The sequence below is a fragment of the Pelophylax lessonae genome (genome assembly GCF_965119305.1).
Source record: "Pelophylax lessonae genome assembly, chromosome: 3".
Lineage (NCBI taxonomy): Eukaryota > Metazoa > Chordata > Amphibia > Anura > Ranidae > Pelophylax > Pelophylax lessonae.
In genome coordinates, this window is record NC_138770.1 from 647,593,814 (window position 1) to 648,170,529 (window position 576,716).

The 576,716-nt window shown below is 42.6% G+C and overlaps 2 protein-coding genes and 1 pseudogene across 3 annotated transcripts; 2 read left to right on the forward strand and 1 right to left on the reverse strand.

Moving 5' to 3' along the window:
- Positions 1 to 2,086: 2,086 nt before the first annotated feature.
- Positions 2,087 to 143,273, forward strand: GTF2A1L (general transcription factor IIA subunit 1 like; the record flags this gene model as incomplete). Its single annotated transcript, XM_082252352.1, has 9 exons — positions 2,087 to 2,116; positions 6,163 to 6,264; positions 30,945 to 31,068; positions 38,383 to 38,429; positions 40,631 to 40,724; positions 43,693 to 44,300; positions 124,296 to 124,535; positions 133,383 to 133,472; positions 143,166 to 143,273. The coding sequence occupies 9 exons, from the start codon at positions 2,087 to 2,089 to the stop codon at positions 143,271 to 143,273; spliced, it is 1,443 nt and encodes a 480-aa protein (XP_082108478.1).
- A 22,330-nt stretch (positions 143,274 to 165,603) lies between these two features.
- Positions 165,604 to 440,327, reverse strand: LHCGR (luteinizing hormone/choriogonadotropin receptor). Its single transcript, XM_082252351.1, has 11 exons — positions 440,126 to 440,327; positions 382,244 to 382,318; positions 331,394 to 331,468; positions 315,107 to 315,181; positions 253,109 to 253,183; positions 249,562 to 249,639; positions 232,266 to 232,334; positions 217,036 to 217,110; positions 209,948 to 210,133; positions 172,271 to 172,351; positions 165,604 to 166,927 (listed from the first exon to the last, which is right to left on the reverse strand). Exons 1-11 carry the CDS (start codon positions 440,275 to 440,277, stop codon positions 165,796 to 165,798), a joined length of 2,073 nt encoding a protein of 690 aa, XP_082108477.1. The 5' UTR covers positions 440,278 to 440,327; the 3' UTR covers positions 165,604 to 165,795.
- On the forward strand, positions 270,695 to 271,042 carry LOC309551673 (cytochrome c oxidase subunit 6B1-like; annotated as a pseudogene). Its single transcript has one exon. The product of its transcript is annotated as a cytochrome c oxidase subunit 6B1-like (transcript).
- Positions 440,328 to 576,716: the final 136,389 nt, after the last annotated feature.

The window sequence follows — 576,716 nt, forward strand, 5'->3', positions numbered from 1 at the left end:
TTCACCTTGCCACTAAAGTGAAGTAGAATATAGGTTCCTGGCCTGACTTGGCACCCCCATTCTCACTTCCTGTGCATGCTAGCCCCTTGTCCACTGACTCTCCACTGGAGTGGTCCCCCTTCCTGGGCAGACCCCTGGCAAGCTTTCCGGTACTCACGGACACTGTTTTTCCTTGGGTTGCTCTGCCTTCACCTCCGCTGTCAGTATCCTGGACCTCCTTAGCTCAGCATCACACACTTGGTGCACTAGGCCGACTGCCTGTGACCACCTTCCTTGCTGACAGGAGGAGAGACCAACGTCACCCTCCTCCTGGGACCTGGCTTTGCGCCCAAAGACCCCCTGTCACATGTGCCCTTGGCTTTTATAACCTATACCAGGATGCACCACTCTCTGTGCCAACCCACTGGGACAGTTACAAAGCCTCTGTGTCACTGGCTAGGTTTCCTCCACTGTCCAACAGGCTCCCCTATTGGATACAGTGGGGACACTCCCTCAGACCAAGTAAATCACACATGGACACATGTAACAGGGAACACTACTGATCAGGCTCCCCTGATAAGCAGATGGAGCAAAACAATGTCTTTACCTAGCACCTACCTAGGAGGGTGCTACATACGTGATTCTGCGCTTCCCGGGTAGGGGGCGCGCCGCTTATGCTGTGATTATTCACAGAAAAAGCCGATTGGCGGGTGCTGGCCAATGGATGACCGCCGACATGTGAATGAACTGATGAACTGAACAGACCATACGGACCGCTGATCGGTGAGGAGATACACTGGGCGGAGCTCTGCCTACGTAAACAATACAGATCTTCATCCTGTCAGCGGAGATGTGCTGGATTTTGTTTCTCTGCAAAGCAGAATATACAATCCAGCACAACCCTTAGGCCCCTTTCACACAGGCGGACCGTTCAGATCCACCTGTCCATTTTTTTGGCGGATCTGAACGGTCCCCCCCATGCATCTCTATGGGGGATCGGATGTCAGCGGAGACATGTCCGCTGACATCCGATCCGATCCGTCAAATCTGGACGGATGGAAACCCTATTTTCCATCCGTCCAGCGGATCGGATCGGATGAGAACGGACCGACGGTCCGTTCCCATCTGATTTCCCCCATAGAGATGCATGGGGAACTGACAGCTGTATCTCCGCACAGCGCGGAGACACAGCTGTCCTCCTGCTGCTCAGCGGGGGATCGGCGGCTCGATCCCCCGCTGAGAAAAACGGAATCCGTCCGACGGACGGATGGTGTGAAAGGGGCCTTAGTGAAATCAGCACACTGTACACACAAAAACACTGGCTAGGCACACATTTAACCCTTTGATCAAACTCCTTCCCAGCCAGTGTCATTAGTACAGTGACAGTGCATATTTTAAGCACTGATCACTGTATTAGTGTCACCGGTTCAGTGTCAGTTAGTGTCACATTACTGCAATATCGCAGTCCCGCTACAAGTCGCTGATCACCGCCATTACTAGTATAGAGAAAAAAAAATAATACAAATTCCAGTATATATACTTTAGTTTGTAGATGCTATAACTTTTGCACAAACTGATCAATATACACTTATTGGCATTTATTTTTACCAAACATACATATTGGTCGAAATTTATGAAGAAATTTGTTTTTTTAATTTATATATATATATTTTTTTTTTTTTTTTTAAAGCAGAAAGTAAAAAAAAAAATTTTTTTTTTTCAAAATTGTTTTTTTTTTGTTTATAGTGCAAAAATTTAAAAACACACAGGTGATCAAATACCACCAAAAGAAAGCTCTATTTGTGGGGGGAAACCCACAATTTTGCATGACTGCAAAATTGTCAGTTAATGTAACCCAATGCCGTAATGCCGTATAGCAAAAAATGGCCTGGTCATGAGGGGGGAAAATCTCCTGGAGGTCAAGACGTTTGATCCGTTCACTGGCTTCAAGGGTGCAGCAAGGATCATATCCTTCTAGAAGGAAGCTGGAAAGACACCTTCCAGGTAACAGCGGGGTCATGTGATTTTATGGTCATGTGTTTCAGCTACTGAGGAGGAGCAGGTGGGACAGCTTGACACGGCAGGTGAAGGTTGATGGGGATGAGTCATGGCTCACTCTAGTAATCCCAATCCTGTGGTAGGTGAAATACCATAGTAGTATTAGTAGTAGTAGTAGGTAAAGGGCCATACACACTATAAGATTTTCTGAAGACTTTTTCCTTCAGATTTACCTTTTCTATGTAGTACAAGGGCCTGCCAGATTGCATACAAATTGAAAGTGTTTAGGTTTGACCTCATATTATATGGTTTTGGTAAGTCTAAAGGAAAAAGTCTTCAGAAAATCTTATAGTGTGTATGGCCCATAAGTCTTTGTGGGCTGCCGTATAAAACTGGAGGGAGCAACCTAGAACTGTTGCCCATGGCAACCAGATTGCTCGCTTGATTTTTTAGGCCTCATGCACACTGGGCATTTGTCCTGGGACACATACTGCCATAAACATTCGCACTGCTCTGCTTTCAGCCTCTCATAGAGTTTTACAGGGGACTGAACAATGCTCCGCAGTCTAATGCACCGTGACTAAACACCCAGTGTGTGTGAGGCCTAAGAGGAGAACAACAACACCTAACTGGTTCCTAAGGCGTCCATGACGCTTTTCTGTAGGTTGCTATGCAGTTTTTTTGTTTTTTTTTTTATACTTTCCAGTTCATTTTGTCGTAAATTTAGGATTCATTCACACGGCGTACATCCTTACAAAGGGCCGTCTTTACCTGCATGGGATGCACAGGGGGTCCAAGCATTTACATGCGGGCAATCCCGTTCATGTTTACAGGGACACAGCGGCTGCACAGACATGGTGCTGGTCCCCATTTTACTGCCATATGGGTCTCCTTAAATGCAGACAGTGAGTGTTTGGGGACATACAGCCGCATGGTACACATCAGTATGCTAGAGTGGTTGAGCGGCACTAGTCCAAATGCTAAAATGTGTGCATGTGACGTGACGTGACGGGGTGCATTGCAATTTGTTGTGTGTTTTTTTTTTTTTTTTTTTTTATTTATTTATTAAACTTAATTAACCACTTTAAGGCCCCTTTCACACATACGGTCCGTTTGTCTGTTTTTAATCAATCCGTTAAAGGATGAAAAACGGACATCAATGCATCTCTATGTAAAAACAGATGATCATTCATTAACATCCATTTTCATCCGCTTCCGTCAATGTCTGGTTTTTTGTAACAGGCGAATGCCCTATTTTTCATCCGTCAAAAAAAAAACGGGTCAGACGAAAAACGGATGTAAACGGACAAACGGTCCGTTTTTCCATCCGTTTTTGCATTGGTAGTGGTTTAACCACTTTACCACCGGAGGATTTTGCTGTCTTACGTCTGGGCCACTTTTTGCGATTCGCCACTGTGCGACTTTAACTGACAATTGCGCGGTCGTGCGACGCCATACCCAAACAAAATTTACGTCCTTTTTTCCCCACAAATAGAGCTTTCTTTTGGTGGTATTTGATCACATGTGCGATTTTTTTTTTTTTTTTTTTTTTTTTTTTTTTTTTTTACTTTTTGCGCTATAAACAAAAAAAGTGTTTATTTTGAAAAAATAACAATATTTTTAACATTTTTTTTATATGAAATTCCCCCCCAAAAAAATTTAAAAATCAAATTTTTTTTAAAATTTTTGGCCAATTTGTTTTCTGCTACCTATGTTTGTTAAAAAAAATCACAATAAGCGTATTTTGATTGGCTTGCGCAAAAGTTATTGCTTTTACTAACTAAGGGAAAGATTTCTGTCATTTTTGGTGGTTTTTTTTTTTAACGAGTAATGGCGGCGATCTGCGATTTTTTTTTTTTTTTTTTTTTTTTTTTTTTTTTTTTTTGCCGGACTGCGACATTGCGGCGGACAGATCGGACCCTTGACTGACATTTTTGACACTTTTGGGGTTACCAGTGACATTACTGCAGTAATCAGTGCTATACATATGCACTGTTACTGTAAAAATGACACTGGCAGGGAAGGGGTTAATTTTATTGGAGAGGGAGGGGTTAATGTATGCCTGATGCTTACTGACGTGTGTGGGGGGAGGTGACTGAGTGAGTCAGGGACAGATCGCAGGTTCAGCTATGCTGAACACTGCAATCTGTCACTGAGGAGATCCGCCCGCTCTGTTTACACAGGCGGGCGGATCTCCAAACTAGATTCCCCGACGATCAGGGAAGAGCAGCGGCGATCGCTGCCGCTCCTCCCCTGGCCCGACTCCCGCTGTGACTGAAAACAGCGGGAGCGCGCCACCTACAGGGGGAGGAGTCCAGCGACGTAGTACTACGTCGCTGGACGATAACGAACCACTTTGCCGCAGTACGGTCAATGTGACCGATCGGCAAGTGATTAAAAAAAAAAAAAAAAAACGGATGAAAAACTGATACATTTTGATGTGAATGAACTGAACGGACCGTATGTTTGAAAGGGGCCTAAGACCGGAAGGATTTGCCCCCTTCCTTACCAGGCCCTATTTTGCGATTCGGCACTGCGTTACTTTAACAGTCGTGCGATGCTGTAGCCAAATAAAATTGATGCGCTTTTTCCCCACAAATAGAGGTTTCATTTGGTGGTATTTATAGCGCAAAAAATAAAAATTGCACAGGTGATCAAACAAAAAAAAGAGCGACAATTTTGAAAAAAAAAAAAATATTTTTCACATTCTGCTATATGAAATTCTCAAAAAAAAAAAAAATGTAAAAATATTTTTTTTCATTTTAGGCCAACTTGTTACTTGTTTTCTGCTACATATTTTTGGTAAAAAAACACAGCTCATCATCCTGAACACACCATCCCCACTGTCAAACATGGTGGTGGCAGCATCATGGTTTGGGCCTGCTTTTCTTCAGCAGGGACAGGGAAGATGGTTAAAATTGATGGGAAGGTGGGTGGAGCCAAATACAGGACCATTCTGGAAGAAAACCTGATGGAGTCTGCAAAAGACCTGAGACTGGGATGGAGATTTGTCTTCCAACAAGACAATGATCCAAAACATAAAGCAAAATCTACAATGGAATGGTTCACAAATAAACATACCCAGGTGTTAGAATGGCCAAGTCAAAGTCCAGACCTGAATCCAATCGAGAATCTGTGGAAAGAACTGAAAACTGCTGTTCACAAAAGCTCTCCATCCAACCTCACTGAGCTCGAGCTGTTTTGCAAGGAGGAATGGGCAAAAATTTCAGTCTCTCGATGTGCAAAACTGATAGAGACATACCCCAAGCGACTTACAGCTGTAATCGCAGCAAAAGGTGGCGCTACAAAGTATTAACTTAAGGGGGCTGAATAATTTTGCACGCCCAATTTTTCCGTTTTTTATTTGTTAAAGTTTGAAATATCCAATAAATTTCGTTCCACTTCATGATTGTGTCCCACTTGTTGTTGATTCTTCACAAAAAATTACAGTTTTATATCTTTATGTTTGAAGCCTGAAATGTGGCAAAAGGTCAAAAAGTTCAAGGGGGCCGAATACTTTCGCAAGGCACTGTATGAAACCTTCTATGGACCTCATTCAAATGAGCATACTGTTCTGTTCACCCTTGCGAAGGGCCGTTTTCAGACTGCCTTCTGATCTATGCATTGGAGTCCAGGATGGACTTGCAGATACGGTAGAGGTCCCCCTTTCTTTTTAACAGTGCACCCTGTGTTGGTGAAAACAGTCTTTTTGGTGTCCGGATCGGTACGTCTGGGAATGTGGCCCTAAACGCCAAAATATTTTCTATGTCTCCCTATCTTCCTAAATAAAACCACCTGGGTGTTGTCTGTGAATTCTTCTGAAAGGTTTTCCTAAATGTCAGGTGATTTTAATCATAAAGAAAGACTATCAGGAAAAATTAATTTTCTAACTTACAGGGCGGCTCACGTTGGACGGATTGCATTTATTAACAGCGCCCGTCAAAAATGTTTACTTGAAAAGTGCAGAAGACTGTGCCTTAAATGTCAATCCTCAGATATGTTGATTGCTGTTTATTGAATTGGTAGGACAGGCAGAGCTCATGTTGGAAGACACATTGCACAGATATTCGTTTTATCGTAAGTTAGCAGGATGAGAACAGAGATGGAAAGAAGCGGTGGAATTGTGAGAACTTTCCAAACAATGACTGACAGCCAATGCCGACTGACCTTTCTTTTCTTGCACAGCCAAAACTCTACAAGTCTATTATCGAAGATGTTATTGAAGGCGTAAGTGAACTTTTTGCTGAAGAAGGTGTTGATGAGCAGGTTCTTAAGGAGCTTAAGCGAGTAAGTGTCAAAATGTTTAGCTATTTAATAAATGTTATGCTGTTTATCATGTCTGTTCACAGTGAAGGGTATGATAAAGGGAACCTGTTGGCATGAAAGGGTGATCAGTTTGAAGTGGCATAGTTCTCCAATAGCCAGCATTCTAGGATACCTGCACATACAACATATTCTCATGAAGGTAGTTCCTGGTTGTGCATTAAGAGGGAAGAGGGGGAAGGTGGGAAAGGGTGGGGGTGCAGATGTCCTTGAGGCCAAATTGATCCAAGTTAAACACCTTGGCATGCCCTCTCATGACATACAATGCAAGGCAAAAGTGTATGTTCTCTAGAGCAGCGTTCTCAACTTTTTCTCTGTTGTGGCACCCTTTAAAAATATGCAAAATCTCGAGGTACCCCAGTCTAAAATGTAAAAAATGTAAAGGTTACGTATCAATGGAAAAGCTGAGCCTTCAACAATACATACAACCAGTCTGATGAAATTAACTTCATGTCAGAGATTCCCCCCCCCCCGTCACGCCAGGGTTTCCCCCCCTATCACGCCAAAGGTTCCCCCCATCATGTCAGTGGCCCCCCCGTCACTTCAGTGGCCTTATAATCTCAGAGTGCCCCTACACGTGAGTCTCCCCATCACATCAAAGGTTGCCCCCATCACTTCAGTGGCCCTATTACTTCAGAGTACCCCTACACGTGAAACTCCCCATCACGTCAATGGTTCCCCCCATCACGTCAGTGGCCCCCCCGTCACTTCAGTGGCCTTTTAACCTCAGAGTGCCCCTACACGTGAGTCTCCCCATCACGTCAAAGGTTGCCCCCATCACTTCAGTGGCCCTATTACTTCAGAGTACCCCTACATGTGAAACTCCCCATCACGTCAAAGGTTGCCCCCTCATCACATAAGTGGCCCTATTACATCAGAGTGCCCCTATACATGAGTCCCCCCCCCCCATCACATCAGTGGCTCCCCCATCACTTTAGTGGCCCTATTGCATCAGAGTGCCCTTATACATGAGTCCCCCCATCACCATAGAGTCACCCAATCGCACATGTCCTCCTCACACCTACCTTTCAGCTCCAACAGTGCAGCAGAGGGCAGGAGGTGGAGGACATCTGAAGGAGACAAGCAAGCCACCATCCCACAGCAACGAATGATACTATGCGTCCCAGTCCTAGAGTGCCATTGGTTGTTAGAGTGATGTCCTGCTCACCCACACCATGGCAACACATGATGCTGATCCAAGGCAGACTAGGTACCATGCAGCACCCTGCTTTAAAATCACTGCTCTAGAGGTCATTGAGGAACATACTATGCATGCTCTTGGCTTTGCATCTACAGGCAGCATATGCATACTTTGCGCGTGCACAAGACAAAAGGATCATACGGGCATCTTGCTCTGCCTGTTATTTGATATTCAATTTTTAATACTTTTACTGTAAGCAATCGAGTGGCATAAATCATTTTGCTAGAGTGCCCCGTCCTGGCAGCCTGCTGGAGATCTGGAACCATTAAGATAGAGCACAGCAGTCTAAATCTTTATAACTTTGACACACTCCCTGCACAGTGCTCCAATCAACATTGCTCATGCTCCCTGTGAAGCATTATTGATTGGAACACTTTGCAGGAGCCATGATGGACCTTTTGGAGATTGTTTTTGGTAAATGTCACATAGGGCTGTAAGATTAATAAAGTGAAAACCATACCTCATTCCTGAACAAATGTTGGTAAATGTTAATGTCCCATTGAGCCCTTATTCCTGGCCCTTCCTAGAGTTGTGGCAGAACAGACAACCCATCATACCAATAGGCTCCTGCGGGGATACGAGCTATACATGTGATGCAATCTGCTATTCGTACACATCGGTTTTTATTATTCTTTGCCCCCCCCAGTAACATAGTCATATTAACTTTTGATCCTGCCTGTAGATCCATTATTTTTCCACAAAGGTGACAATGCTGTAGTTAAACGGTAGACTTTGAGCATGTCATTTTAAACTAAACTAAAGGCTAATTCCACCTTTTTGCATCATGGTACTTGTTTACCCCCCCCCCCCCCCCACATATCTTCCCACCGACAGGGTGCGGGACTGCTCTGCCCGCACAGTCTCATCATTCACTCACAATCTTGAAATGAAGAGACTTCAAGTCCCATCTACCACCACGGCAATGGAATAAAAGTATGGTAATCGCATACCTCCCAATTTTTGGAGATGGGAACGAGGGACACCTATTAGCAAAAGTATGTAGGCATAGGACACACCCCCTGTCACACCCCCTTAAAGGATAATTCTATAAAAAAAAAAATTAGTTAAACCCACAAGTGTTTTTTTTTTTTTTACCACTACTATTCTTTTGTACTGGCTTTTGAAATTTACAAATGCAGCAATTTAGATATCGGATGAAAGGTTTAGCACCGGGAAACACTTTTTAAAAGATAAAAAGTGCATTTTATATACAACTATATAGATCAGACCAAAATGAGGGACTTTTTTCCAAATCGTGGGACAGTTTGGAGCTATGGATAATCATTGTACCCCTAATCTATTGACACTTCCTCTAGCTCTCCAACTGAAAACCTGTACCTTGATACAGTCATAGAGCTGGAGGAAGATATTGCAGGAGCCTGGCATTGTACCCATGATCCACTGATAGTGGGTACAATGATCTGCCAGCTCTTATGGAAAAAAATAATAAGTTCACATTTTTTTTCCTGCAAATATGTGTGTAGCACCCTCCTAGATAGGTGCTAGGAAAAAGCATTGTATGCTCCATCTGCTTACCAGGGGAGCCTGATCTGTTAGTTTTGCCTGTTACATGTTCCCATGTATGATTTAATGGGTCTGAGGGAGTGTCCCCACTGTATCCAATAGGGGAGCATGTTGGACAGTGGAGGAAACCCAGCCAGTGACACATAGGCTTTTGTGAGGGTCCCAGTGGGAGGGCACACCTGCAGTGCATCCTGGGAATGCTCATAAAAGCCAGGGGGACATGTGACAGGGCATCTTTGGCGGGAAGCAGAGTCCCAGGAGGAGGCTGACGGCTGTCTCTCCTCCTGCTGTCTGAGTAAAGTGGTCATAGGCAGTTGGCCTAGTGAACCAGGTGCGGAGCTGAGCCAAAAAGGATCCTGTAAAGCTGACAGTGGAGCTGCGGGCAGAGCCTTCTGGGAAAAACAATGTCCGTGAGTACCAAGGGGCTTGCCAAGGGGTCTGCCCAGGAAGGGGGACCACTCCAGTGAAGTCAGAGGATAAAGGTCAGCTCGCACAGTGTGTCAGAATAAAGGGGGTGCCGAGTAGAAACTTGAAGAGTAAGGGTAAAGGGGGTGCCAAGCAGGGCCCTGAAGAGTGATTCACTTTACAGTTCGCTTAATTACTACTTCACTACAGTGGCAAAGTGAAGCAGCGGCCTTGCCGCATTCAGCTACAGCTAGAAGTCCCAAACTTGTGCATAGTTCATTCAGTTGGAGTATCCCACTCATCCCTTCTCCTATCCCAGTTCTCAATAAAAACACCAAAAACCAAATCCCCTGGACTGTTTTCTGACTGAGCCAAGCACTTAGAATATATTGAATTATCAAGTTGTTGCTATAGGTAACCCAGGGGAATCCATATCCAGCAGCTCCCATGGGAGTAGTGCTACATGTGCATTTATTATATTTTTTTCTTAAAGGTGGACTTGGGAAAGAGCAGCAGTTGGAGCAACATTTTTTTTTGTTTTGTAAAAAATCCACATGAACAAAGCGGACCATTGTACGCACCCTTATTAGTATTAAATGGTTTCTTCCAACCCATGTAACCTCCATGTATGCTTAACCTAACTAGTCACAGGAAGGATCAGCAGATAAGTAAACAATGTTACAGTGGGATCAAAAACTGCTGTGTTAATTCTGTTTACAGACTGCATCCTGTATGTGTAGCCAGGGGCTGGCACAAGGGCCCTTCTGGTGAAAACAAGTTAAAAAAAAAACTTTACAGACTTATCATTGTGGGACAAGTCCCAGCATGTCTGTTAGCTATGCCTCTATTAATTTGTATGCCCTTTCCCTGGTCGAAATCGGACTAGGAGGAGGGGTTAAGAAAAAGGACTGTGGGAGACATAGTTTCAGTAAGTACAAGTGGCAAGGAAACCACAGTCCCGAGGAAGCTATGCGACCTGAGAGGAGGCATCTAGAGAAATTTAGGGAGCTGTTCTGGGCACTTGGCGCCAAATCAAGAAAGGAAGCCTAGGCTAGAGTGCTTAGTCCACCGGCAGTTGCCTTCCAGTGCGGCCTAGCAGCAGAATGTTCAGCCATACAGAGCGGGCTCACCGAAGCTCTAGCCATTGATCCACGAAGGGTCCCTCCACCGTTGACATTCACAGCTGAAGCACAGGATGGGTGAGAGGGTTGGCAACCCACTAAACATGTTGCACCACTGGAAGTGAGACTTTAGCTAACAGTTTGTCCTCCAGTTCCTTAGACATTACCCACGTTGACGCACTTGTTCAGCATACTACTGAGCAGTGCCATATCACTTGTTCAGGATTGCCCTATTTACTCAGATCCACTCAACTTCTCCCTGAACTTGTTGCTTTTTCTTTCATTACTGTTAAGTCCTTTTTAAAGTTATTCCCACCAGAGCTCTACTTCCCTCGTGAACTAGGAGTACCTGGAAGGCAAGCACAGGTGACACGGGGCCCATTGTGATGCCACTTCCGGTCTGTGCTACCAATATGGCGCCGGCTCTGTGACATGGCTTCCGGGCCTTAATGTGACTTTCAGCCTTGTCGTCATTTCCGTTTTTTTGCCAAATCTTTGAGATGCCGAGGAGGGTGGGGAGGAGCCCGTTCCGTACACCATGGGTGCTATGTTACTGCGCCATTAGCCTAGTCTCGCCCATAATGTGGGGGTGGCCTCTGGGAATATATCTCATGCGAATATATCTCATGCACTATCTCACACTATTTAAAATATATATATATATATATATATATATATATATATCAGCACTTTTGTCCTCTCTATATGCGTTTTACTACTCAGAGAGCCCCTTGTGCATGCGAATAATGCGACTTTTGTGGTAAGATTTTTCTCCTGATAACAGTTCTAAGAATAGATTGTTATATAGCCTATTAAGTAATAATATATCACTATGTCTTGGAGAGGGTGAAAGGTCAAGAATGAATATTTTTTTTATTTATTTTTTTGCTGTTATGGGCAGATGTTGTTTTCACATGTTTGGTCACTTATGTATATTAAAAATGGGTGTATTTATTTTTCTTTGTTTATTTTAGCTGTATAACATATTTTATTACAAATATTTGAGACTTCCAAGGTCCTGAAGAAGCGGTTTGTTCTGCAAAACGCGTAGACCTGTAGTGCGCCTGTAAAACTAGGCTCTCATTTGTATGATGTTTGTAATGTAAACCTTCCACTTAGCATTGATTTTTAACTGAAGCTGTGATTATGCATTTGTGGCAGTTTTTTTATATGACATTGTACTAAAATAATGCAAATGTTTAGGAATGCACCGATATATCGGCCGCCAAAAATTATCGGCTAAAAATAGGGTTATGTGCGTTTTGGCGGTTGGAAAAAAAAAAAAAGGTGCTGATAATGGCACGCTGCGTCCCATCGGCTCTGATGCAAAATCCCATGCCACATTAATTTAATTAAAATTTTTATTTTAACCAGTTCTGGACTGGAAGGGTTTGCTCCCTTTAATGACAAGGCCATTTTTTTGCCATTCGGCACTGTATCAAAAATAAAATTGATGTCCTTTTTTGTCACAAATAGAGCCTGGTGGTATTTGATCACCTCTGTTGTTTTTATTTTTTGCGCTATAAACAAAAAAGAGAGCGACAATTTTGAAAAAAGAAAAATATATATATTTTTAAAATTGCTCTATATAACATTCCCAAAAAAATACATTTAAAAATCTAATTTTTTTTTATCCTTTTGGGCTAATTTGTATACTGCTACATATTTTTGGTAAAAAAAATCCTAATAAGCGTATTTTGATTGGTTTGTGCAAAAGTTATCACGTCAACAAACTAGGGGAAAGATTTCTCTTTTTATTTTTATTTTTACTAGTAATGGCGGCAATCTGCATTTTTTTAGCAGGACTGCGACATTGCGGCAGACCCCTAACTGACATTTTTGACACTTTTGGGGGGACCAGTGACATTACTACAGTAATCAGTGCTAAAAATATGCACTGTTACTGTCATAATGACATTGGCAGGGAAGGAGTTAACCTAGGGGTTATCAGAGGGTTAAGTGTGAGACTAAGGGGTGTTTTTCTAACTGTATGGGGGATGGACTTGTGAAATGACCACAGAGACCTGTGATCCTATGTAGAAGGATCACAGGAGCTCTGTGATCATTCCAGAGAGAAGAACGGTCAGCTGTGTTTATAACAGCTGACCGTCCTTCTCTCTCAGCCGGGAGCGATCGTGGGTGCCCTAGTGGGGGGAGGAGCTTGCCGCCGGAAGAACGCACTCACCCCTAGCACCACTCATGTGACCTATGTACCCCTACCTCGCTTCGCGCAGCCGAGCCAGCCTGCAACAGTAAAACTGTGGCGGGTGGTCGGCAAGTGGTTAAACTGTCCATTTTAGTTTCGGTTTTTGGCCAAGTCCATCTCAAATTTTTCGGTTTCAGTCCAGAATTTTCATTTCGATGTACCCCTAATAGAAGTTTTTGTAATTTTTATGTGTATAAGGTTTTTCTCTACTAGAGGGTAAACCAAAAATCCCATTGTGACTTTTCGTTTTTTAGACGGATAAGTATGTTATTTGTCAGATGAGTGAGGGCATCAGTGGCCACTAAAAGTGGACTTGCCCAATTAGACACAGCCTCTGTACAGCTGGGATTGTATATTCTGACCTCTTCCAGATTGCCAGTCCCGACTTGACATGTCCCCTTTCTGGAAATTTTCACATCAAGAGGTGCGGAGCATGGGCGTCCGCAAAACTTTTTTCAGGGGGGGCATAATTTTAAGGTCACCCATGCTCCGCCCCTTTTCAACAATGTCATGAAGGGGAGGGGCTTAGTCATTATACTTATTTTGAGTATATTCCCTTAAAGCATGTTATACAGCACAGTGCTTTGCTGTGTAATTTGGCCCCTTCTATCACCTAAAATACCTGGCTGATCCTGCGTGGCTATATCCTCCCTTCTGTAAACTGACCGCGGTATACCATGACTGCTGAGCCCTGACACCGTGGTCAGTTTACGTGCCTCCCATCATCCGCAGCCCTCCTGTCCTCTCTAACCCACCTCCCTCCCTGCCTGTCTGCTCCTGTGTCAGTGCCCACCCCCCCTCCTCCCCTGCTGCTGTAGTTTCATTCAAAGTTTCATATCCTGTCTACAGTCTGTTTAATAATCCTGTGCGCCCCTGTGTCTGTTTTTTTATAAAAATAAGCCATTCTTTACAAGTATAGAGTGCCACTCGCTGCTCACGTGACCTGCCACCTCTCTCCTCCTCTCCTCTTCCCCTCCTCCTCCCATCCCAACTGACATCAGTGAGGAATCCTTGGCCCCGCCCGCTGCAGGCAGCTGTCAGCCAGAGAGAGGAGAGAGCCGACGGGTCACGTGAGTGGCGCTCGGCCCTCTGAAAACTGGAAAAGAACAGCTTATTTTTTTAAAACACAGACACACAGGCACACATGATTATTAAACAGAACAGACAGGATGGTATAAAGTGGCTTAACAACCACTTAAAAGGGGAAGTTGAGATTCCAAGGGGGGGCATTTGCCCCCCCTTGCCCCTACCTGCGGATGCCCATGGTGCGGAGGGATTCAGCAGTAGCTATTAACAATTCATTCTTCTGAGATACTTCCGTAACGAATGGTGCAACTTGCTGTAGTGAACATCTAAAATATCTATACATTTTAATGTAGGGTTGTTTTTTTGCTAAATAAAAAAATCCTTGGCCTGTGTGCTGAAAAAAACTAAAGTCCCTTTCTAGAAAGTCAAGTTTTATGCTTAAAAAAATTTTTCTTCTGCAGGGAAAAAAACTGCCTTGACACTTCAATAGCTTTTTACAGCTTCTGTGTGCCAAGAGAATTTAACTTATATTTCAATTGACGTGGATTTCAGCAGCTTTTTTTCCCTGCTGTGAGAAAATGCTTTAAGTAATGTATTTTGATAGCGGGCAATTTTGTGTGCGTACCTGTGAGATTATTTAATAAAACCGAATGCAGTAACCCATAGAAACCATTCAGCAATCTTCTTTCATTGCTGTGTACTGAGGAAAGACGGATTCCGGTAGTATTTGGTTTACTGTACATTGCACATCAGAAATTCTGTATGCTCTGGCTTATTAACTAAACCAGCATGTGGTGGAGCCTTCATCCACCTATATATGATGCACTGCTGAGAGGTGGTGAGACTCATGGGGTTGTCATTTAGAGTTGTATCACAACTGGACAGATATTGTAATCAGGTTACTGGTTTTTTTTTTTTTTTTTTATGTTCTTGTCCTTTTGTGGGAAAAACGCAAAAAAGATGCATGTCATGGATCCATGTCAATGCATGATACCACATGCAAGGGTTTGAACAGGACATATCCACCTCTCATCATCCAAGAAACCTCCAGTGAGTTATGTAACTCTGTTACCCCCGGCCAGAATGGGTACCTTTTTTAAAGCTGAACTCGGGGAGTAAAAACTTTTCGTTCTGCCCCAGTTTCATGTTGTTGTTGTTTTTTTTTTTTTTTTTTCTGTTTTTTTATTGAACCAAAATGCACTATATTACCTAAAAGTATTAGGACACCTGCCTTTACATGCACATGAACTTTATTGGCGTCCCAGTCTAATGCTGGCTATACACTAGCCGAAAGATCATTCGAAAATCTGTCATTTGGTCCGATCGTTCGTTCTTCGTCCAGTTATTGTGCACAAATAGAAAATCGTTTTTTAACTTTTCAGAGCCGAAAAAAATCAAAGGATCTAAAGAACACTCATCTAGGTAGAGTAGGGTGTCAGTTGGCCAACATCCCCAATTGTGATAAACAAAAAGGAACCCCCCCTAAGGGAAACTGGACTTTAAAGGCCAAAGGAAACACCACAAATTGATATAAAATTATAAATGTAATGTTTAAAGTTAAAAATCACAGCAATACATGTATATATTTAAAAAAAAAAAAAAAAAAAAAAAAAAAAAAAAACACAATAAATGGTAAATACAAAAAAGGAATATAAAATCATATCCTGATTAGGGATGATCGAACTTTTGAAAAGTTCGGTTCGGCCAGAACATCCGAACTACCCGAAAGTTCGGCCCAGATTTCAGAACCCCATTGAAATCAATGGGACCTGAACTTCGGTAATCAAAAAACACCATTTTGAAGCCCTAAAACCCAATAAATGCCCCTAAAAAGTGCCTAGGGTTCTGGGTCATGCCCCAGGGACTATTAATCACACAAAAAAAAGTTCTTAAAAATTGTCATTTTTGATAGAGAGCCAATTATTGAAAAAATTAAAAAAAAAAAAAAAAAAAAGAGATTTTTTTGATTTTGACTTTGGATTTAGTATCTGGGGGGGGGGGGGGGGTCTAAAAAGTGTACCTGTGAAGTTTCAACTCTGTAGCATGTCCAGAACCAGAAAAAAAGGGATTGTTTGTTTGTATTTTGTCACTTTCAGATCAACAATATGGCTTCGCTGCCGTCAGCATTTTTTTTTTGCTGCAGGCGTTAATAGTGCTTTTTTGAGGACATGTTTGGAGTCAGGCATGACATCTGAACATGTCTATAGGGGTATATATATATACATACACCCATGTCTGTATATATACACCTGCACATATATAGGTGTTAAAGGAGCAGAACACTATACTTGCGCTAATTAAATAATTTGAACTAATATGGCTAGGCTCCTAACACCTATATATGTAAATGTAAAATACATATCAGTGTGTGTGTATATATCCCTATACAGAAGTTCAGATGTTTTGCCTGCCTCCAAAGAACCCAAAAAAATGCCCAAAAAAACACTAGCGCCAAAAAAAAAAAAAAAAAACGCCCAGGTGTGTTGTTGCAGGCATTTTTTTGGGGTTTTTGGAGGCAGGCAAAACATCTGAACTTGTGTATACGGGTATATATACATACACACTTGCATGTATTTTTACACTTGCACATATATAGGTGTGATAGTAGCAGAAATATATGCTTGCGCTAATTAAATAATTAACATTAATATGGCTCTGCTCCTATAACACCTATATATGTTTAAGTGTAAAAATACATGCAAGTATGTGTGTATATATACCACTCTACACAAGTTCAGATGTTTTGCCTGCCTCCAAAAACCCCAAAAAAATGCCTGCAACAACACACCTGGGCGTTTTTTTGGGCATTTTTTGGGGTTCTTTGGAGGCAGGCAAAACATCTGAACTTCTGTATAGGGGTATATATACACACATACTTGGTTCTCTATCAAAAATGACAATTTTTAAGAACTTTTTTTTGTGTGATTTTGTGTCTGGGGGGGTCTAAAAGGTGTACCTGTGCAGTTTCAGCTCTGTAGCATGTCCAGAACCATAAAAAAAAAAAAAAAAAAAAAAAGATTGTTTGTATTAGGTCAGTTATAGAACAGGTTGTTGGCTTCTCGCTTTTCACACCTTGCTGGTTTAGTAGCAGGCGTTTTTTTGGGCATTTTTTGGGGTTCTTTGGAGGCAGGCAAAACATCTGAACTTCTGTATAGGGGTATATATACACACATACTTGGTTCTCTATCAAAAATGACAATTTTTAAGAACTTTTTTTTGTGTGATTTTGTGTCTGGGGGGGTCTAAAAGGTGTACCTGTGCAGTTTCAGCTCTGTAGCATGTCCAGAACCATAAAAAAAAAAAAAAAAAAAAAAAGATTGTTTGTATTAGGTCAGTTATAGAACAGGTTGTTGGCTTCTCGCTTTTCACACCTTGCTGGTTTAGTAGCAGGCGTTTTTTTGGGCATTTTTTGGGGTTCTTTGGAGGCAGGCAAAACATCTGAACTTGTGTATAGTGGTGTATATACCACTATACAGAAGTTCAGATGTTTTGCCTGCCTCCAAAGAACCCCAAAAAATGCCCAAAAAAACGCTAGCGTAAAAAAAACGCCCAGGTGTGCTGTTGCAGGCATTTTTAGGGGGTTTTTGGAGGCAGGCAAAACATCTGAACTTGTGTATAGGGGTATATATACACACATACTTATATGTATTTCCCACTTAGACATATATAGGTGTGATAGGAGCGTAACTATATTGGTGTTAATTATTTCATTAGCGCAAGTAGTTTTTTCTGCTCCTTTCACACCTATATATGTCTAGGTGTATATATACATACATACATGGGTGTGTATATATACCCCCTATACACATGTTCAGATGTCATGTCTGACTCCAAACATGTCCTCAAAAAAGCACTAGCAACGCCTGCAGCATAAAGAATGCTGACAGGTGAGAAGCCATATTGGTGATCTGAATGTGACTTGAGAGAAACTAGCTTTTCTCTATTGCGGTCACCCTGCCATAGCAGTCAGAGTCAGTTCACCCTACACTACATTACGGTCACCCTGGCACTTAACACTTTCCCTACAGAAACTAAATTTTTGCATCTAACTAAAGTGTAAAGGAGCACTCTAACTACACTAGATATGCCTTTCCTCACACTAATAAATGCTAAATGACACTTTTGAAGCCAATTTAACAGAACTGCTTCCACTCTCTTCCATGTCCCTGTATTACAATGCTAGGAATTTGCCAGGGCTATCTTATATCCTGGGGGGCGTATTCACTAATGATTGGTCTAGGGACCCCCTAGTCACTCCAATCACATTCCTAGCATTCTCCTGCCCCCTCAATTGGCTTTTGCTAATGGTTCTGGTCCAATCACGGGCTTTTAAAGCCCATTTCCTGTCCCATTGCATTTTGGTCGATTCTGGTTGCCGAATTCCGAACTTTTTGGGCAAAAAGTTCTAAATTCGGCCGAACCTCGAACAGCCAATGTTCGGGTCGAACCGATGGTCGACCCGAACCGTTCGATCATCCCTAATCCTGATCACGCAAGTCTGATGATAAAGCACTGGTTTTGAGAAACACCCTACGCGTTACTGGAAATACCCGTCGTCAGGGGTGTGGATATGGGAAAACGTATGCATGAATCAAACAGAATAAAATAGAGATTATTGCGCTAACTTAAAAAATGTAAGCAGCTGACATCAATCGCTGAACTAAGGAGAGTGATAAATCAATACAAATACAAAAATATGTGCAGCGCTAGAAGAAAAAAATTCCAACAAAATAAATTGTCCAATCGCAGGAAGCATTCCACAAGTAACATAAACAATGGATGGTGATAAAAAGTCCAATATATAATGGTGCAAATCGTATATAAGTGCAGCAAATCCCGTCACCAGTGAAGGTAGAAATATATTGCGCTCACCAGATGGATGGGACCCCAAAACACCTTATAGTGTAGGAGTCAAACAGGCTTAAGAATGATGGAGTATCCCCACAGATTTTTCACCGATTCCAACGGCAACCATGCAAATCTCCGGTAGATGAAATAATTCAGAGATTCCCCTTCCACATGGTGGGTGGTAAAACCGAAAAAAATGGAGGGACATATAGCGTAATATTGCTAAAATCAATTTAATATCAATAAAGCTGATACACTTACAGACATCCGTGAAAGACAGGCATATAAGATGTAAAACAGCTGGGCTGACCAAGTCCTCTTTACATGTTTCGGCATAAATGCCTTTTTCAAAAGATAAAGTCAGCAGGTAGCCAGTGTTCATATATATATATAGAGGTAGAATTAATTGGGTACACCTGTAGGAAGTAGGCAGTGGACTGCATGGAAACCGGAAGTAAAACCGGCGTGCGTTCCAAGCCTCACTATGGTATAGCGCCAAAAATTAAGCCTATTAAATCATAAGGGGAAAATAAGTATTTAACAGGAAGTGATGAAATGCCTGGAGGGGATGGCATTAGCCATCGTACACCCCAAGCTTCTTTCTGGATTGTAAGACAGGATATGCTGACATCACATCCGGGACTGGGCGGAAGTGATGTCAGCGTCAAAACATCGAGGGGGGACGGCATTTAACCATCATCAACCCCAAGCCTCCATCTGAAATGTAAAACCGGATATGCCGACATCACATCCGGGATTGGGCGGAAGTGATGTCAGCAAGGCAAGGCGGACCGCTTTACCGGAAGTTAGGGCATATCAATGCACCAGGTCAACAAACCAGAAATGGAGACAACTCAGATTGGCCGATTCAGCAAATAGTGAATAACGCCAATAAGAGAACAAAAAAAGGAGGAAAATAAAAATAAAATGATGACGTTGTTATAGTTAAACAGCGCCAACAAAAGAGTAGAAAAGGAGGGGAAAAAATCGGTTTAGTTATCTAAAACCATAGTATATCATCATAGTGGGCTCATTTAAAAAATGAGAAACCAATATTTGGAAAAAACAAAAATGTCAATTGTCCACAGTTGAAGGGACATAATAACAAATTTTGTCTATACACAGTCCATAGTCTATCTCCATATTAGGTGACCCTTAATACAGGATATCTATAACAAAAAATAATATTTTTATTAAATAACTACATGATGTATACAGCCAAAAGACAAATGTAATAAAAATATTTTTAAAAAAATATCGTAAATAAAAATGATAAAATCACATAAAAGAACGAATAAGGATAAAGGGAACGTAAAAGGCTAATGATAGCCAGAAAGGCAGGTGGGAGTGGGATATTTAATACGCTAAGCTGTGTTTATAAAGGCGTTTATATCCCACTCTATATTCAACCCAAAAGGATGGTAGGACTTCAAAGTATAGATCCAGTATGTCTCTCTCCTAGAGACACCACAAATTTTTGAGCCACCCCTCCAGGGAGGTACATACTGGTCAATGACCTGAAATAAAGTGCCAGTGGGATCTTTATGGTGATAAAGAAGGTAATGTTTACCTACAGTATGCTTATCCTTGCCTGTGAGAATGCTCGTAATATGTTCATTAACACGCACATTAAAGGACCTAATAGTGCGTCCCACGTACTGCTTTTTACAGGGGCACGTTAACAAATAAACAATATGAGTAGTTATGCAAGTGGCGAAAAACTTGATATGGTAAAGACTCCCTGTGACAGAAGATTGAAAAGATGTGAATTTCCTTCTTTTATCACAATTATATTTGCACACTCTGCACTTCCGGCAGGGATAAAAACCAATAAGATCAGCAAAAAATGTTTTTGGTTTAATTGGTTCATCCGGTACATTGGGAGCTAATTGTCCTCTTAATGCAGGGGCACCTCTGAAAGTGACCGAGGGTCGTACAGGTAAGACGGTACCCAGAATGGGATCATTTCTAAGTACATCCCAATGTTTAGAAATAATTCTCTTGATGGAATTATGCTGAATAGAAAAATTGGTAAAAAAGGACCATTTAGCAAAGTCAGACTGGTTTTTTGTTTTATTTTTATTTTTAGACCCAGAAAGTAATTGTGCTCTATCAATCTGGGTTACTTCCATTATAGTGGACTCAAGAACATCAGAATTATAACCCTTAACTAAGAACCTATCCTTTAGCAGCTGGGCTTGTTGGAGGAATTCATGTTCATGAGTACAATTCCTCCTAAGTCTGATGAATTGACTCTTAGGTATTCCACCCAACCAAGCCTTGTGATGACAGCTGTCAACAGGCAGGTACGAGTTACGGTCTGTGTCCTTGAAAAAAGTACTGGTGACAAACTGATTGTCCACTATGGAAATATTGAGGTCTAAGAAATGAATATTAGTGGAACTATATTCAAAAGATAAATGGATACCTCTCGTATTATCATTCAAGAATGACATGAATGTCTCGAGAGATGAGGTGTCCCCCTTCCACAGGAGGAGGATGTCGTCTATATAACGCACCCAGAGAACCAGCTCGGGTGCGTCATAAGGAAAGACGACATCCTCCTCCCATTTGGCCATAAAGAGGTTGGCCAAACTAGGGGCGAACTTCGTCCCCATGGCCACACCCCTTTGTTGTAAAAAGTATTGGTGATTAAACCAAAAGTAATTCCTTCCGGTAGCAAATATCAACAGATCTAGAATGAAATCTCGATGTGAAGGAGAGATAGATTTATCTGTCTTTAAGAAGTGGTCAACAGCGTTTAAACCCTGATCATGAGGGATACAAGTATAGAGCGAGGTGACATCTGCTGTCACCATCAGATGTTCACCTTCTAACTTGATATTTTTCAGCCTGTTGATAACATCACAGGTATCCTTAATGAAGGAAGGAGTGTCAATAACCAGCGGTTGTAGATAGAAATAAATGTATTTTCCAATACGTGATGTAATAGAATTAATGCCGCTAATAATAGGGCGACCGGGAGGATTTACCGGGTTTTTATGTACTTTCGGTAAATAGTACATGACTGGGATGCGAGGGGCTTTAGGAACCAAAAAAGACCTTTCTTTCTTGTTTATTAAGTTCCTTTCATAGCCTTTCTCCACCACTCTCACCAATTCCTTCTTGAAAGAAGTAGTAGGGTTATTTTGATATAGGTGTCCTGATCGCCTAGGATTCTACCCATTTCATCATAGTAGTCCTGTTTATCAAGGACGACGATACCGCCGCCCTTGTCTGCAGGGCGCACTATGAGGTCTTTATGTTCACACAGAGATTTTAGACCCTTTTTCAGTTGAGGCTGTATATAGGGTTTCTTAACAGCTAACTCAGCAAGATCTTTAAACACCAAATCTTAAACACCGCCACTGATGGAGCAACCGGACCAGGGGGGTTAAATAAAGATGGATTTGATAATCCAGAATGTTTAATAGAAGAGGTATATTCATGTGGTACTTCAGTTCTGGGTTTTGACAGAATGTACCTTTGTACATTTATTTTGCGCACATATTTGTGGACATCGATAAATGTACTAAATTTGTTAATGGGTTTGGGTGGAGCGAACTTCAAACCTCTATCCAAGGTGTATAGCTCATCAGGACTGAGTTCCACCTTGCTAAGGTTGAAGATACCGGATCCAATCAAGTTTTTATTCTTTTTTCTTTGGATCCGCCACCCCCCTCTGGTACCTCGCTTGGATCCGCACCCCTTTTTCCCTTGTTGTGTTGCCGGGGAAAATCCCATTCATGACTGGGTCCTGGGCGTGGCTGGTTATAATTAAAGGGTGAACTATTTTGATGGTCATACTCCTCATCGTATGAACGAGACTGATCATCATGTCGAGGTTGTTGCCTCAAAGGAGAAAACCTATTATGTGTGTTCACGTTATATGGTTTAGCATATGTTTGTTGAGGGTAAGGTCTAAATGGAGGGGGAGAGAAATGTCTTTGATAATTCTCATTGTGAGACCACTGTCCCCTAGGGGAATCTACTGGATGAGGAGGGTACCAGTTATTCTTAACAGGGCCTCTTCCATGTGGTGTTTGTGGTGGATGGTTACCCTTCCAATTCGGATTTTTTGGATTTTTTCCTTTTTTATGGGGGGGACCCTTGTTTTTTGACTTCTTTTGTGTTTTGGGTGGAAGAGAAGTTTGAACAAAGGTAGCCCCAGGAGCATTAGAAATCGCATGGTCCGTCTGATTGCCATCATTTGGATCACTATTCAGTAGATTCCTTTGCCATTGAAAGACAGTACGGTTATCATAATCGGACATGTCTCTCTTAAACTTTTTTTGTTTCTTAGTTTTTTGTTCCCTTTCCTCTTTCTTTAAATACTTTTGAAGATTTTCAGAGAGAGTTTTGTACTCAGCTGTGGTGTTAAAAGGGGTAACCTTTTCTTTTAACTCTTTAATCTCCTTATCTAGGGAGGTTAATTTGGTACGTTTAATATCAACAAGATGCCGCAATAACTGTAAACCAGCATTATTGAAATAATCGGACCAAGCCTCTAAGGCTGAATCGTCTGATTGGGGGGATACCTCCCATCTCAGGCTTCTCGGAACCATTGATTTAGAGATATAATATTCTAAAAACGCAATGTCCCATTCAGAATGTAATTCTGACACCATAAGATTTTTAAGTCTTAAAAACAAACCGCCAACCTCAGTATCGGATTTGGTGGAGATAAAAACTCCATCAGTAATTACAGTTCTATTAGCTCTGTATTCAAAGACATCCATTGCTGGCATGTTCAAATCAAGAGCGATAAAAAACTATATGTAAGTGACACAAAGAAAAAACTATGTGTACATAAGTGAATTAACACATCTTGAATCGCTTTTCTGTAATAAAGGATATAAAAGTAGTAACGTATGCAAAAAAGTAATATATACATTCATTTTCTATGCGTTTACATATTGGGACAAAGTCATTTATGACAGATTATGTCAGCTGTATTTGTGAGCACGTACCATGGGTTAATTCGCTAACCCCATAGAGATGGAGTGTGGATCCAGGAAGTAGGCAATAAGAAGAAAAGACCAAGATGCAACATCAACAGATAGTTTAGAAAGGTAGTCCAAAAGTGTCTCCAACACAGGTCCTTGGAGAGCCAAAATGTACTATATTACCAAAAGTATTGGGAGGCCTAGCCTTTACACAAACATGAACATTATTGGCATCCCAGTCTAATGCTGGCCATACACTAGCCGAAAGATCGTTAAAAAATCTGTCATTTTGGTCCGATCGTTCGTTTTTCGTCCAGTTATTGGGATAAAAAAAAGTTTTTTTTAACTTTTCAGAGCCGAAAAATCAAAGGAACAGTTTTGAAAATCCGCCGAACGAACGATAAATTGAAAGGTTAATGTGTTTCTTGGCCAACCTGTTTGCACTAGGCATATGTGACAAACTGAACGAAAAACTGATTAATTTATGTCAATTGAACGATTTATCGTTTGAAATTCGGTCATTACATGATGGCACGATTGTCTGCTCTCATGGCCGATTTTTTGTTTTTCGAAAATGAGTTTGCCCAATATTTCGGCTAGTGTATGGCCAGCATTAGTCTGTGGGGTTCAATATTGAGTTGGCCCAACCTTTGCAGCTATAACAGCTTCAACTCTTCTGGGAAGGCTGTGCACAAGGTTTAGGAGTGTGTCTATGTGAATGTTTGACCATTCTTCCAGAAGTGCATTTGTGAGGTCAGGCACTGATGTTGGATGATAAGGCCTGACTCGCAGTCTCCATAGTTACATAGTTAGTCAGGTTGAAAAAAGACACCAGTCCAATTCACCCCGAAGATGTTCTATCAGGTTGAGGTCAGGAATCTGTACAGGCCAGTCAAGTTCCTCCACTCCAAACTCGCTCATCCATGCCTTTATGGACCTTGCTTTGTGCACTGTCTATTATAGTGTGGGATTGTTTTTCAGGGATTGGGCTTGGCCCCTTAGTTCCAGTGAAGGGAACTTTTAAGGCGTCAGCATACCAAGACATTTTGGATAATCATGTTCCCAACTTTGTGAGAACAGTTTGGTGATGGCCCCTTCCTGTTCCAACATGACTGCGCACCAGTGCACAAAGCAAGGTCCATAAAGACATGGATGAGCGAGTTTGAGGTGGCTGAACTGACTGGCCTGCACAGAGTCCTCACCTCAACCTGACAGAACACCTTTGGGATGAATTGGAGCAGAGACTGCGTGCCAGGCCTTAACGTTCAACATCAGTGCCTGACTTCACAAATGTGCTTCTGGAAGAATGGTCAAACATTCCCATAGACACACTCCTAAACCTTGTGGACAGCCTTCCCAGAGCAGTTGAAGCGGTTATAGCTGCAAAGGGTGGGCCAACCCAATATTGAACCCTACAGACAAAGACTGGGATGCCAATAAAGTTCATGTGCGTGTAAAGGCAGGCGCCCCAATACTTTTGACAATAAATAGTAGGTTAATATTTTTTTTTTCTAGTTTTCCAACATCTAGTAGCAGTTTTGGGCCACTGCAACTAGATTTTAATGTTTGATTTTGTTTCCTTTTAAGCTACTCCTCCTATTAACTACTTGTTCAGTCCTAACTAGTCCCTCCCTATTTCTTCCATTGTTCCCTTAGTCAGTGTTAGTACTTCGCAGAGACAGGGCTTTGTAAAGTCATTGTCTTGATAAGATGAAAACATCCTCTTTACTGCAATTACTTAAAGTAAAAAAAATGTTAGATTATACGTGTCTTATTGAAGAGTTAAGCTGCTTATGGCTAGTGCCAAATCAGCAGGTGACCAATACTATCTAGACAGACTGGGTATTAGGAGGTATAATCATGGCCAGAAATATTGGCACCCCTGCATTTCATTCAGACAATGCACCACTTTGCCCAAAAAATTTACAATTACAAATGTTAAGGCATTCTTGTGTTTATTTCTTTTGTTTGTATTGGTATGATAGAAAAAAGTAAAAAAAAAAAACATTGTAAGAAATAATTGCATTGCAAGTTTGATGCTCCTGTAATTTGTAATTAAACTTACCCGTATCAATTAACAGGAAAAATCACACAGGCAACCAGTTTAAATGGTGAAAAATTGACTGACTCAACCTTTCTGTTGTGTGTCTGTGTGCCACATGGAGCAGACTGCTTTAATTAAGATATGTAAAAACAAATGGCAGCAACTCACAAAAGCAGATGGTGATAAGCTGACATGGATGTAAAAGAGTCCACCGGGTGGTGCCATCCCTCTGAAAGGATGTACAGCGTGCAGTGAGCTGTGGAGCCGTAGATCACAGGAGAGAAAGTGGCCGGCCTTTATCTCAAGCTGTTCGGATCTTCCAGCAGAAACTGACACAGCGGTAGAGGGAGGAAGGGTCACGTCCGTGACACAGCTGGTAACCCGGAAACTGGAAGATGCACAACGCGTTTCCGAGCATGCGCCAAGTCCGCCGTGGACATGCACGCTCTTTCCTCAGGTGCAGGATTAAAGATCGCACTGCCGGGTGTATATGAGGCTGAGTGAGTCACTAATTGCTGAACCAATGGGTGGGAACCAATAAGTAAAAAAGTCCTCCATCACGGAAATAGCTATTGAACACAGTGGGGACTGAGAAAAAAAATGGTATACAGCTAAAAAGCTATCTAAAAACACCATAAAATTATATATAGAATAGCATACAAAGGAGTGAACAATACACTCATAAAAGGTACAGCCATAATAGGTATGTGTATACATACAATACATAGGTAGTATATGAATACATCTATACACCAAAAATTAAAGAATAAAGAAAAATAAAAAACATAAACCTAAAATTAAAATAAAAAATAATAAGATAAAAAAAATAAATAACAACAATCAATGTAAAGTGAACAAAGAAAAAAATATGCATAATAGACACCATGATCTAAAAAAAAGAGATAACTGGGACGAGGATAAAGAGATACAAGATATTTAAAAGAAAAAAAAAAGAAAAAAAAAAAAAAAATTATATATATATATATATATATATATATATATATATATATATATATATATATATATATATATATATATATATATATATATATATATATGTGTCTGTGTGTGTGTATATAATTCACAGTATGGTATTAACATCCAATTCCATACATTCATTTTGATCAATTTTTTTCACTATATCATATTAACCGTTCACTGGTATACAGTAAGTTGTGGGTTTATGAATATTTGATATTTATTATTTATAAATATATATTAATGTACTGGAATATAGGCACTTTAAGTCAGAACATATTTGCACCAGCACTTTTCTCACATGCTTCACATGAGATTCTAGTTCATAATCACTTAACATCCACCATTTGAAACATTTTTCTTATATATTATAACCAAAAATAATTTTTTAAACAGACGTTGCGCCTAAAATATTTTCTCACTTTCTACATAGTCTGCTATGATTTAATTTACTTATTCTTAAAATAATTTTCCTTTCACACTTTGTACACAAGTGTTCTAGGCGCTGGTTCCTTCATTAATTTATCCAATTCCTTGTTTAACCCTTGAGGTGCAAGGGTGTCAAAGGTGTATATCCAGTATGTCTCACGCATACATAGTCTAGCGAAATGTTCAGCCTCTGGCAACTCCTTAGAAATGGCTTCGATCACCCAAATTGTAAGGCCCATAGTAGATTTGTTATGAGCTTCTACGAAGTGTCGCGGTGCGCTATGCTTATCGCACCGGACCTCAACAAACCGGCGATGTTTGCCGAACCGCTGCCTAACTGGTCTAATAGTACGTCCCACATAAAGTAACTTGCACGGACATGTAAGACAATAAATAACGTACTCCGTAGAGCAATTGAAGAATCCTCCCAAAGTGTAAACCTTGTCCTTTGCATGTGAAATCTTGCTGACCATGTTGGACAAAATTACAAATCTTGCAGAGTTTCTTGCGGCAAGCAAACCTCCCTTTCAATGGGACCATACATAGAGGATTTTTGCGGGGCTTGACACCATCTGATTTTGTGAGTTGCTGCCATTTGTTTTTACATATCTTAAAGCAGTCTGCACTCAGAGCGCTTTTCTGTTTTTTTTTTTTTTTTTACATGTTGCTCCAGAGTCTTCTCCCTCATCTCTGAAAAAAGCTGCCTGGTGCAGCTGAACTTTTTATTATTTACTTTTATGAGACCTCTTATTGGACTTTTTATGGTCATTATATATTAATGTTTATGCTATGCGGAGGGACTTCTAGCGCCTATGTTTGTGTTTTTTTCTGTTCTTTCCAAGAATTGTCTGAGGATTGGAGAACAAAAATTTTGTGGAAAATATTTCCCGGTTGAAAACCTTACCGAATCTCCAGATCAACTTTTCTAAATCCCATGCATTTAATGTCTCCCTCCCACAAACTACCTTACTACAATGTTAGAATAACTTTCCCTTTGGTTGGATACAAGATGCCATAACCTACCTTGCAGTCAAACTTCCCTCAAACTGATATGTACTATATTTTACACTGTTCTATTGGGTAGCAAAACATTAACCACTTAAGGACCGGAAGGTTTTACCCCCCTTCATGACGAGGCCATTTTTTTGCGATACGGCACTGCGTTACTCTGACAATTGCGCGGTTGTGCAATGCTGTACCCAAATAAAATGTCCATTTTTATAAAAGTCCAGTGGCTTTCTCCTGCTCTGCTTCTGTTATCAGCATGATAACTTCGGACAAGTTCTCTGTTAACTTAGATAAAATTAGGCTGAATTTTGTGTTGGGGTGGATACTATAAATAGATTAGCAGAAAGCTGGTCTATTCACAGCACAGCTCTTCATGTTTCTGCCTATGTGGAGAGGGGGTGTGTGCCTTTCCTCCAATCGGCTGTCTCATAGAGTATGACAAGAATCCACACCCACAGGTGAATCAGAGAAAATTCCAACAGGAGGTGCCCATTCTAAACACTATAGAAAGCTGAAGACAGCACATATACAAATAAAACTTATGTGGGAGGATTGATTGGTCTCATCTCTGTGTATCATCTGATGCTGTTCACTTCACTGGGTGTATGTGAGGGTTTACATCCACTTTAATAAAAACTCATCTTAAAATGCTTTTACTTATGCCTGAAAAGTCCATTCCTTTAACTTTTGATCTTCCTTGATAACTAATAGGAAGTGGCATAGTGTATCTATTTGGTGTCCAAGGTACCACCCTGTGAGGACATCCATTATAATTTTCATTGTTGAAGGGGATGTCCAAAATCTGACTTGTATATTAGTGCAGACTTCTGGGAAAATCAGTGAGCCAATTACACAAGCCAGAAATAACATTTCTGGGGGGTTCTGTATACCATCTGTGTACAGAACGCCTCTAGGTTGCCATATTGCATTACAATTTACATAAAATTACAGAACTGCAGATTCAAAAGGAAAGATAATTTTTAATAACATTCAATTACAATATGATTTGTGTAGGAATTGTATATGGTTGTTTATATATATATATATATATATATAAATTTTTTCTTCCTTATTATTATTATTATTATTATTATTATTATTATTATTATTAAGGATTTCTATAGCGCCAGAAGTTTACGCAGCACTTTACAATATTAGAGGGAGACAGTACATTTACAATACAATACAATACAATACAATACAAGAGGATTAAGAGGGCCCTGCTCAGAAGAGCTTACAATCTAATGGGGTGGAGGAGGTGTTACAATAGGTTGTAAGAGTAGGGAATGAGCTGATGGCAGATTAGTTGGCGGTGTGATAGGCTTCCCTGAAGAGATGAGTTTTCAGGGATCGCCTGAAAGCAGCTAGAGTAGGGGATAGCCGTACAGGTTGAGGTAGAGCGTTCCAGAGGATGGGAGAGGCCCTGGAGAAATCCAAGAGACGAGCATGAGAGGAGGAGACAAGGGAGCTTGAGAGTAGGAGGTCTTGAGAGGAGCGGAGAGGACGGTTTGGGTGATATTTGGAGACAAGTTTGGTGATGTAGCTCGGGGCAGAGTTGTGAATGGCTTTGTATGTTGTTGTTAGTATTTTGAAATTAATTACCCTTTAAAGTGAACCTGTTGCATTGTGATTCCTATGCGAAGCACGGATCTGCTTTAAAATTAAGATTTTCATCAGTGTATTCTAAAGAAAAAATGGACTTGCACATTTCTCTATAATGCACATTTGGAAACCTAAAAGTAACATGCAAAACTGCATGGCAAGTGAAATGTATGTCCCTCTAGTACACCAACCCTTTTAACCGCTTGCCGACCGCTGCAAGTAGATATACTGCGGCGGTCAGCCCCGGCCAGGCAAAGTGACGTGTATATATAGGTCACTAGCCTGTGACCGGTTTGTGAGCCAATAGCGGGCGGGCGGGCGAGCGCCCGCCCCGTTCACTGAAGAGTCCGCGCGTGTGACCGGCGGACCCGATGTCCGCCGGTCACACTACAATCGTCGGTAGAGCGGGAGAAAGGCGGGCGTCTTATGTAAACAAGCCGCCTGTCATTCTCCCCTGTGTAAAAATGGAGATCAGACGGTTCTACTATGTAGAACCATTGATCTCTGTTTTTACAATAGTAGACCTGTCCCATCACAGTTAGAAACACGCCCCTAGGACACACTTAACCCCTCCCTCTCCAATACAGTTAACCCCTTCCCTGCCAGTGTCATTTTTACAGTAACAGTGCATATGTATAGCACTGATTACTGCAGTAATGTCACTGGTAACCCCAAAAGTGTCAAAAATGTCAGTCAAGGGTCCGATCTGTCCGCCGCAATGTCGCTGTCCCGCAAAAAAAATCGCAGATCGCCGCCATTACTCGTTAAAAAAAAAAAAACACCAAAAATGACAAAAATCTTTCCCTTTGTTAGTAAACGCGATAACTTTTGCGCAAACCAATCAAAATACGCTTTTTGCGATTTTTTTTTTTTTTTTTTTTTTTTTTTTTTTTTTTTTTTTTTACCAAACATATGTAGCATAAAACAAATTGGCCGAAAATGTTAAAAAAATTTGATTTTTACATTTTTTTTTGGGGGAATTTCATATAAAAAATGTGAAAAATATTGTTATTTTTGCAAAATTTACGCTCTTTTTTTTGTTTATAGCGCATGATTAAAAAATCGCCCAGGTGATCAAATACCACCAAAAGAAAGCTCTGTTTGTGGGAAAAAAAGGACGTGAAATTAGTTTAGGTACAGCGTCGCATGACTGCGCAATTGTCAGTTAAAGTCACGCAGTAAAAAATCGCAAAAAAACCCCTGGTCAGGAAGGGGGTAAAATCTTCCGGGGCTTAAGTGGTTAAAAAGTATCTTCTGCAATGCATGTAAAAATGAAAGGCACTTCGATATCTTTTCTCTGTTACAGTTATGGGAAACCAAAGTTATGCAGTCCAAAGCAACGGAGGGATTCTTCAGAGATCACTGTAACGTACCTCAGTTTGTTCTTCAGTTGCCACAGCATTTGCATCAGTCTCTTCATGCATCAACAGGTTGGCTGATTTATGTTGTTTTTTTTCCCTTCATATTTCTACCTTTTTATAGATCTTAAAAGTTTACCAATAAGGTATTATACACCCATCTGTCAAAAATAAATGGCTCTGATGGAAGCTGATTCTCTTTTAAATCTTGGGGCATGCGCTAAGGCAAATGTTGCAGCACATGCAACGCCCCTCTATGACTAAGCTCCGTGGCCAGGGTGAAACGTGTTGGAGGTGTGACGTGGATGGAGTCGGGGTTGAGGCTGCGCTTACTTTTCATACAGGGTTTTGTGTGATGTGCGATATTCAGGCCCATCATCCTTTTTCTGCTTGCAGAGCACTGTGTTGGGTATTAATTAAATCGATGGCCATGTGTTGTGGTGCGCTAAGGTGCTTTGCAGTGCAGGTGTAATGTGGAGATGGATTGGGGTGTCATTAAAAATGAATGGCACCACACCAAACCAGTGTAAAAATGGCACCTTACTGCACGTTTCCGTAACATGCATGTGTATATGGGCCCCAATTGCAGGAAAGTGAAGCTGAAATTATTTCGTACCTAGTAGCAGAGCCTGAAATGATGAGGAAGGCCTTTCTTACACCTTTGACTCAGGGCCCCTGGTAGTGAGACCATAAGGTACAGGAGTGCAGAGTGACACTAGTGCCTGTAGGTCTTGCCAGTAGCAGAGTGGGTATCCATACCAGGCAGAAGAGGTCATCCATAGTCTTCAGTAAGGCAGGCAAGCTGGTAGACAGCTGCTGGATGGCAGACTAAAGCAGGCTGGTACTGGTGACAGTGGGTAGGCGAGACATGCACTGGCAGCAGACTGCAGAACAGCAGGATGTGTCAAGGAAGCAGAGTCAGGCAAGCCAGGTCATACACTGGCAGGATGGATCAGGAGCCGAGCAGGCAAGGGCGTGGTCTGGGTACAAACCTGGTTAGGAAACAAAAGGGTAAACATGGCAGCCACCAAGAATCCAGCAAGAGAAATGTCCTAAGCATCAACCACCAATATGCTCAAAAGTCACTTAGGTAAAAGTAGCTTCAGCCCAGCTCCTTCCAAGCCAGGGCACTGATGCGTTTCACCACACATACAAAAGAATTCAGAAATAGACAGAGGGCACACCGGCCTAGTGCATTATCTTAAAAAAAAAAAACTGCTTAATTTGATGAAAATTCATACTCGCAAATATATGCTTGACAAAGGCATATCAACTCTATGTAGCTATAACATCCAGAGTCTCTCATAACAGATGTGACATTCTCCGTCAGAACCAACTAAGCTCCAAGGTGCCAGTTACCTGGATTTGCCAATACCAAGAGCCTAGAGCGATACCTTTGTGGGACCGACCTCTAAGCACAGGAGAGTGGTGTGTTGTATTTGTTGGCGCGTTTCACCCCACCAATGGGGCTTCATCATAGACCTCCATTGCGAAGTGCTGTGGGGGGGCTAAACACGTAGTAGGCATCGCCTGGACTGAGCTAGGCAGAAGGCTGCTTTTACTTAAGTGACTGTTGGGTATGTTGATGTGTGGCGCTCGGGAAATTTCTTTTGCTGGATTTCGTGCACAGAGTCAGGATGAGCCCTCCCCAGCTATTAGTACCCTTAATATGAGCTACTGGATGGGCTCAATGGTGAAGGAGTTTGGAGCAGCACCTACAGTTTTCTGAATCCGGTTCAAGGCAGCCAGGAATCTACCATTTGTAAAATAAGAAGTGGTAATGGCAGTTTCGTTATCTTACAAACTGTTTTCTTTAGGGATAAGACTTTGTCTTCCTAATTGCAAGAAGTTTATGCAGTGCAATCTAAGGCCCCACATGGTGACATTGAAATTGATTTATTAAAGGCAAATAGACTTTCTACTTTGCAAGTGCAGTTTCACTCATTTTTCCCAGAGCTTAGTGAATGTGGTAAAGATTCACCTTGTAAACATAACCCACTCTGGTGCAAGGGGAAAAAAAATGCATTTTGCTTGTACATGTTCAGATGATGGAAATCAGCAAAGCTTCACCACATTCATCAAGCTCTGGGGAAAATGAGTGCAACTGCACTTGCAAAGTCTATTTGCCTTTTAAAAAATCAATCCTGTGCCCTTATTCTCCTGGCTTTAGAATACTCCTGATTCTCCTGGCTCTAGGTTACTAGGCAGACCTACATAAAGCTTTGATTTGTCTACAACTGGAGAGCACCAAATATTCTTCATTCCTGAGGGTCCTACATGTGTTGCAGGCAATAGTAGCTTTAGGGATGAAGTCTGCACAAAAGGTTCTCTCAGCAAGATGGTAGGTGGGCATGTAGGTAGGTAGCCTTCTGTGTCTTTAGCTAGCACCCGGCTGCCCAGGTCAGGGGGGCAGGGTTAATGTTTTGCCTCCTTTCCCAGGTGTGTTCGTGGGCTTTCGCTGGGGTCCAGCCTCCCTCCTACGTCCCATGTCCTATAAAAGGAAAGCGGTTCGGATCATAGGGGGGCTCTGGGGGACACTTGGAGAAACACAAGGGGAACTACCCTTAAAGACTTGCTGGGACCTGTGGTCTGCTCTGGAATGCCAATTTGCTGGAAGAACCCTGGAACATGGACTTTTTATAGCACTGCCAAGCATGGACTTTCTCAAAGAGACTCCACCTATGCAGGTCACCTGTGGCAGCCACAGTTAGGTTCAGTTAGGAACAGAACGTTATTTCAGGTTATACACGTTTTGCCAAGTTTACAGGAAATGTTGACTCAATTGCTCAGAGCCCAAAAGGTTATTCAAGGGGTGCATGTGAGGATTTGACACATAAACAAAGAACTTGGGTCCTTAACCACAGTAAGCAGTATGTGTAACATCACTATGGCATAGGTTCATAAATAACAAGGAGAAACCACAACCAATCTTTTGGCGTGGTACCTGGTTGGGTGATCAGGTCATAGTCGTAGCTTTCTGTTGCCCATTAGCTAGCTATTCTTACTGTACCCTCCATTAAGATCAGCAAATAGTCAATCGCTGCCTGGAAAGCAAATTATCTGAATACTTTTTGTCTTGTTTTTGAAGTCTAGCTACCATCGTCACCTACTGCTGCACTCTACTTACTTTCCTCCCACCCAAAATTAATTAAAAATGTCTCTTGTTCTCCTGGCTCTAGGTTACTACTTCTAAATATTTTCTTTCTAATTTCCACTAAGAAAGCATTGGCAACAGTTACAAAAATGCATACCTCCTACCCAAAAAACCCCTAAAGCACCTTTTTATATTTTTAGAGATTTTTAAATTCAGTGTTTTTTTTCTGTTAAACTCATGAATCGTTAGCAGATGACATTTTTCATTGCTTATTCTGTTGTTAATAATCACCCCCTCCCGTGCTCTACATGTAATTTTTAAGAGAAACTGCTGGAATGAAGTTATAGGGTTATGTTTAATGCCCTGTGTAATCGTATAAATAATTTTTAAGCAATGCTTTTTAATATCATTCAATAATTCATCAAAGCACATTTTGCTCTTTGTGGAGTCAAAAACAAACTGTGAAAACATTTTGCAGATTTATGGGGTTCATACAAAGTGCAAAAACAGTTCATATGAACAGCTGTGTTCTTGTAAGATACAAGTCGTATGAGAAAAAAATCAGAATGTTTAAAGTAAACCATTAGTTTGGTTTAGATATCATAACAAAAATTCTGTCCTTACATTGCTTGACAATGAAAATTATTTATTGTGCATTCAGATTTAATGAAAAATTATTACTTTACAATGTTGGTCTGCATTTTTTTTTTCCTGTGCAATGTGTCCAGTCTATACACTATCGTAAATCAACTTAAACTCTCAATTACATCCTTTTTTTTTTTCGTTAGTGTTCAGTGGCTCCTCATAAATCTTAGATTCTGTGGGAATTTGTTGAACAAATCAGTTAAAAATAATTTCATAATTTACTATTTTTAAAGCTCAGAGTAAAGGATTCTTTGGTTCTGGCTACTGGTTAGGAATTTAATTCCAGTTTCAGATTACTGGACCTTTTTGCTGTTCTTCTAACATTTTAGGCCTTATGCACACTGGGTGTGTTTTTTTTTTTTTTTTCCCTTGGATGCCTTTGCTCTAGAGGAGGAACAAGACCACTTACAAAAGGTGCCCAAAACTGTTTTGCATGTGTTTTTATGCGTGTTCATGCACGTTTGGTGTTAATGCATTCTATTATATGCAGAATATTAATTTCTTTTTGCCCATTAGAATGCATTTATAAGGAGTAATAAGGGTTTCTGTAGGCACTACATCCTGGTAACATGGAACATTAGAGGGTGTTAAAAAGATGGATTTTCTTGGGGCCAATACAATCGCACAATATAATAAAAAGCAGAAGTCTTTATTAGAAAATCAAATAATTAAAAAGCATTAAAATTATACAAAACACAGTATACAAAAGAATGGCCTCCCTTTACTCAACCCCTTCACGCCAAGGTAATGCATACAGTACATGTGGCCTCGCTGGACTAGGCTTTTTTTCCATGGATTCACATAATTGCACATCTGTCTTTGTACTGGGAGCGCACCGCACTGAGACCAGGGTCTCAGTGGTAGCCCTGGGCCCTGTCTTAATGATCGGGACCCGGATCTCCTGATTCCAGGTCACCTGATTGCTGGGATACCCCCTGATTGGCTATCACAGTGATCAGTCACTGTGAAGTCAGCCCCGTGTTTTTCTCTTTGTGAATGGAGGGGGAGATGAATTGTATTTAAAATAATAATAATAATAAAAAAATAGCTAGATCAAGGTTTGATCTAGGTTAGTGCCAAGGTTAGTGTTTGGGTCAAAGGTCATAGTATATTTTGGGGAGATTTTTTTTTTTTTTAAAGCATTTTTTAAATTCATATTAGTGACCGTGTCCATGTGTTTTAGGTAGGATAGAAAAAAAAAAAAAGCAAAATGTGCTCTGTTTTTGGGCTGTACTATGGGTACATACAACTAACACACAGATATGTGGTATCACTGTGATCGTCTGGAGCAGGAGAGTTTATTTTGGGTTGTTCTTTTGGTGGTAGGGTATGGTAGTAACAAGAAATATACAGCTAAATTTAAAAAAATATATGTTTTTGTTTACTATTTTGGGCCAGGGTCCTATAATGAGAGAGAGAAAAAAAAAAAAGGAGATAGCCATTACAATTTACCATCATAGTAAAGCCCAATTTATCTTGAAAAAAATAAGTTATAATCCACCTGCATGTACAAAGTAGTTGTGATGATATGTACGGTTTTACTAACTCATGTCAGAATTGCATTAGACTTTAAGATCTGTTTTACCCTTAGGTGTGAAGGGGTTAATATCTGCAGGGACAAGAACCCCACTGCTGGGTAATGATCCCAAATTGTTCATTCAGATGATTTACAAGTTGCTGGGGGTGTCTCCACCGTGGATGATACTCAACGCGTTTCGCAGGGAGCTCTGCTTCTTCTTGCATGAAAAAATACATAGAGAGACCTTTTACAATTACTAACAATTTTAGCAATACAAAGGCCCACCAAACAAAATGAGGATCCACAACCAAAGAGGGTCATCTAAATGTACAGTTTGAGGTCATTACCCAGAAGTGGGATTCTTGTCCCCAGGGATATTAACCACTTCAGTACTGGGCACTTTCACCCCCTTCCTGTCTGGACCAATTTTCAACTTTCAGCACTGTCACACTTTGGATGACAATTGCGCGGTCATGCATTACTGTACCTATATGACATTTTTATCATTTTTATTCAAAGAAATAGAGCTTTCTTTTGGTGATATTTAATTACCACTGGGTTTTACATTTTTTAGTACATAAAGACCAAAATCTTTGAAAAAAAAAATAACACGTTTTCTTTATTTCTGTTATTACATTTTTCAAATAAATTATCCTTCTTCATAAATTTAGGCCAAAATTTATTCTGCTCAATTTCTTGGATGATAATAACTCAAACTGGTGTTTATTATTTAGTCTGTAGGAAAGGTAGAGTCCACAAACTATTTTATATGCCGTATATTTGAAAAATGATCAGTCACATATGTACTGATGGCCTATCTTATTTCTTGAGTCCCAAAAATGCCAGGATAGTGCAAATATCCCCCAAACTATCCATATTTGAAAAGTAGACAGTCCAAGGTATTTAACAAGAGGCATGACAAGTAATTTTATTGTAAATTTTTGGGAAATTAAGAAATGTTTGTTCTACAATTTCTTTCTTGCATACTATCGCCAGTACAGTACAGCATCATCATAGAACTAATGTAGCAGTGATCAGCGCCATTGACTGGGGCAATATGTTATTAATAATATTTTTTTTTACAATTTTTTGTTGTTAATACACTGTGACCAGAGCAACGCAGTGTACACCTTATATTTACTTATACCAATGAATTTCATTGGTATAGGCAACCATTTTCACTGAATGAAACTGATTCATTCAGTTAGTATTGTTGTGATTAGCTGTGATTGGCCACAGCTAATCACATGGTACTGATTGGCTGATCACTGTGACCAATCACAGCTAGAAACACAGTTGTACATAATGGATAGCATGAAAGGAAGCCATCTATTGTTTACAATTGTCACGTTATCTGCTGTGATTGGTCACAGCAATAACATGGTACCAGCAGTGGGCTGGTACAGTCAGGTGGACACAGCTGGTAACAGATCACGGCCATGTATCGGGAGGATGTCATACGACATCCACCTGGAACGATGAAAGTCTAATCCAGTCAACATTTTGCAATAGGTTGGGCGGGACGTGGTTAGGTAAACAGAGGCAATGCTTTTGTACACTGTGTTTTGTATGGGTTTAATGATTTTTAATTATTTATTTTGTAATACATACCTATGTTTTTCATTGTGATTTTTTTTTTTTTTGGCACCAAGAAAATCCCTCTAATGTTCCATTAAAATGGACTAACGCTTGAACACATTTTAAACTGTCTAGTATTAATGCGCATTTATGTGCGCTTTGCGTTTTTGCTGCCCAACACTCTTCTTTTAAACATGCAAATGATTGATTTTTTTTTTTCTGCCTCTAAACGCTCCTGTCTCTAAATGCCTATGTGTGCATGGACATGGAGGCAAACATGGAGGGGCATTTGGAGACAAAAAAAAAAAAATTAAACACCCTTAAATGTGGCATTTTTTGACGCCTGGTTTGCAAATATAAACAATATGCATGTACAGTACAATATTTTCAGTATTAGTTAAGTAGCCAAGTAATTAAGGAAAAATTAGACCATTTTCTTTCTTCTTTTTTTAAAGGGCCAGGTCAGCCACAATTGATAAAATACCTGGGTGTGTTTTAGAAATGTTAGTATTTTCCTACTAATATTTATTTCTCACTTTTTATTTTTCAGTCCTTCAAGGAAATAGAAACATTTCACATTTTACAGGAACAGACATAGTAGGTGGTATATTTCTTGGTGAAGAATTCTTATTTCCCAGAGTTATGAGGTGCAAAACATTTGGTAGACGTTAACCTACGTATCAGTCTCCATCCTTTACATGGCTTACCAACTAACATTCCTATATCAGTCAGGCTTTCATTCGCTAGTCACTAATGTGAAGTCCATCTCAATCTACTAGGTAATCTAAGGCAAGCCACAGGTTGAAGGAAAGAAAAACGCTTGATTCCCCTATCAACACAGTCAATGTTAATGGGGGAATGCCTCCCACAGCGCTATTGTGTTTTGCCAGCGAGGGGACTCGTGGAGCCTTCCTGGCTGTCGGAATACAATGATTACTACTAGCTGCTATAGCCAGTGGCAGTAAGCACATGAAGAGATATCTGACAGATTGGTTGTACCCAGGTCAATTGATTGATCAACTTGGGTACAATCAGCCTGCCCAAACATGAATCGAAATTCGGCTGGTCCCTGCTGAACCGGCCAAATTTAGAATTCATACATACTGCACAGTGAGTGAATGTAGCCACCCTCAGACAGGAGGTGCATTACTGGTCCAACCACCTGGTGGAAGTAAAGAAAAAAAACAAAACCGAAAACTAATGCTGTCATAACATTTGACTAGTAAGCTGCAAAATATTACATTGTGTTGTTGGGTTTAATTACACTTTAAATTAGAAGACTCAACACTGCAGGGCTACAGCCTTGTCTGCTATGTCGATATGTGTGATTCCACTACTGTATGGTGTAATTCCATGGATTTAAAGGTGGTGTGATTTTTATTTTAGTGAAACAAAGTCATCCTCAATCCAAGACAGCAAGGGTTGCCTCCCCCTTGGGGATCCCCAGGTACCTGGTGGGATCCCGTGGGATTCCCTTATTTTGACACATCATATTAAAAGAGAAGTTCAGCATTCCCCCCCCCCCCCCCCCAGAATTCCACTTATTTAGGTGGATGCAGCTTTGGTTAATGCTATGCATCTGTCCTCCGACCCTAAGGCTGAGAACCGAGCGATCCAACACTGCCGATCGCTCGGTTCTCATAGCTCCGTGACTAGAGAACTGGTGACTGTCAGTCACAGGTTCTCTGCCCCCCCCCCCTGCTCACTGAAGTGCTGGGTTATGGAGGGGGTGTGTGCGGCTGGCTCAGGCTCTCAGCAGCTCACTGAGAGGCTGAGCTAGGTGCAGGTCCAGGGTTGTGGACAGATCCCGACCACATTGTTGAGATCTTGCCTTAGCCTGGACCATCTCTGTGATGTCAACCGTCACAGGAGTGCAGAACAAACTGCAGAACCTGTGATCCACAGGAGAAGTACAGCCAAACAAGCTTTGGCTGTACTTCTCCTTTAGCACCCACACAGGTTGTAATACGCACACCCACACAGGTTTTAACACACACACACACGAGTTGAACTGGATGGACTGATATCTTTATTCAACCCTGCCAACTATGTATATTATGTCACCCTTGTGACATCGTTGACCTACTAGTGAAATAGTATACTTACGTACAGTATAGTAGTTATTTTTTAGGGAAGTTATGTTGTACATAGGACAATTAGCTTAAAAACAATGATCTGGTTTTTAAAGGTTGGAAACAAAAGGGTAGACTTGCTGGTGAAGCAGGCAAGCTTAGATTAAGTATTCATGTTCATTTACTTCACAGTGGTTAACTAATCATGCAATTTGTTTTTATACTTTAAACAAATTTGCAGCTTTTTAAAGGGGAACATTTTTTTTAACCCCAACCAATGGGCATGATTACAAGATAGCTATTTGTAGACCTTTAAAAAGCATACAAGATGTGTGGACACCATCCCAATTGACATAAACACAAATTCCCTCAATTACACATGCATACTTGTTTATGTTAATAAACAAGAAAGAACAAGCAAACCTTTCTCACATAATCCTAGGGGAAACCAATGCGACTGCCTGAAAAGGTCAATTGAGCTGTTTTCTTAATGTTGGCAAGGACTTTCTGCTGTAGTTTGCTGATACCGGTGGATATGAGCAATGTTGCACATTCATATCGGTGATGTGGAGCAATAATATGAGCTAAGCTTTTGGTATTGAAATGTTTTCTTTCAAAATACAATTTTGCAGGATTTATAATTAGATGTAGACCCCAATTGTTTAATTTTTTTAGTGCAATTTTGGTTTATCTAATGATCAAAAACTTTTTTTAATGTATTTTCAGCATTCAACAGGGTCAAGCACTACATTTACTTTACCCCATGGTATCACGTATCCAATCCACCTACCAGCTGGAATGACCGTGCAAACTGCTTCTGGTAAGTTGGTCTTTTAGGATAACAAGCATATTTCTCTCAATAGTGGAACACCCCAATACCCCCTTCTCATTCGTGATGGTGCTGTCTGAACGTGCCATAATGGACTTGCAGGTAAATCCAGTCAGTCAGTCAGTAAATCCAGACAGTCCTACTGGGGCATCACTCCTAAATATGGTTTAAATGTAATAAATAATTAATTGTAGTCATTTCTAGCATACCCAGTACTAACCAAGCTTGCAGATTCATATTACTTCATTCTTTTTACACAGGAAGCCCAACCCCTCTCACTGAGAAAGAAAGAGGGGTTTCCCATAGGTGGAAGATCTAGAGAAAAGATTTAAACCTGGCCATAGATGGGAAAAAATTTGGCTGGTTCAGTGGGGGCCAGCAGAATTGCAATCCCACTATGGCCTTTCCTGCTCAAAGGGAACGTGAATGTTGGAAAAACTTTGTCCATCCACAGCTGTAGCTACGGACCAGTGTATTCTGACAGCAGAGAATACCTGCTGTCAGAATAAGTGTTGGGCAAGCAGTTCGGGTCAAGCATAAGTTCACCCACCGAGTGCCCCACAATGCACTGCGCGCTGTATAATGCATTCTAGGGCCATAATTGGTTGAAGCAATGTACCTGGGACCTTTTGCCCTGTGTTGGAAATAGATGGAGCGGGGCTCAGTGATAGCTGCTTAGTTTGTTATTGTAACTCTGAATGTAGAGTGTGTTAGTGTAGAGTGTGTCAGTGGTGTAGTTTTTTAATAGCATTACATTACATATAGTGCTGTATACACATTTTTTTGTTTGTACTATAATTTGGCTTCTTCACATAAGGCTTGCTCACTGTGGTGCAAAACTTCTTTTTTTTTCCATCCAAAGTCTGCCAAAGTGACACCAGAATTTAACCAAAAAAATCTCTAATCTTGTTCCGAGTGCACTAAATTGTGGCCTCATCATACATCAATTTTAAATGTCTTTTTTTTTTTTTTTTTATACATGTCAGTTTTCCTGCAGCAGGCTTTATACCCAGTATAGATGCGCCACTTTACACTTTACTTTCACTTTATTTAAAGGAATGTTTCATTTTTATTGTTTCAATTTAAGCATCAATAAAATCACGGCTCCCTTAAAAACCTCTTCTTAAATACATTTTTTTGCATTGATACCTGGGCCCCCGTACCCTTTTTATGTCCATTAAGTTTTATATAAGCCTTTAAAATGGGGACTTTTAATTTTTTAAGCTTGGATCCCATAGACTTCAATAGGGTTCACGGTTCGGGTTCAAAATTTTCCATGTTTGAGAGTTCTGGTGCGAACCAGGGAGTGTTCGGCCAAACTCTAGTCAGAATACAGTACAATGGCATGTGAAGGATTTCTTTATCCACATTACTTGTATGGATTGCGGAATCCTTTTTTTTTTTTCCCATTTGGCCCACTGGCTGAATGAAAAAGAAAAAAAACCACTAATTTGTGGCCAGCCTAACTCTACCTGATATTATCCAGAAGTATTACTAGCCTGTTCCAAGTATATTTCATTTCTTGGATTAAAGTATAAACCAGAACCCAACTCCAGGCACAAAAGCTCCCATTTAACTATACTCCTCACTATCTACTAAGGATGCAAATCTACTTGTGTGCATTAAATACCATGGCATAACCAGACATTTCTTTGTATAAGTAGCAGGGACATCCTCACTATACTGCACATAGCAACTGTGAGTGGGACCCAGCAGCTCCACCCACTACAGGTTGCCTGCAGGAAACTTCATGGAGGTGGACACAAGACTAGTCACCCTACACAAGGGTCTCAGCCAATCCCCAGTAGAAGGCTGGCAGGCTAGACTTGCCTCATAAATAGGCATAAGCCATGCCAGCAGGGGGAGTAGGGTGGAAGATAGACATGGAGTGCTGAGGTGGCCCTCAAGGGTGCCTTGGGCCAGGACTCGGGTGCTGGAAGGATCCTGCCATAACACACAGGGAAAACCCTTCCTGGAGGCATGGGAGAGAGGACAGCAGGAGCAGGTCAGCACTGCTGGGAGATCTCCTGAGAGTCAGACAGTTGGGCTGGTGAGTGTCACTCTAGAGGACTATAGTGGAGAAGTTGGCTTGAAGGGCTAGTAAAAAGGGGCGGCTGCAGCCAGGTGGGTTGACAGTGCCGGAAGAGGTGGTGGAGGTGGTGCTGGGATCAGTAGCCACAGGAGGTAATGTGCTAGGTGTTTCACTGTATTTTTGCTACACTACAAGGGGCCTTGGGTTCCTGCCTGTAATGGGCCATCGCTTACACCTCTGACTGAGAGCTTTGTCAGATATCCAAACAGTGATTCACTTGGGGTCTGCAAGCAAGTGTGTGCTGGAGGAAGAAGTTGGAGCTGTATATAGACTGCAGACTGAAGAGTGTCCCTGGAGATGTTTATTGAAGTTTGCTAAAATCAAGTGGGCATCCCATAATCTCCTATCCAAGATATTAACCCTCAATAAATAACAATAGAAAACCAATGTCACGGACTATTTTTTTTTTTCTTTTTTTTGTCACTGACTATTTTTTGTCTCTGGAGTGCCTGTGAAAACTCGGTGTGCCTGGCTGTGCAGGGTGGGGGATCCCAGTCTACTTTGCAACTCCTTAGGGGGTGCACTACATATATTTGATGCTTTAATATTTCTTTATTTAAATTATTCTTATATTGTTTTATATTATTTTTGTATAGAGGGGGGTCTCTTCTATCGGGGGTCCTAGGGCAGTTGCCCCTTTTTCCCCCTTATAAACCCGGCGCTGTCTGACGCCAGCCGACAGCGTTATAACAAACCTAGGTCACAGGAGTGCGGAAATAAGTGCAAGCATGTGACCCAGAAGAGCAGTATGACCACAAAAGCTCTTTTAAACCAGTATTTGTTTAGCATGAATTTCAGGTTTACGTAAGCTAATACCAATTACATAGTTTGCTGATATGAAATTTTTGTTTGTGTTTTTTAACTTAGGACAACTTTACAAAGTAACTGTGCCAGTAATGGTAACTCAAGCACCTGGAGCACCAAGAATTATTCAGCAGCCGGTTCAGCAGTACTTTCAGCACATCAGCCGTCCTCCCAAACCAGCCACAAGCACCCATCTGGGTGGGGAGGTTCAAGGTGCACAAAAATGGCAGCAGCCGCACGTGACTCAAGCCAACAAGTTTAATGAGGTCAACGGTACACTTCAGGGCGAAAACACTTCGGATAATAATTTTGGAAATGCTAATGGAGGGCCATTTATTCAGCAGACTGTTGATATGCAGAAGCAGCAACTTGTAAGTAATGTGCTTAATCAGCCATTGAATGGTTTAAAAGAAAATAATTGTAATGATATGCCACCACTGCTGTTTAGTCCCAAGCGGACGGAATTAACCTTGGCTGATAACTCTGAATCTTTGCTGAATAACTTAAACATGGCTCAGACAGTTCAAGGACAGCCAGACAATGACTGCACAAGCCTATTAAAATCACAGGTTGCTGATAACATCGTTGAGCTGTTATTGCTGGATGACGAAGATGACAATGGGAATAAAAATATACCACTGGACAAGAACACCACAAGTGTACCAGATAAGGTGAGTTGTTGGTCTTGAATGAGCAAAGTCAGGTGAGGCTTATTTTATTTGCATTTTTATTTCTGCTGCATTTTTTATCTGAATGTCGAGCACTAGTTGCTATAAAAAAAGAGCCTGTGTGGTTGGAAGTATGGAGTGGCATCCATACACCCACCCAACAGTAGAGGTATTCCTCCACCTTTGCATATTGGTACTGACTATTATGCTATCATTTCTCTTCTCCCTCAGTATGCTGACATGTGGCTGGGAAGGGGCAAACAAAGATTCTGTGCAAGCGTTTAACGTCATTTGTTGGGTCAGGTTTGATCCACTTGCTGGCTTTTTAACAATATTTGGGCAATTTGTGGCAGTTTTTAGGCATTCTCCCAAGACACCCCTGAAGAACCCAGAATGCACCCTGGTTAAAATAAAAAAAAAAAAAAAAGGCTGATCTAGCCTATGTCGTATGTGTTTCCTGGGAGGAGGAAGACCGAACCATTATTCTTCCACTAGACTTGTGACCGTAAAGCTGTATACTCCGCAATCATTACTAAAAACCTTATGGATAACTAAAACACTAGCATATCACATGCAACAGGTTCCACTGTAAAACTACTGGTTTGGGTCGATTTGATTTTAATGTTTTGTTAAAGGTTGTCATTTTAAACCAATATGTTATTAATTTTTTTGTACTACAGACTTGTAGCCAGGTGTAGTCTATTTTCTCCACTGCAGGTGGTGTTGAACCGCATTGGAAGTGAAGAGGAAAAAGAGGGAAGATGAACACAGTTCCTTCATGGTTTCCTGGGTCACTGGGGCAGCACCCTGATTAGATACTGACAGCCCATCTTACTCTGGCTGCCATCTCCGGTCAGGCAGAGTCTACCTTAATAAAGTTGACTCAACCTGGAGTGCTGCCAATTCCTTTTCCTTTATCAAGTTTTCACAGAGGCGAGCCAGGGCATGCACCAGTGTGAGTCATCAGGCAATCACACCACCTTGAGCAGTGAGTTCTTGTCTCTTCAGAGTCTACCTTAGACCCTGGCTTCTGGGTTGGTGTGCATTTAGCGTGTGGATAATGGACACCCAACTGTCAGGGACAATATTAGCGGCAGGGAAAGGTTTCAGATTGGTAGGGAAAGCTTAGGGACCCATCACTCTTCTTCCCCACTTGGGCTTGGACTGGCTAGGCTGCATTCTGTCCCTGAAGACAGCACTGACTGGTTTTGGATAGCGTGTATAGCAGAAGTTTCCTTTCAGGCACACTATCTCTTACTGAAACCTCGGATGTAATTGTCACTGTTCTAAATAATTCACTTGCATGTACATTTCAGCTTGAATGTAATGATCAACCTTGAACCTTCATCATCTGCTGATTGCCGCTCAGCAATGCGGCACAGGCCTCTAGCTGCAGTGCACACTTGCCCTCAGAAGGAAAATTTAAATAGACGGCTGAACATTCAGTTTGTGCCTGATCAATAGTTTTTTTTTTCCAATTTAAGACAGATGTAAAATGAAGTGCCACACCACTGCTAAGAGGTCCAGATAAAGCTTTATTCCAACAAATGCCAGGGGGACAATCCAACGTTGGATTGTCCCCCTGACTTTTATTGGAATAACATTGTAACTGAATATCTTAGCAGTGGTGTGGTTTCCATTTGTGTTACATTATACTACAAGCCAAGCAGACCATAGAGATCCTCTAGGATGTAAAAGCTGCCTGCCCAAGAATCAGATCATTTACATCAACATCAGTACTTTAAGGTAGCCGTGAGATGACCCTATGGGTCCAGCGTTATTTCTTCCACTTTCCTCAACAACTGGTTGGTTTCTCTGCTCATGCTCAGTATAAAAGGTCCGTCTTCTTCTTACTTCTATCTGACTGCTCATGCACTATATTATTCCTCAAAATTGTTTAGATTACATTTGTATTAAGCTGGCCATAGATGAGTAGGAAATCATTTGAAAATCTGTTTGCATTTGATAGATCTGTCAAATGGGTGTGTGATACAAACATTGTGATACATCATTGATGCAAACTTCCCCCCCCCCCCCCAACTTGTCATTCAGAGCCGGTTCACATTATCGCGACCATAAAGTCGCCCCGTGAAGGAGCAACTTTTTAGCGCGACTTTGAAGAGACTTGTTTAGAGACTTGTTTAGAGACTTATATGATAGGCGACTTTGTCTGTGGGGAATGCCTGGCTAATCTTTTTCTTCTTCCTGGAAAGTCTAAATACAGTCGCTTGAAAATAGATAAGGATCTGACTTGGAGGCGACTCCCATTGAAGTCTATGTGCACAAGTCGGATAGAGGTCGCTTTGAAGTAGTACAGGAACCGTTTCTGAAGTCGGAGCGACTTCAGTAGTGCATATTAAGACGGATCTCATTCATTTACATTGAATTTGCAATGACAAGAGACTTGGGGCGACTCGAGGGCACACAAGTCATGTCCCAAGTCGGAGGAGTGTGAACCGGCTCTCATGCATAACAGAAACAATACATTTTTTGTTAATCGATTACAGAATAAACTTGCTCATGTGCACTACAATTTATCTCTATTGGTTCCGCTACTCATCGTTCACTCATACTAAAAATTCCTACGTGACTGTGTTTTTTTGTCATAAACCTTTGCATTTTGAAAATTGATATGAGCCCACTAATATTTAGAAAGTTGAACAATTTTCTACTCCTCTATGCCAGCCTTTCACACGGGCGATCCGATCAGATCCGCCTGTCAGTTTTTTAGGCGGATCTGATCGGATCCTCCATGCAGCTCTATGGGGCAGCGGATGTCAGCGGAGACACCTCCGCTGACACTCGCTGCCATCCGTATCTGATCCTGTCCGTGAAATCTGGACGGATGGAAACCCTATTTTTCCATCCGTTCAGGGATCGGATCGGACAGGCGGTCCACTCTCATCCGATCCCCCATAGAGAGCACCGGGGGCTGTGACACCTCCCTCTCCGCACTGCAAGCGGAGACGGAGCTGTCATCTGCCGACTCAGCGGGGATCGGCGGATCGATCCCCGCTGAGCAGCACGGATCTGCCTACGGAGGCGTGAAAACTGACGGCTCAGGTCGGAGCCGTTGTACTAAAAATCCGATGTTAGTACAGAGATCTCCTCTACTGTGCTATTGTGTTTCTAGAACACTCTGAGCGCGGGACTCAGTCGGCAGACCTTTCTTGGTCATGACCCTTCAAAAAAAGCCGGCCCAACTCAAGTACACACGAGCCGAATGTCTGCTGGCTTCTATTGAACCTGGCTGATGTCGCCCGACATTTGGCCCATGGGTACTAGGCTTTAGACTTGACTGCACATATTCTGCTTACGGAGCTGGTATTTCTATTGTCATTCATTGCACTACCTGTGTGGAAGAAGGAATTTGTTTAATACCTTTTCTGTGCATGATTTGGCCATGATTTGGCCTTTAGCCTGCTGTTTGCTCTGACCATCTGTCTGAGGACCACTCTAGCATCTGTTCCACCCAATAGTCTGCTGTCAGCCTGGTGACACAGTGGGAGTTAGTTACTAAAACTGGAAAGTACAAAATCTGGTGCAGCTCTGCATAGAAACCAACCAGTTTCCTGATGTTTTTGGCAAGCTGCATTTAGAAGCTGATTGGCTACCATGTGCACCTGCACCAGAATCTGAGTGACCAGTTTTAGTAAATCTCCCCCAATGGGTTCATCAAACTCTGTGACATTGAGCCCTGTAAACATATTTTTCCAACAGTAGATAAGGGAGAAACATGTGAAAAGGCGCAGAGAGCTCCTCCTGTTGGCTGGATTTAAGAACACAATATTTATATGCAATATTTCTTATTTACCTCGCTAAAATAGTTTAAAAATTACTTTTTTACACCTGGCAAGAATAAAGAAAAGTTTATACAAAAATACTAAATATCTCCGTCAAAATCTAAGATTTCCTTAAATATAGAATACTCCCTACAAATAACGTATGGGTTCTAATACAATAAAATACTCAAACTCTCATCTCATTCCCAAATCTGGGGATGATGCAATAGCCAATGTGTTGCAACCATTTAAATGCAATGTATAAACCGAAGTCTGAGTAATAATGTGAGGTCACAGTTTTGTCTTTAATTCCTTAGCACCTATATTGCAGAAAATATGTCCCGATCTTTATGAAATGGGTAAATCCCATTAATTCTGTGCTGGTAATTGCCTGTTATCTCTGCTCCCAAGTGTTGAAAAGCTGGGCAGCCTGTCATTAATAATATATGGATCCTGAAACCCAACACTTATGGGAGGCAGGTATTCTAATATACAGGCATAAACTTTTTGCTGACAACCTTAGTCCTGTGTGTGAAATCTATATACTGTTTATTGACTATTTTATAAGCAGGATGTTGGTTAAAATACTTCACGGACTATGAAACATTGTTTATAATTAGGCTCTACATCCAGCCATCTATTCAGTTCATCGTCCCTATTGAATAGAATTGGTTTAGAGAGAAAATTTCTCAGACAAGAGGATTTTAATAAGATCCCATGTAGTAAGGAAAACTAGGCATGCCATTTTTGTTAGTATTCTCTATTATTTTTATCTTAACCGGTTGTCGACCACTTACCGCATATTTACTGCGGCAGTGTGGCTTTCCCACGCAAACCGACGTAGGGCTACATCGGTCACATGGAGGCAACCAGGGGGCGAGCGCGTGCTGCCTGACACCCGCAAACATTCCCCGCTGAGAAAGAACGGTTGGCTGTTGTAAACACAGCTGATCGTTCTCCCTGGAGTGATCATAGAGCCCCTGTGATCCTTCTATATAAGATCACTGGTCTCTATAGTCATTCCACAAGACACGCCCCCCACAGTTAGAAACACACCCCTAGGTACACATTTAGCCCCTCGATCACCCACACTGTTAACCCCTTCCCTGCCAGTGTCATTAGTACAGTAACAGTGCATATTTTTAGCACTGATTACTGTAGTAATGTCACTGGTCCCCCCAAAAGTGTCAAAAATGTCAGTTAGGGGACCGATCTGTCCACCGCAATGTTGCAGTCCTGCAAAAAAATCGCAGATCGCCGCCATTACTAGTAAAAAAACAAAACAATAAAATTACATAAATCTTTCCCGTAGTTGTAGACGCAATAACTTTTGCGCAAACCAATCAAAATACGCTTATTGTGATTTCTTTTTACCAAACATAGGTAGCAGAAAACAAATTGGCCAAAAATTTAAAAAAATTTTGATTTTTACATTTTTTTTGGGGGGGGGGGGGGGGGAATTTCATATAAAAAAATGTGAAAAATATTGTTATTTTTGCAAAATTGTCACTCTTTGTTTGTTTATAGCGCATGATCAAAAAATCGCACAGGTGATCAAATACCACCAAAAGAAAGCTCTTGTTTGTGGGAAAAAAGGGACGTCAAATTCGTTTGGGTACAGCGTTGCAAGTGCCGAATCGCAAAATACTCCCTGGTCAGGAAGGGGGTAAAATCTTCCGGGGCTTAAGTGGTTAAGGGGGCTAAATCCTTCCGGCCGAGAAGTGGTTAAATGTTTTTGAAAATCTGTACACACACCCACAGCAACAGCCATACAGAAGTGTGCCCACACACACACTGTGATTTGAATTCTTGTAGCTAAAAGCTGTATGAATCAGCAAGTCTCTATATTTGCTTTGCATGTAAAATATATAACCCAATCTGGCAATCCCATTCCCACCTCTCCTCTTTCCTTCCCTTATCCCCCACATCTACATTCCATAGATGCTCACAATACACTGGAGCATTACTGAGTCTGACTATCGAAAAAAAATGGCCTGGTCATTAAGGGGGAAAACCTTCCGGTCCAGAAGTGGTTAAAGTACATCTAAAGGCTTCTGTGTGGCAGTCTGATGTGTCAAAGTGTTTGGCCCAGGCATCAGGTCCTGGCAAGGCCCTACGATACATACAGTATCTCACAAAAGTGAGTACACCCCTCACATTTTTGTAAATATTTTATTATATCTTTTCATGTGACAACACTGAAGAAATGACACTTTACTACAATGTAAAGTAGTGAGTGTACAGCTTGTATAACGGTGTAAATTTGCTGTCCCCTCAAAATAACTCAACACACAGCCAATAATGTTTAAACCACTGGCAACAAAAGTGAGTACACCCCTAAGTGACAATGTCCAAATTGGGCCCAATTAGCCATTTTCCTCCCCGGTGTCATGTGACTCGTTAATGTTACAAGGTCTCAGGTGTGAATGGGGAGCAGGTGTGTTATATTTGGTGTTATCGCTCTCACTCTCTCATACCGGTCACTGGAAGTTCAACATGGCACCTCATGGCAAAGAACTCCCTGAGGATCTGGGAAAAATATATTGTTGCTCTACATAAAGATGGCCTAGGCTATAAGAAGATTGTCAAGACCCTGATCTTAGATGGGATTCTTGACCAGGTGTCTTTGCATCACAATAAATGTTTTAAAAAAAAAAAATCCAATCTAAAGAGAGGGAGGGGAGAGGAGGCGGGGCATGAGGTCATTAGGTTTAGGGTGAATTTCCACTTTAAACACGTTTGCTACTTATTTTTTCCATTAATCTACATGCTTACAGCAACTAGCTGTGTGTGAAATATGCCTTATTGTTTAACAACTGAATGTTTAATCAACATGGAATGAGGACTATATTAGCTGAGAAATAAAGTGTAATCGTTTTTCCTCTGTCTAGAGAACACGATTTTCAGTGTGGTTAACTTCATTTTTTTATCTGCTGCGGTGAAGTGAGGTTGTAACCTCTGTCGACAAATCTCTCCATAACATCATAATCTTTCTGATGTAGTTCATCGAATGAGCTAAGGCACTTGACCCTGATAATTGTTAGAGAAATTGTAACATTTTGATAGGAGAGCATCCTCACTCTGGGTGATGGCATGTTAGCACATTTGGGGATATGGAGGATCCTATTGCACATGGAATGGCATTCCTGGCTTCATATAAAAAAATTCCTTTTGTGAGTTAAATTTTTGTCGAAGAGTCTTGAGGCAACTGATCATTGGTATATGCAGAGCTAATCATTCATGCGCTGCACACTCTGCATTTTTTAATTATACCATTATCAATAAAATTGACCAATATCCAGACATAGCACAGTGGTTTAAAAAGGGCCTCCTTCTATTTATGGTGGGCCTCTAAATGCTTGCAGCGGCTTAAGATGGCTTTTGATGGCTGTGAAAATAGAATTAGGCCTGGTGATGAATCCTATTTTTAGCTTTACCACCATAACGATGGACTTATGCCCCGTACACACGCGACGATAGTTGGCCGTGAATTTTCGGCCAACGTCCGATCGGCCGATTTTCGGCTTGTTAGTATGAGGCTTTCGACAACCAACTCCGACTTTCCGGCCGAATAAAATCTGGTGTGCAGGCTATAAAATTTTTGTTGGCTGTCAACACAACGGCCGATTTTCCGTCAGTCAGTACATATTTCGGCAGACAAAAATCTGATGAGCAAGACTGGGCATGCTCAGAGAAGAAAAAACACACGGAAAGTAAACCAGCACATGACATCACTTCTGAAGTTGATTTTTGTTGGCCGAGAAAATTCATGTGCAGTTTAGAGCACATTCCAACCAACACAACAACACTGGACAAAAGACGGCCGATCGGTCGGCCGATAATCGTTGCGTGTGTACGAGGCATTAGTGTGGTGTGGCCCCTTTGAGAAAAATTGGCTGCTGCCAAAGTGATGGACAATCTTAGGAGGTCTGGTGTGCATGTCATCAGATATACTGTATTGACCAGGCAGTATGCTGAAACTAAACTTAAAGCGGAGTTCCACCCTGGATTTGTTTTGTTTTTTTTTAATACCCCCGGGACAGTCAGGGCTAGTGCATTCCACAATGGCTAGCCTCTGATCTGTCCCGGGTTGCACTTACCTGCAAGACGAAATACTTACCTTGCAAACGTCTTGTCCAGCGCTGCCATCTCAGATGTGGGCAGCTTGAAGCCAGCGCGTCCTCTTCGGCGTCTTCTTCCGCCTTCTGTGGTCCCACGATGCTCTGCGCCGGCCTCGACGTCACTTCCGGGTCGCGCGCGTCACCCCTCCACAGCTTCTGGGCATGCCCAGAAGCTGTTTAGAAGGGGATGACGCGCGCGACCCGGAACTGACGTCGGGGCCGGTGCAGGCGCAATGATTCCTGGGAGCTATGACGTCCAGCTCCCAGGAATCATTGCAGAGCCAGGAAGTGACGACGGGCCGCGGCCGAGGAAGGAGGAAGAAGGAAGTAAGGTAAGTATATTTTCTTCACTACGAGGTAAGTAAAAAAAAAAAAAATATGCGATTATCCATTTCTTTTTCAGGTGACCCGGAGCGAGAAGATGGAGGTAAGTATAAAAATAGGGTGGAACTCCACTTTAAGCAGAATAATCTGATTTGATAGTTCATGTCGCAAATGCGGTGTCGGACCTCTGCCCTTTCCACAAACTTGTGACAAATGACTGGTCAACCTCACACCACGCTGTCACTGATATGGAACAATGATACCCTCAGCCCTACCTTGCACAAAGACTTTACAGCTTCAGCAGAGTCCAATCATTTAAGCAAGATGGTACACTGACTCTCATACAACCAGATCCGTCTTTTAATATTGATTGGACCCTGGGCAAAAATTTTCTTGGGCCCTCCCAAATCCACTTATTAACTATTCTCAGACATTGCAGGCTCAAGGGCCAGCTGCTTTAGGCCCCACAACAATGACTGGGCCCGGGGCAGCTGCCCCCTTTTGCCCTGCCTTAAAGACGGCCCTGCATACAACTTGACAAGTGTTCCTTGGTTTGTTGTTAAACGAGAGCTGACCACTTCAACGACAGTCCCCTTTTCTTGTCAGTGAGGAGGGACAGAAATTATCTGACCAATTACAAGCTCTCTGATGTGGCTGCTGAGTTGTTAGCGTTTATTACCAGGCCACAGATCAAGTTTTCTATAGATATTAATATATCTGAATACCTGTAGGTTACATTCTGCTAATGTGCATATTATTGTCTAGCATGGAATTGCCTTCGGTCTCAGATGTCTAATTTACCTAGCAGGGTTAATGTGTCTCGTTGGCTCCCCATATTGTCTGTTTGAACGTAAAATGTTACTAATTAACTGATGGCGGTAATTATGTCCTTATTCTGGTTGTACTGTCATTACTTGTGTAGAGGTTATGAAATATACTAAAGTTTTAGTCTTTTGCTAATAACTAGTCATTCAGGAATGTGTAATGGCCATTCCACCAGCTGAGATATTTAGGACTGTTAAATGACTGATAGGCCTGAGACCAGGCGGGTATCTGTTAATACTCTCGTTATTTAGGCTTGATGTTTTTCTAGAGTTTCTAGACTGGTGGATTTGGCTAACAGGCATGAGTGGGTCTACATCTGTCCTCCCAAGGATCTGATAAGGAGGGTCTGGCATCAGCTAACAGTTTGTGTACTGTATGAACTGAAGGATTAGGAATGGGGAAGGCCACTGCAGCTATGTCTCTAATTCTGACAAAATGGCATGGGCGACTTGGTACCTGAACAAAATGGCTGCCACACACAGCTTTTCGTGTGTCCAGTATGCATGACCATTACAGTTAACGAGTTGTAGTGAATCACTAGCCCAAAGTATATGAATGTATGTCTCCTTGATATTTCCCTCATATAGGAATTTAATAGAGCGAGAGGGCTTCATGGTGCAGTATACAGAATCAATGTTATTAAAGACAACAGTAGTAACTTACAGTAAAGTTGCAGGTAAAGCATGTAAAAATGGACCCATCGGTCCCCGCAATGAGCGGTGTAGAGAATCCGATTTTTCAGTCACGGCCGTGGACCGGAAGTGACGTCACCTGGCTCCTTCCGACGCGTTGTCACTCAAACACGTGACTTTCTCAAGGGGACTTTACTGTAAGTTACTACTGTTGTCTTTAATAAAATTGATACTGCACCATGACTTTGGGCTAGTGATTCACTACATCTTGTCAGCTGTAATACTATCATTGGAGCTACACAGAGAAGCTTTTCACTTATAAACAACGTTTTGATTTATTCATTATTGAGGTGAGCAGCCATTGCACTCAATGTTGGATTCTTTGGTTTGGGATCGTTCACATCAGTGACACTGTTGGATTGAAGTGCATTATGTTTTTTTGGATCACCATTGTTACATAATTCTCTGCACTTGCGCATGGACTTTTCATGAACCTATATTGATTGTTTTTCACTTTTATAATATTATTTAGATATATTTATTTACTGGTTTGCACAGTTCTTTTGATCTAATGGTTATTTATTCAATAATTATTGATTATAGTTTTATTTTAGTGTGTTGATTTACATTAGCTTTTTTTGGAATTGGCTCACAAATTTTATATTCGAGGTAGGGCGTCGTCCTACCTATTCCTTGACCAAGAATGATACATGATAAGAAAATTTAACCTGGCGCAAGGTCCATAGAGCTTGCTGAGGTCTTTAAATGTTTGGCTGTTCTGAGATATCCCAGGTTCTTGTGGTACATAAAAAAATCATAATGCGGTGAGCTGCACCTTCCAGACGGTATCGCCACTCTTCCAGGGCAGATTTTATGGCCAACAGTTCCCAATCACCTACATAATAGTTTCTCTCCATCTGGCTCATCTTTCGTGAGAAAAAAGCCACTGGGTGAAGCAACCCCTTGAGCCCCTGATGCTGAAACAAGATTGCCCCTGTGGCCACTTCTGAAGCATCGTAAGGCAGGGCAGGGTCTGGATGTTGTAGAACTGGTGCTTGGATAAAGTGTCTTTAATCTGTCAAAGGCTGCCTGGGTTTCTCGAGTCAATTGGAATCGGGCATGCTGGCGTGTTAATTGAGTAATGGGTGAAATAATGGCAGAAAAACTCTTCCGAATCTCCTGTAGAAGTTTGTGAACCTCACAAACCTTTGAGCGCCTTTTTTTTATCAGAAGGAGCTGACCACTCCAAGATAGCCTTTTACCTTTTTGTGGATCCATTGAAATTCCATCTGTAGAGATAATGAGGCTCAAGAACTAAATGGAGATTTTTTTTTTAAGTCACATTTATCAGCTTTAACATAAAGTCCGCATTTTCTCAGAGTCAAGAGTACTGTTTTGATTTGTGTTCTATAGAGTTCCAGTATGGCAAAAAAGATGAGGATGTCGTCTAAGTAGATGATTACAAAGTTGTTCAAAAATTCTCGAAAGATATCGTTCACGAAGTGCTTGAACGTGGCTGGGGCATGACTGGGGTATTGCCCAATGTCTCCGGCTGCCCGGGCTAACACCCAACAACCCACACCTCCCTGTGTCCCAATAACTGACACACACACCTGGTATGGTTTTAAAACGGCCAAGGCAGCCTATTTATTAACAAAACATAAATGATAACCACATTTTATTACATCCTTTTAATATCAAACATCCAAAAACCAGCCTGACAACAAAAATACCTGCTCTCCCAATAGGTCTCCGGATTTTAGAAGGCACCCTTAAACTGACCAACCGGCTGTATCTGTCACCACCTTAGTGTCACCATAGGCCCCCAGACGCACTTACACCGACTCGGGGACAAACACTTGTAACTCCTCCCACCGATACAGCCAGTTTCCAACTTTGATTCTTAACACCACCACTTCTTAGGGCAGGTACACCCATACCAACGATGGGCCCAGACCCTCGCTCTCCAAAGAGCGTACCAATCCCCTGCCCTCAAAAACCCAGAGACCTCTGCCGCTGCCCTGACTAATCAACCTTGCAATAAACCACCAACCACAAGCCATCCCAAAAAACCTCAACCCATGGGGCGGGAGGGAGGGAGATTTTCACCCTGCGCTGTCCCTTGCTGGAATGAGGCTACCAGCAATACTCCCCCAGAAGACCCCCTTGAGACCACACCCTGCCCCACCCTGGCCTCCACCAATAAGGTAATGCCCTGTACACACTATCAGATTATCTGAAGACTTTTGTCTGCAGACTTACCAAAACCATATAATATGTGGTCAAACCTAAACACTTTCAATTTGTATGCAATCCGGCAGGCCCTTGCACTACATAGAAAAGGTAAATCTGAAGACAAAAGTCTTCAGATAATTTGATAGTGTGTACAGGGCATAAGTCCTTTATTTACTTAAAAAACTCCTGAACTTAATTAACCCTTAGTTCCGTGGCCTGTAAGTCCAAACCCCAGTCATGCAGACCCTCTGCCTAGGCTGCGCCTCAGCTCCTGGCCTATTCCTTTCCAAACGGCATAACAAGGTATTCATAGTGTCCGAACCAAGTGCTGAATGCCGTTTTCTATTCATCCCCTTCAAGATTATAAGCGCCCCACAAATCCAGTTTAGTAAAGACCCGGGCAGTTTAAAATCTTGGAAAGAGTTCAGGGATTAAAGGGAACGGATAGCAATTTTTTTATTTTTAATTTTTATAGATGTATAGATATCTATAAAAATGATATAGTTTTGGTATATAAAATGGTATCGATTTTGGGGGGGGGCCCCATGCCGTTTTTTTTTTTTTTTTTTTAATTCTGTCATATGGTTTCCCTTAACCATTTAAATACCGGGCACTTTCAACCCCTTTCTGCCTAGACCAATTTTCAGCTTTCAGTGCTCATTGGCATCTATAGGAAATCTTGGTCTGCTTGACATGGCACTGCTCCTAAACTATAACTGACAGGGACACAAAACTTGGGGAGCACCGAGTGGGGACCCAGGACTACAACATATCTATACATTTTAAAAGCGGGGTATGCATGTACACTACACGGTCTGCACTAAGCTAACTCAACACACTATCCACTAACTACCTGCCTAATCTCTATTGTTACACACTATACATGGCTGCCGTGTAAGCAGCAGCCTTATATAGTGTGGAGCTTTGACTTAGCCCCTGAGCCACGATTGGCCAAAGACATCCTGCCTTTGGCCAATCATGGCTCTGACAGGACATTGTGCTGTGATTGGCCAAAGCATACAGGTCAGATGCATGCTTTGTCTAATCACAAGCACCTAATGCTTACGTTCGACTCGAACATCAAGCCCATCTCTACAGGTCAAAAGGAAAGTCGGATTAATAACAAAGTCCAAGATCAGGATGTACAAGGCACAGGAACATGGGATGGCTGACGATAATCCAGCCATTTGTGGGAGGAGTTGCTGTTCTTGTATATGAAGATAAAAGATTCCGCGCTTATGGACAAGAAATTGGCTGCAGCCAACCTCAAAATATAGTCCAAAGGGGCTATATCAGCAAGTCTAGGGTAGGGTGAGGTAGATGGTGCTGCCAATAAGTGATAAATAAATATGTATGGAAGGGAATGGATTTTAGCACTGGACTAAATGAAATATAAAATACTAAAGTGCTGGTGTGCGTATTCAAATATCAGTACACAAAAAAAATATGCAATGAAACCAATATAAATAAATATATAAATTCATATAAAGTGCAGAAGTGAAAATAATGCTCTGGTTTAAGGAAAAAAACAGAATAGAGTAAAGCTAAGTGAGCCAAAAATGAGTGATAAGTGCAATAAATAGATAAAAATAGACTTAAATATCAATAAACAGTGTTCCAGTGAATAAATGCACATTAAAAGTGCCAAAGTGTGATAATATAACGTGATCACTGAACGAAGACAAAAAATGAAGAACAAGAATAAAATTAATTAACTATAAGTGATACAGTGAACCTGATATAAAATAAATAAATAGTGATACAATAAATATATGGTAAACAGTCCATAAAGTGCTGGAAAAATAGGAACGGTGCTTCAATAATTCTGATGGGTGATATTCGGGTTGGTCCGAGTGCTAGGTGCCAGGTGAAAGAACGGTGCACCCCTCCAATGTATCCCGCACTCACCAGAATTAGGAACCCCTACAGGGGTAGTAAGCCTTGGGGTATTATGGGTATCCTCTATCAGGCGGTTCCTGTACACTGAACTCGTGGAGAAAAGGATCCCTGGATCATCTCTTTCACATAGGCAATATGTGTTCAATATGATTGGTAAAGCCTCATATTCCCATTCATCATATGGTAAGTATATCCCGAGGTGATATGTAAGAAGAAGGCCTCATATAGTGACGTACCGTTTTAAAGTAATCTTTATTGTTAAAATAAATCAATGTACTCACATTCACAGGACTGGTAAAACGAACATTCAAGGCAGTAGGCGCCGCGATAGCTACGTCATTTCAGCCCCACTGGAACGCAGATCTGGCCGCTCACACGCATAGCGTCCCGGAAGCAGCCGCTAACGAGGGACTCGCGGCCCCTACTGCCTTGAATGCTCGTTTTACCAGTCCTGTGAATGTGAGTACATTGATTTATTTTAACGATAAAGATTACTTTAAAACGGTACGTCACTATATGAGGCCTTCTTTTTACATATCACCTCGGGATATACTTACCATATGATGAATGGGAATATGAGGCTTTACCAATCATATTGAACACATATTGCCTATGTGAAAGAGATGACCCAGGGATCCTTTTCTCCACGAGTCCAGTGTGCAGGAACCGCCTGATAGAGGATACCTATTAATACCCCAAGGCTTACTACCCCTGTAGGGGTTCCTAATTCTGGTGAGTGCGGGATACATTGGAGGGGTGCACCGTTCTTTCACCTGGCACCTAGCACTCGGACCAACCCGAATATCACCCATCAGAATTATTGAAGCACCGTTCCTATTTTTCCAGCACTTTATGGACTCTTTACCATATATTTATTGTATCACTATTTATTTAATATCAGGTTCACTGTATCACTTATAGTTAATTAATTTTATCCTTGTTCTTCATTTTTTGTCTTCGTTCAGTGATCACGTTATATTATCACACTTTGGCACTTTTAATGTGCATTTATTCACTGGAACACTGTTTATTGATATTTAAGTCTATTTGTATCTATTTATTGCACTTATCACTCATTTTTTACTCTTAGCTTTACTCTATTTTGTTTTTTTCTTAAACCAGAGCATTATTTTCACTTCTGCACTTTATATGAATTTATATATTTATTTATATTGGTTTCATTGCTGTTCTTGTATAGGCCAGTGAATGCTGGCAACTAGCACGCTCTGCGTACAGTGATGTGCCGTCGCATGCGTGCATTAGCGAGGTCATATCGGATATTGGCATATTTGCCAGGTCTTCTCTGGATTCTGCCCTGACACACAGCCTCTTACTGACTCCTAATACTCAAATTATAGGTGGTATTGTAATAACATCTGTATGGGTAGTTGACGATAATTTGTCTGCACCAGCATCCCAATTTATATAAATCTAGAAAAAAGGGGTATAGATCAGGGATTTTTAAGGTGCTCCTAATAACGTTTAGGTTAACAACCAATGCAAGCAGCTAAAAGAACAGTACAAAAGGTACATACAGATAATAGATTAGCCTGCAAGGCCCAAAGGTGTAAATGAACAAGTACAGTATAAGAAGAGTGACTTGTGTAATTTATATAGAGACCGCGAGAGTATAAATCACAAAACTAATGACCACAACAAGTAGCCAAAACTTCCTATACCCTCTAAGCTTCTAGCCATAGAACCTGGTGGGGAACAGACATGCCAACCTCATTGAATTAAACTGTGGATGTGGAGACCCCATTTCGGGTATCTGGAGAACCAGAAGCCCCCTCCCCCCCCCCCCTCCAGCCCCCGCCCAAAGCCACCGGTATAGCTAATGTCAGAGCCAGGGCTACTTGAATCGTATAGAGAGGGATAAGAGGAATCAAAGATTGACTCTTGTATCCAAAAAAAAGACCTCATGCTTGGCTATCAAAAGCGAGTTCCCCGTTTGGAAACAAGTGTTCAACCTTCTTGGCACTCTATATAGTAACAGGAGAAGCCGAAAAAGGATTTCACAATTAGGGATAAAGAATAGATGAAAAGTGAAGAGAGAGAAGAAAGGTGGGGAGAAGCCAAGTGGCTTTTAGAGTAAGAAAAGTCAATGAGCAAGGGGAGGGGAAGTAGGTCTGCCGAGGGCAGACCGAGGGCTTTTTCCAGGCTTCGGCTATCGTAATTTTAGCTCCCAAAAACATAAAGAAGATTCGGGTCTGAGTATATTTAAGGGTTTTGTCTACCCTGAGGTTCAAGAGGACCATAGATGGATCCTAAAGAACAAAGACCTCAGTTACTCTGTATTGGGTGGAGATATTTGTTCCAATAACCTCTAATACGGGGGCAAGACCACCATGTATAAAACATGGAGCCATCTAGATTACACCCTCTGAAGCACAGGGGAGAAGCGTTTGGGTAGATCCTGGCTAATCTGACAGGGACATAATACCATCTAGTGAGTATTTTAACATTCGCTTCTATAAGAGATATGTTCATGATGCCTTTTGTAAGAGCGTTGGAGTGACTGGAACCACTCGTCGGGGCCCCACTGTATATCCAAATCCAATTCCCAGGACTGAGCACAGAGTGGTTTATCTGCGTTGTCAGCCAGGGCAGAATAGGTAGTAGAGATGCCTTCCCTCTGATCCATAATTTTGGAACACCATTGTTTGCAGGTTGTAAGTTTGGGGGGGTCAGGTTTGTCTTGCCAGATAGAGTGTAGGAAGTGGGACAGTCTACATTTTCTCAATGGGAGGCATTTAGGCTACATTCACACCTGAGCGTAGCGTTTTTCGCGCGTTTTTTACCGCGATTTTACCGCGATTTTGCGGGCGTTTTTTACCGCGATTTTACCGCGATTTTTACCGCGATTTTTGTGCAGGCGTTTTTAGATTGAATAGAGATCAATGGAAAACGCCTGTAATCTGCCCAAAAAGAAGCTCATGTACTTTTTTGAGCGTTGGGCGTTTTGTAAACAGCGTCAAAACGCTCAGATGTGAACAGGGGCCATTGAAATGAATAGGATTTGTCTTGTTGGGCGTTTTGAGAGCTGATCCTAGAGCAGAAAAACGCCCCAAAAACGCCCCAAAACGCCTAGATGTGAACGGAGCCTTAGAGTTTACTTACACAGTATCCGAAAGAAATGGGACCCATTGAGTTAAAAAAGTGTCCTATTCTAAAGAGACCTTTGTTGAGCCACCAACGAAAGGCTTGTATATTCAAACCTGGGGGAAAGGAAGGGTTATTAAACAGGTGGGAGAGTGGTTTGGTACTAGAGATTAAGGAAGCTTGTTTATATAGAGCATTACACAATCCCACAATCCCAATCGCAATCACACATGCCTGCCTGTGAATTGGTGGCGCACGTGAGGCTATCTCTGTCCTGGTGGTCGGGGGGGGGGGGGGGGGAGGGGAATTCTTTCTATGATATGTGAATGTAATTGAATTACTTGGAAGATATATCTGGGGATTGCCTGCCTCATACTGACAGTGATTGATGTCAAATAGGTTCCATCATCACTGGTAATGAATATGAGGGGGACTCTCCCAATATAAGTGCATTGAGCTGCATGTGTACTGAGACACTTGAGAATGGAACGATCCTAGACCATGCTACATAGAGACCATACCATCTTTTGATACATAGTGTCGGCATTCCCTTATGGGAATATATTTCTACACATGCATTTTCTTTTTATATGTCTTAATTGGATATATGTCTATATGATATATATTTTTTTATTATCTGTGTTTTTTTGTTTAATAAAGATTTTTTACTATAATTGTGTGATACCTGTGATCCTCCTCTTCCCATTGGCCTATAAAAGCCCCATCTTTTTCTCTGGTATTTGATCTAATATATTTCTAGGGGTATGGGCTACATATTACGGTAATTTGTAGTATCTGTACACTCACTACTTTGCATGGTAGCAAAGTGTCATTTCCTCAGTGTTGTCACATGAAAATATATAATAACATATTTACAAAAAATCTTTTATGAGAAAAAATATTTACAAAATTGTAAAGGGTGTACTCACTTTCGTGAGATACTGTATGTGTATATGTAATATACAGGGCTTTTTTTCAGCGGGAACGCGGGGGAACGCAGTTCCGGCACCTCCAGAACTGAATGTATGTAATGGCAAGGGATGCTCGGGTGTGCTGGTGGGTCTGTTGATGCTGGCTAATAGGCAATCTATTGTTGCTGGAGGGGATCTATTTTTGCGGAGGATGGGGGGTCTATAGTTGCTAAGGAGGTCTTCTGTTGCTCATGGGGGATGTATTGTTACTGGGGTGGGTCTTATGTTGCTGGTGGGTCAGTTGTTGCTGGGAGGCATTTATTGTTTAGGGAGAGGTCTTTGCCGCTTGCTGCTGGAGGGTCTATTGATGCTGGCTACTGGGTAATCTAGTATTGCTGGAGGGGATCTATTTGCGTAGAGGATCTATTGTTGCTGGCAAAGTCTGTTGTTGGTGGGGTAGGGTATCTATTGTTGCTGGGGTGGGTCTTATGTTGCAGGGCATCAATCATTGCTGGGAGGGATCTACTGTTGAGGGAGGGGTCTAATGTTGCTGGCTGCTGGAGGGTCTATTGATACTGGCTGTTGAAAGTCCATTGTTGCAGGGGTGGATCTATTGTCGCTGGGGTGTCCATTGTTTCTAGATCTATTATATTGCCTTTCTTGTTATTGTTAATTCTCTAAATGGGGTGGTACTGGGAGGTGGGTAAGAGGTGAAACCAAGGAACGGTGCTCGGGGGTGGGTAGGGGACGGAGTCAAGGGGGGACTCAGAAGGGAGGAGTACCTGCACCTATTCTCTGAGAAAAAAGCCCTGGTAATATATATAAAAAACTGAGTCTGTCATTGCCACCTTTCAATTCTCAACATAAAAATAAGCATTGTCAGTGCTGGAGAGATTTTTATATACTATATTTTATATACTATGTATATTATACAGCAATATGTGTTTCTGAACTGCAACAGAAAAAATAGGGACTCCTGTCCCTCCAAACTTTGCAGCAGAACTGTTTAAATCTGGGCACTGGATGGATAGGAATACAAATCCTTAGAACAGCTCTCCATATGTATATCATCAGTCTATGTACCAGTTTGCCTGAAGTTCAGTTTTAGCAGTAATCCCTTCGTATTTGCAACGGGCTGACTAGACAGGGAAATTGATTTTTGATCTGCCATAAATACAGAGTTTTTATATGATGAAGTTAGTGTATGATTCACTTTGCTCTGTTGTTGGATGTTTAATGCAATATTAAGGCAACTTAAATTTAGCATTTTTATTTATCAAACAACAAAATCTTTTGCTTCTTCATGTTTGTGTTCTGAGCCATGTGTATTCAATGATTCAGACGCAAACTCTAGCTGACAACTCGCCATGTAAATTGGTTTTTAGAAGCTTTTGAAAAATGAGGCTGTAAAAATATATTGATTTTATTTTTGTTTAGTTTTCTGTGGATCTGAAAGAACCCTTAAGACGTTCTTTTCAGCTTGTTGCTCAGAGACACTGGGTATTACATATATTGGGTACGACATTGAAGAAACTAATAAAGCCCTGTTTTTTGGGCTGCTGTATAGACTACTGTTTCAGTTTCCATTAAAACAAAGGACAGTAGGTGCACCCAGGTGGGTAAACCTCACAAATGATTTAAAATGTGGTAAATGAGAGCTGCGCCTTCCCAATCCTAACCTTTTATAACATACCTCTTGGGGTCAAAACTTCACACACACCTATAAAATGCGATACATATACTGCGGCGGTCAGCCCCGGCCAGGCAAAGTGACGTACCGGTACGTCACTAGCCTGTCACTAGCTTGTGAGCCAATAGCGGGCGAGCGAGCACCTGCCGAGGCGCGCGCCCGCCCCGCCTCGTTCCCTAGGAAGTCCGTGCATGTGACCAATGAACCCGATGTCCGCCGGTCACTCTGTGATCGTCGGTGGAGAGGGAGAAAGGCAGGCGGCTAATATAAACAAGCTCCCCTGTGTAGGAATAGTGATCATACGGTTCTACTATGTAGGACCGTTGATCACTGTTCCTACACCCGTAGCCATGTCAAATGACATGGCTACTGTCAAATGACAGTTAGAAGCACACCCCTAGGGACACACTTAACCCCTCCTTCCCCAATAAAGTTAACCCCTTCCCTGCCAGTGTCATTTTGCAGTAACAGTGCATATGTATAGCACTGATTACTGCAGTAATGTCACTGGTAACCCCAAAAGTGTCAAAAATGTCAGTCAAGGGTCCGATCTGTCCGCTGCAATGTCGCAGTACTGCAAAAAAAAATCGCAGATCGCCGCTATTACGCGTTAAAAAAAAAAAGACCAAAAATGACATAAATCTTTCCCTTAGTTAGTAAACGCAATAAATTTTGCGCAAACCAATCAAAATACGCTTTTTGCGATTTTTTTTTTTTTTTTTTTTTTTTTTTTTTTTTTTTTTTTTTTTTTTTTTACCAAACATATGTGGAATAAAACAAATTGGCCTAAAATGTTAAAAATTTTTGATTTTTACATTTTTTGGGGGGGGAATTTCATATAAAAAAAATGTGAAAAATTATTGTTGTTTTTGCAAAATTTACGCTCTTTTTTTGCTTATAGCGCAAAAAGTAAAAATTGCACAGGTGATCAAAAGAAAGCTCTGTTTGTGGGAAAAAAAGGACGTCAAATTCGTTTAGGTACAGTGTCGCACGACCGCACAATTGTCCGTTAAAATCACGCAGTAAAAAATCGCAAAAAAAACCCTGGTCAGGAAGGGGGGTAAAATCTTCCGGGGCTCAAGTGGTTAAAACAAAAAAAACAAAGGACAGTAGGTGCCCCCGGGTGGGTAAACCTCACAAATGATTTAAAACCTGGTAAATGAGAGCTGCGCCTTCCCAATCCTAACCTATTGTAACATACCTCAAGTGGTCCAAACTTCACACACACCTATAAAATGTGATACATTCTCATATTAAGTGCATTCAAAAGTGCCAAGTGTTGTAAATTTTCTTAAAGTGCAACAATCAGTGCTACTGAACCAAAAAGATTTTTTCCTTATGTGTCTAGTGCCCCGTGCCCTTCTGGCTCCGAACTCACCAGATGGTTTTGACCACCTGAGCTTACGCTAAGGTAAGTCAAAAGTACTGGATCACAGCTTTGCTGTGTATAGTAATTTCTCAAGGTGGATATACACTCACTGGCCACTTGGTGAATACGACTTGCTGAAGTTCAAACTGAGCATCAGAATGGGGAAGAAAGAGAATTTAGGTGACGTTGAATGTGGCATGGTTGTTGGTGCCAGACAGGCTGGTTTGAGTATTTCAAAAACTGCTGATCTACTAAGATTTTCATGCACAACCATCTCTCGGGTTTACAGAGAACGGTCTGAAAAATAGAAAATATCCAGTGAGCTGCCGTTTTGTAGACGAATGCCTTGTTGAGGTCAGAGGAGAATGGGCAGACCGGTTTGAGATGATAGAAAGTCAACAGTAACTCACATAACCACTTGTTACCACCAAGGTATGCAGAACACCATCTCTGAACTCACAACACATCGAACCTAAGCAGATGGGCTATAGCAGCAGAAGACCACACTGGGTGTCACTACTGCCAGATAAGAACAGGAAACTGAGGCTACAATTCACACCGAATTCATCACCAAAATTGGACAATAGAAGATTGGAATATTGTTGCCTGGTCTGATGAGTCTCGACTTCAGCTACGGCACTCAGATGGTAGCTTCAGAATTTTGTCATAAACAACATGAAAGCATGGATCCATCCTGCATTTTATCAACCGTTTACACTGGTGGTGGTGTAATGGTGTGGGGGATATTTTCTTGGCACACTTTGGGCCCCTTAGTACCAATTGAGCATTGTTTAAACGCCACGGCCTACCTGAGTATTGTTGCTGACCTTGTCCACCCCTTTATGACTACAGTGTACCCATCTTCTGATGGCTCCTTCCAGCAGGATAATACACCATGTCACAAAGCTCCAATCATCTCACCACTGGTTTCTTCAACATGACCATGAGTTCACTGTTGTCCAATGGCCTCCATAGTCACCACATCTCATCCAATAGAGCACCTTTGGGAAGTGATGGAATGGAAGATCCACATCATGGATGTGCAGCCGACAAACCTGCAGCAACAGCCTGATGCTATCATGTCACTAATAACCAAAATCTCTGAGGAATGTTTTTAACACCTTGTTGAATTTATGCCACAAAGTATGAGGGCAGTTATGAAGGCAAAAAGAGCTCCAATGAGGTACCAGCAAGGTATACATAATAATAAAGTGACCGGTGAGTGTATTTGGAATGGATCGTATCCATACAGGAGTGGAATCAAACAGAAAAAAGGATCATTGCTTAATATTGTGTATTAAAATCCCAGGTAGCCCTCATGAAAGCCGGACTCCGCTGCCCGGGAATGACAAGATGCTGCCTGAGGAGAAAGCCCTGTAAGGCCAGCTCCCACCTGCCCTCCGGCCCACTGACATCAAGGGACCTACTTCACTTTATAGGAGTATGTATAGCACTTTATACTGTATGTGTGTGAAGTTTTGACCATTTATATTATGTTATAAAGGGTTAGGATTGGGGAGACATAGCACTCATTTACTATGTTGAACTGAGCTGCAGCTACCCAGGGGTTTGTGTATATCAAATTGAGTACTGTTTCACGGGGTTTCACTTATTTTTTCTTTCTCACAAATGGTATGTTAACATAAAAAGTCCATCCACTTGGGCAGGGGTGTCAAACTCAACTTCATTGCGGGCCGCATCAGCTTTATGGTCGCCCTCAAAGGGCCGGTTATATCTGTGAGATTAGATGTCCAGAGCACCCCACGCCCCCTTAAACCCTTACATGAGATAACAAGAGCGCCCCCCCCCCCCACCATGAGAAGTCAAGAGTCACCCACCCTTCCTTGCATCACAAAGCACCCCCTTATCTGGTGCTACTGCCAGGAAGATGTGGGTGGATCTGGGAAGAATGTGCAAGGTCTGGAGGAGGACTGCAGTCAGCTTACAGAGTCTGCTGAATGCTGAGACCAGGGGAGGCAGAGACAAGGTGGTGTTGTGGCTGTACAGGGAGGTGCAGGATCTGTAGGAGGAGTTCTGCCCTCCTTTCTGCTGCAGACTGCTGAGAAGGGATGGTGGGCAAAGACAAGCCTTTCTGCAGCAGCACAGAGAAAGAAGCACAGGATCTGGCATAGGAATTCTGTCCTCTCTGCTGCCGACTACTAAGACAAGGTGGGGGCAGAGACAAGGGGTGTGCCGCAGCTGCAGGAGAGGTGCGAGGGCCACATGAAATGGCCTGGGGGGCCTATCGGCCCTCGGGCCTTGTGTTTGACACCTGTGCACTAGGGCAAGCTGATCCATGAGCAGAAGCGCTCGTGGGATGATGTCTTGAAGAAGAAGCATGCATGCCCAGACGTGTCGATGCGTATGCTCTGAAATGTGTTGCCTCCACTTTGCCTGGGGACACCATCCCACACAAGCTGCACTCCATGCTGCATTCCACCGCGATCTTAAACAGGTACATGCTGGCTTCCTTTCTTCACAGAGTGATTTACAGCAAAATCTTGGCATGCAGATTGGAGGAGAACACCACCTTTGTCCTAGTGATACCATATACGAACCTGTTTTGCTTTATAAATGCGAGTGGCCCTACTTGGGTTCAATAAAATTGTTTGGTCCTCCTACACTTCGAGGTGCATTTCCCTTTCTCTTTTCCTATGTGCATACAGAGCCTGCTTCTGCTTGTGGATCAGCCTACACTAGTGGATTGACTTTTTATGTTAACATACTATTTGTGAGATTTATATTCCCGGGTGCGCTTACTGTCCTTTTTGTTTTTTGTTTAAATTTCAATTCGATGTTCACACATTTACTTTAGTAAGGAGATACTCCAGATACATACAACATACAAATAAAAGCATGAGAATGAGTGGTCTTCAAATTCTTAGTCTTTATTGTATGCATGTGTGTTTGCAGTCTCCTGAGAGAGAGAAACAGAAGCTGGAACGTGTTGTGCTGCCTCATCTCAGATGACCTTTGTTTTTCTTGGCTATCTGTTTGTTTTTGGTTTTTTTGTTTAATGAGAAGTATGGCCAAAGCTTTTTGAGAATACAGAAGGTGGAAAGATCTCTATGATTAAGCCTCATGGGTTGATCGAAATGTGTCAGAGGAGTTGTAGTCAGGAGGAGTTTAGGCTGAAGCCATATCTTTACCTGTCTGTATTGTGGCTGCCAAGTTACAGTAAATGTAGAAAATGCATTTTATGTGTGGACATTCCTTTATTCCTAAATATTAAGGCCTACAGCTGGGGATATTGAGAGCGGGCCTCAGGCCAGGAGTACGACCCTTGTGGTGGAGAGTTTCATCAACTACAGGTGGATAGTTGTCCTATCCAGGAAGAAGCAGGGTGGTGACATGCACAGTTTGGCACCAACACTTAGCCAATTGTATGCCACATATGTTACTTACTTCTGACACCTAGCTCCATAATATTAAGTTGTATGATCCATATTGCTGACTGCTGCATTCTGTAAGCAGTGCTGTACTTTGCACACTGCTGACTGAAGTGTTCTTTCAGCAGCTGCTGGTCGCAAAGTAGCTCTAAACTGTTTTAATAATATTGTTCTTCACTTTTTGTGTATCCATCATGGTTGCATTGGATTTCATTATGTACAGTGGGGAAAATAATTATTTGATCCCCCTGCAGATTTTGTAAGTTTGCTCCCTTTATGAATTTTCTATAGCATTAAGGTCTGGAGACTGGCTATGCCACTCCATGACCTTAATGTGCTTCTTCTTGAGCCACTCCTTTGTTGGCTTTGCGGTATGTTTTGGGTCATTGTCATGCTAGGAGACTCATCCATGACCCATCTTTGGTATTCTGGCTGAGGGAAGAAGGTTCTCCAAGATTTTACAATACATAGCTCCATCCATTGGCCCCTTAATGCAGCAAAATCGGCCTGTACCTTTAGCAGAGAAACAGCCCCAAAGCATAATGTTTTCCACCTCCGTGCTTGACTGTAGAAATGGCGTTTTTAGGGTCATAGTCAGCATTTTTCTTCCTGCAAACACGGGCCAGTCGAGTTAATGCTAAAGAGCTCAATTTGGTCTCATCTGACCACAGCACTTTCTCCCAATCCTTTTCAGAATCATTTAGATGTTCATTGGCAAACTTCAGATGGGCCTGTACATGTGCTTTCTTGAGAAGGGGGACCTTGCGGGCGCTGCACATTTTCAATCCATGGTGGCGTATTGTGTTATTAAAAAGCTCCTCCCGTGTAGTTCTGGGCTGATCCCTCACTTTTCTCATGATCTTGATCTCATGATTTTCTAGATTGTAAGCTCTAACAAGCAGGGCCCTCTAAATCCTCCTGTATTGAATTGTATTGTAACTGTACTGTTCCCTCATATTGTAAAGCTCTGCGCAAACTGTCAGCGCTATATAAATCCTGTATAATAATAATAATAATAATAATAATATAAAAAAAATAATAATGATCATCCTTACCCCATGAGGCGGAATCTTGCATGGAGCTCCAGACGGAGGGGGATTGATGGTTATTTTGTATTTCTTCCATTGCAAATAATTGCTCCAACAGTTTTCTCCTTCTCACCAAGTTATTGCTGATGGTCTTGTAACCCATTTCAGCCTTGTGTAGGTCTACAATCTTGTCTCTGACGTCCTTTGGTGAGGTTTGAATGGAAGAAAGAGATTCTGTGGACAGGTGTCTTGTTTTTTATACACATAATGAGTTGTTGTTAGGAGCGCCTTCCTAAATGGACAGGGGTTATCTGTGTACCACATGAGTACATACTGTAGCAAGTCTATGGGGCGTCAGAATTATTGATGGTTGCTAGGGGATCAAATACCTATTTACTCACTGAACTGAAACTCAAATTATAACATTTGTATCATGTGTTTTTTCTGGATTTTTGGTTGATATTCTGTCTCTATCATTTAAAATACACCTATGATACCAACTATAGACCCATCATTTCTTTGTATATGGTCAAACATACAAAATTTGCAGGGGATCAAATGATAATTTTCCACACTGTATGTATAAATTTAATGGTGACATTTAGTGCCAATTCATTGTAACTACAACTTTTTGTTTTCATGTCTGTAAATGGTATATTTTAGTTTACCTGCATGTTGGAGTTAGTTTGTTTAGTCCTTAGATAGACCCCTCTCTTCCCTCAGTATGTTACAAATCTTCATAGTGGGCACAAGGCCTATGACTGGTGAGCATCCCATGTACTGCAGTTTAACAAGTAAATCTGCATTGGAATAAACTGCATTGTCTTAATGGAGATATTGGATATGGATGAGTGTACCAATAGATGTATATAACGCACTACACCCTGAGCAGAATAATCAAAGAGCAAAAATATTGAATAATAGGGTTTTTAAGGTGCTAAAAACACAAAACATTATATGATAAAAATTGTGAATTTTATTCATACAAATATTTAAAACATACGTAAAGAAAATATTTCTTTGCATGTTAATCAAGCAATTATTTCAATATTTTTCGACATGTTTCGCTACATAAATATAGCTGTAGCTTTACAAAAATGTGAGGGGTGTACTCACTTTTGTGAGCTACTGTAGGATCCCTTACTGAAGTAGTAGTATTACAAATAAACAGTTAAACTTGAATATTTCCAGCACATTCCCATTAGGTATTTTCTTGGTGGCCCTGCCCCATGGAGTAAGTAGGTGGGAGAGTCCTTTAAAATCTTCAGATACAAATTACAAATCCATACCTCTGGAGCCCCAGTGGCAAGTAATTAATTGCATCCTCAACAGCATGTTTTTCATTGTACAAGCTGACCCAATACCTACATATAGAAAGTTTTTTGACCAGTATATCCAAGAGGACATTAATCCATTTGGCCTCAGGATACAAATATTTCCAACACTAGACAATTTGGATGATCACTTAAAAAAAAAAAATGGGAGATGAATTTACAACAATGTACAAAAACTATAATGAAACTCCTCATCAAGGAGTCCTGCAAACGTATTGCCTTCTTAAGAGCTTGATATAATTTATGAGAAATTGATACCTTTCCAGGAATTCCCTAACTATAGGTATCAAGAAGAAAGTATCAAGTCCCAACTTGATCATACAGTTAGGGAAACCATTACCGACAAGGAATGAAAGGTTTGGAGAGACAAAATAGCTTTCCGTGACCAGAAAGCCTATAAGTGGCAAGAAAAAAACATTCAGGCACGAATTAACAATAGAGAACTTAAAAATCCACATACCAATTTTGGTTAAAACTCCTCCCTTAATTCCTCTGTTTCTTCATCCTCGCAGAACTCTTATGGATGTAAAAAATCACAGAAAACGAAAAGAACATCATCTGGAAATGATGCGAAAAAACAACATAAGAAACACATCACAGATTTACATGTTTCCTCGCAACTTCTCTCTTTTAATTCACAGACCACAGGTATTTCACGTGGTGGTCCAACTGGGCACTCTAATATATATCCCACTAAGAGCACTACTTTCGCACCACTTTCTGAAACCCCCTCTAAGGAAAACACTGAAGGTTTTTTAAGAACTTCCTCTTCCTACACCCACACATCACATATAACATCCTATACAGACACAATTTAGGACTCCTTTAACATCATTAATATTTCAGATTATGTACATTATCTCGGGACCAATTAGCACTTCTCACCAAAGGCCTAAGTTTCTGCCCCGACTCAGACACTGATAAATTTGCCTTGATTAAAGACTTGCAATTTTTTTGCAAGAAAATTATTACTCAAAAGTCTTCACACTAAATCACACAATACTAAACAAACACAATCTCCAATATTGGAAAATAAAGCCCTTGATGCACTTATCACATTACTGGTAGTGTTGAGCGAACACGGACTGTATTATTCGTGTTCGTACCGAATAATTGGATTTTTTGTACCCGAACACGGACACGGACACTTTACTGTATGTTCGGGTAAAAATCCGTGTTCGGTCGTTTTATTTCCGGGTTTTGCATGCTTTGGCGCTCTTTTCATGGCGGGCTTTCAACAGCCATTCAACAATCGTTTAACTGGTGTGCCTTAAGCCATCCCAGCCATGCCTGCAAATGTCTCAGTAGCTGTGATTGGCCGTCTGAAGCATGTGACCAAGTCTTTATAAGTTCGAGGCAGCCGCAGCGGCGTCATTATGCTGCTTAGATTCAGGGACAGAGCACACATCAACGTGCTGGCTGCTGATTAGGGAAAGATAGGCAGGAAAAAACCATTTGTGTCCGGATAGAATTGAGGGACAGGTCGGAGTGTTTAGGCAGGGCGAGTTGTAGGCATTTTAGGGATAGAGTCTGCTGAATTATAGGGTCAGTGTCTTCTACAAACTACAATCGATATTGCTGTGTGGGGGGTGGGGTCTGCACTCAATCCTGATCTACGATCTCTTCTCAATCCTGTTAGGGACAGAGTCTGCTGAATTTTAGGGAAACTGTGTTCTACAAACTACAATCGATATTGCTGTGTGGTGTGGGATTGGAGATAGGCAGGTGTCAGTGATCCACATCCATTTTTCTGTGTGTGAGCTGCAGTGAACACAATCTTTTTGGGCTGCAGTGAACACAATCTTTTTGGGCTGCAGTGAACACAATCTTTTTGGGCTGCAGTGAACACAATCTTTTTGGGCTGCAGTGAACACAATCTTTTTGGGGTGCAGTGAACAAAATCTTTTTGGGGTGCAGTGAACACAATCCTTTTTGGTGTGCAGTGAACACAATCTTTGTGGGGTGCAGTGAACAAAATCCTTTGTGGGGTGCAGTGAACACAATCTTTTTGGGGTGCAGTGAACAAAATCCTTTTTGGGGTGCAGTGAACAACATCCTTTTTGGGGTGCAGTGAACACAATCTTTTTGGGGTGCAGTGAACAAAATCCTTTGTGGGGTGCAGTGAACACAATCTTTTTGGGGTGCAGTGAACACAATCTTTTTGGGGTGGAGTGAACAACATCCTTTTTGGGGTGCAGTGAACAAAATCCTTTTTGGGGTGCAGTGAACAAAATCATTTTTGGGGTGCAGTGAACACAATCTTTTTGGGGTGCAGTGAACACAATCTTTGTGGGGTGCAGTGAACACAATCTTTTTGGGGTGGAGTGAACAACATCCTTTTTGGGGTGCAGTGAACAACATCCTTTTTGGGGTGCAGTGAACACAATCTTTTTGGGGTGCAGTGAACACAATCTTTGTGGGGTACAGTGAACAGAATCTTTGTGGGGTGCAGTGAACACAATCTTTGGGGGGTACAGTGAACACAATCTTTGTGAGGTGCAGTGAACACAATCTTTGTGGGGTGCAGTGAACACAATCATTGTGGGGTGCAGTGAACTCAATCTTTGTGGGGTACAGTGAACACAATCTCATACTTCTGAAGGTTTGAGGGTGCTGCCTGTTCCATACTCCCCCTACTCCTCATCTAGCCTTTTAGGGGTACAAACAATAGTAATTGGGGCCTAGTGTGGTTGTGTACGTGTGATATACATACACTTTTTTGGGATCATATTTTCTATTCCGCTATTTAATCAAAAACCTTTGGGGATCAGTTAAATTGGGGGATAGTCTGTGTTGGTACGTGTGAGAGAGATCCACCTTTCCAAGTTGTTGGGGTTCATCTCATACTTCTGAAGGTTTGAGGGTGCTGCCTGTTCCATACTCCCCCCTACTCCTAGCCTTTTAGGGGTACAAACAATAGTAATTGGGGCCTAGTGTGGTTGTGTACGTGTGATATACATACACTTTTTTGGGATCATATTTTCTATTCCGCTATTTAATCAAAAACCTTTGGGGATCAGTTAAATTGGGGGATAGTCTGTGTTGGTACGTGTGAGAGAGATCCACCTTTCCAAGTTGTTGGGGTTCATCTCATACTTCTGAAGGTTTGAGGGTGCTGCCTGTTCCATACTCCCCCTACTCCTAGCCTTTTAGGGGTACAAACAATAGTAATTGGGGCCTAGTGTGGTTGTGTACGTGTGATATACATACACTTTTTTGGGATCATATTTTCTATTCCGCTATTTAATCAAAAACCTTTAGGGATCAGTTAAATTGGGGGATAGTCTGTGTTGGTACGTGTGAGAGAGATCCACCTTTCCAAGTTGTTGGGGTTCATCTCATACTTCTGAAGGTTTGAGGGTGCTGCCTGTTCCATACTCCCCCTACTCCTAGCCTTTTAGGGGTACAAACAATAGTAATTGGGGCCTAGTGTGGTTGTGTACGTGTGATATACATACACTTTTTTGGGATCATATTTTCTATTCCGCTATTTAATCAAAAACCTTTGGGGATCAGTTAAATTGGGGGATAGTCTGTGTTGGTACGTGTGAGAGAGATCCACCTTTCCAAGTTGTTGGGGTTCATCTCATACTTCTGAAGGTTTGAGGGTGCTGCCTGTTCCATACTCCCCCTACTCCTAGCCTTTTAGGGGTACAAACAATAGTAATTGGGGCCTAGTGTGGTTGTGTACGTGTGATATACATACACTTTTTTGGGATCATATTTTCTATTCCGCTATTTAATCAAAAACCTTTGGGGATCAGTTAAATTGGGGGATAGTCTGTGTTGGTACGTGTGAGAGAGATCCACCTTTCCAAGTTGTTGGGGTTCATCTCATACTTCTGAAGGTTTGAGGGTGCTGCCTGTTCCATACTCCCCCTACTCCTAGCCTTTTAGGGGTACAAACAATAGTAATTGGGGCCTAGTGTGGTTGTGTACGTGTGATATACATACACTTTTTTGGGATCATATTTTCTATTCCGCTATTTAATCAAAAACCTTTGGGGATCAGTTAAATTGGGGGATAGTCTGTGTTGGTACGTGTGAGAGAGATCCACCTTTCCAAGTTGTTGGGGTTCATCTCATACTTCTGAAGGTTTGAGGGTGCTGCCTGTTCCATACTCCCCCTACTCCTAGCCTTTTAGGGGTACAAACAATAGTAATTGGGGCCTAGTGTGGTTGTGTACGTGTGATATACATACACTTTTTTGGGATCATATTTTCTATTCCGCTATTTAATCAAAAACCTTTGGGGATCAGTTAAATTGGGGGATAGTCTGTGTTGGTACGTGTGAGAGAGATCCACCTTTCCAAGTTGTTGGGGTTCATCTCATACTTCTGAAGGTTTGAGGGTGCTGCCTGTTCCATACTCCCCCTACTCCTAGCCTTTTAGGGGTACAAACAATAGTAATTGGGGCCTAGTGTGGTTGTGTACGTGTGATATACATACACTTTTTTGGGATCATATTTTCTATTCCGCTATTTAATCAAAAACCTTTGGGGATCAGTTAAATTGGGGGATAGTCTGTGTTGGTACGTGTGAGAGAGATCCACCTTTCCAAGTTGTTGGGGTTCATCTCATACTTCTGAAGGTTTGAGGGTGCTGCCTGTTCCATACTCCCCCTACTCCTAGCCTTTTAGGGGTACAAACAATAGTAATTGGGGCCTAGTGTGGTTGTGTACGTGTGATATACATACACTTTTTTGGGATCATATTTTCTATTCCGCTATTTAATCAAAAACCTTTGGGGATCAGTTAAATTGGGGGATAGTCTGTGTTGGTACGTGTGAGAGAGATCCACCTTTCCAAGTTGTTGGGGTTCATCTCATACTTCTGAAGGTTTGAGGGTGCTGCCTGTTCCATACTCCCCCTACTCCTAGCCTTTTAGGGGTACAAACAATAGTAATTGGGGCCTAGTGTGGTTGTGTACGTGTGATATACATACACTTTTTTGGGATCATATTTTCTATTCCGCTATTTAATCAAAAACCTTTGGGGATCAGTTAAATTGGGGGATAGTCTGTGTTGGTACGTGTGAGAGAGATCCACCTTTCCAAGTTGTTGGGGTTCATCTCATACTTCTGAAGGTTTGAGGGTGCTGCCTGTTCCATACCCCCCCTACTCCTCATCTAGCCTTTTAGGGGTACAAACAATAGTAATTGGGGCCTAGTGTGGTTGTGTACGTGTGATATACATACACTTTTTTTGGATCATATTTTCTATTCCGCTATTTAATCAAAAACCTTTGGGGATCAGTTAAATTGGGGGATAGTCTGTGTCGGTACGTGTGAGAGAGATCCACCTTTCCAAGTTGTTGGGGTTCATCTCATACTTCTGAAGGTTTGAGGGTGCTGCCTGTTCCATACCCCCCCTACTCCTCATCTAGCCTTTTAGGGGTACAAACAATAGTAATTGGGGCCTAGTGTGGTTGTGTACGTGCGAGATACATACACTTTTTTTGATCATATTTCCTATTCCGCTATTCAATAAAAACCTTTGAGGATCAATTGAATTGCGGGATAGTCTGTGTCGGTACGTGTGAGAGAGATCCACCTTTCCAAGTTGTTGGGGTTCATCTCATACTTCTGAAGGTTTGAGGGTGCTGCCTGTTCCATACTCCCCCTACTCCTCATCTAGCCTTTTAGGGGTACAAACAATAGTAATTGGGGCCTAGTGTGGTTGTGTACGTGTGATATACATACACTTTTTTTGGATCATATTTTCTATTCCGCTATTTAATCAAAAACCTTTGGGGATCAGTTAAATTGGGGGATAGTCTGTGTCGGTACGTGTGAGAGAGATCCACCTTTCCAAGTTGTTGGGGTTCATCTCATACTTCTGAAGGTTTGAGGGTGCTGCCTGTTCCATACCCCCCCTACTCCTCATCTAGCCTTTTAGGGGTACAAACAATAGTAATTGGGGCCTAGTGTGGTTGTGTACGTGTGATATACATACACTTTTTTTGGATCATATTTTCTATTCCGCTATTTAATCAAAAACCTTTGGGGATCAGTTAAATTGGGGGATAGTCTGTGTCGGTACGTGTGAGAGAGATCCACCTTTCCAAGTTGTTGGGGTTCATCTCATACTTCTGAAGGTTTGAGGGTGCTGCCTGTTCCATACTCCCCCTACTCCTCATCTAGCCTTTTAGGGGTACAAACAATAGTAATTGGGGCCTAGTGTGGTTGTGTACGTGTGATATACATACACTTTTTTTGGATCATATTTTCTATTCCGCTATTTAATCAAAAACCTTTGGGGATCAGTTAAATTGGGGGATAGTCTGTGTTGGTACGTGTGAGAGAGATCCACCTTTCCAAGTTGTTGGGGTTCATCTCATACTTCTGAAGGTTTGAGGGTGCTGCCTGTTCCATACTCCCCCTACTCCTCATCTAGCCTTTTAGGGGTACAAACAATAGTAATTGGGGCCCAGTGTGGTTGTGTACGTGTGATATACATACACTTTTTTGGGATCATATTTTCTATTCCGCTATTTAATCAAAAACCTTTGGGGATCAGTTAAATTGGGGGATAGTCTGTGTCGGTACGTGTGAGAGAGATCCACCTTTCCAAGTTGTTGGGGTTCATCTCATACTTCTGAAGGTTTGAGGGTGCTGCCTGTTCCATACCCCCCCTACTCCTCATCTAGCCTTTTAGGGGTACAAACAATAGTAATTGGGGCCTAGTGTGGTTGTGTACGTGTGATATACATACACTTTTTTTGGATCATATTTTCTATTCCGCTATTTAATCAAAAACCTTTGGGGATCAGTTAAATTGGGGGATAGTCTGTGTCGGTACGTGTGAGAGAGATCCACCTTTCCAAGTTGTTGGGGTTCATCTCATACTTCTGAAGGTTTGAGGGTGCTGCCTGTTCCATACCCCCCCTACTCCTCATCTAGCCTTTTAGGGGTACAAACAATAGTAATTGGGGCCTAGTGTGGTTGTGTACGTGCGAGATACATACACTTTTTTTGATCATATTTCCTATTCCGCTATTCAATAAAAACCTTTGAGGATCAATTGAATTGCGGGATAGTCTGTGTCGGTACGTGTGAGAGAGATCCACCTTTCCAAGTTGTTGGGGTTCATCTCATACTTCTGAAGGTTTGAGGGTGCTGCCTGTTCCATACTCCCCCTACTCCTCATCTAGCCTTTTAGGGGTACAAACAATAGTAATTGGGGCCCAGTGTGGTTGTGTACGTGTGATATACATACACTTTTTTTGGATCATATTTTCTATTCCGCTATTTAATTTAACTGGGCCTCCATGCGAGACCTGTGTGCCTTGTTGCGCTGTTTTGAGTACTCCACCAACATGGCCAGTGGCAATGACGCCATTCTCAGCTTAACTATCCCACTTCTATGCCTCCTTGAAAAAACAATTCGGGCGATGATGGAAGAGGATGTGGCACAGGATGAGGAGGAGGAGGAGGATGAAGAGGTAACATTTCCAAGGCTTTCAGGGCAGTCATTCGCAAGGGGCTCAGAGGGTGGGTTCCTGCACACGCAAACGCCAGGGACGCAATTGTCCAGCAGGGGCACAGTTCTGGAGGATGAGGAGGATGAGGAGGAGGAGGAGCTGGAGGAGGAGATGGAACCATGTTCACAGCAGGGTGGCACCCAGGCCAGCTCATGGCCATCACTGGTGCGTGGCTGGGGGGATACAGAGGACACGGACGATACACCTCCCACAGAGGACAGCCTTTCGTTGCCTCTGGGCAGCCTGGCACACATGAGCGATTACATGCTGCAGTGTCTCCACAACGACCCCCGAGTTGCCCACATTCTAACTTGTGCTGATTACTGGGTGGCCACGCTGCTGGATCCCCGTTACAAGGACAACGTACCGTCCTTAATTCACTCACTGGAGCGCGATCGCAAGATGCGCGAGTACAAGCGCACGCTGGTAGACGCCATGCTGCTGGCATTCCCATCTGACAGCGGGGCCACAGTGGAAGCACAAGGCAGAGGAGGAGGAGGAGGAGGTCGCCAACGCAACCAGGGCACCGCCAGCACCTCAGAAGGCAGGGTTAGCATGGCCGAAATGTGGAAAAGCTTTGTCAGCACGCCACAACAAACAGCAGCACCAGCAGCTCAGATGGAACGTCTTAGCAGGAGGCAGCATTTTACCAACATGGTGGAGCAGTATGTGTGCACACGCCTACATGTAGTGAATGACGGGTCTGCCCCCTTCAACTTCTGGGTCTCCAAATTGGGCACATGGCTTGAGCTTGCCCTTTACGCCTTGGAGGTGCTGGCGTGCCCTGCAGCCAGTGTATTATCTGAACGGGTATTTAGCACGGCTGGGGGCGTTATAACAGACAAGCGCAGCCGCCTGTCCAGAGACAATGTGGACAAGCTCATGTTCATTAAAATGAACCAGGCATGGATCCCACGGGACTTTTCCGTACCTTATGCAGAATAGCAATGGATACCGACCTTACCCACCCATTGTTCCATTTTTGCTCTTTCTCACTCTTTTGGGGTGTACCCTCATTTAAAATTTTTGAAAAGAAGCAGTGTTGGCTACCTCGTCCTCCTCCTCAGGGCCAGATTAATGTAGGGGCTATTGGAGCTGCAGCTCCAGGCCCCTACCTTTTTATATAGGCCCCGGGTTGGCCATATTCACTGTTACCGCTCTTCTGTCACTTGTAAACACAGAAGTCTGGCTTCTATGCTCGCTTCCCCAGGCAGCACCCTCAGAACCTCCCCACACAGCGTGAAGGCCGGACAAGGAGGGACAGTTGGCGATGCATGGATGTGTTTATGGGCTTCAGAGACAGCATCCCATGTTGAATTAGGCATGCATGGCTGCACCCTTCCTCCTCTGGGTGCATGGCAAGGCACGGCCCTTAAGGCCCTTCAAAATCCTCAGCACCAAGCCCATGATGCTGTTAATCCGGCCCTGGTCCTCCTCCACCGCCGCTTCCACCTACACCGCCCATAGGTGTGCGCAGCCTATTGCATTAAGGTGTGCACCCCAAAGTTGAAATACACATGCATGTGTTTGCCAGCAGGGAGAGTAATGTATCGGGGCCATGTACCTGTAGGCAAGGAGAAATAGAGCAGAGCAGGTCCCAGGGAGATCTTTCCCATCTCCTCACTGGCAATGCTATGTGCCCTAGGTGATTAGGGTGTGCCCAGGCACACCCAGCACACCCTGTGCGCACGCCTATGTCACCGCCACATCCACCACCACCTCAACCTCCCTCCTACTCCATATGGGCCTCGTCCTTCAGAGATGAAGAAGAACATTGTTTTATTTTTCTGTTTTTTTTTTGTTGTTTTAAGTTATTTCCCTATCCACATTTGTTTGCAGAGCACTTGCCATGCTCTTAATTACGTTTTGCTGCCATTTGCAGCACTCTAGCCCTTTCCTTTGGTGTTTTAGAGCCATTTTAGTGCCTTAAAGTTCGGGTCCCCATTGACTTCAATGGGGTTCGGTGTCCGGGAAAAGTTCGGTAAAAGTCCGGGACACGGACCCGGACTTTTTTTTAAAGTTCGGCCGAACCCGTCGAACACGGACATCTAGGTGTTCGCTCAACCCTAATTACTGGAGGAACAAGAGGATATGGATTTAATAGACAAAATTGAACTTGAGTCACTTTTGAATGCACACATTGACGCTCCAAATGAGAAATAAATAGGAAATGTCAACCTTAAAAAAAAAAAAAAAAATTAGACAAATTTCCTTCTCCCAGGCTCAATCCCAATATCAATCTAAATCCCAATCTAAGTGCCTTCCTTACTATGACCATTCAAGAGCTAAAGAAACTTAAATTGTCCTCCTCAAACTGTAATTTATCGACGAATGACAAACAGGCCCTTGATACCCTTTACTAATCAATTACAATTAACTATAAAACTTTCTGACAAAGGAGGCAATATCGTAATACTTCATAACAACCAATACAAAAATGTGTAAAAATTTTAGCAAAATACAGTTTGGTATCGAGCGATTTCTAAATCCAGCATCAACAAATTTAACCAAGATTTCTACTTCATGATAGATAATGCATAACTGAACAATGTGATTGACAAGCAGAGTTGAAAATTTATACGCACTAATCATCCCGAATTCCCACTTTTTACAACCTCCCAAAGATTCACAAAGATAAAAAAAAATCCTCAGGTAGACCCATCATATCAGGTAGGGGAAGCATCTCAGAAAACATAAGAAAATTTGTTGATCACTTAAGACCTTTCGTTTTAATCCTTCCATCCTATATAAAGGATACCATCCATTTATTACAGACCATTGAAGACTTGTCTGTGCCCCCCTGATGCCATGTTAGTTTGCAATAGACGTAGAGGCTCTATTCCACACCAACAGGGCATCTCGGTCATCAGACAGACATATTTTGTCACGATCTAATTTTGATCAAGATGCTCTCAACGAGATTGTTGTGCTGGCATTGAAGTATATCCGCACTCATAATGCCTTTTCATTTGATGGCTTCCGCTATCTCCAGGTGCAGGGCGTAGCGATGGGGACAGGCTTTGCCCCATCCTACGCCAATCTGTACTTGGGGGAGTGGGAGCAATCTTTTTTGGCTGATAAAAAATGTACCCTTTTCACTGACCACATCTTAACATGGTACCGCGCTATACTGACAACATTTTCGTCATTTGGACTAGAACGATTGAATTGTTACACAAATGGGGAATATGAACAAAAACAACGTCAACCTACACTTCAACAGTGTCATTTACCCATGAAGCCATAAACATCTTGGGTGTGACCATCCACAAGGATCCAGAAGGCACACTCACCAGCATTATATATTGTAAATCTACAGCAGGGAACACTATTCTCTATGCCACCAGTTCACACCCTCAGCCCCTATTAAAATCCATCCCTTATAGTCAATACCTTTTGGATCAGAAGGAATTGATTGAATGACAACTAGGGATGATCGAACGGTTCAGGTCGACCATCGGTTCGACCCGAACATTGACTGTTCAAAATTCGGCCAAATTCCGAACTTTTTGCTGAAAAAGTTCGGAATTCGGCAACCAGAACCGACCAAAATGCAATGGGACAGGAACTGGGCTTTAAAGGCCTGTGATTGGACCAGAACCATCAGTAAAAGCCTATCGAGGGGGCAGGAGGATGCTAGGAATGTGATTGGAGTGACTAGGGGGTCCAGAGGCCAATCAGTAGTGAATACGCCGCCCAGTATATGAGATAGCCCCGCCAAATCGCTAGCACTGTAATACAGGGGCTGTGGAAGAGAGTGGAAGCAGTCCTGTTACTCCTGCTTTAAAAGTGTCATTTAGCAATTATTAGTGTGAGGAAAGGGATATCTAGTGTAGTTAGGGTACTATTTTCCACTATAGTTAGATTCAAAAATCTAGTTACTGTAGGGAAAGTGTTAAGTGTCAGGGTGACCGTAGTGTAGGGTGAACTGACTCTGACTGCTATGTCAGGGTGACCAAACCCTTCCATAGGGTGACCGCCATAGAAAAAAGATTGTTTGTATTAGAATTGCAATAGAGCAGGGTAATGGCTCCGCTACTTTCACACCTGGCCGTTTTTGTTGCAGGCGTTTATTGGGCTTTTTTGTGGACATCTTTGGAGGCAGGCATGACATCTGAACTTCTGTGTAGGGGTATATATACACACACACATATATGTATATATACACATATTGTATATAGGTGTGAAAGTAGCAGAACCCTATGCCTGCGCTAATGAAATTATTTGCAGGCATAGGGCTCCGCTCCTATCACACCTATATGTGTGTATGTGTATATATACATATAAGTGTTTGTGTGTATATATACCCCTATACAGAAGTTCAGATGTTATGCCTGCCTCCAAAGACGCCCAAAAAATGCCCAAAAAAATGCCTGCAACAACACACCTGGGCGTTTTTGTTGCAGGCGTTTTTTGGGCATTTTTTGGGCGTCTTTGGAGGCAGGCATAACATCTGAACTTCTGTATAGGGGTATATATACACACACACACTTATATGTATATATACACATACACACATATAGGTGTGAAAGTAGCAGAACCCTATGCCTGCGCTAATGAAATTATTTGCAGGCATAGGGCTCCGCTCCTATCACACCTATATGTGTGTATGTGTATATATATATAAGTGTGTGTGTATATATATATATATATATATATATATATATATATATATATATATATATATATATAATATATATATCCCTATACAGAAGTTCAGATGTTATGCCTGCCTCCAAAGATGCCCAAAAAATGCCCAAAAAAATGCCTGCAACAAAAACGCCCAGGTGTGTTGTTGCAGGCGTTTTTTTGGGCATTTTTTAGGCGTCTTTGAAGGCAGGGATAACATCTGAACTTCTGTATAGGGGTATACAGGTCCTTCTAAAAAAATTAGCATATTGTGATAAAGTTCATTATTTTCTGTAATGTACTAATAAACATTAGACTTTCATATATTTTAGATTCATTACACACTACCGAAGTAGTGCAAGCCTTTTATTGTTTTAATATTGATGATTTTGGCATACAGCTCATGAAAACCCAAAATTCCTATCTCAAAAAATTTGCATATTTCATCCGACCAATAAAAGAAAAGTGTTTTTAATACAAAAAAAGTCAACCTTCAAAAAATGATGTTCAGTTATGCACTCAATACTTGGTCGGGAATCCTTTTGCAGAAATGACTGCTTCAATGCGGCGTGGCATGGAGGCAATCAGCCTGTGGCACTGCTGAGGTGGTATGGAGGCCCAGGATGCTTCGATAGCGGCCTTGAGCTCATCCAGAGTGTTGGGTCTTGCGTCTCTCAACTTTCTCTTCACAACATCCCACAGATGCTCTATGGGGTTCAGGTCAGGAGAGTTGGCAGGCCAATTGAGCACAGTAATACCATGGTCAGTAAACCATTTACCAGTGGTTCTGGCACTGTGAGCAGGTGCCAGGTCGTGCTGAAAAATGAAATCTTCATCTCCATAAAGCTTTTCAGCAGATGGAAGCATGAAGTGCTCCAAAATCTCCTGATAGCTAGCTGCATTGACCCTGCCATTGATAAAACACAGTGGACCAACACCAGCAGCTGACATGGCACCCCAGACCATCACTGACTGTGGGTACTTGACACTGGACTTCAGGCATTTTGGCATTTCCCTCTCCCCAGTCTTCCTCCAGACTCTGGCACCTTGATTTCCAAATGACATGCAAAATTAGCTTTCATCCGAAAAAAGTACTTTGGACCACTGAGCAACAGTCCAGTGCTGCTTCTCTGTAGCCCAGGTCAGGCGCTTCTGCCGCTGTTTCTGGTTAAAAAGTGGCTTGACCTGGGGAATGTGGCACCTGTAGCCCATTTCCTGCACACGCCTGTACACGGTGGCTCTAGATGTTTCTACTCCAGACTCAGTCCACTGCTTCCGCAGGTCCCCCAAGGTCTGGAATCGGTCTTTCTCCACAATATCCCTCAGGGTCTGGTCACCTCTTCTCGTTGTGCAGCGTTTTCTGCCACACTTTTTCCTTCCCACAGACTTCCCACTGAGGTGCCTTGATACAGCACTCTGGGAACAGCCTATTCGTTCAGAAATTTCTTTCTGTGTCTTACCCTCTTGCTTGAGGGTGTCAATGATGGCCTTCTGGACAGCAGTCAGGTCGGCAGTCTTCCCCATGATTGCGGTTTTGAGTAATGAACCAGGCTGGGAGTTTTTAAAAGCCTCAGGAATCTTTTGCAGGTGTTTTAGAGTCAATTAGTTGATTCAGATGATGAGGTTAATAGCTCGTTTAGAGAACCTTTTCATGATATGCTAATTTTTTTAGATAGGAATTTTGGGTTTTCATGAGCTGTATGCCAAAATCATCAATAATAAAACAATAAAAGGCTTGCACTACTTCAGTTGTGTGTAATGAATCTAAAATATATGAAAGTCTAATGTTTATCAGTACATTACAGAAAATAATGAACTTTATCACAATATGCTAATTTTTTGAGAAGGACCTGTATATACACACACACATATGTGTATATATACACATACACACATATAGGTGTGATAGGAGCGGAGCCCTATGCCTGCAAATAATTTCATTAGCGCAGGCATAGGGTTCCGCTACTTTCACACCTATATGTGTGTATGTGTATATATACATATATATATATGTGTGTGTGTGTGTGTGTATATATACCCCTACACAGAAGTTCAGATGTCATGCCTGCCTCCAAAGACATCCACAAAAAAACCCAATAAACGCCTGCAACTAAAACGGCCTGTGTGAAAATAGCAGAGCCCTATGCCTGCTCTACTGCAATTCTAATACAAACAATCTATTTTTTTCTGGTTCTGGACATGCTACAGAGCTGAAACTTCACAGGTACACTTTTTAGACCCCCCCCAGACACTAAATCCAAAGAAATCTCATTATTTTTTTCAATAATTTTTTTCAATAATTGGCTCTCTATCAAAAAACGACAATTTTAAAGAACTTTTTTTTGTGTGATTCATAGTCCCTGGGGCATGACCCAGAACCCTAGGCACTTTTTAGGGGCATTTATTGGGTTTTAGGGCTTCAAAATGGTGTTTTTTGATTACTGAAGTTTGGGTCCCATTGATTTCAATGGGGTTCTGGAATCCGGACCCGAACTTTCGGGAAGTTCGGGTGTTCTGGTCGAACCAAATTTTTTAAAAGTTTGATCATCCCTAATGACAACATCTTCAAAATTGAAGCCAACAAGCTCAAAGACAGATTTCTAAAAAGAGGATACACTATTGCTTGAAAAAAGTCTTCCGATGTGCCGTTAAGAAAACGCGCCATGACCTTTTGTTTGGCAAAAAAAGAAATAAAGGACAACACAATGCCCAATCTGGCACACTTCGGATTATTACTAAATATACCCGACAGCATTCCCAGATAAAAAATATTATACAAAAATTTTGGCACCTATTAAAAATCCAACACTTAGTCCTCACATACCTACTAACCAAGCAGCTTGGCACCTTCCGATGTGGAGGGTGCTCTTATTGCCAATTTATGTGTACAAATACAAAGATAAGCTTACCAAATAGTAGGCCCTACAAATCTAGACACTTTGCTAATTTTAGGACAGCCAGGGTAGTATACCTCTTACTCTGCCCGCGTGGCTGTTTCTACATTGGAAAAATAAAACTTGTGTAGCCGGGATCGGACTATATATATATATATATATATATATATATATATATATATATATATATTTATATATATATCGTTGTTGTTGGAATTGTTCTTGTGCCCTTTAACCACTTTACCACCGGAGGATTTTGCTGTCTTCCGTCCAGGCCACTTTTTGCGATTCGGCGCTGTGCGACTTCAACTGACAATTGCGCGGTCGTGCAACGCCGTACCCAAACGAAATTTACGTCCTTTTTTTCCCACAAACAGAGCTTTCTTTTGGTGGTATTTGATCACCTGTGCGATTTTTACTTTTTGCGCTATAAACAAAAAAAGAGCGTTTATTTTGAAAAAATAACAATATTTTTAACATTTTTTTATATGAAATTCCCCCCAAAAAAGATGTAAAAACCTATTTTTTTTTTAATTTTTTGGCCAATTTGTTTTCTGCTACCTATGTTTGGTAAAAAAAATCGCAATAAGCGTATTTTGATTGGTTTGCGCAAAAGTTATTGCGTTTACTAACAAAGGGAAAGATTTCTGTCATTTTTGGTGTTTTTTTTTTTTAACGCGTAATGGCGGCGATCTGCGATTTTTTTTTTTTTTTTTGCGGGACTGCGACATTGCGGCGGACAGATCGGACCCTTGACTGACATTTTTTACACTTTTGGGGGTACCAGTGACATTACTGCAGTAATCAGTGCTATATATATGCACTGTTACTGTAAAAATGACACTGGCAGGGAAGGGGTTAATTTTATTGGAGAGGGAGGGGTTAATGTATGCCTGGTGCTTACTGACGTGTAGGGGAGGAGGTGACTGAGTGAGTCATGGACAGATCGGATGTCCAGCTATGCTGAACACTCCGATCTGTCACTCCCTGTCACTATGGAGATCCGCCCGCTTGTGTTTACACAGGCGGGCGGATCTCCACACTAGATCCCCGGCGATCGGGGCAGAGCAGCGGCGATCGCCGCTGCTCCTCCCCTGGCCCGACTCCCGCTGTGAATGAAAACAGCGGGAGCGAGCCTCCGGCGGCGCGCAAACGCCGCCCAGAAGGGGGAGTGTCTGACGACGTAGTACTACGTCGTCAGACGATAACGAGCCACTCTGCCGCAGTAATATTACTGTGGGCAGTGGTAAAGCGGTTAAGACTGAACTAAGAGGAGATTGTCCTCTCACAGGAAATGGAAGAACGGGATTGTGGGAGATTTTAGTTTGAGAGAGAGAGCTAATCATTGTCTGGATTATTGGGGGAACTATCTTCCCAGAAAGCAATGGCAGAGCAGAGGATCATGGGGAAGGAGCTAAAACTATCTGTCTCACAGCTTGAGAACTCTTGCTCCCGGGACTCATTGAGTGCACATCAGCCTGCTGAGTGTGCATGACTGACTGTAGTTGCGGCCTAGTGCATGAGGCCTTACCCGCTCACGGAACCCAGCCTCAGCGGATCGGATGCTGATTGCTGTACTGTGGATGCTTGCACAGTATTACTGATGGGGAGACAGTGGAGGTCGGTCGAACATTCTGAGGTGGCAGAGCGCAGCCTGTTCCCAGATGCTGGAGCTTGGGAGATCACATTGCCTATCCAATAGGACACTCATGGATGGACATTCAAGAGTTGAAGAGGGTGCCTGTGTCAGGTTCAGACCGCAAGTATAACCTTTCATCTTCACACTGACTGCAGACACTGCAATAGACATCAGTTCCCTTAGGATTACAATTCAACATCTGATCCTTCTTCTATTTTATACCACAGTGGAAAGTGTTTATTAGCTCCAACTGCCGGTGAAGAAAATTAGCAAGGCCTTAAAAAGGGAGGGACATTAATACATATTAATTCACAAAGGGGACACGTCTTATTTCATTGCAGTAGAATTAGTAAGGGCAGTGACATTATAGAGTGTTATAGAGTTCTTCTTTAATCTGAATATTGTCTTATTTTCATAGAGAGTATTATAATATTTTCAGGTTATAGAAAGTTGTTTTCAATATTGTACTTTGATATTATAATTCACTGTTCCTTTTGTTTTCTTGTGTCAGTCTTGCTGAACCCTGATGGTTTGGGCAGGATTTGGCTGACTGACTCATTTATATTGTGTCAGTGTGTTCTTAAAGGTATATACACAATGTCAGAACCTAGAGAGTCAGGTGGGCTGGACGGTTAACAGGGTCATAGTAGTGCTGAGGAACACCCATCAACCAGCAATCCCCAAGGGGGTAGTGCTACACTTGAATTCCATAAATGAGCCTACCGATATCTGGCCAGCATGAGAACTTTTAACCCCGACCTGCCTCTAGGCTGACACGTCTGGGATTTTCATCTAGGCAACTGCCCTCCAATTAATTTCTTAATCCTAGACAGAGTACACCCCAACAGCAGGGGAGGTGACTGGAATAAAATATTATTACAACGAGAAACACGTTGGATTGCAGCTCTTAATGCCACCTCCCCTCCAGGTCTGAACGGCTCTTTGAGTTATCAACCATTGCTGGAGGGGTTTTAATCAGGTGGATGTGAAAAATAAGGAAATCCTAAAACAACTTTTCTTGATCCACACCATGTCCCTATTACTTGCCTACCAACTTTTATTTGTGTTGGATAAGATATTATATCACCTTAGGTCTGAAAAGATTGACCTTTAGTAATCCCCCTTCTTCCTGATTTGATTAACAATAAATGTACTTGATCGTAGAATCTTTTAATATGTATAATCTCCTTCTGAATGTTATTTAGGAAGTACTATTTGATATTTACCTTCAGTAGAGGTTGGCACAAATTGGGATGCATTGAATTATCACACCAGGTATTTACGTACATGTTGTTTTCTTTTTTACCACTATTTGTGATCTATTGCTCAGACTATCTTCATCAGCTTACTCTTTGGCTCTCCATCGGTTCCCCCCCCCCCCTCTCTCTGTGTCTCTTCCCCCCTCTGATCCTATTGTGTTGAGGTTTCAGTTCTTGCAGTTTGTTTTAGCCTCGATACCTGGGTTCACTCGCTGCTGTTTTCTCTTAGATCTGACCTGGCGCGTTCAGGGGCACACACGGTTCCAGTGATGCCCCTACCTCTATGTCCCTGCTCGTTGGCGTGATGAGTCCACTGCCATCTGACGGATTACGTCTATCTTGGTGGGGGTCATATTCATGCGCAGGCGCCTCTGGAGCGCATGACATACATCCGCCTTGTTAGGTTGATGCCGTGCGCTCCGGAGGCGGGGAGTCTGATTTGGCCATTTCCCGCGCATGCGTGACTGCTCTTTCAGCTTGGCCCAAACAAACTATTCTTTTACTGAAATCCAGAACTTGTCCAGGGACAGGTCAGTAAACCTAATCTTGAGTGATCACACTGTAGCCCACAAAGTTCTTCCTATTCTCCTAAAGTCCAGATCTGAGCAAAATAATGCTTCATTTTTGTTCTGCAATACATCCAGACCGTTTTCAATTAGACTTGAAATCTTCTGATATCAGTCTTTCCTTTCAAGCCCAAGTAGCAGAGTAACAATCTCAAGATTTCCATCTGCAACATGGGTTTTCCAAAGATTGTTTCCTTTTAAATCCAAGTATCTTGTCGCTTGAATTCAAGATATTTTCTCCAGGGCTTTGCAGAGACTCATGGTTTATGTGTTGAAAATTGTCAGCTAAGTAGGCAGGTTTCTGCAGCTATTCTTGATCCTCAAAGCACTGAGCAAAATTTGGCCTACTTTCTTGAATTCTTCCATCAAGTCCTCTGTAAAGTCACTAAATTTCTATATGTACCAGGAGATCTATGTGCTCTTTGTTCATGGTTTCAAGATTCTTGCGTGAACTGATCTTTGTCTGATAAAGTTAACCATTTTTGAGGAACATCATTCAGAACTTTTTTTTTTTTTTTTTTTTATTTCCGCTCCAAAAGTTTTGATGATAGTTTATAAAGAAAGCAGTATGTTGTGACAATATTAGGGTTTTTTTTTTTCTTTTTTTACAAGAGAGGAAAAGCCTTTTAATGGATCCAGTCCATTATGAATATGACAGTAATAATTAACATTGTTTTATATAGCACCTTTAAAGGTAGCTTCTTAAAGCCCTTTACAAAATTGAGAGAAAAAACGCAAGAAATTCACAGGGTAAAACGGAGGAAAAAAAGGACAATTACGTGAAAGCTTGTTTAAAGAAAAAAGCTTTTTAGATTTGATTAGAATGAGTTTGGAGGAGATGACTCTCTGATGTTCTTTGGAAGCGAATTCCGGCGTTTTGGGGCATAGCAGGAGAAGACTCTGTCTCCCATTGAGTGTAGGTGAGTAGAGGGAACACACAGAAGACCAGAATTTGAGGAGCGGAGGTTACTTGGCGGGGCCCGGGGAGTAAGTTGATAAAAGTTCAGACAGATAATGGGGTGCCAAGCCATGAAGAGCCTTGTAGGTGACCAATAGAGTCTTAGTTTATGCAAAACCTGAACAGTAGCCAGTGCAAGGACTCCAGGATGGGGGTAATATGATCACTTGTACCAGACCTAGTCAGGATTCTGGCTGCAGAATTTTGTACTTCTTGTAGTTGATTAATAGTGGATTTAGGTACACCAGCAAGTAGAGCATTGCAGTAGTCAGTCAGAAGAACACAAATGTATGGATAAGCTTTTCAACTACAGTGTATTATAGCATAGAACCAGGGCTGGCCTTAGGTGTTCAGGCGCCCTGTGCAAGCTAATCTTGTGGTGCCCCCCCATCCTCACCCCTCGGTCACCTAAACATACACAAAGAGGAAAAAAACATTTTTAACAAATGAGAGAGATGCAGGGGCTGCGGGCATGGTGCAGGAGATGCAGGGGCTGCAGGCATGGTGCAGGAGATGCAGGGGCTGCAGGCATGGTGCAGGAGATGCAGGGGCTGCAGGCATGATGCAGGAGATGCAGGGGCTGCAGGCATGGTGCAGGAGATGCAGGGGCTGCAGGCATGGTGCAGGAGATGCAGGGGCTGCAGGCATGGTGTAGGAGATGCAGGGGCTGCGGGCATGATGCAGTACTGCGGGCATGGTACAGGAGATGCAGTGCGGTGGGTCTAGTACAGAAGATGCAATGCTGCCGGCATGGTACAGGAGATTCTCCTGGAGAATCTCCTGTATAATGCCTGCAGCACTGCATCTCCTGAGGAGATGCAGGGGCTGCGGAGGGGGTCTTACTTTCCATTTGGTGAGGCACCTTGCATTTAAAAAATGGTGCCTCCCAGCGCCAACACATCACTGTGCATGCGCCGTCTTCCTGAGAATAGCCGAGTGTGTACTGGATTTCCCGAGCATTGATCTTCAGCCAGCCTCATCTTCAGACCGTCCTACTGTAACTCGTCCTGGCTGTCAGTTACTGACTGCTGTGATGGCTGCATGGCGCCCCTGTTGCCCATGGCGCCCTGTGCGGCCGCACAGCTCGCACACCCCAAAGGCCGGCCCTGCATAGAACGCGGCCTAGCAATGTTTCACAAGTGGATAAAAAGATGTTCTGACATTTTGTACATGTAGATCAAAGATTAAACTAGCATCAAATATTACCCCTAGATTTTTAAATTTAGACTGAAGCTGAAGCACTATGGGTATTATAGACAGGCTATCAGGACTACCCTTACATGCCAATAAGCATGACTTCAATCTTGTCACAGTTGAATTGAAGAAAAGTGTGGGTTGTGCATGTTTTATAACACAAAAACAGGAAAGAATCTGGTTTAGTGTGGATGTATATCTGAGTGTCATCAGCATAGAAGTGATAATTGAGCCCAGGCGATCTAAGCAGTTGGCCAAGTGAAAACATGTAAATGCTAAAAGGCAAGGGACCCAAGATTGAGTCCTGAGGAATACCGAACTTGACTGGACCAAATGCAGACCGGAAACCGCCAAGAGAAACAAAATCACAGCGATCTGTAAGATACGACTTAAAAGCTATTCCAGAGACCGTTCTGAGACTCCAAATAAGGTTTCAAGGCAAGAGAGTAAAACATTGTGGTCTTCAGTATCAAAGGCAGAACAAAGGTAGATCCAGTAGAGTAAGAATAGTTAGTGATTTGGAATGGATCCATCAGCCCTTCCATGGCAAGCCTTTTGTATATAAAACATAAAATAATCTTGGCCTTTGCTTCAAGCAGCACTTTGCAGCAAAAACACTTTTCTAGGAATTTTACCATCATTTACAAATCTTACAACTTCTACAACATGGCATGCATTGATTGATCAACCTGGATAGGTAAGTTGTTGTTCCTAATATGTAGACCTATATTGTTTGAGAGTGGAACCTTTTAACTTTCCTTTACTGTATCTAGTCCTAGAATTTTGCTCACTGTATTTTTACATGCTGGCATTTAGATTCTTACAAAATGTATGCCTTTTTCTATTCTGAGCACTAAGTTTTTGCCCATAAAAAGTTTGCTTCCTGTGCTTCTTTTACTGACTCTTTTTTGTAAAAAAACAAAAAAAAAAGTTGTACTTTGTTTTTGTTGGAATCATTACAGTATTTGTAAGCTGTTTGCAGCAGACGGTGTACAAGGAAACAGGACAATTTGGATAACCTGTCCATGTAAAATCATGTGTAGCCACCCTGAGATGTCTAGTAAACTTTTTGTTGTCTTGGGTAGTAGTTTTATGCTGGTCAGTTTGTTGATTTTGTTTCACTTGGTTTCGCCCCTAAGCTGCTGCTGTTCCCTGCTGTAACCACTTGGTGTCACTGTCACTGTCACTCAGGGCAATAGTTATGGGATGGATGACGGTCTTGGGCTGTTGAGCATTTATGTCCCCTCTGGCAACTACTAGGAGGTTCATGGCCATTGGTGATTGCTGGGGGAGGATATACTGGAGGGGGATTGGTGTCCGCCCTCAAAGGATCCTGACACTCCCTTGAATAGAGGAGATGTCAGGTGGAGTCTGGAGCCCTGATGCTGGAGGGGACCTATAGCCTACCTCTCCCTCCCTGTGAGTCAGAGCAAAAAAACTTGAAAAAGCTTTGACAAAGTTGGAAAAGTGACCCGCCGATATCAATATAATGCCTTTCTTCACTGCGGCTATAGATTCACCCTGGGGGAATGCCAACCCTCTTTGTGCATTGGGGCATGTCTTCCTATACATAGAAAAGTAGCTTTTATTGTAAAGAAGTAATTTTTTTGGTGTCCAATATTTTACTATTGCATGGAACTTTGTAATTCTTCCTCAATAGCCTTATTAGAATTTTCTGTAGACAGATGCCTAGGATGTTCTTCTTCTATCTCCTCTTCACAAAATACTACTTTGGATTATGAGCCACATTTGTAAAACACAGATGCCAATACAATATAATACAAAATGGTATACTACTGTAAATATCTGAATAACAACATCACAAATAACACTAACTTTGGTGCAAAACTCACTCTGCCTTGTTTATATGTGTAAAACTTTGAAAACTCACCTTGCTGTGAAAACGCACAGTGCAACCCACACTGCAGATATACAACTAATGGCACAGGATGTACACTGCTTTTTTTTTTTTTTTCAGGAGAAATTACACATAAAAGGTTTATAGTGCTACCCCCCTGAGGGCCACTGAAAGATGCTGCACCCCGAATGGTTGCCCTGACCTTGCAAGTCTTCTGACTCTGAGTTCAGACATTTTTTTTGTAGATAAAGAAAATTGAATGCAAACAAACGATAATTCACAGTAAACCAGGTGGATTAGTTTACATAAAGTTCTGCAGAAAATAAGGTCAACAGCAGGTAAAGTGATATGGTTATTGCTACACTTTAAGAACAATTAAATGGATAGCCAACTGAAATCCCTTAGTGGTATGTAATGAACGCAGTTCAACCAATATAGGGTCTATGATTGCAGGCCCAAGAATGGTAGGAGAATGAACAAGCTCGAGTCAAACTACTCCCTTTTAGTCTCCCACAATAACACAAGCACTAAATGCAATTCAAATTCGCAACTTCTTGAGTCTCTGACCCTGTTCTCTAATAGAGAGAGTTTTTGGTTGTTACAGGCCTACATAGACATCAAAGGTTCCTGTCCCTTGTGAGGAGGCAAATAAAGTAGTCCTTTGAGGTAGAAGTCTTATGTCTTCAGCTAGCTCTTTTTTAAACGGGCCTAATGTGACTTGGCAAGTTTGGTGAATGAAACATTCCATCAGTGTAGATGCAAACAATTGTAAGTGTCTCCTTACAGAGCTTAGTAAAGTGAATAGGACAATAGTGTCTGCATGCAGTGTCCCTGGGTGTAAAGAGTATGGGCTAGTGCCCGCTCACCAATCCCAGCGATATCTTGCTCAAAAGAAATGGCATTGCTGTAGGCCTCTACAGAATCTGGGCTCAGAAGGCAACGCTTGAATCCACCCCCCCGCCGCTCAGGTGCTGACTCTCTGTCTGCATTTCAAATCCAGGCCGTGATCCCAAGAGACTGGCGACTCCTCTCCTCGGGCTATTTATCTTTTCTCCCAGGATTTAGTCTTCTCCCTCCAGCCAACTGAACATTTAGTTCACGATGGTCTGGCTCCCATGCAAACTTGATTTACTGGACCACATATCCCAAGATTTGTTGCTCTCCACTTGCAAGTCTTCACTTGCTCTGAATTTAGGAAGCCGCAACAGAGTCTGTGCTGGGTGCTAGGAGGAAACAATCTCCCTGTGGAAAATATTGCGAAGTGTCCCCTGTAATTGCAGGTAATTTAGCCAACCCCTGGCTACAGGTATGTTTTTCAGAGTATGGCCCAGGCACAATTAGGGCCCCTTCCACATGGGGTGGACTCCACCAGGAGTCCACCTACTCAGCCGGGAATAGGGAAGGATTGGGAGGCAAGGATTTTTTGGCACAAAAAATTTCTAACATTAATTTTTATTGATAAGTTCATATAAAAAACAGGAAATATAATAAATTCTAAAAAAATTACACAAGGCCCAAATACATTTTTGTAGCAGTTTACTTGATACTTGTTTCATACAGAATATTTGATTATATATGTGACAAAAGGTTTTGAACACTAAATATAAGTAAATACTTCACATCAAGGAGATCTTAACGAAGGGTGACAGAAGATGAGACTGCCGTCCAACTAGATCAGTTGATGTTGTATTCAATTATTCACTGTATAAACATTCATGTTGCTCGACATGTTTCGCCTTATACATACAAATATTCTGTATAATGCTGTAAAAAAGGAAACGCGCACAGCGTCACTTGTAGCTAACGAGGAGGGTATCGTGGATTTCAGAAGGAGTGGATGGAGCATATAATTAGTAGGAGATGTAAACCATTGGAATAGTAACAACCAAGGGTTAATAAAAGCCTGGCTGGCGTCAATAAGCCCAAGTACATATAGTTACTGTGGCTTAAATCCAGACTGTAACCTCATAGACTGGGTACATCCATGTATTCCAGAATGAATATCCACAGATCCCTCCCCGGATGGGGAACCCCCAAAGATGACAATAGGGGGTCTGATCAGGTATGCCTGAAAAACAAATAGGCGCACTCGATCGGTCCACTCATGTGACAGGGGCCTAACATTTCTCAATGTTCCATATAAGATAGAAAAACTTCACATTTTGATTTCAGGTCCACTTTTAGGGTCATACTTCAGTGAAGGGTTAAGTGCAAGCTTGTGCTCCTTTCATTCAGCTGGCTTCCAGCTGTAATGTAAAATCATCTGGGTGGCTTTATAGCTAGTTTTACAATGAGAGTATTGTTTTATTTTTATTTTTTTTTCTTTGCAATTTTAATTGGCATGCGCAATTTTAAGACTTTACATATTTGGTATCGGTTTACTCGATGCAACCCTATCTTTTATATTTTTACAAAAAGAAGAAAAAACATATTAAGCTTGTGTGCACTAATATTAAGTTTATTCCTTTTTTTCCAGAAAATATGCATTTGATAAACAGTTGCGCAAATATCGTGCAACATAAATAATGCAACCAATATCTTTTATTCTATACGGCCTCTGCTATCGGAAAATATATAAGTAAAAAAATTGCTCTACAGGTGATATGGCTAAAGAAATTCCTGTTCAATGACTATGTACAATGGTGTCATCACACCTGTATGGGTTTTATCATGACATCTCATGAATCCAAAGCCATGGTAATATTTTGTGCCAAAAAAAAAAAGTAAATAGATAGATATAGGTCTGTGGCATTTTTCAGTGCAAATAAAGACCACCTAAATTACATTTTTAACATCCCTGAGAAAACAAAAAATATACCAGCACTATGGATTGTACAGTGGTGGTACAACAGAATAACTTTTATACTATCATGCCACAGTTTTACTCAATGTTAGTAGATATAAAAAGTCCAACAACCTAGCAGAAAAACATTTCCAGAGAAGGGTAATATACACAAACACCTCTATTGCAGAATTATTAAACAAAACGGGTATATACCCCTAAAGGGAGTGTGCATTGCCTCTGAACTATATTCCATGGAATCGCTGGTAGGGAGGATGTAGGAGCTTGGCAGTCATGTAGAGATAGGTACGAGGCAGGGTCTCAACAGGTACACCTTACAAGAGAGCAGTGCAAAGGTTGTGTTGGGACCATGTCCTCCACCCCAACCATAATGATTCCTCTTCATTTTTGAGAGCAAACATGAATTTAAACACAGTTTTTGTTTTATCCAGATGTATTTATATCCAAGTTAAAGATATAACACCAACATGTCAGAAAAAAAAAGTCTCTAAAACAGAATTCCTGAGTTAGAAAAAGGATCACCCTCTTGTGTCCCTATTTTGTTGAACCACCTTTTGCTTTAATTACAGCCTTTAGTCTGTTGGGATATGTCTCTACTAACTTTGTACATCTAAAACAGTGGTTCTTAACCTTGTTGGAGGTACTGAACCCCACCAGTTTCATATGCGCATTCACCGAACCCTTCTTAATTGGAAAAATAAAATATGATTTTTTCAAATTCAAAACATAGGTATATATTATTTTAGGTATATATTTATACATAGGTGCACAAAATGAACAAAACCATTAGGAACAAAGAACAAAACCATTAAAACATGATTTTCACACAAAAACAAAAACATATTAATGAATATTTACTGCAAATTAGTGTGACTTTCAGAGACCAGTTCAGAAATGCGCGGCTTTATCTTGGCAAGTGCCACTCTGATGTAATTTTCGCAACAAAGTCTGTTCCTTTCCTTTGTTTTTATGTCCAGCATCCCCCCTAACAGCAGGCCAGGGTGAGGTAAATTCCCGTCCCCCATATAGATCACCCCCTTTACAGTAGGCCAGGGTGAGGGGGATCTATATGGGGGACCCCGGACCTCACCTCACCCTGGTCTGCTGTAAGGGGGAGATCTATATGGGGGACGGGACCTCTCCTCACTCTGGCCTGCTGTAAGGGGGGATCTATACGGGGGACCTCTCCTCACCCTGGCCTGCTGTAAGGGGGATCTATATGGGGGACCTCGGACCTCACCTCACCTCACCCTGTCCTGCTGTAAGGGGGGAGATCTATATGGGCGACGGGACCTCACCTCACTCTGGCCTGCTGTAAGGGGGAATCTATATGGGGGACCTGGGATCTATATGGTGGGGGACCTCACCCTGGCCTGCTGTAAGGGGGGATCTATATGGGGGACCTGGCCTGGTGGTTCTCTCCCGCGCTGCGCTGGGCGGCCGCTGCACGGGTTAGTCCCTCCCCCAGACAGTCCCTCTCCGCACCGCTCGCCTGGCCTGTCTCTCCCCCCCCCCCCCCACCACTCCACAGTGGGCGACGCAGGCTCCGGCTGGATCGGAGTGCGAGCAGACTCAGCGGGCGACGGCGGCCAGCCTATCATGACAGAGTGAGTGACATGACACTGCGGAGTGAATGCGCCCCCCCCCCCAGATGTTGCGGCCGCCCCCCCCCTGCACCCCCCACGCTACGCCACTGGATGTTATGTATTTCCATGATGACGGAGCGGGAGCAGAAGGACATGCCCGAAACTGGAGAAATAGTCCCCGACAGCGAAGTGGTACTAGTGGAGGGTGTGCCGAACCCTCGAGACTGACCCACCGAACCCCTGGGGTTCGATCGAACCCAGGTTAAGAACCACTGATCTAAAACTTTGCAAAGTTTGCCCACTCTTCTTTGCAGAACTGCTCATGTTCAGTTAAATTTGATGGTGGCCATTTGTGTACTGCAGGCTATAAGTCATTCCACAGCGTTTCAATGGGGTTTAAGTCTGGGCTCTGACTATGCCATGCAAGGACGTTCACCTTTTTCTCCTTCAACCACTGTGTCGTCATTTTTTCTGTGTGCTTTGGGTCTTTGTTGTGTTGGAAGGTAAACCTTCTTCACCTTCACAACTTTCTGGTAGAGGGCAGCAGATTCTTCTCAAGAATTTGACTGTATTTTGCCCCATCCATTTTTTCTTCTACCCTGACAAGTGCTTCAGTCCCTGTTGCAGAGAAACACCCCCATAACCAGAAATTATCATCTCCTCCTCCACACAGACATATCATTTGGTGTTGAGGCCAAATAATTCAATTTTAGTCTGGCCTCAGATTCTTCAAGGTGCATTTTGGCAAAGTACAGTGGTGGCTGCATGTGGCTTTTCTTAAAGCGGAGTTCCGGGCACAAAATCTGTATTTTTTTTTGTGCCCCTCCGCTAGCTACACATAACCTGAAAAGGAATTGGATAGTTATTTTTTTTTTTTTTGTACACTCACCTTGTAATCGAAGATCGTAAATACTCACCTCAGGGTACTTCCTCCTCCAGCGCCGCGGCTCACCCCGTCACTTCCTGCCTCGCAATGATTCCTGGGAGCTGAACGTCATCGCTCCCAGGAATCAATGCGACGGCACCGGCCCCGCACGTCACTTCCGGGCGACGCCGCATTCCCCTGCTAAACAGCTTCTGGGCATGCCCAGAAGCTGTTTAGGAATGCGGCGCCGCACCGGAAGTGACGAGAGGGGCCGGTGCGGCGCATTCTGGGAGAAGAAGACGCGGAAGAAGACACCGAAGAGGACCGCGCCGGTTTCAGCTGCCCACAAGAGAGATGGAAACGCTGTGGAAGAAATTTTCAAAGTAAGTATTTCTTCTTGCAGGTAAGTGCGAACCGGGACAGATCAGAGGCTAGCCATTGTGGAATGTGCTAGCCCTGACTGTCCCGGGGGTATGTTCATCAAAAAATGAGATCTGTGCCCGGAACTCCGCTTTAAGGAGTGGCTTTTTTTCTTGCAACCCTCCCATACAAGCCATATTTGTAGAGAATTTGTAATATTGTTGTTACATGCACACAATGACCACTCTTTGTCATAGAATTCCTGCAATTGCTTCAAAGTTGCTGTAGGCCTCTTGGTAGCCTCTCTGACCAGTTTCCTCCTGGCTCTTTCATCCAGTTTGGAGCGACGTCCTGATTCAGGGAGTGTCTGTGTTGTACCAAATACCCTCCCCTATTTATAATAGACTTCACTGTGCTTCTAGGCATTGATACAGCCTTCAAAATGTTTTGTATCTTTTGCCTGACTTGTACCTGACCACAACTTTATTCCAGAGATCTTTTGATGGTGGCTTGCCACCTATAGTTGATTGTTTGCTTCAGTTGCACTACCAGGCACTGAAATGCTCCAGGAAAACCTCTTTAACCGGTTGCCGACTGCGCACAGTATATTTACTGCGGCAGTCAGCCCCGGCCAGGCAGAGTGACGTAGATCTACGTCACTAGCCTGTCACCGGGTTTTCAGCCAATAGCGGGCGAGCGCGCGCCCGCTGAGGCTCATTCACGGAGGAGTGCGGGCGTGTGACCGGCGGACCCGATGTCTGCCGGTCACACTACGATCGTCGGTAGAGCGGGAGAAAGGCAGGCGGCTTATGTAAACAAGCCGCCTGTCATTCTCCCCTGTGTAAAAATGCAGATCAGACGGTTCTACTCTGTAGAACCATTGATCTCTGTTTTTACACTAGGAGACCTGTCCCACTACAGTTAGAATCACGCCCCTAGGACACACTTAACCCCTCCCTCTCTAATACAGTTAACCCCTTCCCTACCAGTGTCATTTTTGCAGTAACAGTGAATATATATAGCACTGCAGTAATGTCACTGGTACCCCCAAAAGTGTCAAAAATGTCAGTCAAGGGTCCGATCTGTCCGCCGCAATGTCGCAGTACCGCAAAAAAAAACGCAGATCGCCGCCATTACTCGTTAAAAAAAAAAACACCAAAAATGACAAAAATCTTTCCCTTTGTTAGTAAACGCAATAACTTTTGCGCAAACCAAACAAAATACGCTTTTTGCGATTTTTTTTTTTTTACCAAACATATGTAGCGTAAAACAAATTGGCCGAAAATGTTAAAACATTTTGATTTTTACATTTTTTTTGGGGGGGAATTTCATATAAAAAAAAGTGAAAAATATTATTTTTGCAAAATTTAAGCTCTTTTTTTGTTTATAGCGCATGATCAAAAAATCGCACAGGTGATCAAATACCACCAAAAGAAAGCTCTGTTTGTGGGAAAAAAAAGGACAAATTCGTTTAGGTACAGCGTCGCATGACCGTGCAATTGTCCGTTAAAATCACGCAGTAAAAAATCGCAAAAAAACCCCTGTTCAGAAGGGGGTAAAATCTTCCGGGGCTTAAGTGGTTAATGCTGGGCTAATCAAACTGATCACAGCTTATAACAGTTGAGAGTTAAATGGCTTTGTGTGCCATTGAGAGGGGGATCCGGAAGTACTTGAGGAAAAGTATCGGTACTCATACTCGTTCTGAAAAAACTGGTATCGGTGCATCCCCAAGTTCAACACATTATTTTTACATAGGGCACACTTTTTGTCCCGAGCTGCAGTAAAGAAATTTGCGTCGTCTTCTCCCCGAGGGTGGGGCAAGCCGTCCCCACCGTGAGAAGACAGCAATTATAGCTAGCAGCTATAGCAGCCGCTACTGATAATCGCAAGTGAATCCGGCAAGCTGGTTGTACCCAAGTGGATCGATAGATCATCTTGGTGCATTCAGCCTGCCCATTAACGATTCAAATCTCAGCTGGTTCCTGCTGAACTGCCTGCGAGATTTCAACCATATATGGCCGGCCTTAGTCTGGAATCAAACTTGTGCATCACAATGCTTGTCAATGTGTTTCTTCCTTTTTTTTTTTTTCTTTTCTTCCTCTTTTACATTAACAGGTTGTCTACCCAAGACAAATAATTAATATTATTGAGCTTTTTTTTTTTTTTTTATCTTGTAAAATATCTGTATCCTTTCCAATTTACCTTTTTATTGCTTTTGTTGGTGCAGGGGGAACAATTTTTTTTTTTTCTGATATGTTATGTGTCTGTACAAAACTTATTATTTATTTTATTCTTTAAACTGGACTGCTTTTTGGCTGTGGCTTCATGCAGCTTTAGAGCTACAACTTATTCTTTTATGTCCATGTATCTGGTGAAGGGTCTGCTTTTACAGTGGCCTCCACGTTAGTCACTCATAGAACTTTTGATTTTTAGTTTGTTTTTTTTTTTTTAGAAACTTTGATAGTGATGCCAGGAAAAATTGAGAAATTATTTTATTTGAGTAAAATATAATAAAACTCATCTCTGATCTGTGTTCATATAATCTGTTGGATTCTACAGATGTCTGGCTGCTTTAAAAGAACATCTTGCTAATATGCTGCATTGTTGTATGGCATTATTTAAGACAGGCCATGTTTTTTTCATAATTTTATGAGTCCATAATTATCTGCACTTTATTTCTATAATTTCTTAGAACAACAGTAGAGCACGTTCAGTTACATTTTTCAACATAGTCCCTGTGTTTTTTTCTGTTCACTTGTTCCAGGGTTCCACAAGCTTGTACTGTACATGCCCTTAGAACAAAATGTAGCCCTACCCCTGTAGGGGCCGCTGGTGAATGTGGTCGTCTCCCACCCTACACAGCCAGGCACACAAATTCCCAGTCACTGAGAGACAAGAAGCAGTCCTTGCAGCCTTTTTTTTTTTTTTTTCTTTAGTGGTATTAAACTTGGATGGGGACGGGTGCATATGGGATGCCCACTTGCTCCATCAGCTCATCCCCCACAGCTATTGCCTTTGTATCAATTGACCCTCCCTTTTAGATTGTAAGCTGTAACGAGCAGGGCCCTCTGATTCCTTTTGTTCCAAATTGTAGTGTAACTGTAATGTCTGCCTTCATTTTGTTAAGCGCTGCGCAAACTGTTGGCGCTATATAAATCCTGTATAATAATAATAATAATAATGTGTAGGGATTTAACTATATACACTCCAGTATATACAATCTTTTCTTCTCAACCTCCAACACATACACTTGCTTGCAGACTATCACTACCAGGACCAGCTAGCACTGATGTGAGGATCTGACACAGACTCAGTCAGACCCAAAGCAAATGCCCTTTGCAGGCAGGAACAGCGGGCCCCTATGACAAAGCAAAAATTGGTAGTCCTTTGTGCTGGCTGTCCTACATGTGGCTACTGCTCCCAGTACCACCTCTTCAGGCACTGCCAGCCCTCCTGGCTGCAGCTGCATCTTTCCACTGCCCGTGCCACCACAGTCCTCCTGACTGGCTCTGCACCCATCCCAGACTGCTCCATCCCAGTCCCTCCAGGTGTGCCTCCCAGTCCTCCTGACTGTGTGTCATTTACCAGCCCTCCTGGCTGCTCCTTGTTCCTCTTATAGACTATCCTGGCAGTGTTTTCCCACTGTCTTCTCCTTGCTCCTGTGCCTCCTGTCCAGGACACCTCTGTGTGTTTTGAGAGGGACCAGTCCACACCTGAGCCCAGGCCCAAGGTCGACCCCCCCGACTAAGCAGCTCCCTCAAATGCCATCGACAGCCTAACACTCCATCTCCAACTTCCACCCGAACAACTCCTCCCCAGCTAGGCTAACCCAGAGCATTTGAGGGGGCTCGCCCCCTGCCAACCCAAGTTTTGGATCGGTCAGGGCCCTCAAAATACTCCTGGCAGCTTTGCCCTACTTCCCTTCTCATTTTTCCATTTTTCTAGAAGGTTCCAGCACATTCTAGAAATAGGGAGGGGGGGGGATCTCAGTGATGCTGCCTGTGAGTCATCCAGCTTCTCCCTGGATTTCCGGCCAACCCAGGAAACACACAGAGACAGGCTTGGCTGACAGCCAAGCCTGCATAAATTTGCCTAAACTACATGAAAACCTATCTACAATTCTAGCACTAGAGGGTGCTACAAAAATGTTTTTAGTTTGTTCCTCAGCCATGTATATACCGCTTCTTACACATGTTAGTCTGTGGCAAACTGACGACCTCTTAAGGTATCTTTAAAAAAAATGGTTGTAAAGGCTGAAGGTTTTTTTACTTTCATACATTCTATTTTAAGGGCCCATTCACACCAGATGCAGTTGGATACGTTTTTGACTGCATTCCAACTGTATAGGCAGTCCAAAATCTGGGTTATCATATGGACATAGCTCTCACCAGTACAGTGAAAAACTTGTGTCAACTGCGTGTAAATGCGTATAAAAACAAGCCTCATACTCATGAAAATGTGAATGAAAGAATGTGCAGTACACATGCAGTTTCTGGTGTGAATGGTTTTTCTAGGTGCTGAGAATTGCCAGCAAGTGGGAGGAAGAGGGCATGGCAGCAGGGCAGATTATGTCACTCATGCCCTGTGCAGTTGATGTTTTTCTTGGGGGGTTTTTTGCATCTTCCATGACTAGGTAAAGCGGAGCTCCGCTTGTTTTCTCCCCCTCCTCCCTGCTGCCACATTTGGCACCATTTGGGGGGAAGGGGGAGGCGGTACCTGTTTTTGACAGGTATCGGTTCCCCACTTCCGGGTGGCCTTGTGGTGGCAAGGTCCCCCATAGGTTTGTCCCACCTCATCCTTCCCCCCGTCATGGGCCATTCACAAAGCCGCAGTACGCTTCATGCATGCGCAGTCAGGAAAGCGCAAGGCTTCACTGCCAGTTTCCCTTACAAGGAATGGCGGTGGCAGCACCTGATTGAAAAATCAGCTGGGTTGCTGACATTGTGGAATCCCTGGACAGCTAAGTGTCCTAATATTAAAAGTCAGCCACTACAGTATTTTTAAAAACACAACATAGAGCACAAGAGCGCTAAAAGACAGGCTTGTGGGTGGAATGGAGCCCAATGGTGGTGGTTCACAAAAGACTCTACAAGGACAGCTGGCTTGATGAGGTGCAGGCATGCTTAACATGTTGCCATGGTGACGGGACCAATTCTCCTTGCCTTGCCCTTAATTGCCTTCTGTTCTCTGAAGGCCTTCTGCCTCCCTGGTGCGGTGATTGACGTCTTCACCGAGCGCCCTGTCAACTTCCGGTTGTCCAGTGCGTTCCATGGACGTGGAACACGGCTTCCTCCCATCTTACTTCCGGCATCGGTCCATCATCCCCTTGGGCTCCATCAGCAGACCTTGTGTGTCCCCCGGTTAGAGAGCCCTGACTCGGTTCCTGCCCCTCCATCGGCACTCATGGACATCCATCTCCACTGTTGACAAGGATGCATGTGAAGCCACAGTGACACAGTAAGGTTTCCATCGAGGCTGCCATCCTATGTTTTCAATTTTACTTTTCAAGCTGTTTTCACAATAAACACTGGCTTTTCATATTACTTAGGCTCCATGTACATGGGACGCTGGAAATGGCCGTTTAGGAGCAGTTGGGCGTTTTTTTTCAGAAGCCCCTGAACCCATCTACATTTTATCTCATCTGTCCATGTACACCAGGTCGTTTACAGTCATTTGTAGGCAGTTGCGTTCAGGGACTGTTTTTAGAACACAATTATTTGCGTTCGAACGTGTGTTTCCCGGCGTTTCAAATGCACAAACGCGTCCGAACGCGTCCGAACGCGATGACCCGCGTTTAGCGTTCGCGTTTTTCCATTTTAAAGGGGAATCATTTTTTTGACCTCTAGGAACGGTTCTAAACGCAAACGCCCGTAAACGCTGCTAAACGCCCGCTAAACACGGGTACTAAAGCGACCGAACGGACGTTTCAAACGTCCTAAAAATTTCAGCATTCAAAGGGACTTTTAACAACGTCCCGTGTACATGGAGCCTTATTGTGGAGTTCCTGCCTGTCCTTGTACAGTCTTTTATGAACAATCACTATTGGGCTCCATTCCACCCACAAGCCTGTCTGTTAGCGCTCTTATGCTCTATGTTGTATATTTGGTTATCGACTCTCCTTCCCAAGGAGATGCTCTTGAGCAGCTAAGACATATCAGGCTGTGTCATTCCACCATTATCTTTTCAGCAGGCGCCAGATCTTTTTTCTGTGGATTTAGCTACAGTATTTGTAGCTGCTGACTTTGAATTTTATTGGTGGGTGGGCTGGAGCTCTGCTTTAGTGGTTGTAAACCCCATCTCATTTTTTTAAAGACATGCACTGCAATATGCTCTGATTTAAAAAAAAAATCCAAATCGCAATATCTGTACCTTATTTTATGGATCGGAGCGCCTGTCAAACCCCTCTGAATGTCCCTGGTCCTTGGGTGTGTCCACGGCTGGAGCTCGGGAGGCGGAGTTGTGACATTACTGACTTTCCTCCCACCTGTACACACAGTAGGTAGTGTGGCTTAGCATCAATCAAAGGTGAATGGCGTGGTGACACAACATTTTTTGCTGGTGTCAGGATTTTTATCAGTAACACAGTGGGGAGGATTTAAAGCTGACAGGCTGCTCTTTTCACAGGCAGACGATGGACAAGTGAATTGTGCTTGCATGCTGTACTACCCAAACTCGTAATTTTGCATTTGTTTTTTTTTTGGGTTTACAACCACTTTAACCTCCCTGGCGGTATGATTGTTTACTATTTTAGGTGCTGAAAGCGGTAACATTATTTTGCATGTAATTCTTAAGGACGAGCAGCCCAAACCAACTGTATACATATGATTTTTTTTACTGTGCGTTCTTCTTTATAACATCTCGGGTATGATAAAGTTTGAAACACAAAATCGTAAATTATAATGTAATAAATAACTATAAATAAGTAAGTGTATGTATGTATATATGTGTGTGTGTGTGTATATATAATATATAATATATATATATATATATAATATATATATATAATCTATACACACACACACACACACATTTAGTTATTTATAGTTATTTATAGTTATTTATTACATTATAATTTATGATTTTGTGTTTCAAACTTTATCGTACCCGAGATGTTATAAAGAAGAACGCACAGTAAAAAAAAAAAAAGTGTGTGTATGTATGTGTGTGTGTATGTATGTATATATATATATATATATATATATATATATATATATATATATATATATATATATATATATATATATATATATAGTGTGTATATACTGTGTATGTGTGTGTGTGTATATATATATATATATATATATATATATACTGTGTGTGTATATATATATATATATATATATATATATATATATATATATATATACTGTGTGTATATATATATATATATAAAGTAAATTGCAGGAAAGGGCACTGGGGGGCAAACTAATGTCAATGTATTTTATTTAGTAATGTAATCCAATAGGATAACAATATATCAGTGTGTTTGTTTTACTATTTGAATTTGCCACCGGTTCCACCCCCCTGCTAGCGTCACGTTGCAGGAGACGGAAGCCGGGGCTCACAGAATCGGGTTGAAGATCCGGCTGCCGTATGCTGCAGGGACACATCGCTGGATCCCGGGGACAAGGTAAGTAACCTCTACCAGGATCCAGCGATGCTCCCTGGCGGTAACCCGAGTGTGGCTCGGGGGTTACCGCTAATGGCACTACAATTTCACCCCGAGCCACACTCGGGAATACCGCTAAGGAGGTTAAAGGATAAGTTCACCCTTGGGAACATGTTGCATTTTCCACCCCTTTTAACTACTTGCCGACCACCGCAAGTAGATATACTGCGGCGGTCAGCCCCGGCCAGGCAAAGTGACGTATATATACGTCACTAGCCTGTGACCGGCTTGTGAGCCAATAGCGGGCGAGCGCGCGCCCGCCCCGGATCGTTCACTGAGGAGTCCGCGCGTGTGACCAGCGGACCCGATGTCCGCCAGACACACTACGATCGTCGGTAGAGCGGGAGAAAGGCAGGCGGCTTATGTAAACAAGCCGCCTGTCATTCTCCCCTGTGTAAAAATTGAGATCAGACGGCTCTACTATGTAGAACCGTTGATCTCTGTTTTTACAATAGTAGACATGTCCAATCACAGTTAGAAGCACGCCCCTAGGACACACATAACCCCTCCCTCTCCAATACAGTTAACCCCTTCCCTGCCAGTGTCATTTTTACAGTAACAGTGCATATGTATAGCACTGATTACTGCAGTAATGTCACTGGTAACCCTAAAAGTGTCAAAAATGTTAGTCAAGGGTCTGATCTGTCCTCCGCAATGTCGCAGTCCCGCAAAAAAAAAATCGCAGGTCGCCGCCATTACTCGTTAAAAAAAAAACACCAAAAATTACAAAAATCTTTCCCTTTGTTAGTAAACGCGATAACTTTCGCGCAAACCAATCAAAATACGCTTTTTGCGATTTTTTTTTTTTTTACCAAACCTATGTAGCATAAAACAAATTGGCCGAAAATGTTAAAAAATTTTGATTTTTCCATTTTTTTGGGGAATTTCATATAAAAAAATGTGAACAATATTGTTATTTTTGCAAAATTTACGCTCTTTTTTTGTTTATAGCGCATGATCAAAAAATCGCACCGGTGATCAAATACCACCAAAAGAAAGCTCTGTTTGTGGGAAAAAAAGGACGTGAAATTCGTTTAGGTACAGCGTTGCACGACCGCGCAATTGTTAAAGTCACGCAGTAAAAAATCGCAAAAAACCCCCTGGTCAGGAAGGGGGTAAAATCTTCCGGGGCTTAAGTGGTTAAAGAGTGGAATAAGTAACATGTTAACATGTTCCTGTTTCCGCAGCATCTCCCCACGCCCGTGCCAGGGGGTGCAGGGAGAAGACCCCCAGTCCGATTGTAAGCGGGCGAATTAGCGTGGTAGTATTATTGACGGAATCACACTGCGTGGTATTGTAGATGAAGTAACTTTAATTGCCAGATAAGCAGCAGTGGAAAATATTTACTATAGTTGAGTAAACAGTTCTCTTGTTAGCACATAAGGCAGAGATTCGCTGTACATTCACCAAAGATACAGAATGCCCCTTAGTAAACTGGAATTGTAGTTATTATTCCTTTCTTCAGGCACATCAGTGGTGTACAAGGAACATATTGATTACTTGCCATAGGCTGTGGTCCATAAGCAGGTTCCACCGATGCAGGAGAGATGATTTAACAGGAAGATGCACTGTCTCTGGTGATCTTCAATCACAAGCACAACAGCATTGCCGATCTAGGCAGGACTCCTGAGGATCCTTGTTCTGTCCCTGCAGGCTGAAACACTCTCCCTAAATAAAGCCTAGCTTTCCCTCACAAGTATGGTATCCGTCCCTCTCTAATGCCACACATGCCTTCTCAATATGGTGGCTGGGCTCTATCTTTTATATTAGAGCTAACTGAAAATGGTGGACAAAATCTCAAGAGAACTTGTTCCCAATCAGAACACGAGGCTTCCCAAAGATGGCTGCTGGAGAGAAGTTCACAGAACAGCTTCTGCATGAGAGTGCATGTGATACGATTGCAATCCCACTTCTCTGAGGAGGCTACCTATATCTCCCCCCCCCCCCCCCCCACTTAAAGAACGCAGTCCTCTGCGTTCACCTAGGTAAAGACAGTTAAACAGAGCAATAACATAACAAGCAGAAAAACAGTCATAACAGTTCAAGTAACATAATCAGAATACTTGACAGTTTTCAGTCCCCTTGTAGTGCGCCTGGGTAAGCGAGGCTCCAGAACTTGCAACTGTCCATCTCCCTCTGGGGAAGCAGGGCAAATTTCCTCCTCTGCATCAGAATCAACAGGGGATGGTTCATCCACAAGAGGTTCATTTCAACAGGAGTGGGAGAAGCCTGATTATCTGTAGCTCTCTCAGCTGAGGATAAATCCTCACTAGTGGCAGATGGGGTAGGTACTATTGATCGACCAATATAGTTTTTTACCGCCGATACCGATATTTTGTTCATCGGATATCAGTATCGGCCGATATTTTCGGACATTAAAAAAAAATGTATTATTTTTTTTTTAATGTCTACAGGTACTGTGGTGGAGGGATCTGGAGGTCTAAAAGACCCCAAACCCCTCCTCTGCACTTAAAACCATTCAAAGCGACCAAGTTTGGCTGTTTTGAATGCTGTACGTTTTTTTAATTCGGCGCCGCCAGTACCCGGAAGTGATGTCATGACATCACTTCCGGGTACTCGACAGCGCTGAATTCAAAGAAATGGAGACCAGGTCAGACGGCAACGGTGCAGATGGAGACCCACTCAAACAGCGGCGGTGAAGGTAGGAGACCCGGGCAAGCCGCGGAAGATGGCGGGAGGGGGGGGGGGACGTCCCCTCCCGCTCCTTGGAATGACAGTCGAGCGCTTTCTCAGCCACATCAGTTGTCATTACAAGACAGCCAACCGTCGGCTATGGACACCGGTACCGGGGTGATGCCTCCAGCTCCAGGCATCACTCCGGTACAGCATTTTCCCGAAATATCGACAATATTGGTAAATCAAAAGGCCGATTCCGATATATCGGGGAAAATGCATATCGGCTCTTGATATATCGGCTTTGCTGATAATCGGTCGATCACTAGTAGGTACCACTCTACAGAATCACTGCTGAGGATAAATCCTCACTAGTGGCAGAGGGGGTAGGTACCACTCTGCAGAATCCCTACTGAGGAGGATCTCCTGGCTGCTGTCCCATCCCAATCAGAACATGAGGCTTCCCAAAGATGGCTGCTGGAGACAAGTTAAGAGAACAGCTACAGCCTCGATAGGATTTCACAAAACAGCAGGAAAACACAAACATTTGAAATCTGCATATAACATTACATTTCTGTATGAGAAAGGGAGTATGATACAATTGTAGTCCCACTTCTCCTCTCAGCCAGCAAGACTGTCCTGTCACAGTTAATTGTATGAGGAGGCTACCTACACGGTGTTAGGGATGATCGAACGGTTCGGGTCCACCATCGGTTCGGCCCGAATATTGGGTGTTCGAGGTTTGGACGAATTTAGAACTTTTTGCCCAAAAAGTTCGGAATTCGGCAACCAGAACCGCCCAAAATGCAATGCTTCAGAAAATGGGCTTTAAAAGCCAGTGATTGGACCAGAACCATTAGCAAAAGCCAATTGAGGGGGCAGGAGAATGCTAGGAATGTGATTGGAGTGACTAGGGGGTCCCTAGACCAATCATTAGTGAATACGCCCCCCAGTATATAAGATCGCCCCCGCCATATTCCTAGCATTGTTATACTGGACATGGAAGAGAGTGGAAGCAGTTCTGTTAATTTTACTTGAAAAGTGTCATTTAGCTATTTATTAGTGTCAGGAAAGGGATATCTAGTGTAGTTAGAGTGCTCCTTTACACTTTAGTTAGCTTCAAAAATTTAGTTTCTGTAGGGAAAGTGTTAAGTGTCAGGGGACCGTAGTGTAGTGTAGGGTTAACTGGCAGTGACTGCTATGGAAGGGTGACAAAACCCTTCCATAGCAGGGTGACCGCTATAGAGAAATGATCATTTCTCTGAATAGCTTCGGGTCAGACATATGGCTTCTCACCAGCCAAGCATTTTTTATGCTGCAGGGGCTGCCACTGCCAGTGCTTTTTTGAGGACATGTTTGATGTCAGACATGACATCTGAACATGTGTATTGGGGGTATATATAGACATATATGTCTGAATATATACCCCTAGACATATATAGGTGTGATAGCAGCTGAAATAAATGCTTGCGCTAATGAAATCATTTACAGTAATATATTTCTGCTACTATCACACCTATATATGTCTAGGGATATATATTCAGACATATATGTCTATATATACCCCCTATACACATGTTCAGATGTTTTGACTGCCTCAAAAGAACCCAAAAAAATGCCAAAAAAATGCTAGCGTCAAAAAAAAAATAAAAATGCCCAGGTGTGTTTTTGCTGGCATTTTTTGGGGGGTTTTGGAGGCAGGCAAAACATCTGAACTTGTGTGTAGTGGTGTATATACACACATCCATATATTTATATACACACCTAGACATATATAGGTGTGATAGTAGCAGAAATATATGCTTGCGCTAATGAAATCATTTACAGTAATATATTTCTGCTACTATCACACCTATATATGTCTAGGTGTGTATATAAATATATGGATGTGTGTATATATACCACTATACACAAGTTCAGATGTTTTGCCTGCCTCAAAAGAACCCAAAAAAATGCCAAAAAAACGCTAGCGTCAAAAAAAAATGCCCAGGTGTGTTTTTGCTGGCATTTTTTGGGGGGTTTTGGAGGCAGGCAAAACATCTGAACTTGTGCACAGTACCACTATACACAAGTTCAGATGTTTTTCCTGACTGCAAAGATCCCAAAAAAAATGCCTGCTTTGAAACTGGCAAGGTGTTACAGGAGCGGAGCCAACCCCCTGTCAGAAAGTTTTCTAATACATACAATCTTTTTTTTTTTCTGGTTCTGGACATGCTACAGAGCTGAAACTTCACATGTACACTTTTTAGACCCCCCAGATCTGAAATCCAAAGTAAAAATCAAAAAATCTCTCTTTTTTTTAAATGTTTTCAATAATTGGCTTTTTTATCAAAAATTACAATTTTTAAGAACTTTCTTTTGTGTGATTTTGTCTCTGGGGGGTCTAAAAGGTGTACCTGTGAAGTTTCAGCTCTGTAGCATGTCCAGAACCATAAAAAAAAGGATTGTTTGTATTAGAAAACTTTCTGACAGGGGGTTGGCTCCGCTCCTGTAACACCTTGCTGGTTTAATAGAAGGCATTTTTTTGGGATCTTTGCAGTCAGGAAAAACATCTGAACTTGTGTATAGTGGTACTGTGCACAAGTTCAGATGTTTTGCCTGCCTCCAAAACCCCCAAAAAATGCCAGCAAAAACACACCTGGGCATTTTTTTTTGACGCTAGCGTTTTTTTTTGGCATTTTTTGGGGTTCTTTTGAGGCAGGCAAAACATCTGAATTTGTGTATAGTGGTATATATACACACATCCATATATTTATATACACACCTAGACATATATAGGTGTGATAGTAGCAGAAATATATGCTTGCGCTAATGAAATCATTTACAGTAATGTATTTATTTATTTTTTTTTTTCAATAATTGGCTTTTTTATCAAAAATGACAATTTTTAAGAACTTTTTTTGTGTGATTTTGTGTCTGGGGGGTCTAAAAGGTGTACCTGTGAAGTTTCAGCTCTGTAGCATGTCCAGAACCAGAAAAAAAGATCATATAGGTGTTAAAGTTAAAGGAGGCTCCCACATCCCTGTTCTACTGAAAAATTATCTTTTGTTTTTCATGGTTCTGGACATGCTACAGAGCTGAAACTTCACATGCACACCTTTTAGACCCCCCAGATACTAAAAAATAAAAAAATCTCTCTTTTTTTTTTTAAATTTTTTCAATAATTGGCTTTTTTTTATCAAAAATGACAATTTTTAAGAACTTTTTTTGTGTGATTAATAGTTAATGGGGCATGACCCAGAACCCTAGGCACTTTTTAGGGGCATTTATTGGGTTTTGGGGCTTCAAAATGGTGATTTTTGATTACCGAAGGTCGGGTCCCATTGATTTCAATGGGGTTCTGAAATCCGGGCCGAACTTTCGGGAAGTTCGGATGTTCTGGCCGAACCGAACTTTTCAAAAGTTCGATCATCCTTACACGCTGTCACTATTTGATTGCCCACACAACCACGCCATTCATTCACAGAGTTCTGTGAATAAATGAACTACACGTATAGGCATCCTTTGTGGCTGATGGCTTTTAGTTCTCAATGAACTACCAGACCGCTCTAGGTAGTTAATTGCTTCTTCCTGACATTGTGTAACTGCCTGCTCGTACAAGGTACGAGCAGACCGCATACACGGACAGTCTGCAGGAGCCCTGAGTTATGGGTGCAGTTCTTTCACAGCTCCTACAATAAAAAAAAAATAGTAAATGCCCATGTTACCTGCAAAGGTGAACTTATCCTTTAATGGCTGGCATGGTATTGCTGGATTGGCGTAAGGCAGATGTGGTGCCGCTATTAACCACTTTAACCCCATCCACCATGCATACACTGCGGCACTCAGCCGCTGCTGGGCAAAGCAACGTATTTGTACATCGCTCGCTCAGCCTCCTTTGGGGGGCGAGCGTGCCGCCGCTGGCGCGCTCCCACCCCCGCTCGTTCCATGGGGAGCTAGCACGTGTGACCGGCGGCTTCGATGGCCGCCGGCCCCTCGCAATCTCCTGCAGCAGAGGGAGAAAGACAAGACGGCTGTCATTCTCTCTTAGATCTTTACAGAGGCTATGCGATCCTGCTATATAGGATCGCATGTCTCTGTGGTGATCGAACAAGCCATGCCCCCTGACAGAATCACGCCCCTAGGGTCACACTTAACCCCTTGATCACCAATAAAGTTAACCCCTTCCCTGCCAGTGTCATTTTGACAGTAACAGTGCATATTTATAGGACTGATTACTGTAGTAATGTCACTGGTACCCTCAAAAGTGTAAAAAATGTCAGTTAGGGGTCCAATCTGTCCGCCGCAATGTCGCAGTCCCGCAAAAAAAAAAGCAGATCGCCGCCATTACTAGTTAAAAAAAAAAAAACAATAAAAATTACATAAATCTTGCCTGTAGTTAGTAAACGCAATAACTTTTGCGCAAACCAATCAAAATACGCTTATTGCGATTTTTTTTTTTTTTTTACCAAAAATATGTAGCAGAAAAGAAATTGGCCTAAAATGTTAAAAAATTTAGATTTTTACATTATTTTTTATTTTTTTGAGAATTTCATATAAAAAAAAATTTGAAAAATGTTGTTTTTTCAAAATTGTCGCTCTTTTTTTTGGTTATAGCGCAAAAAATAAAAATCTCACAGGTGATCAAATACTGCCAAAAGAAAGCTCCCCCCATTTTTACCTATTCTATACTTTTTAACGTTGTTCTCCATCAATGACCTAACCTTTCCAGTGCACACCCCAACATTGTTGATATGATCTTGTGTTTAGTATGTTTTCAATTGCTCTTTGTTTGTATCATCATATTTATGCAACTTTGATGTAGCTTGTATATATTTGTATATGTTATCATATCAATCAATAAATCTATGCCTTTTACTAGATGACTGTACCATTTTACTGTGACCACCGACCCCACACACCTCACTCAAAGTCCCGATTTTTCCCCCCCTTTCCCGTCCTACCTCATTATAGTATTGGGCAACGGCTCTTTTAAGATCAAAACCAACATTATGTTACCACATACTTGTTACCACATACTTGGTATTCTTTATATAATCCTATATATTCTATCTAATATGCTGACCCCATAATACCCTAATAATCATTTTATTATTCCCCCCCCCCTTTGCTTTTAAAAGCTCCATTTATGGGGGGAAAAAGCATGTCAATTTCATTTGGGTTCAGCATCGCCCGACCACGCAATTGTCCGTTAAAATCACGCAGTGCCGAATCGCAAAATAGGGCCTGGTCTTTGAGCAGCCAAATCTTCCGGGGCTAAAGTGGTTAAAGTGGAATCAAAGTCCTTACTAAGTAACTGAAGACTTGTAAGTTTACCTTCTGTAGTTGGGAAGACACTTGAGCATTTGAGGACTACATAGAAGAGTTTTTGCTAGAACACAATATTGGAAGTGATTGTCAGCATAAAATTACAAAATACTGAAGTTGTCAAACAAATCTTTTTTTTTTTTTTTCTTTTTATGACGAAGAGAAAGCTTAGACAAAGATGTGTCTGTAAATATAGTTTACCTGCAATGCCTTAAAGTATTCATACCCCTTGACATTTTTCACATTTTGTCATGTTACATCTAAAAACGTCAATGTATTTTATTGGGATTTTATGTGATAGACCGACACAAAATGGCATGTAATTGTGAAGTGGAAAGAAAACGATAAATGATTTTCAAAATTCTTTCTCTAGCGCTCATTGACAGACGTAGTCCTCGGTGATACACCACCTTCGGGTTATGTTGCCTCCACAGGAGCAGGACTAGACAGGAAATTAAAAAGCTCTGGCCACACCCTAGGGGCAGTCCCAGAGGGTATATCCTCTCTCTCTCTGCCTCAGCAAATCAGTTATTTTCTGTCTAGTTAGGAGTAAGGACCTAGACACCTTGCTGGGATCTTAGGTCCTGGCAAGATTTTTTTCTTAAAGGATTTTTTAGACAGCTTTTTTTTTCTCCAGTGTTCCTGTGAGATCTTCAAGCAAGAAAGCTGAACTGGGCGACGGGCTGGATGTTGAGATCCGGTGGTCACCCCAGTTCAGCCTACGAGCGCGTGCAGGCCATAGCTCCGCGCTGGGTCGGCCGCGACAAAGTCCCATTAAAGTACTGACCCCGCGAGTTAAACGTCTCGCTGAAACGCCAAAGACCATGAGTCACGGCGTCCATATCGGTCGACAGCCCTCCCGCCCCGGTGGAGAGGGGTACTGTCAGGAGTTGGTGCCCGCCTGGTTCCGGTATGGTGAGTAGTATGTTCCCCCTTTTCCCCTGACGGGTCTTGTGGTGAACGCGGGCCCCTCTCTGTATGGTAAGATAGAGTCCCTCTCTATCCTATAAATGACACAGATCCTCCTACTTTGAGTGTGATTTTATGTGCAAAAAGCCAGGAGGCTTGGTTTGGGAGCTAACAATCTAATTGTATACATGTTAAAAAGATTATAATCTGTGGCATTCTGGGAATCTTACGGTGATAAGAATAAGCTACCTACCAGTCAGAAGCCACGGACATGTAGACTGCCTTCCTAATCAGATCTCCAGCTATTAGCAGGCCTCCCGAATGGCCATGCGGTCCGCCAGGGCCGGTACCGCCAACCGCGCCAAATCCCCATGCAGAGAGAGTGTTGTGTGCCCTGCAGCACACCGCTATTCAATACAGGCCGCCGCCATTTTTTTTTTTTTGCTGGATCGCACGAGCCGCCATTTTGGCGTAGCCTCGTGTCTCCAGCATAGGGGCGGCCATGTTTGAGGTGATCCAAACACCTCGTGGAGCTAGGGGAGGCGCCGGAAGGCGTGCAGAGGGGCGGAGCCGCCTCCTTTCTTCCTGGGCAGCCAGCCAAAAGACTTCCTGTTTGTCAAGACAGCGCTGTAACCTGTTGCAGTTAAACTCTGAGCATCAAGTGGTGAGCCTGGGGGTCTATCTCTCTCTCTCTCTCGATCGATAGGGATCCCTAGCAGGTAACACTAAGGGGCTTTTGTGGCGCTGGGGGTCTGAAAAAAAAAAAAAAGTTTTTTATTTTTGAATTATATTATCCAGGAAGTGACTGGAATTATCATGGACCCTGCCACACATATTCCCCCACCTGTTTCCCTCGAGGGGGCCACGGGAGAGTCATTTACAGCAATTTTGGAGTCTATGGTGGCTCGGGTGGAGGCGGCCTGTCAGGGACGGGGGTCAAGGAAGCGACCCCCGCCTACCCCTATACTATCTGACACCTCTGACTCTGATTCAGAGATGGTCACTGCAGTTGCAGGTTCCTCTGCAAAGGCTGTTATCCCAGGTAAAGCCCCCTCAGACAGTGAGGAGGACGCTTCTTCTCCTGCTATAATTCAGGAAGAAGCATTGGTGGACGCACTAGTTGTGGCAGTGCAGGAAACCTTAAAACTTGAGGCTTTACCGGCAGAGGCAACTGAAACAGAGATTCCTTTTGGTACTAATAAGCCCATCAAAACGGTGAAGGTTTTTCCTGTACCCAAATGTTTCGGTAATCAGATTAAAGGAGAATGGGAGCATTCTAAACGTACCTTTACTATTTCCAAGCGTATTGCTAGACGCTATCCGTTTGAGGAATCCATCATTAAGAAATGGACGGTACCACCAGTGGTGGATCCACCTATTTCCAGGCTGAATAAAGCCACGGTTATCCCAGTAGAGGACACTTCGTCCTTTAAGCATCCGGTGGATCGAAAGATGGAAGCAGAGTCCCGCACCATCTTCTCTCTGATTGGGTCAGCATTTAGACCAGTAATTGTTATTGGTCTAGTTTCCCAGACACTTACGGAATGGGCGAAAATGGTACGCCAAGACCTTAGGGGAAAAGATATTCCCCAGGAGACATCTGATTTGATGGAACAGATTATACAAGGGCTACAGTTTATCTGTGACGCAGCCTTGGACACTACTCCCTTATTAGGGCATGCATCTATGTCAGCGGTGATCCTCAGACGTGTGCTGTGGTTAAAATGCTGGTCAGCTGACCTAGGTTCCAAAAAGACCTTGACAAATCTCCCTTTTCAGGGGAATCGTCTATTTGGGGCCAACCTAGATGAAATCATCAAGGATGCCACTGGGGGCAAGAGCACTTTTTTGCCACAGGCTGCTAAAGCTAAGGGACCTCGCAACAAGCGAGGACCTTTCTTTACCGCCCATAAAGGGCGCCCGGCTGGTACTAGCGGGAAAGGCAAGACTCCTCCAGGAGGGTTCAAGAAGGGCTGGTCGGACAAGCAGAGGACCAACCCAGCCAAACCCGAAGCAAAGGAGTACACAGCCTGAAGGTGCGCCCCCACCCGGTTTCAGGGTGGGGGGACGTTTTCACCGGTATTCAGGACATTAGATCGAGCTTCAACCACTACTACCGGTGCGATTCTTCCCTTCCAACATTTAAGTACTACAGGAAGCGGTAGTTACCGTTCCCTGAATAGATCTTTTCCTTTTCCTAAGATTAGTCCCTATACCTCACAGGAATCGGATCTGGTTGACCAGATAGGCCAAGTAGCCTCTAGTCGGGTGACTTCGGTCCCTGAGGTTCAACCAGAAAAGATCACCCTTCCTGATAACAATCAGGTATCTGATAAATGTGTGGGAACAGAAAACGACCAGACTTTCTCGGATGGTCGGGGCCAGATACCTCTAGGGACGCCTGGTTCAGATTCTATCAGCGCCAGTGGTCCTAGAAATTCTAGGCTGGCCTCCTCAAGCTGGCCTGGCCGACTTGGACATGCTAGTCGCAGACGTTCCGTGGGAACTTCGTCTCAGGGAGTGTCTGTGGTCTCAAGGACCAATTTACCATCATGCTTTACAGTCGCTGGGTTTAATGGCCTGGCCATTGAGACCCAAGTACTGAAGGACAGAGGTTTGTCTACTTCAGTCATTCCTACCCTTATTAAAGCAAGGAAAGCGACTTCCAGCAAGGTCTATTATCACACATGGAAGACTTATATTGCGTGGTGCGAATCTTTAGGATTTCCTCCACGTACCTATTCGGTGACTCGAATATTGGCCTTTTTGCAACAAGGGGTTGAGCAGAAGCTAGCCTTGAGCACCATCAAGGGTCAAGTTTCAGCATTAGCAATCTTCTTTCAGAAACCTTTAGCTACCAAGTCCTTGGTGCGGAATTTCATCCAGGGGGTGCGGCACCTGGCTCCTCCAGTCCGCGCGCCCTTACCGCCCTGGGATCTTAATTTGGTTTTGTCGGTTCTACAGAAACCTCCCTTTGAAAACATCAAGGAGATTCCCTTGCTTACTTTATCCCAGAAGGTGGCCTTCTTGGTGGCTATCACTTCTGCTCGCAGGGTGTCAGAACTGGCTGCATTATCATGCCAGTCCCCATACCTAGTGATTCATAGGGATAAGGTAGTACTTCATCCTAAGCCATCTTTTCTTCCTAAGGTGGTTTCAGATTTTCATCTGAATGAAGATATTGTACTACCTTCCTTGTGTCCTCAGCCCAAGCATCATCGGGAACATGCGTTGCATTCCTTAGATGTGGTTCGGGCAATCAGGGTATACCTGAAAGCTACGGAATTATTCCGTAAGACGGATTCACTTTTTGTGATCACGGATGGCCCCAGAAAGGGTTTGCCTGCATCTGCCGCGACCATTGCCAAATGGATTAGACAAACGGTGGTACAGGCTTATTCTATTAAGGGTCAGAGTCCTCCGTTCCCTGTTAGGGCGCACTCCACTCGAGCGCTCAGTACTTCCTGGGCCTTTCGCCATCAGGCGTCAGTGGTCCAGGTATGTAAGGCGGCCACCTGGTCGTCGGTACATACCTTTACAAAATTCTATAAAATTGATGTGACGGCATCGGCGGATGCCTCATTTGGCCGCAAGGTTTTGCAGGCCGCAATTTGAGGAGACCGGTGGTCTACCTCGAGGGTTTTTTTCTGTTTGAAAAAAAAAAAAAAATTTTCTCTTTTTTGTTGAGTCTCATCATTAAGGATGAGCATTGTAAACTTCTAGTTGGCACCGGTTGGGCCTTCTAGATTGGGATTTGATTTCCATTTTCCCACCCCTCATTTGTGATACTGCTCTGGGACGTCCCGAAGGTGGTGTATCACCGAGGACTACGTCTGTCAATGAGCGCTAGAGAAAAATGGATTTTTGTAAAATCTTACCGTAAAATCCTTTTCTCTTAGCTCATTGACAGACGTAGTCCCCGCCCCTCTGTTTTTGAGTTGGGTTGGGTTAAAATCTCTAAAGACTGCTTTTTCACATAACTGATTTGCTGAGGCAGAGAGAGAGAGGATATACCCTCTGGGACTGCCCCTAGGGTGTGGCCAGAGCTTTTTAACACTGTTCCCCACACATGTATAAGATAAGAATTTTAAAATTCAGTTTCAATATGGTTTTTAATGCAGTTACATAGAGTAGTTCTTATTGATTTCTACTCTGAATGGTTTAAGGTTTTTTGTGGCGTATCCCAAGGTTCAGTGTTGGGACCCTTAGCAAATGACACCAATCTATGTAGTAGAGCAGTCTTACAGGATGTTTTAAACTTACAAGCCAACCTCATTGTACTCTGTAATTGGGCAACTATATGACAAATGAGGTTTAATGATGGTAATATATTATGTATTTGGGGGCTAAGTGTGAATTCATCATACATTCTAGGAAAAGTACAAATGGGGTTCTGGGATCTGGGGGTTCTAGTAGATCATAAGCTTAATAGTAGCATGCATTGCCAAGCTGCCATTTCTAAAGCAAGCAAAATCCTTTCTTATATCAAAGAAGTAAAGACTCCAGAGAGAGATATAATTTTGCCCCTGTACAAATCATTAGTAAGACCTGAAGAAAGGAAAAACACTGCTCCAGGTGTATAGTGTGTGGTGATTGCCAGGAGATAGGATATCCAATAGAGTGCTGGCCCCTGCCCGCCTCCGTGGGAACACTTGTAGGAAAAGAAATAGCCGCACATCCAGGGATTCCAATAGGTTTCAAATACCTTTATTTCCAAAAAGTTGCAAGTGATGACACCAAAGACACCAGCATGAAGTCTCGTAGACGCGTTTCACACATACATCTTGTGCTTTATCATGATTAAGCACAAGATGTATGTGTGAAACGCGTCTACGAGACTTCATGCTGGTGTCTTTGGTGTCATCACTTGCAACTTTTTGGAAATAAAGGTATTTGAAACCTATTGGAATCCCTGGATGTGCGGCTATTTCTTTTTCTACATTAGTAAGACCTCATCTGGAATATGCAGTTCAGTTTTGGGCACCAGTTCTCAAGTTTATCGGAGAACTGGAGAAAGCGCAGAGAAACTGATAGAAGGCATGGAGGAGCTCCACTATGAGGAAAGATTAGAGGAACTGAATTTATTCTCTTAAGAAGAAGAGATTAAGGAGAGATTTGATCAACATGTACAGTATACATTTAGAAGTGGTCTGTATAGTAAACTTAAAAAAAATTGACAAAATTGTTGTGAAAGGACAAGGAGACACTCTTAGCATTTGGAAGAAAGGAGGTTTACCCTCCACATATAAAAAGGTTTATTCACAGTAAGAGCTGGGAAATTGTGGAATAGACTCCCAATATGGATCTAAGCAGCTCAGTTGGTTGTTTAAAAAAATAAAGCTGGATGCATTCCTAAATGTGCGGAATACATCTGACTAATAATATTTATAGGCAGTAACTCCAGAGATTGTTGATTCTGGGAATTTCAGATTGTCTTAGGAAATTAGGAAGATTTCTTTCTCCTGTTGGAACAAAATCAGACCATGCTTTTATACATTTTTTTTGTCATTTTCTGGATCAAATTTGGGTGTGGGGCTCTATATATGGAGAGTCTCAATTTTATTTTTTTAGTGTTTCAACTAAAAGGACTTTCGACATCCAGGCTAACTTTGTAACTTTGATTCAGGAAATCCAATCTAAAGTACATTCAAAGAAAAAAAAAATATATATATATATATATATATATATATATACTGTAACTTTAGGACCATTGATAGATTAAGGGAGTAACTTTGAATATCTCTATAGAATGGCATCTGAAAGTTGGTACAATGTATTAGGCAGAAAGTGAACATGTTCTTTAATTTGGTGTGTCAAAAGCAGAAAAAATGGGCATTGCTGTTTGTTGTATATTGGGATGCGTAGTTGAAGATTGGTTAAGGTGCCCATGTTAACCCATGTCCACAGCCAGAACCCCTTACACGTGTGCATCAGAACTGGACCATGGAGCAATGAAGGTGACCTGGGCTGATGAATCATGTTTTTGCTTACCAGGGAAAGAGATGGAACCAGGATGCACTATGGGGTAAAAGGAAAGCGGGTGGAGGCACATTGATGCTTTGGGCAATGTTCTGCTGGGAAACATTGCGTCCTGCCATTCATGTAGATGTTACCTGACATGTACCACTTACCTAAACATGTTGGTGACCAAGTACATCCCTTTATGAAAAAAGTATTCCCTGCAGGCAGTGGCCTCTTTCAGCAGCATAATGTGCTCTGCCACATGGTAAAAATGGTTTAAGAATGGTTTGAGGAACACAACAATGATTTTGAGGTGTTGAGTTGGCCTTCACATTCTCCAGCTCTCAATCTAATCAAGCATCTGAGGGATGTGCTGGAAAAACAAGTCTGATCCATGGAAACCCACCTCGCAGTTTATTGTACTAAAATCGTCTGCTACTGACGGCTTGGAGCCAGATACCACAGCATAAGTTAATCGCTGATCAGTGTGTGCATAGTAGAAAATACAGTCAGTTCTTTTTTTTTTTTTTTCATTCAGGTTTGTGTACCATTGGATAGCTTACCCTTAACACTAGGTAGTTGGGAAAGGTGTGCTGTTTTGAGTCGCCTGCAAAATTTGTAGATTCCGATTACTTTTTGTCCCAGTGACAACGGTCACCAGGACAGATAAGGAGGTTAAATCTTTCTTTCCACTGGGAACCCAGTCCACAATAAAACCCTGGCTGAGATTTAACACTTCCACACTCCAAAAAAAAAAAAAAACATAAAAAAAGGTTTTTAGGTATTTTAAATGAGTATGGTCACTTGTGCAATTAGGAGAGACACACCGAGCCCTTGCCCTCTCCACCTGTTCTACGTGTAGCACTGTCCCCACAGGAACTGCTGGACATTGACTTAGCCGGCTCCCCTGGTTACCAGCACATCTTTACTTTAACTCTAAATCTCTCCTTGTTCCCAATGGTTCGTCACATAAATGAACAGTCTAGGGGTGTTGTTTTGTTTATTGATAATTTGGGATAGGAGAAGGGAATAGTGGGATACTCTAATTGAACTATTCACATTATTTGAGGACTTCTATCTTCAAAACTCCACTTAAAAAGATATAGAACAGCCAGGCTGTTAATCCACACTACAACTAGGGTGGATGGGGTTAAGTCTCTTGTTCTTCTTGCTCTCTGTCAAGACCACATGATGGATGATAATCTATGGTCAGGAAACTCTCACTAGCATCCTCTTCCCGCTGACACCCGTCCACTGACTATCCTAGGAGCAGGGGTGGCCCCCCTCAGGTCATGTCCCCTGACATGAGTTTCTGTACTCACTGTACTGCAGATCTATATGTCTCCCCTCTGTCAGCTTCCCTGGACCTCTGGGTTCAGCTCCTCTCTGCTACTCTTCCAGCCCTCAGGATGACTCCCTGAGGCCACATGGCACCTCTCCAGAAGAGGAGGCAGCTTTCCCCTCCCTCGGGGACTCTGCTTCCCAAGGAAAGACCCTGAGTACATGTGCTCCTTGCTTTTATACAGTATCCTAATGCCTTCTGCCAATCATCAGGACTATATAAAAAGTCCATGCACCCATTCGTCAGGTTTCTTCCCACTGTCCAACATGCCTTCCCTATTGGACCAGCGTGAAACACTCTCTAGACATAATGAATGGCATACTGAGCACAATGAGCAGACCTCACTAACAGATCCTGCTCTCTGGTAAGCAGAGAACGAAATAGATTTACCTGCAGCTCTTCTGGTAAGCAGACAGAGCTCAAAACTATACTTCCTCACTAGCACCTACCTAGGAGGGTGCTACATAGGTATCACTGCTACCTCACTTCCAGTAACAGTATTGGGTCCCACCGTGCACCTAGCGTTGACTCCATGCGTGCACTTCACCTAACTCCTTGCCTGTGTACAGGACAAGGGCTCCGCAATGCAGATCTCCTCCCTTTGCTATTGGAGACAGATCGCTGCTGAAGGAGTGCCGACAACATCTCCCTCACTGCAAGAGGCTATCTCACCTGTCACATGTACATGCTTATGAAAGGCTGCTAGAGAGGTCTTTGTTACCCTTGGTAACCACTGTATCTTCACACTGTATTAACTCTTGTACCATTTTCTTCATATACCAATGTGTTTAGTGACCTGAGCTGTAGACTACATGTGTCGGTTACTTATATCACAAAAGCTTTTCTTGAATAGATTAACATAAAGACATAGACCGAAAACAGTCCGACATAAAGTGCAGTCATTTCCCTAACATCCCTAGTCCCTAACTTTAGGCGTGTGACTGCCCCAGTATACCTGCATAGGAAAAAGTCCATTCTAGGTAGAGTTCATGAATGCTATCTTCAGGAAGGACTGCAAGTTCCAGCAGTCCTCCTGGCTGTGGGAACTTCGACCTCGACATGTCACTTGGAATCCAGACTCTGGCAATGGCAGCAAATGGGTTTGACCAAAACAAACTGGCCAGAACCAACCCGAAAGCTCAGCAACAAAAACCCCCTAGACAGCCCTAGGGTTTCAGGGGTTCCATCCCTTTTTAGCACACAGAACAGGAGGAAAAACGTGGCAAGAAAGACCCAGGAAATGCAATAAACTCCCAACTTCCCGGTTGGGGCAGCATTAACCACTACCTGCCTACAAGCTGTAGGTTTAGAGTTCTTATAATGCAGAATTTTATTTTTTCTTCTTTTGGTTGAATTCCATGGACATGTGTTTTTTTCATTCTGACTAACTATGTAGCTACAGACTTCAAGGCATGAGCATATTGCTGTTTTCTCTTCTAGGTATCTACAATGGAGGACCTGCTCTCTCCCGGAGACACTGATATAATTCAGCTTGATGGGACAGGGGATACTTCCTCTGATGAAGAGCTTGGAACTGTCAGGGACGTTGATGAAAATGAGTTTCTGGGCATTATTGACACAGAAGATCTTAAAGCTTTGGAAGAGGAAGATTCTGGCTCAAACAACTCCACTAGCAGTAGCAGTGATGATGAGGATCCCGAGATTGACATAATTGAAGAGGTAGATTCTTTTTTTTAATCCTTCTTTTTTTTTTTTCAGCAATAAAACATTGTAGATCATTGAGGACAGTGACTATTATTTAACTCCTGCTTTTGTGACTTTAATTATTTTTTTCCTGGAACTCTCCCTGATAAAATTAAACAAACTTAGGACCTTGCCACATACTATTCCACAAACAAAGTTTGCGGTCTCCTATGGTACGTTTTATATAGTCTTTGCATATTCTATAGATAAACTAAACCTGAACAGCAGGAAGCCAAGCATAGCAGGAGATCTACCGCTGAGAAGTATATCACTAGTTGGGGACAGGTAGGAAATAAACTTGGAATATTCACTGGTAGGTTTATTTATATCTGTTAGAAAAGTACTCATTTTGCAGTTCCCAAACTTTCAATGGTTATGCAGCCTGTTTGTTAAATTGAACAAGAATATGTTACAAAAAATATGGAACAACCAATATTTTCCAAATTAGAAGAGGAATAGGGGAAAATGTACTATAAATACACAAAGAAACGCCTCTGTACAGAAGCAATATGCACTCACCGGTCCTGTTATTAGGTACAGCTGTTCAATTACTTGGTAGCACAAATTGCTAATTAGCCAATCACATTGCAGCAACTCAAAGTAGACATGTCCAGTTTGTTTCAAATAAATATTCAGATTAATTTTTCATTATTCGGAGATTCAGATATGTCCCAATATCCGAATTACAGTATTAACACATTTTACTGAGTACTCTGAATAACGAAACAAAATTAGTCTGAATCTCCGAAATTTTTATGGAAATTCGAATCCAATTTTACATCGAATTCCATTCACATTCGAACTGTAAACCTATTTCTGAAATCAAAGACTGTGTGTGTTATTAGAGTACCATTTTGAAATAATGCTGTTTTTGTTAAGCCAAAGATGATTTATCGAGTCATTGTAATCATTTGATGAAGATTTTTCTTTTGTTTACTTTGCTGTATTAGAATAGAAAAAAAATCTAAAATTTTTGATTCAACTGATTTAGAATGTATTGATTTGAACGTTTTGAATCGAAAAAATCGGTAAATTCAAAGAGAATTAGAAAAAGATTTAAAACAAATTCTAAATATGAATTCCGAATACGAATCACGAATATGAATTGAACGAATCAACCAAATTGAACAAACCAAATTACTAGATTATCACATGGTGATAGAAAAAAACATAGAAAGGAAGCTCTCATTTAGCAATAATAATTTATGAATCTAAATTGGACCATTGTTTATCAAAAATTAGGAGTGCACTAGTGGGGGAGTTGGCTAAACCAGAAAAGGTGGCAACCTAATGTAGATGATGTGCAGATAATGTGCCCATGCATACATTGGAACAGTAGACAAACTGGTTGCACTTAGTGTTTCTGGTTAAGTCAACTGAAAGGTGCCACTTGAAAGTATATTTAAGAAAATGGTTCAGAAACCCCTCCAAAGGAGATGACTACATTTTGGTTTCATAGAAAAAAATAATCTGATCTAAGTATCAAGATGCCAAATTCAAGAATAAAACCAAACCTAAACGTATTTCAATAGCCACACTTAACATCCAAAACACACCCTACTTTATGGCTCTTTGGACAACTTCATCATGATTGGTGTAAAATAAAAATAAATTTGCCTTAGGAAAGTCCTTCTCCTGGGCAGTTTGTGAGCATGTGACACAATTGAGCAATTTTTATCTCACTTTCCACCCCTGTAAACCATAATCAAAAGTAACGGGAATTAGTGTTATTGGAACAGGAAGGTCCTATCTTGATAAAAACCTCACCCCTCCTCTCTCTGCTGAACACAAAGGTGTTTATATTCCTATTTCTATGGAGGACATCCACAGCAGTGAAAAAACAGGTTTTGGCTGGAGGTGGGCTAGACGTAGCCAATACCCTCTTGAACTGTGCCAAATCCTGCAGGATTTAGGTTCTATATTTTACATTCCCTAAATGATCCTGTTTCTGATTAACATGGGCCATTTGTGTCTACAGTAGAAGGCTTTCACCGAAAGGTAGGCTCCTGCACTGCGATCATCTTTAAAGCCACTAGTGGTGCATATTAGGGATAGACCGATATGTTTTTTTTTGAGGGCCGATACCGATATTTTGGTCACAACATATCGGTATGGGACGATATTTTGTACATTTAAAGTTTTGAAAATAAAGACAATTTTTGACACAAATCTGGTACTGAACATGTTAATTTTTGTTATGCTTAATGGCTGGCTTGCTGGCACCCTGTGGTGGGTGGCTGGCTGTCTGGCACCCTGTGGTGAGTGGCTGGCTGGTTGGCACCCTGTGGTGGGTGGCTGGCTGGCACAGGGGCTGTGGGTGGCTGGATGGTACAGGGCCTGTGGGTGGCTGGCTGGTACAGTGCCTGTGGCTGGCTGGTACCGGGCCTGTGGGTGGCTGGATGTCTGGCACCCTGTGGTGGGTGACAGGCTGGTACTCTATGGTGGGTGGGTGGGTGGCTGGCACGGGGGCTGTGGGTGGTACAGGGCCTTTGGGGTGGCTGGCTGGCTTGCTGATACAGTGCCTGTGGCTGGCTAGCTGGCTGGTACAGGGCCTGTGGATGTGTGTGGCTGGCTGACACCGGGCTGCTGTGGGTGGGTGTATGGCTACACTCCCGGGAGACTAGTCCTGACTCCAGACGAGGCTGTCCAAGGCAAGGGAGGCCTAAGAAGGGAGAAGGATGTCACAAAAATATTGGCAATATCGGCCAGTTCCGGGGTCGATACCGATATATCAGGGAAAGTGCTTATCGGCCTATTCCTAGTGCTTATGCTGTGTTGCAGAACAATACCAAAATGACAACATTGGAATTGCATACTGTAGAAGCAGGTAATGGTTCAGGCAAGATCAGAACAAGGTACCAAATTGTGAAGGTAAATTCAAGCTTGAAGTCAGGTCTGGCTGTAGACAAATGTAGTCAAAGAAAAAGCAGAAGATCAAGGCAGAAAGCATAAACCCAAAACAGTCCAGAGTCATAACCAGAGAAAGCTAGAAGTAGCAGATTCCAAGGATGACCAAGGAGACAAATCCCAAATACATGGGAAGTTCATAAAACGGAAACCAGGTCCAAAATTACCATCATTTTTTGTATTGGTTAAAAACAATATGATCGCTTTCAGAATTTCCTGGTAATGGTTTCCAAACCTGACACACTAAAACAGTATTTCTCAACCATTGTTCCATGGAACTCTGGGGTTCCCCCTAAGGCTGCTAGGGGTTTCTTAAATAGTGAACAATGGTAGATTGATCTCCCACCCACACCGAGCACCAGTGCAAGTGGGGAATTTCTCCATTGAGCACACATTCTGAAGTTCTTATTTATTCCAAGAATATTACTGAAAATACATTTTGTTGAGTTGATAAGAAATGTATCTATCTTGGTATCAAACAGATGAAGTACACCACACTCTTTTTTTTACCTTTCTTTAGCTTATTGATAATGCTAATATACCAGAAGTTGTAGGTATTTTTTTTTTTTCAGCAGGGGTTCCCCAAGAACCTGAAACTTATTTCAAGGGTTCTTCAGGGGTAAAAGTTTGTAAAAAGCTGCACTAAAATACGGGTTTGAGCTTGTGTTCACATTGTGTTTATAAATTGGTGCAGTTAAGCAGTATAAAATTCAATCTTTGACCACTTAAGTTTGTCCCTTGTGCCCAGAAATCATGATTAGATGTTGGTCAAGGATGCTGTCATTTAGGACTTGTACATGTAAGCACTTGCATTCATCAGTATGTATGAGCAGCTTGAGAACTGTACAATAGAGACACAATGTCTAGTTTATTTAGAAGCTGGTAGGAATGGGTGAAATTAAGTAAAGCTGACATTGCTAAAACTCTTTGCATTTTGATATGGGATGAGCTGTATGTAATTGTGTCTGGCTATCTCTATAAGCCTTAGGGCTATGAATGTGTTATACAATATATTTTTATTACAAAGCTGTCAAATTGAAGGCGTACCTTGGTGCCTTTTCTTCCCATTGATTCTTTTTTTTTTCTGTTGCGCTGACACATCTTGAGGAATCAATTAATGTTATTGATCTAATTGTGCTAGATAAATCAAGGTAATATTGGACACAATTGTCTCAGGCAGCTTCAAATGTGTTTAGTGTGTCTCTTCAAGGCATCTAAATCTACGGTTCTGCTTTATGCTGTCACATAACTTAAATTACGCGTTTCCTTTAGCAAAATTAATGAATTCATTGTGCAGACATAGGATTGGTTTCCAGAAAACCGCAGCAAATTGATGGAGCAAACAATTGACCTTTTGTAGTCTATTACACATAATAATGTTATGTTATAGACTTCTTTGAGGCGGTTTTAGGCATCTGTTTTCAATGTTTAGTTACTATATATACAGCATTACTTCTGATCTGTAAATATAAAATTGTTTCTGCAAGGTGTTGTTCAGTCTTTATTTTGTATTTATGTAACACTCCTGTACAAAGTGTATATTACCCAGGGCTGGCCCTACCATGGGTCCCACTTGGTCCATTGGACCCAGGCAGCCCTTGGAGAGGGGCAGCATATTGACTCCCAAGATTTTTTTTTTACAGCATTTTTGTGTGTTATGAGTTTGCGGCATGTTAAGGGTGGCATTTCCCCATCTCATACTGCCATCTCTATCCTCCGGGGAACATCCCTCACGTGATCGTGCTGTGCGCAATGACCTTAGACATCAGCCACATCCATCTCACGTAGGGCAGGCTGGATCTTCTAGGGTGGTGGGCACTGCAGACACAGGAGTGACAGGAGAAGTGAGGACAGACAGTGGGTGTTTGGTGGACCGGTCCAGTGGTGAGTTATATTTTCCAAAGGTTATATTTATATAAAATCATGGATGTTGGGGCCTTTTGTTGGGCATGATCTTTTTGTTTTGGGGGGGGGGGGGGGGCAGCATTTCAATCTTCGACCCAGGCAGCACAATGTCTTGGGCCAGCCCTGATATTACCATTTGTGGCAGAGGATCCTGTAGTGAAAAACCCAATCACTGTTAAATATACAGTAAATGCACGTGGGCACACACACTAGGGCAAGTTCACCTAGCAGTATGTTTTTGGGCTGTGGCAGAACTCTAAAATCGACACATGAGAAACTTAAAAGGGGGAATTCTATGTCACCCATTCTTCTTTTTATTATTCAGGATTTATATAGTGCCAACCGTTTTGCACAGCGCTTTACAACATGAGGGCAGACTGTACAGTTAAAATACAATTCCGTACAGGAGAAATTAGAGGGCCCTGCTCATTAGAGCTTACAATCTAAAAGAAGATCAAATGATACAAAAGGCAATAACTGTGGGGAATAAGCTGATGGATAGTGGGGAAATACAGTTGAAAGAGGGAAAGAGGCTTCTCTGGAAAGAAGGGTTTTCAGGGATCGCCTTAAAGTGGACAGGGTAGGAGACAGCCAGACAGATTAAAGTAGGGAGTTCCATAGGATGGGAGAGGCTCAGGAAAAGTCCTGGAGGCGAGCATGGGAGGAGGTGACATAGGAACTAGAGAGCAGGAGGTCTTGGGAGATACAAAGAGAAAGATTTGGTTGGTATTTTGAGACAAGGTTAGTGATGTAGCTGGGGGCCGAGTTGTGGTTGACTTTGTAAGGTATTGTTAGTATTTTGAATCTGATCTGTTGGGTGAGCAGAAGCCAGTGGAGGGATAGGCAGAGAGGGGGGTAGCAGACACTGAACGGTTGGTAAGGTGAATGAGTCTAGCAGCAGCTTTTATGATGGACTGAAGAGGGGGGGGGGGGGGGTAGCCTATGTAAGGGTAATCCAATGTGGAAGGAATTGCAGTAGTCTACACAAGAGATGACCAGAGGGTGAATTTGAAGCTTTGTGGTATCATTGGTTAGGAAAGGGAGTATTTTGGAGATGTTGGGTTTTTGAGGTGGCAAGCGTTGGACAGCGATTGGATGTGGGGCCAAAAGGAGAGTTCAGAGTCCAGGATAACACCTAGCACCCTGGCATGGGAGGATGGTTGATGGTTGTGCCATTGATCTTGACAGAGAAGTCAGGGAAAGATTAAATAATATGAGCTCAGTTTTGCATAGTTTGAGTTTGAGGAAGTGGTGGGACATCTAGATTGGTATGTCTGTTAGTAAATTAGTGATGCGTGAGGAGACTGATGGAATGAGCTGAGGGGTAGAGAAAAAGATTTGGGTTTCGTCAACGTAGAAATTATATTGAAAGCCATGGGAAGCTATCAGTTGACCCAGGGAGTAGCTGAAGATCGAGAATAGGAGAGTTCCAAGAACAGTACCTTGGGGGACCCCGATAAAGAAATCAAGAGGAGAGGAGGAAGTAGAATTGTAAGTGACTCAGAAGGTGCGGTAGGATGAGAACCAATGACCAGTACAGTCACGGAGACCAGAGGAGTAAAAATTGTTTTTGAGGAGGGTGTGGTCAACCATTTCAAAGGCAGCCGAAAAGTCCTAATTTAAGTAGGAGTACGAATCAATTGGTGCGCAGCCCTGAAAGTGTTGGTGCTTGCACCCGATTTATGTATCTGCTACAGACAGGTACATGAATCTGTGTCACAGACAGGTGCATCAATTTGTTCATTTCGTAAATTTGTGTGTTTGCAATGAGAGAGAACACTTGATATGCCTTCAGCAGTGTACCGTCCTTCCAGCTACTTCGCCCTCACTGAGACAGGTGTGGCAGAGCAGTTTTGTACCAGGGTGGGAAGAGCCTGATGGCAACTGAGACTAGTTCCTGCTTTATTTTTGATAGCACACAGCAGTGGGCGGATCAATAGCCGCGCTTTAGTCTAATAGCTGCTTTTGAACCCTAGTAAAGCGGACCTGATGAACTAGTCTTTTCAGTTCACCATCAGGCTCTGCCCACTAAGTGACTTAGCCCATATTAGGGTAATTACAACAATTGTATCGCCAGCTAAATGTGCTGGGGATACTGTATTATGTGGGCACAGACACTATCCACTCTGGACACCGGTGTACCTCGGTTTCCTAATCTGTGGATAATTCTTTAAGGATCTGTCACTGCCGTAACGACAGATTCTTAAAGTGATGGTAGTTTGCACTTCCTGAATTTGCTGCACGTGTTGGTAATGTTACCTGGTCAAATGCTTTCCTGAATTAGGTGCAGTAAGTCTTAAGTGAGCTACCACTGGAAAAGCACCATTAGGACTGTTTTGAATCCCCCAGATAGTCCTTGCAAACACAGCTGGATCTGCACCACTGAGTTTTCAAGCTGGGGTTTTTTTTTTTTTTTTTTTTTTATGTTAACCAAAGACATGCAGCAGAATACAATTTTGCCTATTCTATCCTATTATGAAGAAAGTAGATATATTTTTTGTTGTTGTTGGATATTTATTGTTGTTATTGTTATTGTTGGTAAGGCTCCGTTCACATGTAGGCGTTTTGGGGAGTTTTTCTGCTCTAGGATCAGCTCTCAAAACGCCCAACAAGACAAATCCTTTTAATTTCAATGGCCCCTGTTCACATCTGAGCGTTTTGACGCTGTGAGCAAAACGCCCAACACTCAAAGTACATGAGCTTAATTTTGGGCAGATTACAGGCGTTTTCCATTGGTCTCTATTCAATCTAAAAACGCCTGCACAAAAAACGCCCATAAAAATGGCTGAAAAAACGCCCATAAAAACACCTGTAATAGCAACGCCAAGATGTGAAAGTAGCCTTAGTGTTTTTTTTTTGTTTGTTTTTTGTTGTTGTTGGATGTTTATTGTTTTGTTGTTTGGATATTTATTGTTTTTAGAACAAAGTAGAAAATATTGTGATTTTTTTTTTTTTTCCCAGCATTTTCTTTTTTGTATATATAGTGAGGAAAAAAAAAAAAAAAAACCAGTAGTAATCCTATACCACTCAGCCCCGGTTCACACTTATGCGAGTGCGGGAAGGCTGCGAATCCGCAGCCTGTTCCCGCAACGCACACGCACCCCCGGCAGTTCACACTGCCATATGCGATACGCTGGGGGTGTCAATGTAATCTTAACGACACCCCCAGTTTGATCGCACTTCGCAGTGCGATCTTGCAGTTCGCACAGGATCGGATCGCACAAGTGTGAACCGCTGTGCGATCCGATCCTGATGCGGCTGCCAAAAAGGGTCCTGTGCGAGTTTGGTGCGGGTGCGAATTTAGCCATACAAAGTGTATGGCTAAACTCGCACCGCACAGCCGATCGCATGTAATGAAGGAGCAGTGCGCTCCGACATTACATTGCAACGCCGCACTCGCATAAGTGTGAACCGGGGCTAAAAGAAAGCTCTATTTATGTGAAAAAACGTATATACATTTATTTTGCATACAATGTTGCATGACCACGCAATTGCCAGTTAAATTAGCACAGTGCTGAATAGCAAAAAATGCCCTGGCCATGAAGGGGGTAAAACCCATCCAGAGGTCAAATAGATAAAGGACATCTAAATCCAGAAATTTTTTGACTTATGGACAGAATAAGGAAAGGATAAAACCTGTAATGAGTATTTTTTTCTGCCTGTGTCCTGTTGGGGGAGAATCTTCCTTCACTTTTTGGCTTGAGACACAGCAGGAATTGAGAGGAGATTTCTCTAAAATAAGCTAAACCCTCTCTTAGCGAGCTGCCACTGGAATAAGATTTCCCCTCTACTCCTGATCAAAAGACAACTCCAGACGCCTTCAGTTCCAGTGACATTGTCCACCAGGACTAATAGAGTAAGAGTAAAGCTCCCCAGTGGGGACATAGATGGCTATGAAAAAAAACTGACGGGTTCAAACCTTTCTATACTGTATCCAGATAGGGGAAAAAAAAAAAGCTTAAATGCACTTCCATTCCATTGTTAAATGTGTGTTTATTTCTTTTTGGACAGGATCCATTGAACTCTGGAGATGATGTGAGCGAGCAAGAAGTCCCGGACATGTTTGATACAGACAATGTAATAGTATGTCAGTATGACAAGGTATTCAGCATTTTATACTAACTTTACCTTTACATTTCTTAAAGAGAATTCCAGGTATAGATATTTTTTATGCAGTTACCCTGGTCCAGCTTGGAGCAATATACCATACCTGGTCAATGCACCTTGACGCTGGAAATGACTGAATTAAATAGTTACTTCAGTGATCTCCCCTTGCTCCTGGGTTCCATACTGAACGGCTTCGCTGCATTGTGAACACAGGAGATTGGCTGCTCAGCATGGGCACCATTCAGACAATGCTTGTCATTTTCTGAATTAATGCAAATTGTTCTCTGATTGGGCGAGATTGAGAGGCGGGGTAGTGATGTCATGCTCTCCACGGCGTCCAAGTACCATTTTGTGCTGAAAAAATGTTTTGGCTGAAGTTCTTCTTTACAAATTCTGTTTTAATTTTGTTATGCAGATGTAGCGGTTTTGTGCATCCTTATTTTTTCTTTATTATGGTGGTCAGGTCTTAAAAAAAATAAAATAAATACATTTATATATCTATATAATTAAACAAAATGGCCCCTGCCTCCACCTACCCTGCCTCCACCTTTAACTGGCCTTCACAGCAAGGAGTATGGAAGGGCAACGCATGCAAGACAAAACTAGAAAAATTCCCAACTCAACTCACCAACCAATCTGCTTACCAACCAAATTATCCTGTCTAACAGTATGCATTAAAATCAGGGGTTTAACTAGCACACATTTGCAAAAGCATGCCTAAGCTGCAGGGCCACTTCATGGCGCCCTGTATTCCCTGCAGTCCTAACTCCTGTAAATCTATGAGAGTCTCCACATGGTTGGCTTCTCGACCTAGAAACCTGGTTAAAGTTTATCTAAACCTCAACACTTAAAGCAACTCTTACATTGTTACACATGGTCCTGTTTTTTTTTTTTTTTTTTAATGCAGTCCTTTAGTTATCTGGCCTGTGGGTTGGATTCTGCCTTTTGAAAGTGTCTTTCCAGCCCTTGGGGCACTATCCTCCCACTGATACAAGGCACTGTTCTTCTCACTGATACAACCAGTGGGGCACTATTCCTTCCACTGACATCAACAATGGGGCACTGTTCCTTCTACTGACACCACTAGAATTTGTGTTGGGAGGGGGGGGCGATTGATTGTGCTAGCATTGGAAATTTTGGGGGTGGGTTTGTGCTAGAAAAGTTATGGTGGGGGAGGAGGGAATTGTGATAATAGGGATGATTGAGGGTATTTGTACTATGAGGGGAACTTTTTATGGGGGTATTGGGGAGAATTTGTGCTGGGAGGGGGGATTTGGAGTGGTGGTAGAGGATCTGTACTAAGAGGGGAAGTTTGAGGTGTAAAGGATGTGTACTAGGAGGGGGGGATTTAAGCTAGGATGAGGGTTTGTAAAAAATTTGTGCCTTTGGAGTGGGGGGGGGGGGGAGAGAATCTGTATTTAGAGGGGTAGAAAATGTGTACTAGGTACTAGATTCATGCTGGGGGCTAATGGGGAAAGAGAAGATTTAAGCTTGGGGAGGGGCAAAGATTCATGCTGGGAAGGGGATTTCAGCAAGGGGCAGATTTTTATTGGGAGGAGGGGGAATTTGTTTGGGAGGTAAGCATGCAGATTAGTGCTCACATTTCTTTTTTTTTTAAGGGGAGGAGGCACATTATGCTCAAACATCTTGGTGGGGGGGGGGGGGGTCACAATTTGGCATGTTCACCCTGGGCTCTAGATGACCATGTCCCGGCACTGGTTGCTACATTCCTACATACATAGACCATGGAGAACAAACGTAGCCACCCTCTAACAAAGCCTGATCACAGTAGGAATTTGGAGAATTGGAGGAAGATGAAAGCAACCGAAGGGAACTTTTTTGAGTTAGAGAAGCTCCGGCCCCCCCTCCTCCAAAAAAATAAAGTCAGCAACTACAAATACTGTAGCTGCTGGCTTTTAATTTTAGCACACTTACCTGTCCAGCGATCCCGCAATGTCAGCACCCCAGCTGATTCTTCAGTCAGCTCTCAGGTGCTGCCGCCGCCATTCCTTGTAAGGGAAAAGGGCAGTGAAGCCTTGCAGCTTCACAGCTGGTTCCCTACTGGGCATGCATCGAGCGTTCTGCACTTTGTGAATAGCCCAGCGCCGGGGAAAGGAGGAGGGGTGCCAAACTTCCGGGGGACCTCGCCGCAGTGAGATCACCTGGAAGTGAAAAACAGGTACCCGTTCCACCCCAAAAGGTGCCAAATGTGGCAGCAGAGGGGGAGGAGGAAGCAAACAAGTGGAGCTTCCCCTTTTGGGTTGAGATCCGCTTTAAGAATACATACTTGTAGCTTTTTTTTTTAATCAGTCTTTCCAGTAGGGTCACTTTAATGGAAATCTATATTTTTGTAACAAACAAAAATATGAATTAATTTTACTTTCAGTGCACTAAAACATGAAGTGTTCTTTTCGACTGTTTAATTCTACTTGATTGTTTGGATTTTCCAGCACCCTGTAAATGGGAGTTTCTGGACAAGCGAGTTGGCGTGAAGGAACCAGGATAGGCTTGCTTATGCATTAGAAACTGCATTTTTACTACTTTAGTATCACTTTAAGCTCGCTTTAAGTTTCTGAATAACAAACAATATGCACTCAGATTTGTTCCACGTATGATGTATTATTTATTAAAATGTAAAACAGCTCTTCTGATTTATTTCAACACTTACAGCGTTAGATACCAGAAGTATCTCTAGGGGTACACAAACCACCATCTGAGAATCCCTGCATAACATATTTTTCAAGTAGTTCTCTGATAATATCTCCAGCTCAGCTGTTTCTGCATAAACCAGCAATGATTACAAACAAATAGATGACATGTTAGGGTAGGTTTGAAGCTTTGAGTAGAACATTCTACCTAGATGTTGACTTCTGGGGCTTTAATTGCTCCTGGCAAACAAAACAAAACACGAAAACCCTCAAAAACAAATAAAATACTTATATATGTGAGTATTTTTGTCTGCCAAAAGATTTGTATTTCTATTCATCCAGTCCTGGGATTTACACAGATCTGCCGAACAGCAAAGCCCATTCTGGCAGGGCAGGAGACCTGCTGCAATTTAACCACTTAAGCCCCGGAAGATTTTACCCCCTTCCTGACCAGAGGTTTTTTTGCGATTTTTTTTTTTTACTGCGTGACTTTAACAGACAATTGCGCGGTCGTGCGACGCTGTACTTAAACAAATTTGATGTCCTTTTTTTCCCACAAACTGAGCTTTCTTTTGGTGGTATTTGATCACCTGTGCGATTTTTTTTTTTTTTTTTATCATGCGCTATAAACAAAAAAAGAGCGTAAATTTTGCAAAAATAACTATTTTTCACATTTTTATATGAAATTCCCCCCAAAAAAATGTAAAAATCAAAATTTTTTAACATTTTCAGCCAATTTGTTTTATGCTACATATGTTTGGTAAAAAAAATTGCGTAAAAAAGTGTATTTTGATTGGTTTGCGCAAAAGTTATCGCGTTTACTAACAAAGGGAAAGATTTTTGGTGTTTTTTTTTTTTTAAAGAGTAATGGCGGCGATCTGCGATTTTTTTTTTTTTTTGCGGGACTGTGACATTGTGGCGGACAGATCGGACCCTTGACTGACATTTTTGACACTTTTGGGGTTACCAGTGACATTACTGCAGTAATCAGTGCTATGCATATGCACTGCTACTGTAAAAATGACACTGGCAGGGAAGGGGTTAACTGTATTGGAGAGGGAGGGGTTAAGTGTGTCCTAGGGGCGTGATTCTAACTGTGATTGGCTGTGGCTACTACTGTAAAAACAGAGATCAACGGTCCTACATAGTAGAACTCCATTTTTACACAGGGGAGAATGACAGGCGGCTTGTTTACATAAGCCGCCCGCCTTTCTCCCGCTCTACCGACGATCGCAGTGTGACCGCTTACAGGTCTGGTCCCTTCCACAGCCTGTGTCCGGCCAGTAAAATTAGAAGTGACATGTAGGCAGTTGCAGTCTACTCCACCGCAGGTGGTGCTTGTCCGCAGCAGCATTGTAGCTGGAGAGGAAGTCAAGAGGAACATGGTTTCTCTATGGTTTCCTGGGTCACTGGGGAAGCTATCCTATTGGATGCTGCCACCCCATGTGACTCCAACAGCCATCTTGGGTTAGGCAGAGCATATTTAAGGCCATGGCTCCTGGGTTTTTGGCTAATGGGTAGCACAGGGAAAGGTATCCTGACTGCTAGGAACAGTACTAGCGGAAGAGAAAGATTCCTGGCAAGGGGGTGAAGCATCTTCCCACTTGGGCACAAGACGGCAAGGCCACATTCTGCTCTCTTACAGACATGGTCAGTCTGGCTAAAACCTGCTCTCTACACGTTGTTGGAAACCATGAGTGTTCCCAGTTGGGTTGCCTCTCCACTGGGTGTATTGTGAACTGTTTTTGCATTACTTCAGCACAAGTTCTCGATTGCACCTGGACTGTGTGAGCTATTGTCACCGCAGCACACTGCACCCCACCTACAAAGCTGACTGATGAGCTCTCCTCCTAACACCATGTCCCTTTTTAGCACATCTGGTTCCCCATGTGCTTTTTCTCTCTCTGTCTGAGCTACAGGAGCATATCCCCTGCTTAATCACAGCAGAATGGGAAAGATGTCACGTTGGTGACATCTGTTACCCGGTCAGATTTTTTCTGCATTGTGACATTGGACTATAGCAAGCCCATGTTGGACCTATGAGCTTCTGTATGTAAACAGGCTTGTGTCCATTTACAACGTACATCAGGCTACCTCTTAACCATCACATTAAAGGAGTTGTAAAGGCAGAAGGTTTTTTTATCTTAATCATAATGCCAATTGCTTCATCAGGTGCTGCAAAGACCGCATAGTACTCATCTATGGGGAGAACAATATAATTTACAATCATATATAAATACAGTAATCTCATTATATTTCATATGTACAGAGACTGATATCAAGTACAGACGAGACCCACCTCTAATGACAACTGCATATGCACATACCCTCCCTGGGTGGGCGCCATGACCACGAAACAAGACCTCAACAAAGGGACAACCATCCTAAACATTATAGAGTAATTATCTGTTTGTTCTACAATCTACCGTATGAGTATGTGATCCTAAAGCAGATAAGCACTTACTATGTCGAGACTTTACCTATGTTGCTATCCATTTCAGTAGATTCCAGAGCAGTGTAGTTATTAATAGATAGCTGTGTGTAGGTAGAAGGGGAATCTCCTATATTGAAAATAAGTATAATGTCTTACATTGTGGATATATGGCACGCAGATACATATCTATTTGATTTAATACAGTGACAGATGTCCTGTGCTCAAAACAACAAACTTACCTTTTTAAATTGTGTATGTCGACCCATATATTGGAATGACACCCAATAGGCTCAATATATACTAGGCCACCCCGCTAGCATACCCCACCGGGGGTCAGCCAATGGCGACAACCACCAGCAGACTTCAACAGATGGTCGGTACCTCCAGGCCCAGATAGATACACACTGAAAACAATAAATACTAATGTGAGGCCGTTTTAAAAATCCCTTATAATAGCATACCGCTGGTCCTTGCTTCGGACTCCTACCTTATTCCAATGTGTTTACTGTGTGTGGTTATCTCCCGTCTGTCGGCGATCACCACCAGGTCTCCTTTTATTGCCCCCTCTGCCCACAGATTGGCATCCACATGGATTGAATGGCACCCGACCAAGCATGCTGCATTTTGCCAGCTTTGTAATTTGACTTTGGATCCCAAATCGCTAGATGTGAATGGGGCCTTAAAGTGGTTTCTAAAGACTGAAGGGTTTTTTATCTATATGCATTCTACGCATGAAGGTAAAAAACCTTCTGTGGGCAGCAGCCCTCCTTAATAGTTACCCAAGCCCCCTTTTGATCCAGCGATGTCCAGGAGAACCTTGCCTCTCCAGGGACTCACACTCCTGATTGGCTACTGGCAGCAGTGGGAACCATTGGCTCCCGATGCTGTCAATCACAGCCAGTGAGGCACTTCCAGGTTTTGCGTGCCGCCACCGGCTCGCTCCTGCTGTGATTCTACACGGCGGGAGCTGATCAGCGGGTCCGGCAGACCTGATGTCCGCCGGCACCCGCTGATCGTTCTGTACACAGAGAGAACAGCAATCTGCCTATGTAAACAAGTACAGAAGCCATGGATCCTGTGTTCCTGTAAAGCAGGAACACAGATCAATGCCTTCCCTTAGTAAAAGTACCTTCCCCACTACACTGAAACACCAGCTAGGCACACAGTTAACCCTTTGATTGCCCCCTGATCCCTTCCCAGCCAGTGTCATTAGTACAGTGACAGTGCATATTTTTAATAAAAAATCAAGTAGTTGTGCGCTGCCACCTAGTGGTAGTAATAGTGTGTGGCTGCTGCTATCACCAAATGTGTTCCCACATCCACAATAAATAAAAATTGATAACTATGTGATAACGTTGTCCAAAATAATTCATTAATGTACTAAATATATGCGTACCAATAAATAACTAAAATAAAAACACATTTCATAACATATTGAATAAAGTCCTTGTGCAAACAATAAATCAGTGAAAATAATGTAAGATAATTAAATTGTGCAAAACAAAACGCAAAAATTGTGCTTACATAGTGTTGATTCTTATAAATTGTGCAAAACGGAAGTGTCTATTTAATAAAGTGCTTCACAGATATACGGCGTTCTGCCACTTCACAGCCTGTGCGCCATTCATCAGGTGAAGTGCATGCTCACCTTCATCTTGGATCCACAAAGGGTCTATAATGCATAGAGAGAGGTCAATCTCATAAACCAGATAAAGGTGCTCAGGTTCCTTTAAAAGCAATATGGTTCCCCTTCTAGAGTGGCTCCACATAGTTCACAGGCAACATATAAAGAGAAAATAGCCTCCAATAGTGCAGTACCTGGGTTAATCAATCTAACAAACCGCACAACCCCAGCTTCATAGAATGCACTCTTGTTTATTAGGAAAACATAAGCATGTCATAAGATCCAGCAAGGTCTCACATGTTCCAGTAAAATACTCCCGCCGCCTAGCTCAACCTATACGCGTTACGCCACTAACGCACGTGGCTTCATCTGGAGGAAAACGGATGAAGCCACGTGCGTTAGTGGTGTAACTGTGTATTTATGAAGCAATTTATTGAATAGAGACTTCCGTTTTGCACAATTTATAAGAATCACTACCTAAGCACAATTTCAAGTGGACTTCCTTTTGTGTTTTGTTTTGCACAATTTAATTATCTCACATTTTTTTCACTGTATGCACTAGCACTTTATTCAATGTGTTATGAAATGTTTTTTTTTTTTTTTTTAGTTATTTTTTGGAACACATATATTTAGTACATTAATGAATTAATTTGGGCAGCAGTATCTCGTATTTATCAATTTTTATTTAGTGCATATTTTTATCACTGATCACTAATTTTCACATTTATTAAACTAATAAAAATGGATTCAACATTGGAACTACAAGTACACCTGAGACATGGACATCACAAAGCATTATGGATAAACAATTTGGTCAGGTTACGTGCTATTAGTAATCCATTGGTGCTCTAGCATTTCAAACTGTGCACAGTTTTATATTAGTCAAAATATACCATGTACGGATGTCATCACGGATTCAACATGAAGCACCTCGCTCAGCATCAGTCAGGACAACCTGCTGCCCAATGGTGTTTTTAAAGGGCTGCCCGACACGGTGACCCACTGCTACTCCCAACACAAATGACAGAGCCCCAGCATGACTGCACAGAGTCATGACCTCAATCAGGATCACTGGCCAGCCAAGGGTTTTTTTAATTTAATGGCAGTAGTGTTACCACCAATAAATGAAAGATCCCCCCAGCCCGTTTGTAAATAAAATAGAGATTTCTTACTGCTCTGTATCTTCACATGCAGCTTTAAGGCATCCACCAAACATTTTCTAATGGAGTGTTGTATATTTTTTAATTATTATATTATAAAAAAGAGCCGCGCTACATTGAAATATTGATATTAACTCAACCTGCATCAAGCAATAGTATATTTTTTAATGTCTCACTTTAAGCTGAATAAAAACACCTTTTCCCGGCTAAACAGCATTTAAAAAAAAAAATTAATTTGCAATAATGGATATCCCCATGGCAGTGTCCAGCTACCCATGCCCTTTTTTTTTAAAAAAAAAAGCTTGCAAATTAACCTTGAAAGACCAAAACTCTGCCTGGTACGCTCTTCCCTTTGACCAAGCTATTTTACTTTATTACAGTAGGGAAGTCAACCAACCTGGTTCTGCTGTCTGACAAGGGTGCCTGCCTTGGCTGGACACAGTTATAAATCTTAAATGTGATTCTCTAAATTCACATTTTTTTTTAATTTACAAACATTATACTTACCTGCTCTTTGTAGTGGATTTGCACTGAGTAGCCTCGGTCCTCCTCTTCCCGGGTCCCCCGCCGTCGCTCCTGGCTCCTCCCCACTGCCCCAAGCCATTTGCTCTGAGGGCACTCATGCGTGCTTGTTTCCAAGCTGGCTCTGTGTGTCCATTGGCACACACAGCATGGCTTTGCCCTGCTTTCAGCTCTCTCCTCACTGGCTGTGATTGACAGCAGCAAGAGCCAAAAGCTCCCATTGCTGCCTCTCTGTCCAATGAGGAGAGAGAGAGCGGGGAGAGCCTCTCCTCTTATGCACATTGCTGGATCAAGATTCTGGGGAAGGGGCTGCATGCAAAAGTTTTTTTACCTTCATGCAAAGAATGCATTGTTAAAAAAAAAACAAAACATGAAAATATAGTTATATGCCTGAAGTTTGGTCTTAAAGTGATAGTAAAGTCTTGTTTTTTTTGTTTAAAAATAACAAACATGTCATACTTACCTGCTCTGTTTAAGGGTTTTGCACAGAGCAGCCCAGATCCTCCTACTCTTTGGCAATCCTGGACCATCCCTCTTGCCAAGTGCCCCCACAGCAAGCAGCTTGCTATGGGGGCACCCGAGCTTAGGTGCTGCTCTGTGTGTCTATTCAGACATGGAGGCAGAGCTCAGCCCTGCCTTTTCTCTCTCCTAATTGGCTCACTGATTTTGACAACAGCAGGACCCTATGGTGCCCACTACTGTGTCTCAGCCAATGAGGAAGGAGAGTCCTGAACAGCTGAGGCTCTCATGCAACATCGCTAGATCGAGAGGGGGTTCATGTAAGTATTGTGGGGGGGGGGGGCCTGAGGGGGGCTGCTGCACACAGAAGGATTTTTTTTCTTAATGCATTAAGATAAAATCCCTTCTGCCTTTAGAACCACTTTGCTTGGTTGACATTGGTATGATGTAGGAATCCCTGCGAATCCACTGCGTTCCCGCATTGCAGTTCACACTGCAATATGTGAACCGCTGGGAGTGACAATACAAAGTTAATGACACCCCCAGATCGGTTCACATATCGCAGTGCAAGCTGTCAGTTCAGACAGGAATCGGATCACATAGGTGTGAACACCCATGTGATCCAATTCTGGTGCACACCAAAAATAGGATCCTGCATGAGTTTGGTCCAAATACAATGTGAATTCAGCCATACAATCTTGTATACACATTGCATGTGATTTGCACAGCAGTGCAGTGTGAATCGCATGCAATGTCTTCCATCGCACCAATGTGAACCAAGCTCAAGAACCATTGCCCAGCAACAAATATCCGATTTTAAAATATGTTTCATTTTTCCAGATACACCGAAGTAAGAATAAGTGGAAGTTCTACTTAAAAGATGGAGTTATGTGCTTTGGCGGAAAGGATTATATTTTTTCTAAAGCAATCGGGGAGGCCGAATGGTGAAGTAAATTTAATTTGCCTGATCCCGCTCTATCCCACAAGTGTTATTTACTTTGATGAGAATTTAAGTTGGAAATAAATGTTGTGTTAGATTATTAAACTGTAATTCAATTTTCCTTCCAAAATGTTATATTGTAAAGTGGGATAAAGAAATACAAGACTCTGTAAATAGCATTTATTACTATTTATGTTTTTGAATGCAAAATTCTTTAAAAAAACCATTGTGTGTGGTGGGCAGAGGTAATGGGTTTCAATTACATTTGTTGCCATATATGTCTGGCTATGTTGATGATGGAATGCTGTTATAGACGAAATCTGATACATTTCTACAGTGTCTGCATGTCAATAAGCTCCATTCAAAGTGAACGCGTGAGGATATAAATGTGAGCTGCCATCAAAAATGAACAGGCTTTAGTACTGTTCATTTAGAGGTTGGTGACCAAGGTGTTAAAGCTCAGCTCCAGTCTGCGTATAAATGAAGTGTAGTGAGGGGAAAATCAGGAGGGGCACCTGCCCCTGGATGCAGTGTTAATGTTGATGAGAGGTGGTGGTAGCTTGTTGGTCGGAAAGAGGGCAGGTGGCGGCTGAGAAAACGCCTCCTTCTCAGCCCTGGTGCCTGTTGGAGAACAAGGGCAGACTGCCCCTCTTCTTATCTCCCTTTATGTGACATTATAAATGACCAAGAATTAAAGAAGAATCTGCCTTCATTCCTGGGCAGGTGGCACCTTCACCCTAGATGCTGGATGATCTTGTACCCACAGCAGAGGTAGTATACCATTGAAGCCCATGGCCCCTAAATAGTTTTTGAGCTTCATGAAATCCGGTATCATCCAGCCTCTTCCTCAGCAGTCTGGGGGTCATGGACAATTGGACCCCTTCAAGTTTCATCATGCATGCCGAGTTACATGAAGTAATCTCATGCACCCATAGTTGGCATTGCCTATACTGTAATGAGTGAAAGAAGGTGCTGCTCTCCCGGCCAGCCAGCATGACACAAAGGTCATCTTCAGCATTCGTGTCTCCAATGAGAGGCCACACCCCTGATGCATTTTTTTGGGCAGGGCACTAGGACTAAGCCCTAGTGATTGGGGTGAAACACATTAGGGGGTGTGGCCTCTTGGTGGAGACATGTAGGCTGAAGCCGTGCTTTTATTGTTTGTGTGACTCTGGCTGGTCAGGAAAGCTGCGCTTTCTTTCACTCATTACATATGTGCTCTGGGTGGGCACATTAGCATACCTGCACCTTTCTATTTTCTGTGGATCATGGATGTTCATTCCTGGCTGGAGCGGCACTCTAAGCATATATTTTGAGGTCATGCAGCCTACACTGTGTCAAGAAACTACGAAGAGCCTTATAAATAGTGTGAGTGGGGCTGACACCGGACCTGTGGGCAGATCATTCATGTAAAGCTGGCCATATACTAGTTAATTTACAAATGAACATCCATATGAACATTCTTGTAGAAATTCTGAGTACATTCTATGATTTGATCAAAGACAGTACTTCAAAATGTAATTTGATTTTAACATTTGATTATGGAATGAATGGCCATAGTCAAATGAAAACCACATCCCCCCTTTGTTTGAGAAAAACATTTCTTCTTACTCCTTTGAATTTTCTGTTGCTGTGGTTTAAAACCAACGTTAATTTGATTCTGCTAACAATTAGAAAATTGAACAAATGTTCTTAAAGGATCAGTTCACTTTTACCAAAAAAACTGCCTATGCAGGTACGGGGGGCATGGAGGTAAAACCAACTGTGCAACTTTGACTACAGTGGAATAATGCCCTTTTTATAGGTGAAGGCCATCAACATGCCTCCCAAGGCCTGGCCAAAAAACTCCCGGATATGGCACCATCATGTTTTGCCTTGTTGCTAGGACATTGCTAAGACTCTTCCAGCTGTTACTGCTCACCCCCGCCATCAAAAGAGCGAGCTCTCGAACCCCCACACACATGCTTCACTATATTCTCTGTCAAAGCATTGCTGTACTTAGTGCTACTACAACGGGGAAGAGAAACGTGTGCTAGGGGGTCTGTATCAGAACTTAGGCCTCTTTCACACGGAGCGGACCGTATTGCGATCCGCTCCGGCCCTTTTTTTTTTACGGACACATACGTCCGTCCGTATGTCCACCCGTCCGTATGTCCGCATATCATCCCATCCATTTGCGGATGATATACGGACATAATGTATGTCTATGGGATTGTGGATGTCAGCGGATGACACCGCTGACATCCGATTTTGCGTCCTTTCCGTTTTTTAATCGGAAGAAAAAATAGGGTTCTGTTCCGTTCCAAAAAACGGAACAGAACTGAAAGGGAGCAAATCGGATGTCAGCGGATGGTCATCCGCTGAAATCCGCAGTCCCATTGACATGCATTATGTCCGTATATCATCCGCAAATGGATGGGGTGATATACGGACATACGGAACGCCCGTGTGAAAGAGGCCTTACTCTTGTGATTGTGGGAAGTGAGCAGTAATGGCTGTAAGTGTCTTAGCAATGTTCTAGCAACAAAGCTGGATGGGATGATATCATTTCTGGGAGTTTTTTGGCAAGGAAGTAAGTAATTTGCCTTCACCCATAGCAAGGGCCTTATTTAACTATGGCCGAAACTGCCCAGTTTGTTTTTATCCACAGACGCCCCTTACCTGTATAGGCAGTTTTTTGGTAAAGGTGAACGAGCCCTTTAAAGCAAAAAATGTAGAACTAAATTCTACTAGTGTATGGCCAGCCTGATGCTTTAATGCGGTGGCTGTGATATTAAAGGGCACCCCTTCATCAGGCATAGAGTTCTTTAAGGACTTTTCTCAGTGGCAGGGATGCTAAACCTTAAATGCCACATGGTAAATACTAACAATATTTTGTTTGGGCCAGTACGTGAGGGTTATTTAGTATGTTTAGAGTTCAGCTTTAACTGCAGTAGTGAGGTCACCAATCTGACTCTGATGTCTGGCTGGGGTGTCTAGATAACCCTGAATGTGATATTGGCCATTTTAGTGCCTTGTCGCATTATATCAGATTAAGCAAATGAAAATTGTTTATTTTTATATTTTCAAAAAACAATATGTACAAAATGGCACTATATAAGTTAGTTACAAAAGAAAAATAAAATTTCTGCATTAAAAAAACTGCATTTATGGTTTTAATTTATTTAGTTCCTCAGAATTACAAATTAATAATTTTCACTTTATCTATATTGAGTGTGTTTTGCTTCTTCTTTAGTATAGAAGAGAACACTGAGGTCTGTGGTGTCATAGTGTAGGCAGACTTCTCAGTATTTGTTAAAAATTTCTTAAGGCTTGGAATCTGCCTGACCTACTTTTATTATGAGCGAATAAAAAACACATTATCCATATGCAACATTTACTTAAACAACTGATCTTCTCTGCAGCAGCATTGGATAGCACTGTTGCTGTAAATATGCACAGGAAATTGTAGATAATGGTCATGCAGTTGCTTAAAGGTATTCCACACTTTCAAGTGTTCTCGTTGTTTTAGCTACAGTGAGGGAAAGAAGTATTTGATCCCCTGCTGATTTTGCACATTTGTCCACTAACAAATGATCAGTCTATAATTTTAATGGTAGGTTTATTTTAACAGTGAGAGACAGAATAACAACAAAAATATCTAGAAAATGCATTTCAAAAAAGTTATAAATTGATTTACGTTTAAATGAGTGAGAAAAGTATTTGATCCCCTATCAATCAGCAAGATTGCTGGCTCCCAGGTGTCTTCTTTACAGGTAACAAGCTGAGATTAGGAGCACTCTCTTAAAGGAGTGCTCCTAATCCCAGCTTGTTACCAGTGTAAAAGACACCTGTCCACAGAAGCATCAAATCAATCAGATTCCAATCTCTCCACCATGGCCAAGACCAAAAAGCTGGAAAAAAAAAAGGTGCATCTCTGCGTTGTAATGGGGCAGCGGCAGCTGACACAGATAAGTAATATAGCAAACTTATAAATCTTAAGGAAAAAATGTGTAGTGCCAAAAGTAAATGAACAATGAAATGTGAATACTGTGTTATAAATGGACAACGTACATCCCAGAGGGATAATCGCAGGATCACGCATATTGCTGTGCAAGGCTTGCTACCCTTTTACAGGGGAAAGCATTGCGGTGAGTGCAATTTCAATAGGGGCACGGAACACCGCACTGAGCACAGCAAAGTAAAGTACAGCACCGCCGTCTCACACACCACCTGTTTTTATGCTTTTTATGCATTTGAGCACATCATAAGTACCATCAAACGGATCACAAGTTTGCATCACTCATCTTTCCTAGACTGTCTTTGCACTAAAGCACTTTGAAAGAGGAACGTGGCTGATTGCATTATACAGCATACAGCAGTAGCACTTTGTTTGGAATTGGACAGAAGGACTAATAATATTTTATCACCATTGTTTTTGATATTAATAATTTATTTATTATATCTATCTAAAGTACACGTTGCACATAGCACCAGAGCACTTTATAATTTTATATTGTATTTATTAAGGGACTTATTGCACCAAGTCACCTTTTGATTACACTAAAGTCACTTTAACCAATAATAGTTGGTCACCAGCACTTTACTTATTACTTTTATATAATTTTTTTTTTATATATTTTCACTATTTATATTCGTATCTAAGTATATAAGATACAGTCATTGTGTGCAAGTGTATAACCACATATATATACAGGTTCATCTACATATACCTTACAGACCAGTCCACATTAGAAGTAGCGCCACCATCCTTTACCACTAATATTTAAATCTAGGAAAAGATAATCCGCAACTCCATACATGCTCTTAAATACTGTATTTTCAAATTTATTGGTACTCCATATCATTAAACACTTATAGTAGAGGCAGATGTTCACACATTTCAGCCATGTCGCCTTGTTCACAACAAAAAATAAATGCAGTTATTTTCCCCAGGTCGTTTGTTTGCCTTACCTTGTAATAATCGGCTCACATGTTGTAGCTGCAGTTTGTAGAGTCATGTTTGATTGCTTGCCTTATGTCTGTGTGTTCATTCACCTAGCTTGTCCTTATTCACTAAGCACAACAAGTCATCCTCCTGTTCTAGGTCACACAGCGTCCATCTAATCCCTCCCCATTTCCCCTGTTTTTCATCACTAATGTGATGGAAACAAATCTCTTCCCTACATTGTGCTAACTGTGTGGGGTTGATTTACTAAAGGCAAATAGACCATGCACTTTGCAAAGTTGCTTCAGATCTTAATAAATGAGGTAGAGCTTCACTTTGATTACCCAATCCCATGCAAGGAAAAAAAGAAACAGCATTTTTGCTTGCACATTATTGGATGATGCGCCTGCTCATTTACTAAGCCCTGGAGCAATTGCACTTGCAGAGCTTTGCAAAGTGCTTAGTCTTTTTGCCTTTGGTAAATCAACCCTCTTTGTGTCTGTGTCAGATCCAGAACTGGGACAAGGCCATCTAGTACCCAGGGTGAAGATGCCAAACAGCGTCCCCCCTCAAAATGGATGAGCATTATGTGTCAGCAAAAATCCCTTCTCTGCCCTCCAAAAAAATGTGTGCACTATTCTTCACACTTACCCCTAAGCATAAATTCTCTTTGCAAGTCAAAGTCTCCTGGCACAAATCCTCTATCCCTCAAATCTTCCTTTTGAGCATAAATCCTCTCGCCCCCCCCCCATAAAATCCCCTCTCCTAGCACTAATCCCCCCCCCCCCAAACATTTCCCCTACTAGCACAAATTCACCCCCCCATCCCCCTTCCTAAGACAAATCCACTCTCGTAGTATGACTCCAGATCACCCCTTCTACCAAAAACCCCCATATCTCCACTGTGCCCAGGGTAGCCATGCCTCCTGTCCAGCCCTTGTCCCGACCCTGGTCAGATCTAAATATCCTTACTTAGTTTTTCTGGTTGAAAGTCCATCCAGTTCAACCAATATAGAAAAAAAAAAGAAAAACTACACACAAATAAAAAACCTTTTTTATATATATATATATATATATATATATATATATAAAATCCTATACCCACAGTTTATCCAGAGGAAGAGAAAAAAGACCCAATAAAGCATGATCCAATTTGCTCCAGCGGGGGAAAAAAATATTGCTGATCCCTCAACAGGCAATCAGATATTCCCTGGATCAATTTACCTAAAATTATTAGTATCCAGTTATATTGTGTGTTCCCACCTATACCAACACTAGACTGAGAGACTCTGGGATTGTGGGATATATCGTTTCTTCACAGGAAATGAGAGATCCTAGAGTACAGACAGGGGCCATGCATTGACCTGTGCAGTGGCATGCCGCTTGTTTGAACACAAATATAAGCTTCTGATACAGCAATGTAAAGTTTGTCTCTTCTATAGGCTACAGGGCAACAAGTGACAGCATGACACTAAATGATCAATGCACATCTTATGCAGGTGAAAAACACAAGGTGCAGGTAGGGAGGTGGCACAAATCTATAGCTTCATATTATATAGAGGTGTTCTAATACAGCCAGTAGTGCTGCATACGCAACAAACTGGCTCCTGATGAAAGGAACCAGTGACTTAAAGTTGTCTTTCTGAATATGAGTTAGTCTTCATTGTATTATTTGTAAATTTAGCCTAAGGCTATACTATTACATGTCACAAGTAGTAAAACTGATCTGTGTATTTTTGTTGGAGTTTGCGTTTGTATCGTAAAATGCAAGCTGACATTTTAGTTGTCAGTGATGTTCAGTAAAGAAGGAATTTGAAAATGTAAAAGATTAATATTTTTGTTCTGCCATAAATTCAAGTCAAATTCCAGCTTTGTTAGGTCTCTCCAAGTCTATGTATATAATGTATATTGTGGGTGATCAACTTCAAGCGGAGAGCTTGCAATGCCGTAGTCTAGATGCCAAAGTATGTTTAACCTCCCTGGCGGTCTGATTATGTCAGGATTTCTGTGCTAAAAGCAGTACATTTTTTGCATGGAAATCTGTTGTTTTACATTTTAAAACTCCCAAGATTGTGGAATTCTCTACCACAAGAGGTAGTTTCTGCGGGTAGTATGGCTACTTTCCAAAGACTCTTGGACGTACATCTCAAGGATCAAAACATTCAGGGGTATGAGAGATAATTACGGCCACACACACCTACACAGGTTGAACTGGATGGACTATTGTCTTTATTCAACCTCAACTACTATGTAACTCACCTTCCCCTGCTATCCCCCACCGTCCTCCCCCTGCCCTCCCGCTCTGTGCTCTTCCGATGCTGGCACCTGTCTTCCGGTTCCCTTCCCTGCGAGCGTTGCGACGCAGGGGGGGGTGGAATCGGCGGCAATTTCAAAAATGTAAATACACCAAATGACATGATACAAAGCTGTGATCCTAATGGATTACACTGTATCATGCCATTTCACCACAGGATTTCACCTGGTGACTTTTCCAGTGCCCTGCCTGTGCTTTTCCACTGCTTTGTGCCTGGAAAATTGAGAACGACCATGGCTTCCAAAACACGTTCTTTTTGCGAAAAAGCGCTTTTAGACGAACTGGAAAACAGCAAAACTGAGTTACTTGAAGAACTGAGCGATAGCGATTTGTGGGAAAATTCCTCATCAGGTAAGGAAAGTGACAACAGCGACAATTCTGATGTCTATTTCTGGCACATCGCTCCGTTGGAATTTCTGAAGAATCATTTGATATACTTCCCAAATTCCACAAGCTATGTGCCAGAAAGAGACATCAGAATTGTCGCTGTCGTCACTTTCCGTACCTGATGACGAATTTTCCCACAAATCGCTATCGTTCAGTTCTTCAAGTAACTCCGTTTTGCTGTCGCTGGTTTCCAATTCATGTAAAAGCGCTTTAGCGCAAAAAAAAAAACGCTTTTTGTACGCCATGGTCATTCAAAATTTTCTAGGCTAAAGCACTGGAAAAGCACAGGCAGGTCACTGGAAAAATCAAGAGGTGGAATCCTGTGCTGAAATGGCATGATACAGTGTAATCCGTTAAGATCACAACTTTGTATCATGTCATTTGGTGTATTTACACTTTTGAATTTGCTGCCGGTTCCACCCCCCTGCGTCACAACGCTCGCAGGGAAGGGAACCTGAAGGCAAGTGCCGGCAATCGGCCGTGCACAGGGTGGGGAGAGAGTGCCAGGACTACAGGGAGGACGGCGGGGGAACACAGGGAAGGTGAGTAACATTCTGGGGTAATCCCGAGTGTGGGTCGGGGTTACCGCTTTTGGTACTGAAAGTTAACCCCGAGCCACACTCGGGAATACTGCCTCACAGGTGTGGCATATCAAGATGCTGATTAGACAGCATGATTATTGCACAGGTGGGCCTTAGGCTGGCCACAATAAAATGCCACTTTAACGTGCAGTTTTATCACACAGCACAATGCCACAGATGTCGCAAGTTTTGAGGGAGCGTGCAATTGGCATGCTGACTGCAGGAATGTCCACCAGAGCTGTTGCCCGTTTGTTCATATCTCTACCCTGAATATCTTTTCAGCTGACAGCCGGGGAGGGAAAGGAGAAGTGGCTGCCAGCTTAAAAGTCATACATGGAGATCAGTGCTAGCAACTGTCACTCTGATCATCCCTGACTGTTGTAAATCATCCATCGTTGCGGAGGAGGGGTGGGGGTCACAGTGCCCCCCCCCCCCCTTGGGGGACCGTGTGCAATCAACACACTGCAAACATAGATGATACACCACTGCCTTTAAAAAGTATTCACACCCCTTGAAATTTTACACATTTTGTCATGTTACAACCAAAAACATAAATTTATTTTTTGGGGATTTTATGTGATAGACCGACAACAAAAAGGCACATAATTGTGAAGTGGAAGGAAAATGATAAATGGTTTTCGAAATGTTTTACAAATATCTTAAAAGTGTGGTGTGCATTTGTATTCAGCCCCTTCTCTCTGATACCCCTAACCAAAATCTAGTGGAACCAATTACCTTCAGAAGTCACCCTAATTAGTAAATAGTCCACCTGTGTGTAATTTAATCTCAGCGTAAATACAGCTTTTCTGTGAAGCCCTCAGGGGTTTGTTAGAGAACCTTAGTGAACAAACCGCATTATAAAGGCCAAGGAACACAACAGCCTGGTAAGGGATCAAGTTGTGGAGAAGTTTAAAGCAGGGTTAGGTTATAAAAAAATATCCCAAGCTTTGAACATGTCACGGAAGAAATGTTCAACCCAATCATCGGAAATGGAAAGAGTATGGCACAACCGCAAACCTACCAAGACATGGCCATCCACCTAAACTGACAGGCCGGGCAAGGAGAGCATTCATCAGAGAAGCAGCCAAGAGGCCAATGGAAACTCTGGAGGAGCTGCAGAGATCCACAGCTCAGGTGGGCGAATCCACAGGACAACTATTAGTCGTGCACTCCACAAATCTGGCCTTTATGGAAGAGTGAGAAGAAGAAAGCCATTGTTGAAAGAAAGCCATAAGAAGTCCCATTTGTGAAAGCCATGTGGGGGACACAGCAAACACGTGGAAGAAGGTGCTCTGGTCAGATGAGACCAAAACTGAACTTTTTGGCCTAAAAGCAAAATGCTGTGTGTGGCGGAAAACTAAAACTGCGCATAGTGGTGGCAGCATCATGTTGTGGGGATCCTTTTCTTCAGCAGGGACAGGGAAGCTGGTCAGCAGTGTTAATTTCATCAACTAAAATATTTTCGTTGACTAAAATAAAACTAAACTTAAAATGGCATTTTAGTCATAAGACTAAAATACGACTAAAGCTAAAATTACATTTTAGTCAAAAGACTATGACTAAAACTAAATCGAAAATTTACATAAAAATTAACACTATTCTGCTGGCCATTGCTAAATTGGCAACACAATTCCATCCAGAACTTGTAATAATAGCACATTAAAGTTTAAACGTATTGCACCACCGCATAAGCATAAGTAAGGGGCATCTACTGAGCTGCTGAAAGAAAAAATTAAGAAAAAGGGTTTTCTTATATTTTTTCTTAACATTAATGTTGGTGATAAATTCAGGTAATATGTGCAATGACCTTACAGCCAATAGAATTTACAATTTTCTTGTTTTTTTTTTTCGTATTTTAAAGTTGCACTTCGGTTTGTCAAAAAGCAATATTTTTGTTTGTTTATGAACTTTTTTTTTTTTTTTTTAATAAAGACATTATATATCACAATGGCTAAATCTGTGTGTGTATTGCATGTTCAAGCGTTAATACCATAAATAATAACATATTATTAGAATTTTACTCCAGGAGTAAATTTGTAGAATTAACAAACAAAATGGCCCCTGCCCCCACCTATAACTGACCTTCATAGCAAAGAGCACATTGAAGGGCAAAGCATGCGAGACAAAAACTGAAAAAATTCCCAGCTAAATTCACCAACCAGTTTGCTTACCAACCAAATTAACCTAACAGTATGTGTTAAAAACAGGGGTTTGTATAATTAGCTTGGAAATTCTAGAGAAATGTTTAAATCATGCATTACAATTTACCTAAACCCATTTGATTTGTAGTTGACTAAAATGTACTGGAGATTTTAGTCGACTAAAATATGACTAAAACAATTAAGATGACTAAAATAGAACTAAAACTAAAATAGCATTTTGGTCAAAAGACTAAAATACGACTAAAACTAAAATGGTATTTCCTGGCAATTGAACTCACACACTGAGTCATCGACTGGTTTGCCCCTGGTGTGGATTGCCAACTAAACGATGTAATGTTATATGGCCTTCCTGACGTGTTTTTTATCACACGTTTTGTTGTTATGATCTAAAAATGTATTTTTGTATGTGTATTTTTAAACTTAATGTTGTAATAAAAATTGTATATTTGATATATTGGTCTATGTATTACTATTGGTCTTATACGGTATCACTAAAATCCCACCCTTGGCCCCATATTGCGTATCTCTTCTCTTCATATTGTTGGGATGTAGGTACCCTTTAACACTCTGTTTCTTATATGGTTAAAATCTGAGCTTTTGTCAATTTTCTAAAATGGCATTTTAGTCAAAAGACTGACTAAAACTAAATGGAAATTTGCTGCCAAAATTAACACTACTGGTCAGAGTTAATGGGAAGATGGATGGAGCCAAATACAGGGCAATCCTAGAGGAAAACCTGTTTGAGTCTGCAAAAGATTTAAGACTGGGGCGGGGTTCACCTTCCAGCAGAACAACGACCCAAAACATTCAGCCAGAGCTAGAAAATAGATCAAAGCATATTCATGTGTTAGAATGGCCCAGTCAAAGTACAGACCTAAATCCAATTGAGAATCTGTGCAAGACTTGAAAATTTCTTTTCACAGACGCTCTCTGTCCAATCTGACAGAGCTTGAGCTATTTTGCAAAGAAGGGAGACATTTCACTCTCCTAGATGTCAAAAGCTGCTGGAGACAAACCCAAAAAAGACTAGCAGCTGTAATTGCAGCGAAAGGTGATTCTACAAAGTATTGACTCAGGGGGGTGAATACAAATACACGCCACACTTTCACATATTTATTTGTGTAAAATTTTGAAAACCAATTATCATTTTCCTTCCACTTCACAAATATGTGCCACTTTGTGTTGGTCTATCACATAAAATCCCAATAAAATATATTAACATTTTTGGTTGTAACATGACAATATTTGGAAAATTTCAAGGGGTATGAATACTTTTTCAAGGCACTGTAACATGCAGAAAATACATTAAAGCATAACTCCAGACTCAAACATACTGTTTCCATTACTAAGAAATGCAGTCCCTATCAACACTTTATAATCTGTATGTAGCATTACTGGCAGATATTGTAACAGTGATTTAAGCCAGCAGCAGTACTGGGTCTTCCCATCTCATTCCTGGAACAAATTCATGTCAGGTTGAATAATTACAAGGCTTCTTCTGAATGGCCGAGTTGAAGAGGTGGGTGATTAACCTCACGGTATCCACCTTAGCCAACCATAGGAAGCCTTGTATTCCTGTAGTGCTCAGCCCAACTAAATTTTGCCCCAGAAACAGGATGGCAAATCCCCTTCGGTTGCTGAAACACTGTCTATATACTGTTTGTAGCCAATGCTACATACAGTGTATATAGAGCTGACATTGGGCACATTTCGTATTAAAGAGGAGCCCCAGTTTCCTTCCAAAAAATTAAAAGTCAGCTACAAATACTGTAACTGCTAACTTTTAATATGGGGACACTTACCTGCCCCTGGATCCAGCGATGTCCGCACCTGAGCTGATTCTTCAATCATCTTCTGCTGCAGGCTTTGGAATTTTCACTAAGTTAAACCGGCCTCGTGGCTTCAAAGCCGGCTTCCAACTGCGCATGCACGAGACACCCTTTGCTTATGTAGCACTGCCCCTTGAGGACTGCCAGATTTCACACTTACGGATCCCCTGGAGTTGCCATTAGCAACCTTGACACGCACAGTCTCTCACTTTTCCTCTTTGGCTAGTCCAATATTCAGTCTAGGGGTATGTAGTTGTTTTAGGGTTTTATTTTAAATTAAGGATGGGCGAAGGGAATAGTTGGCTACTCCGAAATTAACTATGCACAATACTGAAGGACCTCTATCTCTTGGTACAACCAGGCTGTTGATCCACATTGCCACTGAGGTGAATTTAGATTTAAGTCTATTTCCTAAGATGACTTGATGAACTAAGGTTATCTTCAGGACACTCTTCTCAGTATCTTCTTTCTTGACTGCCAACACCCGTCCAGTGACTATCCCACTCTTGGGGTGGCCCCCCTCAGGTCAGGCCCCTCGACACGAGCCCCTGTACTCACGATACTCTTTTTCTATTCTCTCCAGTGTCTCCCCCTCAGTCAGCTCTCCTGGACCTCTGGCTTCAGCAACGTTCCTCTGGCCTTCAGGATGACCTCCTGAGGCCACGTGCCACTGCTACAGAGGAGGAGGCAGCCGCCCCCTCCCTCCGGGACTCTGCTCTCCAGCCAAAGACCCTGCAGCACATGTGCTCCTAGCTTTTATACAGTATCCCAGAAGGCACCTGCCAATCACCAGGACTGTACCAAAGCCTATGCATCCATTTGTCAGGTTTCCTCCCACTTTCCAACATGCCTCCCTATTGGACCAGTGTGAAACACTCTCTAGACATAATGAATCCCATACTGAGCACACTGAGCAGACCTCACTAACAGATCCTGCTCTCTAATAAGCAGAGAACAATATAGATTTGCCTGCTGTTCCTCTGATAGGCAGACAGAGCCAAAAACTAACTAGCACCTACCTAGGAGGGTGCTACACTTGGTAATTGGACCTGCAGTCTTCTGGCACCTGTGATGTGTCCCAGAAGGCTACAGGGGAAGGAGGGGCAAAATTTTGCTCAGATCATAATGGCGATCAGACCAGAAGTGAGGGATCGTGTACCTGTCAAAATCAGGTGCCCGCTCCCCGCCCCCCCAAAAAATAATGTGCCAAATGCAAAGAAGGGGGTTGGAGGAGCAAGAGCAGAATCCCTTTTTGGGTGGAGTTCCGCTTTAAGGGAAGAGTTATTTTGGACCAATATTAAAAACCTGGAGTTAGGTTTTAAATGCACATAAAATCTCATGGGAAAACTTTTTTTTTTTAAATGAATAGTTTGGTGACAGGGTCTCTTCAAATCAACATTATCACTTTATACCAGGTTTTGTCTGCAAGTGAAGTTTAAAATCTTAGCTCCCCTTCCACAGGCTGGGTGCAAGTGGAGATGGTGTAATCACTTATTTCCCTGGAGATGGAAGATCAGAAGGAGCAGTCCAGTTAAGCCTGGAAAACTTAATTAACTTCCTTCCTTCTTGTCTTCCTTTATCTTTAACGGAATCTCTGGCAGTTGATTTTAGCTAATCTCCCCAACAATCGGTCAGGTACACCACCTGCCACTTTGAAAGCGCATCAATGCTTCTCCACAAATTCCTAACTTGGTATTCCTTACTCTCTGCAGATAATCAGCAAAGTGCAGATACAGGAGAAGTAAGTGAACTTTTAAATAACATCTTAGAGTAATCACCTACTTTTTTGAATATAATACATTTAAACCATAGCTCTAATCAAATTGAAGGCGACGCTATTTAAATACTTGATAAAAAAAAATAGATTTGGTTTTTTACAGCTTTACGGTTTTGGATCTTTTTTGTGTAGCACCGAATGCCTTATTTAAAGTGATTGTAAAGTCTTGTTTTTTTTTCTTTTTTTCTTTTAAATACCGAACATATCATACACACCTGCTCTGTGCAGTGGTTTTGCACAGAGCAGCCCGCATTCCCCGTTTCTTCGCCGGCGCTCCTGGCTTCTCCCTCCTGCCGGGTTCCCCCACAGCAAGCAGCTTGCAATGGGGGCACCCAAGCAGGAGGCGCTCCTGATCAGCAGCTCTGTGTGTCCATTTACACATGGAGCCACGGCGTGGCCCCTCCCCCCTCTGTCTCCTGATTGGCTAATCAGGAGTGCAAGTCCCGGAAGAGGCAAGGCTTTTGTGGACATCACTGGTTTGAGAGAGGACTCAGGTAAGTATTGGGGGGGGGGGGGCTGCTGCACACAGAAGGTTTTTTTACCTTCATGCAAAGAATGTATAAAGGTAAAAATTATTGTGCATTTACAACCACTTAACCACTTCTGGACCGGAAGATTTCCCCCCTTAATGACCAGGCCATTTTTTGCGATTCGGCACTGCGTTACTTTAATGGACAATTGCGCGGTCATACCCAAATAAAATTGATATCTCCTTTTTCCCACAAATAGAACTTTCTTTTGGTGGTATCTGATCACCTCTGCAATTTTTATTTTTTGCGCTATAAACAAAAATAGAGCGACAATTCTAAAAAAAAAAAAACAATATTTTTCACAGTCTGCTATATAACATTCCCAAAAAAACATTTAAAAATCAAATTTTTTTAAAATTTTAGGCCAATTTGTTGTCTGCTACATATTTTTGGTAAAAAGAATTGAAATAAGCGTCTACAAACTACGGGAAAGATTTATGTTATTTTTATTGTTTTTTTTTAACTAGGTAACGGTAGCGATCTGCGATTTTTAGTGGGACTGCGACATTGTGGTGGACAGATCGGACACCTAACTGACATTTTTGACACTTCTGGGGGTACCAGTGACATTACTACAGTAATTAGTGCTACAAATATGCACTGTTACTGTAACAATGACACTGGCAGGGAAGGGGTTAACACTATGGGTGATCAAGGGCTTAAATGTGTACCTAAGGATGTGTTTCTAACTGTATGGGGGCGGGGCTTATGGAATGATCATTTCAGAGAGAAGAACGGTCAGCTGTGCTTACAACAGCTGACCGTCGTCCTCTCTCAGTGGGGAGCGATCGCGGGTGTCAGGTGGCAATCAGAGACGCCTGACCCGTGCATCGGATTCCCCACTGCCGAGTGGGGGCGGGAGCGAGCCGCCACCAGCGCACGCTCGCCCCCTAGCTGCAGGCTCACGACTGATATAGGCAAGGCTGTCTTTAATATTAATTGGACCCTGGGCAAATATTTTCTTAGGCCCTTCCCAACTATTTGCGGGCAGTGTGGGCTCAAGGGGGAGCTGCTTTGGGCCCCACAACAATGACAGGGCCCGGGGCGGCTGCCCCTTTTGCCCTGTGTTAAAGACTGCCCTGGATGTAGGTCTACGTCGGTTCACGCTGGAGGGCCAGCCTGCCACAGTATATTGGCGGCGGGCGGTCCGGAAGCGGTTAAAGAATCCCTGCTTCCTATATGCAAACTAAAATGGAGCAGCCTTTTGTAAAGGATAAAATACAGTAAATACTTACTGTGCCACTGAATGTCGCTTTGTTTGATGAGGAATAATACCCAGAAATCATAGTGTGTGGTTACTAGGCCATATAACCATTTGTTGATGTGCCAAATACTTGGCTCTGTGTTGCAATTGTAAAAAAAATCCCAAGGGTAATCTTTTCACAAATAGTTTCACAAAAATAATTCCAAGGGCAATTTTTCGCACAAAAAGTCTTACAATCTGCACCAAATATATAGTGGTACAAACAATGAAACCAATATTTGGCACAATCGTGGTTTTCAGTATTGCTCCAAGAGGACAATGGCGCAAATCATTCTACTATGCGCCAAATAAATTATATGTGCTGTGACATAATTGTTTGACATTCACCAAAACAAGATGGCATACGTAACAATCCGCTTAGTTTAACTGGCTCACTGTGTCCCCTGAATTGCTCATTGGTACATTTTGCCAACCTAATGCCATACTGTGCCCTGTAGTGACATTGAGGTCAACAGGAGAACCCACTGAGCCCTGCATTGGACACGGTAGATTGGCAATCCCAGAAGTTTTGTTCGATCAGCAGATTTCTAGAGATGATTCTTCCTTAGCAAAGTGTTTTTTGGCTGAATGAGCATCAGGAGAGACAGAGATGTAACTAGAACCTTCATGACCAAGAAACCATGAACTGACGGTCTGGGGCCCTTTCCATCAGTCGTGAGAGCACTTTCCTCCAAGCCCGGGGCCCTTCTCACTGACCCCGGAGCCCTTTACTCCTGTTGAGGGGGTCCTTTATTTTTTAACAGACATTTTTTTCTTCTAGTACTTTCATAAGACGATGAATCTGGCATTTAGGGCCATTTACACTTGTGCATTGTGGTAATGTGAGCTAAAACGCTTTCGTTACCACAATGTATGACAATGCATCTACACTAAATGTGGTTTGTAGTGGTGTTATTTATTGTGATAACTGTATACAGTTCAGGCGCTTGCCAACCGAAAAACCCCTTACGGAAAAATAATTGGTTAAACCAGTGGTCACTTTAATTGATTAAAACACTCACAGTGCCGCCAGTCCCCAGCATGGGATGTAGATACAAAATGTTATAAACAGAACACGAACAGCTCACAGTGGTGGTATATATGAGGGATAACCTATAAACAGCCAGCAAGGGGTAAATAGAAGTAGTTTATTCACAATTGAAGATTAAAAGATTCAATAACAAAGTACAGGTGGTTACCACATGGTCCTGAATACCAGTGAAGACGTTGATAAGGTCCCGTGTGAGTACACCAAATAGACCATAGCCACTCTCTCTATTGGGATGATGGGTCCCTTGGATGGATTGACGATCATCTGTGAGGCAAGAAGTGGATCCAGATAGGACGCTGCCGGCGCGTGTCAGGACTTGACAAAGCACATGCGCGCGAAACATGTAGTCATGGCAACAAGGCAAGCTTGAGTTACATAGTAGGTGAGGTTGAATAAAGACAATAGTACATCCAGTTCAACCTGTGTAGGTGTGTGTGGCCGCAATCATCTCACATACCCTTGAATGTTCTGATCCTTGAGATGTCTTTTGAAAGCCACCATACTTCCCGCAGAAACCACCTCTTGTGGTAGAGAATTCCACAACCTTGTAGCCCTAACAGTAAAGAACCCCCCACGTTGCCTGAGGTTAAAACGCTTCTCCTCTAATCGCATTGTATGCCCTCGAGTCCTCATGCAATCCCAGAGTTCCACTCTGGTTCCTGCTCTGGGCTTGGTTGCCCAGTGACCGTGTGATGTCTACTAGGGATGATCGAACGGTTCGGGTTGACCATCGGTTCGGCCCGAACATTGGGTGTTCGAGGTTCGGCCGAATTTAGAACTTTTTGCCCAAAAAGTTCGGAATTCGGCAACCAGAACCGACCAAAATGCAATGCTTCAGGAAATGGGCTTTAAAAGCCCGTGATTGGACCAGAACCATTAGCAAAAGCCAATTGAGGGGGCAGGAGAATGCTAGGAATGTGATTGGAGTGACTAGGGGGTCCCTAGACCAATCATTAGTGAATACGCCCCCCCAGTATATAAGATCGCCCCCGCCATATTCCTAGCATTGTTATACTGGACATGGAAGAGAGTGGAAGCAGTTCTGTTAATTTTACTTTAAAAGTGTCATTTAGCTATTTATTAGTGTGAGGAAAGGGATATCTAGTGTAGTTAGAGTGCTCCTTTACACTTAAGTTAGCTTCAAAAATTTAGTTTCTGTAGGGAAAGTGTTAAGTGTAAGGGGACCGTAGTGTAGTGTAGGGTTAACTGGCAGTGACTGCTATGGCAGGGTGACAAAACCCTTCCATAGCAGGGTGACCGCTATAGAGAAATGATCATTTCTCTGAGTTGCTTCGGAACTGGAATATGGCTTCTCACCAGCCAAGCATTTTTTATGCTGCAGGGGCTGCCACTGCTAGTGCTTTTTTGAGGACATGTTTGGTGTCAGACATGACATCTGAACATGTGTATAGGGGGTATATATACACATATATGTCTGTATATATACCCCTAGACATATATAGGTGTGATAGTAGCAGAAATATATGCTTGCGCTAATGAAATCTTTTAGAGTAATATATTTCTGCTACTATCACACCTATATATGGCTAGGTGTCTATATACATATAATTATGTGTGTATATATACCACTATACACAAGTTCAGATGTTTTGCCTGCCTCAAAAGAACCCCAAAAAATGCCAAAAAAAACGCTAGCGTCAAAACAAAAATGCCCAGGTGTGTTTTTGCTGGCATTTTTTGGGAGTTTTTGGAGGCAGGCAAAACATCAGAACTTGTGCACAGTACCACTATACACAAGTTCAGATGTTTTTCCTGACTGCAAAGAACCCAAAAAAATGCCTTCTATTAAACCGGCAAGGTGTTACAGCAGCGAAGCCATATTCCTGTGCTGAAAGTTTTCTAATACAAACAATCTTTTTTTTTATGGTTCTGGACATGCTACAGAGCTGAAACTTCACATGTACACTTTTTAGACCCCCCAGATCTGAAAGTTTTCCAATCAAAAAATCTTTTTTTTTTTTCAATAATTGGCTTTTTTATCAAAAATGACAATTTTTAAGAACTTTTTTGTGTGAGTTTGTGTCTGGGGGGTCTAAAAGGTGTACCTGTGAAGTTTCAGCTCTGTAGCATGTCCAGAACCAGACAAAAAAAAAAAAAGGATTGTTTGTATTAGAACACTTTCAGCTCAGGGGGTTAGCTTCTCTCCTCGGTTTTCACACCTTGCCGGTTTCAAAGCAGGCATTTTTTTGGGTTCTTTGCAGTCAGGAAAAACATCTGAACTTGTGTATAGTGATACTGTGCACAAGTTCTGATGTTTTGCCTGCCTCCAAAAACTCCCAAAAAATGCCAGCAAAAACACACCTGGGCATTTTTGTTTTGACGCTAGCGTTTTTTTGGGCATTTTTTGGGGTTCTTTTGAGGCAGGCAAAACATCTGAACTTGTGTATAGTGGTATATATACACACATAATTATATGTATATAGACACCTAGCCATATATAGGTGTGATAGTAGCAGAAATATATTACTCTAAATGATTTCATTAGCGCAAGCATATATTTCTGCTACTATCACACCTATATATGTCTAGGTGTGTATATAAATATATGTATGTGTGTATATATACACCACTATACACAAGTTCAGATGTTTTGCCTGCCTCAAAAGAACCCCAAAAAATGCCAAAAAAAACGCTAGCGTCAAAAAAAAAATGCCCAGGTGTGTTTTTGCTGGCTTTTTTTGGGGGTTTTTGGAGGCAGGCAAAACATCAGAACTTGTGCACAGTACCACTATACACAAGTTCAGATGTTTTTCCTGACTGCAAAGAACCCAAAAAAATGCCTGCTATTAAACCGGCAAGGTGTTACAGCAGCGAAGCCAACCTCCTGTGCTGAAAGTTTTCTAATACAAACGATCTTTTTTTTTATGGTTCTGGACATTCTACAGAGCTGAAACTTCACATGTACACCTTTTAGACCCCCCAGATACTAAATCCAAAGTAAAAATCAAAAAATCTCTCTTTTTTTTTTTTCAATAATTGGCTTTTTTATCAAAAATGACAATTTTTAAGAACTTTTTTTGTGTGATTAATAGTTAATGGGGCATGACCCAGAACCCTAGGCACTTTTTAGGGGCATTTATTGGGTTTTAGGGCTTAAAAATTGTGTTTTTTGATTACCGAAGTTCGGGTCCCATTGATTTCAATGGGGTTCTGAAATCCGGGCCGAACTTTCGGGAAGTTCGGATGTTCTGGCCGAACCGAACTTTTCAAAAGTTTGATCATCCCTAATGTCTACCCCGGAAGTTGTGCTGCTTGTGTGTTACGGCTGGCACACGTGCTGGCAGCATCCTATCTGGATCCACTCCTCGCCCCACAGAGGATCTTCAATCCCTCCAAGGATAGAGAGAGTGGTTATTGGTCTATTTTGGTGTACTCACACGGGACCTTATCAACGTCTTCACTGGTATTCAGGACCATGTGGTAACCACTTGTACTTTGTTATTTAAACTTTTAATCTTCAATTGTGAATAAACTACTTCTATTTTACCCTTTGCTGGCTGTGTAGGGGTTATCCCCCATATATCCCACTACTGTGCGCTGTCCGTGTTCTGTTTATAATTATTTATTGTGAATTAGACCCTATTGAACTGTACAGTAGAGCCCGGTGTACTGCAGGGCACCATAACACATACCATGCACTGTGGTGCGCTGCATTTTTTAAAATGGGTCATGTATGTTTTTCATCCATTGTAGTGCATTGGCAGTTCATTCATTTAGGGATTCAAACAATTTATTGTCATTATACAATCACAGATCATACAATGAAAGTCTGATGCATCTCTATAAAGAATAGGCTGTCTTGAATGGAGCACATGTTAAAGCAGAACTAAACTCTATCTGAGCACCACAAACTGAAAACAGTTTTTCATTCATTTTTATATTTAAAGCAAACTCTCCCATCCATTCATGTCTCCATGCTTTATTTGGTTGAGAAATCACTCCGCCCCCCCCAGCATTTTCAGCTTCAGCCATCTTAAGTAAAGGCAGATGATTAATGCATCATTTGCTTCCTGGAATCCATCTGCCCTGAGCTCATGTATGCAGGCAGGGGGGTGTACTTAGCTGAGAGAGCCCCTCCTCCAGATGAAAAATGAAATGCCCATGAAGACTTCTGCAATGTATGACATCACTTTGGCCTAGGCCAAAATCCAGAAAGCATCTTTAAAACAGTTGAGTTAAAACAAGAAAATATAATAAAACTTCCTATCTATTTACTAATGCTAGCAGCATGAGGATTAAAAATAATAAATGTTGATTGACAGAGTTTAGTTCTGCTTTAACGCGCCAGAATGTGTGTTAACATACATTATATTGTCAAAAGTATTGGGACACCTGCCTTAACACGCATATGAACTTTAATGGCATCCCAGTCTTAATTAAGTTCAATATTGAGTTGGCCCACCCTTTGCAGCTATAACAGCTTCAACTCTTCTGGAAAGGCTGTCCACAAGGTTTAGGAGTGTGTCTATAGGAATGTTTGACCATTCTTCCAGAAGCACATTTGTGAGGTCAAACACAAATGTTGGATGAGAAGATCTGGCTCGCAGTCCCTGCTCTAATTCATCCTAATGGTGTTCTATCGGGTTGAAGTCAGGACTCTGTACAGGCCAGTCAAGTTCCCCCACCCCAAACTCGCTCATCCATGTCTTTATGGACCTTGCGTTGTGCACTGGTCCAAATCATGTGGACGAGAGGGAATTATGGTGTGGGGTTGTTTTTCCAGGGGCTGGGCTTGGCCCCTTAGTTCCAGTGTAGGGAACTCTTAAGGCATCAGCATACCAAGACATTTTGGACAATTTTATGCTCCCAACTTTGTGGGAACAGTTTGGGGATGGCCCCTTCTTGTTCTAACATGACTGCACACCGGTGCACAAAGCAAGGTCCATAAAGACATGGATGAGCGAGTTTGGGGTGGAGGAACTTGACTGGCCTGCACAGAGTTCTGACCTCAACCCGAAAGAACACCTTTGGCCTTCTCATTCAACATCTGTGTCTGACCTCACAAATGCACTTCTGGATGAATGGTCAAACATTCCCATAGACACACTCCTAAACCTTGTGGACAGCCTTCCCAGAAGAGTTGAACCTGTTATAGCTGCAAAGGGTGGGCCAACTCAATATTGAACCCTACAGACTAAAACTGGAATTCCATTAAAGTTCATGTGCGTGTAAAGACAGGCGTCCCAATACTTTTGACAGTATGGTGTATGTGCATTGACACAACTCAATGAAATGATTAAAGCAGAACTAAACCCATCGATTTAACGGTTTAAAAAAACAGTTACATTCCTGACATGTGCAGGAATGTAACTGTCACGTTTCCTTGTGCTGTCATTGTCAACCAAACTGTCAAACCATCACATAACTGGTGTTATAACTGATCACATGTGCAGCATCATGGCAGCTGAAGATCAAACAGAGGCTAAGATGGCAGCTTGGCTAAAAAAAGATAAGAGGGATTAGTTCCACTTTAAGCGTGAATGGGCCCTAGCTGTCCAATATTTTTTTCTTTTTTTTTTTTTTGGTCACAGCATTTTCCATTCATCAGCCATCTTGTGTCTTTCAAAAATTTCATAGAAAAAATACAGCAAATAAAACATCAGTTTTGTAACAGAGCTTCATATATACATCAACTGGATTTACATATTTACAAGTCCTCTATGAGGAATATATTGTGCAGCTTTAAATGTGACAAATAAAGTCAATGTTTTAACTGCCTATACATGCTGGTTTTTCATTTACGTTCAAGTACTGGCAATCAAAAGTCGTAAGATGAAGGTCAGCCCGGGAAGCCTTCTTTGGTCCAGTGTATAGGCTGTCTGTTTTACAGTTTGAAGTGTAAGCAGTAAAGTTGTTGACCCTGTAGAGTTCTGCCTGAGCCTTGCAACATCCAAACTTGCTCATAAGTAGAAAAAAATCCCTTCGAAAAGCCTTGGTGAAAATAGCATACAAAAAAGGGTTTGCACAGGAGTTCACTGGATAAAACAAAACTAGCAAAATTTTTGAATTGGTCACAGTAATGAGGGGAACTTTGAAGGCCGCGGAAATAGCAAAGAAGGATATGGGTGCCATGCACGTAAAGTCAGTGAAGATGAGTACTGCCATTTTTTTGGCTATTTTTGTGTCTTTATTTGTTGGCGTTAGCTCTGGATTTTGCACAGCAATGTAGATTTTGATGTAACAGGCACAAATGATGATAAAGGCCAAGACATTAAGCACCAAAATTAGTATTATATACGCTTGAGAAAGGGGTGTCTCTATATCCATCGGTAAGCAGATGCTGACCTTGATGTAATTGCTGACCCCAACGAGTGGTAAAAGGGCAATCAGCAAAGAAAAAATCCAACCTCCCAGCATAATCAGGATGGCGTGGCGCAGCCGCAACTTTCGGTCCAGTTGCATTGCATAGGTGATGGTGTGCCATCTCTCCAGGGTGATCACAGTCAACGTATAGACTGACAGCTCACTGGAGAACACCGTGAAGAATCCCGCCGTACTGCATCCGCTTCCTGTTTGCCAGTCAATGGCGTGGTTATAATACTGACTTTTGGTCTTGGAGTCCACTGCTGCGATCAGAAGTAAATAAATCCCCATGCAGAAGTCTGCAAAGGACAGGTTGCACATGAGGAACCGGGGAACCGTAAGTTTATAATGGCTTGTCAGAAGGACTAACAGAACCACAGCATTGCCCGCGATGGCAAGTATACTAATGAACCAGATCAATACTCGAAGAAAGTCATATCCCATGATGTCTTCACAAGGGTTAAATGCGTCTGGCTCTGGAGTGCATCTCAGTGTTCTTGGATGACATAGATATTCATAGTCTGGGACTGGGTCAATGCTGCAATAAAAGGTACACTCTATAAAGTTTTTAGATTAAATAATGAATTATATCATCAACAATCTATAATTTTAGCATTGCAAATTCTTACAACATAATTTAAAATTCACCGTATATATTTTTGTTTTATTCTTCTATAACATATAATTCATTTTTAATTTAATTTTATATAATATATTTTTATATTCTGCTCAATGGTCTTATTTGTTAAAGTGACCTTGTCAAAAAATAAAACAGGACTATCTGCAAAAAAGGCACTAAATATGTTCACTCCTCGAGGATCAACAATTCTGAAAGATCTGATTTTTCAGTAGAATTCCCCCCGCTTACTTTGTTGCCAGTCCTCCACTGTTAAGTTATTAGCTTGCCCAGTGGATCCAGCACTCTGCTTAGAACAGCTTCTCTTCTGCCCCCTCCACTTAGTTCCGCGCTACCATCTTCTTCGGGAAGCTGCTGGCTCTTCTGGGTTCAGCCAGGAGCTCTCCAATGACCTATTGATAGGCCCTGTCCCCTCCTCCTTTCTCAATGAAAAACTAAGCCTCCTGGGATATGTGACGTATCTTAGGAGGCAGAGCGGGCAAAGTGCACGTCATTTGCTTAGGCCAGGGGTCTCCAAACTTTCTGAAAAAAGAGGCAATTTACTGTCCTTGAGACTTTGAGGGAGTCAGACTCTGACCAATGAGAGTAGAAAATGCAGCAGCATCCATGGGAGTAAAAATGCCCCATCATTAGTGTCAGTGGGAAGAATAGTGCCCCATCATTGGTGTCAGTGGGAGGACTAGTGCCCCATCATTGGTGTCAGAGGGAGAAATAGTGCCCTGTCATTGGTGTCAGTGGGAGGAATAGTGCCCCATCATTGGTGTCAGTGGGAGAAATAGTGCCCCATCATTGGTGTCAGTGGGAGGAATAGTGCCCCATCATTGGTGTCAGTGGGAGGAATAGTGCCCCATCATTGGTGTCAGTGGGAGGAATAGTGCCCCATCATTGGTGTCAGTGGGAGGAATAGTGCCCCATCATTGGTGTCGGTGGGAGGAATAGTGCCCCATCATTGGTGTCAGTGGTAGGAATAGTGCCTCATCATTGGTGTTAGTGGGAGGAATAGTGCCCCATCATTGGTGTCATTGGGAGGAATAGTGCCCCGTCATTGGTGTCAGTGGGAGGAATAGTGCCCCATCATTGGTGTCAGTGGGAACAATAGTGCCCTGCCATTGAGGAATAGTGCCCAGTTGTTGGTGTCAGTGGGTGGAACAGTGCCCCAAGGGCCAAAGGGCCACATCTGGCCCCCGGGCTGCAGTTTGGGGACTTCTGGCCTAGGAGAATGACGTACATAGGGGGGTGGGGGCTATTTATGCAGCCGAGGGGTGGATGAGAGGCCAGTTGTAATAGATGGTGAAGATCTGCTCTAAGATATATTGGGTCTAATAAGCAAGACCGGTACTGCCCCTGCCCTTGTTGACTACTCCTTCAGGCTAGATTGCTTTTCTGGTGGTGTTGGCAGTGGGATGGGTAATTATTCAGTCCCTTCTTTTGCAAGTGTGCCTGTTTTTGGCTATAATAGCTTTTACTGTTCCTGTATGGTTTTCCGAAATACTTTGGACCCTAACTGACGCCAGAAGCTTGGCTGTGTGCAATTGTGCAATTGTCTGTAATGTCTCTATATGATGTAGTATTAACAGGACCCTTCAGTAGAAACGCATGAACTCCGTAATTTTGATAGGTGTCCACATACTTTTGGCTGTTTAGTGTAGTAATAAATTAGCATGGTATTATGTGTTCTGCTGCTGTAGGGCTCTTACACTGGTGGCAGCCCTTGCTGCCCCTCTGAAAATGGTCTATGGTGGATCACTTTCAAGAGGGAGGTTGACAGTTGACTGGGAGGCGATATGCTATGAGAGAGAGAAAGGTGGCGGCACATCCAGAAGAAATGTTCAAAAATGCTTTATTATAAATCCATAAAGAAAAAAGACATGACACACACGGTCCAAAGGTGCTCAGTAAACGCTTTTCACACTGTTGTGCTTACTCGTTACAGGCGATATGTTGACTGAAGAGCCTAAACATTGCACATGTTTGCAGGGCAGTTGCGGCGTGGCCCATTAACATGAATGGGTTGTGTTTGCCATAGGTACTGCCCGCTGAACGTGACTGGGTATCATTTTTGCCATGGCCGAAGCATGTGTACAACTTTTTCCAGATATTGTGTTAGATTAAGGTAGATAGTCAGTAAAACAAAGACCTATTTACTGTCTGAAGACAACTTTGACAGTGCTGAAATCCAAGAATCGATACAAAACCTGGTGTCTCAGTTCTAATGTTATAAAGAGGAAACCCTCCCCCAAAAAAATGAAAGAAAAAAAAAAAACCCTGTAAGGCAAAGGCATAATGAGCTAGTATCCATCCCATACTAGCTCATTATGAAATACTTACCTAAGAATGAAACCCGCTCAGCGACAGGATGGCTGACATGTTTGGCCATCCTGCTTCCTGGTTCGCGTCCTCCGGCCATCTGATTGGCTGGGGGCGCGATTACATCACTCCCGTGCATGCGTGCGGGAATCGCCGTTCACGGCACAGGGCTCTGAAGGAACGGCACGGGTGGCCGTTCCTTCAGAGCGCATGCGCCAATAACGTCATTGGCTGCATTAAAAGTTAATATCTCCTAAACGGTGCAAGTTTAGGAGACATTTACAGTACCTGTCGGTAAGCCTTATTAAAGGCTTACCGATAGGTACAAGTTCCAAGAGAGGGTTTACAACCGTTTTAAGGTCTCTGGAACCTTAGCTAGTACACGATCCATGAAGAAATGCCGGAACATCAATATGAATCAGCAAAGCGGTTATTTATTATTATAGGACAGTAAAATACAGCCAAAAAGAACACCAACGTGTTTCAGATGTTAAGGCCTTAAAGCGGTTGTAAACCACTCAATGTTTTTTTTTTTTCTTACCTACAAGGTAAAGGCATAATGTGTTAGTATGCATCGCATATTAGCACATTGTGTGAAACTTACCTCAAAACGCCCTCACTGGAGCCTGCTTCCATCTTCACCTGTCTTGCGGACTCCGGCTCTGTGGCTGGCCAGAGACGTGATGACGCGATGACGCCACTCCCGTGCATGTGCGCAGGAGCCACTGTTTACGGCACAGGGCTCCGAGGGAATGGCACTGGGGGCTGTTCCTTCAGAGCACATGCACCAGTGATGTCACTGGCTGCATGTACACTAAATATCACCTAAACAGTGAACGATTACAAGATATATATATATATATATATATATATATATATATATATACACACTACCTTATTATAGGCTTACTTATAGGTAAAATTTTGAGATGGAAGTTTACTTTCTCTTTAACCACTTTACTGCTGCTCACTAGAGCCCTACTGCGGCAAAGTGGCTCGATAACGTCTGGCGACGTAGACCTACGTCGCCAGACATTCCCCTCTCTCGGCGGCGCGCGCGCGCCACCGGAGGCTCGCTCCCGCTGTATTCAGTCACAGCGGGAGTCGGGCCAGGGGAGGAGCGGCGGTGATGACCGCCGCTCTTCCCCGATCGTCGGGGAATCGAGTTTGGAGATCCGCCCGCTTGTGTAAACAAAGCGGGCGGATCTCCTAAGTGACAGGCAGGGTCAGATTGCAGTGTTCAGCATAGCTGAACATGCGATCTGTCCCTGTGTAACTCAGTCCCCTCCCCCCACACACGTCAGTAAGCACCAGGCATACATTAACCCCTTGATCACCAATAAAAATTAACCCCTTCCCTGCCAGAGTTATTGTTACAGTAACAGTGCATATGTATATCACTGATTACTGTAGTAATGTCACTGGTACCCCCAAAAGTGTCAAAAATGTCAGGCAATGGTCCGATCTGTGCGCCGCAATGTCGCAGTCCCGCAAAAAAAAATCACAGATCGCCGCCATTACTCGTTAAAAAAAAAAACACCAAAAATGACAGAAATCTTTCCCTTAGTTAGTAAACGCAATAACTTTTGCGCAAACCAATCAAAATACGCTTATTGTGATTTTTTTTACCAAAAATATGTAGCAGAAAACAAATTGGCCTAAAATGATAAAAAATTTAGATTTTTACATTTTGGGGGGGGGGGGGGGATTTCATATAAAAAAGTTTGAAAAATATTGTTATTTTTTCAAAATTGTCGCTCTTTTTTTGTTTATAGCGCAAAAAGTAAAAATTGCACAGGTGATCAAATACCACCAAAAGAAAGCTCTGTTTGTGTGAAAAAAAGGACGTAAATTTTGCTTGGGTACAGCGTTGCATGACCGCGCAATTGTCAGTTAAAGTCGCACAGTGCCAAATCACAAAAAGTGGCCCAGACGTAAGACAGCAAAATCCTCCGGTGGTAAAGTGGTTAATCATGGCTGATGCCTGATCAGTCAAAACGCGTTGGAGTTCTTTTTTGCTGTATTTCGCTGTCCTATAATAAAGAAGAACTGCTTTGCTGATTATTATTGATGTACTGGCATTTATTTTTGGAATATTTTTTACTGCCTCCCTTTCATATGTGTGAATGAACCCTTTGTAAGCTTGCACTTAATAAAGTTGGTAACACGCTATTAGAATTTTTCCATGCAGACTGAATGAAAAAAAAATCACGTCTTCCTTCCTCCCTCCATGCTATACACGCTCAAATGGATGACCCAGCTGGTACAGCGCCTGAATGTGATTATATGCAGCCGCTTTTCAGCCAAAAGTTTTCCAATAAAAATAATTATACATTTCTACATACAACTAGACATTAAAAAAGACCTGAATCTAACTTGCTATCAGCTGGTTCAAAGTTTTAGCTGAACTACAAAGTATAACTAAAGGCAAAATGTATTTTTAGTTTTGGGTAGATTGGAGAAGGATTAGAACACCTGTCAGGTTTGTATTGCTGTCTATGCTCTATTTGTCTTGTTTTCAAAGTGAAAGCAAAAAAAACAAAATCCCAAATTTTGGGTTGTCCCTAGGACAGTAATAGAGAGGACATCTTCTATTGGGGACACTAGCTCTGGTGTCCCTGGTGATAATTTTCTCTCACTTCCTGTTTTGGCTACGAGACAGGAAGTGAATGAAAATCTCCCCATTGGGACACAGATGACAAGACAAAAAAAAAAAAAACAACCTGGCAGGGGTATACCCCTCAATTACTCTATCAAAAATAAAAAAGTTTTGCCTTTAGCTCCTCTTAAAAGAAAAGTGACACCACTTTTTAGCCTTGTAATGTACCATTCACAACTGTAGTCCAAAGACATAAAAGAAACCAACATCTGATTCAGTCTAAAAATGAGTGTTGGTATAGCTGCCCTTAAAAATTATGATGGCCTACTAATACCTACCTTGTGTCGTTTGCCAGCTTCCGAAGAGTCATATCACATTGGCTTGTCAGGTTTCCAAAATCGTATAGAGGGGAATTTAACCTTAGAAAAAAAAGGAACATTTTTAATCTTATTTAATCTGTGGTGACTATAAAAGGTATAGAAGGAAGGAACAAAACTGTACTCCTGTGGAGCACTTGTCTGTTAGTGAATAATCAAGTTCCAAGTTAATTTTTCCTAGAGAACACAGGAAGAAACCTCACTGATGGCCATAGGCCATAGAATAATTTTTCTATAAAGAGACACCATATGATTTCATATTGTCAATTTATCCTTAAAAAATTAAAATAAACATCATTGTTAAAGCACTTCTATCAACCCAGTACACCCCAGTGATTTTGCCAAAGTACACAATTTTAAGGCTTTACATGTTTGGAATCTTTTTATTCCACGCACTCTCTCTCATCCTTTATATTGTACAATAGAATACCAAAAAAAGTTGTTATTCTCTTGTGTTTGTTTGCACTAAAATTCGTTTTTTTCATATTTTTTTCCTGAAAATATATATTTGATAAATAGTTGTGCATACATCGTGTAACATAAAAAATTGCAACACTGCTACTATGTTATTCTCCAGGACCTTTGCTTGCAGCAAATATAATTATAATTAGTGCATATAAAGTGCTTAAATATTCGGCTGTGATCCAAGCTGTAAAAACAGTTCATGCGCAAAAATGAGTTGCTTGGATTTCAGGTGCTCAGGTGATTAGATGTGCCACTTTTTGCTTCTTACCAGATGCAGGTAGGTCGCAAGGACCCCAAACGCCTGTGATCCCTTTTCTTAGGTGGATCAAACCATAAGCACTCCTCCTCTTCACTTTGCTTTAAGTGTAACTTTCAACAGAATATTATACTCCTTTTGCTCATTTTTGTGCATGAACTGTTGTTACAGCTTGGATCACGGATCACAGCCGATTATTTAAGCACTTTATATGCACTAATTTATTATAACACTATAAATTCATCAAATATTTATTTGTATTTATTGTATAATTCAGTTAATATCACCTAATAATATATGGTATTTTTGCACTAATAAGCACTTTATTTAATTTTGCACAGCACATTTGTGTGTCACTAGCACTTTAATATTTATATTGGTTTACAGTATTTATTATTATGTGTATATAATATAACACACTCATGTGTCACCAGCACCTTTACCATTTTATGTGAATTTGATATCTACCTAGTTATAATAATTTATATTATTTATTACTTCAAGAAAAAGAACTAGGTTTTATATTCATTTAACATCCAAGGTCACCAGCGCCTTTTTACCAATTTTTTTACTTATATATATATATAGCACCCACCTAGGTAGGTGCTAGTGAGGGAGTATAGTTTTGGCTCTGTCTGCCTATCAGAAGAGCAGCAGGCAATTATATATTGCTTTCTGCCTACCAGAGAGCAGGATCTGTGATTTAGGTCTGCTCAGTGTGCTCAGTGTGTGATTCATTGGGTCTAGATAGTGTTTCACATTGGTTCAATAGGGAGGCATGTTGGACAGTGGGAGGAAACCTGACCAATGGGTACACAGGCTTTGAAACAGTCTAAAAGTCAGGAGCACATGTACTGCAGGGTCTTTGGCTGGTGAGCAGAGTCCCGGAGGGAGGTTGGAGGCGGTCTCCTCCTCTGTAGTGGTGGCACATGGTCACAGGCGGTGGACCTGAGGGCCAGAGGAACGGAACTGAACCCAGAGGTCCAGGAAAGCTGACTGAGGGGGGACACTGAAGACCCTAGAAAAACAGTATCGTGAGTACAGGGGATCGTGTCAAGGGGCCTGACCTGAGGGGGGGCCACCCCGGAGTAGGATAGCCAGTGGACGGGTGTCAGTGGTCAAGAAAGAGGATACTAGGAGAGTGTCCTGAAGAGAATTTAGTTCATCAAGTCACCTTGATAGAGACTTAATCCAAATTCACCTAGTGGCAGGGTGAATCAGCAGCCTGGCTGCATGATCAGACAGGAGTCCTCACATCTTGTGAATAGTTAATCTGGAGTATTCCCTTCTCCCATCCCTATTTTAAATAAAACACCAAAAACAACTACAAACCCCTGGACTGATCATTGACTGAGCCAAGAAGTAAAGTGTTAAATTTTGAATGCCAGTGTTGCTAACGGTAACCAGGGGGTCCCGAAAGTGTAATATTCAGCAGTCCTCAAGGGGGCAGTACTAATATATATAAATATACAATGGATATAAAATGTCTACACATCCCTGTTAAAATGTCAGGTTTCTGTGATGTAAAAGAAGGAGACAAAGATAAACATTTCAGAACTTTTGCCACCTTTAATGTGACCTACAGTATAAACTGTACAGCTCAATTAAAAAACAACCTGAAATCTTTTAGGGGGAAGTAAAAATAAAAAGCTAATATAATGTGGTTGCATAAGTGTGCACACCCTCTAACTGGGGATGTAGCTGTGTCAAGAACTAAGCAATCACTTTCAAACTCATATTAAATAGGAAACAGTACAGACCTGCCATCATTTCAAGTTTTACTGATTAACCACAAATAAAGTTCAGCTGTTCTTGTAGGTCTTTCCTGACATTTTCCTAGTGGCATCCTACAGCAAAAGCCATGGTCCGCAGAGAGCTTCCAAAGCATCAGAGGGATCTCCATGTTAAACGGTATCAGTAAGAAGAAGGGTGCAAAAGAATTTCCAAGGCATTATATATACCATGGAAAACAGTGAAGACCGTCATCATCAAGTGGAGAAAATATGGCACAACAGTGACATTACAAAGAACTGGACGTCCCTCCAAAATTGATGAAAAGACGAGAAGAAAACCGGTCAGGCAGGCTGCCAAAAGGCCTACAGCAACATTAAAGGAGCTGCGGGAATATCTGGCAAGTACTGGCTGTGTGGTACACTTGACAACAATCTCCCGTATTCTACATATGTCTGGGCTACGGGGTAGAGTGGCAAGACGGAAGCCTTACGAAGAAAAACCTCCAAACCCAGCTAAATTTTGCAAAAACACATCTGAAAATTTATTCTGGTCTGATGAAACCAAGGTTGAACTTTTTGGCCATTATTCCAAAAGATATATTTGGTGCAAAAACAACACTGCACATCACCAAAAGAACACCATATCCACAGTGAAGAATGGTGGTGGCAGCATCATGCTTTGGGCTGTTTTTTTTCAGCAGGAACAGGGGCCTTATTCAAGGTAAAGGGAATTATGAACAGTTCCAGTCAATATTGGTACAAAACCTTCAGGCTTCTGCATCTTTCAGCATTAGAAACGACCCATCCAAATCAACAAAGGAATGACTTCACCAGAAGAAGATTAAAGTTTTGCAATGGCCCAGCCAGAGCCCAGACCTGAATACAATTGAAAATCTGTGGGGTGATCTGAATAGGGCTGTGCACGGGAGATGCCCTCGCAATTGGACAGATTTGGAGTGTTTTTGCAAAGAAGAGTGGGCAAATATTGCCAAGGCAAGATGCGCCATGCTGATAGACTCATACCCAAAAAGACTGAGTGCTGTAATACAATCAAAAAAGTACTTCAACAAAGTATTAGTTTAAGGGGCAGTGACAGTGCTCATCCTGTTCCTCTTTGCATAAAGGAGCAAATACCGGCCCTGCTGATACCACTTGCCAACTGCTCACAGGAATATTACTGCGGCAGGTCGGCCCCCCTGGGTCCAGCCATGTAGACCTACGTCACCGGACTGCTAGTGATTCCGGCGGCGGGATGAGCAGCTCCGATTGCGGTTACCCTCCCCCGATCGTCAGGGAAATGGAGAGAAGACCCGCCTGCTTATGTAAACAAAGCAGGCAGGTCTTCTCAGTGACAGACAGGAAGAGATCAGCAGATTCAGCATAGCTGAAACTGCGATCTCTGTGTCTGTCACAGGACCCCCCCCCACACACACACACGTCAGTAAGCATGAGGCTCACATTTAACCCATTGATCACCCATGGGGTTAACCCTTTCCCTGCCAGTGCCATTATTACAGTAACAGTGCATATTTTTAGCACTGATTACTGTAGTAATGTCACTTGTCCCCCCAAAAGTGTAAAGAATGTCTGTTAGGGGTCCGATCTGTCCGCCGCAATGTCACAGTCCCACAAAAAAACGCAGATCGCCACCATTACTAGTAAAAAAACAAAACAATAAAAATAACATAACACTTTCTCGTAGTTAGTAGACACAATAACTTTTGCGCAAACCAATCAAAATACGCTTATTGCGATTTTTTTTATTTTTTTTACCAAAAATATGTAGCAGAAAACAAATTGGCCTAAAATGTTAAAAAAATTAGATTTTTTAATTTTTTTTTTTTTTTTTGGGAATGTCATATAGCAGAATGTGAAAAATATTGTGTTTTTTTTTTAAATTGTCACTCTTCTTTTGTTTATAGCGCAAAAATTAAAAAATCGCACAGGTTATCAAATACCACCGTAAAAAGCTCTATTTGTGGGAAAAAAAAGGACGTAAATTTTGTTTGGGTACAGCGGCGAACGACCGCGCAATTGTTTGTTAAATAACGCAGTGACGAATCGCAAAATAGGGCCTGGTCAGAAAGGGGGCAAATCCTTCAGGGGCTAAAGTGGTTAAGGACCTTCTACGGCCCCGTCCAGCTCTCCAAGAGTAATGCCCCATACACACGTGCAGATTATCTGCAGACTTTTGTCTGCAGACTTACCAAAACCATATAATATGAGGTCAAACCTAAACACTTTCAATTTGTATGCAATCCGGCAGGCCCTTGCACTACATAGAAAAGGTAAGTCTGCAGACAAAAGTCTGCAGATAATCTGCACGTGTGTATGGGGCATTACGGCCTGTCTCCTGAAATCTCCTCTATGCTCTTGAGACTGTGCTGGGAGACACAGCAAACCTTCTGGCAATGGCACGTATTGATGTGCCATCCTGGAGGACTTGGACTGCTTGTGCAACCTCTATAGCAGTGGTTCTCAACTCCTGTCCTCAGAACCCACTAACAGGCCAGATTTTAAGTATTACCTTGGGAGGTGCAGAATAGAATACTGCAATCACTGAGCAGCAAATTATATCACCTGTGATGTATTTCAGTTATCTTGCAAACTTGGCCTGTTAGTGGATCCTGAGGACAGAAGTTTAGAACCACTGCTCTATAGGGTCCAGGTATCACTTCATGCTACCAGTAGGGACACTGACCCTAGCCAAATCCAAAACTACTGAAAAACAGTCAGAACACAGGAGTAGGCAAAAAATGGCAGTGGCCCACACCTGTAAAACCATTTTGGTTTTGGATGTTATCTCATTGTTGCCCATCTAGTGCACCTGTTGTTAATTTCATTAACCTCAAAGCAGCTGAAACTGATTAACAAACCCCTCTGCTATTCAACTGACCAGATCAATATCCCAGGAGTTTAACTGACTTGATGCTATATTCTGATTAAAAAGTGTTCCTTTATTTTTTTTTGAGCAGTGTGTATATACAGTATATAGTGTGTGTATATATATATATAAAATTACACTTACAACACACTACAAGTATAAAGTAAATTCTAGGACAAAAATGCTGATTTCAACATGTGAAAAATTAGAACAATTGCCCTGTGGCAAATAGCAGTTAAAGAGTCTCATATATTTTCTATAACTGTTGGAGTATTTCCAATTTCAGGGCTGTGGACAGAATAATTCAAATAATTGGTTTACACCCCAATGATGGACATGAAAACCTGCTGGTGTACAGTGCAAATATAGTCTAATATTATAGAGCCATTTATTCAAAACTACATACAGCTGTTTAAGACTTTTAATAATCAATTCAGTGTATGGAAACCATGGTTTTTATGGAATTGGGCTTGGGAACCAATGAGACCCTATAACCATGCAGGTAAAGGCAAAAAGTGTCAATGTATTAAATAAATGAAACCACACAAGTAGGTTATGGGAATTCTGGGATGTTCTGTGCACAGAAATGTTACCATGGTGGCACGGGAAGAAATTTGTAAAATAATCTAAAACAGCGCTACCAGGCGTATACAAAATTATCACAATAAAATATAAGTAATTCAGAATCATTCCATTGCAATATACCGTATATACTCGAGTATAAGCCGAGATTTTCAGCATGTTTTTTCATGCTGAAAATGCCCCCCTCGGCTTATACTCGAGTCACTGTCTTTTTTGTCTTTTTAACCACTTACCGCCCGCCCGCCGTCATATGACGGCGGGACGGTGCGGCTATTATCCTGGGCGGACGTCATATGACGTCCGCCCATTCAAGCACGGCAGGCGCGCGATCGCGGGCGCGCCGCCGTGCACTGCCGGTGTCGGTGTGTCCCCGGGACACAGGCGGTCACCGGCAGGGGGGAAACAGCCAATAGGCATGGCTGTTTCCCACGTGATCGGCTGTGTTCCAATGACACAGCCGATCACAATGGAGGCGGCCGGGAGATGACCGCGCATGCGCGATCGGGAGCGCGCAGCGCGGTCATGTCGGTGGCACTGTGTTCCGTAGGAACACAGCTGTCACCGGCGGTAGTAAACAGTCACTGACAGTGACTGTTTACTATGTGATCGGCTGTGAATCCATTCACAGCCGATCACAAAATGTAAACACAGAGCAGTAACTGACTGTTACTAGCTCTTCTCTCCTCATACAGTTTCCAGTATGAGGGGAGAAGAGCTAGAAATAGTGAGTTACTGCTCTGTACACATGTACAAAGTAAAATCACACTAAAATCACAGTAATAAAGGTCCCCCCACACAGTCCTCAGCCCCCCCCAATGTCACCTGTCACCCAACAGTCACCTCATCAGTGCCCAGAAATTGACACCCATAACGTTCACATGTGAGCGCAGCGATCGCGGGCAAAATCACCGCGATTCTGCCCGCGATCCGGAAATCATTGCAAATTGCGGGACGCCTGTGCGTTGCCCGTGATTTGCAATAGCACCCCAAACGCTGTGCGATGTTGCCGCCATTTCCGCCTGCCAAATCGCAGTAACATCGCGCAAACATCGCATGACGCCCAAAAAAGTACAAGAGTTTCTTTGGGGCGTCATGCATTGTTTGCGTGATGTTACCTCGATTCGGCAGGCGGAAATCGCAGCAACATCGCACAGCGGGCAACGCACAGGCGTCCCGCCATTTGCAATGATTTCTGGATCGCGGGCAGAATCGCAGTGATTCTGCCCGTGATCGCTACGCTCACATGTGAATGTAGCCTAAAGTTCACCGGTCACCAGAGACTGCCATCAGTACCGCCGTGCACCATCGCCCGTCACCTGTCACCCATCAGTGACCATCGCCCCGTCACCTGTCACCCCATCAATCACCGTCACCTGTCACCCCATCAGTCATCGTCATCTGTCACCCCATCAGTCATCGTAACCTGTCACCCCATCAGTCATCGTCACCTGTCACCCCATCAGTCACCGTCATCTGTCACCCTATCAATCATCGTCACTTGACACCCCATCAGTGATCGTCACTTGTCACCCCATCAATCATCGTCACATGTCACCCGGTCAGTGATTGTCATCTGTCACCTCATCAATCATCGTCACCTGTCACCTCATCAATCATCATCACCTGTCACCCCATCAGTCATCATCACCTGTCACCCCATCCGTCATCGTCACCTGTCACCCCATCAGTCATCGTCACCTGTCACCCCATCAGTCATCGTCACCTGTTTGCCATATACATGCAATCACTTACTGACCGCCTAACGACTATATGCGTCGGCCATTAAAAGCTAAATACTGGGGTTATGGCAGAAGATAGCCCCCATAACCCCGGTATTTTTTGAAACGGCGGGCGGTCGGCTTTCAGATAAGGGTGGTCCCAGTGGCGGATTCGCCGCGGAATTACCCTTACGGTGCAGGGGAAGAGGTGCCCCCCCCCCCTCCTGCCGCGTCCCAGACGTTTTCCCAGCTTACCGGACCCGCCGGCAGCGGGGAAAACTATCCGGTCCCGGATCCTCAGAGACAGGAAGTCGAGTGAGGGCAAGATGGCCCTCACTCAACTCTATGGTCTTGGAGGACCGGAGCTACGTCAAAAGACGTTGCCTAGCAACCGGTTTAAAGGGCCGCTTTTTTTTTTTGCTTTTTTTTTTTTCCTCTTTCAACAATTTTTTTTTTTTTTCTTTTTTAGTGTAGTTGTGAGGTGTGAGGTCTTTTTGACCCCAGATCTCACAATAAAGAGGACCTTTCCTGCTTATTTCTATTACAAGGGATGTTTACATTCCTTGTAATAGGAATAAAAATTATCAAAACATTTTTTTTTTTTTAAACTGTGTAAAAATAAAAAAATAATAAATAAAATAAATAGGAAAAAAAAAAAAAAAAAAAATTAAAGCGCCCTGTCCCCGTTAGCTCGCGCGCAGAAGCAAACGCATACGCAAGTCCCGCCCACATATGTAAACGGTGTTCAAACCATACATGTGAGGTATCGCCGCGATCGTTAGAGCGAGAGCAATAATTTAAGCCCTAGACCTCTTCTGTAACTCTAAGCTAGTAACCTGCAGAAATTTTTAAAATGTTGCCTATGGGGATTTTTAAGTACCAATGTTTGGCGCCATTCTGTGAGCATGCGCAATTTTGAAGCATGACATGTTGGGTATCTAATTACTCGGCGTAACATTATCGTTCACATTATGGAAAAAAAATTTGCTAAATTTACTGTTTTCTTATTTTTTAGATCAAAAAAGTGATTTTTTTTCAAAAAAATCGCATTTGGAAGACTGCTGCGCAAATATGGTGTGATAAAAAATATTGCAACGATCTCCATTTTATTCTCTAGGGTCTCTGCTAAAAAAAAATATATAATGTTTGGGGGTTCCAAGTAGTTTTCTAGCAAAAAAATGATTTTAGCTTGTAAACACCAAGTGTCAAAAATAGGCCCAGTCTTAAAGTGGATAAATGGACAACTTTGTGTAAAGCGCTACTTGGATGTTAGGCCTATGTATGTGGCCAGGCTGTGAAAAAGTGTTACATATGTGGTATCGCCATACTCAGGAGGAATAGCAGAATGTATTTTGGGGTGCAATTTTTGCTATGTACATGCTATGTGTTAGAAATATTGCATAAATGGACAGCTTTGTGTAAAAAAAAATGTGTTTTCATTTTCTTTCCACATTTTCCAAAAACTTGTGGAAAAAAATGACATATTCAAAAGACTCATTATGCCTCAAAAATTATACGTTGGGGTGTTTGCTTTCCAAAATGGGGTCATTTTATAGGGGTTTCCATTGTCCTGGTGCTCCAGGGCCTTCAAAAGTACGATAGGTTGTCAGGAAATTATATGTGAAATTTGTGCTCCTAGAATGCCGGACGGTGCTGGTTGGATGTTAGGCCTCTGTATGTGGCCAGGCTGTGAAAAAGTCTCACACATGTGGTATCACCATACTCAGAAGGAGTAGTAGAATGTGTTTTGGGGTGTAGTTGCAAGTATACATGTGCTGTGTGAGAGAAATAACCTGTTAATACGGCAATTTGTAAAAAAAAATAAAATAAAAAAAAAAATCTTCATTTTGCAAAGCATTGTGGGAAAAAATTACAACTTCAAAAAACTCACCATGCCCCTTATTAAATACCTTGGAATGTCTACTTTCCAAAAAGGGGTCATTTGGGGGGTATTTGTACTTTCCTGACTTTTTAGTGTCTCAAGAAATGAGATAGGCCTTCAGTACATCAGGTGTGATCAAGTGTGATCAATTTTCAATGATTCGCACCATAGCTTGTGGACTCTATAACTTTCACAAAGACCAAATAATATACACTTACTTGGGTTATTTTTACCAAAGATAAGTAGCAGTATAAATTTTGGCCAAAATTTGTGAAGAAAAATTACTAATTTGCAAAATTTTATGACAGAAACAAAGAAAAATGCGTTTTTTCACAATATTTTCAGTCTTTTTTTATTTATAGCACAAAAAATAAAAAACCCAGTAGTGATTAAATACCATCAAAAGAAAGCTCTATTTGTGTGAAAAAAAGGACACAATTTTTGAATGGGTACAGTGTTGCATGACTGAGTAATTCTCAGTCAAAGTGTGAGAGCGCTGAAAGCTGAAAATCGGTCTGGGCAGGAAGGGGGTGAAAGTGCACTGTAGGTAAGTGGTTAAAAATGGCACCGCCCGGCGCCGACGTGTCACCGCGCATGTGCCGCATGCCCGAGAATAGCCGACTGTGTTCGGGGCTTTCCCAAGCATCGGCGGTGCATTTGCGGTGATGTAGTATTGGCGCCGGGCAGCACGATTTTTAAATCCAAGGCACCTCACCGAAAGGTAAGTGAGACTCCTCCGCAGCCCCTGCATTTCCTCATGCAGTGCTGCGGGCATGGTACCGAACATTCTCCTGTACCATGCCCACAGCACTGCATCTCCTGTGCCATGCCTGTACATACTGTGCCATGCCTATGCCTGCTGTGCCATGCCTGTACATACTGTGCCATGCCTGTACCTACTGTGCCATGCCTATACCTACTGTGCCATGCCTTGTGCCATGCCTATACCTACTGTGCCATGCCTGTACATACTGTGCCATGCCTATACATACTGTGCCATGCCTATACATATTGTGCTATGCCTGTACATACTGTGCCATGCCTATACCTACTGTGCCATGCCTGTACATATTGTGCCATGCCTATACCTACTGTGCCATGCCTGTACATACTGTGCCATGCCTATACATACTGTGCCATGCCTGTACATACTGTGCCATGCCTATACCTACTGTGCCATGCCTGTACATACTGTGCCACGCCTGTACATACTGTGCCATGCCTATACATACTGTGCCATGCCTGTACCATCACCTGTGCTATGCCTATACCATCTCCTGTACCATGACCTGTGCAATGCCTGTACCATGACCTGTGCCATGCCTGTACCATGACCTGTGCAATGCCTGTACCACGACCTGTGCCATGCCTGTGCCATGACCTGTGCCATGCCCTTACCATGACCTGTACCATGCCCTTACTATGACCTGTGCCATGCCTATACCATGACCTGCGCCATCTCCTGTACCATGCCCGCAGCCCCTGTTTTGTGTCTCGTGGTGGTCCAGTTGGGTCCAGTAGCTGCTGCATTTCCCACCCTAGGCTTATACTCGAGTCAATACGTTTTCCCACTTTTTTGTGGTAACATGGTCGGCTGTCTTGTAATGACAACCGATGCAGCTGAAAAGCCGCTCGGCTGTCATTACAAGGAGCGGGAGGGAACATCCCCCCCTCCCGCCGCCTTCCATGGCTCATCCAGGTCTCCCGTCCCACCGGGAGACCCGGGCATCCTACCTCCACTGCCGAAGAGAAGACCCGGTAAAGCATGAAGATGTGTCCCTGTGAAAGCCGGTATCCCTGCCGAAAGTGCGCATGCATGCACCGGTCTCCATGTAAAAAACCCGGAAGTGATGTCATGACATTAATTCCTGGGTACTCGGCGCCGAATTAAAAAAACTGACAGCATTCAAAACAGCCAAACTTGGCATTTTGAATGCTTTTCAGTGCCGAGGAGGGGGTTTAGGGTCTTTTAGACCCCCAGATCCCCCCACAAGGAGTACCTTTAGAAAAAAAAAAACATTTTTTACATATCCGAAAATATCGGCCGATATCTGATGACCAAAATAACGGTATCGGCATTAAAAAAACGATATCAGTCAATCACTAAGCTACAGTCGATGGCGATTTGCTGCTGCAAGTGATTTTACGCTGCTACAGATTAAACTTGTGCCGCCTTCTCATGTTCGCATTGCTGCTACAGATCGCGCTCCTTCAGCAATTTGTAGTTAAGCCATAAAGGTGAGAGCAGAGCTTCTTGCGAACATGTAATGGTGCACACACTTAACGCCTCGGTGATTGAGCCATTTATTAATTTAAGATTAACAGGTTAGCGGTTCCATAGAAACGAACTATGGTCTCCGAGCAAGAAACCACAGACAAAAAATATATTTTTGAATAAATTGTGGGCCTTTAGAATATCTGAAAAGGCAGCAGATGAAATCACAAAATGGTCTATGTAGCTGGTATATCGTAGACCATTTTTGTAAAAAAAAATAAAAACAAATTGAGTTTTCTTTTTATTGTTAAAGTGATTAAAAAACTAATTTTTAAGCACTTTCAGCAGCTGATTTATTCACTTACTGAGTATTCAGCTTCTTTATCATTTAATCCTTACCTATGTTCCAGTTTAAAGTCATTGTAAAGTCTCATTTTTTTTCTCTCTAAATAACAAACATGTTATGCTTACCTGCTCTGTGCAGTTAGTTTCACACAGAGTGGCCCGGATTCTCCTCTTCTAGGGTCCCTCTCCGGCACTCCTGGCCTCTTCCTACTGTTGAGGGCCCCCACAGCAACCGAGCTGAGTCACAGCTCCCCGTGTCTGTTAAGACACGGATCCATGACCCTGCTCCACCCTCTCTCTCTCCTGATTGGCTGACTGACTTTGATTGACAGCAGTGGGAGCCAAACATGACACACTGCTGTCTTAGCCAATGAGGAGGGAGTCCTGGGCAGCTGAGACACTGCTGCAACATGGCTGGATAGAGATGGACTCAGGTAAGTATTAGGGGGCTGCTACACACAAAGAATGAATTAAGATAAAAAACCTTCTGCCTTTACAATCCCTTTAAGTTGGTGCCACCATGACTGCTGTCCCAGGTTTTCTGTTTCAGGATGGAATCACCCTTGCATGAAGGGTTATTGTTGTGTCTCCATATACTCTGTGCATCAATAGAAACACACAGCCCCAGAGCCTAGAATGGCAGATCCCTTTGCCTGTCCTTCCTCCCCCCCCCCCCTTATCTAAGCTAACAGACTGCACTGTCCGCTGTTAATTGCGAAGATCAGAAGCTCAGGAAAGCAGCACTGAGACAGCAGGAGCCATTAGCATTGAAAGTTGTAAACTGCAAGTGCTGGGGTAAGTATTTTCCCTAATAGTTTACTGAGGAGTGATTATTTTATTGTGCTCGATGATTCAAGGTAAGAAACATTAAGGGTTTGATAATACTTTTAACTCCTTTCAAATTTATGAGAAACAGCATGAATCCAATTATGTATTGAGCAACTAAGAAAACAAGAACATACCCTAAAGGCCACACACCTTAAAAAGCTGTCAGTTGTGTGAGTGATAGCAGTCTCAGCCAGCTCAGTCTAAGCCATGCCCCCAAACATTTCACCCTGGACGAAACACGTTGGAGTGTGGCTTTTTGGAGCATGGGTATTTTCTTGTTTTCTTGTTGGTTGTTCAGTTGGTAAAGAGTCACTATGGACTCTTACTGATCCTGCCCCCACAACAGAACCAACCAGATAGAACTACAGAGACCTGAGCGGGGACCCAAAGCTTTGTTTTTGTATTGAGCAGTTATTTGCATTTTTACAAGCAATTAGCATAAATATCTGAATATCTCTGAATATTCAATTCCTGTAATCCCCCACATTGCCAGATTTAGATGAGGAGGTAAAATACTGTGAGTCCACACAGGTCCGGCTATGGTTTGCACTTCGGTGTCCTGTGCGTTTGTGTTCACCGGTTCAGGAGCAAATATTTTCCCTGAATTCGCACCTGAACCGGATCCAAAAACTCACAGGGCCCTTTTCAAGTTCGCACCACAGCCGCCCCGGACATGTGTGAACTGGATCCATTGAAAGTCAGTCACACTCACATGTGTAAAATGCATCGGATTTGCATAAATGTGAACTAGTGATCGACCGATGTAGTTTTTTTTGTTGCCGAATGCCGATACCCATATTTTGGCCATTGAATATCGTTATCGGCCAATATTGGCTGATATTTTTGTACATTTAAATTTTTATTTTTATTTATCACTTGACAGGTACTCTTGTGGAGGGATCTGGGGGTCTAAAAGACCCCAAACCCCTCCTCTGCACTTAAAAGCATTCAAATGCCAAGTTTGGTTGTTTTGAATGCTGTCTTTTTTAAAAATCTGGCGCGAGTACCCAGAAGTGATGTCATGACATCACTTCCTGGTTTTTACATGGAGACCCGATCAGAGCCGAATGCGGCTTTGATCGGGTCTTTGGCGGCCATGCAGGCTGGTTGCCCGGGTTTCCTGGTGGGACTGGAGACCCGGGCGAGCCGTGGAAGGCGGCGGGGGGGGGGGGACGTCCCCTCCCGCTCCTTGTAATGACAGCTGAGCGGCTTCTCAGCCGCATCGGTTATCATTACAAGACAGCTGACCATCGGCTATGGACACCGGTACCGGGTGATGCCTCTAGCTGCAGGCATCACTCCGGCACAGCACTTTCCCGAAATTTTGGCAATATCAGTAACCTCCGGGGCCGATTACATTATATTGGGCAAAGTGCATATTGGCCCCCGATATATCGGCTTTGCCGATAATCAGTCAATCCCTAATGTAAACCCAGCCGTAGGCAATCAAGCTCCAATGCATTGCACAGTGCTGTCAGTTTAAAACTGGGAGACATCTGAATGGAAGAAGAGAGAAACCTGCTGATTTCAGTGGTGTGCTGCTTTTCCTTCACCATCCAGTCACAGGTTGGGGCATATCCTGGTCCGACCAGTATTGCTGACTGCTGTGTAGACTGTAGGGAAATCACAGACCTGGCTGTGTTGTCAGGCAGGGGACTGACAGTAACCAAAATCTTTAATATACCTAAAAGATCTGCCTAATATTAGAATTTAAAACTCCAGGAAACCAAAATTCCTGAATTGTATAATTCTGTGAAAATAGGACAAAACATTATGAATACCTTTTTAGAATATAAAAATGATTGAAATTCACTGTTTCCCCTGGCTTCCAAACCAAATCACTTCTTTAGCGTTAGGCCTGGAATTTGGCTCTAAATGTGTTTTTGATGTTCTGTAATTAGTTACATTATGTGGAATAAAATAAAATACAAAGTAATATTTAAGTAATTTGGAATTAATGAATTATCAGCTCCTAACAGATTGGTAAAGCCGCCATTTATTTTATCACTGAAATTATCACATTGTTGGTAATAATCTTATTATGTATTTGTCCGGGAAAGCTTACATCGCACTGGAGCTGCATTGGCTGAGTTGGCTTCCAGTTTTAATCCATTATTTATGCATTTCTGGATTGCAAATAGTAATCAGCTAAACATCATTAACATATTAAAAGCTGCTTCTGTAAACCTGCATTCAGGAAGATTAATATGAAGCATCATGGCGGTGTGGTGTTACTAATTTAACAATGTGCTTGCAATATATAGGCAGCATTTACACTGCTCAAAGAAACGCACAGAATGCTCATGAGGTGCCAGTATTTAAAGCTCATTTCTGAGTAAGTAGGTTCCCCTTTCCCACCAATTGAGAGAGAGACCCATTTAATATATATATATATATATATTTTTTTTTTACATTTTCTCCAAAACAGAAAAAAATTACCTTGAAGTTGTTGTAAATCTCAGACATGAAATATGAATGTAGCGCCCTCTAGTGGTCTAGATGTAGATAGTTTTTTGTAAGCTGTAGTGTAGGTAAATTTGGTTGGCTAAGAGCCAGGTCTGGGTTAAATCTGGGTTAGGGCTGAGTAACTCAGGGAGGCTGGATGACTCAGCAAGCAGCATCTCTGGTGACTCCCCCTGCTTTCTGGATTCTTGGAGAAGCTTCCAGAAGTAGAGGGTGAAGTCTAGGATAAGCTGCTTAGAATATTGATGAGGGCCCCAGCAAATCTGCAGCAAAATGGCCTGGCGGGGGGGGCGGGCCACCTCATTAATATTCATAATTCATGCCAGCAGGGGCAGTCGGGTGCAAGATGGAGATGGAGTGCTGAGTCCTGCAACTGTGAGCAATTGCACGCGATTGTGGTGTGGTGGATCTGCATTTTGGGGGCTAAAACAGGTGATGCAGAGATGACATATCGCCTCCTCACAGTCTGTAAAATGCCCTCTGAAAAGCATTCCTCCTCAGATCACTTTTTAATAAATCAGAATGGAAAATATATCTTCCTTTGATTTCAGTAAACTACAGATCATTACTGTAGCACCCTCCTAGGTAGGGATCTAGGTAAAGCATAGTTATGGCCCTGTTCTGCTTATCGGGAGGGTCTGATCTGTTAGTTAGCCTGTCACATGTTCCCAGGTGTGATTCACTGGGTCTCAGGGAGTGTCCCCACTGCAGCCAATGAGGGAGCTCATTGGACAGTGGAGGAAACCAAGCCAGTGACACACTCTGTTTTATGTCAGTTCCAGTGTGAGGGCATTCTTGCAATGCATCCTGGGATTGCACATAAATAGGAGGGGAGCATGTGACATTGTGTCTTTGGGCGGGAAGCCTGGTCCCAGGAGAAGGGTGGTGGCTGCCTCTCCTCCGGTTGCTGAGGAAGGTGGTCCAGGCAGTCAGCCTAGGGACCAGGGAATGAGCTATGCTGTGGAGGATCCAAGTGGAGCTGTGGGGCAGGATTCTTCTGGAAAACCAGTGGTTGTGAGTACTCAAGATCTGCCCAGGGGTCTGCCTAAGAGAGGGGACCACTCTAGAGAGGTCAAGGGGATCAGAGAACCAGCTAACCCAGGATGTTACAGTAAAGGGGGTGCCAAGCTGTGAAGCCCTGAAGAATAGGGAGTAAAGAGGGCGCCAGGAAGGGCCCCGAAGTGTCTCAGCAGTACATTCTGCACTACAAGTCAGCTACCTCAGGAAAGAGTACCTTAGGGAGCTTAAAGGACTTTTCACAGTCAAAGAGGAAGCTAAAGTAAGCGGCATAGCCGTGACCAGTGTCAGTCAGCGTTAATCAGCGTCAATCAGCAATTCTGTATAGTCCCTGCCTAGTCTGTGCATAGTTCAGTTATTGGAGTATCCCACTCATCCCTTCTTCTATCCAAGTTCTCAATAAACCCTAAAAACCAAAGAAACTGGACTGGTTCTTGTCTGAGATAATCGCACTTGGAAACATGTTTAACCACTTAAGCCCCGGAAGATTTTACCCCCTTCCTGACCAGGGCCTATTTTGCGATTTGGCACTGCGTGACTTTAACGGACAATTGCGCGGTCGTGCGACGCTGTACCTAAACAAATTCGACGTCCTTTTTTTCCCACAAACAGAGATTTCTTTTGGTGGTATTTGATCCCCTGTGCGATTTTTTGATCATGCGCTATAAACAAAAAAAGAGCGACAATTTTGCAAAAATAACAATATTTTTCACATTTTTTTATATAAAATTCCCCAAAAAAAATGTAAAAATCAAAATTTTTTAACATTTTAGGCCAATTTGTTTTATGCTACATATGTTTGGTAAAAAAACCGCAAAAAGCGTATTTTGATTGGTTTGCGCAAAAGTTATCGTGTTTACTAACTAAGGGAAAGATTTTTGTAATTTTTGTTGTTTTTTTTAACGAGTAATGGCAGCGATCTGCGATTTTTTTTGGGGGGACTGCGACATTGCGGTGGACAGATCGGACCCTTGACTGACATTTTTGACACTTTTGGGGTTACCAGTGACATTACTGCAGTAATCAGTGCTATACATATGCACTGTTACTGTAATAATGACACTGGCAGTGAAGGGGTTAACTTTTTTTGAGAGGGAGGGGTTAAGTGTGTCCCTAGGGGCGTGATTCTAACTGTGATTGGATGTGGCTTGATGTGTAAGAACAGTGATCAACGATCCTACATAGCAGAACCGTGTGATCTCCATTCTTATACAGGGAAGAATGACAGGCGACTTTGTTTACACTAGCCGCCTGCCTTTCTCCCGGTGTAACGGACAATCGCGAGTGACCGGCGGACATCGGGTCCGCCGGGCACACGCGCGGGGGGGGGGGGTCCGTGACCGAGCGGGAGCGTGCCTTCGGGGGTGCGCGCTCGCTCCCTAGAGCCTCACAGGCTAGCGACGTAGTCCTACGTCACTTTGCCTGTGAGGGGCTGACCGCCGCAGTAAATAGTCGTGCGGTGGTCGGCAATGGTTAAATGTCCTACTGTTGCTAATGGTAACCCGGGGGAACCCACACTCAGCGGCTCCCATGGGAGTACTGCTACATTACTGATTAAAAACATAAAAAGTTAAGTCTGTCAGTAATGCTGATGTATTTCTTCAGACAAAAAAAAAATAAAAAAATCAATAACTGAAGTTTAATTGTCCAGAAAGCTTGTGAAAGTCAATCATTAGTTGGGGTGAAAGCTATTGCATATTTATGCAGGACAACATTAATAGACTATGAAAGGGCACAATGTCACCTCTGAGAACAGAAGAAAACTTTCTTCACTCCCAAGAATAGATTAGTTCTGCTCGAATGATTACAAGAAAGTCATGTTTTTTTTTTTCAGGTAAACTGTCATAGTTTGGGGGTCAACTTTTTCTATGAGTTTTACATTTTTGTAGACCTCCATCCAACACAGTGTAGGTTTCCTAATACAGGGAACAGCAACAGCTTTACTTTCAAAGACTCTCCGTCTGATTTTATCTTGGTGCAGTGCTATACTACAAGGCAGAAAGGGGTGAATAACTCATCCGTCTCATTCGGTTTTATGTGTAAATTTCAGCTTTAGCTGTTGAGCTCTGTGATTTTTTATTTTTTTTTGCAAAGTAGCTAAAGATAGCTTGGAAAATGCACGGAAATTAGTGTAGAGCTCCACCTGCTGACTTACAATGAGATTATAACAAATTCACATGAAATATTATATATTACCCAATTACAAAAGAGTTTCAATTTTTTCTTGAGCAATAAGAAGCAGGGTATTGCACATTTCTTAAAAAAGTGTCAGTTGTTTTGTATTATGTTAGGTGTTTAAATATACATAGTTACATAGTAGGTGAGGTTGAATAAAGACAATAGTCCATCCAGTTCAATCTGTGTAGGTGTGTGTGGCCGTAATCATCTTGCATACCCCTGAATGTTCTGATCCGTGAGATGTATGTCTAAGAGTCTTTTGAAAGCCACCATACTTCCCGCAGAAACCACCTCTTGTGGTAGAGAATTCCACAATCTTGTAGCCCTAACAGTAAAGAACCCCCCACGTTGCCTGAGGTTAAAACGCTTCTCCTCCAGACGCATTGTATGCCCTCGAGTCCTCGTGCAATCTTTCCGACTGAACAGCTTTTTTTCTATGCTGAGATCACCATTGAGATATTTATAAATTGCTATCATGTCCCCTCTCAGGCGTCTCTTCTCCAGGGAGAATAAATCAAGTGATTGCAGACGCTCTTCATAATTAAGGTCCTCCAATCCCCTAATTAGTTTAGTTGCCCTTCTCTGGACTCTTTCCAGCTCCAACACATCCCTCCTGAGGACCGGCGACCAGAACTGGACAGAATACTCCAGATGCGGTCATAACAGAGTTTTATAAAGAGGAAGGATTATAGTTTTATCTCTGGAATACATCCCTTTCTTTATGCTAATATTCTGCCGGCTTTGGCAGCTGCCGCTAGACATTGCATGCTATTGCTTAGTTTGTCCTCTACCAAGACTCCCAGATCTTTCTCCGTTTTTGATTCCCCCAAGGGTTCCCCCCCTAAAGTGTATTGTGCTTTTATGTTTTTAGTCCCCAAGTGCAAAACCTTACACTTCTCCACATTAAACCTCATTTGCCATGTCGTTGCCCACTCCGTTATTTTGTTCAGGTCATTCTGTAGGATATCTTCTTCATGCTGTGAAGTTATTGCCCTGGCCAATTTTGTGTCATCCGCAAAAACTGATACAGAACTACTGATCCCGTCCTCAATGCTGTTTATGAATAAATTGCTCATGGTTGGTCCCAGGACTGAGCCTTGGGGGACCTCACTTACCACCTCAGACCAGTCTGAGTATGCGCTATTTATTATACACTATATTACCAAAAGTGTTGGGACGCCTGCCTTAAACAGAGTCAGTCCGGCAGACGGACAGTGTGAAAGGGGCCTTAGTCTGTAGGGATCAGCAGACAGTTGGCCCACCCTTTGCAGCTTCAACTCTTCTGGGAAGGCTGTACACAATATTTAGGAGTTGTCTATGGGAATGTTTGACCATTCTTCCAGAAGCTCAATTGTGAGCTGAGGCACTGTTCTATCAGGTTGAGGTCAGGACTCTGTGCAGGCCAGTCAAGTTCCTCCACCCCAAACTTGCTCATCCATGTCTTTATGGACCTTGCTTGGTGCACTGGTCCAAATCATTTGGTGGAGGGGGGATTATGGTGTGGGGTTGTTTTTCAGGGGTTGGGCTTAGTTCCAGTGAAGGGAACTCTTAAGGCGTCAGCATACCAAGACATTTTGGACAATTTAATGCTCCCAAAATTGTGGTAACAGTCTGGGGATGGCCCCTTCCTGTTCCAACATGACTGCGCACCAGTGGACAAAGCAAGGTCCATAAAGACATGACATAAACCTGGTAGAACATTTTTGGGATGAATTAGAGCAGAGACTGCAAGCCAGGTCTTCTAATCCACATCAGTGCCTGACCTCACAAATGCAGTTCTGGAAGAATGGTCAAACATTCCCATAGACACACTCCTAAACCTTGTGGATAGCCTTCTCAGAAGAGCTGAAGCTGTTAAAGGGTGGGCCAACTCAATATTGAACCCTACAGACTAAGACTAGGATGTCATTAACCACTTCTGGACCACAACATTTCCCCCCTTAATGACCAGGCCATTTTTTGCGATTTGGCACTGCATTACTTTACCGGACAATTGCGCAGTCATGCGACACTGTACCTAAATAAATTTGATGTCCTTTTTTCCCACAAACAGAGCTTTCTTTTGGTGGTATTTGATCACCTGTGCGATTTTTATTTTTTGCGCTATAAACAAAAAAATAGTGACAATTCTGAAAAAAAAAAAAAAACAATATTTTTTACATTTTGCTATAGGATATTGACAAAAAAAAAAAAATTAAAAATCAAAATTTTTTAACATTTTAGGCCAATTTGTTTTCTGCTACATATTTTTGGTAAGAAAAAATCACAATAAGCGTATTTTGATTGGTTTTCGCAAAAGTTATCGCGTCTACCAACTACGGGAAAGATTTATGTCATTTTTATTGTTTTTTTTTTTTTACTAGTAATGACGGCTAGCTGTAATTTTTGTAATAATTAAATGTGAGCCTAGAGGAGTGATTCTAACTGTGGGGGGGGGGGGGGGGGGGCATGGCTTCTGAAATGACTACAGAGACATGTGTTCCTATATAGGGATCACACGGTCTCTATTATCATCCCGGGGAGAAGGACGGTCGGCTGTGTTTACAACAGCTGACCGTTCTTCTCTTTTAGCGGGGAACGATTTTATAACGGGGTGCCTCAAGATTGTACAGAATTTTAAAGGGCTCCTTAACTTAAAAAGGGTTGAAAAACACTGATCTAGACTTTGGAGAGATTGGGTGCCATAGTAGGTAAATATATTCAAAGTACCTTCGTCGTAAAGAATATGGAAAAAAGGTGTGTTGAGGCATTGATGGACTTTTATGGTCTAAAAACATCAGCAAAAAACATTGGCAAGAACATTTTTATGTCTATTTGCTCAGTGTAGATTATGTCTGCCCATGTCTGAGTACCACTGTCACAGGAATCCTGATCTGGGGACATCAGTATTATCAGTCCCCTCTTTCTTTGGGATCTATCCCTTATGTCTATTGATTCATCCAATTGGTAAAGATATATGACAACCAAGTCTTGATCCACAGTAATATCCTAGAAGATGTTTTATCTTCGGGTGTTGATTCACTGATACGTGACTGTTGTACCATCATTAATGCCGATTCCTTCAACCTCTTGGATCGAGATTATAAGATTAGGAATTGATAGGTCTTCCCTGTTGGGTGTGATTCCCACATTCACCGTGACAGGCGTGTTTCCCGATTCTCTGAGGGTGGTCCCGTTACGGCTCCTGAAGAAGCGGTGAAATTGTTTCCCGCGAAACATGTTGAGTGTCTGGCCTTCAAATGATGTCAACCATCGGATATGACTTTGAGGTCATCCTATGTAATAATCTACACTGAGCAAATAGACACAAAAATGTTCTTGCTGATGTTTTTAGAATTTAATATACCGTATTTATCGGCATATAACACACACTTTTTCCTCCTAAAAATGGAGGAAAAAGTAGCTGTGCGTGTTATACGTCAATATAAAAAAAAAATGCCCAGAAAGCAGCGCCGAGAGGTAGAAGGGGGCGGGCGGCGCCGAGGAGAAGGAAGGACGCGCCTCCTATGCCGACGTCTATCATAGGCGTCGGGACTTCCGATGAGAGCGCATCCTTCCTTCTCTTCGGCGCTGCTTTCTGGAGATTTTTAAAAGTGATGTGTATAGTGGCGCTGGCGAGGCTGCATGTATGGGCACTGGCAAAGGCTGCATGTAAGGGCACTGGCGATGGCGAGGCTGCAATTATGGGCACTGGCGAGGCTGCAATTATGGGCACTGGCGAAGGCTGCATGTATGGGCACTGGCGATGGCGAGGCTGCAATTATGGGCACTGGCGAAGGCTGCATGTATGGGCACTGGCGCTGGTGAGGCTGCAATTATGGGGACTGGCCCTGGCAAGGCTGCATGTATGGGCACAGCGCTGGCGAGGCTGCATGTATGGGCATTGGTGCTGGCCAGGCTGCAATTATGGGCACTGGCGCGGCTGCAATTATGGGCACTGGCGCTGGTGAGGCTGCATGTATGGGCACTGGCGCTGGTGAGGCTGCATGTATGGGTACTGCAGTGACGAGGCTGCATGTATGGGCACTGCACTGGCGAGGCTGCATTTAAGGACACTGCACTGATGAGGCTGCATTTGTGGGCACTGGTAAGACTACATTTAATTTTAAAAAAAATGTTCTGAGTTCAAAGCTGTTTATTTTAAATTTCAGCTTTTTTCCCCGAAATTTCTGCCCTAAAATTTAGGTGCGTGTTATACGCCGATAAATACGGTATTTTGGATAAAAACTTTTTTACAGAAAGCATATGTGTAAAGCTCTGATGTACCATGAAAGTTCATCCACGCCTCAACACACCTTTTTTCCACTGATCCAAACTTGCTCTGTAATATTGATGATGTTTTGCCACCAATCCAACCAGTTTTTTTCCAGTTCTATTAAGTGTCAAGAACATACTCTACATTTATAGCCACAATGGTGCCATGTAGTCTAGGATATGTTTTATTTCCAGACTTCATGACATCATAGGATTGGGTTAGGTAATTAGAACAGGGTGGTGTCACAAACTTCCACATCTTTCATCGTGTTCTTGGACTACCAGCATCTGCCTTAACGCATTCCATGGTGATTTGATTATGTTGACTGAGTTACACCTAGGGGATATATTTGATGGATATGTTCCTGTCCTGACTTTCATGGAGAAGCTGCTGAGATAAGTAGTGAAATGTTTTCAACAATACAGATCACATCCAGTTGATCAACTAACCGCTACTAGCTTTACTTGGATCTTCCAAACCATTATGACATCCCACTGATTATTGAGTAGGTTCCCCTTTTGCCACCAAAACAGCTCTGACCTGTTGAGACATGGACTGCAGTAGACAAAGCATCACACTGCCTCTGCCAGCTGCCTTCTTCCCATAGTGCATCCTGGTGCCACCTCTATCCCTGCATGCACCTGGCCATCCACATGATGTACTGTATAGACTTTACTATGGGAGTAAATGCTTTAACCACTTGCCGACCGCCGCAAGTACATATACTGCGGCGGTCAGTCCCTCACAGGCAAAGTGACGTATGGGTACGTCACTAGCCTGTAAGGCTCTGGGGAGCGAGCGTGCGACCGCGCGACCGCTGGAGGAACGCTCCCGCTCGGTCACTGACCCCCCCCGCGCGTGTGCCCGGCGGACCCGATGTCCGCCGGGCACTCGCAATCGTCCGTTAGAGCGGGAGAAAGGCAGGCGGCTGATGTAAACAAGCCGCCTGTCATTCTCCCCTGTGTAAGAACAGTGATCATACGGTTCTACTATGTAGGACCGTTGATCACTGTTCCTACACCTCAAGCCACAGCCAATCACAGTTAGAATCACGCCCCTAGGGACACACATAACCCCTCCCTCTCAAATAAAGTTAACTCCTTCACTGCCAGTGTCATTTTACAGTAACAGTGCATATGTATAGCACTGATTACTGTAGTAATGTCACTGGTAACCCCAAAAGTGTCAAACATGTCAGTCAAGGGTCCGATCTGTCTGCCGCAATGTCACAGTCCCGCAAAAAAAATCACAGATCGCCGCCATTACGCGTTAAAAAAAAAAACAACAAAAATGACAAAAATCTTTCCCGTAGTTAGTAAAACGCAATAACTTTTGCGCAAACCAATCAAAATACGCTTTTTGCTATTTTTTTTACCAATGATATGTAGTATAAAACAAATTGGGCTAAAATGTTAAAAAATTTTGATTTTTACATTTTTTGGGGGGGGGGGGGGGGGGCGGGGGGATTTCATATTAAAAAATGTGAAAAATATTGTTATTTTGCAAAATTGACGCTCTTTTTTTGTTTATAGCGCATGATCAAAAAATCGCACAGTTGATCAAATACCACCAAAAGAAAGCTCTGTTTTTGGGAAAAAAAGGATGTCAAATTAGTTTAGGTACAGCGTCACACGACCGCGCAATTGTCCGTTAAAATCACGCAGTGCCGAATCGCAAAATAGGCCCTGGTCAGGAAGGGGGTAAAATCTTCCGGGGCTTAAGTGGTTAAGTGAATCGGTATATAAAACCCATCAAGGCGTGGACTCCATTAGACCGCTCAAGGTATTCTGTGACAAACTAGCACCAAGCCGTCGGTTGCAGATCCGTTAAGTCCTGTATGTTGTGAAGTGAGGCCTCCATGGATCGGACTTGTTTTTCCAGCACAACTCACAAATGCTTGATTGGATTGAGATCTGGAGAATTTGGATGCCAAGCCAACACTAAAAGCTGCTTGTTGTGTTCCTCAACCCATTCATGAATTCATCAGACCAGGCCACCACCTTCCATTGCTCTGTGGTCCAGTTCTGATACTCACATGCCCAATGTAAGTGATTTGGACAGCATGGGAACCCTGACTGGTCTGCAGCTACACAGCATCATACACATTAAACTGCAATGCACTGCATGTTCTGACTCTTTTCTATCAGAACCAGCATTGACTTTTCAGCAATTTAAGCTCCAGTAGCTCTTCTTTTGGATTGGACAGCACAAGTCAACCTTCACTCCCCATGTGCATACATGAATCTTGGCTGCTCATGACCTTGTTGCTGGTTCAATGATTTTCCTTCCTTGGACCACTTTAGGTCCTGACCACTGCAGACCGGGAACATTCCACAAGAGTTGCAGTTTTGGAGTTGGTCTGACCCAGTCATCTAGCTAGCCATTAAAATTTGGCCCTTGTCAAAGTCTCTTGCCTATTTTTTCTGCTTTGAACAAATCAACGTCAGGGACATCACGTTCATTTACTGCCTAATAAATCCCACTCACTTTCAGGTGGCACTAATGAGAAAATGTTGTTAACTTTACCTGGCAGTGGTCATAATGTTATGGCTGATCGGTATAGAATGACCTAGGCAGATAAATCCTTTGCTGTCTTTGTGTTTGTACTTTACTGGGAATTGCTAGATGTAATGTTTTGGCTCTAGGAATGAGTTATACAAATATCAAAGTTCCTTGATGGGTTGTTGCCAATCTAGAGGAGTGGCTTTCCTGCATGCAGACTGCCCTAGGTACCACCCCCATGTGATGCGGTGTCTCCATGATTGGAAGAACTGAAATTAAAAGAATGAAAGTGGCGGGCCAGGGAGGGTTTTACTGGGTAGGAGAAGGCTAGATGATGCTGAACATCCTTCAGCCACGAAATGAAATGGGCTTTATATGACTTGCTTTAGCCTCTAAATCTGATCTAACAGAACATAATTTATTTCCGTTCAACCAGCGGATTGAATGAAAAATAATGATCTGAATCCTTACCACTGTGGTATTGTATTCTGACAGCGGAGAATAAATAAATCAGTATTTTAGGCTATAGCTGGCAGTGCTGATCAGGAAAAAGCCAACAGACTGGTTGGTTTGTAAATCAACTTCTGTACAACCAGCCTGCCTATACGTGGATCAAAATTTGGCTGGTCCCTGATGAGGTGGCCGAATTTCAATCCAAGTATGGCTGGCAGAATACGCACAATGAGATTCTCACAGTGTGCAGTGAAAACAGAGTAAGCAATTTCAGTATAGGAGAGGAGTCAATACAACTGTGCAAGCCTGAAAGGAAGGATGGAGTTCAGCTTTAAACTAATTTAGGTTCTTTATTATATTATTATTGTTATTATTATGTTTGTATTGGTAATACTACTAGCACTACTAATATGTATTATTTTTAATCTTATTATAATATTTATGAGCACTATTATTATTCTAAGCAATAGTAGTAGTATAAAAAAATAATTTTTTATCTACATTTTAAGACTTTTTATATGTGTTTTTTTGCATCACAATGTAATAGTGATGATGATGGAAATAATAATATTACTTATTATTTGCAATAGTAGTATTATAATAAAAATTATCATAAATTTTATAAACATTTCAAGACTTTTAAATGTGTTTTTTTGCATCACAATGTAATAATAGTGATGATGATGGATATAATTTTTTTTTTTATGGATGTAATAATATTACTTATTATTAGCAAAAGTAATATTATATTAAAAATTATCATAATTTTTATAAACATTTCAAGACTTTTAAATGTGGTTTTTGAATCACAATGTAATATTAATAGTGATGATGATGGGTATAATAATAATATTAATTGTATTATTATTTTTATTTTTTTTTGCAATAGTAGTATTATAATAAACATTTTCATACATTTTATATACATTTCAAGACTTTTAAATGTGGTTTTTGCATCACAATGTAATAATAATAGTGATGATGATGATGGATATAATAATATTACTTATTATTAGCAAAAGTAGTATTATAATAAAAATGATCATAATTTTTATATACATTTCAAGACCTTTAAATGTGGTTTTTGCATCACAATGTAATAATATTAGTGATGACGATGGATATAATAATATTACTTATTATTAGCAATAGTAATATTATAATAAAATTTATCATCATTTTTATAAAAATTTCAAGACTTTTAAATGTGGTTTTTGCATCACAATGTAATAATAAAAGTGATGATGATGAATATAATAATAATACTTATTATTATTAGCAATAGTAGTATTATAATAAAAATTATCATAATTTTTTTAACATTTCAAGACTTTTAAAAGTGTTTTTTACATCACAATGTATGAGAAATCTTTTTGGCGATATGGATATTATTTAAAGTTAGTGCTCTAATACACAAGGCAAGTCTTTTTGACTTCGGGCAGTAAAGCATTATTACTGAAGATATCAGTAAGCTCTGGAACCGCTCAGCGGAGGAAAATTTTTCTTTTATTACAGTCTGCTGTTCGTTGCCAAGGAAAAAAAAAAAAAGAATATCAGTGATAGTGGGATTTAATTACCCACAGTGTGTCAAAAAGATGTCAAGGGATTTCTAGTTATGAGTTTCACTGCTTCTTATTTCTCTCTGCCAAAACCATTTAAACTGGGTATTTTTTTTTTTTTTTTTTTATTATAAAGCAGTAAAATTAGAATAGTGTGTGATACACAGTGCAATAAAGTCTAAGGATTTCATTAACAAATAGCTGTGGTAACTTTTGAAATAATTTAATGAACACACAGCGGCTTAGGTCTGGTTTATTATATTAACTTGAATTAGGTAGTTAACGTGCTATCATAAAAAAGATCTCCAAGGTATACCTAGGAGGTTAGAAGGTTCTTCCACAGACTAATGAAAAAAGTTCAAGAAATCAAATAGGCTTATTAATTTTTGGGTTATTACACACTACCCTGTGCATATTATTGATCATTATGTATAATGTATCTCTTGTTTTATATAAAACCAGCATGGCTTATTATTTCCATGCAAGTCATTTAATTTGTTATTGAAATATACTGTATGGAAACCCAAGAATGAATGAAATTGTAATATATTGCAGCTTACCAGTCCTTTGGAGCTGCATTATGTTTTTTTTTTTTTTCTTGGCACAAACAAAAATAATACTCATTGATCTTGCAACTTCTCAAACAATGTTATTAGCTTTCTTCAAAGTGCAACAAAATTGCTCCCATCTCATGTCGCTGGGATGAGGAGGAGAGGAAGTGTTTGTAAGCCATTACAAGGCTGGTTCAGTGGTGACAACGCCCCTGAGGAGCACCTGGGTAGACCATGCTGTTCCTCAGGGGCGTTGTCACCACTGAACTAGAAATTTGTTACTGGCAGGTCCCTCGGTAAAAATAATAAAGACAACAAGCATGAAAAAAAGAAAAGTAATGCATGCACCACTTCTACCAGAGGAGGACTGGGCCAGGGGGGAAATTGCCCCCCGGGCCACTCTGATGCCCTGTAAAAAGGCTGCAACGTTTCCACCATAGACATGCCTAAAGGATTCCCGGTGAAGAGAAATAAAAAGTCCCCACCGCTGACCTACTGAGTGCGGGATGAAGACAAAGACAGATCGCAGCCCTCCACCCCAGCATGGATGGTGTAAACTGTGTCTGAGCAGAGGCCGGTTCCATGCCCCACTGGAGACTCTCCTCCTCCAGCCCTGACTGAGCTGTCCCAGCTCCCCCAACCGCCCCTGCTGGCCAGGTCAGGAAACCAGATTCAGCCTGTGAGTAGAGAGTACCCGGAGCAGAACTTCAGCCTGGAATGGGGGTCAGGAGGAGGCCAGGAAGAGAGAGAGTGGGAAAGTGGCCAAGTCGCTACACCATGGGCCTCTGGTTTGTACTTTCCCCCTGAGCTTAAAGTTGCCAGTCAGTCTCTGACATCTACAGACTGGTAAGCTGCAATATACACTGCTCAAAAAAATGTAAGGAACACTTTTAAAACACATCAGATCTCAATGGGGAAAAACATCATGCTGGATATCTATGCTGCTATGGACTGGGTAATCTGTTAGGAACGAAAGGATGCCACGTAGTTTGATGGAAATGAAAATGATCAACCTCTAGAGGGCTAAATTCAAAATCACCCTAAAAATCAAAGTGAAAAAATGATGCAGTAGGCTAGTCCATTTTGCTGAAATGTCATTGCAGCAACCTAAAATGGTACTCAGTAGTTTGGAAGGCCCCCACGTGCTTGTATGCATGCTTGACATTGTCGGGGTATGCTCCTAATGAGGTGAGGGAAGATGTCCTGGGGTATTTTCTCCCAGATCTGGACCAGGGCATCACTGAGCTCCAATACAGACTGAGGTTCAACCTGGCAGTGTCAGGTGGACCGAAACATAATGTCCCAGAGGTGTTCTATAGGATTTAGGTCAGGCGAACATAGGAGCTATTCAATTGTATCAATTCCTTCATCCTCCAGCAACTGGCTGCATACTCTCACCACATGAGATTGTTGTGCACTAGGAGAAATCCAGGACCCACTGCACCAGCGTAGGGTCTGACAATGGGTCCAAGGATTTCATCCCGACACCTAATGGCAGTCAGGGTGCCATTGTCTAGCCTGTAGAGGTCTGTGAATCCCTCTATGGATATGCCTTCCCAGACCATCACTGACCCACCACCAAACTGGTCATGCTGAACGATGTTACAGACAGCATAACATTCTCCACGGATTCTCCAGACCCTTTCATGTCTGTCACATTTGCTCAGAGTGAACCTGCTCTCATCTGTGAAATGCACAGGGCACCAGTCAATTCTGGTGTTCAATAGCAAATGCCAATCGAGCTCCACGGTGCCGGGCAGTGAGCACAGGGCCCACTAGAGGATGTTGGCCCCCAGGCCACCCTCATGAAGTCTTTTTCTGATTGTTTGGTCAGAAACATTCACACTAGCGGCCTGCTGGAGATCATTTTGTAGGGCTCTGGCAGTGCTCATCCTGTTCCTCCTTGCACAAAGGAGCTGCTGATGGGTTAAGGACCTTCTACAGCCCTGTCCAGCTCTCCTAGAATAACTGCCTGTCTCCTGGAATCTCCTCTATGCTCTTGGGACTGCACTGGGATACACAGCAAATCTTCTGGCAATGGCACATATTGATATACCATTCTACCATCCTAGAGGAGTTGGACTGCCTGTGCAACCTCTATAGGGTCCAGGTATCGCCTCATGCTGCCAGTAGTGACACTGACCCAGCCAAAATACAATGCTAGTGAAAAACAGTTTTCACTAGTTACAAAACCGGAAGTATCACCGCTACACTGGACCTCAATGCATTTCACCAGAAGGCATCATCAGGAAGTCGTAACGTCTGGCCCAGTGGAACACATGCTGCTCCGGAGTGTGAACGGCATTGATTGCACATAACCAGGCGATTTTAGTGGGTGCCGCTTAGAGGTACACACAAATGTGAGTTTTCAGTCTACATTTTTGTAACAGAATATTTTCAATAAAATGTATTGCATGATTATTTGCTATGTTTGTATTCTGGGAATCTCTACTGATGCTATTGAGCCTGACCTGACACTAAGGAAATCAATTTAAACCTGATAAGGCTAAGGAGACCTAGTGATATCTGGTATCTCTATCTGATAATTGTGGATTTAAGCTGGGCTAATCCTGGACTAAAAGAGCTCCATAAAAGCAGTGAGGGTCCTAGTAGCCCAAAACAATCTGGTGAGTGCCCCCCTTTTCTAAGGTGAGGAGCACTATTAAGGAGCACCGTTTAAGAAGAATACTGAGCACTTATATGCAATTGGTGTTTTTGAAGAAATGTGATTATGGACATTTTTCTGATATATTGTATTATACTTGATTAATGGAATGTTTTTGTTATAAACATAGCACTATTTTTATAGAATGCATGTATATGAACATGTTTTGAAATTTAAGGTTACATAGTTACATAGTAGGTGAGGTTGAATAAAGACAATAGTCCATCCAGTTCAACCTGTGTAGGTGTGCGTGGCTGTAATCATCTCTCATAACCCCTGAATGTTCTGATCCTTGAGATGCACGTCCAATAGTCTTTTGAAAGCCACCATACTACCCGCATAAACCATATCTTGTGGTAGAGAATTCCACAATCTTGTAGCCCTAACAGTAAAGAACCCCCCACGTTGCCTGAGGTTAAAACGCTTCTCCTCTAATTGCATTGTATGCCCCCGAGTCCTCATGCAATCCCTTCGAAGGTAGCACCTCAAATTTAATTCTCACACATGTTTTTGGCACATTCCAAAATTGATGGCAGCTGCACCAAAAATTTGAATTTAATACCATAGGAGGCGCCATTTTCTATTATTATTCATTAAAGAGTAACTTCGCTTTTGTGTGGACAAAAAAATTGCAAATTAAGAGAAATATGTCATTAAAAATTACCTTTCCTTTTCAATCTGCAGCCACTGCAATTCTGAAAATGCAATGCAATATGGCTCCCTGGAGCTGTTCTGTACGCAGAATGAATACTGACCATCCCCCAGAAACATCATTTCCTGCTTGTGTGATTGGCTCACCAATTTTCCCAGAAGTCTGCACTAAGATACAAGTCAGATTTCTGGCCTCCCTTGCAACAAAAATGTCATTTTTGGTGAGACAGCCCCAATAAAGGGTGGGCCAACTCAAAATTGAACCCTACAGACTAAGACTGGAAGGCCATTAATATTCATGTGCGTGTAAAGAAGGCGTTCCAATACTTTTGACAATATAGTATTTGTTTCATTTTCAAACAGACGAAGGTTTACTCTTAAAAAGGGAAATGTTTGGTATTGACCCCCTTGACTTACATTCAATGTGTAATCACAAAACTTGAACACGTTGTTCTGGTGAAGGATTCTGTGGAATGCTGCAGGTGGTTTGTACAGAGTCCAGTATGTAAGGAATTCTGTACATCTGCTTAAAGATCTGCTATCAGTTTTATCTGCCCCTTTCTGTGTTTTATTTGAAACTACTAACTGTTGACATTTTTTACAAATTAGTAATAGAAATTGTTTCTACTTTATCTCTTAAAGATAACATACTGTATGTTATCAGAGCTATTTCTTTGTTGTTTGTAAAACCCACATTTTTCATGTAAATCTCCAACAAAACTAACAATTCTTGATTTGCCCAAAGAAAGTAACATCTTACAGTTCCCTAATGAGCATTAGTGGGACCCAACGTCCTGATGAAGTCCTGATATTAGGAATGAAATGAGTTGACCCCCCCCCCCCCAAACAAACCCATACACTCATTACATTAGAATTTTGTGTCTGTAACTGTTGGTGTGCGGTATCCTCCCCCTACATCATGTATGTTTCTTTGGGAAGTCACCTCTGTAAGGATCCATAAGAACAGAAACAGGGGAAATACATATTTTCCATACAAAGAACTTTGAATGTGCTCCAAAAATATGTGTTATGCAAATGACAGGAACTTCTCAGTGGGTGATGAAATTAGGAGGGGATCCTTGTCTTCATATGGATGGGATCCATGCCAAAACTAATCTTGAGGAATCCCTCATACATACTGTAGACCAGTGTTTCTCAACCTTTATCAGTCAAGGCAACCTTTAAAAACCGTGGACATTCTCGAGACACCCTTTAAAAATTATGGACGGTCTCAAGGCACCCCATTCTAAAATGTAAAAGCTGTTCTAAAAGTTTTACATAATGCAGCAACATTCATAAGTCCAAGTAGGACACCCAATGTTAGAAGTGATTTTTTCTTCCAAAGCAAATATATTTTTGCAAATCCTTTTTTTTCTTTTCTCCCTCAGTTTTCTCCATCACTCAACAAATGTGACCCCCAACGCTGATAGAGAGGGGCAAGGGAGGGTCAAACAAGGATGCTGTGCAAGTTACTGATATCCTCCTTATCAACTTATCTACAAACTATGATATATACAGTATACTGGAATTTTTTTTATCTACTAGTAATGGTGGCAATCAGCAGGACTGCGATATTGCAGTGGGAAATCTGACACTAACTGACACATTTGACACTTTGTGGGAACAAGTAACACTAATGCAGTGATTAATGCTAAAAATTCAGTATACACTGCCGCTGTACTAATTAAACTGGCTGGGAAGGGGTTAAACATCTAGGGCGGCGAAAGGGTTAAATGTGTGCCTAACAAGTGTTTTTGTATTTACTATATGGTGCATTTACTAGGAAATGTGATGGATGTTATTCCCTGCATAAAATCCAGTATGTCCCCACTGACAGGACAGAGGTCTGTACCAGTGGCGGCTGGTGCTCAAAATTTTTTTTGGGGGGGGGGGGGGCGCAAACAGAAAAAATCTAATAGGCATTGTTTTGCGGCAAAAAAACGTGGCAAACATTTGCATGACATTGAGGTCACAAAAGTGTGAAAGGGGCCTTCAGTAATCAAAGTATAGTGTGCCCCCTTTCAATGCAGAGTTACCACAGCATGCCACCATCAATGCAGAGTTACCACAGCATGCCACCATCAATGCATAGTTACCACAGCATGCATGCCATCATCAATGCAGAGTTACCACAGCATGCATGCCACCATCAATGCACAGTTACCACAGCATGCATGCCACCATCAATGCACAGTTACCACAGCATGCATGCCACCATCAATGCAGAGTTACCACAGCATGCCACCATCAATGCAGAGTTACCACAGAATGCATGCCACTATCAATGCAGAGTTACCAAAGCATGCCACCATCAATGCAGAGTTACCACAGCATGCCCTCATCAATGCAGAGTTACCACAGCATGCCACCATCAATGCAGAGTTACCACAGCATGCATGCCACCATCAATGCAGAGTTACCACAGCATGCATGCCACCATCAATGCAGAGTTACCACAGCATGCCACCATCAATGCAGAGTTACCACAGCATGCATGCCACCATCAATGCAGAGTTACCACAGCATGCCACCATCAATACAGTGACCAGCGTGCGTGCCCCCTTCAATGCAGTGTGGGCCCCCCCAGACCAGTGCACTTACCTGGAGCCCTGGAGCAGCCCAGCGGCGACGGCTTCTGTCTTTTGTTTCGACGGGCGGCTTCTTCTCACTCGGCGACGGCTTCTGTCTCCTGTCCCGGCGGGAGGCTTCGCCTCACTCGGCGACGGCTTCGGCGGGCGGCTTCTTCTCACTCCGGCGGCGGAGTCCTCGAGTCCTCCCCCTGACCCCTCCTCGGCCAATGGCATGGGGTTTGCCATGCGGCCAATCAGGAAGCCGGTATTAGACCGGCTTTCTGATTGGCCAGGAGGAGGATCGGTGTGACAATTTTCATTCGCTATTGTCACACAATGGGTGGGCTCCGGGCGCACTGCTCTGCGCCCCAGGTCCACCCTTTGCATCACCCTATTATAGCCTCTGGCTCTAATCAGGTGATTGAAAAAAAAAACCCATTGAGATCCATGCGTCTGGTGCCCCTGCATGCAGATTAGGGGGCCGGACGCATTGGAAGGGGGGGCGGCGCCCCTGCGCCCTCAATAGACCGGCCGCCACTGGTCTGTACATTACAGCCCCTAAACTTGAGTTTAGGAGCTTTTGGCATTTTTTTGCCAAAGCTCCTAAACTCAACTCCATGAAAGCCAATGTATCCATGTACACATAGGCTTTTACCAGAGTTTAGAAGCTGCTGCGGTTAGGAAAGCTTAAATTTCCCTCAACCACCCTCTCCTGAACGCAGAAGAATCACATTCAGGATAGGAAAGTTTTGACCGCTGGCTGCGGGAAAACACAAATAGTGGCAAAACTGCAACTTTGCCATGTTTTGCATTTTCCCGTGCCCGGCGGTCAAAGTAGGCAGTGTGTACATGAAGCCTAACATAGGCAGAGCTCTGTTCTGTCTTTCTCCTTGCCAATCATCCATTGGCCGGCACCCGCTAATCAGCTTGTGCTGTGACTAATCACAGCAAAAGCGGCACGCCCCCTACCCGGAAGACGTGATTAGGCACAGGAGAGCTACTTTAACGGCAATATGTGGTCAGCAAATGGTTAATTCATGGAGCTCTATGAACTCTATGAACTTGAGATATAGAATAAATAGATCCATATAATCTTGGACATTTGGGGCTGTATATGTGAACAGGGTCAATGATCCCTTTCTTGTGCCATAAATATACTTTGATTTGCCACATCTTTGGACTTGAAGTTTTTAATAGATCTATAGCCAATGCAAACATGTTGTCATATCTATGGATTAACTACAGTATATTTACTTTCACCAATGGAAGAACTTTTTTTTTATTTTTGCTTAAACACTTAACGCCGCCAGAGGCTCGCTCCCGCTGTATTCAGTCACAGCGGGAGTCGGGCCAGGGGAGGAGCGGCGGTGATCACCGCTGCTCTTCCCCGATCGTTGGGGATCTAGTGTGGAGATCCGCCTGCTTGTGTAAACAGAGCGGGCGGATCTCCTAAGTGACAGGCAGGGTCAGATTGCAGGGTTCAGCATAGCTGAACATCCGATCTGTGCCTGTGTCACATAGTCCCCTCCCCCCACACACGTTAGTAAGCACCAGGCATACATTAACCCCTTGATCACCAATAAAAATTAACCCCTTCCCTGCCAGTGTCATTTTTACAGTAACAGTGCATATTTATAGCACTGATTACTGCAGTAATGTCAGTGGTACCCCCAAAAGTGTCAAAAATGTCAGTCAAGGGTCCGATCTGTCCGCCGCAATCTCGCAGTCCAGTTAAAGTAGAAAAATATTGTTATTTTTTCAAAATTGTCGAACTTTTTTATTAATATTGCAAAAAATGAAAAGCGCGTAGGTGATCAAATACCACCAAGAGAAGAAAGCTCTGTTTGTGGGGAAAAAAGGACGTAAATTTTGTTTGGGTACGGCGTTGCATGACCGCGCAATTGTCAGTTAAAGTCGCACAGTGCCGAAACGCAAAAAGTGGTCCGGACGTAAGACAGCAAAATCCTCCGGTGGTAAAGTGGTTAACCTGTTTTTAGGAGATTGCCTTTGAGTATAACATGTTCTTTCCCTTTCTCATAGGGACTACAGTGTTAGGATGACATTTGTTTGTTTATTACCTTGTATTGAATATTACTAGTATAAGCTGCATTTAGGATGAGGCCCTAGGGATAGTACTTAGGTGTACTCAGGGCTTTTTTTCTCAGAGAATAGCTGCAGATAATCCCCCCTTCTCTGCCCCATGCCCACCTCCTAGCAATGTCCATTGGTTACACCCCCTACCCACCTCCCCTTTTATAGAATACATAGAATACACAGAATAAGTAGTTTGTATGGAATTTGCCAATGAAAGGCATTAAAACAGGTCCTCTGCAGCCAGCAAGATTAGATCCCCCAGCAAATATAGATCAAACCCAACAGCAATAGTTCTGCCCAGCAAAAATAGATCCCCCCAGAAACAATAGATCCCTCCAGCCACAATAGAGCCCCCGCCCAGTAACACTAGACCCCCATAACAAAGTACCACCTCAATACTTAAGATCCACCCCAGCAACAATATACCTCAACAGCAAAAATAGATCTCCCAGAAGCCAGCATTAATAGACCCTTCCCTCAACAGTAGATCTCTCAGATCAACAACTGCCCCCCCAGCAACATAAAATCCCCCCGAGCAACAATAGATTCCATTTGCTTGCAGCAATAGACCTCCCCAGCATCCCTTGCATCAAGTGCTTGAGGTACTGGAACTGCGTTCCCTCATCTTCCTGCTGAAAAAAAAGCCCTGGGTGTGCTGATTCCTTGCTATTGTTTTGATCCCGCAAAGTTTGATGAGGTTAGGAATACCCATTCACTTTTGTAATTTTTTTACTGTAAACAAAGTTTTCCATCCCCCTATTAATTGAATTACATACCTCTGAGCTTTCTACCAAAACCCCAAAAATCATAATTACTCCTATGTCACATGGTAAATACTGGGCCCCATATACTGCTGAAAATACTGTAAGCTTTGAATGCTCATGCTCCATGTATGCTGTGGATTTCAAACAACCAAACTCACACAACTGGCTGTTTTACCTTCACCTTAGGGTGGGTAGGACATATTATTAAAGGAACTCTACTAAGATAAATGAACAATAACTTGGGTATTGATGAACAAGAGGACATGCTACTTAATTTGATGAATGGACTGAAATACCAGTAAGTCCTGAGGATATAAAACAAGCTTACAATCTATAGACGGGCTTCCTGCTGTCCCTTGTTCTCTGAATACCTAAAGCCAATTTTTTGTTTTGAATAAATTGGGAAAGTGTTGAAACCCTTGCAAGATTTTTATTGCCGTTTGTGTCCATGCTGGGAAGATTCAGCCTTTAAAAATGTTATAGATGGGCTAGTTAAATTAGCTGCTAATGTCAACTTTCTCTATGGGGTACCCATACTCTATTTTTAAACCTTTTATCTTTCTTGAGCCAACATCACTCCAGTCCAACTGTCAGCATTGTATTGAGCTTTGATGAAGGCGTCTTTCAAAGCCACGAAGCGTGATGGTTTGTTTCTTGCAGTTATTATGTGATGAAATAAATTTATTTTGACATTCAACCAGTGTTCCTTCTTTAAATTTACTAAAATGTTACAGTTGTCAGTAGACCAGCTGGTGAGGGAAAATCTTCCAATGGAGGACAATTGCTCAGATGGCAACTGTCTAACTTTCATTACAACCTGTTGTGTCTCTGGGGCTTGAAGTGAAGGGGAAACTCCCCAATGGGACAGCAACAAAAAAAAAAAACTGAAATAAAAAAACTGACTGTGGCTGTATCATTCCCTACTCTATCCAAAATTAAAATATGTATACTTTGAGTTTTAGAATATACAGTTCAGAAACTGGCTATATAGTGAACCTTGATACTTACTCTTTCATTCTCATGTCAGTAAAAGCACAACAATGACTGGGATAGGTTAGCCGAGCCTCCAACAGGTTAGCAAGCTTGTCAAGAGCAGGTAACTTCTTCAGATAATATGATCTTTCCGCAACTAAGACCTGGATAAATTCCAGTCCATGGACAGGGAGATGCTCTAAGGCTGTTGATGATATGTCTCTAAAAGGTAAAAAGAAGATCACCCCGTGCATTATTCTTGGAAGAATTGGAAGAAAAACGTATCAACACTTTCATGTATACAGTGCCTTGCGAAAGTATTCGGCCCCCTTGAACTTTGCGACCTTTTGCCACATTTCAGGCTTCAAACATAAAGATATAAAACTGTAAATTTTTGTGAAGAATCAACAACAAGTGGGACACAATCATGAAGTGGAATGGAATTTATTGGATATTTCAAACTTTTTTAACAAATAAAAAAAACTGAAAAATCGGGCGTGCAAAATTATTCAGCCCCCTTAAGTTAATACTTTGTAGTGCCACCTTTTGCTGCGATTACAGCTGTAAGTTGCTTGGGGTATGTCTCTATCAGTTTTGCACATCGAGAGACTGAAATTTTTGCCCATTCCTCCTTGCTAAACAGCTCGAGCTCAGTGAGGTTGGATGGGGAGCGTTTGTGAACAGCAGTTTTCAGTTCTTTCCACAGATTCTCGATTGGATTCAGGTCTGGACTTTGACTTGCCCATTCTAACACCTGGATATGTTTATTTGTCAACCATTCCATTGTAGATTTTGCTTTATGTTTTGGATCATTGTCTTGTTGGAAGACAAATCTCCGTCCCAGTCTTAGGTCTTTTGCAGACTCCATCAGGTTTTCTTCCAGAATGGTCCTGTATTTGGCTCCATCCATCTTCCCATCAATTTTAACCATCTTCCCTGTCCCTGCAGAAGAAAAGCAGGCCCAAACCATGATGCTGCCCCCACCATGTTTGACAGTGGGGATGGTGTGTTCAGGGTGATGAGCTGTGTTGCTTTTACGCCAAACATAACGTTTTGCATTGTTGCCAAAAAGTTTGATTTTGGTTTCATCTGACCAGAGCACCTTCTTCCACATGTTTGGTGTGTCTCCCACGTGGCTTGTGGCAAACTTTAAACAACACTTTTTATGGATATCTTTAAGAAATGGCTTTCTTCTTGCCACTCTTCCATAAAGGCCAGATTTGTGCAGTATACGACTGATTGTTGTCCTATGGACAGAGTCTCCCACCTCAGCTGTAGATCTCTGCAGTTCATCCAGAGTGATCATGGGCCTCTTGGCTGCATCTCTGATCAGTCTTCTCCTTGTATGAGCTGAAAGTTTAGATGGACGACCAGGTCTACGTAGATTTGCAGTGGTCTGATACTCCTTCCATTTCAATATTATCACTTGCACAGTGCTCCTTGGGATGTTTAAAGCTTGGGAAATCTTTTTGTATCCAAATTCGGCTTTAAACTTCTCCACAACAGTATCTCGAACCTGCCTGGTGTGTTCCTTGTTCTTTATGATGCTCTCTGCGCTTTAAACGGACCTCTGAGACTATCACAGTGCAGGTGCATTTATATGGAGACTTGATTACACACAGGTGGATTCTATTTATCATCATTAGTCATTTAGGTCAACATTGGATCATTCAGAGATCCTCACTGAACTTCTGAGAGAGTTTGCTGCACTGAAAGTAAAGGGGCTGAATAATTTTGCACGCCCAATTTTTCAGTTTTTTATTTGTTACCAAAGTTTGAAATATCCAATACATTTCATTCCACTTCATGATTGTGTCCCACTTGTTGTTGATTCTTCACAAAAAAAAATACAGTTTTATATCTTTATGTTTGAAACCTGAAATGTGGCAAAAGGTTGCAAAGTTCAAGGGGGCCAAATACTTTCGCAAGGCACCGTATATCAAGAATTACAATTACTGACATTCATAGTTCATAAATCAAAGGTTGGAGACCCTTGCCCTAAACACTGAATACTGTAAATTGTAAAATAAATAAATAAATAAATACATGCTGAAATGAGAAGGCCACTAAATCTTTCAACTCTGATTTATCTTCCATCCATAGATGTACATTTGAATAAAGATGAAGCATAATTCTGGATTAGTTCATATTGATTTACTTCTAGAGGTTAATCATATCAGTAGAGGTGATCTATTTTTCAAAATATGCCCCCCTCCCGGATGTGTGATCAAAATTGAAAAAACATTTATTTGTGCATAAAGGATTCTTTTTCCCTTGCTTGAAAGACAATGGATGGAAGTTAATTACCTTTTAGAAATCTAGCTTTGATCATTGACTAAGAAATTGGGCATGAATGGAGACATAACTAGATCTGTGGCATTCAGGCTGCCCAGAACTCACAGTGAACATTTTTATAGCTGAGAACTACAAACCCGATTCCAAAAAAGTTGGGACACTTTACAAATTGTGAATAAAAACAGAATGCAATGATGTGGAATTTTCAAATTTCAATATTTTATTCAGAATACAACATAGATGACGTAGCAAATGTTTAAATTGAGAAAATGTATTGTTTTAAGGGAAACATAAGTTGATTTTAAATTTCATGGCATCAACACATCTCAAAAAAGTTGGGACAATGACATGTTTACCACTGTGTGGCATCCCCCCTTCTTTTTAAAACAGTCTGCAAACGTCTGGGGACTGAGGAGACAAGTTGCTCAAGTTTAGGAATATGAATGTTGTCCCATTCTTGTCTAATACAGGCTTCTAGTTGCTTAACTGTCTTAGGTCTTCTTTGTCACATCTTCCTCTTTATGATGCGCCAAATGTTTTCTATGGGTGAAAGATCTGGACTGCAGGCTGGCCATTTCAGTGCCCGGATCCTTCTTCTATGCAGCCATGATGTTGTAATTGATGCAGTATGTGGTCTGGCATTGTCATGTTGGAAAATGCAAGGTCTTCCCTGAAAGAGACGACGTCTGGATGGGAGCATATGTTGTTCTAGAACTTGGAAATACCTTTCAGCATTGATGGTGCCTTTCCAGATGTGTAAGCTGCCCATGCCACACGCACTCATGCCACCCCATACCATCAGAGATGCAGGCTTATGAACTGAGCGCTGATAACAACTTGGGTTGTCCTTGTGCTCTTTAGTCCGGATGACATGGCGTCCCAGTTTTCCAAAAAGAACTTCAAATTTTGATTTCTCTGACCACAGAACATTTTTCCACTTTGCCACAGTCCATTTTAAATGAGCCTTGGCCCAGAGAAAATGCCTGCGCTTCTGGATCATGTTTAGATATGGATTCTTTTTTTGGTCTATAAAGTTTTATCCGGCAACGGTGAATGGCACGGTGGATTGTGTTCACCGACAATGTTTTCTGGAAGTATTCCTGAGCCCATGTTGTGATTTCCATTACAGTAGCATTCCTGTATGTGCAGTGCCGTCTAAGGGCCCGAAGATTACGGGCATCCAGTATGGTTTTCCGGCCTTGATCCTTACTATATACAGAGATTGTTCCAGATTCTCTGACTCTTTGGATGATATCATGCACTGTAGATGATGATAACTTCAAACTCCTTTCTGATATTGCGCCATTATTTTTTGCCGCAGCATTGGGGGAATTGGTGATCCTCTGCCCATCTTGATTTCTGAGAGACACTGCCACTCTGAGAGGCTCTTTTTATACCCAATAATTTTGCCAATTGACCGAATAAGTTGCAAATTGGTCCTTCAGCTGTTCCTTATATGTACATTTAACTTTTCCGGCCTCTTATTGCTACCTGTCCCAACTTTTTTGGAATGCTTAGCTCTCATGAAATCCAAAATGAGCCAATATTTGGCATGACATTTCAAAATGTCTCACTTTCAACATTTGATATGTTATCTATATTATATTGTGAATAAAATATAAGTTTATGAGATTTGTAAATTAGTCTATTCCTGTTTTACTCACAACTTGTACAGTGTCCCAACTTTTTTGGAATTGGGTTTGTACTTCCATCACAGCCCACATGGCTTATAATGGAAATAATCTTCCACATTCTCACCTTTCCTTTACAAGGGGGGTGACATCGGGAGTGGCTGTATTACCACACAGGCCCAACCTAGCCATCTGGCAAATTCAATAAGTACTACAATGTTTGAAAGATCTTCAATCCTGCATGAACACTCACCTTAAAGTGTATGTATAGTCAAAACGATTTTAATTTTGTATAAATTTAGGAATTGTTAAACCCCTATCAAGTCTTTATTGCTGTCTTTGTCCCCTTATCAGCAGTAACATTTATAAGATACTTGTGTCCCAAAAAGGAAATATGTTTCCAAGTAGATTGTACATATTGGACTTTATTGTGACATATATATATATATATATATATATATATATATATATATATATATATATATATATATATATATAATTTGGATTGATAGGTACTCAAGGCACCACATTCCTTTTACTGAAAGCTAGAAAACCAAATTCACAATATGGGACTTTATAGGTGCCAACAAAACGTATATATTTCTTGAATTTAAAAAACAGTATTTTATTTTACAGAAATTTCCTAAAAAAACTTAAAAAAGTTTACATATGAGAAATAAAATAACTGTTCATCCATTGATTGTGGTAGACTTTAATGCCCAATAATTGTACAAATGCCTTTGAGCACTACCTCACAATACAATCAATAGTTTTACAAAAATTGGTTACGAAATGACCCTCCTTGGTTCAAGTATTTTGTCAAAAATGTAAAAACAATATTTGAGGTAGGAGTTGCTCACTTCAACGCATTTCATACTTGACTTTGAGGACCCCCAGCTGCGGGGCCAGGACCCTTCCTTGATGATGCCAAGTGTGAAATGCGTTGGAAGTGAGAAACGGCTAACTCATTTTAATTTTCAGATGTAATATTTGAACCAAGAATGGTCATTGTGAACCCTTTTTGTAAATTGTATTATATATAGTTTGTGTAGCACCCTCCTAGGTAGGTGCATGAAGAAAGCATATATGTGGCCCTGTCTGCTTATCAGGAGGGTTTGATCTGTTAGCTAATCTGTCACAGGTGTGGTCTATTGAGTCTGAGGAGTCTCCTCACTGTATCCAATGAGGGATCTTGTTGGACAGTGGAGGCAATATGGCCAATAGCACACTAGGGTTTATGACTGTCCCAGTGGGCGGGCATTGCTGCAATGCATCCTGGGATTGGAAATAGATCCTGAGGGAGCATGTGACAGATTGTCTTTTGGCGGGAGCATCAGTCCCAGGAGGAGGTAATGGCTGTCTCTCCACCTGTTAAAGAGAGAAAGTGTTCCAGGTAGTCGGCCTAGGGACTGGAGGTTGAGCTGGGCGGAAGGGATCCAGAGTTGCCGACCAAGTGGTGCTGCTGGGCAGAGATCTTCAGGAAAAACAGTGTCATGAGTACTCAAGATCTACCCAGGGGTCTGCCTAGGAGGAGGGGACCACTCCAGTGAGGTCAAAGGGGATCCAGGAGCCAGCTAACCAGGAGCGTACAGTAAAGGAGGTGCCAAGTAGCAAAGCCCTGAAGTTTAGGGAATAAAGGGGGCACCAGGAAGGGCCCTGAAATGTTCAGCAATACAATTTGCTTTAAAGTCAGCTACCTCAGGAAGGAGTATTCTGGGGAGCTCCCGAGGGACTTTTCCACAGTCAGAGGTGAAGTTTTAGTAACTGGCCTTGATGAGGCCAGCATCAGTCAGCGTTAAGCAGCGTCAGTGAAGCGCTAAATAGCGTCAAGTAGCATTATTCAGTGTCCCTGCCAATTTGTGCATAGTTCAAATGTTGGAGTATCCCACTTCTCCCTTCTCCCATCCAAGTTCTCAAATAAACCCTAAAAACCAAAGAAACTGGTCTCTTCTTGTCTGAGGTGCTCACACTTGAAAAACATGTCTAAAGGTACTGTTGTTGCTAGCGGTAACCCAGGGGGACCCACACTCAGCAGCTCCCTTGGGAGTAGTGCTACATTTGTATTGAGCAGTAATTCTCACAGGTATTGGTTCAATTATCAGGAATTATAGTCTACCTCAATCAATGGATAAATAATTATTTTATTCCTCATATGTAAACCTTTAAAGATTTTTTTTAGAAAATGATACAAATATCATTCAAATATCAAGAGAAAACCCTTCTCTTTAAAGAAGCCTACCCGGCTACTAACTAATAACACTGTTTCACTTGCTCCATCAGCTCATCCCCCACAGCTATTACCTTTTGTATCAATTGACCCTCCCTTTTAGATTGTAAGCCCTAACGAGCAGGGCCCTCTGATTCCCTTTGTTCCAAATTGTAGTGTAACTGTAATGTCTGCCTTCATTTTGTTAAGCGCTGCGCAAACTGTTGGCGCTATATAAATCCTGTATAATAATAATAATAAATACATTACCAGTGCTCGAGTTCAAAGTAATCTTCTCATTCACTAATCCAGTTCACATGATGCCTCAAATCCATTCACAGATTTGGATTTTATTTGTAAAATCCAATTAAAAAGTCTCACAAACAAGTATAAATTGCAGGAGTAAAAAACTTCCTTCACATCTTATAGATAGGACCTCCTTTCATCTTCATCCTTCAAATGATTGATGGTAAATTGTAGCTGACGCATTTTGAGAGACAAGCTCTCTTCCTCAGACTTACCCATTTGATTGCTGGTAAATAATCCATAATCAGTGAGAGGCTATCAAACGCCAAACCCCTTAACCACCCTCAAAGGGGCAGGATTTCAGGCAGGAGGTCCTGTTTATAAGATGTGATGGATGGTTATACACCTGCAATTTTTACATGTTTGTGACAATTTTATTGGATGTTATAAATAAATTGGTGTCTTGATGGACAAGGCCTGTACGTTCTCTTTCTTTGTGATTATAGTGGTTTCTTTTTTTTTTTTTTTAGAAATTACCTGTATTGTAAAATACTGTGATTTTTAAACTCAAAAATAGTTCTTATCTGTTTTTTGCCACCTGTATACAGCCTATAATACAAATATAGGCCTGTAATGAAATTGATAATGCATTCTATGGATATGGAAAAATGAAGAAATGATTTTAAGAATTATTAATATATGTCTTGAAGTGACAAAGAAAAAAAAGAAATGATTATTTTACTTACAGACGATTTGGTCCAGTAGCTCCCTTTAAGGCATCATTATGAAAACGTTGTAGATTTTTGTTGTCATTAAGAAACCTGCATGCAACAGATATTAATTACAGTACATTTTCTCAATAGGGTTTCAGTTTTAATAGTCATCTCCTGCCTCGAGTGTAATGACTTCTCCTAGCGTTACACACAGGATTTAAAAGTGTCTAATCGTTGCTCATAGCCAGTTGACCAAAAGATCTACATTTATTTAAAACTAGAAAATGCGGTACTTTCAATGCTTATGACTTGAAGTTATATAACTAAATAACAATATTATCTACTATAAATTGGTTTTGGGTGGATGACCAAGTCTTTCAATATTCCTTTACTTGCAATATTTATTACATCAAGTTAGAATATAAGTGAACTTTCAATAAAATAAAATGTCCCCCTGTAGGCAGCTTTAATGCTGTCAATATGTAAAGAGAACCCGTAGTGTATTATCTGTGAGCCCGTGGTTTGAGCAATTTTGTATCTAAAAACACAAATATAGGCAGATGTAAGACTCACATTTATAGCAATTACATACAGCCTCATAGGATACATGCAGGAGTTGGACAAAAATATAGAGACACCAGGTAAAAGAACGAGACTGTTACCTAATATGATGTTGGACCGCCTTTGGCATCCAAGGCGGCCTGAATTCTCTAAGGAATTAACAAATATAAGTCTTGGATGGGGGATAATGGATTCTGATACCACTCTTCTTGTTCAAATATTTTATTGGAATGGAGAAGGACGAGATACAATGAACATGTCACAGTGATATTGTGTGGCATAAAAAGATAGGCACAATCATCCTGCTTTGAAAGAAGAACAACCTTAACCTCAGTACAACGTGGTGAAACAATCACATTAATGGCGCTTTTCCACTGCATGGAACCGAACGGTTCGACTCGCTTTTGTGCTTTTCCACTGCTGGTACTGCATGGTACGGTGTAGGAACGGTTCGGTATGGTACGGTACGGCGGCGCTTTTCCACTGCATGGGCTCTCAAAAACAGTACCACCTCGATTGTGGTTCCAAGAGGTACCATACCGGTACCATACGCCACAATCCTTTGCATGCAGTCACTACTAGCCACTGATTGGTCAGAGAATCGGTGTTATTGCACCCACATAACTTTAGTACTACTTTAGTGGAAAAGCAAACCATACAGTACCGTACTGAACCGTTCCAACACCGTACCATGCAGTACCAGCAGTGGAAAAGCAAACCGGGCCAAGCAGGGCCGAGTAGAGCCGAGCCAGTACCAAAAGTGCCATAAGACTATTTTAATCAAAATTCGTTAGGCAAGTGGTGCCCAAATCATGGAGTAATTCCAGGCAGTACTTAAGAACATACTGAGTTAGAACAATAATATGCCAAGTTGATACCACTCGTCATGCAAAAATCTTTCCAGTTCTCAGAGAAATGCCAGAGGGGGTAAACGAGCCAGAACCTTGTTCTCCAAAATTGACCATAGTGGCTTTATGATTGTAGCACCATCCAAGGTAGGTGCTAGGTAAAATATAGTGGGCCTTGTCTGCTTATTAGCAGGGCCATGTTTTTTAGCTAGGCTGGCATGTGTTCCCAGGTGTGTACAGATTTTTTTTTCAGAATTATCGCTCTTTTTTTTTGTTTATATCGAGAAAAAAAAAAAAAAATCGCACAGGTGATCAAATACCACCAAAAGAAATCTGTATTTGTGGGGGAAAAAAAGGAAAAAAATGACTTCAATTTTATTTCGGTACAGTGTCGCATGGCCACGCAATGTTCTGTTAAAGTAATGTAGTCACTTTACTGGTCAAGAGAGAAAACATTAAGAATTTAGGTGCCGGACCTTTATATTTTATCCTATACTCATTTAGAATAATTGTAAGAGAGTATTAGTGGACACAGCATGTGATGTTACATTTTTCTCCATTTAGATGCTGTCAAAGCTGGGAAGGAGCCAGGATTAGCACTTGGCTGGCTATCTATGGACAGACCTTGAGCAGGTGTTCTGTCATATACAATACATATTATCGAGCAGATATGGGTGTCCTCATATACATATATCATTATGAGAGATGGCCCAAACATTTCAGAAAACTTGATTTCACCACAAAATATGGAAGTTTGCCAAAAATTAAAAAATCCTGCTTGAAGTTTGAAACTGCCAGTGAAGGGTGGATGGCACTAAAGAAAATCATATATACAAAATTATATAATGACTCCTCATCCCACAATGGGGGGAATTTACTACTAATTCTAGACATGTGCAGTTTGTTTTTTTCCGAATAAATATTCAGACACATTCTTCGTTATTCAGATATATATATATATATGTGTATATATATATATATATATATATGAGTATATATATATATATATATATATGAATATATATATATATATATATATCAGAATTGCAGTACAAATTAATGATACAGATTTTTCCGAATAACAAAACAAAACAAAATTTGAATTGAAATTCGAATCAAAATTTTAATCGAACTTAAATCGAATTCGAACTGTAAGCATATTGCTGAAATCAAAGACTCTGTGTGTTAAAAGCATATCATTTGGAAATATATTGTTTTTTTTCAGAACTGTCTCTCTTTTTTTGGTTTATAGCGCAAAAAAAAAAAAAATCGCACAGGTGATCAAATACCACCAAAAGAAAGCTCTATTTCTGGGTGAAAAAAGGACGTCAATTTTATTTAAATTATATATATAAAATGAAAAATCAACATTCTTTAACATTTTAGGCCAATTTGTTTTCTGCTACATATTTTTGGTCCAAAAAATCGCAATAAGCGTATTTTGATTGGTTTGCGCAAAAGTTATCGCGTCTACAAACTACGGGAAAGACTTATGTCAATTTTATTGTTTTTTTTTTTTTTTTTTTTTTACTAGTAAATGTGATTTTTAGTGGGACTGCGACATTGCAGCCGACAGATCGGACCACTAACTGACATTTTTGACACTTTTGGGGGGACCAGTGACATTACTACAGTAATCAGTGCTAAAAATATGAACTGTTACTGTAATAATGACACTGGCAGGGAAGGGATTAACTCTATGGGTGATCAATGGGTTAAATGTGAGCCTAGGGGAGTGATTCTAACTGTGGTGGAGGGGTTGGGCTTCTGAAATGACAATAGAGACCTGTGATCCTATATAGAAGAATCCCATGGTCTCTGTGATCATTCCAGGGAGAAGAACGGTCAGCTGTGTTTACAACAGCTGACCGTTCTCTCTCAGCAGGGAACGATCGCGGGTGTCAGACACCAATCGGAGCCGCCTGACCCGTGCATCGGCTTCCCCGCTGCTGAGTGGGGGCAGGAGCGGGAGCTTGCCCCCTGGCTGCTTGCTCGCGACCGATGTAGACCTACATTGATTTGCGCAGCAGAGCCATATTGCTGCAGTAAATAGGAGGCGGCCAGTCGGGAACAGGTTAATTAGAACACTTTGCATATTTTGAATAAACGTATTATTAATACAAACAAGATCAATGTGTATAAATATACCAATCAGATGTTTGATTACTCTGACTGAGCTCCAGAGATCCTGTGTGTAGATGGGACAATTTTCAAGAAAAAGAATGACAAAGACCACCATCACTGCAGGCCTCCTATGATAAGGCCTTTATTATGGCGGAGTGGCTAGATGAAGATGGAAGCCTCTCTTCATTGCAAAACACATAAAAGGCTTCTTTGATTTTTCAATGAAGCACCTGAAGGGCTCTTAGACTATCAGGAACAAGGATTTTTCTCTGGTTTGAAGATAGAGAACTATAGAATCTTTTTGCCTCAAGTGTAAATGTTTTTTATGTAGGAAACCCAGTCTCCATGCATCATCACCTGCCTAATACCATCCCAGCGGTGAAGCATGGTGGTGGCAGGCAGTATCCTGCTGTGGGGTTGTGTGTGTTTTCCAGCAACATTAACCACTTTGCCGCTGCTCACTAGAGCTCTACTGCGGCAAGGTGGCTCTTGTAGGTCTGACGACGTAGACCTACGTTGCCAGACACTCCCCCTGGAGGCTCTCTCCCGCTGTATTCAGTCACAGCGGGAGTCGGGCCAGGGGAGGAGCAGTCCCGCAAAAAAAAAAAAAAAAATCGCAGATTGCCGCCATTACTCGTTAAAAAAAAACACCAAAAACGACAGAAATCTTTCCCTTGGTTAGTAAACGCAATAACTTTTGCGCAAACCAATCAAAATACGCTTATTGTGATTTTTTTTACCAAACATATGTAGCAGAAAACAAATTGGCCTATAATGATAAAAAATTTTGATTTTTAAATTTTTTTGGGGGGAATTGCATATAAAAAAATTAGAAAAATATTATTGTTATTTTTTCAAAATTGTTGCTCTTTTTTTTTTTATAGCGCAAAAAGTAAAAATCGCACAGGTGATCAAATACCACCAAAAGAAAGCTCTGTTTGTGGGAAAAAAAAGGACGTAAATTTTGTTTGGGTACGGTGTTGCATGACCGCGCAATTGTCAGTTAAAGTTGCACAGCGCTGAATCGCAAAAAGTGGCCCAGACGTAAGACAGCAAAATCCTCCGGTGGTAAAGTGGTTAAAGCCTGGTCTGGGACAGGTAGACATTTCAGGGTCCATGGTTTGAGGCTCAATGAAAACCGCTTTCACATCCACAAACAGCCCTCCGGACCTCAGGCTGGGCTGAATGTTCTCCTTCCTTCCAACATGACAATAATCCTTAGCATACAACCTAGACCAGGGATCTCCAAATTATTGAAACAAAGGGCCAGTTTACTGCCATTTAAACTTTATGGGGGCCGAACTGTGGCCAACGGGAGTAGAAAATGCCCTGGCATCTGTGGGAAAAATCAATGCCAAAGGCTTGGAGGTCAGTAGGGGTAAAAACAAATGACATCATCGGTGTCATTGGGAGAATTAGTTCCCCATCTCTGGTGTCAGTGAGAGGAATAGTACCCCACTGTTGGCGTCAGAGGGAAAAAAAGTACCCCAAGGGCAAGATAAAGGCAAGCAAATGGCCATATCCGGCTATGGGGCCACAGTTTGCAGACCCCTGACCTAGACCAACCACAAGTCCCTAAAGCTGGCCAAAGATGGTTCAATCTAATCTTGGTCAGACTCAGTTCAGTAGGTACTTGTCAGTCCGTTATGAAAGCAAAATGCACTTCTTTTAACATTTTCTTTTAACATTTTTGGCTGCGGCATTCGAATGGAAAAAAAAATCCAACATTTTTCTATTCGACCGATTCAAAATTTATCGATTTGAACAATTCGGATTGGAAAAAATTGGGAAATTTGAAGAAAATTTAAAAAAAATACATAGAACAAATTCCAAATACGAACCCCAAATACGAATTGAACAAATCAACCAAATTTAACGAATCAACCAAATTTAACTAAACTGAATAACTAGATTAACGAATCTAAACAAAATAAAACTTTTTTCTTCTTGTGCATACTGTATCTAATTATTATTGGACCAGACAGAAGCTTGAGTAGCTGTGCTCAGTAACCCATCAGCTTCTATCTTCAGCTTGTTTAGTTAAGCTTTGAAAATGAAAAAGAGTGAAGTGAATTGGTTGCCACTCACAGCTGATGCAGATCTCGGCTGCTCCAGTCTTAGGCTCATTCACACTTGCTTTGGTGTTTGAAGAGCGATTCACATTCCAATAACTCTTTAGAAAGGATTTGAAAGTAGGTTCTGCCATGGCCGCAAAGCATCATGGCTGTGGCATGTGTACACCCCATGACCGCTGCCTCTGCAGCTAAATGAGGAGTGGCTGTGGGGGGGGGGGGGTAAAAAAACGTGACTCTGACTCAACCATGGGGTTTTACCACTGTGATTACCCTTAGTAAATTCCCCTGAAGGACTTTACACATGATCTAGAACTTCTACTTAAGAAAAATAGACAGCCACCATCTGCAGAGTGAGACTGAAGCTGTGCAGGGTTAGATTCCCTGTCTAATTTTTATTGGTGCCTGTGTACTTGCTGGGGAGAATTACCCTCTCTATTTGAGGGGAACTCTTCTTACTTTCTAGAGAATTCTGTTGCGCCTGAGGGTCAGGAAGTAAAGGGAAATGTCATCAATGGCACAGAGACAGGAAAAATAAACTTACAGATGTTTCATTCATCTCTAATACATCCAAAAAACATGTTTGGTTCTACAAGGGCTGTACTGACAGTAATGCAAAAGTTGTCATAACTAGGTAATTAATACAAATAACTAAATAAGAAAGCAATCACATGTCTAGTAGTAAATAATGGCTATCATTCATGACACCATTGCTTGCTATTGTGATCTTTGTGCTTGGTCACAGTGATCACATGGTATAGAGCCAATCACAGTGGCCCTGTACTATGTAATAGCTGTGGACAATCACAGCTGTCACAAAAGTAAACAATGGCATCATGAATAGATATCAAACATACAGAGAAGTGATTGCTTATACAGTGATCATTTATGTAATAAGTATTCATGGTGAGAAATAAAATCCAGATCACTATGGTAACACTGCACTGTTCTGTTGACAGTATGTGAAAAAAATCTAAGAAAAAAAATGATATATATATATATATATATATATATATATATATATATATATATATATATATATTTTAACATACTGTTACCAGAGCAAGTGCAGTGTCACTATGGTGACATCATACTGCTGTGGCAATGATCATGTACAATGGCTGGATGCTCTAATATTACTGCATGTCAGTGCTGGCAGCCATTATTCTCTGATCACTGCCTCAGAAGTACATAGGCCAATAGACCAGTGCTGCCAGTCAGTGCACACACTGGAGAACCAGTCAGTGGGCTCCATTTACAAACCAGATCGCATGCAGTATGTAGGTATCCGGACACATTTTGCCTAAATATTGCATCCAATCTTGAAACTGTCAATTCACTATAAATGCTCGGTAAATACCGCATGAAAAGGCGTTAAACTCAATTTATAGAAGAAGAAATAAATAAATGCATACGGTAAATAAGTAGAGGTCCCAGCATGCAATAGTTAAGGAACTAGCAGCCTCCCCATCCTTAACAAGCAAACCTCTTAGATTGTAAGCTTTAACGAGCAAGGTCCTCTGATTCCTACTGTATTAAAGTGTATTGTATTTATACTGTCTACCCTCAAGTTGTAAAGCGCTGCGTAAACTGTCGGCGCTATATAAATACTATATAATAATAATAATAATAAACAACGTGGTTGTTAAGGAACAGGTGGCCATTGCATCCTTAACAACCGATGAGTCATCAGCTGTCAGCAGGCTTCCCCTAAATCCTTTTTAAAAAATGGTGTGGTGTCCTCCCAAAATCCACACTCAGCCCTTATCTGAGCATGTAGCCTGCCAGGTCACGAAAGGGGGGGAGTGCCCCCCTCAAGGGCCTCTTTCCACAACCCTGGCCAGTGGTTGTGGGGGTCTGTGGTCGCAGAGCTTATCGGAATCTGGAAGCCCCCTTTAACAAGATCCTGCCCCCCCCATGAAATGAGTATAAGGTATCCCTACTCATTCACCAAAAAGTGTAAATAAACACAGGAGGCAGTTGTGGACAAGTCTTTTATAAAAAAAATGTAAAAAATATCCCTGTGTAGAGCCAATGTCAATCATGATGATTGCCAGCCGCCAACCCGAAAAAGAAGAAAAAAGGCACTCCCTACTAAGGCTTCTGCTGATTGACAGCTCCGCCGCCTCCCGTCTCTAAATAAACTAGGGGGTGGGGTCACCTGGTTGCCCCGCCTTCTTGTGACGTCCCTGACTGGGACACTTGTAAATGAGTATGTACCCCATACTCATTTACATAGGGGGACCAGGATCTGGGGGCCCACTTGTCAAAGGGGGCTTCCAGATTCTGATAAGCCTGCTGCCTGCAGACCCCCACAACCACCGGCCAGGGTTGTGGGGAAGTGTCCCCAGGCAGGGTCGTCTTTTCCAATGGGCATGCCCGGCGGTTGCCGGGGGGCCCCACTTGCCAAGGGGCCCCACAGCCCACACACATGGTAGCAATTACTGTCAACAGGCCAGAATCCTCCAGATTACTTAGTTTACCTGGTAGTCTAGGGCCCCCCCATTGTCCGCTGGGCCCCGCTGCCCCCCCGTTGTTGTCCGCGGTGGCTTGAGTCCACTGGTTGCTAAGGCCAGGCCGATTGGCATCTAGCAACCAGTGACGTCACGTTCTGAGAGCAGAGAAGACCCATGATGCACAGCTCCTCGTTGGCTCGTCCTCCTCTACGCGCCTAGAAGACTGGCTCTGCCTCCACCCAACTTCTTTCTTCATGTGAAAGGTAAGGCAGCCAGCCCAGCTGCCAGGCTGCTTGATTTTCTTTCTTTTTTTTCCACTCTCTCTCTCTCTCTCCATCCACACAAGAGACAACTAGTACCTGGAGGATATACCTTACTATATATTGGTCCCTGTAATATGTATATAGTAAGGTATATATCCTCCAGGTAGTAGTTGTACTCTCTTGTAGTATATAGTGTTCCCTGTAATGTGTATATAGTCTATATACATATTACAGGTAACACTATATACTACAAGAGAGTACAACTACTACCTGGAGTATATACCTTACTATATACATATTAAAGGGACCAATATATACTACAAGAGAGTACAACTAGGCTGGAGTACTTACTATATACATATTACTATTACTATTACATTACATATTACTATTATTATTAGTACCTTACTATATACATATTACAGGGACCATATATACTACAAGAGAGTACAACTAACTACCTGGAGGATATACCTTCCTATATACATATTACAGGGAACACTATATACTACAAGAGACTCTTGTAGTATATCCTACAGGTAGTTAGTTGTACTCTCTTGTAGTATATATTGGTCCCTGTAATATGTATATAGTAAGGTATATACTCCAGGTAGTTGTGCTCTCTTGCCATGATGAATGCATGTCCTCGCTCACCTCCTCCGGACTCCTCTCCGCCCTGCCATTTTTATTCTCGTGGGTGATTGTGTAGGCAGGGGGCCCCAGTGCACTGCATTGCCCAGGGGCCTATAAGGCTCTTAAGATGGCACTGTCCCCAGGCCAGTGTAAGTAAGCAGCAGTGTTCCTAATTGCTGACACACTAGTCCCGAATGTCACCAGACCATTGTAAACCAGCAGCAGTGTTACTGATCACTATTCTAATCAGGTGAAATAATCCCCCCAAAACCCAACACTCATGTAGCAAGGAAAAAAATGTTCAATAGTATTCCAATGATGATGGTTCTTATCCACCTCTAGCTGCTTCTATATTATTACAATTTAAACTAAATAATGTTTCAAATCATGCAAAATAATCAAAACACTTAGCAGCGTTCCTTCAATATGACAGAAAAACACTTTGTCTTCCTATAAGTGAATGTAAATGCAAAGTCCTATCTGGACAGTGTGTTGATTCAGACAGCCAGTCCTTATATTCCTTCCTTGTGCGATCAATATGAGTGCTCCATCACCACACCTCGTGTACTCCACTCCTAAATACAGATTGCACTCACCAGATCTCTAAATAATATCGTTTTGTAGTAACCATTCCTCATTTCAATGGAATCACAAAAGATCACATGCCAGATCACTGCACACAATGCCGCCTTGTATTACCACATCTTCATTTTGTATGGAATCACAGAAGGTGGCATGTCTCTTGCGCTGAGTGACTGGTCTTGGATCTGCCCCTCCTGTAGGTTTCTGCAGGCAGCCTGTAGTGGGTTGGCCTGTTGGGTCCCTCCCAGTTCTGGTCCTTCTGATGAAGTACCACCAAAAGAAAGCTCTATCTGTCTCAAAAAAAGATAACAACTTCATTTGGGTACAGTGTTATATGACAGAGTAATTGTCATTCGAAGTGTGACAGCGCTGGAACCTGAAAAATGGCCTGGGCAGGAAGGGGGTGAAAGTGTCCGGTATTGAGGTGGTTGATTACCATTTACTTTCTTCTTATAAGATCTGCTATTTGGAACCATTTTAAAGAGGTAGTAAAGTCTCTTTAACCACTTCAATACCAGGCATTTTCAACCCCTTCCTGCCCAGGCCATTTTTCAGGTTTCAGCACTTTAAATCACAATAGTGCGATCATGCAACACTGTACCCAAATACATTTTTTTTTTATCATTTTGTGAGACAGATAGAGCTTTCTTTTAAAGGTATTTAATCATCACTGAGTTTTTACATTTTTTGCTAAACAAACAAAAATAGACTGCAAATTTTGAAAAAAAAAAAAAAACCCACCCTTTTCTTTGTTTCTGTTATACAATTTTGCAAATAAGTAATTATTCTTCTTCACTGATATGCGCTGTTGAGGCTGAACTAATGGGCAGTGATAGACTTCATCTATGGGCACTGATGAGGTTTCCCTGATGGGCACTGATAAGGCTGCACTGATGAGCACGGATGAGGTTGCACTTATGGACACTGATGAGGCTGCACTGATGAGGTTGCACTGATGGGCACTGATGCAGCTGCACTGGTGGGCACTCACTGGCACTGATAAGGCTGCATTTATGGGCACTGATGAGGCTGCACTGATGGGCACTGATTGGCACTGATGAGGCTGCATTGATGAGCACTAATGAGGTTGCACTGATGGGCACTGATGAAGCTGCACTGGTGGGCACTGATGGGCACTCATTGGCACTGATGAGGCTGCATTGATGGACACTGATGAGGCTGCACTGATGAGCACTGATGAGGTTGCACTGATCGGCACTGATGCGGCTGCACTGGTGGGCACTCATTGGCACTGATGAGGCTGCATTGATGGGCACTGATGAGGCTGCACTGGTGGGCACTGATGGGCACTGATTGCCACTGATAAGGGTGCATTGATGAGCACTAATGATGTTGCACTGATGAGGCTGCACTGGTGGGCACTGATGGGCACTTATTGGCACTGATGAGGCTGCATTGATGGGCACTGATGAGGCTGCACTGGTGGGCACTGATGAGGTGGCACTCATGGGCACTGTAAAGCTGCACTGATGGGCACTGATGAGCCTGCACTGATAAGGTGGCACTGATAAGCTGCACTGATGGACACTGATATGCTGTGTAAATGCCCCCTGTAACTGGAAAGCCAGTTATCAGCTCATCAGACACTGACAGCGCTGGACACAGATGATCACGTGGTAAATAGCCTATGTCATTGGCTCTTTACCCTAATCAGGGATGCAGTGTGTGCGGACTCCCGGGGGGGGGGGGTTGTGAACGAGCGGCACGATGTGAAGGGCGTCATATGGTGTCCAGTGAGGATGGTAAAGCACCCTTGTTTTAGGCTTACCTGTAAGTACAAGTGATAGAGCAAACTTTGCTACCACTTTAAAGATAACCTTTCTGAGTAGTGTCTGATCTTACATCACAGCCGATTTATCACAAAGCAGCCACTAGTACAACGCTATTTCTCTATATGCCTATCATGAAAAATGTTAGCTCTAAAACTCTGCCCTTTCTATTCTATGTATGAAATGCCATAGCAGGAGCTATACAGGAGTCTGTGGTTCAATGCTAGGAAATTGGATCTAAATGGAGGTCAATGGGATTACGGACAGCCTTCTCATGCACAGATGTGAGCCTGTATGTTTCCTGGAGGATGAATGATGACATGTGCACAGTTTTCTCAGACTACCAGTAATGGCTTATAAATAAGTAAAACAAAACAAAAAACAATATATTGGCACAGCTGCCATTGCCATAATCTCATTTCTAATTTTCCAAGCAATAACAAAAATGGAAACTGTGAATTGTGTGTTTGACCTCTCTAAAATCTGGCCCAAGTGGTGGTCATTGCTGAGAGATTACTATTATTACTACAAGAAACACCCCCCACCCACATTTTTTTTACTTTCATTTGGAGGGGGGGCTTTCTTATCTAAGCACAGCCTGCTGCCTGCATGCCTGAGTTAAGGGTAGATTGATTTCAGGAACTAAATGCTACATGAATCACCTACCCTTACTCAAGATGGCCATGACCTGTAATACTAGGGGGGTGTTTTTTAAAGTGATCTCTCAACAAAATAAAGCATGGAGACATAAATGGGTTCTTTAACCACTTGCCGACCGACGCAAGTATATATACTGCGGCGGTGAGCCGCGTGCAGGCAAAGTGACGTATGGGTACTTCACTCGCCCACGAGCCAATAGGGGGCGAGCGTGCGCCGCCAGAGGCGCGCTCCCGCCCCGCTCGTTCACGGGCATTCCTGCGCGAGTGACCGGTGGTTCCGTTGTCCGCCGGTCACTCGCGATCTCCCGCTGGAGAGGGAGAAAGACAGGCGGCTGATATAAACAAAGCTGCCTGTCATTCTCCCTGGGGTAACAGCAGAGATCATACGATCCTGCTATGTAGGATCGTATGTCTCTGTGGTTACATCAAAAGCCACGCCCCTTTACAGTTGGAAGCACGCCCCTAGGGACACACTTAACCCCTTGCTCTCTAATAAAGTTAACCCCTGCCAGTGTCATTTTTACAGTAACAGTGCATATGTATAGCACTGATTACTGTAGTAATGTCACTGGTCCCCCCAAAAGTGTCAAAAATGTCAGTCAAGGGTCCAATCTGTCCGCCGCAAAGTCGCAGTCCCGCAAAAAAAAAAAATCGCAGATCGCCGCCATTACTAGTTTAAAAAAACCAATAAAAATTACATAAATCTTTCCCGTAGTTAGTAAACGCAATAACTTTTGCGCAAACCAATTTTTTCAGAACTGTCTCTCTTTATTTGATTTATAGCGCAAAAAGTAAAAATCGCACAGGTGATCAAATACCACCAAAAGAAAGCTCTGTTTGTGGGAAAAAAAGGACGTCAATTTCATTTGGGTACAGCATCGCACGACTGCGCAATTGTCCGTTAAAGTCACGCAGTGCCGAATCGTAAAATAGGCCCTGGTCTTTGAGCAGCCAAATCCTCCGGGCCTAAGTGGTTAAATGTAAAGTGAATTAAATGCTTAAGGCTCACCCCACATACATTTACTGTGGCAGGGCAGCCCTTAAGCGTAAAATTAGGTAGCTCAATATCTTTCATGGGCTCTGGGGCACGCACGCGCGCTGCAGGAGCCCTGCTTCCGCTGTGATTGGACACAGTGGGAGCCAATCAGTGGGTCAGGCAGATCGATGTCCGCTGGAAACCAGCGATCATTCGGAGAGAGGCAGAACGGCGATCTGCCTATGTAAACAAGGCAGATCGCCGTTCTGTTAGTAAGGAGGAACATGGATCTCTGTCTTCCCCCAGTACAACCATCCCCCCACACAGTTAGCAATCACTCCCAGGGAACACATTTAACCCTTTGATCGCCCCTCCCCCACCACTGTCATTTGTACAGTGACAGTGCATTTTTCTTTTAGCACGGATCACTGTATTAGTGTCACTGGTCCCCAAAAAGCGTCACGTAATGTCAGATTTGTCTGTCGAAATGTCGCAGTCCTGCTAAAAATCGCTGATCGCCACCATTACTAGTAAAAAAGAAAAAAAAAATCCCATAGTTTCCAATCAATACACACTTATTTGCATTTGTTTCCCAAAAAATATGTAGCACAATACATGTTGGCCTAAATTGATAAAGAATTTAGATTTTTTACATTTTTTTTTATTGGATATGTTTTATAGCAGAAAGCAACAAAACAATATTTTTTAGTCTTTTTTGATTATAGCTCAAAAAAATAGGTGATCAAATACCACTAAAAGAAAGCTCTATTTGTGGAAAAAAGACATAAATTTTATTTGGGAACAGTGTCACATGACTGCACAATTGTTAGTTAACCACTTTAAGACTTGAAGGATTTACCCCCTTAATGACCAGGCCACTTTTTTCAACTTGGCACTGCATTATTTTAACTGACAATTGCTCAGTCGTGCGACGCTGTACCCAAACAAAATTGATGTCTTTTTTTTTTTTTACTACAAATAGAGCTTTCTTTTGATGGTATTTGATCACCTGTGCAATTTTTATTTTTTGCGCTATACATAAAAAAAAACAATTCGACAATTCTGAAAAAAAAAAAAAACAATATTTTTCACATTCTGCTATATAACATTCCCAAAATGTAAAAATCTAGATTTTTTAACATTTTAGGCCAATTTGTTTTCTGCTACATATTTTTGCTAAAAAAAAATTGCAATAAGCGTATTTTGATTGGTTTGCGCAAAAGTTATCATGTCTACTAACTACGGAAGAGAATTATGTCATTTTTTATTGTTTTTTTTTACTAGTAATGGCGGCGATCTGCAATTTTTTGTGGGACTACGACATTGCAGCGGACAGATCGGACCCCTGACTGACACTTTTGGGGGGACCAGTGACATTACTACAGTAATCAGTGCTAAAAATATGCACTGTAATAATGACACTGGCAGGGTAGGGGTTAACATTGTGGGTGATCAGGGGGTTAAATGTGAGCCTAGGGGAGTGATTCTAACTGTGGGGGGGGGGCGTGGCTTGTGGAATGACCATAGAGACCTGTATTCCTATATAGATGGATCACAGGAGCTCTATAATCATTCATGGGAGAAGAACGGTCAGCTCTCTCAGCGGGGAACGATCATGGGTTTCACGCGGCAATCGGAGCTACCTGATGAGCGGGGGCGGGAGCGGGGGCGGGAGCGGGGGCGGGAGCGCTGCCGGCGGCGCATGCTCACCCCTAGCCTCCTGCTCGCGACCGCCGTACAGTTATGGCGATTCGCACAGGAGCATCTGCCTGCCGCAGTACATCTGCGGCGGGCGGTCGTAAAGAGGTTAAAGCAATGCAATGGAGAATTTCAAAACAATGTCCTGGTCAGGAAGGAGGTAAGACCTTCCAGAGATGAAGTGGTTGAATAGTGTTTTCAGTTTGTGATGCTCAGATACAGTTTAGTTCTGCTTTAAGCATTTCGGAACCTGGCACTCAGCATAGTTTACCTCTATATATTATAACAAGATTTTATTTTACTGTGTATCCTGACTTCACTTCACATGTTCCTTTCTTGCTTTTATTTTCTAGTCTACATATTATGTAAGATCGTTTTGTCTCTATCGGAACTGGACAACCTGTCTCTTTCCTACTGTTAAGTAATGTTCACCCTTGAGACTGGAGCTCAATGATGCAATTCCTGTACAGCTGGAGTGTTAGAGGTTATCCTTCCCAGCCCTCCAAACTACATTTTACTCCACAGGAATCAAACTTTTCACTTCTTCGCACTCTTCACATTTTCTGCTGAAAAGATTGACTTAATAAACAGTTATACCTACAGTTGATCCAGCTTTGTTCCATTGAATGCATAGTCTTCTATGTATTCGAATCCATTTCTGTAAAGGTTCCTGTGTGAGTATAATATCAGACAGAATCACTAACTCAGAAAGTACAATACACACAACACAGCACTAAAGTACAATATAGTTTTCATAACATTTGAAAATGTACTCCAGAATCCTCATTCGCAATTAGAATTACAACTAAGATGTCAGTAAAACACAATGTGTACTTCTTTTTAGGGTTAGCTGAAAAAATAGACTAGATGTTTTAATCTGATTAACAAATCTACCTTGGAAAGAATGTATACAATATTCAAAGTTTACTAGTTTGAAAAAAACTGTTACTACAAGGACTGTTACAATTAAAAGATAAAATAAAAGAGATAAAGTTGAAATGACGAAATGCGTCGGAAACGTGGCTGTACGGCAACCAGAAGTGAGGTCTATGCGATACTGGAAGTGATGGAAGGTTGGTGAGACACGGTTGTTGTAAGCTTTACTAGCTATTTGTCTTGCGCAGTTAGCAGCTTGTGTTCTGGGGTGGATATGGAATGTTTTGATGCCTAATACAGTAAAGAGTCTATGTGCTTGTGAGTAGGATTTTATCTAAATGAGTAAATAAATTGGTGCTTTTAATGATACTGCACTATTGTGGACTAAGATATTAAAACCAAGTGCAATATGCCGATCATGATAATTAGAGGTAATTGCATTTGGTGAGTGGGGGTCCTGGGGGGAGCTGGTGTCACTGAAGCATATGGGGGTGTGTGGGGGTTCATTATTATAATGTAAAAATGGCAGTGCGCTATTTTGTACCCAGTGAAGAATGTGTATAATAGGTGGATGTGATGTTTAAATCTTGTATGGAATATATGAATCCAAAGAAAATTGTGACAATGGTGACTGAATTGTCAATAAAATGACACAGTTAGTTATATGACACGCAAACACTCCATATATAAAAGTAGCTATAAAGTAAAATATTCTGACACAAGACATATAGTGAAAGGAACAGTCCATGAGTATCTTGTGACATGCAGTTCTTCTATTGAAATTCAAAACCTGTGCTGCAATATGCTAAAAAAACATCCACCGTTTATCCACCTGTGAGTGCAATGCGCACTCACCTGTAGCACATTATTAATGTGCAAATAAGAATCCACATGAGGGGGTCCTGGGATCTCCCCAAAATCCTCCTCTCAATCCTCCGGTAATGCTGTAAATCCAAACTATTGTCTCAGATAGTAAGCCAGTTTGCCTATGTGGGTATTTACATTTTCCCTGATGTCCTCCCCTTACTTAAATTGGAAATGCTCCACTATTATGTATGGGCAGACAAAAATGGTTTCATAGTGTAATTCATTTAAAACATTTATTAAATTAAAAGGACTTATTGAGAACACTCACATTTTGGCAGATAGTTAAAAACATATGTAAACAAGCTCCTTGTGCTTCGTAAGCCGCTGACAGATCCACAGTAGAGATGTATAGAACTGTTCGCCGGCGAACAGTTCCCGGCGAACTTAGCATGTTCGCGTTCGCCGCTGCCGGCGAACATATGCGATGTTCGGTCCGCCCCCCATAAGACATCATTGAGGCAAACTTTGACCCTGAACTTTACAGTCAGCAGACACATTTCCAGCCAATCAGCGTACCTCCCTCCCACACCCTCCCACCTCCTATAAATAAGCAAGGGCAGCATCCATCTTAGATCATTCTGAAGCAGTGTGTGTAGTGAGAATAGGGAGAGAGCTGCTGCTGCTGCTGTTAAGCTAGGGACAGTTAGTCAGTGTTCCTGGTCTTGCAGTGTTCTTGGTCCACTACTGCTGTAATATCAGCACCCCAAAAAGCCCTTCTAAGGGCTGGTATTTGTGTTTTTTTTTTTTTTTATATATATATATATATATATATATATATACCTAGCGTCCCCAAAAGCCCTTTTAAGGGCTGGTAATTGAGTTGTTTCTTCATATATATATATATCTATATCTATCTAGTGTCCCCAAAAGCCCTTTTAAGGGCTGGTAATTGAGGATTTTTTTATTTATATATATACATATATATATATATATATAGTGTCCCCAAAAGCCCTTTTAAGGGCTGGTAAGGTAATAGATTTTTTTCTTATATATATATATATATATATATATATATCTATTGTACACTGCAGTTGCCTGCCCGCTGTGTGTGAGAGGCCACAGACCTACCACAGACTGTACTGTGTGCACACCACACTCATTTCGGGTGGCACAGGCACAGTACCTGGCATTTTAAAAAATATTTTTTTTTCCTCTGTCATAATTGCAGTGAGTGCTGTGTCAGGTCCACAGAGTGCACTGTACCCACTGCAGTGCACTGCCCACCACTGATATATATACGTTGGCACAGCATCTTGTTGCAATAAATTGAAAAAAAAAATATTTTTTATTATTGCAGTTGCCTGGGCTGCCAGTGACTGTCAGGTCCACAGAGTGTACTGTGCCCACTGCAGTGCCACTGTGTGCCCACCCACCACTGATATATAAGGTGGCACAGCAGCTTGCAAAGTAAAAAAAAAATATATATATTTTTAAATTGCAGTTGCCTGGGTGCCAGTGACTGCTGTCAGGTCCACAGAGAGTGTACTGTGCCACTGCCCACCCACCACTGATATATAAGGTGGCACAGCAGCTTGCAAAGTAAAAAAAATATATATATTTTTTTAAATTGCAGTTGCCTGGGTGCCAGTGACTGCTGTCAGGTCCACAGAGAGTGTACTGTGCCACTGCCCACCCACCACTGATATATAAGGTGGCACAGCAGCTTGCAAAGTAAAAAATATATATATTTTTTTTTAAATTGCAGTTGCCTGGGTGCCAGTGACTGCTGTCAGGTCCACAGAGAGTGTACTGTGCCACTGCACACCCACCACTGATATATAAGGTGGCACAGCAGCTTGCAAAGTAAAAAAATATATATATATTTTTTAAATTGCAGTTGTCTGGGTGCCAGTGACTGCTGTCAGGTCCACAGAGAGTGTACTGTGCCACTGCCCACCCACCACTGATAAATAAGGTGGCACAGCAGCTTGCAAAGTAAAAAAAAATATATATATTTTTTAAATTGCAGTTGCCTGGGTGCCAGTGACTGCTGTCAGGTCCACAGAGAGTGTACTGTGCCACTGCCCACCCACCACTGATATATAAGGTGGCACAGCAGCTTGCAAAGTAAAAAAAAATATATATATTTTTTAAATTGCAGTTGCCTGGGTGCCAGTGACTGCTGTCAGGTCCACAGAGAGTGTACTGTGCCACTGCCCACCCACCACTGATATATAAGGTGGCACAGCAGCTTGCACTCATAGTACAACAGTAACAACACATTAAAAAAAAATGACAGGCAGAGGCAGGCCACCCCGCAAGGGCCGTCGTGGTCGTGGTGCTGTGATTTCCTTAGGCCCTAGAATAATGCCCAGTGTTCAGAGGCCACCACAGACCCTGAACTCAAAAAATTCTGAGGCCATAGTTGACTGGCTTACACAGGACACCCAATCGTCTACAGCTTCCGCTCGGAACCTTAATGCACCATCCTCCTCCAGCTCATCTTCGGGCACCTCTCAATTTACCACTCGCCAGCCCGCCGGCACCACCACCAACACTAGCACCACAGCCGCTTCACTTGATCCGTCAGAGGAGTTATTTTCACATCAGTTTGAAGAAATAAGTGATGCGCAACTATTAGTGCCAGAGGATGTAGATAACGGGGATATGTCTCAGTCAGGCAGCATTATACACATGGACGTACATTGTGATGATGATGATGTTGTACCTGCTGCTGCTGCCTTTGCTGAGTTGTCAAGTGAAGCGGCTGATGATGACGATGTGTCTGTGGATGTCACCTGGGTGCCTGCTCGAAGAGCAGAAGAAGAGGGGGAAAGTTCAGATGGGGAGACAGAGAGGAGGAGGAGACGAGTTGGAAGCAGGGGGAGGAGGTCATCGCAAGGAGCTAGTGGCGCAGTCAGACAGCATGTAGATTCGGCACCCGGGGTCAGCCAGACAGCACGCCAATCAACGCAAGCTGTTGCCACCACCAGAATGCCGTCCTTGCAAAGCTCAGCAGTGTGGCATTTTTTTTGTGTGTCTGCCTCTGATATCAGCGATGCCATTTGTAACCTGTGCCAAAAGAAACTGAGTCGTGGGAAGTCCAACACCCACCTAGGTACAACTGCTTTGCGAAGGCACATGATCTCACATCACAAACGCCTATGGGATCAACACATGAGTAAAAGCAGCACACAAACTGAAAGCCACCATCCTCCTCCTGGTCCAGCATCTTCAGCCACGTCAACCACTGCTGTCCTCCATGCCCCCTATCAACAACCCGCCCCTCCGCCTCTCACCTTCAGCAGTTCCTGCTCGTCACCTGCCCACAGTCAGGTGTCTGTGAAGGAAATGTTTGAGCGCAAAAAGCCAATCTCGCAGAGTCACCCCCTTGCCCGGCGTCTGACAGCTGGCTTGTCGGAACTCTTAGCCCGCCAGCTTTTACCATACAAGCTGGTGGAGTCTGAGGCCTTCAAAAAATTTGTCGCTATTGGGACACCGCAGTGGAAGGTACCCGGCCGAAATTATTTTTCACAAAAGGCAATCCCCAACCTGTACTCTATTGTGGAAAAGGAAATCATGTCACGTCTGGCACACAGTGTTGGGGCAAGGGTCCATCTGACCACTGATAGCTGGTCTGCAAAGCACGGTCAGGGCAGGTATATAACGTACACTGCGCATTGGGTAAACCTGCTGGCGGCTGCCAAGCATGGAATGCGTGGCTCTGCTGCAGAGGAGTTGGTGACACCGCCACGACTTGCAGGCAGGCCTGCTGCCACCTCCTCTACTCCTCCTACTCCATCCTCTTTGCTAACCTCCTCGGCTGAGTCCTCTTCTGCTGTTGCGTCTTGCTCCACACCAACTGCACCCCCCCAGCTCCCCAGGGGCTATTCCACATGCCGGATACGACAGTGTCACGCTGTCTTGGGGTTGACTTGCCTGAAAGCAGAGAGTCACACCGGACCAGCACTACTGTCCGCCCTGAATGCACAGGTGGATCAGTGGCTGACCCCGCACCAACTGGAGATCGGCAAAGTGGTGTGTGACAACGGGAGCAATTTGTTGGCGGCATTGAATTTGGGCAAGTTGACACATGTGCCGTGCATGGCACATGTGTTGAATCTGATTGTGCAACGTTTTGTGCAGAAGTACCCAGGCTTACAGGACGTCCTCAAGCAGGCCAGGAAGGTGTGTGGCCATTTCAGGCGTTCCTACACGGCCATGGCACACTTTGCAGATATTCAGCGGCGAAACAACATGCCAGTGAGGCGCTTGATTTGCGACAGCCCGACACGTTGGAATTCAACACTGCTAATGTTCGACCGCCTGCTCCAACAAGAAAAAGCGGTCAACGAGTATTTGTATGACCGGGGTGCTAGGACAGCCTCTGCGGAGCTGGGTATTTTTTTGCCACGCTACTGGACGCTCATGCGCAATGCCTGTAGGCTCATGCGTCCTTTTGAGGAGGTGACAAACCTAGTGAGTCGCACTGAAGGCACCATCAGCGACATCATCCCATATGTTTTTTTCCTGGAGCGTGCCCTGCGAAGAGTGCTGGATCAGGCCGTAGATGAGCGTGAAGAGGAAGAGGAAGAGTTGTGGTCACCATCACCACCACCAGAAACAGCCTTACCATCGATTGCTGGACCTGCGGCAACACTGGAAGAGGAGTGTGAGGAAGAGGAGTCAGAGGAGGAATGTGGCTTTGAGGAGGAGGAACACCAACCACAGCAGGCATCCCAGGGTGCTCGTTGTCACCTATCTGGTACCCGTGGTGTTGTACGTGGCTGGGGGGAAGAACACACCTTCAATGACATCAGTGAGGACGAGGAATTGGACATGAGTAGCTCGGCATCCAACCTTGTGCAAATGGGGTCTTTCATGCTGTCATGCCTGTTGAGAGACCCTCGTATAAAAAGGCTGAAGGAGAACGACCTGTACTGGGTGGCCACGCTACTAGACCCCCGGTATAAGCAGAAAGTCTGTGATATGTTACCCAATTACCGGCAGTCGCAAAGGATGCAGCAGCTACAAAATAAGTTAAAAACTATGCTCTACACAGCGTATAAGGGTGATGTCACAGCACAACGGGAATCCAACAGGGGAAGAGGTGAAAGTAATCCTCCTCCTACCACCACAACCACGCCGGCAAGGACAGGACGCTTTACAGACGTCTTGTTGATGGAGGACATGCGGAGCTTTTTTAGTCCTATGCATCGCCACAGCCCTTCGGGGTCCACCCTCAGAGAACGACTCGACCGACAGGTAGCAGACTACCTTGCCTTAACTGCAGATATTGACACTCTGAGGAGCGATGAACCCCTTGACTACTGGGTGTGCAGGCTTGACCTGTGGCCTGAGCTATCCCAGTTTGCCATTGAACTTCTGGCCTGCCCCGCTTCAAGTGTGCTGTCAGAAAGGACCTTCAGCGCAGCAGGAGGTATTGTCACTGAGAAGAGAAGTCGCCTAGGTCAAAAAAGTCTTGATTACCTCACGTTTATTAAGATGAATGAGGCATGGATCCCGAAGGGACTGACAGTGGGGGATGCATTTGACTAAAAAAGGCCTGGTGATGACTGAGATGCCTTGGCCTAAAAATGGTCCACACGCTGCTGTATATAATCATTCTCTGCATGCCGGATGACTTACGTGACATCTCCCCCACCAACTACGGTTCAAGCCGCAATGTTTTAGTGCACTTTCTGCCTTAAAACCTCAATTTTTCAGGCCGCTGCTACAGCAGCGGCTGCAACAATACCTACTTTTTCATGCATGTGTACATGCCTAATTTTTCTGGCCTCTGGTGCTACACTGTGGCTGCAAAAAAACAAAAAACAAAAAAAAAGGCACATACATGTGTCAATTCCCCTTCGTGATCGTTACCTTGTCGTGGTGAAGGGGCTTGCGTATCACAATGAAGCGATCACCTCTAGGATTGTGTTGGCACACCCCAGATGATAAGGTCGTTGCTTCATTGTGTACAGACCAAAAGCGATCCGCAGGATAATTTTTCATAAAAAAAAACATTCATTTTCTTTCATTCTTTCTGCGGAGCTGGGTATTTTTTGGCCGCGTTACTGAATGCTCATGAACAATGGCTGTAGGCTCATGCGTCCTTTTGCGGAGATGACAACCCTGGTGGTCAGTCGAACCCAAGGCAACATCATCGACCTCATCCCATATGCGTTTTTTCTGGAGCGTGCCCTGCGAAGAGTACTGGATCAGGCTGTAGATGAGCATGAAGAGGAAGAGTTGTGGTCCTCATCACCACCAGAAGCAGCCTTGTCGTTGTCAATTGCTGGACCTGTGGCAACGCAGAGAGAGGAGTCTGAAGAAGAGAAGTCAGAGGAGGAAGGTGGCTTTGAGGAGGTGGGATACCAGCCACAGCAGGCGTCCCAGGGGGCTTGTTCTCACCTTTCGGGGACCCTTGGTGTTGTATGTGGCTGGGTGGAGGAAGAGACCTTCAATGATGTCAGTGAGGACAAGGAACGGGACATGGCTAGCTTGGTATCCAACCTTGTGCAAATTGGGAGTTTGCGGTTGTGCAAATGGACTGACTGACTGTTAAACGGGGAGTTTGGTCTGTCAGAGTTTGGTCTGTCACTGTGAAGCGGGCGACGGGCGTAACCCTTACACTACTTGACCGATAAAACATCATACCTGATCGTATTCACACACTGGATGTTTTAGTGCTGGTTTACACTGCCGCTACCACTAAAGTAGCGTCGCTTCCAGTGCGACTTTGGCGCGACTTAGCGCGACTTTGGCGCGACCTCATCGCGAGGTGACTTTTTATTTGGCCAATCACAATATCATGTTTTGTGACCGTCACCTAATTTCCTTTTCCTGTTTTTTGTTTTACATATTTCCCCATGTGTGCAGTGTTGTCTGTGTCATAGCTCAACTGATAGGCATGTTTGCCTTGGCATATCATATTTCAGCTTGCCAGAAAGAAAAAAAGACAGCTGGAAAGACACTGCATTAGTTTTCTACTAAAAATCATAAGAAAAATGCTGTTTTTTTTGGGTTGTGGACATACTACAGAGCTGAAACTTGACAGGTACACTTTTTAGACCCCCCAGACACTAAATACAAAAAATGACATGCCTGCCTAAAAAAATGCCCGATAAATGCCTGCAAGAGAAAAAGCCAGCCGCAGAGAAGCCGTATTCCTGAAAATATAAGAAAAATGCTGTTTTTTAGGGGTTCTGGACATGCTACAGAGCTGAAACTTGACAGGTACACTTTTTAGACCCCCCAGACACTAAATACAAAAAATGACATGCCTGCCTAAAAAAATGCCCGATAAATGCCTGCAAGAGAAAAAGCCAGCCGCAGAGAAGCCGTATTCCTGAAAATATAAGAAAAATGCTGTTTTTTAGGGGTTCTGGACATGCTACAGAGCTGAAACTTGACAGGTACACTTTTTAGACCCCCCAGACACTAAATACAAAAAATGACATGCCTGCCTAAAAAAATGCCCGATAAATGCCTGCAAGAGAAAAAGCCAGCCGCAGAGAAGCCGTATTACTGAAAATATAAGAAAAATGCTGTTTTTTAGGGGTTCTGGACATGCTACAGAGCTGAAACTTGACAGGTACACTTTTTAGACTCCCCAGACACTAAATACAAAAAATGACATGCCTGCCTAAAAAAATGCCCGCTAAATGCCTGCAAGAGAAAAAGCCAGCCGCAGAAAAGCCATATTCCTGAAAATGTAAGAAAAATGCTGTTTTTTAGGGGTTCTGGACATGCTACAGAGCTGAAAATTGACAGGTACACTTTTTAGACCCCCCAGACACTAAATACAAAAAATGACATGCCTGCCTAAAAAAATGCCCGATAAATGCCTGCAAGAGAAAAAGCCAGCCGCAGAGAAGCCATATTCCTGAAAATATAAGAAAAATGCTGTTTTTTAGGGGTTCTGGACATGCTACAGAGCTGAAACTTGACAGGTACACTTTTTAGACCCCCCAGACACTAAATACAAAAAATGACATGCCTGCCTAAAAAAATGCCCGCTAAATGCCTGCAAGAGAAAAAGCCAGCCGCAGAGAAGCCATATTCCTGAAAATATAAGAAAATGCTGTTTTTTAGGGGTTCTGGACATGCTACAGAGCTGAAAATTGACAGGTACACTTTTTAGACCCCCCAGACACTAAATACAAAAAATGACATGCCTGCCTAAAAAAATGCCCGATAAATGCCTGCAAGAGAAAAAGCCAGCCGCAGAGAAGCCATATTCCTGAAAATATAAGAAAAATGCTGTTTTTTAGGGGTTCTGGACATGCTACAGAGCTGAAACTTGACAGGTACACTTTTTAGACCCCCCAGACACTAAATACAAAAAATGACATGCCTGCCTAAAAAAATGCCCGCTAAATGCCTGCAAGAGAAAAAGCCAGCCGCAGAGAAGCCATATTCCTGAAAATATAAGAAAAATGCTGTTTTTTAGGGGTTCTGGACATGCTACAGAGCTGAAAATTGACAGGTACACTTTTTAGACCCCCCAGATGCTAAATCCAAAGAAATTTTTTATTTTTATTTTTTTTTAATTTTTCCAATAATTGGCTCTCTATCAAAAAATTATAATTTTTAAGAACTTTTTTTTGCGTGATCCCTCTCCGGCATGCCACAGTCCAGGTGTTAGTCCCCTTGAAACAACTTTTCCATCACTATTGTGGCCAGAAAGAGTCCCTGTGTGTTTTAAAATTCGCCTGCCTATTGAAGTCTATGGCGGTTCGCCCGGTTCGCCGGTTCGCGAACATTTGCCGATGTTCGCGTTCGCTGTTCGCGAACGGCGAATTTTAGGTTCGCGACATCACTAATCCACAGCCGCCCAGCACGGATCACGATGTGAACAAGCAAGGGTGACGTCACTGGCTTCTCCTACGTGTTGCGTCACTAGCCACGTGACTTCTTCAGGGTGTATATGTAGAATTATTTTTATGAAGAATTTTTTATACAAAGATTTATTTTTGGACATTTATGAAGAATCACGTGTAGACACTGGGTGGTTTTTTTTTTTCATTTTTTTTCATTTTTTTTTATTTCTTGATTTTTTCACATCTTTATTGGACATTCTTATATGTATGGTGTTGATATGTGTAAAAAAATATTTTGAGTGTTTTTTGAATGTTATAGCGCCATCGTTCTTGGAAATTTATTATAAGGTGGATTGGGTACACTTGATAAAAATAAAAGTTTACCATGTATTTTTATGTTTATATTTGCATGGTGGTAACTAGGCCCCTCTTCCCCCCAACGAGTGGCAGCTGACCATACTATGTGTTGATTCTCTTCTCAATGCAGTAATGCTTCCCCACAGAAATCATAGCTAAATACAGAAACTTTGGCCACTGTCTTTCCCTCCCTCTGCCTTCAGGTTGCCTTAAAATGGTTGTAAAGGAAAAAGGTTTTATAACTATGCATGAAGGTAAAAATCTTCTGTGTGCACCAGCCCCCCCAAATACTTACCTGAGCCCCCTCTCAATCTGGCGATGTCCACGAATGCCTTGCTTCTCCGGGGTACTCGCACTCCCGATCAGTGCCCTCATTACGATGCAGCCCCAACAGTGCCCATCAGTGCCCATCAGTGATGCCACTCTGTGCCCATCAGTGACACCAGTATGTGCCCATCAGTGCCACCTCTCAGTGCCCATATGCCTCAGTGCTTCCTTTCGGTGCCCATCAATGCCTGTCCATCATTGACATTCATCAGTGCCTATCAGTACTGGGTACAGTATTGTATGTCATTCATAGTGCAACAGCACTGAAAGCTGAAAATTGGTCTGGGCAGGAAGGGGGTGAAAGTGCCCGGTATTGAAGTAGTTCATTTTTCGTCCTCTTTTCAGTGTATTTTATTTCTCTCCAATGCTCTCATATTTGTCAATTTTTTAAGGTGATTGGCAACCATATGAACTGTGATGTAGTCTTTGTTTTGCTATTTAAGATTTGCACATCAATATTCTTTGAAAGCAATATATTTGAGTTTATTCCCAAAACTATATTTGAAGGCTGTACCAAAAGTAATGCAAAAGTAGGCATAACTTTATCATTGATTCAAATTTCACATGTTGATAGAGTAACTCTTTCTCTGAAGTAATTATATAGTGCTGCCCACTTTTGCATTACTTTCTGCAAACACATACACTGTATATATGAGATTTTGGGAATAAGCTCCAATGTAGTGCTTCCACTCGCCTTCTTTTTAGGGCTTTTATTTTCATTAAAATTGAAATTCATACAAAAGAATTACCTACACAGGGGTTGTTCAGCATCCCTCTGCCACAAAGAAAGTTTTTCATCCAGCCATCTGGATTTTGTTCTTGTGGCCCCACTGCCCTTTTTATTATGCTTTGGTATTTGACTGTTCCTCAGCTTCATTGACTCACCCTCTACCAAGTGGAAACCTTCACTGTCTCCCATGTGGAGCACTAAACGAACATCAACACCTATACTAAAAGGGCTGTGAACACCTGCACAATCAGGATGCTGGTTGTCAGCAAAATGTAGATCTATGGTTAGAGGCTTCATCCAACCCAGGTCTCCACAAAGCCTCCAGGGTCCAGGACCCTGACCAATACTTATTAATCCTAGAGTTTAAAGTAATATTCAATTCTTGTAGAACCCTTTTTTTAAAAATAATAAGCTTTAAAAATTTCATATTTTTTTTTTATGTCGGTGTTAATGCTTTTTGAAAGTATAAAATATTGTTTGTAGATACAGTCATGGACAAAAATGTTGGCATCCCTGCATTTCTGTCAGATAATTCACCACTTCTCCCAAAAAATTGTTGCAATTACAAATGTTTAGGCATTGTCATGTTAAGACCCGTTCAGACAGGGGCGACACAACTTGGTGGGGCGTGCACCGCGACCTCAGCGCGCCTTGCGCGGACTTCATATAATTGAAGTCAATGCAATCGCCTCCAGGTCGCCCCAAAGTAGTACAGGACCCTTTTTCTAAGTCGGAGCGACTTGAGTAGCTCCTATTAGAACGGGTCATGTACTATTCAATGGCGGGCGACCCACCGCGACTTGTCAGGCGACCAAGTCGCCTGACAAGTCGCGCTAGTGTGAATGGACCCTTATTTCTTTTGTTTGTAAAGGTATGACACAAAAAAGTAAAGAAACAAAAAGCCAAATCTGACAAATTCCATGCAAAACTACAAAACTGGACTGGACAAAATTATTGGCACCCTAAATTTGATATTTGGTAGCATACCCCATGGAAAAAAAAAATGGTTTCAATTGCTTCCTGTAACCATCAATGGGTTTCTTACACCTTTCTACTGGAGTTATGGACCACTCTTGTTTTACCAACTGCTCCAGGTCTCTCAGATTGGAAGGGTTCCTTTTCCCAACTGCTGTTCTGAGATCTCTCCACAGGAGCTTCATGGGATTCAGACCCGGACTCATTGCTGGCCAGTTCAGTACTGCAGCAACGCAACCTTGAAACATCAGTGAACCTCCACTATGTTTGATTGTAGGGACTGTGGTCTTTTCTTTAGGAAAAATCAAAAGTGCCTATTTTGAAGGCTTGTATGCAAGTAATTGACCGTAAAATGAGTATGGGGGTCTGGGTACTGCCCGGGGGGTCACGTATCAAAAAAAATAAACAAATAAAAACAATCCTTTTTTTAGGAGCAGTGATTTTAATTATGCTTAAAGTGCAAAAAAATGAAAAATTCCTTTAAACACTTGCCTACTGGGCACTTTCACCCTCTTCCTGCCTAGGCCAGTTTTCAGCTTTCAGTGCTGAAAGACAATTGCGCGGTCATGCAACACTGTACCCGTATGAAATTGTTATCATTTATTTTCACACAAATAGATCTTTCTTTCAGGGGTATTTAATCACTGCTGGGTTGTTTTTTTTTTAAGTTTTTCTTAAGTCAGTAAATTTTGTAAATAAATAATTTTTCTCCTTCACTGATGTGCGCTGATGAGGTAGCACTTATGGGCACTGATGAGGCAACACTGAAGGGTACTGATTAGTTGTCAACACTGATGAGGAGGCACTAATGTGCCGTACACATGAGCACTGATATACGGCACTGATGAGCACTGATAGGTGGCACTGGTGGGCACTGATAGGCGGCACTGATGGGTATTTATGGGCAGCACTGATGGGCAGCACTGATGGGCACTGACTGGCATCAATGCCCAAATGCTGTTTTTTATTTACATTTTTTTACTGGCCCTTTTTTTTATATTCAGCTGTCAGTGGGGAAAACCATTGACAGCTGATGGCTCATCGCTGGTTAAGGATGCCGCTACTTAGCAACCAGCTTACACTGTGTCTGATTGGGCAAAGCTTTGCCCAATCAGGGCGCAGAATGCACTGTGCCATGCTCAGTGCATTGCAGGGTGTTCGTCGGGGTGAACAACCGGCAATTGCGGGTGTTCGGCTATATATTCTTTTTTTTAGTAGAGACCCTATAGAATAAAATGGCAGTCATTGCAATATTTTATGTTACAATGTATTTGTGCAGCTGACTTTTTAATGAATTAAAAAAAAAACAGTAAAGTTAGCTCGATTTTTTTGTATAATGTGAAAGAGGATGTTATGCCAAGTAAATAGATACCTAACATGTCATGCTTTAAAATTATACATTCTAGTGGAATGACGACAAACTACGGTACTTAAAAATCTCCATAAGCTAACTGCTATCATAACCTCGATATTTAACGTCAAAATTATTATTTTTTTTATTTTTTAATTTTTTAAAGACTTTATTTGATTTTTTAAAAAACAAAATTAATGAATAAAACAAAATCACATATATCAATCATATATTCAACCTTTTGCTCCTCTGAAGACGTCACAGGAAGTGAAGAAATGCGTAAGGCTGAACCCCACGGCGTGACGCACGCTACGTAGGTGGAACGCAAACCGTAACTCTCCGCTCGCCACTCTGCATGTAGCGTTAGCTCTCCCTGAGACTGTCACGGTTATTTTATCTGCTGCTATTAACCCATGGAAGGGTAATAAACTATTTTAAGCAATATTACGCTATTTGGAGCACTTTGTTTTCATACCCTGGGCCTCCAGTGATACGGGGAAATAGAAGGAGACTTCCAACACCACCCCCACTGAGGGACCACGGGGGATCTACCTTGGCCTGGGAGCCAATAAGCGCAAGTGGTCTTAGTGCCGTAAGGTACATAAGACCCTTGTAATCTGGTAATTTGCAAACTTTACTTATACCGAGGTAAAAGGAAACGTGAGCCACAAAAAGTCACAAGTCATATGTGATAGGAATCCACATTTTGCACCCGCACTTAAGTGCACTGGAACAATTGTGCACAAGGAAAATTACATTTGAACTTTATTTGTCACTGTAGTCACCTAACATATGGACTTGATTTAACTCTATTGGAACATTTTCACTATTTTTACTATTTTATTTATTTATTCTTGATTATATTTATATATTTATTGCGATAGATAAATCCTTAACAAATGATATATACACTGTCTGGAATTGTATATTAACACTTCACGTAGCACACAACCTATATATTTTATATTCACTGTTTTATCTTTATATTATTTATCACACTAAGCACTTGAATTATTTATCATAAAAAGATACACATCAATCGGTACTATTTTGTATAATATAAAACTTAGCAAGCGCTATAGGTAGCCCTCTAAGGCTATATTTTTTTGATAACCTTTTTACTTGCCTGTAAATTATGTCCCATACTTTAAAAACATTTCTCGTTAATTGGTGTGTATTTTCTTCAAACGTTCTGTGTTTTTGTGGCATCCAAATATTCCTGTTTAGTTGTACTCCACTCAATGTGTTTTCAATCCTCACCCATCCTTTATCACTTTTTGTGTCAGTTCATTCAATCATTCATGCCAGTATTATCGCATTATGGCACCTTTTAATATCTGGTGCTGCTAATACCCCCTGTGCTTTATCATAGCTCCGTACTGAGAACCGTATTCTTGTTCTGCCATATAAATCTTAGAATCATTGTCTTTAATTTTTTAAAATATGTCTGGGGTAAAGCTTTTTGGTAGTATTGCCATCTTTACCATATTTATCCGTCCCACCCATGAGAGTGGTCATTTTGATATTTTTTTTATTTAATCTTTATTCTCATTACCAGTAAGTAATGGAATATAGTTTGCTTGGTATAAATTCCATAGGGCTGGGGTTAATTTTAAGCCAAGGTATTTTAGGTCGGTTTTCCCCCATGTATATCTGAATTCTCTCTTTAAGGCTAGCTCTCCTTTCTTGCCTAAACTTAATCTCCTTTCACACGGGCGTGCGCTCAGTGGACTCCGTTTTGCTCAGTGGGGATCGATCCACTGATCCCCACTGAGCAGGCGGATGACAGCTTTGTCTCCACTCTGTGTGCAGAGAAGGAGCTGTCAGAGCCCCGCTCTCCTCTATGGGAGATCGGATGATATAGGACCGCCTGTCTGTTTTCATCCGATCTTATCCGATCCTCCAGACGGATGGAAAATGGGGTTTCCATCCGTTTGGATTTCACAGACAGGATCGGATCAGATAGCAGCGGGTGTCAGCGGAGATGTCTGCGCTGACATCCGCTGCTCCATAGGGCTACATGGAGCATCCGCTCCGGTCCACCTGAAAAACAGGCCGGCAGACTGGATCGAAAAGCCCGTGTGAAACGGACCTTATATTTAGAATTTCCAACTTTACAGGGTTGATCTGTAAGTTTGAAAGTTCTCCATATTTTTTTTAGCTCTTTTATTAAATTTTAGGAGTGTTGTTCTGGGTTTAGATCAGGGATCCTCAAACTACGGCCCTCCAGCTGTTGAGGAACTAGACATCCCATGAGGCATTATAAAACTCTGACATTCACAGACATGACTAGGCATGATGGGAATTGTAGTTCCTGAACAACTGGAGGGCCATTTTTTGAAGACCCCTTGTTTAGATATATAGAATAGAACATTGTCGGCAGATGCCGCTATTTTTTATTACTCATCACCGATCCTCACTCCTCCTATGTCTGTGCTGTTTCGTATGGTAGCCAGTAGTGGTTCCAATAACAGCACGAATAGGAGGGGTGAGAGCGGACATCCCTGTCTTGTCCCGTTGAACATTTCAAAGGTTGATGACAAACTCCTGTTAACCTTCACTGACGCTGTAGGGTGATTAAATAGGATATTGATCCATTGGACCATCTTAGGACCAATTCCCAGATTCTCTATTGTATCCATCATAAACCCCAAGTCTACCCTGACAAATTTTTTCGGCATCTATTGACAGGAGTAGAGCTGGGGATTTTCCACCTCTCAGTTCATGCAGTAAAAATCATGTCGTACATTCCCAGTAATGCCTCTTGCACACTCCAGCTTGAAAAAGCTCAGTACAGCTTTTTTTTTTTTTTTTACTGAGCTAAAATACAGCCCATTAATTATAATGTGCCTATGCACACAGGCGCGTAAACAAGCGCCATGCATTCTTCAGTAAAAAAAAAAAAATAGAAAATTCAGCATTTTTTGGTCAGTAATTTATGCCTTATGCGTGCACACAAATGTGCGAAAATGTCCATTTACATACTGTGCAGAGCAAGAACGCGAGAATACGTTTTTGTGAACGCATATTTGGGAAAATACGTGCAAATAAATAAAAAAAAAAAAATGCTTGAAAAAGTAGATGCTCAAACAGGATTATCATGTGTAAGAGGCCTTAGGTGGTCGACAAGTGGTTGCTGGTCCAAGGCAACATAAGAAGCACTATTTGATAGTTATATATATCTGGTTAGTTATTCTTGATGTAAAATTGTATTTGTGCTTTTATGAGTCTTCTGCTTGATATAGTATTTTTAGCACCACTGAAGCATTTAAAAACTGCCTACATAAGTATATAACACACAACATGAAGACACAATGTAAAACAAAACTGGTAAATGCATATTGACAACTATATTGTGTATGTGCGGTGTTTGCTTTGCATTTGGGTACATTTGTAGTGAGTCACTGGTAATAAATCTGTTTTGTGACTGCTGGCATAGTAGAGCACCAAAACTCTGCTTGCGCTGTTTGTATGCAATTAGCACAGGTAAATGGCTGCATTGTGTACTGAACCTGTGTTTACAATACAGCTCTCTAAAGTGTTCTACAGCAACTAAGCCCAAAAAGCAGCACAATGCAAACTCAGAGCAAGAGCCATCCTGTGACCAGTGTATGCATACCCTAATTGAGATTTTTTTTCTTTTACTTACAGTATCAACGATTCATTGTTCATTTCCTGAAAAGCATTGGCCGGTATAACAGTTATATGCATGTTCTCATAAATCTCCCTGGAAAAAAGAAATGTATTCAAATTTGTAGATTTTGAGAAAGTCAAGTTGCCCAATAATGTACGAAAATAAAAACAACACCATTATAACCATTTTTTTTTTTTTTATAGCTGAAATCAAATTGGTTTCTGTGGACCAAAACTCTCTTTTTTTATACAAGGACCATTAGACTTAATTCACAAAGCTAGCACACCAGGATAAGGATCCTTATTCAAAAAAGGGACAGTTAATGTATAATTGTTGCATCCAGCGGCGTCATTAGGGTTGCTGTCACCTGGGGCGGTAAAACCTAGTGTCATCCCCTCCCCCCCAATGATTTTTGCAAGGAGAGAGAGGGGGGCAAGGGGGGAGAGAGAGAGATAGAGAGAATGGGGGCAGGGAGAGAGGGAGGGGGCAAGGAGAGAGAATGGGGGCAGGGAGAGAGAGAGGGGACAGGGAGAGCGAGAGAGAGAGAGGGGGCAGGGGGAGAGAGATGGGCAGGGAGAGAGAGAGGGAGACAGGGAGAAAGAGGAGCAGGGAGAGAGGGAGGGTGGCAGGGTCTGGTCAGTGCTCACTCACTTGGATGGTCCTGGGAGATCACTGGCTCAGTCAGGGGCTTCTTTTTCAATGTGGCTGTCAGCTTCATAGATGGAGCACACAGGCAGGGAGAGAGGGGCAGGAGAAGGAATTTGTGTCCTGCTCAGGCATGCTGGAGGTGGACAGAGCAGCATGGGGATCCCCTCCTTCCAGGGCAGCTTCAGCTTCTAAGCATCACTCCCAAGTCACCCACACTGGCAAGAGACAGAGCGGTCATCGGAGGAGGGGGTGGAGAGGAGCAGGTGGATGGAGCCATGGGCCCCCCTGTCCTGAATGTCTGCGGTGGAAGCGTTGTGGCCTTTTAGGGGGCATCAGAGCGGCCGCCTTAGTCTGTCCTTGGTGTCACCCCTCCGGCGGGCTTCACCCGTGTGTGATCCGCACCCAGCGCACCCCCCTAGTGACGCCACTGGTTGCATCATCTGACCTTAGAATGAGCCTGCATTCTTTTAATGGACTTTTAGAGATATGCAGCCCATCAAAAACTTGCTGCACTGATGACAGATATTTCTAGCTGCACATTATTAGCAAACTCATATTTAAAGAAGAAATTTACCCATAACAACTTGATAAAAAATAATGTTCTTTAGCAAGGAACATACATTCCACATTAATAATTAATAATTATGCTACCAAAGTTTGTGTGTGCTTCTGCTTCTTCTTGTTGGAGGCCAACATTTTGCTGAAGCCCAGAGCTCCTGAGCAGCAGTAATTCTTTAGGCTGTCAGCAGATCGGCCTCTAGTGGCTCTGATTTTTGGCACAATGCACAATGGAGAGCAACTGAGCATGTGCAGAGCAAGGTGAGACAGAGTATTACTGGATTTTAAACAGTATAGACACTTATTTTTAATGTTTTACATAGCTATACCTGCAAAAAGTGCCAGCCTGAAGTGATCTAGCAGGACCCAATTTTCTGACTAAACTTCCACTTTAACCACTTTACGAATGCCCAATAGCAAGTTTTCTGCTACAGGGTGGACTTTCAATGCAGAATAATGTATATATACCTGATTCTGCACTTCCACATAGGAGGTGTGCCACTTTTGCTGTGATTAGTCACAGCAGAAGCCGATCAGTGGGTACCAGTCAATGGATGTCCGCCGACACCCACTGATCATCAAGGAGAGAGGCTGGATGAAGTTCTGCATATGTAAACAATCGTCCGGACAGCGAGGATGTAATGGATTTTCTTTACCTGCAAAGCAGGGAATAAAAGCCAGCACATCCCTTAGTGAAAGCACCTCTCACACTTTACACAAAAACACTGGTTAGGCACACATTTAACCCTTTGATCACTCTAGATGTTTAACCCCTTCCCAGCCAGTGTCATTAGTACAGTGACAGGGTATATTTAAAAAAAAAAACAATAATAAATATAATAAGCGCAATCACCTGTATTAGGAATAATGAAAATGAATGAACTCCACTCTTCAACCAGCTAACCTTATATGATAGGTTATGACTGCAGCTAACACTTAGTGTGTTCACAAACTTACTCTTAAATCTAATGTGTACATAAAAGTGTAGTGAAATCAGCTCAATAATCTTGAGACTGCATCAAAATATCCATATATCTAAAAAATAAAAAATAACACACACCACACATAATGTATATAAAACATGTGAGAAAACTGTGACAGTCCCAACTTGCTGAAGAAGGGCAGAGAAGGGGTTGTAACGCGTACAGGTGGTAGGACCCTTTGCCTGAGATGTAGCCATTTTGATCTGAGTCTTACATATCCTTGTGAGTGTTTTTTTTTTTTTATTTATGTGTGGTTTTAATAAATATTTATTAAATATTTTGGAAACGGAGAGCACTATGGTTTCTCAATCTTTGGAATAAGTACCAAGAAAGGACATATTCTAAATCAGAAACACTAGTGGGAAGAGTGGTCAGTTGTTATCCTGAGTGGAGTACATTAAGTTCTGAATGACTGTAGTGGGGTCATATATTGGAGGTGAGCAGGCACTTTATCTGGAGGTGGTGGGAACCAAACACAGTGGTGGATAATACCTCAACTGTCACTTCTTTTCAGTGCACACAACGATGGACCCCTATTGTTGGGACTGTCACAGTTTTGTCACGTTTTGTATACATCATGTGTGCCATAAGCCAGTCACCTGACGATGTCATCTCTTTGACGAAACTAGTTGGGCGTGACTACGACGCTTCATTATTACGCACACTTGTTGACCGGCGGGAGAGTCCGGTGCAGCCACACAGCCTGCTGATTTTTGGGAGAGCAATTGTATCTGTTTTTATTGCTGTATGCAATTTATTTAATCTTTTGCTCAATGATTTGCTTAGTGTGATTCCCTTTGCAAATGTTTTTTGAATAAGTATTTGTTATGGGTTACACTATGGGCATATGTGCTTTTTATTTTTCACCCTGCTGATGGACCAACCCTGCCTGGATCCCGTTTGGAGCTTTAGAGTTTCCCTTCATTAGGAGATGTAATACGCACATTTGACCATACTATATGATGGTCCACAGGATCCGGTAAGAGGCTTTAATACTTGGTGCCACCTGGTGGTGGAAGCACTAGGAATTATGATTGTGGGGACACAATCATGGATAAATTGTTTCCTTTGGATTTTCCTGTTTCACATATATTTTTCTTTTTAGGCCCTTGTGTATGGGCTCTTATGGATACTATTTATATATGTGGCGTGATTTCTTTTTACACCTTTTTTTCTAATAAATTTGACGTCATTATATTGATTCATTTTTGTGTTTTCACGACATTAAATTTAGTTACATTTTTTAACGCTGCTTCATATATTTAATGCTTCACATTCTCTAATGCTTCGGTTGACACAGTCAAGGAACAGGCACATATTGCCTGCACAAACAAAAAAAAATGTTCTAATAGACATATAAAAGTTATACTCACAGATTAAAATGCAACTGCGTTGAGAAGATTTTTGTGACATCTGGAAATTTACGAATCCCTGTGTTGCAGATGCTCCTAGATTTAAACAGATATAGATATCAAAATAATATTATTATATATGTTACTTACACTTTCATTTCCCTAAATTAGGTATGACAATTTGAAGGGCTAGGGGTGCATTTACTAAAGGCAAATAGACAGTGCTGGGACAAGATCATCCAGTGCCCAGGGCAAAGATGCCAAATTGGTCCCTCCTTATGTACAAGCTTATGAGGAGGAGAGGGAGAGAGAGCACAGCCTGCACCTCCTCGTGGCTCTTTTCTCCTCTCCTTGCCACTTCCAGTGCTGCTTGGCTGACAAAAGTAGTGATGCCACTGTCACTAATCCTGTCAGCCTTGTAGTAGAAGGAACTTGCAGCAACACTTTATCCCTACAATACACGCTGCCCTTTCTGCCCACCCCTTTCCCAGCCCTGCAAATAGGCTGTTCACCTTACAGGGAAATTTTCACTTAGCTTAGTGAGCAAGGTGAAGCTCTGCTGACTTCCATCTTCCAATCAAGTGCAAACAAATTATTATTATTTTTTTAAATATGCCTTGCATCTTTTTGGTTATTCTTCGCAAAGTGATCATTCACCACATTCACTAAGCCATTGCTCCCAACTGTTCCTGATTTCAAGGGACTGTCCCTGATTTGGGACAAAGTCCCTCTGTCCCTCTTTTCTCCTCATTTGTCCCTCATTTTGGTCTGATCTATATAGTTGTATATAAAATGCACTATTTATTTTTCAAAAAGTGTTTCCCAGTGTTAAACCTTTCAACCAAAATATAAATGGCTGAATTTTTACATTTCAAAAGCCAGTTTAAAAGAATAGTAGTGGTAAGAAAAACAAAAGCTCTTGTGGGTTTAACTTATCATTTTTTTTGTATAACTCTCCTTTAAGTGGGTATGGTAGGTTGTGTTCTATAAAAGAAACAATAGTGCAGCACTAGAAATGATAACAATTACAACATAACACACAATGTGGTATGAAGTCCATAAAAGTCCAAAGAGAAGGGGATGCCAAATAGAGATGCCTTCAGTGCAGAAAGGGTCAAATAAAAAACACCGTTGCTGTGAACCCTTCCACCGAAGAGTATTACTGCCTCTCACCTCCAGCAAACAACCACTAGGGGTCACCAGGCCAAAGAGCCCATCTCCCCCCATGTTCCCATCTCAAAAAGTTGGGAAGTATGACTAAGCTAAGGGTACATTTTCGTCTTTTTGCCTCTAGTGAGTTGACCCCTTAGTAGCTATAGACCCCAAGGGCAATTAAAACAAAATCAAGGATCAAGAGTAAAGTAAAGACATGGTTTAACCACTTGCTGACCCTGTGATCCCGCACTTCCGGGTAGTGGGCGTGAATGATTATGCACAGCGGGAGCTGATTATCAGGTACTGCAGGCTAGATGTCTGCCGGCACCCACCGATCATTCGTTACAAGGGCAGAATTGCGGTCTGCCTATGTAAACAAGGCAGATTGCTGGTCTATCAGTACAGAAGGCATGGATCTTGTATTCCTGTAAAGCATGGTCATGGATCCATTCCTTCCCTTAGTAAAAGCACCTCCCAAACAGTGCATAAACACTGGTTAGGAACACAGTTAACCCTTTAATCGCCTCTGATGTTAACCCATTCCAGATTGTGCTTGATTATCTGCTCCCCTGGCTGTAACAGTCAAGGAATGGGAGCTCTTAAACTGGGAAGTAACAAATCTGTTGTTGCTTCCAATTTCATTGGATGTTCACTGATTTTCCTCCATCTCTTCTGTGTGAAATGATCCTGGCCATTTACTATGGTCCCGAGCTCTCTGGAAGAACGGGGGAGCTTGTAAACCAATGGGAAGGGGGGTAGCCGTTCTTGGTACTGTAAAAGTGATTGGACAGCTGTAGAGCCACCCAGATCCATTTTGCTAGACAGCCGATTGCCAGCTGTAAAAAAAAATAAAATAAGAATTATGATTGCATTTGCAGCCATGATCTTGGAAAAAACACTTGCTGACAGGCTGTATATATAGGTACTGCGGTCAGCAATTGGCTTGTCAAAAATGAAACAGGAATTAAAGGGGAACTAAACCCTCCTATTGTTTTTAGACAAGGCATGTGTTGAAAATGGTATAGCTTTTTTAAACTGTTAAATTGATGGGTTTAGTACCGCTTTAAACAAATTTAAATGGTCAGTTCACATAAAATGAACATATTTTGTTCTATTCCTTATATTTTCATTTTATTTTATTTAATCTCCTTGACAAAACTAATGTAAATTTTGATGTCAAATTTCAATTTAGTTTTAGTCATATGTAGAAGGAAAAAACTGCGCTAGATATCAAACTCTAATAGCTGCAACTTGAATGTGACAAACATATATGTAACAAATACTGGGAAAAAAGCTGCGCTAAGTGACATAAACCATATGTGATAGGTTTATAAATAAAAATGATATTAAAAGTCCCAGAAAGTTAAAGTCCCAAAATATTCAATGATGGATAAACTGCTGAAGTCAAATCCAACAACGCACGAAATACATTCAGTATGTATAGGTACTGCTTACCAGATGTAGCGGTAAGATGAGCGTTGGTATACACAGAAACCAAACCAATGAAACTCTGCAGGGGACTCCTTACAGATGATAACCGCTCAGGTACCTTGAGAACGTCAGTTTTTGACGAAACGTACGTCGGTCGCGGCGTGCTGACGTCACCTCTACGAGACGAGACGATACTCAGGCGGGTGTTTGAAGCCAACTGGCCGGCGGCTCCAATTCAGCGCTATTCCTGTGTACTTTTGTAAGTGCAATTCTTTGTTTACTTTATTTTTAATAAACGGTTTTACGCTATGGGCTCTCCCCCTATCATTTATTCTATGTAATACTTCGGAGTATCTGTGTGGACCAGCTTTATTGCCAAGGGAGCGTTTATGCCATTTATTGGTGGACTGCCATACATCAGGTTCACCCTGATTGTTACATGCATTTGGTCGCTGACATCTGGTAAGCAGGAATTTCTGGTGGTGGCTCTATCTATTTGAGTGATCAATGTCGCACGATTCACCTACAAATTCCTGGTAATTATATTGGGAGCACGGAGGTGGTTCTTCTACTTCTACTTCTATATCTATCAAGATTTGTTATGCTTACTTTTTCTTACTTCTGGTAAGCAGCCTGTGTTGGTGGTGGTGCACACTTATTATTCCTTTGATTCACACGGGAGATAAGAACATTTTTACAGTATCACGCTATGTTTTATTTATGTTTTATTACCATATCCACCGACCTACATCTCTGAGAGGTTATCATCTGTAAGGAGTCCCCTGCAGAGTTCCATTGGTTTGGTTTCTGTGTATACCAATGCTCCTCTTACTGCTACATCTGGTAAGCAGTACCTATACATACAGAATGTATTTCGTGCGTTGTTGGATTTGACTTCAGCAGTTTATCCATCATTGAATATTTTGGGACTTTAACTTTCTGGGACTTTTAATATCATTTTTATTTATAAACCTATCACATATGGTTTATGTCACTTAGCGCAGCTTTTTTCCCAGTATTAGTTTTAGTCATAGTCTTTTGACTAAAATGCCATTATAGTTTTAGTCATATTTTAGTAATCCGAAATGTCGTTTTTGTTGTATTTTAGTCATTTTAATTGTTTTAGTTTTAGTCGTATTTAGTAATCTACAGCACATTTTAGTCAACTAAAATCATTTTAGTTGACTAAAATGTAATGGGTTTAGTTTAATTGTAATGCATTATTTCTTGGTCTGAGGAGGCCTATAATACACAGTGTGGAGTGCTGTGGATGGTTTGAGGAGACCTGTAATGTGCAGTGAGTGCTTTGGACTTCTGAGGAGGCCTATAATACACAGTGTGGAGTGCTCTGGATGGTCTGAGGAGGCCTGTAATGAACAGTGAGTGCTGTAAACAGTCTGAGGAGGTCTGTAATGCGCACAGTGCTCTGAATGGTAATCTAAGGAGGCCTGTAAAGCTGTGCAGCGTGAAGCATGGCACACCACTAAGCACTATGGTTGTTACCTTGCTTACTGGGAGGGGAAACACTTAAGGGCTTTAGAGGCATACAGTCATGGTCAAAAATATTGCCACCCCTGCATTTCTGTCAGATAATGCACAACTTCGCCCAGAAAATTGTTGCAATCACAAATGCTTAGGCATTCTCGTGTTTATTTCTTTTGTTTGTATTGGTCTGACACAAAAAAAGGAGACACAAAAAGCCAAATCTGACACATTCCACATAAAACCCCAAAAATGGACTGGACAAAATGATTGGCACCTTCTCAAAATTATAAGAAATAATTGCATTCCAAATTTGTGATGCTCCTGTAATTTGTAATTAAACTCACTTGTATCACTTAACAGGAGCTGACAATTTAGAAATCACACTGGCGACGGCAACCAGTTAAAGTGGTGAAAAATATACTTAACCTTTCTGTTGAGCAGCAAAAAAATTGTCTGAGGAATTGAGAACAAAAATTGTGGAAAAGCATGGACAATCTAAAGGGCCCTCTCCAGAGATCTTAATATTCCTGTGTCCACTGTTCCCAAAATTGTCAAGAAGTTACAGCCCATGGGATTGTAGCTAATCTCCCTGGTCATGGATGAAAGAGAAAAACTGATCAAAGCATTTGCCAAAACTTACCTGAGGAAGCCAAAATTCCTTTGGGAGAATGTGACAGAGGAAACAAAATTACAGCTTTTTGGTAAAGCCCATCATTCTACTGAAAAGGATGAAGTCCCTACAATTTAAACAAGGGAGGTTCACTGATGTTTTGCAGTTGCTTTGCTGCTTCGGGCACTGGGTGTCTTGACTGAATGCATGGCATTATGAAATCTGAAGACTACCAAAGCATTCTGGGGTGCAATGTAGGGCCCAGTGTCAGAAAGTTAGGTCTCTGTCAGAGGTCATGGGTCTTACAGCAGGGCAATGGACAAATGACTCAAAGGACTCAAAGGACTCAATGACACAAAGAAGCACCCAAAATGGTTTAAGACAAACACCGGAGAGTACTGAACCAGCCAGCAATGAGTCCAGATCTAAATCCCATAGAGCACCTGTGCAGAGATCTCAAAGCAGCAGTTGAGAAAAGGAACCCTTCCAATCTGAGAGACCTGGAGCAGTTGGCGAAAGAAGAGAGGCCCAAAATTTCAGTAGAGAGGTGTAAGAAACTCATCGATGGTTACTGGAAGCCATTCATTTCAGTTATTTTTTCCAAGGGGTGTGCTACCAAATTTTAAATTGAGGGTGCCAAAAATTTTGTCCAGTCCATTTTGGGAGTTTTGCGTGGAATGTGTCAGGTTTGGCTTTTTGTTTCTCCAATTTTTTGTGTCATACCAATGCAAACAAAAGAAACAAACATGAGAATGCCTAAACATTTGTAATTGCAAAAATTTTCTGGGCGAAGTGGTACATTATCTGACAGAAATACAGGGGCGTCAATATTTTTGGCCATGACTATTGCTTTGAGGAAACTGGAAGTTCACGCGGGTAAATGTCCTTCTGTCGAATTTTCGTTCATTGACGAAAATGGAAATTAAGTTTCGTCAATTGACGAAAATGTGGGGTCATTTTTGTTCAGCTTTCATCAGTGGAAACATAGTTTTCATCATATGCTGAAAATGTTTTTGTCAACTAAATTAACATTGAATGCAACAGAAGAAGAGGAATAACTAAAACTACAAGTCGGGTAAGATTAAATCCAAAAAGTGCACGTCAGCGATAGCTCATCCATGAAGTTCCACTTTTAGGTGGACTTACCCTTTAACCTATATTGATTTTGGAAATGTGAGCCCAGTCTGTACTTATCTATTATCATACTAGAAATAAATACACAAAATGTGCTTTATACTGTGCCATTCCACATTTTCTCGGTATGTGTAACAATAACAAATCCAGCAATGGTCTTATTTATTCAAGTACCTGTTTACCATAGAAATGAGTCCAATAAATATGTAAAGTGTGCTTGCATGACTTTTATGTTAGTTTTTTTTATTAAGCATGTTCAATAGATTTAAAAAATAATTGGCTATTACTGCAGAATAACATGAACGTGCAGAACAACACGAGGGCTTTAAATCTTTTGGGATGTTTCTTATGAATAAACGACTTGCAATTTAGGTGATTAATTTACAGGCCGAGATACAGTTCTATAATTCTAGCCTGAAGATGTCAGCTAAAGAACACGCTACGTGATTAAATGCACCAACCGCCCCAACAGGTCATCTGGCACACTGGAGCAGGAGAAGCAAATGTTAAAGCCGGTATCCTAATTAAATAAGAGAAGGTCTCCAGGTTGAGTTCCAAGGCAGTTCCTGGATGTGGATTGGGGGTGTGCATGCTGTTAATCAAACAGGAGAGGTCATTCAAGACCTTGTGGTTTTATGATATTACTGTATTAATAACCAATAAAACTGCCAGCAAATCGATTGCTAATTTCATATTGCTGCCACAAACGTGTCAAGCCTTTCTCATAACATCACTGCATGTCAATCTTTGAAGGAACATTATTAAACAATATTAGGAAGAAAAAAGAATAAATGAGGTAAGTTTACATAACACAGTCCCTTTACCATACAGTATATGCTTGTCTGTTTCATACAAATCTGAAATTACTGGTATATTTATTATATAGACCTAAACATGTGATAGCAGACAATCAGACCCAACAATAGGGGTAGAGTCAGCCCTCCTGTATGGGGCCTGGGTCCCATTAGTTCAGCATGGAGCCTGGGGTCAGAGAGGGGACTCTTTAAATGCCTTTGGGCACATACACAGAAATCCCTTTGGCCAGTGGCTCCCAGCAGTTAAATAAACGTTTCCCTTGCCCCACTAGTTCAGCAGCAGGGGCTGGGGGCAATACCTTTGGGCTCATACACAGTAATCTCATGGGCTCCTAGCAATTAACCACTTTACCACCGGAGGATTTTGCTGTCTTACATCTGGGCCACTTTTTGTGATTCGGCACTGTGCGAATTTAACTGACAATTGCGCGGTCATGCGACGCCGTACCCAAACGAAAGTTACGTCCTTTTTTTCCCACAAACAGAGCTTTCTTTTTGGTGGTATTTGATCACCTGTGTGATTTTTACTTTTTGCGCTATAAACAAAAAAAGAGCGACAATTTTGAAAAAATAACAATATTTTTCACATTTTTTTTATATGAAATTCCCCCCCCAAAAAAATGTAAAAATCAAATTTTTTTATCATTTTAGGCCAATTTGTTTTCTGCTACATAATTTTGGTAAAAAAAATTGCAATAAGCGTATTTTGATTGGTTTGCGCAAAAGTTATTGCGTTTACTAACTAAGGGAAAGATTTCTGTCGTTTTTGGTGTTTTTTTTTTTTAACGAGTAATGGCGGCAATCTGCGATTTTTTTTGCGGGACTGCGACATTGCGGCGGACAGATCAGACCCTTGACTGACATTTTTGACACTTTTGGGGTTACCAGTGACATTACTACAGTAATCAGTGCTATACATATGCACTGTTACTGTAAAAATGACACTGGCAGGGAAGGGGTTAATTTTATTGGAGAGGGAGGGGTTAATGTATACCTGGTGCTTACTGAAGTGTGTGGGGGGAGGTGACTGAGTGACTCAAGGACAGATCGCAGGTTCAGCTATGATGAACCCTGCAATCTGACCCTGCCTGTCACTTCGGAGATCCGCCCGCTCTGTTTACACAAGCGGGCGGATCTCCAGACTCGATTCCCCGACGATCGGGAAAGAGCAGCGGTGATCACCGCTGCTCCTCCCCTGGCCCGACTCCCGCTGTTACTGAACACAGTAACAGCGGGAGCGCGCCGCCGAGAAGGGGGAGTGTCTGCCGACGTAGGTCTACGTCGTCAGACCTACAACAGCCACTTTGCCGCAGTAGAGCTCTAGTGAGCAGACGGCAAGTGGTTAAATAAAACTTCCTTGCATCAAATTGATTCAGTAGCAGGGGCCAGGGACAGTGAGGGGACTATTTACTCAATCTTCCCTGCACAGCCTTTATCAAGTAAAGTTCTGGCCTCTACTTCTATATCAATCCACCAAGGGCAAACCAGAACTTTATTTTCAGGACAAACATATTTGCTATTAAACATTTAAGAAAACTACTGTCCCGTTTGCTTAATCTCTTGCCATAAATGTAATGCATAGGTGCAGTGACAAAAGAGGGTGGGCTTTAACACCTATACACTGCACATTCACTATATTGTCAAAAGTTTTGTGACACCTGCCTTTACAAGCACATGAACTTTAAATGGCATTCCAGTCTTAGTTTGTAGGGTTCAATATTGAGTTGGCCCACCCTTTGCAGCTATAACAGCTTCAACTCTTCTGGGAAGGCTGTCCACAAGGTTTTGAAGTGTGTCTATGGGAATTTTCGACCATTTTATTTTATATTGTTAATTATTACTATATAATTGTTTTGGCTATTATTATTATTTCTATATATAACATTTTGAAAGCAAAGTCGTTTTTTTTAATTGTAACATTAAAGTTGTCCTCTCTGGTTTCCATCTTAAAAGAGGGTACTGGAGGCTTCCCAAATGCACTATTACTCCATGACCCTTAAGGAACTGAAGTTGAAGGGTTTTCAAGCCATATTGCCCATACATTTCTGTGTAAATGTCCTGGTATAATGGCAGATTGGAATTTACCAAAGAGAATGAGAAGCAGGGTGGATCTGATTTTTTTTTTCCACATAGCTATAGCTTTTTAGCTGAGAAGTACAACAGTAAGTATGTTCTGCCACAAATCTGCCCCCTTCTGAGTCATTAAAAAGGGTCAGTACAAAACCATTGTTGCATGTGATGTACACATATTGATAATGTTCTATATATCAACATGATGATTTACTATCTACTAATCGCTGTTTTGTTGTACTTCATATTATTTGTAGAAATACCGGTCTGTCATGGTCTCTCTGGCCCTGAGGAAGCCTTGAGCTAAACACGTCGGATTGCTGGGGACCTACATTGACCGCGTTCCATCTGAGACCTACCTATCATCCTACACAGGCTTTGGTTTCTCCCTATTGGGATGTATTTTTACCCTAATGACTCCTATTAGTTGGTTTTATATACCATTCCTTTATGTATTCTGTCTTTGCCAACATGCGCTTGATTTCTCATGTTTTTTACTTGTAAACTAAATAAAATGTAAATTGTTTTCTATACATATTGGTTTTGGTGTGATCCTTCTCCTCCCATTGGCCCGTAAAGCCCCACTTTTTTCTGTCCTCCTATATTGTATATCAATCAGGGGTAGGGGCCTCATTACACGGTATCTTTTTGTGTACAACAGTAAGTGTTGCATGAGCGAGTTTGGGGTGGAGGAACTTGACTGGCCTGCACAGAGTCCGGACTACAACCCGATAAAACACCTTTAGGGTGAAATACAGCAGAATGTTTAGGACTTTATTAAAGTAGATTTGTTTGATGTGTGTTTTGTACTTATAGGAAGGGCTAAACTGAGAGATACCTCTTTACCTCAATTTGTCATTAAACTCTATCTCCTCTTAGTGGCTCTGTCTATACTGCAGTAAACAACTAAAGGGAATACAAAAAGGAAGCATAGGGGTTCCAATCAACTGATAGATATCACACCTACTCTATGCTCCTAAATTCAATCTTTTACTTCCATTCTTCCTGGATTTAAAAAACATCCTGACTGCAATAAAACACTGACTCCTGGCCACTGATAACTAAGAGATATGAGAACAACTTACAAATAAAACCCCTCCCCACCAACCAAAATACCATATCTAAATGTGATAGTGCACCCAAACTCACTAAGAAAAATATCCTACATGTTTCACTCTAAAAAAAAGCTTTGCCCAGGGTGTATAAAATAAAACAAGCGTTCAAAATGAAAAGTGCTGTAACCCCCACATGGCAAATTTGAACCCTACGGACTAAGACTGGGATGCCATTAAGCGCTTCCGGACCACCTCACGCATATATACTACAACCCTCCAGTGCAAAATCACATACCTGTACGGTGGGGGGGGGGGGGGAGTGTGACTGGGGCACCAGAGACCCATTCCCACTGTGAAGCAGCCAATCAGCAAGTGCGATGGACCCAATGCTCCCTGGCACCCAGCGATCATTTCTGAGAGAGGCAGAACGGCGGTCTGCCTATGTAAACCAGGCAGATTGCCGTTCTGTCGTATGGGAATATGGAGATCTTGTGTTTCTGCTAAGCAGGAACACGGATCATCTGTCTTTTCCCAGTTAAGGCACCCCCCCCACACAGTTAGCAAGCACTCCCAGGGAGCGCATTTAACCCTTTGATTGCCCCGGATGTACACCCCTTCCCTGCTAGTGTCATTAGTACAATGACAGTGCATTTTGTAAGCACTGATCACTGTATTGGTGTCACTGGTCCTCAAAAAGTGTCACTTAGGCCCCATGCACACGGGGCGTTAGAAAAAACGTACGTCAAAGTTAGTTCTGACGCCGGAAAAAGCAGCTGTAAAAACGTGCTTTCAGTAGCTTTTTCCATTGGCGTTATTGCACGTTTTGCCACGTTGCTTTTAGCAGCGTTTTTTTTTCTTCCATTCAAAATCAATGGTTCCCTATTGATTTGAATGGAGGTCGCACCGCAACACCGCAAGTCGGATCCGACTTGCGGGGTGACTTGCGCTGTGGGAATCTTGAGGGGGAACTCCTCCATGTTATTCTATGGCCTCATGCACACTCAGACGTTTTTGAGCTGTAAGTGGCTTAGGCGTTTTTAGGCTGCAACAAGAACCCACCACCTGCGCGTTCTGAGGACCAGCGTTACAGCGTTAAAAACGCCTGACGCTGCTAAAAGCTGAATAACTTTGCTATAACGTTGCTTAACGTGCGTTAAGCCACGTTATACGTTTTTTTTTCTTCCATTCAAAATCAATGGTTCCCTATGGGAGCCTATTGATTTGAATGGAGGTCGCACCGCAACACCGCAAGTCCACCGCAAGTCGGATCCGACTTGCGGGGTGACTTGCGCTGTGGGAATCTTGAGGGGGAACTCCACGCCAAAATGTGAAAAAAATGGCATGGGGTCCCCCCCCCAAGGTTCCAAACCAGGCCCTTCGGGTCTGTTATGGAATTTGAGGGTAGCCCCATGCCGAAAAAACGGCGTGGGGTCCCCCCCAAAATCCATACCAGACCCTTATCCGAGCATGCAGCCCGGCAGGCCAGGAAAGGGGAGGGGACGAGCGAGCGGCCCCACCCCCCCTGGACCACACCAGGCCACATGCCCTCAACATGGGGGGGTGTTGGTGCTTTGGGGCAGGGGGAGCTCTGCACCCCCCACCTCAAAGCACCTTGCCCCCATGTTGATGAGGACAAGGGCCTCATCCCCACAACCCTGGCCGGTGGTTGTGGGGGTCTGCGGGCAGGGGGCTCATCGGAATCTGGAAGCACCCTTTAACAAGGGGGCCCCCCCAGATCCCGGACCCCCTCCCTATGTGAATGGGTATGGGGTACACTGTACCCCTACCCATTCACCCCATAAAAGGCAGTGTATGGAAATAGACAAGAGACGTTTTGGAAAGTTTATTAAAAATCTTCATCCGACTCTTCTTGTCTTCTCCTCTCCGGGGTCTTCTCCGGGGTCTTCTGCTCTTTTGCTGTCCGCCCTTCTTGTCTTCTCCTCTCCGGGGTCTTCTGCTCTTTTGCTGTCCCCCTCTTCTTGTGTTCTTCTCTCCGGGGTCTTCTGCTGTCCCCTCTTCTTTTCTTCTCCTCTCCGGTCTTCTGCTCTTTTGCTGTCGGCTGTCGGCTGTCGGCTGTCGGCTGTCGGCTGTCGGCTGTCTTCTTCCTTCGGTCCTCCTCCTCCGACGTCTCCGCTGATTATGCCTATCTTCGGTCTCTTCAGCTTATTATATAGCCATTAGGGCGTGGCCCCGATGACGTCATCGGGAGGCCCCGCCCCCTCATGTCACACATGACGTCATCTGTGACATGAGGGGGCGGGGCCTCCCGATGACGTCATCGGGGCCACGCCCCTAATGGCTATATAATAAGCTGAAGAGACCGGAGATAGGCATAATCAGCGGAGACGTCGGAGGAGGAGGACCGGAGGAAGAAGACAGCCGACAGCCGACAGCAAAAGAGCAGAAGACCGGAGAGGAGAAGAAAAGAAGGGAGGACAGCAGAAGAGGGGACAGCAGAAGACCCCGGAGAGAAGAACACAAGAAGAGGGGGACAGCAAAAGAGCAGAAGACCCCGGAGAGGAGAAGACAAGAAGGGCGGACAGCAAAAGAGCAGAAGACCCCGGAGAAGACCCCGGAGAGGAGAAGACAAGAAGAGTCGGATGAAGATTTTTAATAAACTTTCCAAAACGTCTCTTGTCGTTATTTCCATACACTGCCTTTTATGGGGTGAATGGGTAGGGGTACAGTGTACCCCATACCCATTCACATAGGGAGGGGGTCCGGGATCTGGGGGGCCCCCTTGTTAAAGGGTGCTTCCAGATTCCGATGAGCCCCCTGCCCGCAGACCCCCACAACCACCGGCCAGGGTTGTGGGGATGAGGCCCTTGTCCTCATCAACATGGGGGCAAGGTGCTTTGAGGTGGGGGGTGCAGAGCTCCCCCTGCCCCAAAGCACCAACACCCCCCCATGTTGAGGGCATGTGGCCTGGTGTGGTCCAGGGGGGGTGGGGCCGCTCGCTCGTCCCCTCCCCTTTCCTGGCCTGCCGGGCTGCATGCTCGGATAAGGGTCTGGTATGGATTTTGGGGGGGACCCCACGCCGTTTTTTCGGCATGGGGCTACCCTCAAATTCCATAACAGACCCGAAGGGCCTGGTTTGGAACCTTGGGGGGGGACCCCACGCCATTTTTTTCACATTTTGGCGTGGAGTTCCCCCTCAAGATTCCCACAGCGCAAGTCACCCCGCAAGTCGGATCCGACTTGCGGTGGACTTGCGGTGTTGCGGTGCGACCTCCATTCAAATCAATAGGCTCCCATAGGGAACCATTGATTTTGAATGGAAGAAAAAAAAACGTATAACGTGGCTTAACGCACGTTAAGCAACGTTATAGCAAAGTTATTCAGCTTTTAGCAGCGTCAGGCGTTTTTAACGCTGTAACGCTGGTCCTCAGAACGCGCAGGTGGTGGGTTCTTGTTGCAGCCTAAAAACGCCTAAGCCACTTACAGCTCAAAAACGTCTGAGTGTGCATGAGGCCATAGAATAACATGGAGGGGCGTTTTTAGGCTGCAAAAAGAAAACGCCTGACGCTGCTTACAGCAGCGTTAAAAACGTCCCGTGTGCATGGGGCCTTACAGATTTGTCCGTTACAATGTTGCAGTCTTGGTACAGAAATCGCTGATCGCCGCCATTACTAGTAAAAAAATGTAAACATAAAAATTCTATAAATATATCCCATAGTTTGTAGACTCTATAACTTTTGAACAAACCAATCAATATACGCTTATTGGGATTTTTTTTCTTACCAAAAAGATGTCGCAGAATACATAATGGCCTAAATTGATGAAGAAATTAATTTTTTTTACATTTTTTTTTTGGATTTGTTTTTTTTTTAAATATTATTTTATTTCAAAATTGTCAGTATTTTGAAGGAATCAAATACCACCAAAAGAAAGCTCTATTTATGGGGAAAAAAAGAACCTACATTTTATATGGGTACAGTGTAGCACGACCGCACAATTGTCAGTTAAAGTAACGCAATGCCGTATCGCAAAAAAAGGCCTGGTCATGAAGGGGGGCGGGGGGGGGGGTAAACCTCCTGGAGCTGAAGTAGTTAAAGTTCATGTGCATCTAAAGGAAGGAAGCCCAATACTTCTGACAATATAGTGTACATACTAGGACCAATTTAGATGAGAGCCAGATAACCTACCAGCATGTGCCCGGAGGAAACCCACGCAGGCACAGGGAGAACATGGAAACTCAAATTCGTGGAATTCAAACTGCCCTAATGCTGCTTGGCAGAAGTGCTAACCCCTTAAAGCGGAGTTCCGACCATGAAAAAAAAATTTCAGTCAGGGCTAGTACATTCCATAATGGCTAGCCTCTGTACTGTCCCGGGTCGCACTTACCTGCAAGAAGAAATACTTACCTTTAAAATTTCTTCTCCAGCGCTGCCATCTCGGATGTGGGCAGTTGAAGCCAGCGCGATCCTCTTCTGCGTCCTCTTCCGACCTCTTCAGTCCCACGATGCACTGCACCGGCCCCGCTCGTCACTTCCGGTGCGGCGCTGCATTCCTCCACAGCTTCTGGGCATGCCCAGAAGCTGTTTAGCAGGGAATGCGGCGTCGCACCAGAAGTGACGAGCGGGGCCGGTGCCGTCGCATTGATTCCTGGGTGCAATGACGTTCAGCTCCCAGGAATCATTGCAAACTGGAAGTGACGGCGCCGGCCGCGGCCGCCGAGGGAGGAAGTGGAAGAAAGGTGAGTATATTTTTCTACGATAACAAGGTAAGTAAAAAAAAAAAAAAAAATCGTAACTATCCATTTCCTTTCAGGTGACTAAAAGCAAGCGGATGGCCACAAAATCGATTATATCGATTTTGTGGCCGGAACTCCGCTTTAACCACTGTGATGCCCACTTTAAGGATGGTAACTGCACCAATTGACATAAAGATCGTCTCAAGAGAAAGCACCAACGAAATAAGTATTGGAACTATTTGATTCCATAATATTTCGATTTTTATTTGTATATTATATCATTTATGTCTTTATGGTTATAGCAACCACATTTTTCATACAGATAAGAACATAAAAATACTCATCCAGTACACAATATTACTTAATAAAATATTATTCTCCAAACTGCGTGTTGTGCAAATGAATGTGTGCCATTGTCTTAGTATGAGGTCATCTCCATTTTATTATCAGAATATAATAATATTTTTAAATGGTGTTTTCTTCGCTTTCATGAATGCACTGAAGCTTTAAACCATTTATCAAACAAAGCAATACATAGGCAGTACAGGTAATATAAATCAATTTCAGGGTCCTGCTAATTACATTTCAAGCCACTCAAGCTTGATATCTTTTGATGGATTAATAGTTTAACATTGGCTGTAGTATGTACATGTATTAGGTTTCCAAGTGCAAAATGCTACCTCCATGAAAAAAAAAAATGTTTTTATGCTCCTACTGTATTTTTATTTAAAGGAAAATTCCAGATTTGAGTAATTTTCAAGAAAATCAGAAAATCTGATTTTAACTGATGTCATTTTGTAATGTTATGTTTTATACTTTTGCTTATATCTGCTATAGATTTTGTCAATTCACTTCCAGCAGCAAGAAATTCTATAACCTTATTTTTAATTGTTCCTTTCCTATATTTTAATATATACTTTTTAAATATAAATTATAACAATTGATTATCATCATTGATTGATGATAATTGATTATCATCATTATTTACATCTTATAATAGTTATATTCTTCTGAACAAGACTGTCGATATATCATTGTGCAATTTAACTCAATATGTTACAGTCTGCTGTATTAAAATAAAGAGTTTTCAAATACATTGGTTATTTTGGTAAGTACATTGTTAAAACAGCAACATAACTATACATAACGGGGGATATTGAGGTTGATATTCATTATATCATCAAATTGGATCTCTAAAGCAGGCCATGTAGCTGTTAACAAGTTTCACTGTAATTACCTTTGGAGTGATAGGTTGGTTTAAGAACATGACAGAGTAATTGTAGGATAGGAGAGGGATCCGAACAGGACTCAGGGGATAGAATAGACCTATGGAGACAGGATGGAGGGAATTCTATAATTATGTAGGACTGGACGAAGTTTGGAATTCCTTGGAGAATATATTTTTATTCATATTATTTAGATATATATCTGATCCAGAGATCCTATGTTCTCTTAACCACTTAAGCCCCGGAAGATTTTACCCCTTCCTGACCAGGGGGTATTTTGCGATTCAGCACTGCGTGACTTTAACGGACAATTGCGCGGTCGTGCGACGCTGTACCTAAACGAATTTGACGTCCTTTTTTTCCCACAAACAGAGCTTTCTTTTGGTGGTATTTGATCACCTGTGCGATTTTTTGATCATGCGCTATAAACAAAAAAAGAGCGTCAATTTTGCAAAAATAACAATATTTTTCACATTTTTTTATATGAAATTCCCCCCCAAAAAAATGTAAAAATCAAAATTTTTTAACATTTTCGGCCAATTTGTTTTATGCTACATATGTTTGGAAAAAAAATCGCAAAAAGCGTATTTTGATTGGTTTGCGCAAAAGTTATCGCGTTTACTAACAAAGGGAAAGATTTTTGTAATTTTTGTTGTTTTTTTTTAACGCGTAATGGCGGCGATCTGCGATTTTTTTTGCGGTACTGCGACATTGCGGCGGACAGATCGGACCCTTGACTGACATTTTTGACACTTTTGGGGTTACCAGTGACATTACTGCAGTAATCAGTGCTATACATATGCACTGTTACTGCAAAATTACACTGGTAGTGAAGGGGTTAACTTTATTTGAGAGGGAGAGGCTGTGTGTGTCCCTAGGGGCGTGATTCTAACTGTGATTGGCTGTCTGTTGAGCTGTAGAAACAGTGATCAACGGTTCTACATAGTAGAACCGTGTGATCACAGTTTCTACACAGGGGAGAATGACAGACGGCTTGTTTACACAAGCCGCCTGACTTTCTCCCTCTGCAGCGGCGATCGCAGAGTGACCGGCGGACATCGGGTCCACCGGTCACACGCGCGGGGGGGTCCGTGACCACACGGGAGCAGGAGCGCGCCTCCAGCGCCGCGCGCTCGCACCCTAGACCCTCACAGGCTAGAGACGTAGACCTACGTCACTTTGCCTGTGAGGGGCTGACTGCCGACGTAGATAGTCGTGCGGCAGTCGGCAAGTGGTTAAAGGAAGTTAGTCTGTCATTTATTATACTAGATATATTTTATATTTATGGTGATCCAGGAGATTTCATTTTTGGAATAGCCCAAATTGTATCTTGGGGTTTTTTCAAGAGTGGGCTTTTAAGATTTTTGCTGTCAGGATTATATAAGAAATAAGGGATCTTACATTTTGAGATATTCAAGATAGGTTTATTATAAACGTACAGGTGCATCTAAAAAAATGTGAATATTTTCATAAAGTTAATTTATTTCAGTAATTTAATTTAAAAAGTGAAACTCATATATTATATAGATTCATTGCACACAGAGTGATATATTTCAAGCGTTTCTTTCTTTTAATTTTGATGATTATGGCTTACAGCTAATAAAAACCCAAGATTCAGTATCTCAGAAAATTGGAATATTGTGAAAAGTTTAATATTATAGACTCATGGTGTCACACTCTAATCAGCTAATTAACTAAAAAACCTATAAAGGTTTCCTGAGCCTTTCAATGGTCTCTCAGTCTGGTTCAGTAGGTTATACAATCATGGGGAAGACTGCTGACTTGACAGTTGTCCAGAAAACAGTCATTGACACCCTCCACAAGGCGGGTAAGTAACAAAAGGTCATTGCTAAAGAAGCTGGCTGTTCAAAAAGTACTGTATTCAAGCAAGGAAGGAAAAATTGTGGTATAAAAAAGGTGCATAAGTGCTTTAGCTGCACTTCCGATCTCTGTGAGAAGTGACATTGAAGCGGGGTGTGCGGACTGTGAGGCTGAGCAGGCAAAATGGCAAACAGTATTCGTACAAAGATTGACAACTACAAGACCGCACCATTTGATGCCCGTTTTCCTAATCAGAACCAGACCAAACATTGTTTCCAGAAATACCTGGGTTTCCATCGATGTGAGAATTCTTTGAATTCCAAAGGACAGGATCCCTACCCATGTCAGTGGTATTTCAGAGTATACAAGTCCATGTGCCCCCAACTCCTGGGTGGAGAAATGGGATGAGCAAAAAGAAGCGGGCACATTTCCGGCAAAAATCTGAAAGGTCTACATTGGACTTGTGAAGTTGATTACTGTAATCATGAATGGTATTCACACCGGACCTGATGTTTTAGCTGGTTTTGTCCACATAAATTTTGCTTCTGTTGTAATTCAATGGAGGAGCATCCAGTAACTTTTATGTCTATGTCAATAAAACATGAAATTGAAAAAAAAGTGCATAAACAACAGGGATAACAGCAGCCTTAAGAGGATTGAGAAGCAAAGGCCATTCAAGAATTTGGCGGAGATTCATAAGGAATCGACTACGGAAGATGTCAGTGCTTCAAGAGCCACCACACAAAGACCTATCCAGGACATGGGCTACAACTGTCGCATTCCTTGTGTCAAACCACTCCTGAACCAGAGACAACATCTGTGGAGGAAAAAAAGAAGTGGACTGTTGCTCAGTGGACAAAAGTCCTCTTTTCGGATAAAAGTCAATTTTGCATTTCATTTGGAAATCAAGGTCCACGAGTCTGGAGGAAGAGTGGAGAGGTATAAAATCTAAGTTTCATGAGGTCCAGTGTGAAGTTTTCACAATCCATAATGATTTGGGGAGCCATGTCATCTGCTGGTGTTGGTCCACTGTGTCCAAAGTCAGCACGGCCCAGTAAATTCTAGAGCCCTTCATGCTTCCCTCTGCTGACCAGCTTTATGGAGATGCTGATTTCATTTTCCAGCAGGACTTGACACCTGCCCATACTGCCAAATGTACCAATATCTGGTTCAATGATCATGGGTATCACTATGCTTGATTGGCCAGCAAACTCGCCTGACCTAAACCCCATAGAGAATCTGTGGGGTATTGTCAAGAGGAAAATGAGAGACACCAGACCCAACAATGTAAATGAGCTGAAGGTCGCTATCAAAGCAACATGAGCTTCCATAACACCTCAGCAGTGCCAAAGGCTGAACGCTGTAATGCAGTAATTAATGCAAAAGGAGCCCCAACCAAGTATCAAGTGCATACTATGCTGTACATGGACATACTTTTCAGTAAGCCAACATTTCTTTATTCAAAATTATTTTTTTTATTGGTCTTATGTAATATTCAAATTTTCTGAGATACTGAATTTTGGGTTTTCACTAGCTGTAAGCTACAATCATCAACACTAAAATAAAGAAATGCTTGAAATATACCACTCTGCGTAACACATATATATAATATAAGAGTTTCACTTTTTGAATTGAATTACTGAAATAAATTAACTTTTTGATGATATTCTAATTTCTTTCGATGCACCTGTATATTCTGTGGGGATAAGTATATACGAGTATGGGTAATAGAATGAATTAAATGTTACATTTTAAAATTTCTAACTATGGGGAATTGCCACCATAGATAATGCATCTTGCTGATTTGATTGCAATTATGGAAACATAGTGGGGGACATAGAGAATTCTTATTTCATTTTTACCTTCATTTTTTTTTTGTTTACTATTTTTCTGTATAAAAGGAATATCAAAAACTGTCATATTATCCATAAGCATCAAACGCATATAGTTGGGTTAGAAATTTTCATTTTAAGCATGTTTGTATGACTCTAATGGTTAGTGGGGTCAAATCAATGTTCCATTTCAATCACAGTGACAAGAAAATTCAAAGGAGCAGGATGGAAATTCTTCTCAAATGAACACATTTAAAAAAAGTACATGTGTCTTTTTGCTCAGGAATGTCCATTTCCTCCTAATGTAAAATGCTAAAAGCAACATTTTTTCAAAGTACTTTGGAACAACAATCATCAAGTCACTGGACCTTTGTATGAACGTTCATTCAAATATCTACTTTTGTGCCTTTGCTGGATTTCCAGATCAGTTAGGAAACTGAATAATATTTGCATGATGACCACATACACATGTGGGGTTTGCCAACTGACTGTATTTTCCATTACACATTAACAAAATCTAAATGGAAGACAGTTTGGTGGTAAAAGTTTAGGGCAATCCATACATATGACATTCATTGATACTGTGGGGTTAATTTACTAAAAGCAAATAGACTGTGCATTTTACAAAGTGCCGTTACACTCAGCAAATAAAGTTGCTCCAGAGCTTAGTAAATGAGGTAAAGCTTCTCTTTGCAAAGAATACCCAATCATGTTAAAAAGGAAAATTAAAAAAAAAACAGCATTTTTTTCTAGTACATCTTAAAAAATATATATAAATACCACCGAACAGCAATACAATATATCCCCTGCGCACAAGTAATAATGATAAAAAAAAGTCTTATTATAGACCTGTCGCAGCTACTTAAAAGGAAAATCTATCATAAAAATACTCCAATCAAAATCCCAGGTGGAATCACGAAAAAAAGTACTAGTAGCGCAGACAACTCGCATATCATTTCATTATGACACACGAATTTGTAAATAGTCCTTTAACGTTCAGATATGAGGATGCACAAATTCATATAGAAACGTCCATATCAATGCAAAAGGGTAAGTGGTCTTGCAAGAGCCCTCTTCACCAAGTAGGAATCACCAGTGTGTATCGGGGTCACCAGACAACTAATCCTCCACCGTTGTGACATAAAAGTGGGGATGGCAACTCACCAAAAAGTGTGGCCCACCTATTCTCATAGAAAAGGCTCACAAGCATATGCACACACGTCTCCCCCCTGGATCAGCTGTAGGTCTAGGCACTCATCACTTGGCGATCCTTAAGCTGTATCATATATCCCTTTTCCTCACAGCCATTCGCCAATCCAACAGGTTTAGGGAAACAAAAAGGAGTCGCACTAGTGTAATATTGCCTCCACAACTTCAAGCCATCAAAGCAATATTGTCACGGAACCATGAACCAGACGTACAACAACAGATAAGTGAAAATAAGAAAGCTTTATTGAAAAACAAGCTATAAAGCAAAAGTCCAAACGGATGGCGAAACCGATGCAGAGTCTTTGCGAAGCCAGGGGTCAGGAACCAGGAGGGTAGTCAGACGAAGCCGGGATCAGGAACCAGCAGGGTAGTCAGACGAAGCCAGGATCAGGAACCAGCAGGGTAGTCAGACGAAGCCAGAATCAGGAACCAGCAGGGTAGTCAGACGAAGCCAGGAACAGGAACCAGAAGCAGCAGCAGTCTTAGAAGCATGTGAACACAGGAGGACCAAGCAGGGAACTGAAGCCACAGACCTCCTATATATATGAGCTAGGCATCCAGCTCCTCCCAGTGGGAAGGAGGAGCCGCAGGGTGGGAGGCTACAAGAAACCCAGAAACCAAGATGGCCGCCAGCACATGTCAAACGAAGGAGAACAGCAAGAAGGTAAGACCATGACAGTACCTCCCCCTCAAGGGCCCCTCCTCCGCGGAGTAAAGAACGGTTTCTGAGGAAGCGTGCGTGGAAGGCTCGGAGCAAGGCAGGAGCATGGACATCTGCGGAGGGAACCCAGGAACGCTCCTCTGGACCATAACCACGCCAATGAACCAAAAACTGCACCCGACCGCGGACCAGGCGTGAGTCCAGGATATTGCTCACCTCATACTCCTCACGATTGCCCACTTGGACCGGACGAGGCCGAGGAACCGAGGAAGTGAAATGATTACACACCAGTGGCTTCAACAGGGAGACATGAAACACGTTGGAGATCCGCATGCCAGGAGGAAGCGCAAGGGCATAGGCTACCGGGTTTACCCTGCGAAGCGCTCGGAAGGGACCAACAAAGCGAGGCGCCAGCTTGGGAGTGGGCACTCGAAGGTTGAGGTTGCGGGTGGACAACCATACGCGGTCTCCGGCCTGGTAGGAAGGAGCAGGCGCTCGTCTGCGATCAGCCTGGAGTCTCTGGCGCTGCGCAGAGACCTCAAGGGACTTCTGGATCTGTACCCAAGAAGCACGTAGGACGGAAAGGTGATCCTCCACAGCCGGAATATCCTGGGGAGAGAATACCTCCGGTAACACGGCAGGTTGGAACCCATAGTTGGCCATGAAGGGAGACGTCCCAGAGGAAGAGTTCACCGCCGTGTTCCTGGCAAACTCAGCCCAAGGCAGGAGGTCAACCCAATTGTCTTGGTGATCGGAGACATAGCAACGAAGGAATTGCTCCAAGGCCTGATTGGATCGTTCCGCGGCCCCATTGGACTGAGGGTGGTAGGCCGAGGAGAAGGAGAGATGAATCCCCAACTGGGAGCAAAAGGCGCGCCAGAACCTGGACACAAACTGACTCTCCCGATCCGACACAATCTCCTTGGGCAAACCGTGCAACCGGAAGACCTCCCTGGCAAAAATCGTGGCCAACTCCTGTGCAGAGGGTAACTTCTTGAGAGGAACACAGTGGCACATTTTGGAAAACCGATCCACAATCATGAGAATGACCGTATGGCCTCGGGATGCAGGGAGGTCCACAATGAAATCCATCCCCAGGTGTGACCATGGGCGCTCCCTGGTGGCTAAGGGTTGCAGAAGGCCCAACGGAAGGTGCCGAGGGGACTTACTCTGGGCACAAACGGAGCATGCCGCTACATATGCGGCGATGTCGGAACGTAGGGAAGGCCACCAGAACAGACGTGAAACAGCCCAGGACAGCTGATTCTTTCCAGGATGCCCCGCGGTCTTGGAGTTATGGTAGGTTCGCAACAACCGAGTGCGCAACTCCTCAGGCACAAAACATCTGCCGTTGGGTCTCCCAGAGGGAGCACCAGATTGAGCCGCCAAAATCTGCTCACCCAGGGGAGAGGTCAGGCTGGTGCGAATGGCGGCCAGGATCTGATTCGGAGGTATGACCGAAGTCGGAATCGACTCCTCCCTGGACAGGTCGGAGTACTGCCGTGATAAGGCATCCGCCCTGATGTTCTTGGAACCGGGTAGGTAGGAGACCACGTAATTAAAACGTGACAAGAACAGAGCCCATCTGGCCTGACGTGGTGTCAATCTCTTGGCCTCAGAGAGGTAGGTCAGATTCTTGTGGTCCGTCAGGATGAGGACCGGAACCACCGAACCCTCGAGCAAGTGCCTCCATTCTTTAAGATTATACAAGGTTATGAAGTGGAGCTTGTTTGTAAAATATGCTATATTATGTCCCTGTATTTAAATAATACATGTCTGGCCTAACCTTAGCATGCATATAAAAAGGTGTTCTGTACAGTGTACAGAACTGAAGATGGTTAGATGGTCAGTACAAATTTAGGGATACAAAGTGTCTGAGTTTAAATAATAGCAAATTTATTGTGCGTAAATTACATATATAATTGTAACCGTACAGATATAAAACACTATTGGTGTATCAGTTAAACAAGAAACAAGACAAAACAACATAAAACAATACATATAAACAAAGTACCGGCCGGTGCAAAAAATGTTACATTCACAGGGATAATGTGAAAAAATCTGATATATGTGGTAAATACCACTTAATAGTCTTTCCTGTGATGCGTGTCTGTGGATGGGCGGGATCCTGTGTAGAAATGGTGTGAACAAAAATAGTTTTAAATATATGGGGATCCTAGATAGCAAGTTATTGTCGGGATGCCTTTATTGTAATTACTAATTAACATCTACTGAGTGAAATTCCAGGGTATTGAAGTAGTTTTGTAATCCGGGATATGTATGATCATTCACTCCGGTGGTAATTGCCTTTACTTCATCTATTCCCTTTCTCAGATATGTGATGCTAGTTGGGGATGACTTTCAGCGGTCTCGAGGGTAGGGTAGGATGTTGTGTAACTGCGGCGGTATAGAGGAGTATCAGGGGTGTATTCATGTGTGCATATAAATATGCAAGTCTTGGCGCTTCCTGTGGGGACTATGCAGAGTGTTTCGTTTGGCTATCCTAGTGTCTTGCCTGAATAAGGCTGTTGGTGCCGTTTCCTTACTCTGTCAGCTATATAGCTGATGCTTCACCCCTGCTGCCTTGGATGCTGTGTAATATCTTCGCTTACCTGACCTCCTTCCTATAGCCGCACGCTCCGATATCTATCCACCGCTGTTAGTGGCAATTGCCGGTCCCGATCTTCATGCTTCCATGCGCTCTGTCCGCCGTCCACGTCTGAGACACTCGTGTGTGTGCCGGCGGTGATGATGACGTCAACGCGTTTCGCTTCCTGGTGGCGTAGCTTCGTCTGGACGTAAGTAAACCCGATGCCTGTGCCCTATAAGTATGCGTCTTCACAGGTGATCGGGTTCAGATTATAATTGGGTGTTCCGGGATTTCTCGTATGTTTTGAATCATACAGCGGCTGGTTTGCTTGTAAAATGAATGTTATTTCTGGATTTTAAAGACATGGATGCTGAAGATCATGATTGCTGGTTAAATCTTCGGTCAATAATACATTTGGCTATTGATATTTTTAGTAGGTTTAATATCTTCTATTTGTAAGCCGATTTTTGGTATGTCTGACCGTGTATGCTTCCTTTATTAATATTATTTCTTGTTGATTTTGCTAAACTTGGTGACAATTTAAAGGGCATATCTAGAAGACAGGACAATACAATAACATTAAAGACATTGATCTATATGTTGGTTTATATTTGATTCAAATTAAACATATATGTGTGTATTTAGCTGTTATGTTAGATGGTGTATTTCTTTTATTCTTTAAGCAGGGACCGTTTTCCCTCTCTTTTAAATATTGTGGGCATTTTTCTTTGTTTTGGTGGAAGAGATGTATTGACACAAGTTCAGAAGTATGTCATTATTATTGTTCTAGGAATACCTGGAGGTTCATCTCAGTGTTTAACCCTTTTGGTGTCAAACTGTTCAGGTTATATATCCACCACTTTTCCTTTTGTAACAGGATACGATTAAAGTCCCCTCTTCTGGGGGAAATTTTCAATTCATAAATTCCTTTGATTTTGGTGCCTTTCAAGTTTCCATCATGGTGTTGGGTGTAATGCCTAGCTAGTGCTTTGTCCGGGTTTTTTTCCCGTATTTCTCTCATGTGTTCTCCTATGCGGATTTTTAGTTGTCTTTTTGTCTTTCCAATATAATTTTTATTACAAGGGCAAGTAATCATGTAAATTATTTTTGTTGTTGCACAGTTGATGAGGTTGTAGATTTTGTACTCCTTCTCTCCTGAAGCATCATGGAACGTGTCGGTCCTATCGATGTATGGGCATATCTGGCATTTGCCGCAGGAAAACATTCCCTTGCTTCTTGGGGTTTTCATTAACCATGTGTCTTCTGTTTCTTTGGAAAATTCTGATTTTGTTAAAATGTCTTTCAGGTTTCTTGCTCGTTTAGCCACCATGTTTGGGTTATCCCCTGTTATTTCTTTTATTGTTGGTGTGTTGCTTAGGATGCTCCAGTGTTTTTTGAGTACTTGGCGTACAGATTCCCATTGCGTTCCGTATTGAGTTATTATTCTTGTAGCTCCAATAGCGTCTTTTCTATGTGGGTTTTTTCTTGTTAGGAGTTCTTCTCTTTTTTTCGTTTACTGGCTTTTTCTTTTGCCTTTCTCAGCTGTCTGTGTGAGTATCCTCTTTCCCTAAATCTTCTATAGAGTTCATTGCTCTCCTGGTAATAATCTTCTTGTTTTGAACAATTTCGTTTAATTCTCATGAATTGACCTGTCGGTATTCCATTCTTTAGCCATTGAGGATGGTGGCTGTCGGCCTTCAATAGTGTGTTTGCTGCTGTTGTTTTGCGGAAGGTATTAGTGATTAGGTTGTTATTCTGGTTACTGATCCATAGTTCTAGGAATGATATCCTTGATTTATCATAAATATATGTTAATCGTATATTCCGGTTGTTTGTATTCAGGGTGTTGACAAATGTGTGTAACGTTTCGATGTCTCCTTTCCATATCAATAGCACATCATCAATATATCTTATCCAGGTATGTGCATATTCCTTGTATAGTTCGTTCGTATATACTAGCTCTTCTTCCCACAGACCCAGATGCAGGCACGTGTATGCCGGTGCCCATGATGCTCCCATGGATGTGCCCTGTATTTGTTTGTAATACCGGGAGAGAAATTGGAAGTAGTTGTTATCCAGGGCAAATCGGATAAGGTCAGTTAGAAATTCATTTTGATGGCAAAAGCCGGCATGATGTTTTTCCAGAAAGCTTTCAATTGCTATTATTCCCCATTCATGTGGTATTGAAGTGTAGAGGGATTCTACGTCTATCCCTACTAACCAGGTTTGGCCTTCTATCTTGATTTTATCAATTTTTTCTAGAACATCTCTAGTGTCTTGAACGTATGATTTGAGGTTAGTAACCATTTCTTTGAGAAGTGCATCCAGATATTTTCCTACTTTGTCGAGGGGTCCATTTATTGCTGATACGATCGGTCTTCCAGGTGGGTCTTCCAAGGACTTGTGTATTTTTGGTATAGCATAGAAGACTGGTATATTGTACTCCTTGATAGTTATGTATTCTGCCTCTCGTTTGGTGAGTAGGCCTTCTTCTTTCGCCCATTTAACTTTATCATTTAATTCTTTTACCACTTCGGGGAATGGGTTTTTTTCCAATCTTTTATATGTGTCCGTCGCGTTCAGTAGTCTGAGGACCTCTTTTTCGTACTTGGCTGCATCCATCAGTACTACATTGCCTCCCTTGTCGCTTCTTTTAATTACTATGTTCCGTGTTTCATTTAATTCCCTTATTGCTTGACGTTCTTCTTTGGATATGTTGTCTCCTCCTATATATGACCAGTTTATTTTATGTAAGTCTATTTGGACTTGGTTCAGGAACACGCTTATCCATTTGTTCTTATGTAGATGGGGCATGTTGAGGGATTTTATGCGAATGTCAGATCTTCTGAATCTCTCCTGTGGATCTTCTTGGGGATTGTCTTCATTCTCTTGTAGTAGTGAATTGAGGATTTCCAGGATTTTTTTATCATTGTCATCGTGTGGTTCGTTTTCTTCTCCTGGTGTTGTTTGGTTGCTATAAAGTGAGCGTAGGTATACTTTGCGTAGGAACAATACTATGTCTTTAAAGACTGTAAATTCATCCATTGTTGCTTTTGGTGAGAATGATAGACCTCTTTGTAAGAGTGTTATATGACGTCTTTTTAATTGAAATTCAGATAAATTTATTGTTTTCATATCATCTTTCAGTGTTGTCTGTTCATCTATCTCGGTTGGTTCCTTTGGCTCCTTGTTCTTGCGCCTCCTCTTTGTTTTATCGGGTTCCTCTGTCTGGGGTTGCTTTTGGAGGAGCCGGGTTGTTCTGGGTGGGTTTCTTTTTCCCTTTCTTGCTCCTCCCCTGGTACTAAAAAAGACACAGATTTCTCACGTCTTTCCTCATCCGTTTCACTTGAATTGGGATCATCTCTTGATTTTGACCTTGAACCTCTTTGTCTTGATCTATATCGCCTACGTCGTCTTGACAAGTCAAATATTTGGCCCTTTTCCCAGTCTTCCATGTCTCTTTTGTATTTTGATTGCTTCGTTTTCTTCAGATTTTGCTGGGTTTTCTCTACTTCTTTCTTTAGACATTCGTTTTGTATATTGAATTCCTCAAAGTCTTTAAACGGTTCAAGTCCTTTAATACTCTCTGTTATTTGCTCTGCAAGTTCTGCAAGTTGTAACTTTTCTTCTTCCACAATTAATTTCATTATTTCTATGCCATGATCTATACATAAATTCTGCCATTTCGGTAAAAACCGATCATTTTGCAGGTGTTCTGCTGGGATCACCTTGTCTCTGAGCCCTCTAGGTATTATTTTCTCTTTAATGTATGTTTCCAAGAAGGAGATGTCCCATTTTCTGTTAAGATGTTTTATTAAATGTTTTTTATGTTCTTTGAATCTGTTTTCAATTTCCTCTTGTCTACTTAATATACTCGTATTGTCTTTATTAAATGCATCTCTTATTTCCGAGTCAAATTCTTCACCCAGAAAATAAGCCATGTCTATGTAAAGATATTGTATATGGTGATGTGATGTATGATATATTTCTTTTTTTTTTTTTTTTTAAATTATTTAACTGATATTTGTTTATATATTCTCTGTATTGACGGTATTTTTGTTCACACCATTTCTACACAGGATCCCGCCCATCCACAGACACGCATCACAGGAAAGACTATTAAGTGGTATTTACCACATATATCAGATTTTTTCACATTATCCCTGTGAATGTAACATTTTTTGCACCGGCCGGTACTTTGTTTATATGTATTGTTTTATGTTGTTTTGTCTTGTTTCTTGTTTAACTGATACACCAATAGTGTTTTATATCTGTACGGTTACAATTATATATGTAATTTACCCACAATAAATTTGCTATTATTTAAACTCAGACACTTTGTATCCCTAAATTTGTACTGACCATCTAACCATCTTCAGTTCTGTACACTATATCCATTCTTTAAGAGCCTGCACGATGGCCAATAACTCCCTGTCACCAATCTGGTAGTTGCACTCCGCGGAAGACAGTTTCCGGGAGTAAAACCCACAAGGAAGCAGAGGACCCTCTGGTGTTCTACGCTGAGACAGAAGGGCGCCTACTCCCGTCTCAGACGCGTCCACCTCGAGGACAAAGGGCAACCCAGGGTTGGGATGCGACAGAATCGGAGCCGACACAAAGGCGGACTTTAGAGCCTCAAAAGCTCGGATGGCCTCGAGCGGCCAGACCTGGGAATTACTGCCCTTCCTGGTCAGATCCGTGAGAGGCTTGGCTAGCATGGAAAAGTCCCTGATGAACTTCCGATAATAATTGGCGAAGCCCAAAAAGCGCTGCAGGGAGCGAAGACCACTGGGCTGGGGCCACTGTAAGACAGCCGAAACCTTCTCAGGATCCATGGAGAACCCCTCAGCGGAAATTATGTAACCTAAGAAGGTTACCTGGGATCGGTGAAATTCGCATTTCTCAAGCTTACCGAACAGCTTGTTCTCTCGTAACCGTTGCAACACTCGTTTGACATCCAGAATGTGGGTCTCCATGGACTCAGAATATACCAAGATGTCATCCAAATAGACCACCACACACTGCTGCAACAGGTCACGGAAAACATCGTTGATGAATTCCTGAAAGACTGCGGGCGCATTGCACAGCCCAAAGGGCATAACCAAGGATTCATAATGACCGGTCCTGGTGTTAAACGCGGTCTTCCACTCATCGCCCGCCTTGATCCTTACGAGGTTATATGCCGCCCTCAGGTCGAGTTTGGTAAAGACCGTGGCCCCTTCAAGGCGATCGAACAGCTCGGAAATCAAGGGTATCGGGTAAGCGTTCTTGATCGTGATGCGATTGAGACCCCTGTAATCGATGCAAGGCCTCAACTCACCGCCCTTCTTTTTCACAAAGAAAAATCCAGCCCCTGCCGGGGACGAGGATTTGCGAATGTGTCCGCGTGAAAGCGCCTCCCTCACGTACTCCTCCATGGCCTCATTCTCCGCTACCGACAGTGGATAGACTTTGCCACGAGGAGGAACGGCACCAGATTGTAACTCGATGGCACAATCGTATGGGCGGTGCGGAGGTAGGGCAACCGCGCGCACCTTATCGAATACATCCCGGTACTCCTCGTATTCAGGGGGCAACAGAGAGTCAGAGGAAGTACACAGCAACTTGACAGGCCCATGGATGCAACTAGCCCCACACTGCGGTGACCACGAGAGGATCTCGGCCGATCTCCAATCGAAAATCGGATTATGCTTCTGGAGCCAGGGGTACCCCAAGACCACCGAGTAGTGTGGAGACGAAATAACCTGGAAGCAGACCGACTCTCTGTGGACGGCACCAATGGCTAACCCCACTGGAAGGGTCTCATGAGTCACGTGTGGCGGCAGAAGGGGTCTGCCGTCTATCGGCTCAAGAGCCAGAGGAGAACCTCGAGCCTGCAGAGGAATGGAATTGGCGGCAGCGAACACACTATCAATGAACAAACCACCAGCACCAGAGTCCACCAACGCCTGGGTCGTCACCGAGCCCCCGACCCAGGAGAGGACAACAGTGATCAGTGGTTTGTCAACACGGGAAACCGGGGACGAGGAGACTCCAACCAAGATCTGCCCCCGACAGGATCTCAGGTGCGAGCGTTTCCCGGACGGTTCGGACATGCCAACCGAAAATGCCCACCGAGACCACAGTACATGCATCGGCCCTCGCGTCTCCGGAGTACCCTCTCCCCCTCGGACAGGCGAGCAAACCCCAGCTGCATGGGTTCACCCCCAGACAAGTCATCCCCAGGAGGCGTGGGAGGAGAGGGAGGCACGGGTGGGACAGCAAAGGTAGGCGCCAATCTGTTAGGAGGCCTCCGCAGACTCTCCTTAAAGGAAGGTCTCTCCCTGAGTCTGGTGTCAATCAAAATCAGGAAAGAAATAAGAGACTCGAGCTCCACTGGTAGGTCCTTAGCTGCAACCTCATCCTTCAAGGCATCTGAGAGACCATGAGAGAAAGCAGCGACCAGAGCCTCATTATTCCAGCCCACCTCTGCTGCCAGGGTACGAAACTCAATGGCGTATTCAGCTACGGATCGTGAATCCTGTCTGATGGACATAAGGAGCTTCGCAGCAGAGGCAGCACGAGCCGGCACATCGAATACCTTCCGAAGAGAAGCAACAAAACCGGAAAACTCGGCAACCACCGGATTGTTGTTCTCCCATAAAGGGCTGGCCCAGGCCAAGGCCTTGTCCGAGAGCAGCGAGATTAAGAAGCCCACCTTTGATCTCTCAGTAGGAAAGGCATGTGGCAGCAACTCGAAATAAATGCCCACCTGGTTAAGGAAACCTCGGCACTGAGTTGGCTCTCCCCCAAAGCGCTGTGGAAGGGGGGCAGAACCGGACATACCCCGAAACACCGCACGCGCAACAACAGGTGTCGGGGTAGACTCTGGCGCAACAACCGGAGCGGCAGTAGGAGCGGGCCCAGGAGCGACAACCGACCCATCGGCAACGGGAGCGAAATGAGCCGTGCGTTCAAGCAGGGTTTGCAACGCCACGGCGAACTGACCCAACAGGTGATCCTGCTGATCAAGTCTGGCAACCAGCGTGGGTAGTGAGGATGGCCCTGTACCGTCAGAATTCATGGCCTGTGGTACCATGCGTTCAAGCAGGGTTTGCAACGCCACGGCGAACCGACCCAACAGGTGATCCTGCTGATCAAGTCTGGCAACCAGCGTGGGTAGCGAGGATGGCCCTGTACCGTCAGAATTCATGGCCTGTGGTACCGTGCGTTCAAGCAGGGTTTGCAACGCCACGGCGAACCGACCCAACAGGTGATCCTGCTGATCAAGTCTGGCAACCAGCGTGGGTAGCGAGGATGGCCCTGTACCGTCAGAATTCATGGCTTGGTCCTAATGTCACGGAACCATGAACCAGACGTACAACAACAGATAAGTGAAAATAAGAAAGCTTTATTGAAAAACAAGCTATAAAGCAAAAGTCCAAACGGATGGCGAAACCGATGCAGAGTCTTTGCGAAGCCAGGGGTCAGGAACCAGGAGGGTAGTCAGACGAAGCCGGGATCAGGAACCAGCAGGGTAGTCAGACGAAGCCAGGATCAGGAACCAGCAGGGTAGTCAGACGAAGCCAGAATCAGGAACCAGCAGGGTAGTCAGACGAAGCCAGGAACAGGAACCAGAAGCAGCAGCAGTCTTAGAAGCATGTGAACACAGGAGGACCAAGCAGGGAACTGAAGCCACAGACCTCCTATATATATGAGCTAGGCATCCAGCTCCTCCCAGTGAGAAGGAGGAGCCGCAGGGTGGGAGGCTACAAGAAACCCAGAAACCAAGATGGCCGCCAGCACATGTCAAACGAAGGAGAACAGCAAGAAGGTAAGACCATGACAAATATGCAGTAATAGTACCACGAATGCACTAGCAGGCGATATCGGTCGAGCTCACCCTCTCCATGTTGATGTCCAAGACCTCCAAAGCCTCCATCGGTGTCACCCGGGTACTTCCGGTTGCCGTAAGGTTCACGCCCTGACACGTTTCGTCATTTCCGACTTCTTCAAAGGCCATGGTACATGATTGCATGATGGAAGTCCACAGAGCTTCTGCTCACTTACTAAGCTCTGGAGCAACTGCACTTGCAAAGTGCACAGTCTATTTGCTTTTAGTCAACCCCTAAAATCAACCCCTTTAGGTCCTCAATTATCTTTATTTGTTGATAATTAGTATGTTGAGGACTTCATATAGTAGTCACAAATCACCAATGTAAAAGAATGCCTAAACAAAGGCAGAGATAGTATAAAGGCAAATTTACAAAAGTAATATACACAGATGCATCTCATAAAAAAAGAATATCATCAAAAAGTTAATTCATTTTGGTAATTCAATTCAAAAAGTGAAACTCATATATTATAAATAGATTGGTTACACACAGAGTGATGTATTTCAAGCATTTCTTTCTTTTAATTGTAATGATTATGGCTTACAGCTAGTGAAAATCCAAAATTCAGTATCTGAAGATTTGGAATCAAGTATTTTATGTAAATATACAGGAATACTCTCAAAAGCCCCTGAGGAAGCGGCTGAGATCCCACGGAACATGTCGGGCAATACCCACTAGGATATGTTCCTTGCGGTCTTCTTACTGCTTTTCACTAGTCCTTTGTGGTATCACTAGAGACTTTCCTCAGTTGCACTGTATGTTCTCAGATGACTTGTTTTTTGCATAAATTCTGTGGATCAATGGTTTTATGATGTTATAATAAATGTATATATTTTATAATTGGAGTGCATGTCTAGTTTTATGGTACCATTATTGTCCAAATGCCTCCACGTCCCCCCTACTAAATTAATCAGGAAGTTGGTACTTCTGTATAGAGATTATTGGGACGCCCCGTCATTTACAATCTTTCCACAGAGTTATACAGTATGTGCATCTAATGTATTTTTTGCAGACTATTTACCTGCAAAGCCTTCCTTGTGTAGATCTTCAAAAGTCCTGCCCCAGAAGACTCAGAGCTGTCACTTAAGGGACACTCTATACTATTCCACCCTGGAAGCTACATAAATGCTTACCTAGGTAGATGAGAGGAAGAGTGGGGGAGCTAGGTCAGCACAGACTGTAATTAGACCCACCTAGAAGGGCCTATGGCATACAAGGAAAGAGGGAACTGTGGCTGTGCTAGGAAATCAAATTACCATGCAGGTTTGAAGACACATTGCTAGTAACACTCTACATCAATCTTTCTTAACCTTTTTTACCCCAATGAAACCCTAATTTTTTTTTTTCAAGTCTCGGGGAACCCTTTGGCCCCTTTCATACAGGTGGACCGTTCAGATCCGTCTGTCCGTTTTTCAGGAGGATCTGAACGGATGCCCCATGCATCTCTTTGGGGCATCGGATGTCAGCGGAGACATGTCCACTGACATCCGATCCGATCCGCCAAATCTGGACAGATGGAAACCCTATTTTCCATCCGTCCAGCGGATCGGATCAGATGGGACAGACGGTACATTCTCATCTGATCCCCCAACAGAGAACAGCGGGACCTGACAGCTGTGTCTCTGCATACAGCGCGGAGACAGAGCAGCCATCCGCCTGAGATAAACAAAATCCGCCGACGGGCTCTACTAAAACTGAATTATTGAAGTCAATGGCAAAAATGGCAACATTTCTATTGGTTTTCAGTAGGAAGAATATAACCCTTGCATTGTTGCCATTCTTACAGACAGCTAAAAGGATCATCGGTATCATGACGCTGGCTTTGCTAAGTGGCATTGGTTCTGAACCTTTTCAGGCACCCAGTGAGGTTAATCAGCCAGAGCTCAGAGAACCCCTAAAAAACTGTGGCGGAACCCTAGGTTACCATGGAACCCTGGTTGAGAATGGCTGCTTTATAATATTCTCCTTTACTCCTCCCCCGTCAGGAGGTGGGGGGGAAAAACAGAGGAGCTGAATCAGCACAGAGTGATTAGACTTTCCCAGAAGAGGAGAGGGCTCGGACATGCGAAGAGGGAAGAGGGAATTGTAGCCATGCCAGGGAAATGAATTATAAAAAAATACGGTTAAATATGTTATTTTTTAAACTGCTAAAAGCCTTTTCTGACATGAAAAGAATGACAGATGTCCTTTTTTGTCATCATTAGAGATTGCTATCTCTGACAGCCTTTTGAAGGCTTTTGCAGTAGTCAGAAAGCTTCTTATTTTAGCATCCCTGTATTTCTACGACTTAATGACAATTTACAGCAACAGGGGATTGGGCAAAGGTAATCTCATCGAAAATAAAAAAACTAACACACTGCAGAAGTGACAACCAGAGCTCCACGTGATTGATCGAACAAACTAATTATGTTGTAAGGTCCAAAGCAAGGCAGTCATGCAAGCTTGAGAAAACAAGAAATATACAGGGATTGTTGTTTTATTTTCCTACATAGAAAGGTATTTCAACAATAGACATTAAATATCATCTCTGATCTCTTCAACAGTTCTCTATTGTTGAAAGCCAATTGAACGTTCACTTTAAATCAGCTAAATACATTGCTGGTGCGTCAAAACAGACTGATGCTGGGCACCTCCATCTGGAATTTGACGTCAGCAGCCCCAGCAGGTTTGGCTTGGTCACTCTATAGCAATCATTTTCAACCAGGGTTTCATGGAACCTTAGAGGTCCTCCAGACATCCTATCAGATAATGCCTGCATAGTTCTAGGTCTTACGCCACTTGGTAGAGCCAGCGACATGATGTCAATAATCTATTTAGCTGTCTGCAAGGAGGGGATTCTAACTACCGTTGTAAAGGGAGCATTCTTAATACTGACTATCAATGTAAGGGGCATATTTACATTGACAGTGATTATTTAATTTTATCAAGGGTTCCCCAAAACGATAAAATTATTTTCAGGGTTCCTTTAGGTTAAAGAAGTTGAGAATGGTTGCTCTAAAGCAGTGGACTCAGAACTGTACCATGGGGGCCATAGTTGGGCCTTTGCTTATCTTTATTTGGCCGAGGGCACTATTCCATCCATTGACAACAACAACAAGGCCTATTTTCTGCCGCTAACACCATCACTATTCCTCCCAATGACACCATCGATGGGGAACAATTCCTCCCACTGACACCAACATTGGGCCACTAATTTTCCCACTGACACTGACAATGGGCCACTATTCCTCTCACTGACACCATTGATGGGGAGCAATTCCCCCCACTGACACCAACATTAGGCCACTATTCTTCCCACTGACACTGAGAATGGGCCACTATTCCTCCCACTGATACCAACATTAGGCCAATATTCTTCCCACTGACACTGACAATGGGCCACTATTCCTCCCACTGATACCATCGATGGGGGACAATTTCTCCCACTGACATCAACATTGGACCACTATTCTTCCCACTGACACTGACAATGGGACACTATTCCTCCCACTGACACCATCGATGGGGAACAATTCCTCCCAGTGACACCAACATTGGACCACTATTCTCCCCACTGACAATGGGCCACTATTCCTCCCACTGAAACCAACATTGGGCCACTATTCTTCCCACTGACACTGACAATGGGCCCCACTGACACTGGCAATGGGCCCCACTGTCCTCCCACTGACACAGGGGCATTCTCTACTCCCACTGGCCACAGTCCCCCCTCCTAATAAGTCTGAAGATAAGTAAACTGGCCCTTTGTTTTGAAATTTTGGAGACCCCTGATATAGAGTATTCCCCTTTGCTCTTCCCACAGCACCTACATAAAAGGTTGTTGAGGGGAGGAGTGGAGGAGCTGTGCACAGAGTAATTAGACACTTCCAGAAGAGGAGAGAGCCATGGCTGTGTTAAGGAATCAAATTCATTTGCAAGTTCAAACAGTTGAGGAAAGTGGAAAAAATAGCACTGGACCAGTACGGTTATCTTACTGATATTGCAATTTCAAAGTATGAAAATGATCTGGTTTCTGGGCAGGTAGCTTCTACACCCCAGAGGATCTCCAAGGTCTCTTTGGCTTGCCATATAATGCAACAAAGATGTACCCTTGATAAAGTCACGTGTTTTTGTGACGCAACGTGTCGGGACACCGTGGTGACGTCACTTCCGTGTCTACGGCCGAAACCGTAAGCTCATGGAAGCTATTGTTGTGACCGCATCAGCGGTATCTATTTGAAAAGGGTTTTTTTTATCTTCTTAAGTGTAAGTGCAACCTTGAATTATACTGATTAAATATGTTTTGAAGTTACTACACTATGAGATTTCCTTCCGATTTTTCTCTGGTATGTGAGTGCTTTAAACCAGCCCTGTAGTAGTCACCTCCTGCCTGATGTCTATATAGAGGATTTGGATTACGATACATACGGCACCCAGAGGAGACATCCCCTTAGGTCTACAGGTTGACGTGTGATACCTGAAACGCTCTTGTGAGTGTTAATGGAGGTGAGCGGCCATTACACCTATTTGTTTGGAATCATAGCTCACTAAAGGTCTCACAGGGAATCACCGGAATTACCTAATTATTTCACCTGTTATGAACTTGACTTTTTGTTTCATCTATCAGCACTGATTTTTACCTGGATTTGGACTTTTTAACTCTTGGTTGATTACTTATTTCTGTTAGATTAACCAGAGTGCATTATTCACTTTATGATACTGTTCACTACTTCATTTTGTATTTGAAATAAGATTTTTTTTACTACTGAAAAGTTGACAGTGGTTCGCTCTTCATAGGGCTCTTTTTACATTTTCACATTTCTTCTTTATTTTTTCTATGAGGTTTTATATCTTGGTTATGACTATCACCTGTGTCACTTTCTAGTGAGTTATTTCACTTTGTCACGAAGAGCGACATTGGCTCACTCTTCATAGGGCACATTGTCAAAATATTTCTTTGGTTTGATCCTTTTGATCTATTTTTTTCACAACACGGATTTCTCTATCTTTCACGTCTACACAAGACATTCACCTTAACTATTCAGCTATTTGTTGATCACCTTCTAGATCACCTGAGCACTTTTTCTTTGGGATACCTACATTTTCCACACATTATTCATCGTTATTTTAAGAATTTTATTATTTTTATCATCCAGCATTTTCAAATATATTATTGTATTTTTCAATCTCTTCTTACCCATGATCTTGGGTTTACGTATTTTAGATCGTGTTACGTTGTTCTTTACCTTTATTTGCATATATTTATTCACCTTTACTTTGGCACTTCAAGCACTTTATGGATGTTGAATATTGATGTTTTTAAACATTATTGAGTGATTAGCATATTTTCAGATATTTATGGTTCACCAAAATATCAAGTATATAGTGCCTGTGCTGATTTTTACCTTTTACTCAAAGATGGAAATTGAAGTGCCACTCAACTACTAAGAATGACATAACTTTATTCTAATAAAAGTCACAGGAACGATTTAAAAAGTAACGCGTTTCAGGGGTCCAAAAACATCTCCTTCATCGGGACTTCATTGACAACAATGTGACTGAACTAGCAGTGAGCTGGACCTTTAATGGTCATTTTTCCAGTGTGATAGCAAGCACAGACCTTGTCAGCAGCTGGTTTATAACAGGGTCTCTATAAGGAGAAAAGTGTGGGAGGTAGATGGGAGGTATGAAAGTAACGTTTCCATTAACGCTTTGACAAACCACATGCTACAACGTAGGATGGTCTTTGAAAAGTCCTAGACCAAATGAATTTGGCTACAAAAATGTATGAAAAATAAGGTTAACTATGATTTTCCTTCTGCTAAACACCGTTCCTGACATGAAAAGGGTGACAGGTGTTTTTTTTTTTTTTTGTCGTCATTAGATTCTGCTTTCCCTGACAGCCTTTTGAAGGCTTTTGCAGTCATCAGGAAGCTTCTTTTTTTAGCATTCCCTGTATTTCTATGACTTAATGGCAATTTACAGCAACAGGGGTTCATTAGTGACTGGGCAAAGGTAATCTCATTGCAAATCAAAAAACAACACACTGCAGAAGAGACAACCAGAGCTCGATGTGATTTATCGAACAAATGAATTATGTGTAATGTCCAAAGCAAGACAGTCATGCAAGCTTGGGAAAACAAGAAATAAAATGTAGGTTGTTGTTTTATGTTAATTATGTTTGGGTAAATTTTCCTGCAGTGAAAGGTGTTTCAACAAAAAACATTTAATATTACCTCTGATCTCTTCACTAGTTCTCTTTTGTTAAAAGACAGTTAAATGTTCACTTTAAATATATTCCATTGAACTAAAGGCCTTCAATGTCTTGTAGTTTGATTGCTTTAACCACTTTACCACCGGAGGATTTTGCTGTCTTACGTCCAGGCCACTTTTTGCGATTCGGCACTGTGCGACTTTAACTGACAATTGCGCGGTCGTGCGACGCCATATCCAAACGAAATTTACGTCCTTTTTTTCCCACAAACAGAGCTTTCTTTTGCTGGTATTTGATCACCTGTGCGATTTTAACTTTTTGTGCTATAAACAAAAAAATAGCGTAAACTTTGAAAAAATAACAATATTTTTCACGTTTTTTTATATATGAAATTTTCCCCCCCCCCCCCAAAATGTAAAAAATCAAATTTTTTAAAATTTTTTGGCCAATTTGTTTCCTGCTACATATTTTTGGTAAACAAAAATCACAATAAGCGTATTTTGATTGGTTTGCGCAAAAGTTATTGCGTTTACTAACTAAGGGAAAGATTTCTGTCATTTTTGGTGTTTTTTTTTTTTAACGAGTAATGGTTGCGATCTGCGATTTTTTTTTTGCGGGACTGCGACATTGCGGCGGACAGATCAGACCCTTGACTGACATTTTTGACACTTTTGGGGGTACCAGTGACATTACTACAGTAATCAGTGCTATAAATATGCACTGTTACTGTAAAAATGACACTGGCAGGGAAGGGGTTAATTTTATTGGAGAGGGAGGGGTTAATGTATGCCTGGTGCTTACTGACATGTGTGGGGGGAGGTGACTGAGTGACACAGGTTGTTGGGATATGAGAGGTCAGGACTCTTACCTTATTGGCAGAGCAGACAAGGTAATGGGGAGGAGCAGCAGAGAGAGAGTTGGAGGGGAGGAGTGAAGGGACTTCATTTGCAGACTGGAGATCATAGGAGAAACGTCCCTCCTGCCCGCCCTGGTGATGCCATTTTCTGTTGTTCTGCTAAGGAGGTTGGACATTGGGGTCCTTGACGAGGGTCCAAAATATGGTGTTGAACGATAAAATGGTGGGACCCATCTCAGGTATGGATTCCAGTGGTTGGTATGGTTCAGTCTAGACCTACCTGGTAGTGTAAGGTGGTAGGGGTCTGTGGTCAGTTAGGATAGTCCTCGAGGCAGTGTTTTGGCGGCTGGGGACAGAACCTAACTTAATGGTACCACAGACTCCAAAGTTGTGGGAAATGGTATTGTCAAGGATCTGCAACCATTCTTTGATATGGATTGGTTTGACTGTTTTATGTTTTTCTGTTATTTATGGTTTTATTTAACCGCTTTACGACCACGCGCCGCAGTTATACTGCGGCAGGCAGCCGCTCCTGGGCAAACCAACGTAGCTATACGTCGGTCGCACGCAGGAGGCTAGGGGGCGAGCATGTGATCAGCACAGGGCCAATTAGCACTGTCCAGACAGAGGGTCATGAGCCCTGTAGCCTCATAGGACAATCAGAGTAGAATGAAAACTCCTCCTACAAGCTTTAAAGGAGTTGTAAAGTTAGAAGGCTTTTTTATCTTAATGCATTCTATGCATTAATATAAAAAGCCTTCTGTGTGTAGGAGCACCCCCAAATACTTACACAAGCCCATCTCTATCCAGCGATGTCCACAAGTCCCTCGGCTGTTCAGGACTCTCCCTCCTGATTGGCTGAGACACAACCGCAGCGCCATCGGCTTCTATGGCTGTCAATCAAATTCAGTCAGCCAATCAGGAGAGAAAGGGAGCAGGACCCAACGGCAGCTCCGTGTCTGAATGGACACACAGAGCTTCAGCTCGTGTCAGGTGCCCCCATAGCAACAGTCATGGGGATTTGGTTTTTGTTGTTTTTATTTTAGAACTTGGGATGGGAGAAGGGATGAGTGGGATACTCCAACTGGATGAACTATGCACAACTTGAGGACTTCTAGCTATGTTGAGTGCGGCAAGGCCGCTGCTTCACCTTGCCAGTATAGTGAAGTACTTGATAAGCGCACTGTATAGTGAATTACTCTTCAGGGCCCCGCTTGGCACCCCCTTTACCCCTACTCTTCAGGGTTCTACTTGCCACCCCCTTTACTCATGCTTACTGGGTGAGCTGACTTTCTGTCCTCTGACTTCTCTGGAGTGGTCCCCCTTCCTGGGCATACCCCTTGGCAAGCCCCCTGGTACTCACGGACACTGTTTTTCCCAGATGACTCTGCCAGCAACTCCACTGTCAGCTTTCCAGGATCCTTCAGGCTCAGCTCCACACCTGGCTCACTAGGCCAACCGCCTGTGACCACCTTCCTCAGACAGCAGAGACAGCCATCACCCTCCTCCTGGGACTCTGCTTCCCACCAATGACGCCCTGTCACATGTGCCCTTGGCTTTTATGGTAAATCCTAGGATGCACTGCAGTGGTGCCCTCCCACTGGGACTGCCACAAAAGCCTGTTTGCCCCTGGCCAGGTTCTCTCCACTGTCCAACAGGCTCCCCTATTGGATACAGTGGGGACACTCCCTCAGACCAAGTGACTCACACCTGGACACATGTAACAGGCATAACTAACAGATCAGGCTCCCCTGATAAGCAGATGGAGCAAAACAATGCTTCTAACCTAGCACCTACCTAGGAGGGTGCTACATGTGTACTGTGGGAGACCAGATGTAGTGAATGCAGGCTCCTGGGTTCAGTAACACTTTAAATGTTGTTTTATAACAATGCCCATAATAGCCATCTGTCTGGGCTATGTAGGTTTTAAAGACTTTTCTGGAGACAAGGTTCCTCCAGCTCTCCAGGTTGATAAACAAGACGGCATTTTACAAAGAGGTAGGTTGGGCCATTAACCACTTCAGCCCCAGAAGATTTTACCACCCTAATGACCAGGTAATTTTTGGGGATACGGCACTGTGTTACTTTAACTGACAGCGTGCGACACTGTACCCAAATAAAATTGATGTCCTTTTTTCCCCACAAATAGAGCTTTCTTTTGGTGGTATTTGATCCCCTCTCTGTTTTTATTTTTTGCGGTATAATCAAAAAAAGAACATCAATTTTGAAAAATAAAAACAATATTTTTAACTTTCTACTATAAAACATATCCAATAATAAAGAATTAAAAAAATCAAATTTCTTCATCAACTTTGGCCAATATGTATTCTGCTAATAAAAACCCACAATAAGTGTATATTGATTGGTTTGCACAAACGTTATAGCGCTTATAAGCAATGGAATATTTTAATAGAATTTTTACCTATTTTTTTTTTTTTTTTACTAGTAATGGAGGTGATCTGCGATTTTTTATTTTTTTTTCCAAAACAATTCTTATTGAATAAAAGTTTTGGTCATACAGCTATTAGAAAGACTTGCAACATATAAATTGAACAATGAATTTTGTGCAGATGATCATAGAAAAACATTTAGTTTCGTACAACAAGAACGGATAAAACAATCCTAGCGCACAGTGGACTGTGAAGAACAGAGTACAGTGAAATTTTTTAATACTAAACAAACTTAATATGTAAAGCCTATTAGGAAAAAGCTATATTGTAAAATATAACGTTGCCAAGTAGTTTATAGGTATAACTTACGGGTAGGGGATATAATCAGGTATGTAGGGTCAGGGTATCGTAATCCGGCTGGGATACCTGTGTATCTTGTGTAGTTGTGGGTGTTAATCAAAGCGTGGTTTTGAGGATATAGTTATCAGCGTATCTTTAGAGATGGATCAGTTTTGTAGAATTTCACTTGCATGGTGGAATAGGTCGTGCCAGGATATTTCAAAAGGTATGAGAGGTCGAGTTACGAGATAGTGAACGTGTGGCGTTGTTGCAGATGATTCTTAGGCACAGAAAAAGCTGTGTGAAAACTTGTGTGCGAGAGAAGAGGGAGTCCCAAGGGATTGGGACCCCCATATCTCTCGCTTGGCTTAAAAAGAGTATAGTGTAGGGGTGAGTGGGGGGGAGGGGGGGAGGGGAGGGGAGGGAGGGAATGGAGGGGTGAGTAGGGGAGAGAGGAGGTATGGCAGGTCAACTCGGTCTCTGCCCCGTTCTAAGGAAGCGTCGGTGGGAGTGAAATGGGGGGGGAGGCCCAAAGGTGATTAAAGTCTGAGTGAGAATGGGTTAATCTGAGAATGGAGAGTCTTATCTGATGAGTGGGGAGGACTCTTACTTACAGCCCTGTTTTAGGGGTAAGAGTGCACTTCCCGTAAATTGAGTGTGTGGGAGTATTAAACCTCTAGCCAGGTTAGGTGGCCCAGGTTATAATTTGTTAAGATAGTGAAGATAAATAAGTGTCTGAGGATGTGAAGGTGAACCATTTGTCCCAAATGAGGGCGAATTTGTCATTCGTATCATGTGCGATCACGATCAGTTCTTCTAGTTTTACAATTTTATCGATTCTGTGTGTCAAGTCTTTCAGAGTAGGAGGTAATTCGGCGTTCCACCGGGTTGGTATGCAGGCTTTGGCTGCATTTATTAGGTAGGGGATCATTGATTTGCAATAACGGCGTGGCGGAATTGTTGTGTGGTGGAGTAGATATTGTGCTGGGGAGAATGTAATTTGGAGGTCAAGGTGTGTTGTGAGTATTTCGTGGATTTTTGTCCAGTAGGGTTGGATTTTCGGACATGTCCAGAAAATATGTAGGAGGGAGCCTGAGTGTTCGCAGCCTCTCCAGCATTTGTCAGGTATATCCGGAAAGAACCTGTGTAAGATAGATGGTGTTCTGTACCAGCGCGTTAAAAGTTTGTAACAGGATTCTTGCATCGAGACATTGAGGGAGTTTTTGTGGGTAATATAACAAATATTCTCCCAATCTTTTTCAGAAAGCGAGATATCTAAGTCAGATTCCCAGTCAGTTAAGATTTTGGGTTTCAGAATGCTAGATTCTGCGAAGAGGAGATTGTACGTGCAAGAGATCAAGTGACGTTGAGGTTTATTAGAAAGGATAATCCTTTCGAATGGTGTTGGCTGTCTTGAGAAAAGGTTTACGCGATACTGGGAAGTGAGTAAGTGTCTGGCTTGCAAGAAATACCAGAGTGGCATGGGATTTGTTTCAGATGTATATGGCAAGCGGGATCGATCAAGGAATGATCCATCTTTGAAAAATTGATGTGCGCGCATTAATTCAAATTTCCAGTGGTTGGGGCGAAAGGCGGAGGACATTCCAGGTGGGAAGTCAGGGTTATGTTGGATTGGCGTGAGGGGACCTAATATGGAGGAAAGCGATGAATGTTTACAGACCTCTGAAAAGATGCGAAGGGTAGTTTCAATCAGGGGGTGAGATTTCAGAATTTGAGGGGAGTTGTCTAAGCCCAACCAGGGGAGGATTTTGAGCGGGGTGTTTCCAAGAGAGTTTTCCAGGGTAACCCAGTCTTTATTCTTTTCATGTAAGGACCAATCTAGGATTCTGGTAAGATGGCAAGCCCAGTGGTATTTTTGTAAGTCGGGAAGACCTATGCCTCCTTTCAGTTTTGGCTTGGAAAGAAGAGCGAAAGCAAGTCTGGGTCTTTTTTGGCACCATAGAAATTTTGTGCACAGGGATTTGAATGAGGAGAAAAAGGATGAGGGGATTTTAATCGGGATGGTCTGGAGGAGGTAAAGGATGCGAGGGAGGACATTCATTTTGATGATTGCAGCCCTGCCAAACCAAAAGAAAAAAGGTCTATTCCATTTCTGAATGTCATCTTTGATGGCTTTGAGCGCGGGTGTGAAGTTTTTTTCGAAAAGGTCAGATAGTTTAGAGGTGAGGTTTATACCCAAATATTTAATGGACCCTCGTTGCCATTGGAAAGGGAAGTTGCTTTCACATTGGGTAACGATGTTTGCGGGTAGCGAGATGTTGAGAGCGTGCTATTTAGAGAAGTTGATTTTGAAGTTAGAAATAGACTGGAAGAATTTGAATTGGGGCAAGAGAGTTGGGATGGAGAGAAGGGGTTTGCTTAAAAAGAGCAAAATGTCATCCGCAAAAGCGGTTATTTTGTAGGAGTGTGTATGTATTTTAATTCCATGTATGTCCGGATTAGAATCTAGGGAGCGAAGGAACGGTTCCAGGGTGAGAACGAAAAGGATGGGGGAAAGGGGGCATCCTTGTCTGGTACCGTTACTGATGGAGAAGGCGTCTGACAGGCGGCCGTTGACCTTTATTTTGGCTGTAGGCTTAAAGTAAAGCGATAGGATGAAATTGTCACGGAACCATGAACCAGACGTACAACAACAGATAAGTGAAAATAAGAAGGCTTTATTGAAAATCAAGCTGTAAAGCAAAAGTCCAAACGGATGGCAAAACCGAAGCAGAGTCTTTGCGAAGCCAGAGGTCAGGAGCCAGGAGGGTAGTCAGACGAAGCCGGAATCAGGAACCAGCAGGGTAGTCAGACGAAGCCAGGATCAGGAACCAGCAGGGTAGTCAGACGAAGCCAGGATCAGGAACCAGCGGGGTAATCAGACGAAGCCAGGATCAGGAACCAGAAGCAGCAGCAGTCTTAGAAGCATGTGAACACAGGAGGACCAAGCAAGGAACTGAAGCCACAGACCTCCTATATATATGAGCTAGGCATCCAGCTCCTCCCAGTGGGAAGGAGGAGCCGCAGAGTGGGAGGCTACAAGAAACCCAGAAACCAAGATGGCCGCCAGCACATGTCAAACGAAGGAGAACAGCAAGAAGGTAAGACCATGACAGAAATTTAGCATTCTGTCTGGGAGGCCCAGGTGTTTTAAGACGTTAGTCATGTAGGTCCAGTCAAGCCTGTCAAACGCCTTCTCAGCATCCAACGACAGCATGAAACCCTTCGATTTGGAGGAAGAAATCCAGTTATGGACATTGATGGCCTTAATGGTATTGTCCCTTGCCTCTCGGCCTGGGACAAAGCCAACCTGATTTTTATTGATTAGGGAGGGAATGATGGGGAGCAATCTGTTTGCCAGGATCTTTGCAAATAACTTAATGTCCACGTTCAAAAGGGAGATTGGTCTATAGTTTACAACAGAAGTAGTGTCTTTACCTTCTTTAGGGATTACGGTAACATGTGCTTCTAGGAGTCTGTTAGGAGTATCAGGGAGGGATGCCAGTGAGTTGAATGCCTTAATCATAGGGTCAGAGAGGATGTCAATGAATGTTTTATAATACGGCGCTGTAAAACCGTCTGGGCCAGGGCTTTTGCCAACTTTAAGCTGTTTAATCGCGATTGAAAGTTCCTCTGGGGAAATGGGTTCGTCAAGGGATCGAGCAAGATCTCGTGGGATAGGGTCAGGGCAATGTTGTGTTAAGAAGTTATTTATAAGAGATTCCTTTGTTGCAACTGGAGAAGTGGAAGGAAGATTGTAGAGCTTGGTATAGTACTGCTTAAATTGCTCTGCAATGTCTATGGTGTTAGCAAAAGATTGTCCTTGATCATTTTTAATGGAGTGTACGGTGGAGGCCGCTTTTTTCGCCTGAAGGGCTCTCGCAAGGTACCTGCCACTTTTGTTGCCATACTCATAAAAGAGTTTTTGTCTCAGTATGAACTTGCGCTTGACCTTTATATGTAGATCTTCTAGAAGTTGCTGTCTAAGTTGGGTTAGTTCATCATAAGTGGCCAAAGCCTGTGTACGTTTGTGTAAAGATTCAAGAGACTTAATTTTTTTTAGGAGCGTTTGGGATTTTGCCTGTGCTTCTTTTTTCTTGGAAGTCTTGAGAGCAATCAGAATGCCCCTAAAGACACATTTATGAGTTTCCCATATGTTGATTGGGGATGTGTCCGGTGAGTCGTTCAGGAGGAAGAAGTCTGTTAACGCTTTTTTTAAGTATTCAATATCAGGGGTTTTATTAAGGAGGGTGGAGTCTAATCGCCAGAATTTAGAGTGTAGGTTGAATGAAGGGATAGAAATGGTCAAGGAAATCGGGTGATGGTCCGAGAGAACCATAGGTTCAATTGAGGCGTTTTTAAGCAATGGCAGGTCTGTTTGGGATAGAAAGAGATAATCCAATCTCGAGTATCTGTTGTGGGGCGGGGAAAAGAACGTAAAGTCTTTGGCGGATGGGTTCAGGGTGCAGTAACAATTCCTGAAGCTGGGTTCTGATTTGTTTAAGGGCTCTAAAGGGCATGGAGGAAGTGCCCGTCGATGTGTCAAGTAGTGGGTAGAGGGGAGTGTTGAAATCTCCTCCTAATATTGTGGTGCCTTTCTGGAATTCTGAGAGGATGTGTGCAATGTTTCTGAAAAATGAGACTTGGGCCGAATTAGGGCTGTATATATTGGCCAGAGTGAATGTTTTGCTTCCTATTTGTCCTTTCAAAAAATATATCTACCTTCTTGGTCTATTATGGAATCATGGAGTGTCCAGTCTACTTTTTTGGAGATAAGGATTGCCACTCCTTTTGTTTTGGCTAGGGGATTATTGGAAAGGTAGGTAGTGTTATATATGTGATTCAAGAGTTTAGGGATGTTGTTTGATCGGAAATGCGTTTCCTGGAGGTAAATTATGTCCGCTTTCATTTTCTTCATGAGGTCAAGCAGTTGTGTGCGTTTCTCTGGGATGTTTAGGCCTTTGACATTGAGCGAGACTATTTTAATTAGCGAAGAGTCAGGGGTTGGCATTTTCAGTTGTGTGTAGAGGGAGGTCCGTCAGTGCTTAGATCAGAGGTTAAGTCGTTTGGTATGGAGAAGTGTAGTCAGGAGAATGAGTGTGTACACCGAGTGAGAGAGGGCAGAGACCGAGGGGAATTTCTGATGGAAGGGGAGGAAGGGTGGTTGGGGGAAGCGGGGGGGTAGGAGGGGTGGGTAGATGAGTGGAGGTAGACCGAGACTGGAGAGAATACGAGATTAGCTCTCCAGTTGTGTTTCAACAATTCGGATAAGTACGACAAGGAAAGGGGGAAGCCCAAGCCTGTCTCTTGGAGGCGTGTTTCACGTCCGGGTAGAGAAGGGAACTAGACATGAGGCCCAGCCCATCTAGGGGGGTGGGTATTCAATCTAAACTGGATCCTAACCAAGGGAGAAAATTTGATTAGCAAGCATGTGGAAGAGGGGATTAATGAAGGAGCATGACAAGATGTGGTACTTCAGAATGTCAACATGAAGGAGTGAGTCAACCTAGAGACCGTTGTGAAGTTATCGTCTGATTTGAACTAGGAAGATTAATATGGGGAGTGAGAGTCAGAGTATCTATGGATATGGCTGCGGCCGTTTATATAGGGTGGGGATATAAAGGGGAGGAGAAGTGGCTCAGGTGGGGGAAGTGTGAACCTCCTTCTGTTGTTTATATATAGCCATTAGTGTGAGGAGCAAATGGTGTGTGAGGGGGTCGGGGACAATGGAGGAGGGGGTAAATGAGTGAGAAGGCATGAGTTCAGAGTATATATCAGCCTCCAGTATTTTAAGACAAACTTAAGAAGTATAAACTGAGTAACCTAGAAACATGGGCTCCCAACCCGGGGATCGGAGGACTAGGGCCCCGTCATGTGAGAATTAGAGCAACCTAAAGTGAGATCAAACTCTTGTGAGCTGGGGCTCCTTGTAAAATACTATTAGAGAGTTTAAGATTGAAATATGATGGGCAAATGGTAGGGGGACCCAGTGGACCGATCCCAGAAGTGGGTCACCGCATAACAGTTGCATAACTTTTACACTTTAGTATCAGGTGTGGGAACCATATACAGGCATGTAGACCTCTATTAAACACAATCAGTAGTCAAAGCAAATATTTAACTTATTAACACATATGAGAGTAAAGACTCAAATTATCAATTTAAGATAATTGTAAGAAGTCCTGCCCTTAGGTAATAAAGCAGCAAGATTGTTTTGTTTGTATCATTTAAGGGATGCATTAGTGGAGGGAATAGAGGAATAACATGGACAAAGATCATATAGTAGGTTAGCAAGAGTAGGTATCCTGTTGTCAACTGTCGAGAAAGGTGTAGAAGCCAGGCTCAAGAGAGACAACAGGAAACCCTGTCTGTGGGAGGGTGAATAAATGGAACGTATGGAAATAGGGTAGATCGCACATTACCGGATCTTGAGGGTTTGGTATATCAGAGATACAGTGAAGGTGGATAAGACTACCGGTATGATGAGTTCAGGATAATATGGTTAACCGTCCAGGAGAAGAAGGGAGACAAAAGGATAAAAGGTGTCCGTGTTCTTGATTGAACGAGTGCCAGGGATCATTGTAGAGTAGGATTTCTCGCCGTCACGTTGTCTTCTGCTTGTTGAGGAACCTGTAGTTGGGGAAGAAGAGCGGTGGAAGAGGGGGGGGGGGGTAGGGGGGAAATATCAGGGGCAAAGGAGGATGTATGAAGGGTAGAAGAAGAGGGGATCGAAATAAATGGGTAATCGGTAATGCGAAGGATTAACTGCTAGTGCAATACTCTGAGTCTTTCCTCAAAAAGAGATTTTACGCTTCCGCTAGTTCACTTCTTCGGTTCGGGGTCTGCGGTGAGCCGGGGAAGCAGTAGGGCTGGCAACGTCATTGGGGGTGAAATTGTGGTAAGGGATCTTGTCGGGATGAAGAGGATCTTCTGTGACCTAGCTGGAAGTCCTCACGTTCCGGTATGGTGTCCATAGATGTGGCTCTGCGTAGATGAGGAGGTTGAAGGCTCCTGAACCAATCTGGGAGGTTGATCTGTTGCAGGCCTAACGTGGTACAGAATGCAGGCAGGTCCTCTGGGACACGGAGATATGCTGTGCGCCCATTCGTGGAAGCAGAGAGACAGAATGGGAACTTCCACCTGTACTGTATGTTCTTACGACGGAGGGCATCCAGTAGGGGACGGAGGTCTCTCCTGCGTTGTAGGGTGATGGGTGACAAGTCTTGAAAATTTTTTATCTCCGCGCCATTGTATAAGATGTTGCGTCTGTCTCTAGCTCCTCTCAAGACATCTTCCTTCAACTTGTAATTGACAATACAGCAGATGATATCTCTCGGGGGGTCAGAGTCTCTGGCTCTTTGTCTGAGAGCCCTATGTATTCGTTCAAAGTCAATTGGGACATCAGGGGGCCTTCCCAGGATATTGTTGAAAATTTCCACTGTAGCTCGGGTAATTTGAGCAGGTTCAACCGTCTCGGGTACACCCCTGATCCTCAAGTTATGTCGGCGACCTCTGTTATCCAAGTCCTCCATGTAGCGGCTTAGGTCCCTAAGTTGAATAGAGTGAGACTCACTTGTAAAGGTCAGAGAGTTTATGGATTCCTCTTGAAGGGTGGATTTAGCCTCAACAGCTTCAATTCTACCAGTTATAAGGTGGATGTCTCTCTTAATGTCCGCCACAGCAAAAGCCAGTGAGGCCTTGATTTCGTCTGCCAGTGAGGTCTTGATCTCATCTGCTATGGACCTCAGGTCGTTAAAGTTGAGCGGGGGGGTTTGCGCTGTATGCGGCATTTGTGCTGGTGCTAAAGCCCCCATGTCAGCGGAGGATTGTGGAGGGGTTGAGTAGCCACTCATTTCCCAGGGGGTAAACGGACGACTTCTGCGTAGGCCCGAGGTGAAGCCGGGGCCTCGCGTGACTGCTGTTGCTGGCGAAAGAGATCGGGGATGCTGTGGCTGCTTGTAGCAGGCGGAGCCCGGTGCGAGCGGGATCTGGTGGGAGAGGAATGAGTTGAGGATTTCCCCATGCTCTTTTGGAGACGTCAGGCTGGTTGGATGTGCTGTTTTCTGGCTTTTTTCCCCCAGATCGGCGGGAGTGAAGAGGTCAGGCAGCCATCTCAGTCCGGCGCCAAGCCACGCCCCCGTCGTGATCTGCGATTTTTAGTGGGACTGCGACATTGCAGCGGACAAATCAGACACCTAACTGACAGTTTTGACACTTTTTTGGGGACCAGTAACACTTATACAGTGATCAGTGCTGAAAATATGCACTGTCACTGTACTATTGACACTGGCAGGGACGGGGGTTAACATCAGGGGCGATAAAAGGTTTAACTGTGTCCCTAGGGAGTGCTTTCTAACCAGGGCCAGTGCTAGACAATTTTGCACCCTAGGCAAGACCAGCTACTTGCCCCCCCCAAAGAAAAAAAAACTCCACACATTGCCCCCTTTCCTGCCCAGTTTTAACCATACACTCCCCTTTATGTATATACTGCCCCCTTAAATCCTACACCCCCTTCCTGCACACACTTTCCCCCTTTAACCCTACACCCCCCTTCCTGTACACGCTGCCCCCCTCCCTTCCTGCACACACTCCCCCCTTTAAAGCTACACCCCCTTCCTGCACACACTGCCCCCCTTTAATGCTACACCCCCTTTAACCCTACACCCCCTTCCCATACACACTGCCCCCCTTTAACCCTACACTCCCCTTCATATACACACTCCCCCCTCTAACCCTACATGCCCCTTCCTGCATGCACTGCCCCTCCCCTCTCTAGAGGTGAAATTTACTAGGGATTAGGAGGTGACAGGAGAGGAATGTGGCACTGGCCATGGCTGCGCCCTAGGTGGCAGTGCGCCCTAGACAGATATCAGTATTCTTGCTTAGAAGAAACACAAGATCTCCATCTTCTCCCCTGTCAGTACGGCGATCTGCCTTGTTTACATAGAAAGACCGCCGCTCTGCCTTTCTGGTGGCTATTGCACGAAATGACGTACAGGTGCGTGATTTTGCACAATAGAGCCAACCTGCCGCAGTAAATATGCGGTAGGCGGTCGGCAAGTAGTTGATGTGACTTTTACACAGATGCTCTCTATCTTAATACAAAAGTTGTTTTAGGCCCCTTTCACACTGATACGTCTTTTCTGTGTTTTTACTCTGAAAGAAAAACGCTAAAAAATGTTTCCCTTTAAATCCTATGGGACTTTTCACACCACTGCGCTGCAGGTGCAGTGCGTTTTAAAAAGTCCTGCATGCTGTATCTTTGGTGCGGTGTTGAAAACTTCAGCAAAAATGCATCTTGCCATTTAAAGGAATGGAAATCATGGCAAAATGGCAGTGAAATCGTGGTAAAATTGCGGTAAAAATGCACCGCAATTTGCGTTTTTGGTGCGTTTTTTTGTCACATGTCCATTTTTCACAGGTACAGGAAACCCAAAAAACGCACAAGAAACGTACAGCAAAATATGTGGGTTTTTTACCGCGATTTTGCCACAAAGCAGCATGAAAGGGCTCTTACTTAGAAGCAGCTTGTGTAGAAGAAATCCGTGGCAATCCCGAAACAAGTAGCAGGGAAGAGCGGCTGTGCAATTTATGATGGCAGACATTACGTTTAACCTGCAATAACCCATCCGCACTATGGAATATACGGCTACAAAGAATGTATTTTTTTTATGAGGATACCCTTAATCCATCATTAGAAATTATTTCAAGAAAATACGTTGGCTATCTAGTAAAGTAAATATAGTTTTTCTGTCAGTATTTAGGAACCTGTAAATAACAGAATAAAATAATAGAGTAAAAGCAAGTGGTTCCATCTTCACTAGAAAGGTCAAGAGACAACAGATTAACCTGTGTGCAGGGTAAAGTGGTCCACTTATTCAACCAATAACACTTTTCTCAGAATGTTTCCTCCAGCATTCCCTCTTTTGCAACAGCGATGTTATGAAACCATAGTTTTATAATAACAGAGGAAAAGCAAGTGGGTCCATCATCACTAGAAGGGTCAAGACACAACAGACTAACCTGTGTGCAGCATAAAGTGGTCCTCTCATTCAACCAATATCACATTTCTCAGAACTTTTTCTCCAGCATCCTCTCCTATGCATGGTAAATTCAAGCTGGCAATTGGGCGTAGTCTTTAAAATCCAAATCCAGGGGCGTAACTACAGGGGTTGCATTTGCAACCGGGCCCCATGCTCCAGGGGGCCTGTGCAGCTCCCCTGTGCCCCTGGATAGGAGGGGGGGCGGGGGCAGCATGTAGAGAAATCACTGTCTTCCTTTTTCCTCCTGTAGCTGCAGGAGGAAAATGGAGGAGATTGGATCCTCTGTATGCTGCCCCCGCTACTCCTCCTATCCAGTTCACTTGTGTTCTGCTCTCTCTGGGCCCCTGTGTGCTCCCCTGGTCCCCCCCTCACTGTGCTGCCCCCCCCCCCCACTGTGCTCCCTTTTCTCTCCTGCTGGCTGCTGCAGGGGATGTGTCACAATAGAGAACCAGGAAGGGGTCGGTAAATATGTAATTTACCAGCTCCTTCCTTTTCTGAATGGACATAGTCAGTGACATTGTAAAAAAATAAAATAAAATGATAAAAAATAATACAATTAAAATACCAAAAAATAAAAACTACTGACACCAGTGGGTGAACTTCCAGGAGCGGAAAGGTCACATTTACAACCGGGCCCTGGCATTCCACCACCGTGGGGAAGCCCCAAGAGGGCAGAAAGGGGGCCCATTGCAGAACTTGTGAAAATAAAGGGCCCCACAATGAGAGTAAAGGGCCCCAGAATCAGTGGGAAGAGCCCATGGCTTGAAGGGAAGGACCCCGGACAGGGGTCTGGGGGGCCCTCCATGTTTTCTTGGCTCTGAAGGTTCTAGTTACGCCTCTGTCCAAGTCCTTATTGGCTACATACTGAATCACACTGGTAACAAGCTAGCGCCTTTCGGCTGTGACAGCTTTCCTATGAGGAAGGCTGTTACAGCTGAAACGCGTTACGATTGTTTCCAGTGTGTTTCAGTATGTAGCCAATAAAGTTTTGGATTTTACAGACTACACTGAGTTTCCAGCCTAAATTTACTACGGATATGATTGGAGTGCTGGAGCGCTATAGCCAGAGCACCGGTGTCCAGCCATTAGAAGCTGATCTTGTAGCTAAGCTTGAGTACTATTTATCTGCTATCCTCTCCCTATGCTACAGTGACATTATGAAACCATTGTTCTTAGGTTGTGACACACTGCATACTGTTCTCTATTCTTCAGGTTATATATGCTTGGTGTTTACCAATTGCAACGGAACCGCCGACCCACACTGTACTTGTGGTCTTCCTTCAGTATAGGGCTTGTTTGCAGTGATGAACATATATACCAGATTTTCCAAGCCGCCCTCATACAAAGCTATCCAACAACTTAGCTTGTAGTAGAATCACTCTTTATTGAACAGTCACACAGAATTTATATACAGCATGGACCTCCCCCTTCTAAATATATTACAACACACAGGTCAGGGGTTGCTTGATCACATTATCATATGCAGATGAAATTGTATACAGAAACAGAATTAACCTGAACTAATTATCTAGCCATCTGGACAGAGCAATGTGGGCTCAATAACATTTAACAATGGGACAGGCAGACTTAACACAATACACATCCCACCTCAAAACAGACAATAGGACAAGACTGCCAATGACAGTCTGTCCATCTCCTGCATTGAAGTACATGGAAAACACATCTATGTATTGCTATGATTATTTAGGAGTCAGACTTCATGGCAACAGGCTATAGGTCTCACATTGTAAAGTGGGATTAAATCTTCATATTCCTTGAGAGATATTGCTGACAAATAATACTGTCCCACTTGAAGAAATTCAAACCATTAAGTATCTGTCTTTCACCCCCAGTGATGGTGAGTACCTTCACACCAATGTGTGGTACACTGGAGGTACACATCCACACTGTGGCTACTACATTGCTGTGGGCATTTAACCTCTTCAGCTCCGGAAGTTTCACCCCCCTTCCTGATCAGGCCATTTTTTGCAAAACTGCACTACATTGCTCTAATTAACAATTGCACGGTCGAGCGACACAGTACCCAAATAAAATTGATGTCCTTTCTTTCCCACAAATAGAGCTTTCTTTTGGTGGTATTTCATCACCCCTAAGGTTTTTATTTTTTGCGCTATAAACAAAAAAAGAGCAACAATTTAAAACATTTTTTTTTACTTTCTGCTATAAAACATATCCAATAAAAACATGTAAAAAATCAAATTTCTTCATCAATTTAGACCAATATGTATTCTGCTACATGTTTTTGGAAAAAAAAATCCCAACAAGCGCAAAGCTTGTGGTTTGCTCAAAAGTTATAGTGTCTACAAACTATGGGATAAATTGATGGACTTTTTATTTATTTTTACTAGTAATGGCGGTGATCATCGATTTTTAGCGAGACTGCGACATTGTGGTGGACAAATCTGACATGGGGTGACACTTTTTGGGTACCAGTGACACCAATACAGTGATCAGTGCTAAAAAAATGCACTGTCACTGTACCAATGACACTGGCTGGGAAAACATCAGGGGCAATCAAAGGGTTAAATGTGTTCCCTGGCAGTGCTTTCTTACTATTTGGGGGATGTTTTAACTGGGGGAAGACAGAGGTCCGTGTTCTTGCTTAGCAGAAACACAAGATTTCTGTATTCCTTACTAGCAGAACGGCGATCTGCCTTGTTTACATAGGCAGATGGCCGTTCTGCCTCTCTCTGAAGGATTGCTGGGTTGGCTCCCGCTGTGTCCAATCACAGCGGGAGCGGGGCCCTGGCGGCGCGTGTCCCAGAGCCAAAGAAAAAAAATCATGTACAGGTACGTGATTTTGTGCTTAAGGGCCGCCCTACTGCAGTATATGTACGTGTGGTGGTCATTAAGCGGTTAAAGCAAGACTGGTATAAACTATAAAGACACACCTTTAATACTTCATAGTTTTGTCTGAAAGCCATCATGGTGGGAGATTTGGATCACTTCATTGGATCTGATGGATGTCCGGTGATTCTGTCACTCTAAAGTGGAGCTACACCCAAAAGGGTAGGCTCCTCTAGTTTGCACTCCCCCCCCCCTCCTCTGCCACATTTGGCACTTTTTGGGGGGAGCGGGTCGCTGGTTTGTATGTCTGGACCCTCCTCCTTTCTTCCCGCACATACAGGTCCCAGAAGATGGCGAGACCATTCACAAAGTGCAGCACGACTCGTCTGAAGTCTAAAGGCTTCACTTCTGGTTTCCCATTGTAAAGATGCCGGCGCCTGCACCCGAAGCTGATTCGGTTGCCAACATCGCTGGATCCCTGGACAGGTTAGTGTCCTTATAAGAAAAAGTCAGCAGCTACAGTATTTATAGCTGCTGACTTTTCATTTTTTTGGGGGAGGCTGGAGCTCCTCTTTAAGGACCTATGTCAACAAACTTTTGTTCACATAACATATATGTTGCCATGCTAACATAGTGAAAATAAATTGCTATAAACAAAAGTCCATATCAAAATAAAATCTGGCAAAGATAAATAAAGTGTACAGTATGAAATTGTTCAAATCCAATATGTGTCTTGAGGAAAACACCGCTGATATTGTGTGGAGATCATCCTACTCCATAAATGTAGTCACTAGTGATGGACGAACATCTGCCGGGACTGTTCGTGAACGGCTCGTGCGAACTGGCTCAAATGTTCGCGAACTGCAGGTTCGCAGCGGGCCCCATTCATTTTAATGGCAGACGAACATGAAAAACCTCCAGGTCATATTTTCAGCCACAAAATACTTACTAGCTGTGAACACATAGTCCTACAACATGGACACTGACATACCAGAAGTATTGCTATTGGAAAAGTTAACATAAAATTTGTATTTATTTTTTTTCAGCAAAAAAAAAAATATATATTTTTTCTAAATCAGCCAGAACTGACAGCAGCCAGTAAATACATGTCAAATACATATAAGGTCCATTCACACGTCTGTAAAATGGGTCCTCATCCGTTCCACAATTTATCGAAACATTTACAGACCCATTGATTTTCAATTCCAGTCTGAAAAATTAGGCATTCACAGGATAAAGAAGTAAGTGTCGGCCAGTACAGGCACCAAATATTAGCCAACAGGCGTTCACCTGACAGCAAAGAACTTTGTATTCTGTGGCTGGAGGTACATTAGGCATTCACAGGATACAGAAGTAAGTGTCTGCCATTACAGGCCCCAAAAATTAGCCAACAGGCTTTCACCTGACAGTAAAGAACTTTGTATTCTTTGGCTGGAGGTACATTAGGCAGTCACAGGATACAGAAGTAAGTGTCGGCCATTACAGGCCCCAAAAATTAGCCCACAGGTGTACACCTGACAGCAAAGAACTTTGTATTCTGAGGCTGGAGGTACATTAGGCATTCACAGGATACAGAAGTAAGTGTCGGCCATTACAGGCCCCAAAAATAGCCCACAGGCTTTCACCTGACAGCAAAGAACTTTGTAGTCTGTGGCTGGAGGTACATTAGGCATTCACAGGATACGGAAGTAAGCGTCGGCCAGTACAGGCCCCAAAAATTAGCCCACAGGCTTTCACCTGACAGCAAAGAACTTTGTATTCTGTGGCTGGAGGTACATTAGGCATACACAGGATACAAAAGTAAGTGTCAGCCTGTACAGGCCCCAAAAGTTAGCCTACAGGCGTTCACCTGACAGCAAAGAACTTTGTATTCTGTGGCTGGAGGTACATTAGACATTCACAGGATACAGAATTAAGTGTCGGCCAGTACAGGCCTCAAAAATTAGCCAACAGGCTTACACCTAACAGCAAAGAACTTTGTATTCTGTGGCTGGAGGTTGCTGTGTGGAGCAGGGACAGTGTTAGTGACACAAATTGCTAGCTAATAGGTCCACAAAAGTCTTTTGTCAGGGTAGGGAGAGGTTGCTGTGTGGATCAGGGACAGACTGTATAGTGACAAAAATTGCTAGCTAATAGGTCCACAAAAGTCTTTTGTCAGTGTAGGGAGAGGTTGCTGTGTGGAGCAGGGACAGACTGTAGCAATTAGGCATTCAACGGACATAAAAGGCCTTTTATGCCACTGTATTTACCTAAGACAGGGACCATGAATTGTTATGGGTGGTGGCGGATATTTGTGGCCTGTCATGAGGAGTTTGAATCAAACATGGTCTACTGGTCACATGTGTTGAATTCCTCCAAGATCCATGCCTCATTCATTTTTAGAAATGTGAGGTAGTCAACACTGTCGTGAGCTAGGCGAGTGAGCTTATCGGTCACAAATCCCCCCCTGATGCACTGAACATCCTTTCGGACAGGACACTGGACAAGGGGCAATCCAACAGTTCTACTGCAAATTGTGCAAGCTCAGGCCAGAGGTCAAGCCTGCCCACCCAGTAGTCCAGGGGTTCATCACTTCTCAGAGCATCCACATCGGCCGTTAACCCAATGTAGTTGGACACCTGTTGCTCTATGCGTTCCCTGATGCTGGAGCCTTTGCAGTCAATGCAGTGAACGGTCCGCCTGTGTGAAAGGGGCCTAAGAAGGCACCTGGACTCCCATCACCGAGCCCAGTGGAAGCAACACTGTCAGAACCCACAAAGCCACACTCCAGGCTCTCACCGTCCAGCCTCTTCTCATTCTCCTCTCTCCTCACAATTGTCCTCCACTCCACCTTCCATCATGCCGTCCTCACATTTTTCTAGAAAAAGGCAGGCTTCCGTGGCCCAAATGTTCGAGTGTAAAAAAATGATAACCCTCTTGCCCAATGGTTGACCGCTTGCTTGTCGGAACTGATAGCCCACCAACTACTGCCATATAAACTGGTGGACTCGGAGGCCTTTCGAAAATTTGTGGTTATTGGAACACCACTATGGAAGGTCCCAGAAAGAAAATATTTCTTGCAGAAGAGCATCCCAGAGCTATATGGCCATGTTCAGCGGCAAGTGAATGTATCTCTGGCACACAGTGTCGGTGCCAAGATACATCTGGCCACAGACACGTTGTCTAGTAAACACAGACAGGGAAGGTATATAACTTTTACTGCCCACTGGGTGAACCTTCTGATGGCCATTAAGCATGTAACCCATGGCACCCGTGTAGATTTGGTTTTACTGCCACGGATTGCATGCAGGCCTGCCTCTTCTTCTCCTTCTCCTACTCCATCCTCCCTCTCCTCCTTGGCTGACTCCTCCTTTTCAGCTGCTACCGTCTCTTCCACATTGCCGCTCAAGATCCCCAGAACCTATTCGACATGCCAGGTGAGACGTTGCCATGCTGTGCTGCGTCAGTTGTGCCTGGAAGCCAAGAGCCACACTGGTCCTGCACTCCTTTCAGCTTTGCGTTCACAGGCAGATCAGTGGCTAACACCGCTCAATTTGACAGTTGGTAAAGTGGTGTGCGACAATGTTGCCAATCTGCTGAGCGCGCTGAAACAGAGCAAAATTACACACGTGCCATGCATGGCACACTTCCTGAACTTGGTCGTGCAGCGATTCGTTGTCAAATACCCTAGGGTCCAGGACGTCTTGCGGCAGGCCAGGAAAATCTCGGGCCATTTCAGAAGATCTTACACAGCCATGGCTCGCCTTGCTGACATTCAGCGGCGACACAACCTGCCCATCAGACGTCTTATTTGTGACTGCCCAAGGCGATGGAACCTTGTATATGCTTGATAGGCTGCTCCAGCATAAATGTGCAGTTAACGACTACTACCTGTATGAACTCTGCAGCAGGACAGGTTCTTGGGAGCTTGGGCTTTTTTCACCGCACCAGTGGCTGCTCATGCACGATGCATGCAGACTTCTGCGGCCATTTGATGACTGACCAAACTGGTCAGTCGCAGCCAGGGCGCTATCAGTGACAGCATACCTTACGCCTTCTTTCTGGAGCGTGCATTGCTTCGTGTCATTGATCAAGCCATCGAGGAGCAGGAGCATGAAGATGAGGAAGTCGCAATGCTGGATGAATATAGAAAGCACATTATAATGGATATATATTGTGCAGCATTGTGACTCGTGAGCGGTTCTGCATCGATACTACAACTACAAAGAGTGACAAACGCAATTAGAAAAAAGTATTATAATTGGTGTGATAGACCAGTGGCCCCCCAAAATGACAGATTGAAGCTGGGTGTTATATAACAATATGCTTTCATAATAGTGTATTTGGGTACTGCAGAAATTTTACCTCTGCATCATCTACATCACCTTCCCCACCACTAACATTAGAGATCTCGGAGTAGGCAGCAACAGCGGGGACCAACCTCCTTGGGCTGATCTGGGTACTGTCATCAGACTGCTGAGGGGCGGCTGTTGCTACCTCCTCTTCTTGACCCAATGCCAAGAATGGCTGCGCATCGTAAATGTCTTTTGATGGATCGGAAAATAATTCCTGTGACTCAAGTGGAGGGTATATGGTGGTGGTGGTGGTGTTGGTGGTGGCATCTTTGGGGGTGCACACAGCATAAAGTGAAGAGGGTGCAGATAGAGAGGATGAGGAGAGTGCAGAAGAGGAAGGCTGAGTGAGCCACTCAACCAAGTCTGGTGCGTCCTTTGACGTAATCAAACGCACCTTCTGCAACTTCCCACTTTGGCTCCGGCCTGGTGCTCCTGCCCTACCCCTACCACCCCTGCGGAAAGGCCTGCCTCTTCCTCTGCCTGTCATTTTTTAAATGACCCTGTGACAAAAGTCTTTAGAGAAGCGCAGTATATGTGGAAGAAGGTATATAACAGCCCGCTTCAATCTGTTGTTTTGGGGGGCCACTGGTCTATCACACTAGTTATAAAGAAAAATTCCCAGTAGCTTTTGTCACTGTGTGTAGCAGAGTTAACGCAGCGAAAGAGGCAAAATTTCTGCAGTACCCAAATACACTATTATGAAAGTATATTGTTATATAACACCCCGCTTCAATCTGTCGTTTTGGGGGGCCACTGGTCTATCACACCAGTTATAATACTTTTTTTCCCAGTAACGTTTGTCACTGTGTGTAGCAGAGGGAACGCAGCGAAAGAGGCAAAATTTCTGCACTACCCAAATACACTATTATGAAAGTATATTGTTATATAACACCCTGCTTCAAATCCACTATAATATGCTTTCTATATTAGAAAGTATAATATAAATGTATTACACCCCTATATACTGCACACCAAACAATAGTACACCTATACCAGTCCTTAAAAGGACTTTTGTGGACCTATTACCTAGCGATTTGTGTCACTAATAGTCTGTCCCTGCTCCACACAGCAACCTCTCCCTACACTGACAAAAGACAGAATATAGGCCAAACAATAGTACACCTATACCAGTCCTTAAAAGGACTTTTGTGGACCTATTACCTAGCGATTTGTGTCACTAACAGTCTGTCCCTGCTCCACACAGCAACCTCTCCTTACACTGACAAAAGGCAGAATGTAAAATGGCAGCCAGGCCAGGTCTATTTATAAGGTATGTCCATGTGCTGAAATGTCTCAATTTGCTGTCCTGTACCACTTGATGGTTTCATGGGTCAAAGCTCTTCACAATGTAAACTAATATGGCGGTCGCAAACATCGCCATATGTTCGCCACATGTCATATGTTCGCATGTTCGGCGAATCGCAAACGAGCAAAGTTTGCTGCAAACCGACCGCTGGGCGAACTGCAAGGCCATCTCTGGTGCAAATGTCAGTAGCTTAGCACAGCAGCATGGGGTGGAAAAGGTGGTCATGTGGGTAAACGAGAAATTGGGATTATCTTCAACACCCCTCCCCTATTACAGCACCCAGTCCATTCCAATAGTGTGCTAAGTACAAACTTCTTGGGGCTAGGTGAAGAGATGAAATGGCAGGCAGTACTTTGCCGCACCAAGGGTCACTCATGAGGGCCTTAGGCTCTGTTCTGTTCGTTACTCTATTTAACAGTCACCCCAACTGCTTATCCACCTCTTGCAAGGTTGCTGGATCCACTGGTATCGCTGCATGCAGCTTTGCTGGTTTTGATACGGCTCCAGATCCCCGAATAACAGAGTATTCCACATGACGCCGATGAGGTCAATGCGTTTCGCTAAAGACGTGAAGAAGCTTCTTCTGGATGAAGCCTGCTTTGTTTGGAGAGAAAGCCAGCCTGACATATTGGAACCAATGTGTGTGGACTGAATGTTCCCGGTGGAAGTATTTATAACAGGTGAATCAGACTCTGTAGTGGGGGTCATCTCAGTCTGGGAAGAGTGCATTTCTTACAATGGTGATGGCTTACGTGGTGACTACATTTAAGGAGTAGCACGATCTCTGCATAATATTGGTGGTGTTTTCCTCAAGACTTTTATTAAAATAAAGCCATACCTTGTTCCAACAGTGGTGTGGTGCTTAGAACCAAATTCCAAGCAGTTCTGATGGGGAAAATGTCACCTTTTTTTGGTAACGTCAAGTCTTGATCAACCCTCCTTCCCATTTACCAGATGAAAGGACAGCATGAGGAGCCGGATAACTTTGACACACCAAAGAAGTGAGGAATCTTCACCCAATAGCCTAGCATTGAGTGAGAGGACTGAAAGCCACTGCATGCATGTGCACGAATAAAAGAGTGTGCTGCACATGGGGGCTTTGCCTTTGACAAAGTCTGATGGAAGGACGAAACGCGTCAGTCACGCCAACCCCCATGCAGATACGCTTGTAGCCGCGGCAAACCTTTATTACATGCCTGTATCAGGCAGCTGACATGTGAGTGTTTTACCTTTGTTTTATTCAATAAACTGTACGTACTTCACCATGTGAGCCCCACTTTGGAGGAACATCAATGTCCAACATTTGGAGTTTATGAAGTTCATAAAGATATACTGTCCTCTATGAATATTCCGTCGTGGACTGGTTGCTGATTTGGAGTGGACCCTTCACTGGTGACCGTTTCTATACCTCATGCTTGGTGGACCTTCCTTAACAGGGGGTCTAAAATTCTGGTAAGGAGATTACCTTATCTTATGCACATGGTGATCATCAGGATTGTGTCTGCACTAACGGTGTTGGAATTTATTTGCATTTATTTCTGCACCTCAGCATCATTTTTAGACGGACTTCATGGACTGTGTTCTTTTAATCTTTTAGGTTTTTCTAATGTGGCGCTGTACTTGAACACAATGTGCACGAATACCTAGCTGCCTAGGTCTGACTGAGTCACTTTAAACAATTAAGTGAAGGGTGAAGTAAAAATACCTTAGGATTGATTTGCTAATAGCAAATAGGCTTTTCACTTTTGCAAGGGAATTTTCCCTTTGCCATGGAATTTTTCCTGTAGGTCAGTGAATGTGGTGGTTTGTGCAAGTTATATGATAGAATTTAGCAGAGCTTCACTAAGCTGGGGGAAAATTCCTTTTGCAAAATGAAAATTCCCTTTTCAAAAAGAACAGTGATATTTCTCTTTTAAATCAATTTTAAATCAATTATTGCATGCATGTAATTGCCAGCATCTCAATGTATGAAAGCCAGAGCTCCAGAATGGCAGAGCCAAGAAATTCGAGTTTTCAGGACACACATGGGTTTTTCATACAGGTTTACTTTAAAATAATTATTATGCATTTGAGTGGAAAAAAAACTTACAAGTATTTTAGGTTTGGTAGGTCGGCAAATGCTCCACGCCCAATATATACCAGATGTTTTGTGTTACGGATAATTCTGCAGAAAGAGAAAATGCTGTTTAGTACTGTCTTTTGTATTTTACAATATTCGTACATTCAGTAGATACCCTGGTTGACTGAAACAAAAACAGAGAAGTGCCTCTAAGTGCAGTAAGACAGTGTATTTTATTAAACCCCACAACCAGGCTACTTACACACAGGGGCTTTCTTCTCCCCACGGGGACTCCTGTCACATTCCACCTGGCGGTACCAGCAGCTCCCACGGCCCGCTCCATATTGATGTGCTTGTTTTATACCTATCTATTGTAAGTAGCCCTGTTGAGGGGTTTATTAAAATACACCGTCCTACTGCACTTAGAGGCGCTTCTCTGTTTTTGTTTTCGTCTGTATATATCCAGAGTCTGCTATACTCCACCAAGAAGCCTGCCCTAGCGCCTTGGACATTTTTGGACTTACTATGGACTTATACCTTATACAGTAACTACATTTCTCTATGCACCCTTGCCGCTATAAATGCTAGGGTCAGTTTTTGTTTTGAGTCAACAGCACAGCCATTCTACCTCAGCAAATGGCACAGCCAATTGTATGCAATCAATTCCACATGTGCACTGCTCAAAAAAATGAAAGGAGCACTTTGAAAACACATCAGATCTAATTGGGGAAAAATATCATGCTGGATATCTAGCTGATATGGACTGGGTAATGTGTTAGGAATAAAAGGATGCCACAACGTTTAATGGAAATGAAAATGATCACCTTACAGAGGGCTCAATTCAGCGAAAATCAAAGTGATAAAATGATGCAGCAGGCTAGTCCATTTCATTGCAGCAACTCAAAATGGTACTCAGAAGTTTATATGGCCACCACATGCTTGTATGCATGCCTGACAATGCCAGGGCATGCTCCTTTTGAGATAATGGATTGTGTCCTGGGTTATTTCCTCTCAGATCTGGACCAGGGCATCACTGAGCTCCTGAGCAGACTGAGGTGCAACCTGGTGGCATTAGATGGACTGAAACATAATGTCCCAGAGGTGTTCTATTGGACTTAAGTCAGGCAAGTGTGGGGGCCATTTAGTGGTATCAAATACTTCATCTTCCAAGAACTGGGTGAATACTCTCACCACATGGCGCCAGGCATTGTTGTGCACCAGGAGGAACCCAGGACCCACTGCACCAGCGTAGGGTCCAACAATGGGTCCAAAGATTTAATTCCAATACCTAATGGCAATCAGGGTGACATTGCCTAGCCTGTAGAGGTCTGTGCCTCCATGGATATGCCTCCCCAGACCATCACTGACCCACCACCTCAGGCCACCAGCATGAAGTCTGTTTCTGATTCTTTGATCAGAGATATTTGCACCAGTGGCCTGCTGGAGATCATTTTGTAGGGCTCTGGCAGTGCTCATCCTGTTCCTCCTTGCACAATGGAGCAGATTCCAGTCCTTCTGATGGGTTAAGGTCCTTCTACAGCCCTGTCCAGCCCTACTAGAGTAACTGATTAGACAATGTTGTCTGGTTTTAATTGTCTGAGCTGCAATCACAGCCCTTGGTGGTCAGTTTGTTTTTTTATGATTGATTTAATAAAGCTACATTTCATATTCTCTGTGTGTTCACATTCAACCTTCTTACTGGTGACTCTGCATCTCGCATATTTCACCCCCCCCCCCCTTTTCTTATATTAATTTCTTGGTTGGTGACTGCCCAGCTTTTTGCTGAAATAGGAGAGACTGTAGTGCAGATCATTTGACCGTCCCTTTTATATCAGGGTGTTACACCAGTAGTGATCTGGGGTATTCCCTCTCCCTTTCTTCTCCTAGAGTAACTGCCTATCTCCTGGAATCTCCTCCATGCTCTCGAGACTGTGGTGGGAGACACAGAAAACCTTCTGGCAATGGCACGTTAGGATGTGCCATCCTGGAGGAGTTGAAATGCCTGTGCAACCTCTATAGGATCTATCGCCTCATGCTACCAGTAGTGACACTGACTCTAGCCAAATGCAAAACTAGTGAAAAGATGAGTAGGGAAAAGAATTTCAGTGGCCTCCACCTTTAAAACCATTTTGTTTTGGAGGTCGTCCCATTGTTGCCCATCTAGTACACCTGTTGTTAATGTCATTAACACCAAAGCAGCTGAAACTGATTAAAACCCCCTCTGCTACCTAACTGACCAGATCAATATCCCAGGAATTTGATTGACTTGAAGCTATACTCAGAAATAAAAAGTGTTTTTGAGCAGTGTATATGAAGAATCTTGGGGAATGATGTGAAGTGTACTTGAAGTTTACAGAGTTCGTCAAAAAAAGGAACTTTATTTAATAAAAGAAGTTATCTGTGTCACTTACTGAGAGAAATGTCTAAGTAAGGAACAAGTGTAACCTTGGTGTATCAAAAGAACCTTATCCTAGGTAGTTAAAGTAGAAATTCGGCTTAAAAATAACAAACTCTAAATCTACTGGCAGCCACAATTTAAGACTAACCTATCTAGCCCTGTAAAGAAGAAATCGCTATACATACCTTTTCTGAAGCCGCTTCAGTCCGGTCCCACGCTGAGCTGTCAGTGGTGGTTTCAGTGAGGAGGCGTGTGCAGGGCCAGATTAAGAGCATCATGGGCTTGGTGCTGAGGATTTTGAAGGGCCTTAAGGGCCGTGCCTTGGCATGCACCCAGAGGAGGAAGGGTGCAGCCATGCATGCCTAATTCAACATGGGATGCTGTCTCTGAAGCCCATAAACACATCCATGCATCGGCAACTGTCCCTCCTTGTCCGGCCTTCGTGCTGTGTGGGGAGGTTCTGAGGGAGCTGCCTGGGGAAGCAAGCATAGAAGCCAGACTTCTGTGTTTACAAGTGACAGAAGAGCGGTAACAGTGAATATGGCCAACCCGGGGCCTATATTAAGGTAGGGGCCTGGAGCTGCAGCTCCAATAGCCCCTATGTTAATCTGGCCCTGGGCGGGTGCAGAGGAGGCAGCCGACAACCAAAGCCCCATAGTAAATCTATGGGTAATGTCACTTCCTATGCATTTCTCAGCTGTTGTTGGCTGTCTCCTGCACACACCATCCGCTTCTGGAGACCTAAACAGATCGGCTTCAGAAAAGGTATGTATAGCGATCTTTGCTTTACAGGGTTAGATAGTTCTGTCTTAGAATGTGACTGCAAGTAGAATTAGAGATACTAATGCCTCGTATACACGCAACGATTGTTGGCCGTGAATTTTCGGACAAACGTCCGATCGGCCGATTGTCGGCTTGTTAGTATGATGCTTCCGACAACCGACTCCGACTTTTCGGCCGAACAAAATCTGGTGTGCATGCTATAAAATTTTTGTTGGCCGTCAACAGAACGGCCGATTTTCCGTCAGTCAGTACAGATTTTGGCAGACAAAAATCAGATGAGCAAGACTGGGCATGCTCAGAGAAGAAAAAACACAGGGAAAGTAAACCAGCACATGACATCACTTCTGAAGTTGGTTTTTGTTGGCCGAGAAAATTCGTGTGCAGTCTAGAGCACATTTCAACCAACACAACAACACTGGACAAAAGACGGCCGATCGGTCGGCCGATAATCGTTGCGTGTGTACGAGGCATTAGTTTTAGGCTGAACTTCCACTTTAAGCTATTCAACCCTCAAGATTTAGGTTTTTGGGTTGCTGCAGAAGATTTGTAGCAGGTTTACCCTTGTGGTAAAGTACATTTAGACTGGGCTCACACTAGTGCGAATTGGATGCAGGTTTCCCCGCATCCAATTTGCATGACAGGAGAGTGTGCCCGGCTCTTAATGGTCCGTGGTGGCCAAGAAGCAGATTGCACAGGGGTCCTGTGCATCTTTGGCTCCATTTCAGGTCCAAATTCAGGGGAAAATTCAGGCCTGATTTGTCCCTGAAACTGAAAACAGGGACACAGAGGAAAAAAACACGAATGGAGAACAGGAAGGCTGTGAGCCGCGTCCGAACTAAGTGTGAACCCAGCCTAAAGTACATTTGAGAGAACAAACATTTCAACCTTCCAGGTTTGGACTCTCTTTCAAAAAATAGCAGCCAGTCTGAGTTGACTGTGGTAGGTGAAGGCAGCCCTATTTGGTGGGAGAACAGGTGCACTTTACGTTCCTCACCTCGCAGCTCATTCTATATTTTGGACCCTGCTATGGGGCAGGGTTAGCCTATGGACCTGGCCTGGGGAGTCAGGAAAGCAAGGCCTTGCCTCAATAGAAGTGAGATACAGTAGCTTCCTGTGGTGTGTGCCTATGTGGGGAAGTGAATTCTAAATACAGAGTACTGCTAATGATCAAGAAACAAACGAGTGACTGGAGAGGAATGGGTCATGTTCTGCATCCCCATCCTGAAACACTACAGGATACTGAGAATGAGAGTGATACTTTATAGTGTCTGTTGGTTCCTGGCATGAAGAGGATAATTCAATACTTGCCCTCTAGGGGGCGAACTCCCCAACCTACAGTGTAGTCAGCTAATTTCTTTTGATGGTTTTTGAGGGATTATACACTATTAAAAACGTATTTAGCACCCTCCTAGGTAGGTGCTAGCATAGCTGTATACAGATTTTGATTTCTCTGCTTAATAGGGAGCAGACAGCTAGCTACAGTAAATCTAGGAGCTGTCTGCTTATGAGGTGCTGAGATTGTCAGATAGGACCTGCTCAGTGTGCTCTGATTCTACTCATCCTAGCTTGATGTTTTACACTGATCCAATAGGGATACAGTGTATTGGACAGTGGGAGGAAACCATGCAGATGAGAGCAGGGGATTTCAGTACAGCCCTGGCCAATAGGCATAGGAGGTGCCCTGATGCATGGTGGGTGACTGTACTTATATCTGAGGTGCACATGTGGCTCCTGGTCTTTGGCTGCAGAGCGGGGTCCAGGTGGGGAGGGGGCTGTTGTCTCTGCCCAGCACAGGCTGCTATGTGGCCTCAGGTTGTCTACCTGAGGGGGAGAAACAGAGATGCTGAAACCCAGGGACTCTTTTGAGGGCTGACTGAGGGAGGATGTCCATGTATCTCATCTGGAATCACAGAGGAAAGTTACCTTTGGACAGGGCTTTGTGAGTACAGACTTCCCACAGGGATCCTAGAGACTGTTGCCGTTAAAATCCCCCTCTTGTTGCTAGAAAGTCAGCATGCTGGGTGTAAGCTAACAGAGATACTGGCTAGTGTCCTGAAGATACAGAGTTCACTGAGTCTGCTGCTAACACAAGCAAAGGACTTATTCTTCTCATACAAGTGCTGCATGGTTTAGTAGAAGATCGGCTATTCAGTTCCACTTAGTGAGGCCAAGTAAGAGTTGTCCTCACCTGTACATAGTTGAATTTAGAGTATCCCACTAATCCCTTCTCCTATCCAAGTTCTCCAAATAAAACACCAAAAACAAATCCCTTAAACTGGTCAATGGAGACACTGAGCAAATGTGTGTGTGTGTGTGTGCACCTGACAGCATTTGAAAATACCCAGTATCTGGCAACAGGATAATCAGAGGGAGACCCAAGATAGATCTATGCTCAGTGGCCCCTACGGGGACAGTGCTACACTTAGAAGAACTCAAATGTGTCTGAAAATTACAATTAAACTGAATAATGTTCATAAGATTCATTGTGAATGTGGCCACTGTTAGAAGAACCACTTGACTGACAACCCGTGTCAACAAAATATATATGAAAATGATGTTCCTCATATTTTCAGGCATTTTATGGAAAATTTACTATTGCAAGGCACAACAGCAAACTAATAACAGCATGTTAGTAAACGACTATACCGTAAATACTATTTATATTTGCCCTGATGTGCCTATGTGGTTGTAAAAGGGTTCTTTGTAGCCATTGGGAACTAGCCTGGGGAGAAGGGGGGATTTGTACGGCTTAGTTGACGTCACTTCAAAATTAAAGCTGTCCCTACGCTTTTTTTTAGTTCAGTCTGCAGGCTAGATGAGATTAACAGATTTCCCCATCCATACTATACAGTGCAGAGCTATGAATCTCCTGCTGTGTCCAGTGCCAGGACAAGGTTATCTTGCAACAGGGGAGGACTGGGCCAGGGGGGCAATTGCCCCCTGGGCTGCTCTGATTCCCTGTAAAAAGGCTGCACCTCTTCTGCCACAGACGTGCCTAAAGGATTCCTGGTGAAAAGAAGTAAAAAGTCCCTGCCGCTGACCTACTGAGAGTGGGTTGAAGACAAGGACAAAGCGCAGCCCCCCCCCCCCCCCCCAGCATGGATGGTGTAAACTGTGTCTGAGCAGAGGCCAGTTCCATGCCCCACTGGAGACTCTTTTGCTCCGGCCAGCCCCAACCAAGCTGTCCCAGCTCCCCCCAAACTCCCCCAGCTGGCCAGGTCGGGAACCCAGATTTAGCCGGTAAGTAGAGAGTATCTAGAGCAGGGCTTCAGCTTGGAATGGGGATCAGGAGGAGGATTGTGATAGTGGGAGGAGGGGTGAGGAAAGTGGGAGGGGGGCTGAGTTGCTGCACCATGGGCCTCTGGTTTGTACTTGCCCCCTGGGCTGAAAGTTGCCAGTCTGCCCCTGTCTTGCACCCAGGACAAAGATGCCAAACCTCGCCGCTACCCCCTGGGGGGAAATAGAGTGGTAGAGCCTGGGATGCAGTGCACCTTTGACATGTGCAATTCGATTTGGTCCGAATGTAAATCTGGATGAATTTTTGGTCAGGGGCGTAACTACAGGGGTTGCAATTGCCTCCCCCCCCCCCCACTGTGCTGCCCCCTCCACACACACACTGTGCTCCATCCCCTCTCCTGCTGGCTGCTGCAGGGGATGTGTCACAATAGAGAACCAGGAAGGGGTTGGTAAATATGTAATTTACCAGCTCCTTTCTTTTCTGAATGGACAGAGTCATAGTCAGTGACATTGTAAAAAAATAAAATAAAATGATAAAAAATAATACAATAAAAATACCAAAGAATAAAAACTACTAACACTAGTGGGTGAACTTCCAGGATCGCAAAGGTCACACTTGTGACCAGGCCCTGGCATTCCACCAACGTGGGGAGTCCCCAAGATGGCAGGAAGGGGGCCCACTGCAGAACTTGTGAAAGGGTCCCACTGCGGGACTGTAATAAAGGGCCCCACAATGAGAGTAAAGGGCCCCAGGATCAGTGGGAAGAGCCCAATGCTTAAAGGGAAGGGCCCCGGCCAGGGGTCCGGGGGGCCCTTCACGGTTTCTTGCACCGGGGCCCTGAAGGTTCTAGTTATGCTCTGTTTTTGTTTATTTGAAGATTCAGATGTATCTGAATCTCCGAATGAAATAGTAACAAATTTAGTTGAAATTTGTTTAATTTTGTTTTGTTTTTTTAATTTTCTAATGAATTCCAAGTTTTCGGAACCATTCGAATTCAAATTGGTGGAAAACTGACCGACCAATTTGAATTCTGTGTGAAGAATATCTGGTTCTTAAGGAGCCAGCCTCTCCATCTTTAACAACTAATGATATCGGCTGTCAGCCTCCCCCCGCTGAGAGCTGAAATGTAAACAAAAAAATGCCGGCAATAGCAAATTAGGAAAAAAAAAAAAGCATGCCCCCCCAATTCATACCAGGCTCTTCGGGTCTGGTATGGATTTTAGGGAAACCCCACGTCAAAATTAAAAAGAAAAAAAGCTTTGGGTCCCCCAAAATACATACCAGACCCTCATCCGAGAATGCAGCTTGACACAACAGGAAAGGAGGGAGATGAGTAGGTGCCCCCCCTCCTGAACTCATGTGAATGAGTACAGGCGGTCTCTGGGTTACAAACATCTGACTTACAAATGACTCCTACTTACAAACGGAGTAAGACAACAGGAAGTGAGGAGAAATCTCCCCCTAGGAAGGGAAATTTACTCCTGCATTCTCATGGGAAAATGGTGTCTAGAAGCTGTGAAGAAGCTTCATCACTAATCCTTGTTTCCACAACAACCTACAATTTTCAAAATCCAATTGTCATAGGGACAGAAAGTGAGGTGAAATCTTCTGAACAGGGGAACAGACAGCAAAACAAATGGTACAGGGGTGTTAACCCTTCCCTATGCTATCCAAAAAACTTAAAAATTATTATTTTGGCTGGAGCTAAACTTAAAAAATTTACCTGTTCCGACTTACAAACAAATTTGACTTAAGAACAAACCTACAGTCCCTATCTTGCTTGTAACCAGGGGACCGCCTGTATGGGGTATAAAGTGTTAAAAGTGAATAACGACACAGCACAAGTTTTAAAAATTCCTTTATTATTAAAAAAAAAACAATGTTCCTCGCTGTAGATCCATCGTCTACCACAAGGCTGCACCGCCGACCCCGAAAAAAAGAAAAAAAAAAAAAAACCTTTGGCCTCGTTGAAGGCTTCCGCGACTGCCTCCTTCACCGTCTGACATTTCCTAAAGGAGTCATAAAGGCAGAAGGAACTTCTATTGAACAACCTCACACAGAATATATACCCCACCAGGTCAGGTGAGCCTGATTACATTATCATATGCAGGTGAAATTGTATACAGAAACATAATTAACGTGAGCTAATTAACTAGCCATCTGGACCGAAACAACAGGTGAATGGAAATCCAGACCTAGACAATGTTATAATTAACATGCTAATTAACTTAGCACTAAAACTAGCCTGGGGGACCAGACTGGCAAGCAAGAAGGCTAAAACAAAGTACATTACACATTATTCTATGTATAAACATAGAACACCTTATTAAGCAGACAATAGTAGGAGACCCCAGTAGCAGACAATACATACATACAATGTTCCATATGTTCAGTGGTCGCTGTCCGTGAGTGCTGAATATCTCCAAATCGACCCAAAAAGGTGAAATGTCTGTGGGTTTCAGGAGTAGCATCATCTGGATCTTAGGGGCAGCCACGCCAAATAGCGCTCTCCTGGCTGAAGGGGAAAAAGGTATTTGGTACCAAGGTCCACTGAATGCAGGATATAAATAAATAACCCAAATATGTGGTTTCGTCACAGACACACAAACCTGCAGCTCGGCTCGGGTGCCCCCCATAGCAAGCTGCTTGCAGTTGGGGCACTTAACAGGAAGGAGGGGCCAGGAGCAGGGAAGAGGGACCCGAGAAGAGGAGGATCTGGGCTGCTCTGTGCAAATCCAACTGCACAGAGCAGGTAAGTACGACATGTTTGTTATTTATATAAAAAAAAAAAAAAAAACAAGACTTTTCAATCACTTTAAATAGCTAAGATATTGAGTCACCCGATGAGGCTAACCCCTGCCCCCTTGTTACATCACCATCTGGGGCATGCTGGGTTGATGACATCATCAGGGGGTACACAAAATTCAAATCGGTCGCTTATCAAATTTGGAATTCATTAGAAAATTAACAAACAAAACAAAATGAAGCTAAACTAAACAAATTCCAAAAGGATTAGTAACATGACGAATCTATCCAAAACAAAACACATTTTTCCGTTCCGCACATGTCTAGCACACCTCACTGAAAAATATGTACTATTCTATCCAACAGTAAAGTATGGGGCTAAGAGTGACTTAGAAAGAAATGCCCTGCCATTGGTGTGAGAAAAATATGTCCCTGTGTTGGTGGTGTCACTCTAAGGTAGAAATGCATGCGCATCTGTGGTGTCACTGGAAAAAGAAAAATGTCCCTTTATTGGTGGTGTCACTGAATAAACAAAATGTCCCTGTATTGTTGGTGTCACTGGATGGACAAATGTGCTTGTGTTGATTTTGCCAGTGGAAATCCATACCAGGCCCTTTGGGTCTGGTACAGATTTTAAGGGGGACTCCACGCCAAAATTAAAAAAAAACGGCATTGGGTCCCCCCTAAAATCTCTTCCAGACCCTTATCCAAGCATTTATCCTCGACGGCATGGAAAAGGGGGAGGCGAGCAAGCCCCCCCCCTCCTAAACCATACCAAGCTGCTTGCCCTCTACATAGGGAGGGTGCTTTGGGATGCTCCCCAAAGCACCTTGTCCCATGTTGATGGGGACAAGGGCCTCTTCCTGACAACCCTGGGCTGTGGTTGTGGGGGTCCACGAGTGGGGGACTTATCGGAATCTGGAAGCCTCCTTTAACAAGGGGGCCCCCACATCCTGTCCCCCCCATGTGAATGGGTATCGGGTACCTATGTACCCCTATCCATTCACTAAAAAAGTGTAAAAAAAATAAAAACCACAGAACACAGTCCTTTATTTAAAAGAAAAATAAGATAGTGTCCCTCGATGCAAATCCATCGTCAATCACGACGCCTGTCGGACCCAAAAAATAGAAAAAAATTAAAAAAGGCTTCACCTCTTAAGAGGCTACCCGCCATCTGCCCAGCCTTCAGCTTTGACAGCTCTTTTATAGGCAAGGGCTGGGACCACCCGGTTAAGTCACCAGTAGCACCGCCCCTTCTGACGTCACATGACGTCAGGTGATGGGGGTGTGAGCATGATTTATTCTCCAATGAAAATCGAATGGAGGAACTTAACAACATTGTTTCATGGTATCGCTATATAGACAATGTACTCATGTAGAGATTCCCTAGTGACTAGCCACCATTTGTGTGACAACTATATGGATAATAAAGTCCTGGGCACTTCTCCCTGTGGTAGATGCAATTACTGCAGTTATATCTTGAGAGGTGAAAATATTTCTCTCCGGAATGACACCATGTGGACACATAAATACAGAATCACATGCCAAATGATTGGTGTCGTTTACATATTCAAGTGTCAATGTAAAGCTTTCTACATAGGAACAACTAAACGTCCCTTTTACAAGAGAATCAGGGATCATGTGTCCCTGATTTCAAAGAAAAAAATGGAGACACCAATCAGCAGACACGTGGGCCTATATTAGAGATAGACCGATTATCGGCAAGGCCGATATATTGGGGGCTGATATGCATTTTCCCCGATATATTGGTATCGGCCCTGGAACTGGCCAATATTGCGGCAAAGTGGCTCGTTAACGTCTGGCGACGTAGACCTACGTCACCAGACTCTCCCCTCTCTTGGCGGCGCGGAGCCGGAGGCTCGCTCCCGCTGTATTCAGACACAGTGGGAGTAGTGCCAGGGGAGGAGAGGCGGTGATCACCGCCGCTCTTCCCTGATCGTCAGAGATCAAGTGAGGAAATCCGCCCACTTGTGTAAACAAAGCATGCGGATCTCCTATGTGACAGACAGGGACAGATTACAGGATTCAGCATAGCTGAACCTGCGACCTGTGTCACACAACCCCCTCCCCCCACACACGTCAGTAAGCATGAGGTATACATTTAACCCCTTGATCACCAACAGTGTTAACCCCTTCCCTGCCAGTGTCATTATTACAGTAACAGTGCATATTTATAGCACTGATTACTGTAGTAATGTCACTGGAACCCCCAGAAGTGTCAAAAATGTCAGTCAGGGGTCCAATTTGTCCGCCGCAATGTCGCAGTCCCGCAAAAAAAAATCGCAGATCGCCGCCATTACTAGTAAAAAAAAAATAAACAATAAAAATTAAAAATCTTTCCCGTAGTTAGTAAACGCAATAACTTTTGCACAAACCAATCAAAATACGCTTATTGTGATTTTTTTTACCAAAAATATGTAGCAGAAAACAAATTGGCCTAAAATGTTAAAAAATTTTGATTTATTAAATTTTTTTGGGACTGTTATACAGTGCCTTGTGAAAGTATTCGGCCCCCTTGAACTTTGCGACCTTTTGCCACATTTCAGGCTTCAAACATAAAGATATAAAACTGTAATTTTTTGTGAAGAATCAACAACAAGTGGGACACAATCATGAAGTGGAACGGAATTTATTGGATATTTCAAACTTTTTTAACAAATAGAAAACTGAAAAATTGGTTGTGCAAAATTATTTAGCCCCTTTACTTTCAGTGCAGCAAACTCTCTCCAGAAGTTCAGTGAGGATCTCTGAATGATCCAATGTTGACCTAAATGACTAATGATGATAAATAGAATCCACCTGTGTGTAATCAAGTCTCCATATAAATGCACCTGCACTATGATAGTCTCAGAGGTCCATTTAAAGGGCAGAGAGCATCATGAAGAACAAGGAACACACCAGGCAGGTCCGAGATACTGTTGTGGAGAAGTTTAAAGCCGGATTTGGATACAAAAAGATTTCCCAAGCTTTAAACATCCCAATGAGCACTGTGCAAGCGATAATATTGAAATGGAAGGAGTATCAGACCACAGCAAATCTACGAAGACCTGACCGTCCCTCTAAATTTTCAGCTCATACAAGGAGAAGACTGATCAGAGATGCAGCCAAGAGGCCCATTAACACTCTGGATGAACTGCAGAGATTTACAGCTGAGGTGGGAGACTCTGTCCATAGGACAACAATCAGTCGTATACTACACAAATCTGGCCTTTATGGAAGAGTGGCAAGAAGAAAGCCATTTCTTAAAGATATCCATAAAAAGTGTTGTTTAAAGTTTGCCACAAGCCACCTGGGAGACACACCAAACATGTGGAAGAAGGTGCTCTGGTCAAATGAAACCAAAATCAAACTTTTTGGCAACAATGCAAAACGTTATGTTTGGCGTAAAAGCAACACAGCTCATCATCCTGAACACACCATCCCCACTGTCAAACATGGTGGTGGCAGCATCATGGTTTGGGCCTGCTTTTCTTCAACAGGGACAGGGAAGATGGTTAAAATTGATGGGAAGATGGATGGAGCCAAATACAGGACCATTCTGGAAGAAAACCTTATGGAGTCTGCAAAAGACCTGAGACTGGGACTGATATTTGTCTTTCAACAAGACAATGATCCAAAACATAAAGCAAAATCTACAATGGAATGGTTCACGAATAAACATATCCAGGTGTTAGAATGGCCAAGTCAAAGTACAGACCTGAATCCAATCGAGAATCTGTGGAAAGAACTGAAAACTGCTGTTCACAAATGCTCTCCATCCAACCTCACTGAGCTCGAGCTGTTTTGCAAGGAGGAATGGGCAAAAATTTCAGTCTCTCGATGTGCAAAACTGATAGAGACATACCCCAAGCGACTTACAGCTGTAATCGCAGCAAAAGGTGGCGCTACAAAGTATTAACTTAAGGGGGCTGAATAATTTTGCACGCCCAATTTTTCAGTTTTTTATTTGTTAAAAAAGTTTAAAATATCCAATAAATTTCGTTCCACTTCATGATTGTGTCCCACTTGTTGTTGATTCTTCACAAAAAAATTACAGTTTTATATCTTTATGTTTGAAGCCTGAAATGTGGCAAAAGGTCGCAAAGTTCAAGGGGCCGAATACTTTTGCAAGGCACTGTATAACAGAATGTAAAAAATACATTTTGGCCTAAATATATTGGATATTTTTTAACTGTAAAAGTAGAAAATGTCAATTTTTTTGCAAAATTTTCGCTATTTTTTTATTAATATTGCAAAAAATAAAAAGCGCAGATGTGATCAAATACCGCCAAAAGAAAGCTCTGTTTGTGGGAAAAAAAGGACGTAAATTTCGTTTGGGTAAAGCGCTGCATGACCGCGCAATTGTCAGTTAAAGTCGCGCAGTACCAAGTTGCAAAAAGTGGCCTGGACATTAAGCAGGAAAATCCTCCAGTGGTAAAGTGGTTAAGAGTTTATTCCTGGCTTCACCCACATAAACAACAAAAATTAATGTCACCACACTATATCCCAACAAGTTTTTCCACACTGGGGACCTCTGCAAAGCAATTCCAGCACTTTTATTATATCCTTAAAGTGCAGCACAACATTAAAACTTCCTCTATAGAAAGAATGGTGACATTTGACTAGCATTTTTTTTTTAATGGATTTTATAAAAGAGCTTTTTTTATTTTATTTTTTTATTACATTGCTGTGTGGAAATCCACAATGCAAAATTCCTTGTTGGGATACTAAATATTAAGAAAGAGGCAAATAAATCTCAAGCTCCTTGCCTTTAGGAAGGAGCTGGTCGCGCTGTCATTTTGTCACATTACCGTTCTGCAGGCGGCTGTGACGTTCTTCAGCTTGTTGCATCTTTTTAACGTGGATTGCTGTAAGTGTATTTGCCTTTATTAAATTTGGTTTTAAAGTATAATGCACTATTAGTCCTTTTCTTTCTTTTGGGAATGCATCTTTGGGCCATTTCATCTTGAGCCGCACCAAGTGTTTTTTTCTGGATGCTGTGGGTGGATGTAATCTGGAAGATCCTCAAGGAGAGTATCCCACCTCTTCAGTCCTGCTAACACGGGATCATCAATAACTTCACAGCATGAAGCAGATATCCTACAGAATGACCTGGACAAAATAATGGAGTGGGCAACGACATGGCAAATGAGGTTTAACGTGGAGAAGTGTAAGGTTTTGCACTTGGGGACTAAAAACATAAAATCCCAATACACTTTAGGAGGGGAGCCCTTGGGGGAATCAAAAATGGAGAAAGATCTGGGAGTCTTGGTTGATGATAGATTAGGCAATAGCATGCAATGTCAAGTGGCAGCTGCCAAAGCCGGCAGAATATTAGCATGCATAAAGAAAGGGATGTATTCCAGAGATAAAACTATAATCCTTCCACTTTATAAAACTCTGGTCCGACCGCATCTGGAGTATTCTGTCCAGTTCTGGTCGCCAGTCCTCAGGAGGGATGTGTTGGAGCTGGAGAGAGTACAGAGAAGGGCAACTAAACTGATTAGGGGATTGGAGGACCTTAATTATGAAGAGCATCTGCAATCGCTTGATTTATTCTCCCTGGAGAAGAGACGCCTGAGGGGGGACATGATAGCAATTTACAAATATCTCAATGGGGATCTCAGCTTAGAAAAAAAGCTGTTCAATCGAAGGGATTGCATGAGGACTCGAGGGCATACTATTCGATTAGAGGAGAAGCGTTTTAACCTCAGGCAACGTGGGGGGTTCTTTATTGTGAGGGCTACAAGATTGTGGAATTCTCTACCACAAGAAGTGGTTTCTGCGGGTAGTATGGTGGCTTTCAAAAGACTCTTAGACGTACATCTCAAGGATCAGAACATTCAGGGCTATGTGAGATGATTACAGCCACACACACCTACACAGGTTGAACTGGATGGACTATTGTCTTTATTCAACCTCATCTACTATGTAACTATATAACTATGTAACTATCTACCTACTTTGCTTGAAGTTTTTACCTCCATCATCTCTGGTAAGAGTCCATCTTTATCACTGGACATTATTTTATTATCACATTGTCAAGTTTATTTGGAGGCTCTGTTTTGTCTAACACATGGTAAGAGGCCATTCACTACGTTGGAATTTGAACACAGTCACCATTTAAATGTGGACTCACCACTGAACATATTATTTGCACATGTTTGATTATGGACTTTAATTGATGAACTGTATTTTGTTTACACATGATTCTGAAGTCTTCCAATTTTGTGCACTATTTTTGCACCTACTAGATTTGATTGTTTTATACATTAATATTGTTGGTTTACTATTGAAGTGCATTATTATCCACTTTCACTTCATTTATATATTTCTCTAGTGCTGCTTCTACTTACTGATTTGCGCACCTTTTTTTTGACTTTTCATTCTTCCCACTGACCATCACACTAATGTATCATGAGTTGTAGATATGGTCATTTTTAACAGGGGTTCCCTGAAACCATAAAGTTGTTTCAAGGGTTCCTCTGTGTTGAAAAGGTTTAGAAAGGCTGGTTTTGAGCATAGTCTGGTGCTTGAGAACATATGCTATTTGGGGTATCCTGAATGATGCCTTACACTCCCTACCATATGAAATAAAGTAAATAAAACGGTTTACAGTTTATACTAACCAAAGTGACTGGTGCTCATCCTTTATAACCCCTAAGGAAAGAGCCACACATGAGATGATGTACTTAGGACCTTATTGCCAAGTAAGTGTGCTTAGAACATCCGTAATGTAAGCAGTTAGTCATCTGAAGGTCAATAACAATTGAAGGGCAGTCCTAGTAGAGCTACACAAGTATTTTACGTAATATAATAATACAAAGTTAGCAAATGAATTGCCATCCAGCTAGGGTTTACATATAATTTAAAAAGTTCTAGAAGGGATACGATAAATCTGTACATAGAGCAGAAAACTATTCATTTCCATAATTTAAAAATTACCAAGAAGAAAAAAGAAAATGTAATAGTGCTAAAAGAACAGTATAAGATTTGCAATTTTGGCATGAATGTGGATATGCAGAAAGCTAGCCAGAGCTGATAAGTGAAAACAGTACAGAACATCATTAATTTATTTGCTACTATGCCCATTCTTTGAACTTAGATTCGAAAATAATGTGCGGACTGTCCATAACAAAAACCAATTACTTACAGTTCTGTCAGGTTGGGAAGTCTGGCAAAGGCATTATTTTCAATTCTTTCCAGTGAATCACTTTGGTAGATCGATCTGTATTGCAAAGAGAAAACCCAAGAAATAGAGTTTTGAGAACATTCCTTTTTCTTCTACTGGATTAAAGTTATAAGCTCTTATTACTAAAGGGGAAAGACAACCAAACAGCTCAACACACAACTAAAACACATTTAAAGGAAATGTTTAATGTCTCAAAAAATGTGTAATTCCACATACCCGTGGTGACCTGTGTGGCTGTAAAGTATTATCATTATTGAGGATTTATATAGGGCTAATAGTTCATCAAGCACTTGTCAACATAAGAGCAGACAGTACAGTTACCATAGAGTTCAATAATGGAGGAATCCGGGGGCCCTGCTCACCAGAGCTTACAATCTAAAAGGGAGGGTCAAGTGATACAAAAGGTAGTAGTTGTGGGGGATGAGCTGATTGAAAAAATAAAATACAGTTGTTAGGTGAGGGTGGGATAGGCTTCTCTGAAGAGAAGGGTTTTCAGGGATTGCCTAAAAGTGGACAACTATTTTTTATTATTATTATTATACAGGATTTATATAGCACCAACAGTTTGCACAGTGCTTAACAAAATGAAGGCAGACATTACAGTTACAATACAATTTGGAACAGAAGAAATCAGAGGGTCCTGCTCGTTAGAGCTTACAATCTAAAAGGGAGGGTCAATTGATACAAAAAGGTAATAGCTGTGGGGGATGAGCTGATGGAGAAAGTGAAACAGTCGGACAGATTGGGGTTTTATAGGGTTGGGAGAGGCTCAGAAGAAGCCTTGGAGGTGAGCGTTATGGAGGGGGTGACAAGGGAGCTAGAGAGCAAGAGGTCTTTGTAGGAACAAAGAGAAAACTTTGGTTTGGTATTTTGAGACTAGGTTAGTGATGTAGCTGGGGGAAATGTTGTGGGGGGCTTTGTTAGTTGTTATTAGTAGTTTTGATTGAATTTTTTGGGTAAGCTGAAGTCAACTGAGTGATTGGCAGAGAGGGGTAGCAGACACTGAGCAGTTGGTAAAGGGAATAAGCCTGGCAGCAGCATTCATGATTAACTACAGGCGGGATAGCCTATGTATAGATCCAATGAGGAGGGAGTTGCAGTAGTCAAGGCAAGAAATAACCAGGGAATGAAGTAGAAGCTTTGTAGTGTCATTGGTTAGGAAGGGGTGTATTTCGGAGATGTTGCGGAGGTTAAGGCGGCAAACTTAGAACAGTGATTGGATGTGGGGCTCCACGTCCAGGATTACACCTAGAACCCTGACATGTGGGGACAAACAGATAGTTGTGGCATCAATCTTCACAGTAGGACACCTTTCACAACCTTTTATTCTGAAGCCTTTTTACTTTTTCGGCCACTAGTGAATAAAATCACAATGGTGACACCCACTATCGGCTTTGTTTATCCTATAATCCCAAATAAATCCCTGTTTATCAGTTTATAGTGCAGACATCCCCACTGGACTCCTATTTTTTTTATTTTAGCTGGCATGTGGCAACAGGCGAAGGATATCAATTTTTTGAACTAAGTAGTGATGGGCCGAACACCCCCCCGGTTCGGTTTACACCAGAAAATCTCAAACAGGGGAAAAGTTCTTGTGAACATTCAAACCCAATTAAAGTCTATGGGAAATGAACATGAAAAATCAAAAGTCCTCATTTTAAAAGGTTTATAAGCAAGTTATTGCCATAAAAAGTGTAGTACTGCCATGGGGGACATGCATCATTGTAAAAAAAATGTTTTTAAAAAAATCGTTTTCAAAGGAGGATTTTAATGATGCTTAAAGTGAAACAATAAAAATGAAAAATTCCTTTAAATATCGTGCCTGGGGGGTCCCCTTAGTGTGCCTGTTAAGTGGCGCATCTGTATGATGTGTGTAGCCTGTTGCAGCAATACTGACATTTCTAAAGGAAAAAATGTAATTTAAACTTGCTCGTGGGTGTAATGTAAATATGCAATATGGATAAAAAAAAATGAAAAAAAAAAAAAAAAAAAAATTGGCGTAGGAACCCCCCCCCCCCCCCAATCCATACCAGACCTTTTGGGTCTAGTATGGATTTTAAGGGAAATCCCACGCCAAAAGGTAAAAAAAAGCGGCGTAGGGTCCCTCAAAATCCATACCATATGAACTTCCTGATTTAAGCCATATTTCTCTGCGCTTCCTGGTTGCCAGAATATTGCGCCTTCACCAGCCAATATCTCTCTTGTCTCTCCTGCTGCTGTCTGTATCTTCGCTACAATTCGTTACCGACATTTGGCTTGTTCCTCGACTACGCTTCTGCTTGATCCCTACCGGCTATATCTGCTACTGGACCCTGGCTTGCTCACCTCCTGGTGGGGTGATCCCGAGGACCGCGACCTGGTGCTAACACGCAGCAAAGTCCATCTCCACCACCAAAAGCTCTAATGAGCACCTGTTAGTACTTAGATTCTGCACCTCAGGTGATCCTATCTCATCTGCCAGGGTGACCTGCCTGTGTTCCTATCCTGCTGGTTCCTCTATGAGCTTCCACTGCTATAGCAACTGGTCTTCGAGTCTAACCCCTGTTCGTGACATATTGACTGTGCGCAACCCGCTAAGTGCTGAGAAAGTTCAGTTGTTAGGCAAGTACCTAAATGGGCGATGTTTAGGCCAAACTTATGCTTGCCCCATATTGTTCACCCATCCCTAGTGGTGCCTGAACACTGTAAACCCTCACAGTTACTCTTACTGGGTGAAGGAACGGGCCCTGCTGTTAAAAATTAGAAACAAAAATTGAAATTACATGCACCTGTCATATAGGTGCAGAAAAATTGGGCCTTGGGTGTTGGTGGTGCCATAACACTGTAACCCCTCACAGTTACTCTTGCTGTTGAAAACGGACTGCATGGCAGGTTGTCATATGTCTTGTCAAGCATGTGGTGCCCAGACAGAGAATGCAAACAGCAAAGCTGCGGTCTGCTGCATATGTGCTGAAACAAGCCCACACCAATAAACTTTTGGAAGTCAGCAGGGAGTTAGCAGCACCCTGCACCTGTGGAGCTCTGTGGTATGATGCAATAGGGTGGCTGCTCTTAAGCCGGCCCCTGGAAGACATCCTGCCTCATTGGAGTTGTCCCGCCTCCTATTCCTCCTCACTTTCCTCCTCTATTCTCTCAGGGACCCAAGTACGGTCAGTGACCTCATCATCTCCTCCCTCCTCATCACTGGAGCAAACTTGGCAGTGTGCCGCAGCTGAGGGAACATGACTGCTAGTTTCTTGTCTGTCATTGTCACCCCCTCTCTCTAGGCTCACGTTATTCCCTTCTTCAACCTGGGAACCAACATCAGAGCATTAAAATTGCTGTGCATCCTCCAGCATCATGTGACTGACGCTATGATCGAATAATTCAGGTGACTCCTCCGTGTGAGATGGTGAGTCTATGGAAGGAGGAGCTGTGAACAAGGAGCCTGTGGAATAGGCTACTTTGGCAGCTGCAGTGGAAGGCAATGTAGTATGAACCTGGGTGACAGAGGATGAGGAGGATGAGGACGGCTTAGTTATCCACTCCACCAACTCTTCTGCATGTTGTGGTTCAATAACACGGCCATCACCGGAAAAAAAGAACAAGCGTGCCCCGCCTGCAGATGATGCACCATGTCCGCGACCACCAGTTTTCACTGGGGACACAGAGGCTGCTTGCCCTCTCTTTTAGTGTCCTGTAAGCATCTATCTGCCTCTCCTTGTTGGCCTTTCAGACATGATGGGGAATTTTTTTTTTTTTTTTGGGGGGGGGTTATATCTTTTTATTATAGATTGTGGGATGGAAATATTATGCTTGGGTGCAATATTTTTGTGCTTGGTGCTCTATAAACCGTTTTAATATTGTTTTTTACTTTTTGGCAGGGATTTTTATAACTCTTTATTATAGAATGTGGAAAGGGAATATGATGCTTGGGAGCAATACTTTTGTATTTGGTGCACTATAAACCGTTTTACTATATATTTTTTTATTTATAAAAAAAACTTAATACAGCCAAAAAAGAAAACCACTGCTGATGCAGAAGGAATAGCACCTACAACGCAAAAGGGGGTGTAACGGGGACCCTGAATATCCTACGCTGGGATACGAAAGTCACCATTTTGTGTTTCAGAGCTGGACAGTGGAACCAAAAGGCACTCCTTCACCCCCACCCCACCTCAATTAGCGTAGGAATGCTGGGTTCCTGCGCAGCTGACACTTTTAACACCTTTATCATAAACAAGCAGACGGACATGCTAGCCGCTCTGTCTCTTCCTGGTCAGAAGCTATGTCGTAACCTGAGCAGATGGCCAGGGAAGCTGTCTGGTAAATTCCCCCAGCCTAGTTGTTAATTAAAAGTAACACTTACATCTCACAAATCCATATCCACGTCATAACTTTATACACAAGCAAGATATGTCTCTAGAAAATATATATTTGAATGCCAGATGAAATACCGATCGAATTAAGATAAAAAATGATCACCTTCATTGCTGGGGGAGACAAGCTAGCGATCAGATGCCTTACAGGTCAGGGGTTATTTCAAGATAACCAGTGTTTAGTGTCTATTGAAAATAGATTAAATACCGTACAATAAAATATCAGTTTCAAGCATGTAACCCTTACATATTTCAAGATATGAGTTTGGTTAGAAATCTGTCTAACCGGGAGGTCCCTTAGCAGTTTATGAGCCTCTGGGGCCACCCACGGCCCCAGTGTCTATTGGCCAAGTAAGTACTTCTGGTGACACCCCCTGGGGGGTCAGAGAAAAGAGAGAGAGCTAATGGAGCTCTCAGTCTTCATTCTACCATCCAAGAAATAACATCGCTTTAAGAGAAGGACCGATCGTATGTTCAGTTTCTGGAACTATGATAATACCAGAACTTTTTAAATGCAAGTATATTCACTCTTTATCTTCATATTTATAAATTGCTGTATTGTGTCTCTATTTCTTTATAACCCATTTTTCTGTAAATACTTTTATTTGCACCAATCTTAACTTTTCTTATAATTAAACCTTATTTTGAAAAGTGTTAATTTTGTCTCTAAGCTCTTAAATGCAAACTGACCCAAAGATCCTGCCCCCTGAGAGTTCTACTGTTTAGGATAAATCATTTGGACACTCCTGTCTGAGGTGACAGTGTGTGTTACAGATGATTATTCTAAAGTCATAATTGGTATTTTTAAAATCACGAGCGTCCGCTGGGCTCATTCAAACGTAGCGGTGGTGGCAGAGAAAGGGTTAATCCCGGTGACAATCACTCTCAGTCTGCTGGCATCTAGATTGTTGTCCCGCAAGCTGGACAATCTGTGTGACGGGTGCAGCTGAGAGTGGCATTGTTACGCAAGTGACGGCAGGGTGTGAGATTGCCTGGTCTTTGGTCTCAAGTTGGATGAGAAGGCCAGGGGTCTGATACCCGCCACCGTCACAGGGGGGACAGCTATTATATCCTAAATAAAATTAGTGCTGTTGCACCACAAAAAATAAACCCACTGCTGACACAGAAGGAATAGCACCTGCGACACAAAAGAGAGGACAGCAATTATGCCCTAAAAAAAATTAGTTCTGCTGCGCCACCAAAAAAAAAAAAAAAAACACTGCTGACGCAGAAGGAATAGCACCTGCGACACAAAAGGGGAGACAGAAATGATGCCCTAAATAAAACTAGTGGTGCTGCGCTATAAAAAAAAACCCCACTGCTGACGCAGAAGGAATAGCACATGCAACACAGAAGGGGGAGTACTAATATTGCAGCAACAGAACCTGATGCAGCAAAAAAAAAAAAAGAAAAAAAAATTGAAAAGAAAAAAAAATATATAGATGAAAAAAAAATTAGGATCAGTGGGGTGAGACAGACGTGTTGTATACACCAACAATTCAGTGGCCCCACTACACTGTTTACACAATATTTACAGCACAGCACTACACTGACGGCACTACACTGTGTTACACAAGAATCAGCCCTAAACTACACTACACTGCACTGACTGATTTAAATATGAAAGCACAATCCACTAACTACCTGCCTAATCTCCACTAACACACTACAAACGGCTGTGTGCAGCCTTATATAGTGTGGGGCATGAACTTAGCCTCTGAGCCATGACTCTGACAGGACATTATGTTGTGATTGGCCGAAGCATACTGGTCAGGTGCATGCTTTGGCCAATCACAAACACTTAATGCACTGCAATCGCGCAGTGCATTATGGAGCGCTCATTGGCAGGTAAACAACCGAAAACACAATGTTCGAGTAGAAATTAGGTTAGACTTGAATGGTCAGCCCATCACTAGAACTAAGTAGTCTTTGTATATTTATTATAGCACACCCCTTACCCATAAACAGCATTGTGGGACCCTCAGGTAGCTCAGTGGTCAAGCATGGTTTATTAAGTTTATTAAGACACAATAATCCTGGAAGAAATAGTTAGGGCACAGGATACCCAAAAAGTTAACTCCATACTTGAGCAAAATACTCAAAGAGGCACTGGGGACTTTTAATTTGCTTGTAAAGTCATATAAAGGAACATTTTAAACAAGCTCAAAAACTCTGGTGGGGCAGCTTCCACACAACAAGGCTTTCTTCAATGGGCATCCAACAGTAGCTCAAGCCACCAAATTACAGAAAGAAGCAGCAGACAAAAACTGATGAAAGAGTCAAGATGATTTTTGGTAAATAAGTCATATAAAAACAGTCAACACGTTTCGGAGGCAAATCCACTTTCCCTTTATCAGAGCTACAAGAATGAACATAAAACATCTAAGTCTAAATAATGAAAAAATTCTATCTAGATATGCATGCCTATTAATACATACCGCAAATTCTAGAACATCATATAATAACAACAAAATTGTCACATGATCATCAGTTGTCTCAATTAAATTAGCAATGTTAAAGGATGGAAATGACATACAAAGTAAAATGTCCAATTAGGAAAGTAGTATTATAAAGTTTAAAGTTATAATAAATTGCATCAAAAGTAAAATGTGCAAAAAAAGCACTGAATAATCAAGCTGCTGGAATACAGAGATAAAGACCTTTAACCTCCCTGGCGGTAATCCCGAGTGTGGATCGGGGTTAATTTTTAGTACCAAAAGCGGTAACCCTGAGCCACACTCGGGATTACTGTGACGTGAGTCACTTTGGTTGGGGGGCTTGTGGAACCCAGATTGCTTTAAGGAGGTTGGGATACTCCTTGTCCAGCTTCCCCAGCCCTTCTTATTAAGTCACCACTAGGGTTGAGCGGACACCTAGATGTCCGTGTTCGACGGGTTCGGCCGAACTTTAAAAAAAAGTCCGGGTCCGTGTCCCGGACTTTTACCGAACTTTTCCCGGACACCGAACCCCATTGAAGTCAATGGGGACCCGAACTTTAAGGCACTAAAATGGCTCTAAAACACCAAAGGAAAGGGCTAGAGTGCTGCAAATGGCAGCAAAACGTAATTAAGAGCATGGCAAGTGCTCTGCAAACAAATGTGGATAGGGAAATAACTTAAAACAACAAAAAAAAACAGAAAAATAAAACAATGTTCTTCTTCATCTCTGAAGGACGAGGCCCATATGGAGTAGGAGGGAGGTTGAGGTGGTGGTGGATGTGGCGGTGACATAGGCGTGCGCACAGGGTGTGCTGGGTGTGCCTGGGCACACCCTAATCACCTAGGGCACATAGCATTGCCAGTGAGGAGATGGGAAAGATCTCCCTGGGACCTGCTCTGCTCTATTTCTCCTTGCCTACAGGTACATGGCCCCGATACATTACTCTCCCTGCTGGCAAACACATGCATGTGTATTTCAACTTTGGGGTGCACACCTTAATGCAATAGGCTGCGCACACCTATGGGCGGTGTAGGTGGAAGCGGCGGTGGAGGAGGACCAGGGCCGGATTAACAGCATCATGGGCTTGGTGCTGAGGATTTTGAAGGGCCTTAGGGCCGTGCCTTGCCATGCACCCAGAGGAGGAAGGGTGCAGCCATGCATGCCTAATTCAACATGGGATGCTGTCTCTGAAGCCCATAAACACATCCATGCATCGCCAACTGTCCCTCCTTGTCCGGCCTTCACGCTGTGTGGGGAGGTTCTGAGGGTGCTGCCTGGGGAAGCGAGCATAGAAGCCAGACTTCTGTGTTTACAAGTGACAGAAGAGCGGTAACAGTGAATATGGCCAACCCGGGGCCTATATAAAAGGTAGGGGCCTGGAGCTGCAGCTCCAATAGCCCCTACATTAATCTGGCCCTGAGGAGGAGGACGAGGTAGCCAACACTGCTTCTTTTCACAAATTTTAAATGAGGGTACACCCCAAAAGAGTGAGAAAGAGCAAAAATGGAACAATGGGTGGGTAAGGTCGGTATCCATTGCTATTCTGCACAAGGTACGGAAAAGTCCCGTGGGATCCATGCCTGGTTCATTTTAATGAACGTGAGCTTGTCCACATTGTCTCTGGACAGGCGGCTGCGCTTGTCTGTTATAACGCCCCCAGCCGTGCTAAATACCCGTTCAGATAATACACTGGCTGCAGGGCACGCCAGCACCTCCAAGGCGTAAAGGGCAAGCTCAGGCCATGTGCCCAATTTGGAGACCCAGAAGATGAAGGGGGCAGACCCGTCATTCACTACATGTAGGCGTGTGCACACATACTGCTCCACCATGTTGGTAAAATGCTGCCTCCTGCTAAGACGTTCCATCTGAGCTGCTGGTGCTGCTGTTTGTTGTGGCGTGCTGACAAAGCTTTTCCACATTTCGGCCATGCTAACCCTGCCTTCTGAGGTGCTGGCGGTGCCCTGGTTGCGTTGGCGACCTCCTCCTCCTCCTCCTCTGCCTTGTGCTTCCACTGTGGCCCCGCTGTCAGATGGGAATGCCAGCAGCATGGCGTCTACCAGCGTGCGCTTGTACTCGCGCATCTTGCGATCGCGCTCCAGTGAGTGAATTAAGGACGGTACGTTGTCCTTGTAATGGGGATCCAGCAGCGTGGCCACCCAGTAATCAGCACAAGTTAGAATGTGGGCAACTCGGCGGTCGTTGTGGAGACACTGCAGCATGTAATCGCTCATGTGTGCCAGGCTGCCCAGAGGCAACGAAAGGCTGTCCTCTGTGGGAGGTGTATGGTCCGTGTCCTCTGTATCCCCCCAGCCACGCACCAGTGATGGCCATGAGCTGGCCTGGGTGCCACCCTGCTGTGAACATGGTTCCATCTCCTCCTCCAGCTCCTCCTCCTCCTCCTCATCCTCCTCATCCTCCAGAACTGTGCCCCTGCTGGACAATTGCGTCCCTGGCGTTTGCGTGTGCAGGAACCCACCCTCGGAGCCCCTTGCGAATGACTGCCCTGAAAGCCTTGGAAATGTTACCTCTTCATCCTCCTCCTCCTCCTCATCCTGTGCCACATCCTCTTCCATCATCGCCCGAATTGTTTTTTCAAGGAGGCATAGAAGTGGGATAGTTAAGCTGAGAACGGCGTCATTGCCACTGGCCATGTTGGTGGAGTACTCAAAACAGCGCAACAAGGCACACAGGTCTCGCATGGAGGCCCAGTTATTGGTGGTGAAGTGGTGCTGTTCCGCAGAGCGACTCACGCGTGCGTGCTGCAGCTGAAACTCCACTATGGCCTGCTGCTGCTCGCACAGTCTTTCCAGCATGTGCAAGGTGGAGTTACACCTTGTGGGCACGTCACATATGAGGCGGTGAGCGGGAAGGCCGAAGTTACGCTGCAGCGCTGCCAGGCGAGCAGCAGCAGGGTGAGAACGCCGAAAGTGCGCACAAACGGCCCGCACTTTCTGCAGCAGCTCTGACATATCGGGGTAGTTTTTAAGGAACCTCTGCACCACCAAATTCAGCACATGCGCCAGGCAAGGGATGTGCGTCAAACCGGCTAGGCCCAGAGCTGCTATGAGATTTCGCCCGTTATCGCACACCACCAGGCCGGGCTTGAGGCTCGCTGGCAGCAACCACTCATTTGTCTGCTGTTCCATGCTCCTCCACAACTCCTGCGCGGTGTGTGGTTTGTCCCCCAAACAGGCAAGTTGTAAAACTGCCTGCTGTCGTTTACCCCTGGCCGTGCTGAAGTTGGTGGTGAAGGTGTTACGCTGTCCGGATGAGGAGGCGGTAGAGGATGAGGAAGCGGAGTAGGAGGAGTTAGGAACAGGAGGCAAACTGAAGCGCCCTGCAATCCTCGGTGGTGGAAGGACATGCGCCAAATTGCTATCCGCCTCAGGCCCATCCGCCACTGCATTTACCCAGTGTGCCGTTAGGGAGATATAACGCCCCTGACCGTGCTTACTGGTCCACGTATCCGTAGTTAGGTGGACCTTGGCACAGATGGCGTTGCGCAGTGCACACCTGATTTTTTCCCCCACTTGGTTGTGCAGGGAAGGGATGGCTTGCCTGGAAAAGTAGTGGCGGCTGGGCACGACGTACTGTGGGACAGCCACCGACATAAGGTTTTTAAAACTGTGCGTCTCCACCAGACGGAATGACAGCATTTCAAAGGCCAATAATTTTGAAATGCTGGCATTCAGGGCCAGGGATCGCGGGTGGGTAGGGGGGTACTTCCTCTTCCTCTCAAGTGTTTGGGAGATGGAAAGCTGAACGCTTCCACGGGACATTGTGGAGATGGTTGTTGGTGACCCAGGTGGTGGTGTTGCTGACAGATCGTCTGTTTGCGGGGTGGCAGGTGCCGGTATCACTACAGATGTGGCTGGAGCGGCCGAGACTGCAGCAGAAGAGGAAGCAGGATGAGCCAGAGACGTTTCTTGGTTTTGAAGGTGTGTACTCCACTGCAGCTCGTGCTTTGCACTTAGATGCCTGATCATGCAGGTTGTGCTCAGGTTGAGAAGGTTCATGCCTCGCTTCAAGCTCTGATTGCACAGGGTGCAAACCACTCGTGTCCTGTCATCAGCACATTTTCTAAAGAACTTCCACGCTAGAGAACTCCTTTGAGCTGACTTTGGTGCGCTCGTTCCCTTGCTGCGTTGGGCAGTAGCGGGCGTAGTGTCTAGGGCACGGCCGCTCCGCTTCTGCACCCTGCTCCCTCTTCTGCTGTGCTGGTGGCTCTGTGCGACCACCGCCTCTTCCTCCAAACTACTCAGTTCACCTGCATGACGTTCATTCCATGTGGGGTCGAGGACCTCATCGTCCTCCACATCATCTTCCACCCAGTCTTCACCCCTGCCCTCCTTGTCGGTCTCCACAATGCTGAACGCCGCAGCAGTTGGCACCTGCGTTTCGTCATCATCGGAGACGTGCTGCGATGATCCTTGCATGTACTCATCTTGAGAAATAAGTGGTTGGGCATCGCTGCACTCAATCTCTTCCACTTCTGGGGCAGGGCTAGGTGGATGGCCCTGGGAAACCCTGCTGACAGAGTCCTCAAAAAGAATAAGAGACTGCTGTATGGCTTGGGGCTCAGACTGCTGGCCTGATTTGCAAGGGGGTGAGGTGAAAGACGGTTGGACATTGGCTGCAGGTGCCAACTCTGACCTTTCTGCAGTAGACTGGGTGGGAGACAATGTGAAGGAACTGGAGGCACTGTCAGCAGCAAACCAATCTACTATCGCCTCAACTTGTTCTGGCCTCATCACTTCTAGGGGCGTTTGATGCCCTACCAAATACTGATGCAGGTTCTGTCGCCTACTCACACTTGAGGAAGGTGTTTCACTTGTGCGTGTAGCTGGCACAGATCGACCATGTCCTCTCCTTGCAACAGGAGCTCTACCAGCAGCACCACGACCCAGGCCACGGCCCTTATTTGACGGTCTCCTCATAGTTCTGTAATTTAAGATCTTGCCCTAGAAAGGTTTTTATTGAATAGCGGAATAGAAAATATGATCCAAAAAAAGTGTATGTATATCACACGTACACAACCACACTAGGCCCCAATTACTATTGTTTGTACCCCTAAAAGGCTAGATGAGGAGTAGGGGGGGTATGGAACAGGCAGCACCCTCAAACCTTCAGAAGTATGAGATGAACCCCAACAACTTGGAAAGGTGGATCTCTCTCACACGTACCGACACAGACTATCCCGCAATTCAATTGATCCTCAAAGGTTTTTATTGAATAGCGGAATAGGAAATATGATCAAAAAAAGTGTATGTATCTCGCACGTACACAACCACACTAGGCCCCAATTACTATTGTTTGTACCCCTAAAAGGCTAGATGAGGAGTAGGGGGGGTATGGAACAGGCAGCACCCTCAAACCTTCAGAAGTATGAGATGAACCCCAACAACTTGGAAAGGTGGATCTCTCTCACACGTACCGACACAGACTATCCCGCAATTCAATTGATCCTCAAAGGTTTTTATTGAATAGCGGAATAGGAAATATGATCAAAAAAAGTGTATGTATCTCGCACGTACACAACCACACTAGGCCCCAATTACTATTGTTTGTACCCCTAAAAGGCTAGATGAGGAGTATGGGTATGGAACAGGCAGCACCCTCAAACCTTCAGAAGTATGAGATGAACCCCAACAACTTGGAAAGGTGGATCTCTCTCACACGTACCGACACAGACTATCCCGCAATTCAATTGATCCTCAAAGGTTTTTATTGAATAGCGGAATAGGAAATATGATCAAAAAAAGTGTATGTATCTCGCACGTACACAACCACACTAGGCCCCAATTACTATTGTTTGTACCCCTAAAAGGCTAGATGAGGAGTAGGGGGGGTATGGAACAGGCAGCACCCTCAAACCTTCAGAAGTATGAGATGAACCCCAACAACTTGGAAAGGTGGATCTCTCTCACACGTACCGACACAGACTATCCCGCAATTCAATTGATCCTCAAAGGTTTTTATTGAATAGCGGAATAGGAAATATGATCAAAAAAAGTGTATGTATCTCGCACGTACACAACCACACTAGGCCCCAATTACTATTGTTTGTACCCCTAAAAGGCTAGATGAGGAGTAGGGGGGGTATGGAACAGGCAGCACCCTCAAACCTTCAGAAGTATGAGATGAACCCCAACAACTTGGAAAGGTGGATCTCTCTCACACGTACCGACACAGACTATCCCGCAATTCAATTGATCCTCAAAGGTTTTTATTGAATAGCGGAATAGGAAATATGATCAAAAAAAGTGTATGTATCTCGCACGTACACAACCACACTAGGCCCCAATTACTATTGTTTGTACCCCTAAAAGGCTAGATGAGGAGTAGGGGGGGTATGGAACAGGCAGCACCCTCAAACCTTCAGAAGTATGAGATGAACCCCAACAACTTGGAAAGGTGGATCTCTCTCACACGTACCGACACAGACTATCCCGCAATTCAATTGATCCTCAAAGGTTTTTATTGAATAGCGGAATAGGAAATATGATCAAAAAAGTGTATGTATCTCGCACGTACACAACCACACTAGGCCCCAATTACTATTGTTTGTACCCCTAAAAGGCTAGATGAGGAGTAGGGGGGGTATGGAACAGGCAGCACCCTCAAACCTTCAGAAGTATGAGATGAACCCCAACAACTTGGAAAGGTGGATCTCTCTCACACGTACCGACACAGACTATCCCGCAATTCAATTGATCCTCAAAGGTTTTTATTGAATAGCGGAATAGGAAATATGATCAAAAAAAGTGTATGTATCTCGCACGTACACAACCACACTAGGCCCCAATTACTATTGTTTGTACCCCTAAAAGGCTAGATGAGGAGTAGGGGGGGTATGGAACAGGCAGCACCCTCAAACCTTCAGAAGTATGAGATGAACCCCAACAACTTGGAAAGGTGGATCTCTCTCACACGTACCGACACAGACTATCCCGCAATTCAATTGATCCTCAAAGGTTTTTATTGAATAGCGGAATAGGAAATATGATCAAAAAAAGTGTATGTATCTCGCACGTACACAACCACACTAGGCCCCAATTACTATTGTTTGTACCCCTAAAAGGCTAGATGAGGAGTAGGGGGGGGTATGGAACAGGCAGCACCCTCAAACCTTCAGAAGTATGAGATGAACCCCAACAACTTGGAAAGGTGGATCTCTCTCACACGTACCGACACAGACTATCCCGCAATTCAATTGATCCTCAAAGGTTTTTATTGAATAGCGGAATAGGAAATATGATCAAAAAAAGTGTATGTATCTCGCACGTACACAACCACACTAGGCCCCAATTACTATTGTTTGTACCCCTAAAAGGCTAGATGAGGAGTAGGGGGGGTATGGAACAGGCAGCACCCTCAAACCTTCAGAAGTATGAGATGAACCCCAACAACTTGGAAAGGTGGATCTCTCTCACACGTACCGACACAGACTATCCCGCAATTCAATTGATCCTCAAAGGTTTTTATTGAATAGCGGAATAGGAAATATGATCAAAAAAAGTGTATGTATCTCGCACGTACACAACCACACTAGGCCCCAATTACTATTGTTTGTACCCCTAAAAGGCTAGATGAGGAGTAGGGGGGGTATGGAACAGGCAGCACCCTCAAACCTTCAGAAGTATGAGATGAACCCCAACAACTTGGAAAGGTGGATCTCTCTCACACGTACCGACACAGACTATCCCGCAATTCAATTGATCCTCAAAGGTTTTTATTGAATAGCGGAATAGGAAATATGATCAAAAAAAGTGTATGTATCTCGCACGTACACAACCACACTAGGCCCCAATTACTATTGTTTGTACCCCTAAAAGGCTAGATGAGGAGTAGGGGGGGTATGGAACAGGCAGCACCCTCAAACCTTCAGAAGTATGAGATGAACCCCAACAACTTGGAAAGGTGGATCTCTCTCACACGTACCGACACAGACTATCCCGCAATTCAATTGATCCTCAAAGGTTTTTATTGAATAGCGGAATAGGAAATATGATCAAAAAAAGTGTATGTATCTCGCACGTACACAACCACACTAGGCCCCAATTACTATTGTTTGTACCCCTAAAAGGCTAGATGAGGAGTAGGGGGGGTATGGAACAGGCAGCACCCTCAAACCTTCAGAAGTATGAGATGAACCCCAACAACTTGGAAAGGTGGATCTCTCTCACACGTACCGACACAGACTATCCCGCAATTCAATTGATCCTCAAAGGTTTTTATTGAATAGCGGAATAGGAAATATGATCAAAAAAAGTGTATGTATCTCGCACGTACACAACCACACTAGGCCCCAATTACTATTGTTTGTACCCCTAAAAGGCTAGATGAGGAGTAGGGGGGGTATGGAACAGGCAGCACCCTCAAACCTTCAGAAGTATGAGATGAACCCCAACAACTTGGAAAGGTGGATCTCTCTCACACGTACCAACACAGACTATCCCCCAATTTAACTGATCCCCAAAGGTTTTTGATTAAATAGCGGAATAGAAAATATGATCCCAAAAAAGTGTATGTATATCACACGTACACAACCACACTAGGCCCCAATTACTATTGTTTGTACCCCTAAAAGGCTAGGAGTAGGGGGAGTATGGAACAGGCAGCACCCTCAAACCTTCAGAAGTATGAGATGAACCCCAACAACTTGGAAAGGTGGATCTCTCTCACACGTACCAACACAGACTATCCCCCAATTTAACTGATCCCCAAAGGTTTTTGATTAAATAGCGGAATAGAAAATATGATCCCAAAAAAGTGTATGTATATCACACGTACACAACCACACTAGGCCCCAATTACTATTGTTTGTACCCCTAAAAGGCTAGGAGTAGGGGGAGTATGGAACAGGCAGCACCCTCAAACCTTCAGAAGTATGAGATGAACCCCAACAACTTGGAAAGGTGGATCTCTCTCACACGTACCAACACAGACTATCCCCCAATTTAACTGATCCCCAAAGGTTTTTGATTAAATAGCGGAATAGAAAATATGATCCCAAAAAAGTGTATGTATATCACACGTACACAACCACACTAGGCCCCAATTACTATTGTTTGTACCCCTAAAAGGCTAGGAGTAGGGGGAGTATGGAACAGGCAGCACCCTCAAACCTTCAGAAGTATGAGATGAACCCCAACAACTTGGAAAGGTGGATCTCTCTCACACGTACCAACACAGACTATCCCCCAATTTAACTGATCCCCAAAGGTTTTTGATTAAATAGCGGAATAGAAAATATGATCCCAAAAAAGTGTATGTATATCACACGTACACAACCACACTAGGCCCCAATTACTATTGTTTGTACCCCTAAAAGGCTAGGAGTAGGGGGAGTATGGAACAGGCAGCACCCTCAAACCTTCAGAAGTATGAGATGAACCTCAACAACTTGGAAAGGTGGATCTCTCTCACACGTACCAACACAGACTATCCCCCAATTTAACTGATCCCCAAAGGTTTTTGATTAAATAGCGGAATAGAAAATATGATCCCAAAAAAGTGTATGTATATCACACGTACACAACCACACTAGGCCCCAATTACTATTGTTTGTACCCCTAAAAGGCTAGGAGTAGGGGGAGTATGGAACAGGCAGCACCCTCAAACCTTCAGAAGTATGAGATGAACCCCAACAACTTGGAAAGGTGGATCTCTCTCACACGTACCAACACAGACTATCCCCCAATTTAACTGATCCCCAAAGGTTTTTGATTAAATAGCGGAATAGAAAATATGATCCCAAAAAAGTGTATGTATATCACACGTACACAACCACACTAGGCCCCAATTACTATTGTTTGTACCCCTAAAAGGCTAGGAGTAGGGGGAGTATGGAACAGGCAGCACCCTCAAACCTTCAGAAGTATGAGATGAACCCCAACAACTTGGAAAGGTGGATCTCTCTCACACGTACCAACACAGACTATCCCCCAATTTAACTGATCCCCAAAGGTTTTTGATTAAATAGCGGAATAGAAAATATGATCCCAAAAAAGTGTATGTATATCACACGTACACAACCACACTAGGCCCCAATTACTATTGTTTGTACCCCTAAAAGGCTAGGAGTAGGGGGAGTATGGAACAGGCAGCACCCTCAAACCTTCAGAAGTATGAGATGAACCCCAACAACTTGGAAAGGTGGATCTCTCTCACACGTACCAACACAGACTATCCCCCAATTTAACTGATCCCCAAAGGTTTTTGATTAAATAGCGGAATAGAAAATATGATCCCAAAAAAGTGTATGTATATCACACGTACACAACCACACTAGGCCCCAATTACTATTGTTTGTACCCCTAAAAGGCTAGGAGTAGGGGGAGTATGGAACAGGCAGCACCCTCAAACCTTCAGAAGTATGAGATGAACCCCAACAACTTGGAAAGGTGGATCTCTCTCACACGTACCAACACAGACTATCCCCCAATTTAACTGATCCCCAAAGGTTTTTGATTAAATAGCGGAATAGAAAATATGATCCCAAAAAAGTGTATGTATATCACACGTACACAACCACACTAGGCCCCAATTACTATTGTTTGTACCCCTAAAAGGCTAGGAGTAGGGGGAGTATGGAACAGGCAGCACCCTCAAACCTTCAGAAGTATGAGATGAACCCCAACAACTTGGAAAGGTGGATCTCTCTCACACGTACCAACACAGACTATCCCCCAATTTAACTGATCCCCAAAGGTTTTTGATTAAATAGCGGAATAGAAAATATGATCCCAAAAAAGTGTATGTATATCACACGTACACAACCACACTAGGCCCCAATTACTATTGTTTGTACCCCTAAAAGGCTAGGAGTAGGGGGAGTATGGAACAGGCAGCACCCTCAAACCTTCAGAAGTATGAGATGAACCCCAACAACTTGGAAAGGTGGATCTCTCTCACACGTACCAACACAGACTATCCCCCAATTTAACTGATCCCCAAAGGTTTTTGATTAAATAGCGGAATAGAAAATATGATCCCAAAAAAGTGTATGTATATCACACGTACACAACCACACTAGGCCCCAATTACTATTGTTTGTACCCCTAAAAGGCTAGGAGTAGGGGGAGTATGGAACAGGCAGCACCCTCAAACCTTCAGAAGTATGAGATGAACCCCAACAACTTGGAAAGGTGGATCTCTCTCACACGTACCAACACAGACTATCCCCCAATTTAACTGATCCCCAAAGGTTTTTGATTAAATAGCGGAATAGAAAATATGATCCCAAAAAAGTGTATGTATATCACACGTACACAACCACACTAGGCCCCAATTACTATTGTTTGTACCCCTAAAAGGCTAGGAGTAGGGGGAGTATGGAACAGGCAGCACCCTCAAACCTTCAGAAGTATGAGATGAACCCCAACAACTTGGAAAGGTGGATCTCTCTCACACGTACCAACACAGACTATCCCCCAATTTAACTGATCCCCAAAGGTTTTTGATTAAATAGCGGAATAGAAAATATGATCCCAAAAAAGTGTATGTATATCACACGTACACAACCACACTAGGCCCCAATTACTATTGTTTGTACCCCTAAAAGGCTAGGAGTAGGGGGAGTATGGAACAGGCAGCACCCTCAAACCTTCAGAAGTATGAGATGAACCCCAACAACTTGGAAAGGTGGATCTCTCTCACACGTACCAACACAGACTATCCCCCAATTTAACTGATCCCCAAAGGTTTTTGATTAAATAGCGGAATAGAAAATATGATCCCAAAAAAGTGTATGTATATCACACGTACACAACCACACTAGGCCCCAATTACTATTGTTTGTACCCCTAAAAGGCTAGATGAGGAGTAGGGGGGGTATGGAACAGGCAGCACCCTCAAACCTTCAGAAGTATGAGATGAACCCCAACAACTTGGAAAGGTGGATCTCTCTCACACGTACCGACACAGACTATCCCGCAATTCAATTGATCCTCAAAGGTTTTTATTGAATAGCGGAATAGGAAATATGATCCCAAAAAAGTGTATGTATATCACACGTACACAACCACACTAGGCCCCAATTACTATTGTTTGTACCCCTAAAAGGCTAGATGAGGAGTAGGGGGAGTATGGAACAGGCAGCACCCTCAAACCTTCAGTATGAGATTGTGTTCACTGTACCCCACAAAGATTGAGTTCACTGCACCCCACAATGATTGTGTTCACTGCACCCCACAAAGATTGTGTTCACTGCACCTCACAAAGATTGTGTTCACTGTACCCCCCAAAGATTGTGTTCACTGCACCCCACAAAGATTCTGTTCACTGTACCCCACAAAGATTGTGTTCACTGCACCCCAAAAAGATTGTGTTCACTGCACCCCAAAAAGGATGTTGTTCACTGCACCCCAAAAAGGATGTTGTTCACTCCACCCCAAAAAGATTGTGTTCACTGCACCCCACAAAGATTGTGTTCACTGCACCCCAAAAAGATTGTGTTCACTGCACCCCAAAAATGATTTTGTTCACTGCACCCCAAAAAGGATTTTGTTCACTGCACCCCAAAAAGGATGTTGTTCACTCCACCCCAAAAAGATTGTGTTCACTGCACCCCAAAAAGATTGTGTTCACTGCACCCCACAAAGGATTTTGTTCACTGCACCCCAAAAAGATTGTGTTCACTGCACCCCAAAAAGGATGTTGTTCACTGCACCCCAAAAAGGATTTTGTTCACTGCACCCCAAAAAGATTGTGTTCACTGCACCCCACAAAGGATTTTGTTCACTGCACCCCACAAAGATTGTGTTCACTGCACACCAAAAAGGATTGTGTTCACTGCACCCCAAAAAGATTTTGTTCACTGCACCCCAAAAAGATTGTGTTCACTGCAGCCCAAAAAGATTGTGTTCACTGCAGCCCAAAAAGATTGTGTTCACTGCAGCCCAAAAAGATTGTGTTCACTGCAGCTCACACACAGAAAAATGGATGTGGATCACTGACACCTGCCTATCTCCAATCCCACACCACACAGCAATATCGATTGTAGTTTGTAGAACACAGTTTCCCTAAAATTCAGCAGACTCTGTCCCTAACAGGATTGAGAAGAGATCGTAGATCAGGATTGAGTGCAGACCCCACCCCCCACACAGCAATATCGATTGTAGTTTGTAGAAGACACTGACCCTATATAATTCAGCAGACTCTATCCCTAAAATGCCTACAACTCGCCCTGCCTAAACACTCCGACCTGTCCCTCAATTCTATCCGGACACAAATGGTTTTTTCCTGCCTATCTTTCCCTAATCAGCAGCCAGCACGTTGATGTGTGCTCTGTCCCTGAATCTAAGCAGCATAATGACGCCGCTGCGGCTGCCTCGAACTTATAAAGACTTGGTCACATGCTTCAGACGGCCAATCACAGCTACTGAGACATTTGCAGGCATGGCTGGGATGGCTTAAGGCACACCAGTTAAACGATTGTTGATTGGCTGTTGAAAGCCCGCCATGAAAAGAGCGCCAAAGCATGCAAAACCCGGAAATAAAACGACCGAACACGGATTTTTACCCGAACATACAGTAAAGTGTCCGTGTCCGTGTTCGGGTACAAAAAATCCAATTATTCGGTACGAACACGAATAATACAGTCCGTGTTCGCTCAACACTAGTCACCACGTGTGTATTAGAGACACAGGATGACCAAGAACCCCAGTTGGGTCTGCACTAATCAGACTCGCTGTACAATCACACTGGACTCAGCATTTGGTGTTATCCTGTTATTACCCGGTTATCCTGGGTTCTATATGTGTGGTTTGTGTTGAAAGAATGAGGGGCCTCTTGCAGCTTATACCCAGCTCTACAGAACAATCTTTAGCAGCAACATTTTCTTCACAGTGCTCTGTACAGGCAGCCATCTTCCTGCTTTACCCCTCCTGGATGTACCAATGTTTAAGCTTTCCACCCACTCAACATAGGCACACTGTTAGCGTCACACTAACCAGACAGCAGGCATGGGAGGCAAAGACCTCCTGTTCAGGCTACAGCTCAGGAGGCAAGGACTTTTCTGGAAAATCACCCCAAATATTTATTTCCTTCCCCAGCATGTACCACTGGCAATACACCACCCAGTGGTTGGTCAGGGAGGTATAAATATTCATAAATAAGAAATCTTACTCTATTTCCAGGGATATTTCCAACAGCAGCCAGAAACAAACAATAAATGTAGCGGAAACCCAATTCAGCCAGAACTATAACAATTCAAACAATTCAAGCTCAGGCTGATTACAGCCTAGTTGCAACACTAAATTTAGACTTAGACTTTACACTTGAGGTAGGGTCCCTACATATATATTATATGTGTCGGAAGTTCTACTTTTTAACATAAACATATGTGAGTAAAGCTGGATATACACTATATAACTTTTGTTGGTAGATTTCCATTAGATTTACCTCAATTATGTAGTGCAAGGGCCTGCCTGATTGCATTCAAATTGAAAGTGTTTAGGTCTGACCTCATATTATATGGTTTTGGTAAATCTTAAGGAAAAAATCTAAAGAAGTTTGTAAAGTGTGTATCCAGCTTTAAATTGTTCCCATTCTGCCTAATTTAGTTAGACATTGAACAAATCAGTTTGTGGCAATAGAAAAACTCCAGAATATTCTGCAGGTTTAACCCATAACTCAAAACTATCTGAGCTCCTGGGCTGGTACATGTAAAGAAATTAAAACACTGAGAGCAGGCTTACCTTTAGCGATGCACACAACAGAAACATTTGTTTTGTTTCGGATTTGTTCCTTAAGTTAATAATTTAATTTCAATTTCACCATATTTGTTAGAATGATTCATTTTCCAAGATTGTTTAGTATGTTTGGATTCGTTTTGTATCTTCTTTATTTTCAAATAGTTTTAAAATGATCTATTTTTCAGGAGCAGTGATTTTTTTTGATGTTCAAAGTGCAACAATGAAAATGAAAAATTCCTTTAAATATAGTGCATAAGGGGTCCCCTTAACCACTTTAAGACCAGAAGGATTTGCCCTCCATAATGACCAGGCCCTATTTTGTGATACGGCACTGCGTTACTTTAACGGACAATTGCGCGGTCGTGCGACGCTGTACCCAAATAAAATTGATCTCCTTTTTTTCTTTTTTCCACAAATAGAGCTTTCTTTTGGTGGTATTTGATCACCTGTGCGATTTTTATTTTTTGCGCTATATTGTTTTCCGCTACATATTTTTGGTAAAAAAAAATCGCAATGAGCGTATTTTGATTGGTTTGCACAAAAGTTATCGCATCTACTAACTACGGGAAAGATTTATGTCATTTTTATTGTTGTTGTTTTTTTTTTTTTACTAGTAATGGTGGTGATCTGCGATTTTTTGCGGGACTGCGACATTGCGGCGGACAGATCGGAACCCTAACTGACATTTTTTACACTTTTGGGGGGACCAGTGACATTACTACAGTAATTAGTGCTAAAAATATGCACTGTTACTGTAATAATGACACTGGCAGGGAAGGGGTTAACCCTATGGGTGATTATTGGGTTAAATGTGAGCCTAGGGGAGTGATTCTAACTGTGGGGGGGCATGGCTTGTGAAATTACCATAGAGGCATGTGATCCTATATTGAAGGATCACATGAGCTCTGTCATCATTTCAGGGGGAGGAACGGTCGGCTGTGTTTACAACATCTGACCGTCCTTCTCTCTCAGCAGGCAGCAATCGCGGGTATCAGGCAGCAATCCGAGTCACCTGACCCATGCATCGGCTTCCCCACTGCCGAGTGGGGGTGGGAGCGCACCGCCGACCAATGTAGGTCTACGCCGGTATGCGCAGGAGAGCCACCCAGCAGCAGTAAAAAGGCGGCGGGTGGTCGGGAAGTGGTTAATCTGCCTGTAAAGTGGCATATCTGTGGCATGTATAGAACATGTTGCAGCAAAAATTACCTTTCTAAAGAAGAAAAAAAGAGTCAAATCTCATTATAGTTTCGCCACCACGGCGAATCCAGGAAGATGTGTACATATCACAGATGGTTAATGCTTTTGCCTTGTAGAGTGGATTTTTGTCTACATGATTGTAAGTGTGTTTTTATACCTTTTTTTTTAAATATATTGGAATTACTACGCTATAGGAGTTTCTCTCCTTCTATTGAACTGGCTGGAATATGAGTGACGCCTACATTGAAAGTTGTCTTGTCTCACTTGTCTCCTGGTACAAGTTCGTGGGCTACCTACAGGGCCGTCTTTAATATGGTTTGGACCCTGGGCAAACATTTTCTTGGGTCCCCCCATGATGCATTTTAGCTCTCCACCCCAACATCTCAATCTCTGTGGAAAAGTTTTGCACAGAGAAGCCCCGATCCTCCTCTTCTGGGGTCCCCCAACCGCATTCCTTCATACACAAATCACAGTAACCCTTATCACAGCGCCCCATTACATTGCAGCAATTTTCATGCATAGTGCCCCTTTACACATCACAGTACCCCTTATCAAATCACAGCGCCCCATTACATTGCAGCCATTTTCACATCATAGTGCCCCTTTACAAATCACAGTATTCCTTATCACATTACAACAACCCATTATATTGCAGCCATTTTCACATCATAGTGCCCCTTTACACATCACAGTACCCCTTATCAAATCACAGCGCCCCATTACATTGCAGCCATTTTCACATCATAGTGCCCCTTTACACATCACAGTACCCCTTATCAAATCACAGCGCCCCATTACATTGCAGCCATTTTCACATCATAGTGCCCCTTTACAAATCACAGTACCCCTTATCACATCACAGCACCCCATTATATTGCAGCCATTTTCATGTCATAGTGCCCCTTTACACATCACAGTATTCCTTATCACATTACAACACCCCATTATATTGCAGCCATTTTCACGTCATAGTTACCCTTTACACATCACATTACCCCTTATCACATCCCAACACCCCATTACATTGCAGCCAATTTCAGTGGCCTTGAAATCCACCCTGCTTTTGCACTATGCGACTTACCTGCAGTTCCTGCACTGGCAAGCTTGCTGCGTTTTTAGGTATGTGGACCATGCATTAAAAACACAGTGCGTTTGCATGACACAGTTAACGCAAATGCACTGTGTTTTTAAATGCATGGCCCACATACATAAAAACGCAGCAAGCTTGCCAGTGCAAACTGTTTGCACCAACTTCGGTGTACCATCAACAAGACAAACCACATACCATTTTCTTATCAAAAAAATTGACTCCTTAAACTTATGAGGCCACATGCACTTTTCATCTGCTGGATATTTACAACCATTTCGCTCAAAAAGCAGCACTGCAGGTATAGTAGCTTGGTCCGGTACCAACTAAGGGAACCTCGTAAATGTAACAACAAAGCACGCATTAGTGCAATACCAGGGCAAGTAAACAACTTGTTGCTTTATCCTAGTAAAGTTTGCTGCAAGTACATCACTTTAATAAAGCAGCGCAGTATGTCCTGGTAATGCACTATAGTATGCTTTATACAGGGTTGCCTGTGGTTTGTACCTGACTAGGTGGAGTTGTGAAAGGCTGCTCTTGGGAGAAAGCTACTATTTATGCATTGTCACTTTTGAGTGAAGTGGCTGTAAATATCTGGCAGTTGACAAGTGCATGTCACTTCATAAGTTTAAGGAGTCACATTTTTTTTTTTTTTTTGGTAAGCAGATGGTGTGTGCTTTGTCTTGGTGATGGTACGCTGAAGTTGGTGCAAACAGCTTGGAGTGGGTTTGCAATAGTTTATCAGAGCACAGTTGGAATGGATATATATACTGTATTGATATTATTCTTGATATCACATCAAGGCACTTTCACACGAATGGTCCAATTCGTCCTGATCTGCCCAAAAAGAGGGTAATGGATCCCCCTTCTATTGGACCCTCCATTCTCCACTATGGAGCTGCAGATGTAAATGGACTTATGTCCATTTGCACCCACCTACCTCCAATCCGGTCTGACAAAAACAAATGGAAGGGGGATCCGTTACCCTCTTTTTGGGCAGTCTGTTTACATTTGACTGGCCATAGAGTAAAGTGGGCTGTGTCTGCTTGGCATAAATGGAGTAGATGTTGATCTGTTAACCTCCTGCTCTGCTCAGGGGGGATCAGCAGGCAGATTCCCTTATGAGCAAAGTAAAGTCCGTCCCATGTGAAAGGGGCCTTATTGTTGATGTATATTTGTCACATCCCCTCTGTCCCCATGTGCTCCAACCCTGTCTGTCCCCATGTACTCCAACCCTGTCTGTCCCCATGTACTCCAACCCTGTCTGTCCCCATGTACTCCAACCCTGTCTGTCCCCATGTACTCCAACCACCCCATCTCCTCTGCTATGTCTGTCCCCATGTACTCCAACCACCCCCATCTCTTCTGCTATGTCTGTCCCCATGTACTCCAACCACCCCCATCTCCTCTGCTATGTCTGTCCCCATGTACTCCAAATACCCCATCTCCTCTGCTATGTCTGTCCCCATTTACTCCAACCACCCCCATCTCCTCTGCTATGTCTGTCCCCATGTACTCCAACCACCCCCATCTCCTCTGCTATGTCTGTCCCCATGTACTCCAACCACCCCCATCTCCTCTGCTATGTCTGTCCCCGAGTACTCCAACCACCCCCATCTCCTCTGCTATGTCTGTCCCCATGTACTCCAACCACCCCCATCTCCTCTGCTATGTCTGTCCCCATGTACTCCAACCACCCCATCTCCTCTGCTATGTCTGTCCCCATGTACTCCAACTACCCCATCTCCTCTGCTATGTCTGTCCCCATTTACTCCAACCACCCCCATCTCCTCTGCTATGTCTGTCCCCATGTACTCCAACCACCCCCATCTCCTCTGCTATGTCTGTCCCCATGTACTCCAACCACCCCCATCTCCTCTGCTATGTCTGTCCCCATGTACTCCAACCACCCCCATCTCTTCTGCTATGTCTGTCCCCATGTACTCCAACCACCCCCATCTCTTCTGCTATGTCTGTCCCCATGTACTCCAACCACCCCCATCTCCTCTGCTATGTCTGTCCCCATGTACTCCAACTACCCCATCTCCTCTGCTATGTCTGTCCCCATTTACTCCAACCACCCCCATCTCCTCTGCTATGTCTGTCCCCATGTACTCCAACCACCCCCATCTCCTCTGCTATGTCTGTCCCCATGTACTCCAACCACCCCCATCTCTTCTGCTATGTCTGTCCCCATGTACTCCAACCACCCCCATCTCCTCTGCTATGTCAGTTCCCATGTACTCCAACCACCCCCATCTCCTCTGCTATGTCTGTCCCCATGTACTCCAACCACCCCCATCTCCTCTGCTATGTGTGTCCCCATGTACTCCAACCACCCCCATCTCCTCTGCTATGTCTGTCCCCATGTACTCCAACCACCCCCATCTCTTCTGCTATGTCTGTCCCCATGTACTCCAACCACCCCCATCTCCTCTGCTATGTCAGTTCCCATGTACTCCAACTACCCCCATCTCCTCTGCTATGTCTGTCCCCATGTACTCCAACCACCCCCATCTCCTCTGCTATGTCTGTCCCCATGTACTCCAACCACCCCCATCTCCTCTGCTATGTCTGTCCCCATGTACTCCAACCACCCCCATCTCCTCTGCTATGTCTGTCCCCATGTACTCCAACCCAGGGCCGGCCTTAGGTGTTCATGCGCCCTGTGCGAGCTAATCCTGTGGCGCCCCCCCCCCCATCCTCACCTCTCGCCCCCCCTAAACATGGCTGTATCTATTGAAAAACAATTTAAGAGTATAATTGCTGCTAATTGACTGCAAGTGGGTGCAGCAGCAAGATAAAAACAGGGAAAAAATCAGCGCAAAAATAGTATTTACCCTAAAATGATATATAAATATGTCACCCAAATCTGTTTCTGTTGTAAAAAGTGCACAGTGCAAAATAATAATTAAATCTGCATGGCTACTACAGTATACATATCATATACCACTACTAGATAAATAACAATTAAATATTCATAACCTCTACAATGTGCAAAAAATGAATCAACATAGCTTGATTCCATAAAATACATTGGCTTTTATTTAAGTCTGGTGAGTCAGTTTGGGGTGATTGGTGGAAGCAGCACATAGGGTGCTTTTTTAGCGCACACCTTCCGTTGAAGATTTGTCACCATAAATATTTGCACTTTTTTGCACCTTTTTTGGCACTTCATTGGACTTTTCTTGGAACTTTTTTATGTTCACTAATAACTTAGCCCCCTTAACATTAGAGACCCCCCACAGAGACCCCCCTTACATCAGAGACCCCCACTGAGCCTCCCCTTACATCAGAGACCCTCAGAGCCCCACTTACATCAGAGACCCCCACAGACCCCCCTTACATAAGAGACCCCCCTTACAGACTGCCCTTACATCAGAGCCCCCCCAGACCCCCTTACATCAGAGCCCCCCCCGAGACCCCCCTTACATCAGAGCCCCCCACAGACCCCCCTTACATCAGAGCCCCCCCCCCAGATCCCCCTTACTTCAGAGCCCCCCTTACATTTGTTACATACTGGGGCAGGAGAGAGGGTAAGCTTACTTACCCTGAGATGAAGGCTCATGCTGTCTGCAGCTTTTCTTCTGTGTTAAAATTCCCGCCCACACATCCCCGGAGAGTGTGGGAGGGCCAGACCCAGGAGGAGAGGGGAGGGGGGAGGAGGATGATCTCTCTCTCTCTCTCCTCTCGCGTCCCTGAAGCTGAGCTGTGTGTGAGATACACAGCTCAGCCCTGCAGACAGTCCGGACTCAGAACTTGGAGACACAGGTACAGCCGCACAGTGGGAGGTAAGCGGCGGCTGCGGCCTGTGTTAACCCTCTCCAGGCCGCGGTCGCCGCTTACCTCCCTCTGTGCGGCCTCATCATTTGCAAGCTGTGATGGCCGCACGGCGCCCCTGTTGCCCATGGCGCCCTGTGCGGCCACACAGCTCGCACACCCCAAAGGCTGGCCCTGCTCCAACCACCCCCATCTCCTCTGCTATGTCTGTCCCCATGTACTCCAACCACCCCCATCTCCTCTGCTATGTCTGTCCCCATGTACTCCAACCACCCCCATCTCCTCTGCTATGTCTGTCCCTATGTACTCCAACTACCCCCATCTCTCTTATTCCATTACTCTGTCTTTATGTTCCCCCCTCTCTGTCCTTATCTATTTCCCCTCTATCTCTACATGGTCCCCATGATGTACCTGTACATGCAGCAGGCTGTGTAACAAGCACAGTCAGCCATGCTGCCACTGAAGATCCGTGCCATTCCTGCAGTCCTGCACTGTGCCTCCTGGCCCCTCCCCCTGCTCTCACTCAGCTCCCCCTCCCCTCTCACTCACCTCCAATTCACAGACGAGTGTGATGGACTAGAGGCGTACCGCCCACGGGGGAGGGGATTCTCCAGGAGAGAAGCAGCAAGTGTTCCTGGAGAAGTGTCTGATGCCGACTTCTGTGCAGATTTACAGCGCCGATGGGGCTCCCGGTTTTCGGCTTAAGGGGCAGCTCTGCTTTGGGCCCCTAAAGATTGACAGGGCCCTGGGCAGCTGCCCCTTTTGCCCTGTGGTAAAGACGGCCCTGACTACCTAGTAGGATAGAGAAGAGCTTCCCAGCACCCTCTCACCAAAAGTGTCTTAGACCTTTGGCCTAAAAGGCTAAGGGTCCATTTCTTCTGGTGAGTAGGGGCACAAAACCGGTGTCACTTTTTTACAGTTTGATTTTCTGGAGCACCGCGTCACTTTGTTGATTCTTAGTTGAGCATGGAGAACTTTATAAGAAGAAGGTCCAGTGTGGAATCAATTAACTTTTGGACAATATATTTATAATTGTTTCACTGAGTGTATTTGTTTATGGACTGTATATTTCACCTTTTAATGGACTTTATATATTTCACTGATTAGTCATTCTTTATATACTGTATGTGCTGCGGTATAATATGTAAAGTTTCTACTACAGGTCACATTTTTAAAAAAGTGTGTAAAGCATTGTTTATTAGTTCATTCTAATGGGGTTCTCCTTAAATCGTCATTAAGAACACCGTCACAAATTTTAGTGTTACTAAACAACCGTGAAAACAGTGATACAAAATGTGGCAGCAGATGACAATAAATCAGGTGAAGTGAGGAATTTTGGCTTTACAGAAAGAAGGGAGAGGCTGTCTGGCACATGAATGCCAATTCCGCTCTTAGGAAGGTCATATAAATGGACAATCCATCAAACACAAAGAGGTGATCATTAAAGAGGAACTTTACCCAAAACAGTTTGATAACAGTTAATCTTCTTTAACAAAGTATGCGCTGTAAGTTGCCTCCACCATTGGTTCAGTTTCTTCTTGGTGGAGGGGAGGGGCCACCCAATGATGTCACTAGGTGACCTCTGCCCTAATGACATCTCTGACCTAGCATTTTTTGGGGGGGAGTTGGAATTTTATAATAAAAAAAAAATTAAAATACATTTTTAAATCCTGGCAATTCTTTTATTTACATTCTGCTGTGAGCGGGGAACCCTGCTGACAGCAAATGAGTCATTGTTGTTAAAGACGAGTTGGCCACCCACTCTTCAAGCTATTTACTGGTTGTCTAAGACGTCAGCGGGTGCCGGCTCCTTAACAACCAGCGCTAATTGAATACATTCATTGAATAAGGCATGACTAGACCACTACTTATTCAACAAATGTATTTATTTATATAGCTTACTGAATTGACTTTAGAGTCAGTTTATGCAGGATTTTCCATGCATTTTTTACTAGTTTGGTAAATACCGGAAAAAAATGTGTCATGTGATTCAATTTTCTCATGTGATATTCTTGAGTGAACTGAGCCCCTAATCACCAGGGTTATAGGCTTCCTTTGCCTAATTAGAATTTTCCTAAAAAAAAAAATCAACAGAACATGCACCAAACCATTTCACTATGTCATGATAAGTGATATTAAAGGGAATCTATGTATTATATTCTCCTTGCTTTGGGCACTGGTGCTCAGTTATGTTGGAAAAGGAAGGGGCCACCCCCAAATTGTTCCCACAAAGCTGGGAGCATGAAATTGTCCAAAATATCTTGTTATGCTGACGCCTTAAGAGTTCCCTTCACTGGAATAAAGGGGCCAGGCCCAACCCTGAAAAACAACCCACACCATAATACCCCCTCCACCAAATGATTTGGACCAATGCACAAAGCAAGACCCATAAAAACATGGATGAGCGAGTCAGGGCCCAGTGCTCTGATAGAACACCTTTGGGATGAATTAGAGTAGAGACTTTTGACAATACAGTGTACATATATGAAACCAACCCACCTGGGTTGGAGTAAAGACATTAAGGTTTCATATGTATTCTATGTAACATGCATGAATAATCAGCCATTCAATTTTATGTATCCACCAACAGTGGCAGCCCGTCCATTGGGGACGCAGGGGCGCTGCCCCCTCCCCCTATCTATGCGTCCGGCCCCCTAATCTACATGCAGGGCACCGGACGCATGGATTCCAATAGGGGATTTTTTTTTTTGAAGCACGTGATTAGAGCCAGAGGCTCTAATAGGCTTCAAAAAAGGGTGGCCCCGGGGCGCAGAGCACTGGGCCCTGAGCCCACCCAGTTGTATGGCAATAGTGAATAAATAGTCGCTATTGTCACACTGAGTCTACTCCCAGCCAATCGGGAAGAGGGTTGTGAGACCCCTTTCCCGATTGGCCAAAAGGAGAAGCGATCTTACTGGCCAGGAAGAGGCAGAAGACACGCGGGTGGAGGAGCAGCGCAGCGGCTCAGCCATCCAGCACTCCCCGCCTCGGACAGGAGGAAGGAGGAGGTAAGGAGGCAGGCTGTTCGAGGGGGGAATGTGTTGCCTGCCGACTGACCGACTGACCGACCGAAAGGGGGAGGTGCATTGGTTTACTGCCCCCCCCCCGAATTACCAAGCACCAGCCACCACTGTCCACCAACAATCACATTTTTAACATAAATTAATAAATGTATGTTTTTTGCAAATTTATTTGGTGTGCAAGTTGCCTGTAAAGTCCAGCATATCTGTGGGGGTGTTCGTTTGTGTTAATATCTACCTTAAATCATATTGCTAATTTCATATTGTACTTGTTTGTAGCCTAAATATTGAAATTTTCACTTAACACTGTCTTTTTGTAATTTTTGCAAATGCCAGTAAAAACTTGGCTGTGCCAGTAAATTTTGAGTGTTGTGTCAGTAAATTTCAATCTGGTAGATTGGCACTACTGGTAAGTGCTGAGGTCTTGCAGCACTATATCCTTATTTTTTTTTAATTAGAGTTTAATGACAGCTACTGTATCTTGTTCCAATTTGGTCACACGCAGAATACTCAGATTCTAAATGTACTATTTCAGGGACCCCTCCAGTTCCTATAATATACATTGAGATGAACATACCGAGTGCTAATGACACAGCAAAACAAAGAATACATATTAATAGAAAGACAACCAATCAATGACTAGCAACTAAAAGCGGGCCTTATTGTGCTTGACATGGAGATACAAAGGTCAAGCACACTGCTCGGCGCTGTTCGCTCTGACATATTACTATTATTACAGAGGAGCTTTTTCTTTATAGACTGGATAATCAACACAGCGTGTACTTTTTTATGTAATAACAGATGTAGAACATTGATGTTTGCACTGTGAATGTTAGGAAAGGTCACACTTTGAAAATGTTAACTGAGCAATATGTGCTGAATTCCTTACATTGTTGAGTATTTCTATTTTCCAAAACTGTGTGATGTTCTAAGTATCCAAATAAAACTTTCCAATCAATTGCCACACCTCCAGGAACAAGTAGCAGATATAGGCTTGTATTACCGGCAGCCATCTATAACAGTTACATGAAAACACATTTACTGTTTTTATTAAAAACAAATAGGCCACCCATGGTCCAGAAGGTCAAAGAGGACTGAGATAGTACTGTGTACAAAGTGGCACAAACAATATATTTTATTATTACTGGGCTATATGCAGTGATTATGGTGAGCAAGTCTTCTCCTAATTCATAGTCCACCTGAGAAGTCTGATAGCCTTGACATGTTTACTCTGTATACTGATGACAGTGTAAATATTTCTGTCTGAGAAAAATTCCTTCAATCTCTGACATCATTGACATTGGCTCCGTGTGCAGGAACACGATAGAAATGAGAAGATTATAGTATTATAGTGTTTGAATGGCAGTGTCTTATACTGTATACTGCTACCATATACATATTATTCACAGTACAAAGAGGTAAACCTTTAAGAAGGACAACAACAAAGTACTACCAGGAAATAATCCTTTTTACCAGGAAATATCACCATAGAGCCGCATAAAAAAAAGAATCTTAGAATATTTATTTTTAGAGACAGCAGACACAACAGGATAATTGCATAATACAGGAGAGGGTCAGAGACTGTTGATATAATGCAGAAGTTGATCAGAGACTGCAGACATGATACAAGGGATGGTCAGAGATTGCAGACAAGATACAAGAAATGGTCAGAGACTGCGGACATGATAAAAGAGATGGTCAAAGATTGCAGAAATGATACAAGAGATAGTCAGAGACTGCGGACATGATAAAAGAGATGGTCAAAGATTGCAGACATGATACAAGAGATAGTCAGAGACTGCGGACATGATAAAAGAGATGGTCAGAGATTGCAGACAAGATATAAGAGATGGCCAGAGATTGCAGACAAGATACAAGAGATGGTCAGAGATTGCAGACAAGATATAAGAGATGGTCAGAGATTGCAGACAAGATACAAGAGATGGTCAGAGACTGCGGACATGATACAAGAGATGATCAGAGACTGTGGACATGATACAGGAGATGGTCAAAGATGGCAGACAAGATACAAGAGAAGGTCAGAGATTGCAGACATGATACAAGAGATGGTCAGAGATTGCAGACAAGATACGAGCAGAGATGTATAGTAACGAAGTAGAACTACTTAAGTACTGTACTTAAGTACCGAAATGCGGTATCTGTACTTTCCTAGAGTAGAATTTTTTTCTCCTACTTCTACTTTTACTTCACTACATTTTTTCGATGATTTCGATACTTCTACTCAAGTATTTTTTTTTTGTGCTTCATAGTTACTCGTTACTTTTAAAAAAATTACCACTGCCAGAACAGTAGATGGCAGGTTACATAAAGCTCAAAAAAATGTGTATAATGTCATTTATAAATCAGCGCATATGAAAATAAAGGCTGTGTATAATAAAAGCTGCTATACCAAACCTTTCCAATAAAAAGAAAATATGAAACAAACAAATAAATGGTGCTACAGCGCTTAAAGTGCATCAAGAAACTACTAACAAACACAACTTGGCTGTGCGAATAAAGTGCCTGTGCCCTGCCCACACTCCACACAGTATCAAAAATAAAGTGACATGAATGTGCTAAAGCCTAAATGCAGTGAAAATAATTATTCCCACAATGGAACAGTAAATTCAATTCATATAAAATATGACAATAAATTACAATAAAATACGTTATGAAATAAGTTAGGTCAGGTGCGTGCAACAAGTTGAAGTGTGTAAACCTATCTATAACGAAAAGTCCATAAATGAATTCCAGTGTGCAAATCTAAAGTGTCACTTCACTTGTCAGATGCTTCCACCTCCTTCAGTGCTCGAGTGACCGACCAACACACTTAATGGTGGTGGCACTGGTGGATAGCGTCTGGGTGGCACTGTGGCACTGACTGCACTGGTTCAAAAAGCCATATATATTTAATTATTTCAATTCTCAATCCCATAGGTCCTCTCCTCATAAGATATTAATAACTTAAGATTAGGTGATGAACTTCTTGGCGGCCCTGGCAGGATGACGGGGACACCCGCCACTTCTGGAGCCGAGCCGTTGTGATTCCCCAACATGTGACAAAGTGACAGCCAGGAGATCTAGTGGCTAGTAGTGCTCAACAATACCGCTTTTATATATAAAAATGAAATAAAATATACTGACTCACAATTTAGTAGTAGGTAGCGTGTAGCAGTAGGCAGCACAACTCAATTCAATCAATCCCACAGCCTCGCTCGCGCCGCGGCCAGCGGAATCACTGTCATGATCATCAAGTTAAAACCGCACTGGAGGAGCCGTGCTGCCGTCTTCCCGCTCGAGGTCTCTGCCTCTAGACGTGTTGTGTGTCACTCAGACTCCACCCCTTAGGGCCCTTACTGAGAGGAGTTGTGACACGGGCGGCGGGACGCGGGAGCAGGACTCGGAGCATTTTCTTCGTTATCTCATCTTCTTCTCTATGAGGTGAGTGAGGTGGACCGTGGAGAGGGCCTAATCCTTGCCATGGCAAATGTGCCATTTGAGAATCAAATAATCAATATAAAATATTAATATATTATATACACACGGGTCATGGGTGGCTTTTTTGAACCAAGAAGAGTGAGACTGACGGCTATGATGATTATCCGACCATCCATGGTCCATGGACCATAAGTGTTGTGTTGTGGTGGTGCCTGTGCTTCCTGCGGCCTGCCTCTGCCTGTGCGGCTGTGCCTGCACTGTAGTGGCCACTGGCAGTGGCACTTGACTTGAGCAAAGCAAATGAGCACTACTAGTGTGAAGGACAGGTGGTGGAAGCATGTTCTGACAAGTTCTTATAATGAAAATAATATAGACAGCTTTTTGAACCAGTGCAGTGCCAGTGCTACTAAGGTGAGAGGCAGAGAGAGAGGCTATCCAGTCCACCACTTCACTTGAGCAGATCACAGAAGAAAGGTGGAAGCATCTGACAGCAAGTGACAGCACTTCTTAGATTGCACACTGGAATTCAGTTATGGACTTTTCGTTATAAAGTTTAGTTTACACACTTAATCTTGCACCTAACTTATTCACAATCACAACTTATTTTATTGTGGTATTGTCATATATATTTTATATGAATTACATTTACAATGTGGGAATAATTTGCACTGCATTTAGCACAGACATGTCACTTTATTTTTGATACTGTGGGCGATGATTTTGAATACAAGAAGAATATATATATATATATAATTGCAGGCACTTTATTAGCATTTTTAGCACAGCCACTTTGTTAGTAGTTTTTGATGCATTTTTCACTTTAAGCGTTGTAGGTTTGATGAAGCTGGCCTGGCACATCATCATCAATTGAGCAAATCAAATCAAACCGCGATTAAGAAGACTGCGCATGCTCCTGTTCTGCCTTTTGATCAGCTGAAAAGATGGACGAACCAAAAACACCACCTTCCACCCCTGGCCCTTCAACTTCAAGTGATCTGCCTGGCTGTGAGAGTGAGGAAGCTCAGGAAGGAGACCACCCCTGGCTTTAAAAGGTGGATGCTTTAAAAGGGGAAGGGAGGGACATACTTTATCTGTTTTTTGTTTACAAAAAGTTACAGCCTAAGGAATTGTGATTGTCCTCTAGGTTAATCATTTGAATAAATCATTTGAAATAATAAAAAACAATATGATGTTCAAACTTTTGACTTCTTTCTTTAATAACTACATAACACAGTACTTGTACTTCTACTTTCAGTACTTGAGTAGATTTTTTTTTTTCAAAACTACTGGTACTTTTTACTTTTAGTACTTAAGTAGCAAATTTTTTGAAAAAACTACTTGCAATACTTAAGTAAAAAAAATGTTGAATACTTTAGTACTTCTACTTAAGTAACTTTTTCTGCGAGCACTTCCACTTCTACTCAAGTCACTTTTTGATCGAGCACTTGTACTTTTACTCAAGTAGAAATTTTGAATACTTTATACAAGTCTGGATACGAGAGATGGTCAGAGATTGCAGACAAGATACAAGAGATGGTCAGAGATTGCAGACAAGATACAAGAGATGATCAGAGACTGCAGACATGATACAAGAGATGATCAGAGATTGCGGACATGATACAACTGATGATCAAAGATAGCGGACATGATACAAGAGATTATCAGAGATTGCGGGCATGATACAAGAGATAAAAGATAAAAAATATAGTGCAGCGCTCTGTGATAATATATAAGATAATATACACTGTCTTAACAAAAACTGAATAAATAGTGTTTTACACCTAACCAAATCAAATTAAAATCAACAAACAGAAATGTCCATGTGAAAAGAGACTTTTTAAATAATACAGAAGATGATCAGAGACTGCAGACATGATACAAGAAATGATCAGAGATTGCAGACATGATACAAGAGATGATCAGAGACTGCAGACATGATACAAGAAATGGTCAGGGACTGTGGACTTAAAAAAACAAATGGTCAGAGATTGCAGACATGATACAAGAGATAGTTAGAGATGGTTAGATGGTCAGAGATTACAAGACCTATACAAAAGATTGTCAGAAATTGCAGACATGATACAAGAGATGATCAGAGACTGCAGACATGCTACAAGAGATAAAAGATAAATCAATAGTGCAGCACTCTATGATAATGTGTTCACTGTCTTAACAAAAACTGAATGAATAGCGTTCCACACCTAACCAAAGGTGGACAATCAAATTAAAATCAACAAACAGAAATGTCCATTTGAAAAGAGACTGTTGACATAATACAGAAGATGATCAGAAACTGCAGACATGATACAAGAAATGGTTAGAGACTGCAGACATGATACAGGCAGGAGATGATCAGAGACTGCATACATGATACAGGAGATGGTCAGAGACTGCAGACATCATACAGATGGTCAGAGACTGCAGACATGATACAAGAGATGGTCGGAGACTGCAGACATGATACAGGAGATGATCAGTGACTGCAGACATGATACAAGAGATGGTCAGAGACTGCAGACATGATACAAGAGATGGTCAGAGACTGCGGACATGATACAAGAGATGGTCAGAGATTGCAGACATGATACAAGAGATGGTCAGAGATTGCAGACATAATACAAGAGATACAAGATAAATAAAAGACTGCATGATAATGTATAAGATAATTTACACTGGCTTAACAAAAACTTAATACTTTTTGTTCCACAACTAACCAAAGGTGGGCAATCAAATTAAAATCAACAAACAGAAATGTCCAGGTGAAACTCCTTAATAATTCTTCCAAACATGCAATAAAGGATAAGTTCACCTTTTGTAACATGTAACACCCATATTCAGGATGTAACCTGTAACATGTTACAAATGCACCAACCCCCATAACCCCCTCCCTAAGTCCCCGTTTTCACAGCGAGCGGGCATTTTCTCTCTGGCTCGGTGTTGCAATCCAAAAAAAAAAAAATTGCGGTGTCATCAATTCACAGTGTTCTGTGAATGGGAAAACTAGTCCTGACAGTTCTCAATGAACTACTAGGGTGCAGTTGATCACTCAAGGTAGTTTATTGAGCCTCCTGTCAGAATGTAACTGCCTACCTGTATTGGAGGTATGGGCAGATATCTACACAGACAGTTTACAGGACCGAGACATTACACCCACATTCTGCTGATTATGGGTGCAATGCTTTACAGGCTTCTAACAAAAAAATAATAAATGCTAAATTTTTTTTTTTACCTGCAAAAAAATGTGCACTTATAATTTTTTGGGGAAAAGTGAACTTATCCTTTACTATCGACTTGTGTTCTTGGGGGTTCAAAATTTGATGCTTAAGATCCCATACCTTCACCTTCACACTGTGTGCAATAATTATGCTTACCCAGATCCAGATCTCAAAATTATAGGAGGTCACATAAGGTCAAATCCAACCACACACCAAATGCATGCCAATAAAGAGCCTCCACTCCTCCAACACTTTAAAAAAGATAGTGCCCAACCCAATACCTTAAAAATACCTGGGAACACCTTTTCCCTCAAAATAATAGAGAAACAGACCGAAATCGAAGTGCTCTCCCAATGGTTTTATTAAAAAGGAGCACTAACAAACATGCTCACAAGCATAAAACAAACAATTGCTTCAACACGAGTGTACCATTTTAGACAGGACTCTGGCAGGTATCGCCTGTCAATATGTGATGTTGTCACTGTAGGGATGGAACCACATCTGACAAGTTGCGCCCCTGGGCAGGACTTCTTCAAAGATATGCAAGACATGTACTAACTGGCTCTATATTCACGTAGGGGTGGCTGTGCAGGGACATTTTTGTATTATATGATATAAGAGATGGTCAGAGACTGTGGACATGATACAAGAGATGGTCAGAGACTGTGGACATGATACAAGAGATGGTCAGAGACTGCAGACATAATACAAGAGATGTTGGAGACTAGGGATATGCTTCAGAAGACAGTCACAGACTAGAGACATTTTACATTAGGTCGCTTGAAATCACTAATATAACAGGGTAATAGGGAAAAACGATTGTCTCAAGGGGCCCAGAGGGCATCACAAAAAATGTCAAAGGGCCTCATGCAGCCCCTAAGCCACAGGTTTGGCACCCGGTCCAGAGATGGCTAGAATTTTGCCACTTCAGCCACAATTTGAACCATGGATGGACCTGCAAGCACCACCGGCTTGACCAAAGTTGATTTCAAAATCAACTGAACCAGGGAGAAATTATCTCAACAAGTACAGAAAATACTCATTGACTTTGCCAGAAATGCAGCAATCTTGTCACTTCCTGTGAGCCTAAAGTATAACTGAAGGCAAAACTTTTTTTTGGTTTTGAATAGAGTCAAGAGGGATTACAACCCCTGTCAGGTTTTTATTGTTGTCTGTTTCCCCATTATAGAGATTGACCCTCTCTATTTATCCTGGTGGTCGTTATCACCAAAAGTAAGAGTAAAAGATACATTCAAATTTTGAGTTCTCATCAGAACAGAAAGAGGGTATTACCACACAAGGCAAAACAAATCCAAACCACCACACTCCAAGAAAGCCCAATTGTCAACACATGAATGAAAAGTGGCTTCAGTTCCATCCAGGCCATGCCTACCGACGCATTTCACCCTGCCCACAGGGCTTAGTCATGGATTACTAGGATTACCAACTGAAAATGAATACCCCCCCCCCCTCAAAAAAAAAAATTAAAGCTAATGAAACCACCACATATAACGACTATTTTGGGGGTTTAAATATACTTTAAGACATATCATATTTCTGATGCAAATAGAGTAACCAGAAGTTCACACACATGGATTTCTCAGACAATATAAACTGTTTACAGAAAAGCCTCTTCTCTCTAGACAAACATGGCATTCCATTAACTTGCTGCCCAGGTGTTAGGCTTTTGTTTGGTATGGCAAGATGGTCTTTAGAGATGAACTCTGGCAAAAAAATACAAAATATACCCCTGCAGTGCTGTCACCTTTCTACTGCAAGGGAGGGATATATGCTTATATAGTCTAGGGTGCAGGGATAAGGTGTACTACTTACCATATCCCTTGGTCCAGCAGACTCCAGCAATGTTTTCTTCTGCCCAAAGCTATGGGATGTGGGTGCTTCTTCAGTATTAATGTGTACAGTACTAGGTTATTGCCTCTGCATTGTTCTTGAGGAGGTGAGCTTGCAATTGGGGCTCAAAAACACCTTAGAGAAGACCCTACATTGGACTGGTTGAATGGAAGACGGGGGCTTGCCAGCGCCATGAGTAAAGGAAGTATTACACCTTACCCCTGCACCCCTAGACTTAGCAATTATTTAACCCTTGCAGTGAGGGGGCACTGTTAGGGTAGGCTTATCTCATTTTGGGACTTCAGCTTTAAATATTTTACAAATGTAGCACCCTCCTAGATAGGTGATAGTGTAGGTGTATATAGTTTTTGGTTTCTCTGCTTAACAGGGAGAAAGCCAGGTAAATCTAGGAGCTGTGTGCTTAACAGAGAGCTGTGATTGTTATATAGGACCTGCTCAGTGTGCTCTGATGCTGCTCATCCTGGCTTGATGTTTCAAATTTATCAAATAGTGATACAGTGTATTGGACAGTGGGAGGAAACCATGCAGATGAGAGCAAGGGAAATCTGTACAGCCCTGGCCAATAGGCATGGGAGATGCCCCAGTGCATGCTGGGTGACTGTACTTATACCTGGGGGCACATGGGGGGCATCCTGATCTTTGGCTGGAGAGCGGGGTCCAGGTGGGGAGGGGGTTGCTTCCTCTCCCCAGCAAAAGCTGCCATGCGGCCTCAGGTGGTCGACCTTAAGGCCAGAAACTGAGATGCTGAAACCCAGGGATTCTTTTGAGAGCTGACTGAGGGAGGATGTCCATGGATCTTGTGTGGTATCACAGAGAAGAGGGGACACTGCGATCAGGGCCGCCTTGTGAGTACAGACTCCCATCAAGGGATCCTAGAGACTGTTGCTGTTAAAATCCCCCTCTGGGTGCTAGAAAGTCGGCATGCTGGGTGTAAGCTAAAGGGAATACTTAATAGTGTTCGGAAGATACAGAGTTCACTGAGCCTGCTACTAACGCAGGCAAAGGACTTATTCTTCTCATACAAGTGATGTACAGTTCAGTAGAAGATCTGCTATTCAGTTTCACTAACTGAGGCCAAGTGAGAGTTGTCCTCACCTGTACAAAGTTGAATTTGGAGTATCCCACTAATTCCTTCCCCTATCAAAGTTCTCCAAATAAACTACCAAAAACAAATCCCTTACACTTGTCACTGGAGTCAACAAGTGGAAGATTGTGTGTGCACCTGGCTGTGTGTGAAAATGCCCGGTATCTGGCAACAGGATAATCAGAGGGAGACCCAAGATAGATCTATACCTAGCAACCCCTATGGGGGCAGTGCTACACAATCTTATACCAGTCAGATATCAGGACTGCCGATCCAAACCCAGATAAGTTGGTAGGATCTGTTGAGATACAATAGACAGTTTGTAGGTCTGTTCTTTAGCTTTTCCTTTTCAGACTTAGTCATAGGAGTCCTAATTCTTTTCTAAATTCATTTGTTTTCCTCCACATTTACAAGGCTATCGCTTTAGTCATGTGTCCTACTAAGAATGAGTTCATGGAAATCATAAATGTTTTCTCTTTTCTGTTGGTAACATCTGCTGCTCCCGATCCACAAGGCCAGGATCCTCCAAGCACGTAAAGAGAATTGAACAGAAATGTAGGCAGCAAACCAAATAAACATATTTAATATATGACACAAATAAGTTCAGCGCAAGAGAGAAAACAGTAATATAATAAAATATGATGTCCATAAACAGTCAAAGGGTATCAAGATGACAACCACTGTGGAGTAGAATGGGTTTCTGTAAAACGTTTCAGCCCATCCACCACATACAAAATCTGCCTCTCACCTCCTTGATTCGACCAAAAAGGTCACACAGCATTATCCTATAACAAGGGGTGATATCTCCTGCATTCAGCTCCCGGTGTGGGTCAAAACATCTCTGTGATGCCACAAATAGATAAATGGGGACAAAAAACACAATCTAGTGCTCTCTGCAACTCCACGACTTATTGAATAAAGATAAAATACAATTACAAATATAGGACTTTCAACAAATGCATGTAATCAGCATTTGCAATGAATAAACAAACCAAAAAGATGGCCGCGAGTGACGTCATACGTTGCTCCTCTATCGTACGCGTTACGTCCATAAACTGCAGCCAAACTAGATTTAGCAAGCAGAGTGTGATGGAGAATTTTATGAGCAAAGAGAATGAGAAACTAAAGTTATCTTTATTGTATAAGACATACATTTTTAGTTATGCAATTTCAGGTTAGGAACAAGGGCAGTTGGGCTACAATTAGACGCAATTATTTGCTAATTGGGGAGTGAGGTGTAGCCAGAATGAACTATTGGAAAATAAATCCCTTTTATTTAAGATAGAAGATAGCAAAATAATTTGTATATACAGGTATATACAGTATATCAGGACAAGGTACAACTAAAAGACATTGGAGGTCAACTTAGAGGGAAATGGTTGTATAATATGAAACTGAAGATTGGGTTCTTTCATTTGGTTGCAGAGTTTCTTGCTGACTTTTAGCATCATTATAATCTGTTAAAGGGCTTGTTTAATCCTTCCATGAAGTGGGACTATCCTGTTCCATAAATTATATCTACACATTCTGTAGTCAATACATGCTTGTTTGGCAATCTAAAGATCGTAGAGAGAGAGGGGGTGAGAAAGAGAGGGGGTGAGAGAGAGGGTGAGAGAGAGTAAGGGAGAGGGGGGTAAGAGAGTGGGTGGGAGAGTCTGTCACTTTACTGTCACTTTACTGCTGCAGTTGCAATGTTGAAAATACTCAACAAAAAGAATTTTGAAAAAAAAAAAAAAATCTGCTTGTTCTCGATTTTAGTTATCTTCCTCAACCTCTACTTTAAGAAAACTGTATTCATGGCGGCATAATACTCAACACACTTATGGGTTTTTACATACATTTTAGAGTCTTGTTTTAACTACAAACTTTATCTGTTATAATGTATTACATCCACAGGAATTTTTTACATATTGTTTACATTTTTATACTCTGTATTAGACAATAATTTTCCTTTTTTTAACAACACAATTACACTTAAACACTTTACAACCACCAACAATTACAGTTTGATTGCCTCCAGCTATCATAATATTTACTATACACCCCTAGTGCATTATAAAATATATATATATATATATATATATATATATATATATATATATATATATATTCAAAAGAAAAGACAAAATCGTATATAGTAACTCATTATATATAAACATTCTCGCAATCTTCTAATTATACTATTGCTATCGCATACCATTTCCCCTTTGACACTATTAACAGGTTTGACGTAAATTCAATTTTGCGCTTTATTTAAATATTACCCAATATTCTGTGTTTTATTTTCCCATACCTAATAACCTCTTTCTAACTAACTTAGGCTCCTTTCACATGGTCTGCCTCCATTGGCAGACTCCATGCTGCTCAGCGGGGGATCGATAAACTGATCCCCACTGAGCAAGCAGGTGACAGGTCCCTCTCTGCTCTGTGTGCGATGAGGGAGGTGTCAGAGCCCTGCTGCTCTCTATGGGGGAATTGGATAAGAGCGGACCGCCTGTCCGCTCTCACCCGAACCGATCCTCTGGACGGATGGAAAATAGGGTTTCCATTCGTCCGGATTTGACAAACAGAATCGAATGCGGGTGGCAGCGGGTGTCAGTGGACATGTCTCTGCTGGCATCCGCTGCTCCATAGGGATGCATGGAGGATCCGATCAGATCCGCCTAAAAAACTGGCAGGCGGATCTGATCGGATCGTTCGTGTGAAAGAGGCCTTACATATTTGCCTTTTTATTTTATGTATGTCATTATCATGACATCAGGTTTGTAATATGTTTATGAATAAGGTATATTAAATACTGGTATGTTAATGTATTTAGTATTAAAGGGAAGTTAATAAGGTTTTCCAGCTATTGCCAAATGGTTACTTTTGCCACCTACAGCTCCATACACAGTGACATTTTTGCAACAACTATTAATTTTTTTATTATTGTTTTTTTTCCTTTTCTTTCCTTCTTTCTATTATTATTATCTTGCATCAACTTATTGTGTTTCTTATGTGATTGTTTTTTGTTGCGAAAACCAAATAAAAATTAATTGAAGTAAAGAAGTCTATTGTTTCCTTCTAAGATATATAACACCACACAGGATGAACACATAGGTCTGTGACTCAAAAAATCCAGGATCCCCAATGTATCCAGACCAGGGGTCTACTGTTAGGATTCAGGGAATCTACAGTATTTTATATTCCTATCTGAACTAGTAAGGAATCCTATAGATCCAATTTAAAAGTTCACTATACTATGGCTGGTTTGACAGGTGAAGGAATCCTGTTCATGTATTTCTAGCTCTGTTTAGTTTATTAATGTATCATACAAATATAAAGCAATACAAATAGGATATAATGAATGTGCATGAATGATTCTTTACATTCCATGGCTGGGGTAACAACCTCCCATTCACAAAGGATTTCCAGAGTTGTCTTGTTCCAACTTTTTTGTATTAACCAAAGAAAGGCATCCAATTTAATCCAAAGAAAAAACTCAAGGCCAATTGAAATTTGGATACACATGATGGAAGCTTGGTGGCTAATTAGTTAGCGCTTCTCCCTTGCTTTGGCAGGGTCCCAAGCTTGGTTCCTGCTATGGGTGTTATCTGTAAAGAGCTTGAATATTCTTCTAATATTGGCCATTAATTCCATTCAAAAACACATTGGTGGGTCTGGTGAAATCGGCACTAGTTTGGTTCAGAGTGGTAAGAACCTTAGACTGTAGCGTATTTGGAGTTAGAGACTGATATAAATGGGGCTATGTACGCTATAAAGTGCTGCAAAATATGTTGGCACTATTTAACAAGGACTTTTCAGCAACTTTACAAAACTACGTCCAATCCCTTACACCTCACAAAATACAGTAACATAATCATTAAAAAAACAAAAACAAAAAAACAAAAAAAACACTACCTACATTATTGTGTGTCGTTTGCCTAGGCTTATATGCAGCTCTATGTCTGAATGGACACACAGAGAAGTGGCTTGGCTCGGGTTCCCCCATAGCAATCTGCTTGCTGTGGGGGCACTCAGCTGGAGGGAGGGGCCAGGAGCGCCAGTGAGGGACCCGAGAAAACCACCGCACAGAGCAGGTAAGTACAACAAGTTTGTTCATTTTAAACAAAAAAATCAAGCCTTTAATCACTTTAATATCATGCTTCTACTCAAGGCCTCACACTCATGGCTCTCAGGCTAGGTTCCCAGTAGGTTCCAGTACTGCAGCTGGACCCAAGATGGGATCTACACTGCTAGGGAAGGAACCTGAAGCACATTGATCACACTGATCATCACCCCTGCCAAGTCACCCAATTCCCAGCTGGCTGGCTGGCTGGATGCTAACTTTGCTAAACTTCAAATTTCAAACTTCAAACAAGGTGCATTGGGGTGGGGGGCGCAGAGCACCCCCGGCCCCAAAGCACCCACCCCCCATGTTGAGGGCATGTTGCATGGTATGGTTCAGGAGGGGGGGTTGCTCGCCCCCCCCCCTTTTCCTGACCTGCTGGGCTGCATGCTTGAATAAGGGTCTGGTATGGATTTTGTGGGGGGAGCCCACACTGTTTTTGTTTTTTTTTAAATTTTGGCTTGGGGTTTCTCTTAAAATCCATACCAGACCCGAAGGGCCTGGTATGGATTAAGGGGTGACCCCATGACGTTTTTTTCTTTATTTTTTTAATAGCCAGGTATCGGCAACTGTAACTGTGAGTCATTTTAAATGGATTTTTTTTTCTTTAAAAATGTAATTTTTGCTGCAGCATGTATATACTATAAATGCACCACTTTACAGGCACATTAAGGGGACCCACAGGCACTGTATTTAAAGGAATTTTCCATTTTCATTGTTGCACTTTAAGCATCATTAAAATCACTGCTTCTGAAAAAACAATAATTAAAAAAATAATAATAATTATTCATACATGTCCCCCAGAGCAGTACCCAGACCCCCATACCCCTTTTATGGCCAATTACTTGCATATAAGCTCTCAAAATTGGCAATTTTGATTTTTCCTGTTCGGCTCTTATAGACTTCAATGGGGTTCGCCGTTCAGGTTAGAACATTTCCCCTGTTCGGGAGTTTTGCTGTAAACCGAACAGGGGGGTGTTCGGCTCATCCCTGGTTATGGTCTTCATATACACTTCCTTGGTTTGGCCGAATAAATTACATTGTTGCCCAAACTTTTATTTCATTTTTAATCACTTCCAGCTGTTGTGCCTCTTTTTACAGAACAGCATGCACTCCTTTGTCTGACACTCTACCAGGCCCCTCTCTACAGACACATAAAAGAAGGCATGTATAGGTCTTCCAACATTATGCACTATTACCACACAACACAATGTCTCCCCTTGATTATCCTCTATCAGACTAGTAATAAACCCCCCCTTAGACTTTTTTGGAAATTCCAAATTTTCACCCTACTACCCTTCAGGTGTTACCCTGGCTTCCACTCCATCTCAGACTAGTGATCCTTGTCCTACTTTTTAGGCAAAATCTAAAAATCTTGAAGGGGCTCAAATATTCCAGTGGCTTCTTATCCCCTCATGCATCTCGTTTGCCACTCTTACCACAACCCAGCCAGGTCACCTGGAACCTAGAGCTTTTGCTTGGTGTCCCACTTCAGGCTTTCATGCTTTCATGACTTTTTGACCCCTGCATCTATTACCACCTGGAACATTATTCACTCACATAACTAACTGCCAGTTTCAGATCTTTGCAAATAAATCAGTGGATCCCCAATCTTGCTAAAAAACAGACCTTGCCAAACCTCTAACCAGTTTTAAACATACAGTGCCTTGCAAAAGTATTCGGCCCCCTTGAACTTTGCGACCTTTTGCCACATTTCAGTGTTGCACTGTGATAGTCTCAGAGGTCCGTTTAAAGCGCAGAGAGCATCATGAAGAACAAGGAACACACCAGGCAGGTCCGAGATACTGTTGTGGAGAAGTTTAAAGCCGGATTTGGATACAAAAAGATTTCCCAAGCTTTAAACATCCCAAGGAGCACTGTGCCAGCGATTAATATTGAAATGGAAGGAGTATCAGACCACTGCAAATCTACGAAGACCTGGCCGTCCCTCTAAACTTCCAGCTCATACAAGGAGAAGACTGATCAGAGATGCACCCAAGAGGCCCATGATCACTCTGGATGAACTGCAGAGATCTACAGCTGAGGTGCTGCACAAATCTGGCCTTTATGGAAGAGTGGCAAGAAGAAAGCCATTTCTTAAAGATATCCATAAAAAGTGTTGTTTGCTTGTTTGTTTGTTGTTTGCTTAAAGTTTGCCACAAGCCACCTGGGAGACACACCAAACATGTGGAAGAAGGTGCTCTGGTCAGATGAAACCAAAATCGAACTTTTTGGCAACAATGCAAAACGTTATATTTGGCGTAAAAGCAACACAGGTCATCACCCTGAACACACCATCCCCACTGTCAAACATGGTGGTGGCAGCATCATGGTTTGGGCCTGCTTTTCTTCAGCAGGGACAGGGAAGATGGTTAAAATTGATGGGAAGATGGATGGAGCCAAATACAGGACCATTCTGGAAGAAAACCTGATGGAGTCTGCAAAAGACCTGAGACTGGGATGGAGATTTGTCTTCCAACAAGACAATGATCCAAAACATAAAGCAAAATCTACAATGGAATGGTTCACAAATAAGCATATCCAGGTGTTAGAATGGCCAAGTCAAAGTCCAGACCTGAATCCAATTGAGAATCTGTGGAAAGAACTGAAAACTGCTGTTCACAAACGCTCTCCATCCAACCTCACTGAGCTTGAGCTGTTTTGCAAGGAGGAATGGGGAAAAATTTCAGTCTCTCGATGTGCAAAACTGATAGAGACATACCCCAAGCTACTTACAGCTGTAATCGCAGCAAAAGGTGGCGCTACAAAGTATTAACTTAAGGGGGCTGAGTAATTTTGCACGCCCAATTTTTCAGTTTTTTATTTGTTAAAAAAGTTTGAAATATCCAATAAATTTCGTTCCACTTCATGATTGTGTCCCACTTGTTGTTGGTTCTTCACAAAAAATTACAGTTTTATATCTTTATGTTTGAAGCCTGAAATGTGGCAAAAGGTCGCAAAGTTCAAGGGGGCCGAATACTTTCGCAAGGCACTGTATATGTTTACACAACCTGAATGGCCTACAGCTGAACAAATTGCCACAAAATACTAGACATGGTTAATTGATTAAAAGGTAACTTGATCTACAACAGGCTAAAACCGAAGATGATTATGTAGCTATTTGGGCTATTTAAGCTAAATGTTCATTAAATGTCACCAATATGGAAGTCTATGGTCCATAAAATTATGATGCACTGGTATATGGTCCCATTCAGAATTTCATATGAATCCTTCTTACCCAGGCAAGTGCTGTCACAGATGTGCTTCTGTTGGTGATATTTTACTCGTTTGCTGAAAATGTCCATTTGCAACATTTTTTTGGTCCAAAGTTTTTTCCCTCCTACGTACTATGTTTTATAGAGACATCCCCAGAAATCCTTGTTCGGCTCTTCTACACAGGACGGTAGGTGACCTAACTAAGCGCCAAAAAACTTTAGCAAGTATTTCTTACTATTTCTTATAAATACTATTTTTTTTTAGTGTTATTTTCTTACTATTTCTTATAAAGCTTTATGGACTCTTTTTAGAAGCCGGAAGTGACAATCTATCCCGTTTCCAGAAGTCAAACAAAGAGTAGATAACATTATGGCTAATGAATGCCTGTCAAGCCTTCTGGATGATAAACATAGGATTTCTTATGAATCTGGGAGCACTAAATATTATCTTGGAGCCTACAATATCATTGAATGCTAGAGTATGGAGGAGATGTCCCTGTCACGTACCTTGGTTGATGAAAGAGCTTCCCATGTGGCTCTGGTCTGAGCACCTCCAAATGTGGTGACAGAGGTACAAGGCTCAAAGAAGCATGGGTGCTGGTAGCTTGGTAGCAGGTGATTGCCATGGACAGAGACATAGTCAAGGAGAGCCAGGGTCATAAATGGTGAGGCAGCAGTGTGGACAGGAAGCAGGCAGAGCAAGGTCAGTAGCAGGGCAAGGTCAGTACCAGGAAAGCAGGCGGAGCAAGGTCCAGGAGCAGGCCGAAATAAGTACCAGGCAAGCATGTAGAGAATAGTCAGAGACAAGTCGAGGTTGGTATTCAGAATCCACAGAGCAAGGTCAGAAACGAGTCAGGACGGAACGGAAGATGGACGGAAGATCAGCCAGTGAACGCAGGAACACAGGAAAACGGGTCACAGGGAAGCTGAAGAACATCCAGCGATTAGAACACACCAGGTTTTTGTTTAAATAGGCAGCTTGGTGCCTTTGCATGTGGATCTGCGCACTGGCGCAAACAAATTCGCCTAAATGTCAGCGCATGCTGGATATTAGGCCAAGCTCGTCTGTGTGCTGGTTCATATGCACCAATATTAGCTGCACAGGCATTAGCTTTAGCTTCACAGGAATTAGAATTAGTTTTCTGAGTGTTGGTCTTCTGACAGTCCCCTTCCTATGTTGCGGTTGGCCTACCAACCACATCGTTCTCAGTACTCTTGCCACTGTTTGAGTAGATACCCCATCTTCTTTTTTTCTCTTTCCCATAAGTGTTATTTGTCGCTCGTCTTTTCCCTCCCTTCTTTCCTATTCTGTTACTTCTATCTCCTTACTTTAGAACAATATTTTCTTCCAAAGAAACATAGCCACAACTGCAGCATGTCCCACACAACATTGGTCCCTAATGCTTTTTGGAACACAAGACCTGAGACACATACTCATGTTGTTACAAATCTTTATTGCCATTCGAAATTAAGGTTAACTGTGCATTTTACCACTGAATGTCTGACTATTACATTCATGGCGTATGCACCTTGTCCTTGTAACAACTCGCCTGATGTTTTGAATGATCATGTTTACTGTGATGTGGCTGGAACTAATTCAAATTGTGATACTAAAATATTAAAACAACAAAATAAATAAATGCACACGCAAACACCATGCCTTGCTTAAAGTGAACCTGTGGAGACAAAGCTGCTATAGTAGCTGCCATTGCCGCTTAGCTTTTAAAGCTGTGGGATGTCATCTTACTACCTAGAGAAATACTTAACATGGAACAGGCATAGAACCAGTGGAGTCTAAAATATATGAGCCCCCTACCTTGCTTACTTGTTCATGGTCAGTCACCCACTAGGTAGTAATGCTAGGATCAGAAAGACAGCCATGGAGACTACACATTTAAAAATAAGTCAGCAATGCCATAAATGCATAGTTTCCAACATTCTGAAAACATTTTTAGGGACACTTCTTTCCTGTAGGTGTAGTATTATTTTACTCAGGGGCAGGGCATCCATTTTTAGGCGTGGTCTAGCAGGAGTAAAAAAAATGATGTGGCGATTAAAATGGGCATATTTTAAATTACGCTAAACATTGGGCATGGCTTAAAGGGGGTGTGATTAAATGGAGTCTGGGATGATACAGTGGAGAACATGGTAATATATAGGGAATGTAGGTAGGGCAGGGGGTTGGGGGGAATGGAGAAGGGGGGGGGGAAGTGAGCAAAGTTGGGTGGGGATGGAGAAGAGGGGGGTGAGCAGAGTTGGGGGTGGTGAGCAGAGTTGGGGGGATGGAGAAGAGGGGTGTGAGCAGACTTGGGGGTTGGGGAGGAGCAGAGTTGGGGGGATGGATAAGGAGGGGGTAAATAGGGTAGGTGAAGGGGGGGGGGGTGTCATCAGCAGAGCTGGGCTATTCCGGGCTGCTGGGTAGGGAAGAGACTGGGGCAGGATGGTGGTGGGCCAGCACACAAAAGTTGCACAAAAGGTGCTGCATAGGATAGTCAGCAGACAGCTATCTATAGGACTCACAAAAGCTGTAACTTTTCTGGCGGTAGGCACAGGTACCTGCCTTGGGTGTCTCTCCCTGCTCACCCTTGTGTCCCCCTTCTCTTCAATAAGTCAGAGATAAACTGAGCAGAAGGGGGCGGTCCTGCAGATTTAGGAGGCTCAGCAGACACCCAGCCCCTCCACAGCCGACCACACCAATCACAACCTCAGCCGGAACAAGACTGCCTACTGAAAGGAGCGTGAGTGGTGGGCATGAGTCAGTGTGACAGGGGGACCAAATGGTACCCCCTGAAGCTATGCCATTGGTGTTGCCCAGGTGCAGTCCACACCCCATAGTGACGCCCCTGACAATGCCTATTTGTTGGGATTTTGCCCGGGACAGGCTCAGACGGGGACATTGGTCTGATTTCCATGAATGTCCCGGGACTGTTGGCAACTTGTAAATGTTCACTATAAGAGCTCTTAGGCCACCATTGCAAAGATAAACGTCCAAGGTCCCACAAGAAAACACTGACAACTAAATTCACCTATTACAGGCTTCATACCCTTAACTCTCCAGAAACACTATAGATAAGGCGTATGCACCTGATCCATTTACAAATTTAACATGCAAAGCAAGCACAAAACTGAAGCATATATCTTACAAATTAACAATTTTGAGGAACCAATCAATAGCTCTTGTTACATTCACTGTTGCTAATGTCCTTTTGAGTTAATCTCTCTTCTGCGTGTGAGATATATTCAGTGCAGGTCAATAGATTCACAGAATAATTACATGTTTTTCCAGTAAAATTACTTACATGCTTAAGATGTCTTGTCGGAAATGCTGAAACACCTTAGATGGAATTTCTTTAAAGGAGAAAGAAGATAATGACCTGGAAGAAAGGAAACAGAATCTTCAATAAATGTCTTTACTCAGCAGATTAAAAGCCTGAAAACCTGAAACATTGACCGCATTTATTTGCTTCTTTGTGTGTAGTCTTTTTTTTTAGTTTGTCCTATTGTCCTTGCTTAGATGTTCTTTAAATGACAAATGCAACATTTTTCTGGGAAAGGAAGTACAGTATACCTGGTAGAAACTTTCCTTCAAGGCATCAAAGCAAATTGCCACAAATAGAACAACTTTGATGACTCATCTGCTTGACCACCCTGATCCCCCTACAGCGAGCAATGGGGACCAACAAACCGGTCACTTTCAGTGTTAGCAGAAATTGCTGATAATACCAAAATATTCAGGGAAATAAATTTGGCACAGGATGTTGCATCCACGCCCAGAAGAAGTCTTTCTTATGACGAAACGTTGGCGATCCCAGACATAAACGTCCACACGCCCCCCAACGAAGCCGGCTGTTTATCCATATGCTGATCTGGAGACTTGCGGGACGCCGCGGTTAGATCCATGACCGGCACATACTACATGCCTGTTTTTGTCTTTTAAATTGTAAGTAGTTTTTTTAATAAATTTACCTATTGGTTTACGGGATTACGCTATGGGCCTCTGTTTCTTTCTACATATGGCTTTACGTTCAATGGAGTATATGAGAAGTTCCAAGTGTGCCACATATTAATGTGATCGGTTTAACAACACACCGGAAACGGCTTTCGGCTTTTGGAGTCTTTCGAAGCACCTGAGCTTGATATCGGTTGACCTACTGGTTTACTACTAGCTGGGAGAGGCTGTCTCATTAAACTGAGCAGCCACGGAATTTCGGTAAGCTGCTTGTTATACCTGAGCACAAGGGTATCCCCTTCCTACACTTTTCCCTGGTGTCACTGGAAGAAAGTTATTTTGCACGTGGATTCACATCTCTGCACTTAATATTGGGACTATTCATTTGGACATTATCCCCTCTCCTTTTTTGTTTTCTTTATATGAGCTTTTCAGCTATATAATTGTATACTGATTTCAGCGCTGCACTTTTTGGTTTTTATTGTATTTTTTGAATCACTGTTAGTTGATTTTGTGCCAGCTGCTCACTATTGTTCTTAATCATTTGGTTTTCTGTCACATCTAGCGCGGAAATTTTTCTTCTATTTATATCCTCATAGGAGACCTTGATTAAATAGGAGGTTGAGTATATCTACATGGCAGCTGAGGCTTAAAGTAGAACTATAGGCAAAACTTTTTTCTACATTTTGGATAGGGAGGGTTATAACTAAGGATCGACCGATATCGTTTTTTCATTGCCGATACCGATATTTTGGCCACCGCATACCGGTATCGGCCGATATGGGCCGATATTTTGTACATCCTTTGTCATGGTCCGAGACTAGTCTTCTCCTCCAAGCATTAGGTGGTGATGCTCATGTAAGGGTAAAATGATGTCACATAGAATAATTCCGTTTACAAATGTTATTGAATATGCCACTCACATATGTACAAATTAAAGATATAAGCAATTCCACATTAGCAGATCTGCTGGCAGATCGGTATCTCTCACCCACTTGCCGTAAGTGATACCCGGGTGATACCGCTCCATTCGGCATCCACTCAATACTGCTCTGTCTCTCACCAGCTCCATTTCCCACCCACCCGATACCGATCCGTCTCTCACCCACTTGCCGTAAGTGATACCCAGGTGATACGGCTCCGTTTCGGCATCCACTCAATACTGCTCTGTCTCTCACCCGCTCCATCTCCCACCCACCCGATACCTATCCGTCTCTCACCCACTTGCCGTAAGTGATACCCGGTTGATACCGCTCCATCCGGCATATGATCTCAGAGGTTACAAGCGTGGTCACGCCCAGCGTGACCACATGACCTCTGAGATCATCATAGTATGCTGGATGGAGCGGTATCATCCGGGTGTCACTTACGGCAAGTGGGTGAGAGACAGATCAGTATCGGGTGGGTGGGAGATGGAGCGGGTGAGAGACAGACCATTATTGAGTGAATCCCGAATGGAGCGGTATCACTCGGGTGTCACTTACGGCAAGTGGGTGAGAGATACCGATCTGCTAGCAGATCTGCTAATGTGGAATTGCTTATATCTTTAATTTATACTTATGTGAGTGGCATATTCAATAACATTTGTAAACAGAATTATGCTATGTGACATAATTTTACCCTTACATGAGCAATATTTGGAAAATCGGCAATATCGGCCAGTTCCGGGGCTGATACAGATATATCAACAAAAGTCAATATCGGCCCTCGATATATCGGCCTTGCCGATAATGGGTCGATTCCTAGTTATAACCCCTGTCAGATTTTTTTTTCGCTGCTGAGATTTCCCTTCACTTCCTGTCCCATAGCCAAAACACGAAGTGAGAGGAATTCCCTGCAAATGAAAGGAATTCCTTGGGGACCCCCAGGACACCAGAACTAATGTCCCCATTGGAAGACTTCCCCCCTATTACTTTTCTGAACAAATCCAAAATGTGGGATTTTCTTTTACTTTCAATGACAAGGGTAAACAGGACAAATAGAGAGGGGTAATCTCCTTAAAGGGGGCACAGACAGCAATACAATTTGACAATCTTTCAAATCCCTCCCCACTCTGTCCAAAACAAAAAAGAAAAGTTTTGACTTTAGTTATACTAAATACTAAATCTAAATGTTTGCACTTTGATGCACAAAATACACATTTGGAGGTTCTCCCCCTGGGAGAATCAGTGGTGGAAAAGGATATGGGGGTCCTTGTAGATCACTGGCTTGGCAATTGCATGCAATGCCAAGCTGCAGCTAATAAAGGTAGCAAAATACTGTTATACATTATAAAGGACATACATTCCAGAGATATATCAATAATTCTACCCCATAAAGAGTAACTCCACTTTTGTTGAGAAAAATGATTTCCCTCTGGGTGATCTCTGTACATTGCAAGAATTTTAACAAACATTGTTGCAGATTCCTACCTTTTGGTATTCTAAAGAAATCACTGTTTGTTCCTCTGTGTCCCTGTGTTGAGTGAGTCTAATGGGAGTGGCTTCATAATTATCAATCAGCTGCTGCACCTGCAGGGCACTAATGAGGAAGGTTGCTGGGCCTGCATCCCTTTATACTTCTATTTGGAGTATCTCACCAAAAATGACATCTTTGTTGCAAGGGATGCCAAAAACCTGACTTGTATCTTTGACAGACTTCTGGGAAAATCAGTGAGCCAATCACACAAGCAGAAAATTATTATTTTTTTCTGGTATAGACATTCTGTATACAAACCCCTCTACATAGCCATATTGCATATTTTTACAAAATTACAGAGCTACAGATTGAAAAGGAAAGGTCATTTCTAACAACATTCAATTAGAATATGACTTATGTCGCACTTGTAAACTCTATATTATTTTTTTCTTTCTTTGCTATTTTTTTCCCCCCCAAAAATGGAGTTACCCTTTACCAAAACACTGGTTCGGTTCACCCTTATTTTGAATGCGCAGTTCAGTTTTGGTCACCAACCCCCAGAAAAAACATTGAATTAGAAAGAATTTAGTGGGGGGCAACAACATTTTTCTGATAAAGGACCTCGATGTTGAGAATGGATTACATAGACTACAGTTATTCACTCTGGAGAAGTGGTGCTTATCCACTTCCTGCAAACTGACGAACCTGTACATCGTCTTGAAGAAGTGGTTGTACCGGGATGATATGCAGCTGCAGGCATTTACCCGGTACCGTTTTTTAGAGCCTGCAATCGGCTTTCAGGAAATAACAAGGCTCAGCAGCTGCTCAAGTGGTTATCCCAGGTTATCCACCTTCCACGGCTCTGTCCAGGTCTCCCGTCCCACCGGGAGACCCTAGCAACCAGCCGGCACATCCGCCAGCTGGTTGCAGTCCCAAACAAAGCCGGATTCGGCTTCGGTCGGCTCTCCAATCATGTAACCCGGAAGCGACGTCACAACGTCACTTCCGGTTTACTCGGCTGCCAATGGCGCCGATTTAAAAAAACTGTCAGTATTCAAAAATGCAGATTTTGTCATTTTGAATACTTTGAAGTGCAGTGGAGGGGTTTGGGGTCTTTTAGACCCCAGATCCCTCCATAAAGAGTACCAGTCACTGCCTATTACCATCACAAGGTATGTTTACATTCCTTGTGACAGCAATAAAAGTGATCCGATTTTTTGTTTTAAAAAAACAGTGTTAAAAATAAAAAATAAAATAGAAAAAAAATGTAAAGCACCCCTATCTCTGTGAGCTCACGCATCAAAGAAAAGGCATACGTAAGTCGCACCCGCAAATGAAAACGGTGTTCAAATCAAACATGTAAGGTATTGCAACGATCAATAATTCTAGAAAAAGACTTCCTCTGTAACTATAAACTGGCAACCGTTAGAATTTTTTAAAGTGTCACCTATGGCGATTTTTAGGTACAGTAGTTTGTCGCCATTCCACTAATGTGCGCAATTTTTAACCCTCACATGTCAGGTATCTATTTACTCGGTGTAACATCATCTTTCACAATGTTCACAAAAATTGGGTTAATTTTACTGTTTGCGTTTGAAAGACTGCTGCACAAATACTGCGTGACAAAAAATATTGCAGCAACAACCACAATTTTATTCTCTTTGTTAAAAAAATATACATAATGTTTGGGGGTTCTAAGTAATTTTCTAGCAAAAAATACTGATTTTAACTTGTAAATAACATGTGTCAGAAATAAAATGATACTTACCTCCATCTTCTTGCTCCGGGTCACCTGAAAAACAAATGGATAATCACAATTTTTTTTTTTTTTACTTACCTTGTTTAGAAGAAAATATACTTACCTTACTTCCTCTTCCTCCCCTCGGCGGCCACGGCGATTCGTCACTTCCTGGATTGCAATGATTCCTGGGAGCTGAACGTCATCGCTCCCAGGAATCAATGCGCCTGCACCGGCCCCGACGTCAGTTCCGGTGCAGGCGCCGTCATACCTTGCTAAACAGCTTCTGGGCATGCCCAGAAGCTGTGCAGGGATGACGCTGTGGCACCGGAAGTGACGGCGGGGCCGGCGTAGTGCATCGTGGGACCGAAGAAGACGGAAGAGGACACAGAAGAGGATCGCGCTGGCTTCAAGCTGTCCACACCTGAGATGGCAGCACTGGACAAGACATTTTCAAGGTAAGTATTTCTTCTTTCAGGTAAGTGCAACCCGGGACAGATCAGAGGCTATCCATTGTGGAATTTACTAGCCCTGACTGTGCCGGGGGTATTTTTATTAAAAAAAATGTTCACTGGGTGGAACTCCGCTTTAAGTGGGTAAAGTTGATCTTCACCCATTCCACTAACTTGGCTCCTCTGCATACCGACCACCCTCCATTGAACATATATAGGGTACTTTTTTCACTGTTTTTTTTTTTTTTAATTACATTTCAGCCCGCCCTACTATTCTCCATTATATGCCTAGGTGAATGACATTATTGCCCCATTGCCTCCTAAGATATGTGATGTGCATATACCAGGAGGCACCTCATTCACTTACGGCATTATAGACTCAGAGGGGGGTGAATACAAATGCACGCCACACTTTCCAAATATTTATTTGTAAACAATTTTGAAAACCATTTATCATTTACCTTCCCCTTCACAATTATGTGTCACTATGTTTTGGTCTATCACGTAAAATCCCAATAAAATACATTTACGTTTTTGGTTGTAACATGACAAAATGTGGAAAATTCCATGGGGTATGAATACTTTTTCAGGGCACTGTATACAGGGCTACAGGCATGGTCAGAGAATTGAGAGATTATTTTGTTTTCTTTGATTTTGTTTTGTCTGGCTGTCTTTAGATATTTGCAGCAGCAGAATCCAAGGAGGGTGAGCTATCAGTGACACCAAGAAGAGTCACACATATTATTTGAAACTCAAGAAACTTGCAGATAATTTGTCTTACACGTGACTCTGGAAGCTCTGCATATAAGCAACATACTGCTTTTATTACTTACAAAAACAGACATATGACACAGGTTGTGACAAAATGAAGTCTGTATGAAAGGGCCTCATTCACCTGTGCCAGCTGGAGCTTACCCTTTAACCACTTCAGCCCCGGAAGGTTTTACCCCCTTAATGACCAGGCCATTTTTTGTGAATTCGGCACTGCGTTAACGGAAAATTGCGCGATCGTGCGACGCTGTACGCAAATACAATTGATGCCCTTTTTTCCCCACAAATAAAGCTTTCTTTTGGTGGTATTTGATCACCTCTGCGCTTTTTAGATTTTGCGCTATAAACAAAAAAAGTGCGACAATTTTGAAAAAACATCAATATGTTTTACTTTCTGCTATAAAACTTTCCCAGTAAAAAAATGTAAAAAATCTATTTTTTTTTATCAGTTTAGGCCAATTTGTTTTCTGCTACATATTTTTGGTAAAAAAAATCCCAAAAAGCGTATTTTAATTGGTTTGCGCAAAAGTTATAGCATTTACAAACAACGGGATAGATTTTTGGACTTTTTATTTTTTTTTGTTTTTGTTAATAATGGTGGTGATCAGCGATTTTTTGCGGGACTGCGACATTGCAGCGAATAGATCGAACCCCTGACATTTTTTACACTTTTTAGGGACTGTTGACATTAATACAGTAATCAATGCTAAATAATATGCACTGTTAATGTATAAATGACACTTGCAGGGAGGGGGTTAACACTGGGGGTAATCAAAGGGGTTAAAGTATGTCTAACTGTGCTTACTGACTGTGGGGGGGGGGGCTCTGTGACAGGCACAGAGAGATTGGGGTGTCGGGTGACTCCTGATCTCTCTCTGCCTGTGTGACAGAAGATCCGCCTGCTTTGTTTACTTAAGCAGGCAGGTCTTCTGTCAGTTTCTCTGACGATTGCGGGAGGCCGGCGGCGATCGCCGCCGCTCCTACCGCGGGCTGCGTCCCACAGTGTCTAATCACAGACCGCGTGCACAGACAAGCCGAGACCATGTGCACAAAATCACGTAGATCTCATGATTTTGCGCAGCCAAGCCGCCCTGCCGCAGTATATCTGCATGGAACGGTCGGCAAGTGGTTAAATTGCACATAACTTCATAAAGATGTAAAAATTATAAAAAGAAAGAAAAAGTATAAACAGACATGTTATGGTAAGGTGAACCCAATGACACCAAAACCCCTTCCAATAAACCAGTCTGAAGCAGAGTAGAGCCTTTAAAAAACAGAAAATATCGAAATGTCTCGCTTCCATCCCAAACCCCCAAATAAGGGGTTTATTCCTCATTTTAGATTAGCATTGGAGTCATGCAAATCATTTATTTATGTCACTGGGCCAATTACATCTGGAAGTTTTTGTTGATAGCAGAGATGCAATTAAGTATTTTAGAACCATTCATTCCAAACTGCATATAGCTATTTCAGGCTTGTTGGCCTTACCAGTGAAGTGTATAGAAAAAATAATGACCTCTATGACAAGTGATAGAATGGAGACATGAATACCTTTTATTTTTTCAGAACGTTGAGTTATAAAACTATATAGATATAAAGTACATACAATATAGTTAGCACATTGAGTACAGAATACACAGTTACTATAGAGATTTATTTTTATGATACTTTACAAACTGAAAAGCAGCGATACAATGAGAAAATCTTCATAGAAATTATTGTAAAAGTCCAGAGCCTTAGTATTGCTGTTCTGTGTTTCAGTGAAACTTCCAGGCCTAGGACAGTGTGAGGTACACATAGGTGTGCGCAGATATTGCGTTAGGGTGTGCACCCCAACTCTCAAACACACACATATATACACTATATTGTCAAAAGTATTGGGACGCCTGCCTTTACACGCACATGAACTTTAATGGCATCCCAGTCTTAGTCCGTAGGGTTCAATGTTGAGTTGGCTATAAGCTTCAAAACTTCTGGGAAGGCTGTCCACAAGGTTTAGGAGTGTGTCTATGGGAATGTTTGACCATTCTTCCAGAAGTGCATTTGGAGAAGCACTGAATGTTCAACAAGAAGGCATGACTCGCAGTCTGCGCACTGATTCATCCCAAAGGTGTTCTATCGGTTTGAGGTCAGGACTGTGCAGGCCAGTCAAGTTCCTCCACCCCAAACTCACTCATCCATGTCTTTATGGACCTTGCTTTGGGCACTGGTGCACAGTCATGTTAGAACAGGAAGGGGCCATCCCCAAACTGTTCCCACAAAGTTGGGAGCATGAAATTGTCCAAAATGTCTTGGTATGCTGACGCCTTAAGAGTTCCATTCACTGGAACTAAGGGACCAAGCCCAAACCCTGAAAAACAATCCCACACCATAATCCCCCCTCCACCAAATGATTTGGACCAGTGCACAAAGAAATGTTCATGAAGACATGGATGAGTGAGTTTTGGGTGGAGGAACTTGACTGGCCTGCACAGAGTCCTGACCTCAACCCAATAGAACACCTTTGGGATGAATTAGAGCACAGACTGCGGGCCAGCCCTTCTTATCCACATCAGTGCCTTACTTATAAATGCACTTCTGGAAGAATAGTCAAACATTCCCATAGGCACACTCTTAAACCTTGTGGACAGCCTTCCCAGAAGAGTTGAAGCTGTTATAGCTGCAACGGGTGGGTCAACTTCAATATTGAACCCTACGGACTAAGACTGGAATTCCATTAAAGTTCATGCGAGTGTAAGGGCAGGCGTCCCAATACTTTTGGTAATGTAGTGTACATAAATACACACACAAATTCTTAAAAATAAATGTAAAAATCTTTTTAACCACTTGCCGACCGCCGCACGACTATCTACGGCGGCGGTCAGCCCCTCACAGGCAAAGTGACGTAGGTCTACGTCGCTCGCCTGTGAGGGTTTAGGGAGCGAGCGCGCGCCGCCGGAGGCGCGCTCCCGCTCCCGCGTGGTCACGGACCCCCCCGCGCGTGTGACCGGCGGACCCGATCGCCGCCGGCCACTCTGCGATCGGCGGGGGAGAGGGAGAAAGTCAGGCAGCTTGTGTAAACAAGCTGCCTGTCATTCTCCTCTCTGTATGAGAGATGATCACATGGATCTACTATGTAGATCCATTGATCACTCTGCATACAGTTGAAGCCACAGCCAATCACAGTTAGAATCACGCCCCTAGGGACACACACAGCCCCTCCCTCTCAAATAAAGTTAACCCCTTCACTACCAGTGTATTTTTACAGTAACAGTGCATATATATAGCACTGATTACTGTAGAAATGTCACTGGTAACCCCAAAAGTGTCAAAAATGTCAGTCAAGGGTCCGATCTGTCCGCCGCAATGTCGCAGTACCGCAAAAAAAAACGCAGATCGCCGCCATTACGCGTTAAAAAAAAAACAACAAAAATGACAAAAATCTTTCCCTTTGTTAGTAAACGCAATAACTTTTGCGCAAACCAATCAAAATACGCTTTTTGCGATTTTTTTTACCAAACATAGGTAGCATAAAACAAATTGGCCGAAAATATTAAAAAATTTTGATTTTTACATTTTTTTTGGGGGGGAATTTCATATAAAAAAAAGGGAAAAATATTGCTATTTTTGCAAAATTTACGCTCTTTTTTTGTTTATAGCGCGTGATCAAAAAATCGCACAGGTGATCAAATACCGCCAAAAGAAAGCTCTGTTTGTGGGAAAAAAAGGACGCCAAATTCGTTTAGGTACAGCGTCGCACGACCGCGCAATTGTCCGTTAAAGTCACGCAGTGCCGAATCGCAAAATACCCTCTGGTCGTTTAGCAGCCAAATCCTCCGGGGCTTAAGTGGTTAAAGTGTAGTAGGACAGGGGATGGTGTCGGTAGAGCAGTGGATGATGTCAATAGTTTTTTTTTTTTTAGTTTTTATTACTTTATTTTGTATTATCTTTTACAATTTTGTTTATTATTTTTTACAAATTTTTTTAGGAGCCCAGTTGGGGGGGCTTTGGTGAAATATCAGCATGGGGAATCTGTGCCGCATGGGGTGATTAGGGTGTGCCCAGGCACATGCAGCAAACCTCGTGCGGACACTTATGGAGGTGCACATGGGCAATCACTAAGCTTGGCAATACACTGATAGATTGCAGGCTGAATAAAAAAAATCTAACAGATTCCTCACTCCACTGTATATAGCATGAATGATCAAATCCCTATGTTGGGCTATTTTATTCGCCGATGGTAGCTGTCAAAATACCCAAAAAGTAGCTGAATGTGATTGAACACAGTTGCAGGTTGGTCAATATTTTTTCAATAGAAGGATGTCAGGCAGGAGAGGGTCAACAGGGTGACCCATGACCTCATTTCAGCTACTTCATCAGGAACCGTCTGAAATTCGAACAGTGTATGGCAGGTTTATAACTTTAATGGGAAATGGTAATGGTTTTGGATCAATTCTTTAAACATTTTTAAATGTAAAGGCTAACTGCACCTTTAGCAACATGTTTTATGTTCCTCGTCCTTGATGACTAAACGCGCCGGATCCCGTGCTACACCCTACGTCACTTCTGGATTCTGGAACACAACCAGAACGCAAACCGGCCACGGCGCTGTTTTTCAGCTGATTCTATGAAACTCAAATTGTAAGTGACTACTTTTTTTTATTAAACCGGAATTTATGCATACTACACCATGAGATTCTTTGCATCTTTTATGTCATGCTAATACTGCCCTATGCTTGAAAGGGACGGAGAATGGGATCCAGAGCCAGCCTTTGTAACCAGCCGTAGGAGATCCTGGATATTTTCCAGCGGGAAGATAGGAAACACTAGGAGTAAGAGATTCCATTTACCTATGTTAGACCCCAAGGGGTCGTCTGGTAAGTGAGCTGAGCATCAGGTGAAGGATTCCCCATTTGCATGAAGAAATGCAATTTTGCTGCACATGAAGCACTTTAAGAATGAGCACATTATTGTTTTTGCTGCACGTTTTTGCACCTGCACTTTGGAATTACAAAGACTGCCAATATATGCACAATCACTTTAATATTTGGGCACTTTGGGGATAAAATCCCCCTTTTTTTCTTTTCACTGATTGTGTTTTTTGTGATTTTTTTGTGATTTGTGTATTTAATGTATTCACTTATTTATTTACATATTCAAATTTGATTCACAATATTGAGCGCTGTCTCACATTTACCACATTTTACACAACCCATTGTTTAGACTAGCTGCTCAAATTTCTTTTCTTTATTGTATATACACAAAAGTAATTTGGGCACTTTGGGGATAAAATCCCCCTTTTTTTCTTTTCACTGATTGTGTTTTTTGTGATTTTTTTGTGATTTGTGTATTTAATGTATTCACTTATTTATTTACATATTCAAATTTGATTCACAATATTGAGCGCTGTCTCACATTTACCACATTTTACACAACCCATTGTTTAGACTAGCTGCTCAAATTTCTTTTCTTTATTGTATATACACAAAAGTAATTTACATTTGAAAATACCTAGGCGTGATCACGTGAGTAATTAATACTTACAAACCTTTTTCTGCAAAAATATGTACATTTATTATTTGTTTCCTAAAAGGTGAATTTCTTATTATCACAATCTTTTTTTATTTACATATTTATTTATTTATTAATATTATTATTTTTTTTTTTACAAATAAACATTTTATACAGAGTCTAGTTCCACGAAGCACTATGAGTTTTCTACAAAGAGAGCAAAAGCCGTTTCTTTTATGCTCTCTGACCCAAATTAAAATTATCTATGATGATAGCAGGGAAAGGGATGGACCTCTCTTCTGGTTGTTCCTTTTTGTGTATAAATTTTAGGGAGGAGTGGAGTGATTTTGGTAATTCCACCACAAAATCAACACATTTGCTGATTGAATACTCTTAACTTCTCTTATTGAGCTGCATATGAAAAATTATTTGGAGGGTGGGTTTTGGTGTATTTTTAGTGTGGCTTAGTTTATTTCATTTAGTGTATTTTTTCTTCCCTTTTTGTGTGTTGAATTATTGTTATGTTATGCCCTCACTTTATATTTTTACTTTATTTTTTTGCCACTATCTTTTTTTGTTTATTATGTAATTATGAGGCTAATGAAGGGCCCCATTTGTAGGTCTCTTGTTAGCTTCAAGGGCAGTTTAAATCAGCTTTTGTACCCATCAGGAACCATAGCAGTCTTAACCACTTAAGCCCCGGAAGATTTTACCCCCTTCCTGACCAGGGTTTTTTTTTTTGCGATTTTTTACTGTGTGACTTTAACGGACAATTGCACGGTCGTGCGACGCTGTACCTAAACAAATTTGACGTCCTTTTTTTCCCACAAACAGAGCTTTCTTTTGGTGGCATTTGATCACCTGTGCGATTTTTCGATAAAAAAAAAAAACTAACAAAAAAACGAACAAAAAAAGAGTGTAAATTTTGCAAAAATAACAATATTTTTCACATTTTTTTATATGAAATTCCCCAAAAAAATGTAAAAATCAAAATTTTTTAACATTTTTGGCCAATTTGTTTTATGCTACATATGTTTGGTAAAAAAAAAATTGCTAAAAACGGCTTTTGATTGGTTTCGCAAAAGTTGTCGCGTTTACTAACAAAGGGAAAGATTTTTGTCATTTTTGGTGTTTTTTTTTTACCGAGTAATGGCGGCGATCTGCGATTTATTTTTGAGGGACTGCGACATTGCGGCGGACAGATCGGACCCTTGACTGACATTTTTGACACTTTTGGGGTTACCAGTGACATTACTGCAGTAATCAGTGCTATACATATGCACTGTTACTGTAAAAATGACGCTGGCAGGGAAGGGGTTAACTGTATTGGAGAGGGAGGGGTTAAGTGTGTCCTAGGGGCGTGTTCCTAACTGTGATTGGACATGGCTACTAGTGTAAAAACAGAGATCAATGGTCCTACATAGTAGAACTGTCTGTTCTCCATTTTTACACAGGGGAGAATGACAGGCGGCTTGTTTACATTAGCCGCCTGCCTTTCTCCCTTCCCGGCGAACGATCACACACACTGACTTGTTAGGGAACGAGCTGGGGCGGGCGCGCGCCTCAGCAGGTGCGTGCTCACCCGCTATTGGCTCACAAGCCAGTGACAGGCTAGTGACGTACCGGTACGTCACTTTGCCTGGCCGGGGCTGACCGCCGCAGTATATGTACTTCGCGCGGTCGGCAAGTGGTTAAAAAAAGGCCATTTTAATTTTTTCTTACCTGCTGATCACAATGCATTCCATGGACATTTCCTTTCACAGAAATTTCAAGAAAATGAAATCCTTTAATTTCGGTCACCACTAATTACTTTCAGCCTGAGCTGCTGAGGTGTGTCAACAGTATAATACAATTATATTTAAGGTTTTGACTATAATAAATAAAGAAACAAGAGAAAAATACCCAGAAGTTCACCCAGGCCTCACCCTGGCGTCCTTCAAATCGTGCACAAATAAGGGATTTCTGCCCATAGCAAACTTCTGTGGGGGGGGGGGGGGGGGGTTCTTTTTGCTTCAGTTATTGCGAGAAAGACACAACTCTCTGACACGTAGGTCTATCGTTAGACACTACTGCTTCATTTCTTACAGTCGATACAATGACTAGGGGGATATTGCTAGCCAGACCGCTTTTGAAAATGTATGAAGAACATGCGATAAACAACACGGTTTAATATCAGAAATGTACTCTATGCTATTGCCATCTTCTTCTAAACAATGTTATACGCTAAAATGGGAACAGGACCTGCAAGTGGGGTTGGATCTTGAAGATTGGTACAAACTAGCAGGTAATGCATCCAGAACATATAATAATACCTCACTTATAGGAGCAAATTACAAAGTGCTACTCTACTGGTACATGGTCCCAACGATACTGGCCTCCTACATCCCAGGAGCCTCTCTATGCTGCTTTAAAGACTGCTCCCAACATGGTTCGTTCCTCCATATTTGGTGGGAATGCCCAAAAGTCCATAGATTCTAGATAAAGGTATGCCATTTTCTCTACTCCTTAACGGGCACACACCTTAAAAAGAATCCACGAGAGGCCCTACTGGGCCGCCCAATTTTAGAAGCTTCACAATGCATGCAGAAATTGACCTCTTTTGTCTATTTGAGTCTCTTAAGTCGTGACGGTCCCCCATGACGGTACCGCTTGACCTAATTAACCACTTGCCTACTAGGCCTATTTTTGACATTTGGTGTTTACAAGCTAAAATCTGTTGTTTTTGCTGGAAAACTACTTAGAACCCCCAAACATTATATATTTTTTTTTAGCAGAGACCCTAGAGAATAAAATGGAGATTATTGCAATATTTTTTATCACACTGTATTTGCGCAGCAGTCTTCCAAACGCAATTTTTTTGGAAAAAATTAACTTTTTTTAATTTAAAAATAAGAAACCAGTAAAGTTAGCCCAATTTTTTTCCATAATGTGAAAGATAATGTTACGCCGAGTAATTAGATACCCAACATGTCATGCTTAAAAATTGCGCACGCTCACGTAATGGCGACAAACTTTGGTACTTAAAAATCCCCATAGGCGACACTTTAAAAATTTCTACAGGTTGCCATCTTAGAGTTACAGAGGAAAATTATTGCTCTTGCTCTATCGATCGCGGCGATACCTCACATGTGTGGTTTGAACACCGTTTACATATGTGGGCGGGGTTTCCATATGCGTTCACTTCTGCGCGAGAGCTAACGGGGACAGGGCGCTTTAATTTTTTTTTTTTACTATTTATTTTATTTATTATTTTTTATTTTTACACCGTTTAAAAAAAAAAAATATATAATTTTTATTTCTATTTCAAGGAATGTAAACATTCCTTGTAATAGAAATAAGCACGACAGGACCTCTTTTTTGTGAGATCAAAAAGTCCTCAGATCTCACAAGTACACTTAAAGATAGAAAAAAAAATAAATAAAATGAAAAAAAAAAAAAGGCCCTTTAAGCCGGTTGCTAGGCAACGACGTTTGCCATAGCTCCGGTCCTCCAAGAGCATAGAGTCGAGTGAGGGCAAGATTGCCCTCACTCGACATCCTGTCTATGAGGATCCGGGACCCGATTGTTTTCCTCGCTGCCGGCGGGTCTGGTAAGCAGGGAAAAGGACCGGGATGCGGCGGGAGTGGGGGGGGGCACCACTTCCGCCATACCGGAAGGGTGATCCCGCGGCGAATCCGCCGCTGGGACCACCCTTATCGGAAAGCCGATCGCCTGCAGTGTAAAAAAATACCAGGGTTATGGCAGCTATCTGTATTTAGGTTTAAACGCAGGACGTGTATATACAGTGCCCGGTAGGGAGGTGGTTAAGGCCAAGCAATCCTGGATAATGATCAACAAGAAACTCTCAGCTATCCTCAATGATAAAATTCCACAGTTCAAAAAGATTTGGGAACCTTGGATTAAATACCTGATAGGGCACTTGTAGTCTGAAGGCACTTCTGGAGTCCAAGCTTGGAGTATCACCATTGCACCAAACACCTAACTTACCCTTTACTTTACCATTTTTCCTTTCTTTTTCTTCTTCCTCGACTGCAACCCTAGACTGGTTATCTAGATCCTGGGAATTCTTCTATTTAAGAGGAGGTAGGCACAAAGGCCTATTCTCAGGCCTCTTTCTGTTTTGAATGTTATCATTGGTTGATCTTGACAGATAATCATTCTCTCTTTTAGTCCCGGTTCACACTAGGGTGACCTGTGAGGCGACTTGGTCGCCTCACAGGTCGCCGCAGGTCGCCTCCCATAGGGAAGCTGCGGACCCGTTCTAATAGGAGCGACACAAGTCGCTCCGACCTAGAAAAAAGGTCCGGAGCTTCTTTGGGGCGACCAGGAGGCGACCGCCATAGACTTCAATGTTATGAAGTCCGTGGCGGCCGCTCCGAGGTCGCGTCGTGCTGCTCGTCGCCCCTATGTGAACGGGGCCTTAGACATTTGTATTTGTTTGATATGATATACCTGAAATATACTAATAAAAATTATTGGAAATGAAAAATACCCAGAAACTCATAATATAATCCCATGAATAAAGGTCCATAACAGGAGTATTATTTGACCTCTCAAAACCAGTTTGGGTTTTAACCACTTCAGCCCCGGAAGGATTTGCCCCCTTAATGACCAGGCCATATTTTGCGATTCGGCACTGCGTTATTTTAACGGACAATTGCGCGGTCATGCGAAACTGTACCCAAACAAAATTTACGTCCTTTTTTTCCCACAAACAGAGCTTTCTTTTGGTGGTATTTGATCACCCGTGCAATTTTTATTTTTTGCGCAATAAACAAAAAAAGAGCGACAATTTTGAAAGAAAAAACAATATTTTTCACATTCTTTTATATGACATTCTCAAAAAAAAAATGTAAAAATCAAAATTTTTTAACATTCTAGGCTAATTGGTTTTCTGATTTTCTGATTTTTTTTGTAAAAAAAAAATCACAATAAGCGTATTTTGATTGGTTATTGCGTCTACTAACTACAGGAAAGATTTGTGTCATTTTTATTTATTTATTTATTTTTTACTAGTAATGGCGGCGATCTGCAATTTTTTTCCGGGACCGAGACATTGCGGCGGACAGATCGGACCCCAAACTGACATTTTTGACACTTTTGGGGGTACCAGTGACATTCCTACAGTAATCAGTGCTAAACATATGCACTATTACTGTAATAATGACACTGGCAGGGAAGGGGTTAATACTGTTGGTGATCAAGGGGTTAAATGTGACCCTAGGGGCGTGTTTCTAACTGTGGGGGGGGGGGGCTTGTGAGCAATGTTCCCTCTAAGGTGCAATTTAATTGACGGTCCGGCGCAGCACGAGTTCAGACCGCGCAGCCCCGTGAAGATGGTGAAGGTAGTGAGCAGTGCGCCCCGAGATCCCGCCCATTGTGTGACAATAGCGAATTAAAATTCGCTATTGTCACACGGAACCTCCTCCTGGCCAATCAGGGAGCGGGTCCTCCCTCTTCCTGATTGGCCGAAAGACAAACCACCCCATGCCATTGGCCCGAGGTCCGAGGAGGAGGCGGGAGGACTGAGGAGATGTGGGGACTGAAGAGAAGCTGCCGTGAGGTAAGTGCACGGGTCTCGCGCGGGGGGGGGGAACGCTGGCATCTCTGCATTGATTGGGGGCAGTGCTGTGGGCACTCTGCATTAATTGGGGGCAATGCTGTGGGCACTCTGCATTGATTGGGGGCAATGCTGTGGGCACTCTGCATTGATTGGGGGCAATGCTGTGGGTACTCTGCATTGATTGGGGGCAATGCTGTGGGCACTCTGCATTGATTGGGGGCAATGCTGTGGGCACTCTGCATTGATTGGGTGCAATGCTGTGGGCACTCTGCATTGATTGGGTGCAATGCTGTGGGCACTCTGCATTGATTGGGGGCAATGCTGTGGGCACTCTGCATTGATTGGAGGCAATGCTGTGGGCACTCTGCATTGATTGGGGGCAATTCTGTGGGCACTGTGCATTGATTGGGGGCACGCTGGTCACTCTGCATTGACGTCCCCCCCCCCCCCCCCCCATTGCTCAGTCTAAAGGTTTGCGCTCAGAAATGTTTTTATTTGCTCAGCACAGTAAAAAATTAGAGGGAACATTGCTTGTGAGATGATCACAGAGACATGCGATCCTAGCAGGATCACATAGCCTCTGTGATCATCCGAGGGAGAAGGACGGATGGCTGTGTTTACATCAGCCGTCCGTCCTTCTCTGTCAGCTGGGGGAGATCGCCGGTGTCAGGCGGCAATCGGATCCGTCTGACACCCGCACTGGCTTTCCCGCTGACGGGTGGGGGCGGGAGCGTGCCGCCGGCAGTGCGCGCTCGCCCCCTAGCTCCTCCCAGGCGAGCGCAGTACATGTACGGGACTTTGCCTGCACGAACCAGCCTGCCGCAGTACATCTGCGGCGGCTGGTCATCAAGTGGTTAAGAAATCTTGTCCAAAAAACTGAAATTGGAAAAAATAATGGTTCAGTACTTTTTTATGGTGAACATTTCAAATAATGTATATTCTTTTGCAAAAGACTGAAACAATGTTTTGTGATTTAGAACATGAAAGGTCACATGTGCAGCTTTAAAGCACATTTTTAAATATTACACTGGACAGCTAGCAATGATGGAAGTGCTGCAGAATAACACAGGTCACAGATCAAACAAATGGAGACAATGTAACTTGGGAACAGATGCAGAAGAAAAATCTGGCGTCTACAAAGGAGTGATTTGATTTGCTGGTTAACCATGCCAAACAATACTTGGAATCAGCAACTCCCATTTGTAGCAACTGTTTGAACTGCTGTGAAAATGACAGCTAAAACAGAAAATCCTTGAAAATAAATATACTTGCCACAGCTTCCTAGATTAAAACTTAAATGGACAGATCTAACAGAGTTTTGTATAAATCTATGGAACACAGTGACCGAATCTGAAACACAATGCCGAGGTGAAATTTTATTCTCATTTTGTTGCAGAAATGCATACATGTTTTCTTTAACCACTTAAGCCCCGGAAGATTTGGCTGCTCAAAGACCAGGCCCTATTTTGCGATTCTGCACTGTGTGACTTTAACGGACAACGCTGTACCCAAACAAAATTGACGTCCTTTCTTTCCCACAAATAGAGCTTTCTTTTGGTGGTATTTGATCACCTGTGCAATTTTTATTTTTTGCCCTATAAACAAAAAAAGAGCGAAAATTCTGAAAAAATAACAATATTTTTCACATTTTTTTATATGAAATTCTCAAAAAAAAAGTAAAAATCTAAATTTTTTAACATTTTAGGCCAATTTGTTTTCTGCTACATATGTTTGGTAGAAAAAATTGCAATAAGCGTATTTTGATTGGTTTGCCCAAAAGTTATTGCGTTTACTAACTACGGGAAAGATTTATGTCATTTTTATTGTTTTTATTTTTTTTACTAGTAATGGCGGCGATCTGTGATTTTTTTTTGTGGGACTGCGACATTGCAGCAGACAGATCGGACCCCTGACTGACATTTTTTACACTTTTGGGAGTACCAGTGACATTACTACAGTAATCGGTGATATAAATATGCACTGTTACTGTCAAAATGACACTGGCAGGGAAGGGGTTAACTTTATTGGTGATGAAGGGGTTAAGTGTGTCCCTAGGGGCGTGATTCTAACTGTGGGGGGGCGTGGCTTGTGATGTAAACACAGAGACATACGATCCTACATAGGATGGTATGATCTCTGCACTTACATCAGGGAGAATGACAGACGGCTGTGTTTACATCAGCCGCCTGCCTTTCTCCTTCTCCTGCGGGAGAACGCGAGTGACCGGCGGACATCTGAGCCACCTGTCACTCGCGCGGGGATGCCTGTGAATGAGCGGGGACGGGAGCGCGCCTCCGGCGGTGCGCGCTCGCCCCCTACAGGCAGCTGAGCGAGTGACGCACTCCTACGTCACTTTGCCCAGCAGCGGCTGCCTGCTGCAGTATATCTGCGGTGGGCGGTCGTTATGTGGTTAACAATGGAATCTATTCTGAAGCTTTCACCTACTAAAAGGGATTAAAATGTTAACTACTTGTGTTTAGGAGAGAAAGATTGTGTAAGAGATATACATACTTCCTTGGGTGCCATTCAGCCTCTAGTGTTGGACAAAAAAATGTAAAATTGTATCAAACATTTACTGTAATTTTCTTTTCCTGGTGCCAACATAGCAGCATACATGGAGTTAGTATGCTGCCATGTTGGTGCCAAGAAAATAGAAAATTTTATCAAATACTTACTGTAATTTTCTTTTCCTGGTGCCAAGATAGCAGCATACATGTGGTTAATATGCTGCCACGGATTGGCCCAGAGAAAGGAAAATTACGGTAAGTATTTGATACAATTTTCTATTTTCTTGGCACCAACATGGCAGCATATTAACCCCATGTATGCTGCTATGTTGGCACCAGGAAAAGAAAATTACAGGAAGTATTTGATACAATTTTCAATTTTATTGTGCTAGGAAAACAGAAAATTGTATCAAAATACGATTGTAATTTTCTTTACCCAGTGCCAATACATGGCAGTATACTAACCATATGCATATCTCCCAACTTTTTGATGTGGGAATGAGGGACCCCTATTAGCAAAAGTATGTAGGCATAGGACACACCACCTGCCACACCCCCTTAACCACTTGCCGACTGGCCACAGTATATTTACTGTGGCAGTCAGCCCCTCACAGGCAAAGCGATGTAGGACTATGTCGCTAGCCTGTGAGGCTCTAGGGGGCGAGCGCGTGCGCCGCCGGAGACGCGCTCCCGTCCCGCTCGCTCCTGCACATCCCTGGCGTGTGACCAGCGGACCCGATGTCCGCCGGTCACTCGCGACCGTCCGGTGCAGAGGGAGAAAGGCAGGAGGCTAATGTAAACAAAGCCGCCTGTCATTCTCCCCTGTGTAAGAACAGAGATCATACGGTCCTGCTATGTAGGATCGTATGTCTCTGTTGTTACACCACTAGCCACACCCCTTTACAGTTAGAAGCACGCCCCTAGGGACACACTTAACCCCTTGATCATCAATAAAGTTAACCCCTTCCCTGCCAGTGTCATTTTTACAGTAACAGTGCATATGTATAGCACTGATTACTGTAGTAATGTCACTGGTAACCCCAAAAGTGTCAAAAATGTCAGTCAAGGGTCCGATCTGTCCGTCGCAATGTCGCAGTCCCGCAAAAAAAAAAAACGCAGATCGCCGCCATTACTAAAAAAAAACAACAAAAATGACAAAAATCTTTCCCTTAGTTAGTAAACGCAATAACTTTTGCGCAAACCAATCAAAATACGCTTATTGCGATTTTTTTTACCAAACATATGTAGCAGAAAACAAATTGGCCTAAAATGTTAAAAAATTTAGATTTTTACATTTTTTTGGGGAATTTCATATAAAAAAAATTAGAAAAATATTGTTATTTTTGCAAAATTTACTCTGTTTTTCTGTTTATAGCGTAAAAAGTAAAAATCGCACAGGTGATCAACTACCACCAAAAGAAAGCTCTGTTTGTGAGAAAAAAAGGACGTCAAATTCTTTTAGGTACAGCGTCACACGACCGCGCAATTGTCCGTTAAATTCACGCAGTGCCGAATCGCAAAATAGGGCCTGGTCAGGAAGGGGTAAAATCTTCCGGGGCTTAAGTGGTTAAAGGAGAATTATAAAAAAATGATTTGTTAAACCCACAATTGTTTTTTTTTTTACCACTTACTATTCCTTTATACTGGCTTTTGAAAGTTACAAATGCAGCAATTTAGAAATTGGATGAAAGTTTTTTATATTTGAAACACTTTTTGAAAGATAAATCAGTGGCGGCCCGTCTATTGGGGGCGCAGGGGCGCCGCCCCCCCTATCCATGCGTCCGGCCCCCTAATCTACATGCAGGGCGCCGGACGCATAGATTCCAATAGGGGATTTTTTTTTTGAAGCACGTGATTAGAGCCAGAGGCTCTAATAGGCTTCAAAAAAGGGTGGGCTCGGGTGCAGAGCACTGTGCCCTGAGCCCCCCCAGTTGTATGGCAATAGCAAATAAATATTCACTATTGTCACACTGACTCTCCTCCCAGCCGATCAGGAAGAGAGTTGTGAGACCCCTTTCCTGATTGGCCAAAAGGAGAAGAGATCTTACTGGCCAGTGTGCAGGAAGAGGCAGGAGGAGAAGCACAGTGGCTCAGCCATCCAGCCCTCCCCGGCTCGGACAGCAGGAAGGAGGAGGTAAGGAGGCAGGGCGTTCAGGGGGGGGAGGGGGAGAGAATGTGTTGCCTGCTGACTGACCGACCGTCCTTCGGGGGGGGGGGTGTATTTGTTTGCCGCCCCCCCCCCCCCCCCAAATTACCGAGCACCAACTGCCACTGAGATAAATAGTGCATTTGCTATACAACTATAAAGATCAGACTAAAATGAGGGACAAATTAGAAGGAAAGAGGGACAAGGGGACTGTTTTCCAAATCATGGACAGTCCCTCGAAATCAGGGACAGTTAAAAGCTAAGCACATGTATGCTGCCATGTTGGACCCTGAAAACAGCAAATTGTATCAAATACTTACCATAATTTTCCTTTCCCGGTATCAATCCATGGCAGAATACTAACCACATAGAGTATATGCTGTCATGTTGGCACCAGGAAAACAGAAAATTGTATCAAATAGTTACCATATTTTGCCTTTCCTGGACTCAATCCATGGCAGCATACTAACCCTATGTATGTAGCCATGTATACTGCCAGCAGACAGACTATCTGTCTACCTAGGGGTGTGCAATACTTAAAGGGTAACTCCACTTTCGTGGGGAATAAAAATAACAAATAAAGAAAAAACAATATCACGTATACAATAGCGACACAAATCATATTGTTATTGAATGTTATTAAAAATTACCTTTCCTTTTCAATCTGCAGCTGTTGTATTTTTCTGAAAATGCAATGCAATATGGCCGCCTGGAGGTGTTCTGTACACAGAATGTATACTGACCACACCCCAGAAAAATAATTTCCTGGATGTGTGATTGGCTCACCAATTTTCCCCGAAGTCTGCCTAAGATACAAGTCAGATTTCTGGCATCCCCTGCAACAAAATTTTCATTTTTGGTGAGATACTCCCAATAGGAACACGTCTAAAGGGATGCAGGCCCAGCAGATTTCCTCATTAGAGCCCTGCAGCTGCCACAGCTGATAGATAATTATGAAATCACTCCCATTAGACCCACTCAGCACAGAGGAACAAACAATGATTTCTTCAGAATAATAAAAGGTAGGAATCTGCAACAAAGTTTGTTAAAATCCCTGCAAAAGTGGAGTTACGCTTTAAAGTACTTGAGGAGGAAAAGGATATCTGACAGAAAGAAACATGAGGCAGAGAGCAAAATAGAGGAAAGAAGACAGAGATACACAGAACAAATGTCTCGGGTGCCTATAAGAACCCTCTAGAACAGCCTTTTTTTTTTTTTATCATTTTTAACCTCTTCAGCCCTGGAAGGTTTACCTCCCTTTATGACCAGGCCATTTTTTGCAATATGGCGCTGCGTTATTTTAACTGACAATTGTACGGTTGTACGACGCTGTACCCAAATACAAATGGTGTCCTTTCTTTCCCACAAATAGAGCTTTCTGTTGGGGGTATTTGATCACCTATGCGGTTTTTATTTTTTGAGCTATAAACAAAAAAAGATCAACAATTTTGAAAAAAAAAAAAAATGGGGTATATTTATGGAATTCATTTTTATTGTTTTTACTAGTAATGGCGGTGACCAGTAATTTTTAGCGGGACGGCGACATTGCGACAGACAAATCTGACACTATGACACTTTTTGGGGACCAGTGGCACCAATACAGTGATCAGTTCCAAAAAAGAATGCACTGTCACTGTACTATTGACACTGGGAGGGGAGGAGTTAACATGGGGGGATCAAAGGGTTAAATGTGTCCCTGGGAGTGTTTTCTAACTGTGTGGGGGAGGTGCTTTGACTGTGGGAAGACAGAAATCTGTGTTCCTGCTTAGCAGAAACACAAGATCTCCATCTTCTCCTTTCACAGACTGCCGCTCTGCCTCTCCTGAGAATGATCGCCAGGTGTCGGTGAACAACTGGTCTGCCGGACAAGCTGATTGGCTCTTGCTGTGTCCAATCACATCAGAAGTGGGTCGGTGGCGGTGCGCGCATGTCCCTGACTCAGTGCACCAAATTACATAGAGGCACGTGATTTCATGCAGGGGGGCTGCCGTGCCGCAGTATATCTGCATGGGGCGGTTCTTGAGGGGTTATTATGTAGGAACTCTTTTACTTACTTTTACTTTCCAGTCTTAGGGAACTCCTGTTGATAATTGTTATATCTACAGCTTAGGTTACATCAGTATGATGGTGGGAGGAATTTTCTTTACACTTGTGGCAGTGTTGTATTTTGGCCTAGGCCAACAAGGCCCAGGCCTAGGGCGGCACTTTGCAGGGGGGCAGCAAAATAGCGGCTTCCGCCTCCATCTGAGACTCTATTGGCCACTGGTTGCTAGAGCTGCCTGGCGTCTAGCAACCAGTGGCATCACAGCCGTGACTCCCTGGCCCTGCCCATAATTCAAAGTGGAGGAGGATTTAACTTCCTCCTCCTCCGCGCCTAGAGCTCCCCCCACCCCCCTCTCCCTCTCTCTCCTCCACTCCCTTCTTCCTCTCTCTCCCATCCCCCTCTCTCTCCCACCCCCCTCTCTTTCTCTCCCAACCCCCTCTCTCTCCCACCCCCTCTCTCTCTCCTACTCTCCCTCTCTTTCTCTCACCCCCTCTCTCCCTCTCTCTCCATTCCTCCCTCTCTCACCCACCCTCCTCTCACTCCCCTCCCTCTCTCTCATCCCTCCCTCACCCACTCTCTCTCTCCTCCCCCCTCTCTCTTCCACCACCCTCTCTCTCTCCTCCCATCACCCCCCCCTCTCCCCAACCACCACCCTCTCTCTCTCCCACCGCCTCTATCTCTCTCTCCCACCCCTCTCTCTCTCTCTCTTTATCTCTCACCACCTTCCCTCTTTCTCTCATCTCCCCCTCATCCTCCCTTACTCACCCCCCCCTCTCTCTCCCACCCCCTCTCGTGAGATCTCAGGAGTCCTTGCTGGGACTTGGAGTGCTTCAATTTTGGAGGGAGTCATATCCGTTAAACAGGAAGGGGTGGGGCAAATTTACATAGGAGGAGGAGCGCCCAATTTTAGTCTTGCCTATGGCAGCACAAAACCAAAATACACCACTGACCTGTGGTTGTTGAGAAGAATTTCCCTTTCCAGATAGCTAAACATATCATTGGTGTCAGGGGTACTTATCCAAGAGGCAAAAATGTATTATTGCTCGGGGCTCCGAGCAATATCTGGAGGAACCCTACAGTTCCAAGGAAACCCGGTTGAACAAGGCTTCTCTGTAAGCTAGGAATTTTATATATTTTCTTTTCATTTTTATGCCTTTCACTGTGTGCATTTTAATCAGGGAGTTGGCTTCCAGATACTGTAATGCAAAAAATGAAGTACACCTGACAGAAACTGTTGGCAAATTTGAATAGGCAAATATTAGATCTTCAAACAGTGCCTTTTGATAAGGGTGATACAATGGAACAAACAACACATGAAATTAGCATGGTGTATTCATTGTCATGATTTAAAGTAGAATTCCAGGATAAACCAAACTAGTCTTTAAAATGACCCCCACCCCACACACACTCCTAATACCTATGCTGACTAATCTGTGTAAGAAAGATTTACAGTATGTCCTTACCTATATTCAGGCCGCTCTGGTCAAGTCACATGATCCCTTTTGTCAGCCAGTGGCAGCTGCAGGGAAGAGGAGGGAGCGCTCACCAACGGTTGGAATTCCTGGGAGTGCAGATATTGCCCATAGGCTCCTATGGTCCATCCATTGGTGCTCTCTCCTCTTCCCTGCAGCTCCCGATGACTGACACAAAGGATCACATGACTGTATCAGAGCAGAATTAAAATAGGTAAGTAAGGATGCACTGATACCCTTTTTTATCGGCAAGTATGAGTATTGATACTTTCGGTTAAGTACTCGCCGATACGGGGTACCAATGCTTTGAGGTGTGATTTGTGTCCATACAAAATTGAAGGGTGAAAACCGCACTGCAAAGAATTGCAAGTGATTTGAACAGGGATACAGTGCGATTCCCGTCCGAAACGCATGCTCTTTCCCTCACTGCTCCTGTGTGAACCCAGGATTTTCATAGGGATTTTGATCCTAAGTTCACACAGGAGCGGTGTGGTAAGCTTCCCTGCATGACCCCCAGTGGCTTGGCCCATCCACTGGACCCCATTCCCCCCCCCCCCCCGGTCCCGCTGTACCAGATTGCAGCGATTCCCTGCTGTCAGACGCCGAAAAGCTTCTTAACCGCTCCAGGGATTTGAAATCTCAGTGGCTTTCTTTCCTTGCAGTGCTGACAGTACGGACTACAGGGATTCTAACTGGTCAGTGCCCTCACATGGACGGCCTTGACCAATCTAGAGCTGTCTAGCCCAGCAATCTGGTACAGCAGGATCAAGTGGAATGGGGAGAGGGTTCACTGGATGGCTCAACCTGCTGGAGGCTAGGGGGAGAGAGCTAGTATCTAGAGCCTGTAGATGCAGGGAACAAAGCCATGGGAGAGGCAGGAGGGGCCCAAGCCGCAGCCACAGATGTCCACAGTTCATCCACCAGGATCGGGAGCCGGTGGAATCCGTCATGCAGGGAGGTTTCCCTCACTGGTTCTGTTTGAATTTAGACACAAAATCACTATGACAAGCCTGGGTTCACACAGGAGTGGTGTGGGAAACCGCATGCATTTCGGACAGGAAAAACACTGCATTCCTGTTCAAATCACATGCAATTCTATTCATTTTGTATGGACGCAAATCGGACCACAAAATTCTGTGTTTTAACCACTTGCCGTCTGTGTACGGTAATAGTACTGCGGCAAAGTGGCTCGTTATCATCTGACGACGTAGATCTACGTCATCAGACACTTCCCTTTCTCGGCGGCGCGCGGCGCCGGAGGCTCGCTCCCGCTGTATTCAGTCCCGCTGCTCTTTCCCGATCTTTGGGGATCTAGTGAGGAGATCCGCCCGCTTGTGTAAACACAAGCGGGCGGATCTCCTAAGTGACAGGCAGGGTCAGATTGCAGGGTTCAGCATAGCTAAACCCTGGATCTGTCCTTGTATCACTCAGTCAACTTCCCCCACACACGTCAGTAAGCACCAGGCATACATTAACCCCTCCCTCTCCAATAAAATTAACCCCTTCCCTGCCAGTGTCATTTTTACAGTAACAGTGCATATATATAGCACTGATTACTGCAGTAATGTCACTGGTAACCCCAAAAGTGTCAAAAATGTCAGTCAAGGGTCCGATCTGTCCGCCGCAATGTCGCAGTCCCGCAAAAAAAATCGCAGATCGCCGCCATTACTCGTTAAAAAAAAAAAACACCAAAAATTACAGAAATCTTTCTCTTAGTTAGTAAATGCAATAACTTTTGCGCAAGCCAATCAAAATACGCTTATTGTGAATTTTTTTTACCAAACATAGGTAGCAGAAAACAAATTGGCCAAAAATTTAAAAAAATTTAGATTTTTACATTTTTTTGGGGGGAATTTCATATTAAAAAATGTGAAAAATATTGTTGTTTTTTCAAAATTTACGCTCTTTTTTTGTTTATAGCGCAAAAAGTAAAAATCGCACAGGTGATCAAATACCACCAAAAGAAAGCTCTGTTTGTGGGGAAAAAAGGACGTAAATTTCGTTTGGGTATGGAGTCGCACGACCGCGCAATTGTCAGTTAAATTCGCACAGCGCCGAATCGCAAAAAGTGGCCCAGACGTAAGACAGCAAAATCCTCTAGTGGTAAAGTGGTTAAAGAGTACTAATGCATTTAGCAATGCACTCTTATGGCCAGCTGTATGCACCACCTGAGGCTCCCTGGCCATGTGAAAATGCCAGAGCTACCTTGAGCCTCCAATCCTTGAGCCTCCAAACATCCTTGTACATGTATCCTTATACTGTTTACTTGCTCCAGAATTTTACAACTTTACACCGAACATAATTCAAACAAAATACTCTCACCCTGAAGATGGGTGCCAACCTCAAACACTTCTATGTGCCACATCTCTCCTCTATAGTAACTTTTCTTCTTTTTCACTGCAGTTAAATAATAGATACCAAGCACAAGCAATGTGCTATCATGGAGTTTTTGACGAAAGAGAGCTGCAGGCTTTCCAACATCCATAGAAGGCTACAGAATGTTTATGGAGATGACTCTATTTAAACATCTTTATCCTTCTGTAAACGTTGTTCTTGTGCATGATGTCATCTCTGTAAACATTCTGTAGCCTTCTGTGGATGTTGGACAGCCCACACCGCTCCCTCATCAAGAACTCAATGACCTCACATTGCTTCTGCTTGGAATCCAATATTTACCTGTAATGAATAAGAATGGTAAAAATAGTTACAATAGAGAAAGCATTATACTACTGTAGCACCCTCCTAGATATGTGCTAGTTAGTGTAAATAGTTTGCTCTGCCTGCTTATCAGGGGAGCAGCAGGTAAACCATAGTCTGCTCCATCTGCTTATCAGGGGAGCCTGATCAGTAGTTAGGTATGTTGCATGTGTCCATGTGGGATTCATCTGGTCTGAGGGAGTTTCCCCACTGTATCCAATAGGGGAGCATGTTGGACAGTGGAGGAAACCCAGCCAGTGACACACAGGCTTTTATGACTATCCCAGTGGGTTAGCACAACAGTGGTGCATCCTGGAATATGTTATAAAAGCCGGGGGAACATGTGACAGGGTGTCTTTGGAGTGGAAAGCCAGGTCCCAGGAGGAGGGTGATGGCTGTCTGTATGGAAGGTGGTCACAGGCGGTCGGCCTAGTGAGCCAGAAGTGTGGTGCTGAGCCAGGAGGTCCAGTGGATACTAACAAGTGGAGCTGAAGGCAGAGCAACCTTGGGAAAAACAGTGTCCGTGAGTACCGAGAAACTTTGCAGGGGTCTGCCCAGGAAGGGGACCACTCCAGTGGAGAGTCAGTGGACAGGAGCTAGCACGTACAAAGAAAGGGGGTGCCAACTTAGGACCCTGAAGAGGAACTAATTCAGGATTATATTCATTATCTTCACTTCTGTGGCAAGGTGAAGCAGCGGCCTTGCCGCATACACTACAATCAGTTGTCCTCAAGCTTTGTGTATAGTTCATAGTTGGAGTATCCCACTCATCCCTTCTCCCATCCCAATTCTAAAATAAAACACCAAAAACCAAATCTGTTCATTGTCTGAGCCACGTGTCTAAAGTACTACAGACTGTTGCTATGGGTAACCTGGGGAAATCCAGAAAGTGCAATTCTCAGCAGCTCCTTAGGGGGCAGTGCTACACTACTAACACATGAAATTTGGACGACCTCTATAAGTTAATACAAGTTATGCCCACGTTTGCATTACTTTTGGTAAAGCTCTGATCGGGTCACCATGTAAACAACCCGGAAGTGATGTCATGACATCACTTCCGGGTACTCAGCGCCAAATTAAAAAAACTGAAAGCATTCAAAACAGCCAAACTTGGCGTTTTGAATCCTATTCAGCCCCGAGGAGGGGTTTGGGGTCTTTTAGACCCCCAGATCTCTCCTCAAGAGTACCTGGAACAAAAAAAATGCCCGAAAATATCGGCCGATATCAGCCGATACTGATATCCGATGACCAAAATATCGGTATCGGCATTAAAAAAACAATATCGGTCGATCACTATATTACACCATTATACAGTATAAACTACTATAGAAAACAACAAACTTAAGAGATGCAAATATTGAACCTTAACTGTTTTAGGTCCGCCCTATAGCAGTTTTACTGCTACAGGGCAGCACCTGTGCGCCGGATCACATATATATACTTTCAGGTAGGAGGTGAACATGCACGCCGCCGGTGGCTCGCTTCCAATGTGATTACATACAGCAGAAGCTGAATGATGGGTGCAGGGTACTCAATGCCCTCCAGCACCCACTGATTGTCAGGCAGGGACACAGAACTGTGATCTGCCTATGTAAACAAGGAAGGAGTTTGTGTCCCTGCAAAGCAGGGAATAAATTCCATATCTTCCCCTAATAAAAGCACCTCCTCCACCGTATAGTAAAACACTGGCTAGGCAGACAGTTAACCCTTTAATCACTCCTGATGTTACCCCTTCCCTGTCAGTTTTAATATTACAGTGACAGTGCATATTGTTAGCACTGATCACTGTATTAGTGTCACTGATCCCCAAAAAGTGTCAAAAGTGTCAGTGAGTGTCAGAATGTCTGCTGCAATATTGCAATGCCGCTATAAGTTGCTGATCACCGCCATTACTAGTAATAAAAATTTTAAAAATGTATAAATCTATCCCATAGTTTGTAGACGCTATAACTTTTATGTAAACCAATCAATATACAGTGCCTTACGAAAGTATTCGGCCCCCTTGAACTTTGCGACCTTTTGCCACATTTCAGGCTTCAAACATAAAGATATAAAACTGTAATTTTTTGTGAAGAATCAACAACAAGTGGGACACAATCATGAAGTGGAAAGAAATTTATTGGATATTTCAAACTTTGTTAACAAATAAAAAAACTGAAAAATTGGGCGTGCAAAATTATTCAGCCCCTTTACTTTCAGTGCAGCAAACTCTCTCCAGAAGTTCAGTGAGGATCTCTGAATGATCCAATGTTGACCTAAATGACTAATGATGATAAATAGAATCCACCTTTGTGTAATCAAGTCTCCGTATAAATGCACCTGCACTGTGATAGTCTCAGAGGTCCGTTTAAAGCGCAGAGAGCATCATGAAGAACAAGGAACACACCAGGCAGGTCCGAAATACTGTTGTGGAGAAGTTTAAAGCCGGATTTGGATACAAAAAGATTTCCCAAGTTTTAAACATCCCAAGGAGCACTGTGCAAGCGATAATATTGAAATGGAAGGAGTATCAGACCACTGCAAATCTATGAAGACCTGGCCGTCCCTCTAAACTTTCAGCTCATACAAGGAGAAGACTGATCAGAGATGCAGCCAAGAGGCCCATGATCACTCTGGATGAACTACAGAGATCTACAGCTGAGGTGGGAGACTCTGTCCATAGGACAACAATCAGTCGTATACTGCACAAATCTGGCCTTTATGGAAGAGTGGCAAGAAGAAAGCCATTTCTTAAAGATATCCATAAAAAGTGTCGTTTAAAGTTTGCCACAAGCCACCTGGGAGACGCACCAAACATGTGGAAGAAGGAGCTCTGGTCAGATGAAACAAAAATCAAACTTTTTAGCAACAATGCAAAACGCTATGTTTGGCGTAAAAGCAACACAGCTCATCACCCTGAACACACCATCCCCACTGTCAAACATGGTGGTGGCAGCATCATGGCTTGGGCCTGCTTTTCTTCAGCAGGGACAGGGAAGATGGTTAAAATTGATGGGAAGATGGATGGAGCCAAATACAGGACCATTCTGGAAGAAAACCTGATGGAGTCTGCAAAAGACCTGAGACTGGGACAGAGATTTGTCTTCCAACAAGACAATGATCCAAAACATAAAGCAAAATCTACAATGGAATGGTTCACAAATAAACATATCCAGGTGTTAGAATGGCCAAGTCAAAGTCCAGACCTGAATCCAATCGAGAATCTGTGGAAAGAACTGAAAACTGCTGTTCACAAGCGCTCTCCATCCAACCTCACTGAGCTCGAGCTGTTTTGCAAGGAGGAATGGGCAAACATTTCAGTCTCTCGATGTGCAAAACTGATAGAGACATACCCCAAGCGACTTACAGCTGTAATCACAGCAAGAGGTGGCGCTACAAAGTATTAACTTATGGGGGCTGAATAATTTTGCACGCCCAATTTTTCAGTTTTTTCTTTGTTAAAAAAGTTTGAAATATCCAATAAATTTTGTTCCACTTCATGATTGTGTCCCACTTGTTGATTCTTCACAAAAAATTACAGTTTTATATCTTTATGTTTGAAGCCTGAAATGTGGCAAAAGGTCGCAAAGTTCAAGGGGGCCGAATACTTTCACAAGGCACTGTACTTATTTGGGATTTATATTTTGGGATATATATATATTGGGATTTTTTTTTACCAAAAATATGTGGCAGAATACATTTTGCCTTCATTTATGAAGAAATTCGATTTTTTTCTATTTTTTTATTGGATAGGTTTTGTGGCAGAAAGTAAAAAAAATACTGTTTTTGTGTTTTTTTTGTTTCTAGTGCAAAAAAAAAAAAAAAAAAAAGAAGGTGATCAAATACCACCAAAAGAAAACTCTATTTGTGGGGGAAAAAAGGCATCAATTTTATTTGGGTACAGAGGGGCACGACCGCGCAATTGTCCATTAAATTATTGCAGTGCCGTATCACAAAATAATGGCCTGATCATAAAGGGGGTTTAATCTTCTGGAGGTCAAGTGGTTAACTATTCTTGGTTACTGCTTGGATTTTAGGTAAACAAATGACATGCAATCATTATGTAAAAAAAGTTTTCTTGGATCTAGCACCAATATTTTGTCTACTGCGCCTTGATGAGTAGACCTTGAGGGAGACGTGTTTGCTGTGTGAGCTTGGAAGGAATTGCAGTACAGTAGACATTTGTCAATGTTTCACAAGGTAAATTTATTACAGAAATCTGTACATTCCGCCAAAGGCTTTTTGATAGGGTGACTGATACAATATACCCCACTCATTAAATACCCCACTCATTAAATACCCCACTCATTAAATACCCCACTCATTAAATACCCCACTCAAAAAAATACCCCACTCATTAAATACCCCACTCATTAAATACTCCACTCATTAAATACCCCACTCAATAAATACTCCACTCAATAAATACCCCACCCATTAAATACCCCACTCAATAAATACCCCACTCAATAAATACCCCACTCATTAAATACCCCACTCATTAAATACCCCACTCAATAAATACCCCACTTAATAAATACCGCACTCATTAAATACCGCACTCAATAAATACCCCAGTCATTAAATACTCCACTCATTAAATACCCCACTCAATAAATACCCCACTTAATAAATACCGCACTCATTAAATACCCCACTCAATAAATACCCCACTCAATAAATACCCAACTCATTAAATACCCCACCCATTAAATACCCCACTCAATAAATACCCCACTCAATAAATACCCCACTCATTAAATACCCCACTCATTAAATACCCCACTCAATAAATACCCCACTTAATAAATACCGCACTCATTAAATACCCCACTCAATAAATACCCCAGTCATTAAATACTCCACTCATTAAATACCCCACTCAATAAATACCCCACTTAATAAATACCGCACTCATTAAATACCCCACTCAATAAATACCCCACTCAATAAATACCCAACTCATTAAATACCCCACCCATTAAATACCCCACTCAATAAATACCCCACTCAATAAATACCCCACCCATTAAATACCCCACTCAATAAATACCCCACTCAATAAATACCCCACTTAATAAATACCGCACTCATTAAATACCCCACTCAATAAATACCCCAGTCATTAAATACTCCACTCATTAAATACCCCACTCAATAAATACCCCACTTAATAAATACCGCACTCATTAAATACCCCACTCAATAAATACCCCACTCAATAAATACCCAACTCATTAAATACCCCACCCATTAAATACCCCACTCAATAAATACCCCACTCAATAAATACCCCACCCATTAAATACCCCACTCAATAAATACCCCACTCAATAAATACCCCACTCATTAAATACCCCACTCATTAAATACCCCACTCAATAAATACCCCACTTAATAAATACCGCACTCATTAAATACCCCACTCAATAAATACCCCAGTCATTAAATACTCCACTCATTAAATACCCCACTCAATAAATACCCCACTTAATAAATACCGCACTCATTAAATACCCCACTCAATAAATACCCCACTCAATAAATACCCAACTCATTAAATACCCCACCCATTAAATACCCCACTCAATAAATACCCCACTCAATAAATACCCCACTCATTAAATACCCCACTCATTAAATACTCCACTCATTAAATACCCCACTCAATAAATACCCCACCCATTAAATACCCCACTCAATAAATACCCCACTCAATAAATACCCCACTCATTAAATACCCCACTCATTAAATACCCCACTCAATAAATACCCCACTTAATAAATACCGCACTCATTAAATACCCCACTCAATAAATACCCCAGTCATTAAATACTCCACTCATTAAATACCCCACTCAATAAATACCCCACTTAATAAATACCGCACTCATTAAATACCCCACTCAATAAATACCCCACTCAATAAATACCCAACTCATTAAATACCCCACCCATTAAATACCCCACTCAATAAATACCCCACTCAATAAATACCCCACTCATTAAATACCCCTCACCTCCAGGTCGCCCCGAAGTAGTACAGGAACCTTTTTCTAAGTCGGAGCGACTTGTGTCGCTCCTATTAGAACCGGTCCTGTACTACTCAATGGACCGCGACGGTGCGCGACTTGCCAGGCTGACCAAGTCGCCTGACAATTCGTATTAGTGTGAACCGGCACTAATAATCAGTCATCTAGCAGAAGATTTAAAGCGTTTCTTACCCCAGCATTTCAAATTTCTAATATGTGCCTACTGTACCATGTACTTGTATGAGAAAGTATCCTTTTTCTTTTTGTATTGCTTCCTTTATGTGAAATCCCCGGTGTTCCTGCCAGTCCCTCTGCTTTCCTATTATAAACTGACCACATTAGGCAGGAGAACACAGCATGGTCAGTTCTCTAGCTATGCTGGGAACACAGCCCTGCTCTCCTCCAATCATCGGACTTGTCCTGACACGCCTCCTCTGCACAGCCATTCACTGGGAAGATCAGTGTACTGCTGCTTCTCCTCCATCAAGCTTTTCTGCAGCTGAGAACAGAAGGAATGTGATCACTTATTAACCACTTTACCCCCGCTCACATTGCTGCTACTGCGTCAATGTGGCTCGTTATCGTCCAGCGACGTAGACCTACGTCGCTGGACTCCTTCCCTTGTGGGCGGCGCGCACGCGCCGCCGGAGGCTCGCTCCCGCTGTATTCAGTCACAGCAGGAGTCAGGCCAGGGGAGGAGCGGCGGCGATCACCGCTGCTCTTCCCCGATCGTCGGGGATCTAGTGTGGAAATCCGCCCACTTGTGTAAACAAAGCGGGCGGATCTCCTAAGTGACAAACAGTGACAGATTGCACGGTTCAGCATAGCTGAACATGCGATCTGTCCCTGTGTCACTCAGTCACCTCCCCCCCCCCCCACACGTCAGTAAGCACCAGGCATACATTAACCCCTCCCTCTCCAATAAAAATTAACCCCTTCCCTGCCAGTGTCATTTTTACAGTAGCAGTGCATATGTATAGCACTGATTACTGTAGTAATGTCACTGGTACTCCCAAATGTGTCAAAAATGTCAGTCAGGGGTCCGATCTGTCCGCCGCAATGTCGAAATCCCGCAAGAAAATCGCAGATCGCCGCCATTACTCGTTAAAAAAAAAACACCAAAAATGACAGAAATCTTTCCCTTAGTTATTAAAAGCAATAACTTTTGTGCAAACCAATTAAAATTACGCTTATTGCGATTTTTTTTACCAAAAATATGTAGCAGAAAACAAATTGGCATAAAATGATAAAAAATTTAGATTTTTACATTTTTTGGGGGGGAATTTCATATAAAAAAATGTGAAAAATATTGTTATTTTTTCAAAATTGTCACTCTTTTTTTGTTTATAGCGCAAAAAGTAAAAATCGCACAGGTGATCAAATACCACCATAAGAAAGCTCTATTTGTGGGGAAAAAAGGACATAAATTTAGATTGGGTACAGCATGGCACGACTGCGCAATTGTCCGTTAAAGTAACGCAGTGCCGAATCGCAAAATATGGCCTGGTCAGGAATGGGGTAAAACCTTCCGGTCATAAAGCAGTTAAAAATACGCTCATTGAGAATTTTTTTGTCAAAGACATGTAGCTAAATACATTTTGGCCTAAATATATGACAAAAATTGAATATATTGGATATTTTTTAACTGTCAAAGTAGAAAAATATTGTTATTTTTTCAAAATTGTCGCTTTTTTTAATTAATATCGCAAAAAATAAAAATCGCACAGGTGATCAAATACAGCCAAAAGAAATCTCTGTTTGTGGGAAAAAAAGGACGTAAATTTAGTTTGGGTACGGCGTTGCACAACCGCGCAATTGTCAGTTAAAGTCGCACAGTGCCGAATCGCAAAAAGTGGCCTGGACGTAAGACAGCAAAATCCTCCGGTGGTAAAGTGGTTAAAAAAGGGGGTAAGAAAAGGTATTTATAATTTTTTTTTATATTTATATTTATACACAAATGGTTTACCTTTTATTTCAATTTTAAACTGAATGGGTTGTTTTACAAGGTGATCGTTTACAATCACTTTAACCACTTAAGGACCGCCCGCCGCCTGCGACAGGCAGCCCCTCCTGCGCGCGCCTGCAGTTAGGGGGCGAGCGCGCGCCGCCGGCGGTGCGCTTCAGCCCCCACTCAGCAGTGGGAACTCCAATGCAGGGGGCAGGCGGCTCCAATTGCCATCTGACAGCCACGATCGTTCCCCGCTGAGAGAGAAGGACGGTCGGCTGTTGTAAACACAGCTGATAGTTCTTCTCTCTGGAATGATCATAGAGTGCCTGTGATCCTTCCATGTAGGATTACAGGTCTCTGTGATCATTTCACAAGCCTCGCCCTCCCCCACAGTTAGGCTGGCCATACACTATACAATTTTCTTGTTCAACTTTCCTTTAGATTTACCAAAACCATATAATATAAGTTCAAACCTGAACACTTTCAATTTGTATGCAATCAGGCAGGCCCTTGCACTACATAGTTTAAGGTAAATCTAAATGAAATTGAATAAGAAAATTGTATGGTGTATGGCCAGCCTTAGAATCACTCCCCTAGGCCCACATTTGACCCCTTGATCACCCACAGTATTAACCCCTTTCCTGCCAGTATCATTATTACAGTAACAGTGCATATTTTTTAGCATTGATTACTGTAGTAATGTCACAAAAGTGTAAAAAATGTCAGTTAGGGGTCCGATCTGTCCGCCGCAATGTCCCAGTCCCGCTAAAAATTGACGCCATTACTAGTAAAAAAAAAAAAAACAATACAAATGACATAAATCTTTCCCGTAGTTAGTAGACACGATAACTTTTGCGCAAACCAATCAAAATACGCTTATTGTGATTTTTTTTACAAAAAATATGTAGCAGAAAACAAATTGGCCTAAAATGTTAAAAAATTAAGATTTTTACATTTTATTTTTGGGAATGTTATATAGCAGAATGTAAAAAAATATCTATATATTTTTTTCAGAATTGTCGCATTTTTTTGTTTATAGTGCAAAAAATAAAAAAATAAATAAAAGTCGCAGATGTGATCAAATACCACCAAAAGAAAGCTCTATTTGTGGGGAAAAAAAAGGACATCAATTTTATCTGGGTACAGCGTCGCACGACCGCGCATGTGTCCGTTAAAATAATGCAGTGCCGAATCACAAAAAATGGGCTGGTCATTAAGGGGGCAAATCCTTCCGGTCCAGAAGTGGTTAAATATGAAGCGTCTTTGCTAACTCCAAATGTTACCCCAGACAAGGTTATTTTGTAAAGAACAGGCCCAGTCTCCTGGAATTACTTTTGTAGCACTCACTTCTGCATTATCTACCTTGCTGGCAATTTACGAAGCCTATTTGTGAAAATAAGAACTTTTTTTGGGGAAAACTGTCAGATCCTAACTTGTTTTCTTTCAGACAGTGGCTCACACTGTGGAATCCTCCAAGGCATTACATTGACTCAGTATGGAAGACATCACAGCTAATAAATTCAGCCGGCATGAATTGAAGGCTACTAGAATGCAATTGAGTAAAAAAAAAAAAAAAAAACATAATTGCGTGAAAAAAAAGCACTTTTTACTTAAAATAAGAAATCTTTTCTATCAAATGCCTCATAAAATTGTGAGCAAGTTTACGGCTCACTAAGTTTCCTCTGTATTGCTTTTCTTTCTGAAATCACCTCTTTACTTTAAAATCTTAAAAGCTGCAGAGAAGAGCTCACAGGGAGATAGTGAAATATAATATCCAGTCCATTTCAAAAACTGCTGCTGCAAGACAATACCCTAAAAGCCATCGCCAGGTAGAAAAACCCAACAGAATAGTCGTATATTTCATTTTGTAGTTCATGTCAATGCGGACTGGAATAAATATTTTACTGGAGAACACCGATTCTAATGGAAAATCACTATATAACTTTAAAGCTGAACTCCGGTATAAGCAAATATTATCTAAATACAAGAGTCATGGGCAGTGGTGTCCCTATGGGGTCACTCGGGGGGGTTGGGCGCACCCAGGTGACACCTGCAAGAAGAGTGACACCAGAGCCAGTACAAGCGCGAGGCTAAGTGGACCCCATTGGGTACTGTGTTGAAGGGGGCGCACTGTTGGCGCCGCTCTTCACTGATTGCAGTTTTTCTCCTGTCACAATTAGACTTTTTGCTTCCTCCAGCCTGAAGGGGGCGATAGACAGCCGGCACTGAGACTGAAAACTCATCTCACTCTCAGCGTGGTGTTCTATCAGAGTAACGCTATCCATCAGATTGTGTAACAAAAGTGATATTCCAATCAAAAAATACTTACTGCACATGCGCTATGTGTTTCAACATGCGTTCCATGGCGCTCTGCGTTCCAACATGCGTTCCATGGCGCTCTGCGTTCCAACATGCGTTACATGGCGCTATGCGTTCCAACATGCGTTACATGGCGCTATGCGTTCCAAAATGCGTTCCACAGCACTATGCGTTTCAAACACTTCATGATCTGACGGGTAGCAGTAATCTGATAGAACACCCATGCGGACATCTTATTACACCCAGCTACGTCTTCAATTTCAGAGTAATTTTAACAATAAAGTAAGCATATATAAATAATTATAGTATATTCATATCTGTGATGCTTTTAAGATGTATAATTTGGAAAGCCTAAAGGTTTAGCGCTGAGTAGTGCGGGGTGTACCAACATGGCCTCCGCCACCTTCCTACTGCTGCCGTCCAGCTTGTTACAAAATGTAACATCAAAACAGCATCATAGATGTCAATATATTATATTTATTTATATACGCTCACTATATTTCTAAAACTACTCTGAAATTTAAGCCATAGCTGGGTGTAGTAAGATGTCCGCATGGCTATTCTACCAGATTACCGCTACCCGCCGTGGAACGCATGTTGGAACGCATAGCGCATGCGCAGTAAGTGTTTTTGTCAGAACGTCACTTCCTTTACACAATCTGATGGGTAGCAGTGATCTGACAGAACACTGGCACCCAGGAGTGAAGGCAGATTGTCCTTCCTCTCTCCCATTGTCCTGTGACTTATCACATGATTGGAGAGAGGATGGAGAAGCTGTCTTCTTTCACAAGATCTGTGAGTACAAGGGGAAGGAGGAAGGGGGGTAACAAGTGATGAAAGGGGGACTCTGACTGGGACACCTGATGTATAGGGGGACTCTGATGGGACACCTGATGTAAAGGGAGACTCTGATAGGACACCCAATGTAAAGGGGGACTCTGATGGGACACCTGATGTAAAGGGGGACTCTGATGGGACACCTGATGTAAAGGCGGGGCTCTGATTGGGACACCTAATGTACAGGGGGAATCTGATAGATCACCAGATGTAAAGGGGGACTGTAAACGGGGCACCTGATGTAAAGGGGGACTCTGATGGGACAACTGGTGTAAAAGGGACTCTGATGGAAAACCTGATGTAAAGGGGGACCCTGATTGGGACACCTGATGTAAAGGGGGACCCTGATTGGGACACCTGATGTAAAGGGGGTCTCTGATGGGACACCTGATGTAAAGGGGGACTCTGATGGGACACCTGATGTAATAAAACAAAAAAATATATATATATACAGTATATATATATATATATATATATATATATATATATATATATATATATAGCCCTGCTCCCATGGGAATGGCTTAATGCAGGTGTATCCTCTTCACTTCTTTCACCCTGAGCCTGCTCCGACCCAACTGACACTATTTGTTCTGTCATGATAAATAATTAAAACCACAAGTATTGCAGTGAAAGAACAAATTTACTGCTTTTAGATTTGAAATAAAACAAGAGTATACAAACAGAATCAGAGATAATGCAAAGGTTGCCAATGAGGTAGATCCTGAGTTCCCAACCAAGGATTTACATAGAGTTCAGCACTCAGGATCTGGAACACAGACCACACATATATATGTAAATGAGTACATATATATGCTAGAGGACTGCGTTCAGCAACAATAATGACACACTGAATATTTTAGTTTATATAGAGAGTGACCGAAAATTAAGATTGACTACACTTAGTGAATAACATAGAATGAACAGTCTAACAATACTAGATCAGTTATCAGAGTGCACTCTGTGTACTAACGGGGGCCCCCTTTATACTGACTTTCCAAAGTCTCTCGGAGAGTGAGGGCTCACTAGTCTTCACCGGCAAGGAATCCTCAATCAATCCGAGGAAAGTAATTGTAATCCAAATAAAGGTGATGATGAACTATAATCCCCAAAGTAGTCAATAATTGTAATCCACAGAGATGAATGTGAAATAGTTCTGAATGCTTCTTTACAGGCGAACAGCCTAGGACTGAACAGAGGGCTTAAGGCCTAATCCCCCCCCCCCCCCTCGCACTATATGTATATTTGCAGTGTCCAGTGGTATCTCTATAACTTAGTATGGTCTTCTTATTTAAACAGTTTGGCAGTCCTGCCCTGGCTCAGCCTAGGTCTGTGATTGATGGAGATGTAGATACTGGATGTCTCTCACCCAAACCGGGAACTCCGCTTTCCACTGCAACTAGGCCCCGCTCTGCTCAGCGACTCCCTCGGCCTGTCCAACGACCTTCCGCTCGGTCTCACTACCGATTCTCCTCCGCACATGCACCGCTCGCCTCAGCTCCGGTGTCCGCCACTAGGCCTGCTTTTCTGCGAACCGCAACAGCTCTTCCCCTTCTTTACAGTGCGCTGTCCTCGAGGCAAGAGAGCGAAATTGGATCCCGCCCCCCTTTATAAAGACACTCCCAGCAGGCTCCACAAGTCACATTGCTCCCTGGGAGAAGAGTCTCCTTACATAGCAGTCGATGATCCTGGCTCCTCCCGGAACTACATCTCCCATAATTCAAAGTCACTTTGCAGAACTTTAATAACAAACAACAGTTTGAACAACACCAGCCATGCGACCAGGCTACATATATATATATATATATATATATATATATATATATCCACCAAATGTCCATACAGCATGATCTACTGGTTAGAAACAGTTGTGGGATGAAAATCTCCAAATGAAGCTGACGCGTTTCAAGGGTGACCCCTCTTCTTAAGAGCTGGATCACCAACCTTAGTGGTCATGGGCATTCTTGCTTGAATCTTGGTCTGCTTCCACTAATCAATAGGAGCCTGCAGAATGTTTGCTGTGCTGTTGTTTTGTATAATGTAATGGATTGAAAGGCAATATAGAATGCAAAGTGTTTCAGGGTGTCAGGACTTTTATTGCACATTGGCTTCTCTTCCATTGCAGTTCAATAAATGAACAACTTATTTTATTTTCAAGATTTTTGTTTTTTAGATTTTAACAACTCTAAAAAACATTATCCTGTCTTACCGTTACATATTAATTGTTCTTTAAGTTTAGGCAAATCCACATTTTTGATGAGGCAGAAAGCAATTATTTGTAATTACTGAATATTCAGATTTCTCTATTTTATTAGGAAGTACAAATATAATTTGAAGCATTAGCTTTGCGTTTTGTTTTGCTTTAAAGTGTTACTAAACCCAGGAGCCTGCATTCACTACAGTGGGTACGGAAAGTATTCAGACCCCCTTAAATTTTTCACTCTTTGTTATATTGCAGCCATTTGCTAAAATCATTTAAGTTCATTCTTCTTCCTCATGAATGTACACATAGCACCCCATACTGACAGAAAAACACAGAATTGTTGACATTGTTGCAGATTTATTAAAAAAGAAAAACTGAAATATCACATGGTCCTAAGTATTCAGACCCTTTGCTCAGTATTTAGTAGAAGCCCCCTTTTGATCTAATACAGCCAGGAGTCTTTTTGGGAAAGATGCAACAAGTCTTTCACACCTGGATTTGGGGATCCTCTGCCATTCCTCCTTGCAGATCCTCTCCAGTTCTGTCAGGTTGGATGGTACACGTTGGTGGACAGCCATTTTTAGGTCTCTTCAGAGATGCTCAATTGGGTTTAAGTCAGGGCTCTGGCTGGGCCATTCAAGAACAGTCACGGAGTTGTTGTGAAGCCACTCCTTCGTTATTTTAGCTGTGTGCTTAGGGTCATTGTCTTGTTGGAAGGTAAACCTTCGGCCCAGTCTGAGGTCCAGAGCACTCTGGAGAAGGTTTTTGTCCAGGATATCCCTGTACTTGGCCGCATTCATCTTTCCCTCGATTGCAACCAGTCGTCCTGTCCCTGCAGCTGAAAAACACCCCCACAGCATGATGCTGCCACCACCATGCTTCACTGTTGGGACTGTATTGGACAGGTGATGAGCAGTGCCTGGTTATCTCCACACATACCGCTTAGAATTAAGGCCAAAAAGTTCTATTTTGGTCTCATCAGACCAGAGAATCTTATTTCTCACCATCTTGGAGTCCTTCAGGTGTTTTTTAGCAAACTCCATGCGGGCTTTCATGTGTCTTACACTGAGGAGAGGCTTCCGTTGGGCCACTCTGCCATAAAGCCCCGACTGGTGGAGGGCTGCAGTGATGGTTGACTTTCTACAACTTTCTCCCATCTCCTGACTGCATCTCTGGAGCTCAGCCACAGTGATCTTTGGGTTCTTCCTTACCTCTCTCACCAAGGCTCTTCTCCCCCAATAGCTCAGTTTGGCCGGACGGCCAGCTCTAGGAAGGGTTCTGGTCATCCCAAACGTCTTCCATTTGAGGATTATAGAGGCCACTGTGCTCTTAGGAACCTTAAGTGCAGCAGAAATCTTTTTGTAACCTTGGCCAGATCTGTGCCTTGCCACAATTCTGTCTCTGAGCTCTTCAGGCAGTTCCTTTGACCTCATGATTCTCATTTGCTCTGACATGCATTGTGATCTGGAAGGTCTTATATAGACAGGTGTGTGGTTTTCCTAATCAAGTCCAATCAGTATAATCAAACACAGCTGGACTCAAATGAAGGTGTAGAACCATCTCAAGGATGATCAGAAGAAATGGAAAGCACCTGAGTTAAATATATGAGTGTCACAGCAAAGGGTCTGAATACTTAGGACCATGTGATATTTCAGTTTTTCTTTTTTAATAAATCTGCAACAATGTCAACAATTCTGTGTTTTTCTGTCAGTATGGGGTGCTATGTGTACATTCATGAGGAAGAAGAATGAACCTAAATGATTTTAGCAAATGGCTGCAATATAACAAAGAGTGAAAAATTTAAGGGGGTCTGAATACTTTCCGTACCCACTGTATATCTGATCTATCACAGTACACAGAACATGGAAATGCAATAATTTTAGTAAATATAAACGGCTAAACACCTTTTCTCATCAGCAGTATATAGCAGTCTTGAGACTCCTATCAATGTCTGGTTAAAGCTTGTAGGAGGAGTTTTCATTCTCCTCTGACTGCTTTATGAGGCTGCATGACACCTGACCCTCTGTCTCACAGGTGTCAAACACAAGGCCCGCGGGCCGAATGCGGCCCCCTAGGCTATTTCATGTGGCCCTCACACCTCTCCTGCAGTTGCGGCAACCCCCTTTTTTCTGCCCCCAGCTTGTATCTATAGTCGGTAGCAGAGAGGGCAGAACTCCTTTGCCAGATCATGCACTCCTATGTGCAGCTGCAAAAAGGCTCGTCTTTGCCTTCCCCCCTTCTCATCAGTCCGCAGCAGAGAGGAGGGCAGAACTCCTACTACAGATCCTGCACCTCTCTGTGCAGCTGCAACACCACCTTGCCTTTGCCTCCCCTGTTCGCAGCATTCAGCAGACTCTGGAAGTTGACTCCAGCCCTCCTCTGGTTCTTTCTCAGACCCTGCACTTCTTCCCAGATCCACCCTCATCATCTTCCTGGCAGCAGCACAAGGTAAAGGTAAGGGGTGCATTGTGATGTAAGGAAGGGTGGGTGACTCTTTACTTCTGATGGTAGGGGGGAGGGGGGTTCTTGACATCTCGTGTAAGGGGGCGTGGGGTGCTCTGAACATCATCTAATCCTACAAATGTAACCAGCCCTTTGAGGGCAACCATAATGTTGATGCGGCCTGCGATGAAATTGAGTTTGACACCCCTGGACAGTGCTGATTGGCCCTGTGCTGATCACATGTACATATACCCCCCCCCCCCCCGCAATAAACACTAAACTGGGCATGTGCCTCCAAGGCTCTGTACTATCAGTAGATGGATTGGGGACAGTAAAAGAAGGGCAGGATCAGAAAAGACAGGATCAAACAGTCTTTTTACACAATGCAGAGGATTAACCCCTTAGGTTCCACAGTGAGTATAACAAGCATGCTTTACTGCATATACAGACTGATTTTACTGTTGTGGGTTTAGTAACACTATAAATAGAATTCCAACCTAACTAGTCCCTTAAATGCTCCCTCCCTTCTCCTAGCACCTATGCTGACTAATCTGTGTAAGCTGCAGGCCGCTGCAGGGGAGAAGAGGGAGCGTTGACAACAGTTGGGACATGGGAGCCTATTAGGGACATCGCTGCTCTCAGGCATTCCCAGCCATTATTGGGCCCTCTCTCCTCTCCCCTGCAGCCGCTGCTGACCAGAGCAAGCTGAAAATAGGTAAGTATGCACATTTATTTTAATAACAAAGAGGTTTATACTCACCTCCTCTGTACAATTGAATTGCACAGAGTAGTCCTGAACCTCCTCTTCTCGGGTTCCCCTGCCAGCGCTCCTGGCGCTTTTTCTGCAGCGAGTGCCCCCATAGGAAACTAATACCTATGGGGGAACTCCTGCACCCGCCCCCCATTACAGGAATTGATTGACAATCTGTCCAGTGAGAAGGGAGAGAGCAGCTGCTCTGGTGTACATTGCTGGATTAAAATCAGGCTCAGGTAAGTATAAGGGGAGGCTGGAGGAGGACACAATCAGCACACAAGGTTTTTTTAAATTAATGCATACAAAAAATCCTAAGGCTTTAGAACTGCTTTAACCACTTGCTGACCAGCCCCCGTGCACGCCCCAATTAGGCACGGGGGGCTGAGATTGCCGCTGGGCACCCGCGATCACTCCCCGTGGAGAGAGAATGACGGTCCGCTGTTGTAAACACAGCAGACCGTTGTTCTCTCTAGAATTAACACAGAGCGCCTGTGATCCTCCAATTTAGAATCACAGGTCTCTATGTTGATTCCACAAGCCCATCCCCATCACAGTTAGAAAACACTCCCTAGGCTCACATTTAACCCTTTGAACTCCCCTGAGTTAACCCCTTCACTGCCAGTGTCTTTATTACAGTAACAGTGCATATTTTTTAGCACTGATTACTGTAGTAATGTCACTGGTCCCCCCAAAAGTGTAAAAAATGTCAGTTAGGGGTCCCATCTGTCTGCCACAATGTCACAGTCCTGCTAAAAATCGCAGATCGCCGCCATTACTAGTAAAAAAATTCAATTAAATCAAAATGACATAAATCTTTGCCCTAGTTTGTAGACGCTATAAGTTTTGCGCACACCAATCACTATACGCTTATTGTGATTTTTTTTTACCAAAAATATGTAGAAGAATGCAAATTGGCCTAAACTTGATGAAAAAATTTGATTTACATTTTTTTTGGGAATGTTATATAGCAGAAAGTGAAAAATATTTTTTTTTTCAGAATTGTCGCTATTTTTATGTTTATAGCACAAAAAATAAAAATCGCAGAGGGGATCAAATACCACCAAAAGAAAGCTCTATTTGTGGGAAAAAAGGACATCAATTTTATTTGGGTACAGCGTCGCACGACCGCGCAATTGTCAGTTAAAGTAACGCAGTGCCGAATCGCAAAAAATGGCCTGGTCATTAAAGGGGTAAATCCTTCCGGTCCAGAAGTGGTTAAGATGAAAAATGTTTAGGCTTTTATAACCAATTTGAAAATGGTTATTTGCAGTGGGATTAGTAACTACTCATTTAGATCTGGGGACAGAACATTTTACCCGCTCCTCCGCTCCTCCACACTGCCCGCAACTTATTTTCCCCATGTTCTGGAGGTCTAAGGTCCTGATTAGAGATGTATAGAACTGTTCGCCGGCGAACAGTTCCCGGCGAACTTCGCATGTTCGCGTTCGCCGCTGCGGGCGAACATATGCGATGTTCGGTCCGCCTCCTATACATCATCATTGAGGCAAACTTTGACCCTGAACATCACAGTCAGCAGACACATTCCAGGCCAATCAGCATACCTCCCTCCCACACCCTCCCACCTCCTATAAATAAGCAAGGGCAGCATCCATCTTAGATCATTCTGAAGCAGTGTGTGTAGTGAGAGTAGGGAGAGAGCTGCTGCTGATGTTAAGCTAGGGACAGTTCCCGGTCTTGTTAGCCAGTGTTCTTGGTACACTCCTGCTGTAAGGACAGCACCCCAAAAAGCCCTTCCTAGGGCTGGTTTTTGAGGTTTTTTTTGGATATATATATATATATATATCTATTGTCCCCAAAAGCCCTTTTGAGGGCTGGTATTACTGTAATTTTTTTTGTTCTGTGATATATATATATATATATATATTGTCCCCAAAAGCCCCTTTGAGGGCTGGTATTTGAGTATTTTTTTAATATATATATATATATATATATATCAAAAATGACAATTTTTAAGAACTTTTTTTGTGTGATTTAGTGTATAGGGGGTCTAAAAAGTGTACCTGTGACGTTTCAGCTCTGTATCATGTCCAGAACCAGAAAAAAAAATTCATATAGGTGTAAAAGGGGTTCCCACCATCCCTGCTCTACTGAAAAATTATCTTTTTTTTCTGGTTCTGGACATGCTACAGAGCTGAAACATCACAGGTACACTTTTTAGACCCCCTATACACTAAATCACACAAAAAAAGTTCTTAAAAATTGTCATTTTTGATAGAGAGCCAATTATTGGAAAAATAAAAAAAAAACTTAACAAAAAAAACATTTCTTTGGATTTACTGTTTGGGGGGTCTAAAAAGTGTACCTGTGAAGTTTCAGCTCTGCAGCATGTCCAGAACCAGGAAAAAAAGATCATATAGGTGTAAAAGGGGTTCCCACCATCCCTGCTCTACTGAAAAATTATCTTTTTTTCTGGTTCTGGACATGCTACAGAGCTGAAACTTCACAGGTACACTTTTTAGACCCCCTATACACTAAATCACACAAAAAAAGTTCTTAAAAATTGTCATTTTTGATAGAGAGACAATTATTGGAAAACTTAAAAAAAAAAAAAACTTAAAAAAAAAAAATTTCTTTGGATTTATTGTCTGGGGGGTCTAAAAAGTGTACCTGTGAAGTTTCAGCTTTGTAGCATGTCCAGAACCAGAAAAAAAATAGAATTAGGGTTAGGGCTAGGGTTAGGGCTAGGGTTAGGGCTAGGGTTAGGGCTAGGGTTAGGGTCAGGGCTAAGGTTAGGGTTATTTTTAGTGCTTAGGGTTAGAGTTAGAGGGGTAGGGGTAGGGCTACTAACTTTAACCCTAAGTATCTCACCATAACCCTAACCCTAGCCCCTAACACTAAACCTAACCCTAACCCTCTAACCTTAACCCTAACCCTCTAAGCCTAGCCATAAAAATAACCCTAACCCTAAACCTAACCCTAGCCCTAACCCTAGCCCTAAGCCTAACCCTAGCCCTAACCCTAATTCGTATTTTTTTCTGGTTCCGGACATGCTACAGAGCTGAAACTTCACAGGTACACTTTTTAGACCCCCCAGATGCTAAATCCAAAGAAATTTTTTATTTTTATTTTTTTTTTAATTTTTCCAATAATTGGCTCTCTATCAAAAAATTACAATTTTTAAGAACTTTTTTTTGTGTGATCCCTCTCCGGCATGCCACAGTCCAGGTGTTTGTCCCCTTGAAACAACTTTTCCATTACTATTGTGGCCAGAAAGAGTCCCTGTGGGTTTTAAAATTCGCCTGCCTATTAAAGTCTATGGCGGTTCGCCCGGTTCGCCGGTTCGCGAACGGCGAATTTTAGGTTCGCGACATCACTAGTCCTGATGTCAGTAGAACCAATGCAGAGTCCAGAGCCCGTAGCCCTGAATTGGATGTTATGATGCCGATAGGACAGTCCACCACTGCAGCATGGGGGAGCGCCATCTGCTGGGGCAGCGCTGGATTGGGTAGGTATCATTTATTTGTTAATTTATTTATTTTGCACAGTTAAACACGTTGGATGGTAAATTTACCAGACCAAAGTGGAGAAGATAAGAGAAGTTCATTGTCAGGGTTAATATACTGTATACTTTAACCGCTTGCCGACCGCCGCATGACTATTTACTGCGGCGGTGTAACGCTCCTGCGTTTTATGTATGGTGTGGATTTTCAGCTGCAGAAATATTCCACTTCAGTAGTCATGTAAGAGAAATGCTGAGATACCATTCCCAACCCTCAATGACTCATCATGTGTGGAAGGTCTCAATTCAGCAAATAAATACACACACTCAATAAGATGTTTCCTAGATGTATATAGTAACACAGTGATGATAGACTGAAGAGACAGGTTGGGTGGAGATGGTAGATGACAGACACTTGGAGGTAAGATAGTAGCAGATGGATGCAGATAGGTTTAGCAATCATGTATGGTAGCAGGTGGACATACAAGAGAGATCAACCCAGTGCAGGAATAGGTGGCAGTAGGCTCAAGAGCTAGCAATCTAGATATGCAGATGTGGTAACAGTCCTTACTATGCAGAGCTAGATAGTGTAAGCTTTAGTATAAAGTTTATAGAGGTCTCCCCTATGGGGTACTTATCACTAATAGCAATGTAGCAGAGGAGAGGTTTCCAGCAAGGGCGGATGATCCAGTAGCGGGATACAGGGATCAGCGCAGCGTGGTTCCAATAGCGAGGTATTCTTCAAGACAGGTTAGCATCAAGGCACAAGGCAGTTTGAACGAACACATGTGAGTGAGAGCCGGCGATCTAAATAGCCATCCAGTCCGGCGCTCAGTGATGACAGCATCAGTCTTAAAGGGAAACACACCTATATGTGCTTCATCTATCTAGGTAGATGGAAAGCACCCGGAAATAATGTGATAGGAGGCACTGAGAGTGCCAGAACCTTACAGGCGGTCAGCCCCTCACAGGCAGAGCAACGTAGTACTACGTCGCTAGCCTGTATGGGTCTAGGGAGCAAGCGCGCGCCCCTGGAGGCGCGCTCCCACGCGGTCACAGACCCCCCCAGCGCATGTGACATTGGGTCCGCCGGTCACTCGGCGATCGTCGCTGCAGAGGGAGAAAGGCAGGCGGCTGATGTAAACAAGCCGCCTGTCATTCTCCCCTGTGTAGAAACACTGATCATACGGTTCTACTATGTAGGACCGTTGATCACTGTTCCTACACCTCAAGCCACAGCCAATCACAGTTAGAATCACACCCCTAGGGACACACATAACCCCTCCCTCTCAAAAAAAGTTAACCCCTTCCCTGCCATTGTAATTTTACAGTAACAGTGTATATGTATAGCACTGATTACTGTAGTAATGTCACTGGTAACAAAAGTGTAAAAAATGTCAGTCAAGGTTCTGATATGTCCGCCGCAATGTCGCAGTACCGCAAAAAAATCGCAGATCGCCGCCATTACGCGTTAAAAAAAAACAACAAAAATGACAAAAAATTTTCCCTTAGTTAATAAACGCAATAACATTTGTGCAAACCAATCAAAATACGCTTTTTGCGATTTTTTTTTTACCAAACATAGGTAGCATAAAACAAATTGGCCGAAAATGCTAAAAAATTTTGATTTTTACATTTTTTTGGGGGGGAATTTCATATAAAAAAATGTGAAAAATATTGTTATTTTTGCAAAATTGACGCTCTTTTTTTGTTTATAGCGCATGATCAAAAAATCGCAGAGGTGATCAAATACCACCAAAAGAAAGCTCTGTTTGTGGGAAAAAAAGGACGTCAAATTCGTTTAGGTACAGCGTCGCACGACCGCGCAATTGTCTGTTAAAGTCACGCAGTGCCGAATCGCAAAATAGGCCCTGGTCAGGAAGGGGGTAAAATCTTCTGGGGCTTAAGTGGTTAAAGTGAACAAGTACTTTGCCCAAAACAACCAAAGAAACATATTCACTCCATAGTAGGCACAGCCAGCATTCTGTAACTTACCTTCTCCATGCTCCCTCATTATACAGATCTTCCAAAAACTCCGTAAATTGTGGCTTTCTGAAAATTCTAAACTTACAGGGGACTCTGCTCCTCCCCACATCCTTACATGACAGTCCTTGGACCTGCCAAATGTCCTGTTAGCCCACTGGAGCTGTATTGTACGAGGGAGGCAAGAGTGCCATGTAGCCCCATACCAAGGGGTATTATTACTGGGTTTGGTGGCAGATGAAGAGGCAGGAAGGTTTTGCAATTATAAATAGAGGATGAATATTCTTCCTGCAGTGCAGTATACCTGTTACATTGCCTGCTGTGGACAAAGCAAAGGTTTACTTTAAGAACAAATAACCAGTTCTGGACCGGAAGGATTTGCCCCCTTAATGACCAGGCCATTTTTTGCGATTCGGTACTGCGCTGCTTTAACGAACAATTGCGCGGTCGTGAGACACTGTACTAAAATAAATACGATCCCACAAATAGAGCTTTCTTTTGGTGGTATTTGGTTACCTGTGCGATTTTTATTTTCTGTGCTATAAACAAAAAAATAGCAACAATTCTGAAAAAAAAAACCTATATTTTTTACTTTCTGCTATATAACATTCCCAATAAAAATAATTTAAAAATCAAATTTTTCATCATTTTAGGCCAGTTTGTATTCTGCTACATATTTTTGGTAAAAAAAAATCACAATAAGCGTAATTTGATTGGTTTGCACAAAAGTTATCGCATCTTCAAACTATGGGAAAGATTTATGTCACTTTATTTATTTATCTATTTTTTTTACTAGTAATGGAGGCATTCAGCAATTTTTAGTGGGACTGCGACATTGTGGAGGACAGATCGGACCACTAACTGACATTTTTGACACTTTTGGGGGGACCAGTGACATTACTACAGTAATCAGTGCTAAACTTGCTATGCACTGTTACTGTAATAATGACACTGGCAGGGAAGGGGTTAACACCAGGGGCAATGAAAGAGTTAAATCTGCTCCTAGGGAGTTTTCTAACTGTGTGGGGGATGGGCTTACTGGATGAACACAGAGACCTGTGTTCCTAAAATGGAGGAACACTGGATCCCTGTGTTCATCACTGACAGAACAGCGGTCTGCCTTGTTTACATAGGCAGACCGCCGTTCTGTCTCCACAGGGGAGCAATTGCGGGTGCTCGGCGTATATTGCCTCCCCTGGATCCGCTGATTGGCTCTTCCTCTGGCCAATCCATGCGTGTGCTTGCCTCCGGTGGCGTGCACATGCGCCCCACTATCTGTTACACAAAGTGACAGACAGGTACGTTGTTTCGCATGACCTGCCGCAGGAAAACTAAAGCGGTTGTTTGTCAAGTGTAAGCTGCTAGCAGGGTTCATAACTTCTTGAATCTTGATGAAAGCCTGCTTCATGAAGCCTGCTAGCAGCTTGCTTAACCACTTGCCGACCAGTCACTGGGACTGTACTGCGGCAAAGTGGCTCGATTCCGTCCAGCGATGTAGACCTACGTCGCTGGACTCCTCCCCTTCTGGGCGGTGCCCACGCGCCGCCGGAGGCTCGCTCCCGCTGTGTTCAGTCACAGCGGGAGTCGGGCCAGGGGAGGAGTGGCGGCAATCGCCACTGCTCTTCCCCGATCGTTGGGGAATCGAGTTTGGAGATCCGCCCGCTTGTGTAAACAAAGCGGGCGGATCTCCTAAGTGACAAACAGTGACAGATTGCAGGGTTCAGCATAGCTGAACATGCGATCTGTCCCTGTGTCACTCAGTCACCTCCCCCCACACGTTAGTAAGCAGCAGGCATACATTAACCCCTCCCTCTCCAATAAAATTAACCCCTTCCCTGCCAGTGTCATTTTTACAGTAACAGTGCATATGTATAGCACTGATTACTATAGAAATGTCACTGGTACCCCCAAAAGTGTCAAAAATGTCAGTCAAGGGTCCGATCTGTCCGCCGCAATGTCACAGTACCGAAAAAAAAATGCAGATCACCGCCATGACTCGTTAAAAAAAAAACACCAAAAATGACAAAAATCTTTCCCTTGGTTAGTAAATGCAATAACTTTTGCGCAAACTAATCAAAATACGCTTATTGTGATTTTTTTTACCAAACATAGGTAGCAGAAAACAAATTGGCCAAAAATTTTAAAAAATTTTAGATTTTTACATTTTTTGGGGGGGGGGGGGGAATTTCATATAAAAAAATGTGAAAAATATTGTTATTTTTTCAAAATTTACGCTCTTTTTTTCTTTATAGCGCAAAAAGTAAAAATCGCACAGGTGATCAAATACCACCAAAAGAAAGCTCTGTTTGTGGGAAAAAAAGGACGTAAATTTTGTTTGGGTACGGCATCGCACGACCGCGCAATTGTCAGTTAAAGTCGCACAGTGCCGAATCGCAAAAAGTGGCCTGGACGGAAGACAGCAAAATCCTCCGGTGGTAAAGTGGTTAAAGTGGCAATCAACATTCCCATTAGGATCTGCGTTCAACATTTACAAACTGGAGCTGAATTATTCTTTATAAGATTCAACAAAAATTGCTGAAAGCTCTGCGAATAGTTTGTCAAAGCTTGGTTTTTCAGATGGAAACGTGGGAAGCCTATTAGAAAAAATTATGTAGGCATGGGACACCTCCCTTGCCACGCCCCCTTAAAGGAAAATAATTAAAATTGGCTTTTGAAATTTACAAATGCAGCAATTTAGAAATAGGATGAAAGGTTTAGCATTGGGAAACACTCTTTGAAAGATAAATGGTATAATTGTATATAAAACAATATAGATCAGACCAAAATAAGGGACAAACGAGGAGGAAAGAGGGACAGAGGGACTTTGTTCCAAATCAGGGACACTCCCTAGAAATCAGGGACAGTTGGAAGCTATGCATTAAGTAATACAGCAACCAACCAACCTGCATCATGCAGTAGAAATCGAGGTATGAATGCTTAGGTCCTAAATAGCTTCATATACAGTATACAACACATGAGATATTAAGGATGTTAACCCTTACCTATAGAAAACCATTGCTTGTAAAATAGAGATTCTTAGTTACCATATACTGCAATACATGTTCATGTTAGACAAATGCATCAAAGTGATTCCCCTCTGGCCAGTCTCTACTCTGTCTTACAGATTTACCAACTCTTATTTAGAAAAATAGCTACTTTTGAGGTTTTATTTATACCAATACAGGCCAGATACAGCTGGAGATGAAAACAGCTCTGGATCAAAATCAAACCTTACACATTCACAATGGGGAAAATATACAAAGTTTAACCACTTAAAGACCAGAAGGATTTACCCTCTTAATGACCAGGCCATTTTTTGCACTACCGCACTGTGTTATTTTAACTGACAATTGTGCGACCGTGCGACACTGTACCCAAATATAATTGATATCCTTTATTACCCACAAATAGAGCTTTCTTTTGGTGGTATTTGATCACCTCTGCAATTTTTATTTTTTGCGCTATAAACAAAAAAAGAGCGACAATTCTGGAAAAAAAAAAATATTTTTTACTTTCTGTTATAGAACATTCCCAATAAAAAAAATTTAAAAATAAATTGTTTTCATCAATTTAGGCCAATTTGTATTCTGCTACATATTTTTGGTTAAAAAAAATCCCAATAAGTGTATATTGATTGGTTTTCAAAAACGTTATCGCGTCTACAAACTAGGGGAAAGATTTATGTTATTTTTATTATTTTTTTTTTTTTTTACTATTATCGCGTCTACAAACTAGGGGAAAGATTTATGTTATTTTTATTATTTTTTTTTTTTTTTTACTATTATTTCGTCTACAAACTAGGGAAAAGATTTATGTTATTTTTATTATTTTTTTTTTTTTTTTACTATTATCGCGTCTACAATCTAGGGAAAAGATTTATGTTATTTTTATTATTTTTTTTTTTTTTTACTAGCAATGGCGGCAATCAGCAATTTTTAGCGGGACTGCAACATTGCGGCAGACAGATCGGACCCCTAACTGACATTTTTGACACTTTTGGGGGACCAGTGACATTACTACAGTAATCAGTGCTAAAAAATTGCACTGTTACTGTAATAATGACACTGGCAGGGAAAGGTTAACACCAGGGGCGATCAAAGAGTTAAATGTGTCCCTAGGGGGTGCTTTCTAGCTGTGGGGGATTGGCTTGCTGAATGAATACAGAGACCTGTGTTCCTAAAAAAGAGGGACACAGGATCCCTGTGTTGATAACTGACAGAACAGCGACCTGCCGTGTTTACAATGGCAGACCGCCGTTCTGTATCCACGGGGAGCGATCGCGGGTGCCCAGCGACAATCGTGGCTGCCGGACCCACTGATTGGCTCCCCCTGTGGCCAATGGGCCCGCACGGGCACCCCCGCTAGCGGCCCTGCGAAGCGACATACAGGTACGTTGTTTCGCTGGGCAGAGCCAACCTTTCACAGTAAAACTATGGCGACTGGTCTGGTTAAAAGGGTGGACAGCACCAGTAGGCAAACATGGTTATCTATGCAAGTAACCAGAAGGATCTTAAAACAAAACACCAAATTATTCAAACTTTATATACACACACAAACACACACACAATAGATAGGTTTATACAGTATATACAGTATGTATGGTATATACATTTGAAAAAATAACACACATATGACATTTGTGCTGGTTGATTTAACCCTCAAATATTAAGTATCAAACTTCTAATTTGCATTACATTCTGCACATGGCACAACACTCACTTTAAACTTGTGTTTGGGTCATGTTTTTGGGAAGCTTTTTTTTTGCTTAGTCCCATTCTGCTTACTTTAGGAATAAAATCAGAAGCCTTTGCAAATGTGATCACCTCTACAACTGATACTTTTTTGCACTATAACTGTCAACTTAGGTACCATATAAACTATACATATAGTTATATATATAATATATACATAAAAACAGTTAAAGAGTAACTCCACTTTTGTTGAGTAAAAATCATTCCCCTCTAGGTGATCTCTGTACATTTATTACAAGCATTTTAACAAACTTTTTTTCTTTTTTTTTTCACTTGTAATTTCATTGATTTAAAGATCAAGGAGGAAAAAAGATCAAAAATAATTGTGATTTTAACAAACTGTTACAGATTCCTACTTTTTGTTATTCTAAATAAATCCCTGTGTGTTTTTTCTGTGTCCATGTGGCAAAGTGAGTCCAATGGTAGTGGTTTCATAATTATCAATCAGCTGTGCACCTGCAGGGCTCAAATGAGGAAAGCTTCTGGGCCTGCATCCCTTTAGCCATGATTTCCTATTGGAAGTATCCCACCACAATGACATTTTTGTTGCAGGGGATCCCAGAAATCTGACTTGTATCTTAGTGCAGACTTCTGGGAAAATTGGTGAGCCAATCACACAAGCAGGAAATGATGTTTCTGGGGTGTGGTCAGTATACATTCTGTGTACAAAACACCTCCAGGCAGCCATATTGCATTACATTTTCATAAAATTACAACAGCTGCAGATTGGAAAGGTCATTTTGAATAACATTAAATTACAGTATGACTTGTGTCGCAATTGCATACGCTAAATTCCTTTTTTCTTTATTTTCTATTTTTTTCCCCCATTAAAGTGGCGTTATCCTTTATTTGTGCAGCCCATCAGAACATGTTGGTGCTTTATAAGCTAAAAATTGCAGCCCATCAGAATACGTTGGTGCCTTTAAGTCAATAAATGTGTCCCATCAGAACACATTGTTGCTTTATAAGTTAATAAATGCATCCTATTAGAACACGTTGAAGCATTTTTAAGCTAATAAATGCATCCCATCAGAACAGCAGTTGCTCCAGAGTTTAGTGAATGAGCAGAAGCGCTGCTGACTTCCATCATCCAATCATGTGCATGCAAAAATGCTGCTTTTAAAAAAAAAAATAGTAATATTTTTGTTTTTGTTTTTGTGATTGGATATTCTTTGCAAAGTGAAGCATTACCTCATTTACTAAGCTCTGGAGCACCTGCACTTGCAGAGTGTACAGTCTATATGCCTTTAGTAAATCAACTCCACTGTTGATATAAGTTAATATATGTGTCCCATCAGAACATGTTTGTGCTTTCTAAGTTAATAAATGCAGCCCATCAGAACACATTGTTGCTTCATAAGTTAATAAATGCATCCTATTAGAACACATTGGGGCATTTTAAGCTAAGAAATGCATCCCATCAGAACACATTGGGGTTGATTTACTAAGAGCAAATAGACTGTGCACTTTGCAAAGTGCAGTAGCACTAAGCAAGTGCAGTTGCTCCAGAGCTTAGTAAATGAGCAGAAGCTCTGCTGACTTCCAGCATCCAATCATGTGCAAGCAAAAATGCTGCTCTTTAAATAAAAAAAAAAAAAAATATATATATATATATATATATATATATATATATATATATATATATATATCTTTTTTTTGTGATTGGATATTCTTTGCAAAGTGAAGCTTTACCTCATTTACTAAGCTCTGGAGAAACTGCACTGGCAGAGTGTACAGTCTATATGCCTTTAGTAAATCAACACCACTGTTGCTATAAGTTAATAAATGTGTCCCATCAGAACACATTGTTGCTTCATAAGTTAATAAATGTTTCCTATTAGAACACATTGGCGCATTGTAAGCTAAGAAATGCATCCCATCAGAACACATTGGGGTTGATTTACTAAGAGCAAATAGACTGTGCACTTTGCAAAGTGCAGTAGCACTAAGCAAGTGCAGTTGCTCCAGAGCTTAGTAAATGAGCAGAAGCTCTGCTGACTTCCATCATCCAATCACGTGCAAGCAAAAATGCTGCTTTTTTAAAAAAAATATATATATATTATTATTATTATTTTTTTTGTGATTGGATATTTTTTGCAAAGTGAAGCCTTACCTCATTTACTAAGCTCTGGAGCAACTGCACTTGCAGAGTGTACAGTCTATATGCCTTTAGTAAATCAACTCCACTGTCGCTATAAGTTAATAAATGTGTCCCACTAGAACATGTTTGTGCGTTATAAATTAATAAAAGCATCCCATCAGAACACATTGTTGCTTCATAAGTTAATAAATGCATCCTATTAGAACACGTTGGCGCATTTTAATCTAATAAATGCATCCCTTCAGAACACATTGGGGTTGATTTACTAAGAGCAAATAGATTGTGCACTTTGCAGTAGCACTAAGCAAGTGCAGTTGCTCCAGAGCTTAGTAAATGAGCAGAAGCTCTGCTGACTTCCATCTTCCAATCACGTGCAAGCAAAAATGCTGCTCTTTAAATAAAATATATATATATATATATATATATATATATATATATCTTTTTTTTTTTGTGATTGGGTATTCTTTGCAAAGTGAAGCTTTACCTCGTTTACTAAGCTCTGGAGCAACTGCACTTGCAGAGTGTACAGTCTATATGCCTTTAGTAAATCAACTCCACTGTCACTATAAGTTAATAAATGTGTCCCATCAGAACATGTTTGTGCGTTATAAATTAATAAATGCATCCCATCAGAACACATTGGTGCATTATAAGCTAATAAATGCATCCTGTCAAGAACAATTGATACTTTATAAGTTAATAAATGCATCCTATCAGAGCCCATTGGTGTATTATAAGATAATAAATGCATCCTGTCGGGAACAATTGATACTTTATAAGTTAATAAATGCATCCCATCAGAACACGTTGGTGCTTTACAAATTATTAGGTGTAGCCTCCAAGGTCATGTTGGTGCTTTAGAAGTTAATAAGTAATAACATAATGTAACCCATATTTAGTAAGTGCAACCCATCAGAACACGCTGATGCATTATAAGTTATTAAGTAATAAAATATTAATACATTTCTTACATTTAAATATCTTTTTTTTCCCCTCTATGTTTGAAATACAGAACATCTACAACAATATTGCAGAGACGTAACCAGGATCACAAACCAGATGGGTAAAGTGAAATAAGTTTTTATCTGAATAGACAAAGCAAACACATTAAGTGCAAGGCAGACCATTGGAAAAGAAACTACTTACAGTTTGATATCAGGGGACCCGTGAGCTGGTGCCTGTGCTTGGCACGAAAGTCTTTCCCCAGTGCAGTCACAGATCTCGCAGGCATTGGTGGAGCAGACAGGGTTCAGGTAAGTCAGATACAGCAAGAGGTAATAGAAATTCACACTCCTCATGATGAAATGGTCCTTAGTGGCTGAATTATTTTAATTCCATCTTTTTTTTTTTCTTTTGTCACCTCCTCAACTTTTTCCCTTTGAAGTGAATTAGAGCTGGGAGAGGGAACGGTTTGTATTCCATGCAGGCAACGTGTTCCTATTTTTAGTCTGCATTTACACGGACTAAACCGTCAGTCGTTGTCAGGGCTCCTCCTGTCTTTAACTTTGGAAAATTAAAATCTCTCTCCAAACTCCGAAGTGACTACCTCCACAAGTGCCTGGGCTCAATCAGTCTGCTAATAAAAGTTTCCACTTCTAATAAAGTGAGCTGTCGAGTGTTTGATTTCCAGCTTGCTGTGTAATTAGTGCGTTCGAGAGCTTCGCAAAAGAAATTCTGTATTTTGCTATGGTGGTCGGTGGAGGGGGAGAGGCAGTTCTGGGAAGTTATAGAACAACTAGATGCTATGAGCAGCTCCAAGACAGACTAAATTTTATCCTGTCTGTATCTGTTAGCAGATTACACAGTGTTCCTGAAAGGGATGTGAACGCTTGCCAACAAATTATAGACATTTCTGATGTGGGTCTATGTAATAATATCCATCCATTAGGCACTTGTCCTAGAGGGCCAGCCGAACCTAAAGCAAATATTCAATTATGGTTAGTGAGATGAATTAACTTTTTGTGTTTCAAACAAAGCTGTAAAAGTTTTGCTGGATGACCCATCCTTTTTGGTGCTGATGCCTACCTTCCCTGTGCTTCTGTTTGCCTCCTCCCTGCCTCTCCTGAACCCTGTAAAAGAACTGAATTTCTATGAATGAGGGTGCATGTGACATTCTCTCCTTCTTCGCATGATATAGTGTTGGGTGCCTGAACGGCCAATCATCAGCTGTCAGGTGGGAAAGGGGGGGGGGGGGTCCTTAAATCTGTGTACAGTAAGCTTTGTTCCAGAGCAGACCAAAGCTTGCAGAGACATAGCTTACATGGGTGGTCCCACTGACCACCAATGTAAGGGGCATTCTTCCTACTGACCACCAATCTAAGGGACATTTCTCCCACTGACCACCAGTGTAAGAAGCATTCTTCCCACTGACCACTTATGTAAGGGACATTCTTCCCACCAATTACCTATGTAAAGGGCATTTTTTCCACTGACAACCAATGTAAGGGACATTCTTACCACGAACCACCAATGTAAGGAGCATTCTTCCCACTGACCACCAATGTAAAGGAAATTTCTCCCACTTACCACCAATGTAAGGGGCATTCTTCCCACCAATCACCAATGTAAGGTACATTCTTGCCACTGAACACCAACATAAGGGACATTCTTCCCACCGACCACCAATGAAAAGGATGGTCTTCCCACCAATCACTAATGTAAGAGACATTCTTTCCACTGACCACCAAAGAAAAGGACGTTCTTCCCACCAATCATCAATGTAAGGGACATTCTTCCCACTGACCATCAATGTAAGGGGCATTACCAGGGAAAATAACCTTAGTAAGACTCACACCACCACACCTGACATCCAACCTGCGAGGTCAAGAAACAAAACCACCCCCATTATGCATGCAGCCCTTCTTCAAAAAGAAGATATTAACCAACAAAAGCTAAGGGTGTGAAAGAAATAGCATAGGAAAAGAGCTTCTCACCCAGAGATGGACAGTTCACTAAAGACAGGTCTGATATTTCTCCATGCCCTTATCCAGACTGTTCGAGGCTCCCTGCCCTTCTCAAGCCCCCGAATCTTCCCAACCTCACCCAGAATATCGTACACCACCACCTTGACAGGGAGGACTTTCTTCCGCAGGGTAATCTGGCACCGTGCATTCCACGTGAAGTAACGGACATCTATACTAACTAGAAAAAGTGTATCCAAATCAAAATCCAAGCGAGTCGGGAATGCCCCGTACACCCACTCCGCATAACTCATGCGATAGAGAAAGGGGATGCCTAGAGCCCTCCCGTACCCTTTTACACACCTCTATGTTAAAGGGACACTGGAGCAAAAAGTGGTCCATAGACTCCACTTTACCAACACACTCCGCTCTAGGACAATCCCGATCATCCACAGGGCGATGCTTCAGGTTCCCTCTCACATAGAGTCTTCCATGGAAAGCAAGCCAGGCTTGATCCCTAAACTTCAAAGGGATTCTTCCCAAGTTAATTAAACGCAACCCCTCATTACGGGGCCTGGGCAATCCCTTAAGGTCAGTGACACACTTAAAGCAGAGCCCAAAATCCTCTTCTCCAGAAGCTTCCTGGGGAGGGACTTGATATCCCCTACTGTCACCTGCCACTGCCAAAGTATTTTCAGACACGGGGCAACATAAGCCGGAAGCTTGCCATGTCGGACTCTCAGACTTTTCAATGGCCCGCCATCTTCCCAGCATCGCAGAAAAGGCCTAAACCAAGATTGAAAAATACCCGCCCATCCAGGTCTCTGCTAACATATTACCAAGATTGTATTTTAAAAAGAGCAGAGAAAAGAAAACTATAGGGTAAGTTACATTGCGTTTAATCAGGTTCAGCCTATTTCCCCATAACAGTTGGAAAAAGAAGCTGTACACCCTTGCATAAAGAGATTCCGGCAAGATACAGACAAAGCTGACATATAAAAAGATTGGGATCAGGTAAGTTTTAATCAAGTCAACCCTTTCCCTCAAGGAAAGTTTCCATTTCTTCCAGCTTGCTACTTTGGCATTGGCATTCAACAACCTGCTTTCCCAATTTCGATGACCATAGTCACCAGGATCACCAGGACTTGCAGCAGATATAGTGTATTCCAGGAACAAACTGCAGTCAGTGTAAACAGAGAGTTTTCCAGGGAAAGGTGAGATCAGTCCCCACCAAAGAACAGAAAGTGCTTAGGGTCAGGCTTGTAAAAAGATAAAAATAAATAATCAATGTACCACAGATCAATGTGAGAATTCCACACTTCACACCAAAATGTATGATACAACTGAAGTCTTTATTCACCACAGATAGACATAAAAACACAGAAAAACTATGAAACAGGGCTATTACAACCCTGAAGCACCGACTGGATGGAAGGACAACACACTGTGGCTGCGCCTGTCTACTTGCCCAACAAATAAAGGTGACCATGGGGAGGTAATCATATGCCACAGCCTAAGCTGGAGCTCCATCAGAAAGCCACTGGATGTACAGTACCTGAGAGTGTGAGTGGCAATACAGCAGGGGAAGAAGCCGGATGAGGGAGGTGCAGCGGCGTCCGGAGGCCGTGGATGGGAACCGCATGACAGCCTCTGTGGGGAGGCGGCCAGTGATGACATCATTCACTGCATCAGGAAGACAAGCCTAAGCAGCAGGAGCAGTGTGGTCGGTGGAGGGCAAGCCAATTCTGAATGGTCCCGTCACCATGACGACATGCGCTTTGTCAAGTCATGTGACGGGATGGACCAAACAGACATTTTATGGCTCAAAGAGGAGGGGAACGGCCAAGAAAAACGCCCAGGGGGTGGAATGTAATTGGTGCACATCTGCCATGAACACCTGCATCTGCAACACAGGAGACTTTTGGCCTATTAAAAATACACCAGTAAACTCAATATAAAGAAACAGTTAAGATACTGTATATAAACAGAAAAACAACAATGCAGATTGCATATCTTTAGGGTTATTTGAGCATGATTCATACCAGTTGTGATTGATACAAAAGAACACGTACAAAGGAGATTAATATTAAAACAATGGTAGTATATGTGATCACATATCACCATAATTATCACATAATTTTAATTAAAACTGAAAAATTTAAGAATACAAAAACTACAAAATACACCTCAAGGACTACTGGTTCCTATTAGTCTTTCGCCCCTCTTTCCTGTAGTTTGCATATGTAAGGGACTGCCAACCAGCAGAAAAGAGTCTATATAAAGTTATGCGTTTCTATTTCTTCATTATGTATAACCCATTAGGGGACAATGTGTTTAACTTAAAAATCCAAAAAGCTTCACACTTGCAAAGTAGGGGCGAACTTCTCATTCCCTGTCAACGTCTTACCAGGGATATATTCGATCATCATTACTTCCAAACTCTTAAAGTCCTTATCATGATGTAACAAAAAGTGTCAGGGCAGGCTTTGTTTTTCGCACCCACCTTTTATAAGCTTCCTGTGTTCCCCTACCCATTTACGTAGGGTGCTCGTGGTGCGGCCAACGTAGAGGACAATGCAGCAAGTAAATCACATACTCTGAAGAGCAGGTGATGAACTGTCTTACATTGAAAATTCAACCATTACTATTAGTATCGATTTACCGTGAGAAATAGATTGGTAGGTAAGACAACCTTTCTTCCAGCACTGAAAAATCCCTGTTCTGTGGTCGAAATAGGAGCGAATGTCCATGATATGTTCTATCTTATTGCTGCATTTTAATTTGCTTTGTGCTTTTGAGGGTTTTGGCCTTTCTAAAAGTGACTTGGGGGGTCCTACACAATGTATCAGCCAGTTTTGGATCCAATTGCAAGATACTCCAATGCTTATGAATTATCTTGATAATTTTTTGGCACTTGTCATTATAGCTGGTAACAAACATAGCTACTTTCCTATCTTCATCTTCCTTCGGAACTCTACTAGACAAGGGAGGGGGGGGGGGCAAGGATTAATTTTTAAGAAATGCTTCATTCAGCAGTGTCTCAGGAAAAGCCTCCTGTAGAAACTTGTTTAACAGTATTTGGCCCTGTTCTAAATAATCCTCTCTTTTTGTGCAGTTCCGGCGTAGCCTCTGGAAGTTACCTCTGGGGATATTATTGCACCATGAGGGGTGATGACAAGTGGAGTAGTGTAAGTATGAATTCCCACTGGTAGGTTTGCAATGGTTCTTGGAGATAATCTTACCATCCTCATGTGTCAGTTCTAAGTCCAAAACAATCTATTTGTTTTTATCAAGGAAAACTGTTCCAGTTCTAGTATATAATGTACTGGGCAAAGGGATTGTGATGCCAAATGTAAAGTATTCCATTGAAATATTGACATAGCAGGGAGTGAAATTAGCTCCCATTGCTGTGCCTTGTAATTGAAGGTAGAATTTATCCAAAAAGGTGAAATAGTTGCGCTGGAGACAGAACTCTGTGCCCTCAATTAGAAATTGTGCTTGTCCAGAGTTCACTGTGAGATCCTCATAAGGAAAATTTTGTAAGGCTCTCATGCCTACACTGTGAGGAATAGACGTGTAAAGAGAAAACACATCTAAAGAGGCCCACAAATAACTATCTTCCCAATCATAAGATTGTAACTTTTTCAACATGGCCCAAATCTTTAATAAAACCAGGAAGATTAAATACAATGAGCTGGAGAAAAAAATCTGTATACTGCGATAGACCACCAATAAAACTGTTAGTGCTTGGGACAATCGGTCGCCCAAGGGGATGTGTCATGGATTTATGAACCTTTGGGAGGTGGTAGAAATAGGGGGTACTGGTAACTGTGGGTAGTAAAAACAGTAAAAACTATTTTTCCCCAGGTTGACCGATTGTCGCAAGCACTAACAGTTTTATTAGTGGTCTATCGCAGTATATAGATTTTTTTTCTCCAGGTCATTGTATTTAATCTTCCTGCTTTTATTAAATATTTGGGCCATGTCCTGGAAACATTACAATCCTAGGATTGGGAAGATAGTTATTTGTGGGCCTCTTTAGAATTGTGTTCTCTTTACATATCTATCCTTCACAGTGTAGGCCTGAGAGCCTTACAACATTTCCTTTATAAGGATCTCACAGTGAACTCTCGACAATAACAAATTCTAATTGAGGGCATGGAGTACTGTCTCCAGCACAACTATTTCACCTTTTTGGATAAATTCTACCTTCAATTACAAGGTACAGCAATGGGAGCTAATTTTGCTCCCTGCTATGCCAATATTTCAACAGGATACTAGGGGGAACTCTACATTTGGCATCACAATCCCTTTGCCAAGTACATTATATACTATGGCAGGTACATTGATGATGTCCTGCTAATTTGGAACAGCACTGTGGAACAGTTGTCCTCCTTTGTATCCAATTGCAATAATAATATCCTTGGCTTGCAGTTCACACATGTCATTGACTCATACAAATAGATTTGTTTGGACTTAGAGCTGACACATGAGGATGGTAAGATTATCGCCAAGAATCATTGCAAACCAGTGGGAATTCATACTTACACTTCTCCAGTTGTCATCACCCCTCATGGCGCAAAATTATCCCCGGAGGTCAGTTCCAGAGGCTACACCGGAACTGCACAAAAAGAGAGGATTATTTAGAACAAGGCCAAATACTGGTAAACAAGCTTCTAGAGAAGGGTTTTCCTGAGACACTGCTGAGTAAAGCATTTCTTAAATACGAATCCCCCCCCCCCCGTTCATCCAGTAGAGTTCCAAAGGAAGATGAAGATAGGAAAGTAACTAGGTTTGTTTCCAGCTATAATGACAAGTACCAAAAAATGGTCAAGATAATTCATAAGCATTGGAGTATTTTGCAATCGGATCCAGATGTGGCTGATACATTGCCTAGGACCCCCAAGTCACTTTTAGAAAGGCCAAAACACTCAAAAACATTATTGCACAAAGCAAATTAAAATGCAGCAATAAGACAGAACATAACATGGACATTCGCTCCTATTGTGACCACAGAACAGGGATTTTTCTGTGCTGGAAGAGAGGTTGCCTTACCTGCCAATCTATTTTTCATGGTAAATATATTTTTACTGATAGTAATGGCCGGATTTTCAACATAAGACAGTTCATCACCCTCTCTTCAGAGTATGTGATTTACTTGCTGTGTTGTCCTTGCAACTTCTTCTATGTTGGCTGCACCACGCGCACCCTACGTAAACGGGTAGGGGAACACAGGAAGCTTATAAAAAGTGGGTGTGACAAACAAAGCATGCCTGACACTTTCTACTACATCATAATAAGGACTTTAAGAGTTTGGAAGTTATGGTGATCGATTACATCTCTGGTAAGACATTGACAGAGAATGAGAAGTTGGCCCTACTTTGTAATTGTGAAGCTTTTTGGATTTTGAAGTTAAACACGTTGTCCCCTAATGGGTTAAATGAAGAAATAGAAACGCATAATTTTATATAGACTCTTTTCTGTTGGTTGGCGGTCCCTTACATATGCAAACTACAGGACAGAGGGACAAAGGACTAGTAGGAACCAGTAGTCCTTGAAGTGTATTTTTTAGTTTTTAAGTTTTTTGTATTTTTAATTAAAATTATGTGATAATTATGGTGGTATGTGATCAAATATTGTTTTAGATATTCATTGTTTTAATAATAATCTCCTTTGTACGTGTTCTTTTGAATCAATCACAACTGGTATGAATCATGTTCAGAAAACCCAAAAGGTATGCGATCTGCATTGTTGTTTTTATATATTATAAACTGTGTCCTTATTTTTTTAGTTTGCAATCATTGTTGTTTTTTTTGTTTATATATCTTAACTGTTTCTTTATATTGAGTTTACTGGTGTATTTTTAATAGGACTAACGTCTCCAGTGTTGCAGATGAACGTGTTCACAGCAGATGTGCACCAATTACATTCCACCCCCTGGCCGTTTTTCCCGGCCATTCCCCTCCCCTTTCTGCCATAAAATGTCTGTTTGGTCCCTCCCGCCACATGACTTGACAAGGCGCAGGCGTGCGAAACATGTCGTCATGGTGATAGGACCATTCAGAATTGGCTTGCCCTCCACCGACCACACTGCTCCTGTGGCTTAGGCCTGTCTTTCTGGTGCAGTGAATGACGTCATAACCTACTGCCTTCACACAGAAGCTGTCATCCAGGTTCACATCCAAGGCCTTCGGACGCCGCTGCACCTTCCTCATCCGGCTTTTTAACCTGCCTTATTACCATTCGTACTCTCAGGGAAATCCAGTGGATTTCTGCATGGATTCCAGGGACAGGTGAGATCAGGGCAGACTGCAGAGAGTATTCCAGGAACAGGCTAAGGTCAGGACAGGCAGCAGACAGAGAGTATTCCAGGGACAGACTGAAGTAGGGGCAGACAGCTGGGACAGACTGTAGTAGGGGCAGAAAGCAAATATAGAGAGTATTCCAAGGACAGGTAAGATCTGTGTAGGCAACAGAGAGTATTCCAGGGGCAGGCTGAAATAGGGGCAGGCAGCAGGAAAAGAATATTCCAGGGACAGGTAAGATCAGGGCAGGCAGCAGAGAGTATTCCAAGGACAGGCTGAGGTCAGGGCAGGCAGCAGATAGAGAGTGTTCCCAGGGACAGGCTGAGGTCAGGGCAGGCAGCAGACAGATTGTGATGGGAGTCACTTTGGGCGGGGGGCCCGTGGAACCCAACTTACCTTAGAGAGGTTGGGAAACCCCGGTCTCAGCTCCCCAGGCCCCTCTTATGTGTAAGTCACCCTTGGTATATTAGGGGCACAGGGTGACTGAAAAAATTATGGATAACTTCCTTAATGGACACTGAGAATGTGGTTTGGATTACTTCAAATGAGACAGAAATATTTACCAACAATATCTCTCAAGAAATATATGAAGACTATTTTTGGTTTGTTTGATTCTGAACTATATATACAGTATGTGCATTAAAAGAGCTGGTCACATCGAACTCTCTTTATGTACTCCAATGTAGGAGCTGGACAGTCTGTTATTGATGGTCTTCTGCTATTGTCTGCTTATTCAGATGGTATGAGTTTTTAATTGTGTTTATTAAAACTCCTATTGTCTGCTAGCAAACTATTGGGGGATGTGTTTGTACTTGTAATAATGTGAACTGTACTTTGTGAGCTTGATGCCATCAAGTCTGACCTGCAATGAGATCTATGATTGTCCAGATGGCTAGTTTAATTAACTTAATGTTTATAGTGTTAATTATATTTCTGTATACAGTTGTGTTTCCATATGATAATGTGATCAGCCTCACCTGAGTGTGTAGTGTATAGAAAACCTGCATTCTTGTTCAAGAAAGAGTTCCAGCTTTGCAGCTAAATGAGTCCCATCTAATTCTTGGTTGCAATAGGTGGCTATAATATCTGATATCTATGTTCAGACTGGAGGTAGCAGTATACTGATGTAAGTACTCAAGCGGAGTGTGGGGGTGGGTCTGTCCCAGAGAGTATTCAAAGGACAGGCTGAAGTAGGGGCAGGCAGCAGGAAGATAGTATTCCATGGACAGGCTGAGATAAAGGCAAGCAGCAGACAGAGTATTTCAGGGACGAAAAGAACAGGAAAGATGAGGATACAGGAGCAAGGGAGCGAAATGCTATCAAAAGCAATGGGTCCTATGCATTCCATTCATAGGCTGGAGGCAGGTCCCAGGCAGCTTGGACTCAAAGAAAGTGTATTAAATTGTTCTGGGCCAATCACAGACCATTTGTACCATGTGATTAGCTCTAGCCAATCACAGCTAATCAAAACAAAGCAGCCTGAATGAATCAGTTTAATTCAGGAAATGCTTGCTTATAGCAATGTAATGCATTGCTATATGCAAACATTATCTGTAAAAAATAAATAAATAAAAAATAAAAAAATCCTGATCACTTTTCCAGAGTAGTACAATGTTACTATGGTAGAGAAGACTGACACCACTCCAGGCGACCTGTAAGAATTCCTTGCAGCTGTTTAAACCCGGGTGGCAGCCTGGTCCAGAAGACCAGAAGAACATGTAGAAGAAGGAGAGATTGGGGGCACTTCTAGGAATAAAACTACTTCTAATTTGAAACTTCATAAAAGCAGCAACATGACACACACGATATGTGCTTGGTCAGCAAACATGTTTCACACTCCTGTGCCTAATCATTGCTCCATATGGTAACATTATATTGCTCTGGTCACAGTGTGTTAAAAAAAAAAAAAATCATAGAAAAAAAATGTAAAAAAAAACGAAACAAAAAACAATCATTAATTATTTTTCATTTTTTATTGTTAACAGTCAGTGTACCTGATTACTGCCACACCCGTTATATAAGATAACGCTGTGCTGCACTGGTGAAAATAGGTTAAAAAAAAACAAAAACACATTTTTTTTTCTAACTTTTCAGTCTTTTATTGTTTATTTAGCAAAAAGTAAAAAAAAAACCAGTGCTGATTAAAAACCACCAAAAGAAAGTTATATTCGTGTGGACAAAATGATAAAAAAACATTTGGGGTACAGTGGGTACAGTGCTGCATGACCGCTCAATTGTCATTCAAAGTGCACAGAAAGCTGAAAATGAGCCTGGGCAGGAAGGGGGTAAAAGTGACCGGTATTGAAATGGTTATGCTGTAAAAAAAAAAAAAAAATGAGCATCTCCATAAAGCTGGTCAGCAGAGGGAAGCATGAAGTGCTCTAGAATTTCCTGGCAGAGGGCTGCACTGACTTTGGACTTAATAAAACACAGTGGACCAACACCAGTAGATGACAACATGGCTCCCCAAATTATCACGGACTGTGGAAGATTTTGAATTGCATTTGGAAATCAAGGTCCCAGTGTGTGAAGAAAGAGTGTGTGTGTGTGTGTGGGGGGGGGGGGGGGGGGACGACCAAGTTGCATGAGGTCCAGTGTGAAGTTTCCACAGTCAGTGGCTTTGAATGACAGCACTGGGAGCCGATGGTTCCCCAGCAAAGTCAGCAAGATCCTGAAGTGAGGGGAGAGAAGAGCTGCAAATCAAAATCAAGGTCCCAGTGTCTGAAGAAAGAGTTTGGGGGGGGGGGGGTAAGGGAGAGTGCTGATTCCAAAACATTTTGAACCTTAATGCAAGGAATGCATGAATGCATTAGGGTAATAAATGTTTAGGCTTTAGAACCACTTTAAGGAGCATTATTCCCACTGACTATCAATGTAAGGGGCAATCTTCCTACTAGTACTGACTACTAATATAAGGAACATTCTTACCACTGACCACCAATATAAGGAACATTCTTACCACTGACCACTAATGTAAGGAACATTCTTCCCACTGACCACCAATGTAGGGAATATTCTTCCTACTAACACCAATGTAAGGGGCAATATTTCCACTTACCACCAATGTAAGGGGCATAATTCCCACTGACCACCAATGTAAGGGGCAATCTTCTCACTGACCACCAATGTAAGGGGCAATCTTCCCACTGATCATCACCAACATAAGGTGCTTTCTTCTCAATGACCACCAATGTAAGGAGTATTATTCCCAATGACCTTTGATATAAGGAGCATTCTGCCCGCTGACCACCAATGTAAGGAACATTCTTCCCACTGACCACCAATGTAAGGGACAATTGATTCCTACTGGCCACCAATGTAAGAAGCATTTTTCTCACTGACCACCAATTATTGCAGACCAATGCAACTCAACAAACCCGATGTGAAAGAGCTCTAAAATATACACTTAGTATTAGTTTGCTGCTGTTTCAGCTGATAAATATTAAGTAAAATTGTCCTCCCCATTTACCTCACAAATGTACCAAGTTAAGTTTACACATTTTTTATACAAGAAATAAACTTAGTAAAACTTAATAAACTTTGTGATATCATAGTATCAGACCCAGTTGTGTTTTTTTCCGACAAATTTTACACCAAATTAAGCAACCTAATAAAGGATATCGTTTAATTATTAGATCGCTGTGAAACATATTTTTAGCTTTGTATTTAATCTTTAATTGTCTCCTAATTGCTCATCATCATTCACTATACAAGAAGTACTTTGCTTTTAGCAAGAAAATGATAAAGGAACCAGATGACAGGTCATCTGACCCTGTGAAGGCTAAAGTTTAGATGCTCAGTTGATCCACCATCACCTGTTTTGTGCATGTTAAGTTATACCTTAAAGTAACCTAGTTGCCTATTTTCTTTTTTTAAAAATGAAAGTACTAAAAGAAGACATCAAAGCTGTCCCCTATTACTTTTGTAGGCCAAAAATGTCTCCTCTGTGCATCCTCTGAAACCAGTTTATCTGTTACTAGAGAACTGACTTCCCTGATTTCAAGATTAATTCCCACCAACTGCCATCTCCGTGTCTAATGAGACTGTGCTAGTGACCAATAAGGGCAGTTACAGAAAACAGTGGTATGGTAGCTGGTGGGGCATACTTCTTCAGTCAGGGAAGTCAGGTTTCCAAGTAAAACAAAGTTAACAAACCTTTTGCTAACAAAGCTAAAGACAGGCATCTTATGGTGTGCACCCTTAGACAGTTGTTTTTTTTTTTAAAGCACTTAAATTGTTTGACAGGTTCACTTGAAGGTCTCACCTGGTAGAGCAGGGCTGTCTAGTTCCCTTTCCTGGAATCTTCTGAAAGCAAAGAGAAACAATAATGTGGTTGGGATCACACAGTACAAATTAGCCACTGCAGGCTGTAGTTGCATCTGTATTCTCTGTAATGGAAACTCAGAAAAAAACATCTGGTATGGAAAGCTAACCTGCCTACAAGCATTACATAGTGGCCACATCTGCATTCATGACCTAATGAAAGATCTTTGTACAAATTCGCATTGGGTCTACTTACATGCTTGTGCCTATGGAAGATGAGCATTGCAATTTTTAGCCAAATTTCCACCATGCAAGCTTAGCCAAGCGTTGGCCAAGACGAAGAGCTGCCTACAAAGATAGAAAAATTCCCATTATCCAAATTTAAAGAGACTCACTTTGGCCATTCCGGGCTGAACAATAATGGGAGGATTCTAGGCTGAAGAACAACTCCCATTCAGGTCCAAAGAACAACTCCCATTCAGGTCCGAAAAACAATCCCCATTTAGAGCCAAAGAACAACTTACATTCAGGGCAGAAGAAAAACCCCCATTTAGAGCCGAAGAACAACCCCCATTTAGAGCCAAAGAACAACCTTGGATTTAGGTCCAAAAGACAATACCATTCAGGTCCAAAGTACAACCCCCATTCAGTTCCGAAGAATAACTTCCATTCAGGTCCAAAGAACAACCTCATGCAGGGCCAAAGAACAACCCCTCATTCAGGGCCAAAGAACAACTCTCATTCAGGTCCAAAGAACAACCCCCATTCAGGGCCAAAGAACAACCCCCATTAAGGGCCAAAGAACAAACCCCATTCAGGACCATAAAAAAACCTAAATTCAGGTCCGAATAACAACTTCCATTCAGGTCTAAAGAACAACCCCATTCAAGGCTAAAGAACAACTTCCATTCAGGGGCAAGGAATAACCCCTCTCTCACTGATATTCACATGTCCCATGCTTCCACCATATTCTTTTCTTGTGTTGGATGGTTTTGGAGCTTACAGAGAGTTAATGACTTCCCCTTTTCCCTCATGTGAAGTGTTCAGACTTGATGATTTACCACACTTCATCCTTAGAGCTAGTCACAAGCTCCCCTATACTTAGAAGTACTGGGTATTTACCAAGGTCAGCACTGGTGCGTGTATGTTTTTTGAGGGAGGCATGTTCTTTTAAGGGAACCTTTAATTTTACCCATCTATATCTGTAAGCACATTTCGATTTTTGCACTAGAGGCCACAGACAAAAGTAGGTGCAGAAATCCTGCAGCCAAATACCTCATACAAAATTATAGGAGGACTGTGGGAGACATTTATGAAGAGCCAAGCAGGGGCTGTCAGTGCAAAATATGTGCTGTTTGCCTAATTGCCTCAGGCCTTATGCACACTAGGCTCCAGAGCTGGCCCAATACATTGTGCCGCCTGGGTCCAAGAATAAATGCTGCCCCCCCAAAATAAATAAATAAATAAATAAAATAACGCCCACGTGCTTGTTCATATCGTGCTTGTTGTGAACAAGCTCGATATGTTAGTGTGAAACGCATCAACTTTGTAATGTTATAGCTGTCTGACATTGTTAAAATAAAGAACCTTGACAAGCATTCATCTAACTGTGGTGTGCGGCTATCTTCTTTCTCGTTATACCTAGGATAGTATATAGACAGGCTAGGGTAGTATATAGACAGGCTAGGGCAGTATAGGAGCAGGATAGCGCAATATAGGGGCAGGCTAGGGTAGTATTTAGACAGACTAGGGTAGTATACGGACAGGCCTAGGTGGTATATGGACAGGCTAGGGCAGTATAGGGGCAGGTTAAGGTAGTATATAGAGAGGCAAGGGTTATATATTGACAGGCTAGGGTAGTATATAGACAGGCTAGGGCAGTATGGGGGCAGGCTAGGGTAGTATATAGAAACGCTAGGTCAGTATAGGGGCAGGTCTAGAGTAGTATATAGACAGGCTAGGGCAGTATAAGGGCAGGCTAGGGTAGTATAAAGACAGGCCATGGAAGTTTATGGAAAGGCTAGAGTAGTATATAGACATGCTAGGGCAGTATAGCGGCAGACTAGGGCAGTATATAGACAGGTTAGGGTAGTATATAGACAGACTAGGTTAGTATAGAGGCAGGCTAGGGTAGTATATAGACAGGCTCGGACAGTACAGGGGCAGACTAGGGTAGTATAAAGACAGGCTAGTATTTAGACAGGCTAGGGTAGTATATAGACAAGCTAGGGTAGTATAAACACAGGCTAGTATACAGACAGGCTAGGGTAGTATATAGACAGGCTAGGGTATTATAATGGCAAGCTAGGGCTGTATAGTGATTTCTGAGCTTGACAGGTTTTGCAACATTTTGCTATCCAGCAGGTTAGCAGCCACTACTAGAAAGAAAAATGGACACTCTTTGTGTCCAGTCACACAGAACTAACTTATATTTCTCTCTCACAGTGCTCCCACAGTCTTAAATGCCTAGCCTTATGCATGCACCAGTGCAAAAGAAGGCAGGGCAGGAACGAGGCTGGCTGCACCCCCTGCAGGCCCTGCAAGCTGCACCTGAACATCGGTTTTTGGTGGAGTCAGTAGGGAAGGGATCTTTCATTGCTCTCTGTCTCCTGTGGGTACTTTGCCCCCGACAGCACACACACCTGAGCTCTTCATATGTGCTCGGGTGTTTAACAGCCGGTGTTAGACTGTGGGCGAGCACCCTCGCACCCAGCAACTATGAGTATGCGTGTTGAGGGCAGCAGGGCCGCCTTTTTACAGAGCAGCAGAGCGGCTGCCCCTGAGTGACACACAAAACTGCTGGAAAAAAAAATCTTGGGCATCAATTTGCTGGCCCTCTCAAAGTGCCGCCTGGGTCCAATGGACGCAGCGGGACCCATGGTAGGGTGGGCCCTGCTAGGCTCTTCTGAACACCTTTGACAGGAGAAGGAGGCAGTCAAAGCTCCTCTACTAAACACAAAAGATCAGGAGGGGAGCTTTACGGAATAAAAAATGCCAAATGTTTCTAAACGTGCATAAACACACTAAAACGCTAGGTGCATTTAGCACTTCACAGTTTATTCATTTCAATGGTCAGAATAAATTAAAATTTGGCTATTGAAATAAATAAACTCTCAAACACCAAATGCTTCTAAACTCTGCTAAACTCACCCAAACTGGTTTGAATAAAATGCAGTTTTGGTGAGTTTTTATCACTGATTGTGTCCTGTCAGAATAAACAGTGATTACAATAAACCAGGGTGCATGAAGGCTTAGGTGTGTTTAGATACATTCAGGCTTGTTAAGTGTTTAGGCATTCATTTATTTCATTGGCTAGAATATTAAAGCGGTATTAAACCCAAAACCAAACATGTATTATATTGCAGCTTACCAATCATGGAAATGAGCAGTCCCTCCAAGGATTACTGCTGACATGCCTGTCTCTCTCTCCCACACAGAACCACAGGACCCAGCGATCTGCCTGAGGATCACCATTGATATGTTCGATCTCCATGATAATCTTGTAAGTGTTTTTAACTCCTTCTGTCCATGAATACATTTTAATCTGCACTTAGAGGCGTCTTTTTTTTCTTTTCCTGATTCTCCAGAGTTGCTTCTCTTTACCAAAGTGCTGCCTTGAGTGTCACCGCTCTGCTGCTGCTGCCCAGGACCGGTCGCCATCCCTTACAAGAGTGCCCCCATCTCTTTTCTCTCTGCATCTCAATTGAAGCACCTCGGTTGCTGCTCTGTTTGGATTTTTTTGGGTCTCCACCAGTGTTGGTCATCTTACTTTAAAAAAGTAATTAGTTACAGTTACAAATTACTTCTCCCAAAAAGTCATTGAGTTAGTGACTCAGTTACCACATTGAAAAAGTAATTAGTTACTCAGCAAAGTAACTGTGACTTTTTTTTACTATTCTATAATGCAATTATGTTCTATAAGATCTTTAATAGTGGTGGCGGTGTGGGCACATTGTGGGGGTCTGAGTCCTGAGTCCTCCTGACTGTGTGAGTAACTGTATTTTTTTTTTTATTTTAGTTTTTTGGTACCTGCTACCTGGAGTGGCTGGCTGCTGGTGGGAGTGGTGTGGCACACGGGTGGGGGCGGTGTGGCACACTGGGGGTGGTGATGGCGGTGTGGCACACTGGTGGTGTGGCACACTGGTGGTGGCAGTGTGGCACACTGGTGGTGGCGGTGTGGCACACTGGTGGTGGTGGCAGTGTGGCACACTGGTGGTGATAGTGTGGCACACTGGTGGTGGTGGTGGCGGTGTGGCACACTGGGGGTGTTGGTGGCAGTGTGGCACACTGGTGGTGGTGGTGGTGGCAGTACGGCACACTGGTGGTGGCGGTGTGGCACACTGGTGGTGGTGGTGGCGGTGTGGCCCACTGGTGGTGGTGGCAGTGTGGCACACTGGTGGTGGCGGTGTGGCACACTGGGGTTGGTGGTGGCGGTGTGGCACACTGGTGGAGGTGGTGGTGGCGGTGTGGCACACTGGTGGTGGTGGTGGGGGGGGTCTGAGTCCTGACTCCTGACTGTGACTGAGTCTGTGACTGTGAGGTTTTGGTTTTTTGGTACCCACTGTGCTGGCTGCTAGTGGTGGTGTGGCCTGCCCAGGCCCTGGCACACTGTGGCCTGGGTCCGTCTGGCTCTGTCCTCCTCCAGGCCTGTCTGTCTGCGCCTCTCTCTTCTCTTCTGGGCTGACTGACTGGTGGTGGACTTCCTGCTGCTGCCCTGGAGACTCCTGGTCCTGGACTATATTTTTATAATAAAATCTATATGGCTGCCGGCCACCCACTGGTTGGCAAAGTGGCAATGCTCTGCCCTCCTGGGCATGGCGCGCTGTGCTCTGCCACTCGCCTCTCCTCCTCCTCCTCAGTCTCCTCCTCCTCTCTCTCTCGAGTACCACGGACAGCGCCGGCCGCGGTCATAGAAGAGAGGGGGAATTACAATTACACTACTGCCATCTAGTGGCGGTAGATGTAATTGCGGTAATGCAGCCGAAGTAGCGGCAACGACGTTACAAGGAGGGCACGAGTATTCAGTTAGATTACTCGTGACCCTCTAAAGTAACTGCGTTAAGTAACGCCGTTTACTTAAACGCAGTTACTTCCATCACTGGTCTCCACTATATACAGAAGCCCTGCCCACAAGCCTATGGTACTCTTGCCTGTATAGGTACTCTCTGTATTAACTTTTGAACTGTGCCTTGTGAGATTTTTAACATTGAACATTGTGGTATACATGCATACTGTATATGCCTATTAGAGTATACATAAGAACTATTGCACGCACACGCCAAATTTGTCACCAACCCCAAACCCCCCCCCCCCCCATAATAATCTGTGTTCATAAATACATTTTAATAGTGCACTTAGAGGAGCCATTTTTCTTTTCCTGATTCTCCAGAGTTGCTTCTCCTCACCAAAGCTCTGGATGAATGAGCAAAAAAGGCACAGCGAATAGCAGCATTGGCAGTCCGGAGGGGAGTGTTAGCTGTATAAGTAGATTTAAATTCACTAACAAACTGAAGCCAAACTTCAGCTCATACTTTATAATCAGTTACAGCAAACAGTTTTTTCCTTTTGGGATAATGGTTTTGCACGAATAAAGAAAAGCTGTTCATTTTATAACCTCTGCCAGTGTTGAGTGGTTTGTCTTATCCTTGTACACTGATACATTCTTTTGGAGAGCTTAAGCTTTTGAAACAACATACTTGCTGGCTGGATCACCAGATGAAAATAGAAGAAAAAAGCCTAAAAAAGAAAACGAATACAGCCACAACATCAGAGAATTTATGGGATGCAATATGTTTTTTTTTTTTTTATATATATTTTTAATATATTTATTGAATTTTACAAGTTACAAAAAGGCAAAACACCTTACAAGTGTACAAAAAAAAACAATTGTACAAAAAACAAAACAAAAAAAACATAATAAAGTCCATAACAATTGTAATTATGGAGAGGTTTTATTATTAATAAATGTAGCACTACTCCCTTGGGAGCTGCTGGTTACGGGTTCCCCTGGGTTACCATTAACAACAGCACGACAGTTCAACATTTTCCGAGTGATTTCGGCTCAGTCAGGAAACAGTCTAGGAGCTTTGGTTTTTGTGTTTTTATTGAGAACTTGGATGGGAGAAAGGAATGAGTGGAATAATCCAACTTATATAACTATGTACAATTAGCTGGGACGACTGAATAATGCTGAGTGCGGCAAGGCTGCTGCTTCAAGTTGTCAGTAGCAGTGAAGTAGTAAGAAATGAACTGTCTGAGGTAAACTGTACTGAACTGCAGAACAATCTTCAGGGCCCTTCCTGGCACCCCCTTTGTTCCTATTCTTCAGGGTCAACTACACGGCACCCCCTTTACTGTAACACTCCCTGTGTGAGCTAGCTGCTTGATCCCGTTACTTCTCTGGAGTGGTCTCCCTTCCTGGGCAGACCCTTAGGCAAATCTCCTGGTACTCACGGACACTGTTTTTCCCAAGAGACTCTGCCAGCAGCTTCACTGTCAGCACTCGGGATCCTCTGCAGCTCAGCTCCACACCTGGTTCACTAGGCCCATCGCCTAAGACCACCTTCCACACACACAGCAGGAGGAGAGACATCCGTCCACCTCCTCCTGGGACTCTGCTTCCAGCCAAAGACGCCCTGTCACATGTCCCCTCCGTATTTTTGGGCAATCCCAGGATGCATTGCAGGAATGCCCTCCTACTGGGACTGCCATAAAACATGATGTGTCACTGGCTAGGTTTCCGCCACTGTCCAACAAGCTCCCTTATTGGATACAGTGGGGACACTCCCTCAGACCCAGTGAATCACACCTGGATAGTGATGTCGCGAACATAAAATTCGCTGTTCGCGAACGGCGAACGCGAACATCGGCGAATGTTCGCGAACCGGCGAACATTGCGAACCGCCATAGACTTTAATAGGCAGGCGAATTTTAAAACCCACAGGGACTCTTTCTGGCCACAATAGTAATGGAAAAGTTGTTTCAAGGGGACAAACACCTGGACTGTGGCATGCCGGAGAGGGATCACACAAAAAAAAGTTCTTAAAAATTGTAATTTTTTGATAGAGAGCCAATTATTGGAAAAATTAAAAAAAAATAAAAATAAAAAATTTCTTTGGATTTAGCATCTGGGGGGTCTAAAAAGTGTACCTGTGAAGTTTCAGCTCTGTAGCATGTCCGAAACCAGAAAAAAATACGAATTAGGGTTAGGGCTAGGGTTAGGGCTAGGGTTAGGGCTAGGGTTAGGGCTAGGGTTAGGGTTAGGGCTAGGGTTAGGGTTAGGGTTAGGTTTAGGGTTAGGGTTATTTTTATGGCTAGGCTTAGAGGGTTAGGGTTAAGGTTAGAGGGTTAGGGTTATGGTTAGAGGGTTAGGGTTAGGTTTAGTTTTAGGGGCTAGGGTTAGGGTTACGGTGAGATACTTAGGGTTAGAGTTAGTAGCCCTACCCCTACCCCTCTAACTCTAACCCTAAGCACTAAAAATAACACTAACCTTAGCCCTGACCCTAACCCTAACCCTAACCCTAACCCTAGCCCTAACCCTGATTCTAATTTTTTTTCTGGTTCTGGACATGCTACAGAGCTGAAACTTCACAGGTACACTTTTTAGACCCCCCAGACAATAAATCCAAAGAATTTTTTTTTTTTTTAAGTTTTTTTTTTTTCCAATAATTGGCTCTCTATCAAAAATGACAATTTTTAAGAACTTTTTTGTGTGATTTAGTGTCTAGGGGATCTAAAAAGTGTACCTGTGAAGTTTCAGCTCTGTAGCATGTCCAGAACCAGAAAAAAAGATAATTTTTCAGTAGGGCAGGGATGGTGGGAACCCCTTTTACACCTATATGATCTTTTTTTCCTGGTTCTGGACATGCTGCAGAGCTGAAACTTCACAGGTACACTTTTTAGACCCCCCAGACAATAAATCCAAAGAAATTTTTTCTTTGTTAAGTTTTTTTTTTTTTTCCTATAATTGTCTCTCTATCAAAAATGACAATTTTTAAGAACTTTTTTTTGTGTGATTTAGTGTCTAGGGGGTCTAAAAAGTGTACCTGTGAAGTTTCAGCTCTGTAGCATTTCCAGAACCAGAAAAAAAAGATAATTTTTCAGTAGAGCAGGGATGGTGGGAACCCCTTTTACGCCTATATGATCTTTTTTTTCTGGTTCTGGACATGCTACCTATATATATATATATATATATATATATATATATATATATATATATATATTAAAAAAATACTCAAATACCAGCCCTCAAAGGGGCTTTTGGGGACAATATATATATATATATATATATATATATATATATATATATCACAGAACAAAAAAAATTACACAAATACCAGCCCTCAAAAGGGCTTTTGGGGACAATATATATATATATATATATATATATATATCCAAAAAAAACCTCAAATACCAGCCCTAGGAAGGGCTTTTTGGGGTGCTGTCCTTACAGCAGGAGTGTACCAAGAACACTGGCTAACAAGACCGGGAACTGTCCCTAGCTATAACAGCAGCACCAGCACTTTCCCTGCTCTCAGTAACACAGAAATGATCTAAAATGGATGCTGTCCTTGCTTATTTATAGGAGGTGGGAGGGTGTGGGAGGGAGGTATGCTGATTGGCCTGAAATGTGTCTGCTGACTGTGATGTTCAGGGTCAAAGTTTGCCTCAATGATGATGTATAGGAGGCGGACCGAACATCGCATATGTTCGCCCGCAGCGGCGAACGCGAACGTTCGAAGTTCGCCGGGAACCGTTCGCCGGCGAACCGTTCGCCGGCGAACCGTTCGCCGGCGAACCGTTCGGTACATCTCTACACCTGGAAACATGTGACAGACAAACTTACAGATCAGACTCCTCTGATAAGCAGAAGTAGCAAATAGATGATTTTTCCTAGCACCTACCTAGGAGGGTGCTACATAAATATTTGCTTTTGAGTTTTGCTTTAATTCTATTGGTCATAGAAATGAGTGAATGCTTAAGTGCTAAGCGTTTGGGCTTGTTTAGACGTGCTTACACGCCGGGTGTGTTTTCTGCCCAAATGTTGTGTTTATTAAAACTGGAGCGTACAAAAAAGCTGCTGCAGTTCTGAACAGAAACCAATAATCTTCCAGGTTTAAGGCAGCTGTGATGCGATATACATCTGTTTTGAGTGTGACTACGGTGCAAAGTCACAGTGCAATTTGTAAGTGTCAAGTGCAATGTTTTTTTTTTTTTCCATCAAATAGGTTTTATTGAAAGAATTGCAACATTACAAATTAGAAACATATTGAACAGGTAGTGATATCACAGAAAAGTAAAGTATAAAGCGCATAAGACACCATGATTTTAAACATATGTAGGTTGTTCGATTGATCGTCAGATCTAACATTTTATGGAGTCACAGTATCTCACAAAAGTGAGTACACCCCTCACATTTTTGTAAATATTTTATTATATCTTTTCATGTGACAACACTGAAGAAATGACACTTTGCTACAATGTAAAGTAGTGAGTGTACAGCTTGTATAACAGTGTAAATTTGCTGTCCCCTCAAAATAACTCAACACACATCCATTAATGTCTAAACCGCTGACAAGAAAAGTAAGTACACCCCTTAGTGAAAATGTCTAAATTGGGCCCAAAGTGTCAATATTTTGTGTGGCCACCATTATTTTCCAGCACTGCCTTAACTCTCTTGGGCATGGAGTTCACCAGAGCTTCACTGGAGTCCTCTTCCAGTCCTCAATGATGACATAACGGAGCTGGTGGATGTTACAGACCTTGCGCTCCTCACCTTCCATTTGAGGATGCCCCACAGATGCTCATCAGATGCCATCTTTATGTAGAGTAATAATTCTTTTTTTAAGATTCTCAGAGACTTCTTTGCCATGAGGTGCCATGTTAAACTTCCAGTGATCAGTATGAGAGAATGAGAGCGATTACACCAAATTTAACACACCTGCTCCCCATTCACACCTGAGACCTTGTAACATGAGCGAGTCACATGACACCGGGGAGAAAAAATGGCTAATTGGGCCCAATTAGGACATTTTCACTTAGGGGTGTACTCACGTTTGTTGCCAGCGGTTTAGACATTAATGGCTGTGTGTTGAGTTATTTTGAGGGGACAGTAAATTTACACTGTTATACAAGCTGTACACTCACTACTTTACATTGTAGCAAAGTGTCATTTCTTCAGTGTTGTCACATGAAAAGATATAATAAAATATTTACAAAAATGTGAGGGGTGTACTTACTTTTGTAAGATACTGTATATGTATCGGAGGGAGCACAAAAAGGGGGTAACCAGACCACAACTTGTTGTTTACGGTATATAGAGATGTATTCCCCCTTATTTTTTGCTTTAGCGTCGGGATTGGCTCAGATAGGTAGAAATGTAGGCTAAAATAGCTACATACCTGTTAGAGGGAGTTTTTAGAGGACAATTGCACTTGGGGACTAGAAACATAAAAGCACAATACACGTTAGGAGGGGAACCCTTGGGGGAATCAAAAATGGAGAAGGATCTGGGAGTCTTGGTTGATGATAGACTAGGCAACAGCATGCAATGTCAAGCGGCAGCTGCCAAGGCTTGCAGAATATTAGCATGCATAAAGAAAGGGATGTATTCCAGAGATAAGACTATAATCCTACCACTTTATAAAACTCTGGTCCGACCGCATCTGGAGTATTCTGTCCAGTTCTGGTCGCCAGTCCTCAGAAGGGATGTGTTGGAGCTGGAGAGGGTCCAGAGAAGGGCAACTAAACTGATTAGGTGATTGGAGGACCTTGATTATGAGGAGCGTCTGCAATCGCTTGATTTATTCTCCCTGGAGAAGAGACGCCTGAGGGGGAACATGATAGCAATTTTTAAATATCTCAATGGGGATCTAGGCTTAGAAAAAAAGCTGTTCAGTCGAAGGGATTGCATGAGGACTCGGGGGCATACAATGCGATTAGAGGAGAAGCGTTTTAACCTCAGGCAACGTGGGGGGTTCTTTACTGTTAGGGCTACAAGATTGTGGAATTCTCTACCACAAGATGTGGTTTCTGCGGGGAGTATGGTGGCTTTCAAAAGACTATTAGACATACATCTCAAGGATCAGAACATTCAGGGGTATGTGAGATGATTACAGCCACACACACCTACACAGGTTGAACTGGATGGACTATTGTCTTTATTCAACCTCACCTACTATGTATGTAACTATGTATGTAATTGAGTCTGATTGGACGGTGATTGACCACTTCAAGACTGAGCCTATTATTTACACTTTTTGTTTACAAGTTAAAATCAGTATTTTTTGCTAGAAAACTACTTAAAACCCCCAAACATTATATATATATATATATATATATATATATATATATATATATATATATATATATATATATAAAGCAAAAACTCTGCAGAATAAAATGGCGGTCATTGCAATATTTTTTGTCACGCTGTATTTGCGCAGCGGTCTTTCAAACGCCGTTTATTTGGAAAAATTAAGAAAAATCACATTTCACTGCTTTTAAAAAAAACTAAAGAGTAAAGTTAGCCCATTTTTTGTATATTGTGAGAGATGATGTCATGCCGAGTAAATAGATACCAAACATGTTATGGTTCAAAATTGCGCACACCTGTGGAATGGCGACAAACGACGGTCAATAAAAATCTCCATAGGCGACGCTTTAACATTTTTTAACGGATAGAGTTAGAGTGTAGCTCTTTTTTTTAAATTATTTCTCACACTCTGATAATCGTGACGATATCTCACATGTGTGGTTTGAACAGTGAATTTATTTGCGGCGTGACTTCCATATACGCTTTCTTTCATGCGTGAGCTCACGGCGACGGGGGCGGCTAAAATGTATTTATTTTTTTTTTCCTATTTTTTTTCTAATTATTTATTTATTTTTTTACTTTTAACACAGGTTTTTAAAAAAAATAAAAATCTGATCACTTTTATTGCTGTCACAAGCAATGTAAACATCCCTTGTGACTCCAATATGCAGTGACAGGTACTCTTTATGGAGAGATTGAGGGTCTAAAAGACCCTAGACTCCTCCACTACACTTCCATGTATTCAAAAACGTTGAAAACTGCATTTTTGAATACATTCACTTATTGAAACTGCCGCCTTTAGCAGCCGAGCAACCCGGAAGTGACGTCATGGACACCACCTCCGGGTTACGTCATCGGAGACCTGATCGATGCCACATCCGGCTTAGAACGGGACTCCATCCAGCCGGCGGATGTGCCGGCTGGTTGCTCAGGTCTCCCGGTGGAACGGGAAACCCGGGCAGAGGCGTGGAAGGTGGCAGGAGGGGACATCCCCTCCCCTCCCGCTCGTCGGGGTAACGATCGAGTGGCTCCCGAGCCGCATCAGTTGTTACCGCCGGAAAGCCGACTGCAGGCTCTAAAAAACGGTACCGGGATGATGCCTCTAGCTAGAGGCATCATCCCGGTACAACCACTTAAAATCAGCCGACGTAGGCCTACGTCAGTTTGCGTTAAGTGGTTAAGATGTAATTTCAGTATGTCTGTCTGACGGTCCGTCTTATGTGTTCAAGTAATGATGAGGACATGTATATAAAGATGTTGCGTGTGAAGAAAAAAGTCGGGTTAAGACAGAGAGTAAAAAGGATAGAGTGGAGAGAGGGGGGGGGGGGATAGAGCAGGTTGGGGGGGGGAGGGTATTGTACGGGGTGTAAATGGGGGGCTAGATGGGGTTGGGAGGGTTACTATGGGGAATATCTTCCCGGTCCATACCTCAGGCTTTAATTGAAAGGGAAACAGTTTGGGTAATCGCTCAGGTGAAGCCACCTTCATAGAAGGGGCCCCCCCTCTTTTATCCTTTATTTATGGGAGGGAGGTCCTTTGTTTCTATTGGTGAATATGTTATAGGTGTGAACTTTGGCGTTGGTGGGTAGTTCATTATTGAGTGGGTCCGGCAGTGCTGCCTCTTTTCAGTGATAAGCATCTATCTGTGATGCGGAAATGTTGCCAGCAAGCCCAGATTTGCTCAAGTCAAGCTTTTTCAGGCATTTCTATTGAAGTCTATGGGGCCAAAAACACTTGTAATCTGCCAAAAAGAAGCTTGTGTCCTTTTTTGAGCTTCAGGGATTGTGCTTCAGGTGATAGAATGCTTAGATGTTAACAGAGGCCATTGAAATGAATGGGATTTGGCTTGTTTAGCATTTTACAGCTACAAGCTTCAAGCAGAAAATGGCCTAGGTAGTAATGGGCAGTGGCGTAGCGTGGGTTGTCAGCACCCGGGGCAAGGTAAGTAATTTGCGCCCCCTACACAGACCACTACACTGACACCTACACTGACCTAGCTGACCACTTCAGAGACCTACCTTATTCCTACACTGACCTACCAGATTACTATACTGACACCTACACAGACCTACCTGACCACTACACAGGCAACAACAGAGACGGGGCATAATTCAGCAAGCTGAAGTTAGAAGCTGATTGGCCACCATGCACGGCTGCACCAGATACCGATGCTCTAGGTTTAGTAAATCTCCCCCATAGTCTAATGCTTGCCATACACCTGTCAAAAAATCATTCAAACTGTTTTCGAGAAACGAACACAATGTCGTGAAAGCAATTGGATTTTGCCATCATTTAATGACCAAATTTTGATCGATACATCGTTCAATGGATCAGTTTTTTGTTTGTTTTGTCACATTTGCCTAGTACAAACTGTTTAGGGTAGAAACACATTAACCTTTCAATTTCGTGGGAATGAAGATGGGCGCGTAGTGCTTCAGCTCCCGCCACACACGGAGAATCAGCGGCACATACGGCTTCCCTGTCGACTTTTCAAACCCGGTACAGGGGCGATCCGCTCCATAAGACCCCAGGGAGATGACACGCAAAAGGAAAGATGAATCGCGCCTACAGAAACTTACCGCCTTCTTCACGCAGCAGGCTCCGGGAGAAAGGCAAGATGGCGCCGGCTCCTCCGCGCCAGGGACCTCCCGCTCACCCCGCAGCTCGCAGCAATCCTCTCCAGCGGCTTCCCAGTGTCCAGCGGCGGTAGCGACTCTGTCCCTCAGCTCTACACCGCAGTCAGGAAGTCCGGCAAAGACACGATTCCGGATGGATGACCGCCATTGTGGGCAGGAGGCGAGTCCTGTGGGAACTCTGGAGATGACACTAGGGATCTCCCTGACGATATCATGGGATTTCCCACTAACAATAAGCCAGTCATGGACACAGTTTTAAAAGACATGCTGGTGTCATTAAGAAGCTCTTTACAATCTGACCTGGCATCTTACATGCATAAGTTTAGCACCGACCTCCAAACAGTGACGACCAGGGTAGACCATGTGGAGACCAAGATGGGGGAATATGCTAATACGATAAATGATCCCGTTGATGCACATGACCGCAGGGATGGGGAAATGGATTGGGTCAAGGCAAAACTGGCCGGCATTGAGGCGCACCTACCTCAAAATTAGAGGAGTACCTGAGTCTGTATCCCAGGAGAGTCTGAGAGAATACGCCACAGACCTTTTCAAAACCATCCTTCCTGGGACTGCTGACCTTGATGTAACCATCAACAGAATTCACCGACTGCCCAAGCCTTCCTACTTGCCTGACAACATTCCCAGCGATGTCATCCTGCGGATGCATTATTTTCATATTAAAGACCAGCTTATGAGATCCTCCCGGACCCTTGAATCCCTACCCCCTCAGTATGCGAATCTACAATTCTTCGCAGATCTATTACAACATACTCTGCAGAAGGGCAGGGCCCTAAATACTATTACCAAACCACTGAGAAATCACAACATCAATTTGTTTTCTGCTAAATTTTTTTGGTAAAAGAAAATTGCAATAAGTGTATTTTGATTGGTTTGCGCAAAAGTTATTGCGTCTACTAACTACGGGAAAGATTTATGTAATTTTTATTGTTTTTTTTGTTTACTAGTAATCGCAGCAATTTGCGATTTTTACTGCGGGACTGCGACATTGCGGCGGAGACAGATCGGACCCCTGACTGACATTTTTTAAATTTTTGACACTTTCGGGGGGGAGGGGCAGTGACATTACTACAGTAATCAGTGCTAAATAAAATATAAGCACTGTTACTGTAATAATGACACTGGCAGGGAAGGGGTTAACATTGTGGGTGATCAAGAGGTTAAATGTGAGCCTAGTGGAGTGATTCTAACTGTGGTGGGGGGGGGGGGGGGGGCGTGGCTCCTGAAATGACCATAGAGACATGTGATCCTATATAGAAGGATCACAGGGGCTCTATGATCATTCCAGGGAGAAGAATGGTCAGCTGTGTTTACAACAGCGACCGTTCTTCTCTCTCAGCGGGGAGCGATCGCAGGTGTCAGGCGGCAATCAGAGCTGCCTGCCCGCTGCAGCGGGGGCGGGAGCGCTCCCCCGGCAGCACAAGTTCGCCCCCTAGCCTCCTGCACGCGACCGACGTATAGTTACGGCGGTTCGCGCAGGAGCTGCTGCCTGCCACAGTAGAACTGCTGTGGGCGGTTGTAAAGCGGTTAATTGGACAATAAATGAACGAACTGTCCAAATGACAGTTTTTCAAGCAATTTTTTGCCTAGTGTATGGGCACCATAACATAGAGGGGCATTTAGGGGCAGAAAACAAAATGGCAAACACCTGTAAAACGGTAGTTTGATAGCTGCAGTGTGCATGAGGCCTAATGCTCAACAACTGTAATTAGAGTTGAGCGGACACCTGGATGTCCGTGTTCGGCGGGTTCGGCCGAACTTTAAAAAAAAGTCCGGGTCCGTGTCCCGGACTTTTGCCGAACTTTTCCTGGACACCGAACCCCATTGAAGTCAATGGGGACCCGAACTTTCAGGCACTAAAATGGCTCTAAAACACCAATGGAAAGGGCTAGAGTGCTGCAAATGGCAGCAAAACGTAGTTAAGAGCATGGCAAGTGCTCTGCAAACAAATGTGGATAGGGAAATAACTTAAAACAACAAAAAAAAACCAGAAAAATAAAACAATGTTCTTCATCTCTGAAGGACGAGGCCCATATGGAGTAGGAGGGAGGTTGAAGTGGTGGTGGATGTGGCGGTCTCATAGGCGTGCGTACAGGGTAAGCCGGATGTGCCTGGGCACACCCTAATCAACTAGGGCACATAGCATTATCGCTTTGTTTGCCAGTGAGGAGATGGGAAAGATCTCCCTCGGACCTGCTCTGCTCTATTTCTCTTTGCCAGCAGGGAGAGTAATGTATCGGGGCCATGTACATGTAGGCAAACACATGCATGTGTATTTAAACTTTGGGGTGCACACCCTAATGCAATAGGCTGCGCACACCTATGGGCGGTGTAGGTGGAAGCGGCGGTGGAGGAGGACCAGGGCTGGATTAAGAGCATCATGGGCTTGGTGCTGAGAATTTGAAGGGCCTTAAGGGCCGTGCCTTGGCATGCACCCAGAGGAGAAAGGGTGCAGCCATGCATGCCTAATTCAACATGGGATGCTGTCTCTGAAGCCCATAAACACATCCATGCATCGGCAACTGTCCCTCCTTGTCCGGCCTTCGTGCTGTGTGGGGAGGTTCTGAGGGAGCTGCCTGGGGAAGCGAGCATAGAAGCCAGACTTCTGTGTTTACAAGTGACAGAAGAGCGGTAACAGTGAATATGGCCAACCCGGGGCCTATATAAAGGTAGGGGCCTGGAGCTGCAGCTCCAATAGCCCCTACGTTAATCTGGCCCTGAGGAGGACGAGGTAGCCAACACTGCTTCTTTTCACAAATTTTAAATGAGGGTACACCCCAAAAGAGTGACAAAGAGCAAAAATGGAACAATGGCTGGGTAAGGTCGGTATCCATCGCTATTCTGCACAAGGTACGGAAAAGTCCTGTGGGATTCATGCCTGGTTCATTTTAATGAACGTGAGCTTGTCCACATTGTCTCTGGACAGGCGGCTGCGCTTGTCTGTGATAACGCCCCCAGCCGTGCTAAATACCCGTTCAGATAATACACTGGCTGCAGGGCACGCCAGCACCTCCAAGGCGTAAAGGGCAAGCTCAGGCCATGTGCCCAACTTGGAGACCCAGAAGTTGAAGGGGGCAGACCCCTCATTCAGTACGTCTAGGCGTGTGCACACACACTGCTCCACCATGTTGGTGAAATGCTGCCTCCTGCTAAGACGTTCCATATGAGCTGCTGGTGCTGCTGTTTGTTGTGGCGTGCTGACAAAGCTTTTCCACATTTCGGCCATGCTAACCCTGCCTTCTGAGGTGCTGGCGGTGCCCTGGTTGCGTTGGCGACCTCTTCCTCCTCCTCCTCCTCTGCCTTGTGCTTCCACTGTGGCCCCGCTGTCAGGTGGGAATGCCAGCAGCATCGCGTCTACCAGCGTGCGCTTGTACTTGCGCATCTTGCGATCGCGCTCCAGTGAGTGAATTAAGGACGGTACGTTGTCCTTGTAACGGGGATCCAGCAACGTGGCCACCCAGTAATCAGCACAAGTTAGAATGTGGGCAACTCGGCGGTCGTTGTGGAGACACTGCAGCATGTAATCGCTCATGTGTGCCAGGCTGCCCAGAGGCAACGAAAGGCTGTCCTCTGTGGGAGGTGTATCGTCCGTGTCCTCTGTATCCCCCCAGCCACGCACCAGTGATGGCCATGAGCTGGCCTGGGTGCCACCCTGCTGTGAACATGCTTCCATCTCCTCCTCCAGCTCCTCCTCCTCATCCTCCAGAACTGTGCCCCTGCTGGACAATTGTGTCCCTGGCGTTTGTGTGTGCAGGAACCCACCCTCGGAGCCCCTTGCGAATGACTGCCCTGAAAGCCTTGGAAATGTTACCTCTTCATCCTCCTCCTCCTCCTCCTCATCCTGTGCCACATCCTCTTCCATCATCGCCCGAATTGTTTTTTCAAGGAGGCATAGAAGTGGGATAGTTAAGCTGACAACGGCGTCATCGGCACTGGCCATGTTGGTGGAGTACTCAAAACAGCGCAACAAGGCACACAGGTCTCGTATGGAGGCCCAGTTATTGGTGGTGAAGTGGTGCTGTTCCGCAGAGCGACTCACGCGTGCGTGCTGCAGCTGAAACTCCACTATGGCCTGCTGCTGCTCGCACAGTCTTTGCAGCATGGTCAAGGTGGAGTTCCACCTTGTGGGCACGTCACATATGAGGCGGTGAGCGGGAAGGCCGAAGTTACGCTGCAGCGCTGACAGGCGAGCAGCAGCAGGGTGAGAACGCCGAAAGTGCGCACAGACGGCCCGCACTTTCTGCAGCAGCTCTGACATATCGGGGTAGTTTTTAAGGAACCTCTGCACCACCAAATTCAGCACATGCGCCAGGCAAGGGATGTGTGTCAAACCGGCTAGGCCCAGAGCTGCTATGAGATTTTGCCCGTTATCGCACACCATCAGGCCGGGCTTGAGGCTCGCTGGCAGCAACCACTCATTTGTCTGCTGTTCCATGCTCCTCCACAACTACTGCGCGGTGTGTGGTTTGTCCCCCAAACAGGCAAGTTTTAAAACTGCCTGCTGTCGTTTACCCCTGGCCGTGCTGAAGTTGGTGGTGAAGGTGTTACGCTTCGGATGAGGAGGCGGTAGAGGATGAGGAAGCGGAGTAGGAGGAGTTAGGAACAGGAGGCAAACTGAAGTGCCCTGCAATCCTCGGTGGTGGAAGGACATGCGCCAAATTGCTATCCGCCTCAGGCCCATCCGCCACTGCATTTACCCAGTGTGCCGTTAGGGAGATATAACGCCCCTGACCGTGCTTACTGGTCCACGTATCGGTAGTTAGGTGGACCTTGGCACAGATGGCGTTGCGCAGTGCACACCTGATTTTTTCCCCCACTTGGTTGTGCAGGGAAGGGATGGCTTGCCTGGAAAAGTAGTGGCGGCTGGGTACAACGTACTGTGGGACAGCCACCGACATAAGGTTTTTAAAACTGTGCGTCTCCACCAGACGGAATGACAGCATTTCAAAGGCCAATAATTTTGAAATGCTGGCATTCAGGGCCAGGGATCGCGGGTGGGTAGGGGGGTACTTCCTCTTCCTCTCAAGTGTTTGGGAGATGGAAAGCTGAACGCTTCCACGGGACATTGTGGAGATGGTTGGTGACCCAGGTGGTGGTGTTGCTGACAGATCCTCTGTTTGCGGGGTGGCAGGTGCCGGTATCACTACAGATGTGGCTGGAGCGGCCGAGACTGCAGCAGAAGAGGAAGCAGGATGAGCCAGAGACGTTTCTTGGTTTTGAAGGTGTCTACTCCACTGCAGCTCGTGCTTTTCACTTAGATGCCTGATCATGCAGGTTGTGCTCAGGTTGAGAAGGTTTATGCCTCGCTTCAGGCTCTGATTGCACAGGGTGCAAACCACTCGTGTCCTGTCATCAGCACATTTTCTAAAGAACTTCCACGCTAGAGAACTCCTTTGAGCTGACTTTGGTGCGCTCGTTCCCTTGCTGAGTTGGGCAGTAGCAGGCGTAGTGTCTAGGGCACGGCCGCTCCGCTTCTGCACCCTGCTCCCTCTTCTGCTGTGCTGGTGGCTCTGTGCCACCACCGCCTCTTCCTCCAAACCACTCAGGTCACCTGCATGACGTTCATTCCATGTGGGGTCGAGGACCTCATCGTCCTCCACATCATCTTCCACCCAGTCTTCACCCCTGCCCTCCTTGTCAGTCTCCACAATTCTGAACGCTGCAGCAGTTGGCACCTGCATTTCGTCATCATCGGAGACGTGCTGCGATGGTCCTTGCATGTACTTATCTTGAGAAATAAGTGGTTGGCAATCACTGCACTCAATCTCTTCCACTTCTGGGGCAGGGCTAGGTGGATGGCCCTGGGAAACCCTGCTGACAGAGTCCTCAAAAAGAACAAGAGACTGCTGTATGGATTGGGGCTCAGACTGCTTGCCTGATTTCCAAGGGGGTGAGGTGAAAGACGGTTGGACATTGGCTGCAGGTGCCAACTCTGACCTTTCTGCAGTAGACTGGGTGGGAAACAATGTGAAGGAACTGGAGGCACTGTCAGCAACCCAATCTACTATCGCCTGTACTTCTTCAGGCCTCATCACGTCTAGAGGCGCATTATGCCCTACCAAATACTGCTGCAGGTTCTGTCGCCTACTCACATTTGTGGAAGGTATTTCACTTGTGCGTGTAGCTGGCACAGATGGACCACGTCCTCTCCTTGCAACAGGAGCTCTACCAGCAGCACCACGACCCAGGCCACGGCCCCTATTTGACGGTCTCCTCATATTTCTGTAATTTATGATCTTGCCCTAGAAAGGTGTTTATTGAATAGCGGAACAAAACAACAACAGTATCGCACGGGTGTATCTGACAGTCAAATATGCAAACTATGCCGCAATTTAATGTTTTTTACCCCAAAAGGGTGTATATTGAATAGCAGAATAGGAAAAAGGATAAAAAAACGGTGTATCTCACACGTACAGACACAGACTAGGCCCCGATTAAAAATTTTTGTACCCTAAAGGGAGGATGAGGAAGAGGAGTAGGAGGAGTTGGGAACAGGAGGCAAACTGAAGCGCCCTGCAATCCTCTGCTGTAGAAGGAGATGCGCCAAACAAATTTAAAAAGGTGTATCTCACATGTACCGATACAGACTATCCCGAAATTTAATTTTTTACACTCTAACAGGGTGTATATTGAATAGCGGAATAGAACAAATTTTACAAAACGGTGTATTTCACACGTACAAACACAAACTAGGCCCCGATTACAATTTTTTGTACCCTAAAGGCAGGATGAGGAGTAGGAGGAGTTCGGAACAGGCAGGAGGCAGACTGAAGCACCCTCAAATCCTCGGCAGTATGAGATGCGCCCCAAAAATTGGAAAGGTGTATCTCACACGTACCGACACAGACTATCCCGCAATTTAATTGTTTATACCCAAAGGTTTTGATTAAATAGCGGAATAGAAAATATGATCAAAAAAAGTGTATGTATCTCACACGTACAGAAGCACACTAGGCCCCAATTACTATTGTTTGTACCCCTAAAGGCAGGATGAGGAGTAGGAGGAGTTTGGAACAGGCAGCACCCTCAAATCTTCAGAAGTATGAGATGAACCCCAAAAACTTGGAAAGGTGGATCTCACACGTACCAACACAGACTATCCCTCAGTTTAATTGATCCTCAAAGGTTTTTATTGAATAGCGGAATAGAAAATATGATCAAAAAAAGTGTATGTATCTCACACGTACAGAAGCACACTAGGCCCCAATTACTATAGTTTGTACCCTAAAAAGGCTGGATGAGGAGTAGGAGGAGTTTGGAACAGGCAGCACCCTCAAATCTTCAGAAGCATGAGATGAACCCCAAAAACCCCAAATATCATTCAGCTCTGCTGCAGGCCACAATTTAATTTTTTTTAACCCAAGGCTGTATATTGAATAGTGGAATAGAAAAAAAGTGTATGATTTTTGAAACCACTCAATAATAGCACATGTGAACTGAACACAGCAGTGTATGATCAGTCAGCACAGCACAGGTGAAGGAAAAATGCTGCATACAGTGACTGATAGAAAAATACTTTTCTCCCTCCTCCTCAGTGGGCAAAAAAGATTGTGTTCACTGCACCCCAAAAAGATTGTGTTCACTGCACCCCAAAAAGATTGTGTTCACTACACCCCATAAAGATTGTGTTCACAGCAGCCCACACACAGCAAAATGGATGTGGACCACTGACACCTGCCTATCTCCTATCCCACCCCACACAGCAATATCGATTGTAGTTTGTAGAACACACTGACCCTAAAAATCAGCAGACTCTCTCCCTAAAAGGATTGATAAGATGATGATCGTAGATCGGGTGACTGCAAACCCCACCCCACACAGCAATATCGATTGTAGTTTGTAGAACACACTTACCCTAAAAATCAGCAGACTCTCTCCCTAAAAGGATTGATAAGATGATGATCGTAGATCGGGTGACTGCAAACCCCACCCCACACAGCAATATCGATTGTAGTTTGTAGAACACACTGACCCTAAAAATCAGCAGCAGCCTCGCCCTAAAATGCCTACAACTCGCCCTGCCTAACACACTCCGACCTGTCCCTCAATTCTATCCGGACACACACTGACCCTAAAAATCAGCAGCAGCCTCGCCCTAAAATGCCTACAACTCGCCCTGCCTAACACACTCCGACCTGTCCCTCAATTCTATCCAGACACAAAGGTTTTTTTTTTTTTCTGTCTGTCCCTAATCAGCAGCCAGCACGTTGATGTGTGCTCTGTCCCTGAACTAACACAGCAGAATGACGCCGCAGTGGCGCTGCCTCGAACTTATAAAGACTTGGTCACATGCTTCAGACGGCCAATCACAGCTACTAATACATTTGTAGGCATGGCTGGGATGGCTTAGGCACACCAGTTAAACGCTTGTTGATTGGCTGTTGAAAGCCCGCCATGAAAAGCGCGCCAATGCATGCAAAACCCGGAAATAAAACGACCGAACACGGATTTTTACCCGAATATACAGTAAAGTTTTCGGGTCCGTGTTCGGGTAACAAAAATCCAATTATTCGGTACGAACACGAATAATACAGTCCGTGTTCGCTCCACCCTAACTGTAATCACTTCTCAACTGATACTGTAAATTACGAGTAAGGATGGGCCAAACACCCCCCTCTTCAGTTCGCAGCAGAACTCCTGAACAGGGGAAAAGTTCTAACCCAAACCGCAAACCCCATTGAAGTCTATGGGAGGCGAACAGGAAAAATCAGAAGTGCCCATTTTAAAGGCGTATATGCAAGTAATTGACCATAAGGCCTCTTGCACACTGCAGCTTTAAAAAGCTCAGTACAGCTTTTTTTTTTAAACTGGTTAAACTAATTGTAATATGCCTATGCACACAGGCACGTAAACGAGCGCCGTGCATTTTTCAGAAAAATACGGTAGAAAAATCTGCATTTTTGGTCAGTAATTTTATACCTCATGCACGCAAATATGCCTGATTGCACACAAATGCCCATTTAGATACTGTGCTTAACAAGAACACAAGAAAACGTGTCTCGATATCGTCCAGCGACGTAGACCTACGTTGCTGGACTCCTCCCCTTGTAGGCGGCACGCCCACGCCGCCGAAGGCTCGCTCCCGCTGTATTCAGTCACAGCGGGAGTCGGGCCAGGGGAAGAGAGGTGGTGATCACCGCCGCTCTCTTCCCCGATCGTCGGGGATCGAGTGAGGAAATCCGCCCACTTGTGTAAACAAAGCGGCGGATCTCCTAAGTGACAGGCAGTGACAGATTGCAGGATTCAGCATAGCTGAACCTGTGATCTGTGCCTGTGTCACACAGTCCCCTCCCCCCACACACGTTAGTAAGCACCAGGCATACATTAACCCCTTGATCACCAATAAAAGTTAACTCCTTCCTGCCAGTGTCATTTTTACAGTAACAGTGCATATTTATAGCACTGATTACTGTAGTAATGTCACTGGTACCCCCAAAAGTGTCAAAAATGTCAGTCAAGGGTCCGATCTGTCCGCCGCAATGTCGCAGTCCCACAAATAAAATCGCAGATCGCCGCCAGATCGCCGCCATTACTAATTAAAAAAAAAATAACAATGACATAAATTTCCCGTAGTTAGTAGCTGCGATAACTTTTGCACAAACCAATCAAAATACGCTTATTGCAATTTTTTATTACCAAAAATATGTAGCAGAAAACAAATTGGCCTAAAATGTTAAAAAAATTAGATTTTTACATTTTTTTGGGGGGGGATTTCATATAAAAATATGTGAAAAATATTGTTATTTTTTCAAAATTGTCGCTCTTTTTTTGTTTATAGCGCAAAAAGTAAAAATCGCATAGGTGATCAAATACCACCAAAATAAAGCTCTATTTGTGGGGAAAAAAAGGACATACATTTACAGCATCGCACGACCGCGCAATTGTCTGTTAAAGTAATGCAGTGCCGAATAACAAAATATGGCCTGGTCAGGAATGGGGTAAAATCTTCCGGGCTTAAAGTGGTTAAAAATACGCTCATTGAGAATTTTTTTGTCAAAGACATGCAGCTAAATACATTTTGGCCTTAATATATGACAAAAATTGAATATATTGGATATTTTTTAACTGTCAAAGTAGAAAAATATTGTTATTTTTCAAAATTGTCGCCTTTTCTTATTAATATCGCAAAAAATGAAAATCGCACAGGTGATCAAATACCACCAAAAGAAAGCTATGTTTGTGGGAAAAAAAGGACATAAAACTCGTTTGGGTACAGCGTTGCATGACCGTGCAATTGTCAGTTAAAGTTGCACAGTGCCGAATCGCAAAAAGTGGACTGGACGTACACCAGGAAAATCCTCCGGTGGTAAAGTGGTTAAATAGAAGTATCGTGTGAAAGAAGGTGACATGTATCAATGCAAACAATTTTTTTTTTAAACAATAGTTTTTAAGGAGAAGTGAATTTATTGAATCTTAAAGTGCCATAATAAAAATGAAAAATTCCTTAAAGTGGTTGTAAACCCCAGGAAATAAAAACAAACAAAACAAAAAACCCTGTAAGACAAAGGCATTATTCGCTAGTATGAAATACTTACCTTGAAACTAAGCTCTCCAGCGGCACCCGCACACCGCTAAGACAGCTGACATCTTCCCCGATGCTTCTTCCGGACTCCGGCGCTGTGAGTGGCCGGACCCGCGATGACATCACTCCCGGGCATGGGCACAAGAACCACCGTTTAAGGCACAGTAAGCCGGACCTTTAGAGTACATGCACTGATGACATCATCGGCTGCATGCACTCTGAATATCTCCTAAACTGTGCAAGTTTTGGAGATATTCACAGTACCTACAGGTAAACCTTATTATAGGCTTACCTGAAGGTACAATTAAAAAATAGGACTTTACTTCCACTTTACCAAGACTAGATCTATTTCTGACACAAGTTGTTTACAAGTTAAAAATCAGTATTTTTTGCTAGAAAATTACCTAGAACTCTCAAAGATTATAACATTTCTTTTTAGCAGAGACCTTAGAGAATAAAATGGCAGCTATTGCAATATTTTATGTTACACTGTATTTGCGCAGCAGTCTTTTAAATACAATTTTTTTGGAAAAAAAAACACTTCAATTAACTAAAAAAAAAAAAAAAAAAAACTAAACAATAAAGTTTAGCCCCCCTGCCCAAAAGCACTCACCCCCCATGTTGAGGGCATGTGACCTAGTATGGTTCGGGGGGTTGCTCACTCTGGTATGGATTATGGGATTTGGGATTAAAATCCATATCAGACCCGTTGTTTGTGCTGAACCATTTGCCTAACTCTAATTATGAGTATATCAGAGAATAATGCATGCATGTGATTATTACTTGTAGCTTTGAATTTCAGCTTTAAACTAAAGTTTCAGTTGGACTTTATTTAGGCTTTAATCACTGAAGGAATTATGCATATATTTATACAACATTTTTACTTACACATGAAAAAAAAAAAAAAAAAAAAAAGTTTTGTTTTTTTGTTGTTTCTTTAGCCATTATCAGTTCTTTAGCAGATTTAGAAAAAGAGGCATCCTCTTAAGATTTTGAAATTTTATTTACAGAGTAATGAGATTCCTAATGAGACAAATGTAGCGTATATGAAATGGCAACACCATGCTAACATGAAAGATTTCTATCTGGGTCATTTTGTTCCAAGGACTGGAGCAAAATATATTTAAGCAATGATAAGTGTCTGTGATACATGAGTCATGGCGGAGATAAAGACCTTTGGAGTTTGTGAAAATGGAAAGGGAAATGGATTGGAAGAGACCTCTCCGATAACATGGTTTTAAATAGATCCAGGGAGTTGATACATATTGCTGAACACAGAAAGATACATTTTAATTATCTGAGCCTTATGGAGAGATATATGGCTGGACACAAATGCTGCAACAATAAAATAACTTACTTTGCTTGCTTCTAAAGCCCTGTGGTTGAGCTGCGTGTTTACTGTCCCTCAACCGCTGCCCCCTTCAGCTTTAGAGGCAGCTCTTGGGGGTTTACACATGCCATGGTGGCAATGCTTTACTTAGAAACAACAGCAGGAATGATACCTGTAACGGAACCACAACCCACACTGTGCTTGTGGATGTCCGTCAGTATACGGCTTCCTACAGTCTTGAACATATATACCAGATTTTCCCAGCCGTCCTACATACAAAGCTAGCCAACAACTTAGCTTGTACTGGAATCATAGTTTATTGAACAGTCACACAGAATTTATATACAGCATGGACCTCCCCCCCTCCTGATCAGATTACCACACACAGGTCACGGGTTGCCTGATTACATTATCATATGCAGATGAAATTGTATACAGAAATATAATTAACATATCTAATGTGAATGTACAATGTATATGTAAAGCGCTGCGTAAATTGACAGTGCTATATAAGTACCTGAAATAAATAAATAAAAATAATAAACAACCAACACAAACAGCATACTATTTCCACTCAGCAACTAACAGATGACAGTGATTAAATCAACCTGAGCCAATTAACTAGCAGACTTTCCGTCCTCGAGCTACTGCAATACAATACACATTATCTTAGGTGTAAACACTGAGAACCCACCGTAAACAATAGGTGAGCAATTCAGCATAATTTACAATGCGTGGAAGACAGCTGGTTGAGCTGATGATATTCGCATCTGCAAGGAGTCTGACTGTGTGAAGCCTTATTTGCAATAGTCAGCTAGGCCTAGAGTCCCAGAGTCTTCAAATATTCTTTGAGATATATTGTTTACAGATATTACTGTCCCATTTGAGTAATCAAAACCATATTCTGTGTCCATTAGGTATCTGTCTTTCAATCCCAGTATGAAAGAATGAAATCCCATGAGTACCGTCACAATACCCCCTGTTGCTTTTGGCTGGGCAGAGTCCCCTCCGACCACAACTCATTTACTGGAAGTGAATGGGGCAAGTTGAGGCTAGTGCTGTTGCTGCGCATTAATGTGGCAATCAAGGGATTAAGGCAAACGGAGAGGAGGCGTGCATTCATTATAAAATGCAGTCAAATGCTCTCTGAAGACCACACTTCAGAGACCAAAACAAGTGAATGAGCCTGTCACATACCTGATTGGAGACTGAAATAACGAGGTAGGCCTCTCTAGTATCTCCAGCCCAAGCATGTTTCAATAGCTCAGGCATGTCTCAAGAGCTATTAAAACATGCCTGAGGTCCAGCCACCACTTTAATATCTGAGGTGGTGGGTCTTGATGTAAGTGACTAGTTACATCTTTACCCTTTCCATTTGGTTGGACCTCTTTTCAATTGTTTTTATACTGTGATTTGTCAGCGTCATTTTAAATGTTCTTGCGATTTTGCAATTTTAATTTATTTATTTTTTTGCATTCATTGCTACACTATGATTATCTCTATATTCTTTGTTTGGATTTCCATATGCGCTTAATTGAGGTTATGGTTCCACACCAGGAGACTCTTTGCATTGACTAATTTTGTTTTTCAGGTCCATAAGGACCTAGACACCAGTGGCTACATGCGCTATTGCTGTCTTATAATTTGGAAAGCAACTAGCTCTGGTGAGTGTGTACTTTACATATATGGTGGAGGATATCGTTCACGAGTGACAGTATTTTTGCTCTTCACATTGGGACATTTTCTCTTGAATTTCATTTATAGTTTTTTGGACTCACACCGGACTTTTTTCATTATATGTTTTATTGACTTTGAGAACTGCAATTGTTTTAAAAATGTTTACAGGTTACCAGTTTAGAGTTACAGAGAAGGGCTTGGGCTAGAATTATTGCTCTCACTCTAACCTTCGCAGCGATACCTCCCATGTGTGGTTTCAACGCTGTTTACATACCTGCGTACGCGCTTCGGCGTGTGAGCACGAGGGGCTGGGAGCGCTTAAATTTTTTTATTATTGTTTATTTTTTTATTTTTACACTTTCCCTTTAATTTTTTTTTATCACTTTTATTCCTATTACAAGGAATGTAAACATCCCTTGTAAAAGAAATATGACATGACAGGTCCTCTTTACGGAGAGATCTGGGGTCTATAAGTCCTATATGCTAGAAAGCCTGAGATAAAAAAAAAAAAAAACGATCTCAGGCTTTTAAGCAAAAAAAAAAAAAGAAAAAATGGCAGTGTTTACATCTGCCGGTGCCAGAGTGACGTTGCTTCCTACCTCCGAGGGTCATAGAGATGGTCCATAGCCAGCTCTATGGTAAACCGCCACCGCCGGCGGTTTCATTCTCTGGCTCCCCAATCGCATGGGAAAGACCAGAGAAGCACCGGAGGCTGATGGGAGGGGGTGTCTCCTCCCGCCACCTGTAAAAGCAATCAGCCTCTGAGGGTCATAGAGATTGCCAGGGACAAGATGGTCCCTGGCCAGCTCTATGGTAAACCTCCATCGCCAGCGGTTTTATTCTCTGGCTCCCTGATTGCCTTGGAGAGAACGGAGAAGCACCAGAGAAGCACTGGAGAAGCACCGGAGGGTGGTGGGAGGGGGCGTCCCCTCCTGCCACCTGTAAAAGCAATCAAGTGGCTAAACAGCCTCCGAGCGTCATAGAGATGACTGGGGGCCATACAGTCCCCAGGCAGCTCTATGGTAAACCACCACCACCAGCGGTTTTATTCTCCGTCTCCCCGATTGCATTGGGGAGACTGGAGACGCACTGGAGAAGCACCCCAAGGCAGGTGGGAGGGGGCGTCCACTCCTGCCACCTGTAAAAGCAATCAAGTGGCTAAACAGCCACTATGATGGCTTTTACATTGCAGGGAATCGCCTGCTAAAAAATATATATATATATATCTGAATGATGCCTGCAGCTGTGGGCATTATTTCGATATCTCCTCTTAAAGCCCAGGACATCACATGATGGCCTACGATGGGCAAGAATTTAGGATATGGATATTCTTACATAGTAAATCAAGCCCGTTATAATGGAGTGTGCCAGCAAACTGAGCATTTGTACTCCTGCCAATGAGATGCAATACTGCTGTCCAAAGATGTCTCTGTTGCTCCTTCATCCAGACTGCAGACACCCTATGGGCCCTTTCACACGGGCGCTCCGTATGTCCGCAAATCCTCCTATTTTTTTGCGGATGATTTGCGGACATAATGTAAGTCTATGGCATTGCGGATGTCAGCGGAATACCATCCGCTGACATCCGATTTTCCTCCCGTCGGTTCTGTTCCGTTTTTTGGAACAGAAAAAATCCTATTTTTGTTTCGTTCAAAAAACGGAAAGGAAGGAAAATCGGATGTCAGCGGTGTCATCCGCTGACATCCGCAATCCCCCATAGACTTACATTAGGTCCGCATATCATCCGCAAACGGATGGGATAATATGCGGACCTACGGAGCGGATGACAAATGTCATCCGCTCCGTGAAAAAAAAAAAAAAGTCCCGCAGCGGACCTTTCACACGGAAAGCCCATGTGAAAGAGCCCTATGACAGGAAGTGTGTTACTGGCGGGATCACCAGGTTCAAATAAAGGGAAAAAAAAGAAAAAAAGAAAACAAATTATCATATTTAAGAATTGGTAAACTGCAATATAATACACGCTTGTTTTCAAGTCTATTACCCGGATCTGGGCCCAAATCAAATTCCTAATATCCCAATGAACACAAAGGGGAATATTTTAAAATCTATATATGAAATACAATAATTAAAACAGCAAACAAGCAGAAATGTGAAAGTCAAATTCAAGTTATTGTCACTAGAATAGATCAAAATATGTACTTACTGATAATATAGAAATTTACTAATATAGAAAGTTATCAAAAGATTGATAACTAGAAAAGGAACACATAAAAGGGGTAGAAATTTACAAGAGCAGAAAACAAATTCCTATTTCTCTTTCACTAATAAATGTGGAGGTTGCATACCTTTCTGGATTGTTGCATCTGAGGCTGACAAATGAATCAGATATTTATAAATATCTTATTACCAGATGCCAAATTATACTGAAAAATCGAATAGGAGCAGTGGCGGCCCATCCATACAGGGTGCATGGGCGCCGCCCCTCTAATCCATGCGCCCGGTCCTTAATCTACATGCAGGCCACCAGACGCATGGATTCCAATTGGTCTTTTTTTTTTTTTTTTTTTAGAAGCACATGATTAGAGCTGGAGTCTGCAAGTCCTAACTCCTGAATGGCTGGGAGGAGAATCGACTGCCAGGACTCCGGAGGAGACGCAGGGGTGACAACGCCACCTGCATGGGGTAAGTGCAGGGGCAATCGATCGATCGAGCGATGGGGAGGTTATGTGGTTGACTGGCCGGGGGGGCTGTTGGCCGCCCACCCAAGTAAATTATGCAGCAGCTACCACTGAATGGGAGAAATATGAAAATGGATGCAACATTTCACCAATGGGATGTCGCTATTTTTTTCTCTATCACAGCGTCCATCCCTTCATGACACCAAAGTCTCTGGTTACTGTTCTAGTCACAAGGATTCCAGCTGCAATAATTGGACAATATCAGAATATCTAATTAGCTTTCTAGTGGTCCTAAAACTGCTAACAAAACACTACGGCCGCACTATATTAAATGCCTGTACTCCAACATGCTTAGGGCGGTATTAAAACCTAAAGTAACTATCTATTATATTGCAGCTTATCAGTTCTTAGATGCGATGGCTGTATTAGTTTTCCTTGTTAGGCTTTTTTTCTCTTATTTTCATCTGGTGATCCAGCCAGCAAGTCTGTTGTTTTTCAAAAATTCAAGCTCTCCAGATGTAGGAAAACCTTGTTCTTGTATGTTGGACTTTGAGATTTTGCACTTTTTTAAGTAAAGCTCCTAAACTTTGTTCCTGCCAGGTCTGAAGTTGCTCAAGGGGTGTAATGCAAGTAATCAACACATATAGTCATTGGTAGTTCGGGTCACTAAACACACTGGGGTATGAAGACGTCAGTACCGATGTTAGTGCAGTGTGGTTACCTATGGTAACAGAAGTCTATAAACAGCCTGTTATTAAAGAGGAAGTAAACCACACCAATTTTTCTAAGATTTAAAAAAAAAAAAAACTCTGCAAAGTAAAGGCATAATGTGCTAGTATGTATTGCATACTAGCACATTATGAAATACTTACCTTAGAATGAAGCCCTGACCCGCCGCGCTGTGAGCTCTGACACATGCTTCCATCTTCACTCAGTCTTTCTTCCGGGTTCACGTCCTCCGGCTGTTTGTTTGAAAGCGCCGCGATAATGTTACTGCCGCGCATGCCATCTGAAGGAACGGCACTGGTATACCATTCCTTCAGAGCGTATGCGCCGGTGACATCACCGGCTGCATGAAGTGGGAATAACTCCTAAACTGTGAAGGTTTGGAGATATTCATAGTACCTACAGGTAAGCCTTAATATAGCCTTAACTGTGGGTACAAGCCCACATAAAAATTTTACCTCCACTTTAAGCTTGTGTCTAGTATGGGTGGGACAGCCCCTTGCAGGAGGGAGTTGTTGTCAGCACTCTCTCCATAAGCAGTCTGTCTCCCATAGCACTGGGAGTGGACTCCCACTGCAGAGGTCTCGGCTTGTGAACAGGTATGGAAGAGTTGAGTGAAGTCAAGTGCATGCATGGAGTCCACACTGGGCGCACAGTGGGACCCCATGCCATTGCTGGGAGTGAGGTAGCGGTGATACACTGGACGGGTGGATGTGGACAAGGCCCTGCTTGTCCCTCTAAAATGCAAGTTACAGAGAAGGTGCAAATTGTCACGGGGACCCGAGAGTTAATTGGAGAACAGTTATAGTGCAAGTGTGCAAGGTGTACGTTCATCTCTAAAAAGTAGAGGCTGTCTTAAGGTTGAGTATTCCCCCACAATGGCCTTAGCCTGGTTCCAGGGCAGTGATGGAAACAACACAGAACAAAGATATCCTGTGTGTATTGCAGTGATCCAATGCCAATTGCCTAGCGTGGCCCAGAAGAACCCACCCTAGGGGTAGTCCTCTGACCCAGACTTGGTGCCCAATGAGTTACCATGAAAACATGAAGGAAAGGTTGATCTTCAGTCCTACCCTACCTACAGGTGTAAAGCCCACCATTTTTTCACTGCAAATACACTATATTACAAAAAGTATTGGGACACCTGCCTTTACATGCACATGAACTTTAATGGCATCCCAGTCTTAGTCTACAGGTTCAATATCGAGTTGGCCCACCCTTTGCAACTTCAACTCTTCTGGGGAGACGGTTCACAAGGTTTAGGAGTGTGTCTATGGGAATGTTTGACCTCTCTTCCAGAAGCACATTTGTGAAATTAGGCAATGTCTCGCAGTCTCCACTCTAATTCATCCCAAAGGTGTTCTATCGGGTTGAGGTCAGAACTCTGTGCAGGCCAGTCAAGTTCCTTCATCCCAAACTCGCTCATCCATGTCTTTATGGATCTTGTTTTGTGCACTGATCCAAATCATTTGGTGAATGGGGTAATATGGTGCGGGGTTGTTTTTCAGGGGTTGCGCTTGGCCCCTTAGATCCAGTGAAGAAAACTCTTAAGGCATCCTGACCGCAATCCAATAGAATACCTTTGGGATGAATTAAAGCGGAGACTGTGAGCCAGGCCTTTTAGTCCAGCATCAGTACCTGACCTCACAAATGCGCTTCTGGAAGAATAGTCAAACATTCCCATAGACACACTCCTAAACCTTGTGAACAGCCTTCCCAGAAGAGTTGAAGCTGTTATAGCTGTAAAGGGTGGGCCAACTCAATATTGAACCCTATGGACTATGACTGGGATGCCATTAAAGTTCATGCGCGTGTAAAGGCAGACGTCCCAATACTTTTGGCAATATAGTGTATATGTAACATAGTTAAGAACAGGTTAGAGAGGCACAATTTGACCATTTAGGCATTCAAGGGAGTCTGGTGTTTTTAGTAGGAAACAACTATAACAAAATTTGGCATGTCCATCTTTCTTGGGGCAAGCATTAAAAAAGGACATTTTGGTTTAGCAACTGCGCTTGGGGATAAATTGGAATTGTAAAGAATTTTTAGCATATTAACTACTACTTGTATCCAAATGAGAAACCCAGAAACGGTTTTGGTCCTCTTTTTATATTATCGACTCAGTTTGCATACCATATTGTCTTCTTTATTATCTGAATGCAATTACAATTTAATGTAGTCGTTCCATTTTATTTACTTTACCTAGCACTGTACACTAAGCATTGCGGAAGGCAATGAGAAAAGCTGGAATTTTATAGGCTACCGTGCTTATATCTTATGTAAGCCTAGAAAATAAAATGCTCTTAATTGCCTTCGTTCTAGCCTAATTGAAATGGGCAGTGAAGTAGAAAATGCAAGATAAACAGCCACTCATTAGCCGCAGAAGACAGTTCAGCTAGTCAAGAGCAGCTAATGATTGAAATCATGATATACATGACACATTTAGAGTTCTTCTGTTATATCAACATCACTTTGAATATCTTTCATAATCTGCTTCTTTCTGCCTTTGTCACTTAGAAGGTCAGGGGACAAGTTGGCCTTTTTGAGAAGACAGAGAGACAGCACTCGTTCCTCTTTGTGTACCAGCCAATTACTCCTCAAATGTTCATGAGTTCTCTTGGTTCTTCTGTTCTCATTATCATCTAATATAGGACGATTGTGTGAAAATCATTTTCTTAAGTTATACAAAACTCCCAGCATGACGATGCCCAGACCTAATCATCGGGCATCTTTGAAAAATTATTTAAATTCTAAGCTGCTCAGGCCAGTTAGAATATTTCCAATTGTATCTATTATTGCTAAAATAAATTTCCAATTGTATATATTATTGCTAAAATAAATAAATATAGAGATAAGATTTTAGACTTCATATTTAATGTGAACCTGTGGCCAGGCTATGGACATTCAAGTATTGCCATACTCTTGCAGTAAAAAGCAAGATCTGCTTAGTATTATTAGGACCTCTCCACCACTGTGAATGGCAGCATGAATGTAGAAAAAAGTTAGGAAAAGTACTTAAAGTGCAACTAAAGGCAGTTTATACTTACCTTTCATCCAATGATCCTGTCCCCCGCTGGTGTGGGCATCTTCTTCTATGTGCCAGTTTTCACCAATCTCCATTGGCTGGCATGAGATGATATCACTGTTGCTGATGCCATTCTGGCCCAAATAGATTGGACTGACCACTGTGCAGCTCAGTTTACATTCTGAGAGACACTGTGAAGAGATAGGTAATTTTTTTATGGCAGAAGAGACATTTGGGGCTGGGACAAAGGGTGGGCAGGAGGGGCAGCCACGCAGAATGCAATGGTAGGGGAGGGTGCGCGCTGACCACATGAAAGCTTCAGGTCAGTGGCTAGCAGCCAGTGGATTACAGCTTCATGTCTGCTCTGACAACTACTGCTGCCATGTTGTGCTCCAACATACCTGCTCTCCACCCCATCTGCCCACTGCTGACATAGAAACACCCTGCGCATGTGTTACTACCTTCTTGACACAAGAAAGCAAGCAATTGGCCACTAGAGGGCAGTGCACACTCCATAGCAACCATGGACTGGTGGAGCAAGGTGGCAAAAAATGGGCACAAAGTAGTATACCCATTCTATGGCATGCATTAGGAGGGGGCACAGTTCTGCATCCTTGCCCTGGGTGCTGTACAAACCGGTCTCGGTACTGGAGAAATGTCTCTACTGCAACTAAAAACCTGCCTGCTTGGAGTCAACATCAGTGGAACTTTAGTTCTGCTTTAACTTACCACCTATAGCACTTGGGAAAAGGTGACGCCACCTTTCTTCCTGTGAATTCCTGGGGGGAATGCTCCCCAGAGAGTACTCAAAATCTCTGGGGAAGTGTGAAGAAGCTCCTGTACTGCGTGGGGGTGTCATATAATGAGACTTTGGGTATGTCAGGATCTCGTCAGAACGATAATAAGCTTTCCCACTTCAGAACAGAAACCAAAATAAGGTAAGAATATTTAATATAATAGATTAAAAGTGTAGCGCTAATCTGAAATATGTAAGTCTATGATAAGTAAAGTCCACAATGTGTTAACGAACACCTCCACACAAGCGTGTATAAAGGTTGTAAGAATTCCAGATTCCAAGACCACCACCAAGTTGGAAGACACACTGCCTCTTACCGGATAACATGGACCCTCATTACAAAGGTCATGTTCAGCCTTCACATAAGTAACCAATCAGCACATCTCTGGACCGTCAGAAACGATGGCCTCCAAACGTATCCCGGTAAGATAAAGCAAACATATGCTCATAGCGTAACGTGTATAAAAGGTTTTTATTACGCAAATGAATAAAAGCAGCTTACATGATGGTGGCAGTGCTGGAGCAGAGTGGAAATTCCCCTTGTCTGGCAATTCGCGTCCTTCACGCCAACAAAATGGCCACCGCGTCTCCTTGTGTGGGCTAGCGTCGCCATGGGCTCCTCCCGACGCGTTTCATCATAGGCTGACGTTGTCTGGGGGTGTGGCCGCACGGTGATGCCGTCATATATATAGCCATGGAGATGGGCGGGTCCTCAGAGCAATCACGGAAGTTGGGCATCTCCAAATGCGTTCCAGCACCCGGAAGTAAGCATATCATTACCACAACCAGCGTTCCAACCACAGGAAGCTGTCGCTGTGACCTCCGTGCTGCTCATAAACAATCCTCATCCCATATTTAGTCCAAAAGGACTCCAATGGGGAATACTAGTGAGATTTGCAAACTGAGTATAAAACGAAAATACAAAAAAGAAATTATTATATAATTGCATCCATCCACCGGGGAGCAACACCATCTAGTGGCTACAGGCCGGATCGCAAGCAGGGGAAATCACCGCACCAGCACTGTTTGGTATTACAATAATATCCACTTAAAATATATATACACAAGAACTACATAAACATACATGCCAGGTTCAAAGATCATGACATATAAACAAATATAGCACCAGCAATAATCTTATAAAATACAAGAAACTGATAGAAAAGCCAATAAATTTTTTTTTTTTGCAATAAAAATAACACATTAACCCCTGAGGGGAATGGGACTTGATCTTATAGATCCAATTATTCTCCAATTTGGAGACACCCCTGGTCATATTGCTCCCCCTCCAGTGCCCAGTGAACTTATCTATACCCAAAAACACAGTGCCAGTAGGATCTCTCTGATGGCACTGGTCGTAGTGGCGTGATACGCTGTGCTTTGGGTATCCCTTGACTATGTTGGCCACATGTTCCTTGAGCCTAACATGAAGCTCGCGGATTGTGCGGCCAACATAGTCAAGTCCACATGGACACCTAATTAGATATACTACATATCTTGTGTGGAATATTTAATAATCTTACTCTTTACAAGTGTTTTTTCCAAATTTATGCTAATATTCACACTGAGGGAAGGAATCCCTAATATATTATGCAGACTTTGTTTTCTGCTGAAAGGTCTGCTTTAACAAGCCAGACATATGGTCTATAACAAGCCCTCACCGACCTCTAGTTGCAAGCACTACGGAGAGGTTCCATTCAAGCACTGATGTCCTCCTAGTCATTCTCTCAGTATCTCAGTTTACCCCGCTTTTCCCTCTCAGCAATGGCTTGGCAGGCTTTCAATGAAAAAAAACCCCAAAACATTGAAGAGATGCTGGGACTTTGGCAGGACCGGGATCTGGGCCCACGACCTCTGTTGCATCTGGCAGTAGATCTTGTTGCTGAGCCACTTGAGATGCTAGACAGCTCCTTGCTGGAATCCTTGGAAAACTTACTTTCTATTTTATTTCTGGTGAACCTTGGACTCCTTGCTCCTCCCATGAACTTCCTATTTAGGCCATGGCCTTGCACTTCCTGTTTACCAGATATTTGTGCTATTTTCCAGGCAATATCTTGCTCTTTTTTCTCCTTCTCTCCTTCTGCCATACATATATTCACTACCACTCATTACTGACCTTGGCTTGCTTCTCAATTACACTTCCACTTGGATTTCACTTGGATCATCCTTCCAGTGATTGGCTGGGGCATGATAAATAGTCACCTAATCATTTGAATCTCCCAGCCCTATGCTCTGGAAACTTTCCATTCACTGCAATAGAGCCAAAAGCCAACTTAACCAAGAACCTAACCAGAAGAGGGTGCTACATACACACAGGGCAGATACTATACATTGATATGGGGCTCTGAATGATCTTTTACAAGCAGTGCTGATCTTTCAGTCATAATAGTGACATAACACTCAGCTTAGAGAGGGATTGAAAGGAGGGCGTGGCCAGGAATGGCATGTGAGAAGACGGACCTCCCCACTATCACCCTGCATTGATCCTGCTCCAGTCACCCATCGGTCCTCACACCACCGTCCCCGCACTCAGCATTGCCCCCTTCTGCGAGATGTGCATCAGGTCTCCAGACTGGCAAAGGCCACCGACCTTTGAGTGGAAGACATCGAGAACCGATTGAGGCGCAACAACGTGCGCATAGTTGGTGTACCAGAAAAAGTGGAGGGTAGGGACCCTACAGCTTTTGTGGAGAGGGATTTAGTCTCTGTGCTGGCTGTACCAGCCCCAAAGGAATGCCGATAATTTGGGCTTCAAAAGGGGGGCGAAGCTACAGCCAGCATATAGAGGTGTGTTTAGGGATTCACCGATCACAACACAACCAAAGCAAAGGTTTTTTTTTTTTTTTTTATTTATACTGTATGCCATCTCTTTTTAATCATACGTACAAAAGAAATTAAGTAAAAAAATCTATTAAAATCATAAAGCTTAGGATGCCAAGAGCCCGTTAGCCACGAGTCTAATTCCGCCACTCTTTCTCCCATAATGCAATGGGAATGTGAAAACAGTCTTAGTTGTGACATTGTTATGCAGATTTCCATTGGCTTTTTGGCTCATAATCTAGCTAAAAGTTTATATTCTCACATGGGAATAAAGTATATCTCATATCTTTGCTCGGTTTAATTTCAGGTGAAAATGACAGGCATGAAACTTTTTGACCTCTCAAGTGTTCATCAGAAACATGCTGAAAACTGTGTACATCGCTTGAATTTTAAAATAAAAATGTTAAGTCTCGTAAGCTGTTTTTCATATATACACCGAAGCTGAATTTATTAAAAAAATAGAAAACTAGGTTTTCTTTTTTCCCTTTTACTTGGCTCTCTTAGTTCCCAGTCTTTTTTGCTGTTCCTGAGGCTCATGTAATGTCAGTTCTGGCTCTTGAATCAAAGAAAACTTTCTTGCTTTGTAGGAGCTGTAGAATAGTGTGCTGTGGAGGAAAGAGAATTCTCAGACATCAGTCTTTATCGATTACTGAAAGTGTCGTGTACTGCTTGGAAAAATAGTTGAAATATGCTATTCAGGTATATGCTGATCTCCGAGATAGTCAACAATTTCGAAAGAGTAACTTAACTTTCACAGAGGACTGAAATGATGTTTAAGTAATGTAGGCGAGTTCCGAGGTCTGTAAAGGCTAACAAGCTTCTTTTCCATGTAATTTGTCTGTGAAATTTATTTGTTCCATCAAAAATGAACTATCGCTTTTTTTTTCCACAAAGTGAAACATAAGGATGTGTACTTAAAGATAAATTCCAGGGATGGCACAAAAAAGGACCTATATTTAAAAGGAACCTATCTTTTTCTGTATTAAAGCTTTAAAGATAAATTCAAGGTATATATATATATTTTTTCAAAGTTACATTGGTCCAGCTTGGAGCATTGTAACTATGTGTATATCATACCTGTGGGATCCCTCCAAAAGATGGAAATCACTGTGGTAGACACTAGGGATAGACAGATATGTTTTTTTCAGGGCCGATACCGATACCAATATTTTGGTCACAAAGTATCGGTATCGGCCGATAGGGGCCGATATTTTGTACATTTAAAGTTTTGAAAAATAAAGAAAATTTTTGACACAAATCTAGTACTGAACATTTTAATTTTTGTTTAATGCTTAATAGCTGGCTGGCAGGCACCCTGTGGTGAGTGGGTGGCTGGCTGTCTGGCACCCTGTGGTGGGTGGGTGGCTGGCTGGCACCCTGTGGTGGGTGGGTGGCTGGCTGGCACCCTGTGGTGGGTGGGAGGCTGGCTGGCTGGAACCCTGTGGTGGGTGGCTGGCTGGCACCCTGTGGTAGGTGGATGTCTGGCACAGGGGCTGTGGGTGGCTGGCTGGTACAGGACCTGTCAGTGGCTGGCTGGTACAGTGCCTGTGGCTGGCTGGTACAGGGCCTGTGGGTGGTTGGCTGTTTGGCACCCTGTCTGTGGGTGGCTGGCTGGCACCCTGTGGTAGGTGGGTGGCTGGCTGGCTGGCACCCTGTGTGGCAAAGGGGCTGTGGGTGGCTGCCTGGTACAGGGCCTGTGGGTGGCTGGCTGGGTGGTACAGTGCCTGTGGATGGATGGCTGGTACAGTGCCTGTGGCTGGCAGGTACAGGGCCTGTGGGTGGCTGTCTGGTACAGGGCCTTTGGGTGGCTGCCTGGCTCACTTGTACATTGTCTGTGGCTGGCTGGCTGGTACAGGGCCTGTGGATGTGGGTGGCTGGCTGGCACCGGCTGTTGTGGGTGGGTGTATGGCTGTGATACACTCCCGCGGGACTAGTCCCGACTCCAGACGAGGCTGTCCAAGGCGAGGGAGGTGGCCTAAGAAGGCAGAATGACGTCACAAAAATATCGGCAATATCGGCCAGTTTCTGGGCCGATACCGATATATCGGGAAAAGTGCATATTGGCCCCCGATATATCGGCCTTGCCGATAATTGGTCTATCCCTAGTAGACACCCCTACTCCAGTGATCTAAACTAACTTCTGGAAGTTTGCCTTATGAACACAGGAGGTTGGCCGCTGGCCACAGGTGCCATTCAGAAAATGGCCTGTGGATGAAACACGTTGGGAGGAGCTAGTCCACTCTGACCAGCTAGGAGTAGTGTGGTGGAATTCTGATGGATCCTGTTTTTATGATTAAAATGTGAATGCAATTGCTTTCCGTTTTTTTAAAAAAATAATCATGAACATTATTACACTATTGGGAGTTATTTTATCTCTTCTTGGTCTGGATGACATGGTTTACTGGGAAGTGATATGAGGATATAGATATAAAAGCCACACAGGGCATTTGATTTCTGAATAACTTTCAGTCCTGGCACGAGAAAAGCTGCTAAAAAAAACCTGCTTAAAGCCACTTATTAACAGTTACACTGATCCAGCTTGGGCCTATGTAACTATGAGTATGCCATACATTGCGATCCCTCCAAAAGTTAGAAATCACTGCAGTAGATACCCCTACTCCAGCGATATCCTAGCTTACTGGTCTTATGCCGGTTGGGTGCCTTGTTGAACAGGAGGTTGGCCATTGGCATTGTCATTCAGAGAATGGCTTATCAAAGAAATGCATTGGAAGGAGTCTATTCACTCCGACATGCTAGGAGCAGCATGGTGGAGTATGGAGTTCTGATGGATCCTGTTTTTATGATTAAAATGTGAGTATAATTGTTTTGTTTTGTTATGAAGATACAGTATATCTATCTATCTATCTATCTATCTATCTATCTATCTATCTATCTATCTATCTATCTATCTATCTATCTATCTATCTATCTATCTATCTATCTATCTATCTATCTATCTATCTATCTATCTATCTATCTATCTATCTATATATATATATATATATATATATATATATATATATATATGTCTTATCAGGGCGTTTGATTTCACTCCAGGCAGGAAAAAGATGCTTAAAAAACCCAACTAAATTCACTTATTTCACATGCTTTTTGGCGCATTTGGGCAAGTCAAGCATTTGAGCATTAATGCATTCCATTGGCCAAAATATTAATTTATTCTGGCCCGTGGAATAAATGAATGTTCAAACCCTAGACTTGTCTAACGTTTTTTTTCTGGCCATTTTCTTCTCCTGAAGGTGCTGTTGATTTGTTCTTTTTTTCAGCATGTAAACCAGGGTTTCGCCACCCTAGAGTTCCTCTAGAGGTTACCAGGGGTTCCATGAGCAATGAGAAATGTTGGCCTCTCAGATACGGTAAACACCTACAGTATGTGTTCATGGACAGAGTTTTGCAGGCTGAAAAAAAGCCAAATGCCTGTAAAAGAGACATTTTTTAAGCCCTGTGAGGCCAAAAAGTTTGCTGATGGAAAGACAAGCTTTTTGTGACCTTACTATATAAAAGGTTGTGGATTTCTGGTGAGTTATTCTGGCATTTACCTGGTGGACGGTGATCACTCTCACAGTGGAGTTGTTTATTCCTGGAGAACGAAAGACACATTGTATTTAACAATTGGAGCATTCACAGCTGCAGTTTGGAAAGAGGAAGAAAAGTTGCAACTACGTTTCCCTTTTCTTTTATTTCTTCCCTTTTTGTCACAAAGGCCTTTTTTTCTTCATTGAGAAACTTGTTTATGGCTGGACTTTATTCACAGGCATTTTTGATGTATTTATTCTGCAGCACTATCAGCACATTATATAATATTTATAAATTAGGATTTTTTTGTGTACATTTTTTTTAAAGCTGCATTTAGGACCCGATTTGGAAACGTTTCCAAATTGAGCTAAAGGCGCAGCAAAATGCACAACATGTGTTTGGGTGCCATTTATTCCTAATCGCACCCCAATGCAGTGTGAACTTGTCACGTGACAAAATACATAAAAATAGTGGCAAAATGCATATGAAAAAGTGTGCTTGGCTTGGGGCCAAAATTTGGCATTACAAATGCGCATAGAGCAACCTATTCAAGTGAAACACCTGTAAATCAATTCAATTCATTTAAATTCATCAATTAATTATATAATAAATGTATTATAAATTAGTTACAGAATATCTGCTTGATATTTCTATCAGTGGTATTTGATCACCACTGTGTTTTTATATTTTAATACATAAATAAATAAATAAAACAAGATTTTTTACTTTCTGCTATAAAACATATCCAATAAATAAATAAATAAATAAATAAATAAATAAAGAAATAAATAACATTTCTTCATAAATTTGGCCAAAATGTATTCTGCTACATGTCTTTGGCAAAAAAAATCCCCAAAAAGTATATATTTATTGGTTTGCAATAAAGTTATAGCGTCTACAGACTATGGGATATATACTGAAATTTTCTATTTATTTATTTATTTATTTTATATTAGCGGCGGCGATTAGCAACTTATAAGGATACTGCAATAGTATGGTGAGCACTAACTGACACTGGGGGGAACTAACTAAATGCCGCTGACATCACCAGTGACATTATTACAGTGATCAGCGCTAGTAATATGCACTGTCACTGTACTAATGACACTGGGTAGGAAGGGGTTAACATCTGGGGTCATCAAAGGGTTATATCTGTGCCTAATTAGTGTTTAAGTGTGTACTGTGTGCCACTTTTACTGGGGATCTAGTGGTTATCATTCCCTGCTTAGCAGGGAATGAACAAACAATGAGATCCCCTGTCACTGAACACAGCTCTGTGTTGTTTACATTCACAGAGCTGTGTTCAGTGAAGCTCAGAATTGATCAATGGGTGTTGGCGGTCAATAATTGGCTGGGACCCAGTGATCGGCATTCGCGCTGTGACGATTCACAGGACAATTATGTGGGTGGGTCCCCAACCCGCAAATGCAGGATCACGTATATATACATAATTCTGTGCACAGCGGATGCCCTGTAGTAGTAAATCTACATAATGTGGTCGTTAGGTGGATGTAGTAATAATAAGCAATGAATACATTAATTAATTAATTTAATTAAATATATTTTTCAACCAGAAACACGTGTAAATTGCGTAAAAAAAATCACGAGTTGGGAACGCGCTTTCCCGCCACGCAAAATGTGAATGGGGTCTTAGTTTCTTTTTTAGAAATGTTATTAGCACAAAATTATATATTTTTAAATACTTACATTTTGCCAAGTTGGACCAGTGCAGCTGTGCAATACAGCTGTGCTACAGAGCTGAAACTTCACAGGTACACCTTTTAGATCCCCCAGATACGAAATCACACACAAAAAAGTTCTTAAAAATTGTAATTTTTGATAAAAAAGCAAATTATTGAAAAAAAAAAAAAAAGAGATTTTTTGATTTTTACTTTGGATTTAGTATCTGGGGGGTTCTAAAAAGTGTACATGTGAAGTTTCAGCTCTGTAGCATGTCCAGAACCATAAAAAAAAGATTTTTTGTATTAGAACACTTTCAGCACAGGGGGTTGGCTTCTCTTCTCGGTTTTCACACCTTGCCGGTTTAATAGCAGGCATTTTTTTGGGTTCTTTGCAGTCAGGAAAAACATCTGAACTTGTGTATAGTGGTACTGTGCACAAGTTCTGATGTTTTGCCTGCCTCCAAAAACTCCCAAAAAAATGCCAGCAAAAACACACCTGGGCATTTTTGTTTTGACGCTAGCGTTTTTTTGGCATTTTTTGGGGTTCTTTTGAGGCAGGCAAAACATCTGAACTTGTGTATAGTGGTATATATACACACATAATTATATGTATATAGACACCTAGCCATATATAGGTGTGATAGTAGCAGAAATATATTACTGTAAATGATTTCATTAGCGCAAGCATATATTTCTGCTACTATCACACCTATATATGTCTAGGTGTGTATATAAATATCTTTTTTTTTTTTTTTTATGGTTCTGGACATGCTACAGAGCTGAAACTTCACATGTACACTTTTTAGACCCCCCAGATACGATAAAAATCTCTTTTTTTTTTTTTTTTAATTTTTCAATAATTGGCTTTTTTATCAAAAATGACAATTTTTAAGAACTTTTTTTGTGTGATTTTGTGTCTGGGGGGTCTTAAAAGTGTACCTGTGAAGTTTCAGCTCTGTAGCATGTCCAGAACCAGAAAAAAAAGATCATATAGGTGTAAAAGGAGGGTCCCACATCCCTGTTCTACTGAAAAATTATCTTTTTTTTTTTTTTTCATGGTTCTGGACATGCTACAGAGCTGAAACTTCACATGCACACCTTTTAGACCCCCCAGATACTAAATCCAAAGTCAAAATAAAAAAATCTCTCTCTTTTTTTTTTTTTTTTTTTCAATAATTGGCTTTTTTATCAAAAATGACAATTTTTAAGAACTTTTTTTTGTGTGATTAATAGTTAATAGGGCATGACCCAGAACCCTAGGGACTTTTTAGGGGCATTTATTGGGTTTTAGGTCTTAAAAATTGTGTTTTTTGATTACCGAAGTTCGGGTCCCATTGATTTCAATGGGGTTCTGAAATCCGGGCCGAACTTTCGGGAAGTTCGGATGTTCTGGCCGAACCGAACTTTTCAAAAGTTCGATCATCCCTAAAAATGGAGATCGTTGCAATGCTTTATGTCACTCCGTATTTGCGCAACTTCCTTACAAATGCATTTTTTTGGGGGGAAAAATACACTTTTTTTTTTAAACCTGATGGACCCTTACTTCTTTGTGGGTTCTACTCCAAGAAGCTGTCTCCAGCTGAATGCAATTACGAGATTGGAGACAGAGAGCTCTTGGCCATTATCCTGGCTCTCAAAAAGTGGAGATACTTGCTCGAAGGTTCTGTGGTTCCTGTTCTCGTTCTCAATGATCATAAGAATCTGACATATCTCTTGAAGGCCAAGAGGCTCACACCTGGCCAGATGGGCCTTATTCTTGTCTCGTTTTACCTATGTGGTCTCCTATTTGCTCTGCTCCAAGAATGTTAAGGTGGATGTCTTGTCTGGCCAGTATTCTGAGTTTTCCAGGGAGGACTCTGTGCTGACACCGGCATACCTTCAGATCATATCATGGCTGCCATCCGCACCAACTTAGCCTCTCCTCTTGGGGAACAGATCTTGGCTGTCCAACCTGATGCTCCCACAAAGAGACCTGCTAGAAAAGGTTTTGTACCTGAGGGGTTGTGCATCAGACTGTTGCGCACATACCACAATTCCAAGACTGCCGGTCATTCTGTTAAGAACCAGACGTCCTGGACTATTTTCCTTCAGTTCTGGTGGCCATCTCTCTGCACTGATGTTGCTGCGTATGTGGCTGCTTGTTTGGTCTGTGCCCAGAAAAAATCTCCTCGCTACTTTCTCTTGGGCCTACTGCATCCCATTCCCAATGGGGCACGTCCCTGGTCTCACCTGGCCATGGATTTTATTGTGGAACTTCCCGTGTCTCGAGGTTACACAATTATCCTCATAGTTGTCGACCGGTTCTCCAAAATGTGCCACTGTGTTCCGTTTAAGAGGCTGCCTCTGTGTTTGCCAGGTCTTCCATTTACACGGGTTGCCTAAGGAGATTGTCTCGGACCCTGGCAGCCAGTTTGTCTCTAGGTTCTGGTGCGCATTTTGCTCAAAATTGGGTATTCGACTCTCCTTCTCCTCGGCCTACCATCCGCAGTCCAATGGTGCCACTGAACGTTCCAACCAAGCTTTGGAGCAATTTCTCTGCTGCTATATCTCTGACCATCAGGACAATTGGGTTGATCTGTTACCCTGGGTGGAGTTTGCCAGGAACTCAGCCATCAACTCGAACTCAAACCCTATTTTGTTTGTCCTTTTCGCATCCTCCATAAGGTGAACCTGGTGGCCTATGCCCTTGGTCTTCCCCTTGGCATGCGTATTTCCAATGTCTTTCACGTGTCACTTTTTAAGCCACTTGTTTGCAATTGCTATACTTCTTCACTTCCTCACCCTCATCCCATTCCTGTGGGCAATCCTGAGGAGTATGAGGTTAGCAGCATCTTGGATTATTGTCTGTGTCGAGGTCAGGTTCAATACCTGGTGCACTGGAAGGGTTATGGTCCTGAGGAGCGCTTCTGGGTTCCCTTCACTGATGTTCATGCTCCCGCCCTTCGCTGCGCTTTCCATGCTCACTTTCCTCAGAAACAGTTTTTTGCTCCATGGAGGAGGGGCCGTTGAGGGGAGGGTACAGTCAAGGCCTTACCTTACCCTCCTGTTGGCAGCCATCTTGGACATGTGCAGACTGCTGCCTCTTATAAACTCTGATTGCATCTTCACTTGCCTGCTGTCTAGGTGTTGCACAGTGATAATGCTGCACACCTGACTATCTATCACCTGATGAGTTGCAGTCCTTGCCCTTGTGTTTGTGCTCCAAGGTGCATCTCTACTAGCAGTCTTCTGTTCTCCGTGTTCCTCCATGTATGACTTGGCTTGGCTGATGACTCTCCTGGCTCTTGACCCCACATTGGCAGACGACCCCACATGGGCAGACGACCTGGCATCGGCAGACTATGCGCTTCTGGACTTGACCCTGGTTCATTCCTGATCTCGCTTCCTCACTCTTGCTGTACATCTATTGTTGTTTGCTTCAATAAACTGCTTTATTTTACCTGCATTCCTGTGTGATTTGGTTTCCTGGTACCTTGACAGTGGCCAATCACAGCACAGAGATCTGTGTGTTTGTAAACACAACACACAGATTCTGGTTGGATTTATCCTTGATTTCAGTTACCATTCAAAACTGAAAGCAAGGAGAGATTCCAGCCAAATCTGTAAGTAAACGCAGCACACATACACTTGCATACACTTGTTAGGTACCCAGTATCCCCTTGTTTGCCCTTCCGATCACTGTCATTAGTAGAGTTTACAGTATTATCACTGATCTTAGTATTAGTATCACTAGCAATGTCAGTGTCAGTTAGGGGTTTATTTACTAAAGCTACAAAAGGCAAAATTAGTCACAATTTTGCAGAGAAACCAGTCAACTTCCAGGTTTTATTGCTAAAGCTTAACTAAATAATCTGAGGTTAGAAGCTGATTGGTTTCTCTGCAGAATTGTGACTAATTTTGCCCTCTCTAGCTTTAGTAAATTAACCCTTTAGTGTCCCCCCCGCCAGTGTCAGTTAGCACCAGATTGCCCACTACTCTATCAGAGTCACAAAATAAGTCGCGAATCATGTCCAATACTAGTATAGTGTCTGTACGGATCAATATCTTGATCATGATCAGAACTTTACTAGTGTCCCCTGTAGTATAGTGTCCCTAAAAACTTTTGTTTTTTTACTAAAGATATGTTGCAGAATACATTTTGGCCTAAATGTATGAATACATCTGATTTTACTGAATATGTTTTATACCAAAAAGTAGAAAATATTTTTGTTTCAAAATTTGCTGTCTTTTTTCGTTTATTAAATAAAAAACAAAAAACCAGTGGTGATCATTGGATATACCACCACAAAATTACCACAAAAAGAAAGCTTAAGGCCCCTTTCACACAGGCGGAGCGCCTGACGGACTTCGTTTTGCTTAGCGGTGATCGACCACTGAGCAGGCGGATTACAGGTCCGTCTCCACTTACTTTGCAGAGACGGAGCTATCAGATCCCTGCTCTCCTCTATGGGAGATCGGATGTAAACGGACCGCCTGTCCATTTTCATCTGATCTTATCAGATCCGATCCTCCCCTATTTTCCATCCGTCCAGATTTCACGGACAGGATCGGATCGGATAGCAGTGGGTGTCAGCGGAGATGTCTCCACTGACTGTGTAGTTCATATTCCTATCGCACACCTTCCTGGTTTGTAGGCTCGTGTGTACTGGGTGCTGAAGCGATCACCAGTTGGCAACTGGATTAGTTACAAGTAGATACATATTCACCAGCACACCAAGGATTTTGCAAAAGCAGTCCAAAAATACTTTATTCAAGATAAGATCACATCAGAAAAATATAGTGCAACGTTTCGGAGCCTCACATGCCTGACAAAGGGGTCCTGTGCGGCTCTGAAACGTTACACTATATTTTTCTGATGTGATCTTATCTTGAATATAGTATATTTGGACTGCTTTTGCAAGATCCTTGGTGTGCTGGCGAATATGTATCTACATGTCTCCACTGACATCTGCTGCTCCATGGGGCTGCATGGAGCACCAATCAGGTCCACCTGAAAAACTGAAAGGGCACCGGATCGGAAAGCCTGTGTGAAAGGGGCCTTATTTGTGAGAAAAAATGATATAAATTTAGTTTGGGTACAGCATTGCATGACCAAGCATTTACCAGCCAAAGTAGCGCAGTGCTGAATTGCAAAAAATGCTCTGGTCGCGAAGGGGGTAAAACCTTCCCGGAGGTCAAGTGGTTAACACAACGTCTGCCAATATGCTTAGTGAACTGACCCTGTTAGGTAATAATTAATGGCAGTAGCATTGCATTTCCTGCTTTGTCTATTTTGCTACAAAGACATTCAATCCTTTCTTAAATCTTTCTACTCTTTCTGCCTAATCCACTTCTTGCTGCCATTTATTGTACTACTGATTTTAATATGTCTCAAGTGGATTTATGAACTGATAGTCTTGGTATCTGATCACTGCTGTGTTATGACAATCCTGTGGGCTCGCCAAATGATGCAACATCTAACAAGATTGCAATTACTTCATCATATCAGGCCTGGATTTAAAAGTATACTACTCCATTCAACCTTGAACATAAATCGTTTAAACTGACGACGCAATAATCTGCTAGTTTAAAGGCTCTAATCTTCAGCCAGAGATTTATCTACTGAACCAAGCTCCTGTGTTTGCTAATTTCCTATAGTTGCCTGTATACAAATTTAAATGGTATTGATTTACCTTGAATTAGTTAAAGCAGTATTAAACCCAAACGCAAACATTTATTATATTGCAGTTTACCAATTCTTAGATGTGATGGCTGCATTCATGTTTTTTTTTTTTTAGGCTTTCTTTCTTATATTTTCATCTGGTGATCCAGCTAGCACGTCTGTTCTTTATTAAAGGCTCAAGCTCTCCAGCATAATGTATAGTAAAACCTTGGATTGAGAGTAACCTGGTTTTGCAAGACGAGCAAAATTTTTTTTTTTTATAAACTTTGACTTGATAAACAAGCGATGTCTTGATATACAAGTAGCGTAGAGATCTCTTTTGGCAGTATTTAATCACCTCTGCAGTCTTATTTTTTCTGCTGTAAACAAGAAAGGCCGACAATTTTGAAAAAGAAAACAATATTTTTTTACTTTCTGCTGTAAAACATATCCAATAATAAAGAAAAAATCTAATTTCTACATCAGTTTAGGCCAATGTGTATGGCTTTTGGTAAAAAAAAAAAAAAATCCCAATAAGCCTATTTTGAGTAGTTTACTCAAAACTTATAGCGTCTACAAACTATGGGATATTTTTATTTATTTATTTATTTTTTTTTGCTAGTAATGGAATGGCTGCTATGAAATTGCGGCTGATAAATCGGACACCTAACTGACACTTTTTGGGGACCAGTGACACTAATACAGGGATCAGTGCTAAAAAAATATGCACTGTCACTGTACTAATGACACTGGCAGGGAAGGGGTTAACATCAGGGGCAATCCAAGGGTTTAATGTGTTCCTAAGTTCTGCTTACTCACTGTGGGGGAGGTGCTTTGACTAGGGGAAGGCAAAGATCCATGCTCCTGTTTAGCAGATACACAGGATCAATACCTTCTCCTCTTTCAGAATGGCGATCTGCCTTGTTTACATAGGCAGACCACCATTCTGCTTCTTTCCGGAATGATCTGTGGGTCTGCTGGACCCACTGATTGGCTCCTGCTGTGTCCAATCACAGCAGGAGTGGGTCGCAGGCAGTGTGCGTGCGCACCTCAAACCCGTAAGTGACCTTGTGCAGGAAATCCACCTTTCTGCTGTAAATATACAGTATAGGGTCAGCAAGCGATTAAGGAGCATGTCAAAGCAAAATAAAATAAAAAAGTATTTATCAGGCTTCATGTACACGGGACGTTTGAAAACCTCTTCTGAATGCTGGAAACTTGACAGCTAGTAACCGATAATTAAAAATGTACATTTTGGCGCTTTTACATACTGCGTTTAAATGAATTTAGCGATGGTTATGAGCGTTAGCGTTTTTTACAGTTAACCTCAGGAGACCAAGAACAAGTATTATTGAATATTTCAACCATTCTGTGAGAGAAGAGAGAGCAGCAGCAGTCTCTCTTTTTCTCTCTCTCCCCCCCCCCCCCATAGGTTCTTATACTATGCCTACTATAGATATTCAAGATATCCTTTTTTCCATGAACTACTCTTGTACCTGATTTGACTTTACCTACTTCTAGTTTCTTTCCCCCTACCAACCACTTTACCTCTGAGCCAAAGATTTCACCGCCTGTCTAGCCAACTGTAACTGGATGCAAGTTTAGAATTAGTCTAAAAGTGCACCAACATCTTTAGAGGGCCCCAACGGTAACAGAATAAAACAACTCAAGGACTGCCACTGTTGATCTAACTACCCACATTCTTCTATAAACTGCTTTTATCTATTCAGGTCCTGACACTGTTTTTTTCAAAAGGAGAAGAAAGGGGGTTCCCCTGGGATTGGGACTTTTTAGGCACCAATAGATAAAGTTTGCAACAAGTAAAAATTATTAATAAATGTTTTAATGAGAAAAATATACAAAAAAAGAGAAAACATTGGAACATATAAATATATACATAAAAACAATTGCAAGCTCAGGTGTATGTGCAATGTAACCAGAGAAACTCAACCAAAAGGACCAGAAGATCCGACGCGTTTCGGGGTTCTTGAGACCCCTTCGTCAGGGATAACGCTAATGTCCTATCTGTAAGTATTCAAAAAGATAAAATGTATAATGTTCTAACAAACCATATCTGTTTATACAATATATATGCACAACATATTTTGACAGATGGTTTTTACTTACAGGGTTGGTTTACACATAAGTTTAAGGCTTGCAGATTAAAAACAGGAGGAAAACTGTGATCCAAGTACTGCCGAATGCCTGAAAGGTTTTTTTTCCTTTTTCCTTTTCCTTTAAGATGTTATGCAACCATCATAAGATAGAGAAAGGGGGGATGGGTTTGTGATCCTCAAAAATATCCTGATTCAGGGCAGCTGGAGTCCAATGGTAGCTTGGCTTAGCGGGACGGGTCAGATATAAGCCTGTCCATACTGCAAAAGACCATGTAAGGAAAAAAGATGTAATTGCTGAGAAAATGCTGTAAATATTAATCTCTTTTCTTAATAACAATGATATGTCACTGATAAGAAAAGAGGAACTGCCAGAACAATAATGTATCTCCATTTAAGAGTCTCGTGAATATCGCCATGTTTATCTTATAACAATTGAAATTGTATATGAAGAAAAACGACAAAAATGAATAAAAAAAGAAAAGAAGTGTCAATGAAAAACACACCATACAACCAAAAATATACACTGAGTGCATATGAACTCAGTGTGGTTGTATGGCTGTAGGCAAAAGAGATACACAGCTCAAACCAAAAAGGGAGGAGCAATTGCATAATGGCATATCGCAGGAGTCCAAAGAGACACCATTTGTTTTGGCAGAAAGGCACAGGGATGAGAGGCTCAAACAGTGCCCCAAAGAAATAAAAAAGATTAAAAAGAAAAAATGAATAAAGAGATCTTTGTAGAAAATACCTTTTTGATGACAGGGGATCAGAAATCTGCATGGACAGCCTTCTCCCAGCAATGGATCGCACAAATGATCCACGCTGGGAGCCGGTATTATAGCGTCCATGCAGCTGATCCCCATTAGGCAAATGACTGCAGATCACCGCCGCCAGCTGAGGGCTCCCTGGGCGGTGTCTGCCTGGTCACGGACACTGCGCCCGACGCATTGATGTGCGTCATGGCGCCGGATGTGGGCGTGATCGGCACGTCACTGCCCACCGACACGGAAGTGATGTCAGCGCATCGCACAGGAAGTGCGGTCGCTGACATTCCGGGGATGTGGCTGACACTAGGAAGTGTCAGCAGAGTGTGCACGTATCTACCCGGATGGGGGGGGCATGCTAATGATTGACAAGTCCCGCTTTCCGTGCCGGGCTGGACTGGATAGGAGAGAATGAGGGGGTCACTATTTATCATATCATAAAAGTCTGATGTATTTAATAACAACTTAACCAGAAATCAAACCACTTTGGAATGAATTGGAATAAGTTGAGATTTAAGAATGAGAATGTCAGATTGGCAGATAAATAGGCATTTGGCAGATGGCGGGCACAGCTGTCGACCTGTTCTTTTACAATGGGCAAAATTAAAAAGACAAAATATATACATGGGCATTAATATATACAAGATACATAATACAATATTATTATAATACAGTATGAGACACATATAAGATGCATATGACAGAATCAATTGAGGAAGATGGGATACAGCACAACAATAGATGAAATTATTAGCTATTTCTCCATCCCACCCGAATGAAAACCCTCCAAAAAAGGCTTAAACGAGACTGCCTCGTTCAGCCCGGGGGGCTCAGTAGCTCTAAGTGAATATATCCATCGAAGCTCCAGCTGCAGGAGACGTTTGTTCCAGTCTCCGCCCCTGGAGCTGGGATGGATACGGTCCAACACCAAGAACTTGACCTTTGGAAAGATGCCCGCATGTACTGATGCAACGTGGCGTCCTAGGGGTAGTTCAGGATCGCATGTCTGCATGCTCCTGATATGCCTATATATGCGCCTCCAAAACTCCAATTTGGTCTTGCCCACATAAAAGCAATTACAGTTACAAAGCAGAAGGTAAACCACCCCAATGGTACGGCAGTTCGCAAAGTGCTTTGCCTGAAATTTAGTACCGTTGGGCAAAATAATGTCACGTTGCACATGCATGAATTTGCAATAATTGCAAGATCCACACATGTATGTGCCCCTGTATTTACACGGGTCAGATTTAGGTGGCTGCTTGAACTCGCTCGAAACTAATTTGTCCCTAAGTGCGGGAGCCCTCCTGTATGTAAACTGAGGTGTCTGGGGTACATGAGGACCCAACAGAGGATCCAAAGCCAGAAGGTGCCAGTATTTGGAAACTATGTTGCGTAGATCCTGATGCTGCTGCGAATATCCTGTAATTATTCTCAGAGTGTCATCAGTTTGGCGTTTTTTTGGGATCAGAAGAGTGCTTCTGTCACACATTAAAGCTTTTTTGTACGCTTTTTTCAAAGTTTTGTGGGAATAACCTCTGAGCAGCAATCGACTACGCAGACCATCTGCTGCTGTTTTGTGTATATTTTTGGTTGTATGGTGTGTTTTTCATTGACACTTCTTTTCTTTTTTTATTCATTTTTGTCGTTTTTCTTCATATACAATTTCAATTGTTATAAGATAAACATGGCGATATTCACGAGACTCTTAAATGGAGATACATTATTGTTCTGGCAGTTCCTCTTTTCTTATCAGTGACATATCATTGTTATTAAGAAAAGAGATTAATATTTACAGCATTTTCTCAGCAATTACATCTTTTTTTCCTTACATGGTCTTTTGCAGTATGGACAGGCTTATATCTGACCCGTCCCGCTAAGCCAAGCTACCATTGGACTCCAGCTGCCCTGAATCAGGATATTTTTGAGGATCACAAACCCATCCCCCCTTTCTCTATCTTATGATGGTTGCATAACATCTTAAAGGAAAAGGAAAAAGGAAAAAAAACCTTTCAGGCATTCGGCAGTACTTGGATCACAGTTTTCCTCCTGTTTTTAATCTGCAAGCCTTAAACTTATGTGTAAACCAACCCTGTAAGTAAAAACCATCTGTCAAAATATGTTGTGCATATATATTGTATAAACAGATATGGTTTGTTAGAACATTATACATTTTATCTTTTTGAATACTTACAGATAGGACATTAGCGTTATCCCTGACGAAGGGGTCTCAAGAACCCCGAAACGCGTCGGATCTTCTGGTCCTTTTGGTTGAGTTTCTCTGGTTACATTGCACATACACCTGAGCTTGCAATTGTTTTTATGTATATATTTATATGTTCCAATGTTTTCTCTTTTTTTGTATATTTTTCTCATTAAAACATTTATTAATAATTTTTACTTGTTGCAAACTTTATCTATTGGTGCCTAAAAAGTCCCAATCCCAGGGGAACCCCCTTTCTTCTCCTACACCTATCGGGATGTGGCACACCCATTGAGGTTCTCAGCGGGAACACACCTTGTACTGTTTTTTTCAAATAGCATTAGGCCTATCATCACTACCTTTAGTGCAACTGGACAGTATAGCTCCGGGGGTTATATGTCTGGCTTTTACACTGCTCATTGCTGAATGTTAACTGCCTTGTTACTGTTTAACCTGTCCTGGGTGGCTGGAGGTATTTTAGGTTCCGTGTAATTGTCCAATGAACTGTATAACAAGCATATTACCACCTCTGTAATTCAGTTCCTTTAATCACCCCTTTATTACACAGTTTATCTACCAAAAGGGATCAATATACTAAATTTGCCTTCAATGCTTGAAGTTGTGCAGAAGAGGGGGGATGCAGCCAGGTGGGGGGGGGGAGACAGGTGGACAGGAGAGGGGGGAAGTAGCCAGGTGGGGGGGGAGGATAAAACACAGTGGACAGAAGAGGGAGTGGATGCAGCCAGTTGGGGGGAGGATAGAGCCAGGTGGAAAGAAGGGGGGGGGTTGCAGCCAGGTGGGGGAGGACAGAGCCAGAAGGACAGGAGAGGGGGGTGCAGCCAGGTGGATAAGGCCTGGTGATTTAAGGCAGATGCCTCATGTGCCCTATGGCCAGTCTGGGCATGCCTGTGGGATCCCTCTAGAAGCTGGAAATCACTGTAACAGACACCAATACACCAGTGATCTCCGCTAGCTTCTGGGTCCGGTACAGAGGGTCTGTTTTGCTGTATTGAGCTCACAGAAGTTTGTTGGCTCAGCATAGGCACTGTTCAGAGAATGCTTTGCATTTTCACCATCATTTGACGTCCCCACCCCACTTATTCAACTCGTCTAATCAGAGAAGACTTTTATCGATTGAGAAAATGCAACAAGATCTCTAAATGGCATCTGTGCTAAGCGGGCGACCAACTGTGCTCAAAGTGTAGCAGGGCAGCCGCTTGACACGGGGCCCGGAAGATAGTGGAGATCACTGGAGTACCCCCACAGGCATGGTGTATGCATAGTTACATAGGTCTAAGCAAGACTAATGTAACTATACAAAAATATTCATACCTGGAATTCTTCTTTAAAGCTTAACTCTGAGCAGAAAAAAGATTTCCCATGTTGTGTGGGCACAACTGCTCATTTTTGTCTAGGGGATTGAAGAACAGAGATACCCTTATCTAATCCTCCGATTCTACCTGCACAAGACCAGTCCCTGTGGCTCATGCCCCTGGCGGTCCAGCAGTTTTGTATGTTCCTGAAGTCAACAGCACTCTCATAGACCTGCTATGAACATTAGGAAATCAAGACCAGTCCACCGCTGGATTGTGGGGGAGCGCCATTTGCTGGTGGAGTGGAGGACCGGGTGAGTAAAGCTTTCTCCTCTCCCTGGACAAAGTGAGCATTTGACCCATGCAGTGTGGGCACAGCCCCACTACATGGGAATTTTTTTTTTGCCAGGAGTTGGATTTCAACCAGTTCTCACCCGACCTATTGCAGAATGACACTGACGGGCTGCTCTTAAGTACCTGTTGTGCGGCCCAGCTGTTCCTGTCATGCAGCCCATTAATACCTGTCTTGCAGCCCATCAGAGTACCTGTCATGCATCCCATCAGAGTAACTGTCATGCAGCCTATTAGTACCTGTTGTGCCACCCATTAGCATGAATTACCTGTCAGCTCATTACTACCTGTTGTGCAGCCCAGCAGTACCTGTCATGCAGCCCATTAGTACCTGTCATGCAGCCCATCACTACTTGTTGGTCGTGCAGCCCAATACTACCTGTCGTGTAGCCCATCATTATGCCTCATAGAATATACATTGGGGTGTTTACTTACCAAAATGGGGTAATTTTGCGGGCAATTCCATTGTCCTGCTGCTCCAGGACCTTTAAAAAAGGTAGGTAGCCAGGAAATTAGATGTGTAATTTTTGCCTCTAGAATGCCTGGAGGTGCTTCTTGGATGTTGGCCCTCTGTATGTAGCCAGGCTCTGTAAAACTCTCACACATGTGGTATCGCCATACTCAGGAGGAGTAGCAGAATTTATTTTGGGGTGTAATTCTTAGTATGTAAATGCTGTGTGTTAGAAAAAAAAAATATATAAGTTTTCATTTTCTTTCCACACTTTCCAAAAACTTTTGGGAAAAAATGACACGTTCAAAAGACTCAATATGCCTCATAGAATATACCATATTAAATTGCAGTCTTAACTCAGAGGCGCCTGTTTTCTTTTTTGTTTGTTCTCATAGAATATACGTTGGGGTGTTTTCTTTCCAAAATTAGAGCCATCTTGTGGGTAATTACACTGTCCTGGTGCTCCAGGGCCTTCAAAGGTGTGATAGGTAGTCAGGAAATTAGATGTGTAATTTATGTCCCTAGAACACCTGGATGTGCTCCTTGCATGTTGGGCCTCTGTAACGTGGCCAGGCTGTGTAAAAGTCTCACACATGTGCTATCACAATACTCAGGATGAGTAGCAAAATGTGTTTTGGGGTGGAATTGCAAGTATGCCTATGCCGATTGTGAGAATGAACCTGTAAATCTGACAATTTTGTATAAAATACAACAAAAAAAAATGTCTTTATTTTATCAAGACTGTGGGAAAAAATTACAACTTCAAAAAACTCACCATGCCTCATACTAAATACCTTGGACTGCCTACTTTCCTAAAAGGGGTCATTTAGGGAGGGTATTTGAGGAGGGTATTTACACTGTCCTGACATTTCAGGGCCTGATGAAATGAGATAGGCAGTTAGTACATCAGGATTGATCAATTTTCAATGCTTCGTAGCATAGCTTGTTGACTCTATAAATAATATACACTAATTTGGGTTCATTTTATCAAAGATATGCAGCAGTAAAAAGGTGGCATAAATGTATAAAGAAAAATTACGTATTTGCTAAATTTTATAATATTTTAGTTGTAATAAATACTGCGCCAACCTTAAGGCCCGGTTCACACTGGGGCGATCCGACTTCCCGGGGCGACCTCACAGGTCGCGGCACGGACTTCATAACATTGAAGTCAATGCAGGTCGCTCCAGGTCGCCCCAAAGAAGCTCCGGACCCTTTTTCTAAGTCGGAGCGACTTGTGTCGCTCCTATTAGAACGGGTCCACAGCTTCTCTATGCCAGGCGACCTACGGCGACCTGTCAGGCGACCAGGTCGCCTGACAGGTCGCCCCAGTGTGAACGGGGGCTAAATATACAGCAGCCAGCAACAACACATGACAATTTGTGAAAACAATAAGAAAGCAAAGACCCCAGATGATGTCTACTTAGACGAAACGTGTCGGATCTACTGCAAATGCTGTTTTTTTGATCTACTTGTACAAGCATTATACCATCAAGTCTGTGTAAGTGTGTTTCTTTTTTTACCATTAAATGTCTTATAAGATACAATCTATGTGAGCTTTTATTTTATGAGATTCCAGAAGAGGATTTCTTGCTGCTTTTACTGCTAGTGGCTAAAGCATTCCTTATGAGTGGATGACGTTGGAGGATTGAGCCATTGATCTTTGGATACTATATTGGTATCAAGTCCATCTATTTCTTAGAAGCCTGAATGACCCAAAAGGTGTATACTTTATTGTGTCCACTACATCTGGTAAGCCTTCATTACAGTTGCCCTGTTGGTGATGATCATGCACCTGAATTCACAATAGGAGACTTATCAGCACCTTTGCACGTCTATGGTGGAATCTGTGGACTTTTTGCTATGATGAGCATTTTGCATTAACAGCATCGGCCACTTTATCACCCATTCACTTACATACAGTATATTTTTTTAAATATATATGTTTTTTATGATTTTGTGGTCCATATATATAATTTTGAACTTTCTTGCTTAGTACAGCAGTAATTTTGTGGTCCATATACATAGTTACATAGTTACATAGTTACATAGCAGTTGAGGTTGAATAAAGACAATAGTCCATCCAGTTCAACCTGTGTAGGTGTGTGTGGTCCTAATCATCTCACATACCCCTGAATGTTCTGATCCTTGAGATGTACATCTAAGAGTCTTTTGAAAGCCACCATACTTCCCGCAGAAACCACCTCTTGTGGTAGAGAATTCCACAATCTTGTAGCTTTAATAGTAAAGAACCCCCCATGTCGTAATTAGTTTAGTTGCCCTTCTCTGGACTCTCTGCAGCTCCAACACATCCCTTCTGAGGACTGACGACCAGAACTGGACAGAATACTCCAGATGTGGTCGGACCAGAGTTTTATAAAGTGGAAGGATTATAGTCTTATCTCTGAAATACATCCCTTTCTTTATGCATGCTAATATTCTGCTGGCTTTGGCAGCTGCCGCTTGACATTGCATGCTATTGCCTAGTCTATCATCTAACAAAACTCCCAGATCTTTCTCCATTTTTGATTCCCCCAAGGGTTCCCCCCCTAGCGTTTATTGGTATATGTATGTCCAAGGTTGACCAATATAACCATGCAAAAATATTCATACCTGGAATTCCTCTTTACTGACATTGGTCCTAGGGCCAATTTCTAGATTGGGCTGAGGACTTCTTTCAAGCTGCTGAGATATGACTACTAACAACTTTGCACTTTATGTATTGAAGTACTTGGATACTTTATAAGTTACACATTTTAGCACTGTTATTGTGCAATTTTGCACATTTCAGCACTGTTATTATGCGATTTTGCACATAGTGTATGCACTTTATTTTTAGGTTAACATATATTTATATGCATAAACACTATTGCACTTTATAACACAATTCAGCAGCCCTGCAAATTTTTGCTTTCTTTTAAATTTTATAATAGAAACTAAAAAAAGTGGGTTTTTTTTTCACAATTTGTGCACTTTGTTGATTATATCACAAAAAAATAAAAAACCCAGTTTTGATTAAATACCACCAAAAGAAAGCTCTATTTGCTTGAAAAAATTTATAAAAATGTTGTCTGAGTACTTATTATTTAAATTGTGAGAGCACCGAAAGCTAAAAATTGGTCTGGGCAGGAAGGGGGTAAAAATGCCCATTATTGAAATTAAGGCTTCAATACAGCAAAAGATGGGTTCTTTTTTTATTGTGACCTGTTTGCTTTAAATCTTACAAAAGATTTTAGAAAACTCAGATGGAGGTAGATTCAGCAAAGATGAAATTTGCCTAGTGATTGATTTTAATTTGAGTTGCTTTTTTTCCCAGAAATCATACTGTTCTACTGCTGAATCGTAGGAGAACAGCTGCAATTCAGACTTGTGTCTCAAATGCAAACTATACATGATAAATGAAACCGTAAAGCCAGTTTGAGTCTATATTTGCTTTTTTAGAACCATTTTTGGCTGATTTATAGTTAAGCCTTTTTTAAGACAACATCCAATACACCTATTGATAAAACAGGCCGTTGCACCAAAATCACTGTTGTGAAACTTTACCGATAATTTATGCCGGTAATAAACGAGCAGCTTTGAATTTGCAATGGCCAGAGACTTTATGTGCACAGCTGTTTCCCAGCTGATCAATCTTAAATATCACAACGCTTGCCAATGTGCCGTCTATTTTCTTTGGGAAACCAGAATAAGAAAATCCACTACTATGCTACCTGGGAGATCTGGTGATACATAAGACACTTGGCTTTTTTATATTGGCGTATTCACTATGGTAATTATAGGCATTCATTTACACCATTGACTATGATAGTGATGGGGGTTTACATAGTAATGAAATAAGTATGTGCATATTTTAACATTTGTTAACATTTTAAATGCACTGGCCCAGAAATGTTTTTGGAACGCTATCCGAAAACTATCCAAGGGCCTCCCCTTGCTTTTAGAAGAGCCTCACTTCTTTGTGCCATGAATTACACATTCTGCAAACATTCCTTTTAGAGTGATGTCCTCATTCACACGATTGTTTCATGCAGTTTTTATAAATCTGTCATCTGCACATTAATACTGTCAATGTCCTGCTCCACCAAATCCCAGCGGTGTTCTAATGGATTCACATCTGGTGACCAGCCTAGCATCTGCATGTTTGAGTAGGAATCAAGATTTATTAGACCAGGCTACGGCTTCCCAGTCTTCAAATGTTCATTGTTTTTAAGCATGTGCCCGCGGCAGCCTTAGCTTTCTGTTCTTGGCTGACTGGTGGAACCCAATGTGGTCTTTAACTAGGGTTGCACCGATACGTTTTTTTTACCGACAAGTACGAGTACCAAAACTTTTGGTCAAGTATTTACCCATACCAAGTACCGATACCTTTGTGGTGTGGTTTGAGCCCATACAAAATGAATGTGACTTGAACAGGAATGGGGTGCGAATTCCCGCACCGCTCCTGTGTGAACCCAGGCTGAAGTCGCTATGACAACCCCTGTCTCATTTTTTTCCCTGTTAGTGTCCCAACAGGTGGATTTACTATCACTTTCTGACCCAGACACACTAAATCGGTACTCGTACTCTCTCTTACATAAAAGGTATCGATGCCACCCTAGTTAAGACCCCTGTCTCATTTTTTTCCCAGTTAGTGCCCCAACAGGTGGATTTATCGTCACTTTATGACCCAGACACACTAAAGTCACTATGACTAAGGGCACTTTCACACGGGCGCCCAACTAAGCCCGTTCTGCTCAGCAGGGGATCGATCCGCCTATCCCCGCTGAGCAGACGGATGACAGCTCCATCTCCGCTCTGTGTGCAGAGACGGAGCTGTGAGATCCCCGCTGTCCTCTATAGCGAGATCAGATAAGAATGGACCGCCTGTCTGTTCTCATTCGATCCGATCTGATCCAATCCTCCAAACGGATGGAAAATGGGGTTTCCGTCCGGATTTCACGGACAGGTTCGGAATCGGATGGCAGCAGGCGTCAGTGGAGATGTCTCCATTGACACCCGCTGCCCCATAGGGATGCATGGAGCATCCGATCAGGTCCGCCTGAAAAACTGACAGGCGGATCGGATCGCCTTAAAACAAAAACGGAAACTACTCACTGGGTGGGAGGGGGGACCGCTGGGAGATTCCAGGATGGAGAAAGATCTGGGGGTCCTAGTAGAAAATAGACTGAGCAATAGCATGCAATGTCAACCTACAGCTACCAAAGCAGGCAGAATTTTAGCATGCATAAAAAAGGGGATATATTCCAAAGATAAAACTATAATCCTGATACTTTACAAAACTCTCTGGTCACATCTGGAGTATTCTGTCCAGTTCTGGTGACTAATCCTCTGAAGGGATGTGCTGGAGCTGGAGAGAGTCCAAAGAAAGGCAACAAAACTAATAAGGAAATTGGAGGACCTCAATTTCGAGGAGTGACTACAAGTGCTAAATTTATTCTTTCTGGAGAATAGACGCCTGAGAGGGGACATGATAGCAATTTACAAATACCTCAATGGTGATCCCAGCGTAAGAAAAAAACTATTCAGTCTCAGGGATTGTAAGAGGACACAGGGCCATACAATGAAAATGGAGGAGAAGTGGTTTAACCTAAAGCTGAGTAGGGGGTTTTTCATTGTCAGGGCAGTAAGAATGTGGAACACAGGATCACAGGTAAGAATGTGGAACACACGAACACAGGTCTCTATGATCATTTCACAAGTCCCTCCTCCTACAGTTAGAAAACACTACCCTAGGCTCACACTCAACCCTTTGATCACCCCTAGGTTAACCCCTTCTCTGCCAGTGTTATCATTACAGTAACAGTGCATATTTTTATTACTGTAGTAATGTCACTGGTCCCCTCAAAAGTGTCAAAACTGTCAGTTAGGGGTCTGATCTGTCCCCTGCAATGCCGCAGTCCAAGTCAAAATCGCAGATCGCTGCCATTGCTAGTAAAAAAATAAATAAAATAAAAATGACTTAAATCTTTCCCCTAGTTTGTAGATGCAATAACTTTGCACAAACCAATCAAAATACGCTTATTAGAATTTTTTTTATCAAAAATATGTAGCAGAATACAAATTGGCCTAAATATATATATATATATATATATATATATATATATATATATATATATATTTTTTTTTTTTTTTTTTTATTGGGAATGTTATATAGCAGAAAGTGAAAAATATTGTTTTTTTTTTTTTTTCCAGAATTGTCACTCTTTTTTTGTTTATAGGGCAATAAAATAAAACAAAATTGCACAGGTGATCAAATACCACCAAAAGAAAGCTCTATTTGTGGGAAAAAAGGACATCAATTTTATTTGCGTACAGCGTCACACAACCGCGCAATTGTCTGTTAACCACTTCCCGACCGCCCGCCGCCAGTTTTAAGTCGGTATTTTGACGTTAAGTACCGGGGTTATGGCAGCAGATAGCTGCCATAACCCTGGTATTTTTTAAAACTGCCGGTGGTCCTCTTTCACATTATGGTCCCAGCAGCGGATTCGCCTGCCCCCCCCCCCCCCCCGCCGATTCCTGGTCCTTTTTTCTGCTTACCAGACCCGCTGGTAGCAGGGAAAAATGATTGGGTCTGTCCTCCTCACAGGCAGAAAGTCGAATGAGGGCAAGACGTGGCCTTGGAAGGACTGGAGCAACGTCAAACCTCATTTCCTAGCAATGGATTTAAAGAGCCCATTTGTTTTTACTCTTTTTTTTTTTTTCTTTTTTAGTGTAGATGTGAGATCTAAGGTCTTTTTGACCCCAGATCTCACATTAAAGAGGACCTTTCCTGCTTATTTCTATTACAAGGGATGTTTACTTTCCTTGTAATAGGAATAAAAATTGTCAAAAATGAAAAAAAAAACTGTGTAAAAATAAAAAATAATAGATAAAATAAATAGGGAAAAAGAAAATGAAAGCGCCCCATCCCCACGCAGAAGAGAATGCATACTCAAGTCCCACCTACATATGTAAACAGTGTTCAAACCGCACATGTTAGGTATTGCCTTGATCGTAGAGCGAGAGCCAATAGTTTGAGCCCTAGACCTCCTCTATAACTCTAAGCTGGTAACCTGTATACATTTTTAAAATGTCGCCTATGGGGATTTTTAAGTACCAATGATTGTTGCCATTCCACGAGCGTTCGCAATTTTAAAGCATGACATGTTGGGTATCTATTTACTCGGCGTAACATTATCTTTCACATTATAAAAAAAAATGGGCTAACTTTACTCTTTTCTTATTTTTTAATTTAAAAAAGTGAATTATTTCCAAAAAAATTGCGTTTGGAAGACCGCTGCGCAAATACTGTGTAACAAAAAATATTGCAACCATCTCCATTTTATTCTCTATGGTCTCTGCTAAAAAAAATATATATATATATACATAGTAAATTTAAATGGAACTGCGAGCAATCTATGGTGTACATTTTTGGATGCCGCTAGCACTGATCACTCCCTTGTTGTGAGTGTGTTGTGAATGAAATAATATAAATATGTGCTGCACAAACTTGTGTAGCTTATATTGATAATAATTTAATTTAAACAAATAATGAATTTGTAGTGAAAAAATTATTATTATTTTTTTTCACTCAGTGTAGAAAAAATATATATATATATGTGTATATATCAACAGTTGTGCACTGATTAAATCCAATTTAAACACAATTAATAATTCTCTATATGCAATATAACCATATAATGAATATTCAAACACATATAAATCATGCAAAGTGACGTAGTGAATTGGTGTCCAATTCCTTATGCCTGGTATCCAAATTATAAGTGTCCAAACAAAGTATGCTCCTCAGTATGGAGATGAATCCCAATCACCAGTGCTCAGATATGGTCATGAGCAAACTTGATTTCACCTCCAATCTCTGTGCCCCCCCCCCCCTTCAGGTGGGTGCCTCACCTTTATGCCTGTGACCTCGCACTTAAGCTTGGTCAGTAATGGCCTTGTGCTCAATCCAATAGATATGGATGCGGGGTTGCTTTTTCTTAACCACTTAAGCCCCGGAAGATTTTACCCCCTTCCTGACCAGGGGGTATTTTGCTATTCGGCACTGCGTGACTTTAACGGACGTGCGACGCTGTACCTAAACGAATTTGGCGTCCTTTTTTTCCCACAAACAGAGCTTTCTTTTGGCGGTATTTGATCACCTGTTCGATTTTTTGATCACGCGCTATAAACAAAAAAAGAGTGTAAATTTTGCAAAAATAGCAATATTTTTCCCTTTTTTTATATGAAATTCCCCCCAAAAAAAATGTAAAAATCAAAATTTTTTAACATTTTCGGCCAATTTGTTTTATGCTACATATGTTTGGTAAAAAAAATCGCAAAAAGCGTATTTTGATTGGTTTGCGCAAAAGTTATTGCGTTTACTAACTAAGGGAAAGATTTTTGTCATTTTTGTTGTTTTTTATTTTAACGCGTAATGGCGGCGATCTGCGATTTTTTTTGCGGTACTGCGACATTGTGGCGGACAGATCGGACCCTTGACTGACATTTTTGACACTTTTGGGGTTACCAGTGATATTTCTACAGTAATCAGTGCTATATATATATGCACTGTTACTGTAAAAATACACTGGTAGTGAAGGGGTTAACTTTATTTGAGAGGGAGGGGCTGTGTGTGTCCCTAGGGGCGTGATTTTAACTGTGATTGGCTGTGGCTTCAGCTGTATGCAGAGTGATCAACGGATCTACATAGTAGATCCATATGATCATCTCTCATACAGAGGGGAGAATGACAGGCAGCTTGTTTACACAAGCTGCCTGACTTTCTCCCTCTCCCCCGCCGATCGCAGAGTGGCCGGCGGACATCGGGTCCGCCGGTCACACGCGCGGGGGGGTCCGTGACCACGCGGGAGCGGGAGCGCGCCTCCGGCGGCGCGCGCTCGCTCCCTAGACCCTCACAAGCTAGTGACGTAGCCCTACGTCACTTTGCCTGTGAGGGGCTGACCGCCGCCGTAGATAGTCGTGCGGCGGTCGGCAAGTGGTTAAATGCTGTCAGGGTGCTCCTATCCCTCGCGGATGGCTCACATGGATAGGAAGAAAGATATACATGGTGCAAGTAATGTCTTGTAAACTGATTTTTTTTAAAAATCAACGTATTGCACTTACATTTAATTGGTACTTGCAGCACACCACACTATTGTGACTATTTTGCAAATAGTGGCCCAGGAGCTCAGGCGGGGGTCTCCAACTGTTCTGGTTTATCCGCTCAGTGAGCTGTAAAAATGCTCTCAGCCATACTCTGACGTATGACCCCTCCCCCACGCGTATCGACACAGGGCTCTTGCGTGTGCTCATCAGGGGGAAATGTCCCCCATCATGTATATCTTTCTTCCTATCCATGTGAGCCATCCGTGAGGGATAGGAGCACCCTGACAGCATTTAAGAAAAAGCAACCCCCCATCCATATCTATTTGATTGAGCACAAGGCCATACTGACCAAGCTTAATTGCGAGGTCACAGGCATAAAGGTGAGGCACCCACCTGAAGGGGGGGAGCACAGAGATTGGATGTGAAATCAAGTTTGCTCACGACCATATTTGAGCACTGGTGATTGGGATTTAATCTCCATACAGAGGAGCATACTTTGTTTGGACACTTATAATTTGGATACCAGGCATACAGGCCCGGACTGGGACAAAAAATAGGCCCGGGCATTTTGGACTGAGCAGCCCGGGAGGGGGGCGTGACTGGGGCGTGGTGGGGCGTGGCATTCATCGGGATGGTTGATGACAGGATTTAATGTTCCAGGATGTGTGGATTCGATTACGATACTTTTTTAGTTTAATCTGACAGAGTGGGTCCAATTTAGATCAGAGCTGCCATATGATGCTGTTTTTTTTTGTCTTACTTTAAATCCTGTTTTGATGGTTGAGTCCTAAAAATAGTATGAAGCAGCACAAGATGAGGGTTTCTCTAATCAAGGGGTAGACAACCTTTTTGGGCACAGTGTGCCGAAAAATGTTTTCAAAGAAATTGGGAGTGCCAGATACATAAAAAACAACTGTCAACTTCATATAAAGTAACTGCTGTAAACCGCTTGAATAATAGTAAGAAATCAAGTGAGCTTTGCACCTTCACAAATCAGATCAGCCCCAATTCCTGCACCTTCACAAATCAGATCACCCCAATTCCTGCACCTTCACACCTCAGATCACCCCAATTCCTGCACCTCCATATATCAGATCAGCCCCAATTCCTGCACTATCACACCTCAGATCACCCCAATTCCTGCACCTTCACACATCAGATCACCCCAATTCCTGCACCTTCATATATCAGATCACCCCAATTCCTGCACCTTCACATCTCAGATCACCCCAATTCCTGCACTATCACACCTCACATCACCCCAATTCCTGCACCTTCACACCTCAGATCACCCCAATTCCTGCACCTTCACACCTCACATCAGCCCCTGGTAGGCTGGCACTGGCAGCAACAATTTTATTCAAATCAGGATTTCTTCTGCAAATAGCCTGGCCTGGCAGACTGGCACTGGCAGCAAATATTTTATTCAAATCAGGATTTCTTCTGCAAATAGGCTGGCACTGGCAGCAACAATTGTATTCAAATCAAGATTTCTTCTGCAAATAGGCTGACCTGGCACTGGCAGGCATAGTACTAGACTAGTACTATGCCTGGCTGCCAGTGCCAGGCCAGCCTATTTGCTAAGGAAATCCTGATTTGAATTAAATTGTTGCTGCCAGTGCCAGCCTATTTGCAGAAGAAAACCTGATTTCTTTGAATAAAATTGTTGCTGCCAGTGCCAGCCCAGCCTATCTGCAAAAGAAACCCCTAAGTAGAAGTCACTCCTCTCTCCAGTCCTCCACTTACCTTGGGTGTGCTGTGCGGTGTGGCTGCAGAGTGTTCCCGCTGGACATAGTACAGGAGATGGTCAGAGACTGCAAACATGATACAAGAGATGGTCAGAGACTATGGACCTGATACAAGAGATGGTCAAAGACTACAGACATGATACAGAAGATGGTCAGAGACTGAGGACATGATAAAGGAGATGGTCAGAGACTGAGGACATGATACAGGAGATGGTCAGAGACTATGGACATGATACAGGAGATGGTCAGAGACTGAGGACATGATACAGGAGATGGTCAGAGACTGGGGACATGATACAGGAGATGGTCAGAGACTGAGGACATGATACAGGAGATGGTCAGAGACTGAGGACGTGATACAGGAGATGGTCAGAGACTGAGGACGTGATACAGGAGATGGTCAGAGACTGAGGACATGCTACAGGAGATGGTCAGAGACTGAGGACGTGATACAGGAGATGGTCAGAGACTGAGGACGTGATACAGGAGATGGTCAGAGACTGAAGACGTGATACAGGAGATGGTCAGAGACTGAGGACGTGATACAGGAGATGATCAGAGACTGAGGACGTGATACAGGAGATGGTCAGAGACTGAGGACGTGATACAGGAGATGGTCAGAGACTGAGGACGTGATACAGGAGATGGTCAGAGACTGAGGACGTGATACAGGAGATGGTCAGAGACTGCGGACGTGATACAGGAGATGGTCAGAGACTGCGGACGTGATACAGGAGATGGTCAGAGACTGCGGATGTGATACAGTAGATGGTCAGAGACTGCGGACGTGATACAGTAGATGGTCAGAGAACAATTTTAAATAGCCAGATTTGGCCCAATTTTCTAGACACAGAAGACAAGAGCAGTTGAGAATTAGAAGAGCACAAGTGTCAAAGTGAGCTAAAAAAAACCACCCCTTTTCAACCACCCCTGGTAGTGGTGACAGAGGATGTGAGGACACAGGTAAGAACCAGACGCAGGAACATGGTAGCACCTGATCAGCAGATGGGAACAGTCAGGTTAACAAGCTGAAGGTCTTCAACAGCCAGGCAGCGAGGTACTGAATGAGAAGGCAGAGACAGCATCAGGATACAAGTCAAAGTCAGCAGCAACTAAACAGCAAGGTACAGGAACATAGGGTAGAGGCAGTGTTTGGATTCAGGCCAAGGTCACTTAACAGTTGGGCAGCAAGCTATTATATCAGAAGTTTTCAAGTTGAAAATGTGCAGGTACCTGGCTGTCACATCACATGTAACAAGAAAACTGGCATGGCACATGTTTTCTAGCAGTGACAGTGTGTAGCTGTTTTCTGCTTTTTACGCCTGCGGCCTGCCTGCTGCTAAGCCAGAAGTGAACAATGCTCTGCCGGAGGCCAGAACCGTTCTGGCCTCCGGCAGAGCATTGTTCACTTCTGGCTTAGCAGCAGGCAGGCAGGCCGCAGGCATAAAAAACAGATAACAGTCAGCTACACACTGTCACTGCTGAAAAACATGTGCCATTCCAGTTTCCTTCTTACATGTGATGTGACAGCCAGGTGCACATTTTCAAGTTGAAAATGTGCACCTGGCTGTCACATCACATGTAACAAGCAAACTGGCATGGCAAATGTTTTCTAGCAGTGACAGTGTGTAGCTGTTTTCTGTTTTCTTACGCCTGCGGCCTGCCTGCTGCTAAGCCAGAAGTGAACAATGCTCTGCCGGAGGCCACCCAGAACCACAAATCCCAGCGGTGAGGGTGGTGTGGTCTGTGGTGTGTTTGTACATTGTGTGCTGCTGTGCTGACCTTTCCTTACCTGTTGTTGCTGTTGCAGCAGGCCTTGGCTCCTGTCCTGGTCATGGGTGTGGCGTTTTTGGTGTCTCACAGTCGACTCCAGTCTCCAGTCCAGTCTCAGGCAGTCAGTGACTCCAGCTCCAGGGCACTGGGCGGGCGGGCGGGCAGGCAGGCACTAGTGACAGACAGTCTAGTGAGTCCACTCCACTCCACACTAACTCAGACAGACTGTCAGTGTCTGTCTGCGGTGCGGCGCCGGCAACTGTTCCCGCTGCTTCCCGACAACAACAAGGCAGCATGGGTTCCCCGCCGGCCTCTAGCTCCACCCCCGGCCTTAGTCACCTGATGCAGTGAACTCTTCACACAGCACCGACCGACTCCACCCCCTCCTCCTGAGCTACGCTGGATGCCGCTGCGGAGCCGGCTGCCAGCTGAGCCAAGTTAGGAGTGGGGAGTCGGGGACAGCGGCGGCGGGCGGCCACGGCCGGCCAGATGATAGATTATTGCGGTAATGCGGGGCCCGGGCAGTCAGGGACAGCAGCGGGGTGGGCGGCCAGATTGCGGTAATGCGGCGGCCCTCAGCCTCGGCGGAATCGGCCGCGGAGAGGCCCTGCAGGCATAAGGAATTGGACACTAATTCACTACGTCACTTTGCATGATTTATATGTGTTTGAATATTCATTGTATGGTTATATTGCATATAGAGAATTATTAGTTGTGTTTAAATTGGATTTAATCAGCGCACAACTGTTGATATATAGACATATATATATTTTCTACACAGAGTGGAAAAAAAAAATTCACTACAAATTCATTATTTGTTTAAATGAATTTATTATTAATATAAGCTACACACACGTTTGCGCAGCACATATTTATATTATTTCAAAATATGTATAATGTTTGGGGGTTCTAATTCATTTCATGTCTAGCAAAAAAAAAATGATTTTAACTTGTAAACAACAAGTGTCAGAAAAAGGCCTGGTCTTAAAGTGGTTAAAATAAGGCAGTGCCGAATCGCAAAAAAATGGCCTGGTCATTAAGGGGGCAAATCCTTCCAGTCCAGAAGTGGTTAAAGGATTATGATCAGCTTTGTAATGAGACAACTAGCAATTCTGTAAAGGATTCTGAGAAAATTACAAAAGGGTTTTATTTTTGCATTTTTTCTTTGAGCAAAAACAGTGAATGCCTTTTATTATGTTGAAATTTTCTTTTGTTCTTCACATTGTGACCTAAAAAGAAGAGCAAGTCTAGTGCAAGTGTAGAGTTTAAAGGGCACGGTGACCGTGAACAGTCAGAAAAAGAGCTCTCATATTTTCTTACTATTAAACACTGGTTACTTATTACTTTCCCCTTTCTCTTCCCGTGATATTACAAAGCAGTACTGTGCTTTTAATGCTAAGTATATTGACATCAGTATGTGAAAATACCAAGGTCTGACTTTATGGTACCGGAGGATATCTTCTAAAGATAAAGGGCACCGGGATTATTAAACATGTAACACTACCCCCGCAGGAGTTGCAAATGTCAGGGTTCCCCACTGCTGCACAGCCAGTCACATAGCATTTCGTTCTTCATCCAGACACAGAAAACAGTCCTTAAGCTTTGTTTTTGTTGTTTAAGGCCCCTTTTACACTTGTGCGACTTGTCCTGCAATTTGGGACCGCAAAGTCGCATGACAAGTCATACCCCATGATTTCCAATGAGTACTGTTTATATCTGTGTCACTTCAAAGTAACGCCTGCACTACTTTGGTCTGACTTTGATGCGACTTGAGGTCCATAGAAACCAGGGACAACTTCCTCCTTATTTACAGCTCCTCTTGATCCTCCTGCACAATAAGTTGATCCTCTGCACAGTTCCGCTTGATTTACTCTTTTTAGATAACTTAACAGTCTCTTGTTAGCTTAGCAACAGCCCCTTACAGGCTAGGAACTCTCAGTCCCTTGAGAAAAGTAGCACATGCGTTGTGAACTTCATTCTGGAGTACCTTCAACTCCTTTGTAGACACTGGTCCCAGCTTTACTTCTGCAGAAAATGCTAGCCCACCTGGTTGCCACGTCACCAGCCCATCTGGCTGCTTCTTCTCCCAGTCTACTTGACTGACACTCTGCACCAGTCCACCCGAATGACACACTGGAGATCTCCCAGGACAAGGTTTGATGAAGACTTAAGCACACCGCTGTCTTCAAGAGAGACCTGTTACATGTGGCAGTCTCTCCCCTTTTCTGTCCCTGCACCATACTGATGTACTCACACTGTCTTTCCTTGCTCCTGCTGCTTCTCAGGAAAGCCTCCTTCCAACTTTTCCTGTGGTAGGATCCTTCCAGGCCAGACATCTAAGCCCTGACTCGAGGTAGAACCCCTCCCCGGCCACCTCAGCACTGCATCTCCATATTCCATCCGACTTCCCTGCTGGCAAGACTCATGTCTATTTAAGGGCTCACCTAGTCCCCTGCCAGGCCCACTTCCTGGGGATTGACTAAGGGCCCCTAAATATGCAAGACAACCCTCCTAGCTTCCGTCCACTAATTTCTATAATATTCTCCAATATTCTAGAACCAGGGAGAGGCACCAGAGAGCTGCCAGGATGAGTCATCCAGCCCTGAACTCTAATGAACCCTGACCCAAGTTCCATGGCTCAGGCTTAGCCCTGAGCCAGACTACAATTTACCTTACATAGTTACATAGTTAGTGAGGTTGAAAAAAGACATCAGTCCATCCAGTTCAACCTATGATGTATGTGTGTGTTTGCTTTTAACCGTACATTGTATACCCCTGTATGTTGTGGTCTTTAAGGTGTCCATCTAATAGTTTTTTGAAACTATCAATGCTCCCTGCTGATACGACTGCTTGTGGAAGAGAATTCCACATCCTTACCGCTCTTACAGTGAAGAACCCCCTACGCACTTTAAGGTTAAACCGCCTTTCCTTAAGTTTTAGTGAGTGGCCACGTGTCTTATTGTATTTCCTTTCTCTGAATAGTTTGTTCCTTATGCTTGGGTCGCCAGTACAGTATTTGTACATTGATATCATATCCCCCCTCAATCGTCTCTTCTCCAGAGAGAATAGGTTCAGTGCTTGTAGTCTTTCCTCATAGCTGATGTCCTCCATTCCCCTAATTATTTTTGTTGCCCTTCTCTGGACTTTCTCCAGTTCCAGCACATCCTTTCTGAGGACCGGTGCCCAGAACTGGACAGCATACTCCAGATGTGGCCGGACCAGAGTCTTGTAGAGCGGGAGAATAATCTCTTTATTTCTGGAGTGAATCCCCTTTTTTATACAACCCAGTATTCTGTTGGCTTTGCTTGCGGCGGCTTGGCATTGCATGCCACTGCCAAGCCTGTTGTCTACCAGTACCCCCAGGTCCTTTTCCATCCTAGACTCACCCAGAGGTTCCCCCCCTAGTGAGTAGCTTGCTTTCTGGTTTCTGGCCCCCAAGTGCATTACTTTACATTTTTCAACATTAAATCTCATCTGCCATGTAGTTGCCCACCCCGTTATTTTGTTCAGGTCCGCTTGCAAGGTTTCCACATCCTGCATAGAAGATATTGGCATGCCTAATTTAGTATCATCCGCAAATACTGAGATTGTACTAGATATCCCCTGCTCCAGATCATTTATGAATAAATTAAACAGGATTGGTCCCAGGACAGAACCCTGGGGGACCCCACTTTCCACACCCGCCCAATCCGAGTACTCCCCATTAATCACCACCCTCTGTACTCTCCCCTGGAGCCAGTTCTCTATCCAGGTACTCACCTTATGGTCCATACCTACCTTCCTTAGTTTGTACAGTAAGCGTTTGTGGGGAACGGTGTCAAAGGCCTTTGCAAAGTCCAGATACACCACATCCACAGGCTTACCTTTATCTAGGTGGCAGCTCACTTCATCGTAGAAGGTTAATAGATTGGTTTGGCACGAACGATTTTTCATGAATCCATGCTGATTACTACTTATAATACCGTTTTCATTACTAAAGTCTTGTATGTGGTCCCTTAACATCCCCTCCAAAATCTTGCAGACTACTGATGTTAGGCTGACCGGCCTGCACTACCAATGCTAGCCCACCTGGTTGCCATGTCACCAGCCCACCTGGCTGCTTCTTCTCTCAGTCTACCTGACTGACACTCTGCACCATTCCACCTGACTGACACACTGGAGATCTCCCAGGACAAGATTTGATGAAGACTTAAGCACACCGCTGTCTTCAAGAGAGATCTGCAACATGCGGCAGTCTCTCCCCTTTTCTGTCCCTGCCCCGTGCTGATGTACTCACACTGTCCTTCCTTGCTCCCGCTGCTTCTCAGGAAAGCCTCCTTCCAACTTCTCCTGTGGTAGGATCCTTCCAGGCCAGACATCTAAGCCCTGGCTCGAGGTAGAACCCCGCCCCGGCCACCTCAGCACTGCATCTCCATCTTCCATCTGACTTCCCTGCTGGCAAGACTCATGTCTATTTAAGTGCTCACTTAGTCCTCTGCCAGGCCCACTTCCTGAGGATTGGCCCCTACATATGCAAGACAACCCTCCTAGCTTCAGTCCACTAATTTCTTGAATATTCTCTAATATTCTAGAACCAAGGGGAGGCACCAGAGATGAGTCATCCAGCCCTGAACTATAATGAACCCTGGCCCAAATTGCACTAACCACTAGCACCACTGAGAGGATGCTACATACAGCTATGATAAGGGGGGGGGGGGCATTGGCCTTAATGAGCAGTGGTGTTAGTTTGTAACCTCCTTGAACCCTCTAAGTTTAGTTGATATAATGACGATTATGGCTCCTGTTCTTGCAAACTGGTCCAAGTTCCAGAAAACAGCATGAGCTATTAGTAGGAATACCTAAAATCTGCTGTCTGAAAACATTCTTCAGGAATTGCATTGATAAAGTACAGTATATCTACAGCTAAAACCTTTTTTAGGTTTAGAATGGAGGGGAAAGGGTTAAAGTTGATCTCCACCTTTACTTTCACTTTAACTAGTTTGTTTGCCCCTATGCCAACAAGTGAACGCTCTGAAAGTGCAGTATACACTGTATATAGTTTTAGCTACATACAGTATACTACTTGCAGTATACAGAACTATTCCCGGCTGTAGAACATTAATTTCCCGTCCCACGCCCGGCAGAAATCTGAGTTGGACTGAGTGCTGCTCCGCCATTCAAATGCAGTTTTGTATTCTATTATTACAAAGCTCCCTCTGATTGGCTGAGACGGAGCAGCGGGTGAATGACAGACTAAAGCACCATAGATTATGCACTGTTCTTTACTTGTACCATGGGTCGCTATTGGGGAAACTCGACAGGAGGGAGGAACCAGGACCACAGCAAGGGAGCCAAAAATATCGGATCAGGGCTGCTCTGTTCAAAACCAGCACACAGAGCAGGTAAATATACTATGTTTGTTATTAAAAAAAAATAAAAATCTTTCCTTTAGAATTACTTAACACTTTGTTAAGACAGAGTTCAAAATCTAGTTTACAGCTGATAATGAGATCTACTAGCACAGTAGCAACAGGGTTAATTATGACAAAAGCAGCTTCCAAGCCCCTTCAGAAACAAAGAGAACTAAGTAAGATTTTTGATGCTGAAAAAAAAGAACAGCTAAATAAAAAGAGTAAGCAACCATGTGTAAATATTTTTTAAGCTATTGTATGTGAACCCTACCTTAATGCATTCTCTGCATGTAGCTCCCCCAGTCCTTATTATACTTACCTGAGCCTGATCCAGCAATGTGCACGAGAGCAGCAGTCCTCTCGGCTCTCTCCCTCCTCATTGACTCTGTGACAGCAGTGGGAGCCATTGGCACCTGCTTCTGTCAGCCACAGCAAGAGATGGGGGAGCGGGGCCAGGCCACACAGAGCGGGGCTTCTGAGTGAGCAAGCACGAGTGACCCCAGTGCAATTGGCTTGCTATCGGGGTACTTGGATGGGGGGCGGGGGGAACCAGGAGCACCAGTGTGGGACCAGAAAAAAGAGGATCATGTTTGTTATTTTAATTAAAACAATTGAACATTTACACTCATTTTAAAGTGGATGTAACCCCCATTCATAAAATCTGACCTGGGCACATATATCTGTAGTGTTTGCTTATTTCTCTCCAAAGCACTAAGTCCCATGTCTTTCTTCTTCTCCGTTCCTCTGTTATTAGCTTGATAACTTCTGACAAGTTCTCTGACACAGGAGATAAAAGCAGCTAGAAATTTGTGTCGGGGTGGGTGCAGAGAGCTGGTCTTTTTACAGCACAGCTCTACATGTTTCTTCCTTCCTCTGCCTATGTGGAGGGGTGGGGGGGTGTGCCTTTCCCAGGGTTGGTGCTAGACTATCTTTCACCCTATGCAAGACCAGCTACTTGCACCCCCCCCCCCCAAGAAAACTGTACACATTGCCCCCCTTCTGGCACATAATGCCCCCATCTTTAACCCTACGCTCCACTTTCTGTATACACTTCCCCCTTTAATCCTACACCCACCTTCCTGTACACACAGCTCCCCTTTAATGCTTCACCCCCTCCCTGCACACACTGCCCTCCTTTAGCGCTACACTCCCTTCCGGCACAAACTGCCCTCCTTTAATGCTACACCCCTTTCCTGCACACACTGCCCCCCTTTAATGCTACACCCTTTTAACCCTACACCTCCTTCCTATACACACTGCCCCCCTTTAACCCTACACCTCCTTCCTGTACACACTTCCCCCTCTCTAGAGGTGACACCTACCAGGGATTAGGAGGTGACAGGAGAGTAATGTGGCACTGGCCATGGCTGCACCCTAGGTGGCAGTGCAACGTAGGTGGCTGCCTAGCTCGCCTAGTAGTAGCACCGGCCCTGGCCTTTCCTCCAATCAGCTGTCAAACAGTGTATGTCAAGACTCCACACCCAGTGCTGGAAAAGGAAGAACAGATTCTAACACGATGTTCACTTTCTAAACAGTGTAGAAAGCTGAAGACAGCAGATATAGAAATAAAACGTATGTAGGGAGATTTGTTTCAACTCTGTTTATCATCTGAGGCTGTTCACTTCACTGGGTATATGTGAGGGGTTACATCCACTTTAAGTAAATTTACTGATGTAAAAAAAACAAAGTAAACTAATGTATGTGGGTGGGTTGCCAATCACATCCAATTAGACTTCAGCTTTTTTGCTTCAAATATAGTCTTGGGAATGTAAATTTAAACCAGATTGATCCTCCATTCTCGTTTTCTGAAATTGTGTTACATTAACATATATCTATCTAGCACCAAGCCAGAAATACTAGATCTGGTAAGTCAAAGATATTGATTGCTTTTTTTTTTTTAATCATCTACAATACTAGCCTGAAGATACTTAACATTCTCTTGCGCTAAATTAAGTCTTTTGATGTCTGTTTGATGAAGCATTTAAGAGCTGTAATGCTTCCTCTTTAGAACAGCGCGTCTTGGCTGCCGAATCTTCCTCGGAATCTGGAAATGGATTTTAAACAGATTCATAATAACGAATAAAATGGATTACGCTGTGGAGTCCATCTGACAACTGATTGATACTACCTGTTATAATATATTGGACTCAATCTAGAAAGCTCTTTACAAAGGATATTAACTCTGCTTTAATAACTCCCCGAAGGCTCATGCTATTGACAAAATAAACATATGACTCTTTGTGTACTAACTATCCAATTATGCCCGTACTTTATTATAGTTCGAAGATTCAAAGATCTCTAGTGGTGCCCTCTAGGAGATTTATAGAGGTTTATCATGAATTACCTCTGAATGATTGTCGATTTTTAGATTTTTTTTAGCCGGGCTATAGTGTTTTATTGAATGATTATGCATTGTGTTACTTCACATAACCTAATACAAGCAACACTAGCTGAAAGAGATATAATTCCCATAAACAGCAGCAGGATGTATTATTCATGGCAGATTAGTTTTTGATCAGCTAAGCATGATTTCCATCTAAACTGACCACGTAACATAAGCCCAAGGCAGTGTCAAAATTCAAGCTTTCAACTAGAGTCCGAAGACTTGGGTTTGTAGTGCCAGAATTTAGTATTGTCTCTGCCAGTTATTATTAAACTCCTAGTGCTGATATTGGTCATCTTAGCAGCATATCATCCAGACAAAAAATTGAGAATGGATGTTGGCACATCTGGGTACAGGGTACCGCACAACCAAGCAATGCAAGCCATGTGTATGTGGTAAATAAAAGTCACCTAGGGGTTGATTTACTAAAATTGGAGATTGCAAAATCTGATGCGGCTGTGCATGGTAGCCAATCAGCTTCTGATTTCAGCCTGCTCAGTTTATACTTTGATAAAAAAAAAACCTGGAAGCTCATTGGTTTTTATGCACAGCTGCACAAGATTTTGCACTCTTCAGTTTTGGTAAATCAACCTCATAGAGTCCACAGATAATAAATGATAAAACATCAAAGTCCAATGTCTGAGCACTATGGCAGGCTCTTCCAGCAAGCAGAAGCAAAATGATCACTCTTCTATGTGATATTTGTAAACCAGGTGTAATGGTGTCTATGAAATCCTAACTGCTGTCAGTATATTATGGATGCAGGGTTATACTTGCGATTGCAGGTGCCACCAGGCACTCTTGCACAGCAGCAGCGTCCACATGTGACTGTCCGGTCTCAGGTAGGACTTCCCCTGCATCACTAGAATCCTCGGCTCTCACGGTTCCGGTTAGTCAGCTCGGCATTACCCGCTCTCCTCTCAGCTCATCTGGATCCTCCACCTACCTGTGACCACCAGCATCACACCACTGAGGACGGGCTCCGCTTTCTCTAGGCCGCACTCTCAGACCTCCGTCACCAACTGTTTCCTCCGGCACCTCTCCCCTTGATCCGTCCTCCATGAGTCCCAGAAACAAGAGAGCGCGTGTTTGGCCCCGCCCAGAAGTATATCCACTCTCTCTTGATCCTCCACGAGTTCCATAGCTCCCTGGGAGTATAGTTCTGCCTGCCATCCATATAATAATTCATCTTTGTCACCAGACTATATATCCCACAATCCAATTCGTCCATTTCCGGGAAAAGCCGATCCTTCTCATGAATTCTTAAAGGAGTACCCTGATAGTGTCAGTACAGTGACTCTGGAATATATATATATATATATATATATATATATATATATATATATAGTCATAACATATGTATATACACAGTAGTCCCCACTTGGCTACATAGGCAAGAGAGAGAGGTGCAGACAATAAAAAATGTATTTATTAAAACAAACTAAGCCAAATGTCCACTCACATGGTAGCAATAGGGTAAGGCCTCATCATAATGTATAGGTCGTCCAGAACGATGAAGCAGAGGTCCACTAGAACCCACCGGGCTCCATTCCCATGACAGCAGACCCTGGTGGCTCCCTAGTGGACCTCTTCTTCATCGCCCTTGATCACATATACATTATGATGAGCCCTTACCCTATTGCTACTATGTAAGTGGACATTTGACATTGTTTGTTTTAATAAATACATTTTTATTGTCTATACTTAGAGGCATTTTGCCCCTACCTTTTCTCTCTTGCCTACAATACAGAGTTTGCTTCTGCTTTCTGGAAGAGCCCACATACATTATGATGAACCCTTACTCTATTGCTACCATGTAAATGGCCATTTGGCGTTGTTTGTTTTAATAAATACATGTTTTATTGTCTGCACTAGAGACACTTTTCCCCTTCTTATACCTCTAGCATAACCTCCAATAAATGTTTCTTCTGGGTAACAAGATCGGCTAACTGCGATGGCTATGAATGTGAAAGCTTGCCATGAGTCTACAAACTGCAAATATTGAAAGCAAAAGGATTGTTCACATAGGTTGTGTTGCTTTACTTGTCCATATTATAACAATATATTTTTTGGAATTTCACAGGAGAGTTGTTTGACACAGCAGAAGACTGGGCGGTGGGTTGAGAGGATGGGGAAGGGGGGGATGCAAGAAGGCCAGGGCAAATAAGTGTAGCAACTCTCCTGGCCAGGGGAAAAGGGACGTGCCTCCAATGCGGCAAGAAGAAGGCTGGCATTACCCCAGGGGGGTCCATAGCCGCAGTGGAGATAGTCCTGACAATGATGGATGACAGTCACTTTGGTCTTTTTCAAGTTAAATTGCTCTGACTCACAGGGAAAGAAGGTTAGGGTATATGTCTCCTCCAGCAGGTCTCCAGACTCCCTCAAACTTCTCCTCTATCCAAGGGAGTGCCAGGATCCTCTGAGAGTGGACGCCAATCCCTCTCCAGCATGACTTCAATCCCCTGGCTCTCCACCTTGGGTGCTGTACTCTTCTCGACCAGGCAGGGCAGCTTGAGCATTCTGACTCAGACGCCAACATATAGCAGTTATGGCAGACTCAACCATAGCATGTAGCTCTTAGAGCAGTCTTTCTCATAACATATAACTCTTATAGCAGTCTCTTTGATAGCATGTTGCTTTTAGAACTATCTGATAAGAATCTATCTGATAAGAAGTAGCAATTATGGCAGTCTCTCTGATTCTATGTGGATACAGCTGAAATTTAAATGATGATATAAATCAATGGTTTAATACAATTAAAGTAAATAAATAAATAAATAAAATGAATCAGGTAAAAACAACTGACATGCAAAATGATTATATACAGAATCGTATCCTTCACCATGTGACAAAACATAAATAATTATAAATGTGAATTTAAACTGGTAATGAAAAAATCTGCCGTGCGTTTATGAAGTGATTTGGAACTTGAATAGTTAATCTTCAGTGTTGCCAAAATGGTGACTTCAACCCCAAATATGTGAATCTTCAATGCAGATGACACCTTTGCGTTCACAGGCTGCTCACCTTACTGCTGTTAACAGCATTAAATACATATTTCTTTGCTACTCCTTCATTCCCAGCACATCTCAGGTTAAAGACATCTCTTCTATATTTCTCTTCCTTTGGTTTCTAGTCCACTCTGTATTATATATAGGCAAAAAGATAACGCTCCATAGTGTAATCTTGTTTGGTCAATTTTATTGGAAAATGGCAGCAGGGTACTCACTTTTACAAAGCATTCAAGTCTAATACATCCAGGAGCGCCAAGCTCGTTCACACATCTCTTCTGGTATGCCGATGCCCTACGCGTTACGTCACAGCACATGACTTCATCAGTTAAAACAATGGGATGTGTGTGTAGGGTTTAAATAGAGTTCTGATTGTCTCTAATGAAGCGGCCATTTTGCTGTAGTCCATAGCATGTATGCAATGACACCGCTAGTGTCTATAATTCAATTTGCTATGGCCATTATGTGTGAGACCCGATGACAATGATATCTCCTATTACCAGTTTGCTGACTATAGGTAAAACGTAGTTTAGATAGCAATAATAAAATCATAAGAGTGAACCAGTGCTAAATGGTGATCGGTGTACTACCTGAGCGTTACTTATTAAAAAAAAGGGGAATAATGGGTGAACAAATCGAGCTCCAGAATGTCCGGAGAGATATACATAAGATGAATGCATATAAAATTGCAGCACAACTAGAATTATGGAACATAGTAAATAAAAAATAGAAATAAAAAAGAAATAATATAAAATAAAGAATAATTGTTTAAAAAATGGATATCACTATTATATGTACTTCCTAATCGACAACAGAAAACATAATAATGTCGTATATGACTGAAAAAACCTCAGGTGACCTAATGTTACCTAAGGTAGTGGTAGATAAGGGAGTCATTGGTGCAATAATAGTAATACTACGACTCAACCTTATAGGAAGGTATAAAATGTGATAATATGGATCAAGAAGGCAATCACTTAAAATGGTAGGAAATGGGTACACAGGATGCGGATCGATGGGGGGGTATCTCTCTAAAATATGGGCTGTTGCTCGGTCCTCCTCCTAGGTTTCCCTATATGGGGGACTGGGACACACAAACCTGGGCGAGGTTAGGGATGCTGAGTCCTGGCACACAAGCTTCCTGAGATCATATAAGGGTGTTATCAATGTAGATCAAATACAAGAAAAATTTCCGCGCTAATGAAATGAAAAAAATTGGTAGTAAATGTTAGCAGCCAACACAAAATCAACCAACAATGACTCAAATAGATATTAAAAAAAACATAAAGTGTAGCGCTAAAAACAATAAATGATTATAACAAAATTATTAAATTATTAAAGAATAGTGTCCAACTGAATGGAAAAACTATTAATCACAATAGTGAAGGGGAGATAGTGTCCAATTGATAAAGTCCCAAAAACAGATTGATCTGAAATCAAATCCAAAAACATGCAAGATAATCCAAAAGGGGGAGGTTTCTTCCCATGACACCAAGGGTATGTGAAGGAAGGGGCACACCTCAGTGATGAAGTAAAAGCAGCAGCTTACCAGATTTCCATGGCAGATCAACTTAATGACTCAGCCTCTCCCAGCTATATAATCAAGGCCACTGGAGATCTGATGTTACATGGATGCTTTATTCCAAAATAAACCACTTCTCAGGATTCATGGGATCAAAGCAGGAAAGGAGCGCTTCTCAGTATTTCTCATCGATCATAAATTTAAATATGAAAGGAAAAAGAAAGCGAGGCCCATAGCGTGATCCCGTTTAAAAATAACAAGCTTGTTTATTAAAAAGGTACTCACAATATAGCATAGGCTTCCAGGCATATATACAATAGTTGTACAATAGACGCCCAGACGAAGTCTATTGAGACGAAACGTTGGCGACTCCAGACGCAACGTCCACACGCCCCTTGAATCTTTCGCCGGCCTCTACTACTGTGCTACCTGGGACAGTCTGCGGGACGCCGCATATCCATCCCTTGTACAACTATTGTATATATGCCTGGAAGCCTATGCTATATTGTGAGTACCTTTTTAATAAACAAGATTGTTATTTTTAAACGGGATCACGCTATGGGCCTCGCTTTCTTTTTCCTTTCATATTTCAATTTATGATCGATGAGAAATACTGAGAAGCGCTCCTTTCCTGCTTTGATCCCATGAATCCTGAGAAGTGGTTTATTTTGGAATAAAGCATCCATGTAACATCAGATCTCCAGTGGCCTTGATTATATAGCTGGGAGAGGCTGAGTCATTAAGTTGATCAGCCATGGAAATCTGGTAAGCTGCTGCTTTTACTTCATCACTGAGGTGTGCCCCTTCCTTCACATACCCTTGGTGTCATGGGAAGAAACCTCCCCCTTTTGGATTATCTTGCATGTTTTTGGATTTGATTTCAGATCAATCTGTTTTTGGGACTTTATCAATTGGACACTATCTCCCCTTCACTATTGTGATTAATAGTTTTTCCATTCAGTTGGACACTATTCTTTAATAATTTAATAATTTTGTTATAATCATTTATTGTTTTTAGCGCTACACTTTGTGTTATCAATGTAGCCCTGGTGGAAGCGAACTTAAAAGTGCTCACCCGTTGGTACTTGGTACCGACTAGGTTAGCTAAAATTTATCCCTCAGCTTCTCCCCTGTGCTTCCGTGACTGCCAGATGATGGGGTCGTTGTGTCATATCTGGTGGGAGTGCCCTAGGATCCGGGGTTTCTGGAAAGGCATCTTCGCCCCTCATTCAGAGGGTGACGGGTCGGTCAGTGCCTTGGACTCTGCGGGTGGCTCTTCTCAATGCCCTAATCCCTGGCTTACCCAAACATACACAGCGTTTGATTTTCTTCATTTTCCTGGGAACTAAGAAGACGGTGGCTAAACCTTGGAAGCAGCCTACCATTTCGCTGACACAGGCAAAGAAGAAAATTACTTAGATTATGATACATGCAAACATTGTGGGTATCTTGAGAGACGCAAATATTAATGGTGATATAATCAGCGCAAACCATATACAAAAAATAATATAATAAAACTTGGTATATACACACACACAAGGCCACCAACAATCAGTGCTAAACACAAAACCCCAGTAAGTAAATAAATAATAAATATTACTGCGCCAAGTGAATTAATCAAGATGATAAATAAATATGCATATAAAAATATGAAAGCAAACCAATGCTTACATAAATAAAAACATTTAACAATCCAAGTGCTAAGAATCAAGTGATAAATAAAAGTCCCAATGGTGCAAAACTTTATAATAAGTGAGCAAAAAGATCAAGTAAAGAGCTATATCTTCATCTCTGATCTAACAGTGCAAAAAGTGCTCCACGCTTCACTCAGGTGCTCCCGGGGATTGGTGCAGGATTAGCAGCTCACCTTAGGGATAGACTCAAAGGAGTCATGCACACTTAAAGATGTTTTGGATATACAGTCTGGTGGTCACCCCTCTCCTTGGCGCAGCAATATTTATTATTTATCTTGAGAGACACGGTCCACACGTTTCGGCAAACTTTGGAGCTCTGGGCGATTTATATGCAGGTCTCCCTTGATGGTTAGTATTGTGGTTCCTGTCATATGTGCCCCTTCCCCTGATCTCTCTGTCAACATTGATGGAATTACTATCAGCCCATCCCCGCACACCAAGGTCCTAGGTGTTGTCCTGGACTCTGAACTCTCCTTCAAGCCCCACAACCAGTAGCTGTCAAAATCTTGCCGCCTTAACCTCCGCAACATCTCCAAAATACGCCCCTTTCTAACCAAAGACACAACAAAGCTTCTAGTTCACTCCCTGGTCAACTCGCGCCTCGACTACTGCAGTTCCCTTCTCATTGGCTTACCTCTACACAGGTTATTCCCCCTTCAATCCATCATGAATGCTGCCGCCAGACTCATCCATCTTACCAATCGCTCAGTGTCCGCTGCTCCTCTCTGTCAAGCCCTCCACTGGCTTCCGCTCACCCAACGAATCAAATTCAAAATACTAACAACATCTTACAAAGCCATCCACAACTTAGCCCCCAGCTACATCACTAGCCTCGTCTCAAAATACCAACCTAATCGTTCTCTTCGTTCCTCTCAGAACCTCCTGCTCTCTAGCTCCCTTGTCACCTCCTCCCATGCTCACCTCCAGGACTTTACCAGAGCCTCTCCAATCCTTTGGAACTCCTTACCCTTATCTGTCTGTTTATCTCCTACTCTATTAGCTTTTAGGCGATCTCTGAAAACCCTCCTCTTCAGAGAAGCCTATCCTACCCACACCTAACAACTATACTTTCATTTTATCCACCTGCCTTCCCCCTCGGTTACTGCCTTTTGTTTCACTTGACCCTCCCTTCTAGATTGTAAGCTCTAAATAGCAGGGCCCTCTGATTCCTCCTGTATTGAATTGTACTGTAACTGTATTGTCTTCCCCCACATTGTAAAGCGCTGTGCAAACTGTTGGCGCTATATAAATCCTGTATAATAATAATATAATAATAATAATAATATTGAGGGTACACTCTTGTTTCTCCATCTCCACGCTGGACCATATTCTTCCTTTCCTTTTTCCTTCTCTGCTCTAATCTGATTCTTTCACCTTCCTGTTTTCTCCCTCTTTTCAATTCCTCCTCTTTATTCTCCTTTTATTTTTTATATCCACTTCAGTCCCTGGCCTTAGGGATGAGGGATTACTCTGGGTATTAGCAAGTTTGTACTGCTACCTAAGGAGCAATCTTTATGGTGTAAGCTATGTTTAAGATACCTCATTCTTCGGGCACTTTGGGCCTGATAATATATATTTTGTCATCTAGGATACTAGAGACGGGGACAGAAAAGTTAATGTTTGTCTTTGACTTCTGTTTTTTTTGGCCAGAGCCTTTTTGTTGGGTCTGGCTTTGCTATTTGTATTGATTGTTATTTCAATGAAAAACCTTTACTAATACAAATTGTGAAAGTAAAATTGTAGGAAACAAGAATGACTTAAGTCCAGCTAGGGAGTGTACTGCTGGATTCCTGGCATTGTGACATCATCAAGCCCCTCCCCTACGCATTACACGACAGGGTCATGTGGCTTCATCAGGGGAAATGATTGGACACCACCACGCCCTTCCCGGGCACCATTTCCCTGTAGTCCTTACTGATAAAATGCTTAACCCACACCATCTTCCCATATGCGACTGTACATGTTCAGCTGTTACCTGGCGCCATTTTCTTATGGTCCTACGCCATATTCCTGTGGGTTATCCTAACCAGAGGATTAAACCCTTACTGCATGTATTTGCAGTAGCCCTATATTCCAATATCCAGTCTTAGGAATAGTACTTTGTATCAGTGGGAGAAAATAGTGCCACAATGGCTGGAAAAGGGCAAGCAAAGGACCGCAGTTTGGAGACCACTGCTACAGAGGAATCCTTGAAGGGCAATGCATATGCACACCCTTGTATCTAATCTAATGCTGACTACACATAGTGGTAAACAAATGTGTAAAAATAAATCCGAAAGGATCATTGGCCACAGCAAAGAAAAGATTGATGATGTCAAAATTGCTTCAATTTTCCACCAGCACCAATTGTCTTCTTCAGTGAAAATGTTTGTTTTTTTTCTTTCCAACATCATAATCAAAATGTTTTTTTATGCAAATGTTTTTTGTAAACATACTGTACATTCCTTTTATCAGAGTAATTATTACATACGACACTCTCTTTAAGTGTATGGACAAAATTACACAAAGATATCCACAATTTGTTCTACTAAAATTCTACTGACTGGATAGAAAAATATCTGCACAATAATTAGTTGTAGAAGGATACATTACATTTACTGGTGACTTATTGTACATTAAATCTTCTATCACCCTCATATTGTAAAGGTTGAAACTTTGTGTTCTACCTTCATTCAAATCCTGCAGCAGCGCCAAGACTGATATTTATTGGAGTGTGGTAAACTTTTGTTGTGCAAGAAGTCTCTAAGAATATGATTATCGATCCAGAACAGAAACGATCAGCCAAGAACAAAAAGAAATCAGCCCAGGGCATAGATGATGCAGCCAAGAGAGCTGAAAGATAAAAGCTAACCTGTCATCTGCACATAAAACTGCATTCGTGCCTCCAAGACATTGGAATAAAATATGAATTGTTATAACTAGTTTGAAGCAAACAGAAGTTACTTTTTCTATGTAGTTAATAAACCATGGTGTAATGTCTATAATTATGTACATCTGGTGAATAAGTGCCATTTCCCATATGTAAAACCATATATAACTACATGGGATTAGGGACTTTTTTTGGCAATGCACACAAAATATAATAAAAATATAAATTAATTAATCATAGAATACAAATTAATTAAAACCATCAAATAAAATCGTCCACAAACATCTAACATCCATAAGTGATAATAGCCACATGTAAATAGATAAACTTTATTTTCATCAGGGGGAGATGATGCTCAATAGGATAAACATACAGTGCATCCAGAAAGTATTCACAGCATTTAAATTTTTCCACATTTTGTTATGTTACAGCCCCTATTTCAAAATGGATTAAATTCATTATTTTCCTCAAGATTCTACAAGCAATACCCCATAATGACAACTTGAAAGAAGTTTGTTTCAAATCTTTGCAAATTTATTAACCACTTAAGCCCCGGAAGACTTAACCCCCTTCCTGACCAGGGTTTTTTTTGCGATTTTTTACTGTGTGACTTTAACGGACAATTGCGCGGTCGTGCGACACTGTACCTAAACGAATTTCATGTCCTTTTTTTCCCACAAACAGAGCTTTCTTTTGGTGGTATTTGATCACCTGTGCAATTTTTTGATCATGCGCTATAAACAAAAAAAGAGCGTAAATTGTGCAAAAATAACAATATTTTTCACATTTTTATATATGAAATTCCCAAAAAAAATGTAAAAATCAAAATTTTTTTAACATTTTCGGCCAATTTGTTTTATGCTACATATGTTTGGTAAAAAAAATCGATTTTTTGTCATTTTTGGTGTTTTTTGGTGTTTTTTTTTTTAACGAGTAATGGCGGCGATCTGCGATTTTTTTTTGCGGGACTGCGACATTGCGGCGGACAGATCGGACCCTTGACTGACATTTTTGACACTTTTGGGGTTACCAGTGACATCACTGCAGTAATCAGTGCTATACATATGCACTGTTACTGTAAAAATGACACTGGCAGGGAAGGGGTTTACTGTATTGGAGAGGGAGGGGTTAAGTGTGTCCTAGGGGCGTGCTTCTAACTGTGATGGGACATGTCTACTATTGTAAAAACAGAGATCAACGGTTCTACATAGTAGAACCGTCTGATCTCCATTTTTACACAGGGGAGAATGACAGGCGGCTTGTTTACATAAGCCGCCCGCCTTTCTCCCTCTCTACCGACGATCGTAGTGTGACCGGCGGACATCGGGTCCGCCGGACACATGCGCGGACTCCTCAGCGAGTGAGCCGGGGCGGGCGCGCGCCTCAGCTCACAAGCCGGTCACAGGCTAGTGACGTATATATACGTCACTTTGCCTGGCCGGGGCTGACCGCCGCAGTATATCTACTTGCGGCGGTCGGCAAGCGGTTAAAAATAAAAAATGAAAAAAATCACATGTATTCAGGCTTTTCTCAATACTTTGTTGAAGCACCTTTGGCACCATTACAGCCTCAAGTCTTTTTGAGTATGGCGCTACAAGCTTGGCACACTATTTTTGGGCAGTTTCTCCTATTCTGTGCAGGACCTCTCAAGCTCCATCAGGTTGGATGGGGAGCGTCGGTGCACATCCATTTTCAGATTTCTCCAGAGATGTTCAATCGGGTTTAAGTCTGGGCTCTGGTTGGGCCACTCAAGGACATTCACAGAGTTGTCACGTGGCCACTCTTTTGTTATCTTGGCTGTTTGCTTAGGGTCGTTGTCCTATTGGAAGATGATTCTTCGCCCCAGCCTGAGGTCCAGAGCACTCCGGAGCAGGTTTTTATCAAGGATGTCTCTGTACATTGCTGCATTCATCTTTACCTCAATCCTGACTAGTCTCCCAGTTCCTGCTGGTGAAAAACATCCCCATAGCTAGGTAATAGGTGGTGCCTGGTTTCCTCCAGACATGACGCTTGCCATTTAGGCCAAAAAGTTCAATTGTTGTTTCATCAGACCAGAGAATTTTGTTTCTCATGGTCTGAGAGTCCTTCAGGTGCCTTTTGGCAAACTCCAGGTGGGCTGTCATGTGTCTTTTACTGAGTGGCTTCTCTCTGGCCACTCTCCCACATTGGCCTGATTGGTGGAATGCTGCAGAAATGGTTGTTCTTCTTGAAGACTCTCCTCTCTCCACAGAGAAACATTTTTTCCCCCGTTTTTTTTCCCAGAAAAATTGGACATTTTCGGGAAAAATTGAAAAATAATTCAAGTTTTGCAAATTGAGAATTATTTTGTTACACTGGGAAGGTGAAATGCAGTCTAATTGTATTTTGTATTTCAAATGAAATAATGACTGTATATGTTAAGAAAATTTTTAACTATGTATGAGAACAGGTAAACCTCCCCTTTATTCATTTAAAAGCTTCTTGCCAATATGCATTTTCATTTATTGACAATGCTGATCCAGAAGCATATATTGCTCTATGAAGAGATTGATCAATGTTATCCTGATTTTCAGGTGTCATTTCATCTCTAAATTAAGGTATTTTGTATTTTTAGGAGTCTGGTGGTTCTGGTGAAGATGCTGCTGGTGAAGAAATACTTTGTGATGATCCAGAAGCAGCAGAAAGAGTGTTTCTGGAAAGAGAACTCTGGAGGGAACAGCTACTTGCAATTTCATTCTGGTCCTCATCATTTCATTCCATAAAATTTTTTTAATGCCCTTTGGGCACCTCTGACATGCCAGGATGTGTTTTGTCTTCCTTGTAGCATTTGGAAAAGAATATTTCTTCTCACAATATTTGAAGGGGACTGTGGGGTAGCCTCATACCTATTGACTATGGTCCCTGAGGGAGCTACAAGCATTCAGGAAGATGTCCTGTAATATAATGCAAAGATGACATTACCACATTTAACAGTCAAGGAAGCCCTGATGATCTCTGCCAACTTGAAACTCAGTGAGAAGTTGTATGTGAAAAGAAAGCTGGTTAATGAGATTTGGAAAGCCCTGGGTCTCCTTGAATACTGGTGCCGAACTGTCTTGGTGGGCACTGACCTGAGTCACCTAAGCTTGTCTAGGTGACTAGTTGTTAATTAGCTCACTGTTTAGTTAGATTACTGTTTATGTTTATGTTGGCTGTTCCTTAGATATGCTAATGAAATTACTGTTTACAGTTTGCACTGTTTAGGATGATGTTTAGGTTCTTATCTCATTCGTGTGGTATATAATCCGTGTGAACTTATAATAAAGTCAGTTTAAGTTTGCACCAAGCTAGTGTTGTCTAGATCTTCGGTGCAATGCTCAGCTATAATACCTTGTTCCAGAATGGAGGAAGCTGTATCTTGGTGGAGGCACCCAAGTGGGGTGCTAGGTGGTTTATCACAGAAACATTATGCTGTGATGGTGGAGAACATTAATCGGAAATATTTAGAGGTTAACAAAAAAAAAAAAATGTCAGACAAATTTACCTGTCAATTAAGGCCTGAGAGGACAAGAAAATATCATCCATTGTACCCCAACAATCACCCAACTGTAGAAGGTAAAAGATGGAGCCCACAAGAAAACTAAACTGGGGCCTTTACCATGTAGTGCCCCCTAGTGGCCAAATGCATAATTCTCTTGTTTAGGACTGAATTGAACAGTACAGGGTTGCTTGAAATGTATTCCAGGGTTTGCTTGTCATTAGCTGAGAGAATTTTCAATAACTTAAGACATTACAGAAAGTCTCAGAAATCTTTCATTAAGGTCTTCATGTCATATACACTGCTCAAAAAGTCAATTAAATTCCTGGGATATTGATCCGGTCAGTTAAGTAGCAGAGGGAGTTGTTAATCAGTTTCAGTTGCTATGGTGTTAATGAAATTAACAACAGGGATACTACAACAACCTCCAAAACAGAATGGTTTTACAAGGTGGAGGCCACTGAAATTTGCTTCCCTACTCATCTTTTCTGACTATTTTCACTAGTTTTGCATTTGGCTAGGGTCAGTGTCACTACTGGTAGCATGAGGTGATACCCGAACCCTGTAGAGGTTGCACAGGCAGTCCAACTCCTCCAGGATTGCACATCAATATGTGCCATTGCCAGGAGGTTTCCTGTTTCTCCCACCACAGTCTCAAGAGCATGGAGGAGATTCCAGGAGACAAGCAATTACTCTAGGAGAGCCGGACAGGGCCGTAGAAGGTCCTTAACCCATCAGATGGACCGGTATCTGCTCCTTTGTGCAAGGAGGAACAGGATGAGCACTGCCAGGGCCCTATAAAATGACCTCCAGCAGACCACTGGTGTGAACGTCTCTGACCAAACAATCAGAATTAGACTTAATGAGGGTGGCCTGAGGGCCTGATGATGGCTAGTGGGCTCTGTGCTTACTGCCAGGCACCGTGGAGCTCGATTGGCATTTGTCATTGAACACCAAAAGTGGCAGGTCCGCCACTGGGGCCCTGTACTTTTCACAGATGAGAGCGGGTTCACCCTGACGATATGTGACAGATGAGAAAGGGTCTGGAGAAGCCATGGAGAACGTTATGCTGCCTGTAACATCTTCAGCATGACTAGTTTGGTGGTGGGTCAGTGATGGTCTGGGGACGCATATCCATGGAGGGACGCAGGCTAGACAATGGCACCCTGACTGCCCTTAGCTATCGGGATGAAATCCTTGGACCCATTGTCAGAACCTACGCTGGTGCAGTGGGTCCTGGGTTCCTTCTGGTGAACGACAATGCCTGGCCTCATGTGGTGAGAGTATGCAGCCAGTTCCTGGAAGATGAAGGAATTGATACCATTGAATGGCCACCACACTTGCCTGACCTAAATTCAATAGAACTCCTTTAGGACATTATGTTCAGTCCATCCAACGCCATCAGGTTGCACCTCAGTCTTTTCAGGAGCTCAGTGATGCCCTGGTCCAGATCTGGGAGGAAATACTCCATGACACCATATGTCGCCTCATTAGGAGCATTCACCGATGTTCTCAAGCATGCAAACAAGCATGTGGGGCCATACAAATTACAAAGTACCATTTTGAGTTGCTGCATTGAAATTTCAGCAAAATGGACTAACCTGCTGCATAATTTTTTCACTTTGATTTTCAGGGTGTTCTTTGAATTTAGCCCTCTGTAGGTTGATCATTTTAATTTCCATCAAACAATGTGGCATCCTTTCGTTCCTAACACATTACTCAGTCCATATCAGTATAGATATCAAGCATGATATTTTTTTTTGATCTGATGTGTTTTCAAAGTGTTCCTTTAATTTTTTTGAGCAGTGTTGTTTGAATACAATGTCCTGGATATTTTATTTATCATTGTAAAATAACATATACAGTACCACACATTTTTTAAATTTTTGTTCTGTAAAAAAAAAAAAATATGGCTTTGAAAACTTTTTTTTTTACCCCTCATTTTTTAGTTTTTCTCCAGGCCTTACCATCTCTAGTGTCAATAAAGAACAATGCCACAAAGTAGACTACAAAGAAAGGGCGGGGGGGGGGGGGGCTACAGGTCCTCACAGGACTGTCCTGCATGGAAGGCCAAGAATAATACTTTATATTAGCCCCTTTCTTATAGAAAATGTTGGAAATTGGGCTTGCCTTTTTGGATCCCATTTAGTGCTAAGCTCCATGTAGTATACACATGTTATTCTAGTTTACTTTGCTCTACTGACTAATATAAAGTAATATTTATGGCCTTCCATGCACAACAGTCCTGTGAGGACTTGTAGCATCCCCTTGGGCTGTCCTAGTTAAACAATCCCTTGTGTAATTTCTCTTCGTTGACACATAAATGTGGACAATATGTATATGACTATCATCTCCCGGGATGAAGATGTTTTGAAAAATGTAAATGCATTAGTATTTATTTACATGGGGTTATTATCACCCATGGATGTTAGGATGGTCTCTGTGAACATACAATTAATTTGTATGGAATAATTAAATTTGTATTTTTATATTATTTTGTGTGAAGTGCCTAAAAAGTCCCTAATCTGATCTAATTATATATGGTGTAATGTCTACTCAGTGTTAAGCATTGTGATATTCCAACATTAGGGTCCTGGGTTCAACTACTAACGGGGCCTCCATCAGCATAGATTTGTATGAGACTGTAGCACTGCCCCCTTGAGGACTGCCAGATTTCACACTTACGGGATACCATTAGCAACCTTGACATGCATAGTCTCTCACTTTTCCTCATTGGTTTATTGAATAATCAGTCCAGTAGTTGTTTTTGGGTTTTATTATAAATTAGGTTTGGGAGAAGGGAATAGTGGGATACTGCAAATTAACTATGCACAATATTGGAGGACTTCTATCTTGCCACTGAGGTGAATTTAGCTTTAAGTCTCTTTCCTAAGATGACTTGATGAACTAAGGTTATCTTCAGGATACTCTCCTCAGTATCCTCTTTCTTGACTGCTGACACCCGTCCACTGACTATCCTACTCTTGGGGTGGCCCCCCTCAGGTCAGGCCCCTCAACACGAGCCCCTGTACTCACAATACTTTTTTTCTAGGGTCTCCAGTGTCTCCCCCTTAGTCAGCTCTCCTGGATCTCTGGGTTCAGCTCTGTTCCTCTGGCCCTCAGGACGACCTCCTGAGGCCACGTGCCATTGCTACAGAGGAGGAGGCAGCCGCCACCCATCCTCCGGGACTCTACTCTCCAGCCAAAGACCCGTGCACATGTGCTCCTGGCTTTTATACAGTATCCCGGAATGCACAGAGGCAGCCTGTCCTTGCCAATCACCAGGACTGTACCAAAGCCTATGCATCCATTTGTCAGGTTTCCTCCCACTGTCCAACATTCCTCCCTATTGGACCAGTGTGAAACACTCTCTAGATATAATGAATCACATACTAAGCACAATGAGCAGACCTCACTAACAGATCCTGCTCTCCAGTAGGCAGAGAGCAATATAGATTTGCCTGCAGCTCCTCTGATAGGCAGACAGAGCCAAAAACTATACTCTCTCACTAGCACCTACCTAGGAGGGTGCTACAAGACAATGCTTGTTTTTTTTTTCCTGGTGCTCTTACCATAATCCAGAAATATTAGTTAGTAGCATGCCTGGATCTGCCACAAGATCACATAGGACGTGGCTCCGGGTGGCACAAGTGCTATTAATTGTCTTGGATTTAGCGGACATGTCAGCAGGATTTAAGACACTGCAGAATGGCAGAAGTTGGACTGGTGTCACATACCTGTATGAGAAGTCCAAGATGACAAGGGTGGCCTCTTGCACAATTCCCATCTGAGAACCACTGGCTGTTGAAAGTGGGTGTGAAGGGTGATGGAAGGGCACAAGTGCCGGGGAGCCGAAACTGAATACTTGAATTTGGGGGCACTGGTATCTGACAAGTAGGAGTACAGGTGGTATGACACTAAGGATACACCAAGTACGTGGAGCTGAGTCATAAATTGGGTTTGGTACCGGGTAAGAAAGGCACTAAATCATAGGCAGGTTCAAGGTCAAGAGCAAGGAAAGGTTGGCAAAGTGTATTCAGTGAGGTACCAAATCAATAAGCAGAATCTTGAATAAAAGTCCAGGCTGAGGTTGGTAATGGAGAAAAGCACCAATCATGGGAAGACAAGGATAATCCAAGAGTAGGTCAGGTGAAAGCATAAAGCACAGGTTTAGGAGTAGCAGGAGCAGTCCAGTATCCCATTCAAAGCCTCTGTTGGCCTGTTGGCCCTTAGTTATCCTGCAAAAAAAAAAAAAAGAGCCATTCAGGAGGCACCAGTACCACCAGTCACTGCTCTACCGCCCCTGAAAAGTAGTAAATGAGCCCTTAGAGCCCATTCAAATCTCACAATTAGGGATTGCAGGGAAAGAATTGCTGAAATTCTGCCCACTATCCCAAATCGTGTGGCAATCACAGCATAATGCGCTGCATTGGGTGACATTATCCTATAGTAACACCCCAAATGCAATGCCATTCCACCGCGGTTGTCGAACAGCAAATGCAGCAAACCCCACCTTCACAAATCGCATGAAGCTTGTCGCTTAAAAGAGAGGGAGCCACTTTTCGGGCAAGAAATATGCAAGGGGCAGCCCATTAAAGCAAATAGGCTGTCCTATGTGATACGCAGAGTCGTGTGAAAATCGCAATGTCAAAATCGCATAGTGGGAACACTCGTACCGGCTACCCGATTATGTGAACTGAGCCTAAGAGTTTTATGAGTTTTGCTTAACCACTTTCCGACCGCCCCATAGCACATTTACTGCTACAGGGCGACTGTGCTGCACAGGATCACGTACAGTATATACTATATACGTAAGCCTGCACTTCAGGGTATCAGGCTTGGGTGCATGCCACCATCGGCTCGCTCTCTAATGTGATTCTACCCAGACCTGATGTCCGCTGGCACCCACTGATTGTTCTGTACACAGGCAGAATGAAGATCTGCCTTTGTAAACAAGTAGTAAAAGCACCTCCCCCACTACACTGTAACACCAGCTAGGCACGCAATTAACCCTTTGATCGCCCCTGATGTTAACCCCTTCCCAGCCAGTGTCATTGGTACAGTGACAGTGCATATTTTTAGCACTAATCCATAGATATTATATAAATACTGTATATCCTATAGGTTGTAGACGCTATAACTTTTGTCCAAACCAATCAATATACACTTTTTGGGATTTTTTTTTAACCAGAAATATGTAGCAGAATACATATTGGCCTAAATTGATGAAGAAATTCGATTTTTTTACATTTTTTTTTTGTTGGATTATACGTTTTATAGCAGAAAGTAAAAAATATTGCTTTTTTTTTTTTTTCAAAATTGTCTTTTTTTTTTTGTTTAAAGCGCATAAAATAAAAACCACAGAGGTGATCAAACACCACCAAAAGAAAGCTTTATTTGTGGGAAAAAAGGACATGTTTTATTTGGGTACAGCATTGCACAACCGAGCAATTATCAGTTAAAGTAACACAGTGCCGTATCGCAAAAAAAAAAATGTCCTGCTCGGGAAGGGGGGTAAATCTTCTGGAGCTGAAGTGGTTAAAAATGTTTTCCCCCTTTTAATGTTATTTTATCATAACCAGTGTGATATGGAACATAAATACAACAACATCCTAGCACACTGAGAACATTAATTTAATCCTTAATCCCGTTTTCAAAGGTGTCTAAGGAAGTCAGGGTGAAATCTATCAAAATCTCATCACTTTATAAAAGCGGCAAGCTATCACTATTATTATATGTACCCTCTTTATTTGCTTTTCCTCTTCTTTAATCATCTATTTGTACTAATACATCTTCATTCTATGGAATACAAAGGGACAATAAATACAACTTCAAGAACGGTTTGTCATGAAAAAAAAAAAAATATATATAAAATCCGGAAAGTAAAGGTTAGCGCGGGTCATGACAAGAGGATTGATGTAATTGTATTTCCCAGATAATATGGATTCACAAGCAACCCTCCTCTCCCAGGCTGAAATCTGTCACAATGAATCCGCCACACTTTTAAGCAGATCTCCCACTTCTGAACGAAGTAGCCTTGAAGAGAGCATAAAATCAAAATGACATTGAATATAATAAAATAACACAAAGTCTAGGGAAAAAGGATCACATTGTAAACATTTCAGCATTTATCTCCCCGGAATGTCTCTGTCCTTGTATGTCTCAACCGCAGTTTTGCAGGCATTCCGTGGCTTCAGTGCAAGTCTCAGCATCACAGGCTGATTATTTTGAAATGTCTGATGTACCGTTCTTTTGTGATTAATGGGAAAAAAAACCCTTCAAAGTGTGAAAGTCACGCTCACAACAATCTTACCATCTCCCCGGAGGTCTGCTGGGAGTCTGGCTTGTCCAGGTGCAGTTAGAACTTGGGGAATAAACCTAGTCCTTGGCTTACCCTTCTGTGCAGTGCTCCAAGCAGAACTAAACTCTCTCAATCAACCTTAACTATTTTTAATCCTTATGATGCTAGCATTAGTAAATAGATAGGAAGGTACCGTATACCAAAAGTATAGGAACGCCTGCCTTTACATGCACATTACACACACATTAATGGCATCCCATTACACCCACATTAATGGCATCCCAGTCTTAGTCCGTAGGGTTCAATATTGAGTTGGCCCACCCTTTGCAGCTATAACAGCTTCAACTCTTCTGGGAAGGCCATCCACAAGGTTTAGGAATGTGTCTATGGAATGTTTGACCATTCTTCCAGAAGCGCATTTGTGAGGTCAGGCACTGATATTAGACGAGAAGGCCTGGCTTGCAGTCTCCTTTATTTCGATTTTATTTAATTGAATTTTTAATCATTGAACAAACAAAGAAGAAAAAAAATACAGACTTAGCATACAAGATACATCACACAATTATTAAGAGAGAAAAAAAAAACCCACTTACAAAATATCTTATATAACCAAAAAAGGATGTTTGTAATTTATAATTCGAATTAGCCTACTCCACTAGCGGGGATAATAGCCTCAATACATTGTGACCAGATGGCATCAAACTTCTTCATTGAGATTTTTTAGAAAATATGTGTGTTTTTCAACAGAAATAACAGAAATAAGATTAAAAATCCAATCAGACAAGGTAGGAGGATATAGGGTGGTCCACCTGAGGGCAATTTGTCTGTGGGCCACAAAAAGAGCACGCAAAATAGTATTTGAAATAGGAAAAGTCTAAAGAGTGGGATCAAGATAACCCAACAGGTATATATGTGGGTCAACAAGAATATTTACATTAAAAAGCCCATTGAGTGTGCCAACCACCTCCCAATATGTCTTGAGTTTTGGGCACCACCGCAAAAGGTGTATAAGAGTGCCTGAATTGCCACATCAGGCACAGGCCAGGGTCAGATCTCAGACCTATGGAGTGAAAAAATTCTGGGGTTCTATAAACCCTGTGAAGAATAAAAATCTGGGTCAATCTGTGTGATGGGGAAGAGAGGTAAGAGGGAGGGACAGAAGAATCGCTTCCCAAACCTCCTCAGAAATAGGACCCATATCCTGTTCAAATCCTGCCCTGGCACGAATAAGAAGCCACTATAAAAACTTGTCAAATAAGACTGTATATATTGCAGAGATGAGTCCCTTATTTCACTTCACTTGCACTATTCTATCCAGGACAGGGGTGGAATAAAAGAACACCTCAATTGAGGAAAACTGGGATCAAGTGTGTGACGTAACTGAAGGAACTGATAAAACCACCTTGATTGTAAAGTGTACTCTGTCCTCAACTGCTCATAAGTTTTGAGATGGCCAGTCTCATATAGTTGGAATAGGGTAATTACCCCTGCTTTCTCCCATCTCTGAAAACCCTGGAGAATAGAAAGCTCAGGGAAACTATTGTTTCTCCAGATCAGAGTATATCTAATAGGGCAAGAGATCCCCATCATATTTTTAACGGCATCCCATACTTTATACATTAATATCAGGGTGGGAAAAGTGGTGGATGAGAACCTCCCCCCTGTTGTCCCCTCCAGTACATGCAATGAAAGCTGACCCCCCAAACACATAGGAAAATAATAGGAAAATAAATGAAACGCAGCGCAGAATGGTAACTCAGGGTTCCAATTTTATGTGGTGGGGTTTATTTCACCAGATTAACTGTCTAAATATTGTTATTTTCGTAAAAATCCAGAGGGGTATCCAAACAGGGGAGTTATATAAAAAATACAGAAGCTGAGGCATCCATCTCATCTTAAGTAGGTTAATACAACCTACTATGAATAGAGGTAATAAGTAATGGAGCTATATTGTCTGAAATATACGTCTGGGGAGAAGCAGACATAGTTATTCTCAAGTACTTTATAGAGGACACTACTTTAAGATGAGACAATGAGGTTGGTAGCGTGTCTGGCAAAGGGTCTAATGGCAAGAGCATAGATTTATCCCAAATTATACCCAGTCCTAAAAACCTGCCAAACTCATTGATATATTTAATTACTGCTGGCAAAGATGAATGGATATTAGTTAAAAACTGAAGAACATCATCCACATATAGCGAAATCTAAAGGGAAAATATTGAAGGCCATTGACCCTAACTGAAGCCCTAGAAGCAATATATAACAGGTGAACCCATTCACAGAAAATAGAACCAAGACCAAATTTCTCAAGAACGGCCCACAAATATGGCCACTTGACACTATCAAAGTCCTTGATGGCATCTAGCGCCAGAAAGGTAGGGTCTAAACTGTCTGGAACCGAAACCTGCCTATTTAAATAGGCACGCCTAATATTCATCGCCAAAAAAATAGACTAAGTACGCTCCCAGGTAGCGGTATCCTGGGCGTCTATATAGCGTAATGTGCCACATCCTATTAGAAGACTGAAAAAAACTAAATGGAACTGGGTAATTTAAAATATAACATTTTATTAAATGACATATATAAAAACATCAGAGGAGACAAAACAAAGAACAAAACAGTGTAACCATCCCATTCATGGAGGGGGACACATTTATACAGAATAAACAATTCTGGCAGTTACATTGCTGGTGAATAGTAAGCAGGTACAGATCATTTGAATAGCAAAATAAAGTAATTGATACTTCACATCGAAGCGATTCAACCGAAGGTGACAGGGAGGTGTACTGTCTTCCCAGGGAGATCGGATGATGTGTTAACACATAGACATTAAATTCCAGTGAGCCATAGTGCTCAACATGTTTCGCGTTAAGCTTCTTCTGGAGCTAATAGATCAATGCTCTATATGGTGGTAATAAAATAGAATCCATTAGGACACATGCATTTAACCAATATCCCAATATAGCTGTTTCTCCCCACCCAGAACGCAGGGAGAGGGAGACGCTCACAGATAGAAGAAAAAATATTATATAACAGCCGACTAGGAGATTTTTGACATACAATACTACAGTATGATTAAAAAAGGGCAAAGATGAATGGATATTAGTTAAAAACGGAAGAACGTCATCTGCATATAGCGAAATCTAAAGGGAAAATATTGAAGGCCATTGACCCTAGCTGAAACCCTAGAAGCAATATATAACAGGTGAACCCACTCACAGAAAATAGAACCAAGACCAAATTTCTCAAGAATGGCTCACAAATATGGCCACTTGACACTATCAAAGGCCTTGATGGCATCTAGCGCCAGAAAGATACGGTCTGAACTGTCTGGAGCTGGAACCTGCCTATTTAAATAGGCACGCCTAATATTAATCGTTGACATGTTAGGCATAAATCCAGCCTGGTCCAGATGGATAATATATGTAATGACCTTATTTAATCTATTAGCAAGTACTTTGGCAAGTATTTTAACATCAGTGGATAGGAGAGAAATTGGCCTATAGGGCTCAGGGTATAGAGGATCTTTATGTTTCGTAGGTATAACTATTATGGAAGCCAGCCCAGACAGAAGGCCTCGTTAAATGTGCTAAGAAGGGCTGGGAGCAGCAATTCACTATATTTTTTGTAAATTTCTATAGCGAGACCATCTACTTCTGGTGCTTTAGAATTGGGGAAGCTGTCTACCGCAGTTTCCAGTTCATGTAAATGAAGTGGAGCATTAAGAATTTCCCGATCTGTCGATTAATCTTGAAATTTATAGTATCCAAATAGGTGGACAGCTCCATTGAGTTGTAATCAACCCTGGAGGTATAAAATCCTAATAGTAAGACTGAAATATTGATACGATAGAGCTTGTCTGGATATTTATCTCTCCCTCTCCATTCTTCAATGCAGAAACAGGTAAAATTAGATTGGAACCTCACTACCTGGGCCAGCAACCTACTAGAATCCTCTCCCTCAGCCAAAATCAACCTCCTCTGGAAGAATTGTATATTCCTGGCTCTTACCTCCAACAGCTCATTTAACCTTCTCTGAGCAGATAGCCATTCAATTATGCTGTCTAGGGTAGAATCTAGAATGTAACTGGATTCCGTCGTAGCGGTCTCTGCTTTTGCAAGCTCCAGTTCCCTGCGAGAAGCAGTCTTGTTGGCCCTCATTTTTTGAATTAGTTGGCCCCGGAGGAAGGCCTTGAAGGTATCCCATACTACCCCCAGCAAAATAAAGCTTACATTCTGGGAAACAAAAACCTGAATGGATAAGGAGATCTTCCACAGGGAGGAAATCCAGCCAGAAGGTATTCAATCGCCAAGGAATATTGGATTCCAGGTGCCCTGATATTATAGTTAATAAAAGGGGGAATAGTCAGAAATTCCTCGGGGTTCTATATTAACCTCTTAAAAGCTTGGGGTAAGTTCAGAAGAGCACAGAGCTAAGTTGATTCTTGACAGAAAATTATGCGATTTTGAGTAGCATGTGTAGGCACATTCATCTGGATCGAACAATCTCCAAATGTCCTGCAGTGCCAGCTCCCTGCACAATCTTAATAGTGGGGAGAGGCTCTCAGTATAGGAGCTGGACACCTATCGCGGGCCAGATCCATAATGTTGTTAAAGTCCCCAAGCACCAAAATTGGTGCGATAGGAGAGACTCCTCCAAAGGAAATAAGCTGATGAAGCACATCTGCATTATAGGGGGCAGCAAGTATCAGTTCAATGTCATAAAGCTTACAATGCAGGAAGACATATTTGCCGCTCTCATCTACCAAGGTCCTACTGCAGGAGAACACAACAATGTATTAACCAGAATAGAAACCCCCTTTGAATGGGAGGGATATACCGCTTGCTTGGCTTGTTGAACAAAACTGTGTTTTAAGAATTTAATGGTATCATGAGTGGTATGTGACTCCTGCAGGCAGACCAAGGAGGGACGGAAAGAGGCGATATAATCAAACACAGATTGCCTTTTCAGGGCATCATTCAAACCCCTTACATTCCAGGAAAAAATACGAATCAACTGATTCACCATAGTTAAACATTAATAATAATCCAGGCCATACATAACATTTGAATATATCCCAGCTTGTAGCATTCCGGGACAGGTTTTCTTTGATGATAATAATAAAAATAAAAAAAACAGGAGATATCCATAACTATTTATTACCAAATGATGTCACTGATCCTTCAAGAAAAACCCAACAGGCTGGTTGTAAATAAATGTAAATAAATCACTGGGACTGGATGGCTTGCACCCGAGGGTTCCTAGAGAGCTCAGCCAGGTGGTACCAATATTTAAAAAAGGGCAGAGATATATCCCGGGTAACTATAGGATGGTCAGCCTAACATCAGTAGTCTGCAAGATTTTGGAGGGGATGTTAAGGGACCACATACAAGGCTTTAGTAATGAAAACGGTATTATTAGTAGTAATCAGCACGGATTCATGAAAATACGTTCTTGCCAAACCAAACTATTAACCTTCTATGATGAAGTGAGCTGCCACCTAGATAAAGGTAAGCCTGTGGATGTGGTGTATCCGGACTTTGCAAAGGCCTTTGACACCGTTCCCCACAAACGCTTACTGTACAAACTAAGGAATGTAGGTATGGACCATAGGGTGAGTACCTGGATAGAAAACTGGCTCCAGGGGAGAGTCCAGAGGGCTGTGGTTAATGGGGAGTACTCGGATTGGGTGGGTGTGGAAAGTGGGGTCCCCCAAGGTTCTGTCCTGGGACCAATCCTGTATAATTTATTCATAAATTATCTAGAGGAGGGGATATCTAGTACAATCTCAGTATTTGCGGATGATACTAAACTAAGCATGCCAATATCTTCAATGCAGGATGTGGAAACCTTACAAGCGGACCTGAACAAAATAATGGGGTGGGCACCTACATGGCAGATGAGGTCTAATGTTTAAAAATATAAAGTAATGCACTTGGGTGTCAGAAACATGAAAGCAAGTTACTCACTAGGGGGGAAACCTCTGGGTGAATCTTAGATGGGAAAGGGCCTGGGGGTACTAGTGGACAACAGGAGGCTTGGCAGTGGTAGCAATGCCAAGCCACTGCAAGCAAAGCCAACAAGAATACTGGGATGTATAAAAAAAGGGGATTCACTCCAGAAATAAAGAGATTGTTCTCCCACTCTACAATACTCTGGTCCGGCCACATCTGGAGTATGCTGTTCAGTTCTGGGCACAGGTCCTCAGGAAGGATGTGTTGAACTGGAGAGAGTCCAGAGAAGGGCAACAAAAATAATTAGGGGAATGGAGGACTTCAGCTATGAGGAAAGACTACAAGCACTGAACTTCTTCTCTCTGGAGAAGAGACTCTTGAGGGGGGATATGATATCAATGTACAAATACTGTACTGGTGACTCTAGCATAAGGAACCAATTTTTCAGAGAAAGGGAATAAAATAAGACACGTGGCCACTCACTAAAACTAGAGGAAAAACGGTTTAACCTTAAAATACGAAAGGGGTTCTTCACTGTCAGAGCAGTAAGGATGTGGAATTCGATTCCACAAGCAGTCGTATCAGCAGGGAGCATCGATAGTTTCAAAAAACTATTAGATGGGCACCTTAAAGACCACAACATACAGGGGTATACAATGTACGGTTAACAGCAAACACACACACACATCATAGGTTGAACTGGATGGACTGATGTCTTTTTTCAACCTCACAAACTATGTAACTATATAAGTCTATGTATATCATGTGGAATGGGAGATAGAAAAAAATTTACTTTAATGCCACAACAACAACTCTGAAAAATCTAATTTTCATGAAAAATAGATATTTTATTAAACATACAAATTTTCACGCTTAAAAAACTTTTTTTATAACAGTAAGCTAAACACGTAACAGTGCCCCGACCCGGGATATACCATCAACACCAAATGCTAGGTATATACAACCATGTAGTTTAGTATAAAAGCCGCCTATGGATACAAAATCATACTATAAACTACCCATGGGTGATCGACAATGGGGTATTGGTATCCAGTTGTTGGGGTTCAGCTTGACATGTTTTACACAGACCACACTTCTTCAGGAGCTTAATTTGTTAAAAGTGAAAAATTATAATACACCAATAAACCAATTGGAGGGAGTAAGACCAAACAGAAGGAGCATGGGGGGTCCCCCCCATATATATTGTGGAAGTCGGGGCACACTTTTATTAAGGTGATTACTTTAGAACCAAGATTATTCGCTGTAAGTAGTGAATATGTTACTTTAGTTTACCAAAGTATCCTATAGTGACAATGAAGCGGAGTAACCCTAATTCATGGTGCAATCCACCTGACAAGGGGATCCTCCTATAAAGTCTATGCTGACAGTTGATCACAATAAGCAGACCAGGAGGGGCACAAATCAATGAAGTGATCTCTAATTGTATAAGCCCTTAATAGGGATTCTTTCCACATGTATGCATTTGATTCGAATGTCCCCTTTTGCTGCAGGTTTCCCAGCTCTGCACATCACGCCGCCAACAATAGCACCAAAGTTGTTGTTGTGCCATTAAAGTTCATTTTTTCTATCCCCCATTCCACATGATGTAATTTAGGACGAGGCACTAATCTATATTTATGTGTCCACAATGCCACTCTGTGGTGACATAGAATACTGATTCTAAAGGCTAGTACACACTTTAAGAAAATCGTGCGAACATTTTCGTCCAAAGAATTTTCATACGATTTTCGTATATTGTGTACACAACTTTCGCCTGCCGATTCTGAATTTTCGTATGAAAATTCTCGAAGGGACAAACTCCAAAATGTTTTTTGCATGGGCAAAAAACGAACGATTTTCGTTTAATGTGTACCGTTTTAATACGATTTTTGTACAAAAAAATTAGAAAAGAAAGACTGCGCATGATCATAAACAATAAACAAAAAAAAAAGCCTTTTGTCGTACAAGAATTTTCGTACAAATTTTTGTTTATCGGTTCAGATTTGCTGTAAAACAACAAGGAAAATCGAATGATCGTTCATACGATTTTCTTATAGTGTGTACCCTACGTAAGTCTATGTATAATTTAACTTGTGTGCAACCAGCCTGCCCATATACATAGTTACATAGTAGTTGAGGTTGAATAAAGACAACAGTCCATCCAGTTCAACCTGTGTAGGTGTGTGTGGACATATTCATTTCCCATACCCCTGAATGCTTTGATCTTCGAGACGTATGTCCAAGAGTCTTTTAAAAGTAGCCATACTGCCAGCAGTTACCACCATTTGTGGAAGAGAGTTCCACAATCCTATTGACTTACTGTAAAAAAAACCCTGTGTAGCTTGAGGTTAAATCGATTCTCCTCTAGTCGTATTGTATGGCCTTGTGTCCTCTTACATTCCTTGTGACTGAATAGTTTTTTTTCTATGCTGAGATCACCGTTGAGGTATTTGTAAATCACTATCATGTCCCCTCTCAGGCGTCTCTTCTCTAGGGAGAATAAATCAAGGGCTTGTAAATGCTCCTCATAATTTAGGTCCTCCAATTCCCTAACTAGCTTAGTTGCACTTCTTTGGACTCTTTACAGTTCTAACACATGCTTTCTGAGGATCGGTGACCAGAACTGGACAGAGTACTCCAGATCTGGCCAGACCAGAGTTTTATAGATCATAATTCGTCCATTCCCTGCAGGACTGGGTAAATTTCGGTCCATGTATGGCCACCTGAATTCTGATGCCTGTTTACTAATTAGATGGAGTTCAGAAAAAGCAGGAAGTGAAGGAAAATCTTCCCTCTTCCTGTCTATTTGCAAGTCTCAGACAGAACAGGAAGTGAGGGTTAATTCTCCCAACAGGCACACAAGCAGCTAGAAAACCATATTATATATACCTGTTTCATGCTGTCATCATCTGTTCAATCACAGTTACAAAGCCCAGTAATTGCAGTACATGGCTGTGATTATGTGTTCTGCCAGGGGGTCTCTATTCTCCACATGGTCACACATTAGAACAGATACAGACTTAATGATTATATAGGATCTTTGTTTTGACAGCACGCAGTGACACCATGCAGCGTGCACCACCAGTAAGACACAATCATACGACTGCAATTTAATAACACAGGTGTAGGAGCTTTCGCTCAGCCTCTTATTACTGGTAGGAAAAAAAAATGAAGATTCTGTCTTCCTAGGTATCGTTTCTTGGAAAAAGTGAATTAAAACAATAATGTAATGTTAGACTATAGAGAGATATTATAAGAGATTTGCTGAACATTTGCCCCATATAGATAGAATATTTACTGCATGATGTATTAAATGAGAAAAATAATTTTTGATGTTCGCTGGATCCCCCTTAGTTACCTGTAACTGTTGGTATTCCACTTATGGAGGGCTGCTGGAGATGCTAAAAATCTTAAATTGTATTATGCCAAATACCACTGGCAGTTCTGATCTTCTGGCTGGGAAGCTCTGAGTTAGAAATGGGAAGGCCTGGGAAAAAAATGGAAAATTTGGAAAAAAAAAAATGTTTTTTTCTGGGGGGTTTTTTTTTCAGTTTTTTTTCAAAGCCGTTTTTGGGTTTTTCAGAAATAATTGTTAAAAAGGAAGACGTGTGAAATATGTTTTTTTACAATGATAAATAATATTTCTATGATATGGTATTCAAATTGTATAACATGAAGACCTTAATTAATTATTTCTGAGACTTTATGGAAATTCCTAAATTATTGCAAGTTCTCTAGGATGAAGACAAGCAAAACCTGGAATACAATTCAAGTAACACTGTGCTTCTCAATGCAGTTCTTAAACAAGAGAAATATGCATATCTGCCACTAGGGGGCACTGCAGGGAAAAGGCTCCAGTTTATTTTGCTTCTGGGCTCCTATAATTGGGTGATTGTTGGGTTAAAGTGGATGATATTTACTGTCCTCTCGGGCCTTAATTGGCAGGTAAGAGGGTGCATTTGTCTGACAAATTAGTAATTTAGTCCATTTAACCTTTAAATGATTCTTAATAATGTTCTCCACCATCACAGCATACTGTTTCCATATAGTCTGGTCCATAAATTGTTTTTTTCTTTTCCTCCTTTCAGTAAAATGGTGAGACCAACATCTAGTTCGGAAACATTTCCACAGTGCAATTTCTGCTGAGCGCAAAGCTCTAATTTGCAAATATAGTCAAAAAGTATTTTAAACCTCATTAGGAGGGATTTTGGAGCCAATCCAAACAAATTTATATAAAAACAAATATTTTATTTTAAACGTTTTAAAACAAAAGCAATTTTGAAAAACGCAAATGCATTTGTAAACATTAGAAGCAATATGAGCAAAAAAGATGCAAGGTCAGTTACAAAGTGGCATTCCCCAACTGGCTGCTGTCCAAGTCCATAAAGAGGGTAACAGCATAGGTGTTTCACAGTGAGGAAAGTATCCAACGCATTTCAAAATATGTAACAGAATCTTCTTCAGGGTTTTTCCTACCACTTCTGCAATATATAATCATTACATCATAGTTGAATGCTATAGAGGTATATTTACCAACATTAAATCAACATAAGAAGTTGAAAAAAGCTTATATAGTGTGTATGACCCTTTGGTTTGATTGCTCCCATAGGCTAAATGACCTCCAAGCTGCGATTTATTCAAAGTGTTGCAACAAGGATCGCTGGAACATATCCAATTCCGATGCCCAACTTCACAAAATTATATAAAAGAAAAGTATAAGAGCCTTAGCCAAGAGCAAAAAAGTTTAAGTCTGATAATTAGGGATGATCGAACGGTTCGGGTCGACCATCGGTTCGACCCGAACATTGGCTGTTCGAAATTCGGCCGAATTCCGAACTTTTTGCAGTAAAAGTTCGGAATTCGGCAACCAGAACCGCCCAAAATGCAATGGGACAGGAACTGGGCTTTAAAAGCCCGTGATTGGACCAGAAACATCAGTAAAAGCCAATTGAGGGGGCAGGAGTCTGCTAGGAATGTGATTGGAGTGACTTGGGGGTCCAGAGGCCAATCAGTAGTGAATACGCCCCCCAGTATATAACATAGCCCTGCCAAATCTCTAGCACTTTAATAGAGAGGCTGTGGAAGAGAGTGGAAGCATTTCTGTTGCTCCAGTGTCATTTAGCAATTATTAGTGTGAGGAAAGGGATATGCAGTGTAGTTAGGGTACTATATACCACTCTAGTTAGATTCAATAATCTAGTTTCTGTAGGGAAAGTGTTAAGTGTCAGGGTGACCGTAGTGTAGTTTAGGGTGAACTGACTCTGACTGCTATGCCAGGGTGACCGAACTCTTCCATGTCAGGGTGACCGCTAGAAAAAAAGATAATTTGTCTTAGAATTGGAGTAGCGCAGGAATGGGTCTCCGCTCCTTTCACACCTGGGCGTTTTTGTTGCAGGCGCTTATTGGGCTTTTTTGTGGATGTCTTCGGAGAGAGGCATGACATCTGAACTTCTGTATAGGTGTATATATACATATACACACATATAGGTGTGAAAGGAGCGGAACCCCATCCCTGCGCTACTGACATAATTTCAGTAGCGTAGGGATGGGGTTCCGCTCCTTTCACACCTATATGTGTGTATGTGTATATGTGTGTGTGTATATATATATATATATATATATATATACAGTATATATATATATATATATATATATATGTGTGTGTGTGTATATATACCCCTATACAGAAGTTCAGATGTTATGCCTGCCTCCAAAGACGCCCAAAAAATGCCCAATAAACGCCTGCAACAAAAACGCCCAGGTGTGAAAGGAGCGGAACCCCATCCCTGTGCTACTAAAAATTCTAAGGAAAACTATCTTTTTTTTTCTGGTTCTGGACATGCTACAGAGCTAAAACTTCACAGGTACACTTTTTAGACCCCCCAGACACTAAATACAAAGAAATCTCTTTTTTTTTTTTCAAGAATTTTTTCAATAATTGGCTCTCTATCAAAACGACAATTTTTAAGAACTTTTTTTGTGTGATTAATAGTCCCTGGAGCATGACCCAGAACCCTAGGCATGTTTTAGGGGCATTTATTGGGTTTTAGGGCTTCAAAATTGTGTTTTTTGATTACCGAAGTTCGGGTCCCATTGATTTCAATGGGGTTCCGGAATCCAGACCCAAACTTTCGGGAAGTTCGGGTGTTCTGGCCGAACCAAACTTTTCAAAAGTTCGATCATCCCTACTGATAATGTAATGCAGGGATACAAGGTAAGGAAGAGATTCCCAGTACTTACTCAAACAACGTCTCTTAAGTCCTCCCATACCTGCCGTTCCTGCTCACTGGAGGAAGGGGGACTGCAACAGCTGTTCCTGGGCTTGTTCCACTAGTTTGGGGGTGCGATTACCCTCATCCAAGTGTGAGGGGATGGAGCGGCATCGGAAGCTATCCCTGGTGTCTCCATATATTTAATGCACATGCGTGTCGTGATGACGTCACGCTCCACTGCGTCGCGTCAAGTCAAGCGCTGCCGCGTCACGTTCGGTCTCCATGATGACAACATCCGGAGACCGGATCATGGCCATATTGAAGACAAAAGCCGCCGAGACACAGGAAGTTTCTCTAGTGCCTGAAAGTGAGGAAGGAGAGTGAAGGTTTCCCTACTCACTTGCATCTGCACCAGAGAGAAAAAAAACCCACCACCACAGCGCAGGGGCCTTCCTGTGCAAACACTGGCCCTTGCAGCAAAGGGAGGAAAAATTCTGAAGTCACATGGGTGCACCCATACTAGCACAAATGTTCATTTGAAAAAAACAACAAGCATATGTTTATATTAGGGATCGACCGATTATCAGCAAAGCTATATCGGTATCGGCAAAGCAAAGCAAAGATATATCGGTATCGGCCCTGAAACTGGCTGATATTACCGATAATAGTGTATGTAATATTAGTGTATGTAAAATCCTAGCCTTCACTTTATTAGTGTTTTATATAACGTCCAGTGTGTGTTTTTGTAATCTAATAGTGTGAAATACCTTCATTACATCGCCGTCCGGCCCTTCCGTGACTCCCAGCTGTCAGTGGGGGAGGAGAGAAGGACAGCAGAGCGGGAGATTAGCTGAGCCCAGAGCGGAGATGTAACGGAAGGTATTTCACACTATTCTAATCTAATAACCACCGCTTCTGTGTACACTGCAGAGGGGAGGGGCTGAGATCCTCCTCTGACAGCTAAGATAGGAGAAAACAGCAGAGTGGGAGATTAGCAAGGAGAGCCCAGAGCAGGGATGTAATGAAGGTATTTCCCACTATTCTATTATAAAAAACACACACTGGACATTATATAAAACACTAATAAAGTGGATTCTAGGATTTTAATGACACTAAACTAGGTTCACACGGGATTCCTGGCAGGCAGGGAGGGAAGGGAAGACCGCACATTACAGCTAAAAGACCTACCCAACATGTTCAGTATCAGATTTGTGTAAAAAATTGTCTATTTTTCAAAACTTTAAATGTACAAAATATCGGCCCATATCGGCCGATACCGATACCCTGTGACCAAAATATCAGTATTGCTATCGGCCCTGAAAAAAATCCATATCGGTCTATCCCTAGTTTATATGCACCACTACAAAACAAATAAATACCTTTAATCAGGTCAAACACACCAAGAAGAAAGATCTTATTTTCAAATCTAAAAAGACTAATAAACAGGACAATTTAGTTTATTTACTGAATAAGCTTTTATTTCAAGTATAATACACTGTTTTTCACTTACTCAGTGTAACAAAATGACTTTGGAATTGTAAAACTACTCCACGGTGAACTCTATTTTTAAATTTTTCCAAAATTTTATTTTTTTCCAGGAAAAAAAGCAAACAGGGAAAACCCCATTTTTTTCCCTTGGCTTCAAAATCTCCAGAAATTTTATATCTCTACTCTTAGTTCTGCTGCTCCTACTGGGAAGAGAAGCGGTCGCTTGTAGGAAGGTGGAGGCTGCAGTTTATCCTCCAACCTGAAGGTGGCACTGTGCTGTCTCTTCAGACTGGTAGAAGTCCATTGAGGACTAATTGTCTCCTACTGTTGGCTACGCCTCTGGGCAGCCATCCTCGAGAGAATAGCATATCTTATTGGAAAGATGAAATATGAAATTCCTTGACAATTGGTGCAGCCATATTGACACACAAATATATATGCAGTGCTATTCCCGAAGAAGCCAATGTATTTAACTAGTTCCTTTCTGAACAGTGCAGAGGCTACCAGTCACACAAGCATCAGTCCATTCACTCTGGCTCCATTAAACAGTTTAGGGCAATAATGACAAACCTTGGCACCCCAGATGTTTGGGAACTATGTTTCACATGATGCTCAACTACACTGCAGAGTGCATGAGCATCGTGGGAAATGTAGTTCCAAAACATCTGGGGTGCCATGGTTCACCATCACTGGTCTAGAGGATTTATTTGTTTAGATTTATTGCTTGTCGAACTTTAAAAGGAGAGGGAAAAGGGCATTGAATACTCCAAAATGCTTAATACCAATTAGCAGAGGTCGCTCTCTTCCTGGTAAAGGTAGCACAGTCTATATCTCACAACTGGGAACCATGGGGTAGTTTACAAAACAGTCTATTTTCTCATAGCTAGGGACCATTAGATACAGATTATTTATAGCTAGGGACCATAGCTAGGGACCATTTCTTACTCCAAATTAGTTAAAGTGTCAAAGCTGGGGACCATGGGGCAGGTATCTGTGATTACGCTGTTTTAGAAGGTTAGTCAGGGTGTCTACTCACAAGTCCTAAAGCAGCTACATCCTCATACTCAATTCCCTGATAGAGAAGTTCAGCATTCAGTCCAGAGGTACTTTTGGGCCGCCCCACTTAGGCTCACAGATCAACCCCTGGTGGTGGGGAGGACAATCTCCTTGAGGCTCCAGGCTATCTACCACCTCATAGACCACCTTCTAGGCACACATCCCCAGGGATTGGCCAGGGCATAGTAAATAATGAGGTCAGTCATATGAATTTCTGTCCCTAAGCTCTGAAAGCTTCTCTCAGAAGCAAAGGGAAACAATCAAACTCCTAGCCTGTAAAACCATGAGCAGACTAAGGAAAATGATGACTGCTCCTCTGATTACAGAGCAAGCCAAAAATGATATTTACCTAGCATCCTATACTAGAAGGTTGACACATATAAATGAGAGATTCTGCATAATTTGGGTTGTTCCACCCAAAAAGGGGAAGCTCCGTTTGTTTGCACCCTCCCCCCTCCACTGCCACATTTGGCACTTTTTTGGGGGGGCTGGTACCTGGTTTTGACAGATACCCGCTCCCACTTCTGGGTAAGATCACCACGGCGATCTCCGGCCCCTCCTCCTTCCCCCTGCTGCCTTCTGGGACACACACAGCTCCCAGAAGACGGCAAGATCATTCAGGAAGCATAGTGTGACTCGCGCATGCGCAGAACGAAACTGTCTGTGAAGCCTAAAGGCTTCACTGCCGGTTTCCCCTTATTAACAAAGCTGACGCATGCACCTGAAGCTGACTGACGAATTGGCTCAGGGTGCCGACATTGTGGGATCCCTGGTAAGGTAAGTGTCCTTTTATTAAAAGTCAGCAGCTACAGTATTTGTAGCTGCAGATTTTTATTTTTTTTTTCCAGGCTGGAGTACCTCATTAAGTACCCAGGTAAGTTTACTCAATTTTCAGGTACACCGGTTAAGCCCTGCCTACATGCTCATTCTTCAACTCCACCACTCAAAAAACATCTTGTATTCTTTTCTCTAAATGCAAGGCTTTCAATAAATGAACAACATTTATCCACCCTCCCCTTGGCCAATCACCAAACACATTTTTTCAGTGAACAGGATACAGGACGTTTTCTGAATAGATGAGGTAAAGAGCATTATTGTAGGAGTGGCAGAGCTCACAGCAACTGAATTCAAAGATCAAAGCTGACACTGTTATGCAGCACCCTTCTAGAAGTTGTATACCCAGAATTAGAGCAGCCTTTCTCAAACGTTGTACCCCAGAGAAGCCTTTGAAATAATTTTAAGATCCCAAGGAATCAACTCATTGGTGTTCAGTAGTAAAATGCCAGCTTTTGCTGCTGGGGAAAAAAAAGTGAAGCTGCCCTTTTCCATAGTACTGACTTTGTGTAATTTAACACAGGTTCCGACTAGGAGGAACATTTTTTTCAATTCAAAATAAAGAAAAAATAGCACCCCAACCAAAGGAGGAAATAGGGAGGGGGCAAAAAATGCCCACCTGCAATTAACCTAGGCATACTCTTGGACCCATGGTAAATCTCTAACTTTTTCTGTTCATTGGAGTGATATCTAATGAGGAAGCAAAATATTCCCCTTCCACTCTTCTGCACCAGCAATTGTGTGCTTGATCAATAAAAAAAAGAATTGGTTGCACAAGATTGCTTCCCTAAATAATGTTTACATCGAGGTAATCAAGACCCAGAATACATTAGACGGATATGTAGGAGATATACTGTATAGTGCAGCCATTCCCAATCAGAGTTTCATGAAACCCTAGGGTTCCTCCAGAGGTTTCTAGGGGTTCCTTAAGCTGGGGCTGATTGCCCTACCTTTTGATGGTGCCTGCAAAGTCCTGGAGCCAATGCCACCTGGCAGAGCCAACAGCTTGCCATATGCCATCAGTGATCTTATTATGTGTCTGTTAAGGCAGCATTCTGACCACCAAAGTTAGTTTTTCATAGTGACCCTGATGAATTTCAGGGGTTACCCAAGCCTTATTTGTTTTTTTTTTGTTTTTTTTTGTTTTTTATTTTATATTTTTAATGAAAGTTTTGGGTTTGTACAATACAGAAAAAGAGAAAACACGAGTATACAACCAAAACTGAATACATCTAATTGAACAGTCGGTATGAGAAGCTTAGATAACAAGATAACAATACTTGAACCTGGATATCTAAAGCGTTCAAGCTGGGCAGGGTGGGGTGGATGATGACCTTGCATTGTACGGGAAGAGAGCATCAACCTAGATTATGGATGGCTCAGAACTGGGCTATTATACAATTAACTACAAGTAATATACATTAAATCAGAGGTCACTTGTCGATCACAAGGTAGAGTGAGAGCTTTCACAGACATTAGAGTGAATTGAAAATAAGGCTTATATTTGGGGTGGTCAGATCCAATAGGAGTAGGCTGAGTAGTCATTAAGGTTAAGGAATTTTTACCGAGAGACACGGGTAATAGGGGTTCCAATAAGTCACAGGAACATCCCAGGTCCTCTGGTTACCGGATGTGTGTGGTATTAACGCCTTGGGATACCAATCCGTGTATTGACAGGACGACTGAAGTTTTTTGCATTCCGTCGCAGAGAAGGTATGTGCTATGAAGTTACGCTCATTTTTTTTCCCCTTAAAGCATTCTCTGCATTTAGGTTGATCCTCCCAGCTCCCCCTTATACTTACCTGAGCCAGATCTTGATCCAGCGCTGTGCACAAGAGCAGCAGCTCTCTCCTTCCTCACGGAGCAGATTAATAGCAGCAGGAGCCATTGGCTTCTGCTGCTGTCAACCAAATCCTATGATGGGGGAGTGGTCAGATAGGTCAAAGCCCTGCTGTCTGTGTCTATGAATTCAGACAGTGGGGCTCTGAGCAAACCCGCACGAGTATCCCCCAGCAAGCGGCTTGCTGGGGGGTACTGAGAAGGCAGAGGGAACCAGGCGTGCTGACAGGGGACCCCAAAAGAGAAGGATCAGGGATGTTATGTGCAAAACCATTGCACAGAGCAGGTAAGTATAACATGTTTGGTATTTAAAAAAAAATGTAAAGGTTGAAAATCACTTTAAATTTTACTTCAAGGGTTCCTCTTTGGCAAAAAGGTTGAGAAAGGCTCTTATAGTGTAATACCCATAGAGAGTAAAATCCAAGAATAACCTAAACCAGTTTTTCAGTTCTTTTCTAATCATGTTGTAAATAAAGCCATGAAAGGGAATAAACATTTATGTAGTTGTCTATTCTTTCCTGTGTATCTATTTGTTTCTGTATCTCTCGGAATTACTTGACATGAACACATGTGCTGCATCTTTATTTAACCATGAACTATATAACACAATGAAGGCGGAAATTATGCATGCAAATCAACCGAGGCACTTTTCTCACTCTATATCAGATACCATCTTTTTGTTGACTATATATGGTTAACCTACAAAATATACTTTCTTATATGTAGCATGAGTAGGATTTGTAATTGAAGTAATTTGTAAGTATAAATAAAAATAATCTTTGGAGTTTTCATTGTAAAAGTACGATCTCCAAGGATCTATTAAAAAGCAATGCCGCCCTTTTGCACAAGCTCCAGCTTTGGCTGGTCACCAACCATGTTACAACATGATCAACATTTTGGAAAGAAGAATATCCTATGGGAGGAATTATATGGTCTGCTTAAAACCAAAGTCTATGCAGATATAAAAGACACAAATTAATGCAGCTTTGTATTTATTAATACATTGTGACATTTATTTTTGAAATGCCAGCAGTGCAAGCACCTGGATTTGACTTGATATTATCCTCTTGCAGACCCTGTATAGCACAGCTCAGACTTCAAGATGCAAAGCAGCAAAGGGAGCCAATTAGTTGTGCAACAGAGCTCATATGGTAACAAGGGGCACGCTATTAGGAGGAGAATGCAGTGTGACAGAGAGATAAGCTCATTAGTCTGCTGCCCCTTTAAGCATGTGCACAGGGTGTGCCAGTTGTGCCTGGGCACACCCTAATCACCCTGTTCGCAATTGAATTATCAAAATGTGTTGGTGGGGAGATGAGAAAGATCTCCCAAAGAGCAGCTCTGCTATAAGAAAAGCGTGGAAGCATTTCTCTCTCACTCTGAATCTGCAGGCAGGGAGATAATGTACCAGCAAGGCAAAGGAAGATTGTGTGTATGTGTGTATATATATATATATATATATATATATATATATATATATATATATATATACATATATATATATATACATACTGTATATATATATATACTGTATATAATCCCCTGCAGATTTTGTAAGTTTGTCCACTTACAAAAAAATGACGAGTGTATTATTTTTATCATAGGTGTATTTTAAATGATAGAGAACAGAATACAGAATATCAACCGAAAATCCAGAAAAAAACATGATACAAATGTTTTAAATTGAGTTACAGATCAGTGAGTAAAATAAGTATTTGATCCCCAAGCAAAACATGACTTAGTCCTTGGTGGAGAAACCCTTGTTGGCAAGCAAAGAGTTAAGACGTTTCTTGTAGTTCGTTACCAGGTTTTCACACATCTTAGATGGGATTTTGGTTCACTCTTCTTTACAGATCTTCTTTAAATCCTTAAGGTTTCTTGGTTGTTGCTTGGCAACTCAAAGTTTCAGCTCCCTCCATAAATTTTCTATAGTATTAGGGTCTGGAGTCTGCCTAGGCCACTCCATGACCTTAATGTGCTTATTTTTGAGCTACTCCTTTGTTGCCTTGCTGGTATATTTTGGGTCATTGTTATGCTGGAAGATCCATCCACAACCCATCTTCAATGTTCTGGCTGAGGGAAGAAGGTTCTTCTCCAAGATTTTACAATACATGTCCCCATCCATTGGCCCTTCAATGCCAAAAAGGGGGCCTGTACCTTTCGCAGAGAAACAGCCCCAATGCATAATGTTTCCACTTATGTGCTTGACTGTAGGGATGATGTCATAGTCAGCATTTTTCTCCCACCAAACACAGCGAGTTGAGTTAATGCCAAAGAGATCAATTTCGGTCTCATCTGAGCACAGCACTTTCTACCAATCCTTCTCTTAATCATTGAGATGTTTATTGGCAAACTTCAGATGGGCCTGTACATGTTCTTCTTCAGGAGGGGGACCTTGTGGGTCCTGCAGAACTTCAATGCATAGTGTTATCAACGGTTTGTTTGGGGACTGTGGTCCCAAGTGCCCTGAGATTAGGGATGAGCTTCAAGTTTGACTCGAAAATTGGCTGTTCGCTCATCGAATGATGAACAAATGGGCTTCTTTGCGGGAACTTTGAGTTCCCGAATTATCATAGACTCTGACCTCTAATTCCAATAAATCACCCGCTGGCCAAAGGATTTAAACCCACAACCATCTCATTTGCAAGCCTGGTATTCTACCACCTACGCCACCGTCAAGCCTGCTTAGGCTGAACACACTCTTCCTAACATCTATCTCATGCACTGTGTGTAGGATGAGATAAAAGTTAGTTAGTTAGGCAGGCAGGGAGAGTGTGTTCAGTCTAAGCATACTTGACGGTGGTGTAGTTGGTAGAATACCAGACTTGCAATTGCAAGGTTGTGGGTTTGATTCCCTTGGCCAGCGGGTGATTTATATATGTAGATAGATAGATAGATAGATAGATAGATAGATAGATAGATAGATAGATAGATAGATAGATAGATAGATAGATAGATAGATAGATAGATAGATAGATAGGAACTTCAGGTTTATGGCAGTATTGCTGAAAAAAACGGTGTGGGGTCCCCCCCAGTCCATACCGGGCCCCTCAAGTCTGGTATGGATTTTGGGGGAACCCCGTGCCAAATTAAAAAAAAAACGGCGTGGGGTTCCCCCTGAAATCCATACCAGACCCTTATCCGAGCACACAGCCTGGCTGGCCAGAATGGGGTGGGAGTGAGCGAGCGCCCCCCCCCCTCCTGAACCATACCAGGCCACGTGCCCTCAACATGGGGGGTGGGTGCTTTGGGGCAGGGGGGCTCTGCCCACCCACACCAAAGCATCTTGCCCCCATGTTGATGGGGACAGGGGTTGTGGGGGTCTGCGGGGGGGGGAAGGGAGGCTTATCAGAATCTGGAAGCCCCCTTTAACAAGGTGCCCCCAGATCCTGATCCCCACCTATGTGAATGGATATCGGATACATCGTACCCCTACCCATTCATCAAAAAAGTGTACAAAAAAATAAAGACAAAAGCCAGTTTTGGACAAGTCCTTTATTAAAAAATAAAAAAAAAAATAGTTTCCCCCTGATGATTAGTCGCCCACCCGCCCATAACCGAAAAATAGAAAAAAAAAGAAGCTCCTGCCTCTTCGGACACTTCCCGCGCTAATAAGCTGTTTGAGTTTGACAGCTCTTTTATAGAGATCTGACATCACGAGCCGCCCCACAATGCACTGCCCCGGTGCAGTGAATAAATTTCATGACGTCATGTACACTGGCAGCGTGCAGCATCACAGCCATTGTGTACAGAGGGATCTGGAGGTGCAGCCAGGATATTTTTAATTTTTTGTAAAAAGGTAAAATTACTCTTTAACCCCTGAAGGTTTTAACCCCTTCATTACCAGGACATTATTTTGAGATAAGGCACTGCGTTATTTTAACTGACAATTGCACTGTCATGAGACGCTGTACCCAAATAAAATTGATGTCCTCCCCCCCCACACACACTTTTTTTTCTTTTGGTGGTATTTGATCACCTCTGCAGTTGTTATTTTTTGCGCTAGAAACAAAAAAGACTGACAATTTTGAAAAAAACAAAATAATGTTTTTTACTTTCTGCTATAAAACATATCCAATAATAACATGTAAAACATTTAATTTCCTTGTCAATTTAGGCCAATATCTATTCTACTACATGTTTTTGGGAAAAAAAAAACCAATAAGCATATATTGATTGGTTTGCGCAAAAGTTATAGTGGCTACAAACTATGGAAATATATTTATTGAATTTTAATTTATTAATTTTTTTACTGGTAATGGCGGTGATCAGCACTTTTTAGTGGGACTGCGACATTGCGGCGGACAAATCTGACACTAAGTTACACTTTTTGGGGACCAGTGACACCAATACAGTGATCAGTTCTAAAAAATATGCACTGTCACTGTACTAATGACACTGACAGGTAAGGGGTTAACATTAGGGGAAATTAAAGGGTTAAATGTTAAAAATGCTAACTATGTGGGGGAGGTGCTTTGACTGGGGAAAGACAGGGATCCGTGTTTCTCCTTAGCAGGAACACAAGATCTCCATCTTCCCCTCTCACAGAACAGCGGTCTGCCTTGTTTACATAGGCAGACCACCACTCTGCCTCCCCTGAGAACGATCGGCATGTCCCGGCAGACATCGCACCCTCCAGACCGTGATTGGCTTCCGCAGTGTCCAATCACAGCGGGAGCAGGTAGCCAGCAGTAGCAGATCGCACGCCCCAGACCCAGTGCACAAAATCATGTACAAATATGTGATTTCCTGCAGGAGGGCTGTCCTGCCACATTATATCTGCGTGGGGCGGTCCATAAAAGAGTAACAATGTATTAATAGTAGATTCATTTTTGTCTCGGCCTAGAGTTCAGCCCTACCCAAGAATAAATAAATAATCCAACACAGACCCAGGAACTCAAGTGAAGACATCTCATCAATTGGTTCTTTAAGAGATATAAAAATCTGTCAGGTGATTTAGGTCTCCAGATATATTGTTCTTCCTCCAGCAGGATATCCATTAAGTTGTTTTGCCTGCAATATCAGATTTGACCACAAGATGGAGCCAGTGGTAAATTTACTGTTTTTGCAGAATGTAGAAGCTGTTCAGCTTTAATAACAGTTCCCATTATCCTTCAAGGAAAGAAAACTGGTGCATCCTGGGAGCTCATACTCCATCTTAGAGATTTGAAGGAAGGAACCAGCTATTAGAGCACATGTTGGATTGGAACATGCATCTCTTTACATCCGGTAATGGCAGCATTGCTGGTATGAATAATTTACCATCATGCACAGTCTAATTGGCTATTGTATTTTCTGTATATTTTTTTAAACTGATTGTATGTACTTTTATCAGTTGTTTCCTAATAGTTTTACCCACCCTTGTTTTGTTAATAAGGCTTCAAGATTACACTCTGTCTGGCTTGAAGCAGAATAGGAGGGTTTAGCTGCAAGTCGAGTTACATACAGGGAAACGGGTAGCGAGGAAAGACCGGATAGCAAACAGGGAATATCAGTTTTTGATGGATTGACCCTCTGAAACAGTTTCAAAAACAGTCTTGATTACCACATATGATAAACATGAGGCCAGCACCCAAGCATTCTAAAGTCCCATATGCAGTCACTTTTAACTACAGGTAAACGTATATAGAGCTCACCTGTAGATACAATGAATATCTCCTAAACATGAACCTCTTAGAAGATCTTCACATGTTCTGCAGCTGGTGATGTCACCGACACATGCACACTGCGAATTGACGGTACACTGAAGGAAAGATCACACATGCATTCAAAGATGGCTGCACCACAACTTCTGGTTCCTGTGATATCTTTCCAGTTCCTATGCTGACATCACTTCCTCGACATGATTTATCCTATTGGACTCTATCAAGAGCTCTTTCCCCTAAATATGTAAGCATACTGGAAAACAAGTTTATGTTTTTACTTAAAAATACTACACTATTGAAAGCTCTTTTTTATGAGGTGGCTTTGTGACTCTGGAGAAGGTATCGGAGAAGAGGAAAGTGTACATTTTGTGCATTCTAGACCAAGTAGTAAGCCTCTGGTGAGGCTCCATTGAATGAGGGGACACCTGGAGGTGGAATTTTGTTGATGGTACTGTATATTGTAAGATCACTATGTGCTGGGAGGGGGGATTTAAAGTGGGGGGAGAAGATGTATACTAGGAGGGGAAATTTTAGGGGTAAAGGATTTTTGCTAGGAAGGTTTTTTTTTTTTTGAGGGGGGGGGGGGGTTGTGCTGAGAGGGGGGATTTCAGCAGGGGGCAGATTTGTACTTGGAGGAGGGGGGATTTAAGCTTGCAAATTAGTGCTCAGTGTTTTGTGGGGGGAATTTTGCTAACACATGATGTTCATACATCTTGGGGGGATGCAGTTTGGCATGTTGGCCCTGGGCTCTAGATGACTTTTTCCCAGCACTGCTGCTAGGATACAAGCATGATTGTGTGCTAAAGCAAATTTCTCCTATGACTTCACTTAATCATGAACAACTAGGCCTGACAATACTGCCTACATACTTTTTTTTACAAGCTAAAATTGGGGAACATCCAATATTAAATTTAGGAAGAGTAAATACCGCCATTTTTAGTTTGAGATAACCCCACAAAACATCATGTAACTGGCTACAATTAATAATTTATCCAACGAGAGTGTATGATATGTTGGCCAATAGATGATGCATAAATATATAAGAATGCGATTTTACAAGAACAAGAGGCCAAATCTACTGACATCTGGGCTATGTAGAAAAGCCTCTTCTGTGAGTGACACAATGCTGGAATCTGACAACATGCGTTTGAGTTTCTATCTGAGAAGCTGTCACTACAATAAAAAGTGTCTTCAGTGTTTCTGAGTATGTTCTCTACGCCAAGGTATATACAGTATGTGACAGTATGTGGAATTATACACGCACATATAAACAGATCAATTACATGTTTTAAATTGTTTTTGCTATTTTTAATAAGTGTAGCTCAGTTAACGAAGCTTATGATTTCTATTTGGTTTCTGATTGCTTTGCGTTTTGTGTTACACATGCCCACATGTGTACAACATCGCCATCAACCCTCTCAAACACAAAATACAGTTAAAGTCTCTAAAGTGTATGTAAAGTGTAAAGTGTAAAGTCTCTAAGTCCCTCAAAATCTCTAAAGTGTATGTAACATAGTTACACAGTTACATAGTTACATAGTGGGTGAGGTTGAAAAAAGACTTCAGTCCATCCAGTTCAACCCATAATGTGTGTGTGTGTTTAGTGCTAACCGTACATTGTAAACCCCTGTATGTTGTGGTCTTTAAGGTGCCCATCTAATAGTTTTTTTTTAAACTATCGATGCTCCCTGCTGATACCACTGCTTGTGGAAGAGAATTCCACCTTCTTGCTGCTCTGATAGTAAAAAACCCCTTACGTAGTTTAAGGTTAAATCACTTTTCTTCTAGTTTTAGTGAGTGGCCCAGTGTCTTATTGTATTTATTCCCTTTCTCTGAAAAGTTTGTTCCCTATGCTCGGGTCACCAGTACAGTATTTGTACATTGATATAATATCCCCTCTCAATCATCTTAATAAGTTCAATAGTTTTGGTCTTTCCTCATAGCTGATGTCCTCCATTCCCCTAATTATTTTTGTTGCCCTTCTCTGGACTCTCTCCAGTTCCAGCACATCCTTCCTGAGGACCGGTGCCCAGAACTGGACAGCATACTCCAGATGTGGCCGGACCAGAGTCTTGTAGAGTGGGAGAATAATCTCTTTATTTCTGGAGTGAATCCCCTTTTTTATACATCGAAGTATTCTTGTTGGCTTGGCATTGCATGCCACTGCCAAGCCTGTTGTCCACTAGGACCCCCAGGTCCTTTTCCATCTTAGATTCACCCAGAGGTTCCCCCCTTAGCGAGTAACTTGCGTTCCTGTTTCTGACATCAAAGTGCATTACCTTACATTTTTCAACATTAAACCTCATCTGCCATGTAGTTGCCCACCCCATTAATTTGTTCTGCTTGTAAGGTTACAACGTCATGTATAGATGATATTGGCATGCTTAGCTTAGTATCGTCCACAAATACCGAGATTGTGCTAGATATCCCCTCCTCTAGGTCATTTATGAATAAATTAAACAGGATTGGTCCCAGGACAAATCCTTGGGGTACCCCAATTTCCACACCCGCCCAATCAAAGTACTCCCCATTTATCAGCACCCTCTGTACTCTCCCCTGGAACCAGTTCTCAATCAGTTCTCAGGATGTAAAACCATTAATTAACTTATTTCATCCCTTTTTGCCTTTTACATGTACAAAGTGTTTTTGTCTGTTTGATAAGTTCAAAAAATACTGATTGATCTTGCTCGAAATCTTGTGAGCTGAAAACTTTTTGTGTTTTCTGCCAGTGCTGCTGACTGTTATCAGTTACATTGTTCTCAGAAGTCTACAGAACTACACCCTCTATGGTATGGATGGTGGAAAGAGAAGAGATTCTGTAGTCCTAACTTTTTTCTCTTGTTCTAACACAAAAGATCAACTGAGTGTTGTCTTTCTAGAACAGGAAAGGTGTTACTAGCAAAAACACACCTAGTCACTGACCCACTGACAGCAGTAATTGGGGATCAGGCTCATTCTAGGTTTTAATGACAAGAAAGAGACGATCAGCGCAGACATATAAAGCTAATGTATCAATAGACTGCCAGCTGAACACTTAAAGGTAATCACAAAACCTCAGAAATAAAATAGAAAAATACAAAAGTGCATAACGACCAGTTATTGACCATGCAAATCTTTAAAACCTAGAATGAAAAATCAAAAAATACAAAAGTGCAGCGCAAACAGACCATTCAAAATTCCACAAGGAAAATAAACACAGTCCAACAAAATCAAGGTAAGGTGAATCACAAAGCCCAGATTGCAGCCAGAGAGATCCACATGTGGGAAGACAGAAATCCACAGACACACGATATGTGTGACAATCCCTCCATTACTGAGATGTTTGCTCGCTCACCTTAATTAATGGCCTCCTGAGCTAACAAAGAGTCAATAGCGCGTTTCCCCTTAGGGGTATTAAGTGGCCAGTGCAGCAGACACCAATCTCCCAGGGAATCCACAGGTAAATACAAGAAGATCTAAGTGCTCTCTGTTTCCATCATTCAGACTTGACTATGGTGACATCTATTCCAGCCAGATGAAGGATCGGGGTTCCATTCTTCTCAAAACATGCCTTGGCCTTTCTAATGAAGAAACATATCTCAGTCACATGATATTTAGAATATTGTCAGTCTTTTTGTATCTGTGAATGGATACAAAGATACAAAAAGACTGATAAGATTCCAAATATCATGTGAATGAGATATGTTTCTTCATTAGAAAGGCCAGGACACGTTTTGAGAAGAATGGAGCCCCCCCTTCATCTGACTGGAATAGATGTCACCATAGTCAAGTCAAGGAGTCCATTAACTAAGGTGAGCGAGCAAACATCTCAGTGGTGGAGGGATTGTCACACATATCGTGTGTCTGTGGATTTCTGTCTTCCCACATGTGGATCTCTCTGGCTGCGATCTGGGCTTTGTGGTTCATTTTACCTTTATTCTCTAGGGTCTTTGCTAAAAAATATATATAATGTTTGGTAATTCTAGCAAAAAATACTGATTTTAACTTGTAAATAACAAATGTCAGAAATAGGCTTGATCTTTAAATGGTTACATATCTGCCACAGACTAGTGAAAATTCTGTAGGCCTAGATGACAGTTACCGTCCAGCTTCTTATGGCTCGTTTCCACTGAGCGGTACGGTTCGGTTCGGTACGGTACGCTATTTTTGCCGTTTCCATTGTAAATGGTACCCTAATTCCGAACCGTACCATACCACTTTTTTGGGACCCTTTCGTTGGGATACCAAGCACATTAGTACCGTACCAACAGGGTGGAGCTACACTCTGCAGAACTTTGATTGGTTGACAGAGAATCATCTATCACAGCTTTCCTGCTACACCACGCCTATCATGAAAGGGTACTACTGGCAGTGGAAACGCAAGGTGTACCATTCCGAACTGTACTGTACTTCCACTCAGTGGAAACGAGGCATTAGACTCTTGCCACAGGTCAGTTTAGGCCTCTTTAGACTTCTGCTACAGACCAGCTTGGATACTGTAGGCCCAGATGGGCAGCTAAAGTATCCAGAACAATAGCTTTTAATTTTAAAAGCTTCCTTAGGCAAGGGCCTGGGAGGCAAAAGACCTCTCAGAGTGGGATCTCTTCCAGCTAGCAGCCTGAGAGCCAAGGACTGTAGTTTGATACACAGGCATCCTCACTAGACAAAGCCTGGAAGCCAATGGCTCTTCTAGAAGATCACTCTGAATATTTATCCACTTCACCAGCCCATATCCCTATAATAATAACAACTTATTGACTAGCCAAATAAATATTTATAGACCTATAAATTGTAATTTCTCAGTCTAACTACTGGAAAACACTCAACAGGAGCAGGCAGAAGCAATCAATGTCCTGAGCTTAAGAAAAACCCAAGTAACACAGATAACTTAAAAAGGCAGAAGCAATCAATGTCCTGAGCTTAAGAAAAACCCAAGTAACACATATAACATAAGAAGGCAGAAGCAATCAATGTCCTGAGCTTAAGAAAAACCCAAGTAACACTGATAACTTAAAAAAGCAGAAGCAATCAATGTCCTGAGCTTGGGAAAAACTCAAGTAACAGAGATAACTTAAATAAGACGTAGACTGACTTTAGCCTAGCTGCACCAACATCTTTTTTTGGTTATGGCCACTCCAGCTTAAGTCAAGGCCCCTACCATAAAATTCTCAGCTAGGCTGGGACATGAAAAACAAGGCAATGTCCTGTGTAAGAGAGGTGATCCTCACAAAAGAGAGATAATTAGGGTACCGAAATGTGTGGCAACAAGCTCCAGTAATGAAAATATATCCCTGAATACAATGTTTTCATATCTGGTATTTCAATTACAAGGCTCATACTAGTAAAATCTTTCATGAATGATGCATGGAGTGGCTCCGTGACGTCAACTGATAGTTGGCTACAGCCTTCTATAAGCTGACTTTGAGTCATAGAAGTGCAAAAGAAGGTGCACTCCTGTGACCCACAAGAGAAGTATAGCCAAAGAAGCTTTGACCATACTTCTATTTTAAAGGTTATAAATAGAATCCCTACCGAAGCTTAATGTAGACTGTCCAAGTGTGACCATCAAGGAGTGTAAAAAGGGGGACATTGTACTTTGTCCACCTCTCATCTGCCAATCTCTGCCAAAGTCTCCTAACTGCTTCCATGTTGCTGTGAAATCGTTGTCACTGGGACTGGGTTGATACATTATTGTGTATATAGTGTAGCTGACTGTAGGTTGGTGAAAGTTATGTCTCACCAAAAACACTGAGGCTGGATTTACACTGTTCCTTGTGCATGTGACACATGTTAAACACATGTGTAGGTGTGAATTGGCCTATAGAGTTTTCCTTTGTCTTTTATACTAAACCGAAACGCATAGATGTGAACCAGTCTAATAGGAAAGAATGTGATTTCTACTTTTCATTTTTAAGCAGCAAGAGTTTATGGCATCACCATGCACAAGTGTGAACCGGCCCTGAGTCCTGAAATATGGGGGCCGCCATTGCAATTATCCTGCTAATATAGTTTCCTGGCTGTCTCTAACTTTAGAAATCTTTCCATAGTAATGTCTTTGTTCTAATAAATGTCACCAGTACATGTGTGCCCATTGGAAGATTTCTCATTTTTTCCTGTTTCGGTGACAACTCATAATTTTGGATTTTCCCATCATTTATAGCCCCCGCTACAAGGGTTACAATGACAAATGGAAAGACTAAATGTCCTCCACGAGGCCATAAGCAGCAATAAAAAAACTTGAGAGACACCTAAATGAGATGTAGGGGGTCTATAAAGAAAAAGAAAACAACAACCTTCCTACCTACCTCTATTCAGCAGCTATGGTGTGATGCTACAGCTGTCCTATGTCGGCACTAAGAGAACTGAGCAATCACATGACTGCTGACTCAGCTCTCAGTCTTCTGGGAGCACTTCTTGGACACT

Excerpts from the sequence above, each read along its gene's own strand:
- LHCGR (XM_082252351.1), bottom strand. The coding sequence starts at position 440,277 with ATGAGGAGTGTGAATTTCTATTACCTCTTGCTGTATCTGACTTACCTG. Across the intron at positions 315,182-331,393 it reads CTTCCCAACCTGACAGAACT|AATTATCCGTAACACAAAAC; the intron begins GTAAGTAATTGG and ends CTCTTTCTGCAG. Across the intron at positions 253,184-315,106 it reads CTACCAAACCTAAAATACTT|GAGCATCTGCAACACAGGGA; the intron begins GTAAGTTTTTTT and ends GTTTAAATCTAG.